Raw genomic sequence first — 562,638 nt, 5'->3', positions numbered from 1 at the left:
ATACACATATCAACTTATAGAATTATCGAAACATTAATATCTTTAACAAAAATATTGAGACCCTATACTTAATTTAAAAATCACTATTATTGAAAAACAATATTATTGTAAAAAATATCTCATTTAAAATATATATCGAAAACATAATTTCTGTGACTTATATCTAACCATAGACTATGTCAAACATATCAAGATCAACAATATAGACTACATAAATATCATTAAAATAAGTAATAAGTAGAAGTAAAAAAATACGAAAAACACAATGTTTAAACATACAAACAAAAATATCCCACAATAATAACTACAATTTATGAATGAAATATCATACTTGACTTAACCAAAATGATAAATTAACCCTTTCACTGCTGGGCTATCCCCCTCCCCCTGGTGCTAAGCCTTTTTTTGGCTATTTAGGTAGTTTTCGCTTAGGCCCCTGTAGCTTTTTGACCACATAAGGTATCCACGCCAAATCTCTGTCTTTTATTTCCAACTTCATGGGGATTCTATAGGTAGCCAGGGTTTGTGGATTTCCCTAGAGAGGACCCAGAAATTAGCCAAAATACAGCAACATTTTGTTTTGGGGGGAAAAAGTGAGAAAAATGCAGCAAATGAAAGTGTCTGGTTTTTTTCCCTGCAAATGGTACCAACAAAGGGTTTGTGGGGCTGAAATCACCATTGTCCAGCTTTCAGGGACTGACAGACTTTTGTCAGAAAACCAACATTTTTTACACAGTTTTGTCATTTTACTGGGACATAGCCTATTTTTGCTATTTCTTTTGCTTTCAAACTTCTTCCAGTTAATGGTTGAAATGGGAATGAAAGCAATTATGGATCCCGAAAACCTATACATTTTAGAAAGGTAGAAACAATTCTGAATTCAGCAAGGGGTATTTGTGTAGATCCTTCAAGGTTTCCTTGTAGAAACTAACAGTTGAAAATTGAAAAAATGGAAAATGAGTTAAAAAAAACAGCGATTGGTGCCAACGTTTTTTCTCCTGTAACTTCTTTTAATTATGACATTTGTTTGAACGCAATATACTGTTCCATCCGCTAAACTTTCTGGTTGTGGGGATATATAGGACTTGTAGGTTCACCAAGAACCCGACAAACCCAGAGCCAATAACTGAGCAGCGTCTTGCAATGGTTTTTTATTATGTATAGGTTGTATAGCAATTCATTTGGGAACATGTTACAGTGAAAAAGCAGGATTAAAGACACCTATGTATTTCTGAAATTGGAACAAAATATAGAGTTTAGAAACAGTAGCTATTTGCGCATTTCCAAAATTGTCAGTACCCCTATTAGCATGAGAATTGTAGGACAATTTCAAAATCCCTTTTTTTTTACACATGGTCTTTCATTTGGAAGGCAGAAATGTATCGAAAGTCAATAGGTAATAACAGTTGCTCTACAATTCTGTGTTACCCTAAGTACCTCACTTGTTTGGGTAGGCCTAGTGCCCAAGATCGGAAACAGCCAAAAACGCAACTTGGACACACTTTATTTTTACAGTGAAAACTGACCCTTTTTTTACAAAGTGCCTAGCTGTAGATTTTGAACCCTAGCTCTGCCGGCACCTAGGGAAACCTAGCAAACCTATACATTTATGAAAACTAGACACCTAGAGGAATCCAGGATGGGGTGACTTGTCTGTCTCTCACCAGGTTCTGTTACCCAGAATCCCTAGCAAATCTCAAGCTTTTTAAAAAACAAACATATTTTCCTCACATTTTTGTGGTGGAAAGTTCTGGAATCTGCTTGGATCCACAAATTTCCACCCACCTCCCATTCCCCAAAGTCGTTTGAGAAAAATGGTACCTCACTTGTGTGGGTAGGCCTAGTGCCCGCAAAAGAAAACGGCCCAAAACTCAACATGGACAAATTACTTTTGGGTAAGAAAATGTTGGGGCATCCATGCAAACCATAACTCAATGTACTCCCCCGGAGTCCATTGTCTAGTGTCTTGTTTTCAGAAATGTGGGGGTTAAGTAGTTTCCCAAGATGGATGCCGAGACCAGGGCCAAAAACCCAGGTGAACCCCCTTACAAAACCAGGTTGTTTAGGTATTTATGTATTGGACTATGCCTGTTGTGGGTACTTGACCAACCCACGCCAGTGAGGGACCATGTTTATCAGGAGACCTGGGGGAAAGCTGGCTGGTAGGAAATTTGTGGATCCACTCATATTCCATAACTTTTCACCACAAAAATGTGAGGAAAATGTTTGAGGTTTGCAAGGGATTCTGGGTATCAGAACCTGGTAAGTTTCCCCATCCTGGATTCCCCTGGGTGTCTAGTTTTAGAAAATTTAAAGGTTTGCTAGGTTTACCTAGGTGCCGCCAAAGCTAGGGTTCAAAATCTACAGCTAGGCACTTTGCAAAAAAAGAGTCAGTTTTCACTGCGAAAATGTGGTGTGTGTACATGTTGCGTTTTGGTTCGTTTCCTGTCGCGGGCACAAGGCCTAACCACACAAGTGAGGTGCCATTTTTCTCTGAACACTTTGGGAAATGTGGGATGGGTGGTGTTTTGTGGATCCACACAGGTCCCAGATTTATCCATCACAGAAATGTGAGGAAATTGTGCTTCTTTTACTAAGTTTGAGGTTTGCAAGGGATTCTGGGTAACAGAACATGGTGAGAGGTGCATAAGTCACTCCGTCCTAGATTCCCCTTGGTGTCTAGTTTTCAGAAATGTACATTTTTGCTAGGTTTCCCCATGTGCCCGATGTGCTAGCGCCCATAATTCACAGGTAGGCACATTGCTAAAAATAAATCTGTGCCTAGTGTGATTTTTGCCACCCTGGTAGGGGTGGGTCAGGGGGTTGCCCCGATATGCCCCTGGGGGGGAGGTAGAAAGACTGTGGCTATTTATTTGGGGGTGAGGGCATTCCACACATAAAAAAGTCTGTGTAATCCCTGGGGCAGATCAGTTTCCATCACCCCTATCTACCCCCGGGGGAGCAGAATTCTGTGGCATTTTTTGGGGAGGTGTGGACATTGCCATGCCCATTCTGGGCTGACCTCAACCCTAATTTAAAGAATATATATTTCCTGAAGCATAGTGGGTTTTCTGCCTCCTAGGGGCAGAAAAGGGGCAATTGCCCCAGTATGCCTCCCGGGAGGGGAAGAAAGACTGTGGTTGTTGTTTTTAGGGTGGGGCTAGTATCATGCCCATTCTGGGCAACCCCTAACCCTCCATCAATAAACACATTTCCCTGGTACCTATAGGGCTTTCTGCCCCCGGGGGCATATTAGGGGCTATTGTCCCATCTGCCCCCGGGGGGGGGGCAGAAAGACTAGAATTTCACTGGGGTGGGGGGCATTATCATGCCCATTTTGGGCAGCCCCCACCTCAAAATCAATTAAAAAAATCCCTGGTTTCTAGTGGGCCTCCGCCCCCTGGGGGCAGATTGCGGGCTACTGCCTCGGTAGGTCCCCTGGGGGGGCAGAAAGACTGACATTTCTCTTCGGGCGAGGGGGTGGGAGCATTGCCATGCCCTTTTTGGGCAGCCACCACCCCAACATCAATTAAAATAAATCCTTAGTTTCTGGTGGGCTTTCTGCTCTCCAGGGGGGGGGCAGATTGGGGGTTACTGCCCCCATAAACCCCTAGGCGGGCAGAAAAACTATTATGCCTAAAAAAATATGGGGGAGCAGTCTGGGATCCCTGCTTGGGGATTGCTTTTCTGAGGCAATCCCTAAGTAGTGTTCCACTAGGGTGGGATACCATTGGAAAGGAGAGATTCCCCCTTTTCAAATGATACCCCTCCCATCTTTCTACATGCTCGGGGTGCTGGGATAGCCCCATGAGCAAAAGGAAAGTGAAACTGAATTGAGCCTCTTGGCTTATTTCAGTTTCGGTTTCACTGAAATTACGTCAGCGCGACATGCTTGCTGATCGTCTTGTTAGGGAAACCAGGCTAGCAGACTCTGGAGCTGGGAAAGCTCTTCCCCTCTTCCGAAGCTGTTGGAGGTTTAAAGGGAATCCCTTTGGTGCCTGCACCAGAGGGATTTCCTGTGCCATGTGAGAAGACGGCCGGGAGCCGTCCTACGCACATGAACACTCGTGTGTTGGAAGGCCCCCGGATGTCTGACGCACCGAAGGGATTAAAAATATATCAACAAAAAACTGCTCTAAATGATAAATTACAGATTTTACATCTCACTATATATGTGCAAACCATATTTATATATATATATATATATATATATATTTTTTTTTATAAATAGATAAAATAAATGAAATGATTAATCTCGAATACGAGTATAAAATAACATTAATGGCCAGTTTCCAAATAAGGTATTAACAGAAAAAATCATTCAAATGAGGCTTAACTTACCTATACTATTACACTATACAAAAGTATAACCAAAACATAGCTTAAACAATTAAACAACAAATATTAAACCCACAGTAATTTAAATAAAAAGTAGCTCAAATAAGCCAAACATTTGAAGAGGAGGAAACTCTGTTGGATTTTCCCTGCAAGAGAGAAGCCTACCACATATACAACTGCACATCCACTTCTCCAAGTAAGTGACCATTATACTGAAAAGAGGAAGTTAAATAACTTTAACTTTAAAAAACAATTTAACACAGGCCCTCTTTATGATGTCATGTGAACTGCCACAACAGGACGTCAGTGGCGGTCCGCCCGACATCCAGGGGAATGGTCTGTCCGGCAGATTACAATACCCGGGGTCCGAGTGCAGAGGGTGGAGGGTAAGACAGCCACCTAGGATCCCATCGGGGCGGCGATCATACTTCTATCCCTCTATTGGTGGTAATGCCTGCACAGGCATCGACCTTAGGGATTAGGAAGGCCCTTTCCGACTGCCTTTTCATGGCAGTCCCACGGCCATGGGAAGGCTGATGAAAAGGGACTTTAGGGGACCCACGGTGGGCCCCTGTAACCCATAGGCCACTGGGATGTGGTCCAGGGGCACATGTAGTGCCCCAAAGCACATTTATGCACCGTGTGCCAGGCACTACATGGTGCCTGGCACATGGTGCGTGAATGTGCACAATGCGGCACAAGCAGCAGTGTTATTGAGCACATTTCAACCTCTGGCGGGTCCATCACAACATGGTGGGTAGGACCTCTGACACCTTGTTGGGCATTCCCATTCCTGCAGCGATGGTGGTCGGTCATATGGCCAACCGCCATGGTGACCAAACGCCATGGTAACCAACCACCATGGTAATAAGCCCCACAGTTTTTACCATATATCCCTTTCAATAGATCATCAAGCTTCAAGCTAACATCATAGACAAGCGCACAGCAAAGAATACAAAAAATCTCCTTTAGATGTACTTAAACAGAAACAGTTAAAACTTCAAATAACCTACACCTCCATAAATATCAAAAACATGTTATGTGAAAGCAATACAACTACCTTTTCTATTCCAACAGTAATAAGCACCTGTTTCAAGAAGCTTGCTGAAGAAAAGGTTTCCAAGAAGAAAAACCTTTTCCAAAAAAAAACAAGTATGTTTTGGAAAAAAAGAAATGTCTATTTAACTGTATATTAATAACATTTAATAATAACTATTTTTCTATATTCATGTCATGTAAAGCAAGACATATGACAAGGTGCAAAATGTATAAAATCACATTAGGGAAAAGTGTTTCTATGTTACATGGTATACACATACAATCAAGAAAATGATTCTGCTTAACATATTAATTGGACATGTAACAACCATTATTCTAATGCATGTTAGGGTAGGAGTGGAGAAGGGTGGCTCAATGATTAGAGCGGCAGACCCTGATGCAGAGGTCTAGCCTGGGACCAGGGTTCAATTCCCTGCCTCGGTGGGTCTTGGACTCAAAAATGCCATGGACCTGATAATTCTCACCCCGGTGCCTATTCCAATCATGGAGTCCCACTCTGCAACTCTGGGCAATAGCTTGCTTAATCTCCACAACAGCCCCCACAATGCTAAGGATGCCTGGCCTCCACCTTGGGGGTGCCCAGGAGTGGACGCCTCACAGGGAAAGCCAGGATAGGTTCCACAGCAGTATTTGTACAAGCGCCTTGAGACCCTTGTGGGTGAGTAGTGCGCTATACAAGTATCAACTTTTAGGGTAGGGCACTACCAGCAAAACTGTAGTAATGAATGTAAAATAGCATAACCTCCCCCCCAATGTAACAGAAATAGAAGTGAGAGAAGTATTGGAAATAAAAGAGAAGTAAGCAGTAGTTCTCAAGAACCTACAGCACAATTCTTAAAGATATACTACCCCATGGACCAGAACATATAACATCAATACCCACCTTAAAACACCTTACAACCTGAACTAAAAGGACCACCAGCCAACCCCCACCTGCTCCTAAAACATACAGAGATACAGACATCCCACCAGAGACCTTACAATGACCCACAGAGAGCATCAATTCCTATTAAATTACAATAAAAGCCATGATATACTTGCATTTCCTACCTCTGCAAACATACTAAAACTAGCCCAGTGTCAAACATGGATGATGGAAGGCACATTCAAAATGTGTCCCAAACCATTCCATCAACTATTCAACATACATGGTGAATTTCAAATAACAAACGTACATTTTATCTATGGATTACTGGGAAAGAAACTGACAGTACCTACATGGGACTGCTGAACCACATTAAACAAAAGACAAACAACTACTATCCCTCAAAATTCGTTATTGACTTCGAGCAAGCTATGATCTAATCTACTCTAAAAGTATACTCCCACACAGCCATACAGGGATGTTATTATCATTTTAATCAAAGTATATGGGGTCACCTATAGAAATCTGTAAAAAAGGCCTCATTACGAGTTTGCAGGTCCATAGGACTTCCGAATCCATGTTGGCGTTCTGAACACCACCACACTGAGGGTAAGCCCGCAGTATTACTTGTGTGGCTGTCAGACCACCAGAGGACCACTGCGACTGCAGGGGATCCAGGACCCTGCTGCGTGGTGGTCAGGATGAGTAATATGCCGGCGGTGCCGCTGCGGCAGCCCCAAGTATATTACGAGCTGCCTCACCGCCATCCTCTGCATCGCTTTTGGCCCGCCATGAAAAGGGTGGTAGTGAGGCAACAAAGGGGGCCTTAACAGGCTCCCATTGCACTGCTGGACCTGGGAGTCCATAGGGGTTCATATGTAGTGTGATCTGCACCCCCAGTTCCTACACAGTGTGACATATATGCCACACCATGCAGGAAGGTGCGGGTGGTGCTCTGAAAGCAGGGGTCTGCCTGTTAGGCTCTTCTATGAACCTGACAGACCACCGCTGTCAGGCCTCCTCACAACCGCCTCCCAGACCAGGAACAAACTCCTGATCTGTCAGGCACACAGGTTTGGAATACCTACAGTGACGCACGTTGTACCATCCGCTGTAGGACCTCCAAACTCAGAATGAGGCCCTTAGGTGCCCAACTCTGATCTCGTCAGGAAAGCATTCCAACCGAAGCTGATCCAGAATGCTTTCTGAATGACTCAGATCGGGGGAGTCTGACCGAGCGATTTGGATGCATCCGGATACAATTTGGTTGGACTCCTGTTGCCTTCAATGGAGCCTGTGTTCTGAACGAGGACACGGGCTTCTATTGAAGAAAGGGGTGACTGGGGAAATTTGTGCTCCCTGTGGAGGGCACTCCTTGGTGCCTGCCACACTGTGCATGGTTGGGAAAAATTGACCCATGGGTCTCCCCACAAACCCAATTCGGAGGGTCCCAGGTAAAGGGGGGCCAGCTACATGCCCCCGGAGTCAGATTTCGACAGCCGTTTTGTGTCGGGCAAACCAAATCGGAACAGCTATCTGAATCTGTCATCGTAAGTGCTTGCTCGGAAACCATGGGGCATATCTACAAGGAAAAGCAGCAGTGTGGCACCGCAAGCCCTTTGGCTACGCCACGCTGCAGCACTTCCAAAGCATAGGGATGCAATATATTTACAAGAATATGTTGCATCTCTTTGCTTCCCCCTGCGCTGGCGCACAAACTGCAGCCATGAGCTGGCACGGCACCCTTGCACCATGGTGCAACAATGCCTGCATTGTGGGGAGATTGTTTTTGTGCATGAAAGGGCACCTTCCTGCACAAAAACAATCACTGCAGGCATTTTCCTCTTTCAAAGTGTGCTGTAGAATGTAGCACACATTGAAAGAGAAAAATACGAGGAGTAGCGCCTTGCTCTGCGACCTCTAGGGTGGCGTAGCATTCTGACGCATCTCAAGATTTATGATTTCTCATAAATCTGAAAATGTGTCTTGTTCCATGGATGTGGCATGGGAACACCTACAGCAACACCCATTGAATTCCCCTTCAACGCAAAGGGCTCTATTTACAAGGAGAGGAAAAGTCATGCAGGGTGGCTTTGCCTGACTTTGTAAATAAGGAGGCGCCCTCTGCGACACAAGTACGTCACACAAAGTGACGTACTGGTGGCGCAGGGGGCTTGTAAATCTGCCCCCATGTCCATGGAGTTGTAAGATTCAGCTCTGAAAGGCTCGACCTTTCCTATTGCCATTAGGAACCCATTCGGACCGCCCTAACAGTTTCCAAGCATCATGATAGGTCGTTAGTAATTGGGTACGATTCAGTTGGAAACAAGGGTTCTGAATTGGATTTGGCAAACCTGATTCCGATTCAGAGCCATTCCGAATGGGATCGTAATTGACCCCTTCATGTGGAATGTGCCATCAACAGCCAATTTGCCTTTGAATTAAAAAACAATTGATTGCTCTAGTCTATGTACCAATGACTGAAGTAGACAATCTTTACAGCTTCCTAATAGAAAGTATATATAACTAAAATAATGAAGACAAACTAGCTCCCCAAGGGACTACTTTGAGGATACGTGAGTAGATAGACTACATAGGTCAGGACATAGACTTTTCAGGACAGTTGAAATTCCACATATTATGGTGGAATGTCTATGGCAGCACCTTGGCACAGGAGGCATAAACAAACAATGCAATGGAAGTATGGCATACTGCCTTCCAATCAACACTAGGCAGAACTCACCTTACCCCACACACATTACTAGAAGCCGTACAAAAAGAGAAAAGCTACCAAGAACTTAGACTAGAACTATCTGTTACAGAAATCTCTCCCAAACTGACCAATCAAACTAGAAAAATGGATGGACGTCTATAATTGAAAGTAAGACTATAAACAACAAGGGACTAGACTACTTAGAAATAATACTCAAATCTATCCTGTCAACCACTTATAAAATCTACCAGGCATCTAAGGCACCACAACATAATACACCAAAATAATTTATACATATTTTTTTAAACCTAGCAAAATAATAATATTGTATCAGCGAAAAAAGAATAAAAAATGTTGTGTTACTCACTGAGATAATAAAAACTGTATTACTATTATTAAGTTGTTAAATGATTTAATACATAAAACAAATTAGCAAACTACATATACACAGTTTTACAAATACATCACAAACAGCCTGATTACGATGGCATGTAGACCACCAACGGCAGGCTGTTGGTGGTGGTCTCCCCGCCTTCGGAAGAGGGATCTCCGTCTGCCATATTAAAATGGCTTCTGGACGGGTGGCGGTCGGAAACTCCAACCACCAGTCTCAAAAGGCGGTCTGCATCCGAACCGCCTGTCGGACCTCCCCGTAGTCCCAGAATGGCAGTGGTGCCAGTATCCCTTTCTGACCGTTGTTCTGCGGTGGTCAACCCCCTGCAAAACAGCATGCAGAAATGGACTTGTGGGCACAAAGCAAGCCCCCCTAACTCTCTGGGCCAGGGACATAGGCACTGGGGCACCTATGGTGCCCCCCTACATATCCCTACACCATGTGATAGGCAACGCATGGTGCCTGACACGTAGTGCAGGGATATGTGTGGGATGTCTGTTTTGTCTTGCAGTACTTAAGTCCGTCTATCATCGTAATGACCCACATAGTACATATATCAGTGTAACTTTTCCACCCCAAAGTAAATTAACAAAATTCACTCACTATTTTGTTACTGCAGATTTCTGTCTTAATCTGCATAGTCCCAAAAAGTAATCCACCACAAAGTTGTTTAAACGAAAGCATAAAAAAAAATTGTTAAAAAAAAACCAATCCCTCAATATAGTCCACAGTCTGTAGGTTCCATAAAAAAACCTGAAAAATAGTTTTAAAAAAAGAACCACTCTAGGAAACATGAAAAACAAGGAAATCTTTATTAATAACATTTATTTATAATAAATTAATTCAGATTTCTTTAAAAGAAAAAACAGAATGTCCGGCTTTCCTTAAAACAGGCCAAGAAAAATGAAACCTGCAAAAAAAAGAAAAAAAACCCTCACGCGCAAAACACTACATTCCCAATGTATACATACATAATATTACTAAATGCAAAACTAGTCAGTAATACATACACTACACATAATTTACATTAAAAAACACTTTAATTCCTACAACACATAATATACCTTTGCAACACCAAATAGTATCCAAAAAGACAATAAAACACGCAATAAACTCATCAGTAACTCCACACATATGCCACTTTTAGGTTTCACATTGTTGGGCTTCTCCCTTGATTCCCATCCTAATGCCTTTCTGCCTATGCATTTGTGTTAGAAAGTAAACATTTTGCCCTGTGTACCCCCATTTTTGCTAAATCTTACTAGTGATATCAGACTCTGACTGTACGCTGGGCACTACTACCCAGGCCCAGGGCTATGTTTAAAAAAGGTACATTTAATAGGGTACACTTACAATTTGCAATGACAGACCCTGTAAGTCCCTGGTAGATAATAGGATCAGGGGTGTCATCTACCTATACATCCTGAATATATAATAGGACATAGAGCTTTAAAGGCCCTGCAAATTTCCGGCATTTGCTTGTTTGCACTGCTGGTTGTGTGCTGTCCTTTTAAAGACAGTCCTGCCTTGAAGCCTGCATTTAAAAGTAAATTCTCACAATTGGTATTGACATACCCTATGCGTCCTGAGTACATAATAGGGCTATGGGGTTCAAACTACCTATAAGTCCTTGGTATATAAAAGGGTATGGAAGTTTAGAGCCCCAGCAGATTTCCGGTACTTTCATGTGTGCACTTCTTAGTGCCTTCTGTCATTTTAAAGGCAACCTGGCTTTATAGACTGTCTTTAAAAGTACACATTGTATGCAGACCCTAATTTGGTAATATAGGCACTTTAAAAGTGACAATCTACCTTAATGTTACATATGAGGCACCCCTCCGGTCTCCCCCAGTTCTCCCCTAGTTGTGTCGGGGTGAGGGGCATGTAAATCTAAGCAAGGACCTTATAAAATATGTGTTATATGCCGTGGTGAGGGAAAAGTGATCATTTCATGTTTTCCCTGATACAGATACTTAGCTCCAAAGGCAAACATTGCAATATTTTATGTAGGTATATTATTGCTAGGAATGGAGTGTAAAATACCAATCAAAGACTTAAAAGATTGGTATTGAATAATTCAACAGCTTGCCACTTCTTAATCAATTATAAAAAGTGCAGAAGAGAGGTTATCGAAATTTCTCTTCTGTTAGCCGAATACCTGCCTTCTAGTGGTCTTTGCTGATTGGTCAACCTTAACAGGCTTAACCAGGCAGCTTTGATTAGGTGCTAAGTGGGGGGCCTGAGCAGAGTTTATCTGAGGGAAAGAGCTCTGAAGCTGGGGAGGATGGGATATACAGAGGGAACAGGGTAAATCAAACTGAGCTCAAAGAAAGAGCATGATAGTAAGGAATGCCAGGCATACGTACCCTACATCCTGTGCCTCAGCCAGATGGCAAGCTTATGGCAGGAATTTGTAGAGTTCAGGGGACGAGAGCTAGTGGAAATAAGCCAAACTGTGGGTTGTAATATAGAAGTGTGGCTAGGTCAAACCTTGCGCAATACCATTAGTTGTAATCACAGCACCATATTTTATCTTGTTAGTGCTCAAGGGAATGGTTTGGGAACGGCCACCCACTTATCCCAAAGTCCTCTGTGTCCGCAAGTACACAAAGATCATCCAAAATCAAAATCCAATTCCCGAGCACAATGCAAATTTATAACATCAAAAAGAGTTAATTCAAGGAATTGTCAGTCCAAATCTTATATGTTCCTAATCTTCTTTATTCTCTCATCTTATTCAGAGCAATGGATATTTTACAGATATCAAAGTTGCGCAGCTGATATAGTTGAGATGTAGTCAACACGTGTTTTGTCTTGGGTATATCGCCCATTGACTTCCCCAGGGCAATTATAAATTAATGAAAAGTTCCGCCGGAGTCCAGGCTAAACCTATAAGTAGTCCCATTCAGCATGGGTCTTTGTAGGGCTTGTATCCCACGAACGAACAATCATGTATATCAATAGGTGTCCAAAAACAGAGTTGAGCTAGTAATCAGACCATTGTCTTTATATTTGCTTGTATTCCAGCAAAAAGTGTAAGTATATTTATATGTGAATATCGTGCTTCAGAGAGTACACCAGCTGTTACTCGTTCTTTGTCCTAGTGACGGCTGGAGTGCTCTCCGTAGCATGATAGATTAGAGAATTGATATGCAAATGAATTTCCAATTTTAGCCCTATAAAAATGGACCCCCAGAAGTGTTCTCCGGCCTATATGAGTGAGTGTGTGTACGGGCCAGATGAGCATATAGTAATAATGGTTCGCAGTTTGTTAGCCCGCTGAATCAGATTGCTGGTAGCAGAGTTATGGTTTTTATTGATTAGTTTGCTGATTATTGGTTATCGATTTATGTTTTAACGAACCCGTTTGTAAAATGTTTCATGTTGTCTGGAAATTCCCGGGAAGTGTATAGCGGGTGGTGAATGGAAGCCACACTGCAGTGAGGTTATTTGTCTGTTTTAGTAATTGAGTACTGTGAATAAGTTTGAGCGATTGTTAGCAAAGAGTTCGCTGGTGAAACTTTGGTTTCAATGATTGCACAGTGCCGGATGCTCGTCCGCACTGTGCAATCATGGAAAACGGGATCTTGCACAGTGCAAACAGGGTACTACACAGTTCGCGTAGTGCTAGGCGTAGTTCGTGTAGTACGAAGTGCACTTTGTGTAGCTACTCGTAGCGCTACTTCGTGAACTACGCCCAGACCTAATTAAATTATCAGCTTCGGTAGCAGAAGGTGTCACATATCACCATTTACCGATAACATATGGCATTTCATGTAGTGTATTAACAAGTATGTTTTATAAAACAGGAAAATTGCAATATTATTATTCAAAATTAGATGTGATATTTTCAGAGGTTCCTATTCGGAAGAATATGTATCCAGTACTTAGTAGCCTAGCAGCGTAGTTTATGGATGAATTGTTCTTAACACAAAATGCAATAGATATAGCAGAAGCACACCAGCATAATTTAACATGCTCACTAAAAGAAGTAGAAAATATATTTTTAAATTCAGTAGAAGAAAGTAGACAGGATTTTCAGAAGGAAGCCAGTGAACAGAAAAGTCATATTCCACAATGGGCTGCAAATAAAAGGATTTGTATACCTGGTACGACTCATGCTGCGATGTCTCCATAGATTAAAGACTGACTATAATAATACATTTATTGGTTCCAGTTATTGGAGGATGGGGACTAAAAGGGGGAACTGATCCAGTGTTTCCTGGAATGTATTATATATGTGGAGATAAGGCTTATTTTAGGCTTCCCGCAAGATGGTACAGGAGTTGCAATTTTGGAAAATTATTCCCTAAAGTCTATCATGTGAAAAGAATCACTGGAAGCAATGAAAATAATAAGGAACTAACCTGTAATAAGAGAACGAGTTTTTCAGAAAGAGTAGGAGACATATTTAGTGCATTCATACCTTTAGTGGGAGTAATTTTGAATTCACGAAGAATTTGTCAACTGTCCACAGTAGTTGATCGCTTATCGGCTGATACTGCTGGAGGTTTCCTGATGATCAATATCAAAATGGTTGCGATCAGATCAATGGTTTTGCAAAATTGACTTGCCCTTGATATATTATTAGCGGCATTTGAAAAAATTGGTGTATTTTACTTAGTTGCTCTTACTTTTTAAACTTCCTAGTCCCCGACTCCCCTAGTCCTGATCCGGCACGGCTGAGTGCCGCTTGAACCGGCAGGCTGATGGGGTAGCAGGCGCCATCTTGGACCGGGGCATAGAGGCTGCTCAGGTCAGCGCTGCAGTCCTCGCGCTCCTCCCTTACTTAAAGACCCCCATGCGCCAAAGGCGCGCCAAAAGCAAGCCCGTCTGTGCCCGTCCGTGGCCGGCTGGGGCTATGGGCACCCCATTATGCCATTTTTTTTAACTTACTCGTCAACCCAGCTCCGTTCCCTACAAGGTTTGTGGCCACTGGCATGCTCCACTATTGCCTATATTTCTACACTCTGCCTTAGGCAGGCATTTCCCATTCCTTCATTCACTCCCTTTATGTCATCCCTGCCCTCTCCCCCCCTCCCTCACTGGAGCCGCCTCCCCTACCCTGTGCTGCCCCTGCTATCTCAGTTTTTCTTCTGAACACCAGATCGGCGGTCAAGCACCATCATGAACTGTTTGTTCTGCTTGACACCCATAAGCCGGATCTCCTGTTTCTTACAGAGCCCTGGTTCTGCCCTGATTCTCTGCCAAATATACTAGCGGCCCTCCCCTCCTCCTATTACGCTCTTCGCGCCGATCGGCCTGCTGGGAAGGCTGGCGGTGGTGTCGCCTTGATCGTCCGCTCTGAACTTCACTTTCAGTTGCTATCTGCTCCCTCCATCACAGCGGTCGACTATCTAGTCATTCGCTCTGCCTCTTTTCAAACGCCTTTGACTAGTCTGCTCATGTATCGTCCCCCTCAACAAATGTCGGACTTTATCCCCGCTGTCCAGGAACTCTTGGCAACCCTGGCTGTGAACAACTTATCTGTTCTAGTGCTAGGTGATTTCAACTTTTGGCCCTCCAACCCTGCTGAGGACCATATGTCCAGAGAATTCTCAGAATTTCTTTGCAGTCTCAACTTCTTGCCTCACGTCCATACCCCTACCCACATTCACGGCCACACCCTGGACCAGGTCTGGTCGCTCAATTGTCCCGTTTCTCCCCCTGTTGTTACCCCATGCGCCTGGTCTGATCACTTTTTAGTTTCTTTCTTCCTGCACCCCAGTCTCGCTAAAAGACCCCCTCCCCCTAGGAACACCTGGGCGCGCAATTGGAACCATGTCGATATGGCCTCCCTTTGCTCCTCTCTCTCAGCCTCAAACCCTAATATTGAAGATCTTTCCTCCTCCTCCCAAGTGGACACTATTAACAATTGGCTCGCTAGAGGGTGCGACCAAGTGGCCCCTTTGAGATGCGTTACTGCCAGGCGCGCCAATGACGCAAATAGGTGGTTTAACGCTGAACTCAAAGAGAGGAAACTCGCAGTACGGCAGGCAGAGCGCGCCTGGAGATGCGCCTACTCTTCCACCATCAAACTGCAATACACCTCACTTCTTAACCAATACAAGAAAGCCATTCTCTCTGCCAAGACTAATTATTTCTCCTCGAAAATCCTGTCTGCCGAAAACCAACCGAGAGAAATCTTTACTATTGTGCAGGACCTAGCCTTTTCCGACAGAGTTACCCTCAAACCTTCCCCTTCCCAGGCCCTCTGCGACTCTCTCAATAATTACTTCATTGAGAAAATCACAACAATTAAGTCTAATATTCCACCTCCCTCCCCCTCTTTTTCTGATCCTCGGCCCCCGCTTAATCGGTCATATCTCGATCAAATACCTCCCATGACCAGGGAGACGTTCTTGTCCCTACTTCAAAGGGTTAAGTCAGGATCCCCCTCCGACAACTGCCCTGCACGTATCCTATGACAAATCTAGTTGGCATGCCCCCTACCCCCTCTCACCTTTCTCAATGGCTCCCTTGCTCAGGGCATTGTTCCACACCCACACAAATCAGCTATAATAATCCCTATTCTAAAGAAGCCCGGTACAGACCCCACCTCTATGGCAAATTATCGCCCCATCTCCCTCCTCCCCTTTTTAGGTAAAATACTAGAACGACACGTCACTAAAGTGCTCAGTGCCTTCGCTGAGGAAAATGGCTGTTTAGCCCCTTGTCAGGCAGGCTTTCGCCCCGCGCACTCTACGGAGTCAGTAGTTCTCTCCGTCATGGACAAACTCAGAGAGGGATTAGACACCAATCTACCCCAGGCTTTGGTCCTTCTCGATTTATCCGCCGCCTTTGACACGGTTGACAACTCCATCCTTCTCACCCGTGTCAGGGCGGCTGGCATCAGGGGATCTGCTCTGGTTTGGCTCTCTTCCTTCCTGAGGGACCGCACTCAGGCCGTCCATCTGGCCGATTTTTCTGCACCCTCCCACAATTTCAATGTGGCGTTCCACAAGGTTCTTCCCTGTCCCCCCTTTTGTTTAATTTATACATTTTTCCTCTTGTTTTTGCACTACAGCAGATGGAGGTCACAGTTTACAACTACGCCGATGACCTCCAGCTTATCTTCAATCTGTCCTCGTCCCCAGAATCCATTCACAATTTCCAATCTGTTATGATTTTTATCAGGGACTGGATGAACTACAACCACCTGTAGTTAAACCCTGGTAAAATCGAATTGGTCCTTGCAGGTGGTAGCTCCAGTCCCTGGAATTCTTTGTTTTGGCCTTCCTCCCTGGGTCCTCCTCCCCCCCACTCTTCCTCAGTGAAGACTTTAGGGATAAAATCGAACGATCACCTCAACCTGCACTCCCAGATTAGCTCAGTTGTTTCATCTTGTTTCCTGATTCTCCGCACTATCCGAAAGATTTCACGCTTCTTCTCCCTCCCTGCCCTTAAACTTATTCTTTTAGCCATGGTCATCTCCCGCCTCGACTATGGCTACGTTTTGTACACTGGTGACCCTGCCTATGACCTTCGCCGACTACAGCTGGTTCAAAACCAGGCCGCCCGACTTGTTTATAATCTCCCTAAGTGTCACCACGTGACCCCTATACTTAAATCCTTGCATTGGCTTCCCATCCGGGAACTCACCCTCTTCAAGATGGGTTGCATAACCTTCCAGGCCCGGGCAGGGATGGCCCCTGCCTTCATTAATTCTGAAATTAAGGCCTACATCCCCTGCAGAGAGCTGCGATCCTCCTCCCAATCCCTTCTTTCTGTTCCTCGTTTTAGGAAGAAGAAATCGGAAGGCATGAAATTCTCTACCCTTGCCCCCGCCTTTTGGAATACTCTTCCCTTTTCCCTCAGGTCCTCCCCCCACTACTTAGAGTTCCAAAAAGCTCTCAAGACATTCTTCTTCTCTCAAGCTTTTCCACATTAGCGGCCTACTTCCTGTCCTGCCCATGGGATTGCATCCCTAGCGCCAAGAAACCGCTCGGTAGTCGTGCGCTTTATAAATATTTTGATTTCAATTTCTGTAAAATGCTGGCAGCGTAACATTGTTGCACTTACATTCCTGAAAACTGTAGAAATTGGAGGATACATTAAAAATATTACTTAATTGGAAGAAGACTTGAAACCATTCGAAGTTGATAATGTATGGAAGAGATTAACATATAGTCTAACATTAGTATGCTCTTGGTTTGCTAACTTAGGTAAAGGAGTTGTAGCTCAACTAATACTACCCATACTTGGAATAACAAAGATATTTTTAGTAATAATGATATGGTGCAAATGTTGTAAAAGGAGAAGAAAGTATGAAGTGAATAAACAGGGAAAGAAGAGAATGAACGAAGAAACCAAGCTTGTAGAACGAAAAAGAGAATTATACAAAAAGATGAAAAATATGAAAGATAAAGATGAATTGGAAATGGAAAAGACAGAGAAGGGTATTGAAATATGCTATATTTGGTACCTGGTTTGGGTATAAGTAGTTTATGATGGCATAAATGCCATCAGAGGGGGGATTGATGGGGCAAGGACTTGTGTAAAAGAGACTTGCTTGGACGCAATCGTCTCATATAATCCCGTAACGAAGTATTAATAATGTTCTGTAATACTAATTATGCACAGCATTCCATATATTTCTAGAGATAGGGAGCTTGTTTTACTAACAAGTAACCCGAGTATGATTAATGATGGCTGCTAACGCGGGAAATTGTATTTCGCATGCTTCAGCTGAATGATGTCTTAACGCTTGGAGGGAAAACTCTGCTTCTGTGCAATAGCATCTAATATGGCCGCATGGAAACTCACGTGCTAAGCCTCCGATTTGCTGAAATTAAAATGAGTTGTATCCTAAATGCTATTGCATAAATAGTCTTTACAAATAAACGGTATTAGAGAAGAAACAGGTGGTATACAGTGAAATTATTTTATTTTGAAGTTAATACTTTTTTCTCTTGACCTCTCTATTAGTTCGTATTTGGGTCTCTGAATGATGCTAAAGTCTCCCACCCACGTGGTTTCTCACGCAGGCGCCCAGATGACGAGTCAGAAACAATTATAAGAAGAGAATTGGGGAAGAGGTGTGGCGCAGCAGCCAGAGTGACTGACACCGGACGCTGGGGCTCACGGTTTGATCCCTGGCTCCGGTGGCAGGGGTCTGCCCAGCACCATGTGACTCTGGACAATAGATTGCTTAATCTTCCCAATGGGCCCCAGCGCCGGAATGCCTCCGGGTAGCTGTGCGCTTTACAAGTACTAGATTTACATTTATTTTTATGTCAAGCCTTTAATCCCATCCAAGGACGTCCTTAGTACATGTCCTGGGAAGCAGCTAAACATCCTGAAGAATCAATGGCCAACTGTCAAATGTATACATTGTTATTGATAAAATGTGTGAATACGGGTGGGAAATAAAGCTTGGGAGAACAAATTACTGGGCGGGAACTTAAAACAATGAACTTAAGAAACGTATTAAAAACTTAGCATGGTGTGATGATTTTCCCATTAGTTTGTGCAATCAGAAAATTGAGTTTTATATAGTAGAAACATTTAGGGGTGGTACAAACTATTAAGAAAGTATAATTGGGGTAGTTAGTTAGATTAGTTAGATGCAGTGGCAGCAAGAACGCTGTGAGACCGAGATGCTGTCCAAGTGATGATTGAATACCTGAAGAAGCAGACCTAGAATTTGTAAAGCTAAATAGATTAGAAGAAGACTTGAGACGAATCAAGGAGGTAATAGAATTAGAAGAAAATCGCAGAAGAATCAAGGAGGAAGTAAGTGTCAGCGAGGGGTGAGACGCAGGCATCAAATCAAGAAGAGGTCATCTATCCTGTCCTGAACCCTGTCCTGAAGTCCTTGTCACCTGAACTTTCTAAAGTGGCCCATTGAATCTTAGCCAGTGGGGTCTGATTTTCACACCATCCTAGGTAAATATAACTCTGTGTATTGTGTCAATGTGGTTTTCTCTCTCTTTCCTCTTTTCCTGAGGTACACGCTGTCATGAAATATTATTATTAAATTAGATAAACCAATCTTACTTCCTCAGAGAGATGGAGTTAACACTGTCATTTGTTTTGCTCATATGATTAATTAGATAAACAATTTGAGTCTGTTATTATTTAATGAATCATAGTGTAAATGAACTTAGGTCATATCATCAATTACATTTCAACTAAAATAGATCCTTTGATATAACAAAGGGCTTCAGATCAGTAATAGATTAGTGAATTGATAAGCAAATGAATTAACAATGTTAGCCCTATAAAAATGTATCCCAGCGGTGTTCACCGACCTATATGAGTTAGTGCGTGTATGGGCCCAGATGAGTATATAGTAATAGAGGTTCGCAGGTTGGTAGTCCGCTCGATCAATACACAAGCCTTGTTATATTTTTCAACATTACCTTTGTCTCTATGTTAGTACTGTTTTCTTAATTGTTGTACCCTATGCCATGTCTCCCTGGAGTAAGTCCTGGAAATATGCAGTGAATTAGACAAATCTGTCTAGAAGGTGCATTTAATTCAGGATCACTCATTACACTTGTTCATGTTTTTCCCACGGGTCCTCGGATGGCAGAGGTTTTCAATGGGTGTGAAACCACAGAACAAACTTGCAAAGTATGATGTGGAAAAAGATCATTTTAGTTAGAACATTGGCTTGTATCTTAAGTATTAGGTACAATTATGTCACCCAATTTGAGTTAATAATGCTATGACTATTTGGAACATTTTATTTATGTCAGATAATACATCCAACTCAAAGAGGGTCTTGATAAAAGGGTGTTGTTTGCCGGCATGACTGAATCGAAGATACAAAAGTGTTTTTCGATGCGTACGTTTCATGTGTCCAAAGTCTAAATAAGGGAGGGATTCAACAGTTGAACAAATCCTCCCACTGCCAACATTGCTTGATTTCCCTGCCAACACTAACTTGTCTAGAACAAAAAGTGATGTGAAAACATTAGGTATGATACATTCTGTTACAGTAAGGAACACAATCATGCATCAGTTAATATTGTTAACAAAGGTTATTTATAATTGTCCATTTTCATATTTATTCTTTGCAGATACTTTTGCCTTTCTCCCAATGAAAGGACGATAATGGTCCCAAAATGCTTTGAGATGAACCCCTGGACTAACCCTGTGTAATTTCCTTGTCCCAAAATTAAGCAAAAAAAAATGGAAAATAAGGCAAAATTACACAGGGCCATTATAAGAAATGCCATTCTGTCACTTGCATCTGTATTTTGCCCTAAAAAAGTACAAAATCGCATGACATAATGAACACAAGTGGCTTTTCCAGTCTCCTGTCTGCCTGTTTTCTAGTCCACTCCAGTCTGATCGTTTTCCTACCCACCTATACCATCCTTTTTTATGTTCTTGTCACTTTATTCCTTGTTTTCTGGGCCATGCTTTTATTTTTAATGTTAGCCTGCCTGTCTGCTTTTTGTTTTTTTAGCCCCTACCAACGGAGATAAGCGTCATGTCCCACAGCTCTAAACGACGCTACCGGGACGTGACCTCATTTGCTTTTTTTCGGAGGAGGAGTAGGCAGCCCTTGTATTTTAGATGTAGTGCTCTCTCCCTCTCATGCGGAATGCACATGCCACTAAGGGTGACAGCATCATAGCATGCACCACACTTGCATTACTCACAATCATGACAGGCCATGGATCATTGTGACAACATACTTGACGGAGGACATAATCTGCTTAACCTGCTCGGATTAGAGATGACAGTGATAGGTAAGTGACTTTTAATATGTTTTTTTTATTTTTATTACTTTGCAGGAGGCATTACATCACATGTAAGTGTATATATAAATATATACCAGGTAAACTGTTGCATGCTTGGATATGTAGTACATCTCATCACTGGGACACTGCACATGATGGTAATTAGTCATCAAGGAGGGCGGAACGCTCTGTGAGTATTTCAACAGCTGAACATTCAGATCAACCAGTGGCATTTGACTTTCCTCATAAACTACACTGGGCGCTGAGGAGGCTACATGCAGCCGAAATGCATACGCCCGTTATGATGCTGATTCGAAAATAAAGAAGCCTTCTTGTATGACCCCTGATGTGGTCTCTGCCTTTCTTTTGGAGGGTGTCTGGCGATATATATATATATATATGTATATATATATATATATATATATTACCTACTGGCGGTCGCCAGTAGGTAGTTATAGTTAGGATTATTTTCTATAGGGAAATAGCAACATTCTATTGGGAATAACTTTGGCATCGATTGAGGGATCTGCCTGTAACTTTCCTCAAATTTGCCTCGCTGCGCTCCGCTCCTTCCCTGAAAGTGTGGGGGGGATTCGTCAAGCGGGGGCTGAGATAAAAGGGGCGTCCCAAAACGTGTTTTCCCCATGTTAATTTCCATAGGGCGGTTGGACTCACTTTTAGCCCGAACGGCTGAATGGATTTCCACCAAACTTGGCAAAATTGTAGGGACTGGTAGCCCGATGTTCCTTTGCTATGTCTCAAGATATTTGCTCCAGTGGATTTTGAGTAATATAGGCTCAAAAAATATATATATTTATAAGCGCGCCCCGGTACGCGCACCGGGGCGCGTACCAGCGCGCTACGCGAGTTCGCGCGCGGAATACTGATTGGCTCTTGGGTCTCTGTCAACATTCCAAACAGTCCGGAGCAGCCGCCATCTTGTGTCTCGGTAGGATCGAGACACAAGAGGTGGCAAAAACAAAGGGGGAAATGACCAAAAGGGGGCAGGACAGACCCCCCCTGACCACCTAGGTTTGATGTGGGGGACATAAAATTTGCGCGGGGGGAGCACCTGGTACGCGCACCGGGGAGCGTAACATATGGGAAAAAGAATAAGATGTTTTTTTTAAAAATGTAGCATTTTTTTTATAAATTGGAGGTAGTTCTAAAAATAACTGTTTTTTTTATTCTTTTTGTTGTTTTATATTTTTTTATTGTTTTTTTGAAGATTTTTTACTTTTTTTGGCTTTTATGAACAATTTTATATTTTTTTGGGTATTTTTATGGGGACAAACAAAAAACAGGGAATTGTAAACGGCTCAACTGGAGCAAAAAAAATCAGGAAAAAATTAAGGTTTCTTTGGGCACTTGTGGTTGTCACCAGCAGGGTTGATGAGTTCAATGCTTTGCTCACCATAGCAAATTGTCCACCCACAAAATTTTCAAACAATGTTGTAATCTCCAAACTGGGTTTGGATGTTTGGGACCATCTCCCTTGTCTCTGGTCCCGATGGAGTGGGTTGGGTACTTTGGGAGGTGCTGGGAGAAGATTGGGGAGGGTTTCTGGTCAGTTCTCTGACCTCTGCCGCAGCATAGTTGTTAGGGTGCCGGCGTTGCATGTGGCGAATCATGGTGTTGTTGCCAAAAGAATATTTTTTTGCAGGGTTCCCCCTAGAAAGTACAGTTGCACAGATCAGGCACGTAACCTTTGGCGCATTTACTTTCTTGAGGCCCTTTGGGATTTTAAAAAACTCCCAAACAATGTGCTCCTTTGGCTTGTAGGGGGTAGTCTCTTCAGGCAGGTAGCGCCTCTCCTCCTCATCCTCCTGCTCCTCCTCTTCTTCATCTGCACCACTGTGGTGTTGTGGTGGTCCTTGTGGTGGTGGTGGTGGTGGAGATGCTCCTGCTGCTGCTGCTACTGTAGCCATTTCTCAGTACAAATAGGTACAAAAATCTCTGCAAAAAGGTCTTCCTCACTCAAAGTACAAAGTGAGAATGAGGAAAAAAGGTGGGGGCTTTCATCATTTGGAAAACAAAACTGTCCTGAAGCAATGAAAAGTGTTATTTTCAGGTCACATGACCAGGGCTTTCATCATTTGGAAACCAAAACTGTCCTGAACCAATAAAAAGTGTCAATTTAAGGTCACATGACCTGACGCGCTTACGCTACGCGCCCCGGGGCGCGCCGCGGGACGCGCCCCGGGGCGCTTACGTAGCACGATCGTATGCGCTCGGGTGCTTCCGGGTGCGCTTAGGCCGTGCGTATCACGCGGACGCGGCTACGCGATACGTCACGATGATGTTTTTGTTCGCAGCAATAGCGCTAACGGGACGCTCACCGGTACGCGCACCGGGGCGCGTCAGAAGACTGCGCTTTCCGGAGCCCTCACCCGTACGCGCACCAGGAGTGCACCAGGGCAACAAAATAAAAAAAAAACATGAATAATATACATTAAAAAAATGGTATTACATAAATATACAATATAGGATTCATTATAAAAAATATTATATTTCATAGCTATAGAAATTTGCTATTAAAAAACCTTTGAAAATTAACTGAAAAAAATAGGTTTGAGGCCCTATATATAGTTAGGAATTAGCATTTAAAAAAACCTATGAAATTCACTGAAAAAACCATAGGTTTCACACCAGCTATAGTTAGGAATTAGCATTTAAAAAACCTAATAAATTCACTGAAAAAACCATAGGTTTGACACCAGTTATAGTTAGCTGGAAATTTTACTGACATAAAACCATTGAAATTCCCACGTTATAGTTAGTTGGACTCACTATAACTCGTGCGCCTGCAATGCACTGCTGATGACGTCACATATTACATCACTCATGACATGGTCAGTGACATTACTCATGACATCACTGATGACACCATCCTTGTGACAGAGTGACAGACCTCCTTTCAGTGTAATGTAACCCTTGAAACACATATTCAAAAATAGAAACTAACATTTTCAAACAAATGGAGATAGCCATACCAGTTACAACAACCAATTCAGTAATTCCACCATCTATATACACATCCACTCATTCACCAACAGTTATACATAGTCACTCATACATATACTCACTCATCAGATGTAGTGATACACCTAAACATCCTGTTACACACCGACAGTCATCCAAAAGGTACTCACACACATACTCACACATGCAAATAAACTATTGAACATCCATTTATTTGCATATACAGCTATACACACACTACCACCTTACTTCTAAGGAAACTTACACATACTTACTCTCTAAAACAATCACTTATAAAAACACATACTTATTTAAACAGGAACTCTTTAAATCTCTCACTCTCACATATACTCACTTATATACATCAATACTCACATATACTAGATTAAAACATATGTAGTTACTGATAAAGACACTAGTGAGACAGTCATTCACTCACTAACACACACATATACACACTCATCCACCCATACAGTCCTGCACCTATGCTGATTTCAAAACACATACAAACAGTGAGTCAGTCATTGATGCATCTATGTGCTAAGTAACACCCCCACCAAACCATACAGACACTCATACTGATACTAAAAAAAATCTAATAACCCATATACACACACATGTAGCTACTCACCAACCCATGCAGCCACTTATACACAAAGTGAAACACTGATACAAACATTTAAATATTTTAATAATACTCGCTAATATATGTATTCACTAAGATACACTTAATAAGCCAGTTAACCAATCAATTTTTTTTTTTAAACATACATTAAGACACTTATTTAAACATTTATTCTTCCATCGACCTTTACATATACATATATAAAACATATTTATTTTTCAGAAAGACACACATTCACTGGATGGTGTCATCAGTGATGTCATGAGTGATGTCACTGACCATGTTATGAGTGATGTAATATGTGACGTCATCAGCAGTGCCTTGCAGGCGCGCAAGTTATAGTGAGTCCAACTAACTATAACATGGGAATTTCAATGGTTTTATGTCAGTAAAATAATTTCCAGCTAACTATAACTGGTGTCAAACCTATGTTTTTTTCAGTGAATATATATATATGTATATATATATATATATATATATATATATATATATATATATATATATATATATATATATATATATATATATATATATATATATATATATATATATATATATATATATATATACATATATATATATATTCACTGAAAAAACCATAGGTTTGACACCAGTTATAGTTAGCTGGAAATTTTTTATACATATATATATATATATATATATATATATATGCCACCTGACGCGTTTCGTATTTCACTTCCTCAGAGGCATGGCAGTCGAAGGAAGCAAGCCGGGCCACATCCGCCTTTTCCCTGCTTGCTTCCTTCGACTGCCATGCCTCTGAGGAAGTGAAATACGAAACGCGTCAGGCGGCAGACGTACGCTGGCAATAAATGAAGAATGAAGCTTCGCATACCTAATAAATGCTTTCACTGGGGAAAAGCGTGTCGTGCAGCTCATTTGTGGTCACCCCAGACAATTGTGGAATCCTTATCGTTTGAACAAATGTAATTTATTTTTACATTCACTGGCATAATATTAAAACTGTGTTTTTATACCTTTGCTTTGAAACGGTAAAAAACATGATAATAGGATGTTTATATTTTATATTGTGTTATTGGCGTTTGCCCTAAACATGAAGTATCCTTGCTTTATTGCGGTACAAAAGTTTCCTTAATTGCAAGTGCTAAAATGACCGCTGTATTACTAGAGGGTCTGACCAGCATTTGATTGTCCTTTTGCACTATTCACTACCCTGCTTGTGTATTTTTAGAAGTCTGCAATGGCGGCACAAACATCGTGATCAAGGGAGCTTGACTCCCGAAACGCGTTGATGGATGTAACTTATAAAATAATAAAATAAGCCTGAATTAACGATACCCGTGTTTGAGTGTCGGATGATTTCCTTGAGGAGTTAATGGATATCCTATTCTGAATATATATATATATATATATATATATATATATATATATATATATATATATATATATATATATATATTACCTACTGGCAGTCGCCAGTAGGTAGTTATAGTTAGGATTTTTTTCAATGTTAAATCTGAAAATTCTATTTGGAATAACTTTGGCGCCGGTTGACGAATCTGCCTGAAAATTTCCTCAAAATGGCCTCGCGGCGTTCCGGTCCTTCCCTGAAAGTTTGGGGGGGATTCGTCAAGCGGGGGCCGAGATAAAAGGGGGGTCCCAAAACGCGTTTTCCCCATGTTAATTTCCATAGGGCGGTCGATTTCACTTTTAGCCCGAACGGCTGAATGGATTTCCACCAAACTTGGCAAAATTGTAGGGACTGGTAGCCCGATGTGCCTTTGCTATGTCTCAAGATATGTGCTCCAGTGGATTTTGAGTAATTAAGGTTCAAAAAAATATATATATCTATAGCCGCGCTCCGGTACGCGCACCGGTACGCGCACCGGGCGCTTACCGCGACTTGCGCGCAGAAAGCTGATTGGCTCTGGGGTGTCTGTAAACATTCTAAACAGTCCGGAGCGGCCGCCATCTTGTGTCTCGGTAGGATCGAGACACGAGAGGTGGCCAAAACAAAGAGGGAAATGACCATAAGGGGGCAGAGTAGACCCCCCTTGACCCCCTAGGTTTGATGTGGGGGCCATAAAAGGGCCCCGCGGAGCAAAAAAAAAATAAAAAAAATTTTTGATTTTCGCGGGGTGAGCGCCCGGTACGCGCACCGGTACGCGCACCGGTAAGCGTACCGGGGAGCGTACCATGGGGAAAAAGAATGACAGTTTTAAAAGTAGCTGTTTAAAAAAAAAAATGTTTTGTTGTTTTTTTTATACATACACATACATATATATATAAATGCATATGCATATATATATATGCATATATGTGTATATGTGTGCGTGTAGAGAGAGGTAGAGAGGTAGAGGTGTAGAGGTAGAGAGGTAGAGAGGTAGCGGTAGAGAGGTAGAGATTAGTAGAGAGAGAAGAAGAGAGAGGTAGAGAGGTAGAGAGTAGAGAGTGAGTAATAGAGAGTAGAGAGTGAGTAGTAGAGAGTAGTAGAGAGCAGTAGAGAGAGTAGCAGAGAGTGAGTAGTAGAGAGTAGTAGAGTGAATAGTAGAGTGAGTAGTAGAGAGTAGTAGAGAGTGAGTAGTAGAGAGTGAGTAGTAGACAGTAGTAGAGAGTAAGTAGTAGAGTGAGTAGTAGAGAGCAGTAGAAAGTGAGTAGTAGAGAGTAGTAAAGAGTGAGTAGTAGAGAGTGAGTAGTAGAGAGTGAGTAGTAGAGAGTAGTAGAGAATGAGTAGCAGAGAGAATAGTAGTGAGTAGTAGAGAGTGAGTAGTAGAGTGAGTAGTAGAGACTAGTAGAGAGAGAGTAGTAGAGAGTGAGTAGTAGACAGTAGTAGAGAGTGAGAAGTAGAGAGTGAGTAGTAGAGAGTAGTAGTGAGTTTTAAAGAGTGAGTAGTAGAGAGAGAGTAGTAGAGAGTGAGTAGTAGAGAGTAGTAGATAGTGAGTAGTAGGGAGTAGTGAGTAGCGAGTAGTAGGGAGTGAGTAGTAGAGAGATAGTAGTAGAGAGTAGTAGAGTAGTAGAGAATGAGTAGTAGACAGTGAGTATTTGAGAGTAGTGGAGTAGGAGAGAGTAAGTAGTAGAGAGTAGTGGAGAATATTCCAAAGTTTGGCACAGCACCACTTTCACAATGAGTCCAATCAAATCATATCACTTAGAGTCCTTATTGAAGCGCTGAATCTTGGTGTATATTCAAATGCTTTTATTTTCCTTAAGTTTATGTACCACAGCCAGCCGAAAGGTTTCGTTCTGTACAACAGAACTTCTTCAGGGCGTTCTTATTTCCTTCAAGTTATGTCGGTATCCAGTTGTCATATAACTAGATATTTCTTCCAAATGTTAGACGAGACATAAGTATATTCTTATTCAAAGTGACTAGGTATCAATTTTACCCACACAATTTGGGCAGACTTGAGTAATTTATAGCATCCTCAAAGTCAGTCTTTCAAAAATTCCAAAGTATAGGACATGATAATCCAAATCCAAATGTTTCTCAAGAAAAGTAATTTACAATCGTTCGGAATATCGGTGTTTGGGCAGATATGATCCAGGGACCCCCAGTATGCAAGGGGAATTAGTTCCCCCTCTGCAAACGCGGCAGTGGGCTGCGTTGCAGAGAGGTGTAACAAGGGGCATAGTCTCATTACACCTCTGCAATGCAGCCCCTGGCGCATACTGGAGGTTCCAGGTGGGCTAATTGGCCCCCAGGGGCCCCCAGTATGCAAGGGGAATTAGTTCCCCCTCTTCAAACATGCACGGGGGCTGCGTTGCAGAGAGGTGTAAAAAGGGTTGTGGCTTCATTACACCTCTCTGCAATGCAGTCCCCTGGCGCATACTGGAGATTCCTGGTGGGCTTTCAGGTCTTATATAGTTAGGAATTAGCATTAAAAAAACCTTTGAAATTCACTGAAAAAACCATAGGTTTCACACCAGTTATAGTTAGGAATTAGCATTTAAAAAACCTTTGAAATTCACTGAAAAAACCATAGGTTTCACACCAGTTATAGTTAGGAATTAGCATTTAAAAAACCTATTAAATTCACTGACAAAACCATAGATTTCACACCATTTATAGTTAGCTGGAAATTTTACTGACATAAAACCATTGAAATTCCCACGTTATAGTTAGTTGGACTCACTATAACTTGCGCGCCTGTAATGCACTGCTGATGACGTCACATATTACATCACTCATGACATGGTCAGTGACATCACTCATGACATCACTGATGACACCATCCTTGTGACAGAGTGACAGACCTAATTTCAGTGTAATGTAACGCTTGAAACACATATTCAAAAATAGAAACAAACATTTTCAAAAAAATGGAGATACCCAAACCAGTAACAACAACCAATTCAGTAATTCTACCATCTATATACACATCCACTCATTCACCAACAGTTCTATATAGTCACTCATATATATACTCACTCATCATATGTAGTGATACACCTATACATCCTGTTACACATCAGCAGTCATCCAAAAGTTACTCACACACATACTCACACATGCAAATAAACTATTGAACATCCATTTATTTGCATATACATTTATACACACACTACCACCTTACTTCTAAGGAAACTTACCCATACTTACTCTCTTAAACAATCACTTATAGAAACACATACTTATTTAAACAGGAACTCCTACAATCTCTCACTATATATACTATACTCACTTATATACATCAATACTCACATATACTAGATTAAAACATATGTCGTTACTAATGAAGACACTAGTGAGACAGTCATTCACTCACTAACACACACATATACACACTCATCCACCCATACAGTCCTGCACATATGCTGTCTTCAAAACACATACAAACAGTGAGTCAGTCACCAACCCCTGCAGCCACTTATACACAAAGAGAAACACGGATACAAACATTTAAATATTTAAACAATACTCGCTAATATATGTATTCACTAAGATACACGTAATAAGCCAGTTACCCAACCAATTTTTTTTTTTAAAAAACATCCATTTACACACTTATTTAAACATTTATTCTTCCATCGACCTTTACAAATACATATATAAAACAAATTTATTTTTCAGAAAGACACACATTCACTGGATGGTGTCATCAGTGATGTCATGAGTGATGTCACTGACCATGTCATGAGTGATGTAATATGTGACGTCATCAGCAGTGCATTACAGGCGCGCAAGTTATAGTGAGTCCAACTAACTATAACGTGGGAATTTCAATGGTTTTATGTCAGTAAAATTTCCAGCTAACTATAAATGGTGTGAAATCTATGGTTTTGTCAGTGAATTTAATAGGTTTTTTAAATGCTAATTCCTAACTATAACTGGTGTGAAACCTATGGTTTTTTCAGTGAATATATATATATATATATATATATATATATATATATATATATATATATATATATATTTTCCACACAATTCCTCCAGGTTGGAGAAACAAACGGGTCGCACTCCACAGGTCGCTTTTGCAATTTTTCTTTATTTTCTTACATTCTCTCAAGTTTTCAACAAGGACAGATGTTAAGATCTACGCGTTTCAGTATGTCCAGATACATTGCTCACGATCAACTGACCACTTGGCTTCCCCTACTTAATGTAGTTAATTGCACATAACATCACTTCCTGTTAGGGGATTACCAGCGCCTCTATGCTTTCTGGGAGATGGAGTTTTTTGTTACATGTATAGTTCCATTTTGCTCATTATTATGCTTATCACTGCTCGCTTATATTTTCTAAGGGAGACAAACTCATGTGTGCTTGGTGACCAATGTTAACATCAATTGGTTCCCTCTAGTGGGATTATTTCCTGAATAAGACAAATTAATGCATGTTTAACCATCATCGGGTTCACACGAATTGGTTCCCTCTAGTGGGATTACATTACCATTTTTTACATTTCTTATACGTTTTTGTCAACATTGGTCAGTACATTTTACAATAAGCATACCCTCCAATGGGTTAACCATGTTAATATTCGTATACAATATAATACCAGCGGAATTACCCTGGTTTCTCACACATAGTTTCAAAGCTGTTCTAAGTGTTTTGTCTCTTTTCATACCCAATAATGGGTTTGTAAAATAAGCAAGCATAATATTTGGCAAAAGTCATTTATCAAAGCGAAGTGTTTACAAATGTATGTATAATTCTTCTGACTGATTTAACCCATACGGGGCTAGGGTTCTTAGGTTCAGGATGTGACACGACTGTTTCTCTCTCAGAAGTCTCTCTCTGTCCCCCCTCGCTCTTTTTTGGGGAAACTTTCAATTCCAAAGAATTTCAATTGATTCCAGTCACTTTGGTGATATTGTTCCATGCGCTTTGGGATATCTTTGGCGCCGGTGGACGTTTTCTTCGCGAACCTCTTGAAACAAATGACCTGCTCCGCTCCGCTCTTTCCCTGTAAGTTTGGGGGTGATTCGTCAAGTGGGGGCCGAGAACAAAGGGGGGTCCCAAAACGTGTTTTCCCCATGCAATTTTCCATAGGGACATTTAGCCAGGGCTACAGCCCGAACGGCTGAACGGAATTACACCAAATTTGACAGAGAGGTAGAGTTTGGTTTGCAGATTGTGCTTTTTGTTAAATGGTGTAAATCCATTCAGTAGTTCCTGAGAAAATCAAAAGTAAAATCATAGTGATATCTAGAGATGAAGTACTGCACACATACGAAAATCAGTACAATTACGAGCACGAGCTGCATGCTGATTGGATGTCAACTGTCTGTCAACACTCCAAACCAGGAAGTGTTGGCAGCCATCTTGTGCCTAATTAGAACCGAGTCACAAGAAAACAGTAAAACAAAGTTTAAAAATAAGGAAAGGGGGCAGTGTAGAAACATCCTGTCCTTCTAGGCCTGCCCCAAATAATAATATTTTTTTAAAATAAGAAATCACGGGGTACGCGTACAGGTAAAAAAACTAGAAGTCCGTTTTATTCTTAATTAGCCTCCGGTGGGGCATAACTCAAAGGCAATTTTTTTCCATAATGGGGAGCTTGTAAGGCCCCCCGCAGCCCCGAGGACCGCCACCCCCTTGGGGTTTAAATTTATTTTTATATATATGTTTTCAGCACCCCCTCTCCCCGCCCCGGGACAACCACCTTCCTGGGACAGGAATATGTAAAATGACCTTTCAGCCCCGGAGACCTGCACCCCCTGGGGCTTTTTAATGTTGGGAGGGGGTCGCACGGCCCCCCTCCTGGAGCCCTTGATGGCTATGAGGACCACCGCCTCTCAGGGCTGGCTCCTGCAGTGTCTCGGGGTGCCTACCTCCGGGACACTGCTGTTTACTATGGTAGGGCGGGATTGTTGCTGTTCCCATTTTACCACAGCAAACCGCTTCCCTATTTGAAAGAGAGAGCAAGTTAATCTGCTCTCTCTTTCAAGTAGGAAAGCAGATTGCTTTTCGTTAGAGAGAGCAGCATGTAAGCTGCTCTCTCTGACAAAGCAATACCGGCTCTCGAAGGACGTGGGGAGGATCGTGGGGGCACGTGGGCTAAAGAAAAAACAGTTTTTTTACAGAACTAACTTTACTGGTGAAAAAAAGAGCTATATTTCTATGATAGTATGTGAAACTTTCCGTTTTTTTTGTGCACCAGTTGTACTCTCTATACATGAGCAGCCTCGTTTCCAAACACATGGGTATTATTTTTCTTTAAGTTCGCCAAGCAAAGCTGTTCTCATTTCAGGTATTAAATTTGCCGCTTTCCTTTCCCGGGCCTTGTGTGTCATCCGCTGCTATACTTTTGTAATATATTAATAATCATATTGCCGAGGCGCCAAACGTTGATTACAAACTCCGTCCTCTGCCATTTTAGTAGTTTTCCTCCGTTATTTTTTTTATACCTGTTACTTTCATTTTACCCTCCGTCTATCTTGTCTGTAATTGATGAGATTTCCTGCCACAGACACCACAGTGTTTGTCCTTGGCCTCCGATGTTATCAGACTTGGTCACACGCATACCTAAAAACTAATTTGAAACACGTAAGCCACAGCCATTACAACGCGTCTCCGTCACCAGAAAGCCATTATCCTGCCTATGCCTTTATCATGGGTGGTAAATGTATATGGCTAACGACATACTCGTGCTCCCATCATTATCATCGCAGGTTCTTCACCCGCTCAGTGCTTTGGGCACCACTAACTCAGTGACCAAAGAGGCCACGCATGTAGTAGTGGGCCCGCTTGTTTGGTAGTTTGGGAACAACTCTAAAATGGCATAGAACATGTGCACCCCGTCTTTTTTATACAAAGGTTCACGTGTGTAGTGACAGGTTCGCTGGATGGATGTGGAGTCGTACAGGTCTTGTGATGGTGGGATGTCGTTGGTGTTAGAGCTGGGGTTGGAGAGTTCTTTCATGATGCTGAAGAGCTCTTTGGTGTTGTGTGCATTGTTGTCTTGGCGGTCCTTGAACGCGGTCCTCTTGGCGGTTCTGATGAGTTGGTGGTGTCTATGCGTGGCGCTCTTGTGGGCTGTGTGGTTGTCTGGTGTTCGGTCGTGGAGCCATGTTGTTAAATTCAGTAAAATAAAGATGATGGGTCCTTTGTTGTAATGTTCATGTAGTATATTTATTCTTGAGATTAGATAGAAGGTACAGCATTCAGGTAGGAATGAGATATGGTAAGAAACCCCACCGGGAGCAGATAACTTCCTGCTCAGCCTCCAGGTAACTGATAAATCCCTTGAACAGCAACAGGTAGAATCCTGGATGACATCACAGAGACATGACATAGACAAGCAGACACTAACACTAAGGAGGGACAAAAAGAGAGGAAGAGCACAAAGAGAGAGGAAGAGCAGGATATAACACACCTCCCCCCTTCAATTAAAAAAATGGATAAGATGAAACAGATGGCAGAAGCAGAAAGGCAGAAGAAAGAACATATATGCACCGGAAATAAACACCCTCTTCAACAAGATGGAAAGAAGAGGTAATATCAAAGGGGCACAGGTACAAAGGTTGTACAAGCACCGTAAGCTAACAAAAGAATGTAAGCTTAAATGAAATGAAAACTGAACATCTCAATACAAATGAGCAAAGGTACAGTATGGCTCAGTACCGTATATCGAAAATGAAATATCAACTCCCCAAATTGGAATATTTTCGATTCCTCTAAAATAAAGCACAATAAAAATGAGCCCAACTTCTCAAAGTAAATACATGAACTCCTCTAAACATAGAGCACAGTAAAAGTGGTTCATGACAATAAAACGGCAATAAAAATGAGCCCAACTCCTCACAGTAAATACATGAACTCCTCTAAACATAGAGCACAGTAAAAGTGGTTCATGACAATAAAACGGCAATAAAAAGGAACCCAATTCCTCACAGTAAATACATGAACGCCTCTAAAAATAGAGCACAGTAAAAGTGGTTCATAACAGAAATAAACATCAAAATTGAGCATCATTCTAGCTCATCATCACTAATAATGAAAACAAACTGGAGCACCTCAACGTAGTTGAGCACATAAATGACCCCAATAAGCATAACGCCTACAAATCATCACCAAAATGAAAGCAAATGAGCACTTCAACAAAGGTTGAGCACAAACGTGGCTCCAGTAAAGTAGGCAATAATAGAATAAATTATTTCAAAATGCATCACTTGCAAATCCACACAGAAAAGAACATGTAACAGCATACATACATAACCTAGAAACAGAATTCTAAGCATTGAGCATATAAATCGAGATTTAGCACACCACAGTACTTAGAAGAAATGCACTCAAGGGTAAATTACAGCGCAAACTACACATTGCATAAATTAGTAAATATGCAAAATTGTACACAACATCTTAAATATAACAAATCAAAATAATAAAAGTAGTCACCGTTGTCATTTGAATGAAGGGAGACAGAAACAGCTCTGTAGAAATCTCCATGGGAAAATGTAAAGAAAATTAAACAGTACTGTTATAAATGAGGAAGAGGCAGTAGATTCTGGTAAGTGAAGTTTATTCTTCAAGTAGATAACTCCACCCGTCATGGACGTCTGGTCTCCGTGAAGCCGGTGGTTACAATGGCAAACGGAAAGACTCAGCCGTCCATGCACGAGGAAAGTACTTTGAATCACAACACAGTATGCACGGGCCGTGACTCGTGGATACACATTTCAAAAGATAACAATACTAGCCCCAGGCTTTGGCTCGTGATATAGACGCGAGTCAAACCCACGAGCCAAACCCACGTCAAAGCGGCAACGCGAGCCAAGCCCAGCATTACACCACCTTCCCCCTTACAACAGTGAACAAAATGAAAAGAAAAAAAAAAAAAAAAAAGAAATTAAAATGAACTTAAACACAAGAAAAACAAATGCCTAGAATTTAACAAATTCGTTATATCTCTCAGGAGCCCTGATGTGTCTGCCGAAAGAAGAAACTTTCATGTGAGTTGGGACATCCTGGTTAATGATAACGTTTGGAAGATCCAGTAAACCCTCCCCAGGAAGCTGCGTGGAAGAATGAGGGGGTTGCGTGGAAGAATGATTAGGGACACCAGAAACAGAAGGCGCATCCATCCAAAAACTCCAATCCAAATTATCAGAGTTACCATTATACTTCCTGCCTTTGATAATTTCCGCTTGGTGATCAGAAACTTTCACTAACTGGCGTTTGTTCCACCCACCCTTTTTGCCCAGAAAGGCTGCTCCTTTACTCACTTTAACTACCTGAACAGGTGCAAAAAATTTTGAACGTCCTTTAATCACTCTACCTGGGTTCTTGATTAAAACCCAATCACCAACCAGCAGGTCCACCAATTTACCATCTGAGGTACCATCAAAATGTAACTTCATCTGACTCTGTTTTTCGAGAACAGTTTTCTTGACAGAATCCAAATCAATAGTTCTACCGGCAGAGCCCTGGTGCAACCAGGAAGGAAATAAAACAGAACGATTCTCTCTACCTCTCAGTAAGGAAAATGGGGAGACCCCAGTCACGCAATGAGGGGAGGTATTATAGTGCCATACTTTTTGTTTTACGAACTCGTCTACACTGTAACCGCAAGAAATCGCCGTCTGGACACCCTCTTTGATTACTTTATTCCCCCTCTCGACAAGACCATTCGAACCTGGAGAATAAAGAGAGACTTTGAGTTGTTTAATGTCCAATTGTTTCAAAAATTTGCACATTTTATCCGAGACAAAATGAGTCCCGTTATCTGTGACGATAAACTTGGGGGATCCCTCTAAATCAAAAACTTTCCTGAGAAAGGTTATGGTGGAATCTGAATCAGGAGATTTAACGAAATCAAAGTACATCCACTTTGAAAAATAATCCACCAAAAGAATAATGTACTTATTCTCCTGTTGAAGAATGGAATATGGCCCTGAAAAATCTACCCCAACTTTCTCCCAGGGAGAGTTAGGAAAATCCGTCGGGTGAAGAGGGACTTTCAATGTGCGCCAATGTTTGTCGGATAATAAACACTCCGGGCAAGAGTCAATCAAATTTTTAACCTGGACATCAATTGAAGGCCACCAATAGTGTTGCTTAATGCGCATAGAGGTTTTAGTTGTCCCCAAATGCCCTTGGTGAGCCTTATTAATAATAGACTCTCTCAATTTAAAAGGAGGAACAAATTTCTCACCTCTTCGTACTACGCCATTCTCAACAGACAGTTCCTCAGAAATTTGAGCAAAACTACGTAGATCGCCGTTCAAACCTCTTGGTTCAGGCCAACAACGGGTGGTAAACTCGATAACTTTTAACAACACATTGTCTAAGGCAGTGGCTTCCTTCCAATCACTCTCGGAAATCACATCACTAATTTCATCCACTGCATCCACAAAGGTTACACATTCGACATCCTCCACAAGAAAATCCTCCTCGTCATCCTTGTCCATAGCCATTCTAGATAGGCAATCAGCCCGAAAATTCTTGCCACCAACAATATGCTTAACAGAAAAGTTGAACTCTTGCAACTTTGAGACTAATCTCATCAGAAGTGCAGACATGGACGCTGAACTGGATTTATTAAAGATGTAAATTAGTGGCTTGTGATCAGTGACCAACTCGAACCTCCTACCCCAAATGTACATTTTAAACTTGTGGACCGCCCATGCACAAGCCAGGGCTTCCCTCTCGATAGTACTATACCTCTGTTCGAATTCTTTAAGTGCTCTAGACGCAAACGCCACAGTCTGCTCCTGGCCATTAACCTTCTGTGTATGTGGAATTTTAGTTTGCGAGCTAAACATCATCTGCGCCAGCTTGTCACCCACGTACGACGTGCACGACAGCCATTTTAGGTATCATGGTCTCCCTGTCCACGATCGATCGCCAGCGCGCCCCTCTGACCCAGCAAGCATCCTCCGCGCACCCTGGCTCCCCCTCCCTCCCTCTCATGAGCATAACCCTTCTGCATGACCCTGTCCTTGGGAGTCACGCCTGCGCCTGACCAGCATCTCCTCTCCTCCCATGAATGCCCCTCTGTTGATAAACCTTCCCTCTGCGCACGATTGTCCACGCGGCATGAATACCACTCCTTTGATGACCCCTTCCCCCGTGCCCAGCTGTCCACACAGGTCCGAGGCCATCGCCTAAGCCGGGAGATATCATTTACTGCCCCTTATTGTATGAAGTCGCTCTTCTTCAAAGGACCCTCTATTGATCAAGGCCTCCCCACCCCCTGGGATATGATCAGGCGCACACATCCTAAGACTCGGCGGAATACTCAGCTGCGTGATGACCCCCTCCTCTTATCAGCAGGTTGAGGACCTCTATTGTGGAGGTATATGGGGGTGGGATTGACACGAGGATTACGGGGATGTCTTTTTCCTTACTTCACAATGTTCTGATTGTAATAAAGAAAGGTCACATGCCATAAACCAGTGTATAAGAGGCCAGGCCTCCGAGAGGCTGTTAGAGCACCTCGAGACGATACCTTGTTGTCCGATCTGATGTGTTCTGCTCCGTCGGAATAAAACTTCTGTTTCCTGCCTTCTGGTCTCCGGCGCCTGCCTCATTGCTTGGTAATTTGAATGGTACAAAGGCGGTTAGCGCCGGGCAAATCTTGAAAAAGGTCATAGCCCTACCTTTTTCCACAATTGGCGTCCCAAAGCGTGGGGCCCATCAGCGACACGTGGATCCAGTGGGAGAGGTCCCGACGACAGAGTGAACGACTGCAACGATCGGGAGAGCTCGTGTCCGATAGACCCTCGTCTGATAGCCGATCATCCGACCTTCACTAGTTCCGAACAGACCTCTCTCGAGTGATCTACGGTCCTGACTGGGAACCATCAGGAGTGCCACGAACATCACGAAGAAGAGAGGACGATCGGGCGCTGGATTCAGAAGACAGGAAACCGTCCATGCGGTCCGGGTAAGGTTGTGTAAACACGACAAACTGAGAAATGATTGTTTGGTTTGGATAATACTAGTATTACGCTTTGTTGATACCTCTGGAGATTCACCGTCTGCAAACGGAGAAAATAACAGGCTCTCTCTTTGCAAGCAGTGAAGGATAGGTAACGCAGACTTTTGTCCCCATTGTAATCCGTCGTGCCTATCTTCCTCCCCCACTGTTTTCCCGAACTGTCGTTCGTGGATTGTTGTCTGGAGATTCTTTGTCTGCAAACAGGGAAGAACAAGGTCTCTCTTTGCAGGTAGAGAAAGAGTGGGTAACGCAAAACTTTAACACGCCGTACCCACTTATTCTCCCCATTGATTGTTTGATTGACCGTACATTAAGTGTTCGGTATTGGTTCTTTTGAGGTATTCACGGCCTACAAACAACGTAGAATAGAAATATTCTGTCTAGTCTTTGTCCGCCGTGATAAGATAGGTAGTGCAGACCTTTGTCCCCGTTGCAACCCGTCATGCCTATCTTCTCCCCACTGATTGGTAGCCTGTACAGCCCGGACCGCTTATTAGAGATGAACCATCCAGCTCCACTGGAAGGCACCCCTAATAAGGACATGTTCACTAAGCATGGACTAGTCGCTATAGCTTATACTAAGCTATGGCATAAATATACAAAGAAGAACCCTGAAAGTCAGTGGCCACTGATAGGTTCCTTTGATGAAAATAAAATAAAAACATTGGAAATAGCGCTCCAGAAAAATAAGACCACGCCCACTATGCTCGATAGTATAGGCATGTGGCGCAAAGAAACGGAACAACGAAAGAAAAGAGAAGAAGCAAAAATAGGGAAAGAATTACGAAAGGCAGCCCACCTAGCCGCTAAGCAACTAGAAGAAGAAATAAAAGAAAGAAAGGAAGCTACACAAAACCAAGAATCAGGGTCGACAGGTCAATGTCCTGTTAGGACCCCCTCTGCGCTCTACCCTGAATTGCCCTCCAAACAACGGGCGAACGATGAGTTACTGCTAGGTCCCCCGATCATCTACATGCCCCCTCCATATGCCCCCTGCCAACAAAGCTTGCAAGCCCCGAGTGCGAGCGAAAGTGACCTTAGTGCTGGTGCACCAGCCCTCACGGCCTCCGCACCAGCCACATTAACAACATCGTCAGACGACCCCGAGGCTAGCAAACAACCACCAGCCAGACCAAATAGGTTGAGCAAAGATGAGCGGGATGGGATCGACAAAATAGCAAAGACATTAGTAGAACGAAGGGAGAGCGAAGAATACACAATGAACATATATAATTCACATGCCGACAGCCACAGACGGCATTTCGTTTTGCGATTCAGCTACCACACCCTGAACGCATATGAAGATAGGTATCAAAGTAAGGGCCCCGCTAAACTAACAACGTTGTATAGGAAGATTGATGTTGGAGATGGGACTGAATGTGAGGCGACGGAGCTCTTCATGCAGATGCTTGAGGTCTTCCGCCACCTCACGGAACAAAAACCAGAAGCCAAGGTTACAGTCCCTGAAACGACCTCAGTGGAAGTAGCCAATACTATGATGCCCATCAGAGAGGCGGCCCCTTACTGGATCCCGCCACGTGGCCAGGGAACAAGCGATGATATTAATCATGCAGATGCAAAAGGGAGGGTTGTGTACAATTGGGTTTACCAACCATGGGACCGACAAGATATCCTAACCTTTAAACAAACTCTGCCCGATTTAAGAAAGAACCCGACAGCATTCTATACCGAATTAGGCACAGCCTTGGGTTCGACGATAATGACTTTAGCGGACATTGACTTGTTCTTCGGGTTATGCCTGCCAGCTGACGTGTGGAAGCAAATCCGGAAGGCTGACCACACGGATCTGTTTGGACATACCTGGGACCAACTCGGCAAGCTAGATAGACAGCGAGAACCTGGAAGGAAACCAGTAAAGGACATACTAGAACTCCCAGACAAACTAGTTCAGAAGTTAAAGACACTGATCCCGGAAAGAAAGGTAGATTGGTCGATAGTCACGGCCTGTCGACAGAAACCCCAGGAAGATGTGTCAGAATACTTCTCCCGATTCGAGACAGTGTTCTCCGACTACAGTGGCCAAGACATGACCACCACAACCGGACAGCACCTGTTCGTACAAAATTATGTAAAGGGCCTATCACAAGAGGTCTCCCAAAAACTGCAGACGAGTGAGAGTAGTTGGGGGGCCTCCAAACCCGCAGCTATCCTTCAGATGGCTCAGTATTACGAGCACCAAAAGAATGAGAATGATAGGGCGTCCGAGAAAAAGAAGAAAGATTTAAAAGAAAGGGTGATGATAGCCCAGATACAAGGTATAGCGGTAGGACGGGAACACCAAAGGGGGAACTCCCAATCGACCACCCCCAGAAATCTACCCCCTAAAGATCACACCCCAACACCCCACACTGGACGTAGAGACATTAGCAATGACCAATGCGCCTTCTGCAAAGGATTCGGCCATTGGAAATCCCAGTGTCCGGTTCTGCTAGAGATGAATAGAAATAGGGACCCCAGGGATGTGGCAGGTGGTCCGAGAAATAGAGTACAAGGACGAGGGCACACAAACGACACCAACAATGACAGATCAGGGAGATTGAACACATTTGACCGCCCCCGACAGAACCAATATCAACTGTCCGATGGTGAGAATGCCCCTGATTTTGCATAGGACTGCCAGGGGCAAGGGAGGGATCCAGTCGAGCTCTGTGTTGACCAGCAAGGTCCTTATGTCACCGCTAAGGTCCTGGGTACAGAGTCTCCATTTTTGGTAGACACTGGGGCGACACGTAGTGTGTTATCAAAACGACTGATTCCAAGGGCACCCTTGTCTGGCTCACACATTACATCGATAGGTTTCGATGGGACGCCCTCCACTAACCCCCTGTCCGTGCCTATCACCCTTGACCTAGAAAACAACACCACTGACGCGACATTTCTGCTCTCCTCCAACTCCCCTGACGCCATTATGGGCATTGACTTACTGAAACATTTTCGAGCTACCATTAGGTGTTCCCCAGATGGAATCCGAGTCATCCTGTACGACAACCCAGACATACCCAAATCCTGCCCTACTAGACACATGTGCCCCATAACCGATGCTGACCTGTCCTTGCTTGATACTCTGCCTCCGTACCTATGGGCCAAAAATGACTCTGATGTGGGACGAATGATGATTGACCCCATTCATATAACCGTAAGACAGGACGCTATGCTCCCGAAACTCCCACAATATCGGATATCTCCCGAAGGCGAGAAGGCACTGGTAACGATCATTCAATCTCTGGTGGATGGGGGAGTGGTTGAAGAGGTGGTTAGCAACGTCTGCAACAGCCCAATCCTACCTATCGTCAAGAAGCAAGGCGAAGGAGATGAGAAAGCATACCGCTTCATCATCGACCTGCAAAGTGGTTGTACCCCAATACCCTGTAGTCTCCGATATCACCACCATTCTGACCCTCATCCCGTCCACTGCCACCACCTTCACTGTTATCGACCTTAAGAATGCGTTTTTCTCTATCCCCATCCATCCAGACAGCCGTTATCTCTTCGGCTTCACTTTAAAATCCCGCTCGTACCGATTTTGTAGAGCTCCCCAGGGGTACACTGAAAGTCCCAGCATTTACAGCCAGGCCCTCAAAAGACAGCTGGATGCCTTCCAGCTACCAGATGGAGTAGTGTTGATCCAATATGTCGATGATATCCTTTTGGCGGCCGACACCGCCCCACTTGCAATAACAGCCACTGTCCAACTCCTACACTTTCTTGCAGAAAATGGCCATAAAGTCTCCAAAAAGAAGTTACAGTTCTGCCAGCCACAAGTGACTTACCTAGGCCATCTCCTGTCCAAAGAAGGGAGGAAACTTACACCCAACCGAATCCAAACCATCCTAGACACCCCCATCCCAAAAACACAAAAGCAAGTCTGCTCTTTGGTTGGCCTAACCTCTTTTTGCAGACAGTGGTTACCTAACTTCAGCCTCATTGTAAAACCCCTACTTGCCCTATTAACCAAAGATGCCTCCTTCCCGCTCCCTTGGACCCCTGAGTGTCAAGCATCCTTTTGTGAATTGCGAAAAGCACTCTGTTCAGCACCCGTCCTAGGAACCCCGGATTACTCCAAACCCTTCTCCCTCTTCACCCACGAAAGGGAGGGGTGTGCATTGTCTGTCCTAACTCAATCAATTGGTCCTAAGCAGCGCCCTTGTGCCAACTTCTCCGCCACTCTTGATCCTGTAGCCAGAGCTTTGCCTGCCTGCCTTCGAGCAGTAGCTGCCGATGCTGTCTCTATCCGCCAGAGCAAAGGAATAGTACTTTCAAACTCCCTCACCGTGTTAGTACCCCATGCTGTCGACACCCTTCTGAACCAAACCAAGACTCAACATTTGACTAGCGCACGACTAACAGGGTACAAATTGATGCTACTTGCACCCCACATCACACTAAAGCGATGCACGACTCTGAACCCTGCCACATTACTGCCCCTGCCTGAAAATGACCCCGACGTTCATCCCATACACGACTGTGTGACCCTCACGGACGAACAAACTAGGAGTAGAGTTGACCTCCGAGACACTGCTTTCACTGACCCCGATGGAGAGCTATGGGTAGACGGCTCATGCATCAAGCTCCCAGATGGCACCACTTCAGCTGCCTATGCAGTAACGACAGCCCGAACAGTAGTTGAAACAGCCTGCATCACACAACGATCTGCCCAGGCAGCAGAGCTGATAGCCCTCACACGAGCATGCATCATAGCCACAGGGACCACCGCGAACGTATATACAGACAGCCAGTATGCCTTCGGGGTGTCCACCATTTTGGACTCCTGTGGAGGGAGAGGGGATTCCTGACGTCCCACGGCACCCCTATCCTCCACGGAGATCTAGTCTCCGCCCTGATTGAAGCAGTTCTCCTTCCCAAACGATTAGCGGTGATCAAATGTCAGGCACACAAAAGGGTGACAGACTTAGTCGGACAAGGGAATGCACTGGCCGACATCACTGCACGAACCACAGCCGAGAATAGGTGACACGCATGTATGTGACCAGGTCACAAGCAGAGAAATGGACTGACACAAGGGAAATGATCAGAGACATCCAGTCGGCCAGCACCCCTCACGAACTGATTAAATGGGCAGGGGTGGGTTTGAAGGATGATGAGGGCTGCTGGTGAACGAAGGATGCCAACAGATGGTTGCTGCCTGACTCATATCTGATCCCCATACTGACGATGGCACATTCCCCCGCACACATAGGATCTGCACCCATGATCGAACTCATTTCCAAAGTCTGGCACAACGACAAAATCCCCGACTCAGCCAGACGCCTAGTCCAGCAGTGCCTTATCTGTCTGCAACACAACCCCGGGAAAGGAACTGTGGTACCCCGGGGAGGGTTTGGGACCCCCAATCACCCCTTTGAGGTCCTTCAGATGGACTACATCCAACTAGAGAGATGCCGAAGCCATCGTATGTGCCTTCAGCAAATGGGTAGAGGCCTATCCAACCCGTGACAACACTGCCATGACAACTGCCAAAGTACTACTGAAGGAATTCTTCCCTCGCTATGGCCTTTGTCGAATTTTGTGGAGCGACAATGGCCCCCACTTCATAGCTGAGGTTATCCAACTAATCCTAAAAGGATTGGGGGTGAAACAGAGATTTCACGCAGTCTTCCACCCCCAATCCGCCGGCCTGGTGGAACGCCATAATACCACACTGAAGTTGAAATTGTCAAAAATAGTGGCAACCACCGGACTTAAATGGCCAGACGCTCTCCCTTTGGCCATGCTATCGATGCGCTCTACCCCCACCAAACACCATTTGACCCCCTACGAGGTTGTATTCGGGCGACCGATGAACCTCTGGACCGCTCCCAAGCCAACCACCATTCATGACGTCCCGGACGTCCTACTATCTGATTATTTGTGCAAGTTAACTAAAACGTTGTCTGTCATTCATCAACAGGTGCAGCAGGCCATCCCCGATGCTTCCAGGGGCCCCGGCCACGACATCCAACCGGGAGATTTCGTTCTAATACGAAATTTCCAACGGACCAAGAGCCTGGAACCCCGGTGGACGGGCCCCTGGCAAGTGCTGATTACCACACGGACGGCGCTTCGAGTGGAGGGGAAGAGGCACTGGCTGCACGCGCATCACTGCCGGAAGGTCTCTGCAAACCTGGCCACGACAGAAAGCGTCAGCACCCAAGAAGAGCTCCTGAACAAAGACCGACCGACATTGAACTGTTATCCCGATACTGAGGCACTCGAACTTGCAAAATTCTCTGATCCCACTGTGCCATCCAGAGAAGGGTATTTCCTGCGTCGAAAGGAGGGAGCTTTGGCTAAGTAGGCCACGGACTAAGTTGAATCTCAGAACGGTGACCTAAGCACAACCAAGGGTTGCCGGGAGAGAAGTTACATTAAGTCTGTGGTTCTGCCCGCTACCGAGCCCCTTGAAGGTGATGGAAGCGCCAGATAAGAAGATGATGGAAGCGCCGGACAAGAAGATGATGGAAGCAACAGGAAATACCCACTATAGAAACCCAAAGACTGACAATTTGCACAAATCAAAGACAATCGCCCTCTTTATTGTCTTCCTCTTCTGCCTCCTCCTCATGACCTCCTTCTGGATTCTGGAGGAAAGCACACCGGCTCATGAGGCATTGCTACCTACTGCATAACCAACACCCCTGAAAGAGCATCACCTAATCTCTCTGTCGCCTCAGCTCCGAGAAAGGCGCAGGGAATTCTGGAACAATTCCTTCGTGCAACTGTTGCACCAACACAACCTTGCTGCAATTGCTACGAACTGCTGGATCTGCGGGTTGCTCCCGCATGCCACTGGACACTCCATCCCCTTCATCCCTTCTCCTTTCTCAGTGCACGGCTCCTGCCTCGCCTGGTTGATCCTCATGCAAGAGAGCCACAAGGACAACGCCACTTCCAGCCAGACAGTGTCGCACTTCTACTCTGGGTTCTGGCTGAACAAAACCGGAAAAACCTCTGCTCCCCTGTGTCCTGCGCTCACAGGCGCCACCTTCCTTAAAGACATCCCAGCCAAAGAACGAGTCGAAGTACAGGTACTCCACAATCCGGCTAGATCCACCTTCTCTCATCTGCAAAAACAAACCACCGCCACTCTGACTGTGGCTCTTTCAGTCATCAATGTCACAGGTCTTGTGTGTCTCGAAGGCCAGGGAACACAGCTGGTGGGTCACAGTTCCTGCCGAATCACCAGAACATTGAACTCAGTTGATTCCCCTTCCTTTGTTGCTTCTCCAAATATGTACTTTGTGTGTGGCACCAAAGCTTACACCTGGCTCCCGAAAGGTTGGAAGGGTATCTGTTACATTGCCTTCGTTCTTCCACCCACATATGTAGCCCCTGCCAACCATCACCGGCAGAGGCGTGCAGATGACATCAGACAAGCCGACTCCACTGGAGCCCAGTTCCTAGATGCAGCAAAGGGACTTGTTCCTCTGTGGGGCCCAATGGCAAACAGCCGCGCTATCCGACACCTGACCCAGGCAGTAGAAACAACGATCAACATCACGGCTGGCATCCTCGCCAACAACACGGCGGAGCTTCAGGCGGTCCGCCTTGTGACCCTTCAAAACCGCCTTGTTCTAGATGTGGTCCTAGCCGATCGAGGAGGAGCATGCCGCATCATCGGATCCAGCTGCTGCACCTACGTGCCAGATAACTCGCCTTCAGTCTACAAAGCCATTGAACACCTCCACAGACTTTCCTCGGAGGTTCACCAAGAGCAGGAAGGATGGTCGCTTGGGAGCTGGTTTTGAGACACTTTGAGGAACTGGGGTTGGAGGTTGTTTTCCTTCATACTGATACCTGTTGTGATATTATGTGGGTGTTGCTTGGGTATTCAATGTCTACCCTCCTTGTGCAGCTTCGTTTCTAACTGTATGTGCCCAAAGACTTTGGACTTTCGAACTGAGCACATGAGTCCCCTCTACGAAGTAGAAATACGTGGCCTTATGGGGATAAATCCAAACTGACAAGTTGGCGAGACATGTTAAAAGGGAGGACTGTGGAATTTTAGTTTGCGAGCTAAACATCATCTGCGCCAGCTTGTCACCCACGTACGACGTGCAGGACAGCCATTTTAGGTATCATGGTCTCCCTGTCCACGATCGATCGCCAGCGCGCCCCTCTGACCCAGCAAGCATCCTCCGCGCACCCTGGCTCCCCCTCCCTCCCTCTCATGAGCATAACCCTTCTGCATGACCCTGTCCTTGGGAGTCACGCCTGCGCCTGACCAGCATCTCCTCTCCTCCCATGAATGCCCCTCTGTTGATAAACCTTCCCTCTGCGCACGATTGTCCACGCGGCATGAATATCACTCCTTTGATGACCCCTTCCCCCGTGCCCAGCTGTCCACACAGGTCCGAGGCCATCGCCTAAGCCGGGAGATATCATTTACTGCCCCTTATTGTATGAAGTCGCTCTTCTTCAAAGGACCCTCTATTGATCAAGGCCTCCCCACCCCCTGGGATATGATCAGGCGCACACATCCTAAGACTCGGCGGAATACTCAGCTGCGTGATGACCCCCTCCTCTTATCACCAGGTTGAGGACCTCTATTATGGAGGTATATGGGGGTGGGATTGACACGAGGATTACGGGGATGTCTTTTTCCTTACTTCACAATGTTCTGATTGTAATAAAGAAAGGTCACATGCCATAAACCAGTGTATAAGAGGCCAGGCCTCCGAGAGGCTGTTAGAGCACCTCGAGACGATACCTTGTTGTCCGATCTGATGTGTTCTGCTCCGTCGGAATAAAACTTCTGTTTCCTGCCTTCTGGTCTCCGGCGCCTGCCTCATTGCTTGGTAATTTGAATGGTACAAAGGCGGTTAGCGCCGGGCAAATCTTGAAAAAGGTCATAGCCCTACCTTTTTCCACATGTAAGCACTGCCCCTAGACCAGAAATACTTGCATCCACTGTGATAACGGAGATGGCATCCTCCCTGAAAGCATGTATGGCTTTTGCAGAAACAATCAACTTCTTAATCTCACGAAAAACCTTGTCCAACTCCTGTGTCCAAACAAAACTAGACCCTTTCCTCAAAAGTTTCCTTAAAGGTTCAACTAGTTGGGAGTATGACTGGACAAACCTTGCATAATACTCTGCTAGCCCAAGGAAGGATCTTAAGGCATCTTTATCAGGGGGAGGTTTTGCATCTTCAATGGCTCTATTGACTGAAAACTTGGGAGTGATACCTTGGTCAGAGACTGTATGTCCCAGATAATCAATCTTGTTAACTGCAAATTTGCATTTATCTGAGCGAACAGTCATATTCCTAGACATCAAAATTGAAAGAACATTTCTGAGGATAATGTTATGTTCGTTTAACGTTTTGGCAAATATCAAGATATCATCAAGGTATGCCTGCACACCCGCTATCCCTTGGAACAACACATCCATCAGCTTCTGGAAAACGCTTCCAGCAGACGCTAAACCAAAAGGGAGGCGAAGGAATTTGAAAGCTCCGAATGGAGTGATAAAAGAAGTAAGTTCTTGGGATTCCTTCGCCAAAGACACCTGATGGTACGCTGACCTCAGATCGATCAATGAAAACCACTTAGCGTCGCCTATGTTAGCCAGAAGCTCGTGAATTCTTGGAAGCGGGTGACAGTCAACAATTATGTTCTTATTTAATGAGCGCAAATCCGCACATAATCTAATTTCTCCTGTCTTTTTACGGGCGACTACAATTGGTGCGACCCATTGTGAAGAATTGATAGAAGAAATGATACCCTGTTTACACAAATCATCCAGCATTATTTTTAATTCTGACCTGACGCTCAGTGGAACTGCTCTCACTTTATGTGCTATTGGTTGAGCTCCAGGTATCAATCTAATCTTGTGTTCGAATCCCTTGACACTCCCTACCATTTCCTTGAACACAGGTTTAAATTCTGATATAATTTCTTGTACCTCTGCATTATGATTATCAACTACAGCAATGGGTAAATCAGTTTTAAAAGTAGGTAACTTCCCAACTTTGATGGGATTCTCATCACCGGGAACTAAATAAAGACCCATCCTGGCTAAGTCTTTCCAGCCCACGATGTCTTTACCTTTTTCTGCTACATAAATTTTAGTGACGGTCTCCCTCCCCAGACATTGGACCAATCCTTCGAAATACCCTAGCATGTTAATATTCTTCTCACCAAATGCTAGTGGATTAACATCAGATTCAATCAATTCGACTCTTTTGTCCCATTTTTCATAAAAGGTTGAATCTCTAAGAATAGTATACGGGGAGCCTGAATCTGCCATAACTTGAAGGTGAACATTATCAATAATAGCTGCACATAGAGGACCCTTAATGGAATCAATATCACCATTAGAATCAAGAGTTACAATAATGTTCTTAAAAGACTCAGAACATGCATCAAAGTCTACCATATTAACATTGGGGGGCTTCTTCGCGAATCTGCAAACCCCTTGAAAGTGCCCAATTTTTTTACAAATAGAACAACGTTTCTTGAGTGCAGGGCAATTTGGAGCGTTCCCTATATGATCTTTTGAACCGCACCTATAAGAGAAAAATTTCTTTTTCTTTTGAGTAAATTTACTGGATTGAACTCTGTTTTTATTAGAAATGACACACAGAGTTTCTCCTTCCTCAGAGTCATAACAGTCTATAGCATTGACCGCCTGTTTTGGTTGATCCATTACAACTTTACTGGTTAGAGTAGAGCGTTCAATGCTAAGGGCGAGGTCTATGACTTCAGTTAAAGATGGGTTCTTGCACCCCAGAATCCTCTGCTTAATCTTCCTTGAAACGCAATTAAATACGAATTGGTCTCTAATAAATTTATCTGGAGAAGGTTCGAAATTGCAAGTGATTGCTAATACTCTGAGTGCAGCGATGTATTCTTCCACCTTCTCATCCTCCTTTTGTTTCCTGGCATAGAAATTGTGTCGCTCTAGCATAATGTTAGGTTCATCACAAAATTGTTTTTTTAATCTTGCGATGGCTTCAATGTATACGTTCCAAGGATTATCCCCACTCTCATCTTGTGAAATGGGAGGTGCTATAGGAACAATACTTTTAAAGATTCGTTGACCAGCTTGACCTAAACAACCAAAAAGAATAGCAAACTTTCTTTTGTCAGAATAATCAGCGGCATCAATAGCAACTAAATGATTCTCGAACAACCCAAACCACTCAGACCAAATTATGTCTGGAGTGCCTGGTTTGCTCAAGAAAGGTGGAGGTTGAGTAATCTGATGCCACTGGTTATTAGCCATATTCAATATCAATGCAGAAGTAAAGGGTTTATAAATATTAAAATCACAGTAATCTTAACACTACAAAGATGTCAGTTTTAAAATGAGCATATGCGATTTAAAATGCGGAAAATACTGTTTAAACAAGTTTCAAATGCTGTGATAATTGTAAAATATATATCAGGAGTTTAAGGTTTCAAAAACGTCTATAACGCTGTAAATATGCTAATTCAAAATGAAAAGCGTGCGTATCGCTGCAGAGATACGCTGTGCACGACCCTGTGATTATCTGTTGGAAGCGTGCGTGCCGCTGAAATGACACGCAATGGTTAAATGTTGCTCCAACAACAACGTGCGTATCGTTGAGGATGACACGCAATGGTTAAATGTTGCTCCAACAACAACGTGTGTATCGTTGAGGATGCACTTTTAAAGGTAATTGTTTAAACATCAAGAGCGTTGTATGTCGAAAGCGTGCGTGTCGCTGAAGTGACACGCAATGTTTTCAATTACAACGTGCGCATAGTTGGAGGTGTGCTTAACAAAGAAACATTTATAATTAACACAGTACCTTGTCGTCGTGTCTTGAAAACAGTTTTCACATGATACCTCAATAAAGTTGCACGAAGAGATACCCAATGAGGTTGATCGTGTTGCAGACGATTGTAACCGACCAATAAGAGTTGCCGGTTGAATAAACTTGGAAAGGCAACTCCGCTGATTGGGAAAGCAAGAGCTTCATCCGTCCAATGAAATTACTCGTAATTGACGAGGTGCTGAATCAGGAAAAGTATCAGCGTGGGTGGGGTGGAGTCTCCCGATCGTCGCCAAAATATGTTATAAATGAGGAAGAGGCAGTAGATTCTGGTAACTGAAGTTTATTCTTCAAGTAGATAACTCCACCCGTCATGGACGTCTGGTCTCCGTGAAGCCGGTGGTTACAATGGCAAACGGAAAGACTCAGCCGTCCATGCACGAGGAAAGTACTTTGAATCACAACACAGTATGACTCGTGGATACACATTTCAAAAGATAACAATACTAGCCCCAGGCTTTGGCTCGTGATATAGACGCGAGTCAAACCCACGAGCCAAACCCACGTCAAAGCGGCAACGCGAGCCAAGCCCAGCATTACAAGTACCTTGTTGGAGAACACCCTTTTGTTTAAGGAAAATAAATAAATAAATAAATAAATAAATAATGAAACGGCAAACACCGGTGAGCGATCTCTCACCCGGGTTACAGATCCAAATGTAGTGTATTGTCAGAAATTAATGGTGTGCAGATCAAGTTCCAATTCACGAAGTCAGGCATGTAGACAGACTCCCAAATGGTGTAGAGCCAAGCGCTGGCATGTGAATTCCAGCACAGTTTGCAGAGTATGCTCAGGACGTGGTTGGCAGAAATAGGCATCAGGTCTCAGCGTAGGCCACACGGCAAGCCAAATAACAAAGTAGAATAGCCGTCTCTTCACTCAAACTGCTAGTGCACAACCTCCAAGGTACCGAAACATGGAGTTCACACAGATTGATGCAGGCAGACTTTAATTTTAATTGCAGGTTCAAACGGTCCCAGTTAGTAGCGCTTTTGTAAACAGGAGACCTTTAAACAGCAGGTTGGCACAAGTTGCGCAGGCAATAAACCGAAGTCACAAAGTGAGCTGACAATATTTTAAACAGCAGATTACAGAAATAGCACAGGCACACTTTCATTTAAACAGGAGTTTGCAGAAGTAGCACAGGCACACCTAGGACAGACAGCAGCAGCCACGTTACTCACGTAAAACGCTGACTCACTAGATGAAAACAGGGAGTCCTTTAAGTTTGCTCTAGTGCCAGATGATTTAGTAGTAGTATTACTTCAGCAAAGGTTATTCCAATGCTCTGGGTTGAGACTGTCCGTTGGAACCAGACACCGGTGGGGCACCCAGACGCAGGAAAGTAATTTTAAACGTTTCTCTTCTTGTCTTTGGTTGCAATGATGATCTCTTTAAATTCACTGAAGTTCCTTTTCTTTTAAATGGGTCCTTTTTTACCTCATCGCCAGTGTTAAATTCAGTAAAATAAAGATGATGGGTCCTTTGTTGTAATGTTCATGTAGTATATTTATTCTTGAGATTAGATAGAAGGTACAGCATTCAGGTAGGAATGTAATATGGTAAGAAACCCCACCGGGAGCAGATAACTTCCTGCTCAGCCTCCAGGTAACTGATAAATCCCTTGAACAGCAACAGGTAGAATCCTGGATGACATCACAGAGACATGACATAGACAAGCAGACACTAACACTAAGGAGGGACAAAGAGAGAGGAAGAGCACAAAGAGAGAGGAAGAGCAGGATATAACACATGTATACTCCAGCTTCCGACAGGTGCTTTTGGAGATCCGGAGGTCTTCGGTGAACCAGGCGCATTTCTTGGTGGTGTAGTTGGTTGTGTGGGTCTTGAGAGGGGCGAGGGTGTTGGCGCAGTCATTGATCCATTGTTTGAGGTTGGTCGCAGCAGTGTCTGGGTCGGTGGGGTCGGCGTGTGGTCTCAGGGCGAGGGTGGTAGTCAGTTGGTCCTTGGTGACCTTGCTCCAGCAGCGGCGTGGTAGCTGTTGGGAGTGGTGGTGTGTGGTGGGTTTCCTGAAGGTGAAGTGGACGCATCTGTGGTCGGTCCAGTGGGGTTCGGTGGTGTGGTTGAAGGAGACGTAGGGGCTTGTAGAGAAGATGGGGTCCAGCGTATGTCCGGCGGCGTGGGTGGGTGTCGTCACATGCTGTTTGAGTCCGAGGTTGGCGAGGTTGGCGATAAGGGCGGTGGAGTTGGCGTCGTTGTTGTTCTTGAGGTCGAAGTTCAGGTCCCCGAGGAGGATGCAGTCCATGGATGTGAGGGCGTGGGTGCTGGCGAGGTGGGCGATGGTGTCGCTGAACTGTGGTCATGGTACGGGAGGTCTGTAGACGAGTGTTCCTCTGAGGGTGGTGTTGTGGTCGTTGTAGATCTGGAAGTGCATATGCTCGGCGGTGGTGAGGGTGTCGTCGGTGTTGGTCGAGACTCTGAGGGTGTCCTTGTGGATGATGGCGATTCCCCCTCCCATTCCGTTGGTGCAGTCTCTGAGGGAGATCTTGTAGCCCTGTGGGATGGCTATGGCGATGTCTGGTGCTGAGGTGGCGTTCCTGCCAGGTCTCCGTCAGGAAGGCGATGTTGGGGGCGGTGGAGTCTAGGAGGCCCCAGAGTTCGATGGCGTGCCTGCGAGCGGAGCGGGTGTTGAGGAGGATGCAGAGGAGGTAGTTCGGTTCTCTGGTTGGTGGTTTGCTGGGCTGGATGCTGGTGAATCTGCAGTTCCGGCAGGTGAAGGGTCCTTGGGTGCGCTTCGGGGTGGCCTGGCAGCAGCGGTGGTCTCGTCCTGTGTTGAGTGTGCAGAGGGTGCTGGAATCGTAGTGCAGTCTGGCGTTGCGGGGGGCACGGGGTCCAGGGGTTCTGGCGTTGGGCGCGGTCCAGGCGCGGAAGGCCCAGACAGGCGCGCCTTTGATGCGCCTTTGGAGCACCAGCGGCGCGCCCGCTGCGCTTCCGCGCGGTGACCTCCATAAGAGGCGAAGTGGGAGGGAGGAGCAGCTGGGAGGCGGGAGCGGGGGGGGCAATGGGGGAGGGACACGAGGCAAGGGGGCGGGGCCGCAGGGGAGCAGCAGCGGGAAGCGGGGGCGGGGGGGGCACGGAGGGCAGTGGCGTGAAAAAGGAGCGCCTAGAGCAGACAACAAAATGATTATAAGCACAGAGAAGGCAAAGACAAAACCACAGTACGGGGAAAGAAACAATGCAAGGCACAATACGAATGAGTACAGAGTACAAAGAAGGCATGGACAAAATTACAGTGTGGGGAAAAAACAATGCAAGGCACAATACGAATGAGTACAGAGTACAAAGAAGGCAGGGACAAAAGTACAGTGTAGAGAAGAAACAATGCAAGACACAGTGTGAGTGGCAGTCACCAGGAGCGGCGAACCCTCGGTCAGTGGCAGCAGCGGGGAGACACAGGCACCCAGGAGGAGCCGTGCGGCGTGCGGAGTGACCCGAGGTCAGGTCACCTAGATTACTGGATCCACCACGAGATCACAGCAAAATGTTTGAAAATATAACGTTTTTGGCCCTGCGCGGGTTCCCTTTGGAACTCTACCACCAGTCCTAGGGGGTTCAGGGCATTCCTACCCTACCCTCCTTTTTTAAAACTCTTTTTCTAGTCACTTGACTGAGTCTGAGTCCCAAGATGGCTGCCAACACTTCCAGGTTCAATTGGAAGCGGCCAATATGAACTCACCATGAAATTTGTTGAATCCGTAGAGTATTTTCATCCCTAGATACCTACATTTGTTTTTACTTTAATAACTCTAAAATTAATGTTTTCATTTATTGCCAAATTTGGTGTTATTAAGTTCAGCAGTTTGGGCTGTAGTGTGTCTAAAATCCCTAAGGGAAATTGCACGAGGAAAAGGTGTTTTGGCCCAATACTTTCTCTCAACCCTGCTTGATGACTCACACTACAGCTTTGCCTATAGCAGCTAAAGTGAGCAGCAAACTAGTTTTTTAACCCCTTCACTGCGGCGGCTATTCTGCCGCAGTGCTAAGGGGGCGGGGCGGCCGCGCGGCGGGGCCGTGCTGGTGACGGAACTGCTCCGTCACCAGCCGCGGTTGAGCTGTGCACATGACAGAGCGGTTCGGTCATGGCCCCGCCCGCTCAATAGAACGCGCCGCGCAGGCGCGGCGGCAGGGCCATGACGGAACCGCTCCATCATCAACACAACGCCACCGCAGCTGATGACGGAGCGGTTCCGTCATCAGCACGGATAGGGTTAAATTGTGTAAAGATTCATCAAAGGACATAAAAGTTATTAGCAAAGCAATAAATGTTTAGTCTAAGAAAAACTATAACTACCTAATGGTGATAGACCCTAGGTAATGTATATATATATATATATACAGCCAGGCGGCTCCCTTTTCCTCCGTTAGGCGCTGCTTGGTTCTGGTCGCGTTACAAAATCCTCTTTGTGTCATAGGTTGGGTTAATGTCTAGTTTCTCATAATAGTATGAGTTATTCAATTGGGTCATGGCTTCCTCAATGTATAATTGGCGATCCCATAGGACGATATTCCCGCCTTTATCGGCCATTTTTATTTCAAAATTTGATTTGGTTTTGAGTGATGCCAGAGCCTGCCTTTCATTTTTTGAAAGATTGTCATTGTTGATGTTTTTTATTTTGATGGTGTATAGGTCATGAATGACCGCCTCCTGGAATAAGTCGATTTTGTTCCCTGGTGTAAGTTGGGGGTAGAATTTGGATTTTGCTTTGAGGCCACTTGTTCCTGCTCCCAGTTGTGTTATTGCTGATTCCAGATTGATGTCAAAACATATCCTCGGTTTCAGAACCATGACCCCATTAGGGTTAAATCAATCGGAGGAACTTTACATACACTTATAAATGAACAAAATTGACTTCCGTAATAACTTCCGCCTGCCATGAACTAAATAATTAACTTAGATTTGTCCCAATTTTATTTTTTCACTCCCTCACCAGTTTTCACCTTTGTTTGAAGCTCACTTGGGCAAGTACCTATAGGCTAGCCATGAACAATGACATGCTAAAACGCCCACTGGAGGGCTATACTCTAATTGTTTATTAATTAACCAAAATGTTGAATTATGTATTACATGTATATGTGGAAATGCCCACTGGAGGGCTACACCTTGGTTGTTTAGTGATGTATCAACATGTCTAATGGTAAATCTTGCCCACTGGAGGGCAGTACTCCCCAAGTAAAAAGCGGTTACAGAACCAACAGTGGCTAATGGAGGACTATTAACTTCTAGGTTACTCCAACATATTGCCAGTCACCGAGCACCTTAGATATATTACTAATCCCTCACATGTAATCACCTATATAAGTATTACACATCATCATAGGGCTAAACTACAAGTCCCAGAATCCCAAGCATGTGGGTCATGTAACATGTGACAAGGGGGCGTGTGTAATCATGTTGCTTGTTGGTTCTTTAAAACTGTTGAGCTATGCACAGTACACTGACCGTGATCAAGACAGCGGACGCTGTCGAAACGTGTTGGTTTCTATATTGTTTAATGACCCCCGATGGATTAATGGATTAAATGAAAAATCACACTCAAGAACGCCTATAGCCTGTTTCTTTCTGCGACTCCATCCTCCCCTTGCTGGGGAAACCTGTTGAATATATATATATATATATATATATATATATCTCTCTATATATATATATATATATATATAAAAAATTCCATCATTCTGTTGTATTTCAGCAGAAAACACAGGAACACCAATTTGCAAAATCACGGCCTTTATTCCATAGAAAGGCAGAATGATGGAATTTATGTAAAAGGCTTGTATCCTTCAGACGAACTGCCGTCGATCAGAGGCTGGAGCATAACGCGACTGGGCAGCTCGGCCAAGTAAAAGGAATTTTCATATATATATATATCTATATATATATATATATATATAGATATATATTAGCTACTGGCGGTTGCCAGTAGGTAGTTATAGTTAGGACCTATTTTCCATAGGAAATCCGCAACATTCTATTTGGAATAACTTTGGCACCTTTTGACGAATCTTCGCTCCTATCCTTAAGGTTTCATGGTGATTTGTCAAGCGGGGGCCGAGAAAAAAGGGGAGTCCCAAAACATGTTTTCTCATTGCAATTTCCCATAGAACTTTTAGCCACAGCTACAGCCGGAACTGCTGGACAGAATTAAGCCAAATTTGGCAAAGAGGTAGTCCTAAGTTCAGATTTGTGCCTTTTGCTTAAATGGTGTCAATCTGTTCAGTAGTTACTGAGAAAATGACAGTTAAAAACATTAATATATCTATGGCCGCGGTGGATCCGCGCATCTTGAGCCCACCATGAGCGCACCATAAGCACACCCTTCCGATCACGCGCTGAATGCTAATTGGCTGTCAAGTGGTTGTCAACATTCGAAACAAGGAACTGTTGGCAGCCATTTTGTGCCTTGGTATTAGCGAGGCTAAAGGAAGTCAGTGTAATATGTGTGCAAAACGTAAGAAGGGGGCAGGGTAGAAATACTTTTACCCTTTAGACCTGCTTAGGAGGCCCCAGAAGGACCCACATATATATTTTTTTAAAAGACCCGGCAGATGAGTGTAGGGTGCGCAGACTCTGCCGTAAAAAAATTAAATTAAATAAAACAGAGCTTTTTTATAATGAGCCCACGGGGGTAAAATTATACATTTTTATGGGGGGGCCGGATCATGGTGGGGTGATGGGTCCAAGGTCCCCTAAGCCGCGGGGACCATCACCCCCGGGGATTTATGTATTGTGGGAGGGGGACTGCGTGGCCCCCCTCCTGGAGCACTCGAGGGCAACGTCACCCCCCGGGGCTACAAAAAAAAATGGATGGGGGGTTGCAAGGTCTCCAAAGCCCCGGGGACCACCACTCCCCGGGGCATTATGTATTGTGGGAGGGCCGGCTCCTGCAGTGTCTCGGGGGGGTCCATCCCACCCTCCCATAGCAAGGAAATCTGTTCTCTCTTTCAAAATCTAAATCAGATTGCTTTTCCACATGGGGAGCTGCATTTTAGAAGCTCCCCATGTGGAAAAGCAATGTCGGCTCCCAAGAGCGTAGAAGTTATGCACCAAAGGCGCTAGAGTCATGCACCCTAGAGATTATGAGTCGTGCATCCAGCACATGCACACCAGGGGGCCTCACTGAGCACTGCGCTGGGTGCACGATTTCTAATTTTACCGAGAAAAATAGCTCCTATCAGTAATTTCTATTATCCCAGGGGACCCTATACCCCGGGTCTTATAAAAAAGTTTGGGGACCGTGGGGGAAGCCACAATGCCCCCATGGTCCTGCCGGCTCCCCGAGTCATTTGGAAGCCAGCATTGCTTTTCCACATGGGGAGATACTAACTTGCATGTGGAAAAGCAATCTGATTTGGATTTTGAAAGTGAGAACAGATTTTACTGCTCTGTCTTTCAAAATCCAAACCAAGTTTGCTTTGGGAGGGCAAGAGCCACGAGACTCCCGCCCTTTCATAGCAAACAGCAGTGTCCTGGGGTAGGCACCCCGGGACACTGCAGCTGCCGGTCCTGGGGCGTGGGGGTCCCCAGGGCCCTCGAGGGCTCCAGGCAGAGGGCCATGCAGCCTGCCTCCCACAATACACAAATCCCCGGGGCTGATGGTTCCCAGGGCTTGAGGGGGGTTGTTGAGGCTCACACACTTCTAATTTTGGAGGGGGGCCTTGGAGCCCCCCTCCAACATTTTATTTTATAGCCCCCGGGGGGGCTATCACTCTTGCATAGGAAACAGCAATGTTGAGAAAATCTTCCGGTAAGATAACAAAGGATTTTGAAGTCCATTTTCGGTGTTTTTGTTGTAGTTTGGAGCCGTTAAAGCGACGACAATTTTAACTCTGTCTTTGTAAATATGCCACTAAGTTTTGTAATGTCGACAATCTCGTCTTCCATTTAAATAGGCACAAAGTATTTATTGAAGTTCATTGTGAATCGTGAAGCAACACTGTCTAATTGCATCCGATAAAGAATTGAAGGAGTTGTGTACTTGTTTTGCTCGTAATGTGAATAGGGGCAGATATACAAGTTCATTGCGTTACTATTGTATCACTTTTAAGATCGGAAAAGTGACGCGAAAGTGGTGCAAGAGGGTTGTAAATCTGGTACACAGTGTTCTGTTTTACTTTGTTTTCCTTTCTGTCATGTAGAGGATCCTGGGTAAATATAACGGTTTCTGTACAGCCAGTACCTTTAAACCCTACCCCCAAACGGCTTAACGCCTGTTACCATAGTAACAGTTCATGGAACACTTAAGTGAGCACAGAGGTTAGAAGTTCACCACACTATGTTGCTAATCAAAACAGTTACTGTCCTGGAGTTTTAAAAGTTTTTCATAGGAACCTTTAGTCGTAGCGATAGACCCTGGTAAAGAGCTGGTAAAGAGTTAGCCTCAGTATTATACTTCAAATTATAAATATCATTTCTATTTTTAAATGTTTTCTATCTGTATTATTATCATAGTAAATAATAGTGAAATGTTGTCAGAAAAAGAAGACTTATATACTCTTTTTTAATTAACTTGTATTAAAACAACAAAAAATAACTGGAAACTTAACTTAAAGATAACAATGTAATACATAACTAGAAACATAACTTAAAAAAACTATTAAACAAAATGTGATATGGTCTCCAATAGAAGTAGGGTAGGTAATCTGCGAAACAAAAATGAAAATAAGTGTTCAAAACTAGATCGATTTGACTAAATGAGGTCAAACATTACAAGTTAAGGTAATACTTGGCGATAATTTTTAATTTGCACGTCTGCAGTGTGCCTAATACATTCCACCTCTAGTATAGGCCCGCGCTCAAGAGGTGCCTACTGCATCAGATTTACAGTATGGACCAACAGGTTTTTAAAATGATTCAGAGATGAGAAAGAATTTGGTGAGAGATCAAGTCATTATGCAGTACAATATTCTTTAGGGTTAACTTACAAGCCACTTGCGCCACTATTACTTATGTTACTTTTCCCATGTTAAAAGTGACGCAAAAGTGGCGCAAGGGGCTTATAAATAAGCTCTTTTATTTTTAATGCATTTAATCTGAGGCATTGTATATCTAGGCCGCTCTGCTTACCTTGTGTAAACATTGTGACCAACAGATTTCACAACTTTACCTCAGCTTTGGTTGTATACGTCAGAGTGGACAGCAGCATCGATAACTTTAAAAGAGAAAGAGAAACGATGTGAGAGAGAGTGAGAAAGAGAGAAAAAACGACATTAAAACTGTGAGAGAGAAATTAATAGATGGAGCAGTTAATACTGGAGAAAATACTCGTAGCTCACCTCTTGCCTCCGTTGTGTGTCCAAGCACGTGCTGGTTCATAGTGCACCCAGTTTAGTGATCTAAAAGATAGTATATAGAGTTAGTAATTGCATAGTACATACAACTGCACATGTATATTTTTGCTTTATTTATTTGTACACTCAGGATAATGTATTTCATCAACTTCCACTGTAAGGAGGTGGCTGTGAGCAGTTTTTCTTTCAAAGTAGTATATCCCATGCACTCCCACTGCATAGTAATGAGATCTCAATATTGTGTACCTAGACTCTTGCACCCCATTGACTCGCAAAGTTCGGAGGTGAGTGTTTTTTAAGGGAAGTCAAAGGCAGATTTACAACTTCCTTGTGCCACTTTTCACATGTTGAAATTGACACAAAAGTGCTCAAGGGGCTTGTAGATCTGCCCCTCAGACTGTTGTAACCTATCCTCACTGCTTGGAGGTAATTGTACATTCCTACTCAGTAAAGCTGCTGCACACTACCCACTCTCTCCTTTCAAAGATGACTTGTCGGTGTTTTGGAAACAAGATTATTTGCTCACCTTGTGCCATTGGCGTGATTCAAAGAGGGTGCACCACATGTTGAAGCAGTCTTCTCAGATGTTGTTACGATGGCCATGCATCATCGCAGAATCCACGAACGTAGAGCTTTGTAGGTGTTTTGGATGGGATAACACCAATTTGTGAGACACAACCTGTAAGATAAAAAGGAAGTTAACATTGTGTGTCATTTCTTTATCTAAGGAGAGAGGAAGTGCGGGAGTGACTGAAAAGAATGTTCGGAGCTCACCTTTCTGTCACCGGTGTGTTTTTCACCACATGCTGGGACATAATGCACCCTGAAGCTCCACATATAAAAAATAGTAAAAGAAAGATGTTATGATTGGTATTTGTTACTATCTTAATGTTGAGTTGAAAAATATCACCCTTTGACACACCTCTCCTCTCGCATTTAAAACAAACTATATGTATAGATAATATTCCGGACGTTTGACTGATTATAAAAAAGTTCTTGCTATTGGAAAAAAATATATATACATGCAATAAGATACGGTATATAGGACTGCATACGCCTAAATCGCTGAATCGCCTTTTATATCCAGTTTGCTGCATCCCATCGACTCCCTCCGATGCGCACCTATGCCTCATTGCTCACCTTTTTGTGGAAAGGACACATTCTACATCATGCAGTCCCGCTCTGCCACCAAGAAATATGACATATGGTGCAGAGTCTTGATATCAGTATGGGTAACGACATACTCATGCTTTTATCATCATTGAAGGTTCCTCACCAGCTCAGTCCTTCTGGTACTACTAACTCAGTGACCAAAGAGGCCATGCACGTAGTGGTGGACCCTTGTACTCGTTTGTTTGGGCCTTCATGAGGCGTCCGAACCACTAGGATGGGCTATCACAGCGCTTGGGATTGGAGCAACTCTAAAATAGCATAGAGCACGTGCGCCTTGTCTTTTTTATTGGTAGGGTCACATGTGTAGTGAAATGTGCTGGATGGGTGTGGTGTGGGTGTATACCAGCCATGAGGGAGTGTGTGTGTGTTGTTGTGACAACTGGAAGTAAGAAATCACTACAATGAAAATCTGGGCCTTGTACGTACCGTTGTTGTGTTTTCCTGGAAGAGTAAGCGGAGTGGGCTGGACTGACGTATGCCAGTGCTGCGCGAGGTTTTGAACGATGACTCCGGAGCTAAGGGCATGGTTCTGTCATGAGGTATATGAAAAGTCTACTGTTTTGGCTGTCCGTATTGTAGTACTGCCGTCACCCGGGTCTTACACGCAAATGTGTCATTATGTCTGTAAAGTTCCACAATATGGCTATCACTGACCCTATTTTCATCCATAGATGCACACATAAAAGATGGTGGACATGACACATTTCTGAGAATATGAATGTTTATTGTACATTTAGTAGAGTGTTGTAGCTGTAGTAATACAGTGTTGTGAGAGGTTTAGGTTGCAGTTTTTAGCACATGAAGGACAGATAATATATATACGTATGTGGTCATTCAGGTATACTGTCGAACTTGGTGCTGGAAATCACTGTTCGAGGCTTGGAGTCGGTCCACATCTTGTTATTGTAGAGTAATGACGTAATTTACGCGCGCCTGAAAATGTACTGTAAATACAGTGCTCATGTAAATTGTTGATATAGTTTTAGGGCAACTTTGCGCTATATAAATATGCTAACAAAAATGATATAGTACACATTTATAAGTTTCTTTGCAGTATTGTAATGATCCACTTTGTACGTTCGTATTTGTACAATGCACAAGAGAAAGATATATAATCAAAGTTTTTGTTATTGGCAGAGGTAAGATGGTTGTATACGCTATTTACAGCACAATATAATGTGGTAGGGCGCAGGAGCAGCATTTTACAAACATAATAAGTACACAGATAGATAGTTGAAGTGGGTACGGGCATGTGTGCTCGACTCCATTTTATTACGTTGCTGTTGGTAACAAGTAGAATAGTAATCATGATATCATACACAGATATTTAATCATAAACGGTTTATGACTTCTGCTGTACGAAGGTAGGAGCACTGTATGTGAAATAATACACAGAAGATTCTATCGTAAAGAGTTCATGAGTTGTGGTGCACTGAGGGAGGGGCGGTTTGTGTGGAGCCTGCGATGATGCGTGGTTCAGGCCGACTGCACTGGTAAAAATGTGTTTTGACTATTGACTATTGAATTTTCCCTTAACAAGGGCACGTGGTGATTATTTACAGTGTACTGAGTTATTGGTACGTCTGGTGTTTAGCCTGTGATCACCCTGCGATGATGCGTGGTCTGAACAGGCTTCACTCAAAGCATTGACTGTTGCATACTGGGCTGCATGTACTTTGAGGGGGAAAAAAGTACCATCAATGGTAATCAATTCTTTAGCAACACAATGATCTGAATCAGATGAGTCTTCCAGTGGTTTCCAAAAATGAAATTCAGGTTTCCAATGAAGAAAAAGTGAGGTTTAAATTGTGAGCTATGCTATCCACAGTGTAGACTATCATTAAGTGTACCTTTGCACTTGCAGCGTGAATTTTATTATTCAACTTAGGGCCAGATGTAGGTGGCCAAATACCGGTCGGTAACGGCCGATTTCGGTCGTTACTGACCGGTATTTTGAGTTTTAGATGTAGAGGGCTTCAATTTTACAGAATCGGTAAATTTACTGATTCAGTAAAATACAGAATCAGTAAATTTATCGATTCTGTAAATCTAAATGTAGGTGGCACTGAAAACAGTGCCAGAGGCCCTTAAGAATTCGTTATTTACCACGAAATATTATTTCGTGGTAAATAACGAATTCCAGTGTACATGCACATCTGTGCATTTACACCTGTGCCATGTGGCACACATACATGCCCATACATGCCTTGTGTGCCATGTGACACACATACATGCCCTTCCCCACGAAGGCATGTATGTGTGTCACATGGCACACAAGGCATGTATGGGCATGTATGTGTGCCACATGGCACAGGTGTAAATGCACAGATGTGCATGTACACTGGAATTTGTTATTTACCACGAAATAATATTTATAGCCTTCGGGCATGTACACACGGCACACAAGCCAGAATCAGGGGTAAAAATTACCATTTTTTTCCTACATCTCATTTTCCGAATCTAGAATACCGAATCAGTAAAATTCGGTATTCTAGAGTCGGTAAATGAGATTTACCTACATCGGGCCCTAAATCTAAAAGTGACATAAAAGAAGTTCTTAAAGGAAGCATAATAAAGGGATATTGTATAGGGTTTGATAAATGTTATACTTAGTTTGGTATTGTACTCTGTAAATAATAAATCAACAGTGTAATTAATTGTGAGCTCTGATGACCGCAGTGTAGGCAGGAGGCAGCGGTTAGGAAGAGCTCACGACCACGTGGCATTGAGTAGAGCTGCAGAGTATTGGTAATTTAGTGTGTGTGCAGCCAGCGATGATAAGTGGTGCACTGAGTTAGTGGCACTGAAACAACAAGGTTCTGTGGAGCTTGCGATGATGCGTGGCCGGGCAGGCCGTACTGACAGTAATGATTTTTGTCGTCTGAATTCAGCCTTAGTAAAGCCACGTGGCGATGATTTTTAGTGCACTGAGTTAGAAGTACCTTTGGCGCTTAGTGTGTAAGTACCCTGCGATGATGCTTGGTTGGGGGGGAGGCACAGTAATTGAGGTAATGTCTTTTGTCGACTGAATTGTGCATGAATTCCATTTAAAAGTTATAGTATGCCTCATTGCTGACATAAAACTGTTCACTCGATGATTTATGGTGCACTGAGTTACTAGTATCTTTGGTATGAGCTTGTACGTACCCTGCGATAATGATTGGTAAAAGGGGGGCTGCATTTGGACCAATATCTTTTCTCTATTGAATTCTTCCTAAATACAGCCACGTGGTGATGAATTATGGTGCAGTGAGTTACTGGTACCTTTTGGCACTGAGCGTGTACGTTACATGCAATGATACGTGGTCCGGGCAGGCCACACTTGGAGCAATGTTTTTTACCTAGTGAATTCTGCTTTAACAAGGCCATGTGGAGATGACTTGTGGTGCAGTGAGTTAGTGGTACATGAAGAACTCAGCATGTGTGCACCCTGCAAAGATTCGTGGTTCGGGCAGGTAGCACTGGTACAATTTCTCTTGGCTATTGGAATGCGTCATGTGCAATTGCCATTCCACCTGAATCGTGAGCCCTCACAATGTAGATTGAAAGCAGTTGTCAGTACAGATATCGACAAATGATTTTTGTGACTTATGTAAAAAAAATCTGAACTCATACAGTAGAATTGCCTCTGCATTACATACATCAAGGCTGAATTCCCCACTGTCCATTGTGTAGATGGAAAGCTGAATTCAAGTTGTGACCCTGCTGTCTGGGGGCAGTAGTAGATACAGACATAAGTCTGCGGTGCCGTGGTGCTGAGTTCTCAATCGGCCTGTATCGAGGAGGCACGTGCTCATAACGGCAGCCACATGGCAGGGTGAGGACCTTCGCTGTGGTGGAGTCTCTTCGCTTTGCAAAAGTAAACCACGCCCCAGTAGCCTCATTATTTATAGTCTTACACTGACGTTGCATACGTTGGACCAGCCCACTCCGCTTCTGCTTCAAACGGGGGGAACACAGCTACATGACCGATATATTCCCCAGTGTCTGAGATAATATGGTTGCGTCCACTATGCAGTACACTACACATATAAATGGTATATCTACACACTGAGAAGTTTTTGGTTTGTATAGTGAATTGTGTATAGCATTTTACTGGTAGTCCTGGCGTTGTGTACATTATTGTTGATGTGCGAGTTCTTTCCCTTATACATACTTGGTTGCCACATCTCTGAACATTGAGCTAGTGTGCTGTTGAGAGGATATATTATTTTGGGAAGGTCCGTTGTCCTATTTTGCGCTGCCTCTGAGGAAGTAGAGGGGGAATGGTCAGGAGGGGTAGTTGTAGTGGCGCTGGGTATTGTGATTTTGTTCGGTGTCGGAAGCATTTAATTAGTACCTCTATCTCATATTGCACTTTTAATATGGGTGTGAGTTGGATGTAATTCATGCAGTACATAGTCAACATTCTTACACTAGTGATTTGTTAGTGGTAAGTGGAACTAGTGCCTGTTTTTTTAAGTAGCATTGCAGATTTGGTTTCTTGTTGAAGATATGGGGAAGTGGTCAACATTATAATTGAGAATTGTAATTTAAAAATCCTTTGAAATTCACTGAAAAAAACATAGGTTTCATGGGTGGTATAGTTAGCTGGACATTTCACTCATACAAAACCATTGAAATTCCTCCATTATAGTTAGTTGTACTAACTGTAACTCTCGCGATCGCGATCCACTGGTGATGATGACACATATTACATTATTCATGACAAGGTCAGTGACATCACTGATGACATCACTGCTGACATCTCAAATGACATCACTGATGACATCAGGTGATTATAGCTCATAATGCATGCTGGTGTTTGTAGTTGTACATTTCCTCTAGTAGGTCACAAGCCTCCCTGTCAATTAAATACCTTTTAGTAAGTCCTGCTCACACTATTAATCACAGTCATTTTCTACCCTCCAGTGGGTTTCTCTTGAAGGAGTTGCCATTTTATGTGTATTTCCGATTTGCTGTTTGCCACAAATGAAGACTTGAAATGTTCTGGGTCTCCCGGGTCCTGTGTTTAAAAGAAAGGTGGTGCAACCTTTGCGGCTCGGTCTGCCGCATATCATTTTGTTTTCTAAAGACCTCAGTTCTGTAGGTGCACACACAAACAGATGATCGACCGCACCAGCTTCCCCTCCAATTGACTAATTTTGCTTCGCCCTACACGTTTCAGAGCGTGGCTGCTCCTTGTTCACAGGCATTTCCTCAAGTGACACAGCAGGCATTCGGAGAGGCTTTTAAACAGTGTGCATTTTGATACGTTCTCCAGTGGTCAGTAGGTGATTATAGCTCATATTGCAAGCTGGTGTTTGTAGTTGTACATTTTCTTCAGTAGGTCAAAAGCCGCCCTATCAATTAAATACCTTTTAGTAAGTCCTGCTCGCACTATTAACCACAGTTATTTTCTACCCTCCAGGGGGTTTCTCTTGAAGGAGTTGCCGTTTTATGTGTATTTCCGATTTGCTGTTTGCCCCAAATGAAGACTTGAAAAGTTCTGTGTCTCATGGGTCCTGTGTTTAAAAGAAAGGTGGTGCAACCTTCGCGGCTCGCTCTGCTGCATATCATTTCGTTTTTCAAAGACCTCCGTTCTAAAGGTGCACACACAAACAGACGATTGACGGCACCGGCTTCCCCTCCAATCGACTAATTTTGCTTCGCCTTACGCGTTTCAGAGCGTGGCTGCTCCTTGTTCACAGGCATTTCCTCAAGTGACACAGCAGGCATTCAGAGAGGCTTTTAAACAGCGTGAATTTTAATACGCCCTCCAGTGGGCAGCAGGTGATTATAGCTTATATTGCATGCTGGTGTTTGTAGTAGTACATTTCTTCTAGTAGGTCACAAGCCTTCCTTTCAATTAATTACTTTTTAGTAAGTCCTGCTCGTACTATTAATCACAGTTATTTTCTACCCTCAGGTGGGTTTCTCTTGAAGGAGTTGGCGTTTTATGTGTATTTCCGATTTGCTGTTTGCCCCAAATGAAGACTTGAAAGGTTCTGTGTCTCCCGGGTCCTGTGGAGGTTGACACTGGGTATTTATAGTTAGGATTGTGCTTCCATAGGAAATGTATTTTGTTTGATGCTTATAACTTGGGTGCTGTTTGAGAAATCTCCACAAAACTTTCCAAAAATATGCTACTTTTTGACCAATTTGGCATGGAATGTTTCTGGATGATCCATTAACCAAGGACAGAGAACAAAGTGGTATCCCAAAACGTGTTTTTCCCATTAATGTTTCCATAGGAACTTTAGACAAAGCTACAGCCTAGACCTAAGTTTTTCAGTAAAAAGGAACAAAAACTATATATTGGATCACTGTATTTATTTATTTGAAAAGTTTTATAAAGCGCGAACATGACTGCTGCAGATATCCGAGAGCTGTACAAAGTTGCGAAAGCATGAACAAAACCAGAACAGTGGAACAAATGACGTAGATAAATCCCTCATCTCCTCCCCTTCAGGAAACGAATCAAAACCTGGCTCTTTCCTCCACCCCTATAAAACCGGCCAGCCTCAGTCCATCCCCTCCCCGTCAATAAACCACAGGAGTAGCTAGCAGCGCCAGGATACCTGCCAGGTGACAGTCGCGCTTTATAAATATTTTAAATAAATAAATAAGTCAACACAAAAGTGGGTAAATAATCAAGGTCTGGGGCCGGGTAGTCGGCACAGCTAGTACAGTTTCAGGCAGGTCCTCCAGCAAAATAACAACTTAACAGACAAGCATGAAATAAATCTCAACACCATAGAAAATAAGTATCAAATCTGTAAATAGGGGGGCTTGAGAAGGAGTGCAGGTTGATGCTGTTAATGTTCATACAGGATTATGCATTTGGCATGTTTCTTGAAAGAAACAGTGGAAGTAGTTCCTCTGATCTCGGGAGGAAGAGTGTTCCAAATTCTAGGAGCAAGACAAGAGAAGGCACGATTGAAGGTTCTTTTCTTTTTGAATTTGAGAGGTTTCAAAAGTAGGGTGGACGAGAGCCAAAAAGTACAAGCATGTTCGCCAAATAATCTGGAGTGTTGTAATCTAAGGCTAAATGTGTTAGGCAGGCTATTTTAAATTGTATCCTAGCTTCTTTAGACATCCAATTGAGTTGCATAAGGTCAGGGGTAAGGTACTGTATTACTACTTTTGCAGTATACCACAGTACATAGTGATGGCAAAACACAATATTATTGGTTAATGAAAGCCCTTACAAAATAGAAAGGCAGGCACATTGGTTAGACCACACTTTGGCTGTGTCCTCCATGAGATAAAGCTTATTACAAATGTTTAAGCCATAGGAGGAAATGAGGCACTTCACCAAAGTGGAAATCATTTTTATTGTTTTACATGTTTTTTTTTACATTTACATTTCACATGTTTTTTTTACATTTACAGAGTACAGTTGTACTTTCTCTAAACTATCTCTTTTTACTGTTGCTAGCTTTTTAGGCGCGACTTTATCAGCTGCTGATATAAGCCAGTCGTTAAACTGCTTAACTGCCTTGTTCCTATCAGAGTCAGGAGTTGTTAGAAAAAGATTAAGCGCTGACTCAAAATCCGCCTCCTTGGTTTTGTCCCATCACCTGATTAATGCCTTTAAGACTTTGGCTTGCACTCCCGGTTGTGTCTGGGTAAATTTAAGTTTGAAATGAATGGCCTTATGGTCTGTCCATGCTAGAGCTTGTAAGTTGAAAACCATAATGTCAAGATCACTGGGGAAAATCCCATCCAGCGTATGCATGCCAGATAGGTGGATCCACTTACGCCAGAGAGCGCCAGAGAGCTGAGAGCTACGATTGTCAGAACACCAGAGTTAGAGCCAGAACCAGAGCACCAGCACGCAAAACGGAGCCGTTGCTGCTGTCGGTGAAGCCGGAGAAGCCGGAGAAGCGTGCCCCCAACGTCCGGTGTGGCAGGGTATACTCAGACATGAGTCCCTTGCTCACTGCACCATCAGGATTCAAGCAAGCCGGGCCGACGACGGCTGAAATTCCAGAAACCGGTCCCCGGTAGCTTGTCTCCTTTCTGGTGAAGAATTGGCTTGGTAGTTTAGTCTGCCCTGTTCCCATGATGCACTTGGTCAGGGACAGACTGATTTGCATATAGCCAGGTTCTGAGCTGGGAGGGTGCAGTGAGCTAAATAACGGTGATGGATCAAGCCCTGATCTTTGAACTGGGTAAGAGTGGTCTGCTTAATTCAGACACTCTGTTCATTACCACCCCCTTTTCTGAATCGTTTTTGGCCACTATAGGTGTGACAGGGTATACTCAGACATGAGTCCCTTGCTCACTGCACTATCAGGATTCAAGCAAGCCGGGCCGACGACGGCTGAAATGCCAGAAATAGGTCCCCGGTAGCTTGTCTCCTTTCTGGTGAAGAATTGGCTTGGTAGGTTAGTCTGCCCTGTTCCCATGATGCACTGGGCCAGGGACAGACTGATTTGCATATAGCCAGGTTCTGAGCTGGGATGGTGCAGTGAGCTAAATAACAGTGATGGATCAAGCCCTAATCTTTGAACTGGGTAAGAGTGGTCTGCTTAATTCAGACACTCTGTTCATTACCACCCCCTTTTCTGAATCGTTTTTGGCCACTATAGGTGTGACAGGGTATACTCAGACATGAGTCCCTTGCTCACTGCACTATCAGGATTCAAGCAAGCCGGGCCGACGACGGCTGAAATGCCAGAAATAGGTCCCCGGTAGCTTGTCTCCTTTCTGGTGAAGAATTGGCTTGGTAGGTTAGTCTGCCCTGTTCCCATGATGCACTGGGCCAGGGACAGACTGATTTGCATATAGCCAGGTTCTGAGCTGGGATGGTGCAGTGAGCTAAATAACAGTGATGGATCAAGCCCTAATCTTTGAACTGGGTAAGAGTGGTCTGCTTAATTCAGACACTCTGTTCATCACCACCCCCTTTTCTGAATTGTGCTTGAAGTTTGGACACTGATAGCCGTCATTTACTAATTACTGTTTCGAGAGTGCAATACCAATGGTTTAGAAGTTTAGGTGTATATTTTTGGTGGTCAATGTCATGATTCTTAATTTTCTATCTAAATCATAACATTTTTGAACATGGGTATTTACATGTTTGTAGTCATATCTATATATATTTCCTCGTTGCTTTGACCCTGTTTTTCTTGTGCTCTATTCTAGATGGATTTCACAGGAAGCGGTCTCACCCTGGCCTATGGACTTGCATTTTCCTGGCAGCGGGGGTGGCAGTATCCATTGCAGTGGCTGTGCCTGCGTGGCGATATATCAAGTGCGTCCTCATGCACATTTTTATCCTGTGCATACCTCTGAAATAGCACCCCCATGCACACTAGAAAGAGAGGTTTCTTTGCTGCACAAACGAGCACCTACCCACCAGAAAAGTAAATCAGTTTGTAAATGTTTACCCAAGAGAGACAGCAGTGCACACAATATGTTTAGCTGAGAGCTTTAGTTGAAACGTTAACCACTCCAAAATGGTCGGGCAAAAGACCTTTCAGTGTAAGAACTGCAATTTAATAAATGAATGTATGAATTTGTGTTATCTATTGCACCGTGACTAAACAAATCATAAATGGATCTATGAAGTTAAAATCAGTAAAAAGTATATTTTTTTAACAACGCGGTCAACAGTTAAACACAGCTAAAAAGCAGAGCTTTAACATTTTCCCTGTTACTGCTAGCCTTTGTTTTTTTGCAGATTTATATAGCACAAAATAGGGTCGGACTGGGACAGAAAATAGGCCTATGCACCAAAATAAAAGTAATCCAAATGAGTGAATTGAATAGTTAAAAAGTGGCCCCTGTTTACAAATTGGGCCGGTTTTGACCGTGTACAGGCTCTGGGCCTCAATTACAATACTTTGGCGCAGGGCAGTGCAGCAAGTCTTGCTGCTCCACTGCCAAGTGTCAATAGAAAAAGGGCAGGAATTCTCTGTATTTACAAGATATGGCGTATTACTGTCTGTTTCTTCAGCTCTGGTCAAGCTACATAATAGGGTTAATGACATGAGCTGAAAAAGATGCATTCTACAGCACGCATTGAAAGAGGGAAATGCTGTTGTGATTGTTTTTGTGCAGGAAGGTGCTCCTTCCTGCAGAAAAATAATCTCCCCACGACGCAGTTATCCTTGCACAATGGTGCAAGGGGGCCTGCTCCAGCGCATGGCTGCAGTTTATTCTTGTAAATATATTGAATCCCTGTGCTTCGGAAGTGCCGCAGCGTGGCACAACCAAAGGGCTTGCAGTGCCACGCTGCAGCACTTCCTCATAGATCTGCCACAAAGGGCCCTATTTAAGAGGCCTTGCAACAGTTTTGCGCTTCCGTTGCATCTCTTTTTGTGACGCACCAGCGGCGTAAAACATGCCTCCTGTTGCACCCTATTTACAAAGTGACGCATCTAAATCTTAACCGGTGCTATGTAAAGCGCTCCGATACCCGATTTGGTTCGGGTCTAGTTCGCGCTATATAAAACTCTGCAAAAATTACTGATTCAGGTCTCATCTGAATATTTGGAATCTTGAAAGCCCTGTACACTTGCGCGAATAGTTGGATCACGAATATTCATTTTATTTCACATTGTGTTTTTATTGAGGAACAAGAAGAAGGGCAACACTACCAGTCCCACAGAAGTGGAGCCGGAATCCAGACATGATGGGGTGAGTGCAGAAACATTTTTCATGTGTACAAATTCATTTTGTATGAGAGGCCTACTGTACACCACAGCAGCCTACGAGCTGATCCTCTGCCAGTTTACCTAAAGCTGCCTCCATCTGTCTGACCCTGTGAACCAAGTCTGCTCAGGTCAGTCTAAAGGGAACTGTGGTTACACCCTGGAAGGATGGTAAAGAGGAAACTAGCCTACCTCTTCCCTGCCTCCAGCGGTGTTCTTAAGCTGCTCTGCTTTTGCCACAAGGAGATCCATTTGGCCGCTCCCACAAACTACATGTCACAGCTTCTGCTCAGTTTTCATCCCCACAGACTATTCTTAAATCTGTTACCTGGATTCTCTTCCAAGATATTTCAAAGCCCGCCACAGAGGATGTGCGACTGATCAGGCCTGGAATAGCTTTTCTTTGGCAATCTTCTCAGAACCGATTTTACGCAGGTTCCGCAAAGTTCTGAATACACACCTTTTTCAATAATCTCTGTGCATGGTCAACTTACTGTTTTGAGCGCCAGGGCACCCAATAGTTTTTACATGGAATATGCAACCCATAATCAGATCAATCTAATTTTAGTGCAGTGTCACCGGTCAGGGGTGTAAGGAATCCACCTAAGTATGGCTTTCTCTTGATACTCTGTTGGGATAATTTGAATTGCTTGCATTATGGCACGTCACCCTTGCTGCACCACAGCTTTTCCCTTTAACTCCACCCTATAACATTTCCAAATTGCTACGTTCAGGAAGCTTGGCTACAACCCTGCTAACCTTTGAGGAACATTTTCCCTTTTCCATTTACAGTGCTCCCCAGGTCCCCTGGGGCTAGGTTTGTTCTACTGAAATCCCTCAAAATATATCAATTATGCAGAACAAAACCAGTATACAACTTTTACAAAAACCACACCTGTTTTGACACATACATCACATATATTACATATATTATACTTTGAACTTATTGGACAACTCAAAACGTGACTCGTTCAACAAATCCTACCTTTTTGTTAAAAAACCCTGAGCAAGCTCAAGTCCCAAATTTTGGAGAAAAAAGTAAACAAATAAAGGAAAAATTGAAGAAGGAAAATAGAGGAAAGCCCAAGTTGGTTTCAAATTTATTTCCGAAAAATCATTCTCTGAACAACCTTGGTCTGGACAGTGACCAAACAGTGAACTATTTAGGGTACCCAAAATGACTTCAACAATCTTTTCACACAATTTCTTTACAAAGATGAAAAATTAGGGTTACCCTGATGGTGTACTTTAACACATTTTTCTCCTACCTCACAGCCAAGACCTGGAACAAACTCCCCCTCCACCTCTGACGAAGCTCAACACTGCACCAATTCAGAAAGAACCTCAAGACCTGGCTTTTCGAATAACACAGCACAGCTGCTCACAACCCCCTCCCTCACTGGCCTGAGCCCCTTGAGACCCTCACCGGTGAGTATTGCACTCTACAGAACACTTATTGATTGATCAACTTTGCTGCCGTGCACCCAACCTTTTAGTGTCTGGTTCTACATCCTTTGTTTATCCCTCAACCTAATGAGGTACATTTCTGAGGTGAGTCCAAACTTAGTGACGAGGACGGTTTTCATTGGATTGTATTTTATCTGGACCCCACCTCAAGTGTAGGCAAACTATCCCTCCACATGTGTTTCCAGAGTGATGCTCCCCACAAACTCTTCTATGACCATGTGTAACTTAAGGATCACCTCAGAGGCAGAAAAACTCATGTCTATGTCATTCCCGTATCACATAGTTGGGCACTAGATTTTTGGGTATGCAAACTTTCTTGCCCACTTCAGACAAGGGGGTAGCTGCCACCGTGATCGCTTGTCTCTGCTTGTCTGGCTTTCACGTTCAGCACTCTGGGACTCCTTTCATGAGCAATGACTCTAAAGCTAGTCTCTCCTCCATCTTGAGTATGACCATTTGCAACTGAAACGCTCTCTCTGCCTTCCTGTCTGCCAGATACTCTGGCGACAGGCCCAGTGAAGATGCATTGCTTCCCTTTCTGACAGGAAGATTCATCTCAGGAGAGGAGTCATGCCCTTTCTCTGAATCTCAGGGCTGGTATCGAGACCCTGCTCCTGCTCATCCATATCATCCTCCTCATTACCATTCTCTGTTTCTCTCAGCAGCTTTGTGGGCCTATGTCCAGACCCTCAGAACTTTTTGGAGCAACAACTGCTTAGCGCCCTTTGAGATTTGCAGTCCCCTTTCCATACAGAACTGTTTGAACTCAATCATGGTGTAACTTCTCAGGTTGGCCAACTCAAATTCCATTACTGCAGGTATGCCCACAGACAGTTAGGTAGCAAAGTATATTTGGAAAAAGCAAAAGAGCCAATCTAGGGGAATTTAAGGAAAATCACATTAGAATCAAATTATTTATCTTGGATTTTAGTGGAACATAACATCACTGAATAACACTGCACAAACAGAAGTCCAAATCTCCACTACTGAACACCAATGTGGAAATTGGGTTACTGGTTGAGGGGCGTGAAACCCTTCTCACGAAGCAACTACAATTCCTGTCACTGTGGAGTCGCAGGCAAACCCCATATTAACCTGTGCTTAACCCTTTGATAGCTTGGCACAAAACAGTCAGGCTTAACTGAGAGGCACGGTGTAAAGTATATGTGCAGCAAGTCAAACAGTAATGAAGTAAAAAAACACTACAAGACCAAAAATAGAGTAGAATCTCATAATTATTAAAGTGTTTGACACCAAAACAACAAAAATCCAGTCAGAAGGACTGGAGAAATGCAAATTTAAAAATGGAATTGGAAATAGTGCCTAACCTCCTTAAGAACATTCCACCATTTTCAATGATTGAAAAAACTGAACAAAATAGACACATACTCACACACACATAAAGGGTACACAACACCCATTCTAACATTGGGATTCGTGAAACCGACTACGGTTACAAGTCCTCTCACAAATGCAACACAAAAGAAAAGGCCTGGAAGGGAGAGCTTGTATGCTGTATAGAATAATACCTAGTATGACCAGTACACTCAACGGTGCCCCACGCAGAAGAAAGACACCGGGGCCGGGCAAAGTGGTAGCCGAACCATTTCATAGGGCTTAGTGCACATGGCTGATTGCGGAAAGCCTTTAACAAGCCTAGACCCCTACGTCTGCAATGTCCAGCTCGATTGAAGATCAAGGCGGAGTGGGAAAGCAAAGTAAAAATGCATCGGAGCACTCACTGGTCACCCACCGGTTCCACGGATTACTGGGCAGCACCAAGGGGGTATGTCTCTTCCGCGTTGGTGTGTCTCCTTTTGATGCTTGAGCATGATTGTGGCAACACGCAGTCATGGTAGGTCTCTGGGGGGCCCTTATACACCGTTCAGACTCGATGTTCCGGTGATCAATGCACATGAGTCCTACTGCGAGTGACCCTGTTAAATATTTTACGTATGGTTTTTCTAACTGCCAGGACACTACATACGAGTGTCTACATGAGCCCGGTACTTATGCCAGGCAACTAATGGGGTGAGTTCACTGTGCTATTTGCTCTTCACCTCTGCTCAGGTGTAATTACACTGTACCATTTGAAGTGGCACAGTGTGCTCACATCACGCATGCCATGAGTCACTTTAATTGATGGTATTTCAGCATGCCTTAGTTGCATCATAATATTTGTGTGGTGCACTTGGTTCCAGTTTGAATCAGAACATTGTGGAAAGTATATTTTAATGTTGTTGGCATTTCTTGTTTTATTGCAGGTTATTTTTATGATCTACAAGGTACCACTTTTTAGGGTGCTGTATTGGTGGTCACTTACACTCTTTCTCCCCATGTTGACCACTACCAAAAAGTGTATGTAGATCCTTACTGGTCCTGATGAATTGCCATCTAATAAGTTAATAGGCAAGAAACATGTTGACCTCCATTTTCTCAACAAGCGCATAGACTACATATCCTAGAGTGAAGCTACGTGTCTTGTTCCATTTCTAATTAGGGTAGGGGCCACGTTCATTAAAATTGTTTTGAATGGACCTCCTCCTCTATTTTAGCCCACTTCCTTACACTCACTCTTCACCTACACTCTTTTAGGGCCCTCACACGCACTTCACTCACTGGCAAAAGGAAAAAAAATCTCCGCCAACAAGGCCCCACCACGGGTGCCGATCGGGTATTGCACCCGATAAGAAGCAGACCCGAGGATGAAGCAAGACACCTAGCTGGCTGGGTGTGTGAGGGTCTTTTTCCGAAAGGAGAGGTTCCCTCTCCCCACTGCGACGGGAATTCATATTAGTTATGAAGTCCATGCGTAGAACACTATAAACCCTGCATTTTATGTTAGGAACTGCATACCAATACTGTGTAGTTAGATAGCTGGGGCCCATGTTGGTTAGGGATTTGCACATCAAACAACAGATTTTGAACATAATTCTTTTTTTTACTGGAAGCCAATAAACATTCCGGACTAGCGGAGCAGATGCGGTTCTGGGGGGGGGGGGGGGCATTGCTTACCAAACGGGCTGTGGCGTTCTGGACTATTTGAAGTTTTTTAGGGATGCGTTCTTTGCAGAAATCAGCAGGGCATTGCAATAGACTAGGCGGCTGATGATCAGAGCCTGGATTAGGGTTTTCCAGGTGGTTAGTGGCAGGAGGGGGAGAACCTTTCGGAGTAGGGCGAGTGTGTGAATGGCAGTAATGTTTGTGTGTTCCTCTGGTCTACTCGAACTCCTAAATTTTTCACCACCTGCTTAGGGGAAAGGGCTGATCCTAATTCTCCGGGCCACCAGCTAGGGGACCATCTCACTGTTGCTTCTTTGAACAACATAATTTTGGATTTTTCAGTATTCAGTTGAAGGAAGATTTCCCTCATCCACTGTGCGATGCCTTTCATCCCTTCCGAGAAGGTGGCTTGAATGTTAGGGTCTGATTTATCAATGGAGAGGAGAAGTTGCGTGTCTTTGGCATAGGAGATGGGAATGAAGTCCAACTTCCTCAGTAGCCCTGCTACAGGGGTAACATAGTTGTTAAATAATGTAGGGCTTAGACAAGAGCCCTGTGGAACCCCCTTGGTAACTGTGGTGAGTCCTCAGAACTTGGTCCAAGGATCTCACTCCCTCCAGCAGCTCCCCCGCAGCTCTGCATTGCTCTGCGCTGCCTTATGCCCAGCCAGCCCTCCTGTACAGGGTTCGAGCCTGCCCTGGTCTCCTGGTCTCCTCTCCCTGAGAGTTGATCACTGCATTTTTGCCTGATGCTGCTGGAAAAGAAATGGCTACACGAATGAACACCAGACAACAGCACAGCCCACAAGGACGCCTCTCGCAGACATCGCCACCTCATCAGACTAGCCAAGAGAGTGTCCTTCAAAAGCCGCCTAGAAAACAACGCACAGAACAGTTAAGCGATCTTCAGCATTGTGAAGGAACTCTCCAACCCAAGCGCCAAAGCAAACGAGATCCCACTATCTCAAGAACTGTGCAACTCAATGGCCACCTTCTTCTACTGGAAAATTGCTGACATCCACGCCAGCTTCCACAACGCAACCGCCCCTACCACACTGGACTCCACCGCCCCAGCGAACACCACCTACGGCAACCGCCTGACCTCCTGGACCAAAGTCACCGTCAACGAAACACGCAAGACCATGAACTCCATCCACTCAGAATCACCAGCAGACCCCTGCCCACACCACATCTTCAACAAAGCTGACACTGCCATCGCCCTCCAACTACGGAAAGTTATCAACATCTCCCTGGAGACTGCCACCTTCCCGGAGAGCTTGAAGCACGCCAAAATCAACGCCCTCCTGAAGAAACCCAAGGCGGATCCCAAGGACCTCAAGAACTTCCGGCCCATCTCCCTGCTCCGGTTCCCGGCAAAAGTCATCAACGCGCAGCTGACCCAAAACCTCAAGGAGAACAATATACTTGACCCATCCCAGACCGGATTCCGAAGTAACCACAGCACTGAGACAGCCCTCATCGCAGCCACAGACGACATCAGGACTCAACTAGACTATGGAGAAACTTCGGCCCTCATCCTCCTGGACCCATCAGCCGCCTTTGACACAGTCTGCCACCGCACACTAAAAGCACGCCTCCAAGAAGCAGGTATCCAAGAAAAGGCCCTGGACTGGATTACATCCTTCCTCGCCGGCAGAACAAAAAGCGTGCGCCTCCCCCCCTTCCACTCCGAAGCCACTGCCATCATCTGCGGTGTACCCCAGGGATCTTCCCTCAGCCCGACGCAGTTCAACATCTACATGGCCCTCCTCGCACAAGTCGTCCGCCAACACGACCTCAACATTATCTCCTATGCAGATGACACCCAACTGATCCTTTTCCTCACCAAGGACCCGACCACAGCCAAAACCAACCTCCACGAGGGATTGAAAGCAGTCGCTGAATGGATGAGGAACAGCTGACTGAAGCTTAACTTGGACAAGACGGAGGTCCTCATCCTCGGCCCCACACCCTCAGCCTGGGATGACACCTGGTGGCCAACCACGCTAGGAACAGCACCTACTCCCACCGACCATGCACGCAACCTGGGAATCATACTCGACTCCTCCCTCACCATGTCAAAGCAGGTCAACACCGTCTCCTCCTCCTGCTACAACACACTCCGCATGCTCCGCAGAATCTACAAGTGGATCCCCACCGGAACAAGAAGGACTGTGACCCAGGCCTTCGTCAGCAGCAAGCTAGACTACGGCAACGCACTCTACGCAGGCTTCCCGGCTAAACACCTGCGATGAATGCAACGCATCCAGAATGCCTCCGCCTGACTGATTCTCAACAACCCTCACTGCACCCACATCACCCCCCACCTGAGAGATCTTCACTGGCTTCCCGTCGAAAAGAGGATCACCTTCAAACTACTCACCCACGCACACAAAGCCCTCCACAACACCGGAACAGCCTACCTCAACGACCGACTTAGCTTCTACACCCCTTCCCGCCAGCTCCGCTTAGCCAACCTCGCCCTCGCCGCTGTCCCCCGCATCCACCGGGCGACCTCCGGTGGCAGATTATTCTCCTTCCTCGCCGCCAAGACCTGGAACACCCTCCCCACCCACCTACGGCAGACCCAGGACCTCCTCATCTTCAGAAGACTCCTAAAGACCTGGCTCTTCGAGTAGTAGCAGCCCCCCTCCACACTCAGCACCTTGAGACCCTCGTGGGTATATAGCACGCTTTACAAATATAGTGATTGATTGATTGATCGTTATTTTGCTGTACTCTTGACGGGTACTGCCTTCTGTTATTTAATTCCTTGACTGCCACTGTACTATTGTTTTGCTCTGTCCCCCCTTATATTTCTCTCTTTTCTTCAATTTATTCCTTGATTGCCACTGTACTGTTGTTTTGCTTCTGCCTCGTATTTCTATTTTCCCCCATGTCTTGCCGTTATCCTCTGACCCATCCCCTCCCCTTCTGCCCGTTCCCACCTCCCAGCTGTTCGTCCCTCCCCCTCCCCTTCAAATGCCGACCACTGCGGGCAAACGCGCATGAGTCCTCAGACCGTGGTCCAAGGATCTCACGCCCCCATCAGCTCCCCAGCAGCTCTGCGGTGCTCTGCACCACCACGTGCCCAGCCGGCCCTCCTGTGCAGGGATCAAGCCTGCCCTGGGCTCATGGTCTCCTCTCCCTGAGTGTTGATCACTGCGGTGATCAGTGCATTTTTGCCTGGTGCTACTCTCATTATTTTGCTGTAATCTTGCCTGGTACAACCTTCTGCTATTTAATTCCTTGACTGCCACTGTACTATTGTTTTGCTCTGTCCCCCATTGTATTTCTCTCTTTTCTTCTATTTATTCCTTGATTGCCATTGTACTGTTGTTTTGCTTCTGTTCCCCCTCGTATTTCTATTTCCCGCTGTTTCCCATCGCTATCTCTGACCCCTCACCTCCCACCCTGCTCCTGCCTCCCAGTTGCTCGTCCCTCCCTCCCCTTCAAATGCTGACTGCTGGCGTGCCGCCGGCACGCCTAAGGCAATTCCGTCTGTCCCGTCCTCGCCTGGACCGCGCCCAGCACTAGACCCCTTGGCCCCGCAACCTCCACAGGACCCGATGCCGCTACGACGCCAACACCCTCCACACACTCAACGTCAGCCAAAACTCCACTTGCTTCCAGGCCATCCCGAAGCTCACCCACGGATCCTTCACCTGCCAAAACTGCAGCTACACCAGCCAGTGCATGCCAGTTCGTCCTGCCCACCCCAACACTGCAGGCCACACCCTTCTCAGCTGCATACTGCTCAACACCTGCACAGTCCACAAGTACGCCATTGAACTCTGGGACCTGCTAGACTCCTACATCCCGGACGTCGCCTTCTTGACGGATACCTGGATGAACACCTCCTCGGCACCGGACATAGCTATCCCGGACGACTACAATATCACACCCAGGGACCGGGGACCGGACCAACAACAAACCAGGAGGAGGAATCCCCATCATCCACAGGAACACCATCAGAATCTCAGCAAGCACTTAAGAAGTCCTCAGCATGGCCGAACACCTACACTTCCAGATCCACTTCAATACCAACACCACCCTCAGGGGAACCCTTGTCTACAGACCCCCGGGACCCCGACCACAGTTCAGCAAATCCGATGTCCACCTCATCAGCACGCACGCCATCGCCTCCACAGACTATATCCTCCTCGGAAACCGAATTTCCACTTCGAGAACGACAACAACTCCACAACACTGATTGACAACCTCGCCAACCTCGGACTCAAACAACTTCACGACACCCACCCACTCTGCTGGGCACACGCTCAACCCCATCTTCTCCGCCAGTGACCACGTCACCTTCAACCACACCACCGAACTCCACTGGACCGACCACCACTGCATCCACTTCTCCTTCGAGAAAGCCACCGCACCCAACCAAACGCAACGCATCCCTCACCGCAGCTGGAAGAAAGTCACCGAAGATCAGCTCACCGCCTCTCTTGCCCAAACCCCTCCACCCAAACCCTCCGAGACCGACACAGCAGCCCACAACTTCAGACTGGATCAACGCTGCAAAACGTCTCAGTGAGGCTCTTTTAAAGGAGATTTTGGATCTTGAGGACAGTTTGAGGAATAATACGGCGTTCACTGATGCCAAGGAACAGCTGGCTAGGATACAGGGTGATTTGTCAGAGTACAAAACCTACCTTGTCAACCAGAAGATCAAAGGCCTGAAGAAGAATTTAGATCGCTTCACACACACATGGGCATTCCCTTATACTGAGGATGAGTACTATGACACACCAGTAATACTACCACTTGGTCCAAACTTTCAGAGACGGGGCCAGCAGTTCCAGAGAGGGGGACAAAGAGGTAATAGGCGCATACCCAACAACTGGCGCTTTGACAATACTAGCAGTGAGGACGTGGAGACATCAGATCGCTATCCTACATTCACGAGTAATAGGGTGAATTTCGCCCCAGAGAATAGATCAGACGAGGATTTGGGGGTCCTATTGAGAGCTTCTTTAGGGCAAACCCCGAGAGGCGCTCGCGGAAGCAGTGGACAGGCACAACGGGGTCAAGCCAGGGGCAGAGGGCAATCAACATGGCCGACACACTCAGCCCGGGTCACATGGAGCACTGAACGCGGGGTATTAAATAAGGGTTTGGGCTTCGTTCCCACTCCTAAACATGATGCATTCCTTTGCAGAACTGAGATGTCTGAGATGATGCGTAAGATCAAACTGCATACATTTTTTGCTGATAAAGACAATTCACTCCTATCTCTTTGTGATACCAATTTACACCGTCCCTCTACTTTTTGTCCACCTAACTCTCTTCTGGGCCTGAGGCCCCAGTATTCAAACAACGCATCTTGCAAGAAATAGAAGCACTGGAAGCTAACCAGACATGCCAACATGGGCATAGTATGAGCAGGGATGAATGGGCAGCGGTAAAGTGTTTACAACAGAACACCACCATCATAATTAAGCCAGCCGATAAAGGCTGGGCGGTTGTTGTACTCAATACCGCTGACTATGAAGCAGAAATATACAGACTGCTAGGGGTTTGCAGTAATTATCATCCCCTTGTGCGTGACCCTAACCCCGAGCTTCAAGATACCATCAAACAAATGGTGGCAGACGCAGTTATGTAAAAGTGGATTACCCCCAAAGAAGCTGATTTTATCATCAATACTAAGCCCCGGGTACCGGTATTCTACATACTGCCCAAAATCCACAAACCCCAACGTCCTCCTCCTGGCCGCCCCATTCTTTCGGGGATACAATCAGTACTCGAACCCCTATCATAGTTCGCTGATTTTTTCCTGAGGGAAGCAGTGATTAGCCAAAAGTCCTATGTACAGGACACCACCGATATCTTAAACATCCTCAATGATATCGTATTTGACCCTGAGACTCAAATACTTGTCACCATTGACATCGAGTCATTGTATACCAGCATCCCCCAGGATGCCATGCTGGTGGCAGCAGCGAGGGCTCTGGGGGATCTGGAATGGTTTTATGACGCACCGCAAACCTTGTCTTGCAGTATATAGAGTGGGCCCTTACCAAGAATTTTTTTGAATACCAAGGCCAGCTGTATTTGCAGACATCTGGAACTTCGATGGGGGCTACATTTGCCCCCAGTTTGGCCTGCATATATGTGGGCCAGTTTGAGGAGAGCGTGATATACCATCCTTCTAATCCATACTTAGCAAATATTGCAGTATGGAAAAGATACATCGATGACGTCCTCTGCATCTGGACAGGTGCAGAGGACCAACTCCAGCTATTTTTGCAGTGGCTTAACCAGGCGGATACCAGTCTTAGGTTCACCTGGACCACCAGCAACAGGTCAGCAGTGTATCTTGATGTAGATATCACTGCATCAGACCACAAACTGATCTCGAGTGTACATCACGAGAGCACTGATACATTTCCAATCTTTCCACTCTCAAGCTCTCAGGGATAATCTCCATGTGGGGCAGTTTTTGAGATATCGACATAACTGCTCCACTACTGACACCTTTTTAAGTCAATCGGACGAGCTTGCCATCAAACTCAAGAATAGAGAGTACCCGGCGAAAGTCATAAAACATGCACAAAAGAGAGCGCTAAACACCCCATGTGAAGCTCTCCTGGAGAGAAATGTTAAAGAGAAACAGACCTGTCTTCCAGTGGATACCACCTTTGACCCTTTGTCCACTAAGATGAGACAAATTATTAGAAAGCACTGGTCTATTTTAGACACTCAACCAGCAAAATGCCTTCACCCAGGAGTGTGTGCTTGAGTTTTTGCACCAAGTTACCGAAGGACACGTGATCGGAGGACACGGGGTCCCATGTATGGTTGCCGGTACGTCCGGATGTGGCAATCATAAGGTAAAGGTTTGGTCCAAACATTGATGGGCTTTCTGTGAGTGACTGCTATCATGAACCCCCGTTCTCGGGGTGCTTTTGACTTTACCTCTGTGTTCTGTTTTATTTTTGATACAGGTCCAATACATTTGTATGTGTGATGATTATGAACCAAGAACCCCATACTGCCCTGAAGAAATTGCTGAAATAAGAGCAATGAAACATGTCGGCACTTTGAACTTGTATGGTATATGAAAAAATCAATTTTTAATCTGGAAGGCTTGCAGCACCAGAATAAAGATTGAGAGCTAGCAACCCTTACCACAAATCCTTTTTTACCCAGCTTTGGTTGCACTTTACATATTGGTTTATTATTGTTGTTGCGGTTAGAGGTGCACTGGTACACTTTTTTAGTGCATTTTTGTTATTAGCAAATTTTTACATACCACCATTTATATTTATACACTTGGTTGTCGTTATTTGTTGGTCATCTTTACACACTGCACACAGAGAGAGTGACCGATGATGAGAAGTGGGTATACCGGATACTGTTAACCAGGAACCCCGTTGGGAGTTACGTCCGTGAGGCACTCTCTCTGTTTTCACACAATTTTTCCTGGTGGCTGTGGGAACCTGTATCTATTCTTTCTTTTAGGCTACATCCTTTACCTATGAGATTAGTGTTATTTAACACATTCAGGATGATCTAGATGGTTCACCAGATTATCCCTACTGGTCTATAAAGTTGGATGTATTGATTATAGGTAAGGTGCATTTTGTTTACAGTGGTTTGAGTGGGGGGCGGCTTTACCTCTCTTTCCCCCTTTACCCCTATTGATTAATTTGGATCAACGACTGCACCAACACCCTTGCCCCGATCAAGAAACCCTCCAACAGGCGCACCGACTAGAGAGCCACCTGGTTCAACGCCGACCTCCAGAACTCCAAGCACACCTGCAGAAGACTCAAGAAGCAATAGCCCAAGGACCAGACATCCGACAACCACGCAGCCCTCACGAATGCCAGACGCAAACACCACCAACTCAGCCGATCCGCCAAAAAAAACTCCTTCAAGGAACGCATCGACAACAATGCACACAACAGCAAAGAGCTCTTCAACATCGTGAAAGAACTGCCACCCCCAGCTCCAGCTCCAATGACGTACCAGCGTTACCGGAACTCTGCAACTCTCTGCCTACCTTCTTTCACTGCAAGGTCACAGACATCCACAACAGCTTCGACACTCTGGAGATGACAACAGAAAACTACGACACCCCTGAATCTACTCGCACTAAACTCCCCAACATTCTGCTTTCCTGGAACAACGTCAACGATGAAGACACCATTAAAATTATGAACACCATCCACTCCGGCTCACCTTTCCGACCCCTGCCTCCACCACATCTTCAAAAAGGCAAGCTCCATCATCGCACCCCAACTCCGAAAGATCACCAACAGCTCCTACGAGACCGCCACTTTTCCCAGAGAGTCGGAAACACACCGAGATCAACACCCTCCTCAAGAAACCCAAGGCAGACCCAAAGGACCTCCAGAACTTCCGACCCATCTCCTTGCTCCCATTCCCAGCCAAAGTCATTGCGACGACCGCCAACAGACAACTGACCCTCTTCCTGGAGGTAAACAACATCCTGGATTCCTCCCAATCCAGCTTCCACAGGAACCACAGCACGGAGACCGCCCTCATAACCGCCACTGACGACATCAGGACCATACTGGACAAGGGCAAAACCGCAGCACTCATCCTCCTGGACCTCTCGGCCACCTTCGATACCGTCTGCCACCACACCCTACGCACACGCCTCCACGACGCAGGGATCCGGGGAAAAACCCTGGACTGGATCACCTCCTTCCTCACCGGCAGAACCCAGAGAGTCCGCCTCCACTGTTCCGATCCGAAGCCACCACGATCACCTGCGGCGTACCCCAAGGTTCATCCCTCAGCCTGACCCTTTTCAACATCTACATGGCACCACTCGCCAACATCGTCAGAGCCCATCAGCTCAACAGCGTCTCATATGCTGACAACACGCAGCTGATCCTCTTCCTCACCAAAGACCTGGTTGTCGCCAAATCCAACCCCCACGAGGCAATGAAGGCCATCGCCGACTGAATGAAGACTAGTTGACTAAAACTGAACTCAGATAAGATGGAGGTCCTCATCCTCAACTCCACCCCCTCTGCATGGGATGACTCCTGGTGGCCTACCTTGCTGGAAGCTGCCCCGAAACCCACTAACCACGAACGCAATCTGGGGTTCATTCTGGACTTAACGCTCTCTATGACCCAGCAGGTCAATGCCGTCTCCTCCTCCTGCTTCAACACCCTCTGAATGCTCCGCAAAGTCTACAGATGGATTCCCACCAAAACCAGGAGAAAAGTCACCCAAGCACTCGTCAGCAGCAGGCTGGACTACGGCAACGCCCTCAACACAGGAACCACGACCACACTCCAGAAGAGACTCCTATGCATACAGAACACCGCATGCCTCATCCTAGGACTCCCCCGCCACAGCCACATCACCACCCACCTAGGAGATCTGCATTGGCTCCCGATCAACAAGAGGATCACGTTCAAACTCCTCTCCCATGCTCACAAAGTACTTCACAACGCCGGACTAGCATACCTCAACAATCGACTGTCCTTCTACACTCCGAACCACCATCTCCGCTCTGCCGACCTCGCTCTTGCCACCATTCCACACATTCGCCGATCGACCACAGGTGGCAGATTCTTCTCCCACCTCTCAGCAAAGACATGGAACACCCTACCCGCCCATCTGCGGCAGACCCAGGACCTGCTAACCTTCAGGAGATATCTCAAGACCTGGCTGTTTGACCAATAGCTGCCCTACCCCCTTAGCGCCTTGAAACCATCATGTGTGAGTAGCGCACTCTACAAATGCCTTGATTGATTGATTCTGTGAGTGAAAAGGGCAGAGGTTGATTGTTTGGCTTCTGTCGGTTTGGAAGTTGGTCAAACATTCAATGCGAATTCTCAGAGAGAAGAGAGAGAGAGAGAGAGAGAGAAAGAGACAAAGCTTTGTCTGGGCACAAGGGAGTACCAAGTATTAGTAAAAGCAATATCCTTTCAGGTTTAGAGTGCCCTATATATTATGCAAAACCTGGCCGTACGGCACTCTATGTCATTTTTGGAGGAGAGAAGCTCCTTTATACGAAACACTCCACACCATCTAAGCCAAACTATATATACATATATACGAGAATGATACATTTTCACAAAGCTTTACCCCCAAAAGGTTCATCCGCCTCAGCTCCTTCCTAGAAGGTTTTAGGGTGATCTATCAAGCAAGGGCTGAGCAAGAGGAGGGTCCTAAAATGCAAAATCCCCATTCATTTCCCTTAGGCTTTTTTTAGGCAGTTTTAGTGTAAAAACTGCTAAATGGAATAACACCAAATTTGGCAGGGTGAGTGCCTGTCCCTCCTCAAGCCTTAAAAAGGCCTGTGGACCCTATTCTCTGGGGGCAGTAATGAACTTTGAAGGGAGAGGCTCCATGCGACCCCACTTCGCTGAGCCTGTTAACATATTGGGGGTTGGGGGTGCCACCGAGCTCTTTGCCAGGGTCGGTTTTCGGCCGATTTTGTTACTGGGCCAATTTTGCATCTGTGCTGCAAAAACGGCCCTGTAACAAAAATGGCCCCCAGGGGCCCAAAACCGGCCTCCACCCGTGCGGCGCACCGGGGAATTGCCCGGTGCCCAATATGGCCCCTGCCAATACGTCGGAAGGTGGCTCGGATTTAAGAGACCCTCTTACTCCCCTGTGACTCCCAACTCGATACTTGGTGGGTGCCCAGGGTGGGCACCAGGGCACAGTAGGCGCAGGGGAGCAGGACGCGTGCCTCCTATTTTTTCTTATGTGATTTGGCCCACATTGTCCTGAGGGTGTTCATTATCAGAATCAGGGGAGTGGGCGTGCGGCCCCCTCCCATTTTTGCTGTTTTTCGGACTCATGGGCTGTGGTCCCCAGGGCCCAACAGAGGCTCGGGGAAAGGGAAGACTAAATACAAAAAATGGGCAGGCTCTTCCTTCTTCTGCCTTGATGCTCAGTCGTTGGACCACCTCACCCTTGCAGCTCCGTGGGATGTAAAGTGAAGGTCAAATTTGGAAAGCCTTATGCTATTTGAGGCTGCCAGGGTTGTTTGGGGTGGGCTGTGATGGGGGCTTCTCTATCAGTGCTGGATCACATTTCGAATAGCCGTGTGCTTTAGAAAATCATTATTGTTTGATTAAAAAATGTACCGAAATTTCCTCGTTTTAGTTATTTTCTAGTAACTAAAACGCGTGCCATGAACTAACTTTTACTCGTGCTCTCATCATGCACTGCTAGTTAACCCACACATGACAACTCTCATGGGATGATCTATGATAACATCTTGATAACAAGAATTCAATATCGGAAATGACATCATTGATTTGCATGGCGCGGGCCGTATTCTAAAACATTCAAGTATTTAAGAATGTAGCGCAAAATTATTGGACGAGAATAGACCACGAGTAGCCCATTCAGGAGACAGGGAAAAGTCTTTTAGAGTTAAGATTGTTTAGAAAGTCTGACTTAGTATGGCATATATTGTAATAGTACTTTAAGAGTCAATAATTATTATGTTTAAGCCTCATTCTTATTGTTTCTGATTTCTATGAATCTTTTTGGATAGCCATTTCATTATATTAAAATAATTCTGTTACACAAATTTTGTTCCGCAGGACTATGTAAATGTGGACAATCACTATACAGCACTGGTCCGATCCCAGATATCACCTGATTATGATTGTCTTCGAAGATAGCACCATCATGAGCCTGTATGCAAGATTATCGAAGATAAGGGCCAGCTTGCCAGTTATCATGGACCTTGCAAACAACCCCTATGTTTTCATCGCATGCGGTTCCTTGTATTGTTGAAACCAATAAAAGGCTGTTGGGTGTGCACACTACTCCTGACAAACAGGCGGTGGCCACTGTTTTCAATGTATCCAAACAAAGAATAAAGATCTGTCTGAGGCAGGGGTGGCAATCTTTGCTTCAAAGGGTCTGTGCTCATAACACATTTCATCATGGTATAACTTTATGAGCAATCTATTCTAATTGGAGTTAACATCATAGTCAGTAATTGTTCTGAAAATCCATCCATCAATTTGACTCTTTAATGGGTCAGCATTGGGCCTTCTCTCTTAGCTTCTTTGTCACTGCACACTGGGGAATCTGTCAGCTCTTTACTTATTTGGAATATTTCAGAGCATACAATAAGTGGAGCATTAAAGAGTCAGGCGTTTTGATATCCTGAATACTGTTTGTGATTCATCTTTTGTATAATCATTCCTTGTTAGAGTTTTCAATTACACTAAGCTTTTTAATCCTAATATTGTTGATAAAATAATAATGCAAAAGAAAAAGAAGACGCACATCAAAAGAAACACGAGGCTGAACATGGATGCGAGGATGACATTGAGGTCAACCTAATGGCCTCATGAAGTAATGGAGATAAATGCATTTTTAAGCACTTTAAGCATTATACAAATGACAGAAGTAAACAAAAGAAAATGAAAAAAATGAAAATGTCTTCAGGTTTATTTTCACACTTATACCATACAGTAATTAGAGCAAGCTTATTGGTTTTGTTGTGAATGAAATATACATTGTACTCCAGAGCTAAGACTGGGATCATATTAATAGGTTTACCTATTTTAGAATAATAAGTTAGTGTAGAAAGGGATCCGTTTTGTCAGTGCAAGTATTGTCATGGAAAAAGTACAAAGCAAAGATGGTTGGCAATTTTTGTCAACAAATCAAAGATTTTATGTAGTAAAAAGCCAGGATTTATCTAGCTGTTGGTAAATAACCCATTCATGCATTGTTGTTATTACCATACATTTCAGCCAGACCTCATTCATCGATGGTGATTATTGTTTTCAATTTTTATCAGATACAGATCATGCTACAGATAAGGCCGAGTCATAGCAACTCTTAAGTTGGCAAACTATTTCCTAGTGTAACCAAGCTATTATTAAAATGACTATGTTAGTTAAAGAAACATTGAACAGAACTGAGCCAACTTGCCGTCTAAAGAGACCGTGGCACAAACTTTCTACCAGTGACCTACATGTCACCCTAGGAGAATTCCATTGTGAGGCAAACCAGGACATCAATAGGACCTATGACGCTTTCCACGGTTGGATTACCAGAGGACTAGATGCTCTCATCCCAGCCAAATGGACCAAAGGGCGCAGCCCCCCCCTCCAACCCATGGTACAACGGCACCCTAAAAGCCATGTGAAAAGACTGCAAAAAAGCTGAGCGTCTCTGGAGAAGGGATACAATAATGGGGACAAAGTTCTTTACCTATCCAAACAAAAACTTTATCACAAAGCTATCTGTGCCGCACGTGCCTCCTTCTACGCAGAAGAAATTAACTCGAGCTCGAATCCTGCAAAAGTCGTTTTTAAACTGGTACAAGAACTACAGAGCAACAAATCTCCCTCCTCCAGCATTTCCTCCGTGCAGCAATGTGACAACCTTGCCACGTTCTTTGTAGAGAAAGTACAATAATATACAAATCATTTCAACAGCACTCCCTCGCTCCGACCAACCCTTCCAATTCCATTACCAACGGCTCTACCTTAACGCACATACCAGAAATCTCATTTGAAGACCTCACTAAACTATGCAGGAAAGTCAAATCTGGCTCCCCAGCAGACCCCATGAGACCTACTCAATTTATGGAATCTCTCGAATTCTTTCTGCCTTCCCGGGCCTCCATACTGAATCTCTCCTTCTCATGGGCTAGCGTCCCGACAGCCTGAAAACAAGCCTGGGTCTCCCCTATCATCAAGAAGCCCACCCTGGACCCTTCCAAACCGGAAAATTTCCGACCTATCTCCCTGCTCCCATGGCTGTCCAAACTTGCTGAGGCCCATGCCAACAATGCCCTTTCCCTTCACATGGAACAAAACAACATCCTGGATCCATCCCAAACGGGTTCAGACCGGGCCAAAGCCTGGCTACGACTGAACACCTCCGGACGATCCTCGATGCCGGTCAAAGTGCTGCGCTGATCCTACTAGATCTCAGCGCAGCCTTTGACACGGTGTCCCATAACATCCTACTCAATCGTCTGGAGACAGTAGGGATCTCCGGTCTTGCCCTGGAATGGTTCCGTTCCTTCCTGAAAGACAGATCCTTCCGGGTGTCAGCTCCCCCATTTCTATCAAAACCCCATCCCATCGGACAGAGAGTCCCACAAGGCTCTGCACTGAGCTCATTCCTTTTTAATCTGTACGTGCAGCCACTTGCGGAAGTGGCTAAAGAGTGGGACCTATTGCTGGTGTCTTACGCTGATGACACGCAGCTGGCCATCACTCTCACGGAAGGCCCTTCCACTTCGGCCTTGAGATTTAGGGATGGCCTTGCTGCAGTGGCCCAATGGATGATGGACAACTGTCTGCAACTCAATGCAGGCAAGACGGAGGTGCTGCTCCTTGGAAAGAACACCAGCTACTGGAATGAGCACTGGTGGCCCTCGTCACTAGGCACCATCGCACCTCCCAAAACCCTGGTCAAAAACCTAGGAGTCTGGATGGACTCCTCACTCAACTTTCAGACCCACACAAAAAAAGTGGCAGCTACTTGTGTTGGTCTGCTGGGGAGTCTCAGCCCCATACTTGGCTTCTTTGATGCCAAGGTTCGTCAACTCATTGTCCAAGCCACGATTCTCTCCCGCCTAGACTACGCCAATGTTCTTCCTCTTGGCGCCAACAAAGGAGAGATAGCGCGACTGCAACGCGTGCAGAATTCTGCGGCAAGAGCCTTGGTTGGTCTTCCTCGCAGATGCTCCGCTAGAGCTGAGGAAATATAAATTTTTGGCCAAGCTATGTTCCCTATCGTGTACCCCACCGTCTCCATGTACGAGTTTAAAGTGCATGTAACTTCCCTCCTGTGCCAGCTATGAAGACGCAAATACATTTACGTCCAACGTTAACATGTCCTCTTTCCGACCCACCCTGAATGGGTTGAATAGTCCGTTCCTAAGTATGCCATGCCAACGTCTTTTTGTGGTGTACTTTACACGTTTTTCAGCTCTGGCAAAGTAGGCCCTGAATTTCTGCCATCGAGCTTTTTCTGCCTTCTGACTCTGAAAACCTCAGCCCAGGCTGCCCAGGCTGCCCCCGTACCTGTGAACTCTGCCTTACTTCCAGCGCGGCCCACCGCGCTTAGCTCAGCCTGCTGCCTGCCAAGAATGAATTCAACCTTCGAGTTATCTGTTTCCTCTCCGAAGATGCATTCCTGCCTACTAGTTTAAGTAAACATTCCCCCAGCTGTAGAGAAAAAGGGCCTGGCCTTACTGTCTCTGTGCAAGTAATTCATAGTCTCTGTTACCACGCTACCATGGAAGGCCCATGCCCCCACGCTCCTCATGCAGACACTTAGGCGCTTATACACGCACTCACAGTCAGTATAGAATAGCTTCTGCCCCAGAGACCTTTCCGCCCAGATAGCTCAGTTCCTAAACATCAGATATCAGATATGATAGAAGCACAAGTTGATCTGACATGCCAGACTCCTGTCTCTTTCCGCTAGTTGAAATGTCAAGTCCCCTGCACCCTTCAGCTTCACGTCAGTTACACGTCATGCAGCTGCGCGCGCATCCAGGCCTCAGATTTCTGCTGACATTGCAAGATTCTGCTTATTGTTGCCACCCACTTATGGTACCTACCTGTGACGTTTCTAGCACACACTTCTATGTTCACGCCTAGTTCACGCCTCCTAATTACGTATCATGACCACGTGTGTGTTTTATCTTGTTTCTCTCAGCTGTTACGCCTTCTGCATTGACTTCTATTATGTATATTAAGTATAAAAGTAATGTAATGTCAATAAAGTATGCTCTATCCCTTCCTGGACCCTTTGTGGTTGCAGGAACCTGATATCCAGTTCCGGAACGATTCCTTTTTAAGGAATAAAACCCCTAAGAACTCTAACACCACGGACTCTGTTTCTTTCTTTCCGATTGAGTTATTATTGATTAAGTACTTACCTGCATAGAAATTAAGATGGTAAATTAAATATTTACGACATTTTGGCGCCCGAATAGGGACCCCTCCCCCACCTCACGCGCCGGTTGGTGCGTTGCAAACTCTGTTCCCTGCCATCAGTTAGACGGAACCTACGCGTACCGGCAGGATTTCCTGTATCTCCCTCTGGCCCACGGAGGTGACGAAGACTGCAATTAGCACCCAGACGAGGCGGTGAGGAGCGCGGAGGATCCCGACCAGAGCCTAGCCGAAAGAAGCAAGGTCCGAGGTGTCAAGAGGCCCACCAGTTTTTCCGAAGTATCCACGTGTCGAGTCGAGTCGAGTCCGGTCCAGTCCAGTCGAGTTTTCCGAGGCCTTCTGTTTTCTGTGCTTCCCGGTGAGTACCATTGCTGGGACGTATCTAGACAGGTTTGGGTACACAAGTCCGGTCTGCACTGTTTTAGACAGTGTATCTGTACTGTTTAGCAGTTTATCCGATGATTCAAGTTCTTGCACTGTTCTCAGCAGTGTATCTGTGCTGTTTAGCAGTACATCCGGTATAGGGGGTAGTAATAAGTGTTCTTAAATGTCTTTCTTCATGTGATCAATGTCGTTGTATGAGTGACTGTTTTTAATGTGCATTATTGTGTTCTTGTGTAACTAGCTGTATTCAGTAATAAGTAGCAAGGATTGAGCATTCAGTATTAAGTAAGCAAAATGCCGTTTTTTAACAAGTTAAAGCAAATAGGAACTAGGAAAGGGATGCTAGAGGAAGAAATTCCTATCCCCCCTAGGGACACTCCTGGAAATTTCATGTACCAGAAACATGGCATAGATGCCATATTGTATCTAGAATTATGGGCCGATTATACTAAGCATCTAGACGAAAGACACAGATGGCCCATTACCGGAACATGGGATGCTGAGTGCATCATGAAGGTAGAAGAAGCATTATGGAAAAAGAAAGCCAGACAATCTCAGAAAGACGCCATAGAATTTTGGCGTAAGGAATCACATAAGCGTACAGAAAAAGCACTCCGTAGAGAAGACAGACTTAAAGAATCAGATAAAGCTCAAGAAAACGAATTAGTTACTGAAGGGATCCGAGTAAAATCAGAGCAAATAGACCGCGCACGAAACAATCTTGTAAATGGTATGTATCTTGTGGCCGAAGGTTCGCCTGAAGCCACTTCAGAAATACCGAAAAATCTGCCGCCACCATTAGTTCCAACTAAAGTAACTCACAGGACCACTAAAGACATATTCCTGAATTCCTATCTAGAGGATGTAGCTCCCGCTTACACCAATCTGCCTGTCCGCGCCCTGCCTAACGACGGGGATGGGGGTGGTAACCCGCCCCAAGACCATATTCCGCCAGTACCACAACAAGGTTCCCCCGCCCGACAGATTCCCCCTGTTCCACCAGCTCCGCCACTTCCCGCACCTAAAATTAATACGCCGAAACAGCTTCTACCTGATCCTACTAAAAGACAAATTCAAGTACCGATACAGACTCCGCAAAGAGATAAGGCTCAAGCTTCAGCTTCAGGAGGCGCGTCCGGGGGCCCCCAGACCCCACCGCCAACACATAGATTACACCTTAAGGATATAAAGAATTCTTTTATACTCCAATCACCCCGTCTCGACATACTCAAAGATCCGCTTCAAGTTTGCAGATACGACCCAGTACCTGGTAAAGATAATAGGATGTTTTTAGCATCACTACGCTTACGACAAGCTACCGATTACCTACTGTATTTCCCAGGAATGAAAGAGTACCTAGATAGAATATACAATTTTGTCCGGACTGGGGAAGACCCTGACAGTATTAAGGAAGCCATGGCATATCAGAAAGTCGACACCCAAGCGTCTCTACTACGTTTTTTCATAAATTGCTTAATAAGAGAACGAGACAGGCCTGAGACAGACCAGGATGAATTAGATGGACTCAACAAGTGGGGTCAAAATATATCTGAAGGAAAACATGATAAAGGGGGTTGCATAGCCAGTATGTACAAGAAAATAAGAAAAGAAGTAATAGAGATTCACAAAAAAGAAAAAGAAAAAGAGAATGCCTCCTCCGGGGAGGAGGAAGAACCTGAAGAACCAGAAAAGACTACAGATACGATAGCGTATGTAGGTAAGGGAGCTTACCTTAGGAAAGGCATCCGTCCAGAAAGCAAGAGAGTTTTTCTCTCTGGCTTAACAAATCCGAATTCTACTGAACATCAGTTCCAGGAGACAGATAAAAGGCTTCGAGACCGAATGGGGTACCATGTACTCAATTCTATGGATGAACAAGAACTAGCTCGGTCAGCAGTATTATGGGCTAATAACCCGGATATATATAATGATGACACAGTAGCGCAGACATTCCTGAACCTTTCCCCAGATGAACAGAAATTAGCAGGTGTTTACATGATTCAGCACCTCCTCACGTTATACAGAAACCAACATTCTGATCCAGGTCCCTTACACGATACATTAGAAGAACTACTCATGGATAGATGGAGAGGTTTAAGCACCAAATTAATTCGAATAATTCTAGAACAACGCCACAGATATAACACTTTCATAAGCTCCGAATATGTTCCCGCTCCGCCCCCAGAAAGAAAAATGTACCATATGGAACGTCTGCATGGCATTGAAAGTCAGAACCCCTTACGAGAAGTGCATCCGGTTATGGGTGAGGATCATAACTTGAAACGTGTGTATGTACACACGCCTCTAACTAAGTTAGAACTGTTAGAAATGAAGAAACTAGTACCGTGTCATGATAAAGACCCCGCAGGTTTTCACAGAGAACTTAAAGACATGTTACTGATGGGGGATTACACATATGAAGATATCATGAAAATGTTAAAGGTACTGCTGCCCACGGGCATCTACGAGAAACTCAAGGAAAAAGAATGGGAGGTGGGAGAGAAAAAGATTGTATGGGCAGAAATAGAAGACGAAGAGAACAAACGTGTCCCAGGGGTAGGCCTTGGGGAGAAAACTAAAGCATTACCAGGTTTGATAGTACAGGTTCTGCCAAGATTATTGACAACTAGAAAGGAAGATTGGGACGCCATCTCGTCCTGTAAACAGAAACACGATGAAGATACTAGTGACTTCTATTCAAGATTCGAGAAATGTTTCATTATTAATAGTGGCCTTAAACCAAGTAGCGAGTCATATCCGCATCTTTTTGTATCAAAATTAGTCGAGAATTCCCTGCCATTAGTTAAGAACCGCGTGTATAAAGTTGAAAGTACCTGGCAGGCAAATACGCCATCCCAGATGTTACAGATGTTACAATACCATCAGAACAGAATTAGAGAAGAACAAGATCAGGAACAGAAACGCATGAAAGACACGAAAATGAAGATGTTAGTGGCCCAATCGGTTCCAGCCGACGGCCAGAGAAAGGGTACGACTCAGACAGGTCATTCCGCAGCTCCCGTTAAAGGGACATGCAATTATTGCAAGCAGCCAGGTCACTACGTACACGAATGCCCAGTTCTGAAACATAACATAGCGACAGGTAAAACTAAAGAAAGACCGCATCCGCCTAGACAAGACCATAACCAGCATCAGTCTTCACAGAATATACAGCCCGTGCAGAATACACAGCCTATGCATGCTTCATCACATACAGCACAGACAGTAGCGGTATCACAGCCACAGCCCATTGCCGCAACTCAGCAAGTTTCACAACAGATGTACCAGTATGCCCAGTCCGCTTACCCCGATTATCCACGATATACATGAAACAGCCTAGAGAGGGAGGGTGGCTTGCCTCTTATTGAGATTCCTGTAGATCAAGAGGGTCCTTATGTACATAGTCAAGTATTGGGAAAAGACAGAAAGTTTTTAATTGACACAGGGGCAAGTCGTACCACAATAAGTCATGATGAAGTTCCAGGGGCACCCCTCTCAGGCTCACAGAATGTTTCCCTTGGTTTTTCAGGACAGCCTATTGTAAATGAGGTATCGAAACCAGTTCCCCTGGCTGTGGGTCCATTATCACGTGTTACAGACCTGTTACTCACGAAATCATGTCCAGAAAATCTGTTAGGAATAAAAACATTGAAGGCTCTAGGAGCCGTGATCTGCTGTTCCCCGGAGGGAGTTAGACTCTTTCTGCGGGATTTCAAGGGTCATTATGTGTTACGTGAGTTTGATGTCAGATTGAAAAATGTACCAGATCACTTGTGGGCAAAAGGCCCAACTGATGTAGGTTGTATGCACATTACACCCTACCGTGTTACACTCAAACAAGGTGTAGTTTTACCCAGAATCAGACAATACAAGTTACCACCCGATGCTGTAGTGGCTTTACTGGAAATCATTGAAGAGCTCATTGCCCAAGGAGTGGTCGTAGAAACCAACTCCAATATCTGTAATTCGCCCATCATTCCGATTCTTAAACGTACTGATCCCAATGCACCGCCAGTATATCGGCTGGTGATTGATTTAAGAGAACTGAATAAATGCATTATTCCACAGTACCCTGTGGTTCCCGACATATCATCCCTATTGACTGCTATTGATTCAGAAGCAGAGCTTAATACTTTTACATGAATTTATTACCGAAAAATCAAAGGTAGTCATATACAATGTTAATTAATCACAATGCATGAGCCATATCAGTCGGTCAATAACAGTGCCCCAAGAAAGGAAGGGGGGTGGGATAGCGTGATGCTGTGAGGAAAAAGGACAGTGAGGGAATAAAGTTCGTGACAACTTATATATTGCAATGTTAATTTAAAATGCAATACAATTTCATGGCTTCAGATCCCTGAGCCAAAAAATGGGGGATTATAACATATCCCAAAAGTTCATACTATTTCTGTTGACACAGAAGAGTTCAAAATAATAGGGGAGTGTCAACTGAACAGGACATAGAGGTAGCCGTCGACGTTTCGACCCCACGCTACACTTGTAGGCGTTTGTCTAGCCTTACACCGGGGTCTTCATCAGGACAGGGTAGTCAGCAAAGGGGGCACTACAAATTCTGCTCAGATTCAAGCGAGTGGCAGGATTATGTCCTCTTTATTCTCGTCGGGTAATTAGGCTCGATCTCTATCATCATCACAGGTTAGGAATATCCTGCTCCTATACCTTCTCTCCGTGACGGCGATGCGTTAATAAGAGGCATCTGGGGTGGGCCGTGTCTCTTGTTTGGGAATCACGATGTCTGAAAATGAAGTCTACCACGGTTTTTCACCAGAGGAGCGTGGCTCGTTGTGGGAGTTTGAATCCCGGCACATGAACACACTGGGTCTATCTGGCACATTCAGATCGGAATGTCCTTGTTTTATGGCTCGGCGGAGCGTCCTAGCGATCGCATCAGAATATCCCGCATCGTTAGTCAAGCAGTCACGGAGCCCTCGGTAGCAGCCTTCCCGCGGTTGCAGATTGCAAGCTTGTTACTGTTTTGTTACTGTATTAATGATTTCTATGCAATCATGCGGGGTTGGATCTGTCATAATTGTAGGTAACAATGTTGCGGGGTTCAGAATGCTACAGCGTCTGATTTCTATGTGTGGCTGGAATAGTGTCAATTCATAACCTGTCAGTCGTGCTATAGTCAAGTGTTGAGTCTGGGTTCTGTTTAAAAGAACCTCTACAGAATGTGGAACTTGAACTGTTAATGGATGTCCTAAAACAATTGAGTCACTCTGTCTGATTGCTAATGCTGTTGCTGCTACTGACTTCAAGCACGCAGGGAGTGCCTGAGCTACTGAATCCAATGTACTTGAAAAATAAGCGCAAGGCTTATGTGAACCTGCTTGATCTTGAGTGAGAACAGACAAGGCTGTACCCTCACGTTCTGTAACAAAAAGTGTAAAAGGTTTGCTGTAACATGGTGTCGCTAGAACTGGTGCTTGGCATAAAGCTTTCTTTAATTCTTCAAAAGCCTGTGTATGTTCCTGAGTCCAAGGGAGGACAGTCGAAGTCGCTACCTCCTGTGTTGTTAACTGAATGAGTGGTTTGGCTAGAAATGCATACTGGGGAATCCATTGTCTGCAGTACGAGGTGAGGCCTATAAAGGCCCGCACTTCCTTTTGTGTCTGGGGTTGTGGCATATTTACAATTAACTGAATGCGATCGGGAGTGAGCTGTCTCCCCACTTTGGACAGCAAGTGACCCAAGTACACAACTTGCTGAACACAGAATTGCAGCTTCGAAGGAGACACCTTGTGTCCCTTGTCGGCCAAAAAATGTAAAACTGTCAGTGATGCTTGTTCACATTCGGGCTCACTTCGTGCGGTGATCAGCAGATCATCGACGTATTGCAGTAAAGCGGTGCTAACTGGCATTGTGATACAATCAAGTTGTCTTTTCAGTGCTTGGCTATAGATGCTGGGGCTTTCTGTGAATCCTTGAGGTGCGCGTGAAAATTTGAAACTTCGTCCATTTAAACTGAATCCGAAGAGATATTGACTCTCTGGATCAATAGGTACACTGAAGAAGGCATTCTTGAGGTCAATTACAGTAAAGAACGCTGCTTCTGAATCAATGATCTAAGAGGGGGGTTCTACCCAAAACAATCCACATGGGACCTGGGTGCTATATGGTATAAGAAAGAAGGGTCCCAGTAGAGCTTAATACTTTTACATGAATTTATTACCGAAAAATCAAAGGTAGTCATATACAATGTTAATTAATCACAATGCATGAGCCATATCAGTCGGTCAATAACAGTGCCCCAAGAAAGGAAGGGGGGTGGGATAGCGTGATGCTGTGAGGAAAAAGGACAGTGAGGGAATAAAGTTCGTGACAACTTATATATTGCAATGTTAATTTAAAATGCAATACAATTTCATGGCTTCAGATCCCTGAGCCAAAAAATGGGGGATTATAACATATCCCAAAAGTTCATACTATTTCTGTTGACACAGAAGAGTTCAAAATAATAGGGGAGTGTCAACTGAACAGGACATAGAGGTAGCCGTCGACGTTTCGACCCCACGCTACACTTGTAGGCGTTTGTCTAGCCTTACACCGGGGTCTTCATCAGGACAGGGTAGTCAGCAAAGGGGGCACTACAAATTCTGCTCAGATTCAAGCGAGTGGCAGGATTATGTCCTCTTTATTCTCGTCGGGTAATTAGGCTCGATCTCTATCATCATCACAGGTTAGGAATATCCTGCTCCTATACCTTCTCTCCGTGACGGCGATGCGTTAATAAGAGGCATCTGGGGTGGGCCGTGTCTCTTGTTTGGGAATCACGATGTCTGAAAATGAAGTCTACCACGGTTTTTCACCAGAGGAGCGTGGCTCGTTGTGGGAGTTTGAATCCCGGCACATGAACACACTGGGTCTATCTGGCACATTCAGATCGGAATGTCCTTGTTTTATGGCTCGGCGGAGCGTCCTAGCGATCGCATCAGAATATCCCGCATCGTTAGTCAAGCAGTCACGGAGCCCTCGGTAGCAGCCTTCCCGCGGTTGCAGATTGCAAGCTTGCAATCTGCAACCGCGGGAAGGCTGCTACCGAGGGCTCCGTGACTGCTTGACTTGAACCTCGACGAGACCTAACAGATGTTCCACTGACAAATCCAGACCTGACACTTTATGTGGACGGTTCATGCATGAGAACAAGTACAGGAGAATTAGTGGCCGCGTATGCAGTGACCACTGAAACTGAAGTTAAAGAAACACACCGTATTGACACACTGTCTGCTCAAGCGGCGGAGCTCATCGCTCTGACCCGAGCTTGTATTCTAGCCAAGAACAGAAATGTTAACATATACACTGATTCCCGCTATGCGTTCGGAGTCGTACACGACTTCGGAATGTTATGGCAAGAAAGAGGTTTCTTGACCTCTCATGGTGCCAAGATCCAACACGGTCCCCTCATTCAAGCACTGTTAGAAGCAATACATCTGCCTTCAGGCATATCCGTTATGAAGTGTAAAGCACATACTAAAGTTACAGATTCTGTTTCCCAGGGTAACGACCTGGCAGACCAGACAGCGAAACATACAGCATTGACTCACACCCAGACTACTGATGTGACAAAGACAATAGTACCAATTCAGTGTATGTCAGTCAGGGATCCCACCCTAGACGTAATCGATATTCAGACACATGCCACTCCAGATGAAATAAAGAAATGGACTGAACTAGGAGGGATCCAGACAGATCAAGGATGGGTCACAAAGGGAAAATCTACATGGTTCCTCCCCGACTCAATGGTCCAAATCATGATAAACACAGCACATAGTCCTGCACATCTAGGAGAAAAAGCTATGTTAGACAGTTTACAGAATCTCTGGTATAACAAACACTTACGAGCAGCAGCAAAACAGAAAGTGCGTACTTGCATGATCTGTTGTCAGTTCAATCCAGGTAAAAGCGTCCCTGTAGAGCAAGGTGGATTTCATCCTCCCGATCACCCTTTTGAAGTCCTCCAGATGGATTATATCCAGATGGACCGTTGTCGAGGATTCAAATATGTCCTTGTAGTTGTTTGTGCACTTTCTCGTTGGACCGAAGCATATCCAGTCCCAGACTACACTGCCCCGACCACTGCCAAGCAGCTGGTTCGAGAATTCTTCCCACGATACGGCTTGCCTCGTGTTGTGTACTCAGATAACGGACAGCCGTTCTCATCCGAGTTCATGAAGCATGTCTCCCTTCTGCTAGGATATCAGTGGAGATTCCATTGTGTCCGACATCCCGAAGCAGCAGGCCTTGTAGAAAGGCATAACCAGACACTAAAGACCCGCCTTGCCAAAATATGCCAGGAGAAAGGGGTCGACTGGATAGTCGCCCTGCCAGTTGCACTGTTCTATATGAGAATGGTTGCCCATTCGAGATCAGGACTATCCCCGTACGAAGTGGTCTTTGGCAGACCACCGAATATGTGGGGGACGCCCATTCCTAAGAAAATTACTGATGTTGATTGTAACATGTTGACAGATTACCTTGCCTCCTTGATGTCTGCACTCCAATCATGTCGTTCACAGGTCGCTGCAGCTTTTCCTGACAACACTGATGTGAAGCCGCATGATGTCCGTCCTGGCGATCTGGTCTTAATTAGGAACTTCGACAGGAAAAGTCCGCTGGAGCCCCGCTGGAAAGCGCCGAAGACCGTCCTTCTTACTACGAGGACCGCAGTGAAGGTGGAGGGCAGAAAGGGGTGGGTCCACACGAGTCATATTAAACAATGCAACGAACTGAAACCAGACCCTGACTCGTCCACCCCCACCAAAGACTGTATTAAATCTAGTGACTTTAAAGTACCCGAACGAGAGAAAACTCCCCAAGAGGAGTATAAACAGAAACTTCGATCTAGCAAGTCAGACAGTTTAATTGTTTAAGTCCTCCCCTAGGTGAATCGGTTAAATAGTTTCTGACATGTATCCCCTAGATCGAGATAGAGAGAGAGAGAGACAATTCAAGAAACGTACCTATTGCAAATCACTGCGTAGTCACTGTATAGTGACATTATTAATTATGTTTTTTCTAAGTCTTCTGATTATTGTTGCAAGTATACTGCTTCCTATCTATTACCCTATTTTCAAGCGTGAACAATCTGCTTACAATGTTTCTGCTGAACATTCTTTTAGTACATTACCCCCTCACGAATTATCTTACAGACTTGCGCTGCGCAACAACACATTCATTAGCATGTTACATCACTCCCATCAGACAAGCAATGCTACAAACTGTTGGATATGTGGCCGACTCCCTCCCCACCAGAAATACAAGGGAGTTCTGCCCCTCTTTCCGTATCCGTTCACTCACAATGGCTCCTGTGGTGCATGGAGTAGATTGATTAATTCTTTAGATTCTGATCTTGCTGTTACCCGCGAAGGGGGCTGGGTTTGGGGAAACCTGAATTCAGTTCTGTTCAACGTCTGTTACCCTGATAAAAGTGGACGATCCGTTAGAATAGGAACTGATCTAGAAAACGAAGTATATGGATTAGGTAATTACACAGTTAACCTCATGATCCTTACTATTGAGTCCGAAACTGCACCCATTCTTCCCGCTATGTCAGTATTACCAGTCACTGGTCATCTTTGTGTTAGAAAGAAAGGTTCAGTACACTTAGGTCATAGTAAATGTACCACTGTGGTCGAATTCACTGATGAGGGTAGGTCCTCATTTCGAGCTACACGTCATTCCTACTTTGTTTGTGGCTATACCGCATACATACGTTTACCTCCAGATTGGGATGGTACCTGTTACATTGCTTTCCTTCTGCCCCCTGTTTTCCTAGCTCCTCCTGATTATCATAGAAATACAAATCTAGTAAAAGATAGATTCCGAAGAGATCTCCCGATTGTCGATTATACTGAAACGGCATGGGAGCAATACACAGATTTTAATAAAGGATTCTTTTTCTTCACAGGTTCCGTCCAAAACAGTAAATTAATACGTAGACTAACTAGAACCCTTGAAGCAGTAGTCCATGAAACTGCCTCCGCCCTAGGTAACTTAACAGAGGAGCAGTCTGCTATGCGGATTGTTGTCCTTCAAAATCGTCTCGTTATTGACGTCATCTTGGCAGATAGAGGTGGAGCTTGTAAGGTCATCGGGTCAAGTTGCTGTGTTTTCATTCCAGAAAACGCGCCATCTGTATACAAAGCTATTACACGTCTTCACAAAATTGCAAGTTTAATACATCAGAATCCCGGCACCTGGACTTGGTCCGGTTGGTTCTGGACAACGTTGTCCGCTTGGGGATGGAAGATCCTATCCTTCCTAGGCATTGGCCTTGTCATAGTATTCAGTTGCTGCCTGTGCCTACAGTGTGGGCCGGCGATATGTGGACTGTGCGCCACATCGTGCATTGAACATTCCAGTTTTCTCTCAAACCGACAACGGAAGAGAGACGAGCAAATTATGTTACAAGAACAGACTGATCAATTCATGATGATCGAGATATCATGAAGGGTCCGTAGGGAACAAGGAGGGAATGAGGAAATTTAAATTTTTGGCCAAGCTATGTTCCCTATCGTGTACCCCACCGTCTCCATGTACGAGTTTAAAGTGCATGTAACTTCCCTCCTGTGCCAGCTATGAAGACGCAAATACATTTGCGTCCAACGTTAACATGTCCTCTTTCCGACCCACCCTGAATGGGTTGAATAGTCTGTTCCTAAGTATGCCATGCCAACGTCTTTTTGTGGTGTACTTTACACGTTTTTCAGCTCTGGCAAAGTAGGCCCTGAATTTCTGCCATCGAGCTTTTTCTGCCTTCTGACTCTGAAAACCTCAGCCCAGGCTGCCCAGGCTGCCCCCGTACCTGTGAACTCTGCCTTACTTCCAGCGCGGCCCACCGCGCTTAGCTCAGCCTGCTGCCTGCCAAGAATGAATTCAACCTTCGAGTTATCTGTTTCCTCTCCGAAGATGCATTCCTGCCTACTAGTTTAAGTAAACATTCCCCCAGCTGTAGAGAAAAAGGGCCTGGCCTTACTGTCTCTGTGCAAGTAATTCATAGTCTCTGTTACCACGCTACCATGGAAGGCCCATGCCCCCACGCTCCTCATGCAGACACTTAGGCGCTTATACACGCACTCACAGTCAGTATAGAATAGCTTCTGCCCCAGAGACCTTTCCGCCCAGATAGCTCAGTTCCTAAACATCAGATATCAGATATGATAGAAGCACAAGTTGATCTGACATGCCAGACTCCTGTCTCTTTCCGCTAGTTGAAATGTCAAGTCCCCTGCACCCTTCAGCTTCACGTCAGTTACACGTCATGCAGCTGCGCGCGCATCCAGGCCTCAGATTTCTGCTGACATTGCAAGATTCTGCTTATTGTTGCCACCCACTTATGGTACCTACCTGTGACGTTTCTAGCACACACTTCTATGTTCACGCCTAGTTCACGCCTCCTAATTACGTATCATGACCACGTGTGTGTTTTATCTTGTTTCTCTCAGCTGTTACGCCTTCTGCATTGACTTCTATTATGTATATTAAGTATAAAAGTAATGTAATGTCAATAAAGTATGCTCTATCCCTTCCTGGACCCTTTGTGGTTGCAGGAACCTGATATCCAGTTCCGGAACGATTCCTTTTTAAGGAATAAAACCCCTAAGAACTCTAACACCACGGACTCTGTTTCTTTCTTTCCGATTGAGTTATTATTGATTAAGTACTTACCTGCATAGAAATTAAGATGGTAAATTAAATATTTACGACAGAGCCACGATCTGTAAGCTGCACTGGCTACCTATTGACTCCAGAATCCAGTTTAAACCCCTCATTAGGCCTTTCAAAATCATTAAACTCGGACGCCCAGAACTGTTGCGACCTCTCCTTACACCTTATGTACCGCGGCGCAATCTGCGCTCCTCAGGCCAACACCTACTGAGCGTACCCCGCACAAAGCTCTGCCGCACTGGCGGTCACTTCTTCAGGGTTCTGGGAGCCAAGCTTTGGAACACTCTGCCAAAGAACATTCGCTCCTTGGATAACCTGTCTACCTTCCGGAAGGCCATCAAGACCCACCTGTTCCCCTCCCCCTAGGCCACCTCTTCTCCTCTCTTCCCATCCTCAGTAGAGCATCTGTAGTTCCTTAGCGCCGGGACGCCTCTTTGCTGGGGCAGCTGTTTGCGCTTTACCAAAACTATATGTGAAAAATAACAATCCCAGGCATACACTGAGGAAAATACACAATAGATACAACAAACAAACTAGTTCAGTTAGAAAAAATTATTAATTTTTAATTTTATAAAATAAGAGAATAAAAAGTGAGTGCATTAATCACAATTGATAAAAATGATGATACATATGTATTCATAAAATGAATTAAAAGAGGTCAGATGGCATCCAGTCGACGCGTTTCGACATATACAATATGCCTTCCTCAGGACTTTAACCATCAAAAAGTTCTGTAAAACATAATCATAACATGATGTTACTATTTTGAATTCCTATCGTGACATAATTACAACTGAACTAGCTAACAGTTTGCTACTGCATTCTATTGGTAAAAGTATCATCGTCATTCAAAGTTCATGATATACCGCTTTAGTTTGAACAAATTAGCAGCTAAATGTGCTATGCAAAGACGCAACGTCTTTGCATAGCACATTTAGCTGCTAATTTGTTCAAACTAAAGCGGTATATCATGAACTTTGAATGACGATGATACTTTTACCAATAGAATGCAGTAGCAAACTGTTAGCTAGTTCAGTTGTAATTATGTCACGATAGGAATTCAAAATAGTAACATCATGTTATGATTATGTTTTACAGAACTTTTTGATGGTTAAAGTCCTGAGGAAGGCATATTGTATATGTCGAAACGCGTCGACTGGATGCCATCTGACCTCTTTTAATTCATTTTATGAATACATATGTATCATCATTTTTATCAATTGTGATTAATGCACTCACTTTTTATTCTCTTATTTTATAAAATTAAAAATTAATAATTTTTTCTAACTGAACTAGTTTGTTTGTTGTATCTATTGTGTATTTTCCTCAGTGTATGCCTGGGATTGTTATTTTTCACATATTGTTTACCCTGTCCCAGGATATCTATCCTCATCAGGGGGTCCTTGTTACCTACAGTCCTTTACCAAAACTATAACATAACATAACATAACATTGAGATTCATAGTAACTACGGGCCAAATGTAGGAGCCCAAATACCGGTCGGTAACGGACGAATTCGGCCGTTACTGACCGGTATTTGGTGATTGGGATGTAGGGGGCCAGTTTTTTACCGAATCTGTAAATTTACCGATTCGGTAAATTTACAGATTCGGTAAAATACCGACTCGGTATATTTACCGAATTAGTATTCCAGATGCAGGTGGGACTCTTCAGAGTCCCATAGGCCTTTCAGATTCGGTATTTTACCACCCAATCCAATTGGGTGGTAAAATACCGAATCCTGGTGTGCATGCACATGTGTGCATGCACACCTATGCCATGTGACAGACAGACATGCCCTTAGGGCATGTCTGTGTGCCACATGGCACACATGCCTGTATTTGGGGTGCTAGAGGGTGTCAAAGTGACACCCCCTGCACCCTTGGTGGAATCTGTATTTACCGAATCGGTAAATACCGATTCGGTAATGACCATTGATTCCTATGGGCTGCATTGCCCATAGGAATCAATGGGCATTACCGAATCGGCATTTACAGAATCGGTAAATAACGAATCTTAACGATTCGGTATGTACAGAATTTGTAATACCTACATCTCCCCCCTTCAAATTTACCGACTCTTAAATACCGAATCGGTAAAATTCGGTATTTAAGAGTCGGTAAATATGAATTATCTACATCTGGCCCTTAGGCCCTAATTATGATACGGTTCGGATCGCAACCAATGTCTTGTCAGTTGCGGTCCGAGCAGCATCTACTGCTGCGGTCTGACTGATGCTTAAGGATGCATGCGGTCGGAGGCAGCGGCTGGAGGGAACGTCCGACACCTACCGATAGGGGCATGGAGCCCATTGGTTGTAACCTCCTCATAATCCCTTAAGGACGGCTTTTCCACCATCGGGATTATGATGTCACTTTCCAACAGCCATTCCATTTTGATTCACTCTCCTACTTAACCATTCCTCAAATATATAATGTTGAGCCTCCAAACAGAAGAGCATCATTGTTCTTCAAATGTGCTTGTTGATGTATGGAACCATTAATCTATAGTTGCTTGTGGATGAAAGTCCATATTAGTTCAATATCCTTGAGTAATAGATGTGTTCGATCTACACCTCCAAGCAACCTTCTTTCATGTATCACCAGGTCTTGTGGTCAGTCGCAATGAATGCGGGTACTACGTGGTTGGGTTTTTGTGCTTATTTATACATTTCAATATAGTAGGAGCCAAGAGGGAAAGAAGGAGGAGGCCGCCCCCACTCAGAACATAATACACAGGCCTCATACTCTAGACACTAATTCCCATTAATCATGAGAAATAATAAGTGTAATTCTCACCATTAAAATTGCAGGGCTTGCTGGCCACTCAAGCTTTATTCTGGGCTGCAAGCTCTCCAAATTAAAAATGGTTCATATTAAACCATGTCTAATACTTCATTGCCGTTGCTAACATGTTTCGTTGCTATATTTTTGCACAAACTTCATCAGGGCTAACAGGGGATCATCTTCTCATTCTTTCACTTTTGTGTTTATTTACAACACTTGGGGGTTGCGACGTTACAGCGTACCTACACCCCTTTTCCTTGGGTCAAACGTGTCAATAGATCACGCGCCCCTATGAAAACCATACACAGTCTGGTCTTCAATGCCGAGTTCCACCGGCGGAGGTTCTAAATAACGCCGTAATGCGAGACCTATTGCATTGCAAATGCTTGCTATCCTTACGAGGCTATCAGCCCCTTTACTAGAAAAACTGTTTTGTTCCCATGCCTCCCCTCATTCCCTCTTGTAGTCTGTCACTCATTACACCAGAACCAGCCCCCACCAAGGAGCACTAAACGGATTCCATTTGCAAACCGTTCACGCAGCTTTTCACATTATGTCATTCAGCCATAATTGTGATCCCAATCTGACCCTGGAAGGTACCAGAACCAGGGCTGTTAATGGAAGAGCAAACAGGGCCGGGTAGGGAGAAAGAAGAGTTGCAGACTTTTGGCGGGGGAGGCCGTTGGTCACAGGCAGTGGCAGGCAAAGGCAGGGAGGTGCAGGCATGTAAGGGGCAGAGTGGGGTCCACAGAGTGAAGGGGGCAGGCAGGAATGGCTCCAGACTTGGGAGAAACAGCCTCCTCAGGCAGTGTCGACAGTCAGACGTTCTCACTCTGAAATATAAAAGCATTGCTCAGACTCTAGAACAGCTGTTCCATTCAGCGCTGCGAAGCAATAAAAAAGGAGCAACGTAAAAATCCTCAGCAGCTGCTTGTACATGTTCGCTGCGACTAGAAACATCGTACATTGCGGAAACTTCTGCACACACAAACCCCTCTGCAAAAACCGAGGTTCACTGGAGCTGCAGAGCGTGGGCCAGAATCTAGTCTTTCCTCTTTAATTTGTGGATTTTAACAAATTAACATGGAATTAAACATTTCTCCTAGCTCGGATTATAAAGTAGTAAAAGCCAAGTCCACCCAACTGCAGAGAGGTTCAACCTCATACACACAGTGGAGGGAGGGGTCCCGACCTTATGATGGAACATCCTTGTAGGGTTCAGAGGGAACAGAGCACCCAGCACCACATGGGGTAACCTTTGCTTGTACCATGCTGCATACCTAGACGGTATGATGCCCAATGCTCCACTTCCCGCTAATATGTGCCCCGGTGTCACAAAGCGCATAGTAACTGCTATAAGCGCTACAGAAAAACAAACACCCGAGGCATGCTTTGTTTACATATCTTTCCCCATGGCCCTGCCTTTGCCAGGGGGTACAAACCAGCAGGGGTCAGTGCTGGTGGGTGCGGAGAGTCCAACCCGCTCCATCCTCGCTGGTCTAAGTTATTGACACTCTGAATCAGGCATAGTCAGAGAAGAGGGGGTGGGGGTGGTGATGGTGTGTAGGCACAGATGTGTAACCCAGAAGGGGCGGTGGTGTGTGTGCACGGAGGTGTAACTGTTACAAAGATACCAGGCAGTTAGCAAGATAACTTCTTCTTTATTCACAACCTCCACAGTGTCACCAGAGCAGCTTACAAGGACACTTCATGACATTGCTCTCCTCACTCTGAATGCCCTCATTGTCAACATTCTAAAGCAGCCTCCAGGGACAAGGAACATTCCAATGGGGATGGAAAGGGAGGGGTGAGGGAAGATACCAAGTGCTGAATAACCATATGTGTATAAATATATATAGATGCCTATAGTAACCATTGTAATGCACAGTTAAGAACAGGAAATTATAACACATCTGCCCCCCTAACAAAACCCCGAAAGAAGATACAAGGATACGTGGTACATTAATACATTCTGTAGTCCTTGTGCCAGCTAGGAGCATTTGTAACTCTCTTGGTGTGCCCCCTTTGATCAGTGGTTCTCCCAGAATTCCCCTGTGCAGGGGCTCCTGGATCAAGGAATCTTGTCAACTGGTCTATGCTCCTGTTTTGTCCTTTCTCTAAGGTCACTGTGTTCTTTTCAACCTAGACAAACTTTTTGGGCTTCAAGTATTTGGACTCAAAATTGCCAGTGACATTCGGCCTCCTTACCATTACAATTTCTCCTACTACCCAATTTTGTGTCTTACATCCATGTTTCGCATCATACCGTTCTTTATATTTGGTCTGATGGGATTCTACTTTATGTCTAACCTCTTCAAACGATTGAGAAGACAAATCTCCACCTCCTATCCATGAAGGGAAAAATTTGGTACTTGGCTTCCTTCTCCTGAGAGAGCAGAACGGTGATATACCTGATACTGTGTTGGGAGTCGTGTGAAATGCCCATAGCAAGTCTCTGATTGATTTTTCTACAGGAATATTGTTGGCACACGCTAGCTGGATGTTCTCTTTTATCATTCTATTCACTCTCTTAATCATGCCATTTGCCCTCGGACAGTACAGTGCTGTTTTGAGATGGGTAATCTTGAGCTTCTCTAAGAAATTGGACATTGCTGATGACGTAAGCTGTACTCCATTGTCCGTGACCAATTCGGAGGGAATACCTTCATTGGAGAATGTGTCGCTCATGAATTCTATTAAAGCTTCAGTAGTGATATCATTGACCAGTTTACTCACGACCCAGTGTGAATGGAAGTCAGTTAATGTGAAGATAAATAGTTTATTCATGCTTGCTCTGTTGATCGGGCAATAATATCCAACGCCAATTTGTCCCATGGTTTACTCGGGATAGACACTGGTGATAATGGGGCCTTCTGAATATGTCTGGATTTGTCACTATTGGCACAGGCTTCGCAGTTCTTCACTTTGTTCTCTACCTGTGAATCCATTCCTGGAAACCAGTAATGCTCCCTGAGTCTGTTCTTTGTGAGGCTTCTCCCTAAATGTCCTTCATGGACTAGGTCGATCAGTTTATCTATCAAAGTCTTTGGGGGTATTATCTTGTCTTTTCTCAATAGCAAATCCTCATTGAGGCTAATTTCATGTTTCACTTCCCAGAATTTGCTCAACTCATCATCAACATCTCTGCGGTTCTCCGGCCACCCATTTACAGTCAGGTCCTTCAATTTGTTGATGATTTGGTCATTGTTCATACTTTCAGCCCATTCCTCCTTGCTAATGGTACTTGAATGTACTTGTAAAATGGGAAATTCATGAACCTCAAACTGCTCCACTCCGTCCAAAAGTGCTCTTGATAAGAAGTTAGCTGCCTTGTTATGGTCTCCTGCTACAAACTCAACTTTAAAGATAAAGCTTTCTAATCCTAACATCCATTTGGCAAACCTGGGTGTTCAACTGGAAGCCGCCTTAGAACTGAAAATGTACACCACCGGTTTGTGATCCATTCGAATGGTGAATTTAATGCCCCATAGGTAGAATTTAAAGTGTCTCACGGCCCAGAAACAGGCTAGTGCCTCCTTTTCTATTACTGAATAGTTTCTTTCTGCACTACTCAGGGTACGAGAGGCGAAAGCAACTATTGTCTCCTTGCCTGCGATGACTTGGGACAGGGTAGCACCTAAACCTTTATTACTGGCGTCTGTGGTAAGGATGGTTCTCCTTGAAGGATCATAGTTACACAGGTACAGGGCATTAAGAATAGCTGACTTGATGGCCTCAAAAGCACTCTGGTGTACATCTAACCATTTGAATTGGGCATGACTCTTGGTGAGATCTCTGAGGTTTCCACCAATGTCCGCAAAGTTTTTGGCATACTTTGCCATGTACTCTGCTAATCCAAGGAAAGACAGCAGTCCTTGCTTGTTCGTGGGAGCTTGGGCTTTTTCTGTGGAGAAGTGTGGCTCACTGGTTAGAGCAGGCAGACCCTGAAGCAGAGGTCAGACCCGGGACCAGGGTTCAATTCCCGACGCGGCAGGGTCTTGAGCTCAAATGTCCATGGGCTCCATAATTCTCGCTTCGGTGCCTGACCTAATCATGGGTTCACACTCTGCAACTCTGGGCAATAAGCTTGCTTAATCTCCACAACGGGCCCTCCCGCGGCGGGATGCCTGGCTTTCACCTTGGGAGTGCCCTGTAGGGGCTATCTCACAGGGAAAAAGCCAGGACGGGTTCCCAAGGCAAGCGCAGAGATACCCTTTCGGGGGTCGAATCAGGCGCTATATAAGAATATAATAATATTAATATGGCCTCCAAAAGGCTGAGCTTTGGACGGAACCCTTCCTTGGATATAGAGTGCCCTAAGTAATCTACAGACTCCACTCCGATCTTGCATTTCTTTTCGTTGAGCGTGAGGCCTGCTTCTTTGAATTTATCCAGAACCGATTTGAGATAAATATCATGTTCCTCTCTAGTGGCACCATATACCAGAACATCATCTTGGAAGCATATAGTATGAGGAATGCCTTCCAAAATGTGCTTCATGATCTTTTGAAATACCGCAGCCCCGGATGCCAATCCGAACGGCATGCGGAGGAACAATAAGGAGCCTAAAGGAGTGGTAAATGTTGTCAGTTCCCTTGACTCAGGATGAAGTTCCACCTGGTGGTAGGTGCTTGGAAGGTCTAGAACACTAAAGGAACTTGCCTCCCCCATGGTGCTTAATGCTTTGTGGATGCGGGGAAGTGGGAATCTTTCCACTATGATGTTGTCATTAAGGTCTAGCTATCACCACCGGTGAAACCCATGCACTGCAATCTACAGGCTTGATAACTCCCAGTCTTTGTAATTTGTCCAGCTCTTCCCTCAAAGGTTCCCACATTAAATGTGGTATGAGCCTAGTTTTGTGGGTTTTGCATTCAGCTTAAGTTTAATCTTGTGTTGGAAGTTTTTGAGGAGCCCCAACTCTGATGAAAATACTTCCGGAAACTCCTTAACCCACTTGTCACTAGAACTAGGTGCCCTCATGGAAAGGACTTGCTCACTGCTGTTGGGATTGAGTATTATGCCCAGTTCTTTTTGGTGTTGCCACCCCAGTAGGTTTGAACCTTCCTCTACAATATATACCTTGCCTAGGATGGAACGGTCCTTAAAAGTGATGTGGGAGTTCATCATACCCTTGACAGGAATATATTCTTTAGTATAGCTACGGGGATTGATATCTGCCCCCAACAAATCCTTTACATCACATATATTCATACTTTTAAAGTCTGCTATATTCATCAAAGTAAATGGCGAACAAGAGTCTGCGTACATTTTGACCATTTTACCATCAATATTGACATCACATTGTGGATACTCTATATGATTGACTGCTTCCATCTTGGACACTCTTGGTAACTAGAAGGGGACCAATACTTGGTATTAGGACTATGGCAAAGCCTAGATAGATGACCTTTTATTACACTTCTTGCACATAGCTGAAATTGCCGGACTTGTAGGATTATTGGCTAGGTGGTTATTGCTGCCACAACGGAAACATTTAAGTTTGTTAGTCCCAGCAAACTTGGCTTTGTCCGCCTTGGGGTGTTTCTCCCCTTTGATCTTTAATACTTCTTCCTCCTCTGAGGGTTCCTCAATTTCTGACACAATAAAACCAGACCCAATACATATTAAATTCAAGAACTCTCACGAATATAGATCCTACCATTTTGTGGCAATAACTGTACAATCCCTGATGAAATATTATCCTTTGTGGCTGAATCCATCACTGGATGGTTATGATCCCTTGTTGAAATACTGAATTTTATTAGTTGAAAACTATCACTGGATGTTTGTAATACTCCACACTCAATTTGGAGGGTAGTATCAGCGAGCCAGTCCCATCGGTTTAATTTTGAACTAATTACCACTTTGTCTAACTCGGCGGATAAAAACTCTGATAATATTGCAAGTACCCTGTATAACACCCTAAATTCAATTAGAGGTGTCGTAATGCAAAAATAGTCACACTAGACACTTGATGATGACTTTGAGCGAAGATCGATACCCCTAAGATGGCCGCCATGTAGGCGGGACACGGGTATAGTAGCACACGCTCTAGCGTGCGCGAAGGGCGTTTCCCACGCCAGCGCTGGGAACCGCGAATGGCATCAGCATTTAAACAACACGGAGCCTCCAGTCCGTTAACATCCGGACCGGAGGGAGAAAGAGTAGGTGCCTGAATACAGGAGGTAACCAGAGCACAAGTAAGTGAATATAGGGCGCGAAGGAATGCCGATTTTGAAACGGAGCAAATGCCAAGAAAACGAGCAGTACTGGGGGACTTAACAACTCTATTTCTTTCTCATCAGAGTTGCTAGGATACCGATACCCCTCCGACTCCATGGGGCCCAGTTAGGTCTCATAAAAAGTATGTATGAGTGTGTATGAGTGAAGAATGTTTGGGTGTGACACTGAGAAAGGTGTTTTTTAAAAACCACGTTCAAAAATGCACGAAATCAATCACGTTTTTGTGCATGAAAACAAGCACGGCCATTGAGTCCGCTTCTGAATTCACAGAGTACATCACTTCTGTAAATACTGTGTGTGATAAATAATGGGGCTAACCACCCCTTGAATTTTAAAGTTGTTTTCTATCTTGCAGGAACCACGTGTTTTTGGAACAAAATACGTAGGTATTAAATGCATGCACTTAGTAGAGTTTGCTGCAGTTTAAAGCCTTTTTTGTAAATATCTCAGTGACAGAGTTAAGGAGTGGCGAACACAGGGCTGGTCCCTGTGTAGTCCCGAAGAAGTGCTTGGGGTATGCACGAAACATGTCGACTTAGGAGTTGATAGGTACATCTGGACACATTAAGTTTAGGACAGCCTATCTCCCCACCCCGTTTTTAATACTACCACCTAGAGGCCAGAATAAAGTTTATTAGTAACCTACTGGGCAGGTAATTTTAACTCATCACATAGTCCACTCCCCACAAATACACATGCACCACACATAGTCCATTTAAGTGCTCCTACGTAACCTCGCAAGTCGTAGCACGCCCAAGCCCGTAGAGGACTGGGATGGCCCCAATGATGAAGCATGTCACCGTGGGGCAACCCCGGTGAGTGAGGGGACACCTAAAAAAGGAACAATTTTTCCTTTGTTATACATTATACACTATCCCAACAGTCAACCCCATTGAGTAGTGGCTGTTCTTTCCTCTAGCAAGGCTCTCAGGTATCTGGAAACAGAAACCTTTTTGTTTTTTTACTTTAATGACTGGAGGGCGAGCCGAGCTAGTAACCCTCTAACTCCCTTAGTTTTTTCCTGACACGTTGCAGCGCGCAGCTGCGGGAGTCTATTAAGACACCTATAAAGTGACGCACACCCACATTCTAGCCTGACACAAGTACTTACTGAAATAGCTCAAGATGGCAGAGATTACAGGGCTCTCCTTCACAGAAGATGAGGCAGACAGGATAATAGCCTCCATGCTCCCACATTCAAGCACTACCTACAAGGATACTAGTGAATCCCAACAGAGTTGGGATCAAGTAACAGAACTTAAACGCAATCTAGTCAAGACCATAATACATGGGGTAATGATGAGTGAGTATCACAGGGCCAACGCAGCACCGCGCGGCCTCATAGTGAATAATGAACCTTTCATATTTCAGGATGACCTCATTTTTAAAAAAGATTGGTCACTGATCAGCTGGCATTGCACCAGGGACTGGCTAGTCCTTATTGTAAAGACCGCGGCACGCAGAGCTGAGGCGCTGAAGGTGCAGATACAGGACCTGGAAGTTAAACTAAAAACATACCAATCACCGGCAGAACTCAAGAAAAGGCTGGACGAGCTGAATAAGTCAATGACTGAATTCGAGGTATCATTGAAAGACACTAAGTATACAAAATTTTACAAAGACAAAAAAACCTTTTCTCATGAAAAGGTGTACCCATACATAAAAGCCGAGTATGTACTCTCTGGGAGGAACCCAGGCTACAACAGTGACAGCGGAGCTTCAGATACAGGATCCGATTCCTCTGATAACAGTTACAATCGCAATCAACCGCGAAATAGACGAGGCAGAGCGGGGAGAAGAATGAACAGGGGAAACAACTGGCAACCCTACCAAGGACCACCACCGCAGTTCTTCTACGGACCCCCTCCTTTCCAGCAACCATACCCACAACAACCTCTCCCTTTTTGGGACAACGCCCAGATGTCAGGAATACCACAACAGCCTTTTTTAGGGAGGGGCAAAAAACCAGGCCGTGGCAAAACCAGAGGGCAGCAAGTCCAATGGGCCCAACCTCTGGAAACCAACAGAACACACACAAGGAGCCAAGGACCGGTAACAACACCATCAACCAGCAACATCTAAGCCTAGTGGTAAACCTCTCTGACAAAGTTTTGACACCGGTTCAGGAGAGAGTTTTGGAAAAAGGTTTGGGTTTTGTCCCGACCACAACCTTGGATAAATTCAAGCTGTATTGTGAACTAAAGGAATTTGTACGCAGCATAAAATTACAAGTTTTTTTCAAAGATAAACCACAACCAATAGGAACTACGAGTGACACAGGACTAAAGAAAAAATCATCTTTCACCCCCCCCTACGAATAGCCTACCAGTTGAGGTACTGGCTTTTGAAAAGGCAATCCTGAAAGATGTAATGGATCTGGACACCAGGGCTCTGAATACATTCCATAATACCAGTAGAGCTGAAAAGGAAGCCATAGCTGAACTAGCCAACGATGCAACAATAACAATAAAACCAGCCGACAAAGGCGGGGCAATTGTTATACAAAACTCTGAAGACTATGAGACTGAATGCCTGAGATTACTGGCTGACAAAAGAAATTATGAGGTTCTGAGGGCAGACCCAACAGAACGCCTAAGAATCGAGATTGCTGGGATGGTGGAAGAATGTCTGGTCAATGACTGGCTAACTAAAAAGGAAGCAGATTTTCTGGAAAACAAACACCCTAGGGACCCGTATTTTTATACTTTCCCCAAAATCCACAAAAGGTTGGAAAAACCACCAGGGAGACCAATCGTCTCAGGCATAGGATCAATACTTGAGCCTCTGTCCAAGTTTGCGGACGCTTTTTTAAGACCGCTGGTACAGAAGACAGAAACATACCTACAGGACACAAAATCAGTACTGTGCCTTCTAAAAGACCTACCTTTTGACCCCTCCACACAGGTACTAATAGGTCTCGACGTAGAGAGCCTTTATACAAGCTTGCCTCACCGAGAGACACTACAGATTCTGGAGGACATCCTATTTGAAAACCAGTGGGATTACAAAACACCCAGGCATGTAGTGCTAGAGTGTTGCCGCCTTGCCCTAACCGAGAACTTCTTTCTCTTCCAGGAAACTATATACAAACAGACCCATGGAACTAGCATGGGAAGCACATTCGCGCCGAGCGTGGCGGGACTGTTTGTGCACTGGCTAGAGACAAATAAGATCCTAAATACAGACAACCCCCATTTCGCCAAAATCCAGATGTTGAGACGTTACATCGATGACGTCATCCTCATCTGGAATGGAAATGAGCAGGAGGCAAATGTGTTCCTAAACTGGCTGAATTTCCAGGACCCTTTCCTGAAGTTCACCTCAACAATGAGTCGTGAACATCTAGTCTTCCTAGACCTAAACATTAAGGCAAGAAGAGGGACACTAATAACTACGACACATTTTAAGCCAACATCTAGGAATTGCCTACTTAGCTTTGAGAGCTTCCACCCACGCCAATTGCGTGAAAACCTGCCTTTTGGGCAGTTTCTGAGACTAAGAAGGAACTGTTCAGAAAAATGCGACTATGAAATGCAGGCCAAGGAACTATGCGACAAACTATATCAGAGACAGTACCCAAAAAAGATTGTTCAGAAAGCTAAGAAAAGGGCATCCAACAACAACAGGGATGCATTGTTGGAGTCCAAACCTAAGGAACCATCATCAAATCCATCTGAAAAAAGGCCTATCTGCATCACTACGTACACGGTAGCTTCACAACAGGTGACAAAGATCGTAAAAAAACATTGGAGAACTTTGAACAGCGGAGGTCTTAACATCACCCAACCAATGTTCAGTCATCGGAAAGGGAAAAACCTGAAGAACTTGATGGTACACACACGCCCTAGATCTATGGAAGGCCCAGTCCGACGTCTGCACCCCTTGCCAGCTGGACACCATCCATGTTCCAACTGCAGTGTGTGCCACCTGACTGAAACCACCAAACAGGTGATTTGTAACACAGGCCTCAAATGGGATTTAAGACATTTTTCAAACTGCAATACATCAGGAGTTGTCTACATGATCACATGTGTGTGCAATTTACATTATATTGGAATGACAACCAGAAAGGTTAACACCAGAATGGTTGAACATCGCAGTAACTTTAGGTGCAAACACTCGAACACCAAAATGACAACACACTTTTTGGAAAAGGCACACACACCAAACGATATGCGCTGGGTAGTGCTGGAAACCCAACCACCCCATGCTGACATGGAAAAGAAACTATTAGAAAAGGAGCAACGCTGGGTGTTTAGACTTCGTTCCCATATCGTGGGATTGAATGATGACATTCCCTGGGGACAGTTTACATAAAAAACAAATGTAAACAACATAAAACCAGACCCAATACATGTTAAATTCAAGAAGTCTCATGAATATAGATCCTACCATTTTGTGGCAATAACTGTACAATCCCTGACGAAATATTATCCTTTGTGGCTGAATCCATCACTGGATGGTTATGATCCCTTGTTGAAATACTGAATTTTATTAGTTGAAAACTATCACTGGATGTTTGTAATACTCCACACTCAATTTGGAGGGTAGTATCAGCGAGCCAGTCCCATCGGTTTAATTTTGAACTAATTACCACTTTGTCTAACTCGGCGGATAAAAACTCTGATAATATTGCAAGTACCCTGTATAACACCCTAAATTCATTTAGAGGTGTCGTAATGCAAAAATAGTCACACTAGACACTTGATGATGACTTTGAGCGAAGATCGATACCCCTAAGATGGCCGCCATGTAGGCGGGACACGGGTATAGTAGCACACGCTCTAGCGTGCGCGAAGGGCGTTTCCCACGCCAGCGCTGGGAACCGCGAATGGCATCAGCATTTAAACAACACGGAGCCTCCAGTCCGTTAACATCCGGACCGGAGGGAGAAAGAGTAGGTGCCTGAATACAGGAGGTAACCAGAGCACAAGTAAGTGAATATAGGGCGCGAAGGAATGCCGATTTTGAAACGGAGCAAATGCCAAGAAAACGAGCAGTACTGGGGGACTTAACAACTCTATTTCTTTCTCATCAGAGTTGCTAGGATACCGATACCCCTCCGACTCCATGGGGCCCAGTTAGGTCTCATAAAAAGTATGTATGAGTGTGTATGAGTGAAGAATGTTTGGGTGTGACACTGAGAAAGGTGTTTTTTAAAAACCACGTTCAAAAATGCACGAAATCAATCACGTTTTTGTGCATGAAAACAAGCACGGCCATTGAGTCCGCTTCTGAATTCACAGAGTACATCACTTCTGTAAATACTGTGTGTGATAAATAATGGGGCTAACCACCCCTTGAATTTTAAAGTTGTTTTCTATCTTGCAGGAACCACGTGTTTTTGGAACAAAATACGTAGGTATTAAATGCATGCACTTAGTAGAGTTTGCTGCAGTTTAAAGCCTTTTTTGTAAATATCTCAGTGACAGAGTTAAGGAGTGGCGAACACAGGGCTGGTCCCTGTGTAGTCCCGAAGAAGTGCTTGGGGTATGCACGAAACATGTCGACTTAGGAGTTGATAGGTACATCTGGACACATTAAGTTTAGGACAGCCTATCTCCCTTCCCCATTTTTAATACTACCACCTAGAGGCCAGAATAAAGTTTATTAGTAACCTACTGGGCAGGTAATTTTAACTCATCACATAGTCCACTCCCCACAAATACACATGCACCACACATAGTCCATTTAAGTGCTCCTACGTAACCTCGCAAGTCGTAGCACGCCCCAGCCCGTAGAGGACTGGGATGGCCCCAATGATGAAGCATGTCACCTTGGGGCAACCCCGGTGAGTGAGGGGACACCTAAAAAAGGAACAATTTTTCCTTTGTTATACATTATACACTATCCCAACAGTCAACCCCATTGAGTAGTGGCTGTTCTTTCCTCTAGCAAGGCTCTCAGGTATCTGGAAACAGAAACCTTTTTGTTTTTTGACTTTAATGACTGGAGGGCGAGCCGAGCTAGTAACCCTCTAACTCCCTTAGTTTTTTACTGACTAAGTTGCTTTCCCCACCAATGTTACCCCTGATTGGACTTAGGTCTTCTTTCTTTCATGCATTTAGCTGTGTGCTCTATAGACTTGGCTATATCTATAGCCTCATTGAGGTCAGGTAGCTTTTGTAGTAATTTCTCTTGAATTCTGCTATTGCTAGTGCACATAACTATCTGATCCCTTATGAGAGAATCATTAAGTTCCCCAAATTGGCAATGAATGCCTAGACCTTTCAACACTGCTACATAGCTAGCAATAATTTCATCTTTTCCCTGGACACTACAAAAAAATGTGTGGCGTTCAAGTACAATGTTAATCTTGTCGCCAAAATGTGTTTCCAATTTAATTAATGATACCTCATAAATATTAGATGCATCATCCAATTCTGGTTCAAGTAATGTGTCAAATATCTTCCTGCCCCAGTTGACTAGATTGTGGAGGAGGACATGTTGCCTTTTAAAGGCACTGAATTTCTCCCCCCCTATAGCAACAAGATATGACTCAAACACCCTCACCCATTCTTTCCAAGGTAGATTGAGTTCCCCACACTCGTTAAAAAAAGGTGTGGGTTGTGACATGTTAGATGCCGCTTGTCAATCAAAGGGAGAATGATCAATGGATCAACGGACACTAACTATCACTTAAGCAAGTGAAAGGTCCAGTAGCAGCGTGTGCCCGTATAAGGTACTAGTAGATCAAAAAAGGGGGTTGCTGCACTGTTCCTCAGAAGGGAGATTAGGAGAAGCTGACGTGACCTAAGGTGTGGGTAGTACACCTTTGGGCATCCATTTGGTTGGATGTATTTGCCTCACACACCCAAAAGGGTGTCATGCTTCATCATTGGCGGTTGCTCCTCGTCGGGGGTCGGTGCAATCCCCAACGGGCTCACCTCTAGGAGGGGCTCTTTAGCGGAGATCTTTTGTATCCAACAGCCCTATGGTGAAGTGAGGGTATGTGGGCAGAGTATTAGATGGACTCGGTGTAGTGATTAAAATGCAATAGGGGATGCCGGAAACAACTTTATTCTGGGGGTCCCCCTACTACAATTAAAACCAGTGGGGAAAGGCGAGTAGCTAGGGGTAACCAAGTTAGGTAAAGTAATCCTAGAGAGGCCTCTTTAATCACCTGCGATTCATCAGGACCTTTAAAAATGAAGTGAAAAAGAATTTGAAACATGCGAGTGTCATGTATGTTGTATAGGTGTATATTACCTTGGTGGGAAGTCCTATGCCTAAGGGTCAAGGTCTACGAGCCACATGAATGCTCGGCGGGTCAGTTCAACGAGGGCAAACCTTCAAGTGTGGCTTACTCGTCCCGTGACCGCGGGGGTGCACCTACCCATCTCCGCCGAGTTCGGATAGAACAACATACATGACACTCGCATGTTTCAAATTCTTTTTCACTTCATTTTTAAAGGTCCTGATGAATCGCAGGTGATTAACCGAATGCGAGAAACATGTTGACCCACTGTTTTCTAAGGCCTCTCTAGGATTACTTTACCTAACTTGGTTACCCCTAGCTACTCGCCTTTCCCCACTGGTTTTAATTGTAGTAGGGGGACCCCCAGAATAAAGTTGTTTCCGGCATCCCCTATTGCATTTTAATCACTACACCGAGTCCATCTAATACTCTGCCCACATACCCTCACTTCACCATAGGGCTGTTGGATACAAAAGATCTCCGCTAAAGAGCCCCTCCTAGAGGTGAGCCCGTTGGGGATTGCACCGCCCCCCCGACGAGGAGCAACCGCCAATGATGAAGCATGACACCCTTTTGGGTGTGTGAGGCAAATACATCCAACCAAATGGATGCCCAAAGGTGTACTACCCACACCTTAGGTCACGTCAGCTTCTCCTAATCTCCCTTCTGAGGAACAGTGCAGCAACCCCCTTTTTTGAGCTACATGTTAGATGCCGCCATAATGGTGATGAGAAAAAGATAGCGCACAGAACACCTCAATAATACTTACAGGATATCAAATACTTGTACTTCAGAAATTTACTCTTAAAAAACGTGAAGAAGACAGTCAAAACTAGATGAGTACAATGGTAATATTGAACTTGCATGGAAAATATTCTTAATTAAAGCTATACAGTAAGGTATACAATCTCAATGGCAGATTTGCATTAAAACACAGTCATACAACCTTTACCACACACCTGCACGTGCTGGTGGACTCAAATAACATTCTCCAACAGGCTTAATTTTGAATGACCAGCTGTGCCTGTCAGCGTGATGATGTAAAGCTCAGAATCAGTGTAACACAACAGACTTATTTAAAATGAACCGCTGTGCCTGTCAGAGCGATGAACTTAATGGACCCAAAAGATATGGAAAGACAGGCTTGATGTAGAGTGAATGGCTGTGCCTGTCAGCGAAAAGGCGCGGAACGGATGGTGAGTAATTCAATATTGGCCCGTGTGTTCCGCTGAAAAGGACTCGAAATTTTAAGCAGGCAGGCTTAACTTCAATTAAATGCTGTGCCTGTCAGCGAGTGCGAAGTAAAATGAAGAATCCCCTGAATTTCGCTGCCTCAGATGACAGCACTCTAAGGCTACACGCCCTCACCAAATTCCAGGAACACTCGAGTATGAAGGAGCGCTTGAATATGTAAAGGCGCGGTGCCCTCTAGCGTCAGGGACGCGCTATCGCGGACGCCTCAGCTGGAGCCGGGCAGCTGACAGAAACAGGAAATGCTCAATTCTGTCACGCACGCTTCAGAGAATGCCGGCCAGCTGCCAGAGAAGGAAACGCTCGATGATGACAGAGTTGAAAGGCGGTCAGCTGGAGGAATAACGTGCAGCGTTAATTGAATTCACTTCATAAGTCGACCATGCGAGCCTCCCTTCACGCTCGGCTCGACACAAGTTAAATTTAAGTTGACTGCTGAACACGATGTTAAAGTTGTTCAAATTCAGAGTTGGCACCAAGTGAACCTCCCTTCACACTCTTGAGCCGTGCAGCTGACAGAGACGGAACCACCAGGTCGAGGCAGAGCTTCTATAATGTTGAATAGCGCAATTTCAAAGGAATAACAGATGTCAGCTGGAGGTTTAGCTTAATTACGCTTCAGCAGTCGATCAATCGAGCCTCCCTTCACACACTGCTCGACAAAGGTTTAATTTACAAGACTGCTGAACGTGAGGCTAGGCACTGAGATTATATTATATAAACAATCCTCCTGCGCTCGCTCGAGCGCACTAATTGTCCATTTATCTCCCAAGTTTCACATAACTCTAAGACAGTCTTTTCACTGTGCCATATGACTCACTGATGTTATTCAAGGGTGCTGCAGCTGGTTAAGCTAAAATAACGCTGCAGAAGGATCCAGATGGCTCTGAATAAATAAGGTACCTTAACCTTGTGGGCCACAAGGTTTATCTGGTGGCTGATTCAAAAGGGAAGGATGGTCGCTCTGCTCCCTCACGCAGACCAGTCGTCTCCAGTGTTAAAAAGATACCAGGCAGTTGGCAAGATAACTTCTTCTTTATTCACGACCTCCACAATGCCACCAGAGCAGCTTACAAGGACACTTCATGACATCGCTCTCCTCACTCTGAATGCCCTCACTGCCAACATTCTAAAGCAGCCTCCAGGGACAAGGAACATTCCAATGGGGATGGAAAGGGAGGGGTGAGGGAAGATACCAAGTGCTGCATAACAATATATGTATAAATATATATAGATGCCTATAGTAAACATTGTAATGCACAGTTAAGAACAGGAAATTATAACACAAACCCAGCAGGGGCGGTTGTGTGCGTGCACGGAGGTGTTACCCAGCAGGGGCGGTTGTGTGTGTGCACTGACTCACCCATGAAGCCACAGGATAATACCGTTAATCCAGCAATTTCATGTGGTCTCCTGGAGCGAGAGTCCCTGATATATGTGCTACGTCACCAATTAACACTGTCGCGCGGCCCTGCTCGGGTGATGTGAGAACTGAAGAGTAGTCATAGCGGGAGACGGAGGAGCTGTGCTGAAAGAAGGGACACACAACATAACATAGCATACCCCGTGGCCTCTAAAATGGCAGACCCTACACCCATGTGCTTCGAAGACACATCTTGAAGCACCAGGTGCTGTCCTGATTCTTCACAATACCCGTGGCTTTATGTGGGCCGGGGGGTCCTGCCGGTGCTCAGCACCACCCGTTCTAAAAAGCAGGTGCTGAAACGGGTCCCTGTCGGTCTCTCAGTATTGCTCTCACCCTTGGAGGGGAAAAACGTACCTCTGCAGCAGAACCACCCTTCACTATGATGTAACTTCAAAGAGATGGTTATAGTTCTTTCAGTCTCATCATTTTAGAACTGCAGCATTTTAAATATTCTATACACCGAAGCCCCAGTTGTTGCTTTTTTTATCTTATGCAAATAACGGTCACTGACAAAGCCAATAGTCCTGGCTTACTGTAGGCGTAATGTTACTTGTTGTATTACATACCTGGATGCAATGACAGAAGCAGCAAACTGCTAGTCAGGCGGCACACTCTGCTACGCATATATGTATACCATCCTGGATAACTTAGCACAGGAACATTCTTCTCATACGTGAGTTTGAGCTATTGACATTGTAAATAACAATGTCTTTTATTTTTGTTTTGGATTTTAAAACATAAATAAAAGGCTTTGCTGTTTACAATGCCAATATCTTAAACTAGCATAAATCAGAGACCTATTGCATTGCACATGCTTTTTTATTGCAGTATTCCCCTTAGGGAAACGTGCAGCTTTGTGCGGCATGTAAAGTCAGATTTGGTCTTATCTATCAGAATTCTGGAATATATGTGGTTAATTGCTTCCCTATCTTTGCCACTTTGCATCTCAGGGTATTTGATTGGAACCATTCGCTAGTGTGTCCTGAAATGAATGGTGAAAGGGTATAAGAATTCAGAGGTAAGGCTTCACTTTTTGTCCAGTTTATTTTCACATTCAGAGAAACAATAAAATCTTGAAAATATTTCTAGTATGGCAGATTTCTTAGGTTCTGACAACAGTGATGATGTATCATCTGTGTAGAGGAGCCATGCGAGTTTGACTGCAGCAGAGCAGCAGATTTTACACCAGATACTTCTTTGGATCGACTCATTTTTGGAGCAAGAGCCAATAAAAAGAAAGGGGGAAAAGGGTACACTTGTTGAGTTCCTCTATTGATATAGTAGAGATTGGTTTAAAAGTCATAGCAGCAGAGGTGTTTTAAGAGAACAGATCTATTTTTGTGTATACATGGAATGAGTGTTTTCTGATATTTTCATTTGCAGAGCCAATATCCTGCTTGCTTTTTCATCAATCCTTGAATTGGATTCTGGGCAGTGTTTGTTTCATTAAACGTGAAGGGCCATTTAAGATCGAATGTGGCTTGTATTAGAGATTGTAGTAATAAATAAATCCGTATTTGTAAAGCACGAACTACTCACCCTTACGGTTCTCAAGGCACTGGGAGCCGTTGTGGAAATTAAGTGAGCTATTGCTCAGAGTCACATGGTGCTGAGCTGCGCCGGAGCCGGGGATCAGAACCATGAACCCTATGCTCTGAAGTCTGCTGCCCTGGCCACTGCACCACATCTCTCCACATCTTGTGATGATGGATTTGGATATGGAAAAGTCTGTTTCTGGGTTATTCTCCAGCTGTTGTTGCTAGTGTACTGCCTTCCATTTACTAATAACAGATTCTCTCATTAGTGGTACCCGCATATATGATTCACATGCTGACCATAAAGTTTGGTTTGATAAATGTGTGTTCCCTGACAGTCATATATTCTTGTAAAAATAGATATATTAAATTGTTTTCCTCTGTATCGTGGCATGTTAGCATTGGATTTTTTCCAGTACTTGATCCATGGAGTTAAAACACCTAGTTACATTGTTAGTTTTAAAGCTAAGTGGTCATAAATGCTACTGCCCAATATTTCACATTCCTAGGAGATACTGCATCTAATATCAGGAAGTGATCAATTTGGGTCTTGGTTCAATGAGCGTAGGGGGAGAAAACATATAAATTGCCTTTGTTTTGCTATGTTAGCTGCGTTTGATGTATCTCAAACTAATCATCCCTTTAGGAACAGCTCGGCGCTAGGCTAAATGCAGACAAGAACCAACTACTAAGTTAGACCACTTGACTAGAAAAGCCATGTTTTTCAAAGGTTTTTTGAACTTTTTCAATTCTGAACATAATCGGATATTCCAGTGGAACGCAGCAAGATAGGAGAACGATCCTATTCGCCTATTCGCAGAGTTTACAACAAAGCTCTGTCTTTAGATCTTAGTAGTCTTGTCAGGTTATAGTTTCTGAGGCTATTTTGCAGGTAAGATGGAGCATTCCCATTTAATGACCTATGTGTAAGACAGCATAACTTAAAGATGTGTCTTTTTGCTGATAGATAACTAGTGCAAGGAGTTCAGGATTGGAGCAGAAGAGGATCTGGATGGAAGTTTGCAAACCAGTCTGGGTTGTCGTATTATGTACCACTTGTAGTTTGCACAGCAAAGTCTCATTTGCAGCCACCAATAAAGCATTGCCATAGTATAAGCGACTTGTGTACAAGGGTTCCATAAGAATTTATCTGGAGGGAGACAAGGAAAAACTTTTTTCAATAATGGCATGGTAGCGTAGCAGGTTCCACAAATAGTAGATACATTCTCTTTTATAGATAGAGTGAGATCCAACTTTACACCCAGGTTTTTGCTACTTTCCTTGGGAACGGGGCTGGACCCATTTAGAAGGCCACCAATCCAGCTACATTAGACTCTGAGCATTGCCTAATAGGAGTATTTCAACTTTTTCTCAATTTAATTGAAGACAGTTACTAGACATCCAGGAAGTTATTTTCCTCAAACAGTCAGAGAAACCTGGTTTATCTGGGTCCTGACCAAAAGAGATGACCAGTTGTGTATCATGCTTGTTTCCGGTCCAGAGAGGACCTGGCATGGCAGTTCGGGCTGGACTGTTCTCATGTGCAACAGTGTCAAGACCGATTTGCATAAGGCTGGGTCTAAACTGGGGTGGAATGCAGAGCACACAAAAAAGAGCAATAGATTTAACCCAGATCTCTTCACTGTGTGTAAATGCATGATTTGTTCAGTATTCCATCCATCATTTGTTTGCATAGCAGTTGTCTTTCATAGGCATAGGATATTGCCTCAAAACCACTTGCCTTGATGATCAGTGGAAGAGGGACAACATAGATGTTAAATAATGTAGGGCTAAGTGTTAAAACCCCTGATTGAGTGATTGATTGATTGATTGAGGATCCCTGTGATGGCCCTTTGTTCAGCAGGCATGGTGCAAAATGTAACAGGGTTCAAAGAAATGCATTGGGTGCCATCTTTTAGAAAGTCACTAAAACCATTTGAGCACCTTGCCATAAACCCCATTATTGCACAGGCTGCATTTGAGAATCCCATGTCAGATCATATCGAAGGACGTTGTAAAATCTAGGAGCTCTAATATCTCTGGGCTGTCTGCATCCAGGGACATTCAAATATTATTAGTGACAGCGATGAACTCTGTCTCTGTGCTGTGCCATGGTCTAAAACCAGACTGGGAAGGGTCAAGGAGCCAGTGTTTATTCAGAAGGGCAGAGAGTTGCTTCTTTATAATGTTCTCCAAAGACTGACCAAGGAGAGGGAGTAACAAAATGGGCCGGTAATTAGATGAAATGCCTGGATCAGCATTTGCCATCTTTAAGAAGGGGGCTGTGAGCGCTCTGTTTGCCCATATTAACCAGAAGGGAGGTTATTGTCCCATGTATGCTTATTTAACAACTCAACACCTCAACATTTTTCCTGAATCTAGAACATAGCTCTGTGTGTTTTTGGATTTTAGTTTACTATCTTTTCTAAATTTTGGTTACACCAGCATACTTGTGCAAAATTTCTACCTTTTTTGCATTATACTTGTTACGCAAAATGCCTCAAATTCTGCCATTGAGTCACATCGCGTTATTCTGATTTCGTTTGAGTAATGGAGCTTGGAAACAGCATGAGTGAAGAGAACGCCAGCTGCTGTTTTTCTCGTGAAAGCTTTGTTTCCTAGTACGATGCGTCCTTGAATACAAAAATGAATGCTGGGACTTGTCTGCAGTATTGCTGACCTTCTATTTGAAAAGACACTGCAGGTGTTTCTTAGCATGGGAAAGGCACCCTTTCAAAGGGAGAGGCTGGTACATCCTGACAATTAAATTTCTTTGAACAACTTTTCTACCTCTACTGGGAAAGTGCCAGCTCTTAGCGAAGTTACTACGGAAGTGTGCGGCCACATTAAAGGAAAAGAAGGCTTGTTGCATTTTAAGATGGAGAGTATTGCCACCACACAGTGGCTGTTGCTTTCAGCAAGGTGGCCATAATTCCATTAAGAACATATCTTACTGTGGTAGCAAGCCTCAGCCAGGCCTACTAGTGGAAGGGATTTGCCCTTCTCTGCTTAGAGTCCTTAGACCAATAATAAGACGTTGGCACAGAAACTGGAATAGAAAAAGACAGAGTTTATTAAACCTCATGAGGTGGAACTACATTCACACAACACCCTTCGGTAGAGTATTAGGTAGCACACTGACTAGAAGGAACTTGATCCTTTTATACCCACTCAGGGGCTGAAATGAAGGCTGTACAAGGTATAGAGTACTGGTTTCAAATACATATAATGTCATACAGAGAATGTGCTAGCAACAAGTGGGAAGGACTGACAGTTAGCTACTTCTGGTGGGCACATCTTGACAGTTACATGTTGGAGACAGCTGTATGCTCAACTGAGAATGTGCAAAGCAGAGGAGACTAAACATATCTTGTCTCCAGGCAGATTTCAAGAGTAGTTGACACGAAGGTAAAACAGAGCACATGGCATACAAAATGGCCGACAGAAATACAAAATGGATTCCGTAAAACGGACAAGATAGTCTCTAAATACAAGATGTCTTCTGCTAATGCTTAATCTAATCATTCCTAAATTACGACATTAGAAGGCTGTCAAGTTTCGATGCTAGGCAAATCCTGGAAGCATAGTACTACCATGGATAAATATATATTCAATTATTTGGAGTTGCCCTAACCTAAGCCTCTCTGTAGAGGACCAGCTTTGGGGAGTTTGAATCTGGGTCTGTGCTCAGCTACTCTTTTACATCAATTGATGTTGAAATTGATTCCTGCAATGCTCACTTCTCCTGGGTAAACTGGGGTGTGAGTGCCACCTCTTTATGCTATTAGCACCTTCTCTGGATAAAGATGTGCTACACAGTTCAATCTGTTGTTGGCCGTATAGCAGAAAAACAGCACAGCACACTTATAAATATCAAAAGTGTAGAATACACAATAACGTAGATTCAGGACACAACGGTTTTCCCAAAAAAAGTCGATGTGGTCTTGTAAATTTTTACTTCATCCTTTATTCATTTTTCTTTAAAAAGCGTTATTTTTTGCAACCTCCAACACGTTTCGTCCACAATTGGACTTCTTCAGGGCTACAAAAGTACAGAAAAAAATTATTTACAACATGGAAGACAAACATTTAAAATAGAAAAATCCAGAACAGTTTCCCTAAAGCCCTTGTTTAATTTGTTAGAATATTCTTCCCTCTAGTGGCAGAATGTTCTAATAGCCTTTTAGCCCTTTGTAGCAGGGTTATACCGGCTATTAATGTCCAAGTGCTGGTGAGGGAGTGGTTTTGTCACGGCCCGGCTGCCGCGCCTGCACGGCGCTAATTTCGCGCCTGCGCGTTCTACTGAGCAGGCCGGGCCGTGACGGAACCACTCCGTCACAAGCACAGCGTGCCCAAAGCTCGTGACAGAGTGGTTCCGTCACAAGCATGGCGGCACCACGTGGCCGCCCCACCCCACTAGTGGTGGAGCGGAATTACCGCCGCAGCCAAGGGGTTAATGAGCTATCGCAAAACAACCATGTTTTGCCAGGTGGGTCAACTGGGTTTTTGGCCCCGGGCTCGTGGCTATCCTAAACTACCAAGCCCACACCTTTCTGAAAACTAGACACCCGGGAGAGTCCAGCGAGGAATGGCTTGCTCAGATTCCCCAATGTTTCCCTACCCAGAATGCCCTGCAAACCTCAAATTTAGGTGAAAAAAAACAAATTTTCCACATATTTTTGGGTGGAATCACCGTGCCGGCACAAATGTCCACCCCAACAGCGTTCTGCATTGTCGCCTGACTAAAATGATAGTAAAGGAATGCAGGTGGGTGGCATTTTGTGGATCAACACACATTCCAGCACTTTCCACAACAGAAATATGAGGAAAATTTGTTATTTTTTTAATTATAAGGTTTGCAAGGGATTCTGATATCAGAACCTGGTGGGAGCCAGACAAGTCACCCCATCCTGGATTCCCCTGGGTGTCTAGTTTTCAGAAATGTATAGGTTTGCTAGGTTTCAAAATCTACAGCTAGGCACTTTGCAAAAATGGGTTCGTTTTTATTGTGAAAATGTAGTGTGTCCATGTTGCGTTTTGGGCTGTTTCCTGTCACAGGCACTAGGCCTACCCACACAAGTGAGGTACAATTTTTCTTGGAAGATGTTGTTGAATGCGGGGTGTGTAGAATTTTGTGGACCCACGCAAATTCCAGAACTTTACATCACAGAAATGTTTGTGGTTTGCAAGGGATTCTGGGTAACACCTGGTGCGACCCAGACAAGTCACCCGATCCTAGATTCCCCTGGGTATCTAGGACCCAAAATCCACAGGTAGGCACATCCTGAAAAAAAGTCACTGCCTTGTCAGCTTTCTGCTGCCATGGGGAGGGGGGAATTAGGGGCTATTGCCCCGATATGCCCCCAAGGGGAGCAGAAAGACTGTGGTTATTCTTTTGGGGGGTGGGGGTATTGGGATGGCCATTTTGGGAAGCCCCCATCCTACTAATATAAAAGGTAGCATAATTGCTAGCTTCTAGTGGACTTTCTGCCCCCCTCCTTGGGTGGTAGATCAGGGGCTACTGCTCCCATGTTCTTCCTGGAGTGGCAGCAAGTCTTAGGGTAGAGTAGTTGCACATGCACGCCCATTCTGGGCAGCCCCCACCCCAGGCCTATAAAAACATTAATCCCTGGTGTCTAGGGTGCTTTTTTGTCCCCACGTGGGGCAGATTCGGGGCTACTGCCCCCAGGGGGAGGAAAGACTGTATTTTGTGGGGAGGCCCATTTTGGGCAGCCCCCACCCCTACTTTACATAACAAAATAAATCCCTGTTTTCTAGTGGGCTTTCTGCCCCCCAGGGTGGAAGAAAGACTAAATTTAGCCCAATAATTATGGGGGGAGCAAAGGTCCCAAGCAGGGATCCACCATAAAGGGGTACCACTGGAAATGGGAGATTCTTCCCTTTCCAATTATACCTCTTGCGTCTTTCTACATGCTCGGGGGGCTTGAGATAGCCCCCTGAGCACGTAGAAAGTGAAACTGAAATGAGCCTCAAGGCTCACTTCAGTTTTGGTTATATTGAAATGCGCTTATCGTCATTTCAGGGAAACCAAATAAACAGCCTCCGAAGCTGCCCCCCACCAGCTCCCAAGGCTGCTGGTGGAGAAAGGGAATCCCCCTGTTGCCTGCACCAGAGGGGTTCCAAGTGCCATGTGATCGGATGGCTGTGGGCCGTCGGACGCACATGAGCACTGGTGGTCCGACACACCCAAGGAGTTAACAATAGTTGAGCCCTCTCTAGAATGCACATGAGAAGTACAATACAAGCAGGTGCTATAAAAGAGGTCTGCATAGAGCATGAACCTGGTACCAATCCATGGCTGCTGCCTCATCCGTGAAAGATCCAGAAACACCTTGGAACATCCTGTTGCCTCATGGACTTCCAAAGGAACCTCAAGACATGGCTCACCCATACTAAACAGGCATGATCTCCTCCTCCCTCCTCACGAATGCCCTACTCTGCGCCTGGATACCCTCCCAGGTGATTAGCCGCACTCTACATATTCACATAAAATAACATCCTGTGATTGGAAATGGAACTAGAGTCCGCAGCTAGGTCATTGGACCTATCCTTGGTTCACAAACTTTCAAACCATGGCTGCCTGTTTCATTAAAGACCAGGTGCCTTTGGCCCTTATTACAAGCTGGCCGTAAGAGGGAGAAGCATTTATCATTTTCGTCGGAGAGAGATTTTAGTGCATATGGTGAATACCACCTTTTCCAAGTTTTCAACTTCAAAAGGAGGCATAATTTACATAATTAGAAATTAACGCCCAAAGTTCCACATGTTTTTGCATGTTCTGGGCCTTTTTAACGAGTAATGTTGGGCACATTTGACCTACCGGAATCAAGTCAAGGAGAACTGTGAGAATGTGATAGTTATGAGACTTTTTTTTCGTAGTTTCATGTTGTGCCAACTTGATCCATAAGTTTCAGAGCCCTTTACATAAGCGCCAGTTGCGTTACACAAGGGCACAGAGAGATTAAGTGATTTCCCCAGAATCACAGGATGCTGAGCGTCATTGCCGAGACTAAACATGGATCCTCCAGATTTGAGATCGACCGCCCTAGCCGTTAGGCTACATCCTCTCATGTCCGGCCTCTTTCTTCGGCTCACGGAGCAAACAGAAGTTCGCACCGGATCAGAATTAGTCACATAGCTTTAAAGGAGGGCCTCTGTCTGTGGCTGAATTGTCTGCTTTTAAAATCCATTCAGTTTTACCTGATGTTATTGATCAAAAGTACTCGGAATAAACATTGTTGCACATTCTCACTCCCATTTAAACTGCATTTAAATTTTATTTATATTTCATCAATGCTGCAGCACTAAAGTGTTTAAAATGCAGCATGTGCCACAAACTTTTTTCCGAAAGTCCTTCATGGATACGATTCAAGCCTCCTAAAAGGGCAGTGGTGAGCATAGTTAAAAGTTCGGGCAGACTTGGGAACTTTCATCATTGGGAACCCCACCTGAGATTAGTTTTTTTGTTTTTGTTTTATATAGCACCCACTCCATCCAAAGATATCAAAGCACTTTACATGAGCACCAGTTGCAATAAAGATGGGCAAATGAATTTTTTCAGGCACCTCCAAATGAAGCGATTTGCCCAGAATCACAGGATGTTGAGCTTGCCGCCGAGACTCGAACTGTAGTGTAGTTCCTATATTCCCAATAGGCTCTGTGCATTGGCATAACATAAACGATAGTTTAGACGTAGGACTGAGGTCGACTAGGTCTCTACTGAATATGTTAGACCTAATTATGAATGGCAGCTAGCTCAGAGGTCACTAGAAACTTTCTCGAGTGAACAGGAATAAGTTAACTTTCCTGAATAGACAAGAAGGGATTAGCTTCTGACAACCACATAAACATGACAACTTTGCTCCCTCCAGAATAAGGAGTACATCTCCAGGGTTGTGTGAAAACAATAGAGATCTATTTCACTCAGTCTATCGTGCATGCTTAGTTTCACCAGAGTGCAGAGAAATAGAGAGACGGGCGTTTTCAATAAAAGGTGTTATTTATTGAGCAGTCTTCTTTCTCATGCAAGAGATGTGAATTGCCACAATTGCAATACTTGTCATAAAGTAAAGTGCATAAAGTAAAAGGAGTATTATGAAATAATACTGTAAAAGCATTTATATGGTTTCTTAGCCATATGATACTTAAAACGGACAAAATATATACAATACATACAATGATAAAAGTTGACTAAACGTACTCAACTGGTGCTTCTAAATACTCCGGTGTACCTAACCTAAGCCTAATATGTGGAAAGGAGTAAGTGAGCTGCAGTTTAAGTTAAGTTAGTTTTGCCAATAATCTGAATCAAGAATTCTCTAAGGATCTTTTCAGCTCTGTACCTTGGTTTTAGAATGAAGGAGGTCTTGTATCTCTTTCTCAGGACTCAATCTCCAAGCAACCCGCAAGGGTGACTGAAAACACTGGAGCTGGATTTTTCGGCAGGAGAAAAGACAGCGTCTCTCTCAGTGCGTCAAATGGGAGGGTCGGCTTCCTTCAGCACTCGCATCAGCTGGGCTTTGGGTAAGTAGATAGCCGCTCTGCTCCAAACCACCGTGTGTTTGCTTAAGGCAAATGCTGGTATATTTATACCTGGAAGGTGCCGTGTTTGACGTAAGGTTGGACTTAAGACGTCACTATGAAATGTCACTAAGAACTGGTAGTTCTTTCAGGACTCTCAGGAGTTCTAGGACAAATCAAAACAGAAGCAGGGAGAATACCCGGGCTGCTGGACGCTTGGTTTGTTTAAAGAACACGTTGTACTTTCTAGGAGTCTAGGGAAGTAGCCTTGCCATATTTGGACTGCATTGGCTATGACTAAATATGGATATGGTTCTTATGCCTTTATAAGGATATGATTTGTTATAACCGCATAAGGGCATAAATCGGGGAATATTTAATTAGGGTCCTAGATACGTTCACAACAGAACCTAGTCCTCCACCTCCAAATAAAGTGATTTGCCCAGAATCACAGGATGTTGAGCTTCCCACTGAGACTCAAACCTAGTCCTCCACCTCCAAAGTCAGCTGCTCTGGCTGTTAGGCTCCCACACCATAGAGGATCACCCTGCTGGGGCATCAGTCAAACCAGTCACCCACTATCTGTGGGTAGCATCAGTCGCCCACTATCAGTGGGTAGCATCAGCCATCTGCTATCTGTGGGTAGCATCAGTCACCCACTATCAGTGGGTAGTATCAGTCTGCCAATAGGGCCGGAGCACCCCACCCGGGGCCCCGGCCAGGCCCCTGGACCCAGCCGGGGCTCCCAGGCCCGGAGGCATGGGGCGAGCCTCCCCGGGCCCGCCAAACCCCGTCCCAGGCACCCTGCCGCGTGGCAGGACCCAGGACGGAGACCGGGGTGGGGAGGACGCCCTCCCCGGGGCCCTCAGGGGCCCCAGATGGGGCTCCGGAACCCATCCAAGCAGGGGAAGGCTCCCTGGGCACCACAGAACCCCGCCCCGGGCCCTTGGCAGTGCGGCAGGTCGGGGGACAGGGCCCAGTGCCGGAGCACCCCACCTGGGGCCCCGACCACCGCCACCTAACCGTAATGGTGAAGTCTCAATAAATGCCGTCATCAGGATAGGTAGCTGCCGGGGACAACACGTTGCATGAGCCGTTACCGAACCAAGCAAAGCATCGATATCCATTGGTACTGCTGATGGTAGTGTAAGACAGATGTCCAACACATATTCTTCTCCGCATAGCAGAAATCGAAGCACAGGTAAGATGCAATCTTGCCAGATTGGTCTGAATGAAAGAAACCACGTGGTATTCAGATCTCTTAGCGGGGCCAATCCGAGGACTTTAGTGATCCGTTCTCGGTATCGTATTGCTAGGACCTTATCTTCCATCGTAGCCTGAGTTTTGTCTGTAACTTGGCTTGCCATATCGGAACAGAAGGAACAAAAATAAAATTGCTGCTATGAGTCCCAAAATAAGAGGCAGGCCACCGAATAGAGAATGCACAAAATTCGGGAAGATGCCCAGAACTGTTTCAAAGGGTACTAACAGTCCCGAAAAAATTGTCTTAAATACATGTGCGATGCCACTGGTATCTGACATGTTTAAGATTTGGCTTAACATTTCTACGAAATGCATGGGGCAATTTGTCGATAATAATGTATGTATCTCTGCCGCGGTCCTTGCAACTTGCAGGTCTTACGTCTCTTTGGACGAAGTTAAAGGCACAGTTGTCTGTAAAAGTATAGACTTCATTCTGCTTAAAGTATCAATTCGAATACAAGAGATATTCACAGAAGGCCATATTGCTGCCTCCATGGCTGGATTGCTATTTGGATACAATACTTGCATACAACAAATGACCCTGGAAGTAACGCTCACGAGATAGGCTTTTCCTGGCATCATTCCACAACAGCTGCGGTCACTTATTATAACGTAGCTACAGTTGGAAAGTTGTCTGAAAAAGGGCTCTATCTGTGTAGCAGGGGTGTCGTGCAGATGACATGAAAGGTTGTTTGATGAACCTTCGCAGGCTCCATGCAAGTTAATACCTTGACACAGAATTGTACCGCTAAGTGATTTTTTACAATTGTTACCACTAAGGAATACCTCTTTTTTCCCTTCACTATAACATCTATGTGTATAGGGTAAATTCCAGGTTGACTTGATGTATCCTTTACCCAACCTTTCATACAGGCCTGCTGGTATATACTTTTGGCAGTATTGAAACTGGAAAGTTGTTATTGGGATTGTAATGGTGCCATGTATTATCCATTCAATGACAGGTCTTTCTGACATTGTCAATGGTAATATTTCTAGTTTTTCAATGCTCAGCACCGTGTAGTCTGCTCCTTTGTGTCCCAACGAGATTTGTCTATCAGTAAGGTTAAAGATAGAAAATAATGACGTTGTATTGATTAGAAGCCATGGCACGTAGCCTGAACGGAGGTTTTGTAACGTCCAGCCTAGCTATACAATAAAACGCAATTGGGATTGACAATGTTGTAACATTAGCATATCCTGTTCTATTATATCAACAGCAGATGATACAATGCTGTCCAGTGAATACTTTCTGGAGGACAGAGTTGTTCACCCATTGTCCACTACAGAAAGTGATTTTTCCAAATTAATACGATCAATTTCTCGTATTTTTTCTGCAGTTTCAATTTGTGTTATTTTCCAAGCTTCATTGTAAGCTGCGTATATTCCGGCGTATATGAAACATTTTTGACGCTGTTTGCGAGGTCCCATTATGAAATCTCACAAGTCAGCACCTTCTTTAAGTAAAGTCAAGTGTTGCTTAATTTCGGGTAGTGTGGATTTCTGTAGCCTTTCGAGACATAGTTTTCCTACACTGTATGTTGTAATTATCCCTGGATGTTGTCTTTGGGAATAACTTGGGTCTGGCCTATTCTGTTTGAACCCCTGTATTTTGTTCAGGAATCTATCTTGACAGTTATTAGTGTCTGTGGGCCAGATCAACCATTTGTTCCAATCAGGAATTGTTCTGTTTTGTTTAAAATATAGGACACGTCGAACCCCTCATCTGTAGTGGTGTTTCTATCAGGCAGAGGCTTTGGTATAGACGGGTTGTTTAAATCTTTTATCTTGGCTAGGCCAAGACAGGTTGTTTGTTGAATGGTGTCATTCAGGAGCATTATTTGTTCTGGGATCATGCAGGCTCTAAATAATGATTCTAAACCTTGATTCTTACACTCTTTAGTACCCCCGATGGTTTTTGTCTCAATGTTGTTTTTCCAAAATTCAAAACCAAATGTAGACATTTTTTCATAACATTTTTCAGAATAAATCAGTTTAGTATTTGTCAACATGGTTTTCCTTCCTGTCTTATTCACCATTTTGAAATAAAACGTTTCTGGATTAGTGTTATTAAACCCTGAGAAGTAAGGGAATTTCTCAAAAAATGTTTTCGAACTGCCTTTTGGCGGAGTTGGACAATGTTCCCACTGATTATAACTGAAAACATTTCTAGGATTAGCAGATTTATGCAGATAATGTTGCCCAAAGTGATTGCAGCAATACATTTCTTCATAATTCGAAAAACCCTGTAAATAATTATGTTCTGTAAATTTTGCTGACATTTCTAAATCTGACATCATATTATTATTATTTTCAAAGTCCCAATCATCAGAGAAAGTACTAGGTGATACAAAGTCACTTAAAGAGATCTTGAATTGGTGTGGATATTTCAAGAGCTCAACCGGGCCATAGATTTCATAATCAGTTTTGTCCCATGCTATACCACCAGGTATAGGATTTGCTGTGATGTTCACTGATGATAGTTCTCTTTTTTCGATGTGAGAAGATCTGTGTGGTTTCAGGACCAAGTTAATGTTCTGAATTGCTGTGTCCATTGTACTATATTTTCCATCAATAAATCTACCCAAACTTAAAACCAAGATGAGCCACAGAAGGAGGAAAAATACACCTAATACAATCCATAATTCAATCCATGGTGAAATTAGATATGTTTCTCTGAGTTGATGAAAGAGCTCTGTAATTTTCTTTTTGAAAGTTTTTGTTGCTGGCGTTTCTTCATGTTCACTTGGATCATCAGAAAAGTCATCAAAGTTGATAAAGTAGCCAGATGCAGTTCTGTCAATTGGTGGAATTGCTTCCGGATTTCCATTGATCTTTGGATTCGCTTCTTCCTTTTTCAAGTTAGTATAGTCCGATGCTACATCATTGTAGACAGGTGTTTCTCGACGAACTGTTGCAATTTGGGTTTCAGGAGGCATAAGTTCCATGGCTTTGTTGCATAGTCCTATTTTATTCACTGAAGGTTTATCAAATGTGATTAGTCTCTCAGTTTGAACCTCTTGGATTGTAGCCAGGTTTGGTCTTCTGCTACTTCTTGGGAGTCCACTGGGCCTACTACTTATTATTGGCCACATGATTGTGGTTTTACCAGGTCGATTGATACAACTCGGTTCTCCTTTTTACCAGCAAGGGGCGGTAGTACTACTGATCTTGTTCCGCTGACAGCTAAGAGAGGTACTGCTTTTCTGTAAGAAGGCCAAAATTCCTTCTTCACCGCGATCTTTTCTCTGACCAGATCCCCAATCTTTGGAATCCAGACAGGTCTTGCTGGGACAGGTGGTTTTTCTTCAGTGGTCGTTGGCTTTAGCTTTTCGTTACTTAGACTTTTTCTTGTTTCATTCAAGTCCTGTAAAAACCACGGAACGCCGTCCCGGGCCTTTGGCAGTTCCGGCTGCCGGCTGAGGACCGCTAGGCCAAGAGGGGGTCCCAGAGTACCTTGTCCCTAGTAATCCGGGGGGAGGCTACCCCGCTTTCTGGGTACAAGTGTGCACCGCGAGGCTCCGGGGACTCTAGGTGCAAATGTACCCGACCTCCTGGAGCCCCGGCTGGGATACAGGAGGCGAATGGCACCTCATCGGGACTTCCAGGGAAGCCCAGCCATCTGGTCGCCCCCGATAGGAAAGCATTGCGGGCGACCAGATGGCCGAGGGGAGAGGGGCGACCAGATGGCTGGGACCGAAAGGAGACCCTGGCTGCTAGGCCTCAGGCACAGGTGGGGATGCTGGAGCTCTCGGGCCCGGACACCCGGGGGAGGACTGCCCGGGACCCATGGAGCCCGTCCAGGGCTCTTTCCCACGCCGCGGGAGGGAGCCCCGGACGCCTGGGAGGTGTTGTTGCCCGGGGCACAGCCCATCTGGTCCCCGGCAGGAGACCGCCAGCCCTGGGAGGGTATCTGGGCATACCCTTGCCCCTAGTAACCCGGAGGAAAATGACCCCCCTTTCTTGTAACCCGTGCACACGAGGTGACAGAGGGGACCCAGGGCGCAAACGTGCCCGGCCTCCTGGAGCCCTGGCTGGGACCAGCAACCCTCCTTCTCTCTGAAGCCTGTCAGGGGAAGGAGACCATCCCACCTGGGCGAGAGGGCTCACTGGAGGGGTGTGGAGAGGTGCGACGGTCACATGGGCACCGGCAGGCCCAGCCGTCTCTCACGGGAGGGAGAGGCTGGCCAAGCAGTCCATCCCTAAATGGACCGAGAGTGCCCAATCGATCAGAGTACAGCCGGGGCATCCCCTGGCAGGCTGCCCTGTGCACGGGGATGGAGGGTGCTGGCTAGGCATCCCCTGCCTGCCCGTTCACCCAGGGGAAGCAGGCTCGGAGAAAAAGGCCCATCGGTTAGGGGCCTGAGAGGCAGGGGTGTTCCCGGACCCTTGGGGGCCCCGGAGGGCAGGCCCCGGTATGCCTTCCCCCTCTCAGCATTACCAGACCTCATGGAAGTCTGCCTGATCAAACTCTGAGAAAAACGACCATCAAACTCGGACAAAAAAGACCATCGGGAAGGGGCTGGGAGGCAGAAGCGTCCCCGGGCCCCTGGGGGACCCTGGCGGGCAGGCCCCGGGACACCTTCCCGCACTCAGCATGGCCAGACCTCACGGAGGTATGCCTGATCAAACTCGGAGAAAAATGACCATCAGAAAGGGGCTGAGAGGCAGGAGCGTCCCCGGGCCCCTGGGTCCCCTGGTGGGCGGACCCCGGGATGCCTTCCTCCTCTCAGCATGGCGGGACCTCATGGAAGTCTGCCTGATAAAACTGGGAGGAAACGACCATCGAACTCGGAGAAAACGACCATCGGCAAGGGGCTAAGAGGCAGAAGAGTCCCCGGGCCCCTGGGGGCCCCTGGGGGCCCCTGGCGGGCAGGCCCCGGGACACCTTCCCCCTCTCAGCCTGGCCAGACATCACGGAGGTATGCCTGATCAAACTCTGAGAAAAACAACCATCGGCAAGGGGCTGAGAGGCAGGAGCATCCCCAGGCCCCTGGGGGCCCCTGGCGGCCGGGCCCCGGGATGCCTTCCCCCTCTCAGCATGGCCGGACCTCATGGAAGTATGCCATATCAAACTCAGAGAAAAACGACCATAGAACTCGGAGAAAAACGATCATCGGCAAGGGGCCAAGAGGCAAAAGCGTCCCCAGGCCCCTGGGGGCTCCTGTCGGGCAGGCCCCAGGACGCCTTCCCCCTCTCAGCATGGCCAGACCTCACGGAGGTCTGGCTGATCAAACTCGGAGAAAAACGACCATCGACAAGGGGCTGAGAGGCAGGAGCATCCCCGGGCCGCTGGGGGCCCCTGGCGGGCAGGCCCCAGGATGCCTTCCCCCTCTCAGCGTGGCCGGACCTCACGGAGGTATGCTTGATCAAACTCGGAGAAAAAATGACCATCGGCAAGGGGCTGAGAGGCAGGAGCGTCCCCGGGCCCCTGGGGGCCCCTGGTGGGTGGACACCTTCCACCTCACAGCATAGCCAGACCTCACGGAGGTATGCCTGATCAAACTCGGAGAAAAACAACCATCGGCAAGGGGCTGAGAGGCAGAAGAGTCCCCGGGCCCCTGGGGGACCCTGGCGGGCAGGCCCCGGGACACCTTCCCTCTCTCAGCCTGGCCAGACATCACGGAGGTATGCCTGATCAAACTCTGAGAAAAACAACCATCGGCAAGGGGCTGAGAGGCAGGAGCATCCCCAGGCCCCTGGGGGCCCCTGGCGGGCGGGCCCCGGGATGCCTTCCCCCTCTCAGCATGGCCGGACCTCATGGAAGTCTGCCATATCAAACTCGAAGAAAAACGACCATAGAACTCGGAGAAAAACGATCATCGGCAAGGGGCCAAGAGGCAAAAGCGTCCCCGGGCCCCTGGGGGGTCCTGGTGGGCAGGCCCCGGGACGCCTTCCCCCTATCAGCATGGCCAGACCTCACGGAGGTCTGCCTGATCAAACTCAGAGAAAAACGACCATCGACAAGGGGCTGAGAGGCAGGAGCATCCCCGGACCCCTGGGGGCCCCTGGCGGGCGGGCCCCAGGATGCCTTCCTCCTCTCAGCATGGCCGGACCTCACGGAGGTATGCCTGATCAAACTCGGAAAAGAAATGACCATCGGCAAGGGGCTGAGAGGCAGGAGCGTCCCCGGGCCCCAGGGGGCCCCTGGCGGGTGGGCCCCGGGACACCTTCCACCTCTCAGCATGGCCAGACCTCACGGAGGTATGCCTGATCAAACTCGGAGAAAAACAACCATCGGCAAGGGGCTGAGAGACAGGTGCGCCCGGGCCCCTGAGGGCCCCTGGCGGGCGGGCCCCGGGATGCCTTACCCCTCTCAGCATGGCCAGACCTCATGGAAGTCTGCCTGATCAAAGTGGAAGAAAAACGACCATCGAACTCGGAGAAAAACGACCATTGGCAAGGGGCCGAGAGGCAGAAGCGTCCCCGGGCCCCTGGGGGCCCCTGGCGGGCAGGCCCTGGGACGCCTTCCCCCCTCTCAGCATGGCTACACCTCACGGAGGTCTGCCTGATCAAACTCGGAGAAAAAGGACCATCGGCAAGGGGCTGAGAGGCTGGAGCATCCCTGGGCCCCTGGGGGCCCCTGGCGGTCGGACCCTCTCCCTAGTAATCCGGAGGAACATTACCCCCTTTCTTGAAAATCCGTGCACCCGAGGGGACATAGGGGACCCAAGGCACGAACGAGCCCGACCTCCTGGAGCCCTGGCTGGGATCCGAGAGGCGAATGGCACCTCATCGGGACTTCCAGGGAAGTTCGGTCATCTGGTCGCCCCATAGGAAAGCATTGCGGTCGACCAGATGGCCGAGGGGATCCGACGACCAGATGGCCGGGCACGAAGGAGGAGCCGTCTGGACACCCTGTGCCCCAACGAAGGAGTCAGCGGGCTCCGCGGCATGGCCGACAGGAGGCCCAGAGCCCCAGCTGGGCCCCAGCCATGGAGGCTCCCAGGGGGCCCCGACAGGCCCTCTGACCCGGGGCCCCCGGACACTTTGACAAGCAGGGGAGGCCTGCCGGGGCACAACGGAACCCCGACCCGGGCCCTTGGCAGTGCAGCAGGCCGGGGGACAGGGCCCAGGGCCCAAGCACCCGACTCGGGGCCCGCCGTGGCCCCTTGACCCAGCCGGGGCTCCCAGGCCTGGAGGCACAGGGGAAGCCTTCCCGGGGCCTGCCGGACACCGTCCCGGGCTCCCTGCCACGCGGCAGGACCCAGGACAGAGCCCCGGGTAGGGAGGCCGCCCTCCCTTGGAGCTCCTGAACCCGGTCAAGCACGGGGAGGCTCCCCGGGCACCACGGAACCCCGTCCCGGGCTTTTGGCAGTGCGGCAAGTCGGGGGACAGGGCCAAAGGCGCTAGCACCCGACCCGGGGCCCGGCGGGGCCACTGGACCCAGCCGTGGCTCCCAGGTCCCGGAGGCACAGGGAAAGCCTTCCCCGGGCCCTCTGCACCCCGTCCCAGGCACCCTGCCACGCGGCAGTCCCAGGGACGGACCCAGGTCTGGGGCGGCATCCTGGCCCGCCTAGCTGCCGGCTGATGACCAGGGCTCCAGGGCTCTAGGGCTCCAGGGCTGTAGGGCACCAGGACTCCAGGGCTCGGGGGCTGCAGGGCTGCGGGGCTCCGGTGTTGCAGGGCCCAGGACCCATGGAGCCCTTCCCGGGTACTTTCCCACGCCGCGGGCCGGAGGAGGGAGCCCCGGACGCCTGGGAGATGTTGCCCCGGAACACAGCCCATCTGGTCCCCGGCAAGGAACCGCCAGCCCTAGAGGGGTCACAGAGTACCTTGTCCCTAGTAATCCGGAGGAAGGCTACCCCTATTTCTGGGAACAAGTGCGCACCGCACGGTTCAGGGGACCCTAGGCGCGAACGTGCCCGACCTCCTGGAGCCCTGGTTGGGATCCGGGAGTTGAATGGCACCTCATCGGGACTTCCAGGGAAGCCCGGCCATCTGGTCGCCCAATAGGAAAGCATGGCGGGCGACCAGATGGCCGAGGGAAGAGGGGCGACCAGATAGCCAGGACCGAAATGATGCCAATCTGCCTGCCCGAGCCTCCGCGGGAGGGTTCCAGGGCTCCAGGGCTCCAGGGCTCGGGGGCTCGGGGGCTGCAGGACTCCAGGGCTCGGGGGCTCCAGGGCTCGGGGCTGCAGGGCTCCAGGAAACCAGGGCTCCAGGATTCCAGGGCTTCAGGACTCCAGGGCTTCAGGACTCCAGGGCTCCAGGGCTCCAGGGCTCCAGGAAACCAGGGCTCCAGGACTCCAGGGCTCCAGGGCTCGGGGACTGCAGGGCTCCAGGACTCCAGGACTCCAGGGCTCGGGGCTGCAGGGCTGCGGGGCTCCGGGGTTGCAGGGCCCAGGACCAATGGAGCCCTTCCCGTGTACTTTCCCACGCCGCGGGCCGGAGGAGGGAGCCCCGGACGCCTGGGAGGTGTTGCCCGGGAACACAGCTCATCTGGTCCCCGGCAGGGAACCGCCCTCCTGGGAGGGTGTCCGGGCATACCCTTGCCCCTAGTAATCCGGAGGAAAATTACCCCCCTTTCTTGTAATCCGTGCACTCAAGGTGACAGAGGGGACCCAGGGCGCAAACGTGCCCTACCTCCTGGAGCCCTGCCTGGGATCTGGGAGGCGAATGGCACCTCATCGGGACTTCCAGGGAAGCCCGGCCATTGGGTCGCTCTATGGGAAAGGTTTGGTCGAAATGACGCCAATCTGCCGGCTCGAGCCTCTGCGGGAGGGCTCCAGCCTGCCCTTGCAGGGCTCAGGGCATGCAGGGCTCGGGGCCCTGGGGCTCCGGGGCTGCAGGGCTCCGGGGCTCCAGGGCTCGGGGCCTGCAGGGCTCGGGCTGCAGGGCTCCGGGGCTCCGGGGCTGCAGGGCTCCCGGGCTCCAACCAGGCCGAGGAGATCAGGGAGTCTGCCCAGGCACGAGGGACCCCTGTCCAGGGCACACGGACCCCCAGGATGCGCCCCTGTTTTCCACATTTTTTTTCTCAAAAATTTTGCGTAGTGTGCGTAGTGCACTACGCCCAGCCCTAATCAAGAGGAATCCCAGGGGAGTGGTTTTTGCCAAAGATTAGGACTTTGGTTTTGTCTGTGTTATGCTGGAGGCAGTTGCTTTTCATCCAAGCGGCAAAATTGTACATGCAGTGGCAGATTTTGCTTTGGCGGTTCTGGTAGAGTCTGTAGAAGAGAAGATGAGCAGTGTGTCATTGGCGTAGGATATTATGTTGATGCTGTGAGCTATGAGGATGTCTGCGAGGCGCATCATGTAGGTATTAAAGAGTGTTGGGCTGAGCGACAATTCTTGAGGGATCCTGCAAATTAGTTTTTTGGGATCTAAGGTGTAGGGGGAAGTCTGACTAATTGTGTTCTGTCCAAGAGGAAGGAAAATATCCACTTGAGGGCTGGTCCGCAGATACCCAAGTGCTGAAGCTTTCTGATGAATGAGTTCTGGGAGACTGTATCGAAAGCTTTAGTGAGGTCAAGGAGGCTGAGTGCCTCTCTTTCTACTCAGTTGAGGAGGATGTGTATGTCATTGGTGGCCACAAAAAAGGCTCTTTATGTGCCATGGTTGGTGTGAAAACTAAATTGAGGGCTGTCTAGGAGTTGATGGAGTTCTAGTTAGTCTGTAAGTTGGCTATTGATGGATTTCTCTATGGCTTTAGCTAAAAAGGCAGGAGCAAGATGGATCTGTAGCTACTGAGGGCATTGAGATCCGCTGTTAGTTTTATCAATGGGGCAATTACTTTTTGCATTTTTCCAGCAAGACGGGTAGGCGACTGTCGTTATCAGTGTGTTGATGATAGCAGTGAGTGCGAAGATGGTTCTTTCAAGGTTGTATATGAATTGAGGGCGTGGGTCTGAGGGAGCTCCTGGGTAGAAGGGATTCATCAGGGCGATGGTGTCTTCATTCAAGAGGGGCTTCTGGTAGCTTAGCTGCTGGTTGGCAATGGGGGGGGTGTTGCAGGTCAAATGTATTGTAAATCTTCGCAATCCTCCTTTCAAAGAAGTTTTTGAGGTCATGGCAGAGTGCTTGGGATGGGATGATGTTGTTGGCAGCTGTAGGGTTGGAGAGCTACTTAATCATGGTGAAGAGTTCTCTGCCGTTGTTGGGGAAGGCTTTGAGTCTGAGAGTAGGGCCATTTTTCATTGTGTTTCATAGTTGTTAGTGGTAGAGGTTGAGGGCCACTTTGTATTTTGATTTGGCAGTGGAGCTCGGGCTCCGTGCGGTCGTTTATTTACCACTAGGTTGATTATTTGTTTTTGGAGGTCTTGTTTCTGGTGGGAACATTGCTTTTGGTGCAGTCAGTGAGCCATTTATTGAAGAGCTTGGTGTCGACATCGAGAATCCCAGTGTGGTTGGGTGTCCCTGTGGAGTCTTGTTCCTCTTTCTTCTGACATTTTACTCCCAGGGTCTTGATGGTGCTTAGGCCTGTCCTGTTGGGGTGATTTAGTGGGCATGTATCTTAAAATGTATGATGTAGTGGTCATACCATGTGAGAGGGATTGTGTGGGTGTTGGTGATCTTGTTGTTGGATAAAAAAATTGGGTTGAGGGTGTGGACTTCTGTGGGGGGTTGGTACTTGGATGAGCTTCATGAGCCTGAAGTGCCTGAGCCTGTCAAATAGGGCTCTGGAGTTGATGTCTGTGGTTGGTGCAAATGGAGGTCCCTGAGGAAGATGTTGTTGGTTAATCCAATAGAGAGGGGAGCGATGAAGCCGGAAATGTGGTTGCAGAATTCCACTATGTGAGGGTTCCTTTCAGAGTGGTGTTGTAGTCAGTTTGCATTTTGAAGTGGAGGTGTTCCATGAGGTTGGTGGCTGTGTTAGTGAAGGTGGTGCAGTCAATCATGTTTTTGTAAATGATCGCAAGATCTCTACCTGGTTTGTGGGTTCAGTCCTGGTGTATGAATTTGTAGGTATTCAGCATGGCTGCACCAATGACCCAGTTGGTGGCTTAGTTGAAATATGTTTTGGTCAGGAAGAGTAGGTCGGGTGTGTTGTTGAGGAGGTCTTAGATTTTGGCGAAGGGTTTCCTGAGGACTCGGACGTTGAAGGGCATGACGGACAGTTGACGTTGGTTTTTGAAGGAGGCAGGCATCAGTTGTTTGGAGTTAGTGGTGTTGGCGCTTGAGGTTTTGCAGGTGAAATTGCAATGGGTCCAGGAGAAAAGTCCTACATTGGTGCTGGGGGATGCGCAGGGTGGATATGGTGAAATTAACACCAACTTACTGCGGTAACCTCTTACCTGAGCAATAGCCCACGCCAACCCCACTTACCCACCCAGGCATGAAAGGGGCAACATTATCATGGTGCAGAGCCTTAGAACAAAGTCTGTTCCATGATAGGTAGTACTAATATGCACTATTTAGTCGCTCTAAATTACAAAGGTAACAAACACAAAGTTACACTTTTGGTGTAAGTACACTCTTGCAGTATAACTGAAATACCAGCAACTTTACAAGTAGTAACCCTATGATTAGTAATAGTAACTCCAAAGTTACTATTCAAAAAAATAATAGAAAAATTATAGAAAAGTTGCAAGTCATGAACTTACAATGCAAGAGTAATCTTACTCCAAAAGTGTTACATACTTTGACTTTCTGAATCAGGCCTTCTATTTCTTCAATGCTTAACCTTTATCCTGAGTCCTGACATGAGAATTTCATATGTTTAGTTTTAATTGTTTTAATAAATTAAATACTAGTTTCCCAGATTGCTTATAAGTGACCACTGCTAGTTTTTGAGATGTGAGTTTTTTCTCATGGTGGTCTTTGATAACCTACTAATTCTGTGTTTTCTTTTAGTCTAGTTAAGTAACTAAGCCAATCTATTATCATCCCAGTTTATAAAAAAGGTCGGAGAAGGGACCCGCGGTGCTATAAACCTATATCACTGATTGATTTGGCTGTAAAAACATTGGGTAAGGTGGTCTTAGCTGCAGTTACAGTCTGGGCTACGGATAACAAGATTTTATCCAATTTGATGTATGGTTTCAGGCAAGGCAGAAGCACCATGGACCAGTGCCTTAACCTGCACTTACTAATTAGTAAGTATACTGTGGCTAAAGAAGGCTCTCTGCACACGGTATTTATGGATTTGTCCTCAGTGGTCGACCTGGTCAACAGGTCTAAATTGTGGAGTATCCTGATGAAATGGGTATTGAACCTTCTTTAGTTTAATTTTTGGCTGACCTCCATCGGGACCTTTTCGCATCAGTTGGGATTTCCCAGGATGGCAAATGCACTAGGTCATTTAAATGATGGCGGGCGTTAGCCAAGGGTGTATCTTGGCGCCCTTACTTTTTACACTTTTTATATTAACGCCCTGAACAAATCCTTAATGGAGGCGAGCCCAGACATCCTGCTTGTAGGAGAGTGTCTGATAGCGGTACTTCTATACCCGGATGATGCTGTCCTTTTAGCTCGTACTGCAGTAGCTCTCCAGAAACTTTTGGATGCTTTTGGATCCTACATGCATTCCTTGGATTTGGTTGTGAACACTGGGAAGACTCATATTATGTCAACTGGTAAAAAACTTAGGAAACCAAAATTGTTCTATTGTAACGGGTGCAAGTGTCCAGGGTCACCTCTTTTACATATTTAGGGGTATTGTTTGATGATAAAGGATCATGGGTCCCCCAAGATAAAGCCAAAAAAATGGCTGTCATTAGATCTATGGCAGTTTTATTGGGATTCGCCCAGTGCCTGGGGGCTAGGCCTGTCGAGGCCATTCTTAAGATATACAGATCAAAATGTCTGGCCATTGCGGCATATGGATCCTCCATATGGGGTTTTAAACAACAGTCGGGGTACAGATACCTGAAAATAGATTTCTCCACAGTCTTCTGTCTGTACCTCAATCAACATCTACCTTTGCCATTCATCAGGAATTAGGGCAGGGTTATGTCTCGGATATCATGAGCTTAGCTCCACTTTTGTGTTGGCTTAAAACCTGGCTTAATTCAGAATTGACCTTGAGCCATCTGATCTTGCGAGATACCATCAATCTGGACCAAGCTAATAAAATCAAGTGGTTGACATATGTCAAGTATACGTTTTTTAAAATAGGGCAGCCAGAATTATTTGAGACCCCCGTAAGGAAGATGTGAAGTGTGTCAAAATGAATTTTTGGAATATTCTAATGATGGAACAGGAAGAATTGGAGCTATGGAAACCATCAGTTAGGGCTTGTTTCTTGACTAAAACCACCTTGATAATTGAACCCTATCTGATAACTATGACTAAGCCTTTTCATCGCTGACTCCTGACTAGGTTCCATCTTAACTTGATCCACTTCTCGTTGGGTGATTTCCCGGGGTGGTGTAAACCAGAGGACGCGGATCCTTGTCATTGTGATAATTTCTCCGTACAGGACACTTTACATTTTATGATGTTCTGTGATTATTACTACGATATCCGGAAGAAGTTTTTAATCCCTTTATTGATGGGCAAGGGCTTTCTACAACGAAGACCGACGTTACTTTATCTTCAAATGCTGAGTAACCCCTGGGATATTTTTAATGTTGCTTGTTTTCTTGTTGCTGCTGTTCGAATCAAGAAAAAAAGATGTCCTAGTCTAAACAGTCTATAAATCTTACTGCTATTATTGTATGAATTTGATTTTATAATCTTGATATACTCGTTCTTTTTAATCAACACAAAATCATTGCATTATATAGATTGTTCAAATGTTTTTATGGGATGTGTATTTTGTATTTCGTTTTCTGTACATTTATGATTTAAAATAATCTAATAAAGTGGATTGATTGATTGAAGTAACTAGTATAAACTTTGATAAGTGGCTAATTGCTGCAAAGGTGGCAAAACCTCATCAAGCAATAAGTCAAACAGATCTAGACTGTTCCCAGTCTGGTAGAGGGGTATACTGGACTGCAGGTGAGGGTAAGTAAAGTAACCTACTGAAGAAATACATGGCAAGGTACTTCAGGTAAAGAAAGTCTAGGGGGGAAGTAATACTAGTAATGCAAAAGCAAAAGATAGATAGTGAGTGATATGCACTTGAAAGAAAAAGTATACATTTTTTTCTACAGGATACACACCCTCTCTACCCACAACAGGCCCACCCACTCTCCTCAAGCAAATAGACCCAAATGTACCATGTCTGACCTCCATACAGGCATGTATGTCGGCCACTTACTCACATAGGATGTGGTGCCGGAGGTGGTCTGTCGATGCGAACCATAAGGAAGGGGATTGTGTTCCACTGGGCAGCAGTGCAATCCCGCTGCAAGCAGTGTTGGTATTGGTGTGGCCGGGATGGAGGTGGGCCAGGTTGGTGACCAGAGGAACTGGAGACACGTGCCTCCTGCTCCTCGATGACCACCAGGAGACGTTTTTCGGCCACAAAAGTCCCCTTCCTCTTGTGCCGCAGCGGGCAGCTATCTCCTGCAAGGATAGGTGGCCTCCAGAAGCAGGAGTAGCTATATCAAGAAAAAAAAATGAATAACGTAAATTGTAATGCTCAGAGAAAATGGAATTTTTGATGTGATGCTATAGCACTGACTGCAAGGAAATAACAGAATATCATGTTTAAGGGATTTCATAATAAAATTAACAGATACTTTGTGTGTTATGAATTACCTCTCATTAATGATTAAGGTGCATATGCTGCACAATTAATAGTATACTTGATAGTATAGGTGCAATATTAATCAAGGTATGCTGCCTGGTCCGCTACTTTACAGCATGTTTTTGGGAAGCTGTGTTGGCTAGTTTATTAACTCATTATAATTAATTTCAATGACCCTGCTCTCTCTGACTGCCTCTTGAATACTACCCAGACTCCAAGCTAAGAGGTAGATTGAATAACAGATATCCCGTCCCCCGTAAGTAGATAGTGCTTGGATTATAAATGATGCACTGCAGTCCAGGGAATGGTGTAAATTTTAGTTGGCACATTTGTGATAAAGTATCCCATCCACTGTAGAGCATATATGGGAGAAGGGACTAAATCCAAAAGATTAGTGCCGCCACCTCTGCCTTGTTGAAAATTGGGCGGTGCTACTTCCCTTCACGCCTACATTGCCCACAGAGGGTGCAGTTGGCACTAACGCCACTGCTGCCTGCTTCTGCGATAGCAGAGCGTGTCGGACAGGGAAAAAATAACAAGATTTAGCAAAGCCAATAGGTAATGCCTATGCAAAATGTATTAGGCTTGTCAGTGTCTTATTTTATATGTTGCACCACAGAAGCACCAGCAGAAGAAATTGAAGGTGAGCCCGACCTGTACCCATGCACAAAGTCAAACTCAAATCAACTTGTAGGCTGTCTCAAAGGGTTTGTGTTGGTAAACACCACTGTATGATTTTAAAGAAGTGCTGTGAACAATAAATAACTGACAAGGGCTTCAAATTCTCTTAAACGGTACACAGAAAAAGCTGGGAATCATATACCATTCTTGCTTGTGATGCAAGCTGTTTAAATACATCCACAGAATTGGAACCCATGTCTTCAATCAAACTTTTGTCAAGAATTGATAGCCTCTCTGCACTCCAGGTTTACGTTGGTGCCAGACTTTGGGAGTTTTGTAAAATACTGGGCCAAACGGACTGGCAACCCCTCATCAATCAATGAATCAATCAATCAAGAAATTTGTATAGCGCGCTACTCCCCCGGAGGGTCTCAAGGCGCTAGGGGGCGGGGTCCGCTACTGCTCGAACAGCCAGGTCTTGAGTTGCTTCCTGAAGGAGAGGTGGTCTTGGGTAAGACGGAGGTGGATGGGGAGGGAATTCCAGGTCTTGGCTGCCAGGTAGGAGAAGGATCTTCCTCCCATGGTGGCTCTCCGGATGCCTGGAACTGCAGCGAGGGCGTGGTTGGTCGAACTTAGTTGGCGGGTGGGAGTGTAGAAGGTCAGGCGGCTGTTGAGGTACCTGGGGCCTAGGTCGTGGAGGGCTTTGTGTGCGTGGGTGAGGAGGCGGAACGTGATTCTTTTGCTTACGGGGAGCCAGTGCAGGTCTTTCAGGTGTCCGGAGATGTGGCTGTGGCGGGGGATGTCCAGGATGAGTCGTGCGGAGGCGTTCTGGATGCATTGGAGTCTTTTCTGCAGTTTGGCTGAGGTTCCGGTGCAGAGGGTGTTTCCGTAGTCTAGTCTGCTGGTGACAAGTGCCTGGGTGACCGTCTTCCTGGTTTCGGTGGGGTTCTTCCGGCGAGGAACGAGATGATCCACTCCAGTGCCTTCTCTTGGATTCCTATTTACAACAAGGGGTGGTGAGGGACAGAGTCACTGCTCCATCAGCTTGTCTCCTTTCTGGTAAAGAATTGGCTTGGTAGTTTAGTCTGCCCTGTTCCCATGATGCACTGGGCCAGGGACAGACTGATTTGCATATAGCCAGGTTCTGAGCTGGGATGGGGCAGTGAGATAAATAACAGTGATGGATCAAGCCCTGATCTTTGGACTGGGTAAGAGTGGTCTGCTCAATTCAGACACTCTGTTCATCACCACCCCCTTTTGTAAATCGATTTTGGCCACTATAGGTGTGGCAGGGTATACTCAGACATGAGTCCCTTTCTCACTGCTCCATCAGGATTCAAGCAAGCCGGGCCGAAGAGGCTGAAATGCCAGAAACCGGTCCCCGGTAGCTTGTCTCCTTTCTGGTAAAGAATTGGCTTGGTAGTTTAGTCTGCCCTGTTCCCATGATGCACTGGGCCAGGGACAGACTGATTTGCATATAGCCAGGTTCTGAGCTGGGATGGGGCAGTGAGATAAATAACGGTGATGGATCAAGCCCTGATCTTTGGACTGGGTAAGAGTGGTCTGCTCAATTCAGACACTCTGTTCATCACCACCCCCTTTTGTAAATCGATTTTGGCCACTATAGGTGTGGCAGGGTATACTCAGACATGAGTCCCTTTCTCACTGCTCCATCAGGATTCAAGCAAGCCGGGCCGAAGAGGCTGAAATGCCAGAAACCGGTCCCCGGTAGCTTGTCTCCTTTCTGGTAAAGAATTGGCTTGGTAGTTTAGTCTGCCCTGTTCCCATGATGCACTGGGCCAGGGACAGACTGATTTGCATATAGCCAGGTTCTGAGCTGGGATGGGGCAGTGAGATAAATAACGGTGATGGATCAAGCCCTGATCTTTGGACTGGGTAAGAGTGGTCTGCTCAATTCAGACACTCTGTTCATCACCACCCCCTTTTGTAAATCGATTTTGGCCACTATAGGTGTGGCAGGGTATACTCAGACATGAGTCCCTTTCTCACTGCTCCATCAGGATTCAAGCAAGCCGGGCCGAAGAGGCTGAAATGCCAGAAACCGGTCCCCGGTAGCTTGTCTCCTTTCTGGTAAAGAATTGGCTTGGTAGTTTAGTCTGCCCTGTTCCCATGATGCACTGGGCCAGGGACAGACTGATTTGCATATAGCCAGGTTCTGAGCTGGGATGGGGCAGTGAGATAAATAACGGTGATGGATCAAGCCCTGATCTTTGGACTGGGTAAGAGTGGTCTGCTCAATTCAGACACTCTGTTCATCACCACCCCCTTTTGTAAATCGATTTTGGCCACTATAGGTGTGGCAGGGTATACTCAGACATGAGTCCCTTTCTCACTGCTCCATCAGGATTCAAGCAAGCCGGGCCGAAGAGGCTGAAATGCCAGAAACCGGTCCCCGGTAGCTTGTCTCCTTTCTGGTAAAGAATTGGCTTGGTAGTTTAGTCTGCCCTGTTCCCATGATGCACTGGGCCAGGGACAGACTGATTTGCATATAGCCAGGTTCTGAGCTGGGATGGGGCAGTGAGATAAATAACGGTGATGAATCAAGCCCTGATCTTTGGACTGGGTAAGAGTGGTCTGCTCAATTCAGACACTCTGTTCATCACCACCCCCTTTTGTAAATCGATTTTGGCCACTATAGGTGTGGCAGGGTATACTCAGACATGAGTCCCTTTCTCACTGCTCCATCAGGATTCAAGCAAGCCGGGCCGAAGAGGCTGAAATGCCAGAAACCGGTCCCCGGTAACTTGTCTCCTTTCTGGTAAAGAATTGGCTTGGTAGTTTAGTCTGCCCTGTTCCCATGATGCACTGGGCCAGGGACAGACTGATTTGCATATAGCCAGGTTCTGAGCTGGGATGGGGCAGTGAGATAAATAACGGTGATGGATCAAGCCCTGATCTTTGGACTGGGTAAGAGTGGTCTGCTCAATTCAGACACTCTGTTCATCACCACCCCCTTTTGTAAATCGATTTTGGCCACTATAGGTGTGGCAGGGTATACTCAGACATGAGTCCCTTTCTCACTGCTCCATCAGGATTCAAGCAAGCCGGGCCGAAGAGGCTGAAATGCCAGAAACCGGTCCCCGGTAGCTTGTCTCCTTTCTGGTAAAGAATTGGCTTGGTAGTTTAGTCTGCCCTGTTCCCATGATGCACTGGGCCAGGGACAGACTGATTTGCATATAGCCAGGTTCTGAGCTGGGATGGGGCAGTGAGATAAATAACGGTGATGGATCAAGCCCTGATCTTTGGACTGGGTAAGAGTGGTCTGCTCAATTCAGACACTCTGTTCATCACCACCCCCTTTTGTAAATCGATTTTGGCCACTATAGGTGTGGCAGGGTATACTCAGACATGAGTCCCTTTCTCACTGCTCCATCAGGATTCAAGCAAGCCGGGCCGAAGAGGCTGAAATGCCAGAAACCGGTCCCCGGTAGCTTGTCTCCTTTCTGGTAAAGAATTGGCTTGGTAGTTTAGTCTGCCCTGTTCCCATGATGCACTGGGCCAGGGACAGACTGATTTGCATATAGCCAGGTTCTGAGCTGGGATGGGGCAGTGAGATAAATAACGGTGATGGATCAAGCCCTGATCTTTGGACTGGGTAAGAGTGGTCTGCTCAATTCAGACACTCTGTTCATCACCACCCCCTTTTGTAAATCGATTTTGGCCACTATAGGTGTGGCAGGGTATACTCAGACATGAGTCCCTTTCTCACTGCTCCATCAGGATTCAAGCAAGCCGGGCCGAAGAGGCTGAAATGCCAGAAACCGGTCCCCGGTAGCTTGTCTCCTTTCTGGTAAAGAATTGGCTTGGTAGTTTAGTCTGCCCTGTTCCCATGATGCACTGGGCCAGGGACAGACTGATTTGCATATAGCCAGGTTCTGAGCTGGGATGGGGCAGTGAGATAAATAACGGTGATGGATCAAGCCCTGATCTTTGGACTGGGTAAGAGTGGTCTGCTCAATTCAGACACTCTGTTCATCACCACCCCCTTTTGTAAATCGATTTTGGCCACTATAGGTGTGGCAGGGTATACTCAGACATGAGTCCCTTTCTCACTGCTCCATCAGGATTCAAGCAAGCCGGGCCGAAGAGGCTGAAATGCCAGAAACCGGTCCCCGGTAGCTTGTCTCCTTTCTGGTAAAGAATTGGCTTGGTAGTTTAGTCTGCCCTGTTCCCATGATGCACTGGGCCAGGGACAGACTGATTTGCATATAGCCAGGTTCTGAGCTGGGATGGGGCAGTGAGATAAATAACGGTGATGGATCAAGCCCTGATCTTTGGACTGGGTAAGAGTGGTCTGCTCAATTCAGACACTCTGTTCATCACCACCCCCTTTTGTAAATCGATTTTGGCCACTATAGGTGTGGCAGGGTATACTCAGACATGAGTCCCTTTCTCACTGCTCCATCAGGATTCAAGCAAGCCGGGCCGAAGAGGCTGAAATGCCAGAAACCGGTCCCCGGTAGCTTGTCTCCTTTCTGGTAAAGAATTGGCTTGGTAGTTTAGTCTGCCCTGTTCCCATGATGCACTGGGCCAGGGACAGACTGATTTGCATATAGCCAGGTTCTGAGCTGGGATGGGGCAGTGAGATAAATAACGGTGATGGATCAAGCCCTGATCTTTGGACTGGGTAAGAGTGGTCTGCTCAATTCAGACACTCTGTTCATCACCACCCCCTTTTGTAAATCGATTTTGGCCACTATAGGTGTGGCAGGGTATACTCAGACATGAGTCCCTTTCTCACTGCTCCATCAGGATTCAAGCAAGCCGGGCCGAAGAGGCTGAAATGCCAGAAACTGGTCCCCGGTAGCTTGTCTCCTTTCTGGTAAAGAATTGGCTTGGTAGTTTAGTCTGCCCTGTTCCCATGATGCACTGGGCCAGGGACAGACTGATTTGCATATAGCCAGGTTCTGAGCTGGGATGGGGCAGTGAGATAAATAACGGTGATGGATCAAGCCCTGATCTTTGGACTGGGTAAGAGTGGTCTGCTCAATTCAGACACTCTGTTCATCACCACCCCCTTTTGTAAATCGATTTTGGCCACTATAGGTGTGGCAGGGTATACTCAGACATGAGTCCCTTTCTCACTGCTCCATCAGGATTCAAGCAAGCCGGGCCGAAGAGGCTGAAATGCCAGAAACCGGTCCCCGGTAGCTTGTCTCCTTTCTGGTAAAGAATTGGCTTGGTAGTTTAGTCTGCCCTGTTCCCATGATGCACTGGGCCAGGGACAGACTGATTTGCATATAGCCAGGTTCTGAGCTGGGATGGGGCAGTGAGATAAATAACGGTGATGGATCAAGCCCTGATCTTTGGCCTGGGTAAGAGTGGTCTGCTCAATTCAGACACTCTGTTCATCACCACCCCCTTTTGTAAATCGATTTTGGCCACTATAGGTGTGGCAGGGTATACTCAGACATGAGTCCCTTTCTCACTGCTCCATCAGGATTCAAGCAAGCCGGGCCGAAGAGGCTGAAATGCCAGAAACCGGTCCCCGGTAGCTTGTCTCCTTTCTGGTAAAGAATTGGCTTGGTAGTTTAGTCTGCCCTGTTCCCATGATGCACTGGGCCAGGGACAGACTGATTTGCATATAGCCAGGTTCTGAGCTGGGATGGGGCAGTGAGATAAATAACGGTGATGGATCAAGCCCTGATCTTTGGACTGGGTAAGAGTGGTCTGCTCAATTCAGACACTCTGTTCATCACCACCCCCTTTTGTAAATCGATTTTGGCCACTATAGGTGTGGCAGGGTATACTCAGACATGAGTCCCTTTCTCACTGCTCCATCAGGATTCAAGCAAGCCGGGCCGAAGAGGCTGAAATGCCAGAAACCGGTCCCCGGTAGCTTGTCTCCTTTCTGGTAAAGAATTGGCTTGGTAGTTTAGTCTGCCCTGTTCCCATGATGCACTGGGCCAGGGACAGACTGATTTGCATATAGCCAGGTTCTGAGCTGGGATGGGGCAGTGAGATAAATAACGGTGATGGATCAAGCCCTGATCTTTGGACTGGGTAAGAGTGGTCTGCTCAATTCAGACACTCTGTTCATCACCACCCCCTTTTGTAAATTCTCTTGGATTCCGACGTTGCTGAGGCGTTGCACTAGGGTGCGTAGGCAGACAGTATCGAACACTACGGAGAGGTCCAGGAGGATGAGGGCCGCTGTTTCCCCATTGTCGAGCAGGGTTCGGATGTCATCAGTGGCTGCAATGAGGGCGGTCTCGGTGCTGTTATTGGCTCGGAAGCCGGACTGTGAGTGGTCGAGGGATCCGTTCGTCTCGAGGAAGGTGGCCAGCTGTCTGTTGACGGTCTTCTCGATGACTTTGGCAGGGAACGGGAGCAGCGAGATGGAGTGGTAGTTCTTGAGGTCGGTGGGGTCAGTCGATGGTTTCTTCAGTAGGGCGCTGAGTTTGGCGTGCTTCCAGCTCTCCGGGATGGTGACTTCGGTGTTGACTGGGGTCCAGTCGCAGAGGGTGGTGGTGGGGGCCGTTGGTTCTGTGGTTGGGTGCGTGGTCTGTTCGCCAAAGCTGTTGTGTATGTCTGCGATCTTGTTGTGGAAGAACGTGGCGAGTGAGTCGCAGAGGTCTTGTGAGGGAGTGATGTCGTTGTTTCCGGCACTGGGGTTGGAGAGCTCTTTGACGATGCTGAAGAGCTCCTTGCTGTTGTGTGCGTTATTGTCTAATCGTTCCTTGAATGCTGTCTTCTTGGTGGTGTGGATCAGCTGGTGGTGTTTGCGGGTGGCGTGGTTGAGGGCGATCATGTTATCTGTGGTCGGGTTCTTTCGCCAGGCTTTCTCGAGGGTGCTGCAGTTCTTCTTGGAGTTCTTGAGGTCGTCGTTGAACCACGGGGCTTTCTTGCTTCCGGGCCTGCTGGGATGGGTTTTCAGGGGTGCGAGGTCGTCGGCACAGTTGGTGATCCATTGTGCGAGGTTGTGGGCTGCTTGGTTGGGGTCCGTTGATCTGGCGGGCGGGTTCTGGTTCAGTGATGCAGTGAGCTGGTCGGTGGTGATCTTGTTCCAGTTCCTGCGGGGAACCTGTTGCGGGAGGTGGTGAGTTGTGTTCTTTCTGAAGCTGAAGTGGACGCAGCTGTGGTCAGTCCAGTGGAGTCAGGTGGAGTGGCTGAAGGAGATGTGCTTGCTGGAGGAAAAAATTGGGTCCAGAGTGTATCCGGCGTAGTGGGTGGGGTTGTTCACCAGTTGCTTGAGTCCGAGGTTAGCGAGGTTGTCCAGTAGGGTGGTGGTGTTGTTGTCGTTGTTGTTCTCCAGGTGGAAGTTAAGATCCCCTAGGAGGATGTAGTCGGCGTAGGGGAGGGCGTGTGGGCTGATGAAGTCTGCGATGTCTTCGCTGAATTGTGTGCGGGGTCCTGGGGGTCTATAGATGAGGGTGCCTCTGAGTGTGGTCTTGGGGTCGGTGTGTATCTGGAAGTGAAGATGTTCGGCGGCTGTGAGGGTGTCCTCGGAGTTGGTCGAGATGCGAATGGTGTTTTTGTGGACAATGGCGATGCCTCCTCCAGTCTGGTTGACGCGGTCTCTCCGGGTGATTTTGAATCCGTCCGGGATGGCTATGGCGATGTCGGGCGCTGAGGAGGCGTTCATCCAGGTCTCCGTGAGGAAGGCGACATCCAGGGATGGGGTGTCGAGCAGGTTCCATAGTTCCACGGCGTGTCTGTGGACGGAGCGGGTGTTGAGCAGGATGCACTTCAGGTGGTTGCTGTTGGTGCTTGGCTTGGCGGGTACGGGTGGGTTGCGGGTCCGGATGCAGGTGAACTTGCAGGATTGGCAGGTGAAGGGTCCGTGGGTGTGTCCTGGGGTGGCTTGGTGGCATCCGGGGAGGCGTCCGGTGTTGAGTGCGCTGAGGGTGGCGGCGTCGTCATGGCATCTGCGGGGGCCAGGGGGACTGGTGCTGGGCGCGGTCCAGGCGCGGACGGGTGCAGACGGGCTTGCCTTTGGCGCGCCTTTGGCGTGCCATTGGTGCACCCTCTGCGCGTGAACGCTGTGCGCACGCGCAGACTCTGCCATAAATGGAGAGTGGAGGGGGGCGGAGCGAGGGAGGAGCAGCTGGGAGGCGGGAGCGGGGTGGCGAGTGGGGAGGGGAGCGATGCAAGGAGAGGCTGAAGGAACGGGGGTGGGGACGCGGGGGAGCAGCGGCAGGGAGCGGGGAGCGGGGTGGGTCAGCGGGAGCACGACGAGGACAGAAATACACTCAAGGGCACAACAGTGAAAACAGGGGGCACAACAGCACGGAGAGAACCGAATTACAATCAAGGGCAACAGTCAGGGGCACAACAGCATGGAGAGAGCAGAATACAATCAAGGGCAACAGTCAGGGGCACAACAGCACGGAGAGAACAGAATACAATCACAGAATACAAGCACAGCAGTGAAAAGAAAAGTTACTAGCAGTGGCAGCAGTGGCGGCGGCAAACGGGGGCTGGGCACACGCATGTGGGCCACGCGGCGGGTGGAGCGACGGGCACTGACCAGGTCAGGTCAGGTCACAGCTCCTCGCCTCGCGGACCCCACCTAAGTACTCAGTGGGAGGGAGTGGCAGCTGGGAGGCGGGAGCGGGGTGGCGAGTGGGGAGGGTCAGCGGGAGCACAGAGAGGACCAGAATAAACTCCAGGGCACAACAGTGAAAACAGGGGGCACAACAGCACATAGAGAACCGAATTACAATCAAGGGCAACAGTCAGGGGCACAACAGCACGGAGAGAGCAGAATACAATCAAGGGCAGGAAATGAAACTACCCAAAACTCTAGCATGCTATCCCAGCTTGAATGAATCAGCTCAGAGGGTTATAGCACCTGCTGTGGTGGCCTGCAAAATAAACAACCTTGCTGTTGAATGTTGTGTGACTGACAAAGTTATGTGTGGATATTGCAGGGTGCAGGTTACTATTCCTGTCAACGTACAGTGGTAATGTCTTGATGGAATCCACATCACTGAAAGTACAGCCATGGGCCCCGAGCTGCCCTCCTGGCCTTTAATTGCTGCCCCCTGGTGAACAGCAGCACTGGGCTGCTGTTCTCTTGACAGTGCAGGAGCATGCAGAAAACTTTGATAAATAAGCAAATAAGGTGCCCTGGAAAACTTATCTTTAAGAACACCTTTATTTTTGAAGACATCTTGCACGAAGCACGTAAACATCATGATACACTCTGAAAACTTCAAAAAGCTTTTAACATGCATGAGCAGTCTGCCTTAGTAGGCATTTTAGAAGTGATAGTTTTCAAACGTGATCTTAGAAACATTCATGATGCCCCATTCTGAAAACAATTTTATTATTAGTGAACTAAGAGGCAAGTCATTTGTCAGGTGCACCTTGTTTGTAGCCTTCGTTCTTATATAATTGAAACAACAATATAGTTTATTAAATAAAACACAAGAGATGGTTCTGTACAGGACATATCCTCAACGCGTATATTTTCGTATGTGGTAATGAAACAATAGGAGCCAAAGTAAAATTAACCAATTGCCTAGGATCACACAATTTGGTCAAGTGGAGAAGCCAGGATGAATACCAGGGGCCTTATTTATGAAAAGTGAGGCATCGCTGCGTGAAAACAGTGATGCGTCACTTTTCACTGCGCACTCCTTGCGACAACAATGATGCGTCATATTTAATGTATGACGCATCATGTCGCAAGGAGTTACAGATATTTCTGACGTATCCGTAAGCGCAAAAGTGACGCATTGCTGGAGTGTGTCACAAAAGTGACGCAACTCCAGCAATGCGTCCTTTCACATGGGGAAAGCCCCATGTGAAAGGGCTTGCGTCAGTCTCACGCCTGCTGTGAGGCAGGCGCAAGATTTTGACGCAACAGCGTCCTAAAAGTGATGCAGTGAAATCTCATAGATTTCACTGCGTCACTATTACGAGGCTTTTTGCGGGTGAACGTCCCCTCTGCATACATTATACCTGATGCAGGTATAATGTGGCGCAGGGGTTTAAAAAGTGACGCATCTACCTAGATGTGTTACTTTTTAGATATGGCGCAACAAGGGGCATGTTTTACGCCGCCGATGCATCAAAAAAGTGACGCATCAGCAGCGCAGAACTGACGCAAGGCCCCAGATTTTCTCGCTTCACATTTTGCAATTCAGCCACCCGATGAAAATCTCTTTCCCTCTCACGTTTGCATGAGAAGTTAATGTTTTGACTTTAATTCTTGGTGCATGAGACTAGAGCGTTGGTGGCAAACAGAAGTCAACTGAAGGCTTAGTTTGTTGTCCACATCATGGACAACAAAAATTTCAGGTAATTATGCGGTTATCGAGTTGCTGTTGGAAAGACTACCGGAGGACCACCAGCATCATCAGGGATTTGCAGACCGCTGTGGCGACGGTCGGGGAACAGCAGCTGCTATAGGGCGGTACAGGGAAGTTCACTGCTTTCTCTAATACGAGTTTGCTTTCCGACAAGCTGGCCTTAGAGGTTGGGCCACCTGCTTCAAATCAGCGGAATCCCACAATTTGGGGTGCATACTCACCCATTTCCTTTTCTTCCCTTCAGCCTCCAACTTTGATCCCTTTCTCCAGGTGCCTCCTTCACAGCAGAATCTTGACCCCGAAGAAAATGACCCAGTTGGTGCAGAAATTCAGATAAGTTTATTTTTTACCATAAACCGATTGACTGGACTGGCCACATATGGTTTAGACCGAGCAATGGGCAATTTGTATTTTTCACATGTGTCATGCATATGTCTCTAATTGACACATGTGCAGTCAAAATATACACACATGCATCGATAAATATGAAAAACCATTCACGGGCATTAGGAAGATCTCTGCCGACCCATCGAAAACCATATAATACAGCTGGCGGGAGACAGCTGCTGATGCAGTTTTCTTCGGACCGCAGGGGGTGGGCTTTCAGACCGCCAAATTCAAAGTCAGGCCCTGTTACATTTAACATACTTTGCACATACATGACACTGTACTCAGAAAGTGTTCTGTTTGCAAGCACATTTTTTTTTGTAAGCATTTTATTACGACACTGTACATTCTGTTCAAGGATAAAGTATACTGAGCATGCTGCCTTTGCATTTTGATGTCCGTTAGAAGACAGACCTGAATGGAAAAGACAAATAATGACATTAGCAATGGACCTAAAAACAGTGTGAACGGAACCAGTTTTCATCATATAAACTGCCTCCGAGCTTAGCTCACCAGAGGAGCACCTCTTGGACATTGCCCTGATGACTCTCATCACTATCCTTCAAAGGACGAAGGCCTTTTCTTCACCAGACTGGCTTCCTCATACTTCACACACAGGTAAAGGGTTAGGCTGCTCCAAGGGATCTGGCAGAACTCATTCACACTATGCTCTCTATATTGTAAATACTGTGAGGTAGAGGTTTCTTTATGATATATATTTGTATATACATATAATCATTGCGATAATTCTAATGGTTGAATTATTAATCTGTTTCACCATTCTTAAGATGCTGGTAACAATGCTCTGTTTCCTTCTACTGACATGCAGGACATGTAGTTTACTCAATAATCATATTGCTTCAATAAATGATTGAAATGCCAATTTGTGTGTTTCTTATGTCTCTCTTTGGGAATGCCTGGGGTAACAATGAAAGGGTAGATCTGTTTCCATGATTTCCTTGGAGGAATTAGAGTGGTCATGATCTGAGGTTGCAGACATGATCCGGTACCCTGTCAGGTTTAGGGATTCAGATTTCGCACTGCGGGCTAGTGAGGAATTGGGTCAACATATTCTGATTATATGCGTGAACTCAGCCCCCTTATTTTGATGCATATGTGTCCAAATACACAGTTTTACTTAATTAGTAGAAACTATACAACAGGACGGTGTAGAAAGGTATTTGGTGACCTCGAATGTCACAGATTACCATTTTGATGTTGGTAACCCACCTGAACACACCACAGGGTTCGACGATTTCTACAATGATAATCCTTATTAGGCTCTACTAGTAGGGATTTTATATTGTTTTGCAAAGTGTATATTGTACATGTTTGTACTTTGATTACAATATATCTGATAATTGCCTTATGGGAAGTCTTATGACCAACACAGTCCAACTTGATTATGGTAATAAGCCAATAAAGTTACAGGCCTGATTATTTAAAATGAGAAATTACAATAAAGGCAGAAGGCTTGACATATTGATTGTAGAAGCATATGATAAACTCATTAGGCATTTCAGCGCAGATTGTAATTACCTTCTCATCATCTCACTCATCCCATACCTCATGTAAATGAGTAATGTGCACCCACCTTCCTCCCTTTTACTAAAGTTTTTTTCCTTTTTATGGCTCCAAAGGGAGTTATCCTGTAAAGCACTTCTCCCCATCCCGCTTATGCTTTTTTCCTTCGGCCCTTCCAATTTGGGCTTTCTGGAAGGGCTACTCAGCTACTTTTCCCTCTCTGAAGTGGCGTCATTGTTTAACTGTATACGGCTGCCCAGGTAAGGAGTTACAGAGTCCTTCAAACTTAACTTTTAAACTGATTCTTTGACGATGCCGTATCAAGTGGTCTGCACCCTAATTAACGGTGGATTGGCCCATGTCATTATTCTAATGTGATGCTAGCAGCATGAGGGTTTTGAAAAGAGGTAGTAGCCCATGCTAATTTCAAATTGTTCAATACTTGCTGGATTTGTCAATTGCTCTCCTCTGGACGGCAGGAAATGTAGGGCCATATTATCAAGAAATGGCGATACATTATTACCGCCTTTATCGGCAGGAAACTGCCACTAAAGTTGCGATAATGGGCTTGATAATAGGCCCTTGTGAGTTCTCATAAAAGCCCAGGTTCTGGTGTTAACCTGGGCTTCTATGGGAATTCACAAGGGCATATTATCAATCCCATTATTGCTGCTTTAGCGGCATTTTCCTGCCGATAAAAGCAGCAATAATATATCGCCATTTCGTGATAATATGGCCCCAAATGTGCGTGGCTTGGCAGTGCTTGCAGTAGAGAGTGGAAGCGCGGTGGCCCATCCTGTGTCAGAGTTCGAAGTAAAACGCTCCCTTTATGGTTTTAGCTGTACTGGGCCCACCACCTCCTTCCCCCTCTTACCTGTGTGCAGTCTTTCTTGGCTGCAGGTCACAGAATACTCTATCTTGCCTTAATTTATGTTCTTCATAGATACCTATTATAAAAAACTGAGAGAATGGAAAAGAGGGATCGGAGGATATTAGCTCCTCTACAAATATGGTATGATTTCTATTTCTTAATAGGGGCATTTATACTTTACAAAGCGCAGGGGTTGTTCTCCTTTTCCAAATTGTTGTTTGGAATATGTAACTTTCTGGCAGGCATTGCTTATGAACACCCTCTTCTAGGTCACTTGCTACCTATAAGGTGGACTCTGTCCAGGTTTGTGTTTGTCACTCCTACGTTCTCCATCAGGTTCGGCTTTTGTATAAAGCTCATCACCTATTGCCTCCATCTCCTGTGATAAATACCTTCACAGACAGGTTTCAAAAGGATCCAAGGCAAGATTTCCGGATTTGACCATCAAGGAATAGCAAAGTCCTTGTCTGGTGCTTATACTTGGTAGAGGAAAGTTGCTTACCCTGGCTCTACACCATCCTCTTCCTCAGGGAAGTCCAGGGTTTTAGTCCCCTCTCTTTTATCCGTCTCTTCCTGTATGTCTCCAAATTATGAAGATGAGCTTTCAACAGGTTCCCTTATCCCAAGGAGAAAATATATTAAAAGAGGGGATATTAAACAGATTGTTACTTTATATATCATCTAACAATAATCTGGCCATGGAGGATGAACAACCCCAAACTAGCAGTGACTGGTTCCGACAATTTCATTAACTGTTTTTCCCCAGGGCATCCATTGTTCCTACGGTCATTAACCTTCTAAAAAAGGAAATAACTCTTGTCAGAGCCTCAGTACCTAGCTTTAAGGACAGACTCTATCTTCAACCATAGGAGGACACTGACCTTCCACAGAACCTAACCATTGATCCTCTTCTAGCAAAGTCTGACCAGGAAGCCCTTCCTCCTATCAGAGTTTGTGAGTAGGCCTGATTGGAACTCGTTGAGTTTTGCTCCACAGTATTCCGTGAAGTTACAAAAAAGCTGAGTGAGATTCCACTGAACTCTGCAAACGTATGGAAAAATACTCGTCCAGTTCTTTGCACAGTTTTTTTTCACACTGGTAGTGTATTTCATGCTGAAAATCAGTGTGAACGACACCATATAGTGTTCATGAGTGCGACCATTTTATTTTACCTTCTCTCTCTCTCTTGTTCCGAGGGGAGATTTGTGGCGCAGTGGGAAGGGCGGCTGACTCAAGAGCACAGGGCTCATGATTCAATTCCCAGTGGCAGCTCAGCCCAGCACCATGTGACTCTGGGCAATAGCTCACTTAATCTCCCTTTAGACCCTTAGGGGTGAGTATTTTGCACTTACAAATACATTATTTTTTTGTGCATGGGGCTGCATCTATTTTTGAATCTGTTTTAATCTGTGCTAATCCTCCCCTATCCCACTCATCCACCCCTCACTTACTTTTTTTTATCAGTGTGTGTGCTTCTGTGTGAGTATTTTTACTTTTTAATGACTTTTTGTACTTTTCTTTTGTTTTCCCTTTACTTGTGTTCCATGTCCTACAGTACTTCCTTTCTGCTCTGTGTTATCCTACTTATTTATTTGTATACCTGGCCTCATGGCAGGACATTCAGCTAGCAGTGGCAACAGTGTCAGAAGTTGAACACCTTGTGGGTGCCAGCACCACTCAGCCGAGCAGCCCCACCCCATTTTTGCAGAGGTGGCCGTGCTGGTTTATGTATCCAGTGCCACCTCCCAGGCAGCAGACCTGGGAGGGGTATTATTATTATTATTTTGTACTTGTATAGCGCACTTATCACCCCTACAGGGGTCTCAAGGTGCTGTACGCATACCGCTGTGGATCCCTTCCTGGCTCTCCCTGTGAAGTGCCCACTCCTTGGCACCCCCAAGGTGAAGCCAGGCATCCCAGCGCTGTTGGGGCCGTTGTGGAGATTAAGCAAGCTATTGCCCAGAGTTGCAGAGTGGGACCCATGATTAGAGTAGGCACGAGGCGAGAATTATCAAGTCCGCGGACATTGAGCCCAAGACCCTGCCGTGTCGGGAATTGAACCGTGGTCCCGGGCCTGACCTCTGCTTCAGGGTCAGCAGCTTCTAACCAGTGAGCCACAATTCTCCAGGGTATGCCCTGCAGGAGCATCTCCTGCTATGGGATGAGTGTGTTAGTGCATGGGCAACAGCACAGGGGTACAGTGCACCTCACAGAAGCTGATGCAATGCTAGACGGACATAATTAATAGGGAGAAGAACCTGCTCGATCAGCTGATTGTCTAGGTTGCAGGGCTTGGTGAGTAATTATTTTTGTTTTCTAAAAATGCCAATATTTTTTTTTAAATAACATGCTACTCACACTCAGATGTACTTTAAATTTATGTTACAAATAATAATATCTGATCAAGCTTGGGTACTACCTACCCAGCGCTTGCATGGGCTGATTATTTTAGAAGTGATATAGAATTCTGTGTCCTGTCACAAAGATATTAGCATATCAGGGAGTTAGTATTCTCTGTGCATTTCTTCTTGTAGCTCATACATTCACAGTCTCCCAGTGATGTGTAGTATGCATTGAAAAAGGATGCTGATTTGATCCCATCAAAGAGTGTGGAGAAGCAAAGATCATTTGTTGCAATAGATTAGTAGTTCAAAATGTAGTTTAGTTAGGAATTTAGTAAATTAGTACCAGTAAGGCCTATTAATATTATTTTCTTAATGTTTACCTCTACTTACTAGTAGAATAATGTTTCCTCGCTTATTTTTTTTATGCAGTTTTCTTTTATTTAAACTCCTCTAACTAATGTTCATTAAATTCTTGTGATCCCTGCATTATCTTTTTTCTGTATTTCATGTTTCTGTAGCTGACTTCCTCATGTCTGTAGCTTACTTCTGCTTTTTTAGTAAGCTGCCCCTCTACCCTTCTATGCCTTGTGGTACTGTAAGACTAGCGGAACAGATTTTTGGTATGGTGAAGATTGCAGGACCCATTAAGCTATTATTCACCACAAACTTGTGTTGAGCAGGCTTTCTTGTTCATGCTTAAACAGTCAAAATGAGAGAATGGCCTTGGTCATGCCCCCCCCCCCCCAATGTTGTATTATGATTTATTTATACCGTATACTAGCAGTTTCCCTGACACTGCAGCATGGCAAGAAAGTAATGAGACCCATTTGCATCAGCCAACCAAGACCACATGTCCTTAATTGACCATTCCACCCTTTCATTACGCTTCAATGACTCATCATAGCTCTGTCCCTCCATTAGAGAGAAAAACGTTTTTGGTTCGCTAGACTACCTGGCTAACATGTCAACCAACAAACCTCCCAAAGTGATAATTTCAATAGAAAGTAATCCAAACCAAACAATTGTTGTTGAACTTTGTTAAAAAAGAATAATATTTACTCAGGAGGTAAATCTGGTATCTAAAATTGGTATTTTATTTTCTAGTTTCACAGACCAGCAGTGCCAGGGCCAGTGGCGACACTGGGGCGAGAGAGGAGGACCAGGAGGATGAGGAGTACCAGCAGTGGCAGGGATGAGTCGTCGTAAGTCACATTGGTTGCTTATTGAAAAATTAAGTATACTGTATTTGCTAAGTGAGGCAGATATCTACCCATCCTCATCACCGTCCTGCCCGTGGCATTTTGCCACTCGGGACCTAACTGCAGCATGGTTACAATTTGTCACTACAGTGTAGGCTGTGCTATGTGCGTCTGCTTCAGTTAACGATGCATTATAAAGTTTTCAATGTATTCAAATCCCAAAACAAGGTTTTTTCCCAGTGCCCACTCAGTCACCTCTCCTACTAGTATTTCACTCAATCTTTCTTTTCTACGTTCTGCCCAAGCCTACCAGAAAAATTAAAATTCCAATCTTAGCATGTGCCACATATTTCTAGCCATGAAATATTTGTATATATATATTTCATGACTTCCATTTAAGCATGTTCAAATGTTTCTCTTTCTTCATTAGTTAACTACAGTGATTAAGCAAAATCTCAGCACATGATGATCAGTGACACCCTACTATTCTGTAGCAAAACATCTACTTAGCTAAATAGCTCTGATTTACCTTGTAGTAGATTACCTTTCCTTACTGGAAAGTGAAGGTATTTGTTGGAAATAATTTGTGGTGGAGGGCAAGGCTAGGGAATAAAGTGGGACTAAAAACCTGATTTAGATTTTTGTGGATGGCATACTACGTGACGAAGTGCCGAATAAAATATTTATCCCTTACCTTTCCGTGTGTTGCAGTGCATCATCTTTTCTCCTGTCTACTTGCAGCAGACAGGATATCTGTGTTTAGTGTGATATAGTATTTGTACTATTCATGTACCTCTTTGGAGTCAGGATAAAATTGAAAGGCTGTTGGAGTCTTGGAATTAAAGTAAGATAATAAATTGTCCATTACAACTGCCCCAGCTGCAGACTGCAGAAGGTAGCAGACCCAACACTTGCATGCCTCCATTAATGTTGCGCAACAAGAATACTATTCATTTTTCTGCACATGTGCCTTACTCATTATTGAAAGGTAATTTTTCTTTTTAAACACCACATCCAACCCACCAAGTGAGTGATCCACTTATAGTGTAAATTCATAAATCACACAACCTGGGGAAAGAGGGTTCGGGGTTTGATGAATGGATAGTAACGGTAGTTGTTGAAAGCTGTGACAAAGACAAAACTGCACAACAACAATATTCATCAGGTCGATGAGCAGCACATCATCATCATCAAATCTGTTATGGAGGGTAACAAAGGAGTGCCTGTTCAATTAAATGCATTGCGAACAGCCCTTAAGCCTCAGAGATCCAAGTGAATATATATCTAAATGTTCTGTCATTTAGGTTTGAGAAATACAAATTTATAGACGTGTGAAAATACACACTTCTGAAAATTGTGATTGCTAAAAGAAAAATTATACTTTATATAAAATGGACACAGCCCCCCACCGGTCGGCAGTCACTGGGGTTGGCTAGCGCTTGGGGAGGAGATTGTCCCATATAGAATGGGGGACAGAGTAGAAGTTACCTAAGTGTCCCTGGGTGATGGAGAGATGGTGCAGAGAATTCACATGCTTAGCAATACTAGAACATGCATGCAGTAGCTCACCATCAGTGGGCAAAGGGTGGAGGCCCTGAGAGAAACATGGAGCCAGCATGACAACCGTCAGATGTCATCTGGTGACCTCAGAGCAGGTAGATCTGATACAGTCCATCAAGATGTTGCAGCTTACAACTATGTGAGTCACTAGCCGGTGGCTCCGTTTCCTTTTTCAGTGAGGGCCAGATCTCATATTCCTTGGGGGTAGGTGTGAGCCCCTCCATGCCTGAGGATTGTCTGCTTGGCAATGACTGAAGGTATTCCACCTGGAAGCAGGTGGAGCTCTGGTCCCACCTAGAGATGCTAAGGTTCCCTGAATGGATTGCCTGATCACACAGTTCATGGCAGCCCGAGAGGGTAGTCGGGAGTGCCTGGAACATGGAAGAATGGCCCAAGTGCCTGCCAAGAGAAGGACCAAGGGGTGCAGGGAATCCACTCCTGAAACTCCAATAGTCCGGGAGGACTCTGACTCTGCGCGGGACACTCCAAAGCCAAAAGGGGGGATGCTGCTGAATTGGTGAACCTACCTAAGCTGGCCAACTGGCAGCAGGAAGGAGGTTCCACCAGGGAGGAGTTCTCTATAGCACAGAGAGAAAGCCCCACTCTTGTGGGCCTACGGTAGCAGGCCGAGACCCAGGCAGCTGTCAACACCTCCGGTGATAACTTGATTCACTCTAAGAATGGTCTATTGCATAGTGAGCCTAAGGTTCCTAAGCTTGGTGCATCGCATGGCTTGTTGGTCCTGGCATGTGGTCAGATTTAGGCCAGAGTAGGTACATCATCTTATTAACATCACATAACATACCTTAACATAACATAATTGTATTTGTAAAGAACACGTTCACCCAAGGGTTTTCTTGGTGCTGCAAAACAGATGTTTATTCTTACCCAACACAATGGTACTCATTTTATTGACCTGAGAAAGTCTGAGTTGACCCACCGAGATATAAACCTGTGACCATGAGATCGAACAGAGGCCCATACAGTGGATGCATTAGTCCACTAAGCTATCAGACCTGGCTAACATTTTAAAATGTGCCATCTTTTCCTAAATGCTGACATTTGACACACATTTGCTTGCATGCCTGTGCAGGATAATATTCTCCGAAAGTGCTGACCTGCTGTTCTCTTGCCTGGGAGAATAGGACTAGACCTGCATCGCTTGAACCCAGAACCCAGAATGACTCTAAGGGAAAGTTGGCTGGCCTCCTGATCTGAAGCCTCAGGGACACAATAGGGTTCCGACAACCTGGTACCTGCACCTGGACTCTGCCATCTGTGAGTCTACCCTGCCATGTGGTGCCACCCCTGTCCAGGACCCACAGAAGTGGGCTTGATGTGCTTGTCAGCAGAACCAACACTTCTCTGTGAGCAGCGCATCCCCAAGCAGAACTAATACGTCTCCTCAGCTGAGCAGCACATCTCTGAGCATAGCGAACGCATCATCACTGCTGCTTAAATTGAAGCTGTTACAAAGGCCCACATTGCTCCCCCAGTCCTGAGAACCAATGCATTGCCCTGATGGAGCAGTACACCCGCAGCACAGCTCCTTGCAACCCTTCTTGACAGCAGCTGCAACAATAACACTCGGTTCCGCATCGGAGCCTCGCAGCTCCTCAGAACCGAAGCATCACCAGCTAGGTCACTCAGCCCCCACACTGGACGTTGCATTGCAAACTAACTGGTCCCTGCAGTTGTCCCATGCTCCATTGTGGTCGGCCTGACCTTGGGAATTCGTCCCAGTCCGGCAATATCAGTTATCCCCAAATGGTCGCTGTGCTTTTTGATGTTTTTTCTGCTAATTGGAATTTTGTTGTTTTTGTCTTGCTTTATTTATTAAATTAAGCTCTATTTTTCTAACCTAGTGTGCAATCCTTTTTTATGTCTTAGTTTCACTGTTTTACTGCACAAATACGTTACTCATTGCCTCTAAGTTAAACCTGTGAGCCATGCTAAAAGCGGGTGAGCACAGATTAATTTAGGGTTTTTTTGCACCTTGCCCTGACAAGGAATGTGGTTGCTGCTTGACCAGGGTTCACACCCCAATCAACCAGTAACCCGATTTCTAATGCTCAGATTTGTAAATGTGTTTCTATAAAGCTTCAGCTTGAGCCTTCTTGATCCATGGACTGTGAACTACAAATCCACCAGTTACCATCTTATGAGCAATGACCAAACAGAGCGACCCAACCAGTCCTTAGAACAGATGTTCTTTTACAGAACTTCCAGAAGAATGGGTTTTATGGGTTTCTTTGGCTGAATTAGTTTATAACAACTCTCAACATTGCGCCTTGGAATGTTCTCCCTTCTTTTCCCTGTATTGCTTCCTCCAGAATTATGGTCTTCACCTTTTGCCAGTACTAAGGTACCTCATGTTAAACCAGTACTTAGACAGCTCAATCAGATTCACTGCTCGGCTAGTGCCCATTTGGTTAAGAGTAAAGCAAACTATAACAGAGATTTTCTGATCGCCATTAATGACATGTCCTTACTACAAGAGAGGACAAAAGGTTTGCCTTTCTTCTAAACAGCTCTCCATTCCATGGTGCCACCTGGTGTTTTCACCGCAATAGGGAATGTCAGACTCTGAATCGGTCAAAAAAGACTCCAATACCTCATAGCATGGGCCTGCTATGACGCTTCCGATGGATCCTAGGAGCCAGCTGTGTGTGTACATACCCCGGCCCCAGATTAGTTAAGACCTTCCATCCAGCTTCAACGCCACCCCCCCCCCCCCTCCACCCCACACCCCTCCATGCCTTACTGTCTTGAGACCCTAACGGGTGAGTATTCCGCTTTACAAAAGAATGTGATTGATGCCACACATGTTTATAAGCCAAACAAGGATCAGGAGGGAACAACAATCTCCGATGGTTAGGGTTCATTCAGGTTAGAAATATACTGAGAAAGAGACATGAGTTCAAGATGAGCAATGTTTTTCGACTACCAGCTCTTGATATCTGGCTACTAGGAACAGACAGTTCCAAGTAATGGTTGTGAAATAGCAAGATGGTTTCACTTGTTTTATGACTGGGTCCTTCACTGAGTTTTTCACTGTTTTGCATTTTCCCACTTTTCTTGCCCTTCATCTTTGCCAGGTTGTGTTTTCCTTAATGTCTTACCTTCTTTCCTGCGGATAGTCGTCTTAGTGCTTCTAGGACTTCAGGAGTTTCCTAGTGCATTCGTTACTGTCCTCATCTCTGAAGTAGCCAGTGAGTCCCTTTACCTTCCCTCTTTGTGCATCCGTGTGTTTCCAACATACATCTATATATATTGTCACTGAGCCTCTTGTTTTTTCAGGGAGATCAGCCCCGACTCTTAGAACCAGACAGGCACAGTGACTCTCCAGCAACGGGACTCTTTCTGGTGCGATGTGTTTCTTGTTCTCATACAGTTGTGCCCTGTGACACAAGTAATCACTGGTAGCCCAGTAAAGTTCAAGAGTACCTTTATTCTGTAGCTGGTACAAGTACATGAAGATATTACACAGGTAAATCAGGTAAGTAGTCCAGGTAAACAAGTGATGTAGATGTAGGTAGCCAGTAGACAAGCCCTTAGTTCCAGGGACAGAAAACCCCACCAGGAGCAGCCTGCCTGCTGCTCAGCCCATCTCTAACTGTCATTGCCCACTCACAAAGACACCCAACATTCCATTCATCACTGCATTCCCAACATTCTACTGTAAACACACACACTGGCTGAGCAGCAGGAAGAATGATAAGCTACAAGATATAAGTAGACTATGCAGGGCATAACACATTCCCTATCTCATATGCCCCTCTTTCCGTGTTCCTGCCTGATCTTGGAGGTTGGTTCACTTTTCCGCCTCCCTGGAAGTCCTAAAGGGGAGATTGATGGTTCATCAACTGAGTTCAGAGGCTAGCTCTTCCTCGTGGGAATGAGCGCATTCCTGACTGATACTTGGACATAATAGACGGGGCGAATCAGTGCCTCTTTTTCACATTGTTCTCCCCAATACCCTCTTCAGTTAGACCAAGTATCACACATCAGGAGTTAGACTAACGCATTACAGAGTGGTGCTCCGCATCATCGCACTGAAATGCATTGTCACACATGTGATGCCACTCCCTCTGCTGTCACACAAAGCACTAAACTAGTACACTACTCACCACGCCACGCTGCTTCCTTGCATGTGAGCCTGAGTGGCTGGCCTGCGCCGGGGCTGCTCCCACAGCCGTCACTAGCTGGCCTGGGCTCGCGCTGGCAGTAAAACAGAGCACTGCAGTGATGCTGCTACAATGTATTCTTTTATAAAAGCCATAGAGCATTCCTGCCCAGTGCGTCTCCACTGTCACAACCTGACCTCACGGCCCGGCCGACTATTGCAAAACGTACGCTACGTTCTGCTGCCACCTGTGGTGCAAGCGGGGGTGGCTGTGTAGGCAGATGAGTGGAACTGCAGCAAATGGCAGTGCTGCTTGCAACGCCGTGTTGAGATTTTTTTAATGCATATGATTATCTTGTTGCACGAATGGGAGAGCAAAGAAGTGTGCGTAGTCCACGCTATTCTGGCAGCCGCAGAGCGTCTCCTAATATCAGTAAGGGAATGCGGCTGCTTCCAAACTTTTTAAGGCAGACCCATTCTTAGATTTGCAAGTGCTGTGGAATTAATTATGTATTTGATCTGCCATGCTGTACTCACTGCTGTGTTTCGTATATATAAACAAGCATTTGCAATTCGACAGGTCTCTCATTTACGAGAGTTTGATGTTTATGTTTTTGTTTTTAAAACATAAATAAAGTGCTTTGTCATTGACTATGCTAATAGCTTAAACTCTCGCAAATGCGAGACCTATTGCATTCCAAAAAAGCCTTGGATTCAAACAGAAAAGCTCAAGTGCAGTCACCGACGAGACACACTAAATCTATGGAACAACACCTGCGCCCCTTTCTCTAGACACTGCTTGTGTATTTAGGTTTTAGTGAGCTGCGCCTAAAGAAAGGCACGTGGCCAACATTAAAGTGAAAGTACGTATGGGGAGCTTTCACTCAAAGCGGAAAAAAACGTAATTACTCCAGAGAGGTTCTGTAACACCGCCCCTAAAGTGGAAGCAGACGCACCCTAAATAAATAATTAAATAAGTGTGGCCACTATACTGAAAGCAGACCGCGCTATAATTTAAATAAATACATTACTAACAATATAAAAGCGGGCGGTGTGCTGCAATGTCGTGTGAGGAAAGGGGGAAGATCATTAAAGAAAATAGTGCTCACTAACTTATAAAGCATACTGTGTAACAACACAAGTAAAAAGTCCAGTCGTTAAGGGAGGGTACACATGCAGACAAGGCGGTACCAAGGGGGGTCGAGTAAGCCTATTCACGAATGAAAAGCAATGATTTTGCAAGTACAGTAACAAGGAGCCAATTGAAAAGATGGGAGGGAAATGGGCGGAACTTCTATGCCATACCTCAATACAACATGCAGAGCAAAGCATGAGGTTTTGTTGCAGCCCTCAGCAACTTGAGTTTCAATATTATCAAATAATTCCAACGAATATAATTTGTTTGTCGATATATACTTATGAAACCAGAATACATTGAAACTTTCAGAATATCTTGACGCTAAGGTTTCAACTTGGAAGCACTTAAGCTAGAAAAGCAGATTTTCCCTAGACGGGATTTCCATATTGCACAGCTTTTGTATCAGTGCTTTGAAACGAAGGTAAAAACCCTAGGAAAGGCACACAGGGTGTGCTATGCTGTCTAACTCACTGAGATCTAGGTGCTCTACTACACCTCATAGTAGTATACACCGGGTACAAAGTACAGGTTCAGCACAACTCGCAGGAGGGAGCAAAACTCAAAATAGCATTATCATGGAAACCTAAAGTACTCGCAAACACCGAAGAAATCACCTTACCCCTCCTCCAGATCCCACTTGTGTTCCTACATTGTCTTTGAACGCTTAACTCTTGCCTGCTGTGCCACTTCAACCCTCTTGTGGCTTGGGCACACTTAAGTAAAAACTGGTCTTGCATTTTCCTGTACCTGATATGTGTCAGATAACACCTTCAGAGTGTGAAATGGTAACAAGCATTGACAAAGCCAACAGATTTGGCTTCTGCACAGGGCATGCATGCACATGCTTGTAAACACTAGGGGCCCGATTCACAGAACTCGTAAACATACTACTTTTGGTATTCACAGAAGTTAGGATTTTGTCTTAGGTTTGTTTTAAGACAGACTTAAGGCAGACTTAAGACAGACTTAAGTTAGGATTTTGTCTTAAGTCTGTCTTAAGTCTGTTTTAAGACAAACTTAAGACAAAATCCTAACTTCTGTGAATACCAAAAGTAGTAAGTTTAGGATTTTGTCTCAAGTTAGTTCTGTGAATCGGGCCCAGACACACCAATGGCTACAGGAATGTCCGGTTACTCACCGGTAATATTCATTACTCCGGGTCGCAGCCCTCCCCGTCCCAGTCCAAACCAGATGAGCATAGCTCCTCCCACAAGAAACTCGCAAGCAAATCTCCACGCCCACCCCTTCCCTCCAGGCCACTCCCATACCCTTAGGCATATAACACATGACCCCCAGAACCACAACCTGTTGTTTTTTTCAGCGGTTGCTTTTCCAGACAAGACTTTGTCGTGATGGGCCGGCTGTGCCTTCATCAGGTAGGTGTGTGATGGAAAACAAGAGCACACTGCAGCCCGATTTCCTATTAATACAGTGTGCTCTGTGCAAAAATATCGCACATAATACGTGCACTATTTATTTCTGCTTCTCTGACGTAGATTGGGCACAATTGTTTTTGCTGATCAAGTAATATATCCAAAGAATTTGCTTCGAAGTAAACACGGAGCGAATGCTGTTGCACCATTTTTGTTGCCGATTATATGACAGGAGACAAATGATCTTGCAACAAACACAGTCACTTTTTCACTCTTGATAAATAGATTTACGTCCAATTTACCTCGTGAAATCAAAAACTAGATATACTGCAGGATAGAGGCCATGTAGACGGTTTTGTGGAGGATGCAGGGCTTTAGGTCTGGTTGGTAGGAGGGAAAACAGACACGAGGGCGATGGAGTGAGATTAAGCAGCAACAGGGGGGGTGAGGGATTGAGATAATGCACTTTTTGTGACACACCGGTGGCACAGTGTGCTGCCTCATATTTAAAAGTACACGTAAAGCCACCCTGCTTCACGCAGCAAAATGAATTGCGGCACCGCTCTGAGTCAATTTCGATATGATGGACCCCTGTGCTCCCCACTGCCCTGGTGCATAATTGGCTGCCATGCACTGGTAGATTGTTTTTGTGCAGGAAGATAAACCTTCCTGGACAAAAACAACCATGAGAGGTGTTTTCCTCTTTGTATGTGTGCTGCAGAATGCAGCATGCATAAAAAGATATTCTGCAGCACGCAAAAAAAGAGGAAAAAAACAAGAAGAAAATAAATCATTTCTCCTCGTTGCACCTCCCTTCGCCTGCTCTGGGGAGGCGTGGCATTCAGACGCATTACCAGGTTTACGGTTTCTCGTAAATCTGGGAATGTGTCAGGTTCCATGGGTGTCGCACGGGAACAACCACAGCAACACCCATGGAACGCCCCTTTCACACACAGTGCAGCGCGAAAATGGGCCGTATTCACAAGGACATGAAAAGCCGAACAGGGTGGCTTTACGTGTCCTTGTAAATATAGGGCAACACACTGCGCCGCCGGTGTATCACAAATGTGATGTATCAGAGGCGCAAAGGGCGTGTAAATAAGCCTCTAAGTTTTAAGAAGCATGAGATGGTGCCTCATAAAGAGACGGACTTCAGCAGCTGCTCCAATACTGGCTTTAATAAAGATTAAGGGGCTGATTTACAAGCCCCGTGCGCCACAAGTACGCCACTTTTTCCCATTTTAACAGTGGCGCACTGCGGCGCAAGGGGCTTGTAAATAAGCCCCTGACTATTTTCATGCAACAAAGTATCATACATCTTACTATTATTCCCGTCATAAATAATTACGATTTGACTAAAAGCATAAATGCATGTGATCTTGGAACTGGGCATTTTAGGGGGATTGGTTGTGTGTCTCTGTATGCCCAGTGTGAAGCCTGAGAAAGCTCTGCATGCCTAGAGATGCAGGTAAGCAAGGCTCTGCCTTCATACACATGGATTGTAACGACTCATTGAATTGTAGATTAAGATTAAAAAAAATATGGTGAGGTCATCACCTAGATGTTCTATGGATATCGACACATCAGCAAATGAGCTCTTTGTATTTATTCTTGTGAGACTGGCACAGTGGGCAAGATGTGGAGGGACAGATCAAAGCATTCATTTTAACAGGTAGTAAATGAAGGGAGAATTTGATGCGGTGATTTAGATTAATTACTCAACTGCCCAAGGGATTTCAGAAATGTATTCGAACTTTTTGAAACTGTGATTTTCCTTCCGGCGTTGCTCTCTCAAACCGCCTCTCCCATTTCTCTTCTGCTTCATTCAGCAGGCTCATCCCCCACCCCCGCCCCCTCGTGCTTAACATATTCTGCCTTCCCAGACCATCTCTTCCTCTTCTCACTCTTGGTGGTGTAACTGTGATCTACTTGTCACACCCAAATGTGCCCCTGAAGAGAAGGAACTTACATTACGGCTCGCCCCACTCAGAGGTAAGTCTAATTAATGTTCGTGGTCATCAGCCGAATCATCTATTTTGGGGAGCAAAACATCTGTCATACAATCCTGATGCATTTTCTGAATGTCATGGCTTTAAAACCATCATTTAATCTATGGGGGCATTTGGTTTTGGGTTCCTTTGCCCTAACTATTGTGTGGAACACACAGGAGCCTTTGTTCCACTCTGGTAAATCAATCTATGCATTTTGAAGGACTACAGTCCCCACAGCCATCCCAATCCACCAAAGCCCCATTTGTGTTGTTAGGAAATGATAGACTAACTAGACGATTTGGCAGAGGTAAGGCCAGATGTATCATAGCATTACGTTACCCTTGCGTCACGCGTGGTGTCGCAATGGCAACCATTACTAAAGTCAGACTTACCAAGCAATTTAAGTGAGTAAAACATGTTTGTTGTTATTTTAATTTGACCCCAGACCTCCACTTACTTTGAACTCTATTCAATAATTTTCCTGGCTTTCATTATTTTCAGTATTTTATTGTACAAATGTTGATGGCTCTAATTTAACTTAAAACTACCCATGTGCTGTTTATCGATGCCCTGTTTATGCATGTTGCATAACTGCTCATTTCCACTACCTCAGCACAAACCTTGTAATTTCAGTTCCAGTGTTGTGTCCTCCACCCAAAGCCTGCAGATGTTCTGGACTCATCTCTTAGCACTGATCACGCTGCAATGTGAGTACTTCAGATTATTAAAAGAGGAACCCAGAGGCTGACAGGTGTTGGTTTCCCTGTGAGAAGCTCCATGTCATTTATGGATGAAATGCATTTTTAGTTTGTAAACATATTACATGATTGTGCTAGCATTGAATGAATCAATGTCAATATACCAGTTTTTTGTGTATAGGGCACTGAAGAGTGATAAAGCCAATGTGTTAAATCTCAGGGATGGAGGCTTGGAAGTCTTTCTTGGTTCTGGGAATGATCCAGTGATAGCTTTCAATCATCTGTGGGGAATTGCATCAACCTATTTAGGTAGACTTTAGCTCTCAGGCAGAGCACATGTACAAAAAAATTGAATTAAAAAGCAGTATTGAAAGAGGTGCTTTGGCTGCGTCTCTGTTGTTGTTAATACAGGTCCTCTGTCTGTGTTTGAAGGGTTTTGCATGATGTGACTGCATGAGTAACGTGAATAGTAGGTTGGGCCAGCAAGGGATTTTGTTTCTGTAATGAGAAAACAGCTGGTGCGGAACTTAACTTAATTATGAACTCGCACTATTTGTAAATAATGGCTGAAGAAATGAATTATCGTTGTGAATAAATAATGTTACCACACTAACATTATACGAAATGAAGCATTGATATTGTATAGAATGATACAAAAAGCAGGTATATTGGAGTAAAAAAAATATTTTTGTTATTTTATTAAGAAGCAAAGAGTTGACCATTTGATAAAAGTAGGGTACAGAAAATGCAAAAAAGATATATTGGGAGAATATTACATGTTCCACTGGTATATCAAATAAGGTCTAAACTGCTAGTGGATGATAACATTGACTTCAACTGAACAATAAGAAGAAAATCAATAGTACTGAACACATTGGATGCAGAATTAGACAATGTTGTCGACGTTTCGGTCTTTTTGTAATTATTTCATAAGACCATCCTCAGGACAAACGTTAAAAGCATTAGAATGTAGAGCCTATGTCGCAGACTATACATACACTACCTAGCCAGGTAAGTGATGAACTGTCAAAGTCATTTTGGGGATGATGTCTGTATAGATGTTAATTCTGCGACTTCCAAGTGGGGATGCTTTTAGATTAGGCTCAGTAGAAACGTTTGATTTTCGTAATCTGGCTCAGCAAAAAAACGCTTGAGGCTTGTTCTGTACTCAGAATTTAATTCTCGCGTTTTAGAAGTCGTGAGTAGTCGGAAAAGAACTCCTTTCGGGTCAGACGCGGTAGCAAACTTCCTTCGGGTCGGACGCGGCAGCGTATTTTGATGAAAACAGCTCTTTTCATCAAAATCATCAAAATACGCTGCCGCGTCCGACCCGAAGGAAGTTTTCTACAGAATTAACATCTATACAGACATCATCCCCAAACTGACTTTGACAGTTCATCACTTACCTGGCTAGGTAGTGTATGTATAGTCTGCGACATAGGGTCTACATTCTAATGCTTTTAACTTTTGTCCTGAGGATGGTCTTATGAAATAATTACAAAAAGACCGAACCATCGACAACATTGTCTAATTCTGCATCCGATTTGTTCAGTACTATTGATTTTCTTCTTATTGTTCAGTTGAAGTCAATGTTATCTTCCACTAGCAGTTTAGACCTTATTTGATATACCAGTGGAACATGTAATATTCTCCCTGTATATCTTTTTTGCATTTTCTGTACCCTACTTTTATCAAATGATCAACTCTTTGCCTCTTAATAAAATAACAAAAATATTTTTTTGACTCCTATATACCTGGTTTTTGTATCATTATATACAATATCAATGCTTCATTTCGTATAATGTTAGTGTGGTAACATTATTTATTCACAACGATAATTCATTTCTTCAGCCATTATTTACAAATAGTGCGAGTTCATAATTAAGTTATGTTCCGCACCAGCTGTTTTCTCATTACAGAAACAAAATCCCTTGCTGGCCCAACCTACTATTCACTTCTCAGGCCAAGCCCGCAAGGGTATATTGGGTTGCTCACCTCTTAATAAATACATGAGTAATGTAGCAAGAAGGGTATGTGTATTTTGAACTCTGCGACAAACAACACTGGAAGAAGTTTTACGTTATATAACACTGAGATACTATCTTGTCGAGTTCTGGAGGCACTGGAAATGCATTGATTTCAATCTAATATGTACATTTTTTATTTATGTTGGTACTTAGTTGTTTTTTAATTAAAGTACTTCAAAAAACATCCTTGTGCGGATTTCTTAGGTTTTATTGTGCCTTGCTGAGTTCTAAGTTTCCACCATACACCATCTCCTTAAGAAAACCTTGGACTGCCTTTCCTCGCTCCTGTAAGGTTCAATTGCAAAACTGGTGTTCCTTTTGCTCGGTTTGGGCCAATAGTAAATTGGTGACAGGGTTCATCCTCTGTATATGGAGTACTTCAGTTACATCTCGACTGGTAAATACATTGTAAATGCAGACCCTGTATCAAAAGTGAGGAAGTGGTTTGCTGTAGTCAGTTGGCCCCAGAGCACCAAAAATAGAAACCTCCTGACTGCTAGGGGACCATGTTCCTATGTTTTCACATGAAATGCAATATTTCCCACTGCAAAAAGAGAGGCGAGCTGTACTGCTGTTCACCTCCCATACAGTGGAGTAGCTTTAAAGGGGGTGTTTAGGATGTTACACCCCCCTCATAAGTGTATTTTCTCGTAAATAGTTGGGTACAACTGCTTTCAGTCGAGTATGGTGAGGTGTCTGTCGGATTTCACCAGGAATTTATACACAGACACAGACAATAACGCATACACATTCTCCCCCTCTTTGTGTGAAAGTCTTCCTAAAGGTTGGTTATTAGACAAAATAATGAGTTTTCTCTCACTTAGGGCCATATTGATGAAGATTGTGGTGCAGCACAGCCGAGCAAATCACCTTGCTGCGCTGTGCTGCATTGCTTCACTGAGAGAGGGAGGGAATGCGCCGTATTAATCCTTTACAGCGCATTCCTGTCCTTTTCCTTGTGGTGATGCAGTTTTAGCAACCTGGCATTATCACAGGCACCCTTGCACCCTGGTGCAAGGGTGCATCCAATGCATGCCGGATTGTGTTTGTGCAGGAAGGATCACTTTCCTGCATAAAAACTATTCTGAGAGGCTTCTTCGTCTTTCTACATGTGCTGCAGAATGCTTGGTAGGTCTTGAATCTCTTCCTGAAGGGAGTGTGTTAGAACTGGGGGTCTCAAGTTGGCTGAGGCAGGCACCTTAGTCCAAATAGGGACCCTTGCTTCAAGTCAGGGAAAAGAGGGACACCCTCTTTAATAACCCCTGCTCACCCACTGGTAACTTGGCATGAGCAGCCAGGCTTACCTTCAAGGCAATGTGTAAAGTATTTGCAACCACACTCCCAGTGACACAGTGATAACACCACAAATGGACACCACACTAATGTATGAAAATAGCAGTATCTTTATAAAGAAGAAAAATATGGTAAGACCAAACAATAAAAATCCAACATAGGCGTATTCGTAATATTTCACTTTGCCGGTTATTGGGCCAACAAACACTTGTAGGTTCTTGCGGTATTAATGAGCAGTTCACGAATGTTCAAAGGCAGTCCTAGTGCAAGGCTATGCAGTTCGTAATGCAGTTTGTATTGTCAGACCGATGCAGTTGTAATGCAAAAATAATGCAGTCCTCAATGCGCGTAATCAGACAGTTCATAATGCAAGAATAATGCAATCCGCAATGCACGTAATCAGGCAGTTTGTAATGCAAGTATAACGCACTCCTTAATGCGAGTAATAAGGCAGTTCGTAATGCGAGAATATTTCAATCCTCAATGCATGTCATCAGGTAGTTCGTAATGCAGGAATAATACAATCCCTAATGCAAGAAATAAGGCAGTTCGTAATGCAGGAATAATACCAGGCCAATCAACGTGATTAGCACGGTACAACTAGGCTCCATACGCAGACAGCAGTCCTGAACTTTCTAAGGGCAGTCCCGGTACTGCCGGGCAGGTCAGGGCTGCTCGAGGACTCAGAGCGTCTAATGCAATGCAGCGGGAGAGAGACGGGAGCACTCCTGTACGCCTCCTGCATGCCAACTCAGGCTACACACACTTGCTGCTCCAGATTGGAGTCCAAGCCTTACCTGGGGGATGCACTGCCTTGCTCTCTCTCTTTTCCCGTTCGTCATACGTCCTGCTGGGCGCTTCCGATGACGACGCAGCTCCGATGCAAGTCGATGCTGTAGCCAGACAGGTTACGGCACTGCCTTTTCCATTGCTGACGATCTTGGGCAGATTCCTCTTGCGAACAACGATCATGATTACCTCATGACTTCATTAGGTTTACAAAATCATTTAGCACGTTGCGTCTCGGGCCAGCGGTAGCAATCTTGATCCGCAGCCTCCGTTACAATGACGGCTCGGGCCACAAACAGCTACACAGCAGCGTGGACGATGATTCACGCTGCAGGGGCACTGCAGTCACGGGGCACTTTCCAACCAGCACCACGGACCCCACGCAGTCTCAGGCTGCACACGCACAAAGCGTCGCTGAGACTCAGTTAGGTTTCAGGCCGCACAGTCCCGGGGCAATGCTTACGACGATCTCAGGCTGCAAAAATCACATGCACACAGCTTCGCTGAGACACATTTGGAAACTTTGATGTTCCTGAGTTTCCACAACAGGGAGCCAGCACTCCCCGGGCCCTTGGAGACAAGTTACTTCAGGACACAGCACACAGCAACGTCCTTTCAAGAAGGGGTACACAGCACAATGCAAAGCCCCTTCAGCCTCTTCCTTAGTTTAATGAACAAACTGAAGGCCAGCCCCAGAACACACAGATAGGGTCAGTCCTCCTCTTCAGTCTCTTTAGCTGTTCTTCCTTGGCAGAGGTTCCTCTTGACCACAAAGTAGTTTCAATCCTTATCAGTCTTGACCAGTCCATAGTTATACCCCTAAATGTCTATGAAGTCTTCGTGTTCAGGGGGCACTGACCCCTGTCCAAACCAGGCCTTGGTGTCTCCCTGCCAGTGACACCTTCTTCGTTTGATAGTGTGGGTCTGGTTCCTCAATCACTCAGCAGGAGGTGGAGCCATTCTTTTATGGCGGCAGCCCAGGCCTCTTCACATCCAGGAGGCTATTTCTCCCCTCTACACTCCAGATGCAGGTCAGACTGTTGCTGTCTCACCTACTCCTCCCTTGGGTCAAGACATTTCCCAGATTCTATCACGTTCACATCCAGACAGTCAATCCACAACCAGGCAGAGACACACAGAATTGTTAGAACAAAGGAAATAGCCACTTCTGAAAGCGTGGTTTCTGAACACACCATTCAAAAACCACCTTCACAAAAAGATGTGTTATTAAATTGTGAGATCAGGCACACTAAACATCACCTATCCATCTTAAGCCTATGGGAATATAGGCTGGAAACACAGCCTTCCCCATTCTGTTCTATGGGCAAGATGCCCTTGCAACAGTGAAAAGTGAAATGGAGAGTATTTTACTGTTAGGACATGGTACACACCTCAGTACATGTCCTACCATGCACAGACACTGCACCCTGCCCAGGGGGGTACCTTGGGCCTACTATAGGCGTGTCTGATGTGCATAGAAAGGGAAGGGTAAGGGCTGACAAGTGGTTGCACTTGTCAGGACAACTTGGCACTTATCAAACTGCGCGCAGGCACTGAAGTGGCAAGCCTGAGTTCTCTCTATGGGGCTATTTGTGTAGGTGGAACAATTAGTGCTGCAGGCCTACAAGTAGCATTTGCATTACCAGCCCTGGTGCACACAGTGCACTTTACTAGTAAGGCAAACATAACAATTATGGACAACCAATTACCTTAACAGTTTGTACAGGGAGCACTTGCACTTTGACACTGATCAGCAGTGGCAAAGTGCCCAAAGCATCTAAGTCGGCAACATAATGTCAGAAAAAGTTCCAGGAGGAAGGCAAAAAGTTTAAGGAACTTTAGCCACAGAGGGCCAAGTCCAACAGAGTGCAATATCCATTGGTGGAGGGGCAGGATGTTCCAGGACTTGGAGGCGAGATAGGAGAAGGAACAGCCTCCACTGTGGCCTCAGCGGATGTGCAATATCTGTGCGAGGGTAAAGGAGGTGGAGTGAAGGTGTCTGGGGGTTGCTGGAAGCAGCCACCGCCCGTGCAGGTAAGTGCAGTGGGGTGGGTTTGGGGGTGGTTTCGACAGACGATCACAAGGGAAAATTAAATAAATTGTGAATTTTCCCTCGTCGTCGCCTGTCGTAATCCCCCCCACCTGGCCCCACTGCCCACCGCTCTTACCTGCATGAGCCGCGGCTAACTGGAAGATCTTGCAGTGGTTGATATATGCTGGTTCTTGGTTGTGAAGGGCTTTATAGCCATCTATCAGCATCTTGAAGTGGCATCTTTTGTGGATGGGGAGCCAGTGAAGGGTCCCAGGTTGGGGGGATGTGGGTTCATTTGTGTAGTTTGAGGATGAGTCTGGCTGCTGAGTTGAGTATTGTCTTCTAGTCTTCTCATGAGTTGGGTGGTGGTTCCTTCATACAGTGTGTTGCTGTAGCCTAGGGCCTGGGTGATGGATTTCTTCATGTCAATGGGAAACCATTGAAACGTCTTCGTAGCATGCAGAGAGTGTGGAATCAGGCTGAGGAGACTGCGATGATCGGTTGTTTCATGGTGAGTTAGCTGTCCTGGATGATTTAGAGGTTGGGGGCATGGTCTGTTGGTGTGGGAGTGGGTCCAGGTTTGGTGTGCCACCATATGTCATTCCATGGGCGATGTTCTTCCCAAAGATCAACACTTCAGTCTTGTTGTGTAGCGCTTCAGGCATTTGGTCTTCATCCAGTCAATGACATTCTTCATGCAGTTGTGGAAGTTGGTCTTCATGGTGGAGGGGTCTGCTGAGAGGATGAGCTGCGTGTCATCAAAATAGTAGATGTTGTTGAGATTATGTGCTCTTTCAGTGCCACGTAGGTTTTGAAAAGGGTGGGGCTGAGTGATGAGCTTTGAGAGAGACCGCAGATAGTGTGCTTTTTGGTGACGATCTGAAAAGTGGTAGGCGGATCCTTAGTGTTTGTCACATGAGTATAGATGCGATCCATTTGAGTGCGTCTCCCTGGGTTCCAATGTGGCACAGTCTCTCTCACTCTGTTCACAACTGTCAATAGGTCTGGCTGAAAGTGCACGAGTTCCTCACTAAGTGACTGAGTGCATTGATGATGGATGTGTGAGTACATGGATGAATGAATGAGTGATTAGATGTATAGTAACCTATACGAATTTTCAGTTATAAGACAGACCTTTCGTCTTTGTTTATTTTATTATGAATAATTCAGGATGATAAGATAGCAGAGTTCATAATCCTGCAGAATGAGGTTCTGTGTGTTTTCAAATTTCCTAAGATTTTGAAGTTTTATTCTCGCCCATCATGCTAAGTAGCATTCAGCGATAACAAATTCAATCACAGCAGCTTGAGCAGAATAAGGATCCCTGTATGACCGCCAATCATACTCAACTCTTGGACACCTTTGATGACTGCACTTCATACATGAAATTCATTGCTGAAATTAATTTGTCTTCATGTGGCACATTCTATTGCTCAATTACAGGTAGAGCTGTGTGAGCTTTGTGTGCATTTTTCTTGAATTCTCTTGTCTGACTGATTGATATCCATCTATCTGGTGTCCCTGGCTCTATTGCATTGGGCATGCTTACTGACATCTGTGTCTCACTGTTCCCAGCACCCTGTCATAAGTCACAAGGTAGTGATGGGTGTATTGTAGGGAAATCCTACTATCCTCACAGTAGAGGATAGCCTACCAGCACCTTTGAAATAGTCTATCCTACACTTCATAATTCTTCAATGTAAGTTGTAAATCTATATTCAAACAGTAATAGGCTCACATTAGTGAAGATTCGTGTCCTTAGGGATTCACAACATTTTTCAGAAGTAGATAGAGAAACCTACAACATTTACTGATCTCCTGGCAAACAGATACAAAATGTATGTGCATGTTATAACTTTAAAAAAAACTAGAGCCAAACGCACTTGTTAATTTCCTTTTCAGGGAAAAAATCCTTCTCTTACACATCACCAAGTTTGCGGGTTCTCCTTTCTTACACTGAAGAGTATATACTACTGTTCATAACAACAGTAAATATTCAATCTTTTCCAGAGCAGGAAGGGATTTAAGGTGTGTTTTTCAGTGTCGGTTTTTCCTTTCTGGGCTTCAGGGCTACATCAGAACTGGTGAAATTCCATGCTCAGGCCTCAGTGCCTCACCAATGTGTGACTTCACAGCTAAAGGTCTCCAAGGGCCCTGCAGTGTCTGTGGTAACGCACCAATCAGCCTGTTACCCTACCCTTTCCCAATGTGTTACCCTACCCTTTTGCAATTTGTTACATAGTTGGGAAAGGGTGGAGTGAAAAATCAGAGATTGAAACAATGCAGGCTCAATGCTTCAGTTTCATGTTGCAGCGTTCAAAGCAGAGAGGAGGAGTCCAAACGTGACGCTTGCAGGCAGAAAGGTAAGTTAAACAGCTTCTAAATGTTGTTTGCTTATGGGTGAGAGTGTTTGTCTGTGAGCGATTGTCTGAGCATGTCTGTGTGTCTACTTGTGTGTGTGTGTGTGGGTGTAAATGAAAGTGAAATGGATTAAGTGAAGGAATGAGTAAAAGTAAGTGAGAATAAGTGATAGAAAGAGTGAGTATGAGTGAGAATGAATGAGTGAGGGAGGGAGATTGACATTCAGTGTAACTAAGTGTTGCTGTGAGTGAGGCTGAGTGAGTCACATTCTGTATGAATTTGAACGAGTAAGAGAATGAATGAGGCAGAGTGAGTCAATGTGAGGATGCATTAGACTGATTGGGTCAGAATAAGTGAGAATGAGTGAGAATTGGTGTAAATGAGCGAGGTTGGGTTAAATTAAGTGATGTAGAGTGAGTTTGAGTGAGTGAAGATGCATCGAAGGTTGATGACTAGGATTAAGTGAGGCAGAGTGAGAATGAGTAAGATTGAATGAGGCAGACAGATACAGAATGATTCTGAGTGAGGCTGAGTCAGAGTGAGATTGAATGAATGAGAGCGAGTGGGTGTTAGATTTGGGGGTCTCTAATTGGCACAGGTAGGTACTTGGGACAAATAGGGACCCTTGCCTCTAGTCTTGGTAAGGGGGAAACTCCTAAAATAACCCCTGCTCACCCCCTTGGTAGCTTGGCATAAGCAAACAGGCTTATCTCAGAGGCAGTGTGTAAAGCATTTGTGACCACACACAGTAACCAAGTGTCAACACTACAGATGGACACCATATAGTTGTATTTTAAAAATAAGTATTCTTTATATACCCTTAACACAAGACCACAAACGACAAAAATCAACAATACTATACTTAAGATTGTAGTTTTAGCTTAGTTCAGTTCAGTTCTTAACATGCAACACTTTATGTCAATGTACCTTACGATGCGTGACGCTTCCATATCAAAAGTTTTGCAGCGAGGGAAACGTGGCAAAGTTCAGGTGCAAAGAAATAAAGATGTGAAGATCTTCCAGATGCTGCATGCTTCTCCGATGATGCAAGAAGTCTCGGTTCGATGCGTTGACTGCAGGGGCAACACCCTTGTTCAGCAATGCAACGTCAACAGCCTTGGCTGCGGCACTCTTCTCCAACGTTTGCGAGATGCTTCCATGCAATGCGACAACTACAGTGGTGACATCCAAGATGCGACGGCAGCAGCTCAGATGGCGGCACACTTACCCGTGGATGTGAGGCGCTTTTCTTGATGCGGTGCAATGCGACAGCTACAGTGACGACATCCACGATGGGACGGCAGCAGCAGCGACGGCGACACACTTCTTCCCCATTGTGAGTTGCTTCTCTCGATGCGGTGCAGTGCGACAACTACAGTGGCGACATCCAAGATGTGACGGCAGCAGCAGTGACGGCGACAAGCTTCCCCTTCATTGCTGGACGCTTCTCTCGATGTGGTGCAATGCGTCAGCTACAGCAGCAACACCCTTCTTCGGAGTTGCGACAGAAGCGGCTGCGACGGCGACACGCTTCTTCCTCTTGAGTCGAGCTTCTAGCTTCTTGCGACACGCAGTCCCCCAGAAGGCACATAACAGCAGCAGGCACTTCCAAAGACCTCTGGGGAGCTGGGGTTTTGAAATCTGTTGTCCCTGAGACTTCAGCAGGAGGCAAGCTCTGTTCCAAGCCCTTGGAGATCCTTCACAAGTTGAAAATAAAGCACACAAGGTTCTTTCTCCTTTCTTTGGCAGTTAGGCAACCACTGCAGGCCAATCCCTCAAGCAGCACTTCAGCTTAGGGATAGTCTCTCCTCAGTTTCTTCAGGTTCCCCTCAAAGGTTTCTTCTTTTAGTCCAAAAGTGATCTATTTCTTGGGATCAGGGTCTCAATATTTATACCCCAAAATCTGTTGTACTCTGAAGGCAGAGGGGACTTTGCCTAGTCCAAACCAGTTCTGGAGCACCCCGTTTACATGACTCCTTCTTTCCTTTCATAGTGCAGGGCAGAAACATCAGACGCCCCACAGGAGGTGGAGCCAGCATTGTGGAGGAAAGGCACAGCCCTGGAGCACTCTGTTGACACGATTCCTTCCCTCCTTTCACGTTGTAGGGCAGAGACATCAGACATACCACAGGAGGTGGAGCCAGCACTGTGGGGGCAAGCGCAGTCCTATTCAGGTCCCAGGTGCAACTCCTCCCTCCCATCTAGATGCAGATCTGTCTATTCACCACTGGGCTGACTCATCCTGTCTACTGGAATCCCCCAGCCCCGTCACTCAAACTCCAGACAAGGAATACACAAGCTAGCGGAGGCAGGCTTAGATAGTAAGACAGAAAAATACCTACTTTCTAAAAGTGGTATTTTCAAACACCAAATGTTAAAATCGACTTCACTAAAAGATGTATTTTATCATTCTGAGTGTAGGCATACTAAACTCGAATTTCCACCATGTTCCCTGAGTCAGTTAGGATTATAAAATGCAATAATCTAACTGCCCATTCTGACCTATGGGGAACATTTAGCCTTGCAATAGTGAAAAACGAAAATGGCTGTTATTCACTATTAGGACATGCCACGCACATCAGGGCTTGCCCTACCTTATACTTACAATGCACCCTGCCTTTGGGCCAACCATAGGGGTGTCTGATTTGAAGAAAAGGGAAAGTTTAGGGACCGGCAAGTGGGTGCACTTGCCCAGTCAGCATGACAGTACAAGACTGCACACAGGCTCTGCAATGGCAGACCTGAGACACACTTTTACAAGCTGCTTCTGTGGGTGGTACAACCAGTGCTGCAAGCCCACTAGCAGCCTTTGGATTACCAGCCCTGGGCACTCCTGGTGCACTGTACTAGGGTCCGAAAGGTAAACCAAACCAACCAATCATGCAGTCACTAATCCATACATTAATTTACAATAGGGAGAGCATATACACTTTAGCACTGATCAGCAGTGGTAAAGTGCCCAGAGTCATAAAATAGCCAACAATTGGGCAGAAAAAATATAGCAGGAAGGCAGAAAGTTCAGGGATGACCCTTCAAAAAGGGCCAAGTCCAACAGTGGGAATGAGTGAGAATGTGTCCGACTGTGAGTATGAGAGAGTCAGAGTGAGAGTAAGTGAACTGGAATGAGTAGAGCTGAGTGAATGAGTGAGACTGAGTGAGAATGAGCATGTTAGAGTGAATCAGATTGAGACTAAGTGAGAATGAGTGAGTGATGGTTATGCTGAGTGAGTCATAGGGTTTGCATGAGTCAGAATGAGTGAAAATGAGTGCGACTGAGTGAGAACAAGTGAGACCAAGTGAGTCTGGGTGAGTTCGAGTGACACAGAGTGAGATTGAGTGCAGATAAAAAAGAGCGAATTAGTGGAACTGAGTTAGAGTGAGTAGGACAGTGTGAGACTAAGTGAGTCAGAGAAAGTAAAAGTGGGTGGAAGAATGAATGGATATAAGTGAATAAGACTGAGTGAGACTGTGTGAGAGAGTAAAGCTGAGTATAGACGAGTGTGAGTGAACTCCACAAACCCTTTGAAATGAAGTTAGACGCCATCATTGGACATCGAGCCAAGTATTGTGCCCCTTGAAAGGTCACCAGCCACCACTGGTGAGTTTATGAAATCCCACAAATATGTACATTTGTAAGTGTGCATAGACTTACATTTCTGGCACTAAACCCTGCTTGTGATATTCTCATGCAAACATATTTGTGGAAGTCCATCGTACACAAGAATAAATCCAACATTCGAAAAAGTATGTAATTGTGAAACAGCTTACATATTTTCATGTGTAAGTCAAATTCACACATGCAAATTGCTTTTAGAATAGATGAATTGTTTTTGTGCTCCTTATTTAACATTTGGTGTATGTTAGATTAACGTATTGGATTGTAATTTATGATTGTAATATTATGATGCAAGGAACTAGCAAAAGAAAAAGGTGAATTGCATTGCATAACTTCTCTGATAAAGTTCATTTATGGAATAAACCAAGCAGGCAGTATGAAATATAGCACTATTATACAGTTTTCTAAGAGAACAACATTCAACCCCGAAACTGTGATACTTTTATAAATGCTACAAACAAGCCCCAAACCACTGGTCAGAGTAGGTTGACTGCCCCCCTTGCACTACCTTTTTGGTATGCAGGCAGTCCAGGGGTACATTCTAGAACCTATACTGTTCAGTCTTTATGTGGAACACTAGGAAGGCAGGCTTGGCTATTCACCAGTATGCAGTTTAGGGTCCGCCCTATTTAATACCCTTTTTAATCAAGGACATTCTTACATTGTTATCCACAGACTCCAAGATTCAGAATTCAACAAAGACTCGGTTACTAAAATGGGCAGTGATGGCTTTGCCTCCTCTATGGCCAAGGAAGCCATTTTGTCTCAAATATACTTTATTAGATTTTCAATATGTATGAAACAATCTGAAAATACACAGTCAGATTTGCAGAGTTTTGTATGCCCTCCCCCAAGGACTCTATCTGTTTATTCCCTATCCCCACTTGGGCTATTTTGCTTGTTTACCATGAATAGCTTTTGCACTTTCTAAAACATTCCAGGATCAATTATACACTAGTCACTTGCCTTATCTTTGTAAATTTCCTGTGAGAACCCTTACTAGAGTATATCCCTTTCTCTACCATCATGCACCGCTCCATTTTCATAGGCCTGGCTCAAAGCTTCATAGTCAGGGCCTCCAGGAGACAGCCATAATGGTTGTATGACGTTACAACGCATACTTTTACAATGCATGCCTTTACAACGCATGTTTCACATCGCAACATCCTTTACAACGCATTCCATTACAACGCATGCCATTAAAACAAATTGTCTAAAGCTACCTTTACAACGCATTCTATTAAATAAATAAATAAATTGATACTTGTATAGCGCACTACTCACCCGCAAGGGTCTCAAGGCGCTTGTACGAATACCGCTGTGGAACCCATCCTGGCTTTCCCTGTGAGGCATCCACTCCTGGGCACCCCCAAGGTGGAGGCCAGGCACCCTTAGCGTTGTGGGGGCCGTTGTGGAGATTAAGCACGCTATTGCCCAGAGTTGCAAAGTGGGACTCCATGATTGGAATAGGCACCGAGGCGAGAATTATCAGGTCCGTGGAATTTTGAGCCCAACACCCGCCGAGGCGGGGAATTGAACCCTGGTCCCAGGCCAGACCTCTGCATCAGGGTCTGCCGCTCTAACCATTGAGCCACACTTCTCCCATATTACATCGCATACTACCTTTACAACACATACCATTACAACGCATACCATTACATTGCATGTATGCTAAGTATTGGATAGTATAGGGGTAAAAATTACTCTTCTAACTCCAGGCAGTCCAACAGTAGAGTAAGTGTTGGATAGTGTAGGGGTAAAAGTTACTATTCTAACTCCAGGGGGTGCAACAGGAGGGTACGTTTTGGATAGTGTAAGGGTACTATGCGTTGTAATGGTATGCGTTGTAATGGTATACGTTGTAATGACATGCATAATGGTATGCGTTGTAGTGGCATGCGATATAATGGTTGCGTTGTAATGGCATGTGATGTAAGGGATGTTGTGATGTAATGACTGCATTGTAATGTTAGTGCGATGTAAAAGTTGCGTTGTAAAGGTTGTGTCCCAGCCATAATTTACCTATATCCCACCACAGTGCCTGCAGGCCATTATCATCTAACATTTGACCCTATTTCAGCTGAGTGCGTTTGTCCCAAATTTTCAAAAAAGCTATTTGTGCAGTCTGTGTGATATCACAATAATCAAAGATAAGTGGTCACCTATGTTAATCTTAAAGGCATTGAAGGGCATTCACATGTGAAGCGCAGTATAACGCCTCCTGGCCAATATCCTCTATTGCATGAGCAACTAGTGAAAATCACAAATGTGACTAGGTACATGTGTGTAGATGTGATATGGTTAGAAATCTTGAACTGAACCAAGTGGAACCCAAAGTCGAATTGCACAAAGTGGAATCAACATGCCTTTTCCCTATGCTCATTGGTTTCCCTATGCTCGTATCCAACGAGCATAGTGAACCCATATATTTTTTCCCAGCATTACCTCAGTTTGCTCAGTGTGTCTGGCATATTATTTATAAGAGTTTTATATATACCGTACACCCCCAGTTGTTATGAGGTTGAGAGTGGATTCATTTTCCATCAAATAACTATCCTGAATGTTAAACAGTCCTTCAGGATGTCTCCCACACTGCACTTTATTTTCTTTATTTATATCTCTTGTTAAACCTACTCTACAGTGTCAATGTACAATAAAAGAAAAGCCCATTTTAGAAAGCATGGGGCAGATTTACAAGAAAGTGATGCATCTGCAGAGTAGCGTCACTTACCCTGAGAAACACTAGCGCCACCATAGATGCCATATTACAATACGGCACACAATGGCGCAAGAATTGACAGATGCGTCAGAAATACTGACGATTCTGTTGGCACAAGAGTCACGCATTGCTGGAATCGTGTTGCAAGCCCAACGCAACTCCAGCAATGCATGTTGAGGTATCCGCATTACCTTCAAGCAGGCATACGGTTTTGACGCAGTGGCGTCCTGGAAGTGGCCCCGTGAAATATTGTAAATTTCACTGCATCACTTTTAAGAGGCTATCCTGTGTCCGAACGCAAACCCTGCATACATTATACCTGACGAAGGTATATGTGACGTAGGGTTTTACAACGCGACACATGTCCGTAGATGGATCACCTTGTAAATGGGCGCCCTTTTCACGCTGCGCCACAAATATGATGCAACAGCGGTGCGAAAATTATCCAAGGGACTTATACATTTGCCCCCATGATTTTAGTTTCCTTACGATGTGCTTTGCAATTAAAGTTTGATTTATAATACCACACTGTGTTGCATTTAACACATTATACAGATTAGCGTATTATCACAAACAAAAACACATATTTCTTGAAATATTGATGGACATGTCTGCAGTTTCAGACAAAAAATAAACTGTAAAGGTATGGTGATAAAATACTCTAAATCTCTGTAAGGAGTATTAAAATCAATCAATCTATCATATCATATAAAAAAAATACCTACTGAGCAATGCAATATGGTCCTATATCGCCATCGAGGGGATGAGCGGACATTTGTAAACCCTTCATAAACAACAAATTGCATTTATCTGTTGGTGGGTGACCTGACCTGACTGTCTCAGGGATGCTTTAGGTACTTTCACCAGTAGTATATGTTGCATTAAAAAAGATCTAGCAGATGTCTTTGGAATTCATATGATTGACCAGCAAGTAGTTTTTAAATCGAGCTTTGTACCTTGATAGTTACCCCTACTTAAAAAGAGTTAATTGCTGCACATCTAACCTTTGTTTTTTTCGTGTCTCCAGCCTTGGTTTTCTTTTTTTCTTATTTTTAAATTCTGGAGGAGGGATCCTGTTTTGACAGATGTCACAACTTCGTGTTGCAAGAGTAATTGTAAGCTAAATCATTGCTCACGTTGCAACTTCCTTGGCAACCAGCCCACTGCAGAAGGGGTAGGCCAGCAAATTGGGTGAAGTCCCATCTGACGTCACACATTATTGAAAACCGCAAAACCTGAACATAGTCAGAAAGCTAGCGGCGAATCACGGGTTCAATTGAGCGTCAGCATTGCTGTCTGAGGAAGCGTATCCTGGTGCAGGAGCAATCGATGTATTCGAAAGCTTTATCAGGACTTGTCCATTGGTTCAGACGCCATTTCTGCACTTATCAGGCAGAACAAATATAGGCATAGAAAAGCCGCACCAGTGCAATTTAAAATCCAGAAATTATAGTGCAAAACAGCCAAAAAATAAAGGTGAAATGATGAATGAATAGCGTATATTGTACATGGTATGCATGAGTGATAAAAGATATATCCCATGGCAGCAGAGATACATAGTATATATTACACATGGTGTGCATTTTTCAGAGTGATAAAAGGGAAGCCATAGCAGAAGAAGTTAAAGGATATATGTGTAGCATACATTGCACATGATGTGAATATTTAAGGGTGATGAATAGTACAACACATACATGCAGAGGTACAGAAATATATATATATCAGTGGTTAATTAGTAAAAAAATACGTCCCGGGGCTCTTAACAGGAGGCAGTTTCCACAACTCCATTTCTTCTGTTAGCACCACATATAAAAGAACCAACTACTAACCATAATGTGCCAAAAGTGGGGAGAGGATGTGGCATAATGGCCAGAGCTGGCAAACTCGGACCTGGGGAACCAGGTTCAAGTCATGGCTTGGCTCAACATCCTGTGATTCTGGGTGAATCAACTGATCTCCCTGTGTCTACCAAAAATGTATGTGTCCTTGAATGGTGCTTAATCTCCACAGTTGATGGTTAAGTGCCGGTGCTGAGCACCAGAAACCACTGGCTCGACTTAAGCACTGTATAGCATACGTTACTGTTATAATTGACTTGTGTCTTTCCTTACTCTGGCTGTGACTTCCCTGTTACTCAGCTAGTGTGAGTGGTAGAATGCCTGGTGACATCATGGAATGTTTGGGTGCCTGGCTTGAGTGTAAAGTGTGAGTTGATGGCATGCTGAGCGACAGGGAGGTCGCTCCTGGTGGGGTTGTATTCCATCTACCTATCTTATCTTAATGAACTTAACCTGTAACTAAGTTTAATTAGAACATTGGGATGTTGGGAGCTCCATTGACAACAATGGACTGCTCCAATCCCCTCGCGCTTCCTGAAGGTTTTGTTTTATTTGTTAGAACATTCTGCCCTCTAGTGGCAGAATGTTCTAATAGCCTTATAGCCCTTCATAGCGGGGCTATACCGGATTTTAAAGTCCCTCTGCTTTGTTAAATTCCCTTGCCTTCGGCTCGGGCCTTTAACGCTGCAGCGGGACTTTAATATAGCCTTATAGCCCGCCGTAGAGGGCTATACCGGCTATTAAAGGCCCTCTCCAGCGTTAAAGGCCCGAGCCGAAGGCGAGGGCCTTTCACAAGGGAGAGGGACTTTAATAGCGGAATAGCTCATCCACGAAGGGCTATAAGGCTATTAGAACATTCTGTCACTAGAGGACAGAATGTTCTAACAAAAAAACAAAGCCTTTTGGAAGCGTGAGGGGGTTGGAATCCCCTCAGGCTCCCTGAAGCCTTTGTTCACAGCCAGAGCTGTGAACAAAGAAGCATTGGAATGTTGGAGCTCCAGGCTTATACCAGCCATTATAAGCCCAGAGCACTCCATTGTTTTCATTGGAGCTCCCAACATTCCAATGTTCTAATAGCCGGTATAGCCTGCTACGGCGGGCTATAAGGCTATAGTAACACCCCCACCAAACCACATAGACACTCATACTGATACTAAAAAAAACATTTAATAACACATATACACACACATGTGCCTACTCACCAACCCATGCAGCCCCTTATACACAAAGTGAAATTCTGATACAAACATTTAAATATTTAAACAATACTCGCTAATATATGTATTCACTAAGATACACTTAATAAGCCAGTTAACCAATCAAATTTTTTTTTTAAACATCCATTAAGACACTTATTTAAACATTTATTCTTCCATCGACCTTTACATATGCATATATAAAACATATTTATTTTTCAGAAAGACACACATTCACTCGATGGTGTCATCAGTGATGTCATGAGTGATGTCACTGACAATTTCATGAGTGATGTAATATGTGACGTTATCAGCAGTGCATTGCAGGCGCGCAAGTTATAGTGAGTCCAACTAACTATAACGTGGGAATTTCAATGGTTTTATGTCAGTAAAAATTTTTCCAGCTAACTATAACTGGTGTCAAACCTATGGTTTTTTCAGTGAATTTAATAGGTTTTTTAAATGCTAATTCCTAACTATAACTGGTGTGAAACCTATGGTTTTTTCAGTGAATATATATATATATATATACTAGCTTACCCGTCGCGCGTTGCTGCGTTCTCAGAAGAAAGGAAATTTAAGGAAACTTGTTATGATAACATTCAATTTACATTGTGTAATTTCATTGAAACTTATTCATTTTAATATGGAAAACATTTTAAAGTGTTGTTTTAATTCTGTATATATATATATATATATATATATATATATATATATATATATATATATATATATATATATATACAGTATTTTTTGTTTTTCCGTCTGGTGCGTGCACAAATAAATTAGAAGGTTTTCCGGCACGTGAGCTTGCCACATTCAGTTGTCCATGTGAGAAGCACGGATTCTCCAAATCTAGTCCTCACACTAGCAGCGATTGTCCTTGTGCTTTGTTGATGGTCATTGCAAAAGCGAGTCGCACCGTAAACTGTAAACATTCAGTATTGGAAAGATTATGAGGGCCCTGGGGGGCCAGGGGGCCAATATCCAACACATATATATATTTTATTTTTGCCAGAAACCTGCGCGGGAGTGTACTCAACAACTTTTAACAAATTATTTATTCATTTATTTATTTTTGCCAGAAACCTTCGCAGGAGTGTACTCAACAAGTTCCCAAAGTTTCATGGTAATCGGATGAATGGTGTAGTGATGCATAAAGGACAAACAGACATACTTTTGTATATATATATATATATATATATATATATATATATATATATATATATATATATATATATATATATATATATATATATATATATATATATATTCACTGAAAAAAACATAGGTTTCACACCAGTTATAGTTAGCTGGACATTTTACTCATACAAAACTATTGAAATTCCACTGTTATAGTTAGTTGTACTCACTATAAATCGCGCGCCCGCAATCCACCGCTGATGATGTCACATATTACATCATACATGACATGGTCAGTGACATCACTGATGACATCACTGATGACATCTCAAATGACATCACTGATGACATCATCCATGTGACAATCAAATACACCTCATCACACACTAGTATAATCTTTCATCACTCACTGTAAAATAGAAAGTGTCATATTTGAAACCATTGACACACCAATAGAAATTTCTAAACACCCACTCAGTTATTCATAGAACTATACACACATCTAATCACTTACCTATTTCATACACATGGTTCCAAGTAATTTCTATTACCACATTTACATATTGTGAGAATTTTCCACAGTTAAAAAGGATACCTATTAGTGGGCCACAGAAGGCAGCAGAACTGACTGGGATGTTGGCAGGATGGGAAGCAGGACAAAAGGATATGGAAGTGATTGAGAGGGATCTTTAACCCTTACTCTCTTTGGTAAAGTCATCAAACATGATTCCCCTTTGGTCGTATGGACATTTGGTAGCCGATTTGAAGAACTGAGGAAGAGTTAACATTCAGAATTCATTTACATTTCAATGAAGCTAGTACAGTGTAACAATAACAACTGAGAGGGTGGTAGGAAACTATGAAGGTTTATTCTTCAATTATTAGTTCACCGCAAGGAGCATAATTGGAAGTGATTGATGAAATATGTAATTACAGGAATGCATTTAAGGCATTCAAGCAGAAGTGCTATGAAATACAGAATGCAAACAATCAATATGTAAAGAATGTCAAATCCAAACCGGGTGTTCAATAAATAAACTAGCCCTTGCTAAATTATAAAGAGGGAGTACAAAGGGGTTTTCTAAAGGGGAAAAGAGGAAGATGTCAGTAAAAGAGTGTTTAGCATGAAGCTTCAAACTTAGGAAAGTCACAAAGGAAGAGAAATTCCTCACTTTGAAGTCAAGGAACGGTCTCTGCTCTACCTACTTAGGAACACCAAAAAAAAACACAATCAAAGGTCTCAAAACGTCCATCATAACTTGCTTCCATAGTCCAGAACTAAACCCATGGCAGCATTTGGCTAGAGGCGGTAACCCCCTACATATCCATCCTAAAATGATATGAAACAAAGGTGTTGTAAAGGTTGTGTATGCTGAGGCGTCTTTATGCTAGCTGTCTCTGGGCCCGATTCACAGAACTAACTTAAGACAACATTCTAAACTTACTACCATTTGGTATTCACCGAAGGCACTTACTCATTTCGGTATTCACAGAAGTTAGGAGTCCTAACTTTAGAACTCCTAAATGCCTTCTGTGAATACTGAAAGTCTTAGTTTAGGAGTAGTAAAGCTCGGACTCCTAACTTTAGGACTCCTAAACTGAGAAAAATCCCAACTTTAAGACTTTCAGTATTCACAGAAGGCATTTAGGAGTCCTAAAGTTAGGACTCCTAACTTCTGTGAATACCGAAATGAGTAAGAGCCTTCTGTGAATACCAAAATGGTAGTAAGTTTAGGATTTTGTCTTAAGTTAATTGAAATTAGAGTAGCGACTACAGCTTGGGTGCAAACAGCCACGTTTTTAGAGATTTCCTAAACAACTGTCTGTTGGCTTGACTTCTAAGAGTAAAAGGCAGAGTATCCCAAAGTTTAGAGGCCAAATGGAAGAAACCTCTGCCACCCCATTTTACAGTCTTCGCCCTAGGAGTGACCAGAAGGGAATCTGTTGATGACCTAAGATTGCGTTGTGGGATGTGCCATCTGATATGATTGCTGAAATAGGCAGGTCCAGCCCCGTAAAATGTTTAGTGCACAGTGCACAAGGACTTACATTGGACCCTTACCAAGACCGGAAACCAGTGCAAGTCTTAGATACTTTGGTATAGTGGACTGAATTTGGGAATCTTAAGCAATAGTCATGCTGCCGCATTTTAAAGTAATTTCAGCTTGCGTAAAGTCATCTTGTTTGCCCCTAAATGGAGGGCATTACAGTAATCGATTTTTGACAATAACAAAGCAACAGTTACTGTTTTCCTTAGGTTCACAGGAATGAATGGTAAAACATTTTCATACGATCTTCAAGATATGTTCCAGAAGGACATTTCCTTGCCAAATAGGCCCACCTCAGTTTTGTCAGTATTCAACTTTTGACAAGTGTCCCACCTCCATCTGATGATCTGAACCATACAGTTGTTAAACTTAGTTGTCACCTCCTCTGGCTATGAGGATAGAGACACCACTATTTCTGTATCGTCTGCATAAGAAATGCCAGTAAAAACAGTACAAAAGTGGGTGGTGATGGACGGAGCATCTGAATCAATCAAACACTCACACCCAGTCAAAAGATCTGGGTTTAATCCATCACCATTCTTTAGCCCACTCTGCCACCCCAGTTCAGACATAGCTATATGCAAATCAGACTGACCCTGTGCCTCATGGGAACAGTCCAGCCCGATCTGCCAAGCCATGTCTTCCCTGGACCGGAAACAAGCTTCCGAGGACCGGTTTCCGGCATTCCAGCCGTCTTCAGCCCGGCTTGCCTGAATCCAGTGGCAAAGTGAGCAAGGGACTCATGTCTGAGCATACCCTGCCACACTTATGGCTGCCAAAAGCAGTACAAAAGGGAGTGGTGATGGACGGAGCATCTAAATCAATCAAACACTCACACCCAGTCAAAAGATCTGGGTTTAATCCAACACCGATCTTTAGCCCACTCTGCCACCCCAGTTCAGACATGGCTATATGCAAATCAGTCTGACCCTGTGCCTCATGGGAACAGTCCGGCCCGAACTGCCAAGCCATGTCTTCCCTGGACCGGAAACAAGCTTCCGAGGACCCGTTTCTGGCATTCAAGCCGTCTTCAGCCCGGCTTGCCTGAATCCAGTGGCAAAGTGAGCAAGGGACTCACGTCTGAGCATACCCTGCCACACTTAAGGCGGCCAAAAGCAGTACAAAAGGGGTTGGTGATGGACGGAGCATCTGAAATAAATCAAACACTCAAACCCAGTCAAAAGATCTGGGTTTAATCCATCACCGTTCTTTAGCCCACTCTGCCACCCCAGTTCAGACATGGCATGGCACAACAGATTGTTCCGGTTGAGTGGAGGGAAATGTGGTGCAGACAGGAAGTGCTACTCTCAAGGCAAAAGGCACAGTGGCAGTTAGCGGTCTAGCTGCTCAACCGGCTGCATAAAAATGGATGCCTGCCTCGACGCGCAGTGGACGCGCCGTTTGCGCACCAATGGTGCGCCTAAGGCAAGCCTGTCTGCGCCCGTCCGTGCAAGACCGGGCACAGGGGCCAGAAATGGTGCCCCTTACACCACAAAAGGCCTTACCGACCCCATATACTCTTGTGACAAACGTATGAACCTGGCTGATAAACAATACTCAGGCATATGCCGCATAAAATCGGAACTAGGAAAGGTGGATGGACCTTTTTCCTGCCTCAATTGTAAATGGGGATGCCAAGATGCCCTCCCCATACCCTTAGCAGTAAACTTAACTCATCACCCCAGCAGCCTGACACTAAAATGCATCTATTTAATACCAGATCATTCCCCAAACATAGCATGGAGATTTGAGATACACTTGACGAATTAAGCTTAAATCTGGCCTTCGCCATCAAAACTTGGCTTGATGACAATAACTCACCCGACATTGTTTCAGCCCTTCCACTTGGCTATAAAATATGAAAACAAGACAAGAACGGTAAGAGAGACGGGGGTATTGCCATTCTCTTTAAAGATCATCTCTCCTGCATTTCCAAAACTACTACTCAAGTAGGCTCCCATGAGATTCTAGCCTTCACAGTTATGAACGGCGCCCATGTATTACTGGGAGGAGCAGTCATTTGTAACCCTACGGGCCAGTACCCCAGACTAAGCTTCAATCTACTTGTTCAACTTTTTCCTCTCTGCCTAAAACTGAATCAATTCCTGGTCATAGGGGATTTTAATCTTCATTATGAAAATGCTGCTAATCCAGGTGTTAAACACCTGGAAAACAATATGGCCATAATGCAATTAACCCCGAGGATATCTGATCCAACACATGTAGCAGGACACACGCTGGACCTTATGTTCTCAAATATAACAATTATTAATATTCACAAAATTAAATCACTTGCATGGACAGACCATTTTTTAATCTCCTTTTCCCTAGCCATTCCAAATTAGTCATCTCAGACTGAAGCCACACATCAATTAGGGAGAAGATCCTGGAACCTAATTACTCAGGAAACATTTTCTATGCACTTTACTAGGTCAGGACACATTTTCCTCTCACCATGCTAATACCTCAGCCACCCTTTTACAACAAGAAATAGAGTAGTCGCTTGACAAATGTGCCCCCAAACAAACAAAAAAGCCCATGACCATCTCGAGATCAGGAAAGTGATCCCTGAAAAATAAACAAAAATGTTGCACTTTGGAGCAACAAGGAGACTATCAAGGGACAACGTAGATAGACAGAACTACCTAGCTGAATTGAAAACCTACCACCACGCTCTAAAAAATGCCAAAACAAAATTTTACACAAGAAGGATAGAAGATAAGGATAGGATAGGATAGGATGTGAATTTGTAGAGCGCGAATTGCTGCCCGGAGGCGTCCAAGCGCTAGGAATACCATGAATCCGACCCGGAGGACCCAGGGGGGAGAGAACGGGAGTTAGTTAGACTGGGTTATGGAAGACCGTGAGGTTGGAGTTAGCTCTTAGATGCAGTGGAAGGGCGTTCCAGGCCCTGGCAGCATTGTAGGAGAACGTCCTACCTCCAGATCTAGATCTTTTAATTCTGGGGGTCACTGCGAGAAAGGTCTGATTAGAGCGTAGGTTTCTGTTGGGCGTGTAGTGGGTAATTAGATCCCGCGAAATCCTGGGACCAGTGTTCCAGAATGACTGGTGAGCTATGCACATGGCTTTAAACATAACTCTCTGGCGCACCGGTAGCCAGTGAAGGGTTGCTAGTCCCGTCCTTATTGACTGTCTGCGGGGGAGGTCGAGTAGCATGCGTGCTGCACAGTTCTGAACTATTTGGAGCCTTCTCAGAGTAGATTCTGGAGCACCGAGGTAAAGTACATTATTAAAATCAAGGCATGATTGAATCAGACCCTGTACAGCTGTCTGTTTGGCTTCCATGGGGAGGAGAGAGAAGATTTTCTTGAGCATCCTCATGATGCCGAAGCAAGTAGCTGACAGTTTCGTGGCTTGTACATTGAAGGAACGGGATCTGTCCATCCAAATTCCAAGGCTTTTAATGCTGTTTTTGGGGGTTGGTGGAGGGCCCAGACTGGGCGGCCACAGTGAGACGGGGAAGCTGAGGTCCGGATGGCCTAGGACCATAAGCTCGGTTTTGTCCCCATTTAGTTTTAAGGACGATAGGGACATCCAAGTCTTCACTTCCTCCAGACACTCTCTAAGCCCGCCCCGCACAGGTAGATTGGCTTCCTGCGTCAGGGAGACCACCAGCTGTGTGTCGTCCGCATAGGAGATGATCTTAATCCCGAATGGGCAGACGACATCGGCCAGTGGCCTCATGTACAGGTTAAAAAGTGCAGGGCTTAGAGAGGAGCCTTGGGGGACACCGCATTTCAAAGGTCTGCTGGTAGACACAGACTCGCCTTCGAACACACGGAAGGATCTGTCCTCTAAAAAGGACTGAAACCAGGACCACGCTTTGCCCTTAATCCCAACCTGGGACATACTGTACAGCAGGGTGTCATGGCTGACCGTATCAAAGGCCGCGCTAAGATCAAGGAGGATCACTGCCACTGATCCTCCTTGATCTAGGATTTTTCTGGCCTCCTCGGTGACCATGAGGAGGGCGGTCTCGGTCCCATGTTTTGGTCTAAAGCCAGTCTGAATGGGGTCCAATAGGTGGTAATCTTCCAGGAAGTTTATTAACTGATGGTTTATATATTTCTCCAGGATCTTGCTTGCCCAGGGAAGCAGGGATATGGGGCGATAGTTACTTAGGTCCGTAGAGTCCAAGTTAGGCTTTTTCAGTAGGGGTCTAACCATAGCCTGTTTCCATACAATGGGGACCATGCCCGAAGAGATGGAGGTATTTAAGACCTCCCTTAAGATAGGCAAGGTGGTCTGCGAGGCTGCCATTATTATATCAGGTGGGGCTGGATCATTGGGGGATCCAGATTTGACTTTCCGTGCTAAGGGTTTAAGCGTGGCAAGATCCAAAGGAGGAAAGTGAGACAGCATGGGTAGATGTTGACTGGAGGGGGGTCTGTGGGGTAGAGGGGAGGGGTTAGGGGGGTGAGGTTATTCGGGGGAAAGGCAGAGTAAATCGAGCTTATTTTCTGAAGAAAAAATTCGGCAACATTGTTACAGTGGGTAGTGGACTTGTCCACTAGTAGGCTAGGGGGTTGTTTTGTTAATTTATTAATAATTTTGAAAATTTCCTTGGGTTTAGATTTGGTGAGCACAATTTTCTCAGAGAAGTATGAGGCCTGGGCCTCTTTTATCAGAGTTTTGTATTCGCTGATAGCTTCTCGATAGAGTGTTTTATTTTCTATTGAATAATCGGTTCGCCAGCGTCTCTCTGATTTCCTGCAGAGACGTTTCTTGTCTCTCAGAGTCTCCGTGTACCACGGGGCAGTTTTGTGGAGGTGTTTGAGCGTGATTTCCTTTTTGGGAAGAACAACGTCAAGAGATTCGGAGATCCATTTGACGTATGCCTGATTTGCTAGACCGGGACTGTCTTTAATCAGAGGTGGGTTCTCAGCAAGTTTGTTAATCCAGTTGTCAACTGCTAGATGAGACCAGGCTCTCGTGAGTCTTGTAATGGGTGTTGGTTCAGGGGGTTTGGACACAGTCCAGTTAATGGGGATCAAGAAATGGTCCGTCCAGGGCAGGGGGATGGGTGGACTGGTTAGGAGGCCAGGGCAGTTGCTGAAAACTGGGTCCAGCAAATGGCCCTTCACGTGGGTAGAAGAGGTAACCCGTTGGGAAAGTAGCAGAGCTGCTAGGTCATGGCAATGTGGTCTGAAGATGAGTCAAAGTGAAAATTAAAATCGCCTAGCAGGATGAAGTTGGATGTGGAATTGAGAAGATCAGCCACATTAGAGGGTAGGCTGACGTGGAACTGCCTTGGGGGACCGGGAGGTCGGTAAATCAGAGTGCCAGAGAGGCATTTATTAGGTGAAAATTCAATATTAAAAGTTAGGCTTTCACAGTCCGGGATGGTTTCAAAGACCACTTGGCAGTGAAGCTGTTCTTTATGAATTATAGCCAAGCCTCCTCCTCTCCCTTTAGGGCGGTCCTGGCGAGAGATTTGGAAACCTGATGGAAGAGCAGCTACGGCCGCTGGATCGGCTTCAGGGGATAGCCAGGTTTCTGTTAGGAACAGAATGTCCGGTGAATGTTCCTCTATGAAAAGCGCAATCTCGGCCGTATGTTTGGGGAGAGAGCGGCAGTTCAGTAAGAACATATGGAAATCGTGAAGTGGTTTAGTAATTGTTTTGGGTTTGAGGGGGTTATGACATTCGGGGCAGGCCGGAGGCAAGGTGTCAGCTTGATATCTGTGACAACTGCTGTTGCTGGTGGGTGCCCTAAGTCTGTGGAGGGTTTCGGCACTGTAGTGTATAGGGTCTGAGGTTTGGGGCGCAGGGGGGCTGGGCCTAGGCCCGGACTAGGCAGATGAGCTTGCCTTATGCGCGCCTTTGGCGCGCAATCGTCGCGCCCGCTGCGCTCGTCCGCTGCACTTCCGGTGCATGCATATTGTTATAGGGCCGGTAGGTGGCGTGGCCTCGAGGGGGCGTGTCCCTCGATTCCTCGTGGTCGATGGCGGCTGGTCAAGACTCCTGCGAGCACTCCCTCTGAGCGCTAGCTCCGCTGCAGGGGATGCTTGTAGGCAGGGAGAACAGAAGTAAGCAAGTGTTTAAAATCAAGATACAATCAATTTTTAAAAACAAGTTGTGCAAATGAAGCTATGAGCAGCGTTGTCTCCCGTCTGTGCCTCAGGAGGGGTGGTGGGTATTCTGGCGCGCTCGTGGTTCAGCGCGCTATTTATGTTCCTAAGGGGGCGTGTCCCTCGATTCCTCATGGCCGATGGTGGCTGGTCAAGACTCCCGCGAGCACTCCCTCTGAGCGCTAGCTCCACTGCAGTGGATGTTTGTAGGCAGGGAGAACAGAAGTAAGCAAGTGTTTAAAATCAAGATACAATCAATTTTTTAAAAACAAGTTGTGCAAATGAAGCTATGAGCAGCGTTGTCTCCCGGCTGTGCCTCAGGAGGGGTGGGGGGTATTCTGGCGCGCTCGTGGTTCAGCGCGCTATTTATAATGGCATCTCGTCCCAAGAACTCTATAAAGTGATTTATGAATTATGTAAACCCACCAGCCTATCACAAACCATGGCTCCCACAGTAGAGAACTGCGAATTAATAAATATTTTCTTCACTGACAAAGTGACAAAAATGTATGCATCCTTTGATAATTCCCCCGATGGTGATAATACTGACTGGGAAAACCTGGCTCCTCACCCCTCTGCACAAACTCACCTAGACACTATGACTACCTTTTCAGAAGAGGAAGTGACTAAAGCCATGATTGAGGTCAACACAAAGAATGAGCCTACCCTTGATATATTTGGTTCTTGCAATTACTAAAGGCAAAAATGATAAACACGTTTCTTCTGTTTACCATGGACATTTAATTATCAATCCATTCATTATTATTATTTTTTGAAAATGTATTCATACATGGAAAAAGGTTAACATTGGCATTTCAACTTTAACCCATATAGCAAAATACTGTGATTAATTAAGGACAAATTATATCATTAAAGGACATACATCATAATCATAAACAATTTTCATACAAAAGTGAAGTGATATTTGTCAAAACAAATGTCCAAATTGATCAAAAAGTTAATTCGACATGACATGGAAGAATAATTTTCAACATCATTCGTCACATGAATACATTTTAAACAGTAAAGTATTTTGAACAAAACAAGACCAGTTAGTCGGTTTCATGTGAGTATAAATCTCTGCGCCTCGATGTACTACGAGGTTTGTGCCGACGCGTTTCGAGTCCAGGTATTAAATCACCAAACTCTCTTCAGGGCTTTATTATTCTGATCTGATTGACTGGTTTGCCATATTTCGTCTTTTTAAATGTTCCGCTGTTTTTCTAATGTATTTTGGAGCGCAGGGGCCATCCGCCCGTCACCTAGGGATGGGCGGAGTTTGTGTAGTCAGGTTTGACTTCGTTTTGTTAGCGCTGGGGAACGTGGACTTTCAGGGGGCTTCTATTTCTTAATGAGCTGTTAGTTGCTCGTTGCATCCCACAAGTTTTACTGTGCAGTGCGATTTAAACGCACAAACTATCCATCAATAGCGTTCGAAATTTTGATGATTATGTTCCCAAAAGTTAATCCCTTCTCGAGAAAACAGTAGTATTTCCACTCTTTAAAAAAGCAGGACTTGGAATATATGTCCCAGCTAACTATCGCCCCATTTCTCAACTACCTTATTTATCCAAAGTCCTGGAGCGCTTAGTCAATAAGCAACTTACCACCTTCTTTGAGTCTAATAACCAATTTGACCCCTAATTTGATGATTATGTTCCCAAAAGTTAATCCCTTCTCGAGGGATTAACTTTTGGGAACATAATCATCAAAATTTCGAACGCTATTGATGGATAGTTTGTGCGTTTAAATCGCACTGCACAGTAAAACTTGTGGGATGCAACGAGCAACTAACAGCTCATTAAGAAATAGAAGCCCCCTGAAAGTCCACGTTCCCCAGCGCTAACAAAACGAAGTCAAACCTGACTACACAAACTCCGCCCATCCCTAGGTGATGGGCGGATGGCCCCTGCGCTCCAAAATACATTAGAAAAACAGCGGAACATTTAAAAAGACGAAATATGGCAAACCAGTCAATCAGATAAGAATAATAAAGCCCTGAAGAGAGTTTGGTGATTTAATACCTGGACTCGAAACGCGTCGGCACAAGCCTCGTAGTACATCGAGGCGCAGAGATTTATACTCACATGAAACCGACTAACTGGCCTTGTTTTGTTCAAAATACTTTACTGTTTAAAATGTATTCATGTGACGAATGATGTTGAAAATTATTCCTCCATGTCATGTCGAATTAACTTTTTGATCAATTTGGACATTTGTTTTGACAAATATCACTTCACTTTTGTATGAAAATTGTTTATGATTATGATTTATGTCCTTTAATGATATAATTTGTCCTTAATTAATCACAGTATTTTGCTATATGGGTTAAAGTTGAAATGCCAATGTTAACCTTTTTCCATGTATGAATACATTTTCAAAAAATAATAATAATGAATGGATTGATAATTAAATGTCCATGGTAAACAGAAGAAACGTGTTTATCATTTTTGCCTTTAGTAATTGCAAGAACCAAATATATCAAGGGTAGGCTCATTCTTTGTGTTGAAACTCTATTTGGCCCTGCTTACTCTTGGTCCCTTGGGCCTAACCCCCCTTTTTTGCTAGATGATTGAGGTCAAGGCGGGATCCCCTCTTGATCCTTGTCCACATTTTTTTCTCCAAACTAGCGCCAATCATATCCCCCCATGTTACTAAAATATTTAACCAATCTCTGGTGCGAGAGTTATTCCGAAACATTTGGAAGAAAACAGTAGTATTTCCACTCTTAAAAAAAGCAGGACTTGGAATATATGTCCCAGCTAACTATCGCCCCATTTCTCAACTACCTTATTTATCCACAGTCCTGGAGCGCTTAGTCAATAAGCAACTTACCACCTTCTTTGAGTCTAATAACCAATGTGACCCCTAATTTGACCCCTTAGAAACAACAACAGTACAGAAGCAACTCTACTAGCTGTGTCCGATGACATCAGAACACTAGTAGACCAGGGCAGAGCCGTAGCACTGATCTTATTAGATCTCACCACGGCCTTCGATACTGTTTCCCATACTAAATTACTCTAAATTTTGCACAAAAGAGGGATCTGTTCCAAAGCCTTATCACGGTTTGCCTCTTTTTTGAAAGATCGAACTCAAACAATTAAAATGGGATCTTGCGCCTCCACCTCAAAGAGCATTAAGTAAGGAGTCCTGCAGGGAGCTACTTTAAGCTCCACTCTTTTTAACGCCTATGTTTCTTCTCTGGCGGATATTAGTGGGAAATGGGGATTTGATATTTGCTCTTACGCTGACTACACACAATTGGTGATTCCCTTGATAGACAGGCTGTCTAACACTGAAACAAAAAACAATCTAATTAACTGTCTCACTGAACTCACAGGTTGAATGTTCCAGCACTGTCTAAAATTGAACGCCGGAAGTCGGAAATTCTGCTCTCCTGAGATGCCAGGAATATCTGGGACGGGAAAAAGGGGAAAGGCTGGGTCCTGTCCCTGACCGGCTGGACCACTCTTAGTGAACAAACAAAACAGGTGCCGGACAGTATCAATTGGAAAAGACAAATACACACCTAGTATAATGAATTGCTAGGCTGACAAACCATTTGTGTTTAGTCACTTGTATTTTTATGAAAAAAGGTTATGGAAAAATGCTTTGGCATCAAAGAATTCACACCGCATTTACAGAGGTTCACAAATACATTGAAGAAACCATAAACAATACATTACATCAAAACATAAACATATGACAATTATGATGATTCAAGACAACAGTATAATGCCTCAAAAAATTCTCTTTGTTGAGGCACCAATCCTAAATGCAAAATAAACAAGTGGACCGCTGTGATGACAAACTAGCCTACTTGTTTTTACCACCACTAGATACACATAAATTGGTTTGTCAAATGGTGCAGAAATAGGAAATCACAAAACTCTGTAACAATGTAGAATTGTGTGTTAATTTTATTCCTATTATGCCCTGATGATTCAGTATCTGGGTGGAGCAGGACGCCGACGCGTTTCGAACCCGTTCAGTAATTAATGGGTTCTCCTCAGGACAAGGATTGGGAAGGTCGTTGTCACTGAAAGTTAAATTAAAAAATGGTATCAATGGAAAGCTGACTGCTACCTCACTTCAACTCAACCACTATAGAAGAATATGCAAATACCTTATGCTGGAAAATATCAGGATGCTACCTGTGGAAAAGACGGTATAGACCCTAGTTAGTCTCTGTTATTTAGTATACACTCTGAGCCACCATATACATGTTAGCGCTTGTAGGCACGTACCTTGGTGTTAATTGTACATGCACCTATCCGGAATGCCCAAGTGCCCGGAATCAATAAATGCGCCTGAGGGAGGTAAAACACAGTGTCACCATCCCATAAAAAATGCCTGTAACAATGCAACACAACGTGTGTCTACTCGGTCCTACCTTTGTATGTAGGAGTTGAGTTCCAAACATGGGCACGGGCGGCAGCCGCCGCGGTGGTTCGAAGACTGTAACCCAAAAGGAATGCATAGATTAAGAAAGAGCTCGGATCGCGCTCGATCTGACTACAATGTATTTTGTGCAGTTCTTTGAGCGGACTTACGTTTTAGACGATGAATCAGGAGCTGTGAATCAGGCAACCGGCGGTGAGAAACTGACAACGCGGGTGCCGAGGGGGCGTGTCCCTAGGTATTTAACGCGTGATGCGTATGAAACAGCCTTGTGGGACGCGTAATGCGGGTAAAACGGCCTGCTGGGACCTGAAGTCCACTCCGGATTAGCTGGTATTACTCCTCCCATGGGGAGAGGGTTGACAATGTTGAAGGGCATTTAAAGGCACATAAAACAGTTGGAATTAAGAGGGTTGCTCGATGGAAAGTGGCTCAGAGGCATAATGGACATACTTAGGGGCCCTGATGAGAAGTCGGCAAATGGTGTATGTACTGCCATTTGTTCAACTGCGTGAGCATATTAACTACGTGATTTTTACAGACACATGAGTAGCAAGCAGCACAGACAAGCAATCGCTGCGGGCACGCTATCTACAGATTACTCAGTTCGTTGAGGTCATTCAGTCCTACCATGGCAGTGTTGAACCTCAAAATAAGGTAAGCCTCTTTTTGAGCAAGGCGTACATCTGGATCCCCGCCTGCTCCTGGAGTGTTCTTGATATTGGCTAGGATCGTCCATTTAAAGTCATTGGATGAATGTTCTTTTCGTAAAAAGTGGGATACCAAGGGTGCCGTCAGGACTTTTTTATTTATCCTTGATCGATGCTGGATAATACGTTGGCGCACTTCCTGGGTCGTTTTGCCAATGTAGACCTTACCACATGGGCAGGTAATGGCATATACTGCATACTTAGTCTTGCAGTTCGTAAAGTTGTTATGCCGCCAGTGTTTTTGGCCGTCCGTGAACAGGGTCCCTTCTGTTGTTAAGTTGCAAACTGAACAAGTCCCACATTTACGATGCCCCATTACAGGGCCCATGTTGAAGAGTGTTCCTTGTGTTTCTTTTTTCATGGTCCCTCTTGTGGACGAGATTTGTTGTCCGATACTTCTGTTCTTTTTGAGTGCAAAAAGAGGTTTGCGAATGTCTGGTAGGATTTCCTCAATGAGGTGCCAGTTGTTTCGGATTATTTTCTGTACCGGATTTGTGTGGGGCCCGAAGGTGGAGACACACACCATTCTCTCGACATTAGACTTCTCTCGTTTTTGTAAGAGGTGTTCTCGAGGTGTCCATCTTGCCCTCTTCATTGATTGTTTCAACAGTTTTGTCGGGTAGCCCCGTTCCTTCAGTTTATTGGTCAGATTTTCTCCGTGAGTGGTGAAGTCTTCAATTCTCGAGCAGTTCCTTCTCACTCGTAAATACTGGCCATATGGAAGGTTGTTCTTCAAGCTTTTCGGGTGAAAGCTTGCGTAATGGAGCGCATTATTCCTATCCGTTTTCTTTTGGAATAGTGTGGACTTCAGGCCTTCTGATGTAGATTTAATCTCCACGTCAAGGAAGGGCATCGATCTGCAGTCATATGCCAGACTGAACTTTATGTCTGGACTGCGATTGTTCAGCCACTGGTGGAACTCCTCGAGGGATTCTGATGTGCCGTTCCAGATGCACCACACATCATCTATGTACCTGAGCCACTGCCCGATGTGGGCTCCATACGGGTTGTTGTTAAAGACAAATCTTTCCTCATACTGGGCCATATACAGTATGGCCATTTCTGGGGCAAAGGGGCACCCCATAGCCGATCCTTTTATCTGTAGAAACATTTCATCCTCGAATATGAAGAAGTTCTTTTTGAGGGCAAGGGACGCCAGGTTGACAATGAGTTCAGTGGGCACTCTGTGCGGCCGTGGTCTGGAGTTCAGGTACAGTTCTATTACATCCACTCCATCCTGCTGGGGAATTTGGGTGTATAAAGAAGATACATCCATAGTTACCAAGAGTTGGGTGTTGGGATTGAATTCAACTCCCTCAACCTTGGTTAGGAAGTCCATAGTGTCTCGAAGAAAAGATGGAACTTTGATGGTAAACTCCTTCAGGAAGACATCCACGAACTTGGAAATTGGCTCCAGCACAGAGTCACAGCCCGAAACTATCGGGCGGCCTGGTGGTACACTGGGGTCTTTATGCACCTTCGGGAGGAAATACAAATGTGGAGTGCGTGGGAAGCGTTTTACAAGAAATTCAGCTTCTTTGGGGCCAATGATCCCATTGTCTCTTGCGTCTTTCACAATCCGAGAAATTTCGTGGGTAATCTCAGCCGTGGGATCATGTGTTATAAGGCGGTACCAGTTGGTGTTGTATACGTGGTTCCTTCCCTCAGCTTTGTACAGGTCCTTTGACCACAGGACGACTGCGCCGCCCTTGTCTGCTGGTCTAATTACAGCTTCCTGCTGGTTCTTCAGGGTGGTGATGGCTTGTCTCTGATCTTTGGAAAGGTTCTTAGGTATAAATCTCTTTTTCTTTTCAAGCTCATTCAGAGAAGATAAGACTTTCTGCTCGAAAGTGACGATGTTCTTTGCCATGTTGTTGTTTGGAGGGCAGAAAAGAGATTTGTTTCTCAGGCCAGATACCTCTGTTTGGGGCTCATAAGTCGAGTCTTTGAAGAACCATCTTAGGCGTATTTTTCGAAAAAATTCAATCACCTCCAGTTTGACTTTAGTGAAGTCGATATGCGTGCCTGGTACAAACGAGAGACCCAGCTGCAGTAGTTCTTCCTCTGCCTTGGTCAAAATTTTATTAGAGATGTTGATGATGGAGGAATCTTTCAAGACTTGTAATTCCGCTTGCGTGTTGACATTTCCCATTGTGGTTGTTTGAATTTGGTCCGCTGCTGTGGCTGGCCCTGTCCTAAAAAAGGCCTCTTCTGTTGGCCTCTATTCGATGATCCTTCCCCTGGGTCAGATTCTGCAGACGAATCAGAAGATGAGGTTTCGGAAAATGTAAGAAATCTTTTTTTAGATCTCCCTTGGTACGAATTTAGATATCTGGTGGACTCGGAGCGGGTATAAAAATCTTCTTTCAAGTATGGATACACCACTTCCAAATTGAACGCCTTTTTGTCCTTGGCAAAGAACATCGTCACTTTCGAGCAGAAAGTCTTATCTTCTCTGAATGAGCTTGAAAAGAAAAAGAGATTTATACCTAAGAACCTTTCCAAAGATCAGAGACAAGCCATCACCACCCTGAAGAACCAGCAGGAAGCTGTAATTAGACCAGCAGACAAGGGCGGCGCAGTCGTCCTGTGGTCAAAGGACCTGTACAAAGCTGAGGGAAGGAACCACGTATACAACACCAACTGGTACCGCCTTATAACACATGATCCCACGGCTGAGATTACCCACGAAATTTCTCGGATTGTGAAAGACGCAAGAGACAATGGGATCATTGGCCCCAAAGAAGCTGAATTTCTTGTAAAACGCTTCCCACGCACTCCACATTTGTATTTCCTCCCGAAGGTGCATAAAGACCCCAGTGTACCACCAGGCCGCCCGATAGTTTCGGGCTGTGACTCTGTGCTGGAGCCAATTTCCAAGTTCGTGGATGTCTTCCTGAAGGAGTTTACCATCAAAGTTCCATCTTTTCTTCGAGACACTATGGACTTCCTAACCAAGGTTGAGGGAGTTGAATTCAATCCCAACACCCAACTCTTGGTAACTATGGATGTATCTTCTTTATACACCCAAATTCCCCAGCAGGATGGAGTGGATGTAATAGAACTGTACCTGAACTCCAGACCACGGCCGCACAGAGTGCCCACTGAACTCATTGTCAACCTGGCGTCCCTTGCCCTCAAAAAGAACTTCTTCATATTCGAGGATGAAATGTTTCTACAGATAAAAGGATCGGCTATGGGGTGCCCCTTTGCCCCAGAAATGGCCATACTGTATATGGCCCAGTATGAGGAAAGATTTGTCTTTAACAACAACCCGTATGGAGCCCACATCGGGCAGTGGCTCAGGTACATAGATGATGTGTGGTGCATCTGGAACGGCACATCAGAATCCCTCGAGGAGTTCCACCAGTGGCTGAACAATCGCAGTCCAGACATAAAGTTCAGTCTGGCATATGACTGCAGATCGATGCCCTTCCTTGACGTGGAGATTAAATCTACATCAGAAGGCCTGAAGTCCACACTATTCCAAAAGAAAACGGATAGGAATAATGCGCTCCATTACGCAAGCTTTCACCCGAAAAGCTTGAAGAACAACCTTCCATATGGCCAGTATTTACGAGTGAGAAGGAACTGCTCGAGAATTGAAGACTTCACCACTCACGGAGAAAATCTGACCAATAAACTGAAGGCACGGGGCTACCCGACAAAACTGTTGAAACAATCAATGAAGAGGGCAAGATGGACACCTCGAGAACACCTCTTACAAAAACGAGAGAAGTCTAATGTCGAGAGAATGGTGTGTGTCTCCACCTTCGGGCCCCACACAAATCCGGTACAGAAAATAATCCGAAACAACTGGCACCTCATTGAGGAAATCCTACCAGACATTCGCAAACCTCTTTTTGCACTCAAAAAGAACAGAAGTATCGGACAACAAATCTCGTCCACAAGAGGGACCATGAAAAAAGAAACACAAGGAACACTCTTCAACATGGGCCCTGTAATGGGGCATCGTAAATGTGGGACTTGTTCAGTTTGCAACTTAACAACAGAAGGGACCCTGTTCACGGACGGCCAAAAACACTGGCGGCATAACAACTTTACGAACTGCAAGACTAAGTATGCAGTATATGACATTACCTGCCCATGTGGTAAGGTCTACATTGGCAAAACGACCCAGGAAGTGCGCCAACGTATTATCCAGCATCGATCAAGGATAAATAACAAAGTCCTGACGGCACCCTTGGTATCCCACTTTTTACGAAAAGAACATTCATCCAATGACTTTAAATGGACGATCCTAGCCAATATCAAGAACACTCCAGGAGCAGGCGGGGATCCAGATGTACGCCTTGCTCAAAAAGAGGCTTACCTTATTTTGAGGTTCAACACTGCCATGGTAGGACTGAATGACCTCAACGAACTGAGTAATCTGTAGATAGCGTGCCCGCAGCGATTGCTTGTCTGTGCTGCTTGCTACTCATGTGTCTGTAAAAATCACGTAGTTAATATGCTCACGCAGTTGAACAAATGGCAGTACATACACCATTTGCCGACTTCTCATCAGGGCCCCTAAGTATGTCCATTATGCCTCTGAGCCACTTTCCATCGAGCAACCCTCTTAATTCCAACTGTTTTATGTGCCTTTAAATGCCCTTCAACATTGTCAACCCTCTCCCCATGGGAGGAGTAATACCAGCTAATCCGGAGTGGACTTCAGGTCCCAGCAGGCCGTTTTACACGCATTACGCGTCCCACAAGGCTGTTTCATACGCATCACGCGTTAAATACCTAGGGACACGCCCCCTCGGCACCCGCGTTGTCAGTTTCTCACCGCCGGTTGCCTGATTCACAGCTCCTGATTCATCGTCTAAAACGTAAGTCCGCTCAAAGAACTGCACAAAATACATTGTAGTCAGATCGAGCGCGATCCGAGCTCTTTCTTAATCTATGCATTCCTTTTGGGTTACAGTCTTCGAACCACCGCGGCGGCTGCCGCCCGTGCCCATGTTTGGAACTCAACTCCTACATACAAAGGTAGGACCGAGTAGACACACGTTGTGTTGCATAGTTACAGGCATTTTTTATGGGATGGTGACACTGTGTTTTACCTCCCTCAGGCGCATTTATTGATTCCGGGCACTTGGGCATTCCGGATAGGTGCATGTACAATTAACACCAAGGTACGTGCCTACAAGCGCTAACATGTATATGGTGGCTCAGAGTGTATACTAAATAACAGAGACTAACTAGGGTCTATACCGTCTTTTCCACAGGTAGCATCCTGATATTTTCCAGCATAAGGTATTTGCATATTCTTCTATAGTGGTTGAGTTGAAGTGAGGTAGCAGTCAGCTTTCCATTGATACCATTTTTTAATTTAACTTTCAGTGACAACGACCTTCCCAATCCTTGTCCTGAGGAGAACCCATTAATTACTGAACGGGTTCGAAACGCGTCGGCGTCCTGCTCCACCCAGATACTGAATCATCAGGGCATAATAGGAATAAAATTAACACACAATTCTACATTGTTACAGAGTTTTGTGATTTCCTATTTCTGCACCATTTGACAAACCAATTTATGTGTATCTAGTGGTGGTAAAAACAAGTAGGCTAGTTTGTCATCACAGCGGTCCACTTGTTTATTTTGCATTTAGGATTGGTGCCTCAACAAAGAGAATTTTTTGAGGCATTATACTGTTGTCTTGAATCATCATAATTGTCATATGTTTATGTTTTGATGTAATGTATTGTTTATGGTTTCTTCAATGTATTTGTGAACCTCTGTAAATGCGGTGTGAATTCTTTGATGCCAAAGCATTTTTCCATAACCTTTTTTCATAAAAATACAAGTGACTAAACACAAATGGTTTGTCAGCCTAGCAATTCATTATACTAGGTGTGTATTTGTCTTTTCCAATTGATACTGTCCGGCACCTGTTTTGTTTGTTCACTAGGAATATCTGGGACAGCAGGTGGCGGCCCCAAGCATTGTGCACTGCCCTAGAACCTAAACGAATGGCTAAAAATGTGGGCATTATCTTCAATGACACCCTATCTATGATAGACCAAGTATGCAGACTGTGCAATAAAATCTACCCCATTCTGAAACTTTTCAGGCGACTCTTTCCCTGGATCACACAAAAATGCAGACAAACAGTCACCCAGTGTCTTCTCATGAGCAGACTTGATTATGGAAACGCTCTTTATGTAGGCAAGGCAGACTATCTCTTCGCTAGACTCCAGGTAGTACAGAATGCTGCAGCCAAACTAATTTGTAATAAAAAAATATAAGGTTCAGCATCCCTTTGCCTGAAGGAACTACACTGGCTCCCAGTTCGCCAGTTCGCCAGTTTCAAGCGCCTCTGCTTTGCGCCTAAAACTCTCCATAAAAAGGGGCGACAAATCCTGCATAATAAATTAAAATTTCACATCCCTTCGCGTATTCTGAGATCATGCCATCTAGCTCTTGTTCTGTCAAACGCATTTCCAAGGTCAGAAGGGGTGACCGGTCCGTCTCAAAATCAGATGTGGTCCCCTGGAACAACCTACTACTTGATCTTCGCCTAACAGACAACTATCCACTGTTCAGGAAAACATTGAAAACTCATTTGTTCCCTAGAGACTAACCCTTTCAATGACCAATCTCAACTCACTCTAATCCATCCTAGCGTTGTGATTTCCCCCGGGATGATTGATGCGCTTTACAAATACTGTTAAATTACAAATGATAAAGGACGGGTCAATCAGTTCTAACACTGAAACATAATCATCTTCAGGTGGATGTACAAATGCGATCAGAATATGCTGTCATTCAGGTATGAGAGCCATAAACTGCTGTCTACTGAATTAGTGCCCCATGCAGTGTGCTGTCATCGATAGAATAAGAGCGTAAATGACATTCAGAAACACCAATTGCCGAACAGTGCTGGCCCAAAGGCCCTCTACGGACCTTCATGGATATGCATTTTTAATACATTTCTGTATTATAAGATCTGGGCAGACAGCTAAGAAGATATTCTAGCAAGGATTATTACTCTGTAAATCTTTACCCCCCCTAAGGTTAGCAAGAGGCGGTAACCAACACCAAAAGCCTTTACTACAATGGTAACCTGTGATATTTTATGTAACAAAATAAGAAGGATTTAATACAGAATAATAACAATTAACCCTTTCATGCCTACTGACTTTAACGTCAGCTTTTCACAATCAATATATCAGGCTTATTGTATTCACCATAACATTCCATAATTAAGAGATCTGACCTAAGGCATCAGAAATTATTTTCCAAATGAATCATTCAGGCATGTGGCACTTATCAATAAATTATCAAAATAATCCACAAAGTCCTCCTGTACTGAATTTAAGCATTATCAAAATACAATCACCATACAGACAATCATAAAATTACACGATATATAAAATTACAGATGGCAAAGCAAAGAACTAATTTTCCTAATAAAGCATAATAAGGATTCTGAATGTGTAAATAACCATGTCAGAAGGGCAACCAGCACCAGAAACCTTGCCTACTCTGGTAATTGAATCCGCTTAACATAATTCCTGGCCATGATTGAGGGAACTTGGAAATTGTGTTAGAATCAAATTGTCGGTAGAGCTCTGACTGAGGTTTGGTATAGTTCCCATAACATGTGACTTGTACATCTGTGGGTGAGGATATGGTCACACTGACGTTGGCGTGCAGTAGCTTGAGCCTCAAAATTACTGCTGGTGGACAGTCTTGAGCGGTATTTCTCTGCCCTTTATCATAAATAATCCTTCCAGATTTGAGATGTTATCATAATGTACCTACTGTCATACCTTTATGTCAGCAATGTCAATACTCTACAACATTATGGCCCAGATTTAGCATTGTTTCATGAAATTAAGCAAGCAAATTTGCTGCACCGCGTGAAAGGGAGAGGGCATATTTACCAATATATGGCACATTCGTGGACTCTGCCTGCGCTAGCACACAATCTACTGTCTAGCGCCAATGCAGGCACCCCTGAGCCATGGTGCAAAGGTGCCTGCATTGCAGGCAGGATTGTCGTGGTGCAGGATGGGCGGAATGCAACACACTTAGAAAGAGGAAACAATGAGGAGAAATAAATACATGTCTCCTCATTGTGCCTATCCTGAGAAGGTGTAACATTTTGATACATTCCCAAGTTTGTCAGTCTTTCTAAATCAGTGAATGCACCAGAATACGTAGGTCGATCCATGAGAACAGCCATGCTTAACCCATGGAACATTTCCCTGGTGACTTACGCTGCCTTGAATGACTCCAGGTTTACTAAGCAATGCAGAGCCTTGCAAGGTGTTTCTTGGCAACTCTGATTTAATGGTCATGTTACCCTTGCGATGACATGCGTGATGCAAGGGCAATGCAATACAATGATGAATCTGGCCCTTTCTGCATTGTGCAAACTATGCACACCACATACCTGCTGCTTATACTGACAGTCAAGTGCAGTATATACGCTACTGGAACGTAATGTAGACTCAATGCTAATACTGCTATCTTTGTTATAGGTATACTGATGACTGGCAAGACAAGACCATTATTTTCCAAAGCTAACACTGCCACAGCACAGTGCATGCACAACTAATACTACCAGCCCTAAAAACTATAGGCCAGATTTACGAATGACTTTCACTGCTCCTGCGTCACACAAGGCGACGCAAGGCAGTGCAAGCTCTGAAGTGGTATTCACTAATACACATGAAGCTACGTTGTGTGCCTCTGCATGTTTTAGTAAATTCAAGCTAACACAATTTTACTGCCTTGCAATACCTTGTGTCAGGAAGGCATTTTATGGTTGGAGTGAGGACATTCCCACCCATCCACCCATGAGTTGTAAACCGGGATTGCGTCAAAATGGCACACCTCCCAGACATAACAAGGAAACATATCTTCAGTTCTCCTTGTTATTTCCTTTTGTCCATGTGTGATGTATTCAACATCGCACATAGGAAAAGGAAAATGCATTTTAGCACAAAACCAATCCTGCCTGTAAATCAGGGACCCTTGCACCATGGTGCAAGGGTGCCTGTTTTGGTGCTAAGCAGCACAGCGTGTGTCATCTTAGGGAGGCAGCAGAAATGAGCAATATCTTTGTAAATATATTGCATTTCGGATGTCTCCCTTTCATGCAATGCAGCACAGCATCTTGCCTTGGTGCGCTTTGTTGCCTAAAATGTTAGTAAATCAGTCACTATTTATATACTGCTTCAACTGCAGGTGCTTGTGTTACTAGCCGCATAGACACAGATAACACTGGTAGTCGATACCAGCATACAATGTTGTTCAACCTGTCAGCAGTGTGTAGCAATTGCCATCACTAACAACCCTGAGTAATATGCTCCCTCCCTAAACATGGTCAGCTATTAGCTATTGATCCTCATTGCTAACACTATTAGCCATCAGCAGTTGATACGTGCAGCTGACCTTATCAGCCCTTAGGAGATTACACCCACTTCTAACAATGCAAGCCCCAGCAGCCCATGCAGCCTGCTAACAATACCAGCCCTCTGTGGCTCATTCCCACTGCTATTGTTAGCATCCCTAATCCACACAGACCAGTAACAAAGCCTGCCAGCTGTAAGCAGTAAATACCATAGGTTAACATGATATTCTGGGACCATGCACACACTGCCCACGGCCCTATGCACCCAGCCCATGCCATTTCCTCTATGCCCCCCTCAACAGATATTTCTGGCTACGTGCCTGGTAACACCCACTGTCCACCCACAGAATGCCCTACAACACTTCCCCAAACTTGAAAAGATTATACAGAGTCGTGTCACGAACATAGAATGTAGTGGTTATACATTTCCTGAACAGGCGTGTAGTTACTCATTTCCTTCTGTGAATTGTGTCGCAATCAGTCCCTTTTTTAAAATAAATTTCGGTGAATAAAGGAATCAATTAGCCTATGTGTAGTGTCTGATTATCTTCTAGACCCTTCACTGCCTTTTTTTTTAGCTATCTGTGGTAGTTCGCGCTTAGGCCCCTGCAATGTTTTGTTCACATAAGGTATCCATGCCAAATGTGTATCCTTTTCTTCTAACACCCTGAGGATTCTAAAGGTACAGAGGGTTTGCCGACTCCCCAGAAGGGGACCGAAAAATTTGCCAAAATACAGTTGCATTAGTTTTTTGGGGTGGAAAAATGGAGAAAATGTGCTGCAGAAGTAAGCGTCTGTTTTTTCCCTGAAAATGGTATCAACAAAGGGTTTGTGGCGCTACAGTCACCATCTTCCCAGCTTTCAGGTGCAGGCAGACTTTAGCCTGTTTTTCCTATTTTTTGTGCTTTCAAACTCCTTTCATTTAGAGGTAGAAATGGGTGTGAAACCAATAATAGGTCCTGGAAACCTATACATTTCTGCAAAATAGAAAAAAATCTGAATTCCCCATGGGGTCATTTGTGTAGATCCTTCAAGGTTTTCCATTCAGTTAGAAGAAACAAATATTGAAATTGAGTTGATAAATCGAGTCATTTGCGCCTACATTTTCACCTGTAACTTCTTCTAAGCAATACACTGTTATGTCCTCTGCACCCTTCTGGTTGCAGGGATATATAGGAATTGTAGGGTTCATCAGGAACCTGAGTTGCTCAGAGCCAATAACTGAGCTGCACCTTGCAATGCTTTTTCATTGTGTACCGGGTATGACAATTCATTTGGGAAAATACAAAGAGTGAAAAATAGATATGAAGGAACCTATGTATTTCAAAAATAGGAACAACATATGGAGTTTAGAAGCAGTGGTTATTTACACATTTTCAAATTTGTGGGTACCCGGACAAGTCTAGCATGTAAATTAGAGGGCAGTTTTCAAAATGATTTCTTTTTAAACACTGTCTTACATTTGGAAGGCAGAATTGCTTAGAACATCAATTGGTAATAACATTTGCTCTACTATTATATGTACTCCCCATGTCTCCCGATAAAAATTGTACCTCACTTCTGTGGGTAGGCCTAGTGCCCGTGAATGGAAATGGCCTAAAACGCAATGTGGAAGAATTTTCAAATATTTATTAGCTAGACAGAACAATACTAGCCTTCATTCGGGCATCCAACGTCCCACTGCCCACAATTCTAGATTCAAAACAAAAGAAGGGAAGCCGGCATAACAATGACACTGGAAAAGTATCAAAGCTCTTAAAGTGAACATGCAAAAGCTATTCACAACACATATAACAACTTTAAGTAAATAATATGTGCGAATTGATATCAAATATCACGTTTAGAGAGGAGAGCTTAAGCACCTTACTACTGATTAGCAGGGCAAAAGTACACACAATCCTAGAAGCCAGCAAAAAAGGTTTCAGCTAATCAAGGTAAAATCCTTGGGGCTGTTCCTACAGAGAAGTTCTCTTTAGTGTCAAGTTTCAGGATTAACAGACCAAAGTCACTGGGAATGTTTTGTCAGAATATGTGTTTTTGAGTGAATCTACTCCAAAGTGAGGGACTGAAATCGACTGAATTTCAATAGGATACCTGGGCACTAATTTATTCAGCCGGGCCAAAAACGACTAAAATTACAATGTCCACAACCTTCTATGTAGCTTTCTCAAAGACCTTCAGATGGGGTTCACTGTTAATCTGGTTTGGCGGGATAGAATATTTAAAAATGAATTTTATCCCCTGCCCTTTATACATGAAACAAGCAGTGTGATTAGTAATTCCCTGTACCACACTCAATAATATAGGGGATAAACTGGAGCCATTCATGTGGGTTGGTAAATGGTCCTGGATTAATATGTCAACACTGTTTCAAATGTTAGGAGATGGAGGGTGAGGTTTCCCGCATATATGGAAGCATATTCAAGCAGCCTAACTAGGACAAGCACTAGAATGGTCTCGCATGCACCCACCAAAGCTGTGGGCCCTTCAGCAGCAGGAATATTCAGTCATACCCCTTTGGCATGTTCTAAAGTACCCATTAAAACTAGGAAAGTTATGGGTATCCCCTTAAAGGTTTCTATATCATTACTTCACCCATGGGATACAGCTACCAGAAGTTGAACCCTCATGACACACCAATAACCGATAATGACCATCCTTTCATTATGACATGATAGATAATGAGTTTACAACATAGAAGGGAGACATGCCATCTGTGTTAGGGTACTTGTTTGAAGACTGTGTGAGAAGTTAGCCTGGCATATGCTGTCCACTATTCTAGAGGGCACTATCCTAGTGGTAGCTCTGGAGAGCAGCCTTCAGGCTAAGTCTATAATCTTGTTGATGACCAAATGAAAGGAAAACCACACCAGGTATATATATATAAAATATATGTATCTATTCTAAACACATCCCTCTAGTCTCTATATGAGGTTAGAGGCAAAAGTACATAAGTTAAACTTATTTTGCACACAGTAAATTAGCACAGTATACAATTAGCCCAAGGGGCCTCATGAATCATATACTAAGAAAGTTGTATAAGAACCACAACTGATGTAGATACAAGGCCTAGAGCCTGTAGAACCGCTGGGGCCACCAGGAACCACCCAAGGTAGTGACACAGGGGACCCACCGGGGACGCGTGCAGTGTCTAAACACAGCTGCGAATCAACATGTACTTCTATGGGGAAAGTCGTGGTTGGAAAATTATAAAGGAAGGACACTTAGAAGAGGACTTAAAGCAAACCCCTTTAGAACTAGGCAGTTCTAGAGTCAATACCCACAGGAGCACCTGAGTACTCGAGTTACCTCACCCAGGGAAGTCGGGTGCATAAGTGTCTTCTAAAGTCGGATTTTGTTGTAGTTTTCAGTGGCGAGCTGCGGAAAAGTGCTGCAGGCGATCAAGTTGAAAGTGGCCGGATGGATCCAAGCTGGGGTCGGAGTCGAGAAGAACCTGAAAGCAGAAGGGACAGAGTTTGGGGCACTAGCCAGTGACCAGGGAGGCGAGGAGATGATGCCTACCAATGTTGGGTGATTTCAGGTGAAGAAGGTGAAGGTTGACTATTCAGCCACGAGGAGCAGGAGATGTGACGACAACCAGGAGCTGGATTCAAGCTGTCCCAAGAAGGATGTCAAGTGCTGCAGTGTCGGATTCCGGATGGGACTCAACAAGCCTTGGCAACAGCAACCCACACAGAAAGCAAAGATTGGCTTTGGGGCAGACCAGCAAGGTCTGAGGGACTCACCCTTTGGAGAGAAGACAGGGCATGTCTGGAGCAACCAGGAAGTCTAAGAAATAGAAGAGTTACCTTCATGGGGACCCACCAGTCGACGGACCAGGGATTGTGAAGGAGCCTCGAGCGGGAATGCTAGAAGCAAGCCTACGGAACATTCGTGGAGTGTAGGCCCACAATCATTGGAGCAAATAGTGCTCAGGGCTTGGACTACGAGTAGCCCAATTCACAACTTCGGGAAAGCTTGGGAAGCTGATGTACTTACAAATGTGCACGGTGTCCAGGAGTTTCGGTCCCACGTCTCTCGTGATGGCTGCTGGTCTCAGCTTTGCTTGGATCTCCTGTCAGCCTCGGAGATGTCTGGAAGTCCATGTCCTGTGCCGCAAATCCAGTAGGATCCAGGGGTGCCTTGGAAATACAGACCAACAAGATTCTTCTTTGGTGCCTGTTTGAACAGAGGAGTCACTCCTTGACCCCAAGGGAGATTCTTCCATCTTATAGTCAAAATAGAATGTTGAAGTTCCATGATATAGTTTTGTCCAGGATAATCTAAAGTCCTAAGGACTGGGTTCCTATACTACTTATACTACATTTCGGCGTTGGACTTACTCTAGGGACCCATCGATGGGTGAATCCAGGGAGGGGGTGGTTACACACCTTTCCCTTTGTCCAATTTCCGCAGAGGAGTCCTGCTCATGCATGGGCACCCTCTGACACAAAACCAAGCACTCTGCCTTCAGGATTGATAAGGCCTGTCATTGGAGTGACTTATATGTGTCAGTGATTCAAGGTAGATATATGTAGCCTATGTCTTAGTAAGCGGTGCATGCAGACCTGTGGTGCCATTTTGGAAGGCTTCCCTGGGATGGCATAATGCATGCTTCAGCCCCGGTAGGCCTCTGGGGTACCTATGCCCTTAGTACCTAAGGTACCATATACTAGGGACTCACAAGGGTAACCCAGTAACCAATCTGGTGTGTACCTAATGTACATGCAATCAATTTAGAGAGGAAGCAGCTAGGCTGAGGTCCTGGTTAGCAGGACCCCAGCCAGACTTAACTCGAGAAACAGTGAAACACCAGTAAAAAGTGGGGGATACCATAGTAAGCAGATCCTACTCTCCTACAGACTGTACATTTGCAAGACAGTGATTCATGTAATACTCTTCTTCATCTCTCTCCTGGGTACAATTACTGCCTACTCCAACTGTGATACTGGGCTAGGCTATCTGAAAATAAACAGAGGGTGGTCCACCACCCTTCCATATATTGAGAAGGGGGTATTTAAGTTAGGAAGAGCGAGGAAAAGAGTGTCCCTTCTGTACAGGGTCCTTATTTTATTGGTAAACCAAAGACCCCATAAATGAAGAAACAAATGGAATTAGGTTTATCTATTCCAGAAAGTACATCGTCCATTATTACATTTACTATGTACCTCAGATGCCTACATGAATCGTTTCAAGTATCCCATTGCAATTGTATCCCAATTTTCTTAAAGGGATGATTTATTTGTCCACTCCTTCCTCCCTCTACCGTCCCTCTCTCTGTTTCTTTTAACTTTTTGAGAAATTATAAGATTCTCTTGAAAGATCTGATACGGTTCAAAATTGGAAACATTATGATGATGTAGGTGTTTAAAAATTGTCTCAGTACACACAACTCCTATAATATAATCAAGAAAGCATCATATTATAATACAACTGGAAACTTTAGCTCGATTTGTATGCAAACAAGAGTGGTTAGAGTCAAGAGTTAATTAAACAAACTATTGAGTGTCCATCTTATGCAAAAAAAATACTTGCAATCTGCTATGGGTTCTTGACTACTCTCCCATACTTTGAAGTTGGCCAAAACCCAACATCTGTGTGGACTTTCTTCTAGGCGCCACAACTTTAATTTCTCACTTTGATAATATATTTTCTCTCACTTTCTCAGCTGATTTCCATGAACAGCCACTTCCTTATTTTGGAAAACCAAGAACCTGTTAGCACTAATGATCCCAGGCCGCTTCACAAATGCATTTATGAGCAGGAGAATTCATCATCATCAACTTTATTCGGTCCCAGACCATAAAAGTACAATGTGCACATCATCTCTTACACTTCAATTCCCAAGATTGAATGGACATAAAGTGCAATTACAAGTTCATTAAATACATTTCCCAATTTTAAAAGTTTAAAAGAGGTACAATTGCCAAGCTCCCAATAGATACTCGAAATACAGGCACACGACAGGTGGATCCAGCCGTGCGGAGGGGATTAGAACTAAACTCTTTTCTTAGTTAATACATTCTTAGTAACGCAATGGATTTAGGCTCACCCCCTACCACCGAGCTGGTGCCCACATACAGAGGCAGGGATAGTGTCTCAACTATTGATTTCATTTTTGTCTCTCCCTGCCTGGCGGACTGCCTATCGGCCAAAGAGGTTCTTGCAACAGATTTTGGGGATCACAACCCTTTGACAGTGGCCTTAAGATTATCCCCACGGCCCGTGTATGTTACTGCTCAAGGGGCGAGGGATATAACCCCTTCAACAGACAAACTAAGACTAAAGTGGAAGGGGATAGATAGCGGGGAAATAACTGAGTCCCTATTAACAGGGTATCAGACTTTAATTAATTCATGTATATCGACGACAGCACCATGTCCCAATGTAATTCAAGATTTTATTAAAATATGTTCTGTGATGAGATCTCTTCTATCAGTGCCACTCTCCCAGGGTCCAAAAGACCCAAAATGGTTTGATCACAACTGCTCTGAGGCCAATAGGAAACTGCGTAAGGCCCTAACAGCTAAACCAAGATGTAGGGCAGATGTTAGTGCAGCTAGGAAAGTTTACAAAACTACAATAAATGAGCGGAAGGGCATCCTTCTGAGTGAGCGATGGGAAGCCCTCGCAGAAACAGCAGGGGGGAAGACTGGTAATTTATTTGGGTCCGCAGTAAGAGACTTGCGTAATATGGGCCAACAGTTAACACCTGTCAGTTGCACTATTACTAGCAATTCTTGGAAAAAACACTTTTCTAAAATCTATGACTTGCCATCACACAGCTCAGATCATTATGTGCAGCGCAACCGTGGCAACTTACAGATAACATTGGTGGAGATAGAAGATGTGATTACACAGAGCCTTGGAAACAAGGCTCCAGGACCCGATGGGTTACCTATAGATATTTTAAAATGGAAACCGGAATTATGGGTCCAGTCCTTGTGAATGTTTTTAATAGCTTACCCCAAGCACCCATGCCTGATACATGGGCAACAAGTGTAATCGTCCTAATATACAAAAAGAGTGATAGATTGGATCCTGCTAATTACAGATCGATCTTTTTACTTGATAACACCCTAAAGATTCTGGGCTGTGTTATTTACAACAGGATTTTAGACTGGACAGAGGAAAGTGGGATTTTATCCCCGTGCCAACTGGGTTTTAGAAGTAGGGTTGGCACAGTTGAACAATGTTTAAATCTTAACTTGGTTATTAATAAATATAACATTGCTCGTTCCGCCCCCATTTATTTAGCGTTCATGGACCTGTCATCCGCTTTTGATTTAGTTAACACGTCCAAACTTTGGTCTATTTTATTGAGTTACGGTTTGGACCATTTATTGGTCCACTTTTTAGCATTCATACACACTGACCTTAAAGCACGAGTGAGGATAGGAACGGGAGGAGAATTATCAGGACCAATTAAGGTAGGAAGGGGAGTATCCGGGAGGGTTATGACGCCGGCCGAGCTCACCTTCGCTCCGCTGAGGTGTGCTGTGTGTCCCTTGTGGCTGAGGGGCGGCCGGGCTTTGCTCCGCCGCAGTCCATCTCCCTGCACCACCGACTGGCCGGGCTTGGCTCCGCCGGTCGGGAGAACTACAGCCCCCAGCAGCCTTGAGGACAGGATGACTCCCCCCTCATCTTACAGCGCCAGGAGGCGCATAAAGCTACGCCCACTTCCTCGTCCCGCGAGGACGCGCGCGGGACGCACCGGGCGAAGCCCGGGTAAAGGGCGGGCCCTCTGAGGCCCTTAGAGAGTGGGCTGGGCCACCCCCTTGGCTTTGTGAACACACCGACTAAGGTAACCACTTCTCATACTCGAGAGCATCAGGTAGTGGCCTGCAATAGCTTTGATGGAGGCCAAAAGAAAGGCTGTGGCCAAAAAGACACCAATGCATACACGATCTGCAACCAGGAAATTAACATTGGCGCAAACCCCACTACCTACCTTAACCGCAATTGATAGAATGTTGCAGCAAACCATTGGGGTTGTTGTGAATGCAATTGAAAATACAGAAAGAAGACCATCTTTGCCACCTAGTATGTGCTTAATTACTCAATCGCCACAAGGTGTGAACTCCCCTGCAAATACAACTAATGTAACAACACTATCACATGACTCGATGTTATTACAATCTTTCGCAGGTCTGCCAGGGAATGATTTAAACCAGGTTGTTGCACCGCAACCTTTAGAACATACTGTGTTTTCCGCTAGGGAGAATAGATTATCATTAACACCCAATTTGATAATAAGTGACGTACCCCAACCCCCAACATTGAATATGTGCCTAATGATACAGGGGATGGTTGTGATATCAATGACATTATCCCTATCGTTGATTCAACTAACACTAGTCTGTTCAGCAGTGTGATTGACCACGGGTCTATTCCGCCCAAAGGTAAATTCACCCACAGTAGGAAATTGTTGTTAGTTAATAAACTGGGCAAGAGATACAGATGCAAAAGGAAGAAAGTAACCCAAACTTCAACAGATCATGGAAGGGAGGGAGAGGTACTGCAACATAGCTCAAAGGAGAAACTAACCCCAACTAACATAGAGGGACTGGCGCAACACATAGAGAATATGATAAAATCTTATATTACACCAGTGACCGAAATTTTTGAATCCCTTAGTAAAAAAGTGGAGAACTTGGAAAAACTAGGCATAGCCAACTTAGATATTCTAGAACAGCTGGGCACGCAAGTCAAGTTACCTATAACTAATGTACCAACAGGGAGACCGAGCAAAAGCAGTGCAACTAGAGTATACCCACTATGGCAGCGACTCCGGTAGCAACCACAAGTGGAGTGAAAAAGTTACCCACCATCGCCCCAAATGTAACAACGGACCAGAAAGTCGCTGTGGGACAAAGGGAGACAGGTGGCCCCAGTTATAATAACACAATCTTACCAGCACCTAGGCGCCACACTAATAATACCATCCCTGCTACGATTAATCTTCCACCGGAATGTAGACCATATGTAGCTATCCTTGCTAATGTCCCCAAATTGACACCTACCCAATTCGAAAATCAGAAAAACATTGAAAAACAAAACCTTGCACTGGCTCGCAAAAAACTGTGGATTTCCAACACGAGGGGCAAATCAGATTATTTCCACACAGAGAGTAGGCTGGGTGGGACCAAGTAAAAAGGAGATAAATGGGGACTGTATAGTTATAAACTATAGAGCTACTGGCCATCTAATCATGAATATAATACCACGTTGTTCCCACTTGACTACTTCTATAGGAACCAGTTAGGAAGACAAACCACAATGCAGACTTTTAAGCACCCTAGAGCTGTACACCTCAACAACCCCAATGTACCCTCTGTACCAGCACCACTGTATAATGTATATGATAATTTCTCAATTCCGATCTGCAACAGATTTCAGGTGTTTAACTCATTAGAGGAGAACGACTGACTGAATGTACCATCTATGATCCCATTTTGTGAATCTATTGTATCTGGTGAAATAGCTACAACTGAACAAGGGTTAGGGGATCAAACAGCGTTAGTAGATGGTAAAGAAATGGGATACAAACAATCTCAGGGCGCTCCACACTTTATATCAGGGATATGTGTAATCTTTGTACTCAATATAATTTAGGTGCATCTAGAGGAAGGGCATGTATCCAACACCCCAATTTTTCTGTTGTACACAGAAATAGACAATACTGTATACCCCTGAGCACTCAAAATAATAAAACTGTGTATCCAGATATATGTACTCCAAAATATTCAGCAGACCACAAAATACGAAATTCAAAGTAATATTTTAGTCAGCTAATGTCTCTTGATTGTCCTTCAAGGTTTTATTCCAAAGTTCCAGGTAAGTTCCAAATTCCAGAAATAGATCTTCAATACATCAATTCAATGAGGATAATAAAGTTGCCAACACGTGTTTCGTCGTGTGTACATTCCACACATAGACTTCCTCAGGGCTGTAACACAAATATATACAAAGCCCACCATTAAATTCACACAAATCATAAATGTCTGGGAAAAGAAAGTATAGTCCCCATCACCTCAGGAGAGTATTTATTTAGTGCAACACATGTGTAGGCATCGAATCAGAGAAAAGTAAGAGTATAACTTATCCCATCCAAATCTGCCTGTCTGCAAATTGTTGAAAAGATCCTGTGCTTCCTGATCTCTATTCATTATGCTAAATCCCAATGGGTCTGCACCTGAATTGACTAACAAACTAAAGAAATGGGATACAAACAATCTCAGGGCGCTCCACACTTTATATCAGGGATATGTGTAATCTTTGTACTCAATCTAATTTAGGTGCATCTAGAGGAAGGGCATGTATCCAACACCCCAATTTTTCTGTTGTACACAGAAATAGACAATACTGTATACCCCTGAGCACTCAAAATAATAAAACTGTGTATCCAGATATATGTACTCCAAAATATTCAGCAGACCACAAAATACGAAATTCAAAGTAATATTTTAGTCAGCTAATGTCTCTTGATTGTCCTTCAAGGTTTTATTCCAAAGTTCCAGGTAAGTTCCAAATTCCAGAAATAGATCTTCAATACATCAATTCAATGAGGATAATATAGTTGCCAACACGTGTTTCGTCGTGTGTACATTCCACACATAGACTTCCTCAGGGCTGTAACACAAATATATACAAAGCCCACCATTAAATTCACACAAATCATAAATGTCTGGGAAAAGAAAGTATAGTCCCCATCACCTCAGGAGAGTATTTATTTAGTGCAACACATGTGTAGGCATCAAATGAGAGAAAAGTAAGAGTATAATTTATACCATCCAAATCTGCCTGTCTGCAAATTGTTGAAAAGATCCTGTGCTTCCTGATCTCTATTCATTATGCTAAATCCCAATGGGTCTGCACCTGAATTGACTAACAAACTAAAGAAATGGGATACAAACAATCTCAGGGCGCTCCACACTTTATATCAGGGATATGTGTAATCTTTGTACTCAATCTAATTTAGGTGCATCTAGAGGAAGGGCATGTATCCAACACCCCAATTTTTCTGTTGTACACAGAAATAGACAATACTGTATACCCCTGAGCACTCAAAATAATAAAACTGTGTATCCAGATATATGTACTCCAAAATATTCAGCAGACCACAAAATACGAAATTCAAAGTAATATTTTAGTCAGCTAATGTCTCTTGATTGTCCTTCAAGGTTTTATTCCAAAGTTCCAGCTAAGTTCCAAATTCCAGAAATAGATCTTCAATACATCAATTCAATGAGGATAATAAAGTTGCCAACACGTGTTTCGTCGTGTGTACATTCCACACATAGACTTCCTCAGGGCTGTAACACAAATATATACAAAGCCCACCATTAAATTCACACAAATCATAAATGTCTGGGAAAAGAAAGTATAGTCCCCATCACCTCAGGAGAGTATTTATTTAGTGCAACACATGTGTAGGCATCGAATCAGAGAAAAGTAAGAGTATAATTTATCCCATCCAAATCTGCCTGTCTGCAAATTGTTGAAAAGATCCTGTGCTTCCTGATCTCTATTCATTATGCTAAATCCCAATGGGTCTGCACCTGAATTGACTAACAAACTAAAGAAATGGGATACAAACAATCTCAGGGCGCTCCACATTCTTTATATCAGGGATATGTGTAATCTTTGTACTCAATCTAATTTAGGTGCACCTAAATTAGATTGAGTACAAAGATTACAGGGATATGTGTAATCTTTGTACTCAATCTAATTTAGGTGCACCTAAATTAGATTGAGTACAAAGATTACACATATCCCTGATATAAAGTGTGGAGCGCCCTGAGATTGTTTGTATCCCATTTCTTTAGTTTGTTAGTCAATTCAGGTGCAGACCCATTGGGATTTAGCATAATGAATAGAGATCAGGAAGCACAGGATCTTTTCAACAATTTGCAGACAGGCAGATTTTTAGATTTGCTGCTAAATTAGGGGGCCGTAGAATACATGAAATGTTGTCAATATATAATTCAAGATGTATAACATCAGCCATATACGGGGCCGGGATATGGGGCTACAGTGCCCAGAGTGCTAACCTGATTCAGCGTGAGGAAAACGTGTTTTTAAAACGATTAATTTGTGCCCTGGCTACGGCCTCAACTGAGATAGTACATAGGGAAATTTACATGAATTATGTTAATGATTTAATTGCTTTACGACCCTTGTCCCTATGGCGCTCAATCTGGGCAAAGGAAGAGACAAAATTTACTCAGGATGTAATTTCTGATTGTTTAAAGCTCGATCGCCACTCAAATATCCCCTGGTTATGCCACATACAACACTGGTATAAGACACTGTACGGTTATAACACCTTTGAAGATTCAATAACAGGGTCCGTGTTGTCGAAGCGGGATCTCAAAGTATCATTCCTTAAGCATACAGATGGTATTAGAATGGTAAGATATGTAAAACAAAGTACGTTTAATCCATATCTGGAATATAACATCAATGAAGGCTTCCAAACTTACCTAACTGTTTTTAGTACCAGTTCCCACCGTTTTGTATTAACACGTTTGCAGTTGGGAATTGTGCTCCATCTTGTGGCATTCCCTACAATTAAGAAACCTGGTACATGTTTTTGCCCCTGTGATGGCAAATCCAAACAGAGTACTTGTCATTTTTTGCTATTTTGTAACTTTTATACTTCTTTTAGGAAATTTTACCTGAAACCCATCTTTTTAAAATACAATATGCGTAGTACAAAAACAGCGATGCAATTGATGTTTAACTTAGAGACCCCAGATGTATGTTTCTATGTGGCCACTTATATTTTAAAATGTATTTTTGCACGGAAATCAATTATTGTATGAACTCAACCAATGATGCACTTTTATGACAGCTTAGCATTTGATTAAACTGCTTAGCACAGTGAACCCCTTTATATATGTAGAAATCGAATACCCCTACTACTTATATCACTTATACCACTTTATACTGCGAATTTGCACATGTCCTATTAGTAGAATGTAGTGAGAAAACATTCCTAGAGCATCCGGTTTTTTGCTGCTAAATATATATTGCACTTTAGGAAGGAAGGTATAGTCACTTTGCACTTTATTATGCTAGTTTGCACATCTACTTTTAGACATATGCACTAAATAGGCACCTTAAATGGCAGACATGTGCTGCTATTGTATACTGTGTTCAGAAAGAACGTTATTGCTGCTTTGCACTTTATCTTGCCATTTTGCACATGTACTAGTAGAAGTATGCTCCAATGTAGGTTGTACATATGTAAGGATGATATAATTAATTTTGCGCTTTAATATTGCAAAATTTGCACTTTCACTAGTAGACAAATGCACTGAAAAAGCACTTTAAAGACTGTCGGATATGTGGTGTTAAATGTATACCGTATTCAAGTAATCATGGCATTTGGCAAACCAAAATTGATACTAATGTATGCTGTATTTATTTTATTTTATTTTTTATGTTGTTGCTATATGGTTGTATTCATACATACCGAATAAAGCATTTTGAAATTGGAAAGGGAGTAAGACAGTGGTGCGTCTTAGCACCCCTGCTTTTTAATATTTATAGTAATGGATTGAGTAACAAATCTGGAACAGTCTACTCCAGATGTCCCCAAAATTAATGGTAAATTGTTGCCTGTACTTCTCTATGCTGACGATGCAGTCCTAATGGGCTGCACCACAAACTCCCTGTGTACCCTAGTTAAAAGTTTTAAAGAATACATGGACGGACTGGATTTACGGGTGAATTTCAAAAAGTCGTTTATCATGCCATGCGGACCAGGGAAACGTCAGCTCAATTCCATACTGGTAGGGAACGACAGACTTACCTCTACTCACAACTTCCCATATCTAGGGATGGTCTTTGCTGCGAATGGCTCGTGGACTGGGCATTTGCCCACTCCAGGAGCAAATTCTCAAAGGCCATCAACTCTATTTTTAGCATCCCCCGACCTAAGAAAATGGGCGCCATTGAAGCAATTGCAAATATTTTCATATTACAATGTGTCCCCGTAGCTACCTATGCAGCAGAGGTATGGGGTTTGGCGAAGAACCAGTGTATCCAGCAGGAAGAAAATTGGTTTTGTAGAAAGCTGCTGGGAGCGCCGATTTCCATCTCCCAATACATCTGCGACAAGGAACGAAATCTACATTTTATATCTGATTTTATTAGCGCTCGACCCACGTTATTTTGGCATTCTGTCTGGAGGAATAAATCAGCTATCCTGACCCAAGAAATTATAACCGAGTGTCTAAAATTCGAAAGAGGAATGGAGATACCATGGCTCTCTGGGGTTTATAAAAGTCGGTGTAATATTGACAAAGGTAGCATCTTCATTGACCCAAGTAAAGTTAACTTGGTACATAAGAATGACTTGAAGAAAGCACTCTATGCACTTTATAACACAGACAGAGTCAGGGAAGAATCTAAGAAAACCACAGTCCTTACCTACATGGACAGGGAATCACACAGATACCCTTTGTTAATATATCTAACTCTGCCGAGGATACAATGGGAAAGAAGTCTTCTGTTTCGACTAAGGGCTGGAACTGTAAGATTCTAGTTAAATTGTCCTCTGGGCTATCGGCCAAATTCCGACAATATAAGATGTCCTTGTGACGGGGTTAGCACACAAACTGATTTGCACTTTTTCTTGGTTTGCAAATTTTATCTAAAATATGTAAAATGGTTTTTAACTCCCTTTTTTAAAAAATATAGACCAATTACTTTGGGGGAATCGTATCAACTGCTGCTTTCCTCGCATAATGAAGAAATAATTTGTCGCACTAGCACTTTTTTGAGAATTGCCGTCCGAGCTCGCAAAATGATGGACAACGCCTGAGTTTTTCTCTGAATATTAATCTGTAAAATTTGTCTGATGTTTCTATGATTTAATTAATTTTATAAGGATTTTATAATAATTGTGTACATTGTGTATGTGCTTTTATGAATTCTTGGAGTTAGAATAAAGATTTATGAACTGAACTGAACTGATACAATTGTAAAAAAATGGCCGGTGCATGAGTCCAATTAAAAATTGATCATTATTTACAATTCTGAGGCCCTCTAGCAAGTTCTCCATAAATCACATGCTCCGTGCTATTAAAAATCATGTAATCCATGTTAATCGTTAAGCCTCAGAATTGGAGCAGGCATCGCAAACATGTACGATTTGAATGAGAAATACGGTAGAGCTATTTCATGCAGAAGGTTTATACAATATGATATGAAATTATCCGTCTTTGCCTCTTTGCAGTAGTTTCCTCCTTATGACATACATGTGGTCCAAAAACTTTGCAACTGAGCAAGCTTTAAGTTTATGTTTACTGATGTTTATGTTTACTGATTTGTAAAGCGCATGGCTGCCCGTAAGCGTCCCAGCGCTAGTGAAAGAAGGAGTGGGGGGAAGTGAGCTAGGGAAACAGCCATGTCTATAGGAGTTTACGGAAAGAAAGCAGGTTCGGTTGAGCCTGAATATCCAGTGGGAGAGAGTTCCACAATTTGGAGGCATTATAGGAAAAAAGACGGCCGCCGGAGCGGACTCTCTTGATTCTGGGTACTGAAGTGAGGTGAAGGTGGGATGATCGGAGGACTCTGTTGGATGTGTGGGGAGTGATGAGATCCTTCAGGATAGGAGGGGTTTTTGTGTGGTACATAAGGCCTTAAAATGTACTCTTTGTTGAATAGGCAGCCAATGGAGGGCTTTAAGGGAGGGTTTGGCTGAGCAATGGCTGCGCGTGCCCGTAAGGCGGCGGGCTGCTGTGTTTTGCACGACCTGGAGTTGTGAGACCACCTTTTTGGGGGCTCCGAGGTACAAGGCGTTTCCATAGTCCATGCGAGACAATATTAGACCTTGGATCAGGAGTTTTTGAGATTGGGGAGGCAGCAGTGGTAATATTTTCCTAGAGGTCCGTAGGAGACCGTAGCAGGTACCCGCTGTTTTCCGGGCTTGGGAGGAGAAGGTAAGACCTTCATCCAACCAGATCCCCAAGCTCTTAATTTCACTCTTAGGAGTAGGAGGAGGTACCATACAAAGGGTCCAAAGGGACTCCGGGCGGTAGTGGGATTGGTTGCCCAAGATCATAATCTCCGTCTTTCCGCTGTTTAGCTTCAGATGGTATCTATCCATCCATTTGTTTATTTCTCCGACACAGGTGTAGAGGTCAGGGGAGGGGTGGTTTTGCTGACTGAGAGATACTACCATCTGGGTGTCATCTGTGTAGGTAAGTATTTTAATCCCCGACGCGGTAACAATCCTCTCCAGGGGGGACATGTAAACATTAAAAAGGGTTGGGCTCAACGACGAGCCCTGGGGAACCCCGCAATGTATTAGTATACTTTTGGAGGTGAAGTTCCCGTCCGCCACCTGGAAGGACCAGTCGCTCAAAAAGGAGTTCAGCCAGGACAGAGCAACCCCTGAGATTCCCATATCCTTGAGCCTGTGAACCAGAGTGGAATGGTTCACAGTGTCGAATGCCGCGCTAAGGTCCAGGAGGATCACTGCCACTGACCCTCCTTCATCCAAGATCTTTCTGGCTTCTTCGACCACAGCAACCATTGCAGTCTCTGTACTTTGGCCCGGTCTGAAACCTGTCTGGGATGATTTAAGTAGTCCATTAGACTCCAGGTAGTCAGAGATCTGAAGATTAATTATCTTTTCTGCAATTTTGCTGACACTTGGCAGTCGGGAGATTGGACGGAAGTTGTTTAATTCTAGTGGATCAAGATTAGGTTTCTTGATCAGAGCTTTGACAATGGCCTTTCTCCAACTAAGTGGCACCATTCCATGAGAAACCGAGGTATTGATCAGGTGGGTCAAATAAGGAAGGATGGTCGGGGTGACTAATTTTAGAATATTTAGGGGAGCAGGATCCAGAGGGGATCCGCTTTTAATTGATTGTAAGACTGATGAAAGCTTATCAGGAGTTATGGGAACAAACCGATCTAGTTTGGGCCTCTGGGCATGGGAAGGGAGATCAAATAGGTCTTGAGGGTCAGGAGTTTCGAGAGAGGGGTCAAGGGTCTTAGGGGGGGATGGGAGAGAAATGAGGATTTCTTTGATTTTTGGCATCAAAGAAATCGGCGAGTTCATTACAGCGGCTGGTCGAAGGGCCCACAGGAGGGGGAGGATTAGGAATTTTTATAAGTTTTTTTACTATTTGAAATGTCTCCCTGGAGGAATTAGTAGAGGACCTGATTTTTGTCATCAAAATACGTGGACTGTGCTGTTGAAGTCCTTCCTCCATGCCCTTTCAGATTTTTTGCAGAGCTCTTTTGGAGGCGTACTTCTGTGGTGAACCAAGGTGAAGACTTTTTACTTCTGGGCTTACACCTGGATTTTTCGGTAAGGTAATATCCAGTGTTTTCCCTATCCACGTTGAGAACTCGGAATCGGCTGTTATGGGGTCAGGGACACACAGTGGGAGGGAGCACTCCAAGTTGTACTTCCAAGTTTCTGGGTCTAGTTTTGCCCATGGGCGTGTTGGTTTGCTCGGTGGAGGTCTGTGACAGGGGGGAGTGGTAATCTGCCACCTGAATGATTCCAAATGGTGATCTGACCATGGTATCGGGGATGTACTGGAGATAGAGAAGTTAGAAACATTGGAAAAGATAGGGTCTAAAAGATGACCCAACATATGGGTAGGAAGATGGCTTTCCAAACGAAATTGGTGGGTTGCTAGATCTGCCACGAGATCCGAAACCAACGTGTCTTCCTTTTTATCAAAATGGAGACACGAGAATCATGAAATTGGAGTGGATAGTAGCCAGCACGGATGAATGTTCCACAAGTGACTGCAAAATTTACCTACTGAGCCCGGGGGGTGGTATATAAGAAGGCCTGATAGGGATTTACATGGGGACACTTGAATCGTGAAAAGAACGTTTTCACATTCTGAGAGGGGGCTGCCTTGAAAACGGCAGGAGAGAGAGTCCCTATAATTAATGGCTATTCCTCCTCCCTTGCCTTTTACGCGATCTAAATGCTGTATGAGGAAGCCTGGTGGGAGGGACCTGACAATGTGTGGATCAGAGTCAGGTCCTAGCCAGGTTTCCGTCAGGAACAAAATGTCCAGCTGGAGATCTTCTAATAGGCTATGGATTTTTTCGGCATGTTTTGAAAGTGACCTGCAATTCACTAGAGCTATGCGGGCAGCCATGGTGGGGGATGGGCTTGGAATATTGGTGGTAAGTTTGAAAGGGCAGTGAGGACAGTGAGTAGAAGAGCCATCAAGTGGGATGGAATGAGAGCAAGATGGTACTGTGTTCTTGCTTATAAGAAGCAAAACTTCTTTAGAGTAGGCGAGAGGTAGCTGGTGAATGGCTACCAAAGTGATGGGCTCTGGGCTCTGCCTAGCGCAGATGGGCTTTCCTCTGGCGCACCCCGGCGCACCATAGTCACGCCCGCTGCGCTCGTCTGCTGCGCTTCGAGATGGGAGGGGCATTTTTTAGTGCTGGGCCTAATCGCCCTGAGCACTAGCCTGCTGACCTGCGGTACATCCCAATATGGTGCCTGCCAGTAATGATTTGAGCCTAGTCCAGCGTTCCAAGGGCCCTAAATCGGCCGCTGTGAGGGACGTGGACTATCAGGGCGAGTAAAGGAGGAGGTAGGGGCAGGGCGCGATTTCAAGTTAAAGCGCAGTAACACAGCGCTCGACGTATATTTAATAGCAACACGTTTTTAGATTTACGTTCATCACTCACCGTGCAAGTTAAAAATAGGGTGAAAAAGGATTTTTTTTTAATAACACACAATAAGTAATCCGATCAACTAAATGGTGCAAAAATAAAGTAGATAGCGCACAATACAGACAATTGCTTTTCCCTTACTTCCGGCTTCCGCCTCAAGAGTCTTCTAAGTATCACCGCGAACCGCAGCTGTCTGCTCTATATGTAGTGCTGGGCCTAATCGCCCTGAGCACTAGCCTGCTGACCTGCGTTACGCCCAATATGGCGCCTGCCTGTAATGATTTGAGTCTAATCCAGCGTTCCAAGGGCCCTAAATCGGCCGCTGTGAGGCACGTGGACTTTCAGGGCGAGTAAAGGAGGAGATAGGGGCAGGGCGCGAATTCAAGTTAAAGCGCAGTAACACAGCGCTCGACGAATATTTAAAAGCAACACATTTTTTGATTTTCGTTCATTACTCACGGTGCAAGTTAAAAAAAGGGTGAAAAAGGATTGTTTTTAAAATAACACACAATAAGTAATCCGATCAACTAAATGGTGCAAAAATAAAGTAGATAGCACACAATACAGACAATTGCTTTTCCCTGACTCCCGGCTTCCGCCTCAAGAGTTTTCTAAGTATCACAGGGCTTCAGTGTGGACTCAAGTCCCCAATTATTTGCATAGGGGTTTAAGCCACTTAGATCTGGGGCGAGAGTAGGCAGGGCAGGCAAAGAAGACGTGGCCCTGAGATTTGGGAGATGCAGTGCAGAATGGACAGGACTATGTGGATACGCTGGTGTTGCGCCATGAACCAGTGTGGTCATTGAGTGGGAGCATGCCGAACCTGAACTGCATGTACAGCTTCCTATCTAGTGGGGTTTTAATATTGTCTAAAAAGAGTTCTAGGAGGATATCAGACTTAAAGACTGTAAACTCGTTGCATAGCTGTAGTACTGTATTTGGTTTTAGAGGGAAACGATGCTTTAAGTTCTTTAGCCACCCCTGTAGGTTCTGTTTATCTAGAGAAATAATTTCTTCCAGAGCCTTTGGCATAGGAGCTTATCTCAGGGGTTGTCAATATTCTCCTTACCAGAGGTAGAGCTTTGCCTTATCGACAATCTATTTCTTTCCCAAGTCTATCCTTAAGGAGTGAGGAGGGGTACTCTGGGGAAGTTGAACTAAGTTCCTTAGAAATGTATTCTCTGCCCTACAAAAGTCATCCATCATCCTGTTAAAGCCCCACATCTCTGCACCATAAAGCGTGGCGCTCGCAACTTTCATTTCGTAGATCAGTAAAGGTGCGGCCACTGGGTTACTGTGGGAGGAATGCTGTTCTTTACTTATAGCCCAGCTATTTGAAAAAGTTTCAGAGTGGATTTAGCCACTTGGGGCTTCCACAATATGGTTTCAGAAAGAGTGATTCCCAAATATTCAAAAGTGATTACCCTCTCCAGCAAAGTCCCACCCAGGGGGGTCTGTCCTTGTAAGACTTATAAAGGTTGAACATTAAAAACTTAGTTTCAGAGGTGTCGATCTCGAGACCACGCATGTTGTAGAAGTCTTTAAAGCTAGAGAGAAGTTTCTATAAACTACCAGGCGTTTTAGACACCAACAGGGTATCATCCGCAAACAGAAGTGTCACGATTCTTTCCACCTCCAGCAATGGAGCATCCAAATCATCCTGCTGCAAGAATTGAACAACACTAATCATATTTAATTAAAAAAGTGTGGAGTTTGCAGGCATCCTTGTTGGACTCCCCTTTTAACGTCAATTAAGTTTGTGAGCTGCTTTTGGTTGACCCAGGAAATTTTTGCATAATGTGTGTCATGGAGGCGGAATGTCATGGATAGGATCTTCGATAGCATTCCCATGTCGGCGAGATATTGCCACAATTTATGTCTGAGGACAAGATCAAAATTTGTTTTCAACTCTATGAAGGCCAAGTATAGGGTTCCCTGGCCAATGACCACAGTCTTCCATGAGAGTAGAGATAAGCGGAAAGCCTGATCAACAGTTCCTGTTTTGGCTCTAAACCCAGCTTAAAAAAAAAAGAAAGGAAGTTATTTTTATTAATCCAGATCTATGTCTTATACAGTAGTGCTCGACTGACCACATTCTGAATAGAATCGATAAGGCATTCTCGGTCTCTAGTTACTTGGAGATGATCTATCACCTTATTTTCAAGATCGGTATCACCTTGGCACCTTTCCATGATGGGGGAATTGAAGTTCACACTGCAATAGCATTTGACAGTATCATGATATAGGCTGACCAATTCTTCTTGTCATATAAAAATATATCACCGGAAATGTAATCAGGTCTGCTGGCCTTTGCCTTAACAATTATATTAATTGAGGTCAGTATTTCATCATTAGTAAAAGGCTTCTTGGTAGAAGTCAAGGGCAGGGCAAGTTGGGACAGGTCTATGTTTGATGACGCAGAGTCGATATACAAAAGTTTAAAATTATCTTGCTAGTTGGAGATTGCTATATTGCTAGTTTAGAGTCTTTGGCGGCACAAGCCTGGCCGATTACCCTCATTCACTTCTCATCCCACTCCAATTTTGCTCTGACTTGGGCTTTTTTATAAACCCTTCTCGTGTCACTTACTATCTTGTGTGAGTGGGATCTGAGGGCGAATGTTAGTTGTCGTTTAAGTTGGCTACACTCATGATTAAACCAAGCAGTCTGCAGTGGTGCGTGATGGCTCTGCTGTTGATGTGGTTTTGATTCACTAAAATGGGCAGCCAGTTGTTTAAAAAGATGGGAATGACTAAGGGAGGTAGGCTCCGGTCCATCTGGGTCCCGGAACATAGCTTTGAAATCCATCAGACCTATGGCAAGTTAATGATTAAGGCCTTGAAACGTGGACTTATCTAGGATCACTTTTTGCACCTTTAAGCAACGGTTGTCATTCGAGAGAAGAAGTTCTCTAGTCACTTCAAAATTTCTTGGCATAATCGGAGTCACCTCCCAGTGTGATGTAAAACTCATGCTTAAGGGGTTATGGTGATTGTCTACACTTGATCCCACAACCATATCTATGAGCAGAGGCCAGAGCCTTAGGTCAAGAAAGAAGTAGTCTATGCAACTAATTCCCTTGGATCTATTAAAAGTGTTAGCAACCTTTTTATCCGACTTACTCTGCCCATTTGTAGCCCTCAGTCCATACTCCAATGGTTTTTAGCTGTAAGGCGACATGAGTCCATTTCCAAATAGAAGGAAGGTCAAGGGAGAATAGCAAATAATCATCTTCTTCTTTTTCCTCACTGTCATCCTCCTTCCCCAGGGGTTCAAAGGTGACATTAAAGTCCCCCGCTAAGATCAAAGGGTAAAAGGAGCGTCTTACCTGAAGAAGCCCCTCGAAATCTTGCAAGGTGATTTATCTACCACCCCCTTAGTTCCTCTCGCATCGGCATTAAAGATGTCCAGGGTACTGCCTGTTTTGCCCTTTGGGCGTATGCCTAGGATATCAGGGCTGTTACAAGAAAGCTCTCCAATCTGTCAATTGAGCTCTATCTGTACCAAAACTAGTAATCCTCCCTTCAGGGTCACCAACTTTATTCTAAATGACTGGACGAAGGTATGTTAGGAAACCTGGTACATACGATGGAGTGGTGCTCCAGGTTTCCTAGAGTAGACAGATATCAAAGGTTTCCATGAAATGAGTCCAATGTGGGAGTGTCATCTTAGTCTTTACCCCTGCCACATTGCAAGATGCCAGCTAAAGCTGGAACATGGCCAGGGGCATTGGGGAATTAGAAGGGCTAGGTATCAAGATCAACAGCTCTTGCTGCATCTGATGCTTACTAATTACTGGAGGTGAGATACCCCCCACTTGCTGTGGCCTAGGTGCAGTCGAAAGTGAGCCCCAGGGCGATATTGAACTTACACTGCTAAGAGAGGCACTACTCTTCTAAAGTTTGGATGGTAAAGCTGTGAAATGCTTTCGAACAGGAGTTAGGATTGACCGTTTTAGTGAGTCAATAGTGGCCAGGCTCGAGTCGTGGTCAAAGTGGAAGGAGGGAGAGGGGAGTTGGAACTTAAATGAAATGCTGGTGTTCATAGAGGGGCAGGTTTTAGCTTCCAGGGCTATTAGATTATGGACCAGCCTGTCATTTGCCAAGGTAAATTCAACACAATCACTGGGGCTGAGGGGGGTGTTAGCCTTCTTACTCGTAGATGTCCTCCCTAATTATTGATCTACAGCCTCTGGTATGCCCAATCCAGTGTATTACTTTGTTTTTGAGTGACTATTCGCCTTCCCACTTCTGGTTAGTGTTGCTTTTTTGGAAATTTGTCATATATATCCTATTAGGGATTTGAGGGGCTTTATTCTACAACACTTGCTAGAGTATTAATGTGATTGCACCTGGACTGGGTATCAATACAGTAAGTTTTATTTTTCCAGCCAGCAAACCGTTTGGTTGTACTCAATTTGCCCCCGACTATCCTGAAGCTTATTACTCCTTGGATTGCTCTTGTAGTGCCTGTGGACTATGCTGTTTGATCTGGTCAAGCACTGGGTGGTCCTTCTAGAGAGCTGAGTCTGCCTCTCTCAATTTAACCAGCTGAAGGGCTTGGATGGATGGTTCAATGTGAGGATTCCCATTCTTGACCAAGAGAAGGCTTACTTGGTCTTTGAACCCAAGGATTAATAAATTCAGGGAGGCTACTTTTGCTCTGAAACCACTGATGATTGATAAAACATAATTTGGCATAACTAGCTCCTTATGGTCAGTATGTTTGGGCCCATGTTTGGCCTCCAACCCCACTTTAGCTCCTACATTCACCATCTACAGTCCAGCCTACCTCGTCATCTTGGGCATTACCTTTCAGGGCTGTAAGTGGTGCGAATCGGTTAATGACAACTAAATCTATCTGGTCACATGACTGTGCAGTAGCTGCACTTTCTGGCCTAGCCTTCTTGCTCCTTTGCAATTTAGGTGAACCTGGCACTGCCACACGTTTAGTATGCTTTTTGAAGATGTGAGAATAAAGGGGAGGGCATTTGGGTAGTCTGGTATTTACAGATGCTGGTGAGGATTTAGGGCTGCTAACGCTAGGATCAACTAGAGACTCCAGGAACTCCAATTATTCGGACACAAGATTGTCTATTCTATTACGAACACAGTTCTCCCCATGTGCTTCAAGCACTTCTTTGTTTTTTTTTTCACTTTTGGGTGCATCACCCCGTAACCTCCTTCAGTTGGTTTCCTCTTCCCCATGACCAAGCAAATATATTATACAGAGACCCCTGGTCAAAAAGTCATGAAGCAAAAAGCAAAGTTGGAGGCCACATATACAATAGTAAAGTACATTTTGATTCAAGGGGTCATAGGGGTGGCCCAGCCTGGCTCTGCTGGGCGCAGATGGACCCGACCTTGGCCCAGGTGTGTCCAGGGCACGCCCTAATGCATACCACACTGTGGGAGTGGATGGGAGCCTTACTAGCATCAGGAGAGCTGGCTCCGCTTCCCATGCCTCTGGTGGACTGCTGTGGAACCGAGTCCCACCTCAGCTAAATATCGCAGGAGTCCGGTGTGTGTTGGGGCCTCGGAAGGCCTTTCAACAAATCCTGAGCTGCGGGAGTGCAAGGGAGCCTTTGTGGCATCAGGAGAGCTGGCTCAGCCTCCTGCGCCTCTGGTGGAATGTTGGGGGACCAAGTCCTACCCAGCTGGATATAACGCAGGAGTCTGGTTTGTGTTGAGGCCTTAGACGGCCCTTCAAAAAGGAGAAGTAGTAATACAGATTACTCTTTTATGTACCCTTTTAATCAGCCTTGAAACGTACAACTCCCTCTTCGTGCACAGAGGGCACAGTCCATTTCTATTTGTACTGATTGAACATGAATAGCCATTGCATATTTCTACTTTCGAGGTTTTGGAGGCAATTAATAAAAGCATGTGAAAGTAGGTTAACGACTACTACAGGGGTACTACTTTATGCACTACATTTGCCTTTGTGAATAGGCCCCCTTGTATGGTCCCCTGCTGCCCCTCCCCCTTTCACATGTGAAGTAAGCTACACATTCTCCTCCTCATCACCACTGTCAGGTAAGGTGTTTCTGATCAACCATTTTAAACTTGCATTTCACACTCAGGACACACACTCTTATCATACTGCTTACTTGGATCTCGGTAGCGGGCATCCACTGATGTGCCTAAAACTCCCACATATAAGTCATCCATTGCTTTTGTTGTATATTTTTATTGAAAAGTACATGTCAGTTTATAATGCATAAAGCTTCTCAGATTTCTAAACACAAAAAAGATAATACAGATATCAAAATATACAATATCTTAGATACTCATAAAACCTGGAAAGGAAGAAATAGAAAAGATGGACTAGGGAGGAGATGATAAAGATAGTATACAATATGTAGTAAACCAAATATTATAGATAGTTAGAAGATAGTAGCAATAATATCATACAAATATAACATTTCAAGTGGTGATATTCCTAGTAACTCAACAATTTCCAATAGGTGAACAGTAAGTCCTAAGTCAAATAACAGTGTTAATGGCTAAAGCATAACCAGTCCTAATGATAATAGCAACTGCATGCAAAGAAATAATGATGATAATGAATTAACAAGGAGATTTAAAAGAAAGGGAGTCCCTTATTGTAGTTCCTAATTAGAAGGAAAAATCCAAAATATTACCAGAAATAGAATATTTATCAGCTAGAAAGGGGTTCCGAATGTGGATGAAAATTCCAACATCGTCCTACAGTCTATAAATGAGTTTTTCATGTGATGCTATTTCATACATTTCAATACGCCATTCATTATGTGTAGGATTTTGTGGTGTTCCCCAACGTCTTACTAGAAAATGTTTTCCTCATGGGGAGTGCAAAAGCTATTAATCGTCTTGTATGGTTTGTTAGATTTTGGAGATCAGTGACATCTTGAAATAGAACTAATGTTTCCATTAAAGAAATTGACACTTGTATAGCTCTTTGTAGAGATGCATTTATAGAAGACCAATATTCCTTCTAAATTAGACATCAGAATTAAATGTGTAGTATATCGAAGTACTCCTTTGGGCACCGCCAACAGGTAGATTGGTGGAGTAAACTTGCTATTTTGAGTTTTTGTGGTGACCAGTACTAGTTTTGAAGAATTTTAAAGAGAGTACATTTTATTCTGGCCTCTCTGATGCCCTTATTATGTTCATAATAACATCCACCCATTCCTCATCAGAATAAGCTACAGTAATTAACCCTAGCCATTTGACGTGAAGTTGTGCTGTAATGGACATGAGTGTACTTTAGCACTATGAGATTATAAAATCCGGTGACTGTGCCTTTGAATTCCCCCCACATTTTTAAGAATTGCAACACTGGGGAATCCTCAACTATTCAAAGATATGGTCCTAGTCTACAAAATAGGGATTGCTTTAGTTATAAGTATTTCCCCTCTTGGGAGGTAGGGAGTTGAAAATCTACCTGAAGCATTTCAAAGGTTTTAAGCTCACCTTCTAAAGTGAGTAAGTGATCTAACATTAGAATACCTTCTCCCTCCCATATATCCAAGGAAATAGTCTGTTTACCTATTCTAATATCAGCGTTATGCCATCTAGGGTGCATTCCTTGTAGTCTTGGGTTACTCTTAAAGAGTTTGTGGGTATGTATCCAAATCTTAAGCATAGATTGAATAATAGGGTTGGAAGTTTGTAAAGCAGGTGATTTATGAGTGTAAATATTTGTAAACCTAAAGTTGCCGGTAGAGTTTGTCTTTCAATGTGAGCCCATAGTGGGGATGATCCTGTTTGTGCCAAAGATAAACGAATTGAGATAAATGGAGGGATGTATAGTAATGCTCAAGACACAGTAAACTAAGGCCTGAATACCACCTGTGAGATATACATTCTGAGATTTCAAGTCTAGGTCTCAGAGATCCCCAAATAAATGTTTTAATACCTTTGTCGATATCTCGCAATATTGGTATTTTAACTCTCAAATGCAACATACCTAAAACAAAAGTGAAACAGGGCTCTGTAATCATTTTCACTGCCTGAACTCTGCCCCAAAAGGACAGGTTAAGATGGGACCATTTTTAAGTTATCTTGAATCATACGTTCTAAACCTGTGTTGATATAAATACCCAGATACTTCAGGCGGTCCACTTTCCATTGAATAGTATAGCCAAAAATAGCTGCTTTTGTGGAACCCGTGGGCCACGGGAGAGCTTCACTCTTATTCTAATTGACTTTGTAGCCAGAAATGATTGAGAAACGATAAATGGTAGACATGAGTGTTGACAGCGAATTAGGCAGATCAGTTAGTGTGAGCAATATGTCATCTGCATAAAGAAGTATTTTTTAGATCCCGGCTGGTGGAGGAATGCCTGCTATTTGTGAACACTGTCTTATTGCCGCAGCCAGCGGTTCAAGTGCAAGAAGGAATAAAGGGTTGATAAAAGGCAACCCTGGCAGGTTCCTCTTTGCATTAAAAAAGATTTTGAAAGGAAACCCCACAATTCACCTGTGCAGATGGTGTATCATGTAACCATTTGACCTTAGAGATATTATTATACTCATTGCCTAATCCCATCCGATGTAGTGTGCAGAACATATAGCTCCATTGAATACGGTCAAAGGCCTTCTCGGCATCTAAGTATAAGGCTACTCTGTCTTCTCCAGCATCCTTGGAAAGCCAGAGTATGTGAGCCAAAGTGCGTAAATGATTACAATAGTTTCTGCCTGGTATGAATTCCACTTGAGAATTATGTATGAGTTTAGCGATAACTTGTTTGAGTCTTTTGGCAAGAATGGGTCTAATATCTTTGAATATGTATTCAGAAGGGAAATTGGATGATAGCTACTACAGCATAATGGATCTTTCTCAGGTTTGGGAAGGACCATTAAGATAGGTTTATTTGTGAGAGAGGAGAGGCTACCAGCTTCTTCTGCTGCTTTATATGCATCATAAAGGGCTTTTTGTTTCTGGTTTTACCCACCAGTAAAATTTCCTAGGAAAACCATCTTCTCACGGTGCTTTATTGTATGGAATATTGGAGATTGATTGGGCAATTTCATTCTTTGTTATTTCACCCGCCAGTATGAGCCCATCCTGCTCATTTAGGTGGGGGAGTGTTATTTTATCAAAAAAATTCCTGATCTTTGTTGTGATCATCATCAAACGACCACAACACCGCCACCCTCGTGGACAACCTCGCCAACCTCGGACTTAAACAACTAGTCACTTCCCCCACCCACATCGCAGGTCACACACTCGACCCCATCTTCACATCCAGCAATCATGTCTCCTTCAGCCACACTACGGATCTCCTATGGACCGACCACAGCTGCGTTCACTTCACCTACAACAAGCCGAAACGCATCAACCACTCCCAACCTACCCTGCAAAGAAACTGGAACAAAATCACCATGGACCAAATCTCCGCATCGCTCCTTCAAAACACCCCAGCCCTCTCTTCTAACGCTAACGAAGCCGCCGCCAACCTCACCCTATGGTTATCCAACACCGCTGACACCTTAGCACCACTGAAAAAACGTCAAAACAAACCTGGCAGCAGGAAGGCCTCATGGTTCAACGATGATCTCAAGAAGTCCAAGAAACTCTGCCGCTCCCTTGAAAAGGCCTGGAAAAAAGACCCAACCACCAGCACCAAAGACGCCTTCAAAAACGCCACCCGCATACACCACCAACTGATCCGAAAAGCCAAGAAAACAGCATTCAAGGATCGACTTGACAACAACGCCCACAACAGCAAGGAACTTTTCAACATCGTCAAGGAATTTTCCAACCCCTCGGCCAACTCCAACAACATCACCCCCTCTCAAACCCTCTGCGACTCCCTAGCCTCTTTTTTCCACAACAAGATTGCAGACATCCACAACAGCTTTGACAACCAACCCGGAAACAAACCCACCCTACCATCTGCTGACCATCTTCCCCCCGTGAACACCCTTAACGCCTGGAACCCAATCTCCACTGAGGACACCATCCGCCTGATGAATTCCATCCACTCTGGATCCCCCACAGACCCATGCCCTCACCACATCTTCAACAAAGCAGACTCCGTCATAGCACCGCACCTCCGAGACGTCATCAATTGCTCCTTCAACTCCGCCACCTTTCCAGAAAACTGGAAACACGCTGAACTCACCGCCCTTCTGAAAAAACCCACAGCGGACCCCACCGAACTCAAAAATTACCGCCCCATCTCGCTTCTTCCATTCCCGGCCAAAGTCACCGAGAAAGCCGTCAACAACCAGCTCGCCGCCTTCCTCGAAGCCAACAAATCCCTCGACCCCTCACAATCTGGCTTCCGAGCAAAACATAGCACTGAGACCGCCCTCATCGCAGCAACAGACGACATTCGAACTCTACTGGACAATGGAGACACAGTCGCCCTCATCCTCCTCGACCTTTCCGCAGCCTTCGACACAGTCTGCCACAGCACCCTTCTACAACGCCTCAATAACATCGGAATCCAAGGAAAAGCACTTGAATGGATCACCTCGTTCCTCACCGGAAGAACCCAGAGAGTCCGCCTTCCTCCATTCAAGTCCGAGGCCTCTGAAGTCATCTGCGGCGTACCTCAAGGATCCTCACTCAGTCCCACCCTCTTCAACGTATACATGAGCCCCCTCGCGGCCATCGCACGCCAACACAACCTCAACATCATCTCTTACGCGGACGATACTCAACTGATCCTTTCTCTCACCAATGACCCCAGCACCGCCAAAACTAACCTACACGAAGGAATGAAAGAAGTCGCCGAATGGATGAAACAAAGCCGTCTGAAACTGAACTCAGACAAAACTGAAGTCCTCATCTTAGGTACATCCCCCTCTGCTTGGGACGACTCCTGGTGGCCGGAAGCCCTCGGAAAAGCACCCATCCCAACAGACCACGCACGGAACCTTGGCGTCATCCTGGATTCATCACTCTCAATGAACAGACAAGTCAGCGCCGTATCCTCCTCCTGCTTCAACATTCTTCGCATGCTCAGAGAAACATTTCGCTGGATGCCCTCCGAAACAAGGAAAACAGTCACCCACGCTCTGGTCACGAGCCGACTGGACTACGGAAACACCCTCTACGCAGGTACCACCGCTAAACTCCAGAAGAAACTCCAACGAATCCAAAACGCCTCAGCCAGGCTCATATTAGACATCCCACGCAACGAACACATCTCTGGTCACCTTAAAGACCTCCACTGGCTACCCGTCAATAAGAGGATCACTTTCTGACTGCTTACCCACGCACACAAATCACTCTACGACATCGGACCAGATTGCCTCAACTCTCGATTGTCCTTCTACACCCCCTCCCGCCAACTACGTTCTTCCAGCCAAGCCTTCGCCACTGTACCTCGCATCAACAAGACCACCATGGGAGGCAGATCCTTTTCATACCTGGCTGCTAAAACATGGAACTCACTCCCCGCTTACCTTCGCCTCACCCAGAACCACCTAGCGTTCAGAAAGCAGCTTAAAACGTGGATATTTGACAAATAATCCTCCTCCCCTTCCTAAGCGCCTTGAAACCCTCTGGGTATGTAGTGCGCTATACAAATTTTATGACTTGACTTGACTTGACTTGAGCTATATAATTTCTCATAATAATCTGCAAATGTATTAGCTATTTTCTGAGTCTCAGTTATTAGCTTACCTTCAGAATTTTAAATAGCTGGAATGGCGCTAATAGATTCTCTCTTTTTCCATTGTGCCGCTAGAAAACGACCAGCTTTGTCTCCTTGTTCATAATTTTGAGTATTAAGTCTATATAACATATATTCTGCTTTCGAAGTATATAATGTATTACGCTCCATATTTGCCTTTTCCACTCTACATCTGGAAGCTTTGGTTGTATTGGTAAAAATATCATTTTACAGGGTTTTGATATCATTTTCTAGAATAGTCTGTTCTTTTGTTTTACATTTATGGCTATGGCAGAATCTCTCAAAATATGCCCCCCAATGGGGACTTTTCCAGCTGCCTATTAAACTTGTGGAGAATAAACTGAACCTTTGTTGTCATTCATATAAGTAGTCAAATGTGATTGTGTTTGTTATTTTTCTGTCAGTAGTTGGTATGAGGAATTTTAAATCCCATGTTTTCCTACAAGGGCGTTTCAGACCCACATCAAGCTGTAGACTGATAGGATTATGATGTGAAAGTGCAATTTCTAAATTGTCACAATCAAGTACGTGTGGTATCATAGAATGTGAAATAAGGAAACAGTCTATTCTAGAATATGAATCACGTACTGCAGAGTGATATGTATACCCCTTATCTGAAGGATGTAGTCAATGCCAAATGTCAGTCAACCCATGATCTTGGCGAATGTCCCCCAGTACGGCTCTATCTCTGCAATGTGTCGTGTCCGGGGGGCCCATTCTGTCTAAGATCACATCTGGGGCAAGATTCCAGTCACCACCTAGAGCTATTTTAGAAATTCCATCTTCGTTACAATTCTGTTTAGATGAAGGAGAAAAGGAGCTTTGTTCCCAATGGGGTCATAAATTGAACCCACTCCTAATATGTTATCATCGATTTCAAGCGTGACTAAAACAAACTGACCATCTTCATCTGACCAGGACTGTAGAATTTGACATTTCAGTGTTTTCCGTATCAGAATGGCTGCAACACATTTTCTAGTAATAGCATGGGATATACTTCTGATGTGTAAGAAGGGGGCCTACCCAATCGCATTTTAATTTTTCTGATTCTATACCGGATAGCTGTGTCTCTTTAATGAGAGCAATATCTGTATGTTTGGAGGCTAAATATGCCATGTGCATAAGCCTAGTTGTCATGATGCTGATTGGAAATATTAGAGTATGTTTGTATTGTGTGAGAATGGATCAAATGAGTAGAAAGGGAATGGAAAGTTGATAAATGATGTGGGAATGTGCTAATGGAAAATTACTGAAATGAAAAAAAACTATCCAGAGTATAATTAACCTGAAACCAATATGTGAAAATATAATCACAAAATATTGTTAATACTAAACTTGAAATGGTGTACGTACACTGTTCTAACTGCTAGAAAGGAAAAGAACACTACAGATAAAACAATGTATATCTTTCATCTGTGGGACTAAACCTCAATGTCAGATCAGACTCCGCAGGAGAGAAAACAAAACTACTCATGGTAAACAGATTATGAAAAGAATCATGCCCTTTAGTTATAAAATCCATCTAGGAGATTTGCATAAACAAATACAATTTGAGATATACATGGTGTATTGAAAAACCGTTTAGGAGAAAAGAAAATTAATCATGTCCATCAGAGGTAATAACTGGCGTAAAACAGTACTATAATGGTATAAATACATAGCATGCATATATACTAGTTAGAAGAAGAAACAGTGGAATGTTTAGCGTCAGATACTTTATCAAAAGACATAAAAAACTTCAGAGGTGATCCAGATTTGTTTCTGGTATTTTCATGTGTGAGTACTTCTGTGGAGAAGTGTGGCTCACTGGTTAGAGCGGCAGACTCTGAAGCAGAGATCAGGCCCGGGACCAGGGTTCAAGTCTCAACGCGGCAGGGTCTTGGGCTCAATGTCCGTGAACTCCATAATTCTCGCCTCAGCGCCTACTCTAATCATGGATCCCATGCTGCAACTCTGGGCAATAGCTTGCTTAATCTCCACAATGGCCCCAACAACACTGGGATTCCTGGCTTCACCTTGGGGATGCCCAGGAGGGGCATCTCACAGGGAGAGCCAAGAAGGGTTCCACAGCGTTATACAGCGCTGGGACGCACTGTTGCTGGGGCAGCTGTGCGCTTTACAAGTATACTACATTTACATTCTACACAGCGGACCACTTTATCTCTGTCAGACTATTTCTTAAAGGTACGGATGTGTAATCTACCATCACCGTAGCTTTGACTATCATTCTGTAATTGAAGTTGACTGTTCATAGATGTTTCGGTACGGATAGTGGTGTTAAGTCCAAGTGTTGGTCCTCTAAACTGTCTAGGAAGTGTACCAGATCCTAAGGTTCTGCGTAATTGCTTGATTTCCCATCTATTGTGAGCCACATTGAAGCTGGTTCTAAAAACACCACAATTAATATCCTATGTATGAAGTCTTGGCCTAAGTTGCAGGAATGATTTTTGTTTGCCATTAGTTTCAGTGGAGATGTCCACTGCAATAATACTTTATGGCCTTCCAAGTAATAAGGACCATGTTTACGAGCAGCTATTAGTAATTGACGACCTGTTCATGACACAGGAGACACACAATAATTGGTCTAGGTCTAGATTCAAGGGTTGAAGTTGAAGTACTTGACCGAGTCCTGTGAGCTCTCTGCAACTCAAGGGGAAGCTTGAAAGATATGTTCAGTAGCCGCAGTATTAAGGTAAGTAGCAAGCTCTTCACATCATTATTCATTTTCATTTGTTCTGGAATTCCATACAAGCAAACTTTATTTCATCGGGTGCTGTCTACCAAATCTGTTACTTTTTGTTTTAAGTGCCAGATATCTGTACCCCAATACTCTGCATTATCTAATCTTTCTTCCAAAAGGGTGGTCCATTTATCTAGAGTTTCCACTTTGGTATGAAAAGAGATTAGGTCCATCCTTATTGACTTCATTTGAGATTTTGACATCCATAGATTCCAATCGTTGTCCCACAGCAGAGATCTCTTTTAAAATAAGGTCCATAGAAGCACTGTCTCGTGAGACAGTAGAAGAAGTGCCCGAAGATAGTGTTTTCTCAACCACTTGTGTAAAAAAATGCTTTCTGTTAGGTTTTCCACTGTCCAAACTGTTATACTTCAATGTTAGAGAAGACAAAACCAAGTACAGCCTAGTAACCAAATGTGACATCCAGTCGCCTCACAAAGCAGTAAGGTAGAAACACTATAAACACAAATACATATTTGGATATGGACAGACTTCTTGGATTCTCAAAAATTATGGCTGTATGTTTTCAAACAAGTGGTGCTGAAATGTCACACAGCTTTCCCTTGTTTATCTAAGTTTGGTCAGCACCCTTCTACCTTGTCTACTTAAATGTGATGCAGAGCTTAAACTGTCAAATGAAGAGAAATACCTCAGGTATGAAAGTTCTCATATGCTTCCCCTGTGCCCTGTGAGAAGTACAACAGTAATTCAAAAACACCAGGCAGCCTTTCCACTTAAAGAAAGGAAATTCCACTTTACTTTCAGAATCAGGTTGTGTTTCCTGACAGAATGAGTCATTTTTTTCACAGACTTCTGGGATTCTAAAAAATTATGGTTGCATGTTTTTAAAACAGGAGTTGCTGAAAAACAGTCACCCAGCAATCAGAAATGTCACACAGCTTTCCCCTGATGTATTTCCTGACAGAATGAGTCATTTGTTTTCCAAAGACTTCTGGGATTCTAAAAATTATGACTGCATGTTTTCAAACAGCGGTTGCTGAAAAATAGAGTATCAGAAATGCCACACAGCTTCCTCCTGGCAAGCCAAATTCCCTCTACAATCTCTTCTGATAGAAATTCCCATGTTATGTAGACGAGTCTAAGGGACATATCATCAACACCTGGCGATATTTATCGCTAAGCGCACTTAGCGTTAGGATAATTATCGCTGCGTATCGCTTGTTTTTATCGCGGAGATAGTGCGCTATCAGTGACGCCTATCTCCAGAGAGATAAAAATCCCAGAATTAGCTGCCAAATGTGCAATTATCGCTGAGATTCCAGCGATAATCGAACAACGTTTGGCACTACGTTGTTGATAGGGTATGGCATACTTAACTATGATATCCACCTTCCAATAAATATCATGGCTAAGTCAAACTAAAAGCAGGCATAAGGAAAGTAGCGATAACCGCTGTTAAAGCTACTTTTCTTATCGCTATGCTTGTTAGCGTGCCGATTGATAAATGGAGAAATATTGGTTAGCGACATTTCTCCAGTTATTTTTGGAAGGAACGCCCACTTTGCATATCATTAGAGATGCAAAGGGAGGCGTAGTGAAAAAGGGTGCTAACATGCGGTTTTGCATGTTAGCATCCTGTTGTTGATAGGGCGATAGTGTTATCTCTGCTTTTTTGGCTTTTAAAGCCAAAAATGTGGAGATAAAGCCCTTGCTGATATGCCCCTAAACTGGCAAAAGGAGAGAGATAAATACCTCAGCAATGAAAGTTCTCATTTGCTGATCTTGTGTGGTGTGAGAACAACAGCAATTCAAATACAATTAAAAAATACACAGCAGTCTTTCCACTTCTAGAAAGGGAATTTCTCCTAACTCTTTAGTAGCAGGCTGTTTCATGTCAGAATGAGTTCTAGACTCAGCTACAGAAAGGCTGCTCTGATTTTCCATCCACACACTCTACTGACAGGAAAACCAGTGTGAAGAGATCAACCAGAGTAATTCAATTCCCCTGAAGCAGCCTCCATGTTTAAAAGCAAGGAAAGTCACGTATCTCTTGAGCAGCTAAGTTGTGACACTCCACTGAAGGAAAGACCAGGCTTCAGGACTTCATTGAAGAACTCGGTTTAGCTGTAATTTCTCATGTCAAAAATAACCTCAAAGTTACATTGCTGTTGTCTCATTCATGTTGCGTTCATTCTGGCTCCAAGGACACCTGCTGACAGCTGTGAGGAAAAGTTCTTCCGTCTGGAGTCTCAGAGCTCTACACGGAGGTGGCTTTTTCAGTCAGTGACTTGTTATGTTATGTTATCATGTCTTGTATAGCGCAACGTCTGCCCCAGTAAAGGGGCATCCCGGAGCTAGTACAGGAAAGACTGACTAAACTAAAGAGGCAGGCAAGAACTAAGAAGCAGGGAAATGATAGGTTTTAATGGACTTTCTGAAAGCTAAATAATTGTCAAGTCCACGAATCTGCCAAGGGAATGAGTTCCAAAGACTAGCGGCTCTATAACGAAAAGAGTGGCCACCGGCCCGAACTCTACGTGGTTATAAATTCAATGCACCTGGCCACAGGTAACCAGTGAAGATGGCGAAGGGCATTTTGACGTAAATAATTAATTTACTCTCTTAATTTCTATGCAGGTAAGTACTTGATCAATAATAACTCAGATCGGATGAAAAAAGACAGAGTCCGTGGTGTGAGAGTTCTAAGGGGTTTTATTCCTTAAAAAGGAATGGTCATGGCCAAGATATCATGTTCTGACCACCACACAGGGTGTCAGAAGGGATAGAGCGCTACATTTTATTAACAGTACATAGCTTATATACTTATTTCATTCCATAAGTAACAGTGCAAGAGGCGTAACAGCTGAGAGAAGACAAGATAACAATATTACACGTGGTACATGTGCGTAATCAAGAGGCGTGAACTAGAGGTGTGTGCTAGAAACGTCACAGATAGGTGTCACGAATGGGTGGCACTAACAGAAAATGTGGCAATGTCAGCAGAAATCGGAAGCTTGGATGCGCGCGCAGCTGCATGACGTGTGATTGGAGGGGTGCAGGGGACTTGACATTTACACTGACGGAAAGAGACAGAAGTCTGGCATGTCAGATCAACTTGTGCTTCTATCATATCTGATATCTGATGTTTAGGAACTAAGCTATCTGGGCAGAAAGGTCTCTAGAGCAGAAGCTATTCTATACTTGCTGTGAGTGCGTGTATAAGCGCCTGAGTGTCTGTATGAGAAGCGTGGGGGCATGGGGCCTTCCAGGGAAGCATGGCAACAGAAGCTATGAATTACTTGCATAGAGACAGGTCGGCCCTTTAGCCCTGTAGCTGAGGAAGGATGTTTACTGAAGCTAGCGGGAAGGAATGTATTTTCGGGGAGGGAAACAGATAACTCGAAGGTTATAGTCAATCTTGGCAGGCAGCAGGCTGAGCTGGGCACGGAGGGCCGCGCTAGAAGTAAGTCAGAGTTCACGGATACGGGGGCTGCCTGGGCAGAGATTTCTCGGAGTCAGAAGCCAGAAAAGAGGCTCGGTGGCAGAGATTCAGGGCCTACTTCAGTCAGGGCTGAAAAAACGTAGGAGTACACTACAAAAAGACGTTGGCATAGCATACTTAGGAACGGACCATTCAACCCATTCATGGTGGATCTGAAAGAGGACATGTTAACGTTGGACGCAAATGTATTTGCGTCTTCATAGCTGACACAGGAGGGAAGTTACATGCACTTTAACTCGTACATGGAGTCGGTGGGGTACTCGCTAGGGAACACAACTTGACCATAAAATTTATATTACCTCATTCCCTCCTTGTTCCCTACGGACCCTTCATGATATATCGATCCTCATAAATCGATCGGTTTGTTCTTGTAACATTATATGTTCATCTTTCTTTCTTTGACTGTTTGAGAGACAACTGGAATGTTCAATGCACGATGTGGCACACAGTCCACAAATCGCTGGCCCACACTGCAGGCACAGGCAGCAGCTGAATACTATAACAAGGCCAATGCCTAGGAATGATAAGATCTTCCATCCCCAAGCTGTTAACGTAGTCCAGAACCAACCGGACCAAGTCCAGGTGCCTGGATTCTGATGTATCTGATTTGCAATTTTATGCAGACGGGTAATAGCTTGATAGACAGATGGTGCATTTTGTGGGATGAAAACACAGCAACTTGACCCGATGACCTTACAGGCTCCACCTCTATCTGCCAAGATGACGTCAATTACAAGACGATTTTGAAGGACAACAACCCGCATAGCAGATTGCTCCTCTGTTATGTTACCTAAGGCGAAGGCAGTTTCATGTACTACTGCTTCAAGTGTTCTGGTTAATCTGCGTATTAATTTACTGTTTTGGACAGGCCCTAGGAAGAAAAAGAATCCTTTATTGAAATCAGTGTACTGTTCCCATGCCGTTTCTATGTAATCGACAAGTGGAATATCTCTTTTGGGTCTATTCTGTACTAGATTCGTATTTCTATGGTAATCAGGGGGAGCTAGAAAAACAGGTGGCAGAAGGAATGCAATATAACAGGTACCATCCCAATCTGGAGGCAAACGTATGTATGCGGTATGACCACAAACAAAATAGGAGTGACTTATAGCTTTAAAGGACGATTTACCATGATCACTGAATTCGACCACAGTAGTGCATTTACTATGACCTACGTGTACTGAACCTTTCTTGCTAACACATAGTTTGCCTGTGACTGGTAATACCAACATATGGGGCAGAACTGGAGCAGCTTCGGATTCAACAGTAAGGATCATAAGGCTAATTGTGTAATTACCTAATCCATATACTTCATTTTCTAGATCAGTTCCTATTCGAGTGGGAAGTCCCTCTTTATCAGGGTAACAGACGTTGAGCAGGACTAAGTTCAAGTTTCCCCAAACCCAGCCCCCATCGAAAACAGCAATATCAGGATCTAAGGAATTAATTATTTTGAACCATGCTCCACAGGAGCCATTGTGAGTGAACGGGTACGGAAAGAGGGGCAGAGCTCCCTTGTAATTCTGGTAGGGAGGGAGTCGGCCACATATCCAGCAGTCTGTAGCATTATTTGTCTGATGGGAGTGATGTAACATACTAATGAATGTATTGTTGCGCAGCGCAAGTCTGTAAGAGAGTTCATGTGCAGGAAGTTCACTAAAAGTGTGTTCAGCAGAGACATTGTAAGCAGATTGTTCATGCCTGAAAATAGGCCAATATATAGGTAGCAGAATGCTGGCAATAATAATTAGAATACTTAGAAAAAACATTATTAACAACGTCACTATACAGTGACTACGCAGTGATTTGCAGTATGTACGTTTCTTTGCTTCTCTCTCTCTCTCTCTATCTCGATCTAGGGGATACATGTCAGAAACTATTTAACCGATTCACCTAGGGGAGGACTTAAACAATTAAACTGTCTGACTTGCTAGATCGGAGCTTCATTCGATATAGTTCTTGGGGAGTCTTTTCTCGTTCGGTAACGGTAAAGTCTTTCGTTTCAACACAGTCTTTGGTGGGGGTGGACGAGTCAGAGTCCTGTTTCAGTCCGTTTTTTAGTTCATTGCAAAGTTTGATGTGACTCGTATGGACCCACCCCTTTCTCCCCTCTATCTTCACGGCGGTCCTGGTTGTAAGGAGGACGGTCTTCGGAGACTTCCAACGGGGCTCCAGCGGACTTTTCCGGTCGAAATTCCGGACGAGTACCAGGTCCCCAGGACGGACCTCATGCGCCTTTACATCGGTGTTGTCAGGGAAGGCTGCGGCAACCTGTGAACGACATGATTGGAGTGCAGACATCAAGGAGGCAAGGTAATCTGTCAACATATTACAATCAACATCTGTGATTTTCTTCGGAATGGGCGTCCCCCACATATTCGGTGGTCTGCCAAAGACCACTTCGTACGGGGATAGCCCTGATCTTGAGTGGGCGACCATTCTCATGTAGAATAGTGCCACGGGCAGGGCGACTATCCAGTCGACCCCTTTTTCCTGACAGATCTTGGCAAGGCGGATTTTTAGTGTCTGATTATGCCTTTCTACAAGGCCTGCTGCTTCGGGATGTCGGACACAGTGGAACCTCCACTGATATCCTAGCAAAAGGGAAACCTGTTTCATCAACTCGGACGAGAATGGCTGTCCGTTATCTGAATACACGACACGGGGCAAACCGTACCGTGGGAAGAATTCACGAACCAACTGTCTGGCAGTGGTCGGAGCAGTGTAGTCTGGGACTGGGTATGCTTCGGTCCAGCGGGACAGAGCACAAACAATTACAAGGACATATTTAAAACCTCGACAACTGTTCATCTGGATATAATCCATCTGGAGGACTTCAAAAGGGTGATCGGGAGGATGGAATCCTCCTTGCTCTACAGGGACGCTTTTACCTGGATTGAACTGACAACAGATCATGCAAGTACGCACTTTCTGTTTTGCTGCTGCTCGTAAGTGTTTGTTGTACCAGAGATTTTGTAAACTGTCTAACATCGCCTTCTCTCCTAGATGTGCCGGGCTATGTGCTGTATTTATCATGACTTGAACCATCGAGTCAGGGAGAAACCATATAGATTTTCCCTTCGTCACCCAACCTTGATCTGTCTGAATCCCTCCTAGTTCAGTCCATTTCTTTATTTCATCTGGAGTAGCATGTGTCTGAATGTCAATTACGTCTAGGGCGGGATCTCTAATTGTCATACACTTTGTCGGAACTATTGTCTTTGTCACATCAGTAATCTGGGTGTGAGTTAGTGCTGTATGTTTTGCTGTCTGGTCTGCCAGGTCGTTACCCTGGGAAACAGAATCTGTAATTTTAGTATGTGCCTTACACTTCATGACTGATATGCCCGAGGGCAAATGTATTGCTTCTAACAGTGCTTGAATGAGGGGACCATGTTGAATCTTGGCCCCATGAGAGGTCAGGAAACCTCGTTCTTGCCAGAGGACTCCGAAGTCGTGTACAACTCCGAAGGCATAACGGGAATCAGTGTATATGTTAACATTTCTGTTCTTGGCTAGAATACAAGCTCGGGTCAGAGCGATGAGCTCTGCTGCTTGAGCAGACAGTGTGTCAATACGATGTGTTTCTTTGATTTCAGTTTCAGTGGTCACGGCATACGCGGCCACTAGTTCTCCTGTACTTGTTCTCATACATGAACCGTCCACATAAAGTGTCAGGTCTGGGTTTGTCAACGGAACATCTGTTAAATCTCGTCTAGGTTTTGTTACTGCATTAATGATTTCTATACAATCATGTGAGGCTGGATCTGTCACACTTGTGGGTAACAGTGTTGCTGGGTTCAGGATGCTGCAGCGTCTGATTTCTATGTGTGGCTGAAATAGTGTTAATTCATAACCTGTCAGTCGTGCTATAGTCAAGTGTTGAGTCTGGGTTCTGTTTAACAAAACCTCTACAGAATGTGGTACTTGAACTGTTAACTGATGACCTAAAACAATTGAATCACTTTGTCTTATTGCTAACGCTGTTGCTGCTACTGACTTTAAGCACGCAGGGAGTGCTTGGGCTACTGAATCCAATGTACTAGAAAAATAAGCGCAAGGCTTATGTGAACCTGCTTGATCTTGAGTGAGGACAGACAACGCTGTACCATCACGTTCTGTAACAAAAAGTGTAAACGGTTTGCTGTAACATGGTGTCGCTAAAACTGGTGCTTGACATAAGGCTTTCTTTAAGTCTTCAAAAGCTTGTGTGTGTTCCTGAGACCAAGGGAGGGCAGTCGAAGTCGCTGCCTCCTGTGTCGTTAACTGGATGAGTGGCTTGGCTAGAAATGCATACTGGGGAATCCATTGTCTGCAGTACGAGGTGAGGCCTATGAAGGCCCGCACTTCCTTTTGTGTCTGTGGTTGTGGCATATTTGCAATTAACTGAATGCGATCGGGAGTGAGCTGTCTCCCCACTTTGGACAGCAAGTGACCCAAGTACACAACTTGCTGAACACAGAATTGTAGCTTCGAAGGAGACACCTTGTGTCCCTTGTCGGCCAGAAAGTGTAGAACTGTCAATGATGCTTTTTCACATTCGGGCTCACTTCGTGCGGTGATCAGCAGATCATCGACGTATTGCAGTAAAGCGGTGTTAACTGGCATCTGAATACAATCTAGTTGTCTTTTCAATGCTTGACTATAGATGCTGGGGCTTTCTGTGAATCCTTGAGGTGCGCGCGAAAATTTGAAACTGCGTCCATTTAAACAGAATCCGAAGAGATATTGGCTCTCTGGATCAATAGGCACGTTTAAGAAGGCGTTCTTGAGATCAATTACAGTGAAGAACGTTGCTTCTGAATCAATGGCAGTCAATAAGGATGAGATATCGGGGACCACAGGATACTGTGGGATAATGCATTTATTCAATTCTCGAAGATCAATCACCAGCCGATATACTGGCGGTGCATTGGGATCTGTACGTTTAAGAATCGGAATGATGGGTGAATTACAAATATTGGAGTCGGTTTCGACGACCACTCCTTGGGCAATGAGCTCTTCAATGATTTTCAGTAAAGCCACTACAGCATCGGGTGGTAACTTATATTGTCTGATTCTGGGTAATACAACACCTGTCTTGAGTGTAACACGGTATGGTGTAATGTGCATACATCCTACATCAGTTGGGCCTTTTGCCCACAAGTAATCAGGTACATTTTTTAATCTGACGTCAAACTCACGCAAAACATAATGGCCCTTGAAATCCCGCAGAAAGAGTCTAACTCCCTCCGGGGAACAGCAGATTATGGCTCCTAGAGCCTTCAATGTTTTAATTCCTAACAGATTTTCTGGACATGATTTCGTGAGTAACAGGTCTGTAACGCGTGATAATGGACCCACAGCCAGGGGAACTGGTTCGGATACCTCATTTACAATAGGCTGTCCTGAAAAACCCAGGGAAACATTCTGTGAGCCTGAGAGGGGTGCCCCTGGAACTTCATCATGACTTATTGTAGTGCGACTTGCCCCTGTGTCAATTAAAAACTTTCTGTCTTTTCCCAATACTTGACTGTGTACATAAGGACCTTCTTGATCTACAGGAATCTCAATAAGAGGCAAGCCACCTTCCCTCTCTAGGCTGTTTCATGTATATCGGGAATATTCAGGGTAAGCAGACTGGGCATACTGGTACATCTGCTGTGAAACTTGCTGAGTTGCGGCGATGGGCTGTGGCTGTGATACTGCTACGGTCTGTGCTGGAGTCGAGGAAGCATGCATAGGCTGTGTATTCTGTGTAGACTGATGCTGGTTGTGGTCTTGTCTAGGCGGATGCGGTCTTTCTTTAGTTTTACCTGTCGCTATGTTATGTTTCAGAACTGGGCATTCGTGTACGTAGTGACCTGGCTGCTTGCAATAATTGCATGTCCCTTTAACAGGAGCTGCAGTGTGACTTGTCTGGGTCGTACCCTTTCTGTGTCCGTCGGATGGGACTGTCTGAGCTACTAACATTTTCATCTTTGTGTCTTTCATACGTTTCTGTTCCTGATCTTGTTCTTCTCTAATTCTGTTCTGGTGATATTGTAACATTTGTAACATCTGAGATGGCGTATTTGCTTGCCATGTACTCTCAACCTTGTACACTCGATTTTTAACTAACGGTAGGGAATTCTCTACTAACTTTGATACAAAAAGATGTGGGTACGACTCGCTACTTGGCTGGAGGCCACTATTAATAATAAAACATTTCTCGAATCTTGAATAGAAGTCGCTAGTATCTTCATCATGTTTCTGTTTACAGGACGAGATTGCATCCCAATCCTCCTTTCTAGTTGTCAATAATCTGGGCAGGACCTGTACTATCAAACCTGGTAATGCTTTAGTTTTGTCCCCAAGGCCTAACCCTGGGACCCGTTTCTTTTCCTCTTCCTCTATTTCTGCCCAGGCAATCTTTGTGTCTCCCACCTCCCATTCCTTTTCCTTTAATTTCTCGAATATACCCGTGGGCAATAATACTTTCAACATTTTCATGATATCATCATATGTGTAGTCCCCCATTAATAACATGTCTTTAAGCTCTCTATGAAAACCTGCAGGGTCTTTATCATGGCATGGTACTAGTTTCTTCATTTCTAACAGTTCTAATTTAGTCAGAGGCGTGTGTACATACACGCGTTTCAAAGTTTTATCCTCACCCATAACAGGGTGCACTTCTCGTAAGGGGTTCTGACTTTCAATACCACCCCCGCACTGCATATGGTACATTTTCCTTTCTGGAGGTGGGGCGGGAACATATTCAGAGCTTACAAAGGTATCATATCTGTGTCGTTGTTCTAGAATTATTTGAATTAATTTAGTGCTTAGACCTCTCCATCTATCCATCAGTAGTGCTTCTAGTGTCTCGTGTAAGGGACCTGGATCGGAATAATGTTTTCTGTATTTAATGAGAAGGTGCTGAATCATGTATACACCTGCTAATTTCTGTTCGTCGGGGGAGAGGTTCAGAAATGTCTGCGCTACTGTGTCATCATTATATATGTCTGCATTTTCGGCCCATGATACAGCTGATCGGGCAAGTTCTTGTTCATCCATAGAATTGAGTACATGGTACCCAACTCGATCTCGAAGCCTTTTATCAGTTTCCTGGAACTGATGCTCAGCAGAATTCGGATTTGTTAAGGCAGAGAAGAAAACTCTCTTGCTCTCCGGACGGATACCCTTCCTAAGGTAAGTTCCCTTACCTACATATGCTATTGTTCCTATATTTCTTTCGGATTCTTCCGGTACTTCTTCCTCCTCGGAGGAAGCCTTTTCTTTCTCTTTCTGGTGTACTGCTATTACTGCTTTCTTAATCTTCTTGTACATAGAGTCTATGCAATTTTGTCTGTCATGTCTTCCATCAGCTATATTTTGACCCCACTTGTTCAATGCGTCTAATTCACTCTGATCTGTTCCGGGCCTGTCTCGTTCTCTTATTAGACAATTTATGAAAAATCGTAGTATCAGTGCTTGCATGCCAACTTTCTGTTTCTCCATGGCATCCTTAATACTGTCAGAGTCCTTTCCTGTCTGAACGAACTCATATATTCTGTCTAGACGATCCTTCATTCCTGCATAGCATAACAAACTATCAGTAGCGGATCTTAACCGTAATGATGCCAATATCATTAAATCGTCCTTTCCGGGTACTGGATCATATCTGCAAACTGACATGTTTTCTTTTAATGTGTCAAGGCGGGATGAATTAGAGGAGTGGGGAGACCTGTACGTGAGGGGACTCTGCATATCTTTGAGATTGAATCTGTGAGTAGGTGGCGGGGTCTGAGGACCCGCGGTCGCACCTCCTGAAGCGGACGCTTGTACATTACCTCCCTGTGGAGTCTGTATCTGAACGTGAACTTGTCGTTTAGGTGGATCAGGCAAACGTGGTTTCGGTAGGTCAGTTTTGAGTACGGGAAGTGGCGGGGCTGGCGGAACAGGGGAAGTCTGTTGCGGTACCGGCGGAACGTGACCTGGGGGTGGAGTGCCACCCCCGTCCCTGTCTATAGGCAGGGCACGAACAGGCAGATTGGTGTAAGCTGGTGCTACATCGTCTAAGTATGAATTTAGGAATATGTCTTTAGTAGTCTTATGCATTACTTTAGTTGGAACTAATGGTGACGGCAAATTTTTCGGTATTTCTGAAATGGCGTCAGGGGTACCTTCGGCCAAAAGATACATGTTGTTCACTTGGCTATTTCGGATGCGATCTATTTGTTCTGATTTTACTCGAATTCCTTCAGTAACTAATTCGTTTTCTTGAGCCTTTTCTGATTCTTTAAGTCTGTCTTCTCTACGGAGGTCTCTTTCAGCACGTTTATGTGATTCCTTACGCCAAAATTCTATGGCGTCTTTCTGAGATTGTCTGGCTTTCTTTTTCCGTAATGCTTCTTCTACCTTTATGATGCACTCGGCATCCCATGTTCCGTTAACTGGCCATCGGTATCTTTCCTCTAGGTGCTTGGTATAATCGGTCCATAACTCTAGATACAGGATGGCGTCTATGCCATGCTTATTATACATAAAATTACCTGGAGTGTCCCTAGGGGGGATTGGAATTTCTTCCTCTAACATCCCTTTCCTAGTTCCTATCTGCTTTAACTTGTTGAAAAACGGCATTGTGCCTACTTGATACTGAAATGCTTGATCCTTGATACTTAATTCTGAATGTAACTATTTATACAAAAACACAATAATGCACAAGGAAAACAATCACATTCATACCACGACATTAATCACAAAAACATTTAAAACATAGATGACTACCCCACTATACTAGATGTACTGCTAAACAGTACAGATACACTGTTGTAACAGTGCAAAAATTCAGAAATTCGGAATACTAGATATACTGCTAAACAGTACAGATACACTGCCTAAAAACAGTGCAGACCGGACTTGCGTACCCAAACCCGTCTAGATACGACCCAGCAATGGTACTCACCGGGAAGCACGGAAACAGAAGGCCTCGGAAAAACTCGACTGGACTCGACTCGGAACTTCGGGAAACTTCGGAAAACTTCGGAAAACTTCGGAAAACTTCGGAAAACTGGTGGGCCTCTTGACACCTCGGACCTTGCTTCTTTCGGCTAGGCTCTGGTCGGGATCCTCCGCACTCCTCACCGCCTCGTCTGGGCACTGATCGCAGTCTTCGTCACCTCCGTGGGTCAGAGGGAGATGCAGGAAATCCTGCCGGTACGCGTAGGTTCCTTCTAACTGATGGCAGGGGACAGAGCTTGCAATGCGCCAACCGGCGCGTGAGGTGGGGGAGGGGTCCCTATTCGGGCGCCAAAATGACGTAAATAATTAATTTACTCTCTTAATTTCTATGCAGGTAAGTACTTGATCAATAATAACTCAGATCGGATGAAAAAAGACAGAGTCCGTGGTGTGAGAGTTCTAAGGGGTTTTATTCCTTAAAAAGGAATGGTCATGGCCAAGATATCATGTTCTGACCACCACACAGGGTGTCAGAAGGGATAGAGCGCTACATTTTATTAACAGTACATAGCTTATATACTTATTTCATTCCATAAGTAACAGTGCAAGAGGCGTAACAGCTGAGAGAAGACAAGATAACAATATTACACGTGGTACATGTGCGTAATCAAGAGGCGTGAACTAGAGGTGTGTGCTAGAAACGTCACAGATAGGTGTCACGAATGGGTGGCACTAACAGAAAATGTGGCAATGTCAGCAGAAATCGGAAGCTTGGATGCGCGCGCAGCTGCATGACGTGTGATTGGAGGGGTGCAGGGGACTTGACATTTACACTGACGGAAAGAGACAGAAGTCTGGCATGTCAGATCAACTTGTGCTTCTATCATATCTGATATCTGATGTTTAGGAACTAAGCTATCTGGGCAGAAAGGTCTCTAGAGCAGAAGCTATTCTATACTTGCTGTGAGTGCGTGTATAAGCGCCTGAGTGTCTGTATGAGAAGCGTGGGGGCATGGGGCCTTCCAGGGAAGCATGGCAACAGAAGCTATGAATTACTTGCATAGAGACAGGTCGGCCCTTTAGCCCTGTAGCTGAGGAAGGATGTTTACTGAAGCTAGCAGGAAGGAATGTATTTTCGGGGAGGGAAACAGATAACTCGAAGGTTATAGTCAATCTTGGCAGGCAGCAGGCTGAGCTGGGCACGGAGGGCCGCGCTAGAAGTAAGTCAGAGTTCACGGATACGGGGGCTGCCTGGGCAGAGATTTCTCGGAGTCAGAAGCCAGAAAAGAGGCTCGGTGGCAGAGATTCAGGGCCTACTTCAGTCAGGGCTGAAAAAACGTAGGAGTACACTACAAAAAGACGTTGGCATAGCATACTTAGGAACGGACCATTCAACCCATTCATGGTGGATCTGAAAGAGGACATGTTAACGTTGGACGCAAATGTATTTGCGTCTTCATAGCTGACACAGGAGGGAAGTTACATGCACTTTAACTCGTACATGGAGTCGGTGGGGTACTCGCTAGGGAACACAACTTGACCATAAAATTTATATTACCTCAATTTGACACAGATCAAGATTTGCACAGGCCTAAGAGTGTTCTTGCTGCTGCATTCTGTGCCCTTTGCAGACATGGGACCTCTGCTTTATTGGACCCTATATAGAGGGAACAGGCATAACCAAGACTCGACAAAACTGTTGCCTGAATGATAACCTGATGCGTGAATGCATCAAAAAAGCCCAGTAAGGGTCTAAGCCCCCGTAAAGATATCAAAACCTTTCTATTTCCTACAGCCTAGCTTCCGCGCTCTTCTGATATGGCTGCAAGCGCTGGTACACCTCTTTGCTGAGGCACCTGTTGCGCTATAAAAGCTCACCTAATAATTATAAATAATAAAGTAGGAGACCAAAACAGTTCCCTGCCATTTTTTTTGTTTGGACTCAATAGTTTAAGGAAGAGACCAACCAAACACCTAAGTTTTTTACTGCCTGTTTTAGAGAAGGGGGTTTACCTAGGCTGGCTGGCCACCAGAGATCACTCCACAGACCATGGTCCCTACCTACTAACAGTGCCTCTGACTTGTTGGAATTTAGTGGGAGTCAGTTGCTGTTCATCCACTCGGGCACTGCCGCAAGGTCGCCCTGAAACTTAAGGGCATCCTGCTCGGTGTTATTAGAGAGTGCCACCACCAACTGAGTATCTTCAGCCTACCTCCAAAGGTTGAATATAGATACTGAATAACAGGGGACTAAGGGAGGAGCCCTGTGGCACCCCTTGTTTAACTGGATAATTGCCAGAAGCAAATGGGGGGCATTTACCGTAAATGACCTCTCATGGAGGAATGAGGCAAGGCACTCCAGAGCCAGGCCCGTAATTCCAACCTCCGCGAGAAGTCTCAGCAGTATATCATGAGACACAGTATCAAACCCGGCGCTCAGGTCTATCAGAATCAACGCTGACATTTGACCCTCATCCATTGCTGACCAAAGATGCTCTGTTACAGCTAGGAGAGCTGACTCCATGCTATGGCCAGGCCTGAAGCCATTCTGGGAGGGGTCCAGTATGTTATTCGCAGCCCGAAAATCCGACAGAAGGGAGTTCACTTGACCCTCTTTGATCTTTGCTGCCAGGGAAGCAAGGAAATAGGGCGGTATTTTTCTGGTTTGGCTGGTTTCTTAAGTAACGGAATTACTTTAGCCTGTTTCCAGGCCCTGGGCACAGTGGATGTGCTAGGGACCCATTTATCACCTGATTCATGGAAGGTAATATTGTCGACAACACGTTCTCGAATTGGTGTAGTTTAAGCGGGTCAGCAGGAGATCCCAACTTGATCCTACTGCAAAGAGCTAACAGCTGGACAAACAGGATCGCCGTAAAAGTATGAAGGATATTAACGTGTTGACAGCAGCACGCCACCGGCACTTTACTATATGCGGTTGGGAAGGACCTGTAGATGTCATCAACCTTTTTCTCAAAAAAGAAGGCCAGGTCCTCCCACTGTTTATTAGTTTTAATGGTCGACCCAGCCATGATTTGCTGAGATTGCAAGCTGGCAAGTATAGAAAAAGTACTTTTAGAGGGATTAGCGCTCTCGCGGATTTGGTTGGAAATAAAAACTGCATGTGTCTGATATATGGCCTTGTTATACCGTGTGATAGCTGGCCGATAGGTATCTTTAGCGGTCGACCAGAAGTCTCTTCTCCATATCCACTCTAATGTCTTACAACCGTTACGCATATCAGCGAGTTCAGTCTTAAACCATGGTCGTGATTTAGTTTTACGATTGACTGATCGTTTCATAGGGATTAAGCCATCTAATGGATGCTCTATGCACTCAGAGAATACCCTGTGTGCCTCGTTAGAATCCTCCGGCAAATTCGGACAAGCAGCCAAGAGGCAAGCAACCAACTGATCCCAGTTCAATTTACACCAGGGCCATTTCAAAGAGGTTGACTGACCCTCAGTCAGAGTGGGAGTAACATCGTATAGAGACACTGAGACCAGAAAATGGTCCGTCCATCCCATCCTAAGCTGTGCATGCATTATATTTTAGATATGTTAGAACAAACTGGGTCCAATAGGTGACCTGCAAAAAGGGTTAGGCCTGAGACCAGCTGCATCAGTTGACAGGCTGCAAGGTCGGCCACGAAATTCACCATATACGTGTCCTCAAAATTATCTAAATGGAGGCTCAAATCCCCCAAAATTGTAAAGTTGGTGGTATTAACTGATAATATGATGACCAAATCTACAAGAGCTTCCCTAAAACCTAGGGAAGAACCCTGGGGGGGCGATATACTAGGAGCCAAGACATAGTGTAATTCGGGCTCAACGTGACCTTAAAGTGGGCGCTCTCACAACCGGTAACCATCTGTTTAGTAAACAGGCATGGGTAGCATGATTTAAAAATAATCAGTATACCCCAACCCCTACTTGCTCCATTAAGCGAAAGAATGCTATAACCCGCAGGGAGCGCGAGGCCAGGTTCAGCAGTAATGGCATCAGAAAGATATGTCTCAGTAAGAAAGAGAGCGTCTGGGGAAGCCTCCTCTAGCAAGTCAAAAACATCAGCATGTTGTTTAGCTAAAGAGCGGCAGTTGAGGCTAAATATGCTAGTGTACTTGCTGGATCTGGGAAGGTGGCGGTAAGAGGGAGGAGTAAGTGTAGCTTGAAAACCACATTGAAGACAACTAAAGGGGCCCTCAGTAGCAAGCCCACCGACCTTCCCACAGTCACTCCCCAAATTCCTAAATTTCCACAAATCCTCCCGTGTATAGGTTACCTTATAGGTCTGTTTTTATGCTGTCAGTAATCACTGCCAAAAGAAAGACTAGTCCGCCCCCTTTCAAAATGGCCCCCTCTGTACGTGCCACCAGAAGTGAGGAAAACAGGGGACAGGATCGCCACGAGCTCCCTCCACACAAACAGCACAAGCTGCGGAGAACCAGGGAGGCGAGAGACTGAAGGTAAGTGAGTATTTTTTAAAAAAATAGGACCACAACACTGCACATTTATTTAAAAGCACCATTAGATGCAGAAAACAATCTGCCCCTCTCATCTTCTCTTACCTGATTGATTCTGAATATTCTTCCTTGATCACTTGCACTGTTCTTTCCTTGACAAATTTATGTTTTATATTTTTACCCGCAGGTTTACTGAAAAAGTGTTTATCATATTTCCTGGAAATTTCCATACTTGTATGTACTGGCATGTCTTGTTGCAAAAGGGGTTTCTTTGTGTGCATAGGTTAAAACTGCCCTTCCTACAACAATGTTTAAACATTCTTTGATTGGAGGACACTTTTTGAAACTCTTTGTATGGTTGTAGTACCTACATCTTCCTTCACCTCTGTTTCTTGCCACTTCACATCTTTATGCCTTATTGTTCCAAAATTCCTGAATTTCTTCCTCCTCTACCGTACTTCAATTAGTTTTCCTGAATATTTAGTTAAATTATTTATTATCTTGCTGCAAAGTGTTTGTATAGTTGATAATGTTGGCTGTTATGGAATGGTCTTTTGAGGTGTTAAACATCTACCTTGTTGTGTTTTCCATTGTTGTGATGCATGTTGTGATCTTGTGACGTGTGACATGGCGTTGAGCGGTGCAGAAAAGTGTTATAAGTTCGGTTTTTAGTGGATGTCATATTGTAGTATGTGCAGGAAGGTGGTGTTTTTAGTTATACAAAAGGGGGTGGTGATGGACGGAGCATCTGAATCAATCAAACACTCACACCCAGTCAAAAGATCTGGGTTTAATCCATCACCGTTCTTTAGCCCATTCTGCCACCCCAGTTCAGACATGTCTATATGCAAAGCAGTCTGACCCTGTGCCTCATGGGAACAGTCCAGCCTGAACTGCCAAGCCAAGTCTTCCCTGGACCGGAAACAAGCTTCCGAGGACCGGTTTCTGGCATTCCAGCCGTCTTCAGCCCGGTTTGCTTGAATCCAGTGGCAAAGTGAGCAAGGGACCATCACCACCCCCTTTTGTACCGCTTTTGTCCGCCATAAGTGTGGCTGGGTATGCTCAGACGTGAGTCCCTTGCTCACTTTGCCACTGGATTCAAGCAAGCCGGGCTGAAGACGGCTGGAATGCCAGAAACCGGTCCTCGGAAGCTTCTTTCCGGTCCAGAGAAGACATGGCTTGGCAGTTCGGGCTGGACTGTTCCTATGAGGCACAGGGGCAGACTGATTTGCATATAGCCATGTCTGAACTGGGGTGGCAGAGTGGGCTAAAGAACGGTGATGGATTAAACCCAGATCTTTTGACTGGGTTTGAGTGTTTGATTGATTCAGATGCTCCATCCATCACCACCCCCCTTTGTACCTTTTTTGGCCGCCATAAGTGTGGCAGGGTATGCTCAGACGTGAGTCCCTTGCTCACTTTGCCACTGGATTCAAGCAAGCCGGGCTGAAGACAGCTGGAATGCCAGAAACCGGTCCTCGGAAGCTTGTTTCTGTTCCAGGGAAGACATGGCTTGGCAGTTCGTGCTGGACTGTTCCAATGAGGCACAGGGTCAGACTAATTTGCATATAGCCATGCCTGAACTGGGGTGGCAGAGTGGGCTAAAGAACGGTGATGGATTAAACCCAGATCTTTTGACTGGGTGTGAGTGTTTGATTGATTCAGATGCTCCGTCCATCACCACCCCCTTAAGTACCGCTTTTGGCCGCCATAAGTGTGGCAGGGTATGCTCAGACGTGAGTCCCTTGCTCACTTTGCCACTGGATTCAAGCAAGCCGGGCTGAAGACGGCTGGAATGCCAGAAACCGGTCCTCTGAAGCTTTTTTCCGGTCCAGGGAAGACATGGCTTGGCAGTTCGGGCTGGACTGTTCCCATGAGGCACAGGGTCTGACTGATTTGCATATAGCCATGTCTGAACTGGGGTGGCAGAGTGGGCTAAAGAACGTTGATGGATTAAACCCAGATCTTTTGACTGGGTGTGAGTGTTTGATTGATTCAGATGCTCCGTCCATCACCACCCCCTTTTGTACCGCTTTTGGCCGCCATAAGTGTGGCAGGGTATGCTCAAACGTGAGTCCCTTGCTCACTTTGCCACTGGATTCAAGCAAGCCGGGCTGAAGACGGCTGGAATGCCAAACACCTGTCCTCGGAAGCTTGTTTCCGGTCCAGGGAAGACATGGCTTGGCAGTTCGGGCTGGACTGTTCCCATGAGGCACAGGATCAGACTGATTTGCATAGAGCCATGTCTGAGCTGGGGTGGCAGAGTGGGCTACAAAACGGTGATGGATTAAACCCAGATCTTTTGACTGGGTGTGAGGGTTTGATTGATTCAGATGCCCCGTCCATCACCACCCCCTTTTGTACCACTTTTGGCCGACATAAGTGTGGCAGGGTATGCTCAGACGTGAGTCCCTTGCTCACTTTGCCACTGGATTCAAGCAAGCCGGGCTGAAGACGGCTGGAATGCCAGAAACCGGTCCTCGGAAGCTTGTTTCTGGTCCAGGGCAGACATGGCTTGGCAGTTCGTGCTGGACTGTTCCCATGAGGCACAGGGTCAGACTGATTTGAATATAGCCATGTCTGAACTGGGGTGGCAGAGTGGGCTAAAGAACGGTGATGGATTAAACCCAGATCTTCTGACTGGGTGTGAGTGTTTGATTGATTCAGTTGCTCCGTCCATCACCACCCCCTTAAGTACCGCTTTTGGCCGCCATAAGTGTGGCAGGGTATGCTCAGACGTGAGTCCCTTGCTCACTTTGCCACTGGATTCAAGCAAGCCGGGCGGAAGACGGCTGGAATGCCAGAAACCGGTCCTCTGAAGCTTTTTTCTGGTCCAGGGAAGACATGGCTTGGCAGTTCGGGCTGGACTGTTCCCATGAGGCACAGGGTCTGACTGATTTGCATATAGCCATGTCTGAACTGGGGTGGCAGAGTGGGCTAAAGAACGTTGATGGATTAAACCCAGATCTTTTGACTGGGTGTGAGTGTTTGATTGATTCAGATGCTCCGTCCATCACCACCCCCTTTTTTACGGCGTTTTTAGTTACCCTGTAAGGTAATGCCAATCAGACTCATACAAGTTTTACCAGGTGTCGTAATATTGGGTTACCCAATAATACTGCACATAGTAATGCTGCCTGCTTCTCCAGTCACCCTTTTCTTCTGCTAAGAACCAGTAGAATTTGTGAGCGGAAAAAGGATGTGGAAAACATAGTGTAACTGGCCTTCTAATTCCAGGACCATCGTGGTATTCCCCATTCCCTCTTTCTAACTTTCAATCACCAGTAATTGACGCGGTAGTGCAACCCGATAGTGGAAATGCCTTGCCCAGTATCAGCTGACCTATTTTAGTTATAATTGGACCTCTAATAGTGTTGACTTGTGGTTTATAATAATAATAGTTAGGGCTCCCAGTTTTCTATTTTTATCGATTTTTTAAAGATAAATACAGACAGAAACAATTTATTTTCCTGTCTGTATTTATTTTTAAATACAGAAAAATATGGAAAATAGGTCTTCTTTGGATGACTTTTTCTACTGTCAGTCATGAGTGCCAGGTCAGTAGGAGTACAGATTGAGAGGTAGGAGAAATTAAAAAAGACCATTGATTTCCCAATTAAGTGCAGATCTACAGTTAATTATGCTATTCTACAATGCAAGTGTTTTCAGATAGCGCTATTGCACTGTATACTGCTAAAACTTTTTGGGCATACAAATGAGAGTATACATTTATCAGTAAAATAAATGTGGAAAATACCCATTGAAGCTTCATTTATGCAGAAAACACAAAAACATTGATAAATACAGAAAAAATTAGCAAAAAATAAATATGAATAAATACAGACGGAAATGGCGAAAAAATAAATACCATAAAATCGGGAGCACTAATAATAATAATCCACATTCGTAAAGCGCGAGCCATCACCCGTTCGGGTCTCTAGGTGCTGGGGGTCGTCGGGAAGATTAAGCAAGCTATTGCCCAGACTCACATGGTTCTGGGCTAATCTCCAGTCACCCTGGCCGCGGCGCCACACCTCTCCCTCGAGGTGTGTCGGGTGATGGATCGTGTAATAAGTTGTTTTTGGGGTGTCAATGAGTATCTTCCTGTTCCTTGGTTTAGAGTATGAAAGCCATATGATATGAAATTGCCAAATTGGTTTAGGAAATGTATGGCTATTTCCTGCTGCCTCCAATCTCGTTCATCAAGTTTTTCCCACGTGGTTGCTTCCCTGTTATTAAATTAAAGCTGAAGCCAACAGTGAGCAGTCTCACTGTACGTGTGTGTGTGCGTGTGTGTTACAGTGTGATAGAGTGATAGAGTGATTTAACCACAGCTTCCTTCTCTCTTCCTTTTGTTTGCAGTGTTTCTTTGCCAGACAGTCCGGATGGAGCAGTTGTTCTTTCTGCCACGTACGATCTCGGCGCTCGAGGGGTCCTGCCTGGTGATTCCCTGCAAGTTCAACGTTTCACTTCCACTATGGGACAGAAGGGTGCCATTCACTTGGTGCATGTGGAAGTTTAACGCGTCAGGGTCTAACGATTGCCTAGTGATTTACGACAAAAAGGATGCAACAAAGGTGTCACCTCGGTATAAAGGACGCGCTCTTCTCGTTGGTGATTTGCAAGATCGGAACTGCGCCCTACAGATAAACAACGTCACTAGACAAGATGCTGCTAATACATATCAGCCACTGAGTGAAGATAAATCTGACAGCAGCCTTTCTGTTACAGTTTCCGGTAAGTGTTCTGCAGCCGGCCATTGTGAAAAGTTGAATGTTTTGAAAAGAAACTCCGCAGCACTTTTTGACTTGTGCGTCTCTTGGGTCTGATTCACAAAAAGGTGTAGATTTAGACATACAGAGTAGCGAAGCAAGGATGCCGTGGGTCCTTGTGTAAGCAAGGAAAATGGATCTTCAACCGCTACTTGGGTAGAATAAATAAGGCCCTATTGGGGTTCACTGGGTCCCTGAGGCATATAGACCCCGGTGCCACAAGGCCTGATGCACCCTTGATTGCTACACGTCAGCCCATACACAACGTTTCATCCTTAAACAGATTTTAAGCCGCACATAGCTTTGTGTATTGCCCCCTTGCTGCTGCCTTCCAGAAGGTGTGGGGCCATAACACAACTAACCAGCTTCCATAAGGACTGCTAGTGAAGACAGCGTGACAACAGAGAGCTGGAGACTGTTACCGTGAATGATGTGCAGCAAACTAGGAAAGTGGCAAACTAGATAAGACGTCAAGTCCCCTGGGCACTCTTGGCCGGATATAGAAATCTGTTTTACCACGAGCCACGACTGGGCACAATAGTCTAGGTTGTCGGTACATTGCAAGTGATCTGCGGATGTTTGTGTTACAATTGTTGTGATGGGAATATTCTCTGCATTGCTGAAGGGAGAGTCATGTTTGTCTCAGCACACACTAGAATCATGCATGTACGCTGAGGGCCTGTGACAATGAACTGAGCAGGGCTCTGTGAGTCAGGAATGGCACACCAAGTAGACACCTCTGTCCAGTAGCAGTTACCTCTGTCCTTTGGTAGAACTGGGACATACTGGCAAAGGAGGCAGCAAGTAAACCTAATGGGAGGCAAAGGCCTTCTTCCTTTACCTACTTGGGAACAAATGGTCTACCAGCATCGCAAGCTGAAGGAAGGGCTCTGCGAGTCCCTTTAACCAAGGTCCTTAGCTCTGTCCCTTAAGGGAATGGATGGACACAGGTTTGCTTTGTGGATATGAGGCAGAGTGAGCATGGAGAGTGTGTAGGGGTGAATGCAGCAGCACAGGAATACATTTGGATCTCTGTTAGAATGGTTCACAAAACCACGATGGGGAGAGCCTGACACATGTAGCCTGTGGCGGCACGCAGAGGTAGTGTTGCGGGGCAGTGGGGCAAGGAAGGGGCAGGGTGGGGGGTAGTGGACTCGGACTTACATGAAAGCTACAATTGAGTGAAGAGACCCATTCAGGGCAAAACATTTGCTTGTTTGATTATGTCTCGGTTCAGAGAGGGTCTGGCTTGGTAGTTTGGGCTGGACTGTTCCTATTGGAGCATGGCCGGAGACTCATTTGCATATGGCTCGGTCCAAACTGAGGTAGCATGGTAGGCAAAAGAATAGCGTGTTGGAATGCTACCAGAGCAATTGACTGTGGTTATACTTGTGGCAATCATTCCTCCCATTACAGTGGCGGCTGGCAACTTCATGAAGTGGAGGGAAGGGGACAATTTCATTAAATATTAAACAAAAAAAAGATAAAGTTACTTACCATGCAGCACATGTCCTCCTCGCTCTGGTCCTCTACTTCTTTTGTTATATCCAGGGTCCCAGCCAACTTACTTAACCAATCCCGTCACTTCTCTCATGCCAGCCTGAGAGAAGTGCCAGGATTGGAGGGAGCGGTCTCTCTCAGTGCTCCTGAGGCCTGCACTTGCTCTCAAACCAGCTGGTTTAAAACAGGAAACAACCTTTACAACGCAACTTTTACAACACACTACCATTACAACAAAACTTTTACAACGCAATATCTATTACATCGCATGCCATTACAACGCAACCATTACAACGCATGACACTACAACGCATACCACTACAACGCATGTCATTACAACGCATACCATTACAACGCATAACATTACAACGCATAGTACCCTTACACTATCCAACACTTACCCTACTGTTGCACCCCCTGGAGTTAGAATAGTAATTTTTACCCCTACACTATCCAACACTTACCCTATTGTTGCACCCCTGGAGTTAGAATAGTAATTTTTACCCCTACACTATCCAATACTTACCTTACATGCAATGTAATGCTATGCGTTGTAATGGTATGCGTTGTAAAGGTAGTATGCGTTGTAATGGAATGCGCTGTAAAAGTAGTTTTTAAAAATTCGTTTTAATGGCATGCGTTGTAATGAAATGCGTTGTAATGGATGTTGTGTTGTAAAAAATGCTTTGTAAAGGTATGCGTTGTAAAAGTATGCGTTGTAACGTCATACATCTGTTTAAAACAGCTGGATTGAGAGGCTTAAAGTGTGTAAGTGTGCACCACCCTCAGAGGCACCCTGATCTACCGACCCCCCGGACCACGCACACAATTCAGCGAGGACATCGCCGACTTCGTCAGCCCGCATGCCCTCCCCTCCGCCGACTACATCCTCCTGGGAGACCTCAACTTCCATCTGGAGAACAACAACGACCACAACACCAGCACCCTGCTCGACAACCTCGCCAACCTGGGACTGAAGCAACTGGTGTCCACCCCCACCCACCTCGCCGGACACACACTCGACGCAGTCTTCTCCTCCAGCACAGACATCGACTTCAGCCACGCCACAGAGCTTCAATGGACGGACCACAGCTGCGTCCACTTCACCTTCAAGAGAACGACGACCCACCACCACCAACAACAGGCCGCCCGCAGAAGCTGGAACAAGATCACAGCAGACCAGCTCGCCACCTCCCTGAGCCAGCACCCTCCTGCCAGCTCAGCGGACCCCAGCCAGGCCGCCGACAACCTCACAAAGTGGATCAGCAACTGCGCGGACGTACTCGCCCCTCTGAGGACCCCGCCTAGCAGACCCGGCAGCAAGAAGGCTCCATGGTTCACCGACGAACTCAAGAGCTCCAAGAAGAACTGCCGAGCCCTCGAGAAAGTCTGGAGAAGGGAACCGACACCGGACAACAGGACCTCCTTCAAGCTGGCCACCCGGAAACACCACCAGCTGATCCACGCCGCCAAGAAAACAGCATTCAAGGACAGGTTGGACAACAACGCACACAACTGCAAGGAACTCTTCAACATCGTGAAAGAGCTTTCCAACCCCAGCGCAGGAAACAACGACATCACCCCTTCGCAAGACCTCTGCAACTCCCTGGCTTCATACTTCCACAACAAGATCGCGGACATACATAACAGCTTCAACAACCAACCAACGCACACCATGACCGAACAACCACCCCCCACCACCACCCTCCACGCCTGGACCCCGTTCAGCACCGAAGACACCATCCGCACGATGAACTCCATCCACTCCGGATCACCGACCGACCCCTGCCCTCACCACGTCTTCAACAAGGCCGACGCTGTCATCGCACCCCACCTGCGAGACATCATCAACACATCCTTCGACACCACCATCTTCCCTGAGAGCTGGAAACACGCCGAACTCAGCGCTCTACTCAAGAAACCAACAGCGGACCCCACCGACCTCAAGAACTACCGCCCCATCTCACTCCTCCGGTTTCCAGCCAAAGTCATCGAGAAGACCGTCAACAAGCAGATGGCCGCCTTCCTCGAGACGAACGGATCCCTCGACCCCTCACAGTCCGGCTTCCGAGCCAATCACAGCACCGAAACCGCCCTCATCGCCGCCACCGATGACATCCGAGCCCTGATGGACAATGGAGAAACAGCGGCCCTCATCCTCCTAGACCTCTCCGCGGCATTCGACACGGTCTGCCACCGCACCCTAGTACGGCGCCTCAGTAACATCGGAATCCAGGACAAGGCGCTGGAATGGATCATCTCCTTCCTCGACGGAAGAACACAGAGAGTCCGCCTACCACCGTACAAGTCAGAGGCCTCCGAAGTCATCTGCGGCGTCCCTCAAGGATCATCTCTGAGCCCCACCCTCTTCAACGTCTACATGAGCCCCCTCGTGGCCATCGTACGCAAACACAACCTCAGCATAATCTCCTACGCCGACGACACCCAGCTGATCCTCTCCCTGACCAACGACCCCACCGCCGCCAGAGCCAACCTGCACGAAGGGATGAAAGAGGTAGCCGAGTGGATGACGACCAGCCGCCTGAAACTGAACTCGGACAAGACGGAGGTCCTCATCCTGGGCCCCTCACCCTCCGCCTGGGACGACTCCTGGTGGCCTCCCGCCCTGGGCACCGCACCCAAACCGACAGACCATGCACGCAACCTGGGCTTCATCCTGGACTCCTCCCTCTCCATGACCAGGCAAGTCAACAACGTCTCCTCGGCGTGCTTCAACATCCTGCGCATGCTACGGAAGATCTTCTGGTGGATCCCCACCGAGACCAGGAAGATCGTCACCCAGGCCCTCGTCACCAGCCGACTGGACTACGGCAACGCCCTCTACGCCGGGACCACCGCCAAGCTCCAGAAGAGACTCCAGCGGATCCAGAACTCCTCAGCCAGACTCATCCTCGACATCCCACGAACCAGTCACATCTCCGGACATCTGAGAGACCTTCACTGGCTCCCCGTCAACAAAAGAATCACCTTCCGCCTCCTCACCCACGCACACAAAGCCCTACACGACCAAGGCCCGAGCTACCTCAACAGCCGAGTCAACTTCTACGCTCCCAAACGCCACCTCCGTTCAGCCAACCACGCCCTCGCCGCCGTCCCCCGCATCCGAAGAGCGACTACAGGAAGAAGGTCCTTCTCCTACCTGGCTGCCAAGACCTGGAACTCCCTCCCGACCGACCTGCGCCTGACCCAAGACCACCTCTCCTTCAGGAAGAAGCTGAAGACCTGGCTGTTCGAGCAGTAGCGGCACCCCCCCCCCCCCCCCCACCAGCGCCTTGAGACCCTACGGGTATGTAGCGCGCTTTACAAGTGTCATTGATTGATTGATTGATTGATATGTCTGGCTGGCCGTCGCAAGACGGCTCACCAAAGGGACATGTGCACTTTAAACTGAAGTTGCCAGGCAGACACGCTCCTCCCTGCTGCCCCTCAGCAGGTCCGCCCCATCCTGACACTCGGTTCGGGGAAGGAGGGATGACAAATAAAATGGTAATTAATTAACTTCATTACTATTTTCTTTTTCAACTCTCGGGGCATTTTAGTAGGGCGTTGCACCTCTGCTAGAATGGAGGAGCGGACCCTGATTTTGTGTGTTTGATGAAGCTTAATGGGCTGGCTTTAGAATGGTGCAACCAGTACAGCCGCACCTTGCACTGACCTCGGGAGGGAGGGGGTTGTTTTGTTAAAAAATAGCTTATGGGTCTAAAAGCTCATGCTACAGTGTTCCTTGGTTGTTCATCAGTTTTTGACAACAATACAAATGTCAATGATACCTCTGGCTATTAATGTTCCTACTGGAAAGAGATTAGAGTTTTGTCTAGTATCAGTTTTCATTCATCCTAAAGTAGTTCAGAGGGTTAATGTGCCTGCTGCAAAGAATGTGTACCATGCAGATCGCAGAACGTAGTGTGAGTGTACTATGAGCAATACTATAACACAATTAAATGTATGTTAGAGAGGTGCTATAGAGAAATGTGGTGCACTGTTGGAGCTGACAGAGAGGGAATTAGTGGAGAAGGAGGTCATTGGGGGGGCACCAGAATGATTGCCATACTGGGCGTTACCAACGCCAAAGCCAGCCCTGTGGCAACATTTACAGGACGTGCTGTAGCACCACATAATTGGGTGGCCCAGAGGCTTGTCAGGCATCTTAGGTTATGGATGGGACTTCTCCGGGCCTGGGAAATCTGTCTGATGGTTGGTGCACCTCCCTCTATCCATTAGCAAGCCACCAGTGATTTCATTATTAGATCTGTATTTATAATCCCGAAACAAACCTCTCAGTTTCTAATACTCCCCCATGTCGCACCCTTGTTTTTCGATATCAACCAGTCTCCAGTATGTTCCTATCACAGACAACAAGATAGTTAATTAAGTAATAATGTAACAATGTACCTTGTAACTACCATCTGTCCCCAGTGGTAACGTAATTACAGATGTGGAAAGATTGCAAAATTAGTCTATGAAACTCAGATTGGGCCACAAAGTCAGATAATGCTCACAACTGACATATCTGAATCCTTTGGGTTCGGGTCACACGTTTACCAGTAGGGCCTAATGAGCCTCCCATCCTTCCAAGGCCGGTTAAATGAGTGCCATTACATTTGATTATAATAGCACTTATGAATTGTAGCAGTTAGAAATGGCCAAAGAATAAAAACACTGTATGAAAACCAATTATTTGACTTGACTTGACTATGTATTTCCTTAATGCTTCCCTTCTCTCTTCTTTTCTCTTTGCCTTTCTTTCCTCCTTAAATCAAACAGTTTCTTATAACCACTATTCGCTTGTGGTTTCTTGCCTTCTCCCATCTTTACACTGCAATAACTGCCTGTATTGGTTACAGCACCCTTGTTCCACCCCGATACAAGTGCCTCTTCATATTATGCATTTTATGCACCAGACGAAAAAAACACAAACATATCCTGGATTAGTGAAAGTCAATGTCCTTGTGTGGACTCTAGGGACCGTCTCGTATGGCCAAGTAAACATAGCAGATTGCTGGCCCTTCAAGTAAGGTATGATTGATCTGGGAATAAATATATCTGCTATTAAAATACTACGAAAGTTAAAAAAATCCACCAGAAAGACCACTACTTTGGAGTTGATGACAATATCAATGCAGGCTGAATGAAGTCTGACTGAGAGATTTAAAATTCGGCACCGACAACTTTAACTTATTGGGTAAAGGAGACCAAGGGCAACTTCTTATTTATAAGGGTTGGACACTTTAAAAAAGATGCAGCAATAAACCTGGTGGTGCTCTGTGCCACCATAAATGATTGTGTCATGCAATGCAGTTCATAGGTTTTTTATCTGAGTAGGGCTGCCTCATTTTATCATCCTTCTGAGGTTGATAAATGAAATAGCGCTTTCCTTGGCCATTAATTAAGCAACAATTCGTTTGTATTGTTCTGTATATAAATGGCCACATTTGTTGCTGTTATTGTTACAGCACTGTAATGTATCTACTTCTCAAGGTTCGAATGCTGTCTGTTGTTTACATCAAACTGGCCATAGGGATGTCAGGGGTTGTAGCAGGCCCCCCTTCATGCAGGGCCCTCCGAATAGGTCTGGCAGGAGTACCCAGGTCCCCCCTTTCAGGCTATGCACAGTATGGCAGGCACCATGGGGTGCCCACCAAAGGGTGCAGGCTTTTCTCCACCCATCCCTTTTTCCTATTGGAGCCTGTGTACGCGTACGGTATACAGGCTCCCAAAGAGTGCAAAGGGAGTCCAAGCGAACCAAATCCATCACTATACGGATGCATTGGAATAGGTCGCTCTGACTCGTGGAGCACGATTCGCCAGGAAAGCCCTCCAGGTCCGAGTCGTACGGAGGGCTTTCCTAGTGAGATTGCAATCGGCCCCTTAATGTTTCATAGAAATATTTTTCTTCACTTTAAAATTCTGCCATTTAAAAAAGTACCTGTATTTTTCAGTTGTAAATTTTGCACAGTGCCTACTGGCCACTGGGAGAATCAGGCCTATTGTTTGTAAATGAAGCACCTTTAAATGAGAGAAAATTGAAATGATGTTAACTTAATCATCAAGGTAACTTTTCTTTTTAATTTTCTCCCATTTAAAAGTATTCAGAAACATAATTCTGTTCTCACCCTTCAAAATTGAGTTGGCAAGGACTTTTATTTAAGAGTTAAATACTTTAGTTCTTCACCTCTGTGACCCAGCCTGGGTCTTAATTTGACTGAGCACCACTCATTATCAGGCCCTGCTATCTTCAGCCTGATGATAATAAAGGGCCCGATTAACAGAACTAACTTCAGACAAAATCATAAACTTACTACCATTTTGGTGTTCACAGAAGGCACTTACTCATTTCAATATTCACAGAAGTTAGGAGTCCTAACTTTAGGGCTCCTAAATGCCTTCTGTGAATCCTGAAAGTCTAAAAGTTAGGATTTTGTCTCAGTTTAGGAGTAGTAAAGTTAGGATTCCTAACTTTAGGACTCCTAAACTGAAAAAACATCCTAACTTTAAGACTTTCGGTATTCACAGAAGGCATTTAGGAGTCCTAAAGTTAGGATTCCTAACTTTAGGACTCCTAAACTGAGAAAATACCTAACTTTAACACTTTCGATATTCACAGAAGTCATTTAGGAGTCCTAAAGTTAGGACTCCTAACTTCTGTGAATATCGAAATGAGTAAGTGCCTTCTGTGAATACCAAAATGAGTAAGTGCCTTCTGTGAATACCAAAATGGTAGTACGTTTAGGATTTTGTCTTAAGTTAGTTCTGTGAATCGGGCCCAATGTAAATTAACACATCTTCCCCTAACTTTAAAAGGAAAATGTGACCTTGTGCTTGTTTAAAATGAACTCAAGTGTGCGAGCTACTCTGAAGGTGTTTGTAAGCTGCTGATAGATTGTGATCAATTGGTTGGAGACACGGGATCAAACCCCTCCATCCAAGCCTATCACTTTCCCTACTTTTGCTTAGATTGGAGTGGCAATAGTAAATCTAACGTCACCAAAATCCAGTGATTTACCTACTGTTTCTCAGATAAGAGTGGGAATAGTAAAGCTAGCCCCACCAAAGTTTACCACTTGCCCTACTTATTTTTTTTCTTGTAGTGGAAATAGTAAATGTGATGCCTCCATAGTCCTACACTTTCCTAGGCCCTGCTCCCACGCCTCAGCTGGTGGTGCATGGCCTTCAGCCGTTTATGGATTTGTTTTTCTATGTAGTCTTGCCAGCCACTACGCCCTGCACCAGAACCCCTAGCTGCTCACGGCCTTTGGCTGGGGTTGACCACAGAGACTGGCCTGTCACCAAGCCCTGCACCCAGCCCACAACAGGTGGCCAAACCCCTGTTGTTTACCTATCCACCCTTTGAATGCTAACGCTTCTCCCAAGGACTCCCTTACCACATGCTTTAAAAAAAATATTTGGTCCCAGAGTACTCCTGTTTTACCGCTGCACATGCAGTACCTCAATATACTGTGGTAGAATAAAAGACTCACGTTCAGGTGCTTGCACAGTCCCTCTGTACCCTGTGGCACACCCGTGGGACTACACAGGACTTAACTAGGTCCAACTGGGTTCCAAATGAATACCCTAGAACCTGTGGCATGAATACAAGAGCCAAGGGGTCAAGGTTATTCCGCCCTCCCTGCCCCATCTTTATCAGTTTTTTAAATTCCTATGATAATTGCATGGCAAAAATGTTTTTAGGCCCTCCTTTTTCATCACCCCAAAACTTTCCAGGAATGAGCTGAGATGGATGAATTTTTTTGGGGAACGTTTTGTTAAGATTTTTCAAAGGGTGCAAAGGTTTTTAGCGCAACAACCGATGCTCTTCCTATAGATACTGTAGTTTCATGCAGCCATAGTGTTATTTCGATATACTTAAATTATTTTTTGCAAATATTCTGACCAACAATTTTTAATAAAATATATTTGTGTAGGTCCGTTCAAAGTAGGTAAAATTATTACTTTTATTTTTGACACAATATTACTGTATCACAATATTTGTGTCCCGTACATTTTGTTATGCAACTGAGATTACAAGCCAAATTGGCATTTGTGATCTAAATTTGTTTTACTACCAGCAACGACTGTACAATTTCTAAAACACACAATACTATAGGTAATGTGCAAGTGAACTGGGGATGTCTGTGTTGAATCAGAAATAATATCTGTGTGGTAGGAATAGTAACTGCATGGCAGAACGCGGCATGTGACACATACACCTGAATCATAGACTCAACCATCAACCATCATGCACATATTACTCTTCCAAGGCTTGTCACAGAGCCGCTCCAGACAATACACATAAGTGTACTGGGGAATATGTCTGAGTTCCAGGGCTGGTGATTTTGAGCAGCCTGCTCCTTTATCAGGTCAGGAACAAGACCTGTAGTTCTCGTTCAATCATTCTGGGAGTACTGCTGGAAGAAGGTTTGGAGTATGTCGCGATCACGGAGGAAAAGGTGATGCTGGATGTGTCGCCACACATAAGCGCTAAAGAGGAGAGAAACCTGCATTCTAGCTGCCTGCAGCAAGAAGAAGCTATGTAAGATTGAGAAACCAAGAATGTCAAGCATTTGTTGCATCCTCCCCAGCTCTGGAGCATGCAAATGAAATACGCCACACAGGAGCTTCAGTCAAACATTACATAATACTGAACAATAACCACAACCTAACAACTTCCCGCATATGATGCAGTACCTGTTCAGAGTCCGCCCCAGAACCACGCAGGTCCATGTGCATATAATATCAATATGCTACATCTCCACCTTTGTTAAATAAAAAGTGGCTACATCACGAAAATCAAATTTCTTCAATTAGTTGGCGAGGTGCTTGCACTTGTTGGCAGGACCAGGTGATCCAAGAGGATAGAGGTCCACACTGATGAGACAACAATGACAGTCTCTGTTGCTTGCTTGGAATCTGCTGGCATGTCTGCCTCGCACATGGTTTCAAGACTCGACAAGTTAGGTGTTTGGAATGTGATGTTTGCCGAGTGATGGATTATCAAGGGCGATATGCTATTATCACGTGTCCTTTGCATGCCACGACCTATAGAAGATCTGTGGCTAAAGGGGAGTCCGCTTTCCATTTTATTTTCTGTTTAACCAATACCCAATCTCCTTTGTCAAAGACTGTCTCCTGGGCATGGTGATGCTGATCTGCATATGTTTTCATTTCCCTTTTCAGAGTTACGTCTGTGTCTCGAACCTGGCCAGTATTTAATGATTCATATGAGGTCCATTGAGGTAATTATTCTTCTGATGGCTCTAACAAATAGCAAGGTGGTTGAAGTCCCAACATTTGTGGAGTGAGGAGTTGATCAATAGGCCTGGAGGCCCTGGCACAGGGTGTGGTTCAGATCGATTCCTTCCAAGGACGTTCGATGAATGACTCTCTTAAGGGTGCCCATGACTTGTTCAACTGCACCATTGGCTTGGGACCAGAGAGGTGTAATCTTTTGGTGTTTGACGTTGAGTTGGACAAGAAACTCTTTGAACTCTTATCTGTTAATGGGTGGGCTGTTGTCATGTTTGAGGATTTCAGGAATTGCCCACATTGTAAAGATGTCATCAAGTGGTTCTGTAGCCTAGTCACAGGCTGTCGAAGAAAGGTCTTCCACCAAAGGAAGACACGAATATTCATCAATGACTACCATGAGATGGTGTCCATTTCCTAATGGTCGAAAGAAGTCAAACCTCTCCCACGCATGATCAGGAGCGTAAGACATTGTCACTGGGTGCTGCATCACCTTAGGGGACACACAATTGGAAATGTAGCATACCTTTAGCTTCTTCTCGACTAGCCAAGACAACCACACTTGATCTTGTAGGGCCCTTTTGGTGGCTGGGTCCTTTTTCTCCATGACTGCTTATAAATAATTTATTTGATGATGATTATGTCTTTGTCAGTACTGGTGGCAACAATGATTCACTCCATTGATAGACCGGCTTGTGTGCTAGATCTCACAATAAACTTGAGATAGGTTTAATTTGTCTTGGTCTGTGCCCAATATTATAGTCATACTCTTGAAATCTTAAGCCCCACCTCTCAATGCGAGGGGGATTCTTGGCCTTCGTGTTTCCAAAGATTGGGAGCAACACCTGGTGGTCTGTGATGAAAATAAACCATTTTCCGTAGCGGAATGCATGAAAATGTCCGCAGGCCCACACCACAGACTCTCCTTCTCCAGCTGTGAGTAGGCACGTTCTGTCTCAGACAAACTCCGACTAGCATAGGCCATAATGTGTCTCAGAGCATTTGAACGGGCATTGTGTTGAGCAAGGAGTGCCCCAGCCCTACTGGGCTTGCATCAATTGTTATTCCCATATGTAATTTGGGGTCAAAGTAGGCTATTTCAGTTGCATTTTCAATTGCATGCCTAATGTCTCTGAAACTTCTGTCCCATTCTCGAAACAATTGAAATGGTATATTTTTATTTGTCAAGACTCTTAATGGCGTGCTCAATGTAGCAAATTTGTGTATGTATCTTGAGCAATAACTGCCCATGACTGGGAAGGATTGTAGCATGGTAACAACGTGGGTGTGGGCAAGTGGATGAAAGGGCTTGCACCTTGTCTGGGTCTGGATTAATTAGTCTATCAGAGAATAAGAGCCCAAAAAACTTTAGTCAGGTCTTGTGAAATTCGCACTTTGCAGCTTCAGAGTAAAACCGGAATTCACTAGTAAATGGCACACTTGGTTAAGTGTTTTATCGTGTTCTTCCTATGTTCTCCCAAAAACTAGTAAGTAATCACTATAATTGAAAACATGCATAACAGGCTTAATAACTCAGCGAATAACATCCTAAAACATCTGAGCAACTGAGGTAACTCCGTATTATATCTGAACAAACCAACATGACTTGAAAAGATAGTAATGTACCTACAGTTCTCCTCCAGTTCAAGTTGATGGTATCCTTTATTTCAGTTGAGACAGGAAAACACTTTGGCCCAGTTCAATTGCAGGATTATGTTCACTATGTGAAGGCTAGGGTGTCTTTATCTCTCAATGGCTTTGTTCGCCTGGTGCAGAGCAAATGTGCATCGATACACTACTGTCCATTTTCATGCTATGACTATGGGTGAAACTCATAGCAAGGGGTCTGTGGAACATTCAATTATGTTATGCTTTAAAAGTGCTTCCAACTCCTTCACTACAGTTTCTTGTAGGTGGAAAGTAACTAAGGTGTCGTTAAGTAACAGGGAAATTATTTATTGATATGACGCTACACTTTAATTTTTTGGAGCTTTCTCAGGCCATGATTCGCTTGTGATCTCAGGCTGAGCACGGAGGTTGCAGTTGAGGGATATTAACGCCATGTCCGCATCAGTGGCTAAACTGAGTAAACAGACACTTGATGAAGCCCCTTGTAGAACATGAATGGTTACTTGCACTGATGTGTTTTTGTGTTGAATTGTCAATGTGAACGGTTCTTGGCTTTGCAGTGGTTCAAACGTGGCCCAGGTGTACTGTATACCTTTTTGCCTGATGGAGTGCGGTGAGGTATAGGGGACAGGCTGTTAATTTATTTTTTTCACTGTCATGCTATTTATCAATGCACCACAGTCTTAGATGACATTTATTGGGTGATCATTCACTTTCAATGTGGTTTTGGGACAATGTTCAAATGAAGTTTGATGTTTTGTTTGGTGAATGTATTGGGACTTGTGGTCTTCTTTGCAAGCAGCTACCCCAACATGCATATGCCACCCTTTGGTAGATACCATTAGCGCACACCTGTCTCCTTCACTGGTACTCAATAATGACATTGATGAGCATTTGTATGATTAGCTTGTTGACAACTGATTTTGCCTGTTTTCCGTTTGTCGTAGCTGAAGTTCCTTTTTGGTTTTATGGGCTTAGTGATTATGCTTCTGGAACGTTCTCTTATCCCATCTTTTCTTTCCATAGTGATGCACTTGATTTTTCTTTAGCTCGGCACACAGTTATGAAATGGTTCTCTTTTCCATAAACTTTGTGGACCTGCCCGATGGGTGACCATTCATCTTAATTGGCAAATTAATATCCACATTGGATACACAATTTAGATTTCTTTAAAGTTGTTGATTTGCGTTCATCTTGTTTTTGATTGTGCTTGCTTTCAATGGCCAGGGCTGATTCATTGTGGGCTATTCCTGCTTCCATTCACACAGAAGGGGGCCCCTGATCAGATAAGTAGGCAGGAGAAAACAGAGGAAAACTAAGTAAGACCAACAAGGTAAACCCCACTGCCCTAATAATTACATTCAATATGCTATTTGTCACTGGTCAAAATATACACAGTGCAAGAGCCTCTCTCCCACAGAAGTGTGACACAGAGATAAATGATAAATTACATTAAATGTATTATATTAAGCCCAAACAAATATAAAGACTGCTAACACCTAAGGAGCCAATAAAGGGCATTAAGAGCATGCTCTCGATGAAGATGTCGAGACATGCAATAATAAACCAGTCTGAGTCTAAGAATGGATGAGGAACAAATATATTACTGGATGGCAGGAACGCCAATGAACTACACATACAAATACACCAATTAATGACTTGGCCATGGTGGGCCCTAAGATGAATGGGCCACACCTCTCGAGTGGATTAACAGAGAAAGAGGTGAATGAAGGGCGAAGGGAGCCCCAGATGGAGTCCCATCGAAAAAGAGAGTCTAAAGAACAATACAGAAAGAATGATCTCAAAAAGAAGATCTGATAACACAGTGGGTCCGCATGTGCAGAGAGGACAAGGGAGTCAGTGGATCATGGGAGAATCGCTTTCTCCCATGGAATAAGTTTGTTGAGCCCTTTTTCCCTGATTTGGAGAGTGAAAATCCAAAAGACTTCTCTTTTTTTGCGGATGGCAGTGGTATCCCTGCCTGCTTGGGGTATGATCTTTTCCAGGATTGACCACCTCAGATCAATTGGATTCCTTCCAATGGTTAACCAATGGTGAAGATTGTTTGGTAACCCGAATATTGGATTTATGTTCAAAGATTCTCTTTCTGCATTTGCGACCGGTTTCCCCAACATAGGCCACATTACACAGGTATATGATGATGTAAACAATGTTAGAAGACCGGCAATTCATCATTTCTTTGAGGAAAACAGTTCTGTCATTGATCCTAATCTTGTCGGCCACAACAGCATTAGAGCAAGCCTCACAGGAACCACACGTGTGATTGCCTTTAACAAGGTTGCCTCCCGGAATGGACTTTTGGCAAAAATGATTGCTGTCGATTCTTTTAGCCCGCACTAAGAGATAAGGAAGATTTTTGTTTCTCTTAAAGGCAAAAAGGGGTATGGGACGTTTTTGCTCATGTTAATCGATGCTAAGGAGGTGCCATTGTGTGTTGATAATTTGGTGCACTTTATTGTCAAAATTAGAGTGTTTTGTGACGCATACCAATCTGTCTTGCTGCTCTTTGTTATTAGGTCTAAACATGGAGTCACGATCATAATATCACAGTCTCCTGAGGGAGCCTTTGATTAACTTAACGGGACATCCTCTTCTGATGAGTTTATCTTTGAGGATTTCTGCTTGAATCATGAAGTCCTTGATGGAGGTACAATTTCTTCATTGAAGAAAGAAATTGACTGAAGGGGATGCCTTCCTTCTGGCATTGGGGTGAAAACTGCAGAAATTTAGTAACATATTTCTAGCTGTGGGTTTGATGTATAATGATACCGCCAGCTGAGCATTCTGATGTTCAACCCATACATCTAGAAATTAAACCCTGACATTGCTGGTATGTGTAGTGAATTTACAATTGGGATCACACGCATTAATCCATAGGATGACTTCAGTCGGGGTTTCCGGATCATCCCTCCAGATGAAAAAAATATCACCGATGAAGCAAAACCAGTGGTGGACATTCAAAAAAGTGTGCCATTTCATTGTAGATGTGCTAAACTTCGAAATTGCCCATATGTAGGCAGGCAACACTCGGGGCACAGGTGGCCCCCATACTCACCCCCTGTATCTGTTGGAACAAAAGGGCTCAACAAACTTCTCCCATAATCCAATGACTCCCTTGTCCTCTCTGCATTTGCGGACCCACTGTGTTATCAGATCTCTTTTTTGAGATCATTCTTTCTCTATTGTTCTTTAGTCTCTCTTTTTCGATTGGACTCCATCTGGGGTTCCCTTCATCCTTCATCCCCATTTTACTTTGTTTTCCCACCTGAGAGGTGTGGCCTATTCATCTTAGGGCCCACCTTGGCCAAGTCATTAATTGGTGTTTTTTCATGTGTAGTTCATTGGCGTTCCTTCCATCCAGTTGTATGTTTGTTCCTCATCCATTCTTAGACTCGGACTGGTTTATTATTGCATGTCTTGACTTCTTCGTCGAGAGCATGCCCTTACTGCCCTTTATTGACACCTTAGCTGTTAGCAGTGGGTGTGACTATATCTTTATTTCTTCTCTCTCCATTATCTGGGACTGGCACCCATTTGTTCTTTTCTGATCTTGTGCACGTCATCCACTTTTTATCTTTATATCTTTGCATCGCTTTGAATATTCTTTGCACCCAAGAACCTCCCCACGTTTCGCCTCACTTGTGTGCATGTTCATCAGATAGCTTTATTCTAGGATCATATTTTGAATGTATACATGAAATGGTATTTTTATGCTCTCCAGACGCTTCTCCCATTTTAAGTTATTGCGCCCTGAAGAACGTTAGACACAGTTTTGGGGTCATACACCAAAACGTGCGTCGGCGCTGGAGTTCTTGTTTTCCCTTGCGTCCCTTCGTGTTTGTCAATTTATGTAAATGAAATAACAGCTTTGTACAAATGAATTGGCCAAACATTTGTGTTCGACCTACAAAGTGATATTGTGTTGATACCATCATTCCTTTAACCCTTTCCATGCGGCCGCGATTCCCCTGGTGTGCTGTAAACAACACGAACAGGGGCGGGCCGTGACGAACCCCAGTCGTCATCAGCACACGAGCACCGTAGTGCATGACGGCTGGGGTTCGTCATCAGCATGGAAGGGGTTAACTAGACATATGTGTGGGACCACTACCTGAATTTGTATATTATAATAGTTTTGTTGGATTTGTTTATTTTTGTAGGATACATATGAAGGAATGAGTATGTATAGGTCTGTTTGAATGGGTGTGTAGTTGTCTGTAAGTTGTGCCTGGGCAATTAGTCCTTGTTCATCAATCTCCTTGACATGTTTATATTTGTTTGAACTTTATATAATACATTTAATGTTACTTATCATTTATCCATGTGTCCAGCTTCTGTGGGGCTGAGGCTCTTGTAGTGTCTATATTTTGACCAGTGATGATTATCATATGGAATGTAATTATTAGGTAGTGGGGTTTACCTTGTTCCTGCTTACATGTCAACAGGTTGTCGGTCTGCTCATTCTTCTGCTCTCACAGCCATTAGCATTTTCTCTAACTTGTGTGTTTCTCTCAACATGCACATTCTAAACTAATCTGAAAGGCATAAATCAATGATTCTAAGTTGCATGGCTTCTTCGTCTGTGAAGTCACAGAGCTTGCAATTTGTAATGAGTGTATCAAGGCTTTCAATAAATTCTTTTATAGTTTCGCCAACCGTTTGTCGTGCTTGGTTGAAGATATACCTTTCATAGTTGATATTCGGCATTGGTTTGAACTTGGCCTCGGATCACTGAAATAATATCGAATGCCAAAATATCGACCAGCAAAAATATCGTGTAAAAAATATCGACTGACAAAATATCGAGTTTCTATCTACAAACAGGTAAGTACAAAAATATCGAGTTTAAAATATCGTTTACAAAAATATAGTTTTAAAAAATATCGACTTTACTAAAAACACTATTACAAACAGGTAAGTACAAAAATATCGAGTTTAAAATATCGTTTACAAAAATATAGTTTTAAAAAATATCGACTTTACTAAAAACACTATTAAATTAAATTAATATTAAAAACTAAGTACTAAAATATACTTAAGAATACTTAAATTAACTAATGATAATTAAATAATTAATGAAAGTAACAAAATAAAAAATATTTAATCATATTTCTTAAAACATATATATATAGTAACAAAATATAATTAAATAATAGCCAATATTATTAACTTACAATAACAAAAGAATAAAAATTACTATTCCCACTCCACTGGGTGCAACAGTACGGAAAGCGTTGGATAGCGTAGGGGTTAAAATTACTATTCCCACTCCAGTGGGTGCAACAGTAGGGAAAGCGTTGGATAGCGTAGGGGTTAAAATTACTATTCCCACTCCAGTGGGTGCAACAGTAGGGAAAGCGTTGGATAGCGTAGGGGTAAAAATTACTATTCCCACTCCAGTGGGTGCAACAGTAGGGAAAGCGTTGGATAGCGTAGGGGTTAAAATTACTATTCCCACTCCAGAGAATACAACATTAGGGAAATTAAATAATTCATATATTATTCAAAAATCTACAAAAAAATATCTATTAATAATTAATTTTAAACAATAAATTAACAATAAATATTTAAATTAATCACCTATTAATACTAATTAATTATACATTAACAATTTAATATTTTATAACTTAAACTAATATAACAATTATTTGCAAATAAATAAATTGTAGTTTTATTATTTAATTAATAATTATTAATTTAATTTCCACCCTATGCCCCTATAAACCCACTACCTGCTACATAAATTAAATTAGTTACATCTACATAATTACCAATTAATCAATTAATATAAATTAATTAACAATTTTAAATTAATTATTTAACAAATATAAATTAATTTACACTTAATTACTATTTACTATCAATAAATAAATGTACATATTTAATTATTTATAAATAAATTACTTCCCACCCTATTCCCCTATAAACACACAACCCGCTACAGAATTAAATTATTTAAATTTACATAATTAACAATTAATCTATTACTCTAAATTAATTAACAATTTTATTTAAATTAATTAACAAATATGAATAATTATCAATTAATTACTAATTACTATCAATAAATAAATTTACATATTTAATTAATTATAATTAAATTACTTCCCACCCTATTCCCCTATAAACCCACAACCCGCTACAGAATTAAATTATTTAAATTTACATAATTAACAATTAATCTATTACTCTAAATTAATTACCAATTTTATTTAAATTAATTAACAAATATGATTAATTAGCAATTAATTACTAATTACTATCAATAAATAAATTTACATATTTAATTAATTATAATTAAATTACTTCCCACCCTATTCCCCTATAAACCCACAACCCGCTACAGAATTAAATTATTTAAATTTACATAATTAACAATTAATCTATTACTCTAAATTAATTAACAATTTTATTTAAATTAATTAACAAATATGATTAATTAGCAATTAATTACTAATTACTATCAATAAATAAATTTACATATTTAATTAATTATAATTACATTACTTCTCACCCTATTCCCCTATAAACCCACAACCCGCTACAGATTAAAATTACACAAAAATTATTAAAACAAAATTCGTTAAATATAATTATTTATAACATAAATACACAATGTTCACACATATAATAACATAAAAAGACACTATAAATAATTATATATTATTATAAATTCGATATATTGTACTATCTATATTATATACTTCGATATTTTAACTATCTATATTTTTTACAGTCGATATTACTTCACTTACCTTAAAAACGATATTTTTGTAGTCGATATTCTGTCCTGTCGATATTTTGTCCACTCGATATTAAATACACGATATTATGTCCAAACAATATTTTGGACTCGATATTATGTCTGTGCACCCTTGGCCTCCAATGCTTTTTAAAATCTTTTTAAACAATTTGCATTAGTATGTGAAACGTTCTTTTTTTTGTCCTCATATGACCTCCGTATATGAAGCAACCTCTCGACCTGATCCACCCCTTTTGCTCATAACTTGGGGATCCAGTCTCAGCTGATGTTCTTGCGAGACACACCACAACCACACATCATGCGCTGATCAAGGGGTGTAATCATTGGATACTATGGGATAATGTAATCAAATTACAAAATAACCCAAGTTCTATTCTGTCTCTATATACATTAATCTTTTGGTCTAGATTTCTATAGTATTTCACTGAGTTCCACCCAGCTCTCCATGTAGGGGGTACCGCCTGACGCAATAGCTTACAAATCTCCCTCCATGCCAAAAGGACTAGATAGAATGCCAATTTATTCTGTAACACCGTCAAACTCAACATCCCATCAGGCAACAATACAATACCAAACAGAATAAGAGAAAGGCTTATCTCAACCTCAATGTTCAGTACATCAGACAAAGTCTTACCCACGTTACCCCAAAATTCTTGAATCCCGGGACAGACAGCGAAGACGTGAATATCATCCACCTTCTGGGCAACACAACTCACATACCTTGCTTCTCCATTACCCTTTAGTTTGGAAAGTTTGAATGGAGACCAACATATCCTGTGGAGCGTAAAAAAACTATTCCTCCTGAATGCAGCAGATTTTATCAAGGGGTAAAGTGTGTCTAAAGATACTTGCCACAGATTTTCCAGCTCCTCGCGCGGCAGGCATCTCTCCCAGACCAGATATGGCCATTCCATCTTCCTGTCCGCTTCAGCAAGGAGATAGTGGTACCACTGTCCTACTTCCTTCTTTTTCAGAGTTGACTTTTGTAACTCATCTTCCATGGAGTTGTCTTTCGAGGAAGGCCAATGTTGGCTCCTACACCATGATGGCATTTGGTAGTGCTTAAATCTAGAAAGAGCTTCGCTGGTAAGATTACTCCAAAATTTCCAAGAAAAGCATTTTTTACCATCCACTATCTCCTTCCAACATGCAACACCTGCATCCTTTAGTGGCTGGACAAATGCATATGAAAAACATTCTGGTGTTCCTGGGGAATCCCACATTGGAGCCCATTCACTATAATAGGACAGTCCCAAACAGGCCCGGCAGTCTGACCACAACTTGGCCGACATGTGCAGAGTCTTCAACCAAACTTTTTAAAAGAATTTAGGAGCGCCAAACTTATACATAACGCCTATCTCATCTAAATCCAACAACATAGCTATAAACATGGTGCCCCTCAGGGAGCTATCTAGCTTCAGAAGTAGCATCCTAAAATTCTTTAGTTGATATGCCCAGCAATACAACTGGAATTGCGGAAAACTCATACCACCGTAAGCCAATTTGAAGCTTAATTTCTTCCATGACAGCCTAATCCCTTTGCCTGCCCAGATAAAGGAAGAGATCAAATCCTGTATTTTAAGCAAGTCACCTTTATCAAATTCCAAGGGGATGTTATTAAAAAGGTAAGCATACTTAGCAAGTATACACATTTTAATCAGGTTCACCCGCTCATAATGGGATAGCGAATACCCTGCTATCTCTTCAATGAAACAGCCACCTCCCTAGAAACGTTTTGCAAGTTTATTTTGTGAATATCTCTAAGATCTTGGGTTATCGTTACTCCAAGGTATCTTAATTCCTGGGAAAGGCTCACCCCATGAGCTGAGACATTCCAGGCCACAATCTCTGTCTTACTGCTATTAACTTGTAACAACAAGAGAGGAAGGGAACGAGGCACTCCTATTCCCCTCGGCAGAAATCAAAAAGAACAACAAAGGAGCGTCACACCAATAATGACTACAATAAGAGCGAGCAAGAAGCATAGCTCACAGTCTTGGTTGACTGTTAAGGAAACCTCATTAAGTTGTTTTGAAAGCCCTCACTCACCAACCTGGTTGGTGACATGCTTCATCATAGGCCCCACCAGGATTGGCCGAATACCACCCTAGTGTGCTGCAACGCCAGGTTACTGCGGAGCTGTTTTTTTTGTGCGTGAAGTGAAAATTAAGTGAGTTTAAAAAATGTCACAATTGTGTCAAAAAAGGAATTTATTTGTTTTGCCAATTGGACAAGGATTAATAACTAAAGTGTAGGATAAAGCCCCAAAATTACAAGTCCAATATTATCCTAGTGCAAGGTCAACATGTTTCTGCCTATGTGATAGTGGTATATCAGGCGTTCATCAGGACCAGTGAATTTATTAAAAAGTTTGTGATGATCCCCGGCGGTATGGGCGTGCTAAGGCTGTATCAAGATTCCATTGTGTTGGAGTAGAACCAAGTTTATTAGAAGGAGCTTAGATTTAAAACCCCAAGGGTCTCGGGAGGGGGTGGTAGCGAAAAGGCACACCGCCCTGTTAGCTAGGCACTAACCCTGGGCGAAGCACTACGCTACACTCGCGGAGTTTACGAAGTTTACGCAACTTCGCACTACGCGAGCTGCACGTAGCACAGTGCGAACATGCGTAGTGCAGCGTAGCGTAGTGCAGCGCTCATTTTTTGCTTGTTCGCGGTCCTGAACGTCATGTTCGCGACTGCGAGCAAGCAAAATGACATCCCGGCGAGATTCTCAACGCGGGTAGGTAAGGTTTCTCATTGTGAGTGGTTGCGCATGCTCGCGTCCGCTCTCAATGAGAAACTACCAGTTCGCGTTGAGAAACCTACAGCTCGAGTAATAATCTACTCGAGCAGCAGAAAACTACAGCTCGCACTGTGCAAGATGCCGTTTTCAATGATTGCACAGTGCCGGATGCTTGTCTGCACTGTGCAATCATTGAAAACGCATCTTGCACAGTGCGAACATGCTACTACGCAGCTCGCGTAGTGCTACATGAAGTTCGCGTAGTGCAAAGTGCACTTTGTGTAGCTTCGTGTAGCGCTACTTCGCGAACTACGCCCACCCCTAGACACCCGCTCGGCACCTGCATAGCCCTCAATTGCCGGACCCCGAAGACCCGGGTCCCTAGCTAACAGGGTGGTGTGCCATTTCGCTACCACCCCCCTCCCAAGACCCTTAGGGCTTTAAATCTAAGCGCCTTCTAATAGACTCGGTTCCACTCCAACACGATGTAATCTTGATACAGTGTTTTTCTTTTAACACTAGTAACCCCAGGCTAGGGTGGGCCTTAGCGCGCCCATACCACTGGGGATCATCACAAAATTTTCACTTCACACACAAAACAAACAGCTCCGCAGTAACCTGGTGTTGCAGCACACTAGGGTGGCATTCGGCCACTCCTGGTGGGGCCCGATGATGAAGCATGTCACCAACCAGGTTGGTGAGTGAGGGCTTTAAAAACAACCTAATGAGGTTTCCTTAACAGTCAACCTAGACTGTGAGCTATGCTTCTTGCCAGCTCTTATTGTAGTCATTATTGGTGCGACGCTCCTTTGTTGTTCTTTTTACTGCTATTAACTTCATAACCAGACAGTTTCCCAAAAGCCTGGATTTTTGGTATATAGCTCCGATAGGGTAAGATTGACATTTGATGATAATAAAATCAAGTCATCAGCATATAGTGCTATCTTCCTTGTAAACCCATTCGCTATAAAGGGGGCAATCTTTTTATTCAGTCTTAAACTTAGAGCCAAAGGCTCAATATACAAATCAAAAAGAATGGGAGACAGCGGGCACCCCTGCCTTGTACCACGCTCTATTGTAACATAAACTGTGAAGTTGCTATTAACCAGAATCTGAGCCTGGGGGACTTTATACATTTTCTTAAGGACCTCCCTAAACTAAAAGTATCATCAAAGCCAAAAGCCTTCAAGGTCCTATTAAGTAGTGCCAGTTGACTCGATCTAAGGCTTTTGCTGCATCAACAGTAATGATTAAAAGGGGGAGGCCCTGCGTGGTTTCCAGATGGGGCCAATTGAGGTATAAGCCAGTTCCAACATCTGTCTACCTGGGAGAAAACCCTTTTGGTCTTCATGAACTTTCAATTCCACAATCTTTCTAAGCCGTGCATTGAGTATCCCTGGATTGATCTTCTAGTCGCAGCTTAATAATGATATAGGCCGGTAAGACTGGCACTGGGCTGGGTCCTTTCCGGGCTTCAGAATCAGTGCAATAACAGCCTCACTCCACGAGTCTGGCAAAGGAGAAGTACCTCTTAGAATTTCATAAAACAATTTCAGCCAGACTGGGATGATTTTATCAGTTATTAACGTATATACCAGGGTTAAAATTGCATCGGGTCCCGCTGCTTTCCCTTTCTTGGCTTTATTTAAGACAGCAAGTATTTTGCTCCCTACTATATCTTGAGTGAGTGTTTTGTGACTACCTGGATTCAACTTTAGAATGTGTTTCCCATCAAGCCACTGATCTAAAACATCCTCCTCAACCAATAGATTCTCATGATATAAGCTTTTTAAAATTACATAAAAGCCTGCTCAATATCCCCTTTATTCTCCAAAATTCGACTACCAACTTTAATCTTGCTAATGTAATTACATGATCTGTCCCCTCTACTCTTTATAGCGAGACGTTTACCACATTTCTCTCCCTGATCAAAATCCCTCATTTTGCTTGCCTTCCACTTCTGAAGCATTCCTCTTCCATTTTAAGTCTAAAATTAATCTGTAAATCTTCAACCTTACCCAATAGAGTTTCTTTTTCCACACTAGAGGCCTGCCCAGCTTTTAATGCCATCTCAGCCACTGCTAGTTGTTCCTCCAGATCAGCCATCTCCTTTTTTCAGATTTGGCCCAACCTGCTGAAGCACCTTTTAACATCCCTCTCAACAAGGCCTTAAAAGCATCCCATACTATATATAAAGGGGCTAAATCCAGATTATGTTGAAGCTGTTTCCCTATTTATCATGTCTGGGATTAAAGGTTGTAGAAGAAGTCTCCTATTCAGGGTGCATCTCCTCAAAATCGGCTCTGAGGGAAGTTCTAAATTTAAGACTATAGCCCCATGATCCGAGATATGAATGGTTAGATATTCTATCAATCTCACTTTCCCAAATTTGGGGAGCTCTATAAAGATGTAATCAATTCTGGAGTAGTGGCCATTTTTTTTATAATAAAAAGAGATTTCCCTAGCATCTCCCATCTTTTTCTTCAAAACTTCACTAAGATTATGATTTTTTAATATTGCGTAAAGATAGGCTTTAACCTGTGGAGCTGCAATCTGGGTTCTAGGGGAAGATCTATCTATCTTATTGTTTAGAAGGACATTAAAGTCCCCACCTAATATCAAAGGGTCTTAAAAATCAGCCAGAGCAAGACAAAGATTATTTATAGGGGTGGGATCATCTTCATTTGGGCCATAATAATTAGCTAAAGTATATTTGGCACCCTGACATCTCACCTCTGCTATTAACCACCGTCCTCTGTCATCTATCTGTGATTTAATAAACTCTACTCCTGAATTGGTTTTGAGGATTATAACCACTCCCTTTGAACAACATTGATCAGAGGCTACGGTTTTATCAACCCATCTTTGGTTATCAAACAGTGCCTTACATTCTGAGAGCAACAGGTGTGTCTCTTGAAGCATAAGAATCATGGCTGAATTATCCTTAAGATACTGCAAAACTAGGCTCTGCCTTGTCTTACCTCTCAAATCATTCACATTCCAACACAAAACTTTCAAAACACCCCCCTCTAAGCCAGATCCACCCCCTGCCATACTCGTGCTTCCACCCCAAGCTACATCCACAGGTAATTAATAAGTCACACAAGGCCCATTTTACGGGTTTCTTTTATAATTTTCTCCCAATGCTCCCAACCCACACACGTGCAACACCCCACTGCCCTCCCACCCCACCCCTTGGATCCCTCCCTGACCACTCAATGGCAATTTAATAATTGGACCCACTAACCTCTATACAAGCAAAAAAAAAGAAAAAACTCCCTACAATAACATTTAAATATAACTTCAGCTAACTAAAGATTTTCTATGTGCCAGAAAACTATCCACCTCCTCCAGAAATCTGAAGTTATACATCTTGTAAGCCCACATCACTTTCAAGAATGCGGGGAAGCTTTACTGTACTTGAGCGCCAAGTTCTCTCAAAGTATCCATCCCCTTGCCCATCTCCCACCGTCTATCCTCTGAAATACGAGAAATGTCCAATCTTATTCTGAACGATACATCTTGTACCTGTGAAACTTACTTTAGCACATCTTTCTCTCCATCACCTGCAAGGTTTTTCAAGTATTTGATGATTTTCTTTTCATCTCCTTTTTCTAGCTCATCTATGAAGTCATCAAATGTTTCGATCCGTGCAGCCCATCAGGCACCATTGTTCTGCTTCTTGAAAGTGTGGAACTGCGGTAGTGGTTTCAAGAACACAGCTGTGTTGTATTCTGCGTTCCCTTTTTCTGTTATTGAGATTAGGTGCTGTTCAGGGCAGGGCTTTAACTCCACATGTACCAGGCTCAGAATGCTTTGCATCGATTTGAGGCACACGTGGAACTCACAAGCTGTTTGTCGTACTGTTTCAAACTCTCATGGAGAGCAACCTTGCTTCTTCGGGGCATGTATCCCTAACTCGCTGCCAGATAAAGCATCACACTCTGTGCATTATATCATAATCACACCCTTATACCTCCCCACATATGGTATAGTTCCTCCTCAGAGTCCACCACAGAACCACGTGGTTGTAGTGCGTATGACATCAATATGCTGCAGCTTTAAGCAAGGTGTGGATAAGGAGAAATGATGATCGACAGTGGATAGTGCATGATCACTCGCTTCCCCTACTTGTGCCTAGCCTGGACCAGAGACTTACATTTGGAAAGTGCTAACTTAGATGAGAGGCGACTTTAGCAAAAGGAGCATTTAGCTTAGGTGTGCTTTTTACCCTAGAACTGTGATCTGTAGCTGCAGGGTCATAAATATGCACCGTGGCAGCACTGCTGAAATTCCCAAAAACAGAGGTGGTCTACGAACTTGCTGTCATCATATCTGAATCATTTGTGCTACAACTTGGGGAACCTGTTGCTTGACCACCCAATAGAATCTCAAGGACTCCACTGGACCTAAGCAACAATTTTGCCAAGAAATCCAGACTTCTTTGGGATGGGCTTTTCAATCGTTAGGGAAGATGATTTTTGGGCTCAGTCAGTGTGGCCATTAGAGGGGGATAACAATGACACCTGCATCAATCTACAGGGCTTTAGGATTGCAGCTTCCCTGAGTCACCAAAACTGACCTAGTCTCTTATCCCCAGTGAGAGTCGCTTGCAATTGAAGATTGCTGCATGTTCATATGCAAAGCAATGGGACACCACAGCCATCTGAAACAACAGGCACATACACCACACACATTCAACTACTAAGGATGCTAGAACCCCATAAGAACTGAAAATAAACCCTGTCTAAAATAAATTCTGATTTATTTTGAGGCAATAGGGTGGCATAGCCTTATGAGGTAGGGCGACTCATGAAGGGAGCCTAACGGCCAGAAGGTGTATTGCCTACACTACGAGTCCCAGAGTGCACCAAGGCAACTATACCGAAGCTGCATACACTACCACAGGGAAGTGTCTTTTTTGGGATGATCTCATAACTAGTAGATCTCTTGCTGACCCACAGTAATTTTGTAGATACATTGTACTGTACCATGATATATATAATAGAATAAACGACTTATATGTGGATAAAGATATACACTAATTGATGTTTGAGTTATTATGTGCTATTAACATTGCACAGTGCTGAGAGTTTCTATCGCCACACCACCTCCATGAGTAAGTCCTGAACAATCGCTCAGCTTTGCTTCCCAGAGGATCAAGTGCTGAAAGGGTTCCCCTGGTACTCTGTTTGTGGTTTAATAGGGGGAAAAGCAGGGGAAGATCAATAGCAAAAGACCACACTTGATTGATGCACAGAAACCTATGTCTCTAGGACCCCTGAACTAGTTCCTACAATTTCATAGTAATATAATCAACACTGAGCAAGTTTAAAACATACCGCACACTGAATTGTCTTTTACATAATGAGTCAGTATAATAAACTCAGTATTAATCATTCTATCAGCTGATAAAAGCCAGCAGTGTTGTCACAAGAATTAATGATCCCACAGGTTACCCATAGTTTTGCATAGCATGCACTCAAGGTAAAAGAAACATACTGAGACCATGGTCACAGTCAGTATCGTATGTTTTGGGAATGGTTAAAACATAACCCACTGTTGCTATGCGTAGATCTGAAAATATAACACATCATTTAAACATCCCAGAGTTCCAGAAGAGCAAGATTACAAAATCTTGCCACAGCCAGCTAATTTGCCATGTGCATCTTTGGTGGTAAAATAATCTATTCTCATCTATTAAATCTAAACATATCTGGCTTGCCCACAAGATTCAATCACCAAGATGAAGTGGTATAGCAACCATATGCCATAAATGGTGGCACATCAGCCATCCAATCAATCTAGAATGACTATTCTACAACCACATCTATGTCTGAAGGAGTTTCAAGAACTGCCATAGAAAGGGGGATAAACTTTAACATAATTGTGGGTTGGTGTCCCAAAGATTCTAAATAAGAAACACATACAGCATGTTAGGGATACTGTAGGAAAGTGCCTCTTTTGACATGGTTAGACCCCACATTTTGCCTGGTGTCTAATGTGATTTAAAACTGTAAGAGTACTGGGTGCCTGCCTGCCAGGATCCCAGTGCAAGATCTCCTTTCCCTAATACTGTACCACAATTGGTATAACCTCTGTTCCCTGTAAGCCTCTAGTAAATAGTACCCCGGGTACCCAGGTGATAAGGACAGAAGGAACCCCTCACCCGGACCCAACAGTAGTGCTATTGCAGGCTGCATGTCCAGGTGGAGGACAAACCGACCCTGCTTCCCACACACTGCATTAGATATAGGTAAGCCACCCCTACGGTAGGCCTTTAGCCCTAAGGCAGAGTGCACTATATCCTATGTGAGGACATGGCATGAGCTGATATGCCCCAACAGTATCCAGTCCATTCTGGGTGTTGTAAGTGGACAGGGAAGCCATAGAGAGTACATAGGCTGGATACACGTCAATACAAGTTTCCTAGCACAATGATGGCTTTACTGATTTCTAAGATGTTTGGTACCAAACATCTTATCTTAATAAATCCTTGCTGATGCCAGTATTTGATTTAATAATAAGTTAACACAGAAAACGCTGCTAGAGGGTCCCCTGAAACCTTACCAACCATTGGTGTGGTCCCGGTCTAGTTTTAGCCAGCCTGCCATAACAAGACATGTTTCTGGACCCCTGGTTAGAGAGCCTGGGCTCTCCGGTACCGGAGACAAAAGCCTGCTCTGGGCAGAGGTGGTCACACCTTGCCCCCTTCAGGATCTGACTTGGCAAATGTAGAACTTCAAATGAAATGCCACCTTTTAAACCTGCCCCTAGCCCTCTGCTGTTAGAAGCAGATGACCCCACAGTCCTGCTATACTCTTTGCAGGAGGACTGGCGGGAAAATTAGGTAAAATAGGAGTTGGGTCTACCTCCCCCCGTACCATCCCTCAGGTGAGACAAATGAGGTAAACCCAATTTTTCACTATCTGCGATGATGGGGATGGGGATACTAGTCTGTTAGGAGTCTGGGTATGCCACCCCCCAACTGGGGTGAGCATGAAGAGTGTAAGCATCATACAGGTAGGCAGCCCTGACCTCCTCCAAGCACGCTGTAATTTCAGTATTTAGGTAGATTCAGAGACCCTGACTTTAGACGAACACAAGAAGACAATGGAAGAAGCCTGCTTGGGTTCAAGAACTGAGACCTGATGCAGCAGAAAGAGGCACAAACCCCCACTGCTGCTAAGGACTAGAACATTGCAACCTGCTGTCTCTCCTGAAATATGTGAGGCCTCCAAGAAACCCCAGAGCCATCCAGCCTTCTGCAAATTCCCAAGAACCTCAGTTTGGCTTGAGGCTCTATTCCCAGTGTCCTCCGGTAATGAAACCACTGTGGTCGAGGACCGGCACACTCCAGGTCAACGCGACTCACCAACGAAACAAAACCTAGAAGCTTTCCAGGCCTGTTAGTTAATCAGTCTGTTGGAATCAACCCCTGCACGCCTCCATCAACTTGAGGGATCCTCTCAGCACAGCGACCAATGCTGGAAACAGCCTGGCTCCTGATAGCCCCTACCCTCTTGCCAGTGGTGACAATGACATCAAACGGCAACTTTTGCACAACTGCCTCTTCCTGGGTAGTCTGTCCTGCATCACCCCAGTGGCCTGACCACTGCTGGTGATCTCCAAAGCCAGTACCCACAACCACTGGTACCTCCGATCCAGGTCCAGCCCAACTGCCTGAGGTACCGGAGCCCAGGGCCCCCAAAGTTCATCATCATTCAGAGCTAGATCGCCTCTGACCTTCCAAGGGACCGTGGTCATCCAAAACTCCTTGGCATAGACCTCCTTCCAATGACAGCAATTTTAATTGAGTTCGCAAACCTCCCCTACCAAGACTTCACACCACCCTCCAACAAATGTGACCACTCATTGGGGGTGTTCCGAATCCATTGATATCCAGTGACCTGCTGCCAGCAACCCCAATGGGTTGGTAACCAGGTTGGTGGCCAACTGAATATTACAGCTATACCCTCCCATTGCACTCCCCGATGACTGTTTTGGTAAATATTTGACGGTATTTACCACCGATTGCCTAGATACAGAAAGTAATGCATACTTTGTATACTTGGGTTACATTTATAGAAATGCCGACTAGTTCAAAGTATTTATTCAAGTACTGAAACTGTACAAAGAATATTTCCAATTTGAAGGCTTGCTTTTCAAAACATATATAAAGAGTCCTGTCATTTGTACACAACATTGGTCTCCAATTTATTCTGGAGTGTGTCTCATCTATTGCCTCTGTGAGTACAACAAATGCTTTACACTGTCCTCTGATAAGCCTGAATGCTCACCCACACTACCAAAAAAAGAGAGTTAGTATGATCTATTTGCAGCCTCTATCTTCCTCGAAGGATTTCTCGCACTCTCTACAAAGTGTACTTGACTGTAGTACACAGTACAGAGAGGTGGTATCTTACAGATACCAATCATGGGAAGCTGACAGTAAACCTTGACAAAGGCATCAGTAGATGTTCAACTAGAGGCTCCTTCCACCTCACCTGATGGATTTGTCAATGTCGCATTTGCAGAGTAAACAAGGCTGTTGCAATGTCAAATATAACTTCAGCCATGACATCTGCAAGGACCTTTTTAATGGTTTGACACCAAATATTGAGTGTGCCACTAGTGTGGTGGCCCGTTTTCAATTAAACTGCTTCAAACGGCAAGGCAAGAGTGTCTTTGTTGAAAACAATCAATGCTAGCCATCACACCAAGTATTTGGGTCTTAGCAGATGCGTTACTATTTTTCATGTTTGTAGAAGATAAACTCTCAAAGTTTTCATCCATGGGACAACCTGGCATTCCCATGCTCTAGAAACAACACAGGCCAAATAGCATCAGAAGGCATTTCTATATAGGTGGACCTCCTGAGGCTATGTCAATCAGTGGTCCAGCACCGGTAAGTCCGTTCTAACAGAGTAGATGGCTATGAGTCTGTCATCTGAAACGCATTGCTTCCTTTACCTCTTAATAAGATGTGAGAACAGATATGTGGGCAAACAGGGCACCTTTTAGTGGCAATAGGCAACAGTCTTAACTGAGGTGTTGCTGAGCTGCCATACTGCTTAAAATTAAAGTCACGCAGGTGGTAGGTACCAAGAGTAATCTTAACTCATCTTTGATCACTTAGTAAGATTAAAACACAATAAAAAAATGTAAATCTCTACATGAAATTAAAGATGGAAAATGCCATAAAAATTAAGTAAAATAGAAATAAGTGTAAGATCAAGGACAAGCCCTCAATTTGACCCACAGGAAAGAATTCTTGGTGAGAGTAAGTGAGAAATAAAAAAATGTGAAACAATGTGAGAGCTGTGACAGACAACCTACCAAAAAATATTAGATTCTTATTTTGCTCTTCTACTTCCCCATATCACAACTTTGGTGAAGAAACCTTTTGTTGCAAATTAAAGATACCCTCCTGGTAGGTAGGAGTCAGGTAGCCTGTTTATGCAGATTCATATATTGTAGATTTATTGAAGGGGATTGCAAGTTAGTTACAGGTTACAAGTTACGTAAGGGACACCCCACCAAGGGCAGCTTCCTCCATGCTCAACCCACCGAGTCTAACTGTCAACCAGTCTCCAGTCACTCACCAACATTCCATTCAATCACACACTGGCTGAGCAGAGCTGGGAACAATGGAGATATACACAGAATACAGCTAAAGCATAGCAGGTTATAACACTAAAAACCTAAACATATGATAGATTTTAAACTCCTGCCTTGGTAGATGTTGTAACTTCACTAAACTGGTGGATGAAAATTCTTCTAGCCAAATTTCAAAATCTGACTGCATGTTTCTTCATGGAAGTGCAAGTGAAGTTGTCCAGCAAATGAAGGTAGCTGAAGTTGGGGTCTGCCACAGTCAGGTCAAGCACACTTAAAATGTTTTAGAGGCTAAGGTCCACATTGTTGTACATTAGAAGTTATGAGGTCCTAATTGTGATTCCATGTGAATCGCAGTTGGGAAATTGCAATTCCAAATGCACAAAAACCTATTGAATCGCAAATGGGCCTGCCTCATTAATATTCATGATGCAGGTCGCAACTAACGTCGCATAGGGAATCGCAAAAAAAACAGGGATGGTGGCATGTTGGGAACAGCTGACCACGATGTCTGTATTTGCTTTTAAATAAAGCAATGTGTTTTTTTTTTAAAGGAAACCAGGATGATTTTAAAAAAGAAAAATGAAATGTTTATTTTATATTTTTTAAGAGGAGGCAGTGGTCAGTAGGAGTACTGCCGCCTCTTAAAAAAGGATTTTGCATGTATTCACAAAGGGCTCCATCAGGGACCCTTTCCCATTTGCGAATGCGTTAGCACCAACTTGAAATTGATGTTGAAAAGTGAATGTTTTGTGACCGCATTTTGTTCGCAAAACATTCGTACATAGGACTCGGGGTGCTATTAGGAAGTGACGCCCTTAACATGCCTCTTCCAAATACTTAATCGCTAACTTTTTATGCGATACATTAATAGGATAACGAATCACAAAATAGGGTTTTGTGCATGGGAAAAAGATTTTTGGGGGTCGGAAATGGTCCAATTCACAGAATCGGGCCGTTTCGGACGCCCAAAATTCATTTGCAATGAAAAAAATGCCACATACACTTGGCCCTAAGTTTCAAGTGAGACAAAGCTGGTGGTCATGCCCGAGTAAGGCTCCCAAGACTTTGGCTAAGCAGTACAGGAGGCCTTTTGTAGCACATTTTAATTAAGACAAAGGAACTCCCAACAGTTGATGCTCAGTGCAGAGATATAAAATGTGAAATGGACCTGGATCCCAAGTGAGTCAGTTGTTGAACTGTGGATTTTATCCAGCGAGGCTAGTTGGAGATACCTCTCTCTCAATAAATCGGTACATGGCATTTGCGAAGTTCAAAAATCTCCAAGGGGGATTAAGAACGTCCTGAGTGTGATGAGATCGCACCTTTTTTTTGAAGAATGCTCAAATGGCACAAGGTCTCTCTCCTAAGGATAGCCAGCATAGTAATTTAGCCACATGAACACACACAAATGAACTCAAAAGAGAATTTGTTAGGCACAATTGACTTTTGTATTGTTCAGTTATGTTGGTATATAGCAGAGCTCCCAATTAATTAAGCTCTGTTGGAAGCAGGTATGGACATCTCCCCACAAAGTTTATAGTAGCACACCTGTAAAACAGATCAGCAGCTACCTCCTCCATTCCTCCATGCCACTGGCTTCAATGGAGCAAAGCTGACTATCCATAGCACAACACAATTTGCCTATGATTTTGGTGAGAAAATGGTGCCCTAAAGGTGCAAGCTCATGGAACAGAAATTCAAAATGTATAGATTAGAATTACCAGCAGACAAATAAGGAATTATTCAGTTATTCCAGTGAGGTATCATATTGATCTGATGTTCAGTTGAATACGTACATGTTCTTAAAAGTTTGCTCATGGTGGGTAGCTGTAGTTTAATCTTATCACCCCTTAAGTGGCCACATCACCAAATATAGAAAAGTTCAAGTTCTGTGAGAGTGCCCAAGTGAAGTCGGAAATAAACTATAAGACGTTGCTGGTATTTACAGCAAGCATCTCGTATAGCTATATGAAAGCAGGGAGCTGGCAAAAGAGAACTGTAGTAAATAAATGATCGTACAATCTATGTAGATTCTTCAAGTATATTTATTTAGGATAAGATGTTACAAGTAGAAGAGCAGAGCCCCACCAGGAGCAGCCTTCCTGCTGCTCAGCCCGTCCTTCAACTGACACCCTCACTCACCCAACATTCCACTGCCACCTCTCACACCAACATTCCACTCCACAGACACACTGCCTGAGCAGCAGGTATAACACATCTCCTCTCTTTGATTAAACAAAGATAAAATTGTTACAACAACACACACGACTCGCACGTCACAGTAATGGATGAACGGGAGGTATGTGTTTACGAATTACAAACAAAGATAGTAAAAGACATTGCAAACTAGCAAAGGTAACATATCAAATGTAAAGATGATCCCAGCCTTGGCACCAAAATATGTAGTAAATAAATGATGGTACAATCCATGTAGATTTTTCAGGTAGATTTATTTAGAATTAGATGTTACAAGTGGAAGAGCAGAGCCCCACCAGGAACAGCCTTCCTGCTGCTCAGCCCGTCCTTCAACTGACACCCTTCCTCATCCAACATTCCACTGCCACCTCTCACATCAACATTCCACTCCACAGACAAACTGGCTGAGCAGCTGGTATAACAAGAACTAACTTCAGAGCTTAGTGTAAGGAAAGGAAAATGGAGATTTGTCTTACCGACATCAGATTTTGGCTGCAGAATTTTGCACTTAAACAGCTAAAGGAGTTATTTCCCTACTGTTATTTTCTTCTAGAAAGGATCCTCAATATCAGCTGCCCCTCTATTCAAAGCTCACATGCAGGTTTATATGCTGAACTGTGTGTGATAGACAGAACTGTTCTGGATGGCAGAATGCATTCTGAATCAATAGTCCTAAAGTTAGGAGTCCTAACTTTACTACTCCTAAACTGAGAAAAATCCTAAATTTAAGACTTTCGGTATTCACAGAAGGCATTTAGGAGTCCTAAAGTTAGGAGTCTTAACTTCTGTGAATACCGAAATGAGTAAGTGCCTTCTGTGAAAACCAAAATGGTAGTAAGTTTAGGATTTTGTTTTAAGTTAGTTCTGTGAATCGGGCCCCTGGACTTTCTCCATACAACCTAATGCATTCTAGATTTTGTAGCCGGGCCATGCTTCCATCATGATCCTCAGAATGGCACACCTGAAAGCATTGATTTATAGTCCTTGATGAAATGGGTGAGATGGTGACCCTGTTTACTCGATGTTATGGTTATCATGTTTTTTCTCTTCTAGGTATTCCCCTTTCAGGTTACAATAATGTAGAAGTGAATGTGTGTGATTAATGTACAATGCACATTTCCTAGTTTTGCAGAAGGATACTGGGAACATGTCATGGTCCAGGCCACCAGTTGTGACTAGAACCGGCTGCACCGGGATGAAGGTTGTGCCCTGTTAAGTCTAAGGTCCAGCAAGCACATTGTCATGAGCACAGATGAAAAAAGATTCAACATTGACGTCACTAGATTTGCAAACCTTGGAGTTTGCCCTAATCAGTGCTCAGAGCAAGGAACTTGGCTTTCAGATATGCCAATAATAGAGTGAGCACACGCTTTGTGTGAAGTCTTCTCAAATAAACTTTGCCCTGTTTGTTCAAAATGCTCTGTATCCTTATGTACAAACTTACATCACTTGAGGTCCAAACACAGTTTCAGAGGGAGCTCCTTCATCAGAAGAATAGTCACATGTGTCCATTTGTGTTTTGTGCAGGTACCCCAGCGCGACCAAGGGTGACCTCCCCTCCAACAATGACTGAAGGGCTCCCAGTAGCAATCACCTGCTCTGTGGAGCACACCTGCCCCGCCCACCCACCTGCCCTGGCATGGGACAAGATTAAGGGCAATTTCAGCGTTTACAACGAAGAACTCTGGGGTGGTAGATGGAAGACTGTGTTGCTGTTGAAATACACCCCCACCGCAGAGCATCATAAGGAGGACTGTGTGTGTTCAGCCACTTACCCCAGTGGCAAATCAGCGTCTAAATCCATTACATTGGCCATTCAATGTAAGTCTTTTAGCTTTAATTATTGGATATGAATATGAACATTACTGAGAAATTGAAATAATATTGTGTTAAAACATATAATCACTAACATTAAAAGTGTGAGAACTGCACAGCAATCCGGTAGTTTCTGAAAACTGGCATAGGCTCACTTATGAAGCAGTGCCATGAGCTCATTATGCCTCCAGAGTCCGGTTTTGCACTTGCAGCCATATAGTGTTTTTTTCTCTTCGATATCAATGCACTGCAGTCCATGAGTAGAGAGCAGTGGATCCTGTTGCTGCAACTGATTTTATAGGGCTTTGCGTCCTACTGTGACGTGCTAAGGTGCATTGCTGGGCAGGCAGCATGCTGCACTGTGGGGGACTGCTTGGTTGTAAGGGTGTATTTGCAATGAGTCCAGTGAGGGAGGCATTTTTGTGTCTCATGTGAGTGTTTTAGTGGGTTCTTATCTCTCTTGAGTCACAGAGTTTAACAGTGTGATAAAGGAAAGACAGGACAGAGATCGAGGGCAGGTCGTTCACAATAAAGCCTGATTATGAGTGGGCTGGTTGATTCTGACCCGCGCAGAAACTCACATGGGTCAGAATTACAAGTTTAAGAGTATTCAACACATCGGATGTGTTAAATAGCACAACCTTCATTACATTTCAGCAGGTAAACCTGCCAAACTTGTATCAAAGAAAGTATACAGTATTTACAGTATTGTGCATATTTTGGTGCATTAAACACCATAAAGTGCATGTCATTTGCCACAAACTCGTAATAGCCGCTGTTTCTGGCACTGCATCAATAATGTACCCAGGATTTTGTAATCAGGTGTGATAAATGGCACCCATATTCGTAATCAGCCCAATACTCTGTTGATTTGAGTTACGCTTCAGGTCACATATGGAGTTCTTAATTACTATCATCCAATATGGAAGTTGATGACCCAAAAATAGTGCGTTTGTGGCATGTAGTGTTGTAGATTCACATGCATCCACTCTCCTCCCTGAACACCTGCTGTTGTTGCAGATATTTTTAACTTTTTGTTATGTTTCATACTTCAGTCTACAAAGGCAACTTTACTGTGTTTGTTGGCTCCACCTTCACTCTTGGCCTTCGTGCAGAAAAAAACAATATAACAATGGAGCCTATGCCCGAACAATAAACTTACATGGTCCAGGTTTCACCATCAGTCTGACCAAATCCCACCTCCACCCCCTTCAACTCCTTTAGGTGTAGCCTTTCCTCAAGGCCATCCTAACGGGTAGAGTCACAAGTTTCTGTGACTTGAAAATATGTATTTCGAAGCGAAACGAGTTTCTATGCTTCTGAGCCCAACACTAGACAGTGAAAGTATGCACAGTATATGAATGTACAGCACTACAGGCCACAAACAGATGCTTATAGGCTAAGTAAAAATGCCCTTATAATGCTTTAGAGTGTCTAATGTTAAAGCTGGCGAAGGAAGCTTGCTCGGATGTACATTACCAAGGTCATCCAAGGTGCCAGTGGTCACTGGGAAGATCTCTTTGGCAGTGGCGGCTCCTCGATGGAGTGCTGCGGAGTGGAGGGGCAGGACGGGGGAGGGGCAGGGTGGAGGTAGTAAACTCTGGCATACGGCAGAAGGAAGTTAAGTAAAGAAATAAATACCTAAAACAAATCACATCACAAACAATCAATCAATCAATCAATCAGTGACACTTATAAAGCGCGCTACATACCCGTAGGGTCTCAAGGCGCTGCAAACACTGCAACGCCAAATGGTGATGCAGCACGCACAACGTAATTCGTTTTATTTATTTATTTTTTTACTTAACTTCCTTCGGCCGTATGCCAGAGTTTACTACACCCACCCCGCCCCTCCTTGCCTCAGTGCCCTGCAGCACTCCATCGAGGAGCTGCCACTGCTCACTAGGACATGCACACTAGCCCACTGCTCTCTTGGCTAGTGTGCATGTCCTCATTTATATTCAGCAGTTTGGTAGGTAAGCTGGTGGTGGCTGCCTTTAAGTATGACATGTCCTATTGGTTTTTGATTAGAGGTGGCCTGATGTGATTGTTCTCTAGGTCTAAAAATAACATATTTTATCTGGACTGCAAAGTGCAGTATAAGTATCATCCAGTGCCTTCAATGATTACAGTGGCTGTGGTATTGTCAAGTTGTGATGTTTTCTGTGTATTTTGAAACCCTTTTAGGCGGTGTGCTCTGTTCTGTTCTCCTCTGATCTCAGGAACAGCTAGGCCATTTCTTCCCTTTTGAAGATCAGATAGGCTTGTTTACTTCATATTTTTGCTGGTACAGAGTTGCAAGGTTTTGTTGCCTGTACTTAGAATGATGTACCACCAACTTTCTATTTGGTAAGAAGAGGTACTACTCTTCAGTTTAGTGCCATGTCCTGGGAGTATCTGTGCAATTTAGCTTGTATACAGGAAAGCAAGCTTTAAATATCGACATTCACGAATGACAAGATAGGAACAATGATTACCAGAATATTGTAACGATAAGTATATACTCATACATATCTGAGTATGGGCTTCCTATACTTAACTCCATGTATATATGTACCTTCTTTCTACATCTTTTCAAGCTATGTAATGTGTAGTTAGGATAGACATCTTTTTACTTACAATACATATTTACCTTCATGAATTGCGTTGTGTTGACATTAAGGGCATGATACGATTGCATTTTGATATGTTTTATTCAATACTCTGATATACAAACCTGAAGAAATACGAATGTTTCCCCGGATGGCTCTGCTGATGATGGAACATGCCTTAAAGGCACTCTCTAGCTATTGTAGTGCATGAAAAACTGAGGCAAAGTACCAAGCAGGTGATCATTCAATATCTTGAAGTGGGTATGTTGTTGACAAGCAATGTCGCAGCGATGAGAATGCAGCAAAATTCAGATACAAAGAAATAAAGACGTGAAGAACTTCCAGATGCGGCTCGCGAGAAGTTCTCAGTTCGATGCATGGACTGCAGTGGCGACACCCTGACGATGTGTCAGCAGAAGCTCCAGCAGCAACACTCTTCTCCCACGATGCATGAAGCTTCTGCTTGAAGTGACAACTACAGCTGTGACATCCAAGATGCGATGGCAGCAGCTCTGACGGCAGCACGCTTCTCGGGTATGCGAGGTGCTCTTCTTTGATGGGGTGCAGTGCGACAGTTCCAGCGGCCACACCCTCCTTCGGAGTTGGGACTGCAGGCACAGCTACATGCTACGACCTCTTTGCGAGACTCTTCTCTTGATACGGTGCAATGTGACAGCTACAGCGGCGACACCCTCCTTCGGAGTTGCACACACTTCCTCTTCGTTGCGGCACGCTTCTCTCCGATGTGGTGCAGTGCAACAATTCTATCGGCGACAACCACCTTCAGAGTGGGGACGGCAGGCACAGTGAAGGCGACAAGCTTCTTCTCGTTGAGTCGCGCTTCCAGCTCCTTGCGACACGCAGTTCCTCAGAAGGCCCAAAACAGCAGCAGGCATTTCCAAAAGAGCTCTGGAAGGTGAAGTATGTTGTCCCTGATAATTCTATAGTACTGAAATGGATGGCGTGGCGCACAGCTGAAGATTAAATTCAATTTCCCTGTGGTTATCTTGGGAGGTTACAATGGAGCTTTCGGGTGCTCCGGCAAGTGACGTAACCGTCCGTGTACGTCGTGAGAAATAACTGATTGAGTGCGTTACATGGGAAGTAAATGCATCCTTGCAATTGGGCACACTCTTAGGTTCATCGTATAAAGACAGACTCCAGTGTTAGTTCTGACAGTTGATTATTTATTCACAAATTAATCATGTTCATGTTCATTAGTTGAAAAAAAGTTCCAAAATTCATATATCCCAATATTATTGCGAAATGTTAGTTGACATTTCCAAAGGAATGCTCCGATGCATTTCGGGAAGAGAATGCCCTTTGTCAAGGAGCTCTGTAAACACAATAAAAACGCTTTTACCTATCAAAGCATAACACATATAAACTTGCATTCAAATATAGTACATTGTATTAAAGTGGACAACCAAGGGGGTGTAGTGACAACGTGAATGAGGTGGGGAAAGTGTAGGTTCAGTGTGGGGAAAAGCAAAATATATGCGGATACACTTACGTGTTGGGATCATGGAAGGTCAAGGATCTCTAAGAGGGAAAAAGGGGTAAACAACCTGTCAGGGAGGGTAAGGACCCAGCGTTAAGAAATGTTAGGGAGGGTAAGAACCCAGCGTTAAGAAATGGTAACGCGGGTCCCAGTCGGAGCTCCAACTTACTTTAGAATGGAGGGTGGGACGGCCTGAAGGTTCACTGTCGATTCGCTAATGGTTCGCGGAGTTTTGGCAGAGTGAAGACGCCGGTGTATGTAGCTACGCGGAGTGATGGGCTGTGAACACTAAAGGGACTGAGGGGATGACGACGGGTGTGGCGGCCATCTTGAAGAGGGGTGGTTGCTCGGGGGAGTGTGTGCAACAAATGTAAACAATGTACAAATTAGAACCATATGCAAGAATTATACTCAAGCAGAGGGAACAAAAGATGCAGGGTGAAACATATGTACCACGAGTGGTATTATATGAAGCAACTAAATTCGATCCGGTCATTGAGGCCATGTGGCCTCATTGCCTGTAGTCTATATATCCAGGCGGTCTCGCGCTGGAGAAGTGTTTTGTTATTGTCTTTTCCTTTTTGTTTATGGACCATGTCAAGCACCAAAAATTTGAGTTGGGCCACGTTGTGGTTAGATTCAGTAAAATGTATTGCGATGCTTGATTTTAGGTTTCTGGTAATTGATTTGTGTTCGTTTAGACGAGTCTTTATTTTCCTGGTGGTTTTGCCAACATATATCATGCCACACGGGCATTTTAATAGGTATATTAAGGGGAGGAGGAATCGCTAGTTATTAACATTTCTGATACTGCTTTGACCGCACATGAAACCAAACTTCTACAGAAGGGTACTTCATTCATTCCTACGACTTCTACGAATCTTCTTGAACTAGAATTGAGCACCTTCAGACTCACTCACAAATAACGCTTAAGGCACTTTTTCAAGAACGTACTTCCACCAATTACCGACACTAAACCGGATCAACTCCTCGGTTTAAAAACTTCCAGCAGATACATGCCACCATGTAGTCATAAAAGTATCGATACTTTTGAGACACTCGTAAAACAAGATATATCTAAGATCAACTTTTCAAAAAAAACGAAACAAAACATTACCACAAAAGACAAGGATATCTTGAGAAAAATTGCAGGCAATAAAACTATCAAATGTCTAAAAGCCGACAAAGGTGGCGCCTTGGTTGTGCTTAATACCAGCATGTACGAAGCTAAAATCAAAGATCATATCACTGATCCAGAAACCTACATGCAACTAAATAACAACCCCACCGAACAATACAAGTCCGAACTAACAGATCTTGTCTCCAAAGCTTATCAGGATGGTACAATAGACGACCGTACGAAGAAATATCTCATTGTTGAACATCCAAAAAGTCCGTCTATAATTATGCTACCAAAAATACACAAGAATTTGAATGACCCCCCGTTTCGACCCATAGTGTCCACGAGGGGGTCTCTCCATGAACCAACAGGAAAATTCTTAGATCAACATCTACAACCCATTGTAACGAACCTCAAGAGTTACATCAAAGACACAACCGAATTTCTCAAAAAACTTTCAGAAATAACCATAGCCACAGATGAACATGTCATCTTTTGCACCGCCAATGTCAAAAGCTTCTACACTTCCATCCCCCACAGAGGTGGTATTGAAGCCATAGAAAAGCCTTATTCAGCAGCAACCTTACGGATACTTTACAGATGTTTCTTATGGAACTGTTGATTTTTACACTATATCATAGCTATTTCACACATGTACAACAATGGTATCTCCAAATGTCCGGAATTTCAATGGGCAATTGCGCTGCACCGACCTATGCGAACATTTATATGGCAGAATTTGAATCAACTCATATCTACGCCGACTCCAACTGGTCAGACAACCTTAAGTTATATGTTCGTTACATCGACGACTTATTTTTCCCCTGGAAAAACACCCAAGAAAACCTAGAGTCAGCCTTAACTGACCTGAACTCCAAAGATAACCGCATCATTCTCACGTGGAACATCAACGAACATGAGATCACCTTCCTTGACGTTCTAGTTAGAGTCACAGAAACAGGATTGGAAACAGACCTTTTTCGAAAAAGAACAGATCGAAACAACACAGTCCACTACACCAGTTTCCATCAACAGTCGCCTTAAAGAAATTTGCCATTCAGTCAAATGTTAAGAATAAAACGGATTGTATCAAACCCAGAAACTTGCATACAGAAAATGGAAGAAATGGCTATCAGGTTCACCAATAGAGGGTATCCACAAGAACCTCTAACCGACGCAATAAAAAAAGCATCCAGTATTACACGCCAGGAAGCCCTCAAAGGCTCGACAAAAAAAGATGAGAAGAGAACTGTACTAGTTTCGAAATATTCCACCTCCATTAAAAAATGCAAAAGCATCATTCTAAAATATTGTTGTATACTCTCCTTTGAACCTGACTTTGGCAATCTATTTGAAAATCCACCAATCTTTGCATATACTAGATCTGAAAACTTGAAGGAAATCTTGTCTAAAGAACCCACACAACACATCACCTATACTGGCACACGCCCTTGTCACAACTGCAACAGTTGTAATAATATCATCATGGGAAACAGTATAAACCACCCGATGAGAGGGTTCAAAATCAAATTGCACGTAAATGCGACATGCGACTCAACCAACTTAATATACCTATTAAAATGCCTGTGTGGCATGATATATGTTGGCAAAACCACCAGGAAAATAAAGACTCGTCTAAACGAACACAAATCAAATATTCGCACCAGAAACCAAAAATCAAGCATCGCAATACATTTTACTGAATCTAACCACAACGTGGCCCAACTCAAATTTTTGGTGCTTGAAATGGTCCATAAACAAGAAGGAAAAGACAATAACAAAACACTTCTCCAGCGCGAGACCGCCTGGATATATAGACTACAGGCAATGAGGCCACATGGCCTCAATGACCGGATTGAATTTAGTTGCTTCTTTTAATACCACTCGTGGTACATATGTTTCACCCTGCATCTTTTGTTCCCTCTGCTTGAGTATAATTATTACACATGGTTCTAATTTGTACATTGTTTACATTTGTTGCACACACTCCCCCGAGCAACCACCCCTCTTCAAGATGGCCACCACACCCGTCGTCATCCCCTCAGTCCCTTTAGTGTTCACAGCCCATCACTCCGCGTAGCTACATACACCGGCGTCTTCACTCTGTCAAAACTCCGCGAACCATTAGCGAATCGACAGTGAACCTTCTGGCCGTCTTACCCTCCATTCTAAAGTAAGTTGGAGCTCCGACTGAGACCCGCGTTACCATTTCTTAACGCTGGGTTCTTACCCTCTCTAACATTTCTTAACACTGGGTTCTTACCCTCCCTGACAGGTTGTTCACCCCTTTTTCCCTCTTAGAGATCCTTGACCTTCCATGATCCCAACACGTAAGTGTATCCGCATATATTTCGCTTTTCCCCACACCGGACCTACACTTCCCCCCACCTCATTCACGTTGTCACTACACCCCCTTGGTTGTCCACTTTAATACAATGTACTATATTTGAATGCAAGTTTATATGTGCTATCCTTTGAAAGGTAAAAGCGTTTTTATTGTGTTTACAGAGCTCCTTGACAAAGGGCATTCTCTGCCCGAAATGCATCGGAGCATTCCTTTGGAAATGTCAACTAACATTTCGCAATAATATTGGGATATATGAATTTTGGAACTTTTTTTCAACTAATGAACATGAAGATGATTAATTTGTGAATAAATAATCAACTGTCAGAACTAACACTGGAGTCTGTCTTTATACGACGAACCTAAGAGTGTGCCCAATTGCAAGGATGCGTTTACTTCCCATGTAACGCACTCAATCAGTCCCTGAGACTTCAGCAGGAGGCAAGCTCTTTTCCATACCCTTGGAGATCCTTCACAAGTTGAAAGAAAAGTACACAAAGTTCCTTTCTCCTTCCTTTGGCAGTAAGGCAATCACTGCACGCCAATCCCCCATGCAGCACTTCAGCTTGGGAATAGTCTCTCCTCAGTTTCTTCAGGTTCCTCTCCTCAGTGAAGGTTTCTTCTTGTAGGCAAAAAGTGATCTAATTTCATGGGATCAGGGTCCCAATATTTATACCCCAACATCCTTTGTTCTCTGAGGGGAGAGGGGCCTTTGCCTAGTCCAAACCAGTTCTGAAGCACTCTGTTTACCAGACTTCTCCTTTCCTTTCACAGTGCAGGGCAGGCACATCAGACGCCCCACAGGAGATGGAGCCAGCATTGTGGAAGGCAAGTACAGTCCTGGACACTTTATTTACAGGACTCCTTCTCTACTTTCAGTGTGCAAGGCGAGACATCAGCTGCTCCCCAGGAGGTGGAGCCAGCATTGTGGAAGGAACACAAAGCCCTATTCAAGGTTCAGGTGCAACTCACCCCTCCCATCTAGATGCAGATCTCTCTATTCACCACTGGGTGACTCAGCCTGTTTTTTGGAATCCCCCAGCCCTGTCACTCACAAAACCAGACAAGGAATACACAACCTAGCAGAGGCAGGTTTGAATGGTTAGACAAGCAAATACCTACTTTGTAAAAGTGGCATTTGCAAACGTTATGTTATGTTATGTTAATATTATTTTTATAGCGCACAGCTGCCCCAGCAAAGGGGCGTCCTGGCGCTTAGACAGGTACTATAACATAACACACAAAAAAGAAGAAGGGGGAAGCGGCTACTCAGAAACAGGGAACAAAAAAGTTTTAATAGCACGCCTGAAGGCGGACAGGTCGTTCAGAGCTCGGATGTACACCGGGAGCGAATTTCACAGCCCCGCAACAAGCACCTGGTAGGAGCGGCCACCCATTCTACTGAGTTTAAAACGGGGGCAGACTGCCAGATGATGAGCCTCTGATCTTAACGATCTCGAAGGGATGTAGGGAAGAAGCAAGTTGGCAAGAGCCGGCGGCGAAGAAAGTTTCATGATTTTAAAGGCCAGACAGAGCGCTTTAAACTTAATCCTCTGTCTGACCGGTAACCAATGAAGGGCTGAGATGGTGCCCGAAACAGAACAATGTCTGGGAAGACCAACAATAGCCCGCGCCGTGGCGTTTTGCACCCTTTGAAGCCTGGATGCCTCAGCCTGGTTTACCCCTAACATCAGCGCACTTCCGTAGTCCAGCTGGGATAACACCGAGGCTTGGACCACGAGCTGCCGGGTAGGAGGGTCGAAGTATTTCAGGACCGGCCTTATGCCTCGCAAGATACCGTAGCAGGTGGCTGCAACCTTCTTCGTGTGACCTGTGAAGGTGAGCGCAGGATCTAGCCAGATCCCTAAGTTTTTCACTTCGGAAGCTGGGATGGGAGTAATGCCCAGCTCTGGAGGCCACCACTGGTCTCCCCATAGCTCAACATGTTTCCCCAAGACCAACACTTCAGTTTTAGTGGCATTCAACTGTAAGCAATTGGTACGTAGCCAACTCGCTACTGCCACAAGTCCAGCTCAGAATCTGGGGGCCTCCACTTCAGGGTCTCCACTCAGTGTCACCGCCAGCTGCGTATCGTCAGCATATGAGGTCCTCGTCAAACCCCACTGTTTGACGACTGCAGCTAGCGGTTTCACATAGAGTTTGAACAAGGCGGGGCTCAACAAGGAGCCCTGTGGGACCCCCAGGTCCAAGGGATGAATGGTGGATTGGCAGGGTGGTATAGCCACTTTAAAGGTTCGATCTGAAAGGAAAGATCGAAACCACTGAAGAGCGGTTCCTGCTACTCCAGCTTCCTCGAGGCGCTGAATCAGTATACGGTGGGACACAGTATCGAAAGCAACCCTCAGATCTAATAACAGGAGCGCTGCTGTACGTCCAGAGTCAAGCACCAGGCGTAGATGCTCGATAATATGGATCAAAGCGGTCTCAGTACTGTGTCCTGGCCGGAAGCCATTTTGGCTGGAGTCCAATATCTGATTACGGGCAAGGTGATCAGACAAGATCGAGTTGACATGGGCTTCGGTAACTTTAGCAGTCCAAGGCAGAAGAGATATGGGGCGGTAGTTCTCAGGCAAGAGAGGGTCAGAATTTGCCTTCTTTAAGATAGGGGTGACTACCGCCTGCTTCCATGAGGAAGGGACCGTCCCAGTTGACAACGATAAGTTGATTAGAGTGCGTATTGGAACTCTACACAGTGGGGGAAAGTGTACTGATAAGAGCTGGCTTCAGCGGGTCCAGAGGAGAGCCTGATTTAACGCTGAGGCTCAGTTTGTCAAAGTCCACAGTAGTCAGATCAGGTAGGAAGGTCAAAGTCTCATAGCCCATGGAATTAGGGTCAACTAACTCTGGATCCGGCCGGCAAGGGTCAAATCCTCGGTATATCTTCTGCACTTTCTCCAGAAATAAAGCTGCCAGGTTCTCACAGTGGGAGTCAGTGCAGATCTCTGCCGAGGTAGCTCTTTTGTTCATAAGGTCTTTCAAGACCTTGAATATTAGTTTAGAAGGGTTAGTGCTGGCTTGAAATTCCTGAGCATAGAATGCGGCCCGAGTCCTGCAAATTGCCCTATGATAGGAATTGAGTTTGGCAAAGTACAAGGTTTTCAAGACGGGATCGTAAGATCTTCTCCAGTCCCTCTCCGCTTTCCGGCAGATTTTTTTAAGCTCGGCAAGGGAGTTATTATACCACGGGCTGGGTAACTTCGAATGACCTTTCGACCAGCGCAAAGGTATAAGGGAATCAAGAGCGTCTGAAATCCATGTGCAAAACAGTTGGTAACCATGATCCACATTCAGAAAAGCGCTCAGGGGTTTCTGCTCCAGTAGTCTATAAAACTCCTCAAGGTTAAGCTTATGCCAATGTCTTTTAAGAGTAGGCCTATCCACAGGTTAAAATGGCTTATCGTGAATAGGGCAGAAGACTTCCACCAGCAAATGATCAGTCCATCCCATCGACACCGGGTCAGACACCTTCACCCTCTCAAGAGTGGAAAAAAAGGGGTCGAGAATATGACCTCCAGTATGAGTGGGAAGTGTAACTAGCTGGACAAGTTGAAGTGCTTCAAGATCCGCAAGCAAGGTGTTAATGGCTGTGGACGACCTATTGTCAAAATGAATGTTAAGGTCACCCATGATGTTAAAGTTCGCACAGCCAGGCGCTAAAGAGCTTACCATATCGGCAAGAGCGGACTTGAAGACTGTATCATTGCCAGGTGGGCGGTAGATGAGAATGCCGCTGAACGTAAAATGATGGCTAAAAGCCGCTTTGAAGAGGGCGCTTTCACAAGCAGGCAGCCCAAGAGCTTTCCATTCAGCAGGGAAGCAGGATTTAACAGCCATGGCAATACCACCTCCTCTCGTAGTCCGATTCAAAGTAAAGATCGTGTAATCCAATGGGAAAGTAAGATTCAGGATAGCAACATCCGAATCCTGAAGCCAAGTTTCGGTAAGGAGAAAAAGATCAGGGTCGTCTTTTTCAATGAGGTCATGTATGAACTGGTGGTGTTTAACCAGTGACCTTACATTTAAACTCCAAATCCGAAGGCCCCGGTCTGCGATAGAATTGCACTTGGTCGGGGTGATATCTTCCAAAGAGCGGATCTTAGTCGGGCTATCTAGCGACCAACCCTGACAGGCGCAGACATACGGGCCAGATAGGGGGTCTACAGGATCACATAAGCAGACCGAAATCCTATTCCCAATAGATAGCAAATCTGCCCGAGTGTAGTTGATCCTTGGTAAAACGTGCATGATGAAAAGAGCAACTAGTGAACAGAGCCCTACCACGTCTCGCGCTTCCTCGTTGCTGACGGGCGCAGACGGGCAGGACTCTGGCACGACTCAGGCTAAGCGAGGGCGCCCCACCTGCCCGTCCCGCTGCGCGGGAAAGGGAAGCTTTAAATAGGCGCGAGGACGCTCCAAGATGGCGCCCGTAGATGGAATTAGGAGCCCAAAGCAAGATGGCGCCTACACAGGACCACCCCCGGGACCCGGACCCGCCAAAGCGGCGGTGATGTAACCTTTTAAATGCGGTGAGAGGGAGAGGAGAAAAGCCCAGCCTAATCCCGCTAAAAACAGGGGAAAAGTGAAAAATAAGAGTAAAATGAAATACACAACCAGGGCGAGTTAAAAATCTAAAGCGCCAGCAGCAGCGCGTGCGCAGCAGTGCCAGTACCTGTCAAGGCTGTAAGGAAGGTGAATCCGCCTTAAATAGGCGGTCCAAGCCCAGCGCGAGCGCGAGGACGCTCCAAGATGGCGCCCGTAGATGGAATTAGGAGCCCAAAGCAAGATGGTGCCTACACAGGACCACCCCCGGGACCCGGACCCGCCAAAGCGGCGGTGATGTAACCTTTTAAATGCGGTGAGAGGGAGGGGAGCGAAGCCCAGCCTAATCCCGCTAAAAACAGGGGAAAAGTGAAAAATAAGAGTAAAAGGAAATACACAACCAGGGCGAGTTAAAAAGCTAAAGCGCCAGCAGCAGCGCGTGCGCAGCAGTGCCAGTACCTGTCAAGGCTGTAAAGAAGGTGAATCCGCCTTAAATAGGTGGTCCAAGCCCAGCGCGAGGACGCTCCAAGATGGCGCCCGTAGATGGAATTAGGAGCCCAAAGCAAGATGGCGCCTACACAGGACCACCCCCGGGACCCGGACCCGCCAAAGCGGCGGTGATGTAACCTTTTAAATGCGGTGAGAGGGAGGGGAGCGAAGCCCAGCCTAATCCCGCTAAAAACAGGGGAAAAGTGAAAAATAAGAGTAAAATGAAATACACAACCAGGGCGAGTTAAAAAGCTAAAGCGCCAGCAGCAGCGCGTGCGCAGCAGTGCCAGTACCTGTCCAAACACAGAATGTTAAAACCAACATATTTATTTATTTTATTTTATTAAACTTATAATGCGCATAGCTACCAACAATGGGTTTCCCGGCACTAGGGATAGACTGAAGAAGAACTAGCAGAGTGACATTTCAATAAGAGGAACCACCGACATTACTGCTGAAAGAGCCAGGTTTTAAGACCCTTACGAAAACGGAGAAGATTACATTCCGTTTTCAGGGTCACGGGTAGGGCATTCCACATCTTAGGACCCAAATGTGAGAAAGAACGACCTCCCATTTTAGCCAGCCTGAATCTGGGAATGGCAAAATCTCCATTTCCAGAGGATCGTAATTCTCGGCTAGGCTTATAAGCCTGAACTAAGCCTTGTAGATATTTGGGAGCTAAGCCATGTTTAATTTTAAAAAGATGACACAGGGCTTTAAATTTAATTTGGCTAGGGATTTTAAGCCAGTGAAGGTCGTGGAGTGCTGGTAGAGCAGAAACTCTCATTGGAACATTTCGGAGAAGCCGAGCAGCTGCGTTCTGAACAACTTGGAGTTTTTAGTTGTTTTCTGGTCGGCTCCAAGATAAAGAACGTTACTGTAGTCCAGGCGTGAGATCACAAGTGCCTGGACCATGGTTCTCTGTGTCGAAGAAGGTAGCATCCACAAAATCTTCTGAAGCCATTTCAAGATGATAAAACACATTGAGGCCACCTTCACGGCTTGCTGTCTCATAGTAAGATCCTCATCAATGAGAAACCCGAGGTTGCGTACTACAGCCACGGGCAAAGGGATGGAACCCATATCAGTAGGCCAATGATGGGGGCCCCATAGGTCCTTACCCTTGCCCAATATCACAACCTCGGTCTTGTCACCGTTAAGCTTAAAAAAATTTCTCTTCATCCATTCAGAGACTCGAGTCAGACCCACTTTCAGTGCTGAGATGTCATTGCCCTCCTTGTTGGAAAGGGAGAAAATAATTTGGGTATCATCGGCGTAGGAATATAAAGTGAGACCAGCTTCTTCAATGATGGTTGCTAAAGGTCTGACATAGATATTAAATAATAGGGGACTGAGTATTGACCCCTGAGGGACTCCATATGCCGATGAACAAATTTTAGAGGAGGCAGAGACAGAAAACTTCACTTAAAGATGTATTTTATTATTCTGAGTTCAGGCATACTAAACTCGAATTTCTACCATGTTCTCTGCGACAGTTAGGATTATAAAATGTAATACCTCTAACAGCCCATTCGGGGGCGTGGCTAGCCGGCCATGATGCAGTCGGCTGCCGATAGAGCTCCGGAGGCACCCGGGGCTTTGATCCTGTCCCGGGACTTCTGTGAAGGCATAGCCGTGCCAGCGGGTGATGGAGCGGGTACGGAGGCCAGAGCGACGACCCAATGATCTGCCCTGGGAAGCGGTGCCCTGTACTGCGATCAGCTAGTGGCCGTGCCTGCCGGGGCCTCCTGCAAGTGCGAGCCGGGAGCTTGCGTACCGGCTTAAGTGTATGGTGAGGCGGCCCGCCCGGGCGGAAGTGCCCGGTAAAGACGCCATTACCGCACTGATAGGATGTGGCGGCTGCCCAGGGCTCCGGGCCTACTACTGCGCCCATGTGTCGACACTGATGCGGGACCTGAGGAGGGGCGGAGAGGATCCCTGTAAGACCCGCGGTTTGGCCGCGACGGGCCGTATGGCGGCCCTGATTCCACTACCGCACTGCTGACTGGGATGGCTGTGCCCCATGACTGTCGTGCTGCCTGAGGAGCGGAGTGGGAGCTAGGAGAGGTGGAGGTAAGCCCTGGAGGGGGTGAACTAGACCGGCGCCTCGACGCGCATCACACGCAGGGGACCTCCCTTCCCCCACCTCCCCTCCCCTCCGGGCATTGGCTGCAGCAGAGGCCGCAGAAGTTGCTCTCACACCACATGGGAGCAGATTGAGGCCCGCCGACAAAGTTCCTGGCCCTGGGACATTGGCTGGAGCCCGGGACTGACCATTGGCTGGCGGCGGTCTGGAGAAGTCTGCTTGACACTCAGGTTGCCCTGCTGTGAGACGCCGCTGGTGCCGTGATACGGAGGGTGCATATACCCTGCAGTTATGGTCTTGATGGCATGCACTTGAGGTGGGTGGACCCCCCTCCTGGATACTGTGAGATGGCCGGGAGTCTTACTGTTCGGTTGGTTGACTATTGAGAGGCCTTCTCCTCCTCAGTGCCTGGTAAATGGGTGCCCCCTCGAGGACATTACGTTGGTTGATTTCAGCGTCACTCCTCTGGTGACGACACCCCTTTCGCTTGCAGACGACCTTGGGAGCTGTGGCCCTGTGATTCACCTCCATGGCTTTGGTTCTTCTTCCCCTGGCCTGCTTAACCCGCTTTTACACTGGAAGCTGCTGAACCCCTACGACTTTGTGGTGATTGCTGGATACGTCTGACCCTGGTGGGAACTATCCAGGGGATTACCCATATAAAGGGCGCTCTAACTCTGCTGTCGGCTTTATGGTTAGGAAGGGGCCTAAAGGGCTGGGAGGCCCAGTAGACCCTGAGTGGATGCGTGATGGATCTGGGGTTGGAGATGGCCGGCCCATGCCTGGAGCGGCGGGACCTGGGGGTGATGAGAGAACTCCGTCAGACAAGCTGGATCTAACTTTGAAAGAAATACGTGACTCTAGACCGGCGATGGAACAACAGCTGGGGGCCCTGACTATTAACTTACTTGTCCCTCTTGAAAGCGGACCATGGGGAATTAGCGGACAAGGTTAAAGACCAGAGCCTGGTTCTTGCAGATCTTGCACCGACGGTGGTGGACCACTCTTCCTCCATACAACACCTCCAGCAGCAGGTCCCTCATTGATCAATCGTGTGGAAGACGCAGAAGAAAGAAACCGGCGCAATAACATATGCATGATCGGCCTGCCGGAACGTTGCGAAGGGACTCGAGCAGCGGGCTATATGGAGCAATGGTTCCGTGACCATGCGACTTCTGAGGGCCTCTCCCCTTACTTCTGTGTTGAGCGGGCGCATCGGATCCCAACGGGCCGGCCTCGTCCGGGCAGGACTGCCTAGCCGCTGATTGTGAAGATCCTCAACTACAGGGACTGTGATCTCTTGCTACAAAAGGCTTGGGAGACGTCGCTAATACAGTTTGAAAACCACAGAATCTCCCTTTACCCCGATTACACCAATATGGTTCAGAAGAAGCGTTTGTCGTGCCAACAGGTGAAGAGAAGACTACAGAAGGCCGGGCTGCGGTATGCGCTTCTCTTCCCTGCCAGGCTGAAGGTTATTCACGACCAGAAAACACACTTCTTTGAAAGCCCCTCAGACGTAGAAGAATGGCTGGAAGTAATGGACATAGCGGATGGCCAGGAACAAGCGCAGGGACGTTCGGGACCGTCCATGGTGGATGAACCGGATCAGGATCTGGAGGGGTCCCTTGAGCCTGGTGGGAGAAGTGGTTGCTTGGGTCCGTCGCGGAGGCAGCAGAAAAAAGGACCAACTGGGAGGACTGACGACGGCCAGGACCTTCCGGGAGGTGGCGGACATGATTGAAGCGGACTCGGAGGACAGTACGATTCATTCTGATTCTGATCATAGCGCTGTCCTTTTCCCCACAATTACACACAGCTGATGATCTTGTAGACAACTGAGAACAATGTTGGACCAGTAGGATATGGACTCATGCAGAAAATTCAAGTGGTATCCTTTTTTCTTTGTAACTGGCACTAGCCGCCATAGCTTACCTCCTTATGGGGCTTCCCTAGATATATTGCCCCGTTCATTTGGATGTATCTGGGTTGTGCTGTGGGCGGACTGGTGCACTTGGAGCATGCCTTATCTGGGATGTGGGAGGATGTTGATTCAAGGTGGGGCCTACACCCAATATGGCTGCTTACATATCCTGTTCCCCCACCCCCTCCCCCTTGATGCATCCTGGTACCCCGGGATGACCTGCCGTTGAGCAATCGGAGCTAGCCATGAACATTGACCCGATGGTGTTGAAAGTCAGCCACCCCCCCATTGGCATAGGCACCATGTTCTGGACTGATTTGTTCGTTCACTTCTTGTTGGGCCCAGCAGTGTTTCAATGCTGTGCAGAGTTTGGTTGGTTTTTTTCAGTTTTTGGGGTATAGGGACTCATGGTCGCTAAGTGCAGTGGACACGAGATCTGGCCTATTGGTAACTTTACATGAGATGAGAGACGCACATGGCTGAGACTGCAGGGACATACCAATTTCTCACCTGGAATGTGTGAGGTTTGGGGCAATCCAAAAGCGTCAAAGAATACACTTGTTCCTCCTCCGCCACCGTACACAGGTTGCATTCCTACAGGAATCCCATCTGACTGTCATGGAGTCGCAGAGATTGAGAAAGAAATGGAGAGGCATGGTCTATTCCACGACATACTCTGCCTTCTCCAGGGGAGCTGCTATATGGTGCGTCACGGGGTACCTTTTGAGGAGGTGGAGAGAAAGGTAGATGATCAGGGCAGGTATATCTTAATCAAAGGAACATTAGATGGGTGAATAATAGTCCTGGGAAGTATTTACGCACCAAATTATGACCAGGATCAGTATTTAACTAAATTGGATTTGGCACTATCAGACTGGGAGGAGATACCCTGGGTGTTGGGCGGAGACTGGAATGCAGTCTTAAACGTGGATATGGACCGATCTCATTTCCCCCTTGCAGGCCGCTGGAGTTGCCATATTAGCTGATCTCTTTAATACCTGGGCTGCGGGCTGGAGATTATTGGACGCGTGGCATGAGTTATATCCCACCCACAAGGAATACTCTTTTTATTCCCATCTACATAACTTACACACTAGAAATGACCGATTCCAATGCTGAAGGTCAATAATCCCTTACGTGTAGAAATCTGAATACTTAGCAAAAACGTTCTCCGACCATAGACCCTTAACTGTTACATTCCTTTGGGGCAGGGTACCGACGCCAGTTCCCACCTGGAAACTTAACCCTTCTTTATTGGAGGACCCCCACTTTCGGGCATCCTTGTCTGTTGCTCTCACTGACTATTTTCGATTTAATTGGGATTCTGCCTCGAACATGTTGGTCTGGGATGCCATGAAGGTCGTAATCAGGGGGACGGCTATAGGGCAACTAGTGGGGGCAAGGCAAGAAGCTCATAAGACACTTTGTGAGGTGGAGGATCGGTTTAAGACCATGGAGAGAGAGGCTAGTAATGACCGGGTAAGAGAGGTGACCTACAGGTGGGGTACATTGACCATGCGGAGTTTTAGAAACCTAACGGACGATTGATTATAAGGAATACTTACATAGACAACACACAGAAGCTGATAAATCTGGCGCACGCTTGGCCAGGTTGGTCCTAGACCGGCCAGATCTGCCGACTATAACGCAGAAACGTGACCAGACGGGTACCCTGGTGTGTACCCAGGCAGAGATAAATAGCACCTTCTACGCTCATTTGAGCGGCCTCTATTCGCACACAGGCTTAGAGGACTCGATGCAGAGCGCATACTTCTTGCATGATCTTCCCTTCCCTGTACTATCAAAGGACATACAAAAGATGCTAGTGGGTCCTGTCACACAGCACGAGATACGTGCAGTGATCAAGTGCCTTAATCGTAATAAGGCCCCCGGCCTGGACGGGTTGCCGGTAGAATTTTACGTTACTTACTCGGATATCCTTGTCCCTTCCTTGAATCAATATTTAAGGAGGCGTTCATAGAGGGTCGTCTACCGGAGTCTACCATGCAGGCCCTGGTTGCTTCCATCCCCAAACCCGATAGGGATACTCTTGACATGGGTAATTATAGACCTCTGTCCCTGTTATCGACGTAATACAAGAATCTTAGTAAGGCACTGGCAGTACGAATACAACCGTATCTCCCTGCACTCATACATTCAGACCAGTGCGGATTTCTCCCAGGCCGCATGCCTTGCTGTCGGCCCCGGCTCTGGACCTACTGAGAGCGGGCTGTATACAGTACACAGGGGCACCAGACAAGGTTGCCCCTTGTCCCCGACCTTATTTATCCTCGCACTAAAACCTCTGGCTCTGGTGCTACGTGGCGCGTTTGGTCAGATGGGCATACCGGTAGATGGGACAGAGCATTTGATATCCATCTACGCAGATGATATCATTCTGTAGCTCCGAGACCTAGAGACAGATCACTCAGCGATTCACGGTCTTTTTCAGCAATTCGAAACAGTGTCGGGCCAAGAGATAAACCCACTGAAATTGGTTGGGTTCTTCTTCAAGGATGGTGTGTTACCCCCCATATCCTTTTCTGGACACATCTGATGCCGGTGGCCCCTGTGTCCGTCAAATATTTAGGTATACATATTTACAGGAAGCTTGCTGACCAAATTGATGGGAATATTAAACGAGCCATCACTCGACTTCGGGGCAGTGTAAGTTTCTGGAATTCACTACCACTGTCTGTCATGGGTAGGGTGGCCATTTCTAAAATGGTGGTGCTCCCCCGCATGTAATATTATTTTGTGAATATGCCAGTAACTCTTCCTCAACACATTTCTGCCTCTCTCAATACCTTATTGATCTACCTTATCTGGGGCAGTGGGCGGAGGCGAATTAGTCTGCGTAAACTCCAGTTGGGAACCAAAGCAGGAGGACTAGGAGTGCCAGATTTCAGAGGCTATTATTATGCCAGCCAACTACAGTGGTTGTCATATTGGCTGGTGGGGAAAACCTGCAAGAGATTGCTCTCACGAAAGAACAACTGGATCGTGGGGCGCTCCACTCCCTGTTACTACCGAAAGCCCGAATCCCCCTGGACTGCTCTCCCCTCTTACACACAGCGTTAAGGTGCTGGAAGAAATCATAGTCATACACATCCACGATACCTCCTTACGTGAGCAAAATCCCATTGTTAGGTATCCCCACACCGCAGGGTAATCTTACCAGGACCGTATTACCGGCTTTGAAAGACCATGGGGTAGAAGAGGTTGGCTCCTTTTTTGGTGATGAGGCGTTGCTGGATCACAACTCCTTCATGCAGATCACGGGAGCACCTCCAAGATTGTACTTATTACATGCCTCGGTCACGTATTATATAAAGAACACATGGGCACCTCTGAGAGTAAAACCTACACAACACAAACTGGTATATCTGATGTACTCTATGGGGGAGGGAGGACACCTGGTACACTGGCTATACACGGGACTCAGAGAATACGCTGCAATCCCGCTTACTGCACTTAGAGAGATGTGGGCTCGAGACCCCGGGTTAGAACTCACAGATAAAAACTGGCAGCTCCTATTGGAACACCCAAAAAGGGTGTCACGTAATGCTAAGTTCCGGTTTATTCAGACAATGGTGCTCCACAGAGCATACCTAACGCACAGGAGACTCCACTGTATGTTCCCTGATGCCTCCCATTGTTGCCCCCGCTGCCAGGGGGAAGATGCTGATTTTGTTCATATGCCGTGGTCCTGCCCGCAATTGCAGAGTTATTGGGCTGACCTCTGTCAGACACTACATACTGTTACACAAGTACCTGTCCCAATGGAAATCTTATATTGTTTAGTGGGGATGCGGAGGAGGTCTAAGGTGTTGAAAGTGAAATTAAAATTCTTGGACCTGGCCATGATCCTGGCGATCAGATGTATAACTAGGAGGTGGAAATGTCAGAGGCCCCCTAATTCAGCTATGTGGCAGTCGGATCTGATACAATGGGGTTGGCCAGAGAGTGTGGCTTTGAGGAGGGAGGAAGAGAGAGGTCATAGGAAACATCCTATAGCGCTGGAATGGGATACAATGGTGGTAGAATTGGAGGGAATGGTGGACAGTGCCCCTCAGGCACCTGGATTGTAGTTACTAGTTCAAAAGGAAGACAGATGATTGGGTGGTTGCCCCCCCCCCTACAAGGTGATATGCTTGTACATTATATACTAGATTCACAGCCTGATGTCTATTATCTTTTCACTTCAGTAGAACACCGAGTTAAATCTGCCGCAACTAGGAGTGGGTGGGTGGGTTAGCAGGGAGGGGGGATTGGTATGAAAGGGAGTTTATCGTTTATGAGAATAATGTTTGGCAGGCATAAGGCGATATATATAAAGTATAGTCAGTGGAAAAAACTGATGATGGTAGATGTTTGCACTTCATATCCCTCATTGCCTTATTCTGAAGCTTGGCAGGGAAGATAATTATTTGTTTTGAGACTAGAATTCCTGTATATTATTGCACAACAAAAGGGGAAAATTGACTGTGATGTGAAAATTCCCTGTTATATCATGATCCTTCGCAATGGTCAACAATAAAGAGTTTAAACAAAAAAAACTCTAGCAGCCCATTCTGGCCTATGGAGAACAGGTAGCCTTGCAATAGTAAAAAACGAACATGACTGTAATTCACTATTAGGACATGCTACACACTTCAGGGCTTGTCCTACCTTATACTTACAATGCACCCTGCCCTTGGGCCTACCATAGGGGTGACTGATATGAAGAAAAGGGAAGGTATAGGGACTGGCAAGTGGGTGCACTTGCCTAGTCAGCATGACAGTACCAGACTGCACGCAGGCTCTGCAATGGCAGACCCTAGACACATTTTACAAGGCTGCTTCTGTAATGTAATGTAATGTAATGTAAATAGGTATTTATAGAGCGCAAACTGTCGTTCCGTAAGGAGCATCCTGGCGCTAAGGAAAGTAGCTTAAATAGAGTGGCAGACAAAGCGCTAGATGGCGGCTAGCACATATGAGTCTGGCAGATTGTATAACCAGGTTTTAAGTTTCTTTCTAAAAGCTGCTTCAGTATGTTGCATTCTGAGGTCGTTTGGCATGGCGTTCCAGGCTTTAGGGGCAAGGACGCTGAATGATTTGCCTCCTTTTGTTTTAAGATGAAATTTAGAAACGTTGGCAAGATTGAGTCCCGCTGATCTCAAAACTCTAGATGGGTTATAACGGCATAGCCTGTTCGCCAGATACTTTGGTCAGATGTCGTTTAAGGCTCTAAAAGCAGTTATTAAGACCTTAAAAAATTTATTTTATGCATCGGGAGCCAATGTAGAGTTCTAAGGGCTCCCGATGCAGAAGATCTTCTAGGAAATTTTAAGGCTAGCCGTGCTGCCGCATGTTGGACACTTTGCAGCTTCTTTAATGTTTGTTTCTTGATTCCGGCCATCAGGCCATTTGCAGTAGTCTAGGGGGGAGAGTATCAGTGACACTGCCACAGACTTTCTTGCTTCAATGGGGAGGAAATCAAATAACTCCTTCAGAGATTTTATTAAATTGAAACAGCTGCCTGCTAAGTTTCTCACATGGTGATCAAAGGAAAGGGAGGAGTAAAAAAGAATCCCAAGGTTTCTTGCTGACTCAACCACATCAGGAGGTGGAGTGGTGCCCTCGGGCCACCATTCGTCGGGGCAGAAGTTGTTATTTTTCCCTATAGGCAGAATTTTTGTTTTATTTGAATTGCACTTAAGATGGTTGATTTTCATCCACTGGAAGACCTCCGTTAAGCAATTTTGAAAATTTTCCTCAGCTCTAGTGATAGTTTTATACAAGGATAGAATGAGTTGTGTATCGTGGGCATATGAGGTGACACATATGCCGAACGATTCAATGAGAGTGATAAGAGGAGCCATATAAATATTAAAGAGAAGAGGGCTCAATATCAATCCCTGGGGGACCCCTGCATTTATTTGTTTTTCCTTTGAGAGGAAAGGTCCTAGAGATATCTTATGGGTTCTATCTGAGAGGAATGAAACTATGCAGTCAAGAACTTTGTCCGTTACACCATTCCCTCTCAATCTTTTTATGAGGATATCATGGGATATGGTGTCGAACGCCGCCGACAAATCAAGCAGTATCAAGATAGCATTTTTTTCCTTCGCCTTGAATAGATTTTATAGTGTCAGTTACTTCCATAAGGGCAGTTTCTGTAGAATGTTTACTGCGGAAACCTGATTGTTGTTGGTGCAGAAGATTATGTATTTCAATAAAGTTTGAAAGTTCTAGGTGGACCATAGATTCTGGTTAGGCAGGTTAGGGAGCTCAGAGGGTTCTTTATTAGGTTTTTTCATTAGAGGTTTCACTGTGGCTTTTTTCCAGTCTCTTGGCACAGTTCCATTACTAAGAGAGCAATTGACTATACTGTTGATGATGGGATTCACTATATCCACTAGTTGATGGAGAATAAGAGGGTGACCCTGATTTACAAGACATTATGGCATCCCTAGATTGAGCTAAAATGACAGGTTTGAAGGTGCTAAAGGTACTAGGTACCTCAGTTGTAGGGCTTTTCCATTCCATAACTATTGGCGATACTGCTTGAGAGAATTCTTCCTAAATCGATTTTATTTTATCTTCGAAATAGTCAGCAATCCGATCGCAAAGGTCTTGGGAAGGTGGAATTTCTGGCTGCAGGGCTTTCGGATGCGTGAATGTTTTTACTATGGAAAAGACAGTCTTTTGTCTATGTTGAGCTTCGAGAATCATTTTAGTATAGTGACTTCTCTTTGCTGTTTTAATACACGCGAGGTAGTCCTGCCTTTTTTAATATAAAGATCTTTTGCTACAGGATCATAGTCCCTCCTCCATTTCCGTTCACATTTCCTGCACTGGAGGTGGGCTTCCACCAAGGCCCGAGTATAACATGGAGAGCTTATCTTACTAAATTTGTTATTCATCTTATGGGGACGCTTCGGGGGGGCTAATTCGCGCATGGCCGTCTGTAACCAATAGTGGAAGATTTTAGAGTCTTGCTCAACCTCTCCGAACAGGGTAGGAGCCCTTGACTGGACAGATTGCCTGAGACTGCTGTTCTTAGCTATCCCTGTCCAGTTTGGTAAGGTTGTAGGGGGATATACGGCCTTTTATTACCTTTTTTAGGGGATTATATAGCTTTATGCTGAAAGGAATAGAGCAATGATCTGTCCAAATTTGGGGTATTGGGGTATCGATAGTTAAAGCAGGAAAATTGGAACATATCCCATCCAGTGTATGTCCTGCTAGGTGGGTTCTTCTGCCTATTTTTTGGGAAAGTCCAAAGATTTCCAAGGTATGATGAAAACTGTTGACCTGCGGATCGGTTTTTAATTCCAGATGTAAGTTAAAATCCCCTAGACGTGTAAAATGGGGATAGCGAAGAGTATAGTGACTTAAAGATTCACTCAAGGATTCCAAAAATCCCATGGGGCTGCCCGGGGGGCAATATATTAAGCCTCCTGTGAAGGAAGATGAGGCATGGATGGCAATAGAGAAACCTATACTTTCGGCGCCTTCAATAAGGTCTAAGTTAAACGTGTGGCAGTTCAGGGAATTTCTCACGATTATGGCCACCCCTCCTCCCCTGTCATTTGACCTATCTGCTCTAAATATAACATAATCGGGAGGTAGGGCCATCGATAAATCAGGGGCGCTCCAATCCTTGAGCCAGGTCTCTGTGACACAGAGAAAATCGAGGTGATGATTTAAGATCAGGTCTTTAATGTCCTGATTATGCCTGCACATGGAGCGGGCATTTATAAGCCCTCCTTTTAGGCTGTTTTGTACAATGGGGGAGATTTCTTGTACATCAGATATCGGACCTGGCATGGTCCACGCACATGTGCGGCATGAGATAGTGCCCCATAGATCATCCATAGGGATATATCAATTACACCTAGGGGTATAATTTAACCCCCTGAGTGCATTGCCTGAATATGTTATGATGCGAGAATTTCGGCCAGAGTGGCCTGCGCCTGTTGCGGTCGTGGCGCGGACGGGCGCAGACGGGCTTGCCTTTGGCGCGCCTTGGGCGTGACACAGGCGCGCCGGCTGTGCGCGTCCGCTGCGCGTTCGCTGCATACTGGCCTAAATATACAACCGGAAGTGATGTGGGGGGAGCCGGGCGCTCGGATGACTCCTGAAGAGACTAGAGCGCTAATCTTCAGGCGGGTCGGAAAAAGTAATTCCAGACACCGCGTTAGCGCTCCCGTTCAGGTGAAGAAAGCAGCAGGTAAATATGTGCAAACATTCTTGTGCAAACTAGGCAAGATTACAATTTAAAAAGCATTTTTCCGTTTTATTTATTTTAAAAAGTTAAAAGTGCTATGGCCCCAGTAAATTAGACGACACTAAGCTGCAGATAAAGGTGCCAACAGAAACAAACCAGCACTCACGCTTCTGTGGGTGGCAAAGCCAGTGCTGCAGGCCCACCAGCAGCATTTGGATTTACACGCCCTGGGCACACTCAGTGCACTAGACTAGGGTCTGACAAGTAAACCAAATAGCCAAACATGGAACCACTGATTAATACATCAATTTACAATAGGGAGCACTTGCACTGTGGCACTGGATAGCAGTGGCACAGTGCCCAAAGCATCTAACACCAGCAAAAATACATGAGGCAACAGCAAAAATGGAAGGGAGACCCACACCAATGGTGCCAGGGCTAACAGCCAGCTGCAAAATATCAGGTGACAGGTGATTGCCATTTTGGAGCAGGAGGGATGAAAAGAAGCAATCTGAGATCAGAAACACTAGGGAAAGGAGCCCAGGTAAGGGAGACTCATAGCCCGAAGTGGCTGGCTTCTTTCTGCTTTTTATGACGGATGGGCATCACAGAACCACGCAGGGCACCATGGACCTCAGAGGCCCACATGCTGCAGTTGCAACATACATGTCTCTCCAATTCAGAAACAGATAATGTTCTTTCTAACTCATAACACCCTGCAGAAATCAGGCAGTGTCCAAATTCTTTAACTCACTTTGCAGAGTATGGCAACCGTTATTTTTAAAATGTAGCATATTAACCAGTCATGGGAAATAATGGAACAGTGAGAAGGATGAGCATGTGATGATTGTTTGCAATGTGAATATCATCCATTTCGAAGATTCAGAAGTATTTTAAGAGGGACATATTACTCCCTTTTATCATTGTGTTTCACTGTAAAGCACACTACTTAGACCTTGTTTGCTTATCCTTTGTCTAATTATTACCCTTTTTGTGTTCCAACCCCACTAGGTCCACTTTTTCTATTCTACAGCATCTTTTGTGCAACCTTTATAAAATAAGTGAGAGTTTTGATTTATTGTTCATCTGAAGACTCTTCAAGAGGAACTTCCATGTTGAGTGCCTGCTTTAGAGTTTGAGTCTGTTGGAGTAAAGGTGACATTCCTTCATTAAGGAGGAACCGATCCATTCATCAGGGTAACAGAATGATGCCAACATATTCAAATATTTGTGCTAAAGGACTGCTGCATGTCTGAACAGAATGTCTGCACAGAATTGGGTCCACAAACCAATCCTCAATACTCAGTTATTGGTTTGCAGTCCACCATTGATGGATACATCTCTGTCAATGTTGGAATAGCACACATCTGCCTGCCATATTCAGAACTGACCACCTTAGAGTGAGATGGTGAAACCAGATAATGGAGTATAGCAATGTTGGGTGTGTTTTTAGATTGCATACATTTCCATAAAAATTGGCGCACACGTCAAGCATCGCACACCTTAGTAACAACAGATGCACTTTGTCAATCATGACTGCACCTCATACTATAAAAGCAACTACTCTAACCAAAGAAACCATCACCTAACTATACCAGCAGCAGCACACCCACTTCAGTCTTTTTTGTTACCAAAATGTCTTGCAGAAGAGTCCCTAGATTCAGAAAATTAGTTAACTGTTATGGTGGATGAGATAATTAGCGTTGAGCCACAGTTTTTAGGAGATCTGGTCCTCACAGAAGTGCATCCACAAGAGCTGGAATTATGTGGGAGGGAGAGTACGTTCTCCCAGGCCCCTCAATCTCATGCCTGGGAAAAGAAGACGTGGCCTATGTAGGAGAAGGCTTTGTTCATACTCCAGAATGAAGACATTGTTGGAAATTCTGGTAGAGTTAAGACTGATTGATATATTAACATACTACTGCTCTAACTCTAACCAAAGAAATGTCTTCATTTTTCTTCAGAGAAATGACGAAGACCCTTTCTGTGCTGGGACCATGGTTCCCTCTAAACTGCGTGCCTGAGCGGGTGCGCTTACCTAGGTTTCCCTCTGCGCAGACACCTACAATCAGCGCACACTACAAAGGCTTCCATTGCATTCAGTAAATAATTCACTGGAGCCTCTGAAGTGTGGCTGATGGTGATGCTGCTGCGCTTCTAAATGCATTTTTAAAGACTGTCTGTAGAAATGGAAATCGGGGAGTTTAAATACCTGCAGGGAAATCATTAAACAACAGGAGAGAATTCCAAGAGGTATCTCTGCAGCCTGAGTCTCGTTTTCAAAGTCTACAGACAGTGGCAGCTGGTGGAATTTAAAAACTGGTGTGCCGTATGCAGAACAAATCAACGTATGCAAGAGAGCCCAACGGCAATTAGAAGGATTCAGGGGGGTTCTGCCCGGTGAAGCAATTTTCAAAGAATTTGCATCTTTTTGGTGCGATTTTCAGCACTATTTCTGTGATAAATGGACTAAAAATTCAGTTCATCTAGGCATTCATAAAAGAAAACTCATACATTATTTTAGAGAATTTCTGGGTTGCCAGCAAGTCTGACTTCTAAAGAGGGCTAGGGTACTAAGCAAGATTGCTTTGCTCTACCCTTTCTAATAGAAAACACTAGTTAGAGATGTGAACAAGTTCAATGGACACACATGGGGTCTAGGGAGAGTCCCTCTACAGAGAAAGAAATTTAAAAAAGATTGGAAAATGGGGCATTTTAAAGCAAACCAGAAGGTGTGAAGAACAGCTCAGTCAATACTACTGTTTAGAGTTGTGAGAGTTAAGAAACCTTATAGAAGTTTGACACATAATGAGAATGCCCCGGGAATATTGATCAAAAATAAACAACAAAATAAACTGCAATTAACTGGTACTGCAGTAGCACAACTATTCTTATTCACACTGGATAGAACCACAAGCTAACATGTACAATACCATATTCACAGGGTGAGGAATTTACTTGGACACTAGCGCTTATCATTTTATCATACAATGACATTTGCTTCCTTAGGATTATAGTATCCCTCAGCTGTTCACTCTGGGTGACTCCTGTGGTGACAGCACAGCAGCAGTCACTTAGATAGACGTCCTGGAGTAGGTCCCTTTGAGAGACTACAAGCAGTGTCCCAAAGCAGCAGCTGTGAGAGGCTCCATGAAGACGCATCAGTGACACTGAGAAACACCTGCAGTATTCCTCAGCAGCTCTCTTAGGTAGACTCCATGCCCCCTCCATCAGAAGTCACTGTGCGAGGCTACAGCTGCAGCATGCAGTGTCTGCAGTTCACTAGACTCCCTACAGCCAGAGCAGACTCCGTCCACCTCCCGCCAGAGGCCCTTTAGGAAACCCTCTAGTGTGCCCCAATATCATGTGGCAGACTCAGCCACACTGGGAGCCACCGTAGTAGTCATAGGTGATCACAACAGGGAACCTTGTGTAGCTACCCTACAGAATCCTCTAAACCTGTCACAGGAAATCCCTGACACGAATGCTGCTGTCCTCTGAACACACTGGTGCAATCTCCTCTCTGAGGTGCTCTCATTCCTAACTGGAGTTCATTGTATGATGCATAGTTCTGACATCAGCATTTGTGCCTGGGACATTGCTTTTAAGAGCTGACTTGTCTGACCGGTTATTCATGTATATAAATGAAATGCATGTTATGATGCAGATACGATAAATGCGCTGCTGAATTTATTATTCATGGTGCTAATTGTTTTAATTAGCTTATCCGGATGACCAGAGTTTGTTACTGCATTCCCAAAGCTCCTTTACAGAAGTGTGAAGCAATTTTTTTTACCAGCCTGAACATGTGCACTAGGCTGCTCATTAGAAGAAACCCTCGCTCTTCATTTTCCCATCTGTGGATGGTTATCATATCACCTTTTCGGCTGACAGGCGTGGGTCAATTTTCTGTCATGTAGGTTATCGTGTTCACCTGATTTGCACATGCTGGTGATTGTGTATTGATTCGAATTGGAGTATTTTGTACGGGTATTTGTGATGGTTTCCTTTATGTCACTCCGGCCCGTGGCGTACTTTTAAGACTTAACCGGTTTCGAAGAGCACCGAGAGGGCGACACCGTCGGGAGGCCTACAGTGAATGCACTGTTCAGAACGCAGGCATGAACCTACCTCACAGAATACGTTTTAGCCAATCCGGACGCTGCTCCAGCAGCATTGTCAGGATTGGCTTGAGTAGTAGTGCGCATGTTCTGTTTAGGGCTTAACCATTTTTGCTACCATCCCTTACATGCGCACTAGGCTGCTCATTAGCAGAGTGGCATGGAACAACCCTCGCTATTCTAATTAGCAGCCTAGTTCGCATGTTCGGGCTGGTAGCAACATTTTTAAGCCCTAAACAGAACATGCACACTCTTGCTGTTCGCTCCGCCGACCACCTGAAACATATCTTCGATGCACTTGCACTGAACTCCTGCTGCCCCTCCCTCTTCTGAACTGACTGCCTCTGGCGGCCTGGGATTCTAATTTTCAAATGTGAGTGAGTCTGAGAGTGATGGTAACATCACATACGGGTGTTACTTGCTCGACTTGTGCCTCAAATTAATTATTGGAGCAGTGCCCAAGCACCCTAATGGACGCCCCACCCCTGTCCAATGACCTCTGTCTCCTCCGCCTTTTGTTTTCTCTTTCTCTGTCCCTGGCGTCACACGTGCTTGTCTGAGACCTTATCATTCTGTATGCTGGTTGGTCTCAGTTCAGCAGCCTCTTCTATTTTTGCTGGTTGTTCACCTCTGCAGTGATTAGTTAAACGCTCCACACCGCCGTACATCACTTGCTCCCACCAGGCCATCTCTTGATATCTCCAGCTCTTCTCTGTTTTTTATTGTACTGTGTGGCATCACTGACTTTGGCTGTGTCATCACATGTGATTTTACTGTTTGTAAACTGGTTTCATCCAGTACAGCACCTTCAGCTCTTATTGTTAGTCAGTTACTTATGAAACACATGCTATGCATGTTGCCATTCACATTCATGTCTCCCGCCTGAAACGACAAAATGGGTCAATTTTTATTCCAATGAGCACTTCTCTAGACTGCCAGGAGCTTTGCATTAGGTGCTGGAGGCACTTGGGCAGCGGTTACAGACACAGCAGCAGGGCCAGTTCTTGGGTTTGTGGGACCCCAAACAGATTAGGAACATGTGAGTGCCTTTTTCATATTTCACAGTGTACACATGATAAAGCAAAAGTTGAACAAATAGGGCAAAAATTTTCGGCTTAGCAAGTGACCACTGAAAATAAATGTCTAGGCATGAAGTGGCAGATTTATGAGTTCTGGCGCATCTCTGCAAATCAGCAGGGATGCGCTAAAGAAGATGCAACACGTAATTCCCTCCCTGCGCCACCACAAATGCGTCGCATTTACAATGCTGTGCACCATGGCGCAAGGATAGGAGATGCATGTCGCATCCTGTGCGTAAGGGTGGCGCATTGCTGGAGACATGTCACTAGCGCAACGCAATTCCAGCAATGCTAAGCCGCGTCCTATGCCTAAAGTGCTGCGTCAAGCCTTACGCCTGCTTCAAGCATGCGCATGTTTTTGATGTAGCATGGACGTAAAAGTGGCGCAGTGGAATCTTGCAGATTTCACCACATCACTTTTACGAGGTGTTCCTTCGACGGACCGCTTACCCTGCGCCAGAAAGCCCACATGACTCCTAACAAAGGTTTCATGTGCCCCAGCGCTTTACAACATGTCGCATCTCCTGAGATGTAAATAAGGTGCAACATGGAGCATGGTCTATGCCGCCGCTGCGTCACAGATGTGAGGCAACTGAGACATATATTTTGCGCATGGGGCTTATAAATCTTCCCTTAAGAACTTGAAAGATCCTCAGGCAGTTAGGGGTATTTGGGGAATGATTTCATAATATTACATACCTGATTATAAAAATTAAACATCAAGTACTTTAGAACGTTAGCCAGAAAGCAAGGACTTGCGGCAGACTTCCCAAACAATAGGCCCTTACCCACTAACCAGTTCACTATGTGCTCCCACTCACCTCAGGGACAGTTCCAGAGTGCCACCAATGGAAACCTGAAGACCATTCCAGACAAGCCAGACTCCAGAGTGGCATTTGCAAGTAGATTCTTGAGAAGCGACTACGTCATCCTCTTGAGCTTTTCAGCTAGTTCCCTGTGGAATCAGATAGTCCTTTCTAAAAAGGAGATGCACCACAGTGCATTCAGCTAGACAACTGCACTCCCACCCACCCCTTTACCAGATCCTCAGGCCAGTCGAAAATGAAAATGAAGAGCTAAAGATAAATAAATATTGGATTCATCCATTCCATTGGAAACTTTGTAAATCAGCATTTTTCAAACAATCCTAACCTTTTTTAAAGTAAGTTTATTTGAATCAATCAATCAGCATTTGTAGAGTGCAGCAATGTCACCCCTAAGGATATCTGGGTGCTGGGATGCAAGCTCTCCTCAAAAAGCCAAGGTCTAGAGTTTGTTTCTGAACTCCACCAGGAAAGGTGTCCTGGGGGGACGAAGGGGTGCTGGGTGGCGGGAGGGGGAGGGGGAAATGGCAGGATAAGGGCAAGAGAAGAGCAAAAAAAAGCAAAATAGAAGGCTAGAAGGGGGCAGAAATGTCAAAAAGAGGGTAAGAAATAAGCAAAGTAAGAAGGCAGAAACGAGGGCAAGAAGAAAACAGAAATGGCAAAAAGAGGGTAAGGAATGAGCAGAAAAGACAATTAGAGGACAAGAAATAAGCAGAAAATGCACAAACAAAGGGCAAAAATTGAGCACAAAAGGCAAAAAGATAACAATAAACGAGCAGAGAATGCACTAATCGAGGGCAAGAAATATGCAGAGGAGGTACAATCAGAGGGCAAGAAATGAGCACCGAAAGCAAAAACTGGGGGCAAGAAATGAGCCGTAAAGTCAGAAAATGATTTCAAGAAATGGGCAAAAAAGCCAAAAAATGGGCAGGAAACAAGCAGAGAAGGCACAAACAGAGGACAAGAAATTAGTAGAGAAGGCACAAACACAGGGCAAAAAACGAGCTGCTTTGTTTAACTTTTTTATTGAACGCATATGTCTACCATTTTTAGGCAATAGCATGTTGTATTTTTTCTACTTTTATTCTTTAAATTTATCTTGAAAATGTAGCTCAACTTGTGTACGTGCTGTACAGGGGTGGTGCATCCATTTGGGCGCTAAGGTCGTTGCCCCACAAATGAATTTCAGTCACAAGTCAAGTTGAGTAACAAGCGTGCGTGCTGTTGCCATCACTCTCAGTCTCACTCACATTTGCAAATTATAATCCCAGTCCGCAGGAGGCAGTCGGCTCAGAAGGAGGCAGGCAGCGGGAGTTCAGTGCAAGTGCATCGATAATATGTATCAGGTGGTCGGCAGAGCGCACAGCAAGAGTGCGCATGTTCTGTTTAGGGCTTAAAAATTTAGCTTTTCTAATGAGCAGCCTCAGGGGCGTAACACATGCCCCCGCATCCCCCGCAGTGCGGGGGGGCCCAGGGGCTGCAGGGGGCCCCCTCAGCACTGTACTCACGCCAGAGAGCCTCGGATTAAATCTGGAGCGGGCCACTCTGTGTACCTTGCAGGGGGGCCCCTACAACTTTCGTTACGCCACTGAGCAGCCTAGTGCACATGTTCGGGCTGGTGGCAAAAATTGTTAAGCCCTAAACAGAACATGCGCACTACTACTCAAGCCAATCCTGGCACTGCTGCTGGAGCAGCATCTGGATTGGCTGAGACATAGGCTGTGGCGTAAATTCACCCCTGCACTCTGAACAGTGCATTCACTGTAGGCCTCGGGACCGTGTCCCCCTGTCTGTGCTCAGCAAAACCGGTTAAGCCGTAGGTGTACGCCACCGGCCGGAGTGAAACAATGACATCTATTTGTAATGCGTCTTAGGGGTCACCAATTGGTATCCAGCTCGGAAATAATAAGCAAGTTGTTAAAGGTACTTCCACCACCCATTTCCAAATAGGTCAGAAAACAATACTATTCTCCGTGGCTTCCTTGCATTTTAAACTTGGTTGTTAGGTACATCAGTCACATCCTGCAAATGAATAAGAATTATCAATTAATGTTCGTTTTACACTGTCTTTCTTGATCTCCTGTGCTTGCCCTGACGTGATAATCTCTGCTACCCACGCTTCCCCTGTTTTCACGAGACATGCTGTGGACCCTCTCCCCCCGCTTCACTCCATTTTGTACAGTTATCATACACTTTAAGGGTCTGGTGAGCTCAGCGGACTAATGCATCCACTGCAGGGGCATGTGTTCGACCTCATGGTCACAGGTTCGAATCCCGTCGGGTCCACTCAGTCTTTCATCCATTTGAGGTCGATAATATGAGTAGCATTGAGTTGGGTAACAATATACATCTGTTATTTCAGCGTCAATATGCCCCGTTTCTGGGGTGAACTTGCGCTTTACAAATACACCTGTTATGTTATGATATGTTATGTTTCAGTACCCTGAACGTGAAACTTTAGTGTGACTTTCCATTTCAACCTAGATGCTTTAGCAACCAAAATATACAATCTATAAGGAGATAAGAAAGTAAGACTCAAAAGTAACAGAAAGGTGTGTGTCAGTGTTGGCTCAGATATTTTCTTCAATATCTATGACCATTCCCGCCTGTTCCTTACAGGCATGCTATCCTATAAAGAGAACCCAGTATCCTACCATCTCTACTGAGCAGGCGAACTAAACCCAGTGATCCGAAGCATACAAGAATCCCCCTCACGACCCTCCTAGGGACGCTGCCAATCAGGTAGTTGGGATACAGGCACCCGGCCGGTATCTCCCTAATGGTGAAAGTGCTTGCAATGCAGTTGAAGGGATGAAGTATCTCACCAGCCTGTCCCTTCTCATATATACACTCTGCAGCTATAGGATACACATGGCTCATGAGCCTGACCCTTTCATCCACATGTTAGACTCACGCCATCGCTCTCTTAGGCTTGCAGTTGCACTAACACATTCCCTATCCACGTCCTGTGCCGGGCATTGCAGTACCAATCTCACTCCCATGCGGCGTTCCTCAAGGATCCTCGCTAAGTCCGACATTGTTTAATATATACGTGTCGGACTTGGCGAGGGTAATCAAAGCCCACAATATCAGCCTTACAACCTACGCCGACGACACACAGCTCGTCCTATCTATCCATCAAGATGGTGCTGATGTGGCCGCCAATTTTCAATTAGGCATGTTAGCAATAAGCGACTGGATGGCTGCCAATTGCTTAAAGTTGAATTCCTCCAAGACAGAGATAATGGTCTTTGGTAAACTGGAACCCATCTGGTCTCCCGTCTGGTGGCCTGACAAGCTAGGTCCTCCCCCCACCCCGGTCACCAAGGTGAGGAACTTAGGGGTAATATTTGATGATAAATTGCTATTTACCCATCATGCTAACAATGTGGTGTCCTCTTCATTTTTTACGTTACGGAAAATACAAAAGTTACTACCTTATATCCCCAGTTCTCAGGCAAAAACACTCATCACCTCCTTGATTTTTTCACGTATAGATTATTGTAATGCTCTTTTTTTGAATGCACAGGCCAAAATTACTAATAAACTTCAGCTAGTGCAGAACGCGGCAGCCAGAGTCCTTCTCAAGATTCCCAAATTTCAATCCATCTCCTCCCACTTGCAAAACCTTCATTGGCTTTCCATCAAAAACCGCACCAGATTTAAGTCCCTCTGTATAGCATACAAAGCAATCAATAACATAGGTCCTGTTTTTCTCAGAGAGGCCTTTAAACCTAAAAACAACCCCAGAACCTTGCGCTCCTCTTCCTATCATTGTGTTAACATTCCTCGCACCCGAAGAGTTAACTGGGGAGACAGATGCTTTGTAATAGCCACAGCCAAACTTTGGAATTCTCTCCCCACCCACATCAAAATCAGCCCCACCCTCATGACCTTCAGGAGACAGTTGAAAACGTGGCTTTTCACTCAGTAAACTGCTCTTTCTGTTTAATTATTTTCTGTCTGACTACTTTTGATCTATAGCGCCGAGACACCTACGGGTATTTGCGCGCTTTAAAAGTCGCATAAATAAATAAATAAATAAATAAATATATAGGCTCACAGTGAGAAAAAGAAAGTGCCATGGAAAAGCTATTCCTTTGTTTGGCAAAGTAATTACTTTGTATTGTGAAGGACTTCAGGGTCCTGTCTCTCCCTAATAGAACCTTAACTGCTGGGATGAATGGGTTTTGACAGCAGTGATTATGCAGTTGCTTCCAGTTGGCGCTAATATACTGTGCAAGCATTTTCCCATCTGTGGACGGTTATAATATCACCTTTTCATGACGTGGCTGACACGCGTGGGCCAATTATCTGTCCGATTTACACATGCTATGATTGTGAATTGATTCGAATTGGAGTATTTTGTGCCAGTAGTTGTGATGGTTTCCTTTATGTCTTGAAGGGGTCATCTGCCCAGCCTGACTCTCTGCACTTGTTTACTCGTCCTTAATTTCGATCTTTTTTACGTGTGTTTATTTTTTCACCTCTGTGGCTGCATCCGATTAGAGTAAAGCTATGATTCTGTGGGCCTTTTGTTTATATATGCATTTGTATGTGTGTACCTATGTTTACATTTATATAGCGCTTACTTCCCCTGACTGTATATATGGATGTATTTGGCATGTATGTATTTAGGACATATAGAGAGCAACCCTCTTTGGAAAGCAACAATGCTTTATATATTTGAGGGAAAAGTGATGCATCAGAATCATGTTCCCTTGGGAGGGCTCCCTTCCTGTGGGAATGAAGGGCAAAAGGCTGGGAGGACTTTAGACTCTTTAGGGATGGCGATAGCCCCGGAGTGGCGGGTATGTAAAAGCCAGTTTAAATGGCCATCACGTCTTATTATATGTGGGACTATGGAGAGGCGAGAGAGACATTTTACTACCTTCGCCTTCAATGTAGCTGTGCCCATGCATTCTGATCGTAAAATATATGCAGTTTATTTCTTAATGTAGCTAAGCCTTAAGCTAAAGGTCACATTTCTTGATAGCCACTCATGTAAATTTCCATGTTTAACTCCCTGACACCTGGCTACAACAACTCCAGGTTCTGCGCCTTCCTTCAGCTGGCTCGCTCTTCTTTTAAAGTTGATTGCCCTGCGGTGCTTAAATGAGAGGTGAGTTTACTGACATGGTGAAAATGAGAGGTTATAGAGGGTAGGCATTCATAGACACAAAGAATTTGTGTGCAGAGTTGGTGCTGCAAACAATATGAATTCTTAAACTAGGGCGGGTAAAAATATTGCGGAAATACTCTTTGTAGCGCTCTAGTGTTCCGAGGGTCTCGGCTGAGCCCCGGAACCACACACGAATATTGTATCACCTTCTGGCCAGGCCTGGCCAGAAGGCTATAAATAAATGGGCCGGAGTCGCTCGAGACTTCCGGTCCAACCAAGTGCAGTACAGTGTTGGTGTCCGTTATTTCATGCCCCCATAGTAACCCCATCTGAGGCCCTGTCCGCTGCCGCATGCCGGCAAGGCAACTACCCCCACACTGGCGACAAAGGGTGGGATGCCGAAAACAAACACCAAGAAAAAGGAAGAATAGTACCGGTGTGCAAGGGCGGTGAATAGCATGGCCGCCGAGCGACTGATGACCCCTGACGGTTCCTGAAATTGAAATTGAAAATTACACTTGTATAGCGCATAACTACCTGGAGGCCTCGCAACGCTTCTGAATGATTGCTTGTGGCGAGCTCGGGGGAGTTCAGCAGGCTTTAGCGAACAAGTGAGTTTTTAACGCCTTTCTGAAGGACATAAGGTTGTTATTCTCTCAAAGAGGGAGCGGAAGAGAGTTCCAAAGCTTGGCCGCAGTATGGGAGAAGGAGCGACCGCCCCAGCAAGCTTTGTTGACTTAGGAGGTAGTTGCTAGCTGTAAGGAGCTAGAGCGGAGGGATCTGGGCGGGGCATAGGGCGTAACTATAGGGTGTAGAATTGTGAGGCCTGTCCTGTGAAAGGATTTGTGCAAGATACACATGGCCTTGAACTGCACTCTGGCCGCAACATGGAGCCAGTGAAGTTCCTTAAGGGCTTTCTTCGCTGACTGCCAGCGGGGGATGTTAAACAGTAGACGAGCGGCACAGTTTTGCGTAACTTGGAGCCTATAGGTCAAGTCAAGTCAAAACCACTTTATTCGATTTAGTTAAAAATCATAAAAGCATTCTACAATTACATCAAAAAGGGCAATACAAATTCATGAGGAATTACAGAAATCATCAATCAATAATATTTACATATTCATGGTAAAAAGATGATAGGAGGAAACATCGATAACAATTAATATACAATATAAAAATACATCATAAAAAGAGTAAATACTCAATAAAATAAGAATTTTATGATATGAACAACATTTCCATTTCAGTCTTCTATACAAAACCCTAATGTTGCATTTTTAAGTCTTCTCCTCCTGATCCTAACAGCAGCAACAAGATAATTGGCCACGCTAAACATAGCCAACGCAGAGTCCAATAATTGCAGATACAGGAGGGCAGGTTTTGCCTGGTGGAAGGCTTTGTCCTTCAGTAATGGTACCAGGTATTTCTGTCTGGGCGCAGTGTAAAAATTACAAAACAACATAAAGTGCATATTATCTTGCATAGAGAAATTATCGCAATTACAGACAGGGGCGTCCTCCTCCTTATACCAGCCTTGACTGTCACACAGGACTGTGTAAATCTGATTAAACCGAAGTTTAACCAGAAGCCACCTATGAAAGGGGATATTGACGATGGTAAGGTACGGTTGTATAGTAAGGCGGGTAATGGTCAGGTAATGGGCTCTGACCGTGGGCTTAAGTAATTGGCGTTCCTCCCTCTCCGCATTTTTCAATGTAATAAAATTGACCTTCACCCAATCTAAATCCGATTTCTTTAGACCCTGAGGGACCCAAAAAATATCAGGACGTCCCAGGTCCAAAGAACACTTTTGTATATATGAGAGCCAAGTAATGTTTTTGTAATTGTCCAGTTTTAAACAGTCCACCAGTATTTTGTGATTCAGACCTAGGTTATTATTGGTCCAGAGCCTTATCCATAGCAAGATGGGGGCCATTAGAAGGATGTCAGATATGTACCCAAGACCAACTTCCTGGTGAACTGAGAACGTGGCTGTCGATTGGGGAAGCCCTAAGGTGGAACGCAGGAACTTATTTTCTTCCCTTTGGACTGGTTCACTATTTACATGGCCCCACAAACCCGAGCCGTACCTGGCTATTGCTACTGATTTCGCCCTGTACAGGTTAAGTAAGGCACCAGTTGGCTTCCCGCCCAGTCTCCTGGAAAAACTTAAAATAGCGTTGGCCGAGCTCCTGACCGCTTTAGTTTTAGCTACAATTTGTGGAGCCCAGCTCCCCTTAGTGTCAAAAATTACACCCAGGTACGTAAACATTTTGACATTAGTGATCACGTCACCATTGCAGTAGAACTGTTTAGAATTATTTTTACCAGCCCCAAAAGCCATGACGTGAGATTTGGAGTTGTTTATCACTAAGTCTAGTGATGACATAAAATCATTAAAAGCGTTTAAAAGTTTTTGCAAACCTATGGGAGTCCGGGCTATTAAAGCTGCATCATCCGCGTACAGGAGAACAGGAATACGGGTGTCCCCCGCACGCGGAGTATCCAAGGTAGCAGTTAAAAGAGTCTCCTCAAGTGAATTTATGTACAAAGTGAACTGCATGGGAGCAAGGATGCAGCCCTGCCGCACGCCCCTACTGGATTTGAACCAGGCAGTACGATTACCTTCCTGGTCCATTCTAATTGAGGCTTTTAGGTCCTTATGTAGTTCTGCCAAAAAATATACAAGGGGAGGATCAAGACCCAGCTTTAATAGCATAGTCCACAGCCGGGCTCTATTCACCAATTCAAAAGCCGTGGACAGGTCCATGAAAGCAACAAAAATTGACCCTTTTTTAACAGTTGTGTATTTCGAAATTAACATATGAAGATTTAGGCATTGGTCCTCAGTCCCTCTACCAGCTCGGAACCCATACTGAGCATCTACTCGAATATCATTATCTAGGGACCAGGTGTTAATTCTAGCTAGCAGGACTTTGCCCAAAATCTTCATAGAAGAATCCAATAACGAAATTGGTCGAAAACACTTAGGGTCGGTTCTTTGACCCTTTTTAAAAATGGGTACTATAATAGAACATGCCCACGTTTTTGGCAGACCCCCCTCATACACACAGTTAAAAACATTAGCTAAAATCTCAGCCCACATCTCAGAGTTAAGTTTGTATAGATCTAGGGGTACCCCATCTGGGCCCGGGGCTTTATTTACAGCAGAGCCTAGAATTGCCAGCTCTAATTCCGATTTGCTGAAATTTAATTTAGTTGGAGACGATGGGGAATGGGGTATTTTAAACGCCTCGACTATTACATTTGAACCATATATATTGGAAAAATGGTTAATCCAGTCAGCTTCAGAGATATTAATCTCAAGATCCATGTTGTTAGTGTTGGAAAACAAAGGATTATTTATTATGGCCCAAAATTTGGAGCTATGTTTAAGGGTTATAGGATCCATTAAAGAGTCCCATGCTTCATCTTTGATGGCTTTTTTCCGAAATTTAACTGCCAAAACATATTTTCTTCTTAACTGTGCCACCAAAGACCTATCTCTAGGGGATTGTTTAAGAGCTTTCAGCAAAGCTGAATGTGCCTGTGAGCAAGAGCGATCAAACCATCTACACACTGGTGCAGAACCCCTCCCTGGTTTAGCTCTAAGCTCTTTTTCTACTCTAGCACAAATAGCTTCAAAGGCACTCACAACCTCCCCCCCCCTCCTCTCTCCATCCCTACATTTCTCAATTTCGACTGACATATCTTGTACAATAAGACCATGGAAATCCTCTGGACAGACTTTACACCATTTAAGGCGTCTTCCCTGATCTTTGCTCCTTACGTCCCTTGTAGAGGTAGCCCTTGATTCTCCTTTACGCAAACCAGAGAGAGCGTCCAGAACCAACAGCAAAGGGTTGTGGTCACTAAACCCACTGATACCGGGGCTCCCATGTATAGGGCATTACTATAATCCAGGCGGGAGAGTATCATGGCCTGGACCATGATCCTCCTCGCCTGGAATGGGAGCAGAGGGAGCACTTTGCGCAGCATTTTCATCAGCCTGATACATGTAGAGGCTGTCTTGGGTGGCCTGGACCGAAAAATCAAGTGATTTGTCAAGCCAGATCCCGAGGCTCTTTATCTGAGGTTTGAAGGTGGGAGGCGAGCCAAGACATGGAAGCCAGATGGATGCTAGGGCAGATGGGGGAGGGTTGCCCAGCAGAATAATGTCTGTCTTCTCCCCGTTAAGTTTCAAACAGGAAGATTGCATCCACCTGGCAACGGCCTCTAGACAGGGACCTAAGGTGGTAGACGATCCCTCAGAGTGGTCCAATGAGACTACCAGTTGGGTGTCGTCGGCGTAGGTAACAATACGCACACCAAAGGGATGGACTATCCTGTCTAGGGGTTCCATATAGGCATTAAAAAGAGTGGGACTCAGGGAGGAGCCCTGGGGACCCCACACCTGAGTGGATGTTTGGGGGAGACTGCCTCGCCCTCAAACACCTGGAAGATTCGTTCGTCCAGGAAGGAGGTTAGCCATTCCAGGGCCCGACACGCCTAAGCCACTCAGTCGTTGTAATAGTGTGGCATGGTTGATCGTGTCGAACGCGGCACTGAGGTCAAGTAGAATGATGGCGACTTTTCCTCCCCGGTCCAACACAGCTCTGGCTTCTTCCGTCACCGCTAAGAGGGCGGTTTCAGTTCCGTGCTGAGGACGGAACCCTGTCTGAGAGGCACGTTCCTGAGGCAACGAAGACCAGTGCCGGTAAGCAGCCTGTGCAGGAGCTGCGTAGGGAACCAGCAAGTGAAGCGCCAAAAGACGCGAGCGAAGGAGACAGGCCCAGCGCTGAGCAGGCCCAACCGGTGAATGCCGAGGTGCGCGCATGCGCAGTAACCACGAGGCCTGCCCCAGCAGCAGAGACGCGTGTGAAGGCCTAGAAGAGATGAGAGGCAGAGTCACCGGCAAAGCGGGGGAGAAGCTCAAAGCCACGCGTGTGAGAGCTGGAAACAAAGATAGACACAGAGAAGCACCGGGAAATCAACAAACATTGGCACAGGGCACCAAGAAAGAAACAAACATTGGCACAAACAAGCATAATTAACAAGCATTGGCACAAACAAATATATGAGAAGCACCAGGAAATCATTGGTACAAACAAGCATATTAGAAGCACCAAGAAATCAACAAGAATTGGCACAGGGCACCAAGAAATAAACAAGCACTGGCACAAACAAGCATAATAAACAAGCATGGGACCATCCCTGGTACAACAAGCAGGACCCCCTACACAACAGTCAGCCCACTCGCAGATACGAGCACTGCCCCCTTTCATTGAGCTCATTGATCAGGCGACAGCGGCTTCGAGATGGGCAGTCTGGATAGGACGGTTAAATAACTACTTCGTAGCCACGAGAGAGAAAGACGACAAAGTCAAAAGGTCGCTACTGTTACATTTTGGTGGTGAGATCTACAAGCTTTTTGCACATCTCCCAAACACAGGAGAAGCCGATGATTAAGATACATTTTGACCCACAGCTCAACCCGCATTACGAACGTTTCAAATTCAGGCAGTCAAGGCAGAGGGAAGGAGAGACGATGGACGCATTCCACTCACATTTGAGAGGATTGATCAGCACGTGCCTGGTAGACGACCAAACAAAGGAAGTCACTGCGCAGCTGATACAGGGATGCCTCAACAAACCACTGAGGATGCTGATACTGCGTCAACCCCGCATCACGCTAGAAGAAATATTACTCCTTGCGCGGTCGCATGAGTTAGCAGATGTCAGGTCCTCAGCAATAGAAGCTGCCCTTAACCCCAACGCAGACACTGGAGTGGCAGTGAAGACTGAGAGAGTGGATGCCGTCCATAACTCTAGCCGAAGTGGACGTGGGCGATGGCCAACGAGGACCCCACTACGAACGTCATGCGGAAACTGCGGACATGAAGAACACGGCCCAGAGAGTTGTCCCGCTCGAGGGAAGACATGCTCGAAATTTGGAGTGCAGAATCATTTTGCCAGCGCCTGCAGAGGTGGATTCGGTGGAAGAAACCAGTCCGGGAAGAGGATGCTGTCGGGGGCAGTGAGACAATTGGCCTTAGATGACGCCCAATCATCACGATCTGCAAAGTCTCAGCATCGGCGTTACGAGCGCCTAGACGACTCTTCTACAGAAGAAGATGATGAGTGTTATTTTGTATCCTTCACAAGTGACCTGAAGAGACATAGGAGGCCGCAACCCAAATGCCAAATCCAAATTGATGGGTCGTCAGTGACAGGAGTGATAGACACAGACGCCACCGTCAATTTGATGGGGATACAGCACTATAAAGCACTTAACCCAAAGCCACAGTTAACACCATCAAAAGTCCGGATATTGACATATGGAAGCCAAGAGCCGCTTCCTCTGCGAGGGAAGATGATGGTACAGGTCAAATCCAAAGAACGAGAAGTAATGACGACGTTCTACGTCGTAGACAAAGAAGCTGATCTCCTGGTCGGGAGTCACACAGCGGAAGACTTGAACCTCATTGCATTTGCCAATGCCGTGAAGAACTTACAAACCGAAGACATTCTGTAACTATTCCCATCTCTCTTTGAAGGCCTAGGAACAATCAAGAGGCCACCGGTGAAACTCCACTTCGACAAAGCCATCCAGCCAATCGCGTTAAGACATAGGAAAATCCCGTTCCACTTGCGAGCAGCCATTGAACAGGAGCTCGCCCAACTAGAAAAGCAAGGAGTCATTGAGAAAGTGACAGGTCCCACACCATGGGTGTTACCTATGGTAATACCAGAATAGCCTCGACAACCGGGGAAAATAAGGATATGCATTGACATGCGAATGTCTAACAAAGCAATCAAAAGGGAAAGACACATCACGCTGACAGTAGATGACATTCTAGCTGACCTCAACGGAGCCCAATGGTTTTCAAAGCTAGACCTGAACGCTGGTTACCACCAGTTGAGGTTGGCGGAAGAGAGCAGATACATCACCACGTTCTCGACCCATCTGGGCCTCAGACGATACCAGAGGTTGAACTTCGGAATATCTTCAGCCGCTGAAATATTCCAGAACACCATCAAAGAAATACTGTCAGGCTTACAAGGAGTGCTAAATGTCAGCGATTACATCCTAATACACTCTAAAACAAGCGAGGAACACCATCACAGGCTGAGAGCAACCCTCAAAAGGCTAGCAGAACATGGAGTGACTCTACACAAAGACAAGTGCAAGTTCTTCCAGAAGTCCATAGAATTCTTTGGGTATGTGTTCGACGCCGAGGGAGTCAGGGTGGGTCCCCGAAAGTCTCAAGCCATCAGGCATGCACCCGCTCTGATGACAGCATCTGAAGTGAGAAGCTTCCTGGGTATGGCCCAATACTGCGCAAGGTTTATTCCTAACTTAGCAACCATCGCAGAACCGCTCAGCAACCTGACAAAGAAAGAGAGCCCCTGGAGGTGGGCCCGAGAAGAAGAAGAAGCCTTCAACAAAATCAAAGAGGCCCTACAAGACGGAACTACCGTGGCATACTTTGATACTTAAAAACGGACGGAGATACAAGTAGATGCCAGCCCGGTCGGTCTGGGAGCACTGCTGACACAGGAGACAGAACTAGGGGTGTGAGCCCCTCTAGCTTTTGCCAGCAAGGCACTCACAGCAACTGAAGCAAGATATTCCCAAATAGAAAAGGAAGCTCTGGCCGTCAAATGGGCTTGTAACCATTTCCACTTATATATCACAGGATACCCGTTTCGGATGGTCAGAGATCACCAGCCACTAATACCTCTGTTCAAGGGCACTGCGCCTCACCCACCGCCTCAAATTGAACGGTGGGCAATTCCAATACAGCAATATCAGATGGATCTCGTGTACAGACCCGGGTCGAGAATCCTGCCGATTTTCTGTCTCGCCACCTGGCTGCAGGAGCGGTGACAGAAAGCAAACAAGATACCCAAACAGAAGAATTTGAGAATATGATAGCCCAGGGGTCATGCCCCCAGTCATTGTCAGCACCCACGATAGTGAATCAATACCCCAATGACATAATCATTCAAAAAGTCGTCGAAGCAATTCGAGTAGGATCATGGGAAAGATTCCTACGAAACACTCAGGATTGGAGTGAGTCAGACCGATCACGCCTGGGAAAATTTTGGAAGGTACACAATGAACTTAGTATTGCAGAGAATGGGCTGATACTGAGAGGATGTCGAATTGTAATACCTCGACATTACAGGAGCAAGCAACGGTGCTGGCCCATTCAGGACATCAAGGCACCCGACGAATGAAAAGCCATGATGCACGAGAAGGTGTGGTTTCCTGACCTCCGGAGTGACGTTGATAAGGTTGTGCAAAATTGCCGGGCATGTCAGCTGACAAGTGCCCCTGAAGCGCCAGCACCTGTCATCACAGAAGACCCAGCGCCGGCCCCATGGTCGAGGGTCAGCCTAGACTTTGGCAGTTTCCCCGACGGAAGGGTCACAGTGGTACTTATAGACAACTACACAAAGTATCCCATTTATGGAAGTGGCTGCATCCACTAGCTTTGTGAATGTCCAACCGATCCTGGACAAAGCTTTTGCCATGTTTGGAATTCCACAGATACTCAAGACCGACAATGGACCCCCAATTCCTGCGGGGACTAGGAGTGAAGCATCATCATATCACAACGCAATGGCCACAGGCCAATGGCGAGGTCGAAAGATTTATGAGGACAATTAACAAAACCCTGATGATAGCCACAGTAGAAGGTATGGATCCCGAAGGAGCGCTCCATCGCTTTCTTGGAGAATATCGAAGTACCCCCCACAGCACGACTCAAAGATCGCCCTGGTCGCTCATGCTGGCGGGACCACGGAAGGATCTACTCCCAATGGCAGAAGACTGGAGACCTGAGCCATACTCCCCGAAGGCCACCCAAGAAAGAAGGAGACGAAATAATGACAAAGCAAGTGAGAGGAGAAGGGCTCATGACAGAGTACTAGCGCCAGGAGACGCCGTGCTAATCCGAGCCAGGAGGCTGGGCAGAAAGTTCCGCACCCCGTATGCGGCTGAACCCTAGACAATTAAGACTACAAAAGGCATGGCAATAACAGTGCAGTGAAACGGGGAAGAGGTGACAAGAAACGTTTCATGGTTTAAACAAATACCATCTGACCCTAGTTGTGAAGAGCGAGTTAATGAACCACCGGGAGGTGAGTCCGCTGAAGGTGGATCAGAACACGCTCGTACGGAATCACTTACCAACATACCTGGGCCATCGTCACAATCTCCCCAAAGAGAAAATACTGAACGTAGACCTGCAAGAGGAAGACAACGTTATGACCTCAGACCAAACCCAAGACCTAACCAGAAGTTTGCAGACTTTGCCTGTTGATGGTCATCAATCTGGTTGTAGTTAAAAGACTAACTTGGGAAGGGATGTAGCGCTCTAGTGTTCCGAGGGTCTCGGCTGAGCCCCGGAACCACACACGAACATTGTATCACCTTCTGGCCAGGCGTGGCCAGAAGGCTATAAATAAATGGGCCGGAGTTGCTCGAGACATCCGGTCCCACCAAGTGCAGTACAGTGTTGGTGTCCGTTATTTCATGCCCCCATAGTAACCCTATCTGAGCCCCTCTCCACTGCCGCATGCCTGCAGGGCATCTACCCCCACACTGTTCACTTGCCTCACCTTTAACACTGAATATAACGGACATCAGTGAAAGCCGAGTTGCAGGTCATGACTAGTATTTGCACAATTTATGTATCTGCCTGGATATTAATGGACTTGGTATGTGTAATGAACTGTGCATTCCTGTGCATGGTACAAATGTGCTTGTTGTTACGTCTATATGACGACGTAGCTATCTGGGGAATACAACCAATACGGAGCCTGACCGCAATCACAGCCCAATGCAAGAATGCCTTTTTCTATATATATCCTTTTGTTTCCAAATACAATACAAGGAGATGCTTCTGCTGACTTCGAGGGGTCCCTGCATGTTGAAGCTTTCGCCAAACAGCCGACTGACCTTTCCTTTCTGGTTTTGTGGCCAAGATGGGTCCTACATTCTTACCTATCAAGTAGATGATCCGGAAGTGGGTTTCTTTGCAGACCGTACACTCACACCCTAGAAACATAGGTTAGATTTTGCATTGTAGGAGTATGTTAGGCCGTTATAAAACTGTATATATGCATATATCAGATGTCTCAACAAAATGGTAGAATTCTTTGTTATATTCACTTATTTGACACACTATACCTTTTGTCTGCTTCTGTCTATTAATCATTGCAGCACATATTTTCTATACATGAATCACTACGGTTCAATAAATATTGGAAAATGTCCCTTTGTGTATTCTTTGTACGTTTCTCTGAGCGAAAGAGATCATGAATTACTGAGCAAAATGTTCTAGGTATGTCACCATGATCCTGAGGGAACAGAGTATTTATGTTTAGTAGCTACCAGACCTGTTGGCCTTGCCAAAGCTTAGGGGCACTGTGAGCTAGCTGGCCCAAGGGACAACATATCCTGCGGGGATGCATGCAATAGGTCTAGCACCATACTAAGTTGTAGTGCACAAACACACAGTACCTACTGATTGGTGGAAACTACACAACAAAAGAGCAGGAGGTCCAAAATATAACCCTGGCTCACTCCCGAACAAGCAGGAATGAATCGATTAACTCACTCGCTTTGCCACACCGATCCCTGGCAGCCAGATTCTCAAGAAGGTAATATAATAAGTTAAATAGCTCCGTCTTCACTCCCAGATCCAGCAGCAGCAGCCAGAGTTTAGCCCTGTTGACACAGTCAAAGGCAGTTAACTGGTCCATAAAGGCTAAGTACAGTGGACAGTGCTTGACAATGGTGTATATGGTGATTATCGGATTCAGATGTAAGCACTGTTCACTGTTCCCTTACAGAACCCAAAATGATAGGGGCATAAGATGTTTTTGCCATTCGTCCAGGACTTAAGACAGTTGAAAATCACCCTCCAAATGATTTTCATTGAAATATCAATTAAGGAAATGGGGCGGTAACACTTAATTGAATTACAATCCCCATTCTTAAAAAAATTGCATGATGGTAGAAAAAAACCAGGATTCAGGTAGCAGTCTAACCAGAGAGTTAATAAAGGCGTTCCCCATAGCTCTATGTCACACTTAACCAGACCCAAAGGGACTCCATTCAGGCCCGGGCTTTACCACTGGAACTTTGTCTTATTGCTACAATTATTTCCTCCAAAGTGACATGCAGAGTTGGTGAGCCCTCTAGCTTGGCCCTTAGCTGCCCATAAAGCGCCCATCATCATCAAGATGATAGATGCTCCTTACATGACGATACCATTCAGGCTCGCAGACATTGCCACAAACGAGAGAGTTAGATGGAGCATCCCTGCATTTGATGCTATTCACCAGCTTTCAGAAGAGCTTTGCATTTTTGGTTTCTGAGGCAAATTCCAAGTTATCCCAGTCCATTTGAAGCAGATATTATTTCCTACACGTAATGGTGCATTTATACACCTTGTGGGCCTTGCATATCGCTAGGTGGTCCTTAGGTTTCTCAAATAAGGCCTTCCTAAGCCTGGGGTTGACTACAGAGCAACACATGTCAAATCACCTCTGTGTCTCAGTCCTGTTCTTAACAAGTTGCAGCGAGGACTGACTGATGCACTGATTTAAAGAATAAAAATGACTAGCCATCACATCCCCTTCCACATCAGACACACATGACAAAACGGTCATCAAATGGGATTTCAGCAGTGCCCCGCCAGATCCTTTAGGTACCACATCAACAAAAGGCTGGCCCTTTTGTGAGGTTTATTGGGGATGGAGGAATCGCTATTAAAGACTCGCAAAACGGGATGTATGTAGAAAGCGCAATTTATTTAGCGATTTCTAATGCTTCCTTATTTACGAATCGCTAATTGCTAATCGCAAATAAGGAATGGCTGTCCCATTCATTCCTATGGGCCTCAAGGTCCATAGGAATGAATGGGGAGCCATTCCTTATTTGTGATTAGCAATTAGCGAATCGCAATAAGAAAGCGATTTCAAGATTGCCAGGGTGTCCAAAGGACACCCTGTAGCACCCCTGAAATGCAAATGTACACTGGTGTTGCGCACAAACATGTCCAAAGGACATGTGTGTGTGTAACATACAACTTAGAAAAATGCACTAAAGTGCATTTTTCTAAGTTTTCGCTATTTACCAAGAAGTTACACTTCACTGTAAATAGCCGCCCCATATTGCGAATTCGCAATTTTAAAAAGGTTCATGAATAGCATTTCAGGAATCTCTAATTGAGATTCCTTAAATGCGATTCTTCGCAATTTAGCGATTTCCATAATTGCGATTTTTGCATTTGGGATGATGAATCCCAAATGCAAAAATAGCGCTGGCAAAGGGCCAGATTCTAAGAATCTGGCCCTTTTCGAGCCGATTTTGGCTTCATGAATCTACCTGCATGTCCCCAACATGTAGGCAATATCTTCTTCTCCTTACAAAAGCACTACATGACATTAGTAAGATTGTGTACCCCTCCAGTTAATCCATTCAGTGATATGATATCCTCAGCTGAAGATCGAGAAGATCCTTTCCCCTGGTCATTTTATTAGACCCCATTTTTGCATTGATGTCCCCGCAATGGAGATACTTGGGTTGTTTCAGTTATGTAGGATCTCTGGGTTTTAGATCAGATAGGAAAGGAAACAGGTATTTATGAAGACAACAAGTAACATTTGAAAAGTCATTATTATAAAAATTCACCAGATAAAAGAGAAACTTCTTATAACATCCTTGACCGCTATGGCCATAAAAGCAGAATTTCCCAACTCAAGCACTGACACTTTCACCATCAAATTAACACTGGCCCACACAGAGAGACCCCCTTAGATCTACCGTGCCGGAGGGCATGGCTGGACAGGAAAAACATGTAAAACAAGGGTAGGAAACCGCACTTGTTTCCCAGGTTTCCTCTAAAATCGCAAAGTCATAGTGTCTAACTAAGTCCAACCTTTGACCTTATCTTTCAGGCCAGCAACATTCCAGCTCAGGAGACTAAAAGCCAGCGGAGGATCTCCTAGACTGGGTCCAGGTCCAGACTGGGAGCTGAAACCTGCCCTGGCAAACTACTTGGCTGCCCCCGGATGATTTTGTTACAGGGGGCGATATTGCCGACCCCTGGCAACAAAAACAGCCCCCGATAGGCCTAAAATGGACCCTCACCCTGTTGGCCCACCGGGGGAAAAGTCCGGTGCCTTCTACTGCCAGTCCAGCCCTGACTGGGTCCCATAGAGCCGTTTGACAAAAGTTTCCCACACAGAGGACTGAAATAAATAGGGAAGAGGTGGCATCCAAGAGTGAGGCCCACCATTATCATTGTTCGGGAGTCAATCCACACTAGAAAGAAGGTCAAACCTGCTTGATAAGGGTATGGGAGCCAAAGCTCTCAGGTTTGGATGTGTGAGCAGAAACTGTGCCAGAGGCCATGCTGCAGTATCCACACAGCATGGCCCCTCTTTGTGTGCCCGGGTTACAACTTTGATCCCCATGTGTCGATTGGGTCTGCCCCAAAACCAGAGTTCCAAAACCAAGCCTGAAGAAAAAACTGAGTGGAACCACGCTATTACTGCCTCTCCCTCCCTCCAAGGCAGTTGGACCAAAGAGGATGCTCCTTGCCATAGACGGAGATTTGAAATTCTACTACAACCAGGCTGAGTCTAATCCACCCCACCCTTAGGGTTAGCAGAATGTCCTTTTTTTTTTTTTTAGAGCCTGAAAAAAAAGAAAAGAGAACAGAAAAGCAGTCTTAATAAAGAGTGCAATTTCAAATTGTGAGATAATCAGGTGATAAAAGAAAAAAAATATATATATAAAACACAAAGTATACATTGAAAGAAACACCATAATAGTAAGCAATTAAAATGTATATATGCTTAAACCCCATTCTTCCACTTTTTTAGGGGTAGCCATATTGCCTCTCCACGCTTAGCAGCTTTGGGTCCTCTAGTGGCATGAATAGCATTCTCGAGATTAAAAATCGCAAGCAGACGTGCGAGCCACATTTGAAAGCTTGGAGGCTCTTTGTCTTTCCACCTTGCGGCCAATATAATTCTAAAGGCCGCGGTACCGATAAATAGGAGTGCTTCCTCGTCTGGTTTTAAATTAAGTGCATTATCGTATCCGAGCACATATAATGTAGGAGAGACAGGAACTTTGTAACCAAACACCTCATCCCAGAAATCGGATATCATTCTTTTATCAAGAGTTAATTCTCTACATTCGCTAAACATGTGGATTAGTGTTGGTGGGCCGAGGAGGCATCTAGGACAATGGTTGTTCTCCCTCAGACCCCAGGCAAATAGCTTTGCCGGAGTATAGTAGAGATTGAAGATAGTTTTATACATCTGAGCTTTAAAGTTAGATGACAAGAGAAGACAGTCCGTTAGTTCTAGGGTTCTATCAATATCAATATTAGGATTTGAGAGTTTTTCTGCCCAAGTAACTTCCGTTTTTTCTAAATCGTCTTGGAGTTTTGCCATAAGACAGCCGTAAATTGAGTCGATTCGGGTTGTTTTTCTGGCTATAAGCTCGATGATATCAATTGTTCCCGTGAAGAGACAGGGTGCTTTAGATTTAAGTATGGTATATACTTGGACAAATTTAATGTAGTCGCCGTTAGACAATTGATATTTTGTCTTTAGATCTATAAAGGTAGTTTCGTAGTTTTTCGCAAAAAAGTCCCCAATAGTATTAATTCCTATCAATTCCCATTTTTTTGATATGACATCAAACCCACGATCCGAAAAAAGAATTCCAGTGCCAAAGAGGGGTATATCTATTTATTGTTGATATCTGCATATATTTTGTCATTTTAGTCCATATTCGCCAGGGTTAGCAGAATGTCCATTGCCCACGAAGAAGGAAACGTCTCTTTTGCGAGCAAACCAGTCAAGGACTTTATTACCAAACTTTACACTGGACTCCTCCTGCACTTGGCCCAACGAAGGGACTCCGACAAGGATGGCCACATAGGGACATGCAGAAGGTGGTAAGTTAATAGTGGGCAGGGTAGGATGATAGCAACAAGAGGATGGCCTCTCCGTTCCAAGATATATACGAGCTGCCTTGAGTGAGAAGAAGGGCAGAATTCCTTGCATGTTGGGTGGTCCAATCCAGAAGTTAAGTTCCCCCCTATTATAGCTACGGGCACTGACAACTCACGCTGGGTTGCAGGGTTGCTCAGTCACCCAGTGGTGTTTGGTCTAATAATATGTCGCGCCTGTGGGTGAGTGGTGGACCCCCTCAAAGAAGAATGATTAATACCATGGACAGGGGCATTGGACAGGAGATCCACAACTGTTGGGTGTCACATGGGAAGGAGAGGGTTGCCTTGAGCTGCTCTAATTTCAGGAGCCACTTCTTCACTGGCAGTAGTTCAGTTTTGAGAAGGTCTTTCATTATTTCACAATAGACATCCCAAAATTGCTCCTCACTGATATGCACAGATGAGAGAGACCCAGAAGAGCCCGGCGCACAGGCAGAAGTAGTGGGAGTTGGATTAATAAGGGTAGCTGGCTCTCCCAGCAGACTTTGCGGAAACCGGGTGATCCAGATAGCTTGGACTGACAGGGTTGCCTGGGAAGCCTTACCTCCAGGGTTGCCCTGCTTTGATTTAGTATGAACCGGCAGGGGTTGATCATTAGACAGATTCGGTTCAGCAGGAGACAGATTCACATCAGAAATAGTATTACTCACTCCCCCAGGACCTACAGGCAAGCGATCTGGTGTCTCTGCTGCCCTCGGTTCGGGGTCCTCTATCTCTCCATAATGGTAAGGGGTTGCTATCTCCTTGCCCAGCCACAGCCGCCTCTCTGTCAAAGCGATGTCAGTGTTAATGAGCCCCATGGACCTCACTAACATTCAGTCGATGAAAGTGCCTTTTGAGGGCTGAACATAGGTCAAATGACACCCAGCTGCGTTTTTCTTCCCTTTAATGGCTTAGACAGGAAAGCGTGCACCAGCACCCAGCAAAAAGATGAGAGGCTTCTTGAAATTTTATTTTACCTGAAGCGGTCAGTGACAAGAAACCCCCCAGTGCAGAACCAAGAGTGGTGGCCTAGCCTCCTCCGGCTCCGACGGGCGTGTATGGATATGTATGGGCACACCCTGAATCTGGGCTTTGTCCGGGCACGTCCTGTGTTGTAGTGCAGACCAGGTGTGGTACACTCTATACATTTATAGAAGCAGTGCAAAAAGAGCCCAGCTACCAACAATTACGAATGGAGCAACATGTTACTTAAACAGCACCTATAGTAGCAAACAAGCCAAAAGAATGTATGAAATGCCACAATTTAAAGTCAAACTCTTAATAAACAACAAAGAAGTGGATTACTTAGCAATATTAGACAAAGGCATATTATAAGATAGATAATAACTTTAAAAAAAAACACAAAACTGTCACAAAATCTAAACCAATATGAAAAATTGTTTTTGATATAAATAATACACATAAATATATATATATATATTATTTACATAAAAAATGTAAACTTAAGTTACTATAAAGCTCAAAGAACAAACTCAACCCATCACGTACAATAAATACAACACATATACCAAGCACATATATATATATATATATATATATATATATATATATATATATATTGAACTCCAAAGGTGCACCGGCAATCCCAAGGCACTCGTTTAGCGGGTGCAAACTCCGTGCCGATACTCGCGGTAAATATTCCAGCTCAGAAAACCATTTCTTTCGAGAAATGTAAAGCGCACTCCAGGGGTAAGGCAGCAAGGCTTATTTTTCAGCCCACAAACACTTGTGCAACAGACGCGTTTCGGACGCCAAGTCCTTCGTCAGTGTTTATTCGTCAGTGAATAAACCTTGCTGCCTTACCCCTGGAGTGCGCTTTACATTATATATAATATATTATATATATATATATATATATATTATATATATATCTATATATATATATATATATATATATATATATATACCCTGGGTAGTTCCCAAGTTTAGGTGGAAGGCAGCTCCTGTACAGAGCACCCTCAACACCAGCGACATTCTAAATTTGCTCACCTCAAATGTCTGCTTTTCTTTCAACGTTTTTAAGCATAGGATTAGCACAGTGCTATCCATGCAGAGATAGAAATTGACAAAGTCTTTTGCCATTTGTACAGCAAAGTCGTTAAGCATAGGATTAGCAAAATTCAATCCCGGCCGAGCTGTAAAATGACAAAAGCCATTTATCACTCCAGGCACAATATTACAGCTTTGAATTGGTAAAATACCACCCAAGCCAACCTGAAATGAATAAAAGCAACCCCTGACACGTGTTTCACTGCCATTACAGCTCTTCAAAGAGGTTTAGCTTTGTCCAGACACAAGGGAGCACACACTATAAGTCAAAACAATACCCTTGCAGGTATAGAATGACACATAAATTATGCAAAAAAGAAGGAGAGAACTCTGTGTAGTTCCCAAGTTTAGGTTGAAGGCAGCTCTAGTATAGAGCACCCTCAACACCAGCGACACTCTAAATTTGGTCACCTCATATGTCTGCTTTTCTATAAAAAGTTTTTAAGCATAGGATTAGCACAGGGCTATCCACGCCAAGATAGAAATGGATAAAGTCTTTTGCCATTTGTACAGCAAAGTCTTTAAGCATAGGATTAGCAAAGTGCTATCCACGTCGAGCTGTAAAATGACTAAAGGCATTTATCACTCCAGGCACAATATTACAGCTTTGAATTGGTAAAGTACCATCCAAGCCAAGTTGAAATGAATAAAAGCAACCCCTGACACATGTTTCGCTGTCATTACAGCTCTTCAGAGAGGTTTAGCTTTGTCCAGACACAAGTGAGCACCCAGTATAAGTCAAGACAATACCATTGCAGGCATAGAGTGATGCATAAATTATGCAAAAAAGAAGAAGAGAACTCTGGGTAGATCCCAAGTTTAGGTGGAAGGCAGCTCCTGTATAGAGCACCCTCAACACCAGCGACTATCTAAATTTGCTCACCTCAAATGTCTGCTTTTCGATCAAAGTTTTTAAGCATAGGATTAGCACAGTGCTATAAACTCCAAGATAGAAATGGACAAAGTCTTTTGCCATTTGTACAGCAAAGTCTTTAAGCATAGGATTAGCAAACTCCTCGCCATTTGACGTGAGCAAATTTAGAGTGTCGCTCTAAATTTGAATATATATATATAGGTAGAACTTTGTAACGCGGATGCACTTTGGGAGTCTTACCTTCATCACTGCAAAAGACATTGGAGCAGATTTTTACATTTTCTTCCTGCCTCCCACACCACCGGCCCAGCAGCATGATGATGGTGCATGCTGGGAGTTGGAGTTCTCCTATGCTCATGTGACCTCCAACAAGTGAGACTATTCACAAGGGGAGGTGTCCAGTGTCAACCACAGCACACAGCGAAGCAGTTTTGGTGAAGCTATTCAGAGACTCTGGTTTTGGAGCATGGGCACTGAGGAAGGCATTGTTATGCCGAAATGCATTTGCCGCTACCAGCTGGTGTTTTTGTTTAATAAAGGGCTTCCAAAAGATTCCCCTCTGACCTCCGCGCTTTTCTTCTCAGAGGGAAGTGATTCTACACACACATATATATATATTTTGACTGAAAAAAACATAGGTTTCAGACATGTTATAGTTAGGATTTAGCATTTAAAAACGTTAGAAATTCACTGAAAAAAACATAGGTTTTAGGGGTGTTATAGTTAGCTGGACATTTCACTCGCACAAAACCATTGAAATTCCTCTGTTATAGTTAGTTGTACTAACTATAACTCGCGCGCCCACAATCCACTGCTCATGATGTCACATATTACGTCATTCATGACATGGTCAGTGACATCACTATAACATGTCTGAAACCTGTTTTTTTCAGCGAATTTGAGAGGTTTTGTAAATGACAATTTTTAAATGTATTATTTATTTATTTTGATACTGATTTACTACATTTTATAAAACTATTTATTTTTAGATATATTACTTTTTAAATTACATTAATTATTTTTAATATACATTTTAAAAAAATTATGTTTTGAAAACACTTGAAATTCTGATATTGTTTTTTTATTTAACATATTTATAAATATTTTATATAGCATTCAATGATAACCTATGGAAGGAAATTCAATTTATTGGTGAGTACGGTTAGAATTATTTTCAGGATCAGTACTGGGCTCAAAGGGCCAGATGTATCAAGGCTTTTGCGACTCGCAAAGGCCGAAATTCACAGAATTTCAGCCTTTGCGACTCGCAAATGGCCTTTTAGCAATTTTTCATATGTAAGAAAAAATCGCAATTTAAGGAATAGCAATAATTTGCGACTCCTTATTTTGCCATAGCATGTAAGGAATCACAAATTGTGCGATTCCTTAAATGATATGTATGTAACTTTTTGAAATTGTGATTTTTTTGTTAAGAAATCGCAAATTACCACCAACTTGTAGTTGGTGGTAATTTGCGATTTTTAAAAAAATTCCCTGTTTGGCATTTGTAAGGGTGGCATGTGAGGCACATACATGCACACACATGTAAATTTCAGGGGTGCAGTATGGTGTCTTTGAGACACCCCTGCACCCTTGAAATAATTCTCAAATTGCGATTAGCAAATTGCAAATTCGCAATTTGAGAATTATTGCACTATCATGGCCCATAGGAATGCATTGGAAATTAAGAATATTAAGGAATCGCTAAAAAATAGAGATTTTATACATACATCCCATTTTGCGAATTCTAAATAGCGATTCGCAAAAAATCGCTATTTAGAATTCGCAAATCGGAATCTTGATACATCTGCCCCAAAGATGCAGCACTGAGGTCGCTCCTGATAACAGGAGAGTGAAGCGGAATTCGTAGTTCGGCTGATTTTAGAGGAATATTTGTAAGTTTCAAAACTCCACACTTAGAAAAATTTCCAAGTGAAACCAGTCAATGTTAGCCTATGGAAGGAAATTCAAGTTACTGGTAAGTACGGTTAGAATTACTTTTCAGGATCAGTACTGAGGTCAAAGATGCAGCACTGAGGTATCTCCTGATAACAGGAGAGTGAATCAGAATTCGTATTTCAGCTGATTTTAGAGGAATATTTCAAAGTTCCAAAACTCCACACTTAGAAGAATTTCCAAGTAAAATCAGTCAATGTTAGCCTACGGAAGGAAATTCAAGTTACTGGTATGTATGGTTAGAATAACTTTTCAGGATCAGTACTGAGGTCAAAGATGCAGCACTGAGGTATCTCCTGATAACAGGTGAGTAAATCGGAATGCATAGTTCAGCTGATTTTAGAGGAATAATTGTAAGTTTCAAAAATCGACACTTAGAAACATTTCCAGCCAAAAGCAGGCAATGATATCCTATGGAAGGAAATTCCAGTTACTGGTAAGTACGGTTAAAATTACTTTTCAGGATCAGTACTGGGCTCAAAGATGCAGCACTGAGGTCTCTCCTGATAACAAGTGAGTAAATCGGAATTCGGCTGATTTTACTGAGGTCCAGTATAAATAGAGCCACTTTCCTACACCATCCCCTCCCTTAACCACTGTGCAGACACGCCCTGTGGCACGTTTTAAGTTGAGGAAACAATTCCCCTTCAATCCTGAGGGTCCCTAGAGTCCAACTAGCCGACTAGGTACATCCAGTAAGTGCCACAGAGCCATGTAGCAGAGAAATGTGGCACGGCCTGCGCCACCTCTCTACAACGCAGCACAGTGGTGCTTCCTGGAAGCACCTGGTGGGCTACTTGGCACCCACGGTCCCTCAGGATTGAAGGGGAATTTTTTCCTCAACTTAAAACGCTCCACAGGGCGTATTTGCACACATCACCTCAGGCCCCATCTGCCTCCCTTCACCACTGTGTAAACGCGCCCTGTGGCCATTCTAAGTTGTGAGATTAAGTTCCCTTGAAGCCTAAGGGTCCCTAGGGTCAAACTACCCCACTAGGTACCTTCGATAAGCGCCACAGAGCTTCGTTGCATAGAGGTGTATAAAGAGACGTGGTCTCTGAACACCTGTGTGCAACGCAGCTCCCTGGCGCATACTGGAGATACCTGTTGGGCTATTTGGCCCTCAGGGACTCTCAGTATTGAAAGATAATTAATTCTCCAACTTAAAATACGCCACAGGGCGCGTTTGCACAGTGGTGATGGAAGGGGTCATGGCCTGAGGTGACATGTCTGCAAACACGCCCTGTGGCGTGTTTTCAGTTAGAGAATTAATTGCTCCTCAATCCTGTGGGTCCCTGGGGGCCATCTAGCCCACCAGGTACCTCCAGTATGCGCCAGGGGGCTGCATTGCAGAGAAGTGTTCAGAGGCCACACCCCTTTTTACAGCAGTCTGCAACGCAGCTCCGTGGTGCTTACTGGAGGTACCTGGTGGGCTAGTTGGCCCCCAGGGACCCTCAGGATTGACAAGGAATTAATTCCCCAACTTAAGCCGTACCACAGGGTGTGTTTGCACACATGAACTCAGGCCCGCCCCCTCCCTTCACTTAAGTGCCAATGCACAGCATGGGGCATTTTAAGTTGGGGGAATTAACTCCCCTTGAATACTGATGGTCCCTCGGGTGCAACTAGCCCACTAGCTACCTCAAGTAAGCGCCACAGAGCTGTGTTGCAGAGAGGTGTAAAAAGGGGTGTGGCCTCAGAACACCTCTCTATAACGCAGCCCCCTGGCACATCCTGGAGGTTCCTGGTGGGCTAGTTGGCACCCAGGGACCCCCAGTATTCAAGGGGAATTTGTTCCCCCTCAACAAACGCGCCATAGGGCGCGTTTGCAGAGTGATGAAAGGAGTGGGCGTGGCCTCCGGCGTGATGCCGGTCTTTTTTTTTTTAAAGAAGGGGGGCTGTGTAGCCCCCCTTCTTTTTCTATTTTTTTTCCTCGGTACCCCATCCCCAGGGCCTGACCTCTATTTTTTTTTATTTTGTTTAAATGTTTAAGGGCCCCCATCCCCTGGAGCATGGACTTTTCCTTTTTTTGTGTGAAATGTTGGGGAGGGTGGCCGCGTGACCCACCTCCCGGGCTACTCATCGCCCAAGGGACCCCAACCCCCGGGGCTGGCAATTTTTTTATTTATTTTAAATAAAAATGTTTTCACTTTTGGGGGGGCACGCGGCCACCATCCTTTGGGGAGCGTTGGGGGGGCCCCAATCCCCCATGGTCCTAGCCAGCTCCCCGCGCCCTGCAGGAGCCGGCATTGCTTTTCCACATGGGGAGCAACTAACATGCTGCTCCCCATGTGGTAAAACAATCGTCTTTGCTTCATTGAAGTGAGAGCAGGTTTCAAAGCAGTTTGCAATGACAGGCTGCGAGCTGCGAGCCTCGAGCCCTGTCATTGCAAACAGCAGTGTCCCGGGGTTGGTCACCCCGGGACACTGTAGGAGCCAGCCCTGGGGGTTGGGGGTCCCCAGGACCATAACAAGGCTCCAGGAGGGGGAACACACGCCCCATTACCATATTTTACAAATCCACAGGAGGTAGTGGTCCCCGGGGTTGGGGAACCCCCCCAATTTGAATCTTTAGTGCCCCGGGGGGGTGGTGGTCACCGAGACGTGCGAGGGGGGCTTGAGCCCCCCACACAGGGTATTTCTACATTAAAAAAAAGCCTTAGGGGTGGCGGTCCCCGGGGCTGCGTGGGGGCTGTGTGCCCCCGGCAATGCCAATAAAGTCGAGCCCTGGGGGTGGCGATACTCGGGGATGCGTGGGGGCCATGTGCCCCCTGTAATTAATAATACTTTGCCCGGGAGTGGTGGACCCCGGGCAGTGTGGGGGGGATTGGGCTCCCCCACACTTTATCTTCCACATTCCCCTGGGACTTGGCCCCTCCGGGACTAAGTAGCATCGAAGCACGGGAGACCGCGCTTTTTTTTTTTTTTTTTATTGCGTGGATTTGGCCGATAAAAAAAAAACAAAAAACAATTTTTGGGAGGGGCTGAAGAGGCCTAGGGGGTCAGGGTGTTTCTATCCTGCCCCCTTTTCGCGTTTTTCACATTTTTTACTTAGGTTTCTTGTGCCTCAGTATTCTACTGAGGCACAAGAGGGCTGACAACACTTCCTGATTTGGAGTGTTGACAGCCAATTAGAATACAGCTCGTGCTCGACAGGGTGCGCGGATCCACCGTGGCCATACATATATATGTGATTTTGATTTTGATTTTCTCAGGAACTACTGAACGGGTTTACACCATTTAAGCAAAAGGCATGACTCTGAACCAAGGTCTACCTTTCTGCCAAATTTGGTGTAATTCAGTTCAGCAGTTCGGGCTGTAGCTGCGATTAAAATTTCCTATGGGAAATCGCATGGGGATAACAAGTTTTGAGACCCTCCTTTTTTCTCGCCCCCGCTTGACGAATCACCCCGAGACTTTCAGGATAGGAGCGGAACGGAGTGGGCCACCAGTTTTAAAAGTTTCACAAAGGTTTGCCAACCGGCGCCAATGTTATTCTAAATAGAATGTTGCAGATTTCCTATGGAAAATAGGTCCCAACTATAACTACCTACTGGCGACTGCCAGTAGGTAATAGATATATATGTATATATATATATATATAACTTACTGTTCAATAGCTGCAGATATTCTTATGTATCCCTGTACACTAAATGAATCCACCAAAAATTGAATAATATTTTCCCAAAAGTTCAAAAATCTAAAATAAAATCGAATCCAATAGATGTTCTTTGAAGCAATTCAAACTAAGTAGAAACCATAACAACTCTGTAAAAGTGTTTAAACAAAGAAGTGCTCCTGGAAACCCCCCAAAAAGGAGATCACATTTAAAAATATTGGTTTATTATTAACATAAAAACTATTTTCCTTAAAAAAAAGAGATTAAAAAACAATAATTGGCAGTGCCCTCAGGACACGATCGTTGACAAAAATATGTAAAGTAAACAAGAAGACCTACCACAAAATGTATAACAGTCCAAAAAATACACATATGCTACACATTTACATCATAAAATATGTAACATAACACGATAGAACATAAGCTAACTAAACAATACTAAAAGAGTGTATAAAAACCCTAAAGTAGGCACGAGTAAAAATACTACTAATACAACAATTTACGAAAAATATAAAGTAGATTAAATCTTGATTTAGCAAGAGGCCATTTGTGGAGATCCCTCAATGTTTTTCCTTGGAACCTAACTGTTGAAATAAAGCAGAATTGGAAATGAATAGGAAAAAACAACCATATGTGATAACATTTTTATCTGTAACTTCTTGTCACGATGGCCAGTTCACAAAATTAATATGCCATTATGCCTACTAGACCCTTCTTTTTGCAGAGCAAATACAGGATTTGTAGGTTCTTCAATAACTTTAAAATCGAGAGGCAACAACTGAGCAGCACTTTACAATGGTTTTTCATTGGGCACCGACTATACAGCAATTCATAAGGTAAAATATTAAAAGTGAAAAATGGGTATAGAGGAATCCTATGTATTTCTGAAATGTCTTTCACACTGGCTCACATTTGGAAGGCACAAGTGTAGGGAAATCAAATTACTAATAACACATGTTTACTAGTCTGTGTTCCCAAATATCTTACAATAAAAATGTACCCCACTTGTGTGGCTGCTCCTAATGCCTGCAACACAATATAACCTGCAACTGGATCTGTAGACATCATACATCTCCCAGCAGAATCCAAGCTTTTTTACAAAATGTGGCAGCTGTATTTTTAGGGCCTAAGCTCAGCTGCTACTGATCAAAACCTACTATTTTCAATCAATCAATCACAGCATTTATATAGCGCGCTACTCACCCAGAGGGTCTCAAGGCGCTTGGGAAGGGGGGTCCGCTACTGCTCGAACAGCCAGGTCTTGAGCTGCTTCCTGAAGGCGAGGTGGTCTTGGGTCAGGCGGAGGTGGGTCGGGAGGGAGTTCCACGTCTTGGTGGCGAGGTAGGAGAAGGATCTTCCTCCTTTGGTGGCTCATCGGATGCGGGGGACGGCGGCGAGGGCGTGGTTGGTTGATCGAAGCTGGCATGTGGGAGTGTAGAAGTTGAGGCGGCTGTTGAGGTATCCTGGGCCTTGGTTGTGTAGGGCTTTGTGTGCGTGGGTGAGGAGTCGGAACATGATTCTCTTGTTGGGAGCCAGTGCAGGTCTCTCAGGTGTCCGAAGATGTGGCAGTGTCGGGGGATGTTCAGGATGAGTCTTGTTGAGGCATTCTGGATTCGCTGGAGTCTCTTCTGGAGTCTGGCAGTGGTTCCGGCGTAGAGGGAGTTGCCGTAGTCCAGTCGGCTGGTGACGAGGGCCTGGGTGACCGTCTTCCTGGTCTCAGTGGGGATCCACCGGAAGATCTTACGTAGCATGCGCAGGATGTTGAAGCATGACGAGGAGACGGCGTTGACTTGTCTGGTCATGGAGAGGGAGGAGTCCAGGATGAAGCCCAGGTTGCGTGCGTGGTCTGTTGGTTTGGGTGCGCTGCCCAGGGCGGGGGGCCACCAGAAGTCGTCCCAGGCGGAGGGCGAGGATCCCAGGATGAGGACTTCGGTCTTGTCTGAGTTCAGTTTCAGGCGGCTGTTCTTCATCCACTCGACATTTCTGAAAACTAGACACTGGGGGGTATCCATGGAAGTGTGAATTGTGTGTTTCTAACAATGGTTTTATACACAGAAGCGTCTACATACCTCAAACTATTCCTAAAAACAAAACACACATTTTCTTCCCATTTTTGTGATGGAAAGGACTGGAATTTGTGGAGAACCACATATTTCCTGTGTGGATGGGTCTAGCCTCTGCAACAGAAAAGGGCCTAAAATTCAACATGGCCACATCACATATTTGTCCTGCAAACCTTTTTTAATGTGGTTAGCTGTGGATGTTGGGCCCCGTCACCCAGGGAAACCAGCAGACCCACAGATTTTTGAAAAACAGAGACCTGTTGGAGTCCAGGGTGGTGGTACTTTTGTGGGTCTCACCAGGTTTATTTTACCCAGAAGTCCTTGCAAACATAAAACTTTTGTTAAACCCACTCATTTTCCTCACATTTCTGTAGGGTGGCACAAATTTCCCAGCATTTTCTTCATTTCGTGATAAAAATTGTACTTCACTTGTGTGGGTGGGTTGTTGTGATGTGACAGCTTCAAATTCACACTCAGACGCTAATGTACATAAAACTGCCACATATGTGGCTCATCTTGTTGCTGTTCTATGGTGAAAAATGTGTGCCTGTTAGCAATTAAGCTAGGTTGAACATCAAATTGTTTTTCTAATTTTTTTACAGCCAACTGATACTCATCAATGGCTTCCTCTTCCTCTCTTATTTCATACAGTGGTAGATGCTCATATACAGACTGCCCCTCAAAACCCAGACAATGTTCCTACAAAACCTTTTTCGTTCAGGACAATATCTGTTGCCACCAATTGCCCCCAAGATATTTTGTAAAAGCCTTATGACATGAATGCCATGGTATTGGTGGGTCCCCTGGGACTTGGAGAGAAGAAGGAGGTGCATTTATGCTCTGCATACTCAGTGTGACTGAACTATAGTTAAAAAACTAGTTGTGCATTGTAATCTTTTATACTGTTCACAAATGGGGTGATGTTGACCCCAAATTAAAAAAAAACACGAAGAAAGAAATGTGTGCTTCTCCCAGTTCTTAATAAAAAGATATTCTCACTTAGAAATTGAAATGTGTGTGTGTCACAGTATTGTTGAGCTCCATTGCTGAAAAATTACTGAAATGGAAATGTGTGTGCCTCACAGTATTAAACAAATAAAAAATTACATCTGACACCACACCTAAAAATGTTTGTCAAGACGCTGTTTAGAAGTAAACTTAGCCCGCAGAAATTGAATGTGTGCATATCACATGCCTGTTAATTCAAATACATGAAAAACAGCATTGATGTGGGTGTATCACAGTAGTACTTAAAAACTACTGGACACACTTGTGATATTAAAATAACCAAGAAGCAAATATTTTCCTTTCACTGTAGGTCCGGTGAAAGAGAAAATTTCCTTTAGCAAGATGACTACCATACAACGCTGTAAGCACTTGTTAACATGCGTGACAACGTTAATGTCAATGTTTGTAAAAGCTGAGTTGAAATCCTTGTCAGCTTTGTGAGGAGAAACTAAATGGCTGCTGCTCAATGCTGTCTCCTGTAAAAGGGTGTGCGCGGTTACATCACAATAATCATCACAGATATCTCTGTGTCAGATATTTTGCCTTGACCATCACAAACACGCTCCTTCTTCACGATGAACTCAACTTTGTGCACCTTACTTTTATTCCACCATTCATGACCTTTTCCCCAAACAGCATTCCTGGAAACCAAATCCACCCGTACAGGATCCACGAATTACTACTTCCCTTTCACAACATGACTGGGAATCTTGATCCGTACCCAATCCCCCAAACTGATTCATTTAGTTTCTCCTGTAACACCTTGTTTGTTGTCATAGTACTCTTTCATTCTGTACTGGTACAACTATACTTTGGGATGTATAATGTTATCCACAGAACACCCCTTCTCCATTTTAGACTGATAACTCCTCAACCACGCTAGACACAACTTAGACGTGGGTAACCACCCCCTCATCTATTCAACGTGACTTTCACCAGTCACAGCATTGAGAGTTGAACAATGAGACCACAACATGCTCTCAATGACTTTGTGCACAGCAACCATATCCTGAACAGACCATTAGATGCATTCATCCAAAGTACGATTCATTTTTTCCACTAAACCATTGGCTTGTGGATGGTACAAAGCAATGCGTTTATGTTCAATAGCATTTTTCTCTAGAAATTCTCTAATTTCTTTGGCAACAAATTGGACACCGTTGTCCGACACAATTTTCTTGGAACACCCTTCCCTAAGAAACAGTTTCTTGAGAGTCGTTAAAACAACAGCAGTGTTGGGTTCCTCCATAAATTCTACTTACCACCACTTGCTGTAATAATCAACAATGACTAGCGCAAACTTGAACCTGCATGGTAACATACTTAATGGCCCTATGAAATCTACAGCATTCTTAGACCATGGACCTTCAGGTAACACACACGGGTAAATAGGCAGAGTTGTAAGGTTGATACTCTTGTCGCGGTTGGCACAAATGACACACAATTCTATTTTGCTTATTATGTCAGTGTCCATTGCTGGCCACGAGTAATCTTCTCTAATCTTCCTTTTTCTTATAGTCTATCCGAGAAATCCCTCATGGCCATTCTCAATATTCCTTTGTCTCAACCCAAACGGAGGAACAAACCTGTCTCCTCCTCCAATTCTTTTGGACATAAAGTTCTTCTGCAATTTCTGCATTCACTTGCAACCTCACAGGCAACGTTTGCTCTCTCAGCCATCTTTTAATCTCAAATCCCTTCACTGTCACCAGATCACCATCTTCTTCCATGTTCAACTTCCATTCATCCCCCCCTGAATGCCTGTCCTTGAAAAACATCAACCGCAGCTATTCACATCAACAGTTACGGGTGAGTGAGCTAAATAGTCAGCACTTATGTTTTTCCCACCCGGAATGTATTCTATTTTCAGATCATATTGTAACAACTTGGCGCTCAACCTTGACAATCTTGAAGTGTGATCCCTGATGACAGTACCACTTAAAATGTTTACTAACCGCGTATGAACTATCCGTAAAACAAGCCTTCTCCCCCATTTAAATCTCTCCACCACCCAACAGCAAGCCAACAACTCCTTTTCAATTACATATTATATTTTTTTGTTCTCTCTCAATGACGTTGTTGTGAATCCCAAAGTTACTTCTTTTCCAGTTCTGCTTTTCTGTGATCGGGTAGCACCTAAAAAATCATTGCTCGCATCAACAGTAGTAATGCATTCCCTCAATGAATCGAAAGGGGACAAAACTCCTTCAAAATTAATGTCTTTCTTGAGGTTGTCAAACTCATCTTGGCATGCTGAAGACCATGCAAACATTTTTATTTCTCTTTAATAATTCCCTCAAGTTTGCTGTTTTAGCTGAAAAACTTTCAACGTACTTAAAACAGAATTCACACCCCCCCAGAAAAGACGCAACATGTTCCTTAGTAGTATGACACGATGCATCAGTGATGGCATCGACTAAACCAGGTCTAGGAGATACCCCTTTTTCTGAGATCACATGACCAAGGTGCTCTATGCTCTCTTTTGCAAATTCACATTTCTGTACATTGGCTACAATTCCAGTTTTCTGTAACTTCCTCAAAAGTAATTTCATGATCTCATCATGATGAACCAGATCTTTATCCACCACCAAAATGTAATCTTGAAAAGTCACCACTCCCCTTACACCACCCAAAACATTTTATAGAACACGTCGGAAAATGGAAGCGGCAAAGCAAATCCAAAGGGCATCCCTTTGAACTGGAAAGTACCGATTGGAGAAAAAATGCTGTGTAGAGTTTGGATGATTCATCCAGAACAACTCGGTGATAAGCGGACGCCAAATCAACCTTACTGAAATATTGTCACCCGCAAAGGTGGAGACAATACAATCATTGCGTGGTTGGGAATGTGAGTCCATCAAAATGACTTTATTCAGACTCCTGAGGTCAACAAAAACCCTAAGCGGGCCCTTTTTAGGGCTTGCGCCCTACGTTGCACTGCACAGCAGTGCTCACGCAGGCGAGAGCCCTTTGGTACGGGGTTTCAAAACGGACGCTGGAATCGCACACGCTGGTGCGTCTGCTTTTCCTTATGGGTTCCCCTATTAGGCTTTGAGGCGTGTGTTTTTTTAACAGAGCATGCAATAGGCCAAAGGTGAGCGCATTGCTCCGCCCATGGCCTATTGGTGTCTGTTACACGCACCAAAGCCCATATGTTTAAAATTATCGTGCCCAGATATGGACACAATAATTGAAAACATATGCCTCACAGTGTCGCGTGCGCACCACTAGCAGGCTGTTTATTTTACATTTCACTGCTGCTTGTTTTCTTAGGATGTGGTGCTTCGTATTATGGTACCTGCAGCTCTCTGCATTTGCGATTGGAAATTAAAATTACGTAATAAAATGCAAAAGCACAGAGTCGGAAAGTTTCAAACTGGACACAGGACTCTGGCCATGTTTTTCTTTTGTAGCGGAGAAAGCCTTGCGGCTTGAATGTTCAAAAGCTATGTAACAGGAGAACTCTTCCCTCCACCTGCCCCCTCGGGAGTTACTATGAGCGATGTAGCGGTCAACAGACGTCATATCATCCTAATACTGACAGATCTGTATCGCAATAGGTTACTCTGCATCTGCAAGGGTTATCAGCACAGTGCTTTACATACTTTTACGAGACCTGAGGCGCATCTTTGTGATTGGGTAAGGTTTGTGCATGCTTATATTACTAAGGTTGGTAAAACTGCAGATACAACAGTGCAGGAAAATGTATGGCTATTTGTGGTGTCTCATTTACAACTGGGGGCTAACACAAGCATTTTTAATATTGAGTGTGCTTTATTGCCTTGTAAGCTCAAGTGGAGTACTTTTTAATGATTTAGGGTTTGTAGCCTTTGTGATTTTTTCATGATTATACATTCCAGAGCAACAGATGAAACAGTGAATGAATGATAATCCTTGGCCCGGCCTAAACAAGAGATGTAGTGTGGTTAGGAGATAGCTTGTGGCATCGCACACAATACACACATAAACACACACACACACAAATATAAATGCACACATGCACACACACACACACCCACACACATAAACCCAAGCATAAACACACACGCACACACATACGTGCGCACAAGTGCATGCACATACTCATACACACACCTACACAGACACACTCGCACGGACACACACACAGCACACACACCCATGTACACACACACACACATGCACAGACACACGCAAGTGCATGTACATGCATAAATACACACAAATGCGGAAGCAGAGTGCAGAGGAGACTCGTTTATGTGGCGTAAAATCTCTCCTCATGCAGCGACTCTTGGGACCCCAGAGCAGGGGACCTGCATTACTGAAGTTGGTAGAACTGCAGATACAACGGTGCAGGAAAACGGATTGCTATTTGTGGTGTCTCACTTACAACTGGGGGCTAACATGAGCATTTTTAATATTGAGTGTGCTTTATTGCCTTCTAAACTCAAGAGGAGTACTTTTTAATGATTTAAGGGTTCGTAGCCTTTGTGATTTTTTATGATTACACATTCCTGAGCAACAGATAAAACAGTGTGTGATGGATCATTCTTGGCCCGGCCTACAAAGGGATGAAGTATGGTTAGGAGATAGCTTGCGTCATCTCACATAAAACAAACATACTCACGCACACACACACACATACAAATGTACGCATGCGCACACACACACCCACACACATACACCCAAGCATGAACACACACTCACGCACACACACGTGCATGTACATACTCATACACACATCTACACAGACACACTTGCACGCACACACACACACATGCACACACACTCATGCACACACACACAAATGCACAGAAATGCGCAAGTGCATGCACATGCATTCACACACACAAATGCGGACGCGGACTGCAGAGGAGACTCATTTATGTCGTGTGAAATCTCTCTTGGTGGACCAACTCCTGGGACCCCAGAGCAGGGGACCTGCATTACTGAGGTTGGTAGAATTGCAGATACAACAGTGCAGGAAAACGGATGGCTATTTGTGGTGTCTCATTTACACTGGGGGCTAACACGAGCATTTTTAATATTGAGTGTGCTTTATTGCCTTGTAAACTCAAGCGGACTACTTTTTAATGATTTATGGGTTCGTAGCCTATGTGATTTTTATATGATTACATATTCCTCAGAAACAGGTAAAACAGTGTGTGAAGGATCATTCTTGGCCCGGCCTACAAAGGGATGAAGTGTGGTTAGGATATAACTAGCTGCATCGCACACAATACACACATACTCACACACACACCCACACACATACATCCAAGCATGAACACTCACATACACACACGTGCACACATGTGCATGCACATACTCATACAAACACCTACACAGACAACTCGTACGCACCCACACACACACATGCACACACACTCATGCACACACACACAAATGCACAGACACGCGCAAGTGCAGGCACATGCACGCACACACACAAATGCGGATGTGGACTGCAGAGGAGACTCGTTTATGTGGCGTGAAATCTCTTCTAATGGACCGACTCTTGGGACCCCAGAGCAGGGAACCTGCATTACTGAGGTTGGTAGAACAGCAGATACAACAGTGCAGGAAAACGGATGGCTATTTGTGGTGTCTCATTTACAACTCGGGGCTAACACCTGCATTTTTACTATTGAGTGTGCTTTATTGCCTTGTAAACTCAAGCGGAGTACTTTTGAATGATTTAAGGGTTCGCGGCCTTTGTGATTTTTGTATGATTACACATTCCTGAGCAACGGATAAAACAGTGTGTGATGGATCATTCTTGGCCCGGCCTACAAAGGGATGAAGTGTGGTTAGGAGATAGCACCTGGCATCGCACACAATACACACACACTCATGCAAAACACACATACAAATGCACACATGCGCACACACACACCCACACACATATACCCAAGCATGAACACACACACACACTCACGCACACATACAAGTGCGCACACGTGCATGCACATACTCATACACACACCACACACCTACACGGACACACTTGCACGCGCACACAAACACACACACACATGCACACACACACACTCATCCACTCACAGAAATAAACAGACATGCGCAAGTGCATGCACATGCATGCACATACACAAATGCGGATGCGAACTGCAGAGGAGACTCATTTATATGGTGTGAAATCTCTCCTCGTGGAGGGACTCTTGGGACCCTAGAGCAGGGGACCTGCATTAATGAGGTTGGTAGATATGCAGATACAACAGTGCGGGGAAACGGATGACAGTTTGTGGTGTCTCATTTACAAATGGGGGTTAACATGAGCATTTTTACTATTGAGTGTGCTTTATTGCCTTGTAAACTCAAGCGGAGTACTTTTGAATGATTTAAGGGTTTGCGGCCTTTGTGATTTTTGTATGATTACACATTCCTGAGCAACAGATAAAACAGTGTGTGATGGATCATTCTTGGCCCGGCCTACAAAGGGATGAAGTGTGGTTAGGAGATAGCACCTGGCATCGCACACAATACACACACACTCATGCAAAACACACATACAAATGCACACATGCGCACACACACACCCACACACATATACCCAAGCATGAACACACACACACACTCACGCACACATACAAGTGCGCACACGTGCATGCACATACTCATACACACACCACACACCTACACGGACACACTTGCACGCGCACACAAACACAGACACACATGCACACACACACACTCATCCACTCACAGAAATAAACAGACATGCGCAAGTGCATGCACATGCATGCACATACACAAATGCAGATGCGAACTGCAGAGGAGACTCATTTATATGGTGTGAAATCTCTCCTCGTGGAGGGACTCTTGGGACCCTAGAGCAGGGGACCTGCATTATTGAGGTTGGTAGAAATGCAGATACAACAGTGCGGGGAAACGGATGACAGTTTGTGGTGTCTCATTTACAAATGGGGGTTAACACGAGCATTTTTAATATTGAGTGTGCTTTATTGCCTTGTAAACTCAAGAGGAGTACTTTTTAATGATTTAAGAGTTTGTAGCCTTTGTGATTTTTTTATTATTACACATTCCTGAGCAACAGATAAAACAGTGTGTGATGGATCATTCTTGGCCTGGCCTACAAAGGGATGAAGTGTGATTAGGAGATAGCTCGCCGCATCGCACAAAATACACACATACTCACGCACACACACACACACATGCAAATGCACACATGCGCACACACACACCCACACACATACACCCAAGCATGAACACACACAGTCTCACGCACACACACACATGTGCACACGGGCATGCACACACTCATACACACACTACACAGACACACTAACAGGCACACACACACGCACACACACACAAATGCACAGGCACGCGCAAGTGCATGCAAATGCATGCACACACACAAATGCGGACGTAGACTGCAGAGGAGACTCGTTTATGTGAGGTGAAATCTCTCCTCGTAGAGCGACTCTAGGACCCCAGAGCAGGGGATCTGGATGAAACGGAGCACATTTCTGCATCTTAAATGTAGAGTTTTATTAACCCCACTCTGATTTATACAAGCTAAGTGACAGAGCATGAGATAGAGGGGGCACGGGTGCTGGCAACTCTGGGGAAGAAGGAGTGGGGAGGTTTAACAGGTGGTGGAAGGGGTGGGGGTTAGACCAAACTAGTGCCTTTGTTCACTGGGATCCGCCCATCTATCCACAGACTGGAAGCTGCTGGCACATTGCCGATACGTGGGTTATATCAATGGGGGAGGTGAAAGTGCTTATCTCCCATTTGTGTGCAGTCCACTCAATGACATATGAGGAACAAGCATTTGCAATGCTGTAGGTCTCGCATTTACGTGAGTTTAAGCTATAGGCATTGTAAATGCCAATGCCTTTTATTTACATTTTAAAAACCAAAACATAAATAAATGTCATTGTCATTTACATTGCCAATAGCTCATAGTCTCAAAATGCGAGATCCATTGCATTGCAAATGCTTGTTCTTTCTTGCTATAACTAAAGGAGATAACTAAAGGGAAGACTCTATGGGCTCTATAAGTCCATCTTCACACATTTTTTATAGAATTTGAGATACTTCTTCTTGTATGCTAAAAGGAACCTTCCTCAGCGTGTGCTTTACAGGCGTAGCACCAATCTTTACTTTAATCCAGTGGTTAAAACCTGCGATCTTTCCCAAAATGTCACTAAAAACTTCTTTAAACTTGCTTTAAACCACCATCCTCTGTCACTGTTTGCTCACTAACAGGACGTTTTGTAACCAATGAGACCTGAACCCTCCTCCCCGGCGTATGCGTCATACAAAATTATTCCTGGTAATACATCCAAGGATATTCAAACCTTTCTTTGCAACGTAAACATTTCCAACAATCACCCTATCTATGTACTTTAATTGACACTCAAAGTACCTTGTTAGCTCGATTTTCCTCCCATCATAAGCAATCATGTTCCAGTCAGGTGGATGTAAATATTTCTCACCCCACATTTTTCTGACAGTTCATCTGTGACCATTGTCATTCTAGCACCTGAATCCATTAACAAGTTAACTATTTTGCCATCAACCAAATTGTCATCTTTTGGGTCGACACAATCCATCTCACCTCTTTGTACAACCACAATAAAATCTTTCTCAAATTGTTCATTACAGGAATCATCACTCACTTCCCTGTCAATTTCCGAGTTCACCATGACCTTATCTTTAGGAGATTGACCCGCCTTGGCAAAATGTCTCATTCTACCACACAACCTGCACTTCACACTCATGGCAGGACAGTCACGGCCATTGAAACCATGTCTTATGTTGCCGCACCTGAAGCAAATGTTCTTCTGATTGAAAAAACTATGGGGCATATTACCAAGCAATAGCGATAATTATCGCTATTGCTTGGTTAGAGACAAAAATTTACCGCTGAGCTGCGGCAATTTTTACCGCAAATAAACCTTGGTATTACCAAGGTTTATCGCAAATGCGATAAAAATCCCCGGCATGAATATCGCTGAAAAGTCCACGATATTCATGAATTACCGAGCTAATGCTCTTAGCCATGTTATCCACCTCCCATTGGATAACATGGCTAAGAACTGCTCAAGGCAGGTGTTAGCTTTCGAATATCTCCAAAAGTTGGTAATAGGAGATAGCGATGTTAGCAACTGTTTCCAGTCGCTTACATCTTGGCACGCCCACTTTGCATCTCATTAGTGATAAATATCACTGACATGCAAAGTGGGGCCCAAGATGGTCGCTATCTCCTACTAGCTGTCGCTAACTGGTGTTAGCGACAGCTAGGTAATAGGGAGATAATTTTATCTCCGCTTTCTTGGCTTTTAAAGCCAAAAAAGCGGAGATAAACCCCCTTGATAATATGCCCCTATCTTTCCCCAAAACAAAATATGGAAACAGTAACGTTTCCTTAAAAAAATTACTGATATGGCAAGGAGGGTAGCTGTAATATTTGTACCCAGCCACCCAGGAAAACCTACCAACCCAGATATTTCTGAAAACTAGGCACCTGCAAACTCCAACCTTGTATACAAATGTGTACTTTCCTTGCACTTCTATGATGTAAGCTTCTAGAGACCACAGGGAGCCACAAAATTCCTACCATCCAGCCTTCCATCACTTGTTCCAATAAAAATGCTGCCCGCCTATGTGACTGAGCCTAGAGCCTGTCACGGAGCAGACCAGGGTCAATGGAAGTCCCGAGTGGGGACTCTTGTAAACCCTGGCTTGATTTGATGCTATAATATTAAAATCTGGCTTACGGAGCCTACAACCACAATTAGAAATGTAAAAAACATGGCGCCCTGGGCAACCTCCTAATTGTTTAAAATACAGTTAAAGCATCTTCAATGAATCACCTAAAATGTTAAATGACAAATTATACATATGAAATAGTTAACTGATTTTAAAAACACGTATACTCTTAACTTATGTGGTGTTATTAACAAGAACAGAAGAACATTGTTGAGGGCTTGAAGTGAGGAAATATAAATTTTATGGTCAAGAAATGTTCCCTAACGTGTACCCCACCGTCTCCATGTACGAGCTTAAAGTGCATGTAACTTCCCTCCTGTACCAGCTATGAAGACGCAAATACATTTGCGTCCAACGTTAACATGTCCTCTTTCAGATCCACCCTGAATGGGTCGGATATTCCGTTCCTAAATATGCCTTGCCACCGTCTTTGTATGGTGCACTTTCTGTATTCCTGGCTCTGTGCGAGTTAGGCCCTGTTTTCTGTCATCAAGCCTCTTTTCAAAAGCATCTCTGCCTCCTGAAACTGCAAGGTGGGATGCCCCCACCCGTGAACTCTGTCCTACTCCCTGCGAGGCGAGCGGAGCCTTGCTCGGCCTGTCTGCCTGCCAAAGACAGTATTTTACTTTCATGCTATCAATATAGCCAAGCACAGCTTCCCGAAAACACATTCCAGTCCAGCTGAATAGATAAACAAACCCCCGGCTGCAGAGCAAAGGGCCCGGCCTCTCTGTCTCCATGCAAGTAATTCATAGCTCCCGTTACCATGGTAGGCCCATACCCCCTCGCTTTACACACAGACACGTAGGCACATGTGCACGCACTCATAGTCAGTATAGGATAGCCTCTGCCCAAGAGACCTTTCTTTCTAGATAGTATGGTTCCCAAACATCAGATATCAGATATGATATAGGAACGAGTTGATCTGACATGCCAGACTTCTGTCTCTTTCCTCTAGTGTAAATGTCAAGTCCCCTGCACCCTCCAACTTTACGTCAATCACACGTCATGCAGCTGCGCGCGCATCCTGGCTACCGATTCCTGCTGACTCTGCACTATTCTGTCATAGAGCCACCCACTTCTGACACTTACATGTGACGTTTCTAGAACACACCTCTGTGCACGCCTTAGTTCACGCCTTCTGATTACGTATTGCTAACACGTGTGTGTTCTTATCTTGTTTCTCTCAGCTGTTACGCCTTCTGCATTGACTTCTATGGTGTATATTAATTATAAAAGTAATGTAATGTCAATAAAGTATGCTCTATCCCTTCCTGAACCCCAGTGGTGTCAGGAATCCGATATCCGGTTCTAGAACCATTCCTTTTTAAGGAATAAAACCCCTAAGAACTCTAACACCACGGACTCTGCGTCTTTCTTTCCGATTGAGTTATTTTTGTTTAAGTACTTACCTGCATAGAAATTAGGACGGTAAATCAAATATTTACCACATTAATCTGGCGCCCGAATAGGGACCCCTCCCCCACCCCACGCACCGGTTTGTGCGTTGCAGCCTTGGCCCCCTGCCACAGTCGAGACGGACACTACGCGTACCCGCAGGATTTCCTGTATCTCCCTCAGGCCTACGGAGGTGACGGAGACTGCGATCAGCACCCAGACGAGGCGGTGAGGAGTGCGGAGGATCCCGACCAGAGCCTAGCCGAAAGAAGCAAGGTCCGAGGTGTCAAGAGGCCCACCAGTTCCGAAGTATTCACGTATCGAGTTGAGTCGAGTCCAGTCCGGTCCAGTCCAGTCGAGTTTTCTGAGGCCTTCTGTTCCGTGCTTCCCGGTGAGTACCGTTGCTGGGGACGCATCTAGACGGGTGATTTATTATGTATCCGGTAAAGACGGGTTTGGGTACACAAACACGGTCTGCACTGTTTTAGACAGTGTATCTGTGCTGTTTAGCAGTACATAAAGTATTCAAGATTTTCAATTTTTGTTCTTGTTTTTTTTTCTGAAACTCAAGGGTAGGCCATATGTGTTCAAAATGTTTCATGTGATAAATCTCGTGGTATGAGTGACTGTTCGACGTACATTACTGTGTTTTGTGTAACTAGCTGTGTTCAGAGTAAGTAACAAGTATCAAGTGACCAGCACTACGTAACAAATGCCGTTTTTCAATAAATTAAGACAGATAGGAACTAGGAAAGGGATACTAGAGGAAGAAATTCCTATTCCCCCTAGGGATACTCCTGGAAATTTTATGTACCATAAGCATGGCATAGATGCCATACTGTATCTAGATTTATGGGCCGATTATACCAAGCACCTAGAAGAGAGACACAGGTGGCCTGCTACAGGAACATGGGATGCCGAGTGCATCATGAGAGTAGAGGAAGCACTATGGAAAAAGAAAGCCAGACAGTCCCAGAAAGATTCCATAGAATTGTGGCGTAAAGAGTCACATAAGCGTACAGAAAAAGCACTCCGAAAAGCTGAGAAACATAGAGAAGAGTCAGATGAAGTCCGAGAGAACGAACTAGTTATTGAAGGTATCCGAGTAAAAGCAGAACAAGTAGACCGCATGCGAAACACTCTTGCCAACGGCATGTATTTAGTGACCGAGGGTTCACCTAAGGACACTTCAGAAATACCGAAGGATTTGCCGCCACCATTGGTTCCAACTAAAGTAAGCCACAGAACCACAAAAGACATATTCCTTGCCTCCTATCTAGACGATGTAGCTCCCGCTTACGCAAATTCACGTACTAATGTACCACCTACTGACAGTGACGGTGGTGGCAACCCACCCCGAGACAATGCCCAGCCCTTACCGCAACAAAGTTCACCTCCCCGAAATCCTGTTCCACCTGTTCCTCCACCACTTCCTACACCTAAGATAAATACCCTGAATCCGTTTGGGCCTGATCCTGGTAAAACACCAGTTCAGTTACTTACACAGACCCCACAGACAAGTCATGCTCAAGCCTCCGCCTCCGGAGGTGCGACAGGAGGTCACCAGACCCCGCCACAAACACATAGGTTAAACATAAGGGACATATTAAAGAACCGTACACCCCGAACACCAAGTTTCGACATGCTTAAAGAACCCCTTCCAGTTTGCAGATACGATCCAGTACCCGGTAAAGACGATAGGATGTTGTTAGCATCTCTACGCTTACGAAAAGTTACAGACTACTTAGTGTTGTTCCCAGGAATGACTGAATACCTAGATAGAATATACCATTTTATTCAGACTGGGGAAGATCCTGACAGTATTAAAGAGGCCCTGGCTCACCAGAAAGTTGACACTCAAGGTTGTATATTACGCTTCTTCATAAACTGTTTAATAAGAGAACGAGACAGGCCTGGGGTAGACCAGGACGAGATGGATGCACTAAACAAGTGGGGCCAGAACATAGCCGATGGAAAACACGATAAACAGAATTGTATAGCAAGTATGTACAAAAAGATCAGGAAAGAAGTAATAGAGATACACGAAAGAAAGAAACAAGAAGGGGGAGCAGATAACAACCGGCTTGATTCCTCTGAGGAGGACGACCCAGAAGAATCCGAACAACAACCTAAAGAAATAATAGCATATGTAGGTAAGGGAAATTACCTTAAGAAAGGCATTCGTCCAGAAAGCAAGAGAGTTTTTCTCTCTGGCATCTCGAAAACGAGTTCTCCTGAATATCTGTTTCAGGCTACCGATAAAATCCTTCAAGAACGAATGGGGTACCATGTACTCAATTCTATGGATGAACAAGAACTAGCCCGGTCAGCAGTACTATGGGCTGACAATCCTAGCACATATAATGATGATACAGTAGCACAAACATTTTTGAACCTTTCCCCAGACGAGCAGAAATTAGCTGGTATGTACATGATTCAGCATCTCATCGCGTTATACCGGCATCAACATTCTGATCCAGGTCCTTTACCTGATACATTAGAAGCACTACTTATGAATAGATGGAGAGGCCTAAGTACCAAGTTAATTCAAATAATTCTAGAACAACGGCACAGATATAACGCTTTCTAAGGCCCACAATACGCTCCAGGTTCAGCTCCGCCCCCAGGCGAGCAATCAGACAAAGCGATTCAATAGTATTAGGACACCAGTTGACAGTACAAGTTCCGCATTCTGTAGAAGTCCTTCTAAACCGAACACAGACTCATCACCTGACAGGCAGAACCCTTTACGAGAAGTACACCCAGTTATGAATGCCGATAATACCCTTTGACGTGTGTTTGTGTACACACCTTTAACAAAGTTGGAATTATTAGAAATGAAGAAACTAGTACCCTGTACTGCGTGCCTAAAATCAGTTGCCGCGACAGCCTTAGCAATCAGACAAAGCGATTCAATAGTATTAGGACACCAGTTGACAGTACAAGTTCCGCATTCTGTAGAAGTCCTTCTAAACCGAACACAGACTCATCACCTGACAGGCAGAACCCTTTACGAGAAGTACACCCAGTTATGAATGCCGATAATACCCTTTGACGTGTGTTTGTGTACACACCTTTAACAAAGTTGGAATTATTAGAAATGAAGAAACTAGTACCCTGTCATGATAAAGACCCTGCAGGTTTTCACCGAGAACTTAAGGACATGTTACTCATGGGAGATTATACGTACACGGATATTATGAAATTGTTAAAGGTACTGTTGCCCACAGGCATTTACGAGAAACTCAAAGAAAAAGAATGGGAGGTGGGAGATAAAAAGATTATTTGGACTGAAATAGAAGACGAAGAAAAAATCCGTACTCCAGGGCTAGGCCTTGGGGAAAAAGCTAAAGCATTACCAGAATTAATAGTACAGGTTTTGCCAAGATTATTGACAACTAAAAAGGAAGACTGGGACGCGATCTCAGCCTGTAAACAGAAACACGATGAAGACACTAGTGACTTCTATTCAAGATTCGAGAAGTGTTTTATTATTAATAGTGGCCTGAAACCAAGCAGCAAGTCATACCCACACCTTTTTGTAAGTAAATTAGTCGAGAATTCCCTGACACAGGTTAAGAATCGTGTATATAAAGTCGAAAGTACATGGCAAGCAAATACGCCATCTCAGATGTTGCAAATGTTACAATATCACCAGAACAGAATTAGAGAAGAGCAAGAACATGAACATAGACGTATGAAAGATACGAAAATGAAAATACTAGTTGCCCAGTCAGTCCCAGCTGACGGTCAGAAAAAGGGTGGGACGCAGACAAATAATTCAGCAGCTCCTGTTAAAGGGACATGCAACTATTGCAAGCAGCCAGGCCACTACGTAAACGAATGTCCAGTCCTGAAACACAATATAGCGACAGGTAAAACTAAAGAAAGACCACGTCAGCCTAGACAAGACCAGGTCCAGCAACAGACTTCACAGAATATACAGCCTATGCATGCTTCCCCACATACAGCACAGACCGTAGCGGTATCACAGCCACAGCCCATTGCCGCGACCCAGCAAGTTTCACAGCAGATGTACCAGTATGCCCAATCTGACTATCCCGATTATCAGCGATACACATGAAATAGCCTGGAGAGGGAGGTTGGCTTGCCTCTTATTGAGATTCCTGTAGATCAAGAGGGTCCTTATGTACATAGTCAAGTATTAGGAAAAGACAGAAAGTTTCTAATTGACACAGGGGCAAGTCGCACCACAATCAGTCACAACGAGGTCCCAGGGGCACCCCTCTCAGGCTCACAGAATATTTCCCTTGGTTTTTCAGGACAGCCTATTGTAAATGAAGTATCAGAACCCGTTCCCCTAGCAGTAGGTCCATTATCACGTGTCACAGACCTATTACTGACGAAGTCATGTCCAGAAAACTTATTAGGTATCAAGACCCTGAAGGCTCTAGGAGCCGTGATATGTTGTTCTCCGGAGGGAGTCAGACTTTTCCTACGTGACTTTAAGGGTCACTATGTATTACGAGAGTTTGATGTCAGATTGAAAAATGTACCGAAACACCTGTGGGCACAAGGCCCAACCGATGTAGGTTGTATGCACATTACACCATACCGTGTTACACTCAAAGAAGGAGTTGTTTTACCACGAATCAGACAATACAAGTTACCACCTGATGCTGTAGTGGCTTTACTGGAAATCATTGAAGAGCTCATTGCCCAAGGAGTGGTCGTAGAGACCGACTCCAATATCTGTAATTCCCCTATCATTCCGATTCTCAAGCGTACTGATCCCAAGGCACCGCCAGTATATCGGCTGGTGATTGATTTACGAGAACTGAACAAATGCATTGTACCACAGTATCCTGTGGTTCCCGACATCTCGACAAATCATCTTTACCGTAATTGACCTCAAGAACGCCTTCTTCAGTGTACCCATTGATCCAGAGAGCCAATATCTCTTCGGATTCAGTTTAAATGGCCGAAGCTTCAAATTTTCACGCGCACCTCAAGGATTCACAGAAAGCCCCATCATCTATAGCCAAGCACTGAAAAGACAACTTGACTGTATCCAAATGCCAGTTAACACTGCCTTACTCCAGTACGTCGATGATCTGCTGATCACCGCAAGAAGCGAACCCGAATGTGAACAAGCATCACTGATAGTTTTACACTTTCTGGCTGACAAGGGACACAAGGTGTCTCCCTCGAAGCTACAATTCTGTGTTCAGCAAGTTGTGTACTTGGGTCACTTGCTGTCCAAAGTGGGGAGACAGCTCACTCCTGACCGCATCCAGTTAATTGTAAATATGCCACAACCCCAGACACAAAAAGAAGTGCGGGCCTTTATAGGCCTCACCTCGTACTGCAGACAATGGATTCCTCAGTATGCATTTCTAGCTAAACCACTGATACAGTTGACGACACAGGAGGCAGCGACTTCGACTGCCCTCCCTTGGACTCAGGAACACACACAGGCTTTTGAGGAATTAAAGAAAGCTTTATGTCAAGCACCAGTTTTAGCGACACCATGTTACAGCAAACCTTTTACACTTTTTGTTACAGAACGTGATGGTACAGCGTTGTCTGTCCTCACACAAGATCAAGCAGGTTCGCATAAGCCTTGCGCTTATTTTTCAAGTACATTGGATCCAGTGGCCCAGGCCCTGCCTGCGTGCCTAAAATCAGTTGCCGCGACAGCCTTAGCAATCAGACAAAGCGATTCAATAGTATTAGGACACCAGTTGACAGTACAAGTTCCGCATTCTGTAGAAGTCCTTCTAAACCGAACACAGACTCATCACCTGACTATAGCACGACTGACAGGTTATGAACTGACACTGTTCCAGCCACACATAGAAATCAGACGCTGTAACATTCTAAATCCTGCCACATTGTTACCCTCGGTTATGACAGATTCAACACCACATGATTGTATAGAAATAATTAATGCAGTAACAAAGCCCCGACGAGACTTAACAGATGTTGCACTGACAAATCCAGACCTGACACTTTATGTGGACGGTTCATGCATGAGAACAAGCACAGGAGAATTAGTGGCTGCATATGCAGTGACCACTGAAACTGAAGTCAAAGAAACACACCGTATTGATACACTGTCCGCTCAAGCCGCAGAGCTTATCGCTCTGACCCGAGCCTGTATACTAGCCAAGAACAGAAATGTTAACATATACACAGATTCACGTTATGCTTTCGGAGTTGTACACGACTTCGGAATGTTATGGCAAGAACGAGGTTTCTTGACCTCTCACGGTGCCAAGATCCAACACGGTCCGCTTATTCAAGCACTGTTAGAAGCAATACATCTGCCTTCAGGCATATCCATCATGAAGTGTAAAGCACATACTAAAGTTACTGACTCTATTTCCCAGGGTAACGACCTGGCAGATCAAACAGCGAAACATACAGCATTGACTCACACCCAGGCAACTGATGTGAGAAAGGCAATAGTACCGACACATTGTATGGCAGTTAGGGATCCCACACTAGATGTAATAGATATTCAGACACATGCTACTCCAGACGAAATCAAGAAATGGTCCGAACTAGGAGGGGTCCAGACAGATCAGGGATGGATGACGAAGGGAAAATCTACATGGTTTCTTCCTATGGTTCAAGTCATAATAAATACAGCACATAGTCCAGCACATCTGGGAGAAAAAGCCATGTTAGACAGTTTTAAGAATCTCTGGTACAACAAACATTTACGAGCAGCAGCAAAACAGAAAGTGCGTACTTGCATGATCTGTTGTCAGTTCAATCCAGGTAAAAGCGTCCCTGTAGAGCAAGGTGGATTTCATCCTCCCGATCACCCTTTTGAAGTCCTCCAGATGGATTATATCCAGATGGAACGTTGTCGAGGATTCAAGTACGTCCTCGTAGTTGTTTGTGCACTTTCCCGTTGGACAGAAGCATATCCAGTACCAGACTACACTGCCCCGACCACTGCCAAGCAGCTGGTTCGAGAATTCTTCCCACGGTACGGCTTGCCTCGTATTGTATACTCAGATAACGGACAGCCATTCTCGTCCGAGCTCATGAAGCAGGTTTCACTCCTGCTAGGATATCAGTGGAAATTCCACTGTGTCCGACATCCCGAGGCGGCTGGCCTTGTAGAGAGACACAATCAGACACTGAAAACCCGTCTTGCTAAAGTTTGTAAAGGGAAAGGGGTCGACTGGATAGTCGCCCTGCCAGTTGCATTGTTCTATATGAGGATGGTTCCTCATTCGAGATCAGGGCTATCCCCGTATGAGGTGGTCTTCGGCAGGCCACCAAATATGTGGGGGACGCCCATGCCTAAGAAAATAACCGATGTTGATTGTAATATGCTGACAGATTACCTTGCCTCCTTGATGTCTGCACTCCAATCATGTCGTTCACAGGTTGCCGCAGCTTTTCCCAACAACACTGATGTAAAGCCACACGATGTCCGCCCCGGTGATACTGTGCTGATACGAAATTTCGACAGGAGGAGTCCGCTGGAGCCCCGTTGGCAGGAGCCAAAGCTCGTCCTTCTAACCACGAGGACCGCGATCAAGGTTGAGGGCAGAAAAGGGTGGATACATACAAGCCACGTCAAAAAATGTAATGAACTGCTGCTGCCAGAAACTGACTCTTCCACCCCCTCAAAGGACTGCCCAGATTCTAGTGACTTTAAACCTCCCATGGTAGAGAAAACTCCGCAAGAAGAGTACAAGTTGAAATTGCGGTCTAGCAAGTCAGACAGTTTAATTGTTTAAGTCCTCCCCTAGGTGAATCGGTTAAATAGTCTCTGACATGTATCCCCTAGACCCCAATAGAGAGAGAGATAGAGAGAAACAGATCAAGAAACAACGTTACTGTAAATCTCTCAAAAGTTACTGTATTGTTACCTTATGGATTATGTTTTCTTTAAGTCTTATGATTATTGTCACAAGTATAATTCTACATATATACTTTCCTATTGCTACACATGCACATTCTTCTTCTAATGACACTGCCGAGCATTCTTTTAGCGAGTTACCTCTTCATGAATTGTCCTACCGACTTGCGCTGCGCAACAATACATTCATTAGTATGTTACACCACTCGCATCAGACCAGCAACGCTACAAATTGTTGGATATGTGGCCGACTCCCTCCCTACCAGAAATACAAGGGAGTTCTGCCCCTCTTCCCGTACCCGTTCACACACAATGGTTCATGTGGAGCCTGGTTTAGTTTGATTAATGCCTTAGATTCAAATTCCGTAGTTTATCAGGGTAACTGGGTATGGGGAAACCTGAACACAGTTCTGCATAGAGTATGTTATCCTGACAAAGAGGGAGTCCCCAAAAGAACAGGAACTGATCTAGAAAATGAAGTATATGGATTAGGAAATTTTACACTCAACCTCATGATTCTGAATGTTGAATCCGAAACCGAACCAGACTTGCCCACTATGTCAGTACTACCAGTCAAAGGTGAATTATGTATTAGAAAGAAGGGTTCAATACACCTGGGTCATAGTAAATGTACTACCGTGATTGAATTTAGTGATAAGGGCAAGTCCACATTCAAAGCTACACGTCATTCCTATTTCATTTGTGGTCAGACAGCATACATACGTTTGCCTCTAGATTGGGATGGGACCTGTTACATTGGATTCTTACTGCCACCTGTTTTCCTAGCTCCACCAGATTATCATAGAAATTCCCGTCTAGTTCACAGACCCAAAAGAGATCTCCCAATTGTCGACTATACGGAAACGGCATGGGAAAAATTCACAGATTTCAACAAAGGTTTCTTTCCCTACTTAGGTGCTATCTTTAATAGTAAGTCTATACGTCACTTGACCAGAACTCTCGAAGCAGTAGTGAAAGAGACCACTTCCGCCCTAGGTAACTTGACTGAGGAACAGTCTGCTATGAGACTTGTCGTTCTTCAAAATCGTCTTGTTATTGACGTCATACTAGCCGATCGCGGAGGAGCCTGTAAGGTCCTCGGGTCAGCTTGTTGCGTTTTCATCCCAGATAATGCTCCGTCCGTATATAAGGCTATTACCCGTCTCCATAAGATAGCTAGTCAGATACATCAGAATCCAGGCACTTGGACTTGGTCCGGTTGGCTCTGGACTACCATATCAGCTTGGGGTTGGAAAATACTGTCACTTCTTGGAACCATTCTACTTATAGTATTCAGTTGCTGTCTATGTCTACAATGTGGGCCAGCGATTTGCGGCTTGTGCGCCACATCCTGCACTCCCCATTCAAGTCAACGTTCTAAATCCCATGTGAAAAAGGATGAGCAGATGATGCTAACTACTCAAATAAATAGATTAATGACGATTGATATATCATGAAGGGTTCGTAGGGAACAAGGAGGGAATGAGGAAATATAAATTTTATGGTCAAGAAATGTTCCCTAACGTGTACCCCACCATCTCCATGTACGAGCTTAAAGTGCATGTAACTTCCCTCCTGTACCAGCTATGAAGACGCAAATACATTTGCGTCCAACGTTAACATGTCCTCTTTCAGATCCACCCTGAATGGGTCGGATATTCCGTTCCTAAATATGCCTTGCCACCGTCTTTGTATGGTGCACTTTCTGTATTCCTGGCTCTGTGCGAGTTAGGCCCTGTTTTCTGTCATCAAGCCTCTTTTCAAAAGCATCTCTTCCTCCTGAAACTGCAAGGTGGGATGCCCCCACCCGTGAACTCTGTCCTACTCCCTGCGAGGCGAGCGGAGCCTGGCTCGGCCTGTCTGCCTGCCAAAGACAGTATTTTACTTTCATGCTATCAATATAGCCAAGCACAGCTTCCCGAAAACACATTCCAGTCCAGCAGAATAGATAAACAAACCCTGAGCAAAGGGCCCGGCCTCTCTGTCTCCATGCAAGTAATTCATAGCTCCCGTTACCATGGTAGGCCCATACCCCCTCGCTTTACACACAGACACGTAGGCACATGTGCACGCACTCATAGTCAGTATAGGATAGCCTCTGCCCAAGAGACCTTTCTTTCTAGATAGTATGGTTCCCAAACATCAGATATCAGATATGATATAGGAACGAGTTGATCTGACATGCCAGACTTCTGTCTCTTTCCTCTAGTGTAAATGTCAAGTCCCCTGCACCCTCCAACTTTACGTCAATCACACGTCATGCAGCTACGCGCGCATCCTGGCTACCGATTCCTGCTGACTCTGCACTATTCTGTCATAGAGCCACCCACTTCTGACACTTACATGTGACGTTTCTAGAACACACCTCTGTGCACGCCTTAGTTCACGCCTTCTGATTACGTATTGCTAACACGTGTGTGTTCTTATCTTGTTTCTCTCAGCTGTTACGCCTTCTGCATTGACTTCTATGGTGTATATTAAGTATAAAAGTAATGTAATGTCAATAAAGTATGCTCTATCCCTTCCTGAACCCCAGTGGTGTCAGGAATCCGATATCCGGTTCTAGAACCATTCCTTTTTAAGGAATAAAACCCCTAAGAACTCTAACACCACGGACTCTGCGTCTTTCTTTCCGATTGAGTTATTTTTGTTTAAGTACTTACCTGCATAGAAATTAGGACGGTAAATCAAATATTTACCACAGAAGGACCATCCTTTGACATAGTTGAGCTATTTTGAAAACAAGTACAACAGCTATAACAGTGATAAAAATGGAAACAACCATAGTGTCACATATTTGTTTTACATTTTAATCTGAGTGAATGTTCAAATGATAAATACATTTTATACCATGGCTCTAGCTGACCAAAAGGATGCCTTGGTTGTGGAAAATTATGTTCTTTTTCTGAACCTCATGTTTTATTTTGCCACCCAAAATGTTTTTAAGTTAAACAATGACCATACAAGAATTCATTTGTGTCCACTGTAGTCACCGAGGACCATAGTAACTTATAAAAATAAGGTCTACTCCATCACATTGGGATATACAGCTATGGTCATACGTGAGCATTTTTTAACAGTTGCATGTGTTATACTGTTTTATGCATTCCTCTGAGCTGTAGGCCCTGAATTGACCTAAAACTCTACTGTACATGTTTTTGCTTTACAAAAAATAATTTTGCATTATTGTAAAGCTGTGGTAGTTTCAATAAAATAAACAGAAAATAGTATTGTGTATGTTCCAGCACCACCAAAAGATTTAGATGAGTCAAGTGCATTTATTTGCAGGGGCAAGTAGCAATTGCGCCCATTGACAACATAGATTATTTTTCTTTAACTTTTTAAACTTCTGACCAGTGGTAGAAACAATCAAGACGGATTTAGGAGCAATGGTAGCTTGGCTTTCACCAAGGAGGACCGTAGAGGGAACATCCTTCAAATATGCTGAACAGTGGCATGGAAAAGAGATGATTTGATTGGCCTAGAAGCAGTTTATCTAGAAGGAGGTCAGAGGTGGCTGGCTCATGCCAGGATTTATCGAACCAGCCAGGATAGACGGCGCACTGGATTTGAACGCATTACTAGTCAGGTGAGAACAGGGAACGGGAGGTCTGCTGTGTTTGGGCCCATGCGGGAACTGCTTAACAGGAGAGACGGTTTTATACCTTAAACACAGCAAAGTATGATTGTTTTGCTAATATACCTTTCAGAATGGAAGCAAACTGGTGGGGGCAATTATTAACAGGATTTTAGGACGGGGGGTTCTAAACAAAAACCCTTCCCCATGGTCGACATAATGTTAACAGCTATGATTGGACATAGCCCGAGATGAGAAATGGCATCGGATAATAATATATGAGTCAAACTTGATATTTTTTTGCATTACGGAGGGGTGCTGGTATTGTGTTTAGCACACCTGGGTACACAGCTACATTGGGGCAACCCACCCTATTGTAATGGGCTTGGGACATGCATGTGTGTGTTCATTTATTACACACTTATAAACATCTATAGGACCCGTACCCTCCAGATATGCCCCCGCCGCCCAACTACCCTAGACATGCAAGATCCCCACATTTGAAATCACCAGAGATTCAGGTGTGGTTAAAAAGTCCATGTTTATTCACACATTGTATAAACATGACAAGCAATAACATGCATATCAAAATCACAAGTTATAACATAACTACATTTATGAGCATATCAGCTCCATGAGCATATCAGCTCCATCACCTTCCCAACCCTAAGGGAGGAACACCATCTGGTTCGCACCTCGCAACTGGGTATCCTACGCCAAGTGCCGTGCACCTGCCCCTGAGAGTGTTGGGTCCCGCCCTTCTATCCTTGTCCGCCATTACCGGGGCCCACCTCTCGACCACCAGGCTGCCCAGGGTCGCCCGGGAGGCTCGAAATCTGTCGCCCTAGCCTCCCCAGCCGGTGGTCACTTCCTCCCAGTGGAGAGCTTGCCATATCCCCCCTCAGAGCTGGGCTATGGAGCCCGGCAAGCGGGCTCCCATCCATCTTGTTTAGCCACTATTTACTGATCGCAGGTCTCTTCTCCGCCACAAGGGTGGCCAAGGCCCAAAGGTCTGACACCCTCCCCACCTGCGTTCAGAATAAATGACCAGAGTTCTCGGATAAACATATCAGTTCCATAGTCCGACAAATGCACCCCATCCTGGTGGTCCGAAATCATCCGGTGCTGGAGGTAGCGCAAGCGGCCCTTCACTGAGCACAACCTTGCTAGTTCGCCGTTCAATCGCCTCACCGAGACGTTCAAAGATCTAGGACGCACTCTTGAGCCCCATGCCCTGCGCCATATCATCCCAGACCAGACTAGTTTCGTTGATGGGAACACATGTCCCAGCCAGGCAAACTCTGCTAGTAGGGCTTCCTTGACAGCCAAGCGCCCCCTGTCGACCATGTCGTTGCCTCCCAAATGCAAAATAATCCAATCCGCGATTTGTGCTCTCGTGCCCTGAGCTCCTCGACGATCCGCCTCAAGTGTCGGATCCGCATCCCTCCAACGCCATGCCATACGAATTCGGTCTCGCCCAATGCGGCCGGTTTCACCACCTCTCTTCGCTACAAGCGCACCGCCGCGCGACGCACGAAAGAGTGCCCGATTACCCATACCACAGAAGCGGGCATACTAATCAAAAAGGAGAGAGATGGAACCGTTAGACACTGCATACATATGCATTACAATAATTCAGGCCTTACATATCGTTTGTAGCAATCAGCGGTCCAGCGACCTACACCTTTCACCATGATGGGGGGCAGACCCGCCCCTGCCGCTAAAGTTGCGGCGCCAATCCTAAAGGAATGAGAAGAATAGCCCGCTGCTTCCAGTCCCAGGTTCCCCAGGGCCAACCCAAAGACTGCCTTAAATTGGTATTGAGACAGGCAATCCCCGTTTTCGTGGACGAAAAGAGCCGACCCCCCCTGCTGGGCGTCGGGCTAGGTACGCCTGCATACGGGATACGGGGCAGGCAGCTATCCCTGGGGCAGGCCGCAACTGGATGTTGACCCCCTTTCCTGTTTGGTCTGTTTTGGACCGCCTCAACCGCACTACTAGGCCCCCCGGGGAAATGGAGATATCCTTGAGCTGCAGGCCCCCCCGTGGTCTACTCTGGAGGCCCCCACAATCTCACCAAGCGGAAGGCCCCGTAAAAGGCCAGGCAGAAGGCCGCCCCCAGCATGATTCCCTCGAATGGTGACTGGCAAATAACAGGCAGTACCCCCAAAATATCAATCAAGTTCGGGAGATCCAAAGGCCTACGACAGTCCCGCCGTGTCACGTCTAATCGGGCCCATCCCACTAAGGCCTTCCTGATCAAGAATGAAGCCCCAGGATCCCGCTCTCCCGCCAGTTTAGCAAAGAAGCCTATCGCCGCCAGGGAAGCCCTAGCATAGGACACTGTTTTCCCCTGATCCCGCAGAACCTGTAAAACGGCGTACATCGTTTCAATTGAGAAGACCCTCTCCCCATCCAACTGTTCAACGAATGATTTGTAAACATTAAACTGCGACTGATAGGCGCGTTTGGTGCGATCACTAAAGCGGGGCTCCAATTTTCCACAGTGAAGTAGGGAACGTCATCATGCGCTCTTCCGCCTGCGGGTGGAACCTCCGGAAGTCCTGCAACTTGGAACGAGACAAAGCGTCAGCAGCATGGTTATCAACACCAGGTATATGTGCAGCTTTAAAAGTCAAATTCAATTTCAAGCATGCCAACACCAACAACTTCAGCAACCTCAGCACGTGTGGGCAAGTCGCCCCTTGCCGATTGATAACCTGAACCACTGCCATGTTATCCGACCAGAAGGTCACGACCCTGTCCCTGAAGCGCTCTGCCCACACCGTAACTGCAACCCAGATGGGAAAGAGCTCTAAAAAGGCTAAATTAGTCAAGCCTGCTAAGTGCCACTCCGCTGGCCAGACCGCCCCACACCAGGCAGGGCCCAAGATTGCCCCAAAACCAACATTACCAGCTGAATCGGTGTATAATCCTAGCTCTTTACTTTACTGGACACCGGCGGCGCGCGGCCACACTACCCGCCCGTTGAAATCTGCCAGGAAATCCCTCCACACCTTGAGGTCCTCCTTCACCCCTGCTTTTAACCTCACCCGGTGATGCTTCTGGGTAAGACCCACCATCGCCCTGGCTATAGACCTCGAGAAAGGGCGTCCCATGGGAATGATCCGCAAAGCAAAGTTTAGCTGCCCCACAAGCACTTGTAACTGGTGCAACGTCACCTTTGGACATGCCAATGCTACCTCAATGGCTAGGGAAAAGGCCTTTACTTTATCCATTGGCAATCTACATTCCCCCGCTACTGTGTAAATTGCAATGCCCAGGAAGGACATGCACTTGTCAGGGCCGACTGTCTTGCTCGGTGCCAGCGGCACTTCAAATTCCTTTAACATCGCCACCAGCTGGCTTAGGGCCAACGCGCAGGCATCCGACGATGCGGGACCCATTACCATGAAATCGTCTAAGTAATGCACGACATCCGTACATCCTGACTTTTGCTAAAACACCCATTGCAGCATGGAGCTAAAGGTTTCAAAGTATTTGCAGGAGACCGCACAACCCATAGGCATACATCTGTCGTAATAAAATTGCTGTTGGACCTGAAAGCCTAACAAATGGTCGGTTTTTGCCAGTAACGCCCCTCTGCCTAGCTCCCTCACTTTCTGAACAGCGGCATCAAAGGATGAGTACGTCACTGAGCACACCGCCGGGTCGATGGCATCGTTTACAGATGCACCTTTCGGTGCGGATAAGTTATGGATCATTCTGAACTGTCCCGGCTCCTTTTTGGGCACCACTCCTAAAGGGGAGCAGACAAAGTTCTCCCAGGGAGGATCCGGGAACGGGCCAGCTACTCGGCCTAAAGCCCGCTCTTTCTCTACCTTTGTGGCCACTACTGAGGGATGGGTTCTTGCTGAAACCTGGTTCCTACACTGAGTAATAGAAGGGACATGTGATGCTGGTATATGAAAACCGCTGGAAAAACCTTCAAACAACATCCTGGCAGCTGCCCTATCCGGATACCTGCCCAACCAAAAGATCAGTTTCTTAATGTCAACAGGAGTAGGCAGATTAGACTTGGGGAGGCTTGACATCCTTAGGGGCGTTGCCCCTCCGCTCTTTGGATTTCTTATTGCAGTTTGACTCAGGATGGGACTGGTGACCGCAGTAGGCGCATGCATGCTTGAACTTGCACTGCCCAGGGGGCCATGTGCACCCTTTACCGTTGAATGCCCAGCATGTCCCTTTCTTCTCGCCCGGCCCTCCCTGGGAGGTCCGAAAGTGTTCCCTATTGCTTACGCTCTCTAACCAAGCATTGACCTCAAACTGATCCCAACAAATGGAGGGGTTTTCTTCCTTCGCCCAGTGAAACTCCCTATCGTATGTCAGCCAGGCAGAACCGCCATGCGTGGAGTGCGCCTTTACAATCTTATTAGTATAAAACACCAGCGGAATCGCCAACTCTGGCCTTTTTTCCAACAACACCGTAACGTAGACGTGAAAGCCGAACAACCAATTGGTTATAGTCTCCTCTATCCTAGGTCTCTGATCTCGGAAGGAATGATCCTTCCCATCCCTGTCCTTGTAATCCTCTTCTCGCCTCTTCGGCCTGATAAGGGAGAATATATCTACGTAGGCACCTCTCCAAATCTTCTCTCGCATTTCCGTAATAACATGCGTAGCTAACATCCCTGACTGGGACAACACGTTCCCCTGACTAGTTCCCACCTCGCTGCTCCTTAGCGTAGTGTCACCAGGCTTACCTCCTGTAGGTGGCACTGCTATCGCTGTTGCGGGGGGCTGTGCTCCAATCGCTACGCTGGGCAACGCTTTGCGCAACTTGACTAAAAGTGTCAACTGCCTCTTAATATCCTGCAATGCGACCTGTTCTGTGAGCTGTGGGGGCACCCACGGTGCTGCCGCCCCAGCGCTCCTTCTCTCTAACAACCTTTCCGGGGCTGATAATTGGCCCACTAGGATGGAAACTGATGCCAGCAAGCTATCCAACTGATCGCCAGCGGCTGCCACTGCGGCCACCGGCTGCGGTGGGAGTGGTGCCGGAGGGATCGTGACTAATGGTACCGCGCCTCCCGGCGCCAACGCCCTAAGCGCCTCCCTAATCTCAGACAAAACTGACCCCACTGGGTCTGCTGGTGTGACCACACCCGGCTCAGGATCAGAAGGAAAGACCCGTTCTGCATCTAAAGGAGGAGTGGGGACGGGACCTACTGATCCCTCGTCCTGTTTCCCCCCGGCAGGGCTAGGCCTATTCTTCGTCCCTTTCCCTTTTGGCTGCGCCTTGGCCTTCTTCTTTAATGGTGGACAAGCAGCCTTCGGTAGCACCCCCCTGCGCGGCCGCTCTACTACTTTGGGCTGCTCCCCCCGGGAAGAATCACTCTCGTCCCCGCTATCGGGGGTCTCCTTGCTCAACTTTTTTAGCAGCAATTTCATAATCTGCGCTAATTCAGGTTCAGAGTCCTTTCGCTTTTGTCCACCCTTTTTTGGCGCCATGCTAACTATTGCGTGCTTCGCATTACCTCGCTATAGCACCTAACGCGCCCTGAGTTCCCTGTTCCCACACCCCTAAGCACCGTTCACGCCGCCTGGCAGGAGCCCGCACCACGAAGAACCCCGCACACAGCCGTAAGCCCCGTAAGGCAGCGACACTCTAATCCCTACCCTGCACCCACCGTGACTCACGGCTGCCCACGAGGCCCCCAAGGCACTCGACCCCTTACCTGGCTACACGAACGATGCTCAGTCCTTCTGCTTCTAGAATTTCGGAAAGCCGGCCTGGATCTCGAGAATGGCCAGGAGCCGGCGTGAGCAGTCAGGTATCCAGGAGTGATAGGGGGAACAGAGACCCCAGTCACAGGGAGTTGACTCTAAATAGGCCCAGAGTCTCCACCCCCTGACGCTCGGGTCACGCGATATCGCCAGAGCGGAAATGGGTCGGCCGGACGCCGATTGGGCCGTCGTGATTCTCCACGCTTGTCATATTTTTTGTTTTGTTGAAAACTTCCTCATGGATGGATGGATCAGGGAATTTGGAGCAGATAATCAATACATAATTTGGAGGCATGTTTTCAATATCAGTAATTTTAAGGACACTGGTTATTGGTACTTGGGAGGTGGATTAGTGAATTGGATCAGACAGGACCATTGACATTGAAGGAGGAGAGTGACGGGGGACTATTAATGTATTCGACTTTGGGAGATGGAATTGAAGGGTTCTGACTAACTGCAAATTATAATGACTTTGTATTAAGACTTTTAAGACATATTTGAATGTGTTCTGATCAACTGTGATTATAATGAATTGTAATAATATGGGATGCGAAAGCATGATATATTCTAACGAGGCAGTCGTGGGCACCAGGTCCATAGTTTAGAATTAGTGTCAAGTTGGTAAAAGGAAATGTTATACCTTTGTAACCATGCATGATTCTAAGATTGGATATAGGCAGGGCTTACTGTTTATGAATTGAGTTAATGTAATAATTATGGGGACATTGATGAACTCTTGTTTTGGAAAAAGAGGATTACCTGTAATTTGTTCATTGATGTATTGTGTTTTGTTTTAATGTACAGCTCTGATGATGTCCAAATGTGGATGAAACGCTTTGTTGATGTGTTACTATATTGTGTGGATCTACCAATTTGAAAGGATTTTGAAATAAACCACAGAGTTTGAAATTCATTAGACAGCCTAATAAACTTTTTTTGCACTAAACTATTACTTTACTAATAGATTTGTGAACATTGTAAATCGAGGCGCTCATTTCAGCATAGGTTATGAATCATTTTATTTTTCCTTACACTCCAGCCAGGTGGGGCGGGGCGGGCCTGGGCGGGCCTGGGCGCCCCGCATCAGAGGGAGCAAGAGTGGTTTTCCAACTCCTTGGTGTGCAATGACGCTTTGACCGTACCTCTAGGGCCGGCAAAACCGTCATGTTCTCTATTTGGCTGTGTTACACAGCCCCATGGAGAAGATGCCCAGCCTCCCCAGGCACTGCCTGAGCATCAAAACAGGACGTTCAGACCAATCATGATGCAGCTCCTGCAGCATCATTATTGCTGTCAGAGTCCAGGGCTGCCAAAGAGCGAGTACAAGGAGAGGCATACTGCTGCGTTGGAGAAGGCAAGTACATTTTTTTATTTTAACCACCTCCACCCATTCCCCGCTCCACTACCCCTGTTCAGAGGCAACCCCCACTGAAAATAGGCCCCCAGGTCGATGGCCTGTTGAAAATTATATATCTTTAGGGGATGTGCAGAAATATAATTGTACTGGTGCAATTGGTACAATACAGTCAATCTTTTAAAATTGTTAAGCACTTAGAAACATCAAAACTTTGCTCTTTCACAATAGATTCTCCCAAAGGTGTACACGCTGTTCTAGCCATGGACCCAGAGGAAGGACATCGAATGGAACTGTCATGTGTGGTGAAGAACAGTTACCCAAGAGAGACACATTTTACCTGGTATAAGAATAACAGAGTGATTAAGAAACAGGAAGGTAAAACACTGAAGATTGAGAGGACAGCCATGGATGATGCCGGGTACTACCACTGCATGGCCCACAATGTCATTGGCAACTCCTCTTCCCCTGCAATTTCTGTCACCGTCAAATGTGAGTGTGGTTTCATTCATACCCTTTAACCAGTAAGTAATGGTTAGTCTGTGGGATGGGAATGGTATTAAATCTCATGTGTATCTTGCAGTCTAAACATGAGTTCAGACAGATTGACCCTTCCTCTTTGCTGAAGAGGAAGGTCAAAGGAAAAAGCGTAAAGTATGGTATTTTATCTCTCTTATAGGATTTTGCTATCCTGCTTCAGGCCTCTGTGAGTCATCAGTTTACAACATAGCATCAGGTCTGCCATCTTGAAGGTTTCAGGAACAATTGCTCTCATCTGCTGTCAGTAGTCACAAGATATAAAAGCTTCTGGACAAATCTCATCAGTTTCATCAATAAATCAGTGTAAATGCTCTTTGTTAATATTGAGGTCTGCAAGTCTTTCGCTTTATTGACAAATATATATGTTTAAACATGAGCATTGCTTTAGGTTTTAGCACTAACTATTCCTTTATGTAATATTGAAAATTGTTTAGAATTTCTGGTATTGGTTTTCAGATTTAGTTTAAAGGAATTTCAAATGTTCCTTGGTGGTATCAAAGTCTTGGAGTATTTCCAGGTTGGAGTATTTCCTGGATAAACCTCATGGAATTAATGAAGGCACACCAGGAATTAAATGAAACTTATTAGGTGTCAATGCAGAGGTATTGTGTCCAGATTAAATGTCCACAAAGTATGCTTTTCTAGCTGGATATGGAATATTTGCTAAAAATCTGATGCTTCAGTCTTCATCAGAGGTTGATAAGGAAGAAATGTATTATCCAGAGGAATGCTAATGAAGTGCTGGTAAGTCACATATTGCCACGACACAGAGGGCTCGATTATGATGTTGGTCAGAGTTGCCTCTGACTGACACTGTCGCGGTCTCAGGACTGACCGACCTCCGGTTGTCAATCCCAACACTGCAATTACAATGAGACCGCACATAGTGTGGTCGCATACTCCTATTTCTCTAAGGGAGCTTGTGCTGCAGGTGTAAACCGGCCATTGCACAAGGTCCAATAGAGAAATGGGAGATTGTGTTCATGACTGCACGCCGTCTCGTCTTCCTGCTTCAACACCCTGCGCATGCTCCGAAAGATCTTCTGGTGGATCTCCACCGAAACCAGGAAGACGGTCACCCAGGCCCTCGTCACCAGCCGGCTGGACTACGGGAACACCCTCTATGCTGGAACCACAGCCAAACTCCAGAAAAGACTCCAGCGCATACAGAACACTTCTGCACGACTCATCCTGGACAACCCTCTCCACAGCCACATCTCTGCCCATCTGAAAGACCTGCACTGGCTCCCCGTCAGCAAGAGGATCACGTTCAGACTCCTAACCCACGCACACAAGGCTCTCCACAACATGGGCCTGAAATACCTCAACAACTGCCTCACATTCTACACACCCACCCGCCAGCTCCGATCCTCCAGCCTCGCCCTCCCCTCCGTCCCACGAATTCGCAAATGCACCGCCGGAGGAAGATCCTTCTCCTACCTGGCGGCCAGGACATGGAACAAGACCTGGCTGTTCGAGCAGTAGCGACTCCCCCCCAGCGCCTTGAGACCCTAGCGGGTGAGTAGCGCGCTTTACAAATTTGACTGATTGATTGAATGATTGGCATGCACCTCAAGGTACCTGCCACACTGTGCAGGGATCAACAGGGGGCACCACAAGTGACCCCTTGCCCCCTAACCGGAGTCCGCTGGGAGAAGAGGGCTGTGCTAGGGGCCCCCAAACATGCTTTCCATGTTGCCAAACCCTGAATAGAAAGCCTTTTGGAAACTGAGCATCGTAATCTCGCAGTGCAAACGCCGTCACATTGGGAACACGTTGCGTTCTGACTGGGCAACAGGCTCCTTCAGCCTATTATATGCCAGCCGGAATGACCAGCAGGTTTCAATTCTGACTACTTACATTGCAATTCGGTGGTCAGAATTGAAACTGCAACGAGTCTCTGAAAGCTTCGGACCTGTAGTCAGAGGCTTTCCAAACTTCATCGCAATAAGGCCCGGAATGTGTGATTCAAGCACAACAGCCTATGCTAAATACATCTGCCATTCTGAGTACACTTTAAACCTTCCTCTAATTCAACAGAAGTTTAAGAAAAAAGTAATCTAAAGTGCACTTGTGAGCCTAAGCGCGCAACTGTGGCGGGGTAGGCCTCCTATTGGGATCTCAATCATTTATTTACCCAAGAATACTCTTTAATCATGCTACCGATTGAATCTCCTCCCTCTTTCACAGTGAAAAATGTGTTGTCACATTTTCTGAATTCATATGTTACTTAAGAGCGCCAAGATCTATAGTTTACCAAAGATATTTTGCAGATTGTTAAGGAGGTGTAGAAAGTTGTTATAGCTAAAGCTCACTGTTACAAACGTTCTTTGTCTAGTAAGTGTTCCTGATATTGATGATTCCTATTATTTCTCCTTAGATGGGACTAATTTCAAAAACTGCTCAGGTTAGGAAGTGTATATCACATCTAGTTATCTCACATCATTTTGCAAGGATTAAGAGGGAGTTAAAGGTGTCATAACAGTCTTTGGTACATCCGTCCTAATATACAACTAATGGGATACAATGGAGCACTTGAGATGATTACCAAGAGAAGTAAACCATAACTAAGCAGAGAACTTATGGCCAGCTATAAGATACCAGACCCTCGCCAACCTAACACCCAATAGGTCTTACAGGTATGGTAGTGACAATGTCACTAGGGATGCACAGATCTGAAGACGGCCTTTGAGCCAATAAGGGCCTTTCAGGATTGATAATGGTTCCCAAGCATCATTTATTTGTTTTATTTTCCTCTTGCCAGTGGCAACATCTTTAAATTGTAGTGGGTAGCCCACAAGTTAATTTTACTCTCTAGAAAATTATGTACCCATTTTTATCAACCGTTTTGTTGAAAAGATCCCCAAATAGAGCTCCTACTATCAGGATACCATTCAGATGATTAGACACTTTTTCTGACTAAGGAGCAGTCCAGATGTAATTAAATGCAGCATAAGCCTGTACTGTAATATTATCTATTTAATAAGCAAAATAAATGAACATCACATACCTGCAGGGCCGCCCCAACTCAAATAGGTGCCTGTACTCTTTAAGGGGAGAAGTGCTGTTTTCGTATTATGTTATTGGTGTGCGCTGTGTTAGGTGTGTAATGTTATAAGTGCTGTGTTCTTCTGCTTGATGAGTAAATGTGAACATAGATTTGTGCTGCTGTATGCCCACTTGTTCTGACACAGAATGTGTGATCTAGGTAGGTGTCCAGTGAGTGAGGCTGACAGGAATATCAACCTACTCCAGGTAGAAGGTGAGCATAGTGCTTTATGGCCCCTGCCTTTGTGACTTCATACTGAAGTGAACATTGGGGAACAGGACATGAACTGCCATGTGTGCGGATCATCCATGCTGGAGTTGTTGTCCACGATGTTGTGACAATGTATGACTAACAGGAAAGCATGGTGCCAGACTATGGTAACCAAATGATTGTATGATTTTTGTAAAAAATATTTAGCTTCAAGTATTCTGACATACAACTCAATGCTGCTGAAATACAAAGTGACAGCTCGTGACATATAACATTTAAATGTAATTAATTAAATTGTGCTGACTCAGCAAAAAATCCTTATAGAACGAGGCTTAGACAGTGGCGGCCTCTCCGCTAAGGTGGAAGAGCGTCACCCCACTGCTCGTTTGTGGAGTACAAAATAAAAATAAAATGATAATACTAAGTAGGTCTTATCATGTTATTTTTCATTAGACTCTAGCAAGGTTGGGTGGGGCGGGTTTGGTCCCCGCATCAGAGGGAGCAGAAGTTGTTTGCCCACTCCTAAGTCTGCAATTACACTTTGACCGTCCCTCTAGGGCTGGCCAAACCAGCATGCGCACTTGGCATGTTCTCCATTGGGTTGTGTTTCACAGCCCAGTGGAAACATTCCCAGCCTCCCCAGGCACTGCCTTAGCGTGCAAATCAGACCAATAGCGATGCTGATCCTGCAGCATCATGATTGCTGTCAGAGTCAGGAAGCCTTGAGTCCTGTGCTGCAGAAGAACGAGGACGAGGAGAGGCATATTGCTGCACTGGAGAAGGTGATGGCGCGTGGGATTACCAGCTCAATAAATCATACTCACCTGGACCCATAAACATTCGCAACTATGAACCGGTAATCCTGCTTCTATTTCCTGCCTGTCGGGATTTTATCACTTTGGATGTATACCTGTATACCATGACTTATCAATCCTCGTCACCTATGTTACACGTCCTAAGGATCCCAATAGAAGTTAGCATAATAAGTAGTAATTTAATAATTTATCTTTCCTGAAATAATCACAGACTCGGGAGAAGTTTTAAACACTTTATCTATGCATGGTTTTCTGAGTCAGTGGCCACAATACAGTGACCATACATTTTACAAGTAAGACAATGATTAATAGGACATAAAGTTTGCAAGAAATCACAGTAACAGCTTTAGACATTCGTACCTGGGAAAGGTGAAAAAAGGAAATAGCACAAGGACATACCACATGAATTATATTTACCTAGAATAGTGCGAAGACCAATCCTGGTCATGGGCTGGGACAAAGATAGGGCTCCTGACTAATCAGGTGTCAACAGGACAGGACAGGTGTAGATCAGGACAGGTAACCCCCACTAGTGTAATGCTAGTATTGCACCCCTCTCTGTATGTCAAATTCTGATACCCCGATTTGGTAATCGATTATTCTCCCTCAGCAAACTCTTGATTCTTCTGAAAGAGTGCTCCACCAGCACCTCTGCTCTCGATCTCCTATAGCACGCGTTGGGTTAGTAACAGGTGAGATAATCGGACAAGCCGTACAATTTCTCTAGCTAAGCCTACCTTAGTTAAACCATTTCTACGTCAATGTACCTTCCCTAAATGTTGCAAATCTGTGTTCCCCTTCTGTGATTGGTCAGAAAGACGAGGAGAAGTCATCACACCATACTAAGATGAGGTAATTTCTCATTGAATTAGATTGATCAAGTTCCTGCCCATAATTTTTTCCCATGCACTTTTATTCCACCCAGCAATATTTGTTGCAATTGGTATACATTGTATTTGTTACAGTTCATATTTCTTCCTCTGCTTGGATCAAATGGACAGTTTCCCAGGAACATCGTGGTGTAGTGTAGTTCCTACATTCCCAATAGACTTTGGCATTGGAATAATACATCCTATAGACTGGACGTAAGACTGAGGTCGACTAGGTCTTTATCGAATATACTAGACTTAATTGTCAGTGCCAACTAGCTCAGAGGTCACTAGAAACGTTCTCGAATAAACAAGAAGGGATTTGTTTCTGACAACTGCATAAACATGACAACTTTGTTTCCCCAAGATAAAACTGATCATCAGAGTAGTGGAAACAATATATAGCTATTTCACTCAGTCAATCGTGCATGCTTCGTTTCACCAGAGGTGCAGAGAAATGAATAGACAGGTGTTTTCAATAAAAGGATTTATTGAACAGTTTTCTTTCTCAAGCATAAGAAATGAACTTCTACAATCGTAAAACTGCTTGTAAAATATAATGCATACAGTATAAATAGTAGAATAAAATAATACTGTAAGAGCATTGTATGGTTCCTAAACCATAGATAAATACTCTGTCGCGCTAGCGGAGTTATGCAAGTGGCAGAGTAGCTGCTGTTTCGGGAGAAGTGCCGCGAAGAGCCAGTCCGGGTTTTGCAGTCCGCCAGCAGCAGCAGAGTCGCAGCAGAGTCGAGCGGAGTCGAGCGGCACCAGCAGAACGGGGAAGGCTGCTGCTCCTCTGCTACCGTTACCGCTCCCCGTTACCGCCGCTGCTGTGGGACGCTGCTGAGGGACGCCGCGTAAGGCGAAAAGCAGGAAAAGCAGGAAAGCAGAAAGCAGAAGGTAAAGGTGACAGGTGGGAGGCGCCAAGGCGCAGTAGGGGTTAATCCCGGAAATCACGGAAGGCTGCGAGAAGTGGTGGAATCAGCAGCAGCAGGACCTTAATCCTGAATCCCTGTGGCCCCCAGGTCACCCCCCGCCTTATAACGCCTTATAACGCCTTATAACGCCTTATAACGCCTCACAACGCCTCACAGAGCCTCACAAAGCTGCAACAGACATACACAGTGGCAGCGGACAGTCAGTGAGTGAGGCAGCAGGGGGAAGAGAGGGGTTGACTGAGGCACGGGCACTAGCACGAGCGCGGCCGCCTTTAGAGGCTGCTGCAGAGTAAGAGCCCGGGGGACTGTCAAGGCAGAACCGACTAGGTCTGTTCTTGCTCGTGGCAACCCCTGAGTGCTCCGCTTGTGTTCTGCCCCTGGTCCCCCACCCCCACCCCTCGTGTGCCTTGGGAGCCCTAGTGGTGAAAGAGCAGTGACAGAGAGAGCTGCAGCAGTGGCAGGACACGCCTGAATGAAGATTGTGGGGATGACAGGTGGCAGATGAAAAGGTGAAACGCAACCTTTGTCTCCAAAAGGGTCTAGGACAAACGGTTAAACAAGACAGAGACAAAGTTACTGATAAAGTTTCTGATAAGCCAGGCAGCACAAGGCTTAGTAACGTTGGGTTTCACCATGAGGTCTGGCAAAGTGAGGAAGACACCGGGGGACAAGATTCCAGCCTCTCGAAGTGCTCTTAAACGGAAAAGATTGGAAAAGTTGAACTCCACCAAAGCAAATAGTTCTAAACAGAATCCACTTATCTCACCAATTGCCTCCCTTTTTGAAAAGTCAATTCAAAATAAAAACTCGCCTAGTACGCGATTCCAGTTTTTGAAAGATCCGGGGGGTGTTTTGTTCTCATCAACGGGAGGAGTTCTGGGCCTATCAACACCTATAGTGCCAACAATGGAGATTAGCCCAGGGGGGCCAGCGGCAGCGGCAGGAATGTCAATCAAAGCCGTTTCGACACAAGACACAATAACCTTCCTTGGTGACATGGATGAACCCTCAAAAAATATTAGTCTAACGGAGAGTCCAGGACACACTGAAAAAACTAAAAGTCTCTGTGGGAGAACCCATGAAGTCTTAACAGTAGCATTAGTACATACTACCCCAATGCCATCACTAAGCCTGCAGTCTCCAAAACTGTTAATAACAACTAATCCAAGTCAAGTATTACCAACCACAAAAGAGTCTGCAAATATGGTGGAATTAAAAAACACTGATTTGATGGAGTTGGCATGCGACAAAAGCAAATGCGAGAATGAGCCGGCCAATTGCCTCTCGGAGAAAGGGGAGATAGAGGAGGATGGAGTTATTGAGAGGGAGAATGAGAATAAGTACTTGTCTAGTGAGTATCCTACTGAACACATACAGAAATTAATGGGCCATGGGGGGGGTCCCATTGACAATAATCAATACCAATAATAAGGACCCAATAAACGAGGAACTCATAACTAAAACACAAATGGATATGGCCTTTGTGAATCTGGTTGCCCCTCTTCTAAAAGCCTTGCAAACATCGGCAAAAACAATGATAATGCAATCTGATAAGTTGGATATCCAAATCGACTTAATGAATATTATAGCATCAAATATAGCAGGGATAAATACAAAGTTGGACAACTTGAATAAACTGATTATAAGAGCACAAGCTCATACATATCAGTCACAATCCACCTGCTCATGTGGCCCTGTTTTGGACAAATTGAGCTCTCTCCCTATCATCCTCGAACAGATTTTAACCCTAAACCAAGGTTTGATTAATGCTGATCAGACGCTGGACAGTGCAAGCAGCTCTAAACTTGATGAAAACTCATTGACCGATGAAAAACCCTCAAACATGATGACCCAATGTGGACAAAAAGGCCATGGTCAGGATCAAAATTAATGAAGTAGCAAATAAAGCGGTTTTGTTAGACTCTAGTAATAACGAGATCACAAAGCCAAGGTTATCCAAGAGACAAAGGAAAAAAGAGAGAAAAGCTCGAAACAAGAAAAGTGAGGTGGTGTCAAACAAGGGATATGGAGTGTATCCTATTTTTGCGAATTTGAATCAAGGTCTATCAAAAATTGTTGACAAAGGTGGAAGTAACATGGATACCTCAGTAAGAGAAGATACGAATACTAAAGGTAACTTAGTGTCCGAAAAAGTGTGTAAAAACCTTGAGCAACCAGTCACTGTTACCAAATCTCCGCAAGTTAAAAAAATACAGCATTATAAGATGGATGGCACAAATCAATCGCGTACCGCTGATCCAGACATACAGTGCAATATTATGGGTACTAAGTGTATGCAGCCTGAAGTAAAGTATAAGATCAAGCCCATTGAAGCCATCGCCCACGGCACAGATAAGGGAGAAGAGGAAGGATGCCAACAACTTAATGGCAACTCCGTGAAATTTATACCAGCTAAGTTACAGGATGATGGTCACCCGACAGACAAAATTACTCTTCTAGAAGGTTCAAATAAACTCGCACAAATGTCAGTGAATAGTGACGAATGTCAAATGGCAATTCCAGCTTCCTCTATACAATCAATAGAGCTTGCGACTGTACCTAGAGAGGATCGATTGATCCATGAGCGTCAAAGACTGAATGCGGAGCATAGTGCCCTGACCGAGAAAACATGGCAATTCTGTGTAAAGAATCCAGAGAGCACTCAGGTAAATATGGAATGAGGCATCCCTAAGCAGCCAGTCAATCACAAAGCTGGATTGGAGCTGCACAAAATTATCTGGACACCAGAGTATAAGTCTCAGGGGGCACATGACATATTAAATAGGAGCAACATTTTGAAGCTATTGACGGAATTTGAAGATCTAAAGGTTACTTGTACAGACCATCTTGAGCGGGTTGAATTTCTTAAAGGCACGACTGATGCCTCAGCAGAACAAACCTTGACAACCTGGAAATCAACACAAATAGCAGAAGCAATTATGGGGAAAGTCGATATCTTTCAATCATGGGGCATCCAGATATCGCACCAAATTTCCCCACGCTACCCTGCTCCATTGAAGAGGCAGGGTGGAGTTCAATATCCCCTGAAAATGGACGAAGTATCTTTAAAGAAAATAAAAAAAAACAGTATATTCCATATTATTTAATGCTAAGGGTAGGAGTGAACCCATGCCAGAACATGAAGAAATAAAACGGGGAAATGGGGAATCAGGCAATTCCACAGACAATTGGAAATGGCTCCCTGGTATGTTAAATGAAAAAAGGAAGGTCTGACCAATTGATTGGAAACTGAAACATGACACCAAAAAGGTTGTGGTATCCTAGAATATTGCTGGTGCAAAACGTTTACTGGAGGGAGGCTTTCCATTGGATGAATGGCAAGGTTGTGATATAATTGCTCTACAAGAAACCTGGCTACGAGAAGAAATTGCCCTTGCCGGGTTCATACACCATAGTGTAGCAGCGGAAAAATGTAAGATCTATGGCCGGGCCATTGGTGGTCTTTCAGTATACGTGTCTTCATCCTTAAAGATTAACTCAGAACAATTACAGTCACCAGATTCTAGTATTCAGCTAATCAAACTATCAGATTACAGTAAAACCAATCCAATAGTTCTTGTAAATTATTACACACAACCGAAAATTAAGAAAAAAAAGTTAAAGAACGAGATATTGTGCAAAGTCATCATGAACTTACGCTCGACTGAACCATTAGCTGATATAATAATCACTGGTGACTTTAATTCTAACCTGATCCTAACACCAGTAGAGGATGATAAACTAACAATTGATAATGCATACTGGGGTGTTCCCGAACAGATACAAAGTAGCATAGGAACGCGAAAGGACAAACAGGCAATCCAATTAGTGACCGAGTTAGAGTTCCTTGGGCTGCGTGTACTGAACGGGAGGTTCCCAGAAGATCAACCCCCCAGCAAAACATACGTCGGTCCTTTTTCCCAATCCACCTTGGACTTTACAATGGTTAGCCTTCCAATCTTTCCTTTTGTAACTAGCTTTCAAATCGAGTTTACAGTGCTGAGTGACCATGCAATGCAGCACATCATATTTAACCTCAACAAGGAAAGATTGCAATTGTCATATATATTGAAAGGTCAGCTAAACTCTGTTAACTTGAAACGTATAAATTGGTCCAACACAAATGAACAAGAGTGGGATTCAACAATGAAGGAAACATTGATAAAGATTGGGAATGTCCCAAATGCGATCCAAGGATGGTCTCTTTTTCTGTTAAAATTAAAACAAAAAATGAAGCTGCCTGTCATGAAATCCAGCACTGAAGGTCCACGGAGTAAGCTCCCGAAAGAGCTACAAGCTCTTAGAAGACAACTCCGAAAAGCCCAAAAGAAGCTAAAGAAGCTAAAGTCGGCAGACCATGGTACAAACCAATGGGCCAGCTTCCGTGCTCAGCGAAAGGAATATAAAAATATGATCTGGAAACATAAAAGGTCAACAAATGATAGTTTTTGGTCAAAAATAATTTATAGTTCAAAATTACAGAGTACGCATACATTTTGGCAAACTATAAATCAATTAACAAGACCCTGTAACGTTTTAACTTCAAATGTGCAGGAATCAGAGTGGGCATCATTCCTTGCGTCAAAATTTATGGACACCACGTTAAAAAGCTATTGTAGTGACCTTTGTTCAAAAAGTCTAAAAATAATATGCCCCGCGGAATATCAAGTGAGCCAATCGAGGACCAATAAAAACAGTAATGATCTGAGTACAGACTTTCAGATCAATCCATACACAGCGGAAGAGATAATTAAAATTATTAAAAGAGTAAAATCAAATGGGGCTCCAGGCCCGAATGGTATTCCACAAGCTGTGTACAAATATTCACCAGAATTTTGGGGGCCTTGCCTGGCCGAACTGTACTCAGATGTCCAAAATGTAATCCAAATCCCAGAAACCTGGCAAGGATCAATATTCATGCCAATTTATAAAGGTGGTGAAAAGATCCAAACCGAACAATTATCGTCTAATAGCGCTGCAGGATGCTGAGGCAAAATATTTTGCAACACTACTTCTAAACGATCTGGTTACCTGGTCGAATGAAAAAGAACTGATCCCCATTAATCAAACGGGGTTCAAGAAGGGGATTGGAACTATTGCCAACATCCTATCCATCACCATGATCGCGGAGAAGTGTATGAGAAAAAAGGAGGATCTACACATGTGTTACGTCGATCTTCAGGCGGCGTTTGACAGTGTCGATCGTAATTTATTATGGACGAAACTGAGAGCATGGGCCATTCCGGAAAGTATTTTAAGGGGTTTGCTCCTATTTTATTCGCATACATGGTCGCAAGTGAAAATAGGTGATGGCACTCGGCTATCGAGAAAAGTCCCTACGACGATTGGTCTTAAACAGGGATGTGTTCTTGCGCCTCATTTATTCAATCTCTTCATCTCAGATTTATCAGGGCAATTGAATAGTTGCAATGCTTACTCGCCGAAACTAGGTGATTTACAGCTCAACCATCTGGCCTATGCCAATGACATAGTGCTCATGAGTTTAACGAAGGTGGGTCTAACCAGATTAGTAAACGAACTTTCGGTTTACCTGCTGGCAAATAAACTGGCTTTAAACATCGCAAAAACAAAAACTATGCTGATAACCAATCGCCGCGGATCACATCACGCTATTTGGTTAAAAGGAAAACCATTAGAGAAAGTTTCAGCATACAAATACTTGGGCTTCTACCTTGACGATAAGCTTAATTTAAAAGAACAGAAGAAATATCTGACTCAAAGAACGGGAGCCTTGATATTCGGTTTAAGTACGTTGACAAAAAAACTGGAAGGTCCATCACTCAAACCTTTATTAACTGTGATGGCCAACTAAGTTCTCCCAACCCTGACCTATGCAAGTGTGGCAATGCACGGAACGGATGCGGATCTATTGAATAGTTTAACAACCGAAATGTATAAAAAGGTTTTACGATTACCCAGTATGAAATCACCAGCGCAAATGCGACTCGAATTTGGTTTAAAAAATGAAGCCCTGGGCAGACTATACTCATACATTAAGATGTGGTATCAGATAAAGCAAAAAGCAGTTAATAGCAATCTCAATACCTATTTATGGCAAGAACTTCAATCCCAAAAAAAAATCCAAAGCCTATCAAGTCCTTACGTATGCTTTGGTGGCCACAAGTTCAAAAACTTTATGGGATACAAATTTGTCATTTGCTTTATTGAAAAAGATTTTAAATAAAGCAGCTAAACTTCACTCACTTGTTTTGGATAAAAAGATTTTTTCGCATCGTTCGCACTCCTGGATTGTAATAAATGGCTATAAGACACTGACACCGGCACTGTACTTGGAAACAACTTACTCCATTTTTATCAAAAGGAAGCTGATGTTATTGAGATTTGGTAACTTTCCAACATTAGCTGAAGAACCAGCCTGGAAACAGCAGGCATCTGTCTTTTGTCATTTGTGTGGCAGCTCCAAAGAAGATCTTATACACATAATTTGCCATTGTAAGACGCTGTCCAAAGAACGGACATATTATTTAAAGAATAGTTTTCGGATCAAGAGGTTGCGAACATGTAGATCTGCCATTATTGGATGCCTAGATACAACTGCTCCTCGGTTACATTGTAAGCTGGTGAAGTTCTTGCAGGCATTTGAGAAATGCATTAAACAACATGAAGATATCTAATGCTAACGATTTGAACTATTGCACAATGATGTAAATATTGATCGGAAATCTTTGAGTTTTAACTTTTTGCCTTATAATAGACGTTTTATTACTAATTTATCGTATTTTACAAAACAAAACAAAACATTTTTTTATATAATGGATGTGTTTTATCTTCTAAATTGTTATGATTTTAATTAACTGAACAATAAAGTTTAAATTAAAAAAAAATTCAAATTCATAGATAAATACATACATAATAACAGAGGCTAAAAGTACTCAACTGGTGCTTCTAAAATACGCCTACCCTGGTGTTCCTAACCTAAGGTTAGTACGAGGGAAGAAGTAAGTGAGGTGTAGCATAAATGTAGTATTCTTTTGCCAAGAATCTGTCCAAGATTTCTCTAAGGGTCTAATCAGCTCTGTACCTTAGTTTAGAATGAAGAAGGCCAGTCTCGGGACTCGATTCCTCAACATCCCGCAAGGGTAGCTTGGAAACACTGGAGCTGGATTTCTCAGCAGGAGAAAAGACAGTGTCTCTTTAGTGCGTCTGCTGGAGGGTCGGCTTCCTTCGACACTTACTGAAGCAGGGCGTGTCAAGCAAGTAGATAGTGGAACTGCTCCGTGTGTTTGCTTGGGCGAGTGTGGGCATATTTATACCTTGAAGGTCCTGAGTTTGACGTACAGTTGGACATAATAACGTCATCAAAGAGACTCAGTTCTTTAAAAACTCCATGAGTTCTTGGACAAATCAATATTCAAACATGGGGAAGTCTCTAGCTGCTGAAGCTGAGTTTTCCAAGAAATCGTTGTGAATTTTCGGAACTAGTGGAAGAAGCCCTGCCGTATTTGGACTGCATGAGCTATGCCTAAATATGGTTATGATTTGTATGCCTATATAAGGATATGGTGATTTATACCTATATAAGGGCATGAATCTGGAAAATTACAATAGGGTCCTAAAATAATACATAACAGTGGGTAAGATGAGTGTTGGCAGTCATTCAATGTCAGTGACTTCAGGGTTTTGTGGGATCATTTGCGCAGGCACAGCTTTTTCAATATGGAGTTTGTGTCACTCTTAGGCCCAAATACAAGCTAATAACAAAGTCAAAGAAAAAACATATTAGAATACAAAAATAAATTAATGCACTGTATTTCATTTATCTCTACTCTAACCCTATTACTTTATTTATACTATAGCATTAATAGTTAAGCAGAACGGACACCGTATAGTTGAAGCAATAGCAAGTGCATTAGTACATGAGACATGAAGTGGTCATCTTGGCACTAGTGCGCAGTATTTATTTATTTATTTATTTATTTTCTCAGCTTGTAGAGCGCGACAGCTACCCGGACAGGGTTTCCCGGCGCTAATGAAGACTAGAGTAGCATACAGTAGAAAGAAGGTTATTGGTTAAACAACCAGGTCTTGACTTCCTTCCGGAAACGGCTGAAACAGCGTTCCGCACGAATGACCGGAGGGAGGGAATTCCAGAGCTTAGGACCCATGAAGGTAAAGGACCTCCCGCCCATCCTGGCAAGTCTGACCTTGGGTACACAGAAAAATTCTTGGGTAGATGACCTCAGTGTACGGGTTGGGGCGTACGTCGACACCAAGAATTGTAAGTATCTTGGAGCCGTACCTGCTTTTATTTTAAACATGTAGCTTAAGGCTTTAAACTTCACACGGCTCTCCACTCGGAGCCAGTGGAGTTCTCTGAGATGTTGTGTAATGGGTTCATTCCTCTTACAGCCACAGAGTAGACGCGCCGCAGCATTTTGGACCATTTGAAGGCGACGGGTAACCGCCTTAGTAACCCCCAGGTAGAGCACATTACCGTTGTCCAACCTGGAGGTCACCAGGGCGTTAACCACTGACCTCTGAGTGTCTGGTTGTAACATCCAAAGTATGTTTCGCAACCAGCGCAAGATAGTAAAGCAGGTAGCCGCCACTTTCACCACTTGCGTCTGCATTGTTAGGCCCTGATCTATGGTGACCCCCAAGTTGCGGACGTGTGTCGAAGTCGGAGGAATGGAACCCATTTCCGCTGGCCAGTGTTTATAGCCCCACAGATCGGGCTTTCTTCCGAGGATAAGAATCTTTGTTTTTTCCCCATTGAGTTTCAGCAAGTTTTGGTTCATCCAGGGAGCTATTTCGCTTAGCCCTGATTGAAGAAGGGAAGTAGAGGACATATCTGATTGCGAAAGAGAGAAAACTATCTGTGAGTCATCCGCATAGGAAAATAACATGAGCCCAACACGTTTCGCAATCAGAGCTAGTGGGGTTACATATAAGTTAAAAAGAAGAGGGCTGAGAATTGAGCCCTGGGGGACTCCAAAAGGGGAGGCATGGACCTTAGATATCGAGGAGTGGGAGAAAACTTGGAAAGTCCTGTCTGTCAAGAAAGATTCAATCCATTTCAGAGCTTTGCCACCAATACCTTGTCAGGATTTGGATTCTTGCCCTTGCTATGCACCTATGTGATGTTCTTGCCCTTGCTATGGACCAATGCTTGTTGTGCCATTACTTGTTGCTATTTGCCAGTGATTGCTGTTGTGATTCTTGCCCTCGCAGGGTTTGTTGTTTTCACTTTGCCAATGCTTGTTGCTATGGTTGTTATTGTAGCGCCTTGCCAATGCTTGTTGTCAAAGCGCCTTGCCAATGCTTGTTTCTTTGCGCTTTAGAAGTTCCCTATTTCGAGTTTGGCTGCCGAGGTCTTTGTTCCCTTTGCAGCCTCCATACTCCAGCTTGGGACTATAAAGGCGGCCACGCCCTAATCATCGCGCGGATTATTCCTTTTGGTTCCAGAGGTCGGAGGTTCCCTGCTCCTGATCCGGTCTTCGTTTCCTACGCTGAGGGTCTTCGCTGAGGTTCAAGACAGTCCTGTTTCCTGCTAAATGGTAGTAAACTACCACGAAAATCCGCTTGCAGAAAACGCAGGTAGGATTTATCCAATTACTATTTGCCGGCTGGAGGAATCTTCATAAAGTTCTTAAGGACAAACGCGAGGGGCGTTTCCCTGTTGTTTTCTGGACATGGTTTATCGGATTTGGTTTCTGGACTCTTGCCTTTAACTCTGAGACTACTAAACACTTGAACTACCTCGGAGGAGGTCTTGGGACATAGATTCTGTTTTAAGTACTTTTGTTTCACCTTGGGTCTTCGGTATTTGAATAACTGCAAAGAGCAATTCTGTGAATAGAACAGAATTCAGATCTTGGGACCTATTCATTCTTTGTGCTTAATTGTGTGCTGATTTGATTTGCGTGTATTTCTTTGAAGGCAACTCTTATGCAGGCAATGCGTATTGAAAACTCCTGTGCGTGTTTAAGTCTTTATGCTCCACGTATTGAATTATTCCTGTGCTATTGAAACATTTTGAGTCCAGACTGAATCAATGTTACATGTTGATACTTCATGCCTATGCCGATTAATGCAACTAACGTGCTGAAATATTGGTTACTGTATATAAAAACTACATGGTGAAAGTTACTTTGTTTTCCTGTTAATACGGGGTTATTTGCCACATCTGGGGAAAACGGAAGTACTAGCGTTTCAGCAGATTGTGAGCTTTTAGGGTAGAGCTCCTGAGAAACTCTTGGGGGGGCTTAAGAAACCAAGGCCCTGACAGAATAATCCGCCCACGAATTTTGTTTCTCCCGAGCAAAACCAAATGAATGCCACCATGGATGATCTGTGTGCAATGATTGGGAATCTTCAAACCGAATTAACTGTCAGTAGGACAGAAACAGCAGCTTTAGCCAATAAGGTTATCCACTTGCAATCACGTTTGGATTCAACGCCATCTACAACTCAGCATCAATCAAACGTATCAGGTCCATCGCCCTCTGTTTCAGTAACTGTTCCTACTACTGTTCCATTGGCCCAGCCTGAGAGATTTGGTGGGGAACCAAACAAGTTCCAAACCTTTCTTACGCAGGTTCAGTTGCATTTCATGGTTAAACCAGCCTCGTTCCCGAATCCTCAGTCACGAACTGCCTTTCTGATTTCCTTTTTGAGTGGCGACGCAGCTATGTGGGCGGTTCCCCTGGTTCAATCCGATGATCCAATGTTATATAACTGGGCGCAGTTTAAACGAGAGTTTGAGAGAATTTTCGATAGGAGAACAATAACAGGATCAGCAGATAGAGAACTATTAGAATTAAGACAGGGAAACAAGGAACTTGTTCACTACCTTACCCAATTCAATCGTCTCATTGCAGAAACTGACTGGCCAGAAGCCAAGAGAGCTGCTCTTTATTACCAAGGACTAAGAGATGAGCTTAAAGACCTTATTGCACCAATCGATCCCCAACCTCGAACTTGTGCAGATCTTATAGCACTCAGTCTACGTCTTGACCATCGAGTTGCTGATCGCAAGGGAGATAAGAAACGAACTGATGTTAGGATCTTCTCCAGAACGAAGGATAGATCACTCCCCAGTGCCCAGGAATCCACAGAGCCTATGGAGATAGGAAGTTTGAGGAAACCTTTAACTTCTGAAGAAAAAGAAACCCGGCGCAAGAATGGCCTATGTCTTTATTGCGGAAAAAAGGGTCATTTTGTTAGGGAATGTTCTCTCAAACCTAAAAACTCTTGGTCTCGAGATAGAAAAGAAACGAAGTCGGAAAACTAGAAAACTCGAAATTGGATCAGGAGACTTTTTCGAGTTGGCAGTCCCCTCCTGAACAAACCATTGCAAACACCTTACAGTTAACGGTGCCTCATCTCACTTTGAATGTGTCTTTCAGAATACCTAAACTCAACCAAATCTTGGTGGCAGCAATGATTGACTCTGGTGCCACCGGGAATTTCATAGACTCCAAGTTCATTGCAAAAACAAATATTCCCATTATTGTAAAGGAGAAGCCTGAAATAGTTTATGCAGTTGACGGAACCCAATTAACTTCAGGAATGATCACTCACTGCACCTCTCCCATAGTAATGGTTTGCGATGTGGGCTCCGAACAACATCAAGAAACAATATCTTTTGATGTGATTGACGCACCCCAATTCGGAGTTATTCTGGGCATCCCCTGGTTAACGATGCATAATCCGACCATCAATTGGACTGAACGTACAATTGACTTCACTTCTACCTGGTGTAAACAAGGATGTTGTGGGGGTCAGGTGAAAGAGTCTAAAAACTCTCCAAGTTCCTTTCTACACACTGCTTCTGCTCTTTATGTCTCCACAGCCGCCGAGCAAGACATAGTTCTTCCTTCCATCTACGAAGAATATTCAGATGTTTTTTGTGAGCAAAAGGCAGAAACCTTACCACCACATAGGGACTACGATTGCGCCATAGATCTAGTGCCTGGGGCCAAGATACCCTGTAGTAGAATCTACGCCTTGACCGATCTAGAAAATAACCACCTTCGGGAATACCTTGATAAATTTTTAAAAAATGGTTTCATCCGGCCCTCCAAGTCTCCCGCAGCTTCTCCACTCTTTTTTGTGCCAAAAAGTAATGGAGAATTGCGCACTTGTATCGATTACAGAGCACTCAATAATATCACCATCAAGAATAGATATCCTCTACCATTGATCCCAGTGCTCCTTGATCAAGTGCGATCGGCTACAATCTTTACGAAGCTCGACTTGCGAGGCGCCTACCACTTGGTCCGTATCAGACCAGGTGATGAATGGAAGACTGCCTTCCGAACTCGTTTTGGCTTGTTTGAGTATTGTGTAATGCCCTTTGGCTTATGCAACGCTCCAGCAGCATTTCAATTTTTTATTAATGACGTCCTTCGGGACTTCTTAGATAGGTTTGTCGTAGCCTATATTGACGACCTTTTAATTTTTTCTTCCTCAACGGAGGAACACATTAGACATGTGAAAACCATCTTAAACACCTTGAGGTCTCATGGTCTATTCTGTAAGCTGTCTAAGTGTGAGTTCCATACCACCAAAGTTGAATTTCTTGGCTTTATTCTCTCCCCATCTGGTATTACTATGGCCCCAAGGAAAATCCAAGCAATCCTAGATTGGCCTACCCCAACTTCAGTTAAAGACATCCAACGATTTCTTGGATTTGCCAACTTCTACCGCCGTTTCATCAAAGATTTTTCAACCTTGGCCACACCCTTGACCCAGCTTTTAAGAAAAAATGTCAAGTTCACTTGGTCTACTACCACTGATAACTCATTTCAAACCCTTAAAAGAACATTTACTCAAGCACCCATTTTGCGACATCCTGACTCGGACTTGCCCTTTCTTGTGGAAGCGGACGCTTCTGACTTTGCAGTTGGAGCGATTCTTTCACAAAGAGATCAGGAAACAAATGAACTGCATCCCATCGCCTTTTTATCCAGAAAGTTCCTGCCTGCAGAAACAAACTACACCATTGCAGAGAAAGAACTCTTGGCCATTCGTTATGCCTTCAAAGAATGGCGTCACTATCTACTAGGAGCAAGACACACAGTAACCGTGTACACAGACCATCGGAATCTACAATTTCTAAGATGTGCAAAAGCCTTAACCCCTAGACAACTCCGTTGGACATTGTTTTTTGCAGAATTCGACTTCATCATAACTTTTAGACCTGGAACCAAGAACAACAAAGCAGATTCCCTGTCTCGGTACGATCATAAATCAGATGATCTCCTTTCTAATCCCAAACCAGCTAGTATGCTTTCCGAAAAACAAATCATAGGTGCCACAATGTCCGATGTCTTCTTTCAACAGATTAGACAGGCAATGCCTATACCCAAACTTCTTTCCTGGGTTCGGGATGGGCCCAATAGAACAATCCATCAGAACCTACCCTTTTTCTCCAACCTCCTATTTGTCCCAACGAAGAAACTACAGACTCAAGTTTTACAGTGGTGTCATGTAAGTCAATTGGCCGGTCATCCTGGTATCACAAAAACCAAAGAGTTGCTACAGCGAAATTTCTGGTGGCCAACCTGGAGTAAGGATGTTCATTCTTTTGTACAGAACTGCGATGTTTGTGCCCAAGCTAAAACTGAACATGGTCGGAAGAAAGGTCTTCTTCTTCCACTCCCCACCCCATCACAGGTTTGGGAGGACATTGCTATGGACTTCATAACTGATTTACCGGAAGAGAAAGGCATGAACACTATTCTTGTGGTGGTGGATCGTTTATCAAAGATGGCCCACTTTATCCCTTGCCCTAAGCTTCCTACTTCATCTCAATTGGTCTAATTACTCCTGGAACATGTGGTTCGTCTTCACGGCCTTCCGAGATCCATCACTTCAGATCGAGGTCCACAGTTCATCTCGCAGTTCTGGAAGGCCTGGTGTAAAGCTCTTCACATTACTTGTAACACCTCCACTAGTTTTCATCCGGAGTCAGACGGGCAAACAGAACGAGTTAACCAGGTCCTGAAACAATATCTAAGGTGTTTTCTATTCAAAAAACAGGGTTCATGGTTACCACTCTTATGGGAAGCTGAGTTCGCTTACAATAATCTGCAGAACACCTCCACGGGTCTGTCGCCCTTTTTTGCTGTTTATGGCCGGCACCCCCATTTTTCACCTTTGCTGCTGGCACATCACAAAACCCACATACCTTCCTTGGATTCACACTTTAAAGAAATGGAACGTATCACCAAAGCCTTGCAAACAAATGTTTTGAGAGCCAAAGCCACATACAAAAAATTTGCGGACAGGAAGCGTCAGAAGGGTCCAGATCTTCATGTGGGAGATGCAGTTTGGCTTTCTACCAAGAACTTTCAGTTCAGGAGACGCTACAAGTTCCACCCTAAGTTCATTGGACCATATAAGATTCTTCAGTGTGTAAATCCAGTGACTTACAAGTTACTCCTTCCTAATGGTATGAAAATTCACCCAGTGTTCCATGTTTCCCTGCTGAAGAGGGCAACTGTCAAGCGGCGACCTCGCCCTCCTGCTCTTCTTGTGAAAGGTCAGGATGAGTACGAGGTGCGCTGTATTAAGGACTGTAAACGCGTCAGGGGAAAGCTTTGGTACCTACTCTCCTGGAAAGGCTATGGACCTGAGGAGGACTCGTGGGTCTCCGAGGCCAATGTTCATGCTCCTCGTTTGGTGCGATCTTTTCATGCCCGGCACCCGACATCTCACTTCTGAGACCCTGGGGGGGGGAGTGTCTCCGTTTTTGTTGGGGGGCACTGTCAGGATTTGGATTCTTGCCCTTGCTATGCACCTATGTGATGTTCTTGCCCTTGCTATGGACCAATGCTTGTTGTGCCATTACTTGTTGCTATTTGCCAGTGATTGCTGTTGTGATTCTTGCCCTCGCAGTGTTTGTTGTTTTCACTTTGCCAATGCTTGTTGCTATGGTTGTTATTGTAGCGCCTTGCCAATGCTTGTTGTCAAAGCGCCTTGCCAATGCTTGTTTCTTTGCGCTTTAGAAGTTCCCTATTTCGAGTTTGGCTGCCGAGGTCTTTGTTGCCTTTGCAGCCTCCATACTCCAGCTTGGGACTATAAAGGCGGCCACGCCCTAATCATCGCGCGGATTATTCCTTTTGGTTCCAGAGGTCGGAGGTTCCCTGCTCCTGATCCGGTCTTCGTTTCCTACGCTGAGGGTCTTCGCTGAGGTTCAAGACAGTCCTGTTTCCTGCTAAATGGTAGTAAACTACCACGAAAATCCGCTTGCAGAAAACGCAGGTAGGATTTATCCAATTACTATTTGCCGGCTGGAGGAATCTTCATAGAGTTCTTAAGGACAAACGCGAGGGGCGTTTCCCTGTTGTTTTCTGGACATGGTTTATCGGATTTGGTTTCTGGACTCTTGCCTTTAACTCTGAGACTACTAAACACTTGAACTACCTCGGAGGAGGTCTTGGGACATAGATTCTGTTTTAAGTACTTTTGTTTCACCTTGGGTCTTCGGTATTTGAATAACTGCAAAGAGCAATTCTGTGAATAGAACAGAATTCAGATCTTGGGACCTATTCATTCTTTGTGCTTAATTGTGTGCTGATTTGATTTGCGTGTATTTCTTTGAAGGCAACTCTTATGCAGGCAATGCGTATTGAAAACTCCTGTGCGTGTTTAAGTCTTTATGCTCCACGTATTGAATTATTCCTGTGCTATTGAAACATTTTGAGTCCAGACTGAATCAATGTTACATGTTGATACTTCATGCCTATGCCGATTAATGCAACTAACGTGCTGAAATATTGGTTACTGTATATAAAAACTACATGGTGAAAGTTACTTTGTTTTCCTGTTAATACGGGGTTATTTGCCACATCTGGGGAAAACGGAAGTACTAGCGTTTCAGCAGATTGTGAGCTTTTAGGGTAGAGCTCCTGAGAAACTCTTGGGGGGGCTTAAGAAACCAAGGCCCTGACATACCTAGAGAGCCCAGTGCTCTAAGTAGGATGGCGTGGGAGATGGTTTCAAAGGCCGCACTGAGATCTAATAGAATCAGTGCGGCGGTGTCCCCTCTGTCGAGCATCAGACGGAGATTCTCGGTGACACCCAAAAGTGTAGTCTCCGTCGAGAAACCTGGGCGAAACCCTGACTGTGAATCATGCAACAGATTGTTGTTCGCGACGAACAGGGCCAAATGTTGATAGATATGTCTTTCCAAAACTTTGGAAAAAATGGGGAGTAACGCGATCGGCCTGAAGTTAGCAGTAGCAAGAAATTCCCACCAAAGCAGAGATACGTCACACCACGTAGATGTGGCAGGCGCTTGTGCAGAAAGGTTTCCGCGTTTTCGGCAGCCATTTTAGGACACTCGGGTTACTGTTAGTAAAAGCACATAAAAAAGCTTCCCCTAGACACTAAATATGTTGTGTAATGCAAATATTAGTAAACAAAATATGTTGCATAATTAGTTATAGATTATTTCGAGAGGACTGAATACAAGCAAGTTTCTGTACGTATGAAACCTGGCTCCATCACCTTGCTCCATCAAAGGCCAGTTTATTTTTTTTATTTTAATCCCCTCAACCACCCCCAACAATTCCTTTCTCTACCAAGCCTGTTCAACAGAAGCCCCCACTACAAATAGGCCCCCAGATCAATGGCCTGTTGAAAATTATATATCTTCAGGGGATGTGCAGAAATATAATTGTACTAGTGCTATTGGTACAATACAGTCAATCTTTTAAAATTGTAAAGCAGTTTCAGACATCAAAACTGTGCTCTTTTACTACAGATTCTCCCAAAGGTGTACGTACTGTTCTAGCCAAGGACCCAGAGGAAGGACATCCAATGGAACTGTCATGTGTGGTGATGCGCAGTAACCCAAGAGAGACACATTTTACCTGGTATAAGAATAACAAAGTGATTGAGAAACAGGAAGGTAAAGCACTGAAGATTGAGAGGACAGCCATGGATGATGCCGGGGACTACCACTGCGTGGCCCACAATGTGATGGGCAGCGCCTCTTCCACTGCAATTACGGTCAACGTCAAAGGTGAGTGTGGTTTCATTCATAACTTTTAACAAGTAAGTAATGGTAAGCCAGTGGGATGGGAATGGTCACAAGTTTACTGTTAAATTTCATGTATATTTTGCAGTCTAAACATGAGTTCAGACAGACTGAACCTTCCCCTTTTCTGAAGAGAAGGTCACAGCCAAAAGTATAGTATTTTGTCTCTCTTCATAGGATTTTACTATCCTGCTTCATGCCACTGTGATGTAATCACTTTACAGCACAGCATCAGGTCTGCCATCTAAAACGTTTCAGGAACATTTGCTCTCATCTGCGGGCAGTGGCCACAAGATATAGAAGCTTCTGGATCACAAGTCTTTTAAACATGTCATCAGTTTCATCAATAAATCAGTGTAAATATTTTTTGTTAATATGGAGGTTTGCAAGTCTTTCTCTTTATTGACAGATGTATATTTTTTGACCAGGGCATTGTTTTAGGTTTTAGCGCTGACTATTCCTTGACTTAATATTGAAAATGACTTAGAATTTCTGGTATTGGTTTTCATATTTTGATGAAAGGAATTTCACATGTTCCTTGGTGTTATCGAAGTCTTAGAGTGTTTCCATGTTGGAGTATTTCCTAACTAAACCTCAAGGTATTAGAGAAGGTGCACCAGGACTTAAATGAAACTTATTAAGTGTCAATGCAGAGGTATCGTATCAAGATTCAATGCCCACAAAGTTTGCTTATCGAGCTAGATATGGAATAGCTGCTAAATATCTTGTGCTACATTCTTCATCAGAGGTTGGGAAATGAATAATCATAAGGAATGCTAATGAAGTGAGGGTAAGTCACATATTACCAGGAGACACAGAGGGCTTGATTACAATGTCGGTCGGAGTTGCCTCTGACCGACGCTGTCACGGTCTCAGGACTGACCGACATCCAGTTGGCCCTCCCAACACTGCAATTCATGGTGCGGTCGTATACTCCCATTTCTCTATGAGAGCTTGTGCTATGGCCAAACACCGGCCTTGGCACAAGCTCCAATAGAAAAATGGGAGATTGTGTTCATACCTGAATCTCGTGGCAGGCACCTCAAGGCACCTGCCACACCGCGCAGGGATCAACAGGAAGGCATCACAGGTGCCCCTTCGCCCCCAACTGGAAACAGCTGGGAGAAGGGGGCTGTGATAGGGGGCCCCAATCTTGCTTTCTGTCAGGCTTTCCATGTCAGAAAGCCCAGAATAGGAAGCCTGTCCGAAACCGAGCATCGTCATCACGACGGCGTAAACACCGTCACATTGGGAACACGTGGTGTTCTGACTGGCCGACAGGCTCTTTCAACCCATTGTATGCCAGCTGGTTTCAATTCTGACTGCCTACATTGAAATTAGGATCTGAAATCTTTCGACCTGTGTTCAGAGGCTTTCCTAACTTCATCGTAATAAGGTCCAGAATGTGTGAATAATTGACAACAGCCCATGCTAAATGCATCTGCCGTACTGAGTACACTTCAAACCTTCCTCTAATTCATCAGAAGTATAAGAAAAAAGGCATCTAAAGTGCACTTATGAACCTAATTTGCACCTGTGGCCAGTGTAGGTCTCCTATTTACATCTCAATCATTTTTGTAACCAAGAATACTCTTTAATCATGCTACCTATTGAATCTCCTAACTCTTTCCTTCTTTGACAGTGAAAAGTGTCTAATCAGCTTTGCTAAATTCATATGTCACTTTAGAACACCAAGATCTATAAATAACCAAAGATTTTTTGCACATTGTTAATGAGGCCTAGAAAGCTGTTATATCTAAAGCTCACTGTTACAAACATGCTATATCTCAAAACTGATCCTGATACTGATGATTCATATTATTTCTCCTTAGATGGAACAAATTTCAGTAGCTAACTTAAAAAACTGCTCAGTTGGGGAAGTGTATATCACTTCTAGTTATCTCACATAATTGTTTTGAGATAGTTAAGGGAGATATAACAGTCTTTGGTACATCCTTCCTCATATACAACTAATAAGATACAACGGGGCACTCAAGATGTTGAACAAGAGATGTAAACCCTGACAAAGATGAGAATGTATGTCCATCAATAAGATGCCAGAACCTCGACAACCTAACACCCAATAGGTCTTACTTGCTATCAGTGTCCAACCTGGTAAGCTCACTGGATCTACCTATCCTCTTAGGACCACCCCAAGCACAGTTATTGGCCAAAAAACAATCCCAACCAAAAGCCCTGCAAAGCATTATGGGACGAGATTAGCAGTGGGCAGGGAATATTATAGTATCCAATATCAAAATAATTCTTCAAATAAAATACAAGCACCTCAGTAGCTTAAATCGGCTAAAGATGCTTGCATTTTTTGCAAATGTGTATTTAGTATTTCATTTTACCAACAGTGGATTTAGGCTACAGAGCTGCTGTTGCACTGCACTCCAGCAAAGTATGGTCAAATCTTACCAACCCTTTTCTCTCTTACACCAAACATACACATCTTTATCTGCTCTGTTGTGTGTGACTATGCTGCAATCATTATCAGATGACATGTCGGCTAATCGCTTGTGAGTGAAACGGGGGAAGCTGGAAGTGCTTTCTCCTGCTGCACTGGAGTCCACCCGGAGTTAGGCCTGATTCGAATCCCTGCCTGTGCCTGGGGCCGCAACGGATGTGAGTCACTTTTTTTGCTTGTTTTATAAACTCACATCCAAGACTAACTAAAAGTGAAGCTGCCTTCCTGTAGATTTCTTAACAGCCATACACAGCTCGCGAGGGGCAGGGTGTGTGCAGAATGATGCAGCAGCGACTGATGGTGTGCTTGTGCCTGAATTTCCTTTGGTTTTACGTTATGTGCCGAACAGCAACAGGTTTTTTTTGGGGAAGGGTGCAGCCTGCCTCCCCTCAGCTCCTTGTTCGAGATACTGAAGGCTCATTCCTCCGCCTTCTCTGTGCTTTATCTGACTAACCATGACAACCCACAACGTGGGATGTGGCTGGCTTGGTTACGGTCATTCATGTTGTTTTAGCTGAGTGCCAACAAGCATGTTGGGAGACTTTTTTAGTGGGTGCAGGTAAACTCCGCTCCACCGGCAGAGGGCTGTTTTCTGTCAAACTTCGTGTTCCAAGCGGAGCACAAAGTGGGGAATACTCCGCCGGCGTTGCGGAGTTTCCCGCCCACAATTAATCCTATACACAACTATACTACCCCCACCTCAGAAATACCTTAAAAACAGCCTTTACCGAAGAGGAGCAGCACCCAACCATGACTTCTTTCATCCATGAACCACCCAAAAATGACAGCAATTTACTACTAAATTTAGTTAGTGGTAGAAAAAAATGGCTGCCTAATAAAACAATTTTAAAAAGACTATTATAGGAATCAATGAGAAAAATTTCAGAAATGTTATAAAAATGTATATTAAAATATTTAAATTTGTTAGCAAATATTACTCATGTACAACAATGTTCCAAAAATGTATATACAAATTATAAATGATATATTAAATATTATTATAACATATAAAAAAATGAAATATATATTATAAATATTTGTTACATAACACTATAAAAATTAACTAAGCAAGCAAATTTGCCCTCTCTATAGACCTGAACAAATACGATAGGAAGGCCTGGCAGACTTGTGCACAAGTTCAAGTTCAAGTTCAAGAATTTGTATAGCGCGCTACTCACCCAGAGGGTCTCAAGGCGCTTGGGGAGGGGGTTCAGTATTTATCGAATATCCAGGTTTTAAGTTCTTTTCTGAAGGAGATGTGGTTCTGTGTGAGGCGGATGTGGGTGGGGAGTGAGTTCCAGGTTTTGGCCGCTAAGTAGGAGAAGGATCTACCTCCCATGGTGGATCTTTGGATACGCGGGACTGCGGCGAGGCCTTGATTGGAGGTTCTTAATTGGCGGTTGGGTGTATAGAAGGATAGTCGGGTGTTGAGGCATTCGGGTCCTAGTTTGTGTGGGTGAGGAGACGGAAAGTTATTCTCTTGTTGACGGGAAGCCAGTGGAGGTCATTCAGGTGGCCGGTAATGTGATCACGGCGAGGGATGTCCAGAATGAGTCTCGCCGATGCGTTTTGGATGCGTTGGAGTTTTTTCTGTAGTTTGGCTGTAATTCCAGCGTAGGGGGTGTTTCCGTAGTCTAGATGACTCGTAACCAGTGCGTGGGTGACAGTCTTTCTTGTCTCGGTGGGGATCCAATGGAAGATTTTTTTGAGCATACGAAGTACGTTGAAGCAGGAGGATGAGACGGCGTTGACTTGTCTGGCCATCGAGAGGGAGGAGTCCAGGATGAAGCCTAGGTTGCGTGCGTGGTCAGTGGGTATGGGTGCGGAGCTTAGGTCCGAAGGCCACCATGAGTCGTCCCAGGCCGAGGGGGAAGATCCGAGGATGAGCACTTCCGTTTTGTCTGAGTTAAGTTTCAGGCGGCTGTTTTTCATCCATATGGCTACTTCTTTCATGCCTTCGTGGAGATTGGTTTTGGCGGTGTTGGGGTCTCTGGTGAGGGAAAGGATCAGCTGGGTGTCGTCAGCATAGGAGATGATGTTAAGGTTGTGTTGGCGCGCGATGGAGGCGAGTGGACTCATGTAGACGTTGAAAAGGGTGGGACTAAGTGATGATCCTTGTGGTACACCGCAGATGACCTCGGTGGCCTCTGATTGGAAAGGGGGGAGGCGTACTCTCTGGGTTCTTCCGGCGAGGAATGAGATGATCAAGTCCAAGGCATTGCCTTTTATGCCAATGTTGCTGAGGCGTTGTGTGAGGGTGCTGTGACAGACAGTGTCGAAGGCGGCGGAGAGGTCGAGTAGAATGAGGGCCACAGTTTCTCCGTTGTCCAATAGTGTTCGGATGTTGTCTGTTGCTGCGATGAGGGCCGTTTTGGTGCTGTGTTTGGCTCAAAAACCGGATTGTGATGGGTCGAGGGAGTTGTTGGATTCCAGGAAGGTGGCGAGCTGGCTATTGACAGCTTTTTCAATGACTTTGGCCGGGAATGGGAGGAGGGGTCTGCTGTGGGTTTCTTCAGGAGGGCGCTGACTTCGGCATGTTTCCAACTTTCTGGGAAGGTAGCAGAGTTGAAGGAGCAGTTGATGATGTTAAGGAGATGGGGTGCGATGATGGAGTCTGCTTTGTTGTAGATGTGGTGGGGACATGGGTCGGTTGGTGATCCAGAGTGGATGGAATTTATTAGGCGGATGGTGTCTTCAGTGGTGATTGGGTTCCAGGTGTTGAGGTGGTTGGAGTGCGGTATAGGTTCTGAGGGAGGTGGAGAGGATTGTTCGTTGGAATTGTTTTCGAAGCTGTTATGTATGTCGGCAATTTTGTTGTAGAAGAAGGAGGATAACGAGTCGCAGAGGTCTTGGGAGGGAGTGATGTCGTTTGAGGCTGCGGTGGGGTTGGTAAATTCCTTGACGATGTTGAAGAGTTCCTTGCTGTTATGGGCGTTGTTGTCGAGTCGATCCTTGAATGCTGATTTCTTGGTGGATCGAATCAGCTGGTGGTGTTTGCGGGTGGCTGACTTGAAGGTGTTCATGTTGTCGATGGTTGGGTTTTTTCTCCATGTTTTCTCGAGAGTACGGCATAGCTTTTTGGATTTCTTGAGGTCGTCGTTGAACCAGGGGGCCTTTTTGTTGTTTTGTTTGGTGTGGTGATTTTTTCAATTATGTAAAACCTCTAAAGATATGTGCATTAAAAGGATAAGTTGAGCTTGGTTCCTACTGATCTTTTTCACAACATTTTTTAAAGCATTCTTTATTAAATGTTTATGGATGTCAATACCAACACAAGCTAGCAATACAATGTTGCTATCAAGAACATAGTCACAGGGAGAATAGCACAAACATCTCACTGACATAATATTGAAAATACACATATCAACTTATAGAATTATCGAAACATTAATATCTTTAACAAAAATATTGAGACCCTATACTTAATTTAAAAATCACTATTATTGAAAAACAATATTATTGTAAAAAATATCTCATTTAAAATATATATCGAAAACATAATTTCTGTGACTTATATCTAACCATAGACTATGTCAAACATATCAAGATCAACAATATAGACTACATAAATATCATTAAAATAAGTAATAAGTAGAAGTAAAAAAATACGAAAAACACAATGTTTAAACATACAAACAAAAATATCCCACAATAATAACTACAATTTATGAATGAAATATCATACTTGACTTAACCAAAATGATAAATTAACCCTTTCACTGCTGGGCTATCCCCCTCCCCCTGGTGCTAAGCCTTTTTTTGGCTATTTAGGTAGTTTTCGCTTAGGCCCCTGTAGCTTTTTGACCACATAAGGTATCCACGCCAAATCTCTGTCTTTTATTTCCAACTTCATGGGGATTCTATAGGTACCCAGGGTTTGTGGATTTCCCTAGAGAGGACCCAGAAATTAGCCAAAATACAGCAACATTTTGTTTTGGGGGGAAAAAGTGAGAAAAATGCAGCAAATGAAAGTGTCTGGTTTTTTTCCCTGCAAATGGTACCAACAAAGGGTTTGTGGGGCTGAAATCACCATTGTCCAGCTTTCAGGGACTGACAGACTTTTGTCAGAAAACCAACATTTTTTACACAGTTTTGTCATTTTACTGGGACATAGCCTATTTTTGCTATTTCTTTTGCTTTCAAACTTCTTCCAGTTAATGGTTGAAATGGGAATGAAAGCAATTATGGATCCCGAAAACCTATACATTTTAGAAAGGTAGAAACAATTCTGAATTCAGCAAGGGGTATTTGTGTAGATCCTTCAAGGTTTCCTTGTAGAAACTAACAGTTGAAAATTGAAAAAATGGAAAATGAGTTAAAAAAAACAGCGATTGGTGCCAACGTTTTCTCCTGTAACTTCTTTTAATTATGACATTTGTTTGAACGCAATATACTGTTCCATCCGCTAAACTTTCTGGTTGTGGGGATATATAGGACTTGTAGGTTCACCAAGAACCCGACAAACCCAGAGCCAATAACTGAGCAGCGTCTTGCAATGGTTTTTTATTATGTATAGGTTGTATAGCAATTCATTTGGGAACATGTTACAGTGAAAAAGCAGGATTAAAGACACCTATGTATTTCTGAAATTGGAACAAAATATAGAGTTTAGAAACAGTAGCTATTTGCGCATTTCCAAAATTGTCAGTACCCCTATTAGCATGAGAATTGTAGGACAATTTCAAAATCCCTTTTTTTTTACACATGGTCTTTCATTTGGAAGGCAGAAATGTATCGAAAGTCAATAGGTAATAACAGTTGCTCTACAATTCTGTGTTACCCTAAGTACCTCACTTGTTTGGGTAGGCCTAGTGCCCAAGATCGGAAACAGCCAAAAACGCAACTTGGACACACTTTATTTTTACAGTGAAAACTGACCCTTTTTTTACAAAGTGCCTAGCTGTAGATTTTGAACCCTAGCTCTGCCGGCACCTAGGGAAACCTAGCAAACCTATACATTTATGAAAACTAGACACCTAGAGGAATCCAGGATGGGGTGACTTGTCTGTCTCTCACCAGGTTCTGTTACCCAGAATCCCTAGCAAATCTCAAGCTTTTTAAAAAACAAACATATTTTCCTCACATTTTTGTGGTGGAAAGTTCTGGAATCTGCTTGGATCCACAAATTTCCACCCACCTCCCATTCCCCAAAGTCGTTTGAGAAAAATGGTACCTCACTTGTGTGGGTAGGCCTAGTGCCCGCAAAAGAAAACGGCCCAAAACTCAACATGGACAAATTACTTTTGGGTAAGAAAATGTTGGGGCATCCATGCAAACCATAACTCAATGTACTCCCCCGGAGTCCATTGTCTAGTGTCTTGTTTTCAGAAATGTGGGGGTTAAGTAGTTTCCCAAGATGGATGCCGAGACCAGGGCCAAAAACCCAGGTGAACCCCCTTACAAAACCAGGTTGTTTAGGTATTTATGTATTGGACTATGCCTGTTGTGGGTACTTGACCAACCCACGCCAGTGAGGGACCATGTTTATCAGGAGACCTGGGGGAAAGCTGGCTGGTAGGAAATTTGTGGATCCACTCATATTCCATAACTTTTCACCACAAAAATGTGAGGAAAATGTTTGAGGTTTGCAAGGGATTCTGGGTATCAGAACCTGGTAAGTTTCCCCATCCTGGATTCCCCTGGGTGTCTAGTTTTAGAAAATTTAAAGGTTTGCTAGGTTTACCTAGGTGCCGCCAAAGCTAGGGTTCAAAATCTACAGCTAGGCACTTTGCAAAAAAAGAGTCAGTTTTCACTGCGAAAATGTGGTGTGTGTACATGTTGCGTTTTGGTTCGTTTCCTGTCGCGGGCACAAGGCCTAACCACACAAGTGAGGTGCCATTTTTCTCTGAACACTTTGGGAAATGTGGGATGGGTGGTGTTTTGTGGATCCACACAGGTCCCAGATTTATCCATCACAGAAATGTGAGGAAATTGTGCTTCTTTTACTAAGTTTGAGGTTTGCAAGGGATTCTGGGTAACAGAACATGGTGAGAGGTGCATAAGTCACTCCGTCCTAGATTCCCCTTGGTGTCTAGTTTTCAGAAATGTACATTTTTGCTAGGTTTCCCCATGTGCCCGATGTGCTAGCGCCCATAATTCACAGGTAGGCACATTGCTAAAAATAAATCTGTGCCTAGTGTGATTTTTGCCACCCTGGTAGGGGTGGGTCAGGGGGTTGCCCCGATATGCCCCTGGGGGGGAGGTAGAAAGACTGTGGCTATTTATTTGGGGGTGAGGGCATTCCACACATAAAAAAGTCTGTGTAATCCCTGGGGCAGATCAGTTTCCATCACCCCTATCTACCCCCGGGGGAGCAGAATTCTGTGGCATTTTTTGGGGAGGTGTGGACATTGCCATGCCCATTCTGGGCTGACCTCAACCCTAATTTAAAGAATATATATTTCCTGAAGCATAGTGGGTTTTCTGCCTCCTAGGGGCAGAAAAGGGGCAATTGCCCCAGTATGCCTCCCGGGAGGGGAAGAAAGACTGTGGTTGTTGTTTTTAGGGTGGGGCTAGTATCATGCCCATTCTGGGCAACCCCTAACCCTCCATCAATAAACACATTTCCCTGGTACCTATAGGGCTTTCTGCCCCCGGGGGCATATTAGGGGCTATTGTCCCATCTGCCCCCGGGGGGGGGGCAGAAAGACTAGAATTTCACTGGGGTGGGGGGCATTATCATGCCCATTTTGGGCAGCCCCCACCTCAAAATCAATTAAAAAAATCCCTGGTTTCTAGTGGGCCTCCGCCCCCTGGGGGCAGATTGCGGGCTACTGCCTCGGTAGGTCCCCTGGGGGGGCAGAAAGACTGACATTTCTCTTCGGGCGAGGGGGTGGGAGCATTGCCATGCCCTTTTTGGGCAGCCACCACCCCAACATCAATTAAAATAAATCCTTAGTTTCTGGTGGGCTTTCTGCTCTCCAGGGGGGGGGCAGATTGGGGGTTACTGCCCCCATAAACCCCTAGGCGGGCAGAAAAACTATTATGCCTAAAAAAATATGGGGGAGCAGTCTGGGATCCCTGCTTGGGGATTGCTTTTCTGAGGCAATCCCTAAGTAGTGTTCCACTAGGGTGGGATACCATTGGAAAGGAGAGATTCCCCCTTTTCAAATGATACCCCTCCCATCTTTCTACATGCTCGGGGTGCTGGGATAGCCCCATGAGCAAAAGGAAAGTGAAACTGAATTGAGCCTCTTGGCTTATTTCAGTTTCGGTTTCACTGAAATTACGTCAGCGCGACATGCTTGCTGATCGTCTTGTTAGGGAAACCAGGCTAGCAGACTCTGGAGCTGGGAAAGCTCTTCCCCTCTTCCGAAGCTGTTGGAGGTTTAAAGGGAATCCCTTTGGTGCCTGCACCAGAGGGATTTCCTGTGCCATGTGAGAAGACGGCCGGGAGCCGTCCTACGCACATGAACACTCGTGTGTTGGAAGGCCCCCGGATGTCTGACGCACCGAAGGGATTAAAAATATATCAACAAAAAACTGCTCTAAATGATAAATTACAGATTTTACATCTCACTATATATGTGCAAACCATATTTATATATATATATATATATATATATATTTTTTTTTATAAATAGATAAAATAAATGAAATGATTAATCTCGAATACGAGTATAAAATAACATTAATGGCCAGTTTCCAAATAAGGTATTAACAGAAAAAATCATTCAAATGAGGCTTAACTTACCTATACTATTACACTATACAAAAGTATAACCAAAACATAGCTTAAACAATTAAACAACAAATATTAAACCCACAGTAATTTAAATAAAAAGTAGCTCAAATAAGCCAAACATTTGAAGAGGAGGAAACTCTGTTGGATTTTCCCTGCAAGAGAGAAGCCTACCACATATACAACTGCACATCCACTTCTCCAAGTAAGTGACCATTATACTGAAAAGAGGAAGTTAAATAACTTTAACTTTAAAAAACAATTTAACACAGGCCCTCTTTATGATGTCATGTGAACTGCCACAACAGGACGTCAGTGGCGGTCCGCCCGACATCCAGGGGAATGGTCTGTCCGGCAGATTACAATACCCGGGGTCCGAGTGCAGAGGGTGGAGGGTAAGACAGCCACCTAGGATCCCATCGGGGCGGCGATCATACTTCTATCCCTCTATTGGTGGTAATGCCTGCACAGGCATCGACCTTAGGGATTAGGAAGGCCCTTTCCGACTGCCTTTTCATGGCAGTCCCACGGCCATGGGAAGGCTGATGAAAAGGGACTTTAGGGGACCCACGGTGGGCCCCTGTAACCCATAGGCCACTGGGATGTGGTCCAGGGGCACATGTAGTGCCCCAAAGCACATTTATGCACCGTGTGCCAGGCACTACATGGTGCCTGGCACATGGTGCGTGAATGTGCACAATGCGGCACAAGCAGCAGTGTTATTGAGCACATTTCAACCTCTGGCGGGTCCATCACAACATGGTGGGTAGGACCTCTGACACCTTGTTGGGCATTCCCATTCCTGCAGCGATGGTGGTCGGTCATATGGCCAACCGCCATGGTGACCAAACGCCATGGTAACCAACCACCATGGTAATAAGCCCCACAGTTTTTACCATATATCCCTTTCAATAGATCATCAAGCTTCAAGCTAACATCATAGACAAGCGCACAGCAAAGAATACAAAAAATCTCCTTTAGATGTACTTAAACAGAAACAGTTAAAACTTCAAATAACCTACACCTCCATAAATATCAAAAACATGTTATGTGAAAGCAATACAACTACCTTTTCTATTCCAACAGTAATAAGCACCTGTTTCAAGAAGCTTGCTGAAGAAAAGGTTTCCAAGAAGAAAAACCTTTTCCAAAAAAAAACAAGTATGTTTTGGAAAAAAAGAAATGTCTATTTAACTGTATATTAATAACATTTAATAATAACTATTTTTCTATATTCATGTCATGTAAAGCAAGACATATGACAAGGTGCAAAATGTATAAAATCACATTAGGGAAAAGTGTTTCTATGTTACATGGTATACACATACAATCAAGAAAATGATTCTGCTTAACATATTAATTGGACATGTAACAACCATTATTCTAATGCATGTTAGGGTAGGAGTGGAGAAGGGTGGCTCAATGATTAGAGCGGCAGACCCTGATGCAGAGGTCTAGCCTGGGACCAGGGTTCAATTCCCTGCCTCGGTGGGTCTTGGACTCAAAAATGCCATGGACCTGATAATTCTCACCCCGGTGCCTATTCCAATCATGGAGTCCCACTCTGCAACTCTGGGCAATAGCTTGCTTAATCTCCACAACAGCCCCCACAATGCTAAGGATGCCTGGCCTCCACCTTGGGGGTGCCCAGGAGTGGACGCCTCACAGGGAAAGCCAGGATAGGTTCCACAGCAGTATTTGTACAAGCGCCTTGAGACCCTTGTGGGTGAGTAGTGCGCTATACAAGTATCAACTTTTAGGGTAGGGCACTACCAGCAAAACTGTAGTAATGAATGTAAAATAGCATAACCTCCCCCCCAATGTAACAGAAATAGAAGTGAGAGAAGTATTGGAAATAAAAGAGAAGTAAGCAGTAGTTCTCAAGAACCTACAGCACAATTCTTAAAGATATACTACCCCATGGACCAGAACATATAACATCAATACCCACCTTAAAACACCTTACAACCTGAACTAAAAGGACCACCAGCCAACCCCCACCTGCTCCTAAAACATACAGAGATACAGACATCCCACCAGAGACCTTACAATGACCCACAGAGAGCATCAATTCCTATTAAATTACAATAAAAGCCATGATATACTTGCATTTCCTACCTCTGCAAACATACTAAAACTAGCCCAGTGTCAAACATGGATGATGGAAGGCACATTCAAAATGTGTCCCAAACCATTCCATCAACTATTCAACATACATGGTGAATTTCAAATAACAAACGTACATTTTATCTATGGATTACTGGGAAAGAAACTGACAGTACCTACATGGGACTGCTGAACCACATTAAACAAAAGACAAACAACTACTATCCCTCAAAATTCGTTATTGACTTCGAGCAAGCTATGATCTAATCTACTCTAAAAGTATACTCCCACACAGCCATACAGGGATGTTATTATCATTTTAATCAAAGTATATGGGGTCACCTATAGAAATCTGTAAAAAAGGCCTCATTACGAGTTTGCAGGTCCATAGGACTTCCGAATCCATGTTGGCGTTCTGAACACCACCACACTGAGGGTAAGCCCGCAGTATTACTTGTGTGGCTGTCAGACCACCAGAGGACCACTGCGACTGCAGGGGATCCAGGACCCTGCTGCGTGGTGGTCAGGATGAGTAATATGCCGGCGGTGCCGCTGCGGCAGCCCCAAGTATATTACGAGCTGCCTCACCGCCATCCTCTGCATCGCTTTTGGCCCGCCATGAAAAGGGTGGTAGTGAGGCAACAAAGGGGGCCTTAACAGGCTCCCATTGCACTGCTGGACCTGGGAGTCCATAGGGGTTCATATGTAGTGTGATCTGCACCCCCAGTTCCTACACAGTGTGACATATATGCCACACCATGCAGGAAGGTGCGGGTGGTGCTCTGAAAGCAGGGGTCTGCCTGTTAGGCTCTTCTATGAACCTGACAGACCACCGCTGTCAGGCCTCCTCACAACCGCCTCCCAGACCAGGAACAAACTCCTGATCTGTCAGGCACACAGGTTTGGAATACCTACAGTGACGCACGTTGTACCATCCGCTGTAGGACCTCCAAACTCAGAATGAGGCCCTTAGGTGCCCAACTCTGATCTCGTCAGGAAAGCATTCCAACCGAAGCTGATCCAGAATGCTTTCTGAATGACTCAGATCGGGGGAGTCTGACCGAGCGATTTGGATGCATCCGGATACAATTTGGTTGGACTCCTGTTGCCTTCAATGGAGCCTGTGTTCTGAACGAGGACACGGGCTTCTATTGAAGAAAGGGGTGACTGGGGAAATTTGTGCTCCCTGTGGAGGGCACTCCTTGGTGCCTGCCACACTGTGCATGGTTGGGAAAAATTGACCCATGGGTCTCCCCACAAACCCAATTCGGAGGGTCCCAGGTAAAGGGGGGCCAGCTACATGCCCCCGGAGTCAGATTTCGACAGCCGTTTTGTGTCGGGCAAACCAAATCGGAACAGCTATCTGAATCTGTCATCGTAAGTGCTTGCTCGGAAACCATGGGGCATATCTACAAGGAAAAGCAGCAGTGTGGCACCGCAAGCCCTTTGGCTACGCCACGCTGCAGCACTTCCAAAGCATAGGGATGCAATATATTTACAAGAATATGTTGCATCTCTTTGCTTCCCCCTGCGCTGGCGCACAAACTGCAGCCATGAGCTGGCACGGCACCCTTGCACCATGGTGCAACAATGCCTGCATTGTGGGGAGATTGTTTTTGTGCATGAAAGGGCACCTTCCTGCACAAAAACAATCACTGCAGGCATTTTCCTCTTTCAAAGTGTGCTGTAGAATGTAGCACACATTGAAAGAGAAAAATACGAGGAGTAGCGCCTTGCTCTGCGACCTCTAGGGTGGCGTAGCATTCTGACGCATCTCAAGATTTATGATTTCTCATAAATCTGAAAATGTGTCTTGTTCCATGGATGTGGCATGGGAACACCTACAGCAACACCCATTGAATTCCCCTTCAACGCAAAGGGCTCTATTTACAAGGAGAGGAAAAGTCATGCAGGGTGGCTTTGCCTGACTTTGTAAATAAGGAGGCGCCCTCTGCGACACAAGTACGTCACACAAAGTGACGTACTGGTGGCGCAGGGGGCTTGTAAATCTGCCCCCATGTCCATGGAGTTGTAAGATTCAGCTCTGAAAGGCTCGACCTTTCCTATTGCCATTAGGAACCCATTCGGACCGCCCTAACAGTTTCCAAGCATCATGATAGGTCGTTAGTAATTGGGTACGATTCAGTTGGAAACAAGGGTTCTGAATTGGATTTGGCAAACCTGATTCCGATTCAGAGCCATTCCGAATGGGATCGTAATTGACCCCTTCATGTGGAATGTGCCATCAACAGCCAATTTGCCTTTGAATTAAAAAACAATTGATTGCTCTAGTCTATGTACCAATGACTGAAGTAGACAATCTTTACAGCTTCCTAATAGAAAGTATATATAACTAAAATAATGAAGACAAACTAGCTCCCCAAGGGACTACTTTGAGGATACGTGAGTAGATAGACTACATAGGTCAGGACATAGACTTTTCAGGACAGTTGAAATTCCACATATTATGGTGGAATGTCTATGGCAGCACCTTGGCACAGGAGGCATAAACAAACAATGCAATGGAAGTATGGCATACTGCCTTCCAATCAACACTAGGCAGAACTCACCTTACCCCACACACATTACTAGAAGCCGTACAAAAAGAGAAAAGCTACCAAGAACTTAGACTAGAACTATCTGTTACAGAAATCTCTCCCAAACTGACCAATCAAACTAGAAAAATGGATGGACGTCTATAATTGAAAGTAAGACTATAAACAACAAGGGACTAGACTACTTAGAAATAATACTCAAATCTATCCTGTCAACCACTTATAAAATCTACCAGGCATCTAAGGCACCACAACATAATACACCAAAATAATTTATACATATTTTTTTAAACCTAGCAAAATAATAATATTGTATCAGCGAAAAAAGAATAAAAAATGTTGTGTTACTCACTGAGATAATAAAAACTGTATTACTATTATTAAGTTGTTAAATGATTTAATACATAAAACAAATTAGCAAACTACATATACACAGTTTTACAAATACATCACAAACAGCCTGATTACGATGGCATGTAGACCACCAACGGCAGGCTGTTGGTGGTGGTCTCCCCGCCTTCGGAAGAGGGATCTCCGTCTGCCATATTAAAATGGCTTCTGGACGGGTGGCGGTCGGAAACTCCAACCACCAGTCTCAAAAGGCGGTCTGCATCCGAACCGCCTGTCGGACCTCCCCGTAGTCCCAGAATGGCAGTGGTGCCAGTATCCCTTTCTGACCGTTGTTCTGCGGTGGTCAACCCCCTGCAAAACAGCATGCAGAAATGGACTTGTGGGCACAAAGCAAGCCCCCCTAACTCTCTGGGCCAGGGACATAGGCACTGGGGCACCTATGGTGCCCCCCTACATATCCCTACACCATGTGATAGGCAACGCATGGTGCCTGACACGTAGTGCAGGGATATGTGTGGGATGTCTGTTTTGTCTTGCAGTACTTAAGTCCGTCTATCATCGTAATGACCCACATAGTACATATATCAGTGTAACTTTTCCACCCCAAAGTAAATTAACAAAATTCACTCACTATTTTGTTACTGCAGATTTCTGTCTTAATCTGCATAGTCCCAAAAAGTAATCCACCACAAAGTTGTTTAAACGAAAGCATAAAAAAAAATTGTTAAAAAAAAACCAATCCCTCAATATAGTCCACAGTCTGTAGGTTCCATAAAAAAACCTGAAAAATAGTTTTAAAAAAAGAACCACTCTAGGAAACATGAAAAACAAGGAAATCTTTATTAATAACATTTATTTATAATAAATTAATTCAGATTTCTTTAAAAGAAAAAACAGAATGTCCGGCTTTCCTTAAAACAGGCCAAGAAAAATGAAACCTGCAAAAAAAAGAAAAAAAACCCTCACGCGCAAAACACTACATTCCCAATGTATACATACATAATATTACTAAATGCAAAACTAGTCAGTAATACATACACTACACATAATTTACATTAAAAAACACTTTAATTCCTACAACACATAATATACCTTTGCAACACCAAATAGTATCCAAAAAGACAATAAAACACGCAATAAACTCATCAGTAACTCCACACATATGCCACTTTTAGGTTTCACATTGTTGGGCTTCTCCCTTGATTCCCATCCTAATGCCTTTCTGCCTATGCATTTGTGTTAGAAAGTAAACATTTTGCCCTGTGTACCCCCATTTTTGCTAAATCTTACTAGTGATATCAGACTCTGACTGTACGCTGGGCACTACTACCCAGGCCCAGGGCTATGTTTAAAAAAGGTACATTTAATAGGGTACACTTACAATTTGCAATGACAGACCCTGTAAGTCCCTGGTAGATAATAGGATCAGGGGTGTCATCTACCTATACATCCTGAATATATAATAGGACATAGAGCTTTAAAGGCCCTGCAAATTTCCGGCATTTGCTTGTTTGCACTGCTGGTTGTGTGCTGTCCTTTTAAAGACAGTCCTGCCTTGAAGCCTGCATTTAAAAGTAAATTCTCACAATTGGTATTGACATACCCTATGCGTCCTGAGTACATAATAGGGCTATGGGGTTCAAACTACCTATAAGTCCTTGGTATATAAAAGGGTATGGAAGTTTAGAGCCCCAGCAGATTTCCGGTACTTTCATGTGTGCACTTCTTAGTGCCTTCTGTCATTTTAAAGGCAACCTGGCTTTATAGACTGTCTTTAAAAGTACACATTGTATGCAGACCCTAATTTGGTAATATAGGCACTTTAAAAGTGACAATCTACCTTAATGTTACATATGAGGCACCCCTCCGGTCTCCCCCAGTTCTCCCCTAGTTGTGTCGGGGTGAGGGGCATGTAAATCTAAGCAAGGACCTTATAAAATATGTGTTATATGCCGTGGTGAGGGAAAAGTGATCATTTCATGTTTTCCCTGATACAGATACTTAGCTCCAAAGGCAAACATTGCAATATTTTATGTAGGTATATTATTGCTAGGAATGGAGTGTAAAATACCAATCAAAGACTTAAAAGATTGGTATTGAATAATTCAACAGCTTGCCACTTCTTAATCAATTATAAAAAGTGCAGAAGAGAGGTTATCGAAATTTCTCTTCTGTTAGCCGAATACCTGCCTTCTAGTGGTCTTTGCTGATTGGTCAACCTTAACAGGCTTAACCAGGCAGCTTTGATTAGGTGCTAAGTGGGGGGCCTGAGCAGAGTTTATCTGAGGGAAAGAGCTCTGAAGCTGGGGAGGATGGGATATACAGAGGGAACAGGGTAAATCAAACTGAGCTCAAAGAAAGAGCATGATAGTAAGGAATGCCAGGCATACGTACCCTACATCCTGTGCCTCAGCCAGATGGCAAGCTTATGGCAGGAATTTGTAGAGTTCAGGGGACGAGAGCTAGTGGAAATAAGCCAAACTGTGGGTTGTAATATAGAAGTGTGGCTAGGTCAAACCTTGCGCAATACCATTAGTTGTAATCACAGCACCATATTTTATCTTGTTAGTGCTCAAGGGAATGGTTTGGGAACGGCCACCCACTTATCCCAAAGTCCTCTGTGTCCGCAAGTACACAAAGATCATCCAAAATCAAAATCCAATTCCCGAGCACAATGCAAATTTATAACATCAAAAAGAGTTAATTCAAGGAATTGTCAGTCCAAATCTTATATGTTCCTAATCTTCTTTATTCTCTCATCTTATTCAGAGCAATGGATATTTTACAGATATCAAAGTTGCGCAGCTGATATAGTTGAGATGTAGTCAACACGTGTTTTGTCTTGGGTATATCGCCCATTGACTTCCCCAGGGCAATTATAAATTAATGAAAAGTTCCGCCGGAGTCCAGGCTAAACCTATAAGTAGTCCCATTCAGCATGGGTCTTTGTAGGGCTTGTATCCCACGAACGAACAATCATGTATATCAATAGGTGTCCAAAAACAGAGTTGAGCTAGTAATCAGACCATTGTCTTTATATTTGCTTGTATTCCAGCAAAAAGTGTAAGTATATTTATATGTGAATATCGTGCTTCAGAGAGTACACCAGCTGTTACTCGTTCTTTGTCCTAGTGACGGCTGGAGTGCTCTCCGTAGCATGATAGATTAGAGAATTGATATGCAAATGAATTTCCAATTTTAGCCCTATAAAAATGGACCCCCAGAAGTGTTCTCCGGCCTATATGAGTGAGTGTGTGTACGGGCCAGATGAGCATATAGTAATAATGGTTCGCAGTTTGTTAGCCCGCTGAATCAGATTGCTGGTAGCAGAGTTATGGTTTTTATTGATTAGTTTGCTGATTATTGGTTATCGATTTATGTTTTAACGAACCCGTTTGTAAAATGTTTCATGTTGTCTGGAAATTCCCGGGAAGTGTATAGCGGGTGGTGAATGGAAGCCACACTGCAGTGAGGTTATTTGTCTGTTTTAGTAATTGAGTACTGTGAATAAGTTTGAGCGATTGTTAGCAAAGAGTTCGCTGGTGAAACTTTGGTTTCAATGATTGCACAGTGCCGGATGCTCGTCCGCACTGTGCAATCATGGAAAACGGGATCTTGCACAGTGCAAACAGGGTACTACACAGTTCGCGTAGTGCTAGGCGTAGTTCGTGTAGTACGAAGTGCACTTTGTGTAGCTACTCGTAGCGCTACTTCGTGAACTACGCCCAGACCTAATTAAATTATCAGCTTCGGTAGCAGAAGGTGTCACATATCACCATTTACCGATAACATATGGCATTTCATGTAGTGTATTAACAAGTCTGTTTTATAAAACAGGAAAATTGCAATATTATTATTCAAAATTAGATGTGATATTTTCAGAGGTTCCTATTCGGAAGAATATGTATCCAGTACTTAGTAGCCTAGCAGCGTAGTTTATGGATGAATTGTTCTTAACACAAAATGCAATAGATATAGCAGAAGCACACCAGCATAATTTAACATGCTCACTAAAAGAAGTAGAAAATATATTTTTAAATTCAGTAGAAGAAAGTAGACAGGATTTTCAGAAGGAAGCCAGTGAACAGAAAAGTCATATTCCACAATGGGCTGCAAATAAAAGGATTTGTATACCTGGTACGACTCATGCTGCGATGTCTCCATAGATTAAAGACTGACTATAATAATACATTTATTGGTTCCAGTTATTGGAGGATGGGGACTAAAAGGGGGAACTGATCCAGTGTTTCCTGGAATGTATTATATATGTGGAGATAAGGCTTATTTTAGGCTTCCCGCAAGATGGTACAGGAGTTGCAATTTTGGAAAATTATTCCCTAAAGTCTATCATGTGAAAAGAATCACTGGAAGCAATGAAAATAATAAGGAACTAACCTGTAATAAGAGAACGAGTTTTTCAGAAAGAGTAGGAGACATATTTAGTGCATTCATACCTTTAGTGGGAGTAATTTTGAATTCACGAAGAATTTGTCAACTGTCCACAGTAGTTGATCGCTTATCGGCTGATACTGCTGGAGGTTTCCTGATGATCAATATCAAAATGGTTGCGATCAGATCAATGGTTTTGCAAAATTGACTTGCCCTTGATATATTATTAGCGGCATTTGAAAAAATTGGTGTATTTTACTTAGTTGCTCTTACTTTTTAAACTTCCTAGTCCCCGACTCCCCTAGTCCTGATCCGGCACGGCTGAGTGCCGCTTGAACCGGCAGGCTGATGGGGTAGCAGGCGCCATCTTGGACCGGGGCATAGAGGCTGCTCAGGTCAGCGCTGCAGTCCTCGCGCTCCTCCCTTACTTAAAGACCCCCATGCGCCAAAGGCGCGCCAAAAGCAAGCCCGTCTGTGCCCGTCCGTGGCCGGCTGGGGCTATGGGCACCCCATTATGCCATTTTTTTTAACTTACTCGTCAACCCAGCTCCGTTCCCTACAAGGTTTGTGGCCACTGGCATGCTCCACTATTGCCTATATTTCTACACTCTGCCTTAGGCAGGCATTTCCCATTCCTTCATTCACTCCCTTTATGTCATCCCTGCCCTCTCCCCCCCTCCCTCACTGGAGCCGCCTCCCCTACCCTGTGCTGCCCCTGCTATCTCAGTTTTTCTTCTGAACACCAGATCGGCGGTCAAGCACCATCATGAACTGTTTGTTCTGCTTGACACCCATAAGCCGGATCTCCTGTTTCTTACAGAGCCCTGGTTCTGCCCTGATTCTCTGCCAAATATACTAGCGGCCCTCCCCTCCTCCTATTACGCTCTTCGCGCCGATCGGCCTGCTGGGAAGGCTGGCGGTGGTGTCGCCTTGATCGTCCGCTCTGAACTTCACTTTCAGTTGCTATCTGCTCCCTCCATCACAGCGGTCGACTATCTAGTCATTCGCTCTGCCTCTTTTCAAACGCCTTTGACTAGTCTGCTCATGTATCGTCCCCCTCAACAAATGTCGGACTTTATCCCCGCTGTCCAGGAACTCTTGGCAACCCTGGCTGTGAACAACTTATCTGTTCTAGTGCTAGGTGATTTCAACTTTTGGCCCTCCAACCCTGCTGAGGACCATATGTCCAGAGAATTCTCAGAATTTCTTTGCAGTCTCAACTTCTTGCCTCACGTCCATACCCCTACCCACATTCACGGCCACACCCTGGACCAGGTCTGGTCGCTCAATTGTCCCGTTTCTCCCCCTGTTGTTACCCCATGCGCCTGGTCTGATCACTTTTTAGTTTCTTTCTTCCTGCACCCCAGTCTCGCTAAAAGACCCCCTCCCCCTAGGAACACCTGGGCGCGCAATTGGAACCATGTCGATATGGCCTCCCTTTGCTCCTCTCTCTCAGCCTCAAACCCTAATATTGAAGATCTTTCCTCCTCCTCCCAAGTGGACACTATTAACAATTGGCTCGCTAGAGGGTGCGACCAAGTGGCCCCTTTGAGATGCGTTACTGCCAGGCGCGCCAATGACGCAAATAGGTGGTTTAACGCTGAACTCAAAGAGAGGAAACTCGCAGTACGGCAGGCAGAGCGCGCCTGGAGATGCGCCTACTCTTCCACCATCAAACTGCAATACACCTCACTTCTTAACCAATACAAGAAAGCCATTCTCTCTGCCAAGACTAATTATTTCTCCTCGAAAATCCTGTCTGCCGAAAACCAACCGAGAGAAATCTTTACTATTGTGCAGGACCTAGCCTTTTCCGACAGAGTTACCCTCAAACCTTCCCCTTCCCAGGCCCTCTGCGACTCTCTCAATAATTACTTCATTGAGAAAATCACAACAATTAAGTCTAATATTCCACCTCCCTCCCCCTCTTTTTCTGATCCTCGGCCCCCGCTTAATCGGTCATATCTCGATCAAATACCTCCCATGACCAGGGAGACGTTCTTGTCCCTACTTCAAAGGGTTAAGTCAGGATCCCCCTCCGACAACTGCCCTGCACGTATCCTATGACAAATCTAGTTGGCATGCCCCCTACCCCCTCTCACCTTTCTCAATGGCTCCCTTGCTCAGGGCATTGTTCCACACCCACACAAATCAGCTATAATAATCCCTATTCTAAAGAAGCCCGGTACAGACCCCACCTCTATGGCAAATTATCGCCCCATCTCCCTCCTCCCCTTTTTAGGTAAAATACTAGAACGACACGTCACTAAAGTGCTCAGTGCCTTCGCTGAGGAAAATGGCTGTTTAGCCCCTTGTCAGGCAGGCTTTCGCCCCGCGCACTCTACGGAGTCAGTAGTTCTCTCCGTCATGGACAAACTCAGAGAGGGATTAGACACCAATCTACCCCAGGCTTTGGTCCTTCTCGATTTATCCGCCGCCTTTGACACGGTTGACAACTCCATCCTTCTCACCCGTGTCAGGGCGGCTGGCATCAGGGGATCTGCTCTGGTTTGGCTCTCTTCCTTCCTGAGGGACCGCACTCAGGCCGTCCATCTGGCCGATTTTTCTGCACCCTCCCACAATTTCAATGTGGCGTTCCACAAGGTTCTTCCCTGTCCCCCCTTTTGTTTAATTTATACATTTTTCCTCTTGTTTTTGCACTACAGCAGATGGAGGTCACAGTTTACAACTACGCCGATGACCTCCAGCTTATCTTCAATCTGTCCTCGTCCCCAGAATCCATTCACAATTTCCAATCTGTTATGATTTTTATCAGGGACTGGATGAACTACAACCACCTGTAGTTAAACCCTGGTAAAATCGAATTGGTCCTTGCAGGTGGTAGCTCCAGTCCCTGGAATTCTTTGTTTTGGCCTTCCTCCCTGGGTCCTCCTCCCCCCCACTCTTCCTCAGTGAAGACTTTAGGGATAAAATCGAACGATCACCTCAACCTGCACTCCCAGATTAGCTCAGTTGTTTCATCTTGTTTCCTGATTCTCCGCACTATCCGAAAGATTTCACGCTTCTTCTCCCTCCCTGCCCTTAAACTTATTCTTTTAGCCATGGTCATCTCCCGCCTCGACTATGGCTACGTTTTGTACACTGGTGACCCTGCCTATGACCTTCGCCGACTACAGCTGGTTCAAAACCAGGCCGCCCGACTTGTTTATAATCTCCCTAAGTGTCACCACGTGACCCCTATACTTAAATCCTTGCATTGGCTTCCCATCCGGGAACTCACCCTCTTCAAGATGGGTTGCATAACCTTCCAGGCCCGGGCAGGGATGGCCCCTGCCTTCATTAATTCTGAAATTAAGGCCTACATCCCCTGCAGAGAGCTGCGATCCTCCTCCCAATCCCTTCTTTCTGTTCCTCGTTTTAGGAAGAAGAAATCGGAAGGCATGAAATTCTCTACCCTTGCCCCCGCCTTTTGGAATACTCTTCCCTTTTCCCTCAGGTCCTCCCCCCACTACTTAGAGTTCCAAAAAGCTCTCAAGACATTCTTCTTCTCTCAAGCTTTTCCACATTAGCGGCCTACTTCCTGTCCTGCCCATGGGATTGCATCCCTAGCGCCAAGAAACCGCTCGGTAGTCGTGCGCTTTATAAATATTTTGATTTCAATTTCTGTAAAATGCTGGCAGCGTAACATTGTTGCACTTACATTCCTGAAAACTGTAGAAATTGGAGGATACATTAAAAATATTACTTAATTGGAAGAAGACTTGAAACCATTCGAAGTTGATAATGTATGGAAGAGATTAACATATAGTCTAACATTAGTATGCTCTTGGTTTGCTAACTTAGGTAAAGGAGTTGTAGCTCAACTAATACTACCCATACTTGGAATAACAAAGATATTTTTAGTAATAATGATATGGTGCAAATGTTGTAAAAGGAGAAGAAAGTATGAAGTGAATAAACAGGGAAAGAAGAGAATGAACGAAGAAACCAAGCTTGTAGAACGAAAAAGAGAATTATACAAAAAGATGAAAAATATGAAAGATAAAGATGAATTGGAAATGGAAAAGACAGAGAAGGGTATTGAAATATGCTATATTTGGTACCTGGTTTGGGTATAAGTAGTTTATGATGGCATAAATGCCATCAGAGGGGGGATTGATGGGGCAAGGACTTGTGTAAAAGAGACTTGCTTGGACGCAATCGTCTCATATAATCCCGTAACGAAGTATTAATAATGTTCTGTAATACTAATTATGCACAGCATTCCATATATTTCTAGAGATAGGGAGCTTGTTTTACTAACAAGTAACCCGAGTATGATTAATGATGGCTGCTAACGCGGGAAATTGTATTTCGCATGCTTCAGCTGAATGATGTCTTAACGCTTGGAGGGAAAACTCTGCTTCTGTGCAATAGCATCTAATATGGCCGCATGGAAACTCACGTGCTAAGCCTCCGATTTGCTGAAATTAAAATGAGTTGTATCCTAAATGCTATTGCATAAATAGTCTTTACAAATAAACGGTATTAGAGAAGAAACAGGTGGTATACAGTGAAATTATTTTATTTTGAAGTTAATACTTTTTTCTCTTGACCTCTCTATTAGTTCGTATTTGGGTCTCTGAATGATGCTAAAGTCTCCCACCCACGTGGTTTCTCACGCAGGCGCCCAGATGACGAGTCAGAAACAATTATAAGAAGAGAATTGGGGAAGAGGTGTGGCGCAGCAGCCAGAGTGACTGACACCGGACGCTGGGGCTCACGGTTTGATCCCTGGCTCCGGTGGCAGGGGTCTGCCCAGCACCATGTGACTCTGGACAATAGATTGCTTAATCTTCCCAATGGGCCCCAGCGCCGGAATGCCTCCGGGTAGCTGTGCGCTTTACAAGTACTAGATTTACATTTATTTTTATGTCAAGCCTTTAATCCCATCCAAGGACGTCCTTAGTACATGTCCTGGGAAGCAGCTAAACATCCTGAAGAATCAATGGCCAACTGTCAAATGTATACATTGTTATTGATAAAATGTGTGAATACGGGTGGGAAATAAAGCTTGGGAGAACAAATTACTGGGCGGGAACTTAAAACAATGAACTTAAGAAACGTATTAAAAACTTAGCATGGTGTGATGATTTTCCCATTAGTTTGTGCAATCAGAAAATTGAGTTTTATATAGTAGAAACATTTAGGGGTGGTACAAACTATTAAGAAAGTATAATTGGGGTAGTTAGTTAGATTAGTTAGATGCAGTGGCAGCAAGAACGCTGTGAGACCGAGATGCTGTCCAAGTGATGATTGAATACCTGAAGAAGCAGACCTAGAATTTGTAAAGCTAAATAGATTAGAAGAAGACTTGAGACGAATCAAGGAGGTAATAGAATTAGAAGAAAATCGCAGAAGAATCAAGGAGGAAGTAAGTGTCAGCGAGGGGTGAGACGCAGGCATCAAATCAAGAAGAGGTCATCTATCCTGTCCTGAACCCTGTCCTGAAGTCCTTGTCACCTGAACTTTCTAAAGTGGCCCATTGAATCTTAGCCAGTGGGGTCTGATTTTCACACCATCCTAGGTAAATATAACTCTGTGTATTGTGTCAATGTGGTTTTCTCTCTCTTTCCTCTTTTCCTGAGGTACACGCTGTCATGAAATATTATTATTAAATTAGATAAACCAATCTTACTTCCTCAGAGAGATGGAGTTAACACTGTCATTTGTTTTGCTCATATGATTAATTAGATAAACAATTTGAGTCTGTTATTATTTAATGAATCATAGTGTAAATGAACTTAGGTCATATCATCAATTACATTTCAACTAAAATAGATCCTTTGATATAACAAAGGGCTTCAGATCAGTAATAGATTAGTGAATTGATAAGCAAATGAATTAACAATGTTAGCCCTATAAAAATGTATCCCAGCGGTGTTCACCGACCTATATGAGTTAGTGCGTGTATGGGCCCAGATGAGTATATAGTAATAGAGGTTCGCAGGTTGGTAGTCCGCTCGATCAATACACAAGCCTTGTTATATTTTTCAACATTACCTTTGTCTCTATGTTAGTACTGTTTTCTTAATTGTTGTACCCTATGCCATGTCTCCCTGGAGTAAGTCCTGGAAATATGCAGTGAATTAGACAAATCTGTCTAGAAGGTGCATTTAATTCAGGATCACTCATTACACTTGTTCATGTTTTTCCCACGGGTCCTCGGATGGCAGAGGTTTTCAATGGGTGTGAAACCACAGAACAAACTTGCAAAGTATGATGTGGAAAAAGATCATTTTAGTTAGAACATTGGCTTGTATCTTAAGTATTAGGTACAATTATGTCACCCAATTTGAGTTAATAATGCTATGACTATTTGGAACATTTTATTTATGTCAGATAATACATCCAACTCAAAGAGGGTCTTGATAAAAGGGTGTTGTTTGCCGGCATGACTGAATCGAAGATACAAAAGTGTTTTTCGATGCGTACGTTTCATGTGTCCAAAGTCTAAATAAGGGAGGGATTCAACAGTTGAACAAATCCTCCCACTGCCAACATTGCTTGATTTCCCTGCCAACACTAACTTGTCTAGAACAAAAAGTGATGTGAAAACATTAGGTATGATACATTCTGTTACAGTAAGGAACACAATCATGCATCAGTTAATATTGTTAACAAAGGTTATTTATAATTGTCCATTTTCATATTTATTCTTTGCAGATACTTTTGCCTTTCTCCCAATGAAAGGACGATAATGGTCCCAAAATGCTTTGAGATGAACCCCTGGACTAACCCTGTGTAATTTCCTTGTCCCAAAATTAAGCAAAAAAAAATGGAAAATAAGGCAAAATTACACAGGGCCATTATAAGAAATGCCATTCTGTCACTTGCATCTGTATTTTGCCCTAAAAAAGTACAAAATCGCATGACATAATGAACACAAGTGGCTTTTCCAGTCTCCTGTCTGCCTGTTTTCTAGTCCACTCCAGTCTGATCGTTTTCCTACCCACCTATACCATCCTTTTTTATGTTCTTGTCACTTTATTCCTTGTTTTCTGGGCCATGCTTTTATTTTTAATGTTAGCCTGCCTGTCTGCTTTTTGTTTTTTTAGCCCCTACCAACGGAGATAAGCGTCATGTCCCACAGCTCTAAACGACGCTACCGGGACGTGACCTAATTTACTTTTTTTCGGAGGAGGAGTAGGCAGCCCTTGTATTTTAGATGTAGTGCTCTCTCCCTCTCATGCGGAATGCACATGCCACTAAGGGTGACAGCATCATAGCATGCACCACACTTGCATTACTCACAATCATGACAGGCCATGGATCATTGTGACAACATACTTGACGGAGGACATAATCTGCTTAACCTGCTCGGATTAGAGATGACAGTGATAGGTAAGTGACTTTTAATATGTTTTTTTTATTTTTATTACTTTGCAGGAGGCATTACATCACATGTAAGTGTATATATAAATATATACCAGGTAAACTGTTGCATGCTTGGATATGTAGTACATCTCATCACTGGGACACTGCACATGATGGTAATTAGTCATCAAGGAGGGCGGAACGCTCTGTGAGTATTTCAACAGCTGAACATTCAGATCAACCAGTGGCATTTGACTTTCCTCATAAACTACACTGGGCGCTGAGGAGGCTACATGCAGCCGAAATGCATACGCCCGTTATGATGCTGATTCGAAAATAAAGAAGCCTTCTTGTATGACCCCTGATGTGGTCTCTGCCTTTCTTTTGGAGGGTGTCTGGCGATATATATATATATATATGTATATATATATATATATATATATTACCTACTGGCGGTCGCCAGTAGGTAGTTATAGTTAGGATTATTTTCTATAGGGAAATAGCAACATTCTATTGGGAATAACTTTGGCATCGATTGAGGGATCTGCCTGTAACTTTCCTCAAATTTGCCTCGCTGCGCTCCGCTCCTTCCCTGAAAGTGTGGGGGGGATTCGTCAAGCGGGGGCTGAGATAAAAGGGGCGTCCCAAAACGTGTTTTCCCCATGTTAATTTCCATAGGGCGGTTGGACTCACTTTTAGCCCGAACGGCTGAATGGATTTCCACCAAACTTGGCAAAATTGTAGGGACTGGTAGCCCGATGTTCCTTTGCTATGTCTCAAGATATTTGCTCCAGTGGATTTTGAGTAATATAGGCTCAAAAAATATATATATTTATAAGCGCGCCCCGGTACGCGCACCGGGGCGCGTACCAGCGCGCTACGCGAGTTCGCGCGCGGAATACTGATTGGCTCTTGGGTCTCTGTCAACATTCCAAACAGTCCGGAGCAGCCGCCATCTTGTGTCTCGGTAGGATCGAGACACAAGAGGTGGCAAAAACAAAGGGGGAAATGACCAAAAGGGGGCAGGACAGACCCCCCCTGACCACCTAGGTTTGATGTGGGGGACATAAAATTTGCGCGGGGGGAGCACCTGGTACGCGCACCGGGGAGCGTAACATATGGGAAAAAGAATAAGATGTTTTTTTTAAAAATGTAGCATTTTTTTTATAAATTGGAGGTAGTTCTAAAAATAACTGTTTTTTTTATTCTTTTTGTTGTTTTATATTTTTTTATTGTTTTTTTGAAGATTTTTTACTTTTTTTGGCTTTTATGAACAATTTTATATTTTTTTGGGTATTTTTATGGGGACAAACAAAAAACAGGGAATTGTAAACGGCTCAACTGGAGCAAAAAAAATCAGGAAAAAATTAAGGTTTCTTTGGGCACTTGTGGTTGTCACCAGCAGGGTTGATGAGTTCAATGCTTTGCTCACCATAGCAAATTGTCCACCCACAAAATTTTCAAACAATGTTGTAATCTCCAAACTGGGTTTGGATGTTTGGGACCATCTCCCTTGTCTCTGGTCCCGATGGAGTGGGTTGGGTACTTTGGGAGGTGCTGGGAGAAGATTGGGGAGGGTTTCTGGTCAGTTCTCTGACCTCTGCCGCAGCATAGTTGTTAGGGTGCCGGCGTTGCATGTGGCGAATCATGGTGTTGTTGCCAAAAGAATATTTTTTTGCAGGGTTCCCCCTAGAAAGTACAGTTGCACAGATCAGGCACGTAACCTTTGGCGCATTTACTTTCTTGAGGCCCTTTGGGATTTTAAAAAACTCCCAAACAATGTGCTCCTTTGGCTTGTAGGGGGTAGTCTCTTCAGGCAGGTAGCGCCTCTCCTCCTCATCCTCCTGCTCCTCCTCTTCTTCATCTGCACCACTGTGGTGTTGTGGTGGTCCTTGTGGTGGTGGTGGTGGTGGAGATGCTCCTGCTGCTGCTGCTACTGTAGCCATTTCTCAGTACAAATAGGTACAAAAATCTCTGCAAAAAGGTCTTCCTCACTCAAAGTACAAAGTGAGAATGAGGAAAAAAGGTGGGGGCTTTCATCATTTGGAAAACAAAACTGTCCTGAAGCAATGAAAAGTGTTATTTTCAGGTCACATGACCAGGGCTTTCATCATTTGGAAACCAAAACTGTCCTGAACCAATAAAAAGTGTCAATTTAAGGTCACATGACCTGACGCGCTTACGCTACGCGCCCCGGGGCGCGCCGCGGGACGCGCCCCGGGGCGCTTACGTAGCACGATCGTATGCGCTCGGGTGCTTCCGGGTGCGCTTAGGCCGTGCGTATCACGCGGACGCGGCTACGCGATACGTCACGATGATGTTTTTGTTCGCAGCAATAGCGCTAACGGGACGCTCACCGGTACGCGCACCGGGGCGCGTCAGAAGACTGCGCTTTCCGGAGCCCTCACCCGTACGCGCACCAGGAGTGCACCAGGGCAACAAAATAAAAAAAAAACATGAATAATATACATTAAAAAAATGGTATTACATAAATATACAATATAGGATTCATTATAAAAAATATTATATTTCATAGCTATAGAAATTTGCTATTAAAAAACCTTTGAAAATTAACTGAAAAAAATAGGTTTGAGGCCCTATATATAGTTAGGAATTAGCATTTAAAAAAACCTATGAAATTCACTGAAAAAACCATAGGTTTCACACCAGCTATAGTTAGGAATTAGCATTTAAAAAACCTAATAAATTCACTGAAAAAACCATAGGTTTGACACCAGTTATAGTTAGCTGGAAATTTTACTGACATAAAACCATTGAAATTCCCACGTTATAGTTAGTTGGACTCACTATAACTCGTGCGCCTGCAATGCACTGCTGATGACGTCACATATTACATCACTCATGACATGGTCAGTGACATTACTCATGACATCACTGATGACACCATCCTTGTGACAGAGTGACAGACCTCCTTTCAGTGTAATGTAACCCTTGAAACACATATTCAAAAATAGAAACTAACATTTTCAAACAAATGGAGATAGCCATACCAGTTACAACAACCAATTCAGTAATTCCACCATCTATATACACATCCACTCATTCACCAACAGTTATACATAGTCACTCATACATATACTCACTCATCAGATGTAGTGATACACCTAAACATCCTGTTACACACCGACAGTCATCCAAAAGGTACTCACACACATACTCACACATGCAAATAAACTATTGAACATCCATTTATTTGCATATACAGCTATACACACACTACCACCTTACTTCTAAGGAAACTTACACATACTTACTCTCTAAAACAATCACTTATAAAAACACATACTTATTTAAACAGGAACTCTTTAAATCTCTCACTCTCACATATACTCACTTATATACATCAATACTCACATATACTAGATTAAAACATATGTAGTTACTGATAAAGACACTAGTGAGACAGTCATTCACTCACTAACACACACATATACACACTCATCCACCCATACAGTCCTGCACCTATGCTGATTTCAAAACACATACAAACAGTGAGTCAGTCATTGATGCATCTATGTGCTAAGTAACACCCCCACCAAACCATACAGACACTCATACTGATACTAAAAAAAATCTAATAACCCATATACACACACATGTAGCTACTCACCAACCCATGCAGCCACTTATACACAAAGTGAAACACTGATACAAACATTTAAATATTTTAATAATACTCGCTAATATATGTATTCACTAAGATACACTTAATAAGCCAGTTAACCAATCAATTTTTTTTTTTAAACATACATTAAGACACTTATTTAAACATTTATTCTTCCATCGACCTTTACATATACATATATAAAACATATTTATTTTTCAGAAAGACACACATTCACTGGATGGTGTCATCAGTGATGTCATGAGTGATGTCACTGACCATGTTATGAGTGATGTAATATGTGACGTCATCAGCAGTGCCTTGCAGGCGCGCAAGTTATAGTGAGTCCAACTAACTATAACATGGGAATTTCAATGGTTTTATGTCAGTAAAATAATTTCCAGCTAACTATAACTGGTGTCAAACCTATGTTTTTTTCAGTGAATATATATATATGTATATATATATATATATATATATATATATATATATATATATATATATATATATATATATATATATATATATATATATATATATATATATATATATATATATATATATATATATACATATATATATATATTCACTGAAAAAACCATAGGTTTGACACCAGTTATAGTTAGCTGGAAATTTTTTATACATATATATATATATATATATATATATATATGCCACCTGACGCGTTTCGTATTTCACTTCCTCAGAGGCATGGCAGTCGAAGGAAGCAAGCCGGGCCACATCCGCCTTTTCCCTGCTTGCTTCCTTCGACTGCCATGCCTCTGAGGAAGTGAAATACGAAACGCGTCAGGCGGCAGACGTACGCTGGCAATAAATGAAGAATGAAGCTTCGCATACCTAATAAATGCTTTCACTGGGGAAAAGCGTGTCGTGCAGCTCATTTGTGGTCACCCCAGACAATTGTGGAATCCTTATCGTTTGAACAAATGTAATTTATTTTTACATTCACTGGCATAATATTAAAACTGTGTTTTTATACCTTTGCTTTGAAACGGTAAAAAACATGATAATAGGATGTTTATATTTTATATTGTGTTATTGGCGTTTGCCCTAAACATGAAGTATCCTTGCTTTATTGCGGTACAAAAGTTTCCTTAATTGCAAGTGCTAAAATGACCGCTGTATTACTAGAGGGTCTGACCAGCATTTGATTGTCCTTTTGCACTATTCACTACCCTGCTTGTGTATTTTTAGAAGTCTGCAATGGCGGCACAAACATCGTGATCAAGGGAGCTTGACTCCCGAAACGCGTTGATGGATGTAACTTATAAAATAATAAAATAAGCCTGAATTAACGATACCCGTGTTTGAGTGTCGGATGATTTCCTTGAGGAGTTAATGGATATCCTATTCTGAATATATATATATATATATATATATATATATATATATATATATTACCTACTGGCAGTCGCCAGTAGGTAGTTATAGTTAGGATTTTTTTCAATGTTAAATCTGAAAATTCTATTTGGAATAACTTTGGCGCCGGTTGACGAATCTGCCTGAAAATTTCCTCAAAATGGCCTCGCGGCGTTCCGGTCCTTCCCTGAAAGTTTGGGGGGGATTCGTCAAGCGGGGGCCGAGATAAAAGGGGGGTCCCAAAACGCGTTTTCCCCATGTTAATTTCCATAGGGCGGTCGATTTCACTTTTAGCCCGAACGGCTGAATGGATTTCCACCAAACTTGGCAAAATTGTAGGGACTGGTAGCCCGATGTGCCTTTGCTATGTCTCAAGATATGTGCTCCAGTGGATTTTGAGTAATTAAGGTTCAAAAAAATATATATATCTATAGCCGCGCTCCGGTACGCGCACCGGTACGCGCACCGGGCGCTTACCGCGACTTGCGCGCAGAAAGCTGATTGGCTCTGGGGTGTCTGTAAACATTCTAAACAGTCCGGAGCGGCCGCCATCTTGTGTCTCGGTAGGATCGAGACACGAGAGGTGGCCAAAACAAAGAGGGAAATGACCATAAGGGGGCAGAGTAGACCCCCCTTGACCCCCTAGGTTTGATGTGGGGGCCATAAAAGGGCCCCGCGGAGCAAAAAAAAAATAAAAAAATTTTTTGATTTTCGCGGGGTGAGCGCCCGGTACGCGCACCGGTACGCGCACCGGTAAGCGTACCGGGGAGCGTACCATGGGGAAAAAGAATGACAGTTTTAAAAGTAGCTGTTTAAAAAAAAAAATGTTTTGTTGTTTTTTTTATACATACACATACATATATATATAAATGCATATGCATATATATATATGCATATATGTGTATATGTGTGCGTGTAGAGAGAGGTAGAGAGGTAGAGGTGTAGAGGTAGAGAGGTAGAGAGGTAGCGGTAGAGAGGTAGAGATTAGTAGAGAGAGAAGAAGAGAGAGGTAGAGAGGTAGAGAGTAGAGAGTGAGTAATAGAGAGTAGAGAGTGAGTAGTAGAGAGTAGTAGAGAGCAGTAGAGAGAGTAGCAGAGAGTGAGTAGTAGAGAGTAGTAGAGTGAATAGTAGAGTGAGTAGTAGAGAGTAGTAGAGAGTGAGTAGTAGAGAGTGAGTAGTAGACAGTAGTAGAGAGTAAGTAGTAGAGTGAGTAGTAGAGAGCAGTAGAAAGTGAGTAGTAGAGAGTAGTAAAGAGTGAGTAGTAGAGAGTGAGTAGTAGAGAGTGAGTAGTAGAGAGTAGTAGAGAATGAGTAGCAGAGAGAATAGTAGTGAGTAGTAGAGAGTGAGTAGTAGAGTGAGTAGTAGAGACTAGTAGAGAGAGAGTAGTAGAGAGTGAGTAGTAGACAGTAGTAGAGAGTGAGAAGTAGAGAGTGAGTAGTAGAGAGTAGTAGTGAGTTTTAAAGAGTGAGTAGTAGAGAGAGAGTAGTAGAGAGTGAGTAGTAGAGAGTAGTAGATAGTGAGTAGTAGGGAGTAGTGAGTAGCGAGTAGTAGGGAGTGAGTAGTAGAGAGATAGTAGTAGAGAGTAGTAGAGTAGTAGAGAATGAGTAGTAGACAGTGAGTATTTGAGAGTAGTGGAGTAGGAGAGAGTAAGTAGTAGAGAGTAGTGGAGAATATTCCAAAGTTTGGCACAGCACCACTTTCACAATGAGTCCAATCAAATCATATCACTTAGAGTCCTTATTGAAGCGCTGAATCTTGGTGTATATTCAAATGCTTTTATTTTCCTTAAGTTTATGTACCACAGCCAGCCGAAAGGTTTCGTTCTGTACAACAGAACTTCTTCAGGGCGTTCTTATTTCCTTCAAGTTATGTCGGTATCCAGTTGTCATATAACTAGATATTTCTTCCAAATGTTAGACGAGACATAAGTATATTCTTATTCAAAGTGACTAGGTATCAATTTTACCCACACAATTTGGGCAGACTTGAGTAATTTATAGCATCCTCAAAGTCAGTCTTTCAACAATTCCAAAGTATAGGACATGATAATCCAAATCCAAATGTTTCTCAAGAAAAGTAATTTACAATCGTTCGGAATATCGGTGTTTGGGCAGATATGATCCAGGGACCCCCAGTATGCAAGGGGAATTAGTTCCCCCTCTGCAAACGCGGCAGTGGGCTGCGTTGCAGAGAGGTGTAACAAGGGGCATAGTCTCATTACACCTCTGCAATGCAGCCCCTGGCGCATACTGGAGGTTCCAGGTGGGCTAATTGGCCCCCAGGGGCCCCCAGTATGCAAGGGGAATTAGTTCCCCCTCTTCAAACATGCACGGGGGCTGCGTTGCAGAGAGGTGTAAAAAGGGTTGTGGCTTCATTACACCTCTCTGCAATGCAGTCCCCTGGCGCATACTGGAGATTCCTGGTGGGCTTTCAGGTCTTATATAGTTAGGAATTAGCATTAAAAAAACCTTTGAAATTCACTGAAAAAACCATAGGTTTCACACCAGTTATAGTTAGGAATTAGCATTTAAAAAACCTTTGAAATTCACTGAAAAAACCATAGGTTTCACACCAGTTATAGTTAGGAATTAGCATTTAAAAAACCTATTAAATTCACTGACAAAACCATAGATTTCACACCATTTATAGTTAGCTGGAAATTTTACTGACATAAAACCATTGAAATTCCCACGTTATAGTTAGTTGGACTCACTATAACTTGCGCGCCTGTAATGCACTGCTGATGACGTCACATATTACATCACTCATGACATGGTCAGTGACATCACTCATGACATCACTGATGACACCATCCTTGTGACAGAGTGACAGACCTAATTTCAGTGTAATGTAACGCTTGAAACACATATTCAAAAATAGAAACAAACATTTTCAAAAAAATGGAGATACCCAAACCAGTAACAACAACCAATTCAGTAATTCTACCATCTATATACACATCCACTCATTCACCAACAGTTCTATATAGTCACTCATATATATACTCACTCATCATATGTAGTGATACACCTATACATCCTGTTACACATCAGCAGTCATCCAAAAGTTACTCACACACATACTCACACATGCAAATAAACTATTGAACATCCATTTATTTGCATATACATTTATACACACACTACCACCTTACTTCTAAGGAAACTTACCCATACTTACTCTCTTAAACAATCACTTATAGAAACACATACTTATTTAAACAGGAACTCCTACAATCTCTCACTATATATACTATACTCACTTATATACATCAATACTCACATATACTAGATTAAAACATATGTCGTTACTAATGAAGACACTAGTGAGACAGTCATTCACTCACTAACACACACATATACACACTCATCCACCCATACAGTCCTGCACATATGCTGTCTTCAAAACACATACAAACAGTGAGTCAGTCACCAACCCCTGCAGCCACTTATACACAAAGAGAAACACGGATACAAACATTTAAATATTTAAACAATACTCGCTAATATATGTATTCACTAAGATACACGTAATAAGCCAGTTACCCAACCAATTTTTTTTTTTTAAAAAACATCCATTTACACACTTATTTAAACATTTATTCTTCCATCGACCTTTACAAATACATATATAAAACAAATTTATTTTTCAGAAAGACACACATTCACTGGATGGTGTCATCAGTGATGTCATGAGTGATGTCACTGACCATGTCATGAGTGATGTAATATGTGACGTCATCAGCAGTGCATTACAGGCGCGCAAGTTATAGTGAGTCCAACTAACTATAACGTGGGAATTTCAATGGTTTTATGTCAGTAAAATTTCCAGCTAACTATAAATGGTGTGAAATCTATGGTTTTGTCAGTGAATTTAATAGGTTTTTTAAATGCTAATTCCTAACTATAACTGGTGTGAAACCTATGGTTTTTTCAGTGAATATATATGTATATATATATATATATATATTCACTGAAAAAACCATAGGTTATAGACCATATATAGTTAGGAATTTGCATTTACAAAACCTTGAAAATTCACTGAAAAAACCATAGGTTATAGACCATATATAGTTAGGGATTAGCATTTACAAAACCTTATTTTACTCGCACAAAACCATTGAAATTCCATATATAGTTAGTTGCACTAACTATATATCGCGCACCCGCAATCCATTGCTAATGATGTCACATATTACATCATTCATGACATGGTCAGTGACATCACTGATGACATCACTGATGACATCTCAAATGACATCACTGATGACATCACTGACATCTCATTTGACATTACTGATCACATCACTGATGATATCATTTATGTGATAATACAATGAACATCTTCAGACTCTAATATAACCTTAGATACAATCAGTATAAACAGACACTCACAGACTGTCACTTATCCATGGAGTTACTCACACACCTACTCAGTCATGCAAAAGATTAATCACACCTCCATTTCCTCAACTATACAGTTATACACACCTTACTTATTCAAACATATACTAACACATATTTACTCTCTTATACAATCCCTGATACAAGTTCACAATGATCGATACAGCCACTCTCACATTCACTAGCTCTTATGTTCAGTTATTTATATATGTCAACTCTCACATGGACTGTGTTTTACATATGTACTTACTTTGACATGTAGCACTGAGATATCCATTCACTCACCAATACACTCATGCAGTCAGTCGACCGCCCATACAGCTGTTTCCACATGCACTTTTGAACCCATACATTTAGTTAATCAACTGCTCACACATCTATGCACAGAGTCATACACCTCCCAGCCACCCACACACATACTCAGTCTCCCATACAAATACTTGGGCAACCATTCAATAACCCATATAGTTACTCATATAGCTACTGATTTAAACATGCAGCAGTTTACAGAACAACATATATAATGATTGCCAAATTAAGACAGTTTAGTCACTAACCCATGCACTCAGTGAGACACATTTAATCACTCACTCATACAGTCAGTCATGCACCTACTAAATCCTTCAACCAGACACTTATACATCCACTCATTCTTCAATATGTAAGACATATTTTAACTTTACAGAAACATACAGTCACTGGGTGTTGTCATCAGTGATGTCATCAGTGAAGTCATTTGAGATGTCATCAGTGATGTCATCAGTGATGTCATTTGAGATGTCATCAGTGATGTCATCAGTGATGTCACTGACCATGTCATGAATGATGTAATATGTGACATCATTAGCAATGGATTGCGGGTGCGCGATATATAGTTAGTGCAACTAACTATATATGGAATTTCAATGGTTTTGTGCGAGTAAAATAAGGTTTTGTAAATGCTAATCCCTAACTATATATGGTCTATAACCTATGGTTTTTTCAGTGAATTTTCAAGGTTTTGTAAATGCAAATTCCTAACTATATATGGTCTATAACCTATGGTTTTTTCAGTGAATTTCATTGGTTTTTTAAAAGCTAATATCTATAGCTGTAAAATATATTCTTTATTACGTGACGTATCACGTAGCCCGTGAGACGCCTCATGATGCATCGCATAACCGTGACGTATCGTCTCTGCAGCGCAAACCAAACCCGTAACGTAAGCGCGCCAGAGCACGCTTAAAGATATATATATATTTTTTTTACCTTAATTAGACAAAATCCACACGTGCACATATCACAAACGTTCCAAAAAAAAACAATATGTCGGACTCCCATTACGCTGCCAGTTAGCTGCCCGGTTAACGTACCGGAAAGCACCTCTACCGCGAAAAATCGCAATATTTTTTTCTTTTGCCCCGCGGGCAACTTTAATAGCCCCCTCATCAATCCTAGGGGTTCACCTTACCCCTTTCCTTCATTTACACCTTTTTTTTTTCCACCTCTTGTCTCTCGATCTCCAGACTGTTTACAATGTTAACAGCCAATCAGCTACTCCTCAGACTCCCGTTACGCTGCCGGTTAGCTGCCCGGTTAGCTGCCCGGTTAGCTGCCCGGTTCGCGTACCGGGACGCGTCTCTACGGCGAAAAAATCTGAATTTTTTTTAAATTTTTTTTTTGCCCCGCGTGGCTCTATAATATCCCCCTCATCAATCCTAGGGGGTCAGAAGGGGTCTACCTTGCCCCCTTTCCTTCATTTCCCCCTTTGTTTTGGCCTCCTCTTGTCTCTCGATCCTACCGAGAGACAAGATGGCGGCCGCTCCGGACTGTTTACAATGTTGACAGCCAATCAGCTACTCCTCAGACTCCCGTTACGCTGCCGGTTAGCTGCCCGGTTAGCTGCCCGGTTAGCTGCCCGGTTCGCGTACCGGGACGCGTCTCTACGGCGAAAAAAATCGGAATTTTTTTTAAATTTTTTTTTTGCCCCGCGTGGCTCTATAATATCCCCCTCATCAATCCTAGGGGGTCAGAAGGGGTCTACCTTGCCCCCTTTCCTTTATTTCCCCCTTTGTTTTGGCCTCCTCTTGTCTCTCGATCCTACCGAGAGACAAGATGGCGGCCGCTCCGGACTGTTTAGAATGTTGACAGACACCAGAGAGCCAATCAGCTTCGCATCGCAAAGTTCCGATACGCGAAAAGTACGCGAACCGGAGCGCTGCCCGGAGCGCTGTTACAGATATATATCTTGTTTAAAACGTTAATTTCTCAAAATTCACTGAAGCACATATATTGAGACCTAGCAAAGGCACATCGGGCTAACAGTCCCTACAATTTTGCCAAGTTTCGTGCAAATCCATTCAGCCGTTCGGGCTAAAAGTGAGTCCAACCGCCCTATGGAAAAATGAATGGGAAAAACGTGTTTTGGGACCCCCCTTTTTTCTCGGCCCCCCCTTGAAGAACCCCCCCCAAATTTTCAGGGGCTGCTCAGAAACAAAATGTGCCATTTTCCTGAAAATTTCAGCCAATTCCGTCCACAAACGCCAAAGTTATTAGACATAGAATTTTCAGAAATCCCATAGGGAAAAAATCCTAACTATATATACCTACTGGCTATCGCCAGTAGGTAATATATATATATATATATATATATATATATATATTTTCCACACAATTCCTCCAGGTTGGAGAAACAAACGGGTCGCACTCCACAGGTCGCTTTTGCAATTTTTCTTTATTTTCTTACATTCTCTCAAGTTTTCAACAAGGACAGATGTTAAGATCTACGCGTTTCAGTATGTCCAGATACATTGCTCACGATCAACTGACCACTTGGCTTCCCCTACTTAATGTAGTTAATTGCACATAACATCACTTCCTGTTAGGGGATTACCAGCGCCTCTATGCTTTCTGGGAGATGGAGTTTTTTGTTACATGTATAGTTCCATTTTGCTCATTATTATGCTTATCACTGCTCGCTTATATTTTCTAAGGGAGACAAACTCATGTGTGCTTGGTGACCAATGTTAACATCAATTGGTTCCCTCTAGTGGGATTATTTCCTGAATAAGACAAATTAATGCATGTTTAACCATCATCGGGTTCACACGAATTGGTTCCCTCTAGTGGGATTACATTACCATTTTTTACATTTCTTATACGTTTTTGTCAACATTGGTCAGTACATTTTACAATAAGCATACCCTCCAATGGGTTAACCATGTTAATATTCGTATACAATATAATACCAGCGGAATTACCCTGGTTTCTCACACATAGTTTCAAAGCTGTTCTAAGTGTTTTGTCTCTTTTCATACCCAATAATGGGTTTGTAAAATAAGCAAGCATAATATTTGGCAAAAGTCATTTATCAAAGCGAAGTGTTTACAAATGTATGTATAATTCTTCTGACTGATTTAACCCATACGGGGCTAGGGTTCTTAGGTTCAGGATGTGACACGACTGTTTCTCTCTCAGAAGTCTCTCTCTGTCCCCCCTCGCTCTTTTTTGGGGAAACTTTCAATTCCAAAGAATTTCAATTGATTCCAGTCACTTTGGTGATATTGTTCCATGCGCTTTGGGATATCTTTGGCGCCGGTGGACGTTTTCTTCGCGAACCTCTTGAAACAAATGACCTGCTCCGCTCCGCTCTTTCCCTGTAAGTTTGGGGGTGATTCGTCAAGTGGGGGCCGAGAACAAAGGGGGGTCCCAAAACGTGTTTTCCCCATGCAATTTTCCATAGGGACATTTAGCCAGGGCTACAGCCCGAACGGCTGAACGGAATTACACCAAATTTGACAGAGAGGTAGAGTTTGGTTTGCAGATTGTGCTTTTTGTTAAATGGTGTAAATCCATTCAGTAGTTCCTGAGAAAATCAAAAGTAAAATCATAGTGATATCTAGAGATGAAGTACTGCACACATACGAAAATCAGTACAATTACGAGCACGAGCTGCATGCTGATTGGATGTCAACTGTCTGTCAACACTCCAAACCAGGAAGTGTTGGCAGCCATCTTGTGCCTAATTAGAACCGAGTCACAAGAAAACAGTAAAACAAAGTTTAAAAATAAGGAAAGGGGGCAGTGTAGAAACATCCTGTCCTTCTAGGCCTGCCCCAAATAATAATATTTTTTTAAAATAAGAAATCACGGGGTACGCGTACAGGTAAAAAAACTAGAAGTCCGTTTTATTCTTAATTAGCCTCCGGTGGGGCATAACTCAAAGGCAATTTTTTTCCATAATGGGGAGCTTGTAAGGCCCCCCGCAGCCCCGAGGACCGCCACCCCCTTGGGGTTTAAATTTATTTTTATATATATGTTTTCAGCACCCCCTCTCCCCGCCCCGGGACAACCACCTTCCTGGGACAGGAATATGTAAAATGACCTTTCAGCCCCGGAGACCTGCACCCCCTGGGGCTTTTTAATGTTGGGAGGGGGTCGCACGGCCCCCCTCCTGGAGCCCTTGATGGCTATGAGGACCACCGCCTCTCAGGGCTGGCTCCTGCAGTGTCTCGGGGTGCCTACCTCCGGGACACTGCTGTTTACTATGGTAGGGCGGGATTGTTGCTGTTCCCATTTTACCACAGCAAACCGCTTCCCTATTTGAAAGAGAGAGCAAGTTAATCTGCTCTCTCTTTCAAGTAGGAAAGCAGATTGCTTTTCGTTAGAGAGAGCAGCATGTAAGCTGCTCTCTCTGACAAAGCAATACCGGCTCTCGAAGGACGTGGGGAGGATCGTGGGGGCACGTGGGCTAAAGAAAAAACAGTTTTTTTACAGAACTAACTTTACTGGTGAAAAAAAGAGCTATATTTCTATGATAGTATGTGAAACTTTCCGTTTTTTTTGTGCACCAGTTGTACTCTCTATACATGAGCAGCCTCGTTTCCAAACACATGGGTATTATTTTTCTTTAAGTTCGCCAAGCAAAGCTGTTCTCATTTCAGGTATTAAATTTGCCGCTTTCCTTTCCCGGGCCTTGTGTGTCATCCGCTGCTATACTTTTGTAATATATTAATAATCATATTGCCGAGGCGCCAAACGTTGATTACAAACTCCGTCCTCTGCCATTTTAGTAGTTTTCCTCCGTTATTTTTTTTATACCTGTTACTTTCATTTTACCCTCCGTCTATCTTGTCTGTAATTGATGAGATTTCCTGCCACAGACACCACAGTGTTTGTCCTTGGCCTCCGATGTTATCAGACTTGGTCACACGCATACCTAAAAACTAATTTGAAACACGTAAGCCACAGCCATTACAACGCGTCTCCGTCACCAGAAAGCCATTATCCTGCCTATGCCTTTATCATGGGTGGTAAATGTATATGGCTAACGACATACTCGTGCTCCCATCATTATCATCGCAGGTTCTTCACCCGCTCAGTGCTTTGGGCACCACTAACTCAGTGACCAAAGAGGCCACGCATGTAGTAGTGGGCCCGCTTGTTTGGTAGTTTGGGAACAACTCTAAAATGGCATAGAACATGTGCACCCCGTCTTTTTTATACAAAGGTTCACGTGTGTAGTGACAGGTTCGCTGGATGGATGTGGAGTCGTACAGGTCTTGTGATGGTGGGATGTCGTTGGTGTTAGAGCTGGGGTTGGAGAGTTCTTTCATGATGCTGAAGAGCTCTTTGGTGTTGTGTGCATTGTTGTCTTGGCGGTCCTTGAACGCGGTCCTCTTGGCGGTTCTGATGAGTTGGTGGTGTCTATGCGTGGCGCTCTTGTGGGCTGTGTGGTTGTCTGGTGTTCGGTCGTGGAGCCATGTTGTTAAATTCAGTAAAATAAAGATGATGGGTCCTTTGTTGTAATGTTCATGTAGTATATTTATTCTTGAGATTAGATAGAAGGTACAGCATTCAGGTAGGAATGAGATATGGTAAGAAACCCCACCGGGAGCAGATAACTTCCTGCTCAGCCTCCAGGTAACTGATAAATCCCTTGAACAGCAACAGGTAGAATCCTGGATGACATCACAGAGACATGACATAGACAAGCAGACACTAACACTAAGGAGGGACAAAGAGAGAGGAAGAGCACAAAGAGAGAGGAAGAGCAGGATATAACACACCTCCCCCCTTCAATTAAAAAAATGGATAAGATGAAACAGATGGCAGAAGCAGAAAGGCAGAAGAAAGAACATATATGCACCGGAAATAAACACCCTCTTCAACAAGATGGAAAGAAGAGGTAATATCAAAGGGGCACAGGTACAAAGGTTGTACAAGCACCGTAAGCTAACAAAAGAATGTAAGCTTAAATGAAATGAAAACTGAACATCTCAATACAAATGAGCAAAGGTACAGTATGGCTCAGTACCGTATATCGAAAATGAAATATCAACTCCCCAAATTGGAATATTTTCGATTCCTCTAAAATAAAGCACAATAAAAATGAGCCCAACTTCTCAAAGTAAATACATGAACTCCTCTAAACATAGAGCACAGTAAAAGTGGTTCATGACAATAAAACGGCAATAAAAATGAGCCCAACTCCTCACAGTAAATACATGAACTCCTCTAAACATAGAGCACAGTAAAAGTGGTTCATGACAATAAAACGGCAATAAAAAGGAACCCAATTCCTCACAGTAAATACATGAACGCCTCTAAAAATAGAGCACAGTAAAAGTGGTTCATAACAGAAATAAACATCAAAATTGAGCATCATTCTAGCTCATCATCACTAATAATGAAAACAAACTGGAGCACCTCAACGTAGTTGAGCACATAAATGACCCCAATAAGCATAACGCCTACAAATCATCACCAAAATGAAAGCAAATGAGCACTTCAACAAAGGTTGAGCACAAACGTGGCTCCAGTAAAGTAGGCAATAATAGAATAAATTATTTCAAAATGCATCACTTGCAAATCCACACAGAAAAGAACATGTAACAGCATACATACATAACCTAGAAACAGAATTCTAAGCATTGAGCATATAAATCGAGATTTAGCACACCACAGTACTTAGAAGAAATGCACTCAAGGGTAAATTACAGCGCAAACTACACATTGCATAAATTAGTAAATATGCAAAATTGTACACAACATCTTAAATATAACAAATCAAAATAATAAAAGTAGTCACCGTTGTCATTTGAATGAAGGGAGACAGAAACAGCTCTGTAGAAATCTCCATGGGAAAATGTAAAGAAAATTAAACAGTACTGTTATAAATGAGGAAGAGGCAGTAGATTCTGGTAAGTGAAGTTTATTCTTCAAGTAGATAACTCCACCCGTCATGGACGTCTGGTCTCCGTGAAGCCGGTGGTTACAATGGCAAACGGAAAGACTCAGCCGTCCATGCACGAGGAAAGTACTTTGAATCACAACACAGTATGCACGGGCCGTGACTCGTGGATACACATTTCAAAAGATAACAATACTAGCCCCAGGCTTTGGCTCGTGATATAGACGCGAGTCAAACCCACGAGCCAAACCCACGTCAAAGCGGCAACGCGAGCCAAGCCCAGCATTACACCACCTTCCCCCTTACAACAGTGAACAAAATGAAAAGAAAAAAAAAAAAAAAAAGAAATTAAAATGAACTTAAACACAAGAAAAACAAATGCCTAGAATTTAACAAATTCGTTATATCTCTCAGGAGCCCTGATGTGTCTGCCGAAAGAAGAAACTTTCATGTGAGTTGGGACATCCTGGTTAATGATAACGTTTGGAAGATCCAGTAAACCCTCCCCAGGAAGCTGCGTGGAAGAATGAGGGGGTTGCGTGGAAGAATGATTAGGGACACCAGAAACAGAAGGCGCATCCATCCAAAAACTCCAATCCAAATTATCAGAGTTACCATTATACTTCCTGCCTTTGATAATTTCCGCTTGGTGATCAGAAACTTTCACTAACTGGCGTTTGTTCCACCCACCCTTTTTGCCCAGAAAGGCTGCTCCTTTACTCACTTTAACTACCTGAACAGGTGCAAAAAATTTTGAACGTCCTTTAATCACTCTACCTGGGTTCTTGATTAAAACCCAATCACCAACCAGCAGGTCCACCAATTTACCATCTGAGGTACCATCAAAATGTAACTTCATCTGACTCTGTTTTTCGAGAACAGTTTTCTTGACAGAATCCAAATCAATAGTTCTACCGGCAGAGCCCTGGTGCAACCAGGAAGGAAATAAAACAGAACGATTCTCTCTACCTCTCAGTAAGGAAAATGGGGAGACCCCAGTCACGCAATGAGGGGAGGTATTATAGTGCCATACTTTTTGTTTTACGAACTCGTCTACACTGTAACCGCAAGAAATCGCCGTCTGGACACCCTCTTTGATTACTTTATTCCCCCTCTCGACAAGACCATTCGAACCTGGAGAATAAAGAGAGACTTTGAGTTGTTTAATGTCCAATTGTTTCAAAAATTTGCACATTTTATCCGAGACAAAATGAGTCCCGTTATCTGTGACGATAAACTTGGGGGATCCCTCTAAATCAAAAACTTTCCTGAGAAAGGTTATGGTGGAATCTGAATCAGGAGATTTAACGAAATCAAAGTACATCCACTTTGAAAAATAATCCACCAAAAGAATAATGTACTTATTCTCCTGTTGAAGAATGGAATATGGCCCTGAAAAATCTACCCCAACTTTCTCCCAGGGAGAGTTAGGAAAATCCGTCGGGTGAAGAGGGACTTTCAATGTGCGCCAATGTTTGTCGGATAATAAACACTCCGGGCAAGAGTCAATCAAATTTTTAACCTGGACATCAATTGAAGGCCACCAATAGTGTTGCTTAATGCGCATAGAGGTTTTAGTTGTCCCCAAATGCCCTTGGTGAGCCTTATTAATAATAGACTCTCTCAATTTAAAAGGAGGAACAAATTTCTCACCTCTTCGTACTACGCCATTCTCAACAGACAGTTCCTCAGAAATTTGAGCAAAACTACGTAGATCGCCGTTCAAACCTCTTGGTTCAGGCCAACAACGGGTGGTAAACTCGATAACTTTTAACAACACATTGTCTAAGGCAGTGGCTTCCTTCCAATCACTCTCGGAAATCACATCACTAATTTCATCCACTGCATCCACAAAGGTTACACATTCGACATCCTCCACAAGAAAATCCTCCTCGTCATCCTTGTCCATAGCCATTCTAGATAGGCAATCAGCCCGAAAATTCTTGCCACCAACAATATGCTTAACAGAAAAGTTGAACTCTTGCAACTTTGAGACTAATCTCATCAGAAGTGCAGACATGGACGCTGAACTGGATTTATTAAAGATGTAAATTAGTGGCTTGTGATCAGTGACCAACTCGAACCTCCTACCCCAAATGTACATTTTAAACTTGTGGACCGCCCATGCACAAGCCAGGGCTTCCCTCTCGATAGTACTATACCTCTGTTCGAATTCTTTAAGTGCTCTAGACGCAAACGCCACAGTCTGCTCCTGGCCATTAACCTTCTGTGTATGTGGAATTTTAGTTTGCGAGCTAAACATCATCTGCGCCAGCTTGTCACCCACGTACGACGTGCACGACAGCCATTTTAGGTATCATGGTCTCCCTGTCCACGATCGATCGCCAGCGCGCCCCTCTGACCCAGCAAGCATCCTCCACGCACCCTGGCTCCCCCTCCCTCCCTCTCATGAGCATAACCCTTCTGCATGACCCTGTCCTTGGGAGTCACGCCTGCGCCTGACCAGCATCTCCTCTCCTCCCATGAATGCCCCTCTGTTGATAAACCTTCCCTCTGCGCACGATTGTCCACGCGGCATGAATACCACTCCTTTGATGACCCCTTCCCCCGTGCCCAGCTGTCCACACAGGTCCGAGGCCATCGCCTAAGCCGGGAGATATCATTTACTGCCCCTTATTGTATGAAGTCGCTCTTCTTCAAAGGACCCTCTATTGATCAAGGCCTCCCCACCCCCTGGGATATGATCAGGCGCACACATCCTAAGACTCGGCGGAATACTCAGCTGCGTGATGACCCCCTCCTCTTATCAGCAGGTTGAGGACCTCTATTGTGGAGGTATATGGGGGTGGGATTGACACGAGGATTACGGGGATGTCTTTTTCCTTACTTCACAATGTTCTGATTGTAATAAAGAAAGGTCACATGCCATAAACCAGTGTATAAGAGGCCAGGCCTCCGAGAGGCTGTTAGAGCACCTCGAGACGATACCTTGTTGTCCGATCTGATGTGTTCTGCTCCGTCGGAATAAAACTTCTGTTTCCTGCCTTCTGGTCTCCGGCGCCTGCCTCATTGCTTGGTAATTTGAATGGTACAAAGGCGGTTAGCGCCGGGCAAATCTTGAAAAAGGTCATAGCCCTACCTTTTTCCACAATTGGCGTCCCAAAGCGTGGGGCCCATCAGCGACACGTGGATCCAGTGGGAGAGGTCCCGACGACAGAGTGAACGACTGCAACGATCGGGAGAGCTCGTGTCCGATAGACCCTCGTCTGATAGCCGATCATCCGACCTTCACTAGTTCCGAACAGACCTCTCTCGAGTGATCTACGGTCCTGACTGGGAACCATCAGGAGTGCCACGAACATCACGAAGAAGAGAGGACGATCGGGCGCTGGATTCAGAAGACAGGAAACCGTCCATGCGGTCCGGGTAAGGTTGTGTAAACACGACAAACTGAGAAATGATTGTTTGGTTTGGATAATACTAGTATTACGCTTTGTTGATACCTCTGGAGATTCACCGTCTGCAAACGGAGAAAATAACAGGCTCTCTCTTTGCAAGCAGTGAAGGATAGGTAACGCAGACTTTTGTCCCCATTGTAATCCGTCGTGCCTATCTTCCTCCCCCACTGTTTTCCCGAACTGTCGTTCGTGGATTGTTGTCTGGAGATTCTTTGTCTGCAAACAGGGAAGAACAAGGTCTCTCTTTGCAGGTAGAGAAAGAGTGGGTAACGCAAAACTTTAACACGCCGTACCCACTTATTCTCCCCATTGATTGTTTGATTGACCGTACATTAAGTGTTCGGTATTGGTTCTTTTGAGGTATTCACGGCCTACAAACAACGTAGAATAGAAATATTCTGTCTAGTCTTTGTCCGCCGTGATAAGATAGGTAGTGCAGACCTTTGTCCCCGTTGCAACCCGTCATGCCTATCTTCTCCCCACTGATTGGTAGCCTGTACAGCCCGGACCGCTTATTAGAGATGAACCATCCAGCTCCACTGGAAGGCACCCCTAATAAGGACATGTTCACTAAGCATGGACTAGTCGCTATAGCTTATACTAAGCTATGGCATAAATATACAAAGAAGAACCCTGAAAGTCAGTGGCCACTGATAGGTTCCTTTGATGAAAATAAAATAAAAACATTGGAAATAGCGCTCCAGAAAAATAAGACCACGCCCACTATGCTCGATAGTATAGGCATGTGGCGCAAAGAAACGGAACAACGAAAGAAAAGAGAAGAAGCAAAAATAGGGAAAGAATTACGAAAGGCAGCCCACCTAGCCGCTAAGCAACTAGAAGAAGAAATAAAAGAAAGAAAGGAAGCTACACAAAACCAAGAATCAGGGTCGACAGGTCAATGTCCTGTTAGGACCCCCTCTGCGCTCTACCCTGAATTGCCCTCCAAACAACGGGCGAACGATGAGTTACTGCTAGGTCCCCCGATCATCTACATGCCCCCTCCATATGCCCCCTGCCAACAAAGCTTGCAAGCCCCGAGTGCGAGCGAAAGTGACCTTAGTGCTGGTGCACCAGCCCTCACGGCCTCCGCACCAGCCACATTAACAACATCGTCAGACGACCCCGAGGCTAGCAAACAACCACCAGCCAGACCAAATAGGTTGAGCAAAGATGAGCGGGATGGGATCGACAAAATAGCAAAGACATTAGTAGAACGAAGGGAGAGCGAAGAATACACAATGAACATATATAATTCACATGCCGACAGCCACAGACGGCATTTCGTTTTGCGATTCAGCTACCACACCCTGAACGCATATGAAGATAGGTATCAAAGTAAGGGCCCCGCTAAACTAACAACGTTGTATAGGAAGATTGATGTTGGAGATGGGACTGAATGTGAGGCGACGGAGCTCTTCATGCAGATGCTTGAGGTCTTCCGCCACCTCACGGAACAAAAACCAGAAGCCAAGGTTACAGTCCCTGAAACGACCTCAGTGGAAGTAGCCAATACTATGATGCCCATCAGAGAGGCGGCCCCTTACTGGATCCCGCCACGTGGCCAGGGAACAAGCGATGATATTAATCATGCAGATGCAAAAGGGAGGGTTGTGTACAATTGGGTTTACCAACCATGGGACCGACAAGATATCCTAACCTTTAAACAAACTCTGCCCGATTTAAGAAAGAACCCGACAGCATTCTATACCGAATTAGGCACAGCCTTGGGTTCGACGATAATGACTTTAGCGGACATTGACTTGTTCTTCGGGTTATGCCTGCCAGCTGACGTGTGGAAGCAAATCCGGAAGGCTGACCACACGGATCTGTTTGGACATACCTGGGACCAACTCGGCAAGCTAGATAGACAGCGAGAACCTGGAAGGAAACCAGTAAAGGACATACTAGAACTCCCAGACAAACTAGTTCAGAAGTTAAAGACACTGATCCCGGAAAGAAAGGTAGATTGGTCGATAGTCACGGCCTGTCGACAGAAACCCCAGGAAGATGTGTCAGAATACTTCTCCCGATTCGAGACAGTGTTCTCCGACTACAGTGGCCAAGACATGACCACCACAACCGGACAGCACCTGTTCATACAAAATTATGTAAAGGGCCTATCACAAGAGGTCTCCCAAAAACTGCAGACGAGTGAGAGTAGTTGGGGGGCCTCCAAACCCGCAGCTATCCTTCAGATGGCTCAGTATTACGAGCACCAAAAGAATGAGAATGATAGGGCGTCCGAGAAAAAGAAGAAAGATTTAAAAGAAAGGGTGATGATAGCCCAGATACAAGGTATAGCGGTAGGACGGGAACACCAAAGGGGGAACTCCCAATCGACCACCCCCAGAAATCTACCCCCTAAAGATCACACCCCAACACCCCACACTGGACGTAGAGACATTAGCAATGACCAATGCGCCTTCTGCAAAGGATTCGGCCATTGGAAATCCCAGTGTCCGGTTCTGCTAGAGATGAATAGAAATAGGGACCCCAGGGATGTGGCAGGTGGTCCGAGAAATAGAGTACAAGGACGAGGGCACACAAACGACACCAACAATGACAGATCAGGGAGATTGAACACATTTGACCGCCCCCGACAGAACCAATATCAACTGTCCGATGGTGAGAATGCCCCTGATTTTGCATAGGACTGCCAGGGGCAAGGGAGGGATCCAGTCGAGCTCTGTGTTGACCAGCAAGGTCCTTATGTCACCGCTAAGGTCCTGGGTACAGAGTCTCCATTTTTGGTAGACACTGGGGCGACACGTAGTGTGTTATCAAAACGACTGATTCCAAGGGCACCCTTGTCTGGCTCACACATTACATCGATAGGTTTCGATGGGACGCCCTCCACTAACCCCCTGTCCGTGCCTATCACCCTTGACCTAGAAAACAACACCACTGACGCGACATTTCTGCTCTCCTCCAACTCCCCTGACGCCATTATGGGCATTGACTTACTGAAACATTTTCGAGCTACCATTAGGTGTTCCCCAGATGGAATCCGAGTCATCCTGTACGACAACCCAGACATACCCAAATCCTGCCCTACTAGACACATGTGCCCCATAACCGATGCTGACCTGTCCTTGCTTGATACTCTGCCTCCGTACCTATGGGCCAAAAATGACTCTGATGTGGGACGAATGATGATTGACCCCATTCATATAACCGTAAGACAGGACGCTATGCTCCCGAAACTCCCACAATATCGGATATCTCCCGAAGGCGAGAAGGCACTGGTAACGATCATTCAATCTCTGGTGGATGGGGGAGTGGTTGAAGAGGTGGTTAGCAACGTCTGCAACAGCCCAATCCTACCTATCGTCAAGAAGCAAGGCGAAGGAGATGAGAAAGCATACCGCTTCATCATCGACCTGCAAAGTGGTTGTACCCCAATACCCTGTAGTCTCCGATATCACCACCATTCTGACCCTCATCCCGTCCACTGCCACCACCTTCACTGTTATCGACCTTAAGAATGCGTTTTTCTCTATCCCCATCCATCCAGACAGCCGTTATCTCTTCGGCTTCACTTTAAAATCCCGCTCGTACCGATTTTGTAGAGCTCCCCAGGGGTACACTGAAAGTCCCAGCATTTACAGCCAGGCCCTCAAAAGACAGCTGGATGCCTTCCAGCTACCAGATGGAGTAGTGTTGATCCAATATGTCGATGATATCCTTTTGGCGGCCGACACCGCCCCACTTGCAATAACAGCCACTGTCCAACTCCTACACTTTCTTGCAGAAAATGGCCATAAAGTCTCCAAAAAGAAGTTACAGTTCTGCCAGCCACAAGTGACTTACCTAGGCCATCTCCTGTCCAAAGAAGGGAGGAAACTTACACCCAACCGAATCCAAACCATCCTAGACACCCCCATCCCAAAAACACAAAAGCAAGTCTGCTCTTTGGTTGGCCTAACCTCTTTTTGCAGACAGTGGTTACCTAACTTCAGCCTCATTGTAAAACCCCTACTTGCCCTATTAACCAAAGATGCCTCCTTCCCGCTCCCTTGGACCCCTGAGTGTCAAGCATCCTTTTGTGAATTGCGAAAAGCACTCTGTTCAGCACCCGTCCTAGGAACCCCGGATTACTCCAAACCCTTCTCCCTCTTCACCCACGAAAGGGAGGGGTGTGCATTGTCTGTCCTAACTCAATCAATTGGTCCTAAGCAGCGCCCTTGTGCCAACTTCTCCGCCACTCTTGATCCTGTAGCCAGAGCTTTGCCTGCCTGCCTTCGAGCAGTAGCTGCCGATGCTGTCTCTATCCGCCAGAGCAAAGGAATAGTACTTTCAAACTCCCTCACCGTGTTAGTACCCCATGCTGTCGACACCCTTCTGAACCAAACCAAGACTCAACATTTGACTAGCGCACGACTAACAGGGTACGAATTGATGCTACTTGCACCCCACATCACACTAAAGCGATGCACGACTCTGAACCCTGCCACATTACTGCCCCTGCCTGAAAATGACCCCGACGTTCATCCCATACACGACTGTGTGACCCTCACGGACGAACAAACTAGGAGTAGAGTTGACCTCCGAGACACTGCTTTCACTGACCCCGATGGAGAGCTATGGGTAGACGGCTCATGCATCAAGCTCCCAGATGGCACCACTTCAGCTGCCTATGCAGTAACGACAGCCCGAACAGTAGTTGAAACAGCCTGCATCACACAACGATCTGCCCAGGCAGCAGAGCTGATAGCCCTCACACGAGCATGCATCATAGCCACAGGGACCACCGCGAACGTATATACAGACAGCCAGTATGCCTTCGGGGTGTCCACCATTTTGGACTCCTGTGGAGGGAGAGGGGATTCCTGACGTCCCACGGCACCCCTATCCTCCACGGAGATCTAGTCTCCGCCCTGATTGAAGCAGTTCTCCTTCCCAAACGATTAGCGGTGATCAAATGTCAGGCACACAAAAGGGTGACAGACTTAGTCGGACAAGGGAATGCACTGGCCGACATCACTGCACGAACCACAGCCGAGAATAGGTGACACGCATGTATGTGACCAGGTCACAAGCAGAGAAATGGACTGACACAAGGGAAATGATCAGAGACATCCAGTCGGCCAGCACCCCTCACGAACTGATTAAATGGGCAGGGGTGGGTTTGAAGGATGATGAGGGCTGCTGGTGAACGAAGGATGCCAACAGATGGTTGCTGCCTGACTCATATCTGATCCCCATACTGACGATGGCACATTCCCCCGCACACATAGGATCTGCACCCATGATCGAACTCATTTCCAAAGTCTGGCACAACGACAAAATCCCCGACTCAGCCAGACGCCTAGTCCAGCAGTGCCTTATCTGTCTGCAACACAACCCCGGGAAAGGAACTGTGGTACCCCGGGGAGGGTTTGGGACCCCCAATCACCCCTTTGAGGTCCTTCAGATGGACTACATCCAACTAGAGAGATGCCGAAGCCATCGTATGTGCCTTCAGCAAATGGGTAGAGGCCTATCCAACCCGTGACAACACTGCCATGACAACTGCCAAAGTACTACTGAAGGAATTCTTCCCTCGCTATGGCCTTTGTCGAATTTTGTGGAGCGACAATGGCCCCCACTTCATAGCTGAGGTTATCCAACTAATCCTAAAAGGATTGGGGGTGAAACAGAGATTTCACGCAGTCTTCCACCCCCAATCCGCCGGCCTGGTGGAACGCCATAATACCACACTGAAGTTGAAATTGTCAAAAATAGTGGCAACCACCGGACTTAAATGGCCAGACGCTCTCCCTTTGGCCATGCTATCGATGCGCTCTACCCCCACCAAACACCATTTGACCCCCTACGAGGTTGTATTCGGGCGACCGATGAACCTCTGGACCGCTCCCAAGCCAACCACCATTCATGACGTCCCGGACGTCCTACTATCTGATTATTTGTGCAAGTTAACTAAAACGTTGTCTGTCATTCATCAACAGGTGCAGCAGGCCATCCCCGATGCTTCCAGGGGCCCCGGCCACGACATCCAACCGGGAGATTTCGTTCTAATACGAAATTTCCAACGGACCAAGAGCCTGGAACCCCGGTGGACGGGCCCCTGGCAAGTGCTGATTACCACACGGACGGCGCTTCGAGTGGAGGGGAAGAGGCACTGGCTGCACGCGCATCACTGCCGGAAGGTCTCTGCAAACCTGGCCACGACAGAAAGCGTCAGCACCCAAGAAGAGCTCCTGAACAAAGACCGACCGACATTGAACTGTTATCCCGATACTGAGGCACTCGAACTTGCAAAATTCTCTGATCCCACTGTGCCATCCAGAGAAGGGTATTTCCTGCGTCGAAAGGAGGGAGCTTTGGCTAAGTAGGCCACGGACTAAGTTGAATCTCAGAACGGTGACCTAAGCACAACCAAGGGTTGCCGGGAGAGAAGTTACATTAAGTCTGTGGTTCTGCCCGCTACCGAGCCCCTTGAAGGTGATGGAAGCGCCAGATAAGAAGATGATGGAAGCGCCGGACAAGAAGATGATGGAAGCAACAGGAAATACCCACTATAGAAACCCAAAGACTGACAATTTGCACAAATCAAAGACAATCGCCCTCTTTATTGTCTTCCTCTTCTGCCTCCTCCTCATGACCTCCTTCTGGATTCTGGAGGAAAGCACACCGGCTCATGAGGCATTGCTACCTACTGCATAACCAACACCCCTGAAAGAGCATCACCTAATCTCTCTGTCGCCTCAGCTCCGAGAAAGGCGCAGGGAATTCTGGAACAATTCCTTCGTGCAACTGTTGCACCAACACAACCTTGCTGCAATTGCTACGAACTGCTGGATCTGCGGGTTGCTCCCGCATGCCACTGGACACTCCATCCCCTTCATCCCTTCTCCTTTCTCAGTGCACGGCTCCTGCCTCGCCTGGTTGATCCTCATGCAAGAGAGCCACAAGGACAACGCCACTTCCAGCCAGACAGTGTCGCACTTCTACTCTGGGTTCTGGCTGAACAAAACCGGAAAAACCTCTGCTCCCCTGTGTCCTGCGCTCACAGGCGCCACCTTCCTTAAAGACATCCCAGCCAAAGAACGAGTCGAAGTACAGGTACTCCACAATCCGGCTAGATCCACCTTCTCTCATCTGCAAAAACAAACCACCGCCACTCTGACTGTGGCTCTTTCAGTCATCAATGTCACAGGTCTTGTGTGTCTCGAAGGCCAGGGAACACAGCTGGTGGGTCACAGTTCCTGCCGAATCACCAGAACATTGAACTCAGTTGATTCCCCTTCCTTTGTTGCTTATCCAAATATGTACTTTGTGTGTGGCACCAAAGCTTACACCTGGCTCCCGAAAGGTTGGAAGGGTATCTGTTACATTGCCTTCGTTCTTCCACCCACATATGTAGCCCCTGCCAACCATCACCGGCAGAGGCGTGCAGATGACATCAGACAAGCCGACTCCACTGGAGCCCAGTTCCTAGATGCAGCAAAGGGACTTGTTCCTCTGTGGGGCCCAATGGCAAACAGCCGCGCTATCCGACACCTGACCCAGGCAGTAGAAACAACGATCAACATCACGGCTGGCATCCTCGCCAACAACACGGCGGAGCTTCAGGCGGTCCGCCTTGTGACCCTTCAAAACCGCCTTGTTCTAGATGTGGTCCTAGCCGATCGAGGAGGAGCATGCCGCATCATCGGATCCAGCTGCTGCACCTACGTGCCAGATAACTCGCCTTCAGTCTACAAAGCCATTGAACACCTCCACAGACTTTCCTCGGAGGTTCACCAAGAGCAGGAAGGATGGTCGCTTGGGAGCTGGTTTTGAGACACTTTGAGGAACTGGGGTTGGAGGTTGTTTTCCTTCATACTGATACCTGTTGTGATATTATGTGGGTGTTGCTTGGGTATTCAATGTCTACCCTCCTTGTGCAGCTTCGTTTCTAACTGTATGTGCCCAAAGACTTTGGACTTTCGAACTGAGCACATGAGTCCCCTCTACGAAGTAGAAATACGTGGCCTTATGGGGATAAATCCAAACTGACAAGTTGGCGAGACATGTTAAAAGGGAGGACTGTGGAATTTTAGTTTGCGAGCTAAACATCATCTGCGCCAGCTTGTCACCCACGTACGACGTGCAGGACAGCCATTTTAGGTATCATGGTCTCCCTGTCCACGATCGATCGCCAGCGCGCCCCTCTGACCCAGCAAGCATCCTCCGCGCACCCTGGCTCCCCCTCCCTCCCTCTCATGAGCATAACCCTTCTGCATGACCCTGTCCTTGGGAGTCACGCCTGCGCCTGACCAGCATCTCCTCTCCTCCCATGAATGCCCCTCTGTTGATAAACCTTCCCTCTGCGCACGATTGTCCACGCGGCATGAATACCACTCCTTTGATGACCCCTTCCCCCGTGCCCAGCTGTCCACACAGGTCCGAGGCCATCGCCTAAGCCGGGAGATATCATTTACTGCCCCTTATTGTATGAAGTCGCTCTTCTTCAAAGGACCCTCTATTGATCAAGGCCTCCCCACCCCCTGGGATATGATCAGGCGCACACATCCTAAGACTCGGCGGAATACTCAGCTGCGTGATGACCCCCTCCTCTTATCACCAGGTTGAGGACCTCTATTATGGAGGTATATGGGGGTGGGATTGACACGAGGATTACGGGGATGTCTTTTTCCTTACTTCACAATGTTCTGATTGTAATAAAGAAAGGTCACATGCCATAAACCAGTGTATAAGAGGCCAGGCCTCCGAGAGGCTGTTAGAGCACCTCGAGACGATACCTTGTTGTCCGATCTGATGTGTTCTGCTCCGTCGGAATAAAACTTCTGTTTCCTGCCTTCTGGTCTCCGGCGCCTGCCTCATTGCTTGGTAATTTGAATGGTACAAAGGCGGTTAGCGCCGGGCAAATCTTGAAAAAGGTCATAGCCCTACCTTTTTCCACATGTAAGCACTGCCCCTAGACCAGAAATACTTGCATCCACTGTGATAACGGAGATGGCATCCTCCCTGAAAGCATGTATGGCTTTTGCAGAAACAATCAACTTCTTAATCTCACGAAAAACCTTGTCCAACTCCTGTGTCCAAACAAAACTAGACCCTTTCCTCAAAAGTTTCCTTAAAGGTTCAACTAGTTGGGAGTATGACTGGACAAACCTTGCATAATACTCTGCTAGCCCAAGGAAGGATCTTAAGGCATCTTTATCAGGGGGAGGTTTTGCATCTTCAATGGCTCTATTGACTGAAAACTTGGGAGTGATACCTTGGTCAGAGACTGTATGTCCCAGATAATCAATCTTGTTAACTGCAAATTTGCATTTATCTGAGCGAACAGTCATATTCCTAGACATCAAAATTGAAAGAACATTTCTGAGGATAATGTTATGTTCGTTTAACGTTTTGGCAAATATCAAGATATCATCAAGGTATGCCTGCACACCCGCTATCCCTTGGAACAACACATCCATCAGCTTCTGGAAAACGCTTCCAGCAGACGCTAAACCAAAAGGGAGGCGAAGGAATTTGAAAGCTCCGAATGGAGTGATAAAAGAAGTAAGTTCTTGGGATTCCTTCGCCAAAGACACCTGATGGTACGCTGACCTCAGATCGATCAATGAAAACCACTTAGCGTCGCCTATGTTAGCCAGAAGCTCGTGAATTCTTGGAAGCGGGTGACAGTCAACAATTATGTTCTTATTTAATGAGCGCAAATCCGCACATAATCTAATTTCTCCTGTCTTTTTACGGGCGACTACAATTGGTGCGACCCATTGTGAAGAATTGATAGAAGAAATGATACCCTGTTTACACAAATCATCCAGCATTATTTTTAATTCTGACCTGACGCTCAGTGGAACTGCTCTCACTTTATGTGCTATTGGTTGAGCTCCAGGTATCAATCTAATCTTGTGTTCGAATCCCTTGACACTCCCTACCATTTCCTTGAACACAGGTTTAAATTCTGATATAATTTCTTGTACCTCTGCATTATGATTATCAACTACAGCAATGGGTAAATCAGTTTTAAAAGTAGGTAACTTCCCAACTTTGATGGGATTCTCATCACCGGGAACTAAATAAAGACCCATCCTGGCTAAGTCTTTCCAGCCCACGATGTCTTTACCTTTTTCTGCTACATAAATTTTAGTGACGGTCTCCCTCCCCAGACATTGGACCAATCCTTCGAAATACCCTAGCATGTTAATATTCTTCTCACCAAATGCTAGTGGATTAACATCAGATTCAATCAATTCGACTCTTTTGTCCCATTTTTCATAAAAGGTTGAATCTCTAAGAATAGTATACGGGGAGCCTGAATCTGCCATAACTTGAAGGTGAACATTATCAATAATAGCTGCACATAGAGGACCCTTAATGGAATCAATATCACCATTAGAATCAAGAGTTACAATAATGTTCTTAAAAGACTCAGAACATGCATCAAAGTCTACCATATTAACATTGGGGGGCTTCTTCGCGAATCTGCAAACCCCTTGAAAGTGCCCAATTTTTTTACAAATAGAACAACGTTTCTTGAGTGCAGGGCAATTTGGAGCGTTCCCTATATGATCTTTTGAACCGCACCTATAAGAGAAAAATTTCTTTTTCTTTTGAGTAAATTTACTGGATTGAACTCTGTTTTTATTAGAAATGACACACAGAGTTTCTCCTTCCTCAGAGTCATAACAGTCTATAGCATTGACCGCCTGTTTTGGTTGATCCATTACAACTTTACTGGTTAGAGTAGAGCGTTCAATGCTAAGGGCGAGGTCTATGACTTCAGTTAAAGATGGGTTCTTGCACCCCAGAATCCTCTGCTTAATCTTCCTTGAAACGCAATTAAATACGAATTGGTCTCTAATAAATTTATCTGGAGAAGGTTCGAAATTGCAAGTGATTGCTAATACTCTGAGTGCAGCGATGTATTCTTCCACCTTCTCATCCTCCTTTTGTTTCCTGGCATAGAAATTGTGTCGCTCTAGCATAATGTTAGGTTCATCACAAAATTGTTTTTTTAATCTTGCGATGGCTTCAATGTATACGTTCCAAGGATTATCCCCACTCTCATCTTGTGAAATGGGAGGTGCTATAGGAACAATACTTTTAAAGATTCGTTGACCAGCTTGACCTAAACAACCAAAAAGAATAGCAAACTTTCTTTTGTCAGAATAATCAGCGGCATCAATAGCAACTAAATGATTCTCGAACAACCCAAACCACTCAGACCAAATTATGTCTGGAGTGCCTGGTTTGCTCAAGAAAGGTGGAGGTTGAGTAATCTGATGCCACTGGTTATTAGCCATATTCAATATCAATGCAGAAGTAAAGGGTTTATAAATATTAAAATCACAGTAATCTTAACACTACAAAGATGTCAGTTTTAAAATGAGCATATGCGATTTAAAATGCGGAAAATACTGTTTAAACAAGTTTCAAATGCTGTGATAATTGTAAAATATATATCAGGAGTTTAAGGTTTCAAAAACGTCTATAACGCTGTAAATATGCTAATTCAAAATGAAAAGCGTGCGTATCGCTGCAGAGATACGCTGTGCACGACCCTGTGATTATCTGTTGGAAGCGTGCGTGCCGCTGAAATGACACGCAATGGTTAAATGTTGCTCCAACAACAACGTGCGTATCGTTGAGGATGACACGCAATGGTTAAATGTTGCTCCAACAACAACGTGTGTATCGTTGAGGATGCACTTTTAAAGGTAATTGTTTAAACATCAAGAGCGTTGTATGTCGAAAGCGTGCGTGTCGCTGAAGTGACACGCAATGTTTTCAATTACAACGTGCGCATAGTTGGAGGTGTGCTTAACAAAGAAACATTTATAATTAACACAGTACCTTGTCGTCGTGTCTTGAAAACAGTTTTCACATGATACCTCAATAAAGTTGCACGAAGAGATACCCAATGAGGTTGATCGTGTTGCAGACGATTGTAACCGACCAATAAGAGTTGCCGGTTGAATAAACTTGGAAAGGCAACTCCGCTGATTGGGAAAGCAAGAGCTTCATCCGTCCAATGAAATTACTCGTAATTGACGAGGTGCTGAATCAGGAAAAGTATCAGCGTGGGTGGGGTGGAGTCTCCCGATCGTCGCCAAAATATGTTATAAATGAGGAAGAGGCAGTAGATTCTGGTAACTGAAGTTTATTCTTCAAGTAGATAACTCCACCCGTCATGGACGTCTGGTCTCCGTGAAGCCGGTGGTTACAATGGCAAACGGAAAGACTCAGCCGTCCATGCACGAGGAAAGTACTTTGAATCACAACACAGTATGACTCGTGGATACACATTTCAAAAGATAACAATACTAGCCCCAGGCTTTGGCTCGTGATATAGACGCGAGTCAAACCCACGAGCCAAACCCACGTCAAAGCGGCAACGCGAGCCAAGCCCAGCATTACAAGTACCTTGTTGGAGAACACCCTTTTGTTTAAGGAAAATAAATAAATAAATAAATAAATAAATAATGAAACGGCAAACACCGGTGAGCGATCTCTCACCCGGGTTACAGATCCAAATGTAGTGTATTGTCAGAAATTAATGGTGTGCAGATCAAGTTCCAATTCACGAAGTCAGGCATGTAGACAGACTCCCAAATGGTGTAGAGCCAAGCGCTGGCATGTGAATTCCAGCACAGTTTGCAGAGTATGCTCAGGACGTGGTTGGCAGAAATAGGCATCAGGTCTCAGCGTAGGCCACACGGCAAGCCAAATAACAAAGTAGAATAGCCGTCTCTTCACTCAAACTGCTAGTGCACAACCTCCAAGGTACCGAAACATGGAGTTCACACAGATTGATGCAGGCAGACTTTAATTTTAATTGCAGGTTCAAACGGTCCCAGTTAGTAGCGCTTTTGTAAACAGGAGACCTTTAAACAGCAGGTTGGCACAAGTTGCGCAGGCAATAAACCGAAGTCACAAAGTGAGCTGACAATATTTTAAACAGCAGATTACAGAAATAGCACAGGCACACTTTCATTTAAACAGGAGTTTGCAGAAGTAGCACAGGCACACCTAGGACAGACAGCAGCAGCCACGTTACTCACGTAAAACGCTGACTCACTAGATGAAAACAGGGAGTCCTTTAAGTTTGCTCTAGTGCCAGATGATTTAGTAGTAGTATTACTTCAGCAAAGGTTATTCCAATGCTCTGGGTTGAGACTGTCCGTTGGAACCAGACACCGGTGGGGCACCCAGACGCAGGAAAGTAATTTTAAACGTTTCTCTTCTTGTCTTTGGTTGCAATGATGATCTCTTTAAATTCACTGAAGTTCCTTTTCTTTTAAATGGGTCCTTTTTTACCTCATCGCCAGTGTTAAATTCAGTAAAATAAAGATGATGGGTCCTTTGTTGTAATGTTCATGTAGTATATTTATTCTTGAGATTAGATAGAAGGTACAGCATTCAGGTAGGAATGTAATATGGTAAGAAACCCCACCGGGAGCAGATAACTTCCTGCTCAGCCTCCAGGTAACTGATAAATCCCTTGAACAGCAACAGGTAGAATCCTGGATGACATCACAGAGACATGACATAGACAAGCAGACACTAACACTAAGGAGGGACAAAGAGAGAGGAAGAGCACAAAGAGAGAGGAAGAGCAGGATATAACACATGTATACTCCAGCTTCCGACAGGTGCTTTTGGAGATCCGGAGGTCTTCGGTGAACCAGGCGCATTTCTTGGTGGTGTAGTTGGTTGTGTGGGTCTTGAGAGGGGCGAGGGTGTTGGCGCAGTCATTGATCCATTGTTTGAGGTTGGTCGCAGCAGTGTCTGGGTCGGTGGGGTCGGCGTGTGGTCTCAGGGCGAGGGTGGTAGTCAGTTGGTCCTTGGTGACCTTGCTCCAGCAGCGGCGTGGTAGCTGTTGGGAGTGGTGGTGTGTGGTGGGTTTCCTGAAGGTGAAGTGGACGCATCTGTGGTCGGTCCAGTGGGGTTCGGTGGTGTGGTTGAAGGAGACGTAGGGGCTTGTAGAGAAGATGGGGTCCAGCGTATGTCCGGCGGCGTGGGTGGGTGTCGTCACATGCTGTTTGAGTCCGAGGTTGGCGAGGTTGGCGATAAGGGCGGTGGAGTTGGCGTCGTTGTTGTTCTTGAGGTCGAAGTTCAGGTCCCCGAGGAGGATGCAGTCCATGGATGTGAGGGCGTGGGTGCTGGCGAGGTGGGCGATGGTGTCGCTGAACTGTGGTCATGGTACGGGAGGTCTGTAGACGAGTGTTCCTCTGAGGGTGGTGTTGTGGTCGTTGTAGATCTGGAAGTGCATATGCTCGGCGGTGGTGAGGGTGTCGTCGGTGTTGGTCGAGACTCTGAGGGTGTCCTTGTGGATGATGGCGATTCCCCCTCCCATTCCGTTGGTGCAGTCTCTGAGGGAGATCTTGTAGCCCTGTGGGATGGCTATGGCGATGTCTGGTGCTGAGGTGGCGTTCCTGCCAGGTCTCCGTCAGGAAGGCGATGTTGGGGGCGGTGGAGTCTAGGAGGCCCCAGAGTTCGATGGCGTGCCTGCGAGCGGAGCGGGTGTTGAGGAGGATGCAGAGGAGGTAGTTCGGTTCTCTGGTTGGTGGTTTGCTGGGCTGGATGCTGGTGAATCTGCAGTTCCGGCAGGTGAAGGGTCCTTGGGTGCGCTTCGGGGTGGCCTGGCAGCAGCGGTGGTCTCGTCCTGTGTTGAGTGTGCAGAGGGTGCTGGAATCGTAGTGCAGTCTGGCGTTGCGGGGGGCACGGGGTCCAGGGGTTCTGGCGTTGGGCGCGGTCCAGGCGCGGAAGGCCCAGACAGGCGCGCCTTTGATGCGCCTTTGGAGCACCAGCGGCGCGCCCGCTGCGCTTCCGCGCGGTGACCTCCATAAGAGGCGAAGTGGGAGGGAGGAGCAGCTGGGAGGCGGGAGCGGGGGGGGCAATGGGGGAGGGACACGAGGCAAGGGGGCGGGGCCGCAGGGGAGCAGCAGCGGGAAGCGGGGGCGGGGGGGGCACGGAGGGCAGTGGCGTGAAAAAGGAGCGCCTAGAGCAGACAACAAAATGATTATAAGCACAGAGAAGGCAAAGACAAAACCACAGTACGGGGAAAGAAACAATGCAAGGCACAATACGAATGAGTACAGAGTACAAAGAAGGCATGGACAAAATTACAGTGTGGGGAAAAAACAATGCAAGGCACAATACGAATGAGTACAGAGTACAAAGAAGGCAGGGACAAAAGTACAGTGTAGAGAAGAAACAATGCAAGACACAGTGTGAGTGGCAGTCACCAGGAGCGGCGAACCCTCGGTCAGTGGCAGCAGCGGGGAGACACAGGCACCCAGGAGGAGCCGTGCGGCGTGCGGAGTGACCCGAGGTCAGGTCACCTAGATTACTGGATCCACCACGAGATCACAGCAAAATGTTTGAAAATATAACGTTTTTGGCCCTGCGCGGGTTCCCTTTGGAACTCTACCACCAGTCCTAGGGGGTTCAGGGCATTCCTACCCTACCCTCCTTTTTTAAAACTCTTTTTCTAGTCACTTGACTGAGTCTGAGTCCCAAGATGGCTGCCAACACTTCCAGGTTCAATTGGAAGCGGCCAATATGAACTCACCATGAAATTTGTTGAATCCGTAGAGTATTTTCATCCCTAGATACCTACATTTGTTTTTACTTTAATAACTCTAAAATTAATGTTTTCATTTATTGCCAAATTTGGTGTTATTAAGTTCAGCAGTTTGGGCTGTAGTGTGTCTAAAATCCCTAAGGGAAATTGCACGAGGAAAAGGTGTTTTGGCCCAATACTTTCTCTCAACCCTGCTTGATGACTCACACTACAGCTTTGCCTATAGCAGCTAAAGTGAGCAGCAAACTAGTTTTTTAACCCCTTCACTGCGGCGGCTATTCTGCCGCAGTGCTAAGGGGGCGGGGCGGCCGCGCGGCGGGGCCGTGCTGGTGACGGAACTGCTCCGTCACCAGCCGCGGTTGAGCTGTGCACATGACAGAGCGGTTCGGTCATGGCCCCGCCCGCTCAATAGAACGCGCCGCGCAGGCGCGGCGGCAGGGCCATGACGGAACCGCTCCATCATCAACACAACGCCACCGCAGCTGATGACGGAGCGGTTCCGTCATCAGCACGGATAGGGTTAAATTGTGTAAAGATTCATCAAAGGACATAAAAGTTATTAGCAAAGCAATAAATGTTTAGTCTAAGAAAAACTATAACTACCTAATGGTGATAGACCCTAGGTAATGTATATATATATATATATACAGCCAGGCGGCTCCCTTTTCCTCCGTTAGGCGCTGCTTGGTTCTGGTCGCGTTACAAAATCCTCTTTGTGTCATAGGTTGGGTTAATGTCTAGTTTCTCATAATAGTATGAGTTATTCAATTGGGTCATGGCTTCCTCAATGTATAATTGGCGATCCCATAGGACGATATTCCCGCCTTTATCGGCCATTTTTATTTCAAAATTTGATTTGGTTTTGAGTGATGCCAGAGCCTGCCTTTCATTTTTTGAAAGATTGTCATTGTTGATGTTTTTTATTTTGATGGTGTATAGGTCATGAATGACCGCCTCCTGGAATAAGTCGATTTTGTTCCCTGGTGTAAGTTGGGGGTAGAATTTGGATTTTGCTTTGAGGCCACTTGTTCCTGCTCCCAGTTGTGTTATTGCTGATTCCAGATTGATGTCAAAACATATCCTCGGTTTCAGAACCATGACCCCATTAGGGTTAAATCAATCGGAGGAACTTTACATACACTTATAAATGAACAAAATTGACTTCCGTAATAACTTCCGCCTGCCATGAACTAAATAATTAACTTAGATTTGTCCCAATTTTATTTTTTCACTCCCTCACCAGTTTTCACCTTTGTTTGAAGCTCACTTGGGCAAGTACCTATAGGCTAGCCATGAACAATGACATGCTAAAACGCCCACTGGAGGGCTATACTCTAATTGTTTATTAATTAACCAAAATGTTGAATTATGTATTACATGTATATGTGGAAATGCCCACTGGAGGGCTACACCTTGGTTGTTTAGTGATGTATCAACATGTCTAATGGTAAATCTTGCCCACTGGAGGGCAGTACTCCCCAAGTAAAAAGCGGTTACAGAACCAACAGTGGCTAATGGAGGACTATTAACTTCTAGGTTACTCCAACATATTGCCAGTCACCGAGCACCTTAGATATATTACTAATCCCTCACATGTAATCACCTATATAAGTATTACACATCATCATAGGGCTAAACTACAAGTCCCAGAATCCCAAGCATGTGGGTCATGTAACATGTGACAAGGGGGCGTGTGTAATCATGTTGCTTGTTGGTTCTTTAAAACTGTTGAGCTATGCACAGTACACTGACCGTGATCAAGACAGCGGACGCTGTCGAAACGTGTTGGTTTCTATATTGTTTAATGACCCCCGATGGATTAATGGATTAAATGAAAAATCACACTCAAGAACGCCTATAGCCTGTTTCTTTCTGCGACTCCATCCTCCCCTTGCTGGGGAAACCTGTTGAATATATATATATATATATATATATATATATCTCTCTATATATATATATATATATATATAAAAAATTCCATCATTCTGTTGTATTTCAGCAGAAAACACAGGAACACCAATTTGCAAAATCACGGCCTTTATTCCATAGAAAGGCAGAATGATGGAATTTATGTAAAAGGCTTGTATCCTTCAGACGAACTGCCGTCGATCAGAGGCTGGAGCATAACGCGACTGGGCAGCTCGGCCAAGTAAAAGGAATTTTCATATATATATATATCTATATATATATATATATATATATAGATATATATTAGCTACTGGCGGTTGCCAGTAGGTAGTTATAGTTAGGACCTATTTTCCATAGGAAATCCGCAACATTCTATTTGGAATAACTTTGGCACCTTTTGACGAATCTTCGCTCCTATCCTTAAGGTTTCATGGTGATTTGTCAAGCGGGGGCCGAGAAAAAAGGGGAGTCCCAAAACATGTTTTCTCATTGCAATTTCCCATAGAACTTTTAGCCACAGCTACAGCCGGAACTGCTGGACAGAATTAAGCCAAATTTGGCAAAGAGGTAGTCCTAAGTTCAGATTTGTGCCTTTTGCTTAAATGGTGTCAATCTGTTCAGTAGTTACTGAGAAAATGACAGTTAAAAACATTAATATATCTATGGCCGCGGTGGATCCGCGCATCTTGAGCCCACCATGAGCGCACCATAAGCACACCCTTCCGATCACGCGCTGAATGCTAATTGGCTGTCAAGTGGTTGTCAACATTCGAAACAAGGAACTGTTGGCAGCCATTTTGTGCCTTGGTATTAGCGAGGCTAAAGGAAGTCAGTGTAATATGTGTGCAAAACGTAAGAAGGGGGCAGGGTAGAAATACTTTTACCCTTTAGACCTGCTTAGGAGGCCCCAGAAGGACCCACATATATATTTTTTTAAAAGACCCGGCAGATGAGTGTAGGGTGCGCAGACTCTGCCGTAAAAAAATTAAATTAAATAAAACAGAGCTTTTTTATAATGAGCCCCCGGGGGTAAAATTATACATTTTTATGGGGGGGCCGGATCATGGTGGGGTGATGGGTCCAAGGTCCCCTAAGCCGCGGGGACCATCACCCCCGGGGATTTATGTATTGTGGGAGGGGGACTGCGTGGCCCCCCTCCTGGAGCACTCGAGGGCAACGTCACCCCCCGGGGCTACAAAAAAAAATGGATGGGGGGTTGCAAGGTCTCCAAAGCCCCGGGGACCACCACTCCCCGGGGCATTATGTATTGTGGGAGGGCCGGCTCCTGCAGTGTCTCGGGGGGGTCCATCCCACCCTCCCATAGCAAGGAAATCTGTTCTCTCTTTCAAAATCTAAATCAGATTGCTTTTCCACATGGGGAGCTGCATTTTAGAAGCTCCCCATGTGGAAAAGCAATGTCGGCTCCCAAGAGCGTAGAAGTTATGCACCAAAGGCGCTAGAGTCATGCACCCTAGAGATTATGAGTCGTGCATCCAGCACATGCACACCAGGGGGCCTCACTGAGCACTGCGCTGGGTGCACGATTTCTAATTTTACCGAGAAAAATAGCTCCTATCAGTAATTTCTATTATCCCAGGGGACCCTATACCCCGGGTCTTATAAAAAAGTTTGGGGACCGTGGGGGAAGCCACAATGCCCCCATGGTCCTGCCGGCTCCCCGAGTCATTTGGAAGCCAGCATTGCTTTTCCACATGGGGAGATACTAACTTGCATGTGGAAAAGCAATCTGATTTGGATTTTGAAAGTGAGAACAGATTTTACTGCTCTGTCTTTCAAAATCCAAACCAAGTTTGCTTTGGGAGGGCAAGAGCCACGAGACTCCCGCCCTTTCATAGCAAACAGCAGTGTCCTGGGGTAGGCACCCCGGGACACTGCAGCTGCCGGTCCTGGGGCGTGGGGGTCCCCAGGGCCCTCGAGGGCTCCAGGCAGAGGGCCATGCAGCCTGCCTCCCACAATACACAAATCCCCGGGGCTGATGGTTCCCAGGGCTTGAGGGGGGTTGTTGAGGCTCACACACTTCTAATTTTGGAGGGGGGCCTTGGAGCCCCCCTCCAACATTTTATTTTATAGCCCCCGGGGGGGCTATCACTCTTGCATAGGAAACAGCAATGTTGAGAAAATCTTCCGGTAAGATAACAAAGGATTTTGAAGTCCATTTTCGGTGTTTTTGTTGTAGTTTGGAGCCGTTAAAGCGACGACAATTTTAACTCTGTCTTTGTAAATATGCCACTAAGTTTTGTAATGTCGACAATCTCGTCTTCCATTTAAATAGGCACAAAGTATTTATTGAAGTTCATTGTGAATCGTGAAGCAACACTGTCTAATTGCATCCGATAAAGAATTGAAGGAGTTGTGTACTTGTTTTGCTCGTAATGTGAATAGGGGCAGATATACAAGTTCATTGCGTTACTATTGTATCACTTTTAAGATCGGAAAAGTGACGCGAAAGTGGTGCAAGAGGGTTGTAAATCTGGTACACAGTGTTCTGTTTTACTTTGTTTTCCTTTCTGTCATGTAGAGGATCCTGGGTAAATATAACGGTTTCTGTACAGCCAGTACCTTTAAACCCTACCCCCAAACGGCTTAACGCCTGTTACCATAGTAACAGTTCATGGAACACTTAAGTGAGCACAGAGGTTAGAAGTTCACCACACTATGTTGCTAATCAAAACAGTTACTGTCCTGGAGTTTTAAAAGTTTTTCATAGGAACCTTTAGTCGTAGCGATAGACCCTGGTAAAGAGCTGGTAAAGAGTTAGCCTCAGTATTATACTTCAAATTATAAATATCATTTCTATTTTTAAATGTTTTCTATCTGTATTATTATCATAGTAAATAATAGTGAAATGTTGTCAGAAAAAGAAGACTTATATACTCTTTTTTAATTAACTTGTATTAAAACAACAAAAAATAACTGGAAACTTAACTTAAAGATAACAATGTAATACATAACTAGAAACATAACTTAAAAAAACTATTAAACAAAATGTGATATGGTCTCCAATAGAAGTAGGGTAGGTAATCTGCGAAACAAAAATGAAAATAAGTGTTCAAAACTAGATCGATTTGACTAAATGAGGTCAAACATTACAAGTTAAGGTAATACTTGGCGATAATTTTTAATTTGCACGTCTGCAGTGTGCCTAATACATTCCACCTCTAGTATAGGCCCGCGCTCAAGAGGTGCCTACTGCATCAGATTTACAGTATGGACCAACAGGTTTTTAAAATGATTCAGAGATGAGAAAGAATTTGGTGAGAGATCAAGTCATTATGCAGTACAATATTCTTTAGGGTTAACTTACAAGCCACTTGCGCCACTATTACTTATGTTACTTTTCCCATGTTAAAAGTGACGCAAAAGTGGCGCAAGGGGCTTATAAATAAGCTCTTTTATTTTTAATGCATTTAATCTGAGGCATTGTATATCTAGGCCGCTCTGCTTACCTTGTGTAAACATTGTGACCAACAGATTTCACAACTTTACCTCAGCTTTGGTTGTATACGTCAGAGTGGACAGCAGCATCGATAACTTTAAAAGAGAAAGAGAAACGATGTGAGAGAGAGTGAGAAAGAGAGAAAAAACGACATTAAAACTGTGAGAGAGAAATTAATAGATGGAGCAGTTAATACTGGAGAAAATACTCGTAGCTCACCTCTTGCCTCCGTTGTGTGTCCAAGCACGTGCTGGTTCATAGTGCACCCAGTTTAGTGATCTAAAAGATAGTATATAGAGTTAGTAATTGCATAGTACATACAACTGCACATGTATATTTTTGCTTTATTTATTTGTACACTCAGGATAATGTATTTCATCAACTTCCACTGTAAGGAGGTGGCTGTGAGCAGTTTTTCTTTCAAAGTAGTATATCCCATGCACTCCCACTGCATAGTAATGAGATCTCAATATTGTGTACCTAGACTCTTGCACCCCATTGACTCGCAAAGTTCGGAGGTGAGTGTTTTTTAAGGGAAGTCAAAGGCAGATTTACAACTTCCTTGTGCCACTTTTCACATGTTGAAATTGACACAAAAGTGCTCAAGGGGCTTGTAGATCTGCCCCTCAGACTGTTGTAACCTATCCTCACTGCTTGGAGGTAATTGTACATTCCTACTCAGTAAAGCTGCTGCACACTACCCACTCTCTCCTTTCAAAGATGACTTGTCGGTGTTTTGGAAACAAGATTATTTGCTCACCTTGTGCCATTGGCGTGATTCAAAGAGGGTGCACCACATGTTGAAGCAGTCTTCTCAGATGTTGTTACGATGGCCATGCATCATCGCAGAATCCACGAACGTAGAGCTTTGTAGGTGTTTTGGATGGGATAACACCAATTTGTGAGACACAACCTGTAAGATAAAAAGGAAGTTAACATTGTGTGTCATTTCTTTATCTAAGGAGAGAGGAAGTGCGGGAGTGACTGAAAAGAATGTTCGGAGCTCACCTTTCTGTCACCGGTGTGTTTTTCACCACATGCTGGGACATAATGCACCCTGAAGCTCCACATATAAAAAATAGTAAAAGAAAGATGTTATGATTGGTATTTGTTACTATCTTAATGTTGAGTTGAAAAATATCACCCTTTGACACACCTCTCCTCTCGCATTTAAAACAAACTATATGTATAGATAATATTCCGGACGTTTGACTGATTATAAAAAAGTTCTTGCTATTGGAAAAAAATATATATACATGCAATAAGATACGGTATATAGGACTGCATACGCCTAAATCGCTGAATCGCCTTTTATATCCAGTTTGCTGCATCCCATCGACTCCCTCCGATGCGCACCTATGCCTCATTGCTCACCTTTTTGTGGAAAGGACACATTCTACATCATGCAGTCCCGCTCTGCCACCAAGAAATATGACATATGGTGCAGAGTCTTGATATCAGTATGGGTAACGACATACTCATGCTTTTATCATCATTGAAGGTTCCTCACCAGCTCAGTCCTTCTGGTACTACTAACTCAGTGACCAAAGAGGCCATGCACGTAGTGGTGGACCCTTGTACTCGTTTGTTTGGGCCTTCATGAGGCGTCCGAACCACTAGGATGGGCTATCACAGCGCTTGGGATTGGAGCAACTCTAAAATAGCATAGAGCACGTGCGCCTTGTCTTTTTTATTGGTAGGGTCACATGTGTAGTGAAATGTGCTGGATGGGTGTGGTGTGGGTGTATACCAGCCATGAGGGAGTGTGTGTGTGTTGTTGTGACAACTGGAAGTAAGAAATCACTACAATGAAAATCTGGGCCTTGTACGTACCGTTGTTGTGTTTTCCTGGAAGAGTAAGCGGAGTGGGCTGGACTGACGTATGCCAGTGCTGCGCGAGGTTTTGAACGATGACTCCGGAGCTAAGGGCATGGTTCTGTCATGAGGTATATGAAAAGTCTACTGTTTTGGCTGTCCGTATTGTAGTACTGCCGTCACCCGGGTCTTACACGCAAATGTGTCATTATGTCTGTAAAGTTCCACAATATGGCTATCACTGACCCTATTTTCATCCATAGATGCACACATAAAAGATGGTGGACATGACACATTTCTGAGAATATGAATGTTTATTGTACATTTAGTAGAGTGTTGTAGCTGTAGTAATACAGTGTTGTGAGAGGTTTAGGTTGCAGTTTTTAGCACATGAAGGACAGATAATATATATACGTATGTGGTCATTCAGGTATACTGTCGAACTTGGTGCTGGAAATCACTGTTCGAGGCTTGGAGTCGGTCCACATCTTGTTATTGTAGAGTAATGACGTAATTTACGCGCGCCTGAAAATGTACTGTAAATACAGTGCTCATGTAAATTGTTGATATAGTTTTAGGGCAACTTTGCGCTATATAAATATGCTAACAAAAATGATATAGTACACATTTATAAGTTTCTTTGCAGTATTGTAATGATCCACTTTGTACGTTCGTATTTGTACAATGCACAAGAGAAAGATATATAATCAAAGTTTTTGTTATTGGCAGAGGTAAGATGGTTGTATACGCTATTTACAGCACAATATAATGTGGTAGGGCGCAGGAGCAGCATTTTACAAACATAATAAGTACACAGATAGATAGTTGAAGTGGGTACGGGCATGTGTGCTCGACTCCATTTTATTACGTTGCTGTTGGTAACAAGTAGAATAGTAATCATGATATCATACACAGATATTTAATCATAAACGGTTTATGACTTCTGCTGTACGAAGGTAGGAGCACTGTATGTGAAATAATACACAGAAGATTCTATCGTAAAGAGTTCATGAGTTGTGGTGCACTGAGGGAGGGGCGGTTTGTGTGGAGCCTGCGATGATGCGTGGTTCAGGCCGACTGCACTGGTAAAAATGTGTTTTGACTATTGACTATTGAATTTTCCCTTAACAAGGGCACGTGGTGATTATTTACAGTGTACTGAGTTATTGGTACGTCTGGTGTTTAGCCTGTGATCACCCTGCGATGATGCGTGGTCTGAACAGGCTTCACTCAAAGCATTGACTGTTGCATACTGGGCTGCATGTACTTTGAGGGGGAAAAAAGTACCATCAATGGTAATCAATTCTTTAGCAACACAATGATCTGAATCAGATGAGTCTTCCAGTGGTTTCCAAAAATGAAATTCAGGTTTCCAATGAAGAAAAAGTGAGGTTTAAATTGTGAGCTATGCTATCCACAGTGTAGACTATCATTAAGTGTACCTTTGCACTTGCAGCGTGAATTTTATTATTCAACTTAGGGCCAGATGTAGGTGGCCAAATACCGGTCGGTAACGGCCGATTTCGGTCGTTACTGACCGGTATTTTGAGTTTTAGATGTAGAGGGCTTCAATTTTACAGAATCGGTAAATTTACTGATTCAGTAAAATACAGAATCAGTAAATTTATCGATTCTGTAAATCTAAATGTAGGTGGCACTGAAAACAGTGCCAGAGGCCCTTAAGAATTCGTTATTTACCACGAAATATTATTTCGTGGTAAATAACGAATTCCAGTGTACATGCACATCTGTGCATTTACACCTGTGCCATGTGGCACACATACATGCCCATACATGCCTTGTGTGCCATGTGACACACATACATGCCCTTCCCCACGAAGGCATGTATGTGTGTCACATGGCACACAAGGCATGTATGGGCATGTATGTGTGCCACATGGCACAGGTGTAAATGCACAGATGTGCATGTACACTGGAATTTGTTATTTACCACGAAATAATATTTATAGCCTTCGGGCATGTACACACGGCACACAAGCCAGAATCAGGGGTAAAAATTACCATTTTTTTCCTACATCTCATTTTCCGAATCTAGAATACCGAATCAGTAAAATTCGGTATTCTAGAGTCGGTAAATGAGATTTACCTACATCGGGCCCTAAATCTAAAAGTGACATAAAAGAAGTTCTTAAAGGAAGCATAATAAAGGGATATTGTATAGGGTTTGATAAATGTTATACTTAGTTTGGTATTGTACTCTGTAAATAATAAATCAACAGTGTAATTAATTGTGAGCTCTGATGACCGCAGTGTAGGCAGGAGGCAGCGGTTAGGAAGAGCTCACGACCACGTGGCATTGAGTAGAGCTGCAGAGTATTGGTAATTTAGTGTGTGTGCAGCCAGCGATGATAAGTGGTGCACTGAGTTAGTGGCACTGAAACAACAAGGTTCTGTGGAGCTTGCGATGATGCGTGGCCGGGCAGGCCGTACTGACAGTAATGATTTTTGTCGTCTGAATTCAGCCTTAGTAAAGCCACGTGGCGATGATTTTTAGTGCACTGAGTTAGAAGTACCTTTGGCGCTTAGTGTGTAAGTACCCTGCGATGATGCTTGGTTGGGGGGGAGGCACAGTAATTGAGGTAATGTCTTTTGTCGACTGAATTGTGCATGAATTCCATTTAAAAGTTATAGTATGCCTCATTGCTGACATAAAACTGTTCACTCGATGATTTATGGTGCACTGAGTTACTAGTATCTTTGGTATGAGCTTGTACGTACCCTGCGATAATGATTGGTAAAAGGGGGGCTGCATTTGGACCAATATCTTTTCTCTATTGAATTCTTCCTAAATACAGCCACGTGGTGATGAATTATGGTGCAGTGAGTTACTGGTACCTTTTGGCACTGAGCGTGTACGTTACATGCAATGATACGTGGTCCGGGCAGGCCACACTTGGAGCAATGTTTTTTACCTAGTGAATTCTGCTTTAACAAGGCCATGTGGAGATGACTTGTGGTGCAGTGAGTTAGTGGTACATGAAGAACTCAGCATGTGTGCACCCTGCAAAGATTCGTGGTTCGGGCAGGTAGCACTGGTACAATTTCTCTTGGCTATTGGAATGCGTCATGTGCAATTGCCATTCCACCTGAATCGTGAGCCCTCACAATGTAGATTGAAAGCAGTTGTCAGTACAGATATCGACAAATGATTTTTGTGACTTATGTAAAAAAAATCTGAACTCATACAGTAGAATTGCCTCTGCATTACATACATCAAGGCTGAATTCCCCACTGTCCATTGTGTAGATGGAAAGCTGAATTCAAGTTGTGACCCTGCTGTCTGGGGGCAGTAGTAGATACAGACATAAGTCTGCGGTGCCGTGGTGCTGAGTTCTCAATCGGCCTGTATCGAGGAGGCACGTGCTCATAACGGCAGCCACATGGCAGGGTGAGGACCTTCGCTGTGGTGGAGTCTCTTCGCTTTGCAAAAGTAAACCACGCCCCAGTAGCCTCATTATTTATAGTCTTACACTGACGTTGCATACGTTGGACCAGCCCACTCCGCTTCTGCTTCAAACGGGGGGAACACAGCTACATGACCGATATATTCCCCAGTGTCTGAGATAATATGGTTGCGTCCACTATGCAGTACACTACACATATAAATGGTATATCTACACACTGAGAAGTTTTTGGTTTGTATAGTGAATTGTGTATAGCATTTTACTGGTAGTCCTGGCGTTGTGTACATTATTGTTGATGTGCGAGTTCTTTCCCTTATACATACTTGGTTGCCACATCTCTGAACATTGAGCTAGTGTGCTGTTGAGAGGATATATTATTTTGGGAAGGTCCGTTGTCCTATTTTGCGCTGCCTCTGAGGAAGTAGAGGGGGAATGGTCAGGAGGGGTAGTTGTAGTGGCGCTGGGTATTGTGATTTTGTTCGGTGTCGGAAGCATTTAATTAGTACCTCTATCTCATATTGCACTTTTAATATGGGTGTGAGTTGGATGTAATTCATGCAGTACATAGTCAACATTCTTACACTAGTGATTTGTTAGTGGTAAGTGGAACTAGTGCCTGTTTTTTTAAGTAGCATTGCAGATTTGGTTTCTTGTTGAAGATATGGGGAAGTGGTCAACATTATAATTGAGAATTGTAATTTAAAAATCCTTTGAAATTCACTGAAAAAAACATAGGTTTCATGGGTGGTATAGTTAGCTGGACATTTCACTCATACAAAACCATTGAAATTCCTCCATTATAGTTAGTTGTACTAACTGTAACTCTCGCGATCGCGATCCACTGGTGATGATGACACATATTACATTATTCATGACAAGGTCAGTGACATCACTGATGACATCACTGCTGACATCTCAAATGACATCACTGATGACATCAGGTGATTATAGCTCATAATGCATGCTGGTGTTTGTAGTTGTACATTTCCTCTAGTAGGTCACAAGCCTCCCTGTCAATTAAATACCTTTTAGTAAGTCCTGCTCACACTATTAATCACAGTCATTTTCTACCCTCCAGTGGGTTTCTCTTGAAGGAGTTGCCATTTTATGTGTATTTCCGATTTGCTGTTTGCCACAAATGAAGACTTGAAATGTTCTGGGTCTCCCGGGTCCTGTGTTTAAAAGAAAGGTGGTGCAACCTTTGCGGCTCGGTCTGCCGCATATCATTTTGTTTTCTAAAGACCTCAGTTCTGTAGGTGCACACACAAACAGATGATCGACCGCACCAGCTTCCCCTCCAATTGACTAATTTTGCTTCGCCCTACACGTTTCAGAGCGTGGCTGCTCCTTGTTCACAGGCATTTCCTCAAGTGACACAGCAGGCATTCGGAGAGGCTTTTAAACAGTGTGCATTTTGATACGTTCTCCAGTGGTCAGTAGGTGATTATAGCTCATATTGCAAGCTGGTGTTTGTAGTTGTACATTTTCTTCAGTAGGTCAAAAGCCGCCCTATCAATTAAATACCTTTTAGTAAGTCCTGCTCGCACTATTAACCACAGTTATTTTCTACCCTCCAGGGGGTTTCTCTTGAAGGAGTTGCCGTTTTATGTGTATTTCCGATTTGCTGTTTGCCCCAAATGAAGACTTGAAAAGTTCTGTGTCTCATGGGTCCTGTGTTTAAAAGAAAGGTGGTGCAACCTTCGCGGCTCGCTCTGCTGCATATCATTTCGTTTTTCAAAGACCTCCGTTCTAAAGGTGCACACACAAACAGACGATTGACGGCACCGGCTTCCCCTCCAATCGACTAATTTTGCTTCGCCTTACGCGTTTCAGAGCGTGGCTGCTCCTTGTTCACAGGCATTTCCTCAAGTGACACAGCAGGCATTCAGAGAGGCTTTTAAACAGCGTGAATTTTAATACGCCCTCCAGTGGGCAGCAGGTGATTATAGCTTATATTGCATGCTGGTGTTTGTAGTAGTACATTTCTTCTAGTAGGTCACAAGCCTTCCTTTCAATTAATTACTTTTTAGTAAGTCCTGCTCGTACTATTAATCACAGTTATTTTCTACCCTCAGGTGGGTTTCTCTTGAAGGAGTTGGCGTTTTATGTGTATTTCCGATTTGCTGTTTGCCCCAAATGAAGACTTGAAAGGTTCTGTGTCTCCCGGGTCCTGTGGAGGTTGACACTGGGTATTTATAGTTAGGATTGTGCTTCCATAGGAAATGTATTTTGTTTGATGCTTATAACTTGGGTGCTGTTTGAGAAATCTCCACAAAACTTTCCAAAAATATGCTACTTTTTGACCAATTTGGCATGGAATGTTTCTGGATGATCCATTAACCAAGGACAGAGAACAAAGTGGTATCCCAAAACGTGTTTTTCCCATTAATGTTTCCATAGGAACTTTAGACAAAGCTACAGCCTAGACCTAAGTTTTTCAGTAAAAAGGAACAAAAACTATATATTGGATCACTGTATTTATTTATTTGAAAAGTTTTATAAAGCGCGAACATGACTGCTGCAGATATCCGAGAGCTGTACAAAGTTGCGAAAGCATGAACAAAACCAGAACAGTGGAACAAATGACGTAGATAAATCCCTCATCTCCTCCCCTTCAGGAAACGAATCAAAACCTGGCTCTTTCCTCCACCCCTATAAAACCGGCCAGCCTCAGTCCATCCCCTCCCCGTCAATAAACCACAGGAGTAGCTAGCAGCGCCAGGATACCTGCCAGGTGACAGTCGCGCTTTATAAATATTTTAAATAAATAAATAAGTCAACACAAAAGTGGGTAAATAATCAAGGTCTGGGGCCGGGTAGTCGGCACAGCTAGTACAGTTTCAGGCAGGTCCTCCAGCAAAATAACAACTTAACAGACAAGCATGAAATAAATCTCAACACCATAGAAAATAAGTATCAAATCTGTAAATAGGGGGGCTTGAGAAGGAGTGCAGGTTGATGCTGTTAATGTTCATACAGGATTATGCATTTGGCATGTTTCTTGAAAGAAACAGTGGAAGTAGTTCCTCTGATCTCGGGAGGAAGAGTGTTCCAAATTCTAGGAGCAAGACAAGAGAAGGCACGATTGAAGGTTCTTTTCTTTTTGAATTTGAGAGGTTTCAAAAGTAGGGTGGACGAGAGCCAAAAAGTACAAGCATGTTCGCCAAATAATCTGGAGTGTTGTAATCTAAGGCTAAATGTGTTAGGCAGGCTATTTTAAATTGTATCCTAGCTTCTTTAGACATCCAATTGAGTTGCATAAGGTCAGGGGTAAGGTACTGTATTACTACTTTTGCAGTATACCACAGTACATAGTGATGGCAAAACACAATATTATTGGTTAATGAAAGCCCTTACAAAATAGAAAGGCAGGCACATTGGTTAGACCACACTTTGGCTGTGTCCTCCATGAGATAAAGCTTATTACAAATGTTTAAGCCATAGGAGGAAATGAGGCACTTCACCAAAGTGGAAATCATTTTTATTGTTTTACATGTTTTTTTTTACATTTACATTTCACATGTTTTTTTTACATTTACAGAGTACAGTTGTACTTTCTCTAAACTATCTCTTTTTACTGTTGCTAGCTTTTTAGGCGCGACTTTATCAGCTGCTGATATAAGCCAGTCGTTAAACTGCTTAACTGCCTTGTTCCTATCAGAGTCAGGAGTTGTTAGAAAAAGATTAAGCGCTGACTCAAAATCCGCCTCCTTGGTTTTGTCCCATCACCTGATTAATGCCTTTAAGACTTTGGCTTGCACTCCCGGTTGTGTCTGGGTAAATTTAAGTTTGAAATGAATGGCCTTATGGTCTGTCCATGCTAGAGCTTGTAAGTTGAAAACCATAATGTCAAGATCACTGGGGAAAATCCCATCCAGCGTATGCATGCCAGATAGGTGGATCCACTTACGCCAGAGAGCGCCAGAGAGCTGAGAGCTACGATTGTCAGAACACCAGAGTTAGAGCCAGAACCAGAGCACCAGCACGCAAAACGGAGCCGTTGCTGCTGTCGGTGAAGCCGGAGAAGCCGGAGAAGCGTGCCCCCAACGTCCGGTGTGGCAGGGTATACTCAGACATGAGTCCCTTGCTCACTGCACCATCAGGATTCAAGCAAGCCGGGCCAACGACGGCTGAAATTCCAGAAACCGGTCCCCGGTAGCTTGTCTCCTTTCTGGTGAAGAATTGGCTTGGTAGTTTAGTCTGCCCTGTTCCCATGATGCACTTGGTCAGGGACAGACTGATTTGCATATAGCCAGGTTCTGAGCTGGGAGGGTGCAGTGAGCTAAATAACGGTGATGGATCAAGCCCTGATCTTTGAACTGGGTAAGAGTGGTCTGCTTAATTCAGACACTCTGTTCATTACCACCCCCTTTTCTGAATCGTTTTTGGCCACTATAGGTGTGACAGGGTATACTCAGACATGAGTCCCTTGCTCACTGCACTATCAGGATTCAAGCAAGCCGGGCCGACGACGGCTGAAATGCCAGAAATAGGTCCCCGGTAGCTTGTCTCCTTTCTGGTGAAGAATTGGCTTGGTAGGTTAGTCTGCCCTGTTCCCATGATGCACTGGGCCAGGGACAGACTGATTTGCATATAGCCAGGTTCTGAGCTGGGATGGTGCAGTGAGCTAAATAACAGTGATGGATCAAGCCCTAATCTTTGAACTGGGTAAGAGTGGTCTGCTTAATTCAGACACTCTGTTCATTACCACCCCCTTTTCTGAATCGTTTTTGGCCACTATAGGTGTGACAGGGTATACTCAGACATGAGTCCCTTGCTCACTGCACTATCAGGATTCAAGCAAGCCGGGCCGACGACGGCTGAAATGCCAGAAATAGGTCCCCGGTAGCTTGTCTCCTTTCTGGTGAAGAATTGGCTTGGTAGGTTAGTCTGCCCTGTTCCCATGATGCACTGGGCCAGGGACAGACTGATTTGCATATAGCCAGGTTCTGAGCTGGGATGGTGCAGTGAGCTAAATAACAGTGATGGATCAAGCCCTAATCTTTGAACTGGGTAAGAGTGGTCTGCTTAATTCAGACACTCTGTTCATCACCACCCCCTTTTCTGAATTGTGCTTGAAGTTTGGACACTGATAGCCGTCATTTACTAATTACTGTTTCGAGAGTGCAATACCAATGGTTTAGAAGTTTAGGTGTATATTTTTGGTGGTCAATGTCATGATTCTTAATTTTCTATCTAAATCATAACATTTTTGAACATGGGTATTTACATGTTTGTAGTCATATCTATATATATTTCCTCGTTGCTTTGACCCTGTTTTTCTTGTGCTCTATTCTAGATGGATTTCACAGGAAGCGGTCTCACCCTGGCCTATGGACTTGCATTTTCCTGGCAGCGGGGGTGGCAGTATCCATTGCAGTGGCTGTGCCTGCGTGGCGATATATCAAGTGCGTCCTCATGCACATTTTTATCCTGTGCATACCTCTGAAATAGCACCCCCATGCACACTAGAAAGAGAGGTTTCTTTGCTGCACAAACGAGCACCTACCCACCAGAAAAGTAAATCAGTTTGTAAATGTTTACCCAAGAGAGACAGCAGTGCACACAATATGTTTAGCTGAGAGCTTTAGTTGAAACGTTAACCACTCCAAAATGGTCGGGCAAAAGACCTTTCAGTGTAAGAACTGCAATTTAATAAATGAATGTATGAATTTGTGTTATCTATTGCACCGTGACTAAACAAATCATAAATGGATCTATGAAGTTAAAATCAGTAAAAAGTATATTTTTTTAACAACGCGGTCAACAGTTAAACACAGCTAAAAAGCAGAGCTTTAACATTTTCCCTGTTACTGCTAGCCTTTGTTTTTTTGCAGATTTATATAGCACAAAATAGGGTCGGACTGGGACAGAAAATAGGCCTATGCACCAAAATAAAAGTAATCCAAATGAGTGAATTGAATAGTTAAAAAGTGGCCCCTGTTTACAAATTGGGCCGGTTTTGACCGTGTACAGGCTCTGGGCCTCAATTACAATACTTTGGCGCAGGGCAGTGCAGCAAGTCTTGCTGCTCCACTGCCAAGTGTCAATAGAAAAAGGGCAGGAATTCTCTGTATTTACAAGATATGGCGTATTACTGTCTGTTTCTTCAGCTCTGGTCAAGCTACATAATAGGGTTAATGACATGAGCTGAAAAAGATGCATTCTACAGCACGCATTGAAAGAGGGAAATGCTGTTGTGATTGTTTTTGTGCAGGAAGGTGCTCCTTCCTGCAGAAAAATAATCTCCCCACGACGCAGTTATCCTTGCACAATGGTGCAAGGGGGCCTGCTCCAGCGCATGGCTGCAGTTTATTCTTGTAAATATATTGAATCCCTGTGCTTCGGAAGTGCCGCAGCGTGGCACAACCAAAGGGCTTGCAGTGCCACGCTGCAGCACTTCCTCATAGATCTGCCACAAAGGGCCCTATTTAAGAGGCCTTGCAACAGTTTTGCGCTTCCGTTGCATCTCTTTTTGTGACGCACCAGCGGCGTAAAACATGCCTCCTGTTGCACCCTATTTACAAAGTGACGCATCTAAATCTTAACCGGTGCTATGTAAAGCGCTCCGATACCCGATTTGGTTCGGGTCTAGTTCGCGCTATATAAAACTCTGCAAAAATTACTGATTCAGGTCTCATCTGAATATTTGGAATCTTGAAAGCCCTGTACACTTGCGCGAATAGTTGGATCACGAATATTCATTTTATTTCACATTGTGTTTTTATTGAGGAACAAGAAGAAGGGCAACACTACCAGTCCCACAGAAGTGGAGCCGGAATCCAGACATGATGGGGTGAGTGCAGAAACATTTTTCATGTGTACAAATTCATTTTGTATGAGAGGCCTACTGTACACCACAGCAGCCTACGAGCTGATCCTCTGCCAGTTTACCTAAAGCTGCCTCCATCTGTCTGACCCTGTGAACCAAGTCTGCTCAGGTCAGTCTAAAGGGAACTGTGGTTACACCCTGGAAGGATGGTAAAGAGGAAACTAGCCTACCTCTTCCCTGCCTCCAGCGGTGTTCTTAAGCTGCTCTGCTTTTGCCACAAGGAGATCCATTTGGCCGCTCCCACAAACTACATGTCACAGCTTCTGCTCAGTTTTCATCCCCACAGACTATTCTTAAATCTGTTACCTGGATTCTCTTCCAAGATATTTCAAAGCCCGCCACAGAGGATGTGCGACTGATCAGGCCTGGAATAGCTTTTCTTTGGCAATCTTCTCAGAACCGATTTTACGCAGGTTCCGCAAAGTTCTGAATACACACCTTTTTCAATAATCTCTGTGCATGGTCAACTTACTGTTTTGAGCGCCAGGGCACCCAATAGTTTTTACATGGAATATGCAACCCATAATCAGATCAATCTAATTTTAGTGCAGTGTCACCGGTCAGGGGTGTAAGGAATCCACCTAAGTATGGCTTTCTCTTGATACTCTGTTGGGATAATTTGAATTGCTTGCATTATGGCACGTCACCCTTGCTGCACCACAGCTTTTCCCTTTAACTCCACCCTATAACATTTCCAAATTGCTACGTTCAGGAAGCTTGGCTACAACCCTGCTAACCTTTGAGGAACATTTTCCCTTTTCCATTTACAGTGCTCCCCAGGTCCCCTGGGGCTAGGTTTGTTCTACTGAAATCCCTCAAAATATATCAATTATGCAGAACAAAACCAGTATACAACTTTTACAAAAACCACACCTGTTTTGACACATACATCACATATATTACATATATTATACTTTGAACTTATTGGACAACTCAAAACGTGACTCGTTCAACAAATCCTACCTTTTTGTTAAAAAACCCTGAGCAAGCTCAAGTCCCAAATTTTGGAGAAAAAAGTAAACAAATAAAGGAAAAATTGAAGAAGGAAAATAGAGGAAAGCCCAAGTTGGTTTCAAATTTATTTCCGAAAAATCATTCTCTGAACAACCTTGGTCTGGACAGTGACCAAACAGTGAACTATTTAGGGTACCCAAAATGACTTCAACAATCTTTTCACACAATTTCTTTACAAAGATGAAAAATTAGGGTTACCCTGATGGTGTACTTTAACACATTTTTCTCCTACCTCACAGCCAAGACCTGGAACAAACTCCCCCTCCACCTCTGACGAAGCTCAACACTGCACCAATTCAGAAAGAACCTCAAGACCTGGCTTTTCGAATAACACAGCACAGCTGCTCACAACCCCCTCCCTCACTGGCCTGAGCCCCTTGAGACCCTCACCGGTGAGTATTGCACTCTACAGAACACTTATTGATTGATCAACTTTGCTGCCGTGCACCCAACCTTTTAGTGTCTGGTTCTACATCCTTTGTTTATCCCTCAACCTAATGAGGTACATTTCTGAGGTGAGTCCAAACTTAGTGACGAGGACGGTTTTCATTGGATTGTATTTTATCTGGACCCCACCTCAAGTGTAGGCAAACTATCCCTCCACATGTGTTTCCAGAGTGATGCTCCCCACAAACTCTTCTATGACCATGTGTAACTTAAGGATCACCTCAGAGGCAGAAAAACTCATGTCTATGTCATTCCCGTATCACATAGTTGGGCACTAGATTTTTGGGTATGCAAACTTTCTTGCCCACTTCAGACAAGGGGGTAGCTGCCACCGTGATCGCTTGTCTCTGCTTGTCTGGCTTTCACGTTCAGCACTCTGGGACTCCTTTCATGAGCAATGACTCTAAAGCTAGTCTCTCCTCCATCTTGAGTATGACCATTTGCAACTGAAACGCTCTCTCTGCCTTCCTGTCTGCCAGATACTCTGGCGACAGGCCCAGTGAAGATGCATTGCTTCCCTTTCTGACAGGAAGATTCATCTCAGGAGAGGAGTCATGCCCTTTCTCTGAATCTCAGGGCTGGTATCGAGACCCTGCTCCTGCTCATCCATATCATCCTCCTCATTACCATTCTCTGTTTCTCTCAGCAGCTTTGTGGGCCTATGTCCAGACCCTCAGAACTTTTTGGAGCAACAACTGCTTAGCGCCCTTTGAGATTTGCAGTCCCCTTTCCATACAGAACTGTTTGAACTCAATCATGGTGTAACTTCTCAGGTTGGCCAACTCAAATTCCATTACTGCAGGTATGCCCACAGACAGTTAGGTAGCAAAGTATATTTGGAAAAAGCAAAAGAGCCAATCTAGGGGAATTTAAGGAAAATCACATTAGAATCAAATTATTTATCTTGGATTTTAGTGGAACATAACATCACTGAATAACACTGCACAAACAGAAGTCCAAATCTCCACTACTGAACACCAATGTGGAAATTGGGTTACTGGTTGAGGGGCGTGAAACCCTTCTCACGAAGCAACTACAATTCCTGTCACTGTGGAGTCGCAGGCAAACCCCATATTAACCTGTGCTTAACCCTTTGATAGCTTGGCACAAAACAGTCAGGCTTAACTGAGAGGCACGGTGTAAAGTATATGTGCAGCAAGTCAAACAGTAATGAAGTAAAAAAACACTACAAGACCAAAAATAGAGTAGAATCTCATAATTATTAAAGTGTTTGACACCAAAACAACAAAAATCCAGTCAGAAGGACTGGAGAAATGCAAATTTAAAAATGGAATTGGAAATAGTGCCTAACCTCCTTAAGAACATTCCACCATTTTCAATGATTGAAAAAACTGAACAAAATAGACACATACTCACACACACATAAAGGGTACACAACACCCATTCTAACATTGGGATTCGTGAAACCGACTACGGTTACAAGTCCTCTCACAAATGCAACACAAAAGAAAAGGCCTGGAAGGGAGAGCTTGTATGCTGTATAGAATAATACCTAGTATGACCAGTACACTCAACGGTGCCCCACGCAGAAGAAAGACACCGGGGCCGGGCAAAGTGGTAGCCGAACCATTTCATAGGGCTTAGTGCACATGGCTGATTGCGGAAAGCCTTTAACAAGCCTAGACCCCTACGTCTGCAATGTCCAGCTCGATTGAAGATCAAGGCGGAGTGGGAAAGCAAAGTAAAAATGCATCGGAGCACTCACTGGTCACCCACCGGTTCCACGGATTACTGGGCAGCACCAAGGGGGTATGTCTCTTCCGCGTTGGTGTGTCTCCTTTTGATGCTTGAGCATGATTGTGGCAACACGCAGTCATGGTAGGTCTCTGGGGGGCCCTTATACACCGTTCAGACTCGATGTTCCGGTGATCAATGCACATGAGTCCTACTGCGAGTGACCCTGTTAAATATTTTACGTATGGTTTTTCTAACTGCCAGGACACTACATACGAGTGTCTACATGAGCCCGGTACTTATGCCAGGCAACTAATGGGGTGAGTTCACTGTGCTATTTGCTCTTCACCTCTGCTCAGGTGTAATTACACTGTACCATTTGAAGTGGCACAGTGTGCTCACATCACGCATGCCATGAGTCACTTTAATTGATGGTATTTCAGCATGCCTTAGTTGCATCATAATATTTGTGTGGTGCACTTGGTTCCAGTTTGAATCAGAACATTGTGGAAAGTATATTTTAATGTTGTTGGCATTTCTTGTTTTATTGCAGGTTATTTTTATGATCTACAAGGTACCACTTTTTAGGGTGCTGTATTGGTGGTCACTTACACTCTTTCTCCCCATGTTGACCACTACCAAAAAGTGTATGTAGATCCTTACTGGTCCTGATGAATTGCCATCTAATAAGTTAATAGGCAAGAAACATGTTGACCTCCATTTTCTCAACAAGCGCATAGACTACATATCCTAGAGTGAAGCTACGTGTCTTGTTCCATTTCTAATTAGGGTAGGGGCCACGTTCATTAAAATTGTTTTGAATGGACCTCCTCCTCTATTTTAGCCCACTTCCTTACACTCACTCTTCACCTACACTCTTTTAGGGCCCTCACACGCACTTCACTCACTGGCAAAAGGAAAAAAAATCTCCGCCAACAAGGCCCCACCACGGGTGCCGATCGGGTATTGCACCCGATAAGAAGCAGACCCGAGGATGAAGCAAGACACCTAGCTGGCTGGGTGTGTGAGGGTCTTTTTCCGAAAGGAGAGGTTCCCTCTCCCCACTGCGACGGGAATTCATATTAGTTATGAAGTCCATGCGTAGAACACTATAAACCCTGCATTTTATGTTAGGAACTGCATACCAATACTGTGTAGTTAGATAGCTGGGGCCCATGTTGGTTAGGGATTTGCACATCAAACAACAGATTTTGAACATAATTCTTTTTTTTACTGGAAGCCAATAAACATTCCGGACTAGCGGAGCAGATGCGGTTCTGGGGGGGGGGGGGGCATTGCTTACCAAACGGGCTGTGGCGTTCTGGACTATTTGAAGTTTTTTAGGGATGCGTTCTTTGCAGAAATCAGCAGGGCATTGCAATAGACTAGGCGGCTGATGATCAGAGCCTGGATTAGGGTTTTCCAGGTGGTTAGTGGCAGGAGGGGGAGAACCTTTCGGAGTAGGGCGAGTGTGTGAATGGCAGTAATGTTTGTGTGTTCCTCTGGTCTACTCGAACTCCTAAATTTTTCACCACCTGCTTAGGGGAAAGGGCTGATCCTAATTCTCCGGGCCACCAGCTAGGGGACCATCTCACTGTTGCTTCTTTGAACAACATAATTTTGGATTTTTCAGTATTCAGTTGAAGGAAGATTTCCCTCATCCACTGTGCGATGCCTTTCATCCCTTCCGAGAAGGTGGCTTGAATGTTAGGGTCTGATTTATCAATGGAGAGGAGAAGTTGCGTGTCTTTGGCATAGGAGATGGGAATGAAGTCCAACTTCCTCAGTAGCCCTGCTACAGGGGTAACATAGTTGTTAAATAATGTAGGGCTTAGACAAGAGCCCTGTGGAACCCCCTTGGTAACTGTGGTGAGTCCTCAGAACTTGGTCCAAGGATCTCACTCCCTCCAGCAGCTCCCCCGCAGCTCTGCATTGCTCTGCGCTGCCTTATGCCCAGCCAGCCCTCCTGTACAGGGTTCGAGCCTGCCCTGGTCTCCTGGTCTCCTCTCCCTGAGAGTTGATCACTGCATTTTTGCCTGATGCTGCTGGAAAAGAAATGGCTACACGAATGAACACCAGACAACAGCACAGCCCACAAGGACGCCTCTCGCAGACATCGCCACCTCATCAGACTAGCCAAGAGAGTGTCCTTCAAAAGCCGCCTAGAAAACAACGCACAGAACAGTTAAGCGATCTTCAGCATTGTGAAGGAACTCTCCAACCCAAGCGCCAAAGCAAACGAGATCCCACTATCTCAAGAACTGTGCAACTCAATGGCCACCTTCTTCTACTGGAAAATTGCTGACATCCACGCCAGCTTCCACAACGCAACCGCCCCTACCACACTGGACTCCACCGCCCCAGCGAACACCACCTACGGCAACCGCCTGACCTCCTGGACCAAAGTCACCGTCAACGAAACACGCAAGACCATGAACTCCATCCACTCAGAATCACCAGCAGACCCCTGCCCACACCACATCTTCAACAAAGCTGACACTGCCATCGCCCTCCAACTACGGAAAGTTATCAACATCTCCCTGGAGACTGCCACCTTCCCGGAGAGCTTGAAGCACGCCAAAATCAACACCCTCCTGAAGAAACCCAAGGCGGATCCCAAGGACCTCAAGAACTTCCGGCCCATCTCCCTGCTCCGGTTCCCGGCAAAAGTCATCAACGCGCAGCTGACCCAAAACCTCAAGGAGAACAATATACTTGACCCATCCCAGACCGGATTCCGAAGTAACCACAGCACTGAGACAGCCCTCATCGCAGCCACAGACGACATCAGGACTCAACTAGACTATGGAGAAACTTCGGCCCTCATCCTCCTGGACCCATCAGCCGCCTTTGACACAGTCTGCCACCGCACACTAAAAGCACGCCTCCAAGAAGCAGGTATCCAAGAAAAGGCCCTGGACTGGATTACATCCTTCCTCGCCGGCAGAACAAAAAGCGTGCGCCTCCCCCCCTTCCACTCCGAAGCCACTGCCATCATCTGCGGTGTACCCCAGGGATCTTCCCTCAGCCCGACGCAGTTCAACATCTACATGGCCCTCCTCGCACAAGTCGTCCGCCAACACGACCTCAACATTATCTCCTATGCAGATGACACCCAACTGATCCTTTTCCTCACCAAGGACCCGACCACAGCCAAAACCAACCTCCACGAGGGATTGAAAGCAGTCGCTGAATGGATGAGGAACAGCTGACTGAAGCTTAACTTGGACAAGACGGAGGTCCTCATCCTCGGCCCCACACCCTCAGCCTGGGATGACACCTGGTGGCCAACCACGCTAGGAACAGCACCTACTCCCACCGACCATGCACGCAACCTGGGAATCATACTCGACTCCTCCCTCACCATGTCAAAGCAGGTCAACACCGTCTCCTCCTCCTGCTACAACACACTCCGCATGCTCCGCAGAATCTACAAGTGGATCCCCACCGGAACAAGAAGGACTGTGACCCAGGCCTTCGTCAGCAGCAAGCTAGACTACGGCAACGCACTCTACGCAGGCTTCCCGGCTAAACACCTGCGATGAATGCAACGCATCCAGAATGCCTCCGCCTGACTGATTCTCAACAACCCTCACTGCACCCACATCACCCCCCACCTGAGAGATCTTCACTGGCTTCCCGTCGAAAAGAGGATCACCTTCAAACTACTCACCCACGCACACAAAGCCCTCCACAACACCGGAACAGCCTACCTCAACGACCGACTTAGCTTCTACACCCCTTCCCGCCAGCTCCGCTTAGCCAACCTCGCCCTCGCCGCTGTCCCCCGCATCCACCGGGCGACCTCCGGTGGCAGATTATTCTCCTTCCTCGCCGCCAAGACCTGGAACACCCTCCCCACCCACCTACGGCAGACCCAGGACCTCCTCATCTTCAGAAGACTCCTAAAGACCTGGCTCTTCGAGTAGTAGCAGCCCCCCTCCACACTCAGCACCTTGAGACCCTCGTGGGTATATAGCACGCTTTACAAATATAGTGATTGATTGATTGATCGTTATTTTGCTGTACTCTTGACGGGTACTGCCTTCTGTTATTTAATTCCTTGACTGCCACTGTACTATTGTTTTGCTCTGTCCCCCCTTATATTTCTCTCTTTTCTTCAATTTATTCCTTGATTGCCACTGTACTGTTGTTTTGCTTCTGCCTCGTATTTCTATTTTCCCCCATGTCTTGCCGTTATCCTCTGACCCATCCCCTCCCCTTCTGCCCGTTCCCACCTCCCAGCTGTTCGTCCCTCCCCCTCCCCTTCAAATGCCGACCACTGCGGGCAAACGCGCATGAGTCCTCAGACCGTGGTCCAAGGATCTCACGCCCCCATCAGCTCCCCAGCAGCTCTGCGGTGCTCTGCACCACCACGTGCCCAGCCGGCCCTCCTGTGCAGGGATCAAGCCTGCCCTGGGCTCATGGTCTCCTCTCCCTGAGTGTTGATCACTGCGGTGATCAGTGCATTTTTGCCTGGTGCTACTCTCATTATTTTGCTGTAATCTTGCCTGGTACAACCTTCTGCTATTTAATTCCTTGACTGCCACTGTACTATTGTTTTGCTCTGTCCCCCATTGTATTTCTCTCTTTTCTTCTATTTATTCCTTGATTGCCATTGTACTGTTGTTTTGCTTCTGTTCCCCCTCGTATTTCTATTTCCCGCTGTTTCCCATCGCTATCTCTGACCCCTCACCTCCCACCCTGCTCCTGCCTCCCAGTTGCTCGTCCCTCCCTCCCCTTCAAATGCTGACTGCTGGCGTGCCGCCGGCACGCCTAAGGCAATTCCGTCTGTCCCGTCCTCGCCTGGACCGCGCCCAGCACTAGACCCCTTGGCCCCGCAACCTCCACAGGACCCGATGCCGCTACGACGCCAACACCCTCCACACACTCAACGTCAGCCAAAACTCCACTTGCTTCCAGGCCATCCCGAAGCTCACCCACGGATCCTTCACCTGCCAAAACTGCAGCTACACCAGCCAGTGCATGCCAGTTCGTCCTGCCCACCCCAACACTGCAGGCCACACCCTTCTCAGCTGCATACTGCTCAACACCTGCACAGTCCACAAGTACGCCATTGAACTCTGGGACCTGCTAGACTCCTACATCCCGGACGTCGCCTTCTTGACGGATACCTGGATGAACACCTCCTCGGCACCGGACATAGCTATCCCGGACGACTACAATATCACACCCAGGGACCGGGGACCGGACCAACAACAAACCAGGAGGAGGAATCCCCATCATCCACAGGAACACCATCAGAATCTCAGCAAGCACTTAAGAAGTCCTCAGCATGGCCGAACACCTACACTTCCAGATCCACTTCAATACCAACACCACCCTCAGGGGAACCCTTGTCTACAGACCCCCGGGACCCCGACCACAGTTCAGCAAATCCGATGTCCACCTCATCAGCACGCACGCCATCGCCTCCACAGACTATATCCTCCTCGGAAACCGAATTTCCACTTCGAGAACGACAACAACTCCACAACACTGATTGACAACCTCGCCAACCTCGGACTCAAACAACTTCACGACACCCACCCACTCTGCTGGGCACACGCTCAACCCCATCTTCTCCGCCAGTGACCACGTCACCTTCAACCACACCACCGAACTCCACTGGACCGACCACCACTGCATCCACTTCTCCTTCGAGAAAGCCACCGCACCCAACCAAACGCAACGCATCCCTCACCGCAGCTGGAAGAAAGTCACCGAAGATCAGCTCACCGCCTCTCTTGCCCAAACCCCTCCACCCAAACCCTCCGAGACCGACACAGCAGCCCACAACTTCAGACTGGATCAACGCTGCAAAACGTCTCAGTGAGGCTCTTTTAAAGGAGATTTTGGATCTTGAGGACAGTTTGAGGAATAATACGGCGTTCACTGATGCCAAGGAACAGCTGGCTAGGATACAGGGTGATTTGTCAGAGTACAAAACCTACCTTGTCAACCAGAAGATCAAAGGCCTGAAGAAGAATTTAGATCGCTTCACACACACATGGGCATTCCCTTATACTGAGGATGAGTACTATGACACACCAGTAATACTACCACTTGGTCCAAACTTTCAGAGACGGGGCCAGCAGTTCCAGAGAGGGGGACAAAGAGGTAATAGGCGCATACCCAACAACTGGCGCTTTGACAATACTAGCAGTGAGGACGTGGAGACATCAGATCGCTATCCTACATTCACGAGTAATAGGGTGAATTTCGCCCCAGAGAATAGATCAGACGAGGATTTGGGGGTCCTATTGAGAGCTTCTTTAGGGCAAACCCCGAGAGGCGCTCGCGGAAGCAGTGGACAGGCACAACGGGGTCAAGCCAGGGGCAGAGGGCAATCAACATGGCCGACACACTCAGCCCGGGTCACATGGAGCACTGAACGCGGGGTATTAAATAAGGGTTTGGGCTTCGTTCCCACTCCTAAACATGATGCATTCCTTTGCAGAACTGAGATGTCTGAGATGATGCGTAAGATCAAACTGCATACATTTTTTGCTGATAAAGACAATTCACTCCTATCTCTTTGTGATACCAATTTACACCGTCCCTCTACTTTTTGTCCACCTAACTCTCTTCTGGGCCTGAGGCCCCAGTATTCAAACAACGCATCTTGCAAGAAATAGAAGCACTGGAAGCTAACCAGACATGCCAACATGGGCATAGTATGAGCAGGGATGAATGGGCAGCGGTAAAGTGTTTACAACAGAACACCACCATCATAATTAAGCCAGCCGATAAAGGCTGGGCGGTTGTTGTACTCAATACCGCTGACTATGAAGCAGAAATATACAGACTGCTAGGGGTTTGCAGTAATTATCATCCCCTTGTGCGTGACCCTAACCCCGAGCTTCAAGATACCATCAAACAAATGGTGGCAGACGCAGTTATGTAAAAGTGGATTACCCCCAAAGAAGCTGATTTTATCATCAATACTAAGCCCCGGGTACCGGTATTCTACATACTGCCCAAAATCCACAAACCCCAACGTCCTCCTCCTGGCCGCCCCATTCTTTCGGGGATACAATCAGTACTCGAACCCCTATCATAGTTCGCTGATTTTTTCCTGAGGGAAGCAGTGATTAGCCAAAAGTCCTATGTACAGGACACCACCGATATCTTAAACATCCTCAATTATATCGTATTTGACCCTGAGACTCAAATACTTGTCACCATTGACATCGAGTCATTGTATACCAGCATCCCCCAGGATGCCATGCTGGTGGCAGCAGCGAGGGCTCTGGGGGATCTGGAATGGTTTTATGACGCACCGCAAACCTTGTCTTGCAGTATATAGAGTGGGCCCTTACCAAGAATTTTTTTGAATACCAAGGCCAGCTGTATTTGCAGACATCTGGAACTTCGATGGGGGCTACATTTGCCCCCAGTTTGGCCTGCATATATGTGGGCCAGTTTGAGGAGAGCGTGATATACCATCCTTCTAATCCATACTTAGCAAATATTGCAGTATGGAAAAGATACATCGATGACGTCCTCTGCATCTGGACAGGTGCAGAGGACCAACTCCAGCTATTTTTGCAGTGGCTTAACCAGGCGGATACCAGTCTTAGGTTCACCTGGACCACCAGCAACAGGTCAGCAGTGTATCTTGATGTAGATATCACTGCATCAGACCACAAACTGATCTCGAGTGTACATCACGAGAGCACTGATACATTTCCAATCTTTCCACTCTCAAGCTCTCAGGGATAATCTCCATGTGGGGCAGTTTTTGAGATATCGACATAACTGCTCCACTACTGACACCTTTTTAAGTCAATCGGACGAGCTTGCCATCAAACTCAAGAATAGAGAGTACCCGGCGAAAGTCATAAAACATGCACAAAAGAGAGCGCTAAACACCCCATGTGAAGCTCTCCTGGAGAGAAATGTTAAAGAGAAACAGACCTGTCTTCCAGTGGATACCACCTTTGACCCTTTGTCCACTAAGATGAGACAAATTATTAGAAAGCACTGGTCTATTTTAGACACTCAACCAGCAAAATGCCTTCACCCAGGAGTGTGTGCTTGAGTTTTTGCACCAAGTTACCGAAGGACACGTGATCGGAGGACACGGGGTCCCATGTATGGTTGCCGGTACGTCCGGATGTGGCAATCATAAGGTAAAGGTTTGGTCCAAACATTGATGGGCTTTCTGTGAGTGACTGCTATCATGAACCCCCGTTCTCGGGGTGCTTTTGACTTTACCTCTGTGTTCTGTTTTATTTTTGATACAGGTCCAATACATTTGTATGTGTGATGATTATGAACCAAGAACCCCATACTGCCCTGAAGAAATTGCTGAAATAAGAGCAATGAAACATGTCGGCACTTTGAACTTGTATGGTATATGAAAAAATCAATTTTTAATCTGGAAGGCTTGCAGCACCAGAATAAAGATTGAGAGCTAGCAACCCTTACCACAAATCCTTTTTTACCCAGCTTTGGTTGCACTTTACATATTGGTTTATTATTGTTGTTGCGGTTAGAGGTGCACTGGTACACTTTTTTAGTGCATTTTTGTTATTAGCAAATTTTTACATACCACCATTTATATTTATACACTTGGTTGTCGTTATTTGTTGGTCATCTTTACACACTGCACACAGAGAGAGTGACCGATGATGAGAAGTGGGTATACCGGATACTGTTAACCAGGAACCCCGTTGGGAGTTACGTCCGTGAGGCACTCTCTCTGTTTTCACACAATTTTTCCTGGTGGCTGTGGGAACCTGTATCTATTCTTTCTTTTAGGCTACATCCTTTACCTATGAGATTAGTGTTATTTAACACATTCAGGATGATCTAGATGGTTCACCAGATTATCCCTACTGGTCTATAAAGTTGGATGTATTGATTATAGGTAAGGTGCATTTTGTTTACAGTGGTTTGAGTGGGGGGCGGCTTTACCTCTCTTTCCCCCTTTACCCCTATTGATTAATTTGGATCAACGACTGCACCAACACCCTTGCCCCGATCAAGAAACCCTCCAACAGGCGCACCGACTAGAGAGCCACCTGGTTCAACGCCGACCTCCAGAACTCCAAGCACACCTGCAGAAGACTCAAGAAGCAATAGCCCAAGGACCAGACATCCGACAACCACGCAGCCCTCACGAATGCCAGACGCAAACACCACCAACTCAGCCGATCCGCCAAAAAAAACTCCTTCAAGGAACGCATCGACAACAATGCACACAACAGCAAAGAGCTCTTCAACATCGTGAAAGAACTGCCACCCCCAGCTCCAGCTCCAATGACGTACCAGCGTTACCGGAACTCTGCAACTCTCTGCCTACCTTCTTTCACTGCAAGGTCACAGACATCCACAACAGCTTCGACACTCTGGAGATGACAACAGAAAACTACGACACCCCTGAATCTACTCGCACTAAACTCCCCAACATTCTGCTTTCCTGGAACAACGTCAACGATGAAGACACCATTAAAATTATGAACACCATCCACTCCGGCTCACCTTTCCGACCCCTGCCTCCACCACATCTTCAAAAAGGCAAGCTCCATCATCGCACCCCAACTCCGAAAGATCACCAACAGCTCCTACGAGACCGCCACTTTTCCCAGAGAGTCGGAAACACACCGAGATCAACACCCTCCTCAAGAAACCCAAGGCAGACCCAAAGGACCTCCAGAACTTCCGACCCATCTCCTTGCTCCCATTCCCAGCCAAAGTCATTGCGACGACCGCCAACAGACAACTGACCCTCTTCCTGGAGGTAAACAACATCCTGGATTCCTCCCAATCCAGCTTCCACAGGAACCACAGCACGGAGACCGCCCTCATAACCGCCACTGACGACATCAGGACCATACTGGACAAGGGCAAAACCGCAGCACTCATCCTCCTGGACCTCTCGGCCACCTTCGATACCGTCTGCCACCACACCCTACGCACACGCCTCCACGACGCAGGGATCCGGGGAAAAACCCTGGACTGGATCACCTCCTTCCTCACCGGCAGAACCCAGAGAGTCCGCCTCCACTGTTCCGATCCGAAGCCACCACGATCACCTGCGGCGTACCCCAAGGTTCATCCCTCAGCCTGACCCTTTTCAACATCTACATGGCACCACTCGCCAACATCGTCAGAGCCCATCAGCTCAACAGCGTCTCATATGCTGACAACACGCAGCTGATCCTCTTCCTCACCAAAGACCTGGTTGTCGCCAAATCCAACCCCCACGAGGCAATGAAGGCCATCGCCGACTGAATGAAGACTAGTTGACTAAAACTGAACTCAGATAAGATGGAGGTCCTCATCCTCAACTCCACCCCCTCTGCATGGGATGACTCCTGGTGGCCTACCTTGCTGGAAGCTGCCCCGAAACCCACTAACCACGAACGCAATCTGGGGTTCATTCTGGACTTAACGCTCTCTATGACCCAGCAGGTCAATGCCGTCTCCTCCTCCTGCTTCAACACCCTCTGAATGCTCCGCAAAGTCTACAGATGGATTCCCACCAAAACCAGGAGAAAAGTCACCCAAGCACTCGTCAGCAGCAGGCTGGACTACGGCAACGCCCTCAACACAGGAACCACGACCACACTCCAGAAGAGACTCCTATGCATACAGAACACCGCATGCCTCATCCTAGGACTCCCCCGCCACAGCCACATCACCACCCACCTAGGAGATCTGCATTGGCTCCCGATCAACAAGAGGATCACGTTCAAACTCCTCTCCCATGCTCACAAAGTACTTCACAACGCCGGACTAGCATACCTCAACAATCGACTGTCCTTCTACACTCCGAACCACCATCTCCGCTCTGCCGACCTCGCTCTTGCCACCATTCCACACATTCGCCGATCGACCACAGGTGGCAGATTCTTCTCCCACCTCTCAGCAAAGACATGGAACACCCTACCCGCCCATCTGCGGCAGACCCAGGACCTGCTAACCTTCAGGAGATATCTCAAGACCTGGCTGTTTGACCAATAGCTGCCCTACCCCCTTAGCGCCTTGAAACCATCATGTGTGAGTAGCGCACTCTACAAATGCCTTGATTGATTGATTCTGTGAGTGAAAAGGGCAGAGGTTGATTGTTTGGCTTCTGTCGGTTTGGAAGTTGGTCAAACATTCAATGCGAATTCTCAGAGAGAAGAGAGAGAGAGAGAGAGAGAGAAAGAGACAAAGCTTTGTCTGGGCACAAGGGAGTACCAAGTATTAGTAAAAGCAATATCCTTTCAGGTTTAGAGTGCCCTATATATTATGCAAAACCTGGCCGTACGGCACTCTATGTCATTTTTGGAGGAGAGAAGCTCCTTTATACGAAACACTCCACACCATCTAAGCCAAACTATATATACATATATACGAGAATGATACATTTTCACAAAGCTTTACCCCCAAAAGGTTCATCCGCCTCAGCTCCTTCCTAGAAGGTTTTAGGGTGATCTATCAAGCAAGGGCTGAGCAAGAGGAGGGTCCTAAAATGCAAAATCCCCATTCATTTCCCTTAGGCTTTTTTTAGGCAGTTTTAGTGTAAAAACTGCTAAATGGAATAACACCAAATTTGGCAGGGTGAGTGCCTGTCCCTCCTCAAGCCTTAAAAAGGCCTGTGGACCCTATTCTCTGGGGGCAGTAATGAACTTTGAAGGGAGAGGCTCCATGCGACCCCACTTCGCTGAGCCTGTTAACATATTGGGGGTTGGGGGTGCCACCGAGCTCTTTGCCAGGGTCGGTTTTCGGCCGATTTTGTTACTGGGCCAATTTTGCATCTGTGCTGCAAAAACGGCCCTGTAACAAAAATGGCCCCCAGGGGCCCAAAACCGGCCTCCACCCGTGCGGCGCACCGGGGAATTGCCCGGTGCCCAATATGGCCCCTGCCAATACGTCGGAAGGTGGCTCGGATTTAAGAGACCCTCTTACTCCCCTGTGACTCCCAACTCGATACTTGGTGGGTGCCCAGGGTGGGCACCAGGGCACAGTAGGCGCAGGGGAGCAGGACGCGTGCCTCCTATTTTTTCTTATGTGATTTGGCCCACATTGTCCTGAGGGTGTTCATTATCAGAATCAGGGGAGTGGGCGTGCGGCCCCCTCCCATTTTTGCTGTTTTTCGGACTCATGGGCTGTGGTCCCCAGGGCCCAACAGAGGCTCGGGGAAAGGGAAGACTAAATACAAAAAATGGGCAGGCTCTTCCTTCTTCTGCCTTGATGCTCAGTCGTTGGACCACCTCACCCTTGCAGCTCCGTGGGATGTAAAGTGAAGGTCAAATTTGGAAAGCCTTATGCTATTTGAGGCTGCCAGGGTTGTTTGGGGTGGGCTGTGATGGGGGCTTCTCTATCAGTGCTGGATCACATTTCGAATAGCCGTGTGCTTTAGAAAATCATTATTGTTTGATTAAAAAATGTACCGAAATTTCCTCGTTTTAGTTATTTTCTAGTAACTAAAACGCGTGCCATAAACTAACTTTTACTCGTGCTCTCATCATGCACTGCTAGTTAACCCACACATGACAACTCTCATGGGATGATCTATGATAACATCTTGATAACAAGAATTCAATATCGGAAATGACATCATTGATTTGCATGGCGCGGGCCGTATTCTAAAACATTCAAGTATTTAAGAATGTAGCGCAAAATTATTGGACGAGAATAGACCACGAGTAGCCCATTCAGGAGACAGGGAAAAGTCTTTTAGAGTTAAGATTGTTTAGAAAGTCTGACTTAGTATGGCATATATTGTAATAGTACTTTAAGAGTCAATAATTATTATGTTTAAGCCTCATTCTTATTGTTTCTGATTTCTATGAATCTTTTTGGATAGCCATTTCATTATATTAAAATAATTCTGTTACACAAATTTTGTTCCGCAGGACTATGTAAATGTGGACAATCACTATACAGCACTGGTCCGATCCCAGATATCACCTGATTATGATTGTCTTCGAAGATAGCACCATCATGAGCCTGTATGCAAGATTATCGAAGATAAGGGCCAGCTTGCCAGTTATCATGGACCTTGCAAACAACCCCTATGTTTTCATCGCATGCGGTTCCTTGTATTGTTGAAACCAATAAAAGGCTGTTGGGTGTGCACACTACTCCTGACAAACAGGCGGTGGCCACTGTTTTCAATGTATCCAAACAAAGAATAAAGATCTGTCTGAGGCAGGGGTGGCAATCTTTGCTTCAAAGGGTCTGTGCTCATAACACATTTCATCATGGTATAACTTTATGAGCAATCTATTCTAATTGGAGTTAACATCATAGTCAGTAATTGTTCTGAAAATCCATCCATCAATTTGACTCTTTAATGGGTCAGCATTGGGCCTTCTCTCTTAGCTTCTTTGTCACTGCACACTGGGGAATCTGTCAGCTCTTTACTTATTTGGAATATTTCAGAGCATACAATAAGTGGAGCATTAAAGAGTCAGGCGTTTTGATATCCTGAATACTGTTTGTGATTCATCTTTTGTATAATCATTCCTTGTTAGAGTTTTCAATTACACTAAGCTTTTTAATCCTAATATTGTTGATAAAATAATAATGCAAAAGAAAAAGAAGACGCACATCAAAAGAAACACGAGGCTGAACATGGATGCGAGGATGACATTGAGGTCAACCTAATGGCCTCATGAAGTAATGGAGATAAATGCATTTTTAAGCACTTTAAGCATTATACAAATGACAGAAGTAAACAAAAGAAAATGAAAAAAATGAAAATGTCTTCAGGTTTATTTTCACACTTATACCATACAGTAATTAGAGCAAGCTTATTGGTTTTGTTGTGAATGAAATATACATTGTACTCCAGAGCTAAGACTGGGATCATATTAATAGGTTTACCTATTTTAGAATAATAAGTTAGTGTAGAAAGGGATCCGTTTTGTCAGTGCAAGTATTGTCATGGAAAAAGTACAAAGCAAAGATGGTTGGCAATTTTTGTCAACAAATCAAAGATTTTATGTAGTAAAAAGCCAGGATTTATCTAGCTGTTGGTAAATAACCCATTCATGCATTGTTGTTATTACCATACATTTCAGCCAGACCTCATTCATCGATGGTGATTATTGTTTTCAATTTTTATCAGATACAGATCATGCTACAGATAAGGCCGAGTCATAGCAACTCTTAAGTTGGCAAACTATTTCCTAGTGTAACCAAGCTATTATTAAAATGACTATGTTAGTTAAAGAAACATTGAACAGAACTGAGCCAACTTGCCGTCTAAAGAGACCGTGGCACAAACTTTCTACCAGTGACCTACATGTCACCCTAGGAGAATTCCATTGTGAGGCAAACCAGGACATCAATAGGACCTATGACGCTTTCCACGGTTGGATTACCAGAGGACTAGATGCTCTCATCCCAGCCAAATCGACCAAAGGGCGCAGCCCCCCCCTCCAACCCATGGTACAACGGCACCCTAAAAGCCATGTGAAAAGACTGCAAAAAAGCTGAGCGTCTCTGGAGAAGGGATACAATAATGGGGACAAAGTTCTTTACCTATCCAAACAAAAACTTTATCACAAAGCTATCTGTGCCGCACGTGCCTCCTTCTACGCAGAAGAAATTAACTCGAGCTCGAATCCTGCAAAAGTCGTTTTTAAACTGGTACAAGAACTACAGAGCAACAAATCTCCCTCCTCCAGCATTTCCTCCGTGCAGCAATGTGACAACCTTGCCACGTTCTTTGTAGAGAAAGTACAATAATATACAAATCATTTCAACAGCACTCCCTCGCTCCGACCAACCCTTCCAATTCCATTACCAACGGCTCTACCTTAACGCACATACCAGAAATCTCATTTGAAGACCTCACTAAACTATGCAGGAAAGTCAAATCTGGCTCCCCAGCAGACCCCATGAGACCTACTCAATTTATGGAATCTCTCGAATTCTTTCTGCCTTCCCGGGCCTCCATACTGAATCTCTCCTTCTCATGGGCTAGCGTCCCGACAGCCTGAAAACAAGCCTGGGTCTCCCCTATCATCAAGAAGCCCACCCTGGACCCTTCCAAACCGGAAAATTTCCGACCTATCTCCCTGCTCCCATGGCTGTCCAAACTTGCTGAGGCCCATGCCAACAATGCCCTTTCCCTTCACATGGAACAAAACAACATCCTGGATCCATCCCAAACGGGTTCAGACCGGGCCAAAGCCTGGCTACGACTGAACACCTCCGGACGATCCTCGATGCCGGTCAAAGTGCTGCGCTGATCCTACTAGATCTCAGCGCAGCCTTTGACACGGTGTCCCATAACATCCTACTCAATCGTCTGGAGACAGTAGGGATCTCCGGTCTTGCCCTGGAATGGTTCCGTTCCTTCCTGAAAGACAGATCCTTCCGGGTGTCAGCTCCCCCATTTCTATCAAAACCCCATCCCATCGGACAGAGAGTCCCACAAGGCTCTGCACTGAGCTCATTCCTTTTTAATCTGTACGTGCAGCCACTTGCGGAAGTGGCTAAAGAGTGGGACCTATTGCTGGTGTCTTACGCTGATGACACGCAGCTGGCCATCACTCTCACGGAAGGCCCTTCCACTTCGGCCTTGAGATTTAGGGATGGCCTTGCTGCAGTGGCCCAATGGATGATGGACAACTGTCTGCAACTCAATGCAGGCAAGACGGAGGTGCTGCTCCTTGGAAAGAACACCAGCTACTGGAATGAGCACTGGTGGCCCTCGTCACTAGGCACCATCGCACCTCCCAAAACCCTGGTCAAAAACCTAGGAGTCTGGATGGACTCCTCACTCAACTTTCAGACCCACACAAAAAAAGTGGCAGCTACTTGTGTTGGTCTGCTGGGGAGTCTCAGCCCCATACTTGGCTTCTTTGATGCCAAGGTTCGTCAACTCATTGTCCAAGCCACGATTCTCTCCCGCCTAGACTACGCCAATGTTCTTCCTCTTGGCGCCAACAAAGGAGAGATAGCGCGACTGCAACGCGTGCAGAATTCTGCGGCAAGAGCCTTGGTTGGTCTTCCTCGCAGATGCTCCGCTAGAGCTGAGGAAATATAAATTTTTGGCCAAGCTATGTTCCCTATCGTGTACCCCACCGTCTCCATGTACGAGTTTAAAGTGCATGTAACTTCCCTCCTGTGCCAGCTATGAAGACGCAAATACATTTACGTCCAACGTTAACATGTCCTCTTTCCGACCCACCCTGAATGGGTTGAATAGTCCGTTCCTAAGTATGCCATGCCAACGTCTTTTTGTGGTGTACTTTACACGTTTTTCAGCTCTGGCAAAGTAGGCCCTGAATTTCTGCCATCGAGCTTTTTCTGCCTTCTGACTCTGAAAACCTCAGCCCAGGCTGCCCAGGCTGCCCCCGTACCTGTGAACTCTGCCTTACTTCCAGCGCGGCCCACCGCGCTTAGCTCAGCCTGCTGCCTGCCAAGAATGAATTCAACCTTCGAGTTATCTGTTTCCTCTCCGAAGATGCATTCCTGCCTACTAGTTTAAGTAAACATTCCCCCAGCTGTAGAGAAAAAGGGCCTGGCCTTACTGTCTCTGTGCAAGTAATTCATAGTCTCTGTTACCACGCTACCATGGAAGGCCCATGCCCCCACGCTCCTCATGCAGACACTTAGGCGCTTATACACGCACTCACAGTCAGTATAGAATAGCTTCTGCCCCAGAGACCTTTCCGCCCAGATAGCTCAGTTCCTAAACATCAGATATCAGATATGATAGAAGCACAAGTTGATCTGACATGCCAGACTCCTGTCTCTTTCCGCTAGTTGAAATGTCAAGTCCCCTGCACCCTTCAGCTTCACGTCAGTTACACGTCATGCAGCTGCGCGCGCATCCAGGCCTCAGATTTCTGCTGACATTGCAAGATTCTGCTTATTGTTGCCACCCACTTATGGTACCTACCTGTGACGTTTCTAGCACACACTTCTATGTTCACGCCTAGTTCACGCCTCCTAATTACGTATCATGACCACGTGTGTGTTTTATCTTGTTTCTCTCAGCTGTTACGCCTTCTGCATTGACTTCTATTATGTATATTAAGTATAAAAGTAATGTAATGTCAATAAAGTATGCTCTATCCCTTCCTGGACCCTTTGTGGTTGCAGGAACCTGATATCCAGTTCCGGAACGATTCCTTTTTAAGGAATAAAACCCCTAAGAACTCTAACACCACGGACTCTGTTTCTTTCTTTCCGATTGAGTTATTATTGATTAAGTACTTACCTGCATAGAAATTAAGATGGTAAATTAAATATTTACGACATTTTGGCGCCCGAATAGGGACCCCTCCCCCACCTCACGCGCCGGTTGGTGCGTTGCAAACTCTGTTCCCTGCCATCAGTTAGACGGAACCTACGCGTACCGGCAGGATTTCCTGTATCTCCCTCTGGCCCACGGAGGTGACGAAGACTGCAATTAGCACCCAGACGAGGCGGTGAGGAGCGCGGAGGATCCCGACCAGAGCCTAGCCGAAAGAAGCAAGGTCCGAGGTGTCAAGAGGCCCACCAGTTTTTCCGAAGTATCCACGTGTCGAGTCGAGTCGAGTCCGGTCCAGTCCAGTCGAGTTTTCCGAGGCCTTCTGTTTTCTGTGCTTCCCGGTGAGTACCATTGCTGGGACGTATCTAGACAGGTTTGGGTACACAAGTCCGGTCTGCACTGTTTTAGACAGTGTATCTGTACTGTTTAGCAGTTTATCCGATGATTCAAGTTCTTGCACTGTTCTCAGCAGTGTATCTGTGCTGTTTAGCAGTACTTCCGGTATAGGGGGTAGTAATAAGTGTTCTTAAATGTCTTTCTTCATGTGATCAATGTCGTTGTATGAGTGACTGTTTTTAATGTGCATTATTGTGTTCTTGTGTAACTAGCTGTATTCAGTAATAAGTAGCAAGGATTGAGCATTCAGTATTAAGTAAGCAAAATGCCGTTTTTTAACAAGTTAAAGCAAATAGGAACTAGGAAAGGGATGCTAGAGGAAGAAATTCCTATCCCCCCTAGGGACACTCCTGGAAATTTCATGTACCAGAAACATGGCATAGATGCCATATTGTATCTAGAATTATGGGCCGATTATACTAAGCATCTAGACGAAAGACACAGATGGCCCATTACCGGAACATGGGATGCTGAGTGCATCATGAAGGTAGAAGAAGCATTATGGAAAAAGAAAGCCAGACAATCTCAGAAAGACGCCATAGAATTTTGGCGTAAGGAATCACATAAGCGTACAGAAAAAGCACTCCGTAGAGAAGACAGACTTAAAGAATCAGATAAAGCTCAAGAAAACGAATTAGTTACTGAAGGGATCCGAGTAAAATCAGAGCAAATAGACCGCGCACGAAACAATCTTGTAAATGGTATGTATCTTGTGGCCGAAGGTTCGCCTGAAGCCACTTCAGAAATACCGAAAAATCTGCCGCCACCATTAGTTCCAACTAAAGTAACTCACAGGACCACTAAAGACATATTCCTGAATTCCTATCTAGAGGATGTAGCTCCCGCTTACACCAATCTGCCTGTCCGCGCCCTGCCTAACGACGGGGATGGGGGTGGTAACCCGCCCCAAGACCATATTCCGCCAGTACCACAACAAGGTTCCCCCGCCCGACAGATTCCCCCTGTTCCACCAGCTCCGCCACTTCCCGCACCTAAAATTAATACGCCGAAACAGCTTCTACCTGATCCTACTAAAAGACAAATTCAAGTACCGATACAGACTCCGCAAAGAGATAAGGCTCAAGCTTCAGCTTCAGGAGGCGCGTCCGGGGGCCCCCAGACCCCACCGCCAACACATAGATTACACCTTAAGGATATAAAGAATTCTTTTATACTCCAATCACCCCGTCTCGACATACTCAAAGATCCGCTTCAAGTTTGCAGATACGACCCAGTACCTGGTAAAGATAATAGGATGTTTTTAGCATCACTACGCTTACGACAAGCTACCGATTACCTACTGTATTTCCCAGGAATGAAAGAGTACCTAGATAGAATATACAATTTTGTCCGGACTGGGGAAGACCCTGACAGTATTAAGGAAGCCATGGCATATCAGAAAGTCGACACCCAAGCGTCTCTACTACGTTTTTTCATAAATTGCTTAATAAGAGAACGAGACAGGCCTGAGACAGACCAGGATGAATTAGATGGACTCAACAAGTGGGGTCAAAATATATCTGAAGGAAAACATGATAAAGGGGGTTGCATAGCCAGTATGTACAAGAAAATAAGAAAAGAAGTAATAGAGATTCACAAAAAAGAAAAAGAAAAAGAGAATGCCTCCTCCGGGGAGGAGGAAGAACCTGAAGAACCAGAAAAGACTACAGATACGATAGCGTATGTAGGTAAGGGAGCTTACCTTAGGAAAGGCATCCGTCCAGAAAGCAAGAGAGTTTTTCTCTCTGGCTTAACAAATCCGAATTCTACTGAACATCAGTTCCAGGAGACAGATAAAAGGCTTCGAGACCGAATGGGGTACCATGTACTCAATTCTATGGATGAACAAGAACTAGCTCGGTCAGCAGTATTATGGGCTAATAACCCGGATATATATAATGATGACACAGTAGCGCAGACATTCCTGAACCTTTCCCCAGACGAACAGAAATTAGCAGGTGTTTACATGATTCAGCACCTCCTCACGTTATACAGAAACCAACATTCTGATCCAGGTCCCTTACACGATACATTAGAAGAACTACTCATGGATAGATGGAGAGGTTTAAGCACCAAATTAATTCGAATAATTCTAGAACAACGCCACAGATATAACACTTTCATAAGCTCCGAATATGTTCCCGCTCCGCCCCCAGAAAGAAAAATGTACCATATGGAACGTCTGCATGGCATTGAAAGTCAGAACCCCTTACGAGAAGTGCATCCGGTTATGGGTGAGGATCATAACTTGAAACGTGTGTATGTACACACGCCTCTAACTAAGTTAGAACTGTTAGAAATGAAGAAACTAGTACCGTGTCATGATAAAGACCCCGCAGGTTTTCACAGAGAACTTAAAGACATGTTACTGATGGGGGATTACACATATGAAGATATCATGAAAATGTTAAAGGTACTGCTGCCCACGGGCATCTACGAGAAACTCAAGGAAAAAGAATGGGAGGTGGGAGAGAAAAAGATTGTATGGGCAGAAATAGAAGACGAAGAGAACAAACGTGTCCCAGGGGTAGGCCTTGGGGAGAAAACTAAAGCATTACCAGGTTTGATAGTACAGGTTCTGCCAAGATTATTGACAACTAGAAAGGAAGATTGGGACGCCATCTCGTCCTGTAAACAGAAACACGATGAAGATACTAGTGACTTCTATTCAAGATTCGAGAAATGTTTCATTATTAATAGTGGCCTTAAACCAAGTAGCGAGTCATATCCGCATCTTTTTGTATCAAAATTAGTCGAGAATTCCCTGCCATTAGTTAAGAACCGCGTGTATAAAGTTGAAAGTACCTGGCAGGCAAATACGCCATCCCAGATGTTACAGATGTTACAATACCATCAGAACAGAATTAGAGAAGAACAAGATCAGGAACAGAAACGCATGAAAGACACGAAAATGAAGATGTTAGTGGCCCAATCGGTTCCAGCCGACGGCCAGAGAAAGGGTACGACTCAGACAGGTCATTCCGCAGCTCCCGTTAAAGGGACATGCAATTATTGCAAGCAGCCAGGTCACTACGTACACGAATGCCCAGTTCTGAAACATAACATAGCGACAGGTAAAACTAAAGAAAGACCGCATCCGCCTAGACAAGACCATAACCAGCATCAGTCTTCACAGAATATACAGCCCGTGCAGAATACACAGCCTATGCATGCTTCATCACATACAGCACAGACAGTAGCGGTATCACAGCCACAGCCCATTGCCGCAACTCAGCAAGTTTCACAACAGATGTACCAGTATGCCCAGTCCGCTTACCCCGATTATCCACGATATACATGAAACAGCCTAGAGAGGGAGGGTGGCTTGCCTCTTATTGAGATTCCTGTAGATCAAGAGGGTCCTTATGTACATAGTCAAGTATTGGGAAAAGACAGAAAGTTTTTAATTGACACAGGGGCAAGTCGTACCACAATAAGTCATGATGAAGTTCCAGGGGCACCCCTCTCAGGCTCACAGAATGTTTCCCTTGGTTTTTCAGGACAGCCTATTGTAAATGAGGTATCGAAACCAGTTCCCCTGGCTGTGGGTCCATTATCACGTGTTACAGACCTGTTACTCACGAAATCATGTCCAGAAAATCTGTTAGGAATAAAAACATTGAAGGCTCTAGGAGCCGTGATCTGCTGTTCCCCGGAGGGAGTTAGACTCTTTCTGCGGGATTTCAAGGGTCATTATGTGTTACGTGAGTTTGATGTCAGATTGAAAAATGTACCAGATCACTTGTGGGCAAAAGGCCCAACTGATGTAGGTTGTATGCACATTACACCCTACCGTGTTACACTCAAACAAGGTGTAGTTTTACCCAGAATCAGACAATACAAGTTACCACCCGATGCTGTAGTGGCTTTACTGGAAATCATTGAAGAGCTCATTGCCCAAGGAGTGGTCGTAGAAACCGACTCCAATATCTGTAATTCGCCCATCATTCCGATTCTTAAACGTACTGATCCCAATGCACCGCCAGTATATCGGCTGGTGATTGATTTAAGAGAACTGAATAAATGCATTATTCCACAGTACCCTGTGGTTCCCGACATATCATCCCTATTGACTGCTATTGATTCAGAAGCAGAGCTTAATACTTTTACATGAATTTATTACCGAAAAATCAAAGGTAGTCATATACAATGTTAATTAATCACAATGCATGAGCCATATCAGTCGGTCAATAACAGTGCCCCAAGAAAGGAAGGGGGGTGGGATAGCGTGATGCTGTGAGGAAAAAGGACAGTGAGGGAATAAAGTTCGTGACAACTTATATATTGCAATGTTAATTTAAAATGCAATACAATTTCATGGCTTCAGATCCCTGAGCCAAAAAATGGGGGATTATAACATATCCCAAAAGTTCATACTATTTCTGTTGACACAGAAGAGTTCAAAATAATAGGGGAGTGTCAACTGAACAGGACATAGAGGTAGCCGTCGACGTTTCGACCCCACGCTACACTTGTAGGCGTTTGTCTAGCCTTACACCGGGGTCTTCATCAGGACAGGGTAGTCAGCAAAGGGGGCACTACAAATTCTGCTCAGATTCAAGCGAGTGGCAGGATTATGTCCTCTTTATTCTCGTCGGGTAATTAGGCTCGATCTCTATCATCATCACAGGTTAGGAATATCCTGCTCCTATACCTTCTCTCCGTGACGGCGATGCGTTAATAAGAGGCATCTGGGGTGGGCCGTGTCTCTTGTTTGGGAATCACGATGTCTGAAAATGAAGTCTACCACGGTTTTTCACCAGAGGAGCGTGGCTCGTTGTGGGAGTTTGAATCCCGGCACATGAACACACTGGGTCTATCTGGCACATTCAGATCGGAATGTCCTTGTTTTATGGCTCGGCGGAGCGTCCTAGCGATCGCATCAGAATATCCCGCATCGTTAGTCAAGCAGTCACGGAGCCCTCGGTAGCAGCCTTCCCGCGGTTGCAGATTGCAAGCTTGTTACTGTTTTGTTACTGTATTAATGATTTCTATGCAATCATGCGGGGTTGGATCTGTCATAATTGTAGGTAACAATGTTGCGGGGTTCAGAATGCTACAGCGTCTGATTTCTATGTGTGGCTGGAATAGTGTCAATTCATAACCTGTCAGTCGTGCTATAGTCAAGTGTTGAGTCTGGGTTCTGTTTAAAAGAACCTCTACAGAATGTGGAACTTGAACTGTTAATGGATGTCCTAAAACAATTGAGTCACTCTGTCTGATTGCTAATGCTGTTGCTGCTACTGACTTCAAGCACGCAGGGAGTGCCTGAGCTACTGAATCCAATGTACTTGAAAAATAAGCGCAAGGCTTATGTGAACCTGCTTGATCTTGAGTGAGAACAGACAAGGCTGTACCCTCACGTTCTGTAACAAAAAGTGTAAAAGGTTTGCTGTAACATGGTGTCGCTAGAACTGGTGCTTGGCATAAAGCTTTCTTTAATTCTTCAAAAGCCTGTGTATGTTCCTGAGTCCAAGGGAGGACAGTCGAAGTCGCTACCTCCTGTGTTGTTAACTGAATGAGTGGTTTGGCTAGAAATGCATACTGGGGAATCCATTGTCTGCAGTACGAGGTGAGGCCTATAAAGGCCCGCACTTCCTTTTGTGTCTGGGGTTGTGGCATATTTACAATTAACTGAATGCGATCGGGAGTGAGCTGTCTCCCCACTTTGGACAGCAAGTGACCCAAGTACACAACTTGCTGAACACAGAATTGCAGCTTCGAAGGAGACACCTTGTGTCCCTTGTCGGCCAAAAAATGTAAAACTGTCAGTGATGCTTGTTCACATTCGGGCTCACTTCGTGCGGTGATCAGCAGATCATCGACGTATTGCAGTAAAGCGGTGCTAACTGGCATTGTGATACAATCAAGTTGTCTTTTCAGTGCTTGGCTATAGATGCTGGGGCTTTCTGTGAATCCTTGAGGTGCGCGTGAAAATTTGAAACTTCGTCCATTTAAACTGAATCCGAAGAGATATTGACTCTCTGGATCAATAGGTACACTGAAGAAGGCATTCTTGAGGTCAATTACAGTAAAGAACGCTGCTTCTGAATCAATGATCTAAGAGGGGGGTTCTACCCAAAACAATCCACATGGGACCTGGGTGCTATATGGTATAAGAAAGAAGGGTCCCAGTAGAGCTTAATACTTTTACATGAATTTATTACCGAAAAATCAAAGGTAGTCATATACAATGTTAATTAATCACAATGCATGAGCCATATCAGTCGGTCAATAACAGTGCCCCAAGAAAGGAAGGGGGGTGGGATAGCGTGATGCTGTGAGGAAAAAGGACAGTGAGGGAATAAAGTTCGTGACAACTTATATATTGCAATGTTAATTTAAAATGCAATACAATTTCATGGCTTCAGATCCCTGAGCCAAAAAATGGGGGATTATAACATATCCCAAAAGTTCATACTATTTCTGTTGACACAGAAGAGTTCAAAATAATAGGGGAGTGTCAACTGAACAGGACATAGAGGTAGCCGTCGACGTTTCGACCCCACGCTACACTTGTAGGCGTTTGTCTAGCCTTACACCGGGGTCTTCATCAGGACAGGGTAGTCAGCAAAGGGGGCACTACAAATTCTGCTCAGATTCAAGCGAGTGGCAGGATTATGTCCTCTTTATTCTCGTCGGGTAATTAGGCTCGATCTCTATCATCATCACAGGTTAGGAATATCCTGCTCCTATACCTTCTCTCCGTGACGGCGATGCGTTAATAAGAGGCATCTGGGGTGGGCCGTGTCTCTTGTTTGGGAATCACGATGTCTGAAAATGAAGTCTACCACGGTTTTTCACCAGAGGAGCGTGGCTCGTTGTGGGAGTTTGAATCCCGGCACATGAACACACTGGGTCTATCTGGCACATTCAGATCGGAATGTCCTTGTTTTATGGCTCGGCGGAGCGTCCTAGCGATCGCATCAGAATATCCCGCATCGTTAGTCAAGCAGTCACGGAGCCCTCGGTAGCAGCCTTCCCGCGGTTGCAGATTGCAAGCTTGCAATCTGCAACCGCGGGAAGGCTGCTACCGAGGGCTCCGTGACTGCTTGACTTGAACCTCGACGAGACCTAACAGATGTTCCACTGACAAATCCAGACCTGACACTTTATGTGGACGGTTCATGCATGAGAACAAGTACAGGAGAATTAGTGGCCGCGTATGCAGTGACCACTGAAACTGAAGTTAAAGAAACACACCGTATTGACACACTGTCTGCTCAAGCGGCGGAGCTCATCGCTCTGACCCGAGCTTGTATTCTAGCCAAGAACAGAAATGTTAACATATACACTGATTCCCGCTATGCGTTCGGAGTCGTACACGACTTCGGAATGTTATGGCAAGAAAGAGGTTTCTTGACCTCTCATGGTGCCAAGATCCAACACGGTCCCCTCATTCAAGCACTGTTAGAAGCAATACATCTGCCTTCAGGCATATCCGTTATGAAGTGTAAAGCACATACTAAAGTTACAGATTCTGTTTCCCAGGGTAACGACCTGGCAGACCAGACAGCAAAACATACAGCATTGACTCACACCCAGACTACTGATGTGACAAAGACAATAGTACCAATTCAGTGTATGTCAGTCAGGGATCCCACCCTAGACGTAATCGATATTCAGACACATGCCACTCCAGATGAAATAAAGAAATGGACTGAACTAGGAGGGATCCAGACAGATCAAGGATGGGTCACAAAGGGAAAATCTACATGGTTCCTCCCCGACTCAATGGTCCAAATCATGATAAACACAGCACATAGTCCTGCACATCTAGGAGAAAAAGCTATGTTAGACAGTTTACAGAATCTCTGGTATAACAAACACTTACGAGCAGCAGCAAAACAGAAAGTGCGTACTTGCATGATCTGTTGTCAGTTCAATCCAGGTAAAAGCGTCCCTGTAGAGCAAGGTGGATTTCATCCTCCCGATCACCCTTTTGAAGTCCTCCAGATGGATTATATCCAGATGGACCGTTGTCGAGGATTCAAATATGTCCTTGTAGTTGTTTGTGCACTTTCTCGTTGGACCGAAGCATATCCAGTCCCAGACTACACTGCCCCGACCACTGCCAAGCAGCTGGTTCGAGAATTCTTCCCACGATACGGCTTGCCTCGTGTTGTGTACTCAGATAACGGACAGCCGTTCTCATCCGAGTTCATGAAGCATGTCTCCCTTCTGCTAGGATATCAGTGGAGATTCCATTGTGTCCGACATCCCGAAGCAGCAGGCCTTGTAGAAAGGCATAACCAGACACTAAAGACCCGCCTTGCCAAAATATGCCAGGAGAAAGGGGTCGACTGGATAGTCGCCCTGCCAGTTGCACTGTTCTATATGAGAATGGTTGCCCATTCGAGATCAGGACTATCCCCGTACGAAGTGGTCTTTGGCAGACCACCGAATATGTGGGGGACGCCCATTCCTAAGAAAATTACTGATGTTGATTGTAACATGTTGACAGATTACCTTGCCTCCTTGATGTCTGCACTCCAATCATGTCGTTCACAGGTCGCTGCAGCTTTTCCTGACAACACTGATGTGAAGCCGCATGATGTCCGTCCTGGCGATCTGGTCTTAATTAGGAACTTCGACAGGAAAAGTCCGCTGGAGCCCCGCTGGAAAGCGCCGAAGACCGTCCTTCTTACTACGAGGACCGCAGTGAAGGTGGAGGGCAGAAAGGGGTGGGTCCACACGAGTCATATTAAACAATGCAACGAACTGAAACCAGACCCTGACTCGTCCACCCCCACCAAAGACTGTATTAAATCTAGTGACTTTAAAGTACCCGAACGAGAGAAAACTCCCCAAGAGGAGTATAAACAGAAACTTCGATCTAGCAAGTCAGACAGTTTAATTGTTTAAGTCCTCCCCTAGGTGAATCGGTTAAATAGTTTCTGACATGTATCCCCTAGATCGAGATAGAGAGAGAGAGAGACAATTCAAGAAACGTACCTATTGCAAATCACTGCGTAGTCACTGTATAGTGACATTATTAATTATGTTTTTTCTAAGTCTTCTGATTATTGTTGCAAGTATACTGCTTCCTATCTATTACCCTATTTTCAAGCGTGAACAATCTGCTTACAATGTTTCTGCTGAACATTCTTTTAGTACATTACCCCCTCACGAATTATCTTACAGACTTGCGCTGCGCAACAACACATTCATTAGCATGTTACATCACTCCCATCAGACAAGCAATGCTACAAACTGTTGGATATGTGGCCGACTCCCTCCCCACCAGAAATACAAGGGAGTTCTGCCCCTCTTTCCGTATCCGTTCACTCACAATGGCTCCTGTGGTGCATGGAGTAGATTGATTAATTCTTTAGATTCTGATCTTGCTGTTACCCGCGAAGGGGGCTGGGTTTGGGGAAACCTGAATTCAGTTCTGTTCAACGTCTGTTACCCTGATAAAAGTGGACGATCCGTTAGAATAGGAACTGATCTAGAAAACGAAGTATATGGATTAGGTAATTACACAGTTAACCTCATGATCCTTACTATTGAGTCCGAAACTGCACCCATTCTTCCCGCTATGTCAGTATTACCAGTCACTGGTCATCTTTGTGTTAGAAAGAAAGGTTCAGTACACTTAGGTCATAGTAAATGTACCACTGTGGTCGAATTCACTGATGAGGGTAGGTCCTCATTTCGAGCTACACGTCATTCCTACTTTGTTTGTGGCTATACCGCATACATACGTTTACCTCCAGATTGGGATGGTACCTGTTACATTGCTTTCCTTCTGCCCCCTGTTTTCCTAGCTCCTCCTGATTATCATAGAAATACAAATCTAGTAAAAGATAGATTCCGAAGAGATCTCCCGATTGTCGATTATACTGAAACGGCATGGGAGCAATACACAGATTTTAATAAAGGATTCTTTTTCTTCACAGGTTCCGTCCAAAACAGTAAATTAATACGTAGACTAACTAGAACCCTTGAAGCAGTAGTCCATGAAACTGCCTCCGCCCTAGGTAACTTAACAGAGGAGCAGTCTGCTATGCGGATTGTTGTCCTTCAAAATCGTCTCGTTATTGACGTCATCTTGGCAGATAGAGGTGGAGCTTGTAAGGTCATCGGGTCAAGTTGCTGTGTTTTCATTCCAGAAAACGCGCCATCTGTATACAAAGCTATTACACGTCTTCACAAAATTGCAAGTTTAATACATCAGAATCCCGGCACCTGGACTTGGTCCGGTTGGTTCTGGACAACGTTGTCCGCTTGGGGATGGAAGATCCTATCCTTCCTAGGCATTGGCCTTGTCATAGTATTCAGTTGCTGCCTGTGCCTACAGTGTGGGCCGGCGATATGTGGACTGTGCGCCACATCGTGCATTGAACATTCCAGTTTTCTCTCAAACCGACAACGGAAGAGAGACGAGCAAATTATGTTACAAGAACAGACTGATCAATTCATGATGATCGAGATATCATGAAGGGTCCGTAGGGAACAAGGAGGGAATGAGGAAATTAAAATTTTTGGCCAAGCTATGTTCCCTATCGTGTACCCCACCGTCTCCATGTACGAGTTTAAAGTGCATGTAACTTCCCTCCTGTGCCAGCTATGAAGACGCAAATACATTTGCGTCCAACGTTAACATGTCCTCTTTCCGACCCACCCTGAATGGGTTGAATAGTCTGTTCCTAAGTATGCCATGCCAACGTCTTTTTGTGGTGTACTTTACACGTTTTTCAGCTCTGGCAAAGTAGGCCCTGAATTTCTGCCATCGAGCTTTTTCTGCCTTCTGACTCTGAAAACCTCAGCCCAGGCTGCCCAGGCTGCCCCCGTACCTGTGAACTCTGCCTTACTTCCAGCGCGGCCCACCGCGCTTAGCTCAGCCTGCTGCCTGCCAAGAATGAATTCAACCTTCGAGTTATCTGTTTCCTCTCCGAAGATGCATTCCTGCCTACTAGTTTAAGTAAACATTCCCCCAGCTGTAGAGAAAAAGGGCCTGGCCTTACTGTCTCTGTGCAAGTAATTCATAGTCTCTGTTACCACGCTACCATGGAAGGCCCATGCCCCCACGCTCCTCATGCAGACACTTAGGCGCTTATACACGCACTCACAGTCAGTATAGAATAGCTTCTGCCCCAGAGACCTTTCCGCCCAGATAGCTCAGTTCCTAAACATCAGATATCAGATATGATAGAAGCACAAGTTGATCTGACATGCCAGACTCCTGTCTCTTTCCGCTAGTTGAAATGTCAAGTCCCCTGCACCCTTCAGCTTCACGTCAGTTACACGTCATGCAGCTGCGCGCGCATCCAGGCCTCAGATTTCTGCTGACATTGCAAGATTCTGCTTATTGTTGCCACCCACTTATGGTACCTACCTGTGACGTTTCTAGCACACACTTCTATGTTCACGCCTAGTTCACGCCTCCTAATTACGTATCATGACCACGTGTGTGTTTTATCTTGTTTCTCTCAGCTGTTACGCCTTCTGCATTGACTTCTATTATGTATATTAAGTATAAAAGTAATGTAATGTCAATAAAGTATGCTCTATCCCTTCCTGGACCCTTTGTGGTTGCAGGAACCTGATATCCAGTTCCGGAACGATTCCTTTTTAAGGAATAAAACCCCTAAGAACTCTAACACCACGGACTCTGTTTCTTTCTTTCCGATTGAGTTATTATTGATTAAGTACTTACCTGCATAGAAATTAAGATGGTAAATTAAATATTTACGACAGAGCCACGATCTGTAAGCTGCACTGGCTACCTATTGACTCCAGAATCCAGTTTAAACCCCTCATTAGGCCTTTCAAAATCATTAAACTCGGACGCCCAGAACTGTTGCGACCTCTCCTTACACCTTATGTACCGCGGCGCAATCTGCGCTCCTCAGGCCAACACCTACTGAGCGTACCCCGCACAAAGCTCTGCCGCACTGGCGGTCACTTCTTCAGGGTTCTGGGAGCCAAGCTTTGGAACACTCTGCCAAAGAACATTCGCTCCTTGGATAACCTGTCTACCTTCCGGAAGGCCATCAAGACCCACCTGTTCCCCTCCCCCTAGGCCACCTCTTCTCCTCTCTTCCCATCCTCAGTAGAGCATCTGTAGTTCCTTAGCGCCGGGACGCCTCTTTGCTGGGGCAGCTGTTTGCGCTTTACCAAAACTATATGTGAAAAATAACAATCCCAGGCATACACTGAGGAAAATACACAATAGATACAACAAACAAACTAGTTCAGTTAGAAAAAATTATTAATTTTTAATTTTATAAAATAAGAGAATAAAAAGTGAGTGCATTAATCACAATTGATAAAAATGATGATACATATGTATTCATAAAATGAATTAAAAGAGGTCAGATGGCATCCAGTCGACGCGTTTCGACATATACAATATGCCTTCCTCAGGACTTTAACCATCAAAAAGTTCTGTAAAACATAATCATAACATGATGTTACTATTTTGAATTCCTATCGTGACATAATTACAACTGAACTAGCTAACAGTTTGCTACTGCATTCTATTGGTAAAAGTATCATCGTCATTCAAAGTTCATGATATACCGCTTTAGTTTGAACAAATTAGCAGCTAAATGTGCTATGCAAAGACGCAACGTCTTTGCATAGCACATTTAGCTGCTAATTTGTTCAAACTAAAGCGGTATATCATGAACTTTGAATGACGATGATACTTTTACCAATAGAATGCAGTAGCAAACTGTTAGCTAGTTCAGTTGTAATTATGTCACGATAGGAATTCAAAATAGTAACATCATGTTATGATTATGTTTTACAGAACTTTTTGATGGTTAAAGTCCTGAGGAAGGCATATTGTATATGTCGAAACGCGTCGACTGGATGCCATCTGACCTCTTTTAATTCATTTTATGAATACATATGTATCATCATTTTTATCAATTGTGATTAATGCACTCACTTTTTATTCTCTTATTTTATAAAATTAATAATTTTTTCTAACTGAACTAGTTTGTTTGTTGTATCTATTGTGTATTTTCCTCAGTGTATGCCTGGGATTGTTATTTTTCACATATTGTTTACCCTGTCCCAGGATATCTATCCTCATCAGGGGGTCCTTGTTACCTACAGTCCTTTACCAAAACTATAACATAACATAACATAACATTGAGATTCATAGTAACTACGGGCCAAATGTAGGAGCCCAAATACCGGTCGGTAACGGACGAATTCGGCCGTTACTGACCGGTATTTGGTGATTGGGATGTAGGGGGCCAGTTTTTTACCGAATCTGTAAATTTACCGATTCGGTAAATTTACAGATTCGGTAAAATACCGACTCGGTATATTTACCGAATTAGTATTCCAGATGCAGGTGGGACTCTTCAGAGTCCCATAGGCCTTTCAGATTCGGTATTTTACCACCCAATCCAATTGGGTGGTAAAATACCGAATCCTGGTGTGCATGCACATGTGTGCATGCACACCTATGCCATGTGACAGACAGACATGCCCTTAGGGCATGTCTGTGTGCCACATGGCACACATGCCTGTATTTGGGGTGCTAGAGGGTGTCAAAGTGACACCCCCTGCACCCTTGGTGGAATCTGTATTTACCGAATCGGTAAATACCGATTCGGTAATGACCATTGATTCCTATGGGCTGCATTGCCCATAGGAATCAATGGGCATTACCGAATCGGCATTTACAGAATCGGTAAATAACGAATCTTAACGATTCGGTATGTACAGAATTTGTAATACCTACATCTCCCCCCTTCAAATTTACCGACTCTTAAATACCGAATCGGTAAAATTCGGTATTTAAGAGTCGGTAAATATGAATTATCTACATCTGGCCCTTAGGCCCTAATTATGATACGGTTCGGATCGCAACCAATGTCTTGTCAGTTGCGGTCCGAGCAGCATCTACTGCTGCGGTCTGACTGATGCTTAAGGATGCATGCGGTCGGAGGCAGCGGCTGGAGGGAACGTCCGACACCTACCGATAGGGGCATGGAGCCCATTGGTTGTAACCTCCTCATAATCCCTTAAGGACGGCTTTTCCACCATCGGGATTATGATGTCACTTTCCAACAGCCATTCCATTTTGATTCACTCTCCTACTTAACCATTCCTCAAATATATAATGTTGAGCCTCCAAACAGAAGAGCATCATTGTTCTTCAAATGTGCTTGTTGATGTATGGAACCATTAATCTATAGTTGCTTGTGGATGAAAGTCCATATTAGTTCAATATCCTTGAGTAATAGATGTGTTCGATCTACACCTCCAAGCAACCTTCTTTCATGTATCACCAGGTCTTGTGGTCAGTCGCAATGAATGCGGGTACTACGTGGTTGGGTTTTTGTGCTTATTTATACATTTCAATATAGTAGGAGCCAAGAGGGAAAGAAGGAGGAGGCCGCCCCCACTCAGAACATAATACACAGGCCTCATACTCTAGACACTAATTCCCATTAATCATGAGAAATAATAAGTGTAATTCTCACCATTAAAATTGCAGGGCTTGCTGGCCACTCAAGCTTTATTCTGGGCTGCAAGCTCTCCAAATTAAAAATGGTTCATATTAAACCATGTCTAATACTTCATTGCCGTTGCTAACATGTTTCGTTGCTATATTTTTGCACAAACTTCATCAGGGCTAACAGGGGATCATCTTCTCATTCTTTCACTTTTGTGTTTATTTACAACACTTGGGGGTTGCGACGTTACAGCGTACCTACACCCCTTTTCCTTGGGTCAAACGTGTCAATAGATCACGCGCCCCTATGAAAACCATACACAGTCTGGTCTTCAATGCCGAGTTCCACCGGCGGAGGTTCTAAATAACGCCGTAATGCGAGACCTATTGCATTGCAAATGCTTGCTATCCTTACGAGGCTATCAGCCCCTTTACTAGAAAAACTGTTTTGTTCCCATGCCTCCCCTCATTCCCTCTTGTAGTCTGTCACTCATTACACCAGAACCAGCCCCCACCAAGGAGCACTAAACGGATTCCATTTGCAAACCGTTCACGCAGCTTTTCACATTATGTCATTCAGCCATAATTGTGATCCCAATCTGACCCTGGAAGGTACCAGAACCAGGGCTGTTAATGGAAGAGCAAACAGGGCCGGGTAGGGAGAAAGAAGAGTTGCAGACTTTTGGCGGGGGAGGCCGTTGGTCACAGGCAGTGGCAGGCAAAGGCAGGGAGGTGCAGGCATGTAAGGGGCAGAGTGGGGTCCACAGAGTGAAGGGGGCAGGCAGGAATGGCTCCAGACTTGGGAGAAACAGCCTCCTCAGGCAGTGTCGACAGTCAGACGTTCTCACTCTGAAATATAAAAGCATTGCTCAGACTCTAGAACAGCTGTTCCATTCAGCGCTGCGAAGCAATAAAAAAGGAGCAACGTAAAAATCCTCAGCAGCTGCTTGTACATGTTCGCTGCGACTAGAAACATCGTACATTGCGGAAACTTCTGCACACACAAACCCCTCTGCAAAAACCGAGGTTCACTGGAGCTGCAGAGCGTGGGCCAGAATCTAGTCTTTCCTCTTTAATTTGTGGATTTTAACAAATTAACATGGAATTAAACATTTCTCCTAGCTCGGATTATAAAGTAGTAAAAGCCAAGTCCACCCAACTGCAGAGAGGTTCAACCTCATACACACAGTGGAGGGAGGGGTCCCGACCTTATGATGGAACATCCTTGTAGGGTTCAGAGGGAACAGAGCACCCAGCACCACATGGGGTAACCTTTGCTTGTACCATGCTGCATACCTAGACGGTATGATGCCCAATGCTCCACTTCCCGCTAATATGTGCCCCGGTGTCACAAAGCGCATAGTAACTGCTATAAGCGCTACAGAAAAACAAACACCCGAGGCATGCTTTGTTTACATATCTTTCCCCATGGCCCTGCCTTTGCCAGGGGGTACAAACCAGCAGGGGTCAGTGCTGGTGGGTGCGGAGAGTCCAACCCGCTCCATCCTCGCTGGTCTAAGTTATTGACACTCTGAATCAGGCATAGTCAGAGAAGAGGGGGTGGGGGTGGTGATGGTGTGTAGGCACAGATGTGTAACCCAGAAGGGGCGGTGGTGTGTGTGCACGGAGGTGTAACTGTTACAAAGATACCAGGCAGTTAGCAAGATAACTTCTTCTTTATTCACAACCTCCACAGTGTCACCAGAGCAGCTTACAAGGACACTTCATGACATTGCTCTCCTCACTCTGAATGCCCTCATTGTCAACATTCTAAAGCAGCCTCCAGGGACAAGGAACATTCCAATGGGGATGGAAAGGGAGGGGTGAGGGAAGATACCAAGTGCTGAATAACCATATGTGTATAAATATATATAGATGCCTATAGTAACCATTGTAATGCACAGTTAAGAACAGGAAATTATAACACATCTGCCCCCCTAACAAAACCCCGAAAGAAGATACAAGGATACGTGGTACATTAATACATTCTGTAGTCCTTGTGCCAGCTAGGAGCATTTGTAACTCTCTTGGTGTGCCCCCTTTGATCAGTGGTTCTCCCAGAATTCCCCTGTGCAGGGGCTCCTGGATCAAGGAATCTTGTCAACTGGTCTATGCTCCTGTTTTGTCCTTTCTCTAAGGTCACCGTGTTCTTTTCAACCTAGACAAACTTTTTGGGCTTCAAGTATTTGGACTCAAAATTGCCAGTGACATTCGGCCTCCTTACCATTACAATTTCTCCTACTACCCAATTTTGTGTCTTACATCCATGTTTCGCATCATACCGTTCTTTATATTTGGTCTGATGGGATTCTACTTTATGTCTAACCTCTTCAAACGATTGAGAAGACAAATCTCCACCTCCTATCCATGAAGGGAAAAATTTGGTACTTGGCTTCCTTCTCCTGAGAGAGCAGAACGGTGATATACCTGATACTGTGTTGGGAGTCGTGTGAAATGCCCATAGCAAGTCTCTGATTGATTTTTCTACAGGAATATTGTTGGCACACGCTAGCTGGATGTTCTCTTTTATCATTCTATTCACTCTCTTAATCATGCCATTTGCCCTCGGACAGTACAGTGCTGTTTTGAGATGGGTAATCTTGAGCTTCTCTAAGAAATTGGACATTGCTGATGACGTAAGCTGTACTCCATTGTCCGTGACCAATTCGGAGGGAATACCTTCATTGGAGAATGTGTCGCTCATGAATTCTATTAAAGCTTCAGTAGTGATATCATTGACCAGTTTACTCACGACCCAGTGTGAATGGAAGTCAGTTAATGTGAAGATAAATAGTTTATTCATGCTTGCTCTGTTGATCGGGCAATAATATCCAACGCCAATTTGTCCCATGGTTTACTCGGGATAGACACTGGTGATAATGGGGCCTTCTGAATATGTCTGGATTTGTCACTATTGGCACAGGCTTCGCAGTTCTTCACTTTGTTCTCTACCTGTGAATCCATTCCTGGAAACCAGTAATGCTCCCTGAGTCTGTTCTTTGTGAGGCTTCTCCCTAAATGTCCTTCATGGACTAGGTCGATCAGTTTATCTATCAAAGTCTTTGGGGGTATTATCTTGTCTTTTCTCAATAGCAAATCCTCATTGAGGCTAATTTCATGTTTCACTTCCCAGAATTTGCTCAACTCATCATCAACATCTCTGCGGTTCTCCGGCCACCCATTTACAGTCAGGTCCTTCAATTTGTTGATGATTTGGTCATTGTTCATACTTTCAGCCCATTCCTCCTTGCTAATGGTACTTGAATGTACTTGTAAAATGGGAAATTCATGAACCTCAAACTGCTCCACTCCGTCCAAAAGTGCTCTTGATAAGAAGTTAGCTGCCTTGTTATGGTCTCCTGCTACAAACTCAACTTTAAAGATAAAGCTTTCTAATCCTAACATCCATTTGGCAAACCTGGGTGTTCAACTGGAAGCCGCCTTAGAACTGAAAATGTACACCACCGGTTTGTGATCCATTCGAATGGTGAATTTAATGCCCCATAGGTAGAATTTAAAGTGTCTCACGGCCCAGAAACAGGCTAGTGCCTCCTTTTCTATTACTGAATAGTTTCTTTCTGCACTACTCAGGGTACGAGAGGCGAAAGCAACTATTGTCTCCTTGCCTGCGATGACTTGGGACAGGGTAGCACCTAAACCTTTATTACTGGCGTCTGTGGTAAGGATGGTTCTCCTTGAAGGATCATAGTTACACAGGTACAGGGCATTAAGAATAGCTGACTTGATGGCCTCAAAAGCACTCTGGTGTACATCTAACCATTTGAATTGGGCATGACTCTTGGTGAGATCTCTGAGGTTTCCACCAATGTCCGCAAAGTTTTTGGCATACTTTGCCATGTACTCTGCTAATCCAAGGAAAGACAGCAGTCCTTGCTTGTTCGTGGGAGCTTGGGCTTTTTCTGTGGAGAAGTGTGGCTCACTGGTTAGAGCAGGCAGACCCTGAAGCAGAGGTCAGACCCGGGACCAGGGTTCAATTCCCGACGCGGCAGGGTCTTGAGCTCAAATGTCCATGGGCTCCATAATTCTCGCTTCGGTGCCTGACCTAATCATGGGTTCACACTCTGCAACTCTGGGCAATAAGCTTGCTTAATCTCCACAACGGGCCCTCCCGCGGCGGGATGCCTGGCTTTCACCTTGGGAGTGCCCTGTAGGGGCTATCTCACAGGGAAAAAGCCAGGACGGGTTCCCAAGGCAAGCGCAGAGATACCCTTTCGGGGGTCGAATCAGGCGCTATATAAGAATATAATAATATTAATATGGCCTCCAAAAGGCTGAGCTTTGGACGGAACCCTTCCTTGGATATAGAGTGCCCTAAGTAATCTACAGACTCCACTCCGATCTTGCATTTCTTTTCGTTGAGCGTGAGGCCTGCTTCTTTGAATTTATCCAGAACCGATTTGAGATAAATATCATGTTCCTCTCTAGTGGCACCATATACCAGAACATCATCTTGGAAGCATATAGTATGAGGAATGCCTTCCAAAATGTGCTTCATGATCTTTTGAAATACCGCAGCCCCGGATGCCAATCCGAACGGCATGCGGAGGAACAATAAGGAGCCTAAAGGAGTGGTAAATGTTGTCAGTTCCCTTGACTCAGGATGAAGTTCCACCTGGTGGTAGGTGCTTGGAAGGTCTAGAACACTAAAGGAACTTGCCTCCCCCATGGTGCTTAATGCTTTGTGGATGCGGGGAAGTGGGAATCTTTCCACTATGATGTTGTCATTAAGGTCTAGCTATCACCACCGGTGAAACCCATGCACTGCAATCTACAGGCTTGATAACTCCCAGTCTTTGTAATTTGTCCAGCTCTTCCCTCAAAGGTTCCCACATTAAATGTGGTATGAGCCTAGTTTTGTGGGTTTTGCATTCAGCTTAAGTTTAATCTTGTGTTGGAAGTTTTTGAGGAGCCCCAACTCTGATGAAAATACTTCCGGAAACTCCTTAACCCACTTGTCACTAGAACTAGGTGCCCTCATGGAAAGGACTTGCTCACTGCTGTTGGGATTGAGTATTATGCCCAGTTCTTTTTGGTGTTGCCACCCCAGTAGGTTTGAACCTTCCTCTACAATATATACCTTGCCTAGGATGGAACGGTCCTTAAAAGTGATGTGGGAGTTCATCATACCCTTGACAGGAATATATTCTTTAGTATAGCTACGGGGATTGATATCTGCCCCCAACAAATCCTTTACATCACATATATTCATACTTTTAAAGTCTGCTATATTCATCAAAGTAAATGGCGAACAAGAGTCTGCGTACATTTTGACCATTTTACCATCAATATTGACATCACATTGTGGATACTCTATATGATTGACTGCTTCCATCTTGGAAACTCTTGGTAACTAGAAGGGGACCAATACTTGGTATTAGGACTATGGCAAAGCCTAGATAGATGACCTTTTATTACACTTCTTGCACATAGCTGAAATTGCCGGACTTGTAGGATTATTGGCTAGGTGGTTATTGCTGCCACAACGGAAACATTTAAGTTTGTTAGTCCCAGCAAACTTGGCTTTGTCCGCCTTGGGGTGTTTCTCCCCTTTGATCTTTAATACTTCTTCCTCCTCTGAGGGTTCCTCAATTTCTGACACAATAAAACCAGACCCAATACATATTAAATTCAAGAACTCTCACGAATATAGATCCTACCATTTTGTGGCAATAACTGTACAATCCCTGATGAAATATTATCCTTTGTGGCTGAATCCATCACTGGATGGTTATGATCCCTTGTTGAAATACTGAATTTTATTAGTTGAAAACTATCACTGGATGTTTGTAATACTCCACACTCAATTTGGAGGGTAGTATCAGCGAGCCAGTCCCATCGGTTTAATTTTGAACTAATTACCACTTTGTCTAACTCGGCGGATAAAAACTCTGATAATATTGCAAGTACCCTGTATAACACCCTAAATTCAATTAGAGGTGTCGTAATGCAAAAATAGTCACACTAGACACTTGATGATGACTTTGAGCGAAGATCGATACCCCTAAGATGGCCGCCATGTAGGCGGGACACGGGTATAGTAGCACACGCTCTAGCGTGCGCGAAGGGCGTTTCCCACGCCAGCGCTGGGAACCGCGAATGGCATCAGCATTTAAACAACACGGAGCCTCCAGTCCGTTAACATCCGGACCGGAGGGAGAAAGAGTAGGTGCCTGAATACAGGAGGTAACCAGAGCACAAGTAAGTGAATATAGGGCGCGAAGGAATGCCGATTTTGAAACGGAGCAAATGCCAAGAAAACGAGCAGTACTGGGGGACTTAACAACTCTATTTCTTTCTCATCAGAGTTGCTAGGATACCGATACCCCTCCGACTCCATGGGGCCCAGTTAGGTCTCATAAAAAGTATGTATGAGTGTGTATGAGTGAAGAATGTTTGGGTGTGACACTGAGAAAGGTGTTTTTTAAAAACCACGTTCAAAAATGCACGAAATCAATCACGTTTTTGTGCATGAAAACAAGCACGGCCATTGAGTCCGCTTCTGAATTCACAGAGTACATCACTTCTGTAAATACTGTGTGTGATAAATAATGGGGCTAACCACCCCTTGAATTTTAAAGTTGTTTTCTATCTTGCAGGAACCACGTGTTTTTGGAACAAAATACGTAGGTATTAAATGCATGCACTTAGTAGAGTTTGCTGCAGTTTAAAGCCTTTTTTGTAAATATCTCAGTGACAGAGTTAAGGAGTGGCGAACACAGGGCTGGTCCCTGTGTAGTCCCGAAGAAGTGCTTGGGGTATGCACGAAACATGTCGACTTAGGAGTTGATAGGTACATCTGGACACATTAAGTTTAGGACAGCCTATCTCCCCACCCCGTTTTTAATACTACCACCTAGAGGCCAGAATAAAGTTTATTAGTAACCTACTGGGCAGGTAATTTTAACTCATCACATAGTCCACTCCCCACAAATACACATGCACCACACATAGTCCATTTAAGTGCTCCTACGTAACCTCGCAAGTCGTAGCACGCCCAAGCCCGTAGAGGACTGGGATGGCCCCAATGATGAAGCATGTCACCGTGGGGCAACCCCGGTGAGTGAGGGGACACCTAAAAAAGGAACAATTTTTCCTTTGTTATACATTATACACTATCCCAACAGTCAACCCCATTGAGTAGTGGCTGTTCTTTCCTCTAGCAAGGCTCTCAGGTATCTGGAAACAGAAACCTTTTTGTTTTTTTACTTTAATGACTGGAGGGCGAGCCGAGCTAGTAACCCTCTAACTCCCTTAGTTTTTTCCTGACACGTTGCAGCGCGCAGCTGCGGGAGTCTATTAAGACACCTATAAAGTGACGCACACCCACATTCTAGCCTGACACAAGTACTTACTGAAATAGCTCAAGATGGCAGAGATTACAGGGCTCTCCTTCACAGAAGATGAGGCAGACAGGATAATAGCCTCCATGCTCCCACATTCAAGCACTACCTACAAGGATACTAGTGAATCCCAACAGAGTTGGGATCAAGTAACAGAACTTAAACGCAATCTAGTCAAGACCATAATACATGGGGTAATGATGAGTGAGTATCACAGGGCCAACGCAGCACCGCGCGGCCTCATAGTGAATAATGAACCTTTCATATTTCAGGATGACCTCATTTTTAAAAAAGATTGGTCACTGATCAGCTGGCATTGCACCAGGGACTGGCTAGTCCTTATTGTAAAGACCGCGGCACGCAGAGCTGAGGCGCTGAAGGTGCAGATACAGGACCTGGAAGTTAAACTAAAAACATACCAATCACCGGCAGAACTCAAGAAAAGGCTGGACGAGCTGAATAAGTCAATGACTGAATTCGAGGTATCATTGAAAGACACTAAGTATACAAAATTTTACAAAGACAAAAAAACCTTTTCTCATGAAAAGGTGTACCCATACATAAAAGCCGAGTATGTACTCTCTGGGAGGAACCCAGGCTACAACAGTGACAGCGGAGCTTCAGATACAGGATCCGATTCCTCTGATAACAGTTACAATCGCAATCAACCGCGAAATAGACGAGGCAGAGCGGGGAGAAGAATGAACAGGGGAAACAACTGGCAACCCTACCAAGGACCACCACCGCAGTTCTTCTACGGACCCCCTCCTTTCCAGCAACCATACCCACAACAACCTCTCCCTTTTTGGGACAACGCCCAGATGTCAGGAATACCACAACAGCCTTTTTTAGGGAGGGGCAAAAAACCAGGCCGTGGCAAAACCAGAGGGCAGCAAGTCCAATGGGCCCAACCTCTGGAAACCAACAGAACACACACAAGGAGCCAAGGACCGGTAACAACACCATCAACCAGCAACATCTAAGCCTAGTGGTAAACCTCTCTGACAAAGTTTTGACACCGGTTCAGGAGAGAGTTTTGGAAAAAGGTTTGGGTTTTGTCCCGACCACAACCTTGGATAAATTCAAGCTGTATTGTGAACTAAAGGAATTTGTACGCAGCATAAAATTACAAGTTTTTTTCAAAGATAAACCACAACCAATAGGAACTACGAGTGACACAGGACTAAAGAAAAAATCATCTTTCACCCCCCCCTACGAATAGCCTACCAGTTGAGGTACTGGCTTTTGAAAAGGCAATCCTGAAAGATGTAATGGATCTGGACACCAGGGCTCTGAATACATTCCATAATACCAGTAGAGCTGAAAAGGAAGCCATAGCTGAACTAGCCAACGATGCAACAATAACAATAAAACCAGCCGACAAAGGCGGGGCAATTGTTATACAAAACTCTGAAGACTATGAGACTGAATGCCTGAGATTACTGGCTGACAAAAGAAATTATGAGGTTCTGAGGGCAGACCCAACAGAACGCCTAAGAATCGAGATTGCTGGGATGGTGGAAGAATGTCTGGTCAATGACTGGCTAACTAAAAAGGAAGCAGATTTTCTGGAAAACAAACACCCTAGGGACCCGTATTTTTATACTTTCCCCAAAATCCACAAAAGGTTGGAAAAACCACCAGGGAGACCAATCGTCTCAGGCATAGGATCAATACTTGAGCCTCTGTCCAAGTTTGCGGACGCTTTTTTAAGACCGCTGGTACAGAAGACAGAAACATACCTACAGGACACAAAATCAGTACTGTGCCTTCTAAAAGACCTACCTTTTGACCCCTCCACACAGGTACTAATAGGTCTCGACGTAGAGAGCCTTTATACAAGCTTGCCTCACCGAGAGACACTACAGATTCTGGAGGACATCCTATTTGAAAACCAGTGGGATTACAAAACACCCAGGCATGTAGTGCTAGAGTGTTGCCGCCTTGCCCTAACCGAGAACTTCTTTCTCTTCCAGGAAACTATATACAAACAGACCCATGGAACTAGCATGGGAAGCACATTCGCGCCGAGCGTGGCGGGACTGTTTGTGCACTGGCTAGAGACAAATAAGATCCTAAATACAGACAACCCCCATTTCGCCAAAATCCAGATGTGGAGACGTTACATCGATGACGTCATCCTCATCTGGAATGGAAATGAGCAGGAGGCAAATGTGTTCCTAAACTGGCTGAATTTCCAGGACCCTTTCCTGAAGTTCACCTCAACAATGAGTCGTGAACATCTAGTCTTCCTAGACCTAAACATTAAGGCAAGAAGAGGGACACTAATAACTACGACACATTTTAAGCCAACATCTAGGAATTGCCTACTTAGCTTTGAGAGCTTCCACCCACGCCAATTGCGTGAAAACCTGCCTTTTGGGCAGTTTCTGAGACTAAGAAGGAACTGTTCAGAAAAATGCGACTATGAAATGCAGGCCAAGGAACTATGCGACAAACTATATCAGAGACAGTACCCAAAAAAGATTGTTCAGAAAGCTAAGAAAAGGGCATCCAACAACAACAGGGATGCATTGTTGGAGTCCAAACCTAAGGAACCATCATCAAATCCATCTGAAAAAAGGCCTATCTGCATCACTACGTACACGGTAGCTTCACAACAGGTGACAAAGATCGTAAAAAAACATTGGAGAACTTTGAACAGCGGAGGTCTTAACATCACCCAACCAATGTTCAGTCATCGGAAAGGGAAAAACCTGAAGAACTTGATGGTACACACACGCCCTAGATCTATGGAAGGCCCAGTCCGACGTCTGCACCCCTTGCCAGCTGGACACCATCCATGTTCCAACTGCAGTGTGTGCCACCTGACTGAAACCACCAAACAGGTGATTTGTAACACAGGCCTCAAATGGGATTTAAGACATTTTTCAAACTGCAATACATCAGGAGTTGTCTACATGATCACATGTGTGTGCAATTTACATTATATTGGAATGACAACCAGAAAGGTTAACACCAGAATGGTTGAACATCGCAGTAACTTTAGGTGCAAACACTCGAACACCAAAATGACAACACACTTTTTGGAAAAGGCACACACACCAAACGATATGCGCTGGGTAGTGCTGGAAACCCAACCACCCCATGCTGACATGGAAAAGAAACTATTAGAAAAGGAGCAACGCTGGGTGTTTAGACTTCGTTCCCATATCGTGGGATTGAATGATGACATTCCCTGGGGACAGTTTACATAAAAAACAAATGTAAACAACATAAAACCAGACCCAATACATGTTAAATTCAAGAAGTCTCATGAATATAGATCCTACCATTTTGTGGCAATAACTGTACAATCCCTGACGAAATATTATCCTTTGTGGCTGAATCCATCACTGGATGGTTATGATCCCTTGTTGAAATACTGAATTTTATTAGTTGAAAACTATCACTGGATGTTTGTAATACTCCACACTCAATTTGGAGGGTAGTATCAGCGAGCCAGTCCCATCGGTTTAATTTTGAACTAATTACCACTTTGTCTAACTCGGCGGATAAAAACTCTGATAATATTGCAAGTACCCTGTATAACACCCTAAATTCATTTAGAGGTGTCGTAATGCAAAAATAGTCACACTAGACACTTGATGATGACTTTGAGCGAAGATCGATACCCCTAAGATGGCCGCCATGTAGGCGGGACACGGGTATAGTAGCACACGCTCTAGCGTGCGCGAAGGGCGTTTCCCACGCCAGCGCTGGGAACCGCGAATGGCATCAGCATTTAAACAACACGGAGCCTCCAGTCCGTTAACATCCGGACCGGAGGGAGAAAGAGTAGGTGCCTGAATACAGGAGGTAACCAGAGCACAAGTAAGTGAATATAGGGCGCGAAGGAATGCCGATTTTGAAACGGAGCAAATGCCAAGAAAACGAGCAGTACTGGGGGACTTAACAACTCTATTTCTTTCTCATCAGAGTTGCTAGGATACCGATACCCCTCCGACTCCATGGGGCCCAGTTAGGTCTCATAAAAAGTATGTATGAGTGTGTATGAGTGAAGAATGTTTGGGTGTGACACTGAGAAAGGTGTTTTTTAAAAACCACGTTCAAAAATGCACGAAATCAATCACGTTTTTGTGCATGAAAACAAGCACGGCCATTGAGTCCGCTTCTGAATTCACAGAGTACATCACTTCTGTAAATACTGTGTGTGATAAATAATGGGGCTAACCACCCCTTGAATTTTAAAGTTGTTTTCTATCTTGCAGGAACCACGTGTTTTTGGAACAAAATACGTAGGTATTAAATGCATGCACTTAGTAGAGTTTGCTGCAGTTTAAAGCCTTTTTTGTAAATATCTCAGTGACAGAGTTAAGGAGTGGCGAACACAGGGCTGGTCCCTGTGTAGTCCCGAAGAAGTGCTTGGGGTATGCACGAAACATGTCGACTTAGGAGTTGATAGGTACATCTGGACACATTAAGTTTAGGACAGCCTATCTCCCTTCCCCATTTTTAATACTACCACCTAGAGGCCAGAATAAAGTTTATTAGTAACCTACTGGGCAGGTAATTTTAACTCATCACATAGTCCACTCCCCACAAATACACATGCACCACACATAGTCCATTTAAGTGCTCCTACGTAACCTCGCAAGTCGTAGCACGCCCCAGCCCGTAGAGGACTGGGATGGCCCCAATGATGAAGCATGTCACCTTGGGGCAACCCCGGTGAGTGAGGGGACACCTAAAAAAGGAACAATTTTTCCTTTGTTATACATTATACACTATCCCAACAGTCAACCCCATTGAGTAGTGGCTGTTCTTTCCTCTAGCAAGGCTCTCAGGTATCTGGAAACAGAAACCTTTTTGTTTTTTGACTTTAATGACTGGAGGGCGAGCCGAGCTAGTAACCCTCTAACTCCCTTAGTTTTTTACTGACTAAGTTGCTTTCCCCACCAATGTTACCCCTGATTGGACTTAGGTCTTCTTTCTTTCATGCATTTAGCTGTGTGCTCTATAGACTTGGCTATATCTATAGCCTCATTGAGGTCAGGTAGCTTTTGTAGTAATTTCTCTTGAATTCTGCTATTGCTAGTGCACATAACTATCTGATCCCTTATGAGAGAATCATTAAGTTCCCCAAATTGGCAATGAATGCCTAGACCTTTCAACACTGCTACATAGCTAGCAATAATTTCATCTTTTCCCTGGACACTACAAAAAAATGTGTGGCGTTCAAGTACAATGTTAATCTTGTCGCCAAAATGTGTTTCCAATTTAATTAATGATACCTCATAAATATTAGATGCATCATCCAATTCTGGTTCAAGTAATGTGTCAAATATCTTCCTGCCCCAGTTGACTAGATTGTGGAGGAGGACATGTTGCCTTTTAAAGGCACTGAATTTCTCCCCCCCTATAGCAACAAGATATGACTCAAACACCCTCACCCATTCTTTCCAAGGTAGATTGAGTTCCCCACACTCGTTAAAAAAAGGTGTGGGTTGTGACATGTTAGATGCCGCTTGTCAATCAAAGGGAGAATGATCAATGGATCAACGGACACTAACTATCACTTAAGCAAGTGAAAGGTCCAGTAGCAGCGTGTGCCCGTATAAGGTACTAGTAGATCAAAAAAGGGGGTTGCTGCACTGTTCCTCAGAAGGGAGATTAGGAGAAGCTGACGTGACCTAAGGTGTGGGTAGTACACCTTTGGGCATCCATTTGGTTGGATGTATTTGCCTCACACACCCAAAAGGGTGTCATGCTTCATCATTGGCGGTTGCTCCTCGTCGGGGGTCGGTGCAATCCCCAACGGGCTCACCTCTAGGAGGGGCTCTTTAGCGGAGATCTTTTGTATCCAACAGCCCTATGGTGAAGTGAGGGTATGTGGGCAGAGTATTAGATGGACTCGGTGTAGTGATTAAAATGCAATAGGGGATGCCGGAAACAACTTTATTCTGGGGGTCCCCCTACTACAATTAAAACCAGTGGGGAAAGGCGAGTAGCTAGGGGTAACCAAGTTAGGTAAAGTAATCCTAGAGAGGCCTCTTTAATCACCTGCGATTCATCAGGACCTTTAAAAATGAAGTGAAAAAGAATTTGAAACATGCGAGTGTCATGTATGTTGTATAGGTGTATATTACCTTGGTGGGAAGTCCTATGCCTAAGGGTCAAGGTCTACGAGCCACATGAATGCTCGGCGGGTCAGTTCAACGAGGGCAAACCTTCAAGTGTGGCTTACTCGTCCCGTGACCGCGGGGGTGCACCTACCCATCTCCGCCGAGTTCGGATAGAACAACATACATGACACTCGCATGTTTCAAATTCTTTTTCACTTCATTTTTAAAGGTCCTGATGAATCGCAGGTGATTAACCGAATGCGAGAAACATGTTGACCCACTGTTTTCTAAGGCCTCTCTAGGATTACTTTACCTAACTTGGTTACCCCTAGCTACTCGCCTTTCCCCACTGGTTTTAATTGTAGTAGGGGGACCCCCAGAATAAAGTTGTTTCCGGCATCCCCTATTGCATTTTAATCACTACACCGAGTCCATCTAATACTCTGCCCACATACCCTCACTTCACCATAGGGCTGTTGGATACAAAAGATCTCCGCTAAAGAGCCCCTCCTAGAGGTGAGCCCGTTGGGGATTGCACCGCCCCCCCGACGAGGAGCAACCGCCAATGATGAAGCATGACACCCTTTTGGGTGTGTGAGGCAAATACATCCAACCAAATGGATGCCCAAAGGTGTACTACCCACACCTTAGGTCACGTCAGCTTCTCCTAATCTCCCTTCTGAGGAACAGTGCAGCAACCCCCTTTTTTGAGCTACATGTTAGATGCCGCCATAATGGTGATGAGAAAAAGATAGCGCACAGAACACCTCAATAATACTTACAGGATATCAAATACTTGTACTTCAGAAATTTACTCTTAAAAAACGTGAAGAAGACAGTCAAAACTAGATGAGTACAATGGTAATATTGAACTTGCATGGAAAATATTCTTAATTAAAGCTATACAGTAAGGTATACAATCTCAATGGCAGATTTGCATTAAAACACAGTCATACAACCTTTACCACACACCTGCACGTGCTGGTGGACTCAAATAACATTCTCCAACAGGCTTAATTTTGAATGACCAGCTGTGCCTGTCAGCGTGATGATGTAAAGCTCAGAATCAGTGTAACACAACAGACTTATTTAAAATGAACCGCTGTGCCTGTCAGAGCGATGAACTTAATGGACCCAAAAGATATGGAAAGACAGGCTTGATGTAGAGTGAATGGCTGTGCCTGTCAGCGAAAAGGCGCGGAACGGATGGTGAGTAATTCAATATTGGCCCGTGTGTTCCGCTGAAAAGGACTCGAAATTTTAAGCAGGCAGGCTTAACTTCAATTAAATGCTGTGCCTGTCAGCGAGTGCGAAGTAAAATGAAGAATCCCCTGAATTTCGCTGCCTCAGATGACAGCACTCTAAGGCTACACGCCCTCACCAAATTCCAGGAACACTCGAGTATGAAGGAGCGCTTGAATATGTAAAGGCGCGGTGCCCTCTAGCGTCAGGGACGCGCTATCGCGGACGCCTCAGCTGGAGCCGGGCAGCTGACAGAAACAGGAAATGCTCAATTCTGTCACGCACGCTTCAGAGAATGCCGGCCAGCTGCCAGAGAAGGAAACGCTCGATGATGACAGAGTTGAAAGGCGGTCAGCTGGAGGAATAACGTGCAGCGTTAATTGAATTCACTTCATAAGTCGACCATGCGAGCCTCCCTTCACGCTCGGCTCGACACAAGTTAAATTTAAGTTGACTGCTGAACACGATGTTAAAGTTGTTCAAATTCAGAGTTGGCACCAAGTGAACCTCCCTTCACACTCTTGAGCCGTGCAGCTGACAGAGACGGAACCACCAGGTCGAGGCAGAGCTTCTATAATGTTGAATAGCGCAATTTCAAAGGAATAACAGATGTCAGCTGGAGGTTTAGCTTAATTACGCTTCAGCAGTCGATCAATCGAGCCTCCCTTCACACACTGCTCGACAAAGGTTTAATTTACAAGACTGCTGAACGTGAGGCTAGGCACTGAGATTATATTATATAAACAATCCTCCTGCGCTCGCTCGAGCGCACTAATTGTCCATTTATCTCCCAAGTTTCACATAACTCTAAGACAGTCTTTTCACTGTGCCATATGACTCACTGATGTTATTCAAGGGTGCTGCAGCTGGTTAAGCTAAAATAACGCTGCAGAAGGATCCAGATGGCTCTGAATAAATAAGGTACCTTAACCTTGTGGGCCACAAGGTTTATCTGGTGGCTGATTCAAAAGGGAAGGATGGTCGCTCTGCTCCCTCACGCAGACCAGTCGTCTCCAGTGTTAAAAAGATACCAGGCAGTTGGCAAGATAACTTCTTCTTTATTCACGACCTCCACAATGCCACCAGAGCAGCTTACAAGGACACTTCATGACATCGCTCTCCTCACTCTGAATGCCCTCACTGCCAACATTCTAAAGCAGCCTCCAGGGACAAGGAACATTCCAATGGGGATGGAAAGGGAGGGGTGAGGGAAGATACCAAGTGCTGCATAACAATATATGTATAAATATATATAGATGCCTATAGTAAACATTGTAATGCACAGTTAAGAACAGGAAATTATAACACAAACCCAGCAGGGGCGGTTGTGTGCGTGCACGGAGGTGTTACCCAGCAGGGGCGGTTGTGTGTGTGCACTGACTCACCCATGAAGCCACAGGATAATACCGTTAATCCAGCAATTTCATGTGGTCTCCTGGAGCGAGAGTCCCTGATATATGTGCTACGTCACCAATTAACACTGTCGCGCGGCCCTGCTCGGGTGATGTGAGAACTGAAGAGTAGTCATAGCGGGAGACGGAGGAGCTGTGCTGAAAGAAGGGACACACAACATAACATAGCATACCCCGTGGCCTCTAAAATGGCAGACCCTACACCCATGTGCTTCGAAGACACATCTTGAAGCACCAGGTGCTGTCCTGATTCTTCACAATACCCGTGGCTTTATGTGGGCCGGGGGGTCCTGCCGGTGCTCAGCACCACCCGTTCTAAAAAGCAGGTGCTGAAACGGGTCCCTGTCGGTCTCTCAGTATTGCTCTCACCCTTGGAGGGGAAAAACGTACCTCTGCAGCAGAACCACCCTTCACTATGATGTAACTTCAAAGAGATGGTTATAGTTCTTTCAGTCTCATCATTTTAGAACTGCAGCATTTTAAATATTCTATACACCGAAGCCCCAGTTGTTGCTTTTTTTATCTTATGCAAATAACGGTCACTGACAAAGCCAATAGTCCTGGCTTACTGTAGGCGTAATGTTACTTGTTGTATTACATACCTGGATGCAATGACAGAAGCAGCAAACTGCTAGTCAGGCGGCACACTCTGCTACGCATATATGTATACCATCCTGGATAACTTAGCACAGGAACATTCTTCTCATACGTGAGTTTGAGCTATTGACATTGTAAATAACAATGTCTTTTATTTTTGTTTTGGATTTTAAAACATAAATAAAAGGCTTTGCTGTTTACAATGCCAATATCTTAAACTAGCATAAATCAGAGACCTATTGCATTGCACATGCTTTTTTATTGCAGTATTCCCCTTAGGGAAACGTGCAGCTTTGTGCGGCATGTAAAGTCAGATTTGGTCTTATCTATCAGAATTCTGGAATATATGTGGTTAATTGCTTCCCTATCTTTGCCACTTTGCATCTCAGGGTATTTGATTGGAACCATTCGCTAGTGTGTCCTGAAATGAATGGTGAAAGGGTATAAGAATTCAGAGGTAAGGCTTCACTTTTTGTCCAGTTTATTTTCACATTCAGAGAAACAATAAAATCTTGAAAATATTTCTAGTATGGCAGATTTCTTAGGTTCTGACAACAGTGATGATGTATCATCTGTGTAGAGGAGCCATGCGAGTTTGACTGCAGCAGAGCAGCAGATTTTACACCAGATACTTCTTTGGATCGACTCATTTTTGGAGCAAGAGCCAATAAAAAGAAAGGGGGAAAAGGGTACACTTGTTGAGTTCCTCTATTGATATAGTAGAGATTGGTTTAAAAGTCATAGCAGCAGAGGTGTTTTAAGAGAACAGATCTATTTTTGTGTATACATGGAATGAGTGTTTTCTGATATTTTCATTTGCAGAGCCAATATCCTGCTTGCTTTTTCATCAATCCTTGAATTGGATTCTGGGCAGTGTTTGTTTCATTAAACGTGAAGGGCCATTTAAGATCGAATGTGGCTTGTATTAGAGATTGTAGTAATAAATAAATCCGTATTTGTAAAGCACGAACTACTCACCCTTACGGTTCTCAAGGCACTGGGAGCCGTTGTGGAAATTAAGTGAGCTATTGCTCAGAGTCACATGGTGCTGAGCTGCGCCGGAGCCGGGGATCAGAACCATGAACCCTATGCTCTGAAGTCTGCTGCCCTGGCCACTGCACCACATCTCTCCACATCTTGTGATGATGGATTTGGATATGGAAAAGTCTGTTTCTGGGTTATTCTCCAGCTGTTGTTGCTAGTGTACTGCCTTCCATTTACTAATAACAGATTCTCTCATTAGTGGTACCCGCATATATGATTCACATGCTGACCATAAAGTTTGGTTTGATAAATGTGTGTTCCCTGACAGTCATATATTCTTGTAAAAATAGATATATTAAATTGTTTTCCTCTGTATCGTGGCATGTTAGCATTGGATTTTTTCCAGTACTTGATCCATGGAGTTAAAACACCTAGTTACATTGTTAGTTTTAAAGCTAAGTGGTCATAAATGCTACTGCCCAATATTTCACATTCCTAGGAGATACTGCATCTAATATCAGGAAGTGATCAATTTGGGTCTTGGTTCAATGAGCGTAGGGGGAGAAAACATATAAATTGCCTTTGTTTTGCTATGTTAGCTGCGTTTGATGTATCTCAAACTAATCATCCCTTTAGGAACAGCTCGGCGCTAGGCTAAATGCAGACAAGAACCAACTACTAAGTTAGACCACTTGACTAGAAAAGCCATGTTTTTCAAAGGTTTTTTGAACTTTTTCAATTCTGAACATAATCGGATATTCCAGTGGAACGCAGCAAGATAGGAGAACGATCCTATTCGCCTATTCGCAGAGTTTACAACAAAGCTCTGTCTTTAGATCTTAGTAGTCTTGTCAGGTTATAGTTTCTGAGGCTATTTTGCAGGTAAGATGGAGCATTCCCATTTAATGACCTATGTGTAAGACAGCATAACTTAAAGATGTGTCTTTTTGCTGATAGATAACTAGTGCAAGGAGTTCAGGATTGGAGCAGAAGAGGATCTGGATGGAAGTTTGCAAACCAGTCTGGGTTGTCGTATTATGTACCACTTGTAGTTTGCACAGCAAAGTCTCATTTGCAGCCACCAATAAAGCATTGCCATAGTATAAGCGACTTGTGTACAAGGGTTCCATAAGAATTTATCTGGAGGGAGACAAGGAAAAACTTTTTTCAATAATGGCATGGTAGCGTAGCAGGTTCCACAAATAGTAGATACATTCTCTTTTATAGATAGAGTGAGATCCAACTTTACACCCAGGTTTTTGCTACTTTCCTTGGGAACGGGGCTGGACCCATTTAGAAGGCCACCAATCCAGCTACATTAGACTCTGAGCATTGCCTAATAGGAGTATTTCAACTTTTTCTCAATTTAATTGAAGACAGTTACTAGACATCCAGGAAGTTATTTTCCTCAAACAGTCAGAGAAACCTGGTTTATCTGGGTCCTGACCAAAAGAGATGACCAGTTGTGTATCATGCTTGTTTCCGGTCCAGAGAGGACCTGGCATGGCAGTTCGGGCTGGACTGTTCTCATGTGCAACAGTGTCAAGACCGATTTGCATAAGGCTGGGTCTAAACTGGGGTGGAATGCAGAGCACACAAAAAAGAGCAATAGATTTAACCCAGATCTCTTCACTGTGTGTAAATGCATGATTTGTTCAGTATTCCATCCATCATTTGTTTGCATAGCAGTTGTCTTTCATAGGCATAGGATATTGCCTCAAAACCACTTGCCTTGATGATCAGTGGAAGAGGGACAACATAGATGTTAAATAATGTAGGGCTAAGTGTTAAAACCCCTGATTGAGTGATTGATTGATTGATTGAGGATCCCTGTGATGGCCCTTTGTTCAGCAGGCATGGTGCAAAATGTAACAGGGTTCAAAGAAATGCATTGGGTGCCATCTTTTAGAAAGTCACTAAAACCATTTGAGCACCTTGCCATAAACCCCATTATTGCACAGGCTGCATTTGAGAATCCCATGTCAGATCATATCGAAGGACGTTGTAAAATCTAGGAGCTCTAATATCTCTGGGCTGTCTGCATCCAGGGACATTCAAATATTATTAGTGACAGCGATGAACTCTGTCTCTGTGCTGTGCCATGGTCTAAAACCAGACTGGGAAGGGTCAAGGAGCCAGTGTTTATTCAGAAGGGCAGAGAGTTGCTTCTTTATAATGTTCTCCAAAGACTGACCAAGGAGAGGGAGTAACAAAATGGGCCGGTAATTAGATGAAATGCCTGGATCAGCATTTGCCATCTTTAAGAAGGGGGCTGTGAGCGCTCTGTTTGCCCATATTAACCAGAAGGGAGGTTATTGTCCCATGTATGCTTATTTAACAACTCAACACCTCAACATTTTTCCTGAATCTAGAACATAGCTCTGTGTGTTTTTGGATTTTAGTTTACTATCTTTTCTAAATTTTGGTTACACCAGCATACTTGTGCAAAATTTCTACCTTTTTTGCATTATACTTGTTACGCAAAATGCCTCAAATTCTGCCATTGAGTCACATCGCGTTATTCTGATTTCGTTTGAGTAATGGAGCTTGGAAACAGCATGAGTGAAGAGAACGCCAGCTGCTGTTTTTCTCGTGAAAGCTTTGTTTCCTAGTACGATGCGTCCTTGAATACAAAAATGAATGCTGGGACTTGTCTGCAGTATTGCTGACCTTCTATTTGAAAAGACACTGCAGGTGTTTCTTAGCATGGGAAAGGCACCCTTTCAAAGGGAGAGGCTGGTACATCCTGACAATTAAATTTCTTTGAACAACTTTTCTACCTCTACTGGGAAAGTGCCAGCTCTTAGCGAAGTTACTACGGAAGTGTGCGGCCACATTAAAGGAAAAGAAGGCTTGTTGCATTTTAAGATGGAGAGTATTGCCACCACACAGTGGCTGTTGCTTTCAGCAAGGTGGCCATAATTCCATTAAGAACATATCTTACTGTGGTAGCAAGCCTCAGCCAGGCCTACTAGTGGAAGGGATTTGCCCTTCTCTGCTTAGAGTCCTTAGACCAATAATAAGACGTTGGCACAGAAACTGGAATAGAAAAAGACAGAGTTTATTAAACCTCATGAGGTGGAACTACATTCACACAACACCCTTCGGTAGAGTATTAGGTAGCACACTGACTAGAAGGAACTTGATCCTTTTATACCCACTCAGGGGCTGAAATGAAGGCTGTACAAGGTATAGAGTACTGGTTTCAAATACATATAATGTCATACAGAGAATGTGCTAGCAACAAGTGGGAAGGACTGACAGTTAGCTACTTCTGGTGGGCACATCTTGACAGTTACATGTTGGAGACAGCTGTATGCTCAACTGAGAATGTGCAAAGCAGAGGAGACTAAACATATCTTGTCTCCAGGCAGATTTCAAGAGTAGTTGACACGAAGGTAAAACAGAGCACATGGCATACAAAATGGCCGACAGAAATACAAAATGGATTCCGTAAAACGGACAAGATAGTCTCTAAATACAAGATGTCTTCTGCTAATGCTTAATCTAATCATTCCTAAATTACGACATTAGAAGGCTGTCAAGTTTCGATGCTAGGCAAATCCTGGAAGCATAGTACTACCATGGATAAATATATATTCAATTATTTGGAGTTGCCCTAACCTAAGCCTCTCTGTAGAGGACCAGCTTTGGGGAGTTTGAATCTGGGTCTGTGCTCAGCTACTCTTTTACATCAATTGATGTTGAAATTGATTCCTGCAATGCTCACTTCTCCTGGGTAAACTGGGGTGTGAGTGCCACCTCTTTATGCTATTAGCACCTTCTCTGGATAAAGATGTGCTACACAGTTCAATCTGTTGTTGGCCGTATAGCAGAAAAACAGCACAGCACACTTATAAATATCAAAAGTGTAGAATACACAATAACGTAGATTCAGGACACAACGGTTTTCCCAAAAAAAGTCGATGTGGTCTTGTAAATTTTTACTTCATCCTTTATTCATTTTTCTTTAAAAAGCGTTATTTTTTGCAACCTCCAACACGTTTCGTCCACAATTGGACTTCTTCAGGGCTACAAAAGTACAGAAAAAAATTATTTACAACATGGAAGACAAACATTTAAAATAGAAAAATCCAGAACAGTTTCCCTAAAGCCCTTGTTTAATTTGTTAGAATATTCTTCCCTCTAGTGGCAGAATGTTCTAATAGCCTTTTAGCCCTTTGTAGCAGGGTTATACCGGCTATTAATGTCCAAGTGCTGGTGAGGGAGTGGTTTTGTCACGGCCCGGCTGCCGCGCCTGCACGGCGCTAATTTCGCGCCTGCGCGTTCTACTGAGCAGGCCGGGCCGTGACGGAACCACTCCGTCACAAGCACAGCGTGCCCAAAGCTCGTGACAGAGTGGTTCCGTCACAAGCATGGCGGCACCACGTGGCCGCCCCACCCCACTAGTGGTGCAGCGGAATTACCGCCGCAGCCAAGGGGTTAATGAGCTATCGCAAAACAACCATGTTTTGCCAGGTGGGTCAACTGGGTTTTTGGCCCCGGGCTCGTGGCTATCCTAAACTACCAAGCCCACACCTTTCTGAAAACTAGACACCCGGGAGAGTCCAGCGAGGAATGGCTTGCTCAGATTCCCCAATGTTTCCCTACCCAGAATGCCCTGCAAACCTCAAATTTAGGTGAAAAAAAACAAATTTTCCACATATTTTTGGGTGGAATCACCGTGCCGGCACAAATGTCCACCCCAACAGCGTTCTGCATTGTCGCCTGACTAAAATGATAGTAAAGGAATGCAGGTGGGTGGCATTTTGTGGATCAACACACATTCCAGCACTTTCCACAACAGAAATATGAGGAAAATTTGTTATTTTTTTAATTATAAGGTTTGCAAGGGATTCTGATATCAGAACCTGGTGGGAGCCAGACAAGTCACCCCATCCTGGATTCCCCTGGGTGTCTAGTTTTCAGAAATGTATAGGTTTGCTAGGTTTCAAAATCTACAGCTAGGCACTTTGCAAAAATGGGTTCGTTTTTATTGTGAAAATGTAGTGTGTCCATGTTGCGTTTTGGGCTGTTTCCTGTCACAGGCACTAGGCCTACCCACACAAGTGAGGTACAATTTTTCTTGGAAGATGTTGTTGAATGCGGGGTGTGTAGAATTTTGTGGACCCACGCAAATTCCAGAACTTTACATCACAGAAATGTTTGTGGTTTGCAAGGGATTCTGGGTAACACCTGGTGCGACCCAGACAAGTCACCCGATCCTAGATTCCCCTGGGTATCTAGGACCCAAAATCCACAGGTAGGCACATCCTGAAAAAAAGTCACTGCCTTGTCAGCTTTCTGCTGCCATGGGGAGGGGGGAATTAGGGGCTATTGCCCCGATATGCCCCCAAGGGGAGCAGAAAGACTGTGGTTATTCTTTTGGGGGGTGGGGGTATTGGGATGGCCATTTTGGGAAGCCCCCATCCTACTAATATAAAAGGTAGCATAATTGCTAGCTTCTAGTGGACTTTCTGCCCCCCTCCTTGGGTGGTAGATCAGGGGCTACTGCTCCCATGTTCTTCCTGGAGTGGCAGCAAGTCTTAGGGTAGAGTAGTTGCACATGCACGCCCATTCTGGGCAGCCCCCACCCCAGGCCTATAAAAACATTAATCCCTGGTGTCTAGGGTGCTTTTTTGTCCCCACGTGGGGCAGATTCGGGGCTACTGCCCCCAGGGGGAGGAAAGACTGTATTTTGTGGGGAGGCCCATTTTGGGCAGCCCCCACCCCTACTTTACATAACAAAATAAATCCCTGTTTTCTAGTGGGCTTTCTGCCCCCCAGGGTGGAAGAAAGACTAAATTTAGCCCAATAATTATGGGGGGAGCAAAGGTCCCAAGCAGGGATCCACCATAAAGGGGTACCACTGGAAATGGAGATACTCTCTGCTAAAAAAAATTTATTAAATTAAATAATAAAATATAAAATATTAATTATATTTTAATAATATAAAA

At 44.7% G+C, this 562,638-nt stretch overlaps 1 protein-coding gene and 1 long non-coding RNA gene across 2 annotated transcripts; both read left to right on the top strand.

The window, feature by feature from the left end:
* The first annotated feature begins 66,855 nt into the window (after positions 1-66,855).
* On the top strand, positions 66,856-87,838 carry LOC147663567 (uncharacterized). Its single transcript, XR_015305292.1, has 5 exons — positions 66,856-66,907; positions 69,473-69,581; positions 70,906-70,969; positions 72,259-72,411; positions 87,017-87,838. It is a non-coding gene; the product is annotated as an uncharacterized LOC147663567 (long non-coding RNA).
* Positions 87,839-175,528: 87,690 nt separating this feature from the next.
* Positions 175,529-524,086, top strand: LOC147663566 (B-cell receptor CD22-like). The gene is made up of 10 exons (XM_086950354.1): positions 175,529-175,669; positions 176,302-176,375; positions 272,269-272,643; positions 307,942-308,235; positions 400,729-400,989; positions 423,678-423,938; positions 502,278-502,386; positions 503,711-503,774; positions 505,064-505,216; positions 519,821-524,086. The coding sequence occupies exons 2-10, from the start codon at positions 176,336-176,338 to the stop codon at positions 519,899-519,901; spliced, it is 1,638 nt and encodes a 545-aa protein (XP_086806480.1). The 5' UTR covers positions 175,529-175,669; positions 176,302-176,335; the 3' UTR covers positions 519,902-524,086.
* The last annotated feature ends 38,552 nt before the right edge of the window (positions 524,087-562,638 follow it).

Source organism: Lissotriton vulgaris, unplaced genomic scaffold (assembly GCF_964263255.1).
Source record: "Lissotriton vulgaris unplaced genomic scaffold, aLisVul1.2 SCAFFOLD_1649, whole genome shotgun sequence".
NCBI classification, from domain to species: Eukaryota; Metazoa; Chordata; class Amphibia; order Caudata; family Salamandridae; genus Lissotriton; species Lissotriton vulgaris.
The sequence above is the reverse complement of the archived record's forward strand: the minus strand, read 5'-3'. Positions and strand labels throughout refer to the sequence as shown.

Excerpts from the sequence above, each read along its gene's own strand:
- LOC147663566 (XM_086950354.1), top strand. The coding sequence starts at position 176,336 with ATGTTCTGGACTCATCTCTTAGCACTGATCACGCTGCAAT. Across the intron at positions 400,990-423,677 it reads AATTTCTGTCACCGTCAAAT|ATTCTCCCAAAGGTGTACGT; the intron begins GTGAGTGTGGTT and ends CTTTTACTACAG. Across the intron at positions 505,217-519,820 it reads GCCCCTTGAGACCCTCACCG|GACTATGTAAATGTGGACAA; the intron begins GTGAGTATTGCA and ends TTTGTTCCGCAG.